Source organism: Bubalus kerabau, chromosome 15 (genome assembly GCF_029407905.1).
Source record: "Bubalus kerabau isolate K-KA32 ecotype Philippines breed swamp buffalo chromosome 15, PCC_UOA_SB_1v2, whole genome shotgun sequence".
In the NCBI taxonomy this organism is placed as follows: Eukaryota; Metazoa; Chordata; class Mammalia; order Artiodactyla; family Bovidae; genus Bubalus; species Bubalus kerabau.
The window spans coordinates 56829738-57406453 of record NC_073638.1 but is presented as its reverse complement, the minus strand read 5'-3'; the positions used below and the strand labels follow the sequence as shown (position 1 = coordinate 57406453).

At 43.1% G+C, this 576716-nt stretch overlaps 5 protein-coding genes, 1 non-coding gene and 2 pseudogenes across 17 annotated transcripts; 3 read left to right on the top strand and 5 right to left on the bottom strand.

Moving 5' to 3' along the window:
• Window positions 1–92525: 92525 nt before the first annotated feature.
• LOC129627865 (glycerophosphodiester phosphodiesterase domain-containing protein 4-like) lies at window positions 92526–185856 on the top strand. Its single transcript, XM_055547329.1, has 15 exons — window positions 92526–92708; window positions 94888–94991; window positions 103203–103296; window positions 106756–106815; window positions 111009–111107; window positions 111178–111271; window positions 112016–112090; window positions 112910–113055; window positions 113452–113534; window positions 133734–133890; window positions 162022–162243; window positions 164649–164803; window positions 180076–180223; window positions 184858–184940; window positions 185709–185856. Exons 1-15 carry the CDS (start codon window positions 92526–92528, stop codon window positions 185854–185856), a joined length of 1851 nt encoding a protein of 616 aa, XP_055403304.1.
• Window positions 119508–119579, bottom strand: TRNAY-GUA (transfer RNA tyrosine (anticodon GUA)). Its single transcript has one exon. It is a non-coding gene; the product is annotated as a tRNA-Tyr (tRNA).
• On the top strand, window positions 141302–141905 carry LOC129628674 (60S ribosomal protein L27a-like; annotated as a pseudogene).
• An 8816-nt stretch (window positions 185857–194672) lies between the features above and the next one.
• On the bottom strand, window positions 194673–298885 carry MYO7A (myosin VIIA). The gene is made up of 49 exons (XM_055549164.1): window positions 298692–298885; window positions 296741–296804; window positions 282499–282612; window positions 278276–278428; window positions 267951–268135; window positions 267151–267272; window positions 266916–267058; window positions 266549–266662; window positions 265024–265177; window positions 264231–264307; window positions 263560–263679; window positions 262661–262803; window positions 261478–261688; window positions 260952–261087; window positions 256763–256869; window positions 250674–250811; window positions 248199–248357; window positions 247673–247765; window positions 245530–245624; window positions 243880–243964; window positions 243105–243323; window positions 242549–242656; window positions 237608–237817; window positions 237013–237216; window positions 236573–236749; window positions 236032–236121; window positions 234543–234670; window positions 231734–231860; window positions 230417–230536; window positions 229696–229869; window positions 228328–228555; window positions 218488–218658; window positions 215978–216095; window positions 215117–215243; window positions 213788–213957; window positions 212666–212856; window positions 211844–211968; window positions 211001–211158; window positions 209893–210046; window positions 208390–208545; window positions 207765–207870; window positions 206045–206158; window positions 204881–204968; window positions 204594–204700; window positions 203741–203926; window positions 203275–203391; window positions 202153–202236; window positions 201149–201268; window positions 194673–195313 (listed from the first exon to the last, which is right to left on the bottom strand). Exons 2-49 carry the CDS (start codon window positions 296756–296758, stop codon window positions 195224–195226), a joined length of 6534 nt encoding a protein of 2177 aa, XP_055405139.1. The 5' UTR covers window positions 296759–296804; window positions 298692–298885; the 3' UTR covers window positions 194673–195223.
• A 2016-nt stretch (window positions 298886–300901) lies between these two features.
• On the bottom strand, window positions 300902–357214 carry CAPN5 (calpain 5). Of its 5 annotated transcripts, none has more exons than XM_055549159.1 (14): window positions 357041–357214; window positions 354946–355118; window positions 340641–340866; window positions 332812–332943; window positions 315468–315676; window positions 312101–312293; window positions 311096–311289; window positions 310344–310421; window positions 308718–308913; window positions 307937–308059; window positions 306601–306797; window positions 305375–305490; window positions 304739–304875; window positions 300902–303478 (listed from the first exon to the last, which is right to left on the bottom strand). In XM_055549159.1, exons 2-14 carry the CDS (start codon window positions 355083–355085, stop codon window positions 303296–303298), a joined length of 2124 nt encoding a protein of 707 aa, XP_055405134.1. In that variant the 5' UTR covers window positions 355086–355118; window positions 357041–357214; the 3' UTR covers window positions 300902–303295. The 5 variants fall into 5 exon arrangements, with proteins under 5 accessions (XP_055405134.1, XP_055405136.1, XP_055405137.1 ...); XM_055549161.1 differs by having other exon boundaries at window positions 354946–355016; XM_055549160.1 differs by lacking the exon at window positions 300902–303478 and adding an exon at window positions 303687–304307.
• A 19332-nt stretch (window positions 357215–376546) lies between these two features.
• Window positions 376547–380228, bottom strand: B3GNT6 (UDP-GlcNAc:betaGal beta-1,3-N-acetylglucosaminyltransferase 6). Its single transcript, XM_055547701.1, has 2 exons — window positions 380101–380228; window positions 376547–379239 (listed from the first exon to the last, which is right to left on the bottom strand). The coding sequence occupies exon 2, from the start codon at window positions 379237–379239 to the stop codon at window positions 378100–378102; it is 1140 nt and encodes a 379-aa protein (XP_055403676.1). The 5' UTR covers window positions 380101–380228; the 3' UTR covers window positions 376547–378099.
• Window positions 380229–399024: 18796 nt separating this feature from the next.
• Window positions 399025–399790, top strand: LOC129627864 (bcl-2-like protein 1; annotated as a pseudogene).
• Window positions 399791–420430: 20640 nt separating this feature from the next.
• On the bottom strand, window positions 420431–576482 carry ACER3 (alkaline ceramidase 3). 8 transcript variants are annotated; one of them, XM_055549154.1, is made up of 13 exons: window positions 576245–576403; window positions 575429–575678; window positions 528995–529055; window positions 521691–521801; window positions 500564–500616; window positions 480789–480841; window positions 477956–478037; window positions 475143–475178; window positions 459231–459289; window positions 436905–437006; window positions 432148–432252; window positions 422881–422926; window positions 420431–422395 (listed from the first exon to the last, which is right to left on the bottom strand). In XM_055549154.1, exons 4-13 carry the CDS (start codon window positions 521776–521778, stop codon window positions 422342–422344), a joined length of 678 nt encoding a protein of 225 aa, XP_055405129.1. In that variant the 5' UTR covers window positions 521779–521801; window positions 528995–529055; window positions 575429–575678; window positions 576245–576403; the 3' UTR covers window positions 420431–422341. The 8 variants fall into 8 exon arrangements, with proteins under 8 accessions (XP_055405129.1, XP_055405132.1, XP_055405128.1 ...); XM_055549157.1 differs by lacking the exon at window positions 528995–529055 and adding an exon at window positions 487283–487336; XM_055549153.1 differs by lacking the exon at window positions 528995–529055.
• Between the last annotated feature and the right edge of the window lie 234 nt (window positions 576483–576716).

Genomic DNA, 576716 nt, shown 5'->3' with positions numbered 1-576716 from the left:
AAAGTTGAATTAAAACTATATTTTACTTAATATACAAAGGTTATTATTTTAGCATGTTAACAATATTAAACTACTGAGATATTTTGCACTCCTTTTTTCACACTCTTTGAGATCCACTACGTATTTTAACATACACAACATCTCAATTTGTGGATTTCCATGTGAAATATCTGGCTTATATTTAGAGTTCATAAAATTATCATTTGAAAAATCAGATTCATACTTCCAAATTGGTTAAAACACACTTAAAAGTCTCCCGATATATGAAGTGAGTATCCATTTATAAAATTATAACCAAACTAATTTAAACAAAATTATAACCACTTTATTGATTATACAAGTGATCAACAGATACATGTGGACAGTCACTACTATCTAAAATAGTGTAGACTTCATCACTTAGAAATAAGGAAGGACCCTGAGGGATGGGATGGGGAGTGAGGTGGGAGGGGGGTTCAGGACGGGGAACACATGTACACCCATGGCTGATTCATGTCAATGTATGGCAAAAAACCACTACAATATTGTAAAGTAATTAGCCTCCAATTAAAATAAGTAAATTTTTAAAAAAACTTTTTTAAAAGAAATAAGGGAAGTCTGAGTTTCAGGATGGTGTGGTGTTGATAAGAAAGCAGATATGAGTAACTTTGAAGAGATGCAATCCATCTGATTTGGAGGCAGATTAGATCTGGGGTTATGAGAATTTAAGAGGAAAGTCAAGAATAACTGCCATTACTTATATAATATAGTTTTGAACAGTGTTTCTTAAACCATTTAGTGTGAAGAAATTTTCTTGGGCAGATACTTAAAAACATATATCAATTTTCCTGTTCTTTACACCACTCCCTCAGAGATCCTAGCTTAGAAGTTCTACAGTGGGGCTTAGAAAACTGCATTTTATTTGATTCTGCTTCAGATACTTTCACATGAAACTCTGAGAAATACTGCCCTCCAGAGTTTGACTGCATTAAAACCAGTTTTCAAACCAGGATTAAAAATATTTTCTAGCGTTGATTTGGTGATGCTGAGCCAGCATCAGCATAGCTTTATCATTTGCCTGTTTTATTAATGACATATATCTATGGGGTCGCAGAGAGTCAGACACGACCAAAGCGACTTAGCAGCGGCGGCGGCGGCATGCCTGCAAACATAATGCATAGTGTTTACAATCTTGCCAACAAGTGTGTTTAAACAGAGAGTGTTATTAGATCATTAAAAACACAGCAAATGATAAACTGTCCAAGTGACTAGCTCAAAACAATGAAGTCTACTGCTATCCCTCCCTCAGGTTGTCAGTGTTCAAATTGTGGCTATGCCTCTATATAAAAACATTTTTCTGGCCTACAATCATAGAAGATCAAGAGAAGCAGTGCTTTTAACACACTATTGAAAGATAGTCATCTGTTAAGAAAAACACTGTTAGTGCTCTGGTCATCTGTATGTGATGTTACTTTCTGCTTCATATTTTGTTTTCTTTCCAAAATTTTATAAACATATACCTTGCAAAATTAGACTTAAACTTGTAAGATTTTTAAGTATTTACATTTTGTAATCTTGTATCACAGTTTTAAAATGCAATCCCAATTATTTAGAAAAATAGCAAGGCAGTAAAGAAGGAAAAAAACTACATAAAACTGTGTTTAGGTATTTCTGCATATAGTATCATTTTATTACAGTTCTGCAAATTTTTCTAGATTATAATTTAAAGGGGAGAAATTTAGTATATGAGAACAAAATAAGTAAAAAGTGTCATCTGTGTCATGACAGTAATGTCATGTCAGTAATAGTCACTGAGAAATTTTCTGAGACTTTGAAGATGTTAACAGGTGACACAGTATCTATCAGACAAATATTTGAGAGCATCAACAAAACATCTGATAACTATAACGTTCTGTCATGGGCTTCCTAGATAAGCAACCCTTACCTGTCATTAAAGTAAAGTGGTAGTATTAAGAATAAAGCAGTCTGTTTTGAAAAAAGTCAAATAAGATGTGACAATGACCTTCTGTAGACTACAGTGTAATTGGACTAGAGATTCCATGATATCCTAATACATGAAAGCACTGCTGTAAAGGATGTGACACAGATTTGCCAGGATCAAGAGATACACCTTTGCTCAACAGCTAGGCAGGAGAGACTGGCCCCAAATAGAACAAAATCACAACCCCAGATGGGATGTCACGGCTGGAACGTAAGCAAGTTCTTACGAAACACATTTCTAAAGGAAGTAGTAACTTCGTTTTCTGCATATCAGAAAACTCACTTCTCCAACCTGACAACACCCATCAAAGACATACTTCAGGCCCCTTTCACCCTTTTATTTGTCAGTTTTGTCTAGGCAAGTATTAGAGTTCACCTCTTGTCTGACACCCTGAAACAAAAGCAGAGACTTCTCAGTTTTCATTCCTTTTCATATACCTACAAGTTGATCTTCCCTGGTGGCTCAGCTGATAAAGAATCCACCTCCAATGCAGGAGACCTGGGTTCGATCCCTGGGTTGGAAAGATCCCCTGGAGAAGGGAACAGGCTACCCACTCCAGTATTCTGGTCTGGAGAATTCCATGGACTGTATAGTCCATGGGGTTGCAAAGAGTCAGACACGACTGAGTTTAACTTTCATGAGTTGATCTGGTCCTAGAAAGTCATTCTGCCTAGATCAACATCAGACTACTATTGATTTAAGAATAGAGAGAAGTATGGCAAAATCAACACAATATTTTAAAGTAATCAGCTTCGAATTAAAATAAATAAATTTAAAAAAAAAGAATAGAGAATATATTTTCTTCAGAGAGCTATCACAGAGAAAGTAAGAAATGGTGAAATCAACTTATTTTTGATGCCTAGGAATATTGAAGAATACATCCTCTAGGTATGAAAAAAGATTGATTAAATTTTCTTAAAATCCATATAGCTGAAAATATGTATATAGGTTAATTCAAACTAGGTCCATTTAGAAATTAGTTATTGCACCCCTTTAGGTCACTGGAAAGGAAGAGATGGAACTTATTTCAGAATCCTTGTGTAAATAATTTTATTAATTAACTCTATCTTTAACAATGTGTCACCAAACTTATTACATTCTTGTTCCAAAATTAATAATTACACATTAATACTAAGTTTATTTACTATACCCAAATATCCCAGAGTTAAAAATCCATTTGGGTATTTTTATATATAAATACCAGGATGGGTCAACCCAAATTGACTTTTTCAGTCAAGATTCTTTAACCCAGCCTTGGCCAATCCACATAAACTGCTTTCTGTAAAAATTCATCATAAACTACTAATGTGTGTCACTTGTTACACACAAGTAAGTTTAACCTTACTTTGGCCACCTTATGCAAAGAGCTGACTCATTGGAAAAGACCCTGATGCTGAGAAAGATTGAAGGCAGGAAGAGAAGGGGACAACAGAGGATGAAATGATTGGATGGCATCATCGACTCAATGGACATGAGTTTGAGCAAACTCTAGGAGATGATGAAGGACACAGAAGCCTGGCATGCTACAGACCATGGGGGTCACAAAGAGTCAGACACAACTGAGTGACTGAACAACAAAGTTTAGCCTTCAGGATACAAATATAGCACCCAGAGAGTCCATGCCTTTAAGAAATTCATAGTCCAGTGTGTGCATGTGTGGGGAGGAGGGGGAGAGAGGAGAGGATAGTCAAGCAACAGAAGAACTAGTAACTGTACATTGTGCTCTGACACAAATGTTTATAATGAGGTATCACAGACTTGAGACTGGTTCGTAGAGGTGGTTCAAATTGTGTGCAAATTATTTCCCAGAACTGAAAAGAGATTTCAGACAAAAGAAATAACAGTTACAAAACAGAAGTGCCAACTATTGCATGTTTTAGGAAATGCACACTGTTCAACCGTCAAGAGTACAGAAGGTCATGCAGGATAATAGGAATGATTAAGAACAGGAAGCTGAGAGCAGAGAGTGTACTATTGAGAGCCATGAGCACCATGCTAAGTGAACTGAATTTTATCCTTTGATGGTAATACATGATTGAACGCTTTAAATATGGGAATACTAGCTTAAATCATATGCTATGCTGTGCTAAGTCACTTCAGTCGTGTCCGACTCTGTGCGACCCCATAGACGGCAGCCCACCAGGCTCCCCCGTCCCTGAGATTCTCCAAGCAAGAACACTGGAGTGGGTTGCCATTTCTTTCTCCAAGCATGAAAGTGAAAAGTGAAAAGTGAAGTCACAGAGTCGTGTCCGACTCTTCGCGACCCCATGGACTGCAGCCCACCGGGCTCCTCCGTCCATGGGATTTTCCAGGCAAGAGTACTGGAGTGGGGTGCCATTGCCTTCTCCGGCTTAAATCATATAGTTCAGTCAAATTATTTGTAGTAACAGTTTAGAAAGTAACTGTGGTAACTGCTACCTCAAAGGAACAGGCTTTAGTTCCACAATCTCTACCTCACTTTTTTTCTGTTTTTCATCTCTTAGTTCCATTTCCAGGGATAATAAAAATTCTCAGCAAATTAGAAATAGAAGAAAACTTTCTCCACCTGCAAAAAAGCATCCAAGGAAAACTTGCAGATAACAGTATGTCTAATTGTGAAAGATTAAATATTTTTCATCTAAGAGCTAGACTAAGGCAAGAATATCTTACCAATTCTATTCAACATTGTACTAGATGCTATAGGAAATGCAACAAAGTATGAAAAGTAAAAGTTATACATATTAAAAAGGAAGGAATAAAAGTACTTCTGTTCTTAGATGGCATGCTGTTTTATATAAAAAAATCATATGGAATAAAAAATAAATAGCTTTTAGAACTAGCAAGTTTACCATGTTTAGTATATTTATAAAACAGTAAAACAAATAAAATAGACAGACATAACATACCAGGAATTTAAAGATTCAATATTATCAAGATGAAAAGTTTTCTCAAGTTAATTCTAGATTTCACTCAACCTCAGTCAAAATTCTCATAGTTTTTTTAAATAGAAACTGATAAATCATAAAATTTATTTGGAAATTCAAATGGTCTAGAATAGATTAAACTGTTTTGAAAAAGAAAATAGATGGGCATCTTATACTACATAATTTCTGTGCCTAGTACATAGAAGGTGCACCATACATATTTTTAACTAAATAACATGTTCCCCTACATGTAACAAAGTCTTACCATAATCAAATCTCACATTAACCTTTGATAGGAAAAAATGAATTATGAAGATAGCAAATGATAATATCAGGTGAAGTAAAAAATAAAAATAACTAACAGATCTTAAATTCTATTGAGTTTGATGTGGACATATCATTAGGTGTCAGATGTTTTTGCCACTCGCAGATTAAAAGCAAATTTTCCCATAGTTGAAAATTTCAGCTCACCACTATATGTTTTCACAGCTACTATCATGTTATTTCTCTTGTGAAGTGTTTAAAATGGTAGAACATATAAGCACTTGAGCCATACAGTCATTAAAGATATTAAGACAAAAATAAATCATTCCATACTGAAACCTCTAAGCCTGAAAAATCTGTGACAGATAAAGCAGTGAGTAACCTTAGGAGAAATTTATTGCTTTACATACTGAAAACTAAATGTAACTGCCTCATAAATAACTAAGAAAAATATGTAAGTGATAATCTGAGGCCTAAATTAAAGTTGTTAAACTGATTATGCTGAAATATACAGGTGTCCATATGAGCTTAATTTTGAGAAACACAATTTCTTCACTTTTATTTTATTTAGCAAGATTTTCACTGTGCCTATCTGCTACAAGTCTGATAATTTCAGCCAACAGATTATTGCATATAATTTTACTAATGATTTAGAAATTCTCCATGCAGCTAAAAAGATATACTTATTGCTGATCTCAGCCTACCAATGGTTCCCAATGAGGCAAACTGCTATGACTTCTAGGAGGGGTCAACAATAGGGTAAAAAGTATGTGTTCTTAAATTACCCAAGTGTGTAACACCCATTCCAAATAATATATAAAACGTTTTCCTCACTTCATAAAATTCAACTTTACCCTTTAAATCGTTATTCCTACCCTTTCCCAACCACTCACTGACTATCATCATAGACTGCTTTTGCTAGTTCACATATACCTTATGAAAATTCCATTTCCCACTATATTATGTGTATATATGTGTGTGTCTCCATCTTCTTTCACTGTCTCTGCTACTGCATATATCTCAAGTGTATTTCCTTTTTTATTGCTGGGTACTATTTCATTGTTTGAACACATCACACCTGTGTTTATCCATTTTTCTACAGTTGGAACTTGGGTTGTTCTCTGTTTTATTTTATTTGATATTATACATAATGCTTTTATGAAATCTTTATACAAGTGTTTTTGTGGACATAACTCTAGTTTATTTCCTTGGGAAATATCTAGGAATAGAAATGTTAGACCATGGAGTTGATTCATGCTTAAATTTGTAAGAAATCACTATATAATTTTGAAACTTTAATAAACTAGATGTAGTATTTTACCCTCTCACTACCAAATTGTAAGAATGTGTATTGTTCCACATTCTTATAAACATTTTGCATTTTTTATCTCTTTTATATTGATTATTGTATTAGATGTAGTGTCTTATTTTGTGTGCATGTGTACATTGTGTTCAGAATGGATATTTTTCTTTCCCAAGAGAAATTAAATCAACAACTTTTAGTATTTCATGTACTTGCACAATATGGAGAGCAGACGATACCATCACTTCAGGCAATATCCTGTCTTACCTAGAATTTTATAGATTATGACTCAGAGATTAATCTCAAGTAGTTTTGACTAACTGAAACTTTTTTTAAAGTATTAAAAAAATACTGCAAATCCCTAATGTTTTATGTGCTTTATAATTTAGCATACTCAACTAGAACATATTCTAAAAGTGTGAAAATGTCTTTACCTTGTGCTTTTATAAAACTCAGAACAACACATGCATATAAGATGTCAGCTCATACAATTTATTCATCTTCTATAACTGCTAATTAATTTGTATTCACCGATATCTGTCACAATCCTAAATAGTTCAAAGTGTTTACTAAAAAGAGTGAAGTGCTTATTCTGAAAAATATTCTCACCACCTGGAAAGGATTTTTCCCCTATTTCAAGAAGCCTAAGAAAAGAGTTCTAACAATTCAATATGTCCCTTTTAGCACAAAATCGATACCAAATAGATGCAGTTAAATATTATCTACCTTTTCCCTCTCCCTTTGCCTGATATCTGATAGAAATTTAATTTTCTGAAGCAAGCCAGTTATAAGCAAAATAAGAGAAGTTTGGCAGACAGATAAATGACCATAACAGCACAAGAGCATCGACAACAAAAGCTAATGCAATCACCATATTAAGGAGCAAGTTAAAGCTACTTCCCTTAGAAAATATACAGACTAAAGAAAGAAGAGAGCACCTGAAAATTACATGTTTACAAGAGATCATCTGATGGTTATGTGTATATTTATACACACAGTTACTATATATTAAAATAATTTTACAGTAAAAGAAGAAAGAAGGTCAAGAGTAAGAATGAGGGATAAAGTAACTCAATTTTAGAAAGCTTTATAAGAAAAAAAGTTGATTTTAAAAAGGCATAAAGTACAAAACAAATACAATTTTGAGGGGAGGGAACAAAGAAACTGTACCAGACTATACTTAGTTTTACCATGGTTACCTTGGATTCAGCATATTTAATATCATACGTTTGATTCTCTAAATTCTCATCCTAATGCACAACTGACCATACCACTACATGTCTCAATCCCAGAAACAGCACCATCATCAAGATATCATCCAACCTGGAGAACTCACTTATATTTGGACTCTCGTTGTCTAAGTAGCAGAATCACATCACCTTCTATATGTCTTCTGCCATGTGATTACCAACGTCATTGTTTTAGGCCCTCTTCATCTTCCTCTTGTAACTATGTTTCTCACATAGTTTCCCCATATTTCATTTTAACTTTCACATTGCAATCAGAATTTATTTATAAATAAAATCTAATTAAATCAGTCTTCTGTCTAAAATCATTTGATTATACATCATCACATATAAGATAGTTGATGAGATAGTTTAAAATCACAGTTTATAATTCAAGAATCTTTATGAACTAGTTTCTACCAATTTCTCTCTATATAACCATATACATAATTATTTATATACAATAATTGGCAGTATTATTTCCTGCTGAACCTTCATTCATTCCCTAAGCTCTTGTTCCACTGAGCCACTTTCACTTTCCTTTCTTGTACCTCATTGGCTTTCATATATTATTGAATTTACTGAAACTCTCTTCAAATTACTTATGCACCTTCTTTCCCCATCTACTTCTTTATGTAGCTAGGCAGCTCATAGTCATCCTCAATACCTAGTTCAAGCTTAATCTCTGGGAAGTCTTTCTTTACTGGCTTTGGCCTCCTCTGTCTTCCTATATTCTCATACTACCTTTAAGCTATCTTATGCTGCCTACTTTGAAAGTCTAAATCAGACATTATTTACATTCATTAAAAAAAAAAACCTGTTTTAGCTGTATAGTTTAATAAGTTTGAGTTATTCTGCATTCTGGCTCAGTTCAGTTCAGTTGCTCAGTCATGTCCAACTCTTTGCAACTCCATGGACTGCAGCACACCAGGCCTCCCTGTTCATCACCAACTCTCGGAGTTTATCCACACTCATGTCCATTGAGTCAGTGATGACAGCCAATCATCTCATCCTGTGTCATCTCCTTCTCCTCCCACCTTCAATCTTTCCCAGCATCAGAGTCTTTTCATATGAGTCAGTTCTTTGCATCAGGTGGCCAAAGTATTGGAGTTTCAGCTCCAACATTAGTCCTTTCAGTGAATATTCAGGACTAATTTCCTTTAGCATGGACTGGTTGGATCTCCTTGCAGTCCAAGGGACTCTAAAGAGTCTTCTCTAACACCATAGCTTTCTGCCATAATGGTGGTGAAATCTGCATATCTGAGGTTATTGATGTTTCTCCCGGCAATCTTGATTTTAGCTTGTGCATCATCCAGGCCAGCATTTCTCATGATGTACTCTGCATAGAAGTTAAATAAGCAGGGTGACAATATACAGCCTTGATGTACTCCTTTTCCTATTTGGAACCAGTCTGTTGTTCCATGTCCAATTCTAAATGTTGCTTCTTGACCTGCATACAGATTTCCCAGGAGGCAGGTAAGGTGGTCTGGCATTCCCATCTCTTGAAGAATTTTACAGTTTGCTGTGATCCACACAAGCAAAGGTTTTGGCATAATCAATAAAGCAGAGAAGTAGGGCTTCCCTGATAGCTCAGTTGGTAAAGAATCTACCTGAAATGCAGGAGACCCTAGTTTGATTCCTGGGTCGGGAAGATCCGCTGGACAACGGATAGGCTACCCACTCCAGTATTCTTGGGCTTCCTTTGTGGCTCAGCTAGTAAAGAATCCACTTGCAATGTGGGAGACCTGGGTTTCATCCATGGGTTGGGAAGATCCCCTGGAGAAGGGAAAGGCTACTCACTCCAGTATTCTGGCCTGGAGAATTCCCTGAACTGTATAGTCCATGGGGTCACAAAGAGTTGGACACGACTGAATGACTTTCACTTTCACTAAAGCAGAAGTAGATGTTTTTCTGGAACTCTTTTGCTTTTTCGATGATCCAACAGATGTTGACAATTTGATCTTTGATTCCTCTACCTTTTCTACATCTAGCTTGAACATCTGGAAGTTCATGTACTGTTGAAGTCTGGCTTGAAGAATTTTGAGCATTACTCTGCTAGTGTGTGAGCTGTGTGCAATTGTGCAGTAGTTTGAGCATTCTTTGGCATTGCGCTTCTTTGGGATTGGAATGAAAACTGACCATTTCCAGTCCTGCGGCCACTGCTGAGTTTTCCAAATTTGTTGGCATATTGAGAGCAGCACTTTCACAGCATCATCTTTTTAGGATTTGAAATAGTTCAACTGGAATTCCATCACCTCCACTAGCTTTGTTCGCAGTAATGCTTCCTAAGGCCCACTTGACTTCACATTCCAGGAGGTCTGGCTCTGGATGAGTGATCACACCATCATGGTTATCTGGGTCATGAAGATCTTTTTTGTATAGTTCTTCTGTGTATTCTTGCCACGTCTTCTTAATATCTTCTGCTTCTGTTAGGTCTATACCGTTTCTGTTCTTTATTGTGCCCATCTTTGCATGAAATGTTCCCATGGTATCACTAATTTTCTTGAAGAGATCTCTAGTCTTTCCCATTCTATTGTTTTCCTCCATTTCTTTGCATTGATCACTGAGGAAGGCTTTCTTGTCTTTCTGTGCTATTCTTTGGAACTCTGCATTCAAATGGGTATATCTTTCCTTTTCTCCTTTGCCTTTAGCTTCTCTTCTTTTCTCAGCTATTTGTAAGGCCTCCTCAGACAACCCATTTTGCCTTTTTGTTTTTACATTCTGCCTAGTACATTTAAATTTCAGACCTTCGAGTGAATGTATGGATATATCACTGTGGTTTTAGTTTACATTTTCCTAATAAACATGAAGCTGACAACCTTTTATGTTCTTACTTTTCAACTGCCCATCTTCTCTGTTGAAGTGTCTGTTTAAAACATTTATTGTTTTTTTAAATTGTTTTGGTTCACTTTGTATTATTGAACTGTAAAATTATACAATATGAATACACATATATATATAATCTTGCGGCTCCATTATATAACGTCTATATGTATGCATTTTCATACATGTGTACTATGTATGTGCATGTTTATATATGCATGTACAATATTCTGAATATTAGTATTTTTAATGCAACTTGTACTCCAGACTGTGGGTAGACTTCTCATTTATAAAAAATGTCTTCTGAAAACAGAAGTTTTAAATTTTGACCAAATTCAATTTTAACAAATGTTTTCATCATTCATACTTTTTGCTTCCTTTCTAAGAAATCTTTGTGTAACTCAGGTTTACAAATTTTATTCCCTATGTTTCCATCTAGAAATTTTGTAGTTTTATTTCTATGATACATTTCAAGTTCAACTTTATACATTGTGATATAAACTTCATTTTTGTTTTAAATTATTAATTGTCTCATTTGTTGAAACACTATTCTTTCCCCCATCGAACTACCCTGAATCTTTGCTGAAAGTCATTAGGCCACATATCTGTGAGTGGCATGTGAGTATATTTCTGTTCCAGTTATATATTTGCATGTTCTTCAACAAACAATTTGCTCTTTTTAGTACTCTAGCATTATAGTAAATCTTGAAATGAGGTAGTGTCTTCCTACTTTTTCATTTTTAAAATCGTTTTGATCATTCTGTGTTCCTTGAATTTCCATATATATTTAATAGTTTCAGCTTGTCCATTTGCAGAAAATACAAACTTCTGAAATTTTGGCTGGGTTAAATTTCAACCTATAAATCAATTTAGAATGAAAACTGCCAAGGTCCAGCCCCGGCTGATCTAGGGAGTTCGAAAGGGAAATGGCATCGGCGATTAATTTAAATATTCATCAAAGATATAAAGAGTAATAGAATGAGGATAGCTCAGCAGGAAAATTCAGTGGAGAAAAGAGGCTGAGTAGCTTGGTTTACGCGGAAAATCAGTATAACCTGTGACATCAGGTTAGTTCTGACCACGGAGGCCGCAGGCACCCTCTTGAATAGCAGAAGGTGCCCCACCTTAGGCACCTTCTCGAGTGGGTCTTAGAAACCCAGGCAAATAAATGGTCGCAGAGGACCTCCACGCTCCAGATGGAGACTCAGCCAGAATGTGAAAGAAAGAATGACATGGGGAGACCAAGCTTCTGTGAGCAAGGCCCGTAGCTTTATTTTCAACAGGGGCTTTTATACCATAAGTTGTTCATAGAGGATAATAGCGGGTGTGAAATCATGCAAAGTCAGCAGTCTTTGATCCTTATCGAAACCAGGGTTTCTTTTCTGCAAATCTATCGTATACAAATGGTTTAGGTGATTTACATCATCTTCTGGCCAGAAGGCCTATTAACATTTTATGACTCTGACAAAGGTTTGTCAATCCATAAGACTTATTTTCTCTAAGAGTAATTATTTTAAGGTTTGGCGCCATCCTCCAAAGGTGTTAGATAAAGTTGCATTCCTATAGAGTGCAGTGGGTTTACAACAAAGGAAAGAATTTATTACCTTAAGGGTCTAAAGTTGCTAACACCAAGGCCACTACTTATTTTTTCTACATACCAACTATATTAATTAATACACATTCAAGGATACAATACAGGGGATGTGGAAACTTGGCAGCAAGCATTGGCTCATCAATGAAATCTTTTACTAGTTTTATTCTGACCGTTTCTAACTCTCTGAGAGGCTCTAAGCTATTTGAATATCTTAAGCTTCCCCTGCCTCTCGCGGCTGGGAGACTGTAAACAATCGTATGCATAGCTGTAGGAGTCCATGTAAACTTGTCAGGTGAGTTAGAGAGCCATCTGAGGGGTTTGGATTTAAACATTCCTAATGCCAGGAACTTTATTAACTGGAGCTGTAAGTTAACTCCTTTTCAGAGAGAGCGAGATGGTGGGGGGGGGACAGCCCCCGTAAAGTCAGAGGTGAGAGCACAAAGCAGTAAAGTAGGCAGACTCTGGTTTTGGGGGGATAGATGCTCGAGAATATCCAGGGGGACTCCTGAGGCTCGATCCCGCCTTTTGCGTATGCCGAGCCTCCTTCCTCATGACCTTTGCCATGGGCAGAGCTCCTCACGCTGGCTCCAGGCAGAAAACAATTTCTCTCAGCATATTTTATAGGCTTCAGTGTACAAATATTCCACCTGGATTTTTTCTAAAACAATATGTTTATATGTTATTGTTAATGATATCTGATTTCAAGTGTACATTGTTTAAATATAGGAAAATAATTAAGTTCTGTATATTACTTTGAATCTGAGACTGATGATATTCTTTTATCTGATCTAATTGTTTTTACAAATATTGAGATTTCCCACACATAAAGTAATGCCATCTGAAATGAAAACTATTTCTAATATATATAAATTTTATTTATGTACCTATTTGCAAGTCACATAATATTTTCTATTTTAATATAAAGGATTGTATCCAACTCATCAGGCCTGGCTGATTTCTTAGTCACCATTGGACGACAAAGATCCATCTAGTCAAAGTTATGGTTTTTCCACTAGTCATATACGGATGTGAGAGTTGGACTATAAAGAAAGCTGAGCCCCGAAGAATTAATGCTTTTGAACTGTGGTGCTGGAGATGACTCTTGAGAGTCCCCTGGACTGCAAGGAGATCCAGCCAGTCAATTCTAAAGGAAATCGGTCGTAAATATTTATTGGAAGGCCTGATGCTGAAACTCTAATACTTTGGCCATCTGATGCGAAGAACTAACTCGTTTGAAAAGACCCTGATGCTGGGAAAGATTGAAGGTGGGAGGAGAAGGGGACAACAAAGGATGAGATGGTTGGATTGTATTACCAGCTCAGCGGACACGCGTTTGAGTAAGCTCTGGGAGTTGGTGATGGACAGGGAGGCCTGGAGTCCTAAAGTCCATGAGGTGGCAAAAAGTCAGACGCAACTGAGTGACTGAACTGAACTGATTACACAGAATAACTGAACATTCCTTCCTGAACAGTTCAGGGCAAGAGCAGTACTGAATAATTCTGCCCTTCCCCAAGGTTAGATTTGGCATTTTTAATAATTTGCTATTTCTGGTGAATATATTTCAGTTGAAGGAAGCCAGGGATCCTCACCCTTAATAAATCCCTCTACCAGGCAGGTTTCATGCCTAGATGGTCAGCCCGTCGACAGCCGGGATTTCAGAAAGGATAGCATGGACCACTTCAGTCCCTAGAGGTAAAATTCACCTGACCATGAGGAAGTACATCTGCGGCTGCATGGGATCCAGTTGCCCCTCAGCTCTTCTTGAGCCATTCTCACGCTTCATGGTTCAGTTCCGCTCCAACTTCACACAAATGAAATAGCCATCTCGAAGATATGAATAAATGGTTCTTGAGCCCTCTTGGCCCCGGACCCATGAGCATACGCGGCCACTCTACCTTGGCAGTCTCCTCTGCTCACTCAGGGCCAGGCTTGCGTGGGCAGTTCAGTCGCCGCGTCTCAAGGCATGCTGGGAAATGAAGTCCGTGTCGCGTGACCGTAGTCCGTCCGATTGGCACATGACATGCAGGGGGTTCCTGGGAATTACAACCCTGACTCTTGAGGTCTTCAAACACTCAGAACCAGAGGAATTAAGAGAAAAAGGTATTTCCTGGTGTTGGGGTTATTTGATGCATGCCAATAGATCTTCTGGATTGTTTAGTCCAACTTTTTAATTTCACATACAGCCCATTTATTGAATATATAATCACTGTGGGCCAGATCCAGTACTTGAGGTTGAGGAATAAAGATAGTTCTTGTCCTCAAGTTTATAGACACTGGAGAACACAGACAGGCGCGCAGTTACAATACACTATGGGACTAAGCACTAGATGCTAAGGAAGGAAGTTTCTGGATTTAGGGGATGGGGAAAGTTTCCTGTAGGAGATATAGGGGAACAGATGGGAAGAAACCAGGAGAAATCCCTTTCCAGTCTGGCTTAGCCAACCTGAAGCAGCAGCGCAAGCAAAGTCTGAGAGGAGAGAGAACTTTGAAGGAGTCATTGCTTCCAGTGTGTTTGGTAGCATTTTCATATGATTGAACCCCAAAGAGCAGAGATCATGGTCATGATGAAGGCAGTCAGTGGACAGAAGTGAGGAAGAAGAGACAGGCGCCAAGATCACATTGGGCCTCAGACACTGTGTTAAGCGGTTTTGTCTTTATCCTAGGAAGAGTGGGAAGCTGGTGATGATTTTAAGGAGGGATATTACAGGCAGTCCATTCTAAAGGAGATCAGTCCTGGGTGTTCTTTGGAAGGACTGATGCTAAAGCTGAAACTCCAGTACTTTGGCCACCTTATGCGAAGAGTTGACTCATTGGAGAAGACTCTGATACTGGGAGGGATTTGGGGACAGGAGGAGAAGGGGAGGACAGAGGATGAGATGGCTGGATGGCATCATCAACTCAGTGGACATGAGTTTGGGTGAACCCCGGGAGTTGGTGATGCACAGGAAGGCCTGGCGTGCTGCAATTTATGGAGTCGCAAAGAGTCGGACACGACTGAGCAACTGAACTGAACTGATCACAGGATTAGATTTTTCCAAGATGATACACACCTTTTTTAACATATCTAGATTTTATTTCGGAGAAGGCAATGGCAACCCACTCCAGTGTTCTTGCCTGGAGAATCCCAGGGATGGGGGAGCCCTGGTGGGCTGCCGTCTATGGGTTGGACGTCTGAGGGTTGGACATGACTGAAGTGACTTAGCAGCAGCAGCAGCAGATTTTGTTTTATATATTCTTAAATATTTTGTAGACTTCTTCATATATTCTTTACTATTTCTCACAACTCATTTTAAAGTGGAGAAATATGAATACCCTCTATCTTCACTAGATTCACCATTTTTACATTTATATGTATTTATATATTTATATATTATTTTATTTAACTACATATTAGTAGACTTTTAAAGTGGTTTTGGGTACACCCAAAAATTGAACAGAAAGTTCCCAGATGGCCTTTAATTTCCCACACCCACATGCTGTTATTCACATCTTGCATTAGTGTGACACATTTGTTACAATTGATGTACATTGTGTTTCCTACAGTTTTAATGAATATCATGTTATGTATCCACTATTAGAATACAGAATAGTTCTGCTCTCCTAAAAACCCCTGTGTTCCACCTATTCATCCCTCTTTCCCTCCAAACCCTTGGCACTTAATTTTCCCCACTGGTTGTCACTTTCCATACAGTGTTGAATAGAGCTGATGAGTGGACCTATTGTTTTATTTCTGATCGTAGGGCTAAAGCATTCACCATTAAGCATGAAATTATATGTGATTTTGATGCTTGCCCTGAACAGTTTTAGAAATTTCTCTCTGGTTCTAGTTTTATGAGAATTTTTTTGTTATGAATGGATATTGGAGTTCATTAAATGCTTTCAACATGTTTTAAGATGATGTTTATTGATATGATCATATTTTTCTCCTTTATTATTTTAATGTGATCAGTTACACTGATGCATTTTTAAATTGGCAAACTGCTATTTTAGTTCTGCTAAGACTACAGCAGTCCTAATGTATTATTCTTTTTTATATTGCTGTGTTTTATTTGCTAAGTCTTTTGTTAAGCCTGTTTTTGTGTAAATCAGTGGTGGATATCAGTATTTAGCTTTTTTTTTTCCCCCTTGAAATATTTTTGTCTGGTTTGGGTACCATAATGCTTGCCCCATAAAATGAGTTTGGATATGTTCCTTCCTTGTTGTTTTTCTAAAAGATTTAATGAAGGATTGCTATTTTTTTCTTCCTTAAATGTCTGATGGATTTGACCAATGATGCTTTCTAAAACCAGAATGTTCTTTGTGGAAAGGTTTTAAATTGCAAATGTATTAAAGTGATATAGGGCTATTAGGATTTATTATGTCCTCTAGGATGGGGGAGCCTGATGGGCTGCCGTCTATGGGGTCGCACAGAGTCAGACACGACTGAAGCAACTTAGCAGCAGCAGCATAAAGTTTTAAATGTGTGCTTTCAAAGAATTTTTGTAATTCACATAAGATGTCAAATTTATTTGCATATATTTATTTGATGTTATTAAGTTATGTAGCGCTTGTGCTGATGACTCTTCTTTAATTCCTGTTATTTGGTAATTTTGTCTTCTCTCTTTTTTATTTACTTTAATCAGTACAACCTGAGTGTTTTCTTTTTAATTTTGTAGATCATTTTAGAAAAAATGCTTTCAGTTTTAATGATTTTTCTCTGTATTCATTTCTTATTTTAGTGATTTTTTCTTATTTTTTTTCTGTTTACCTTAGTCTTACTGTTTGTTTTCCTAACTTTTTCAGAGGTAGAAGTCTCAATCATTGATTTTAGACTTTTCCTTGTATTTGATATAAACATTTAAACATATAAATATCTGTGTAAGAACTGTATTTATTATGAATGCAAATTTTGGTTCTTTTTTTCATTTTCATTCAGTTTATAATATTTTATAATTTTTCTTATGCTATCCTCCTTGATATGTGGGTTACTGAGAAGTGTATTATTTAATGTTTTTAGTGATTATTTCACACATAGGATCTGTTTTTTGTTTTTCCATACTGGAAAGTCAATCTAGCTCAAGGTATTTCATCATTCAGAAGACGTTTTTAAATGACTTTCCAATGTTTGGAGTATTTGCCATAATTCTTTTGTGTACTATCCCTACCCTTTAGAAAGGAGCCAGAACATCAGTTTCTCAGCCTTTCTTATGTCTAGAACAAAAACCTAGGTTTACTAGTCAGAGGCACCAGTGTATGACCGTGATTCAGAAGAAAGCTATCTGAAGAAGCAGATGCATGAACAAGTTAGTTTTTTCTAGTGATGTTGGTGACATAAAGCATTAACATAAAGCATTCAAGGTGGAGTGGCTAGGGTTTTGATGTTCATGGTTTGGTTTCAGCAGTGTGGTTTTAGTGTTTTTCTAAGATGGATGATCTCTGAATCTTATACTTTGCTCTTCCCTGCTCCCTGAGATTTTGTAAGATTGTTTTTAAGTAAATTGCTTTTCCATTTGAATTAATTAAGGTGGCTTCTGTTACTTTGAAAAAGAATTATGACAGACAAAGAGGTGATTATTTTTCTAAATAATTTGAAAGTAAATCAGCTTTTAATCAGGAATATGTAACACTTCCCCTGCATTTCAGGACAGACAAGAACAGTGTTTGTACACAGAGTGATCATTGAGTAAATATAAATGATTGATGTACATTCATGTTATTAAAATATATAGTTGTTCTTGAGCTTGTCTTTGAGTATGATAAATTGTCCTACTAAGAAATCACAATTTGTATTACATAAAATATTTCTGCTACAAGGTATTTCATCCTCCAGACCTCTTATATTTTATCTTTATTATGTTATATTACAAATATTTATGAAAATAGGCTGGAATGATATGAAAGTCTGTAGACTGTCTCTGACAATCCATTTCAACCATAAAAATGGATGACAATCCACTGCTACCATAAAAATTTCTGTGAATAAATTCAATTTAGTGCCTAATTTGCCTATTACTAGTATTACTATAGGAAAGAAAGAATAAAAAACTTTCCCTGACTAATGATTCAAAAGTGTGTTCACCCTTTAGATCAACTCCGTGATGATGCGTGTGAACTTGTCGGTGAGTCGAATAGTTTCCAGTTACAGATTCTTAAACTTTGATTTTCAGAATGGATATATTGAGAATCAGTTGACTAGACTATCTAAATCTGAAATTTCGGCACACTTACTCCATAGAATTGCTTTTTGGGGGGACTGCTAGTTGAGTAGGGCACTGATGGGTATACAGCAGTAGGCACATGAGTGAAAACTGACTTGCACTGTATTTTCTGTTTGCTCCCTTACTTCTGTTTTACAACCCACTTGATATTGTTCTGTGCCCTAGAAGTGTGATCCTCATGAGCTCTGCAGTTTGGAATACTTTGGTTGGTAAATGCAAGGCACCAGGAGGAGATCAGTGCATGAAGGGAAGAGAGGTAGAGACAATTATCCACCAGCTTCCTCCTTCCTGGTGTGTGGTTGACAGAGGATGAGTTTGGCTGTTGAAGGCTGCAACTTCTGTCTGGTAGTTCCACAACTGGATTTTTTTCTTTGAAAATGGCTCCCTGTCTTTGCCCCTTCAGACTTAAAAGCAGTACTGTTTTACACTCCGGTTAACTCCAGGGTGCCTACCAAGGTATCCTTGTTATTTTTCTTTAACTCTGCCCCCAAATTTTGTAAATGGTCTTGTCTTTGAATTTATTTAATCACCAGTTTTGAGTAGAGGATCTGTTTTTCTGCTGATACAGTAACTAGACCAGGAATGATGCCAGGAATCAGGGCTTCCAAATGAGAATCTGGGAGTGGGTTTCTCATTTACTTAATAACTACATGGATATCTTACTTCTGAGGAAAAAAATAAGAAAATAGTAATCCATGCTTTTCAGTGAAAGCATAGTTGCTCATTGGTCATTGGAATTGAAAGATGGAATATAGTATCATTGGTCATGGAATTGAAAGATGGAATATAGTATCAACTCCATCAGCATACAACCAGTGCAATCATAATAAATCATATTATTTAATGCTAGGTAGTCACTGTGTTGAAATTCTTAATAAATTTTATCAGTGTTTTGTAAATGAAGTTCCATGGATAATATAGCACATGTCAAAGACTTGGAGTTTCAGCTCACACCCAGTCCTGCCTCCTTCTGCCTCTCTCTACCATATGTGACTGGTCTTGGCCACGAGCTCCTCCACCTCTGCCCAGTGACTGCTGTCCCAAGAGGGACCCCAGGTGCTGGCACAGGAAGGGCTGAGGTTTGTGTACCACTGTGTCATGAAACAGGACCCTGGACACTATGAGAGTCTGCATATGTACCACAACTTTCCCCAAGCCTGAGCAAATGTACTACTTAATAACAAATAAAAATTCCATGACAGTTGAGAGAGAGAGAGAGACATGGAAAAACGCAAAACTTTTTTCCGGCTTTTTTATCAGAGGCCTGCAGTTTTATCTTGTTCTGCTCCCTACCAATTCTTGGGCTTCCCAGATGGCACTAGTGGTAAAGAACCCATCCACCAATGCAGGATAAATAAGAGACGTGGGTTTGATCCCTGGGTCGGGAAGATCCCCTGGAGAAGGGATGACAACCCACTCCAGTATTCTTGCCTGGAAAATCTCATGGACAGAGGAGCCTGGCAGCCTACAGTCCATAGGGTCACAAAGAGTCAGACACAATTGAAGCAATTTAGCATGAACAGCACATGAATACATGGGATAGATAGATTTTAAAACAGAGGAAGATAGATTTTAAAACAGAAGAATAATTAGTTTGCCAATAAATGCAAATATTTCCTTTGGGAGGGAAAGACAAGAGAGGAATGTATGTGCAACATTCCAGCTCTTTGGAAGTCTGCTGGAGGGACTGTTTTCTGTGTCACAGTGTAGAGTATGGGAAAATATGGATGTATAAAATAGGTCTGTTGCCTTTAAGGCAGTGCCATTTCTCTTCTAAACTACAACAGCATCTTTTAACTCATACACTTACATCCATATTGTTGTTAAGATATAGTTCCAAATCTTAGACACTGGTCTGCAAAGTCATAGTTGATTGGCACCTGTCCACCATCCCAACACCATCAAATTGCATAAGACACTGAACGTGTTCATGAAAATAATGAGATTTCTATCTGCATCTTATCTGAGCTGGAATTTTTCTTCTTTATGTCTTTCAGTGTCATATAAAATTCTCCATCAAAGTCATTTATTTTTAATCAATTGAAAAAAAGTTAAGAGAAAGAAAAAATACATATGCCAAAAGGAATGAGGTGAATTTTAGACATCATTTTCTATTCTTAACTTGTATTTTGAAATTTGGGGACTTAGCACTTTAATGCTTTAGTCTTTTCTTTTTACTTATTTTTAAATGAATATATTTTGACTGTCACATGTTAGTAGAAATTGTTGTGATTCTAAAATAAACATTCCCTTTCTGGTGAATGGTTTTGAAGTTAAGAGCAGGAAAGTTTACCCAAACTGTTACTTAAAGTGTATATTAACCACATAAACCAAGGTTTCCACATTTAAACAGTCAAGAGATTCTTGGAAAATGTTTATCTTCCTTTATAGGAGCACCCCTTGTGTATGTATTGTAGAAAAATTTGTGTGCGTGTGGATATACAAAGAGACTTTCAGAGTTTATTCTACATTTAGTCAAATTAAACATGCTTTTTGAAGACTGAACCACATAAGCATGGTCTCGCCCCAAAGAGAAAACATGGTAATAAAAATATAAAACTTACCCATCTGACTGTTCAATCTTTATAGATTCTAGGAATGTAAAAGCATCTCTTTAATGCAAAAGTTATTAACAACATATTTAATTAGTATGGCATTTTTACAGTGTTCAAAGGCAAATTATAGATGAGTACGGCTGAAAATAAGTTGAGAGATGAACTGGTCCAACCTAGACTATGTCCAACAACACAGAAAATGACTGTACCGGTGGACATCACCAGATGGTCAATACCATCATCAGATTAACTATATTCCTTGCAGCTAAAGATGGAGCAGCTCTATACAGTCAGCAAATATAAGACCAGGAGCTGACTATGGCTCAGATCATGAACTCCTTATTGCAACATTCAGCCTTAAATTGAAGAAAGTAGGGAAAACCACTAGACCATTCAGGTATGATCTAAATCAAATCCCTTACATTATACAGTGGAAGTGAGAAATAGATTCATGGGATTAGATCAGATAGACAGAGTGCCTGAAGAACTATGGACAGAGGTTCGTGACATTGTACAGGAGGCAGTGAACAAAAACATCCCCAAGAAAAAGAACTGCAAAAAGGCAAAATGGGTGTCTGAGGAGGCCTTACAAACAGCTGACAAAAGAGAAGTGAAAGGCAAAAGAGAAAAGGAAAGATAAACGCATTTGAATGCAGAGTTTCAAAGAATAGGACAGAGAGATAAGAAAGCCTTCCTTAGTGAGCAATACAAAAAAATAGGGGAAAACAATAGAATGGGAAAGACTGGAGATCTCTTCAAGAAAATTAATGATACCAAGGAAACAGTGTATGCAAAGATGAGCAAAATAAAGGACAGAAACAGTATAGACCTAAGAGAAGCAGAAGATATTAAGAAGAGATGGCAAGAATATGCAGAAGAACTATACAAAAAAGATCTTCATAACTCAGATAACAATGATGGTGTGCTCTCTCACCAAAGCCAGACATTCTGGAATGTGAAGTCAAGTGGGCCTTAGGAAGCATTACTGTGAACAAAGCTAGTGGAGGTGATGGAATTCCAGTTGAGCTATTTCAGATCCTAAAAGAGGATGCTGTTAAAGTGCGGCACTCAATATCCCAGCAAATTTGGCAGACTCACTGTGACCACAGGACTGGAAAAGGTCAGTTTTCATTCCAATCCTAAAGAAGGGCAATGCCAAAGACTGTTCAAACTACTGCACAGTTGCACTCATCTCACATGCTACCAAAGTAATGCTCAAAGTTATGCAAGCAAGGCTTCAACAGTTCATGAATGAAGAACTTTCAGATGTTCAATCTGGATTTAGAAAAGGCAGAGGAACCAGAGATCAAATTGCCAACATCCACTGGATCATAGAAAAAGCAAGAGAGTTCCAGAAAGACATCTACTTCTGCTTTATAGACTACCCCAAAGCCTTTGACTGTGTGGATCACAACAAACTGTGAAAAATTCTTTAAGAGATTCTTCAGACCACCTTATCTGCCTCCTGAGAAATTTGTATGCAGGTCAAGAAGCAATAGTTAGAACCGGACATGGGAAAAATGTACTGGCTCCAAATCGGGAAAGGAGTCCATCAAGGCTGTATATTGTCACCCTGCTTATTTAACTTATATGCAGAGTACATCATGTGAAATGCCAGACTGGATGAAACTCAAGCTGGAATCAAGATTGCCAGGAGAAATATCAGTAACCTCAGAAATGCAGATGACACCACCCTTATGGCAGAAAGCGAAGAAGAACTAAAGAGCCTCTTCATGAAAGTGAAAGAGTGAAAAAGTTGGCTTAAAGCTCAACATTCAAAAAATGAAGATCATAGCATCTGGTCCCATCATTTCATGGCAAATAGATGGGGAAACATCTATTTTCTTGGGCTCCAAAATCACTGCAGATGGTGACTTCAGCCAGAAGTTAAAAGGTGCTTGCTCCTTGGAAGAAAAGCTATGACCAACCTGAATAGCATATTAAAAGCAGAGACATTACTTTGCCAACAAAAGTCCATCTAGTCAAAGCTATGGTTTTTCTAGTAGTCATGTACGGATGTGAGAGATGGACTATAAAGAAAGCTGAGAACCGAAGAATTGATGCTTTTGAACTGTGGTGTTGGAGAAGACTCTTGAGAATCCCTTGAACTGCAAGGAGATCCAGCCAGTCAATTCTTAAGGAAATCAGTCCTGAATATTCATTGGAAAGCCTGATGCTGAAGCTCCAATACTTTGGCCACCTGATGCAAAAAACTGATTCATTGGAAAAGACCCTGATGCTGGGAAAGATTGAGGAGGAGAAGGGGACAATATGGTTGGATGGCATCACCAACTTGATGGACCTGAGTTTGAGCAAGTTCCAAGAATTGGTGATGGACAGGGAAGCCTGGTGTGCTGCTGTCCATGGGGTGGCAAAGATTCGGACACAACTGAGCAACTGAACTGAACTGAACCTAGACAATTCTGGAAAAATATCACAACTCTGATGGCCAAACACAATATATTTTCTTTTAATTTCCTGTCATTGGACATAGTTACGTATTCATCCATTTATTTGCTTAATTATTCCCTGCTTTCTACAGGCTAAATATTGTTAAGAGTCTATATCAATAAGGAAAGCAGACACACTCTCTGTACTTGTGAAGTGTACATTCTACTATGAGTCAATCCATTAAAGATAAATATAATAATAAGTAAATTCCTTGGTATATTACAAGGTATTAGGAAAAATAAAAAGTAGAAGAGTAAGGATGATAATGGGTGCCAATATTAATTTTTAATATTTTCTTATTTTCACATTCAGAAATGCATATAAATATTGTGTAACTGTTTACTTGATAAGGAGTTGCTTTAGTAGATAGAAAAATATATTGTAACTTTTAAAGATCTTTCATTTATAGTTTAGAGATTATTCTTAACTGGTTTTTCAAGGAGAGGTTGGCTTGGCTAAATGATCTCAGATTTTCTTACAAGTCTTAAATTCCAGTTCATACAAGACCATAAGGTGATAACCTCTCATTTATGCTGCTTCATGATTTGGGAACAAAAAGCAGGGCTGACTTTGTGTCACAATAAATATGCAATTTGTGAAAATGGTTATGTGATCTGAGTTCAGTACTGAGTTTCCTTGTCTGTGTTGTTACCAAACATTTTCCATTGTCTGTTGCTCTGTACTTGTAGTTCTCTCTGCCTAGAGTGCTTTCCTTAGGTTACCCTAGTCTAGCTCCTTTTTACAAACAAGATTTCAAATCTAATGCAAATTTTTCAAAAAAGACCTTTCAACACACTGTTTAAATCATCTACTCCACTCCATCAGTCTCCATCATATTAACTATTTTATTTTCTTTATGACACTAAAGTTAACTAATAATTTTTTTTATTATTTATTTATAAAAAGCCCTCCTTTTCCACAATTTGATCTCCCTGAGAGTCCATCTCCTGTCTTTCTCTTTCATGGCTATAACCACAATCCCAGCAATGGGACAGCTGATACTAAGTGAAATATTTGTTGAATGAATTATGACCTTCTGTACTTGTCCATAGTTAAATCCAGAATGTGTAAAGAACATTTCTCTTTAGTATTTTTACTGTATTTAAATTATTTGTCCTACAGTAAATGTAGTAAACAAGTTTAACTCTTGGTTCATAATATAACACATTTTAGAAAGTCTAGTTTATTCTAGTAGTTAAAACAGTGGACTCTGGGGCTCAAATTTTAAATCTGATCTTGGCAAATTTATCCAATCTTTCTATGATCTTCAGTTCAGTCGCTCAGCCATGTCAGACTCTTTGCAACCCCATGGACTGCAGCACGCCAGGCTTCCCTGTCCATCACCAACTCCTGGAGTTTGCTCAAACTCACGTCCATCAAGTCGGTGATGCCATCCAACCATCTCATCCTCTGTCTTCCCCTTCTCCTTCCACCTTCAATCTTTCCCAGCATCAGGGTCTTTTCCAATGAATCAGTTCTTCACATCAGGTGGCCAAAGTATTGGAGCTTCAGCATCAGGCTTTCCAATGAATATTCAGGACTGATTTCCTTTAGGATGGACTGCTTGGATCTCCTTGCAGTTCAAGGGACTCTCAAGAGTCTTCTCCAACACCACAGTTCAAAAGCATCAATTCTTCGAAGCTCAGCTTTCTTTATAGTCCAACTCTCACATCCATACATGACTACTGGAAAAACCATAGCTTTGACTAGATGGACTTTTGTTGGCAAAGTAATGTCTCTACTTTTTAATATGCTGTCTATGTTGGTCATAGCTTTTCTTCCAAGAAGCAAGCATCTTTAATTTCATGGCTGCAGTCACCACCTACAGTGATTTTGGAACCCCCCAAAATAGTCTGTCACTGATTCCATTGTTTCCCCATTTATTTGTCATGAAGTGATGGGACAGGATGCCATGATCTTAGGCCCATTAAATTTGTCTTTCTATGCCTCAGTATCCTCATCTATAAAATCAGGATAATAATAGTCATGAGAGAGTGACTTTGTAAGGACACAATTCTTAGAATAATATACATAATATAAAATATGCATTTTATAATTATTATTGTTTTTTTTTCAATGTGTTCAGTTCAGTTCAGTCGCTCAGTTTTGTCTGACTCTTTACAATCTCATGAACCGCAGCACACCAGGCCTCCCTGTCCATCACCAACTCCCACAGTCCACCCAAACCCATGTCCATTGAGTTGGTGATGGCATCCAATCATCTCATCGTCTGTCGTCCCCTTCTCCTCCTGCCCTCAATCTTTCCCAGTGTCAAGGTCTTTTCAAATGAATCAGCTCTTCGCATCAGGTAGCCAAAGTATTGGAGTTTCAGCTTCAACTTCAGTCCTTCCAATAAACACCCAGGACTGATCTCCTTTAGGATGGACTGGTTGGATCTCCTTGCAGTCCAAGGGACTCTCAAGAGTCTTCTCCAACACCAAAGTTCAAAAGCATCAATTCTTCAGCGCTCAGCTTTCTTTATAGTCCAACTAGGTGACTATATCGGAGAAGACAATGGCACCCCACTCCAGTACTCTTGCCTGGAAAATCCCATGGATGGAGGAGCCTGGTAGGCTGCAGTCCATGGGGTCGCTAAGAGTCAGACACGACTGAGCGACTTCACTTTCACTTTTCACTTTCATGCATTGGAGAAGGAAATGGCAACCCACTCCAGTGTTCTTGCCTGGAGAATCCCAGGGATGGTGGAGCCTGATAGGCTGCCGTCTATGGGGTCGCACAGAGTCAGACATGACTGAAGCAACTTAGCAGCAGCAGGTGACTATATTGTCCAGCATTCTGGCTTTGCCTGTGCACATGAATAAAAAAGCACAAGGATATAGCAGATACTATGAGTCTGTGGCCAGAAACATAGGTGATAGCATTTTCAGCCAAGCCAGTTCTTCTCTTGATGAGATAGCCGTGTTCAGAAATCCATATAGGTTGTTGAATTGCAGAAGGCAACGTGTACAAAGATGGGCCATCTCAAAGTTGATGAGTATGTGACTTCTGAAATCTGTAGTTGTTGCAGATTGTCCATAGCCTATGTCATGCCTTGTCTTCCGATATCCTCAGTCCTGTAATGTGTCTGTGGGAATATTTTCTCATTGAAATGATTCCTCAGAGATTCATTGCCAAGCATGAGACTAAGATACATTCTGTAAGTATACTTTCTCAGCTTTATTCTAGAGTTAACAAAAATGTTTTAGCCACCTGAGTAAATAGTTTGAGTCAAATCTGAGCACCCTTAAAGTATGATAATAACATCATAATTCTCCCGGCTTAGGCATTCTCTAAAGCTTATGTTAAGCTGGTACTGCTTTGTGAAACAGATATTCTTCATCACTCCTCAATGCCTGTGAAAGATTCTTCTGGCTTCAGATGTCTCCATCAAATCTTCTCATAAAACTGGAGGTCAGACTCAATGGCATCACCCAAAGAGGGAAGCCAGAAATAAACTGCCTCAAAAGACTAATATTTTTCTTTAGAACTGAGAAAACAAAATATTTCATGAGGGAGGAAATGGCCTTGGGAATTGTTATTTAAGATTTTCAAATTGCAACAATATGTATAGAAACAATCACTTCCCATATCCTGTGTTAAATTTTCTAGTCTCTAAATTTAGGAGAAGACTCTTGAGAGTCCCTTGGACTGCAAGGAGATCCAACCAGTCCATCCTAAAGGAGATCAGTCCTGGGTGATCATTGGAAGGACTAATGCTGAAGCTGAAACTCATATACTTTGGCCACCTCGTGCGAAGAGTTGACTCATTGGAACAGACCCTGATTCTGGGAGGGATTGGGGGCAGGAGGAGAAGGGGATGGTAGAGGATGAGATGATTGGATGGCATCACCGACTCTATGGACATGAGTTTGAGTGAACTCCGGGAGTTGGTGATGGACAGGGAGGCCTGGCGTGCTGCGGTTCATGGGGTCACAAAGAGTCGGACACGACTGAGCGACTGAACTGAACTGAACTAAAATTTAGTGTGATGATCATTTCATGATGAATGTAAGTCAAATCATTATGCTGTATACCTTAAACTTAAAAAAACTGGAAAAAAAAAAGAGAAAATGGACTTCGGTTAATATTAAGGTATCAGTATTGGCTTACTAATTGTGAAAATGTGCCACAGTAATATAAGATTGTAACATGAGAGGAAACTGGGTGAGGGAAATATTGGAACTTGTATTATCTTTTCAACTTTTTCATAAATCTAAAGCTATTCTAAAAAGTTTGTTTAAATATAAATAAATTTTTAAAAATAAAACATTTCTCTGAAATCTACAAACTGACAAGAGCTCTAGTTTCAACAGTGAGACAGTTTGTGTAGTGTAGGACTCAGAAAGAAAATACCCCCACCCCTTATGCCTGTATTCTGATACTGGTGATTTATTCTGGAATCTTAATCATTGCTATATGGAGAAGGAAATGACAACCCACTCCAGTGTTCTTGCCTGGAGAATCCCAGGGACAGGGGAGCCTGGTGGGCCGCCATCTATGGGGTCGCACAGAGTCGGACACGACTGAAGCGACTTAGCAGTAGCAGCAGCAATCATTGCTATGGACTTTTTTTGTCTAATTCTCTTCCCAAAAATAAACCTAACCAACCTAAACCATGTTTTCGTTAAGTACAGTTTACTTCTCTAGGTGATTTATCCATTTGTTATTAGACACATTTCTTACGTTGAAATAAACTGCTATTTTTGTAGATTAGATACCTCATAAGGCTCTTGAATCCAGAATGTATAAAGAACTCTTAAAACTTAATGCTACAAAGATAATCCAGTTAAAATTGGACAAAGAATCTAAATAGATATTTCTCCAAGAAGATATACAGATAGTTCATAAGCAAATGAAAAAATGCTCAACATCATTGCTCGCTAGGGACATATGCATCAATACCATGAGATAACGCTTATACCACTAGGATGACTGAATTTCAAGTTTTTGAAATCTCAGTATTGCCACCTAAATAACATCTGAATTCATTCAGGTGACCTTTAACATCCTGTGTCATGTGTGCGCAATTTAAATTCTCATTCCTGTGTTGTATATCCCCAGTCTTGGGTTTATCACCCTGTACTCCCCTGAAGTACTTGCTGTTTTTCCTACCAGCCCTGCTACTTGTAGCGCTGCAACACCTCCATTTTTAACAAGCCCCCGGGCAGTGGTATTGTAGATCATCTATGAAGAACTGCCACCTAGCTGAATTCTTAACTGAAATAGCTGTGAAAATGTTACCAAGTCCAAACTCATACTGCTTGCACAGAACAGGCCAATAAATCTAGAGACAAATCTTTGTTGGGACAGAGAATCGTGACATTATTAAGAAAGCTGCAAGCCTAGAAGATGGTGGACTGCTATCCCAGAGAAACATCCTACTTGAATTAGAATTTCAGCTTCTTTTATGTTAAAAAAGAATGGTTGGTTGTAAAGTTCTTGGTGTCAGAGTCCTTTGTTCCTGCAGACGTCCATGTAGGTCAGGTTACTATAACCTCCTAGACAGATGTTATTCTCTGTTCTGCAACTTTTTCTCTCTGTATGAATGGGCAAGTAGTAAACCTTTAGGGTCATAGCCTTTAATCTGGGCTATTCTGTATATTTCAGACTATAGGCAACATTCTTAACTTGTAACAAAAGCAATAACATACAAAGATTAAAGTAAAAGAAGCAGATCTAATAGGGAGATTTGTTCTTCCCTGTTATAAAGCTCCAGCTGCCCAGGTGGCGCAGTGGTAGAGAATCTGCCTACCAGTGCAGGAGATGCAAGAGAGGTGGGTCTGATCCCTGGGTCAGGAAGATTCCCTGGAGTAGAATATGGCAACCCCCTCCAGTATTCTTGCCTGGAAAATTCCATGGACAGAGGAGGACTGGTGGGCACAGTCCATGGGGTCACAGGATCAGACACTACTAAGCAACTAACACTTTCACTTTTTTCACATACATATGTTCTTTTTTTTTTTTTTTTTTCCAACTGAGCATACATACTCACACACATTACAGAAACTCTTACTTGGAAAAATAGAATGTTTGTCTCTCCAGATGCTTCCAACCTGTAAATTATTCTTTTGTTTCCTGTCTCAGTGTTTCATTCTGCTTATAAAGAGAAGAAAAGGCACTTTTTTTCTTCACACAGTATCTACTCAAATTGTATATACCTTGCAAGTGTAGCATCCTTTATGCTTATCTGTTTGATTTACAAAGAACAAGGGAATTGCAATAGTACTACCACTAATAAAAAAAATCTATATGGTAGCAGTGGAGCTAAGTTGGAGTTAGTGGTTAAAACAACAGCTTACCTGTCTTTTGTTCTTGAAAATACAATATAGGGTGACTTCTTGGGATATATAAGTTTACTCGAATAAACCATACCACACTTTTTTTGACAGGAAACTACAAAGAAGTTTAATGAGCATATAATGTCACATATTGTTGATTCTGAAATCAGACTCTCATTGGGATTGAGAGATTGTTTGCTGTTACTTTGCTTTTTTTGGAGTTTTAAAAACAGAAATCCTGGGTATCATTCTGCAGAATTCTACACAGTACAGTTGATTGCAGTTTACTAATCTAGGCACTTAATAAACAACAAACATGAAACACCTCCTCAGGTTATCTATCAGCCAGTTTTGGGGAACTGTCTACAGTGTGGATCTCAGATCACTAGCCTCAAAATATCCCTGAAGTGTTTTCCTAAAGCTCTGTATCCTGTACTTGCTATATCAGAATCTCAAATGTGAAACCTAGGAATCTGTACAATAAACAGATTCTACTGTAGATGCATATGTATGTATAGGAGAACCAAATGTCTCTTTGACACATAGATTATTTTGATCTGAAAACAATTAAAATCCAAAAGACTCATAAAAAAGTGTTGACCTTTCCTGTTAGCTTCCCAAAGAATTTAGATGGAGGGCCTTTTACAGGAAAGGAATGATCACCATGGATAGCTATATTTTGAACTAGGTGTGGTTGACTAAGACCTAAGAAAGTGAAAGTGAAAGCCACTAAGTCGTGTCTGCCTCTTTGTGACCCCATGGACTATACAGTCCATGGGATTATCACTGTTATTCAGCCCATTCTGTGAACGGTTAGGAAATATGTTTGTTTGTTTGTTTTAATTATGAGTTCATAGTGACACTTGGAATTCTGATCCTAAACCACAAAGTCGTCTCCCTTTCCCATTTCATACTTGCATTTCCCCTTTTTCCCATAAGAAAATCTGGTTCTCGAAAACTTTTAATACATTTGTACCATTTGCTTAATATTACAGTATACAGTAGTTCAAGAGTCACTTTACCAGTACTATTACTACAAAAAAAAAAAACCTGCTATTAAAATTCAAAATTTCTTTTAGTTTCCCTTAAAATATGTCTCATTGATCCATATATAGTCAGTACTACATTCAAAAGTTACCTAACTTGTTTTTCTTCTTTCCTCTGTATGCATGCCAACATTTGTTATCACTTGTCTTTTTTTGATGGTCATTCTAACATGCGTGTGGTAATAATATCTCATTGTGGTTTTAATTTGTATTTCTCTAATGGATTGGGGGCATAAGGAGAAGGGGATGACAGAGGATGAGATGGCTGGATGGCATCACCAATTTGATGGACATGAGTTTGAGTGAACTCCGGGAGTTGGTGATAGACAGGGAGGCCTGGCATGCTGCATTTCACAGGGTCACAAAGAGTCGGACACGACTGAGCAACTGAACTGAACTGAACTGAATGACTAGTGATGTTGAACATCTTCTCATGTACCTCTTGGTCATTAGTGTATCTTCTTTGAAAAAATGTTTATTCAGGTCTTTTGCCCATTTTTAAAAAATCATTTAATTTGAGGGTTCAATATTGAGTTGTGAGAGTTCTCCAAGTATTTCCGGTAGTAATCCCTTATCAGACATACAGTGTTGGGGCTCAGGGAGAACTGCCCACAAATATAACACAATAGCATATTGATTACTTGGAATTAAAGTTACTTAAAAAATGGCCAGTGCAAGAGGAATACAATAAACCTCCTTTCTGGCTCCATGAAAGCAGGAAATAAATCTCTTAGGTGAAAGATGCACTCCCTGCATCTGGAGGTGAAAGGATGCCCTGATTGCCAGAGACAGGAAATTCAGGTGAGAGGCCTATTTATGCAAATCTTGTCACTTCTTTAACATACTGCCCCAAATCCAAACTCTTTAGATTCTTTACTAAGTGAGCCCCCCAAACCTAAGTTTTTATGTCCTGTCAATTCCTCACAACTTATTGCTTGTCTAAAATAAAACTATAAAAGCTGCCTGCTTTGGCCATTTTTTTGGTCCTATTTCTATGAGACCTGCAAGCACATAAATAAAATTTATTTCTTTTTCTCCTGATAATCTGTCTTGTGTCAGTTTTATTATTAGTGCAGCTGCAAGAACTCAAGAAAGGTAGAAGGGGGAATTTTCTCCTCCCTGGCAATGGTTTGTAAATACTTTTTTCCTCCTGTTCTATGGATTGTCTTTTCACTTTATTGATAGTTTCTTTCTCTGTACAAAACTTTTTTAGTTTGATGTAGCCTCACTTTTAAAAAAAATTTGTTGCTTGTGCTTTAGGTGTTATTTCCAAAAAAATTATTACCAAGACCCATGTAAGGAGATTTTTAATATTTTCTTGTAAGAATTTCGTGGTTTCAGGTCTTAGGTCTAAGTCTTTAACCCATTTTGAGTTAGTTTTTGTGAGTGATGTAAATTAGGGGTCAAGTTGTATTCTTTTACATGTGAATATCCAATTTTCCCAGCACCATTTATTGAAGAGACTATCTTTTCTCCATTGTGTATTCTCGGCTCCTTCAATGATTCTTGTTTCCTTTCTTTCTCACACAAAAGTTAGTATACCATATAAACTATTTTGCAGTTTGCTTTTTCTATTCAATAGTATATATTAGAAATCACCCCAAATCAGTTACAGAGATTATCTTCATTCATTATGGTATCTGCACACAGAAACTGTAATTGTTTATGGATGTATCATAATTTATTTATTCAAATATGTTTGGCAGGATCTCATTCCCAATATTTTGTTATCAAAAATAATACTACAGTGAGAAAATCGATGCATATATTTTTCATATTCCTAACAATGAAACTTCAGAGTAAATTCTTAGAAGTAGGATTGCTGTGTGTGTGTGTGTTCATGTGCTCCATTGCTCAGTCATTGTCTCTTTGCCACTCTGTGGACTGTAGCCCTCCAAGTTCCTCTGTCCATGGAATTTTCCAGGCAAGAACGAGTGAGTTGCCATTTCCGTTCTCCAGGGGATCTTCCTAACCTAGGGACTGTACTTGTTTCTCCTGCATTGGCAGGTAGATTCTTTACCTCTGAGCCACTAGGGAAGTCCATTGGCATTACAATAATTATGTAAGAAACTGGACATCTTTTTATAAGGTTTAGAGCCATTTTGCATATCTGTTTTATGGACTGTCAGTTATACTATTACTCATTTTTAAAATCATGTTTCTGATATTTTTTCCTTAAGTGGTATTAGTTCATTTTATACTAGGAAGATAATCTTGTCCTCACTGGCAGTTTTTGGAAATGTTTCCTGTTTTCATTTATCTTTTTACTTTACAATGTCTTTTCACTTTACAAATGTATTTTAATATAGTTGAATTTATTATGCAGGTTTTTTTTTACTGATTTTGAATTTTCAAGCCATAATTGGAAAAGTTTGTTTTTCTCATCCTCAGATTATGATTAATCTATGTTTTTTTTCTATTATATACATGAATTCTTTTGGGGTTTTGTTTTGTTGTTTTTTGACCTCTAATCCCTTTTGACTTTACCCTTTACCATTGTGCAAACTGTAAGTTCAGTTTTTTTTTTTCCAAATTTGTATCTAGTTGCCCACTAGTCATTTTTCCTTAGTGATTTGAGATATTTTTATATCTTGGATTTTATTCTGTACTTAAATATATTTCTGAACTTTCTGTTTTGTCCTACTGATTTATCTATTCATGCGTCAGTAGCAAGAGGAGGTAGTATTTATCCATTAGTGACTATTAGTCTTGCAAGTAGTTTTGTTTATTTTTATCACTCAATTATTAAGATAGAGGCAGTTGGAAATTCTAGGAAATGACATTTATAGAAACAGTTTTTTCAGCTGAAATTAGTTAGTCTCAATCTTTTTAAATTACCATTTCTGTCTGTGCTATGTCAATTTTGAAGTTAGGAAAGACTTTTTGAAAGTCAGTTGTTTAATTTAGTTAACCTGAGTTACATGTAAGAAGGTGCATTTATTAATAAAAGCTTAAACTTACAGGCTAGTCTCTTTGAAGTTACTTTTATTTTCTTCTCCAGTGAGAATGCTATTATTTGTGTCTCCAGTGTTATTGACTTTGATTTATTCTTTGATACATGTAGCTCAAATGAATAATGAAAAACTTAGAGAATCTGCATAAGAATTGTGTCAAATGGTGTTTGAAGAGTGAAAGAAATACAGTTTCATTCAAATGATCTTTTCACGTACATCTTTATTAATCATCAGACACAAACATTCTGTCAGAATAGGTTGTTTTTGTTAAGTTTACATTAATTTACATTGCTCTAATAATTTTAAGAAAGTAGAACATCTAACATACTGTATTATTATTTCTTATTGTCTTTAAATTTCTGTTATGGTATTCAAAATAGCAGTAATATTACTTTAGGGAAAACATGATTCTGAAAACAGTTTACATTTGCTGAGTTCTCTGATATATTCTGTAATAGCAACTGTTTATCTGGCTTTTCCATACTGCACAGTGGTATGCTGACTGCAGTGATTGGTCTTGATATTTTTTATGACAATGTCTGTATGGTTTCTTTCAATATAGAATTTTCTGAAGACAACGAAAAGGCTAATTACCAATCATTGAATTCATACTATTAAAATGAGAATTACATATTCTCCTAGGCTGTTGACTTAAAACAGAGGTTGTCAAAGCATGACCAATAAACCAAATCTGCCCATATGCCTTGTTTTCTAAATAAAGTTTTATTGAAACACAGCCATGCCATTTGTTTACTTACTGTTGACTTAAAACAGAGGTTGTCAAAGCATGACCAATAAACCAAATCTGCCCATATGCCTTGTTTTCTAAATAAAGTTTTATTGAAACACAGCCATGCCATTTGTTTACTTACTGTCTGCACTGTGGTGGCAAAGGTGAATAGGTATGACAGAGGTCATATGACCCTCAAAACCTGAAATATTTACTATCAGGCCCTTCAGAAATAGTATTTGCTGATCCCTGATTTAGAAGATACCACATAAAGCAAGTTGTAAAAAATACAAAGCAATATTTTATCATTTATCTATGCCACATATTATAGATTGAATATTTGTGCCCTCCCAAAATCTGTATGTTGAAATCCTACATCCCGAGGGTGATGATATTAGGAGGTGATTGTTGTTGTTTAGTTGCTAAGTCATGTCCAACTTTTGCGACCTCATGGACTATAGCCTGCCAGTCTCCTCTGTTCATAGGATTTCCCTGGCAAGAACACTGGAGTGGGTTTCCATTTCCATCTCCAGGGGATCTTCCTGACTCAGGTATTAAACCCAAATCTCCTGCTTTGGGAAGGGGTTCTTTACCACTGAGCCACCAAGGAAGCTTTAGTCCCCTTATAAAAGAGATCTGCAGAGCACCCTGCACTTTCCGCCACGAGAAGATACAAAAAGTGATCAGTTTGCATATTGGGAGAGGGCTCTCTCACCTTTGATGGTTTCTCTCGGGCTCACAATGGATTGAATTTTGTTGGACAATAGCTTGAGCTAATAAGTCCAAAGTAGTCTCACATCTGCTAACAGACAGGTCCTGACTTTTATCCGGGAGGCCTCTGTCCTTCCCCATACCTGGCTCAGTGTTCCAAGGGAATAAAGGCAGAAACCATATGAAAGAGTGCACTGAGTATCTGTCAGTTCCATTAGGGAGAAGTCAAGCTTCATTCATCATTATATTACTAGTTGGCATGGTTTTGTAGAACAGAACAACAAATAGGTAAATTTATGAACAACAAAGCAGAATTGAGAGAGAATAAGCTTAACCATGACCACTGTGATCTTTGAGGGCAAATCTCTGAGATGAGTTCATAACATTCCCTGCTATGTCCTGAGCTGCATGGAGAAGATCTGTGCTAAGAACTGCTTATTTGCTTGTTCTGTCTTGTTAGATGTTGATTACCATTGACCATGACAGTGGATTAGACCAAATATGAAGAAAGGTGAAAATATAAGCCTCGTATAAGTGTGTATGCAATACCTTTATAAACATTAATTTAATTGCCTTTATAAACAATGAAATTTAAGGTTAACACAGGAGGCTGGCAATACTGAGAGTTCTTTTCTCGATGATGCATGTTCATGTTATGTTCATTTAAATGATTCTCCCTATACTTTCCAAATATCCACTTAATACTGGATAGATTTTAGCACAGAAAGATTGTTTACAAGGGACTTTTATGTAATCACTGAGCAAAACTAAGATTTAACAAAAGTCCCTCAATCTAAACTTCATACTTCCTATGTCACATTTAAAACTCATGTTTAAAATGTGACCTTTCTCACAAAGGTGAGAAAGTATTATTTAATTTTTAATCATGATACTATTTTTGCTTAATAAGGACATATTTAGTACTAAGCATTCATAGTATAGAAACTCCATAATTCCTTTACTTATTTTGTTCTCACAATAGCAATTATAGTTAGGTCTTAATATTCCATTGTTCAGACAAAGAAGCAAGTTAAACAAAGTGATGCACTTGCCCAGGGTAAGTGATAGAGCCAGAATTCAAATCCAGACCTGCCCTACCACAAAACCCATGCTGTGTACACTCCACCGTGCAGTTCTCTGTAATCATGTGTACTATCATTTGTAATCATGTTTACTAAGCATTGTGTGTTATCCTAAATGAGGTGTTGATCTGGTAGATGTTTTCACCTCTTTCTAAATACCATAGAATGACCAAGTGGCTAGTCAGAGGCCTGCAGGGGCCCTTGTGGTCCCACTAGAAAAAGCAGACTTCTTCAGGCTGCTGAAACCTTTTGTCATTCTAATTCCATGGATATTCTTTTGTCTGGCATTGTTCCCTGATCAACTTTATATTATTGTAGAATGTAGCCCCACTAAAAGAGAAATGAGCTTTAGGTACAGATAAGCTTAGATCCCATCACCGGCCTTTCCCAGTCGTGTTATTTAGGTAGACTGTTCTCTGAGCTTTGGAGTCTTCATTTGTAAAATAAAGATAATAATTGCACCTAACTTAACTTACTGAGTTCTGGTGAGAAATAAAGGAGCATTATGTGTGGAATTTTGTCACCGAAGGTTATTAATCATAGCCATTTTATTGCTTTACCCTAGACATCTTAGATAGTTATTTTATAATTTCTATTCTTTGCTAAATAATACTACTTTTTTTCCCCTTGAGTCTTAACAGAATGGTTTGTACATGCCAGGCACTAAGCTGGTATCTGGATAGAGCAGTGGACAAGGGAGGAGGAATAGAAAGGTGTAACAGGTAACTAGATATAAGAGAGGTTAAAAATATCTGAGAGGTTTCCCGTCTCAGTAAGTGGGGGGAAAAATGAAAATCTTTAAAAGGAAAAGGGAAACCAGAAAAATAATGAATATACACAATGGAGTATTACTCAGCCATTAAAAAGAACACATTTGAATCAGTTCTAATGAGGTGGATGAAACTGGAGCCTATTATACAGAGTGAAGTAAGCCAGAAAGAAAAACACCAATACAGTATACTAATGCATATATATGGAATTTAGAAAGATGGTAACAATAACCCTGTATACGAGACAGCAAAAGAGACATTGATGTATAGAACAGTCTTTTGGACTCTGTGGGAGAGGGACAGGGTGGGATGATTTGGGAGAATGGCATTGAAACATGTATAATATGATATATGAAACAAGTTGCCAGTCCAGGTTCGATGCACGATACTGGATGCTTGGGGCTGGTGCACTGGGACGACCCAGAGGGATGGTATGGGGAGGGAGGTGGGAGGAGGGTTCAGGATGGGGAACACATGTATACCTGTGGTGGATTCATTTTGATATATGGCAAAACCAATACAATATTGTAAAGTTAAACAAAAAAAAAAAAACATGTATCAGAAAATTTAAAAGAAAAAGTAATGAAATCAGAAATGGCATCCTGCTCCAGTATTCTTGCCTGGAAAATTCCATGGACAGGGAAGCCTCACGGTCTACTATCCATGGGATCACAAAGAGTTGGACATGACTGAGAGACTGAGCATGTGCGCACACGTGTGTACACACACACACACTCTATCTAAGGCAGAGGATGTTAGTCATGTTTAGGCTGAAAGCGTGATTCTGGATGGGAATTGTCCTCACTGCATTTGGAGCAATAAGAATATAAATTGGACAAGATATTTTAACTAAAACTTCAATTTTTGAATTTGTTAGATTGAGTGACAATTAAAATGCAGAGGTCACTCTATAAAAAAAAAAATTGAAAGGTCAGGCACAGACCCATGGGGCATGCTCTCATTTACAAGAATAAAAACAAAGACTAGGAGAAGTGGTGAGGTGATGTGTTAATTAACTAGATAGGAGGAGTCTTCTCACAATGTATATGTATTTTATTTATATTTTATTTGTCAATATTACCTCTCTGGATAGGCATAGACCCCTGGGGCATGCTCTCATGTACAGGTAGGAATCACAGGAATCTCTGCATACATTTGAGAGATATAAAACATGAGAGTAAGAAAGAATTTGCAAGAGCAGAATCTAAGAGAAGCCAGTCAGATGCTGCAGTGTGCTTCTTACTTGCTATATAACTTAGATCTCTGAACTCAGTTATGCTTCTATAAAATGGGAATAGTATCATATCCTTTGAATGTGTGTGTTATGAGCCAGAGGGATGGTATGAGGAGGGAGGTGGGAGGGGGGTTCAGGATTGGGAACACGTGTACACCCATGGCGGATTCATGTTGATGTATGGCAAAACCAATACAATATTGTAAAGTAATTAGCCTCCAATTAAAATAAATTTTAAAAATAAATTAATTAATTAAAAAAAAGAATTAAAACACGTAAAGAAATGGGCAGGCAGGTGTGGTAGGGAGAATAAGAGTACTGGTGCTGGAAGGTGCAATCAATGATTCTCAACTCTAAAAGTTGACAACCTCATCAACTCAGTTTCTGCTCTTTTTTTCTTTCAGTTCTATTGACATATAATTCACAAATAAAATGTAAGACATTTAAAGTGTGTTAATACATTGTGGTGCTTTGATATACTGAATACATACTTTGTCAACAAAGTTCCGTCTAGTCAAAGCTGTGGTTTTTCCAGTGGTCACATATGGATGTGCGAGTTGGACTATAAAGAAAGCTGAGCACCGAAGAATTGATGCTTTTGAATTCTGGTGTTGGAGAAGACTCTTGAGAGTCCCTTGGACTACAAGGAGATCCAACCAGTTCATCCTAAAGGAGATCAGTCCTGGTGTTCATTGGAAGGACTGATGTTGAAGCTGAAACTCCAATATTTTGGCCACCTGATGCGAAGAGCTGACTCATTTGAAAAGACCCTGTTGCTGGGAAAGATTGAGGGCAGGAGGAGAAGGGGACGACAGAGGATGAGATGGTTGGATGGCATCACCGACTCAATAGACATGAGTTTGGGTAAACTCCAGGAGCTGGTGATGGACAGGAAGGCCTGGCGTGCTGTGGTTCATGGGGTCGTAAAGAGTCGGACATGACTGAGTGACTGAACTGAACTGAACTGAATTGAACATTATGAGAAGACTCCTCCCATCTAGTTAATTAACTCATCTATTACCTCACCACTTCTTCTTCTTGTTCTTATTCTTATTCGTCTTATTAATTTGGTGATAACATTGAAGTTCTGGTTTATTAGCATATTTCATTCATACAATACAATGCTACCAAATATAATACTATTTTATACATTATAGACTCAGATCTTACTTATCTTATGATTTGTACCCTGAGAATTTGTACTGTTTCACCAGCCTCTCTCTATTTCCCATACCACCTGGGCCCTGAAAACCACTTTTCTACCCTCTATTTCTGTGACTTTGACTTTTTTAAAGATTCTACATGTAAGTGATTCAATGAAGCATTTTTCTTTCTCTAACTTATTTCATTTAGCATAATGCCCTCAAAGTCTATCCATGTTGTCACAAATGTCAGGATTTTCTTCTTTCTCATGGCTTATTAGTGTTTCATCATATATGTATATTTTTAACAACATGGAGGTTAGGAACACTGACCTTCCACATATCAAAAATCTGTGTATAACTTACAGTCAGCCCTGTGTGTCTGTGGTTCCTCTGGATCTGAGGTTCCACATTCATGGTTTAAACCAACCTATGATCCATAGTACTGCAGCATTTATTATTGAAAGCAATCTGTGTATAAGTGGACCCTCTAGGTTGAAATGTTTTCCAAGAGTCAGCTGCATATTTATATGCTCATCATCCCCTCCTCTTTAGCCATTCATTCATTAATGGACACTTAGTCTGTTTCCATATCTTGATTATCATGAATAATGGCCACATTGGACATGGGAGTATATCTCTTTTATACACCTTTAAAATTTCTTTTAAATATGCATATACCCAGAAGTAGGACTGCTGGATCATATGGTAGTTCTATTTTGAATATTTTTCACTTTTTGAATAACCTCTATAGTGTCTTGTATCGTTGCTCCACCAGTTTATATTCTCATGAAAAGTGCACAGAGTATTCCCTCTCCTCCATATCTTTGCCAACACTTATCTCTCTATATATATTTTTTTTCTTTTTGGTGACACCATTCTAACAGATGTAAGGTGACATTCCATTGTGGTTTTGATTTGCATATCCTGATAATTATTAATGGTGTAGACTTTTCCATGTACCTATTAGCCATTTGCATGTCTTCTTGAAAAGATGTCTATTCAGTTCATTTCTTAACCAGATTTTTTTTTTCCTTTTTGCCAGTGAGTCCTGTGAGTTCTTTAAATATTTTGGACATTAATCCCTTATATTTATGATTGCAAATATTTTCCTCATTCTTTAGGTTGCCTTTTCATTTTGTTGAAGGTTTTCTTTGCTATGATGAGGCTTTTTAGTTTAATGTAATCTCACTTACTTATTTGTGCCTTTTTGCCTTTGCTTTGGTATCAGATCCGAAACAGCATCACTAAGACTGATGTAAAGAAGCGTATTGTCTTTGTTTTCTTTTAGGAGTTTTATGATCTTAAGTCTAATGTTCAAACCTAATCCATTTTGAATTGATTTTTTTTTTATGGAGTAAGATTGGGATACACTTGCATTCTGTTGCATGTGGCTTTCCACTTTTCCCAACACCATTTATTGAAGGTAATATCCTTTACCAAAGTATAGTCTTGACTTTTTTTGTCATAAATTAGTCAACTATATATGCATGGGTTTATTGCTAGGCTATCTGATTTTAGAATTCTGATCATTTTGAAATTTTCCATGCATTTTTGCGTGATTCTTCTTCCAGATAATTTGTGTCATTATTACTATTGAAAATTTTAATCACGATTCTCATATGGATATAAAATATATGTGTGTTAAAGTTTCTTTTTTTTTTATTTTATTTTATTTTATTTTTAAACCTGAAACACTGTATTAGTTTTGCCAAACATCAAAACGAATCCGCCACAGGTATACATACGCTCCCCATCCTGAACCCTCCTCCCTCCTCCCTCCCCATTCCATCCCTCTGGGTCGTCCCAGTGCACCAGCCCCAAGCATCCAGTATCATGCATCGAACCTGGACTGGCAACTCGTTTCATATATGATATTACACATGTTTCAATGCCATTCTCCCAAATCTTCCCACCCTCTCCCTCTCCAACAGAGTCCATAAGACTGTCCTATACATCAGTGTCTCTTCAGCTGTCTCATACACAGGGTTATTGTTACCATCTTTCTAAATTCCATATATATGCGTAAGTATACTGTATTGGTGTTTTTCTTTCTGGCTTACTTCACTCTGTATAATAGGCTCCAGTTTCATCCACCTCATTTGAACTGATTCAAATCTGTTCTTTTTAATGGCTGAGTAGTACTCCATTGTGTATATGTACCACTGCTTTCTTATCCATTCATCTGCTGATGGACATCTAGGTTGCTTCCATGTCCTGGCTATTATAAACAGTGCTGCGATGAACATTGGGGTACACGTGTCTTTTTCCCTTCTGGTTTCCTCAGTGTGTATGCCCAGCAGTGGGATTTCTGGATCATAAGGCAGTTCTATTTTCAGTTTTTTAAGGAATCTCCACACTGTTCTCCATAGTGGCTGTACTAGTTTGCATTCCCACCAACAGTGGAAGAGGGTTCCTTTTTCTCCACACCCTCTCCAGCATTTATTGCTTGTAGACTTTTGGATCGCAGCCATTCTGACTGGCGTGAAATGGTACCTCATAGTGGTTTTGATTTGCATTTCTCTGATAATGAGTGATGTTGAGCATCTTTTCATGTGTTTGTTAGCCATCTGTATGTCTTCTTTGGAGAAGTGTCTATTTAGTTCTTTGGCCCATTTTTTGATTGGGTCATTTATTTTTCTGGAGTTGAGCTGTAGGAGTTGCTTGTATATTTTTGAGATTAGTTGTTTGTCAGTTGCTTCATTTGCTATTATTTTCTCCCATTCTGAAGGCTGCCTTTTCACCTTGCTAATAGTTTCCTTTGTTGTGCAGAAGCTTTTCAGTTTAATTAGGTCCCATTTGTTTATTTTTGCTCTTATTTCCAATATTGTGGGAGGTGGGTCATAGAGGATCCTGCTGTGATGTATGTCGGAGAGTGTTTTGCCTATGTTCTCCTCTAGGAGTTTTATAGTTTCTGGTCTTATGTTTAGATCTTTAATCCATTTTGAGTTTATTTTTGTGTATGGTGTTAGAAAGTGTTCTAGTTTCATTCTTTTACAAGTGGTTGACCAGATTTCCCAGCACCACTTGTTAAAGAGATTGTCTTTAATCCATTGTATATTCTTGCCTCCTTTGTCAAAGATAAGGTGTCCATATGTGCGTGGATTTATCCCTGGGCTTTCTATTTTGTTCCATTGATCTATATTTCTGTCTTTGTGCCAGTACCATACTGTCTTGATGACTGTGGCTTTGTAGTAGAGCCTGAAGTCAGGCAGGTTGATTCCTCCAGTTCCATTCTTCTTTCTCAAGATAGCTTTGGCTATTCGAGGTTTTTTGTATTTCCATACAAATTGTGAAATTATTTGTTCTAGCTCTGTGAAGAATACCGTTGGTAGCTTGATAGGGATTGCATTGAATCTATAAATTGCTTTGGGTAGTATACTCATTTTCACTATATTGATTCTTCCAATCCATGAACATGGTATATTTCTCCATCTATTAGTGTCCTCTTTGATTTCTTTCACCAGTGTTTTATTTTTTTTAATTTTATTTTATTTTTAAACTTTACATAATTGTATTAGTTTTGCCAAATATCAAAATGAATCCGCCACAGGTATAGTTTTCTATATATAGGTCTTTAGTTTCTTTAGGTAGATATATTCCTAAGTATTTTATTCTTTTCGTTGCAATGGTGAATGGAATTGTTTCCTTAATTTCTCTTTCTGTTTTCTCATTATTAGTGTATAGGAATGCAAGGGATTTCTGTGTGTTGACTTTATATCCTGCAACTTTACTATAATCATTGATTAGTTCTAGTAATTTTCTGGTGGAGTCTTTAGGGTTTTCTATGTAGAGGATCATGTCATCTGCAAATAGTGAGAGTTTTACTTCTTCTTTTCCAATTTGGATTCCTTTTATTTCTTTTTCTGCTCTGATTGCTGTGGCCAAAACTTCCAAAACTATGTTAAATAGTAATGGTGAAAGTGGGCACCCTTGTCTTGTTCCTGACTTTAGAGGAAATGCTTTCAATTTTTCACCATTGAGGATAATGCTTGCTGTGGGTTTGTCATATATAGCTTTTATAATGTTGAGGTATGTTCCTTCTATACCTGCTTTCTGGAGAGTTTTGATCATAAATGGATGTTGAATTTTGTCAAAGGCTTTCTCTGCATCTATTGAGATAATCATATGGTTTTTATTTTTCAATTTGTTAATGTGGTGTATTACATTGATTGATTTGCAGATATTGAAGAATCCTTGCATCCCTGGGATAAAGCCCACTTGGTCATGGTGTATGATCTTTTTAATGTGTTGTTGGATTCTGATTGCTAGAATTTTGCTAAGGATTTTTGCATCTATGTTCATCAGTGATATTGGCCTGTAGTTTTCTTTTTTTGTGGGATCTTTGTCAGGTTTTGGTATTAGGGTGATGGTGGCCTCATAGAATGAGTTTGGAAGTTTACCTTCCTCTGCAATTTTCTGGAAGAGTTTGAGTAGGATAGGTGTTAACTCTTCTCTAAATTTTTGGTAGAATTCAGCTGTGAAGCCATCTGGACCTGGGCTTTTGTTTGCTGGAAGATTTCTGATTACAGTTTCAATTTCCGTGCTTGTGATGGGTCTGTTAAGATTTTCTATTTTTTCCTGGTCCAGTTTTGGAAAGTTGTACTTTTGTAAGAATTTGTCCATTTCTTCCACGTTGTCCATTTTATTGGCATATAATTGTTGATAGTACTCTCTTATGATCCTTTGTATTTCTGTGTTATCTGTTCTGATCTCTCCATTTTCATTTCTAATTTTATTGATTTGATTTTTCTCCCTTTGTTTCTTGATGAGTCTGGCTAATGGTTGGTCAATTTTATTTATCCGCTCAAAGAACCAGCTTTTGGCTTTGTTGATTTTTGCTATGGTCTCTTTTGTTTCTTTTGCATTTATTTATGCTCTAATTTTTAAGATTTCTTTCCTTCTACTAACCCTGAGGTTCTTCATTTCTTCCTTTTCTAGTTGCTTTAAGTGTAGAGTTAGGTTATTTATTTGACTTTTTTCTTGTTTCTTGAGGTATGCCTGAATTGCTATGAACTTTCCCCTTAGGACTGCTTTTACCGTGTCCCACAGGTTTTGGGTTGTTGTGTTTTCATTTTCATTTGTTTCTATGCAAATTTTGATTTCTTTTTTGATTTCTTCTGTGATTTGTTGGTTATTCAGCAGCATGTTGTTCAGTCTCCATATGTTGGAATTTTTAATAGTTTTTCTCCTGTAATTGAGATCTAATCTTACTGCATTGTGGTCAGAAAAGATGCTTGGAATGATTTCTATTTTTTTGAATTTACCAAGGCTAGATTTATGGCCCAGGATGTGATCTATCCTGGAGAAGGTTCCATGTGCACTTGAGAAAAAGGTGAAATTGATTGTTTTGGGATGAAATGTCCTATAAATATCAATTAGGTCTAACTGGTCTATTGTATCATTTAAAGTTTGTGTTTCCTTGTTAATTTTCTGTTTAGTTGATCTATCCATAGGTGTGAGTGGGGTATTAAAGTCTCCCACTATTATTGTGTTATTGTTAATTTCTCCTTTCATAGTTGTTAGCATTTGTCTTACATATTGTGGTGCTCCCGTGTTGGGTGCATATATATTTATAATTGTTATATCTTCTTCTTGGATTGATCCTTTGATCATTATGTAGTGACCATCTTTGTCTCTTTTCACAGCCTTTGTTTTAAAGTCTATTTTATCTGATAGGAGTATTGCTACTCCTGCTTTCTTTTGGTCCCTATTTGCATGGAAAATCTTTTTCCAGCCCTTCACTTTCAGTCTGTATGTGTCCCCTGTTTTGAGGTGGGTCTCTTATAGACAACATATATAGGGGTCTTGTTTTTGTATCCATTCAGCCAGTCTTTGTCTTTTGGTTGGGGCATTCAACCCATTTACGTTTAAGGTAATTACTGATAAGTATGATCCCGTTGCCATTTACTTTATTGTCTTGGGTTTCATTTAATTCACTAAATTGTTTAAATTAATTGTTTCATTGATCTATGTGTCTTTTTATGCCAGTATTATACTGTTTGGGGCTTCCCTGATAGCTCAGTTTTTAAAGAATTCACCTGCACTGCAGGAGACCCCAGTTTGATTACTGGGTCAGGAAGATCCACTGGAGAAGGGATAGGCTACCCACTCCAGTATTCTTGGGCTTCCCTTATGGCTCAGCTGGTAAAGAATCCGCCTGCAATGCAGGACACCTGGATTCCATCCCTGGGTTTGGAAGATCCCCTGTAGAAACGAAAGGCTATCCAATCCAGTATTCTGGCCTGGAGAATTCTATGGACTGTATAGTGGGGTCACGAAGAGTCAGACACAACTGAGCGACTTTCTCTTTCACTATTATACTGTTTTGATTACTGTAGCTTTGTAATATAGTTTGAAAAAAGTAGTGTGATTCATTCAGTTTTATTTTTTTTCAGATTGGTTTGGCCATTTTCTTTTCTGGTTCTGTGCAACTTTTAAGATTGCTTTTACTATTTCTATGGAAAATGTAATTTTGATTTTTATATGTTTTAATTTTGCAATGAACCTATAGATTGCTTTGAGAAGTATGAACATCAGTTCACTCACTCAGTCATGTCTGACTCTTTATGACCCCATGAATCACAGCAAGCCAGGCCTCCCTGTCCATCACCAACTCTCAGAGTTCACTCAAACTCACATCCATTGAGTCGGTGATGCCATCCAGCCATCTCATCCTCTGTCGTCCCCTTCTCCTCCTGCCCCCAATCCCTCCCAGCATCAGAGTCTTTTCCAAGGAGTCAAATCTTCGCATGAGGTGGCCAAAGTACTGGAGTTTCAGCTTGAGCATCATTTCTTCCAAAGAACACCCAGGGCCGATCTCCCTTAGAATGGACTGGTTGGATCTCCTTGCAGTCCAAGGGACTCTCAAGGGTCTTCTCCAACACCACAGTTCAACAGCATCAATTCTTCAGTGCTCAGCTTTCTTCACACTCCAACTCTCACATCCATACATGACCACTGGAAAAACCGTAGCCTTGACTAGACGGACCTTTGTTGGCAAAGTAATGTCTCTGGTTTTCAATATGCTATCTAGGTTGGTCATAACTTTCCTTCCAAGGAGTAAACGTCTTTTAATTTCATGGCTTCCTTCACCATATGTAGTGATTTTGGAGCCCAGAAAAATAAAGTCTGACACTGTTTCCACTGTTTCCCCATCTATTTCCCATGAAGTGATGGGACCGGATGCCATGATCTTCGTTTTCTGAATGTTGAGCTTTAAGCCAACTTTTTCACTCTCCTCTTTCACTTTCATCAAGATGCTTTTGAGTTCCTCTTCACTTTCTGCCATAAGGATGGTGTCATCTGCATATCTGAGGTTATTGATATTTCTCCTGGAAATCTTGATTCCAGCTTGTGTTTCTTGCAGCCCAGCATTTCTCATGATGTATTCTGCATATAAGTTAAATAATCAGGGTGACAATAGTATGAACATATTTAATGTTAAATCTCCTAATCCATGAGTATGGAATTTTTTTCATTTCTGTATGCCTTCTACAATTATCTGCAAACAGTTACAGCATTACTTTTCCCTTCCCTATCTGGACATCTTTTATTTTGTTTTCTTGCCAAATTTGTCACACTAGAACTTTCAATATTATGTTGAATAAAGTGAGTGAGAGTGAAAATACTTGCTTTGCTTGTGATCTTAAAGGTAAAGCTTTTAGATTGTCACCATTGACTATGATGTTTGCTGTAGGATTATCATATATGACATTTATCATGCTAAGTTTCATGCCCACTATATCCAGATTGTTGAGAGTTTTTAGTCATAAATTGTTGAATTTTCTCATATGCTTTTTCTACATCTTTTGAGATGATCTTATGATTTATGTCCTCTATTTTGTTAATGTGATATATGTCATATTGATTGATTTGTGAATGTTTGTTAATGTGATATATGTCATATTGATTGATTTGTGAATGATATGTGAACCAGCATAACATCCCAGAGATAAATCCCACTTGGTCATGGTATATGACCCTCTTAATGTACTGTTGATTTGCTATTATTTTGTTGAAGATATTTGCATCTATGTTCATTATTAATATCAGTCTATAATTATCTTTTTTAGTAATTGCTTGTCCAGTTTTGGCATCAAGATAATGCTGGCTTAATAAAATAAGTTTGGAAATGTTCCCTCCTCTTATATTTTTTAGAAGAGTTTGAGAATGGCTAGTATTAATTCTTTAAATATTTGGTAGAATTCACTGGCGAAGCCATATGGTACTGGATTTTTGGTTTTTGAGAAACTTCTGATTACTTACCAGTCTTTTTACTAATAATTGGTTTGTTCAGATTTTCAATTTCATCATGATTAAGTTTTGATATTTATGTTTCTAAGAATCTATGTGTTTCTTCTAGGTTTTTCAATTAGCTACTGTACAATTGTCCATAGTAGATTTGTGTCTGGAAATGGAAATGCTGGAAAACAACTGGACAGCTTTTCTTAATATAATATTTTTCATTAATTCATTAATATATTTAAAGTTATTACTTGAGCAGTATATGATTGTAATAACTAAATGTTTGGTTTTATTAACACTTTTGAATTGTTTTGCTATCTTAATATTCAATATTATTCAATACTAGTGATAATAGTAGTAATAATAATTATTTTGGAATTCTGATTATTTTGAAATTTTCCATACGTTTTTGAATGATTCTTCTTCTGGATAATTTTTGTCATTATTATTATTGAAAATTGTAATCATGACTCTCATATAGATATAAAATATACAAGTGTTAAGGATTATTCATCTATAATCAAATATGAAATCTTGAAATAAATTTAAAAGTAGATAAGAAACAGATGAAACTTGCTAGTATCTACAGGTTGATAATTAATTGCATTCCACAAGACACAGTTTGATTTCTAGCATTAAGAATTACTTACATTCTAGCTCATTATAAAACATATTTTGCCAACTTATTTTGATACTACAAATAGCATCAAGCACTTGTAAACTTGTCAAACCAGTCGATTCTAAAGGAAATCAACCTTGAATATAAACTGGAAGGACTGATGCTGAAGCTGAAACTCCAGTATTTTGGCCACTTGATGCAAAGAACTGACTCATTGGAAAAGACCCTGATTCTGAGAAAGATTGAAGGCAAAAGGGAAAGGGGGTGGCAGAGGATGGGATGGTTAGATAGTATCACTGACTCAATGGACATGAGTCTGAGCAAACTGCAGGAGATAGTGAAGGACAGGGAAGCTGGCATGCTGCAGTCCATGGGGTCGCAAAGAGTTGGACATGACTTAGCGACTGAACCACAACAGCACCACCTGTAAACTTATGGTATAAGAGATGTACTGGATCTCCAGTGGGACAAACCACTAATTTAAGTAGAAACTGAGAAATCTGAAAGCTGGAAAACAAATCCATCGATCCTTTCTTTAAGTGAAATGTGATGAACTGCTTAAAGCTTTTCACAAGGCAAGAATAACCTAGAAATATCAGAAAAGAGCTCTATTTTCTCTCTACTCTCTGCTCTTGTTTATTTGTCCCCACTGAACTGGGAAGTGTTTATTACTGAGGTAAATTTAAATTGTTCACTAAGACTAAATGTTGAGGTACTAGGAAATCCAATTCAGTATTCTCCAAATGCCTAAAGCTATACTTATGGTCATCTCCAGAGAGGCATTTTTTAATATTAATTCAAACATGCACCAGAATCATGCTTTCAGAAAAAAAAAATTCACAGATACATATATGTATATGTGTGTGTGTGTGTGTTTCTGTATTATATGTGTGTGTGTGTGTGTGCACGCATGCATGCACACACTGTGCTAAGTAGCTTCAGTTGTGTCTGACTCTGTGTGACCCCATGGACTGTAGCCCACCAGGCTCCTCTGTCCATGGAATTCTCCAGGCAAGAATACTTAAATGGATTGCCATGCCTTTCTTCAGGGGATCTTGCCCATCCAGGGATTGAACCTGTGTCTCTTAAGTCTCCTGCACTGGCAGGCCAGTTCTTTACCACTAGCATACCACTAGGGAAGACAAATATATTAATATTAATAAGACACTTTGAAGACTAGCGAATTTTTCAACATACAATGGTAAAATGTGCTCCTGTAGGAGCAAAACACTTAAAGAAACTTACAGAATATTATACTCCATTTTCTTATCATACAAATACTTAGAATATGCTTGCATATCTTATGCATATCATATCATATGATATATTTTTAAAATATGATCGGCTACTGCTGCTGCTAAGTCGTTTCAGTCATGTCCGACTCTGTGTGACCCCATAGACGGCAGCCCACCAGTCTCCCCTGTCCCGGGATTCTCCAGGCAAGAATACTGGAGTGGATTGCCATTTCATTCTCCAGGGGATCTTCCTGACCCAGGGATTGAACATGGGTCTCCTGCATTTGCATTGCAGAAAGATTCTTCACTGTCTGAGCCATCAGGGAAGCCCTTTCATTAAGATTTCTTTATTCATCCAGCAATATATATCAAAGGCAGACCTGGTACTATGGACTCAGGTTACACTATCAGACAGAACAATCAACATCTTTACCCTCATCAGATTTATAATCTAATAGGTTACACATAAATAAGTAAAATATGGTATATTATTTTAATCAGTATTAAGTGCAAAGAACAAAGATATATAACAGGGATGGAAGATATTTCGTGAGGGAATAGGGATTGTAAATTTAAAGTTGTTGCTCTACAAGGTTTCAAGAAAAATGTCTGGAAGGAAGTGAAGGACAAAATCATGTTATTGTCTGTATCAAAGCATTTCCAGGTGGAGGGAAAAGCAAGCATGAACATGCTGATGCAGGGGAATGCCTAGTGAGAGAAGAACTTCCATTTGGGTAGATATGATAAGCCAAAGGGGAAAATCATAAATAAGATGGAAGAAAATAATGTTGACAAAGATACAATAGGAATTTTTGTTTTCACTCTGAGATGAGAAGCCTTAGGAGGTTCTGAACATAGAAGTAATATCATCTTATTTATTCTAACTACCTTACTCTGATGGGTTGGGAATAGACTTAGGAGCAGGAATAGGTGCTGGAAGACAAAGTAAGAGATTTATATAATCATCACAGTGAGACCTGATTTACTTGGTTAAGGATGGGATACCATGTTCAGATTTTTTCCCATTGTATTAATTAGATTGTTTGTTTTCTTCTTGCTGAGCTTTAAGAGTTCTTGGTACATTTGGATAATAGTCCTTTATCATATACAGTCCTCCCTCAGTATCCATGGGGAATTGGTTCCAGGAACACCTCAGATACCAAAATCCATGCTGGTCATTCAAGTCTCACGTAAAGTGGCATCAGTTCAGTTCAGTTCAGTCACTTAGTCATGTCTGACTCTTTCGACCCCATGAATCGCAGCATGCCAGGCTTCCCTGTACATCACCAACTCCTAGAGCTTACTCAAACTCATGTCCACTGAGTTAGTGATGCCATCCAGCCATCTCAACCTCTGTGATCCCCCTCTTCTCCCACCTTCAATCCTTCCCAGCATCAGGTCTTTTCAAATGAGTCAGTTCTTTGCAACAGGTAGCCAAAGTATTGGAGCTTCAGCATTAGTCCTTCCATTGAATATTCAGGACTGATTTCGTTTAGGACGGACTCATTGGATCTCCCTGCAGTCCAAGGGACTCTCAAGAGTCTTCTCCAACACCACAGTTCGAAAGCATCAATTCTTTGGCACTCAGCTTTCTTTACAGTCCAACTCTCACATCCATACATGACCACTTGAAAAACCATAGCCTTGACTAGATGGACCTTTGTTGGCAAATTAATGTCTCTACTTTTTAACATGCCGTCTAGGTTGGTAATAACTTTTTTCCCAAGGAGCAAGCGTCTTTTAATTTCATGGCTGCAGTCACCATCTGCATTGGTGATTTTGGAGGCCAAAAAAATAAAGTCTATCACTGTTTCTGTTGTTTCCCCATCTATTTGCCATGAAGTGATGGGACTGGATGCCATGATCTTCGTTTTCTGAATGTTGAGCTTTAAGCCAACTTTTTCACTCTCCTCTTTCACATTCATCAAGAGGCTCTTTAGTTCGTCTTCACTTTCTGCCGTAAGGGTGGTGTCATCTGCATATCTGAGATTATTGGTATTTTTCCCAGCAATCTTGATTCTAGCTTGTGCTTCTTCTAGTCCAGCATTTCGCATGATGTACTCTGCATATAAGTTAAATAAGCAGGGTGACAATATACAGCCTTGATGTACTCTTTTCCTATTTGGAACCAGTCTGTTGTTCCATGTCCAGTTCGAACTGTTGCTTCCTAACCTGCATACAGATTTCTCAGGAGGCAGGATAGGTGGTCTGGTATTCCCATCTCCTGAAGAATTTTTCATAGTTTGTTGTGATCCACACAGTCAAAGGCTTTGGAATAGTCAATAAAGCAGAAATAGATGTTTTTCTGGAACTGTCTTGCTTTTTCAATGATCCAGCAGATGTTGGCAATTTGATCTCTGATTCCTCTGCCTTTTCTAAAACCAGCTTGAACATCTGGAAGTTCACGTACTGTTGAAGCCTGGCTTGGAGAATTTTGAGCATTACTTTGCTAGGGTGTGAGATGAGTGCAATTGTGTGGTAGTTTGAGCATTATTTGGCTTTCCCTTTCTTTTGAATTGGAATGAAAATTGACCTTTTCCAGTCCTGTGGCCACTGCTGAGTTTTCCAAATTTGCTGGCATATTGAGTGCAGCACTTTCACTGTGTCATCTTTTAGGACTTGAAGCAGCTCAACTGGAATTCTGTCACCTCCACTAGCTTTTTTGCCAGTGATGTTTCCTAAGGCTCACTTGACTTCACTTTCCAGGATGTCTGGCTCTAAGTGAGTGATCACACTATCATGATTATCTGGGTTGTGAAGATCTTTTTTGTACAGTTCTTCCGTGTATTCTTGCCACCTCTTCTTAATATTTTCTGCTTCTTCTAGGTCCACAGCATTTCTGTCCTTTATTGTACCCATGAAAGTGAAAGAGGAGAGTGAAAAAGATGGCTTAAAACTCAACATTCAAAAAACGAAGATCATGGCATCTGGTCCCATCACTTCATGGGAAATAGATGTGAAAACAGTTAGAGAATGTTGTCATTTCATTATTCTACATGTGTGTGCATGTGTACCCAGTCATCTCTGACTCTTTGTGACCCTTTGGACTGTAGCCTGCCTACAGTCCATGGGATTTCCCAGGCAAGAATACTGGAGTGGGTTGCCATTTCCTTCTCTAGGGTATCTTCCCAACCCAGAGATTGAACCTGCATCTCTTGTGTCTCTTGCATTGCAGGAGGATTCTTTACCCACTGAACCATTGGGGAAGCCCTACTTTTTTACATGTAACTGTCCAGTTTTCCCAGCACCACTTATTGAAGAATCTATCTTTTATCCATAGCATATTCTTGTCTCCTTTTTCATACATTAGTTGACCATAGGTGTGTAAGTTTATCTCTGGACATCCTATCCATTCTAAATATCATAGTTTGCATCTGCCAACACCAAATATCTTGAGGGATGCCATAGTGTTTTTCAGTCTGCCAAGGATATTAAATAGCTCTCTTTCCTGTACCATTATTCCTGTATCATTATTTTGGCACAGCTGATGCTAATATGGGAGGGAAAACTACCACATTTTACTTTGTATCTGCATCTAGCAACTCTTTCAGAGGCTCTTGACTCAATGCTGTTTCACATGCTATTTTGTGTGAAATGGTTTTATCTATGTAGCAGCTTTTGATTCCCTAAGTTCCCTAGGCTGCCGTCTGCATCTTGTCCTTGTGTACAACACTGAGAGGTTTTCTAGGATGAGAGCCATATGCTAGGTGAGAGCAGTCTGAGAAGTCAGGGAATGAACTGTGACAACTTTTAGAATAAGGCTCTTCTTCAAGAAGCTGGCCTCTTTTTCCATCTTGAATAAGGAGCTAAAAAATTAACATCTTCTGATGGCCTGAATCCTTAGATCAAAGAGAAGGATCTCCAAATCCAAGACTGTGTTAATTTTGGATGGGTTTGCTGGCCTGAGATGATAGTCTGCCAGTTGTGTGTTTTTACAGTGTGTGGCCAAACTCTCTGCAAATGGAAATGTTTGCAGAGTGTTGGAAATGTTAGCTCTGTCCTGCTGTCTTTGTGGTTTTTGTCCTCCCACTATGGTCCAGGTCCCTAACCAGCACTGTGTCTTGTCATGTCAGCCCCATTAGCTATCTTGTCATACTCTGAGGTACCACTGCCTCTGCTGGATGAGTTTTATTTCCTTCAAAAAAGGAGATAAAAATATTAGAATTGGAGTATGCCTTTCTTTCTCCCTTTTCTTTTCCCTTTCCTTTCTTTTCTAATTTTAAATTTTGAAATAATTTCAAACTTAAGAAAACCTAACAAAAAATATATTATAACATATGTTTATTCTTCCAGAATCATTTGAGATTAAGTTGAAGATGAGGTGTCCTTTTACCACTGTGTACTTCGATGTGTATTTATTCTTCTTTTCACTTTTACTTTAAATATTAAGAGAAACGGATGGGTCCCAAATGTTTGTATATTATAAGGTGTTGACTTAAGTAGTTATGGAGGCTGAGAAGTCCCATGATCTGCATCTACAAGTTGGAGACTTGAATGAATCCCAGTGGTCTAGTTTAAGGCTAGACAGCCAAAGAGCTGGATTCTAGTTGAAGTCTGATGCCTGAGGACCAGGAGCAATGAGACCAGGAGAAGATCAATGTCCCAGGTGAATAGTCAAACAGCGAGCAGTCTTCCTCTACCTTTTTGGTTTTTTTAGGCTCTCCGTTAATTGGATGATGCCCACCCACGCCAAGGAGAACCATCTGCTTTATCCAGTCCATCAATTCAAATGCTGATCTCTTCTCGAAACACCCTCACAGATCTACACAGAAATAACATTTAACCAGATGGTGAGCTTCCCAACTTGACTAAGGCCCAGTCAAGTTGACACAGTGTTAACCATCACACTCTCCATCCCCACCTCCAGGTGAGGAGCTAACTGTAGGAGAGCTAAGTGAGCTGCTATCTCCTATAATCTATTTGATTTTGGCTTTTAGATCAAGGGGTCAAGATTGATAAAGAACCAATGACTCTTAATGTTGGTTTATGAGAGGAAAGAAACAATTAAAAATGAACAGTAAAATCACAGAACATCCTCCATGTTGTTCCTGAGAGGACAAGTACAGATTTCTTATGTGTAAGATAGAAGGAATGTTAGATCATGGTTTGGCCCACTGGTGGGTAGGCTTGATATTGACCCAAAGATTGTGTTTCCTCAGTTTGAGTGTGGGGTGGTAAATGGTTAGTCTGATGAGTGCCTAACTCCTAACTGATATACGATGAAGTGGTGGAAGAGGCTAGAAGCCACAGTTCTGCCATGTCATGCAGGCTTTGGATCACAACCCTTGTCAAGCTAGCCATTCTCTGGTTTTCCAGCCTCTTCCTTTGTGAAGCAATATCCTCCCTTGTTGGCAGTCACATTAATACAAGAATCAGGGCCCCTCTCATTCCTGTATGTTGACTACAAATGGAATAAGCAACAGGGGACTTCCAAACCTGCTACTGATGTCTTCCAATAAATCCTATGCTAAAGGTCTGGTCATCTGGCTTTGTTTGCTCCATGTTATTCAGTTGTCTGAATGTGCTGACATTATTTATTAATTCTTCTCAATGAGCATTTTGGAGTTTTTTGCTGTTTGAGGCTATGACAAGGAATGCTGCTAAGAACAGTGCTGTATATTTAGTGCCCAAAAGCACATGTTTACCTAGGAGACATTCTAGTTGTGAATTATTGGATATTAGGGCAAATATATCTTCAGATTTCTAAAATAATTCCTAAGAGTTTTCCAAAGAAGTTGTACCAATTTAATCTCCCACCAATCTGGAAGTTCATATCCATTACTCAACCTTTCTCAAATTGCTCAGACCTTGCTAACATTCAGTACCATCAGACTATTTCATCATAACCGATCTGGTGTGTGTATTGTATTTTATTGTGCTTTTTCTCTTTTGTGAAGTGAGTTTTCAATCTTTTCTTCATTTTATCTATTGAATATTTTTGTTGGAATTCGTTGTAATCTAGATGGTTTTTTTCTTATTTTGTCCTGTAAAATCTATTTTGTGGCTTGTCTCTTTTAAGGGTTTTGAGAAAATTGTAGCTTTTTATATCATGTAGCAAAGAGTTGACTCATTGGAAAAGACTCTGATACTGGGAGGGATTGGGGGCAGGAGGAGAAGGGGATGGCAGAGGATGACATGGCTGGATGGCATCACTGACTCGATGGACGTGAGTCTGGGTGAACTCCGGGAGTTGGTGATGGACAGGGAGGCCTGGTGTGCTGCGATTCACGGGGTCGTGAAGAGTTGGACACGACTGAGCGACTGAACTGAACTGAAGAGATATTTAAGAATACAAAGGAATACACCACATACTCTTTACATATGTGGTTAAGAGGAACAACTTACAAAACTAGAGTAACAGTATCATAACCAGAACATTGACATTGATATAGTGAAGATGCAGGACAATTCCATAACTACAAGGATTTCTCATATTGCCCTTTGCTAGTCATAACCACTTCTCTCATGTCTCATCCCTCTTTATTTTACTTTCCTTCTTCCTGCTGCTCTTGGGTCTATTTTGCTCTTCTTTTTCTAGATTCTTGGGAGCTATGCTATTGTTTTGAGACTTCCTTTTTACTAATTTATATATTTAGTGCCATAAATTTCCCTCTCATCACAGCCTTAGGTATGTCCCATAAATTGAGTGTGTTGTATTTTCACTTTCGTTGAGTTCAGTGTATTTTTATGATTTTCCTTGAGACTTGCTCTTTGACCCATAGATTATTTTGAAGTGTGTGGTTTAGTTTCCAAAATTTTGAAGATTTTCATGTCATCTTTCTGTTATGATTACTATTTTGATTCCAGTGTATCATAGAACACATTATGTGTGATTTAACTCCTTTTATATTGTCAAGGTCTGTTTTAAGACTCAGAATATGGTCATACTTGCTTATGTTCTGTAAGGATTTGAAATGAATGTATATACTGATATTGTTTGGTGGAATGTTCTATACATATCAATTAGACCTATTGGTTGCTGTTGTTGAATTCCTATAAATATTTGCTGATTTTCAATCTAATTGTCGTATCAATTTTTGAGAGTTTAGTGTTGAAGACTTAAACTATTGTGGATCCATCTATTTCACCTTTTAGTTCTATCAAGTTTTCATTCACATATTTTGTAAGTCTGTTGTCTGTTGCACACAAATTTAGAATAGCTATGTCTTCTTTGTGGACTGGCCCTTTATCATTATATAATGTCCTTCTGTGTTTCTAGTAATTATCTTTGGTCTGAAGTATAATTTATCTGGTATGAATGTAGCCTCTTCTGCATTCCTTTTGATTCATGTATAGCCTTTCCATCCACTTACTTTCATCCTGACTATTAATAACTGTTGTTATTTTTGAAGTGTGTTTCTTTTAGACAGCATATAGTTGGCTATTCCATACTTTATACCAGGGAGGTCATACAAAATCAGATGAAGTGTCCTGATTTTTATTTATATTTATCTACTGGCCTTTTCCACAAATGATTTAAGAAAACTTCCAACAAGAACTTTTTCAATGAAATAGTAATAAATAACAGAAAATTAGGCCCAAGGAAAAGATGACACAGATATGTTGATCACAAGAGTTAAAATATTGTTATACTTTAGCTTTTAAACTTTGGAACTGAACTTCCTGGAAGTCAATATTGCTACAGTTGAGCTTAAATTTTGGAACTGAACTTCCTGGAAGTCAAAGTAACAACGTACTTCATGTATTTCTCATTGTCAGAAAAGAGAGAGGGCATTCCAGTTACCAGTGATTCTAGACCAGCACTGTCCAATGAACTTTCAATACTAACTTTCTCTGCCTTCATTGTCAAGTACAATAACTGCTAGAGACACATGGCTGTTAAGCACTTCAAATGTGATTAGTAGCAGAGAAACTTGACTTTTATTTTTGTTAAATTTTTATCAATTAAAATTTAGTTAGCCATGGGTGGCTCACAGCTACTTAACTGAAGAATCCAGGTCTAGGGAAAAAAAAGTTTCATAATGTAACTGAAGTCAAATGGACTGGGTTAATTTATATGAGTGACTTCAGTGGTATCCAACTCTTTGTGACCCCATGGACTGTATCCTGCCAGGCTCCACTGTCTATGGGATTCTCCAGGCAAGAATACTGGAGCAAGTTGCCATTCCCTCCTCCAGGAGATCTTCCTGACCCAGGGACTGAACCCATGTCTCTTATGTCTCCTGCATTGGCAGGCGGGTTCTTTACCACTAGTGCCACCTGGGAAGCTACAATTTATGAGTCAGAGGTATATGTGACTATGGAGAAGCTACTTAATCTTTCTGAGTCTCAGTTTCTAGACCTGTGACATAAATACATTGATAATATCTAACTCTAAGACTCTGAGGAAATAAATAACATGTGCATTGTATTTAACACAAACCCTGACACACAGCAAATGCAGTCCTGTTTTATAATGCTTGGAATTACTTGGTTTATCAGATTTTATGCCACAAAACCTTTTACTCACACTAATATGGAAGTTTTATAGAAGAATCAATAACTAGGAGTCAGAGTTATGCTTGAGCATCTTAGCCAATAACTGGTTTCTGTCCACAGAATCAAAGACCAATCAACACTGAAAACAACCTAAAGCCACTTCAGGCTGCTTGCAGATATTCTGTTCAAAAGCATGGGATTCTTTTTTTCTTGTCAAGTTGTTAAGAGTTTCAGCCCCAATATTACCAATGAGTAGCTCTTTCAAACTTGCTGTTCAGTATTTCTTCATTATGAGTGTATTAAGAGCAAAATTATTAATTTCAATGAGCTTTCATGAAGAGAATCATTACTTTTAATAAAAAAGGACAGTTGTTAAAATAGGAATACCATATGTTTTAGTAAAGATAATGTCCAGACTTTGGGCTTGATACACTGTTGTACAGTTGACTAGAGTCTGGCATCAAGCCCCAGCATACTGCCAAGAAAGGAAAATCAGAGGCTGTCACTCAGCTGGTGAGTGACACCACTCACCAGCTATAGGTCTTGAATTTATCCCTTTTTTGTGTCAGTTTTGTTATTTTGCAGATTTAGATAACTGGTACTTAAAACAGCTCCTGACTCAGCCTTCAGTCCAAGCAGTAACAAACAGAATTGCTCTAACAGTAATTAGAATGATACAAATAAAGTTTGGGATTGCTATTGCCTAGACTGTAGGCTGCAGGTTAGAAATCTGCAGTGTTTGTTTTAATATTACTTGCTTCTTACACTTTTCTGAGAAGCCTCTCCTGTCACACAAAGACTTAAGTGACAGTAGGCCAGCCTAGATGTTTAAGTAGCAAATGACTGTGTGTGTGTGTGTGTGTGTGTACACATATGTTTGCAAAGTATATGAAACAGGCTTTATGGACTATAACAAACTGCAAACTCTCTTACGTTGTTTTCAGTAGAATTCTCCCCAAGATGATAGTCTAACAATGATCACTAGAAAGAAAAGTTTGTCTTGGGTCAGCTTGCTCCTTATGGAAACTATTTGACTAAGAGTTCCTACTCTACAGGAGGGTGGAGTTGTGAAAAAATGGCTGACATTCTTTGTTTGCAGGTTTGAAAGTGTCCTTAAAAAAATAACTCAGTTCTTCTAGCACAATCTTATATCAGTTCATCAAACTTTGTGTCTAAAATCATATGTGGCTTACTAGACTTTGAACAGTATTCATTACAAAACAGCCATTTAATTAGATGAATAACAAGTCTGGAACTGAGTCAGTTCTTTTAGGACAATAAAGCTGGGAGAAAATATTTCCCGGATATCAGTGGGAACTTGTGGTCTCTTATGCTATATCATGTCCCTGAGTCAAATTCTTTAACTATATTTTGTGGTCAGATTTGAAGCCTTACACGGAGATTGAATATTTATGTTCTTTGAAATAAAAATGTGATCATTAGACTTATTTGATAAACTCTTTGGTACCCTTTTTATATTCTGCTTTGCATGCTTTAATTTTGTCTTGCTTCTGCTTTAAAACTAAGCATGATAGTATCAGACCTATGTCTGCCCTAACATGGGACCAACCTCCAGAACTTGTTTCATTCTCTCTTGATAAGAGAAGAGGAAAAGGTGTCTAAAGAAGAAGCCAGAATGAAGTTTTAGAAAATCTTCATATCAGAAAAGATTTCTTAATCCCTTGATTGCTACCTAATCTCAGTAGATACAATGATTTCAAGGGACATATAGGACAAGAGGAGGAAATATTTAACTGAGTATGGTTCTGAGGAATAGGTGGTGATGATCAAAAATGATCAGCTTCCTGTGAGTCTTACACCAACAAGAGGTATTAACCAGGTGAAAGTTGGAGGTGGGAAGTGGGTCAGCCTGGCAGTAGGGACAGCATGAAGAAAGATACATAATGGTCTAGGAGAGCAGTACAAGGGGTTTACTTTTACTGGAGTTACCCAACTTTTGCTGAGTTGGGATGAAGGAGAGTAGAGGGAAGATGAAGCTGGGAAGAAAGGCAGGATCCAATTTAAGGAGCTAAAAATTTAACACTAGGGATGAATTTTCAGAGAAGGCAATGGCAACCCACTCCAGTACTCTTGCCTGGAAAATCCCATGGATGGAGGAGCCTGATAGGCTGCAGTCCATGGGGTCATGAAGAGTCGGACACTTACTGAGCGACTTCACTTTCACTTTTCACTTTCATGCATTGGAGAAGGAAATGGCAACCCACTCCAGTGTTCTTGCCTGGAGAATCCCAGGGACGGGGGAGCCTGGTGGGCTGCCATCTATGGGGTCACAAAGAGGCAGACACGAATGAAGCAACTTAGCAGCAGCAGCAGCAGCAGCAGCAGGGATGAATTTTAACTATGGTCAGGTATGCATTTTTAAAAAATATCACTAGACAACTCTTGAAAGGTACATTTTGGGAAAGGTATACTGGAAGTAGTGACATCTTAACACTTAGCATAGTAGTACTAAGAAGTTGTTACCAGGGTGATGATTATGAGCCTGTTGTAGTTCAGTTGCTAAGTCATGTCCAACTCTTTGCAACCCCATAAACTGCAGCATGCCAGGCTTCCATGTTCTTCACTTTCTCCTGAAGTTTACTCAAACTCATGTCCACTGAGTCAGAGATGCCATCCAACCACCTCATCCTCTGTTGCCCTCTTCTCCTGTTGTCCTCAATCTTTCCCAGCATCAGGGGTCTTTTCCAATGAGCCCACATTTCACATAAGGTGGCCAAAGTTTTGGAGGTTCAGCATCAGTCCTTCCAATGAATATTCAGGACTCATATCCTTTAGGACTGACTGGTTTGATCTCCTTGCTGTCCATGGGACTCTCAAGAATCTTCTCCAACACCACAGTTCAAAAGCATCAATTCTTCAGCACTCAGCCTTCTTTATGGTCCAGCTCTCACATCCATACATGACTACTGGAAAAACCATAGCTTTGACTAGACGGACCTTTGTTGGAAAAAATAATGTCTCTGCTTTTTAATATGCTAAGTTTGTCATACCTTTTCTTCCAAAGAGCAAGTGTCTTTTAATTTCATGGCTGCAATCACTGTCTGCAGTGATTTTTGGAGCCCAAGAAAATAATGGGCATTGAAATCAATAAGAGAATGTCTAGGAGAAATGAGTAGGAAGTATAATAATCAGAATTTGGTAGGTAACCATGGGAATGGAGTTGGAAAGGAAAAAGGAGGAATTACAAATGAAATATTGGTTTCAAATCTTGTCATTTAGGGATTTGCAGACAGAGGCAATGGATTGTATTTGACAGAAAGATCCTTCAGGTTAGGGTTTATGGACTCTGAGGTGTCTACAGCAGGACATTCAGATGAATATGACCAGTAAACAGTTGGATATGAGTCTAAAAGTCAGAAATAAGGTGAGAGCTAGAGAAATGCCTGGAGGAATCAGAGATTAAACAAAAGTGTAAATTTTTGAAGCAGGTTAGTTAAGAGAAAAAAGAGTAAAACAGAAAGAGAGAATTAATAACAAACTGGGGTACAAAGTTAGTTAATGCCTGAACTAAATGACTGACAAGAACTGAGTTTATGTGTAAGTTATTTTTAGGAAGAGCAAGACAAATCAGTCCATACATTAAAAGACATTTAAAGTGTGGTGCTCTGAGCTAAGGTCAGGTGTTAGCCTTGTATTTCATCTTAGTCCCGGACTTGGTATCCGAGGCCACGCCCCTGGCCACGCCCACCCATACCTGCAGTCTTGGGCGCTTCATTCTGCCTGGCCGCCATCTTGAGAGACGTTGGCCTTCTCCAGCCTGTATTCCTGATTTAGGTTTCGAATTGCAGTCACTGTAAGTACAACTCTGTGCTTACGCCTTAGGCATCTCTAGAAAGATGAAGCTACATTAATACTCTCAATTTGGTAGGCACACCTTAGGCATTCTACCCTGTCAGCTCACTATGTCTAGTGAAGCTGGAGCTGCCATCGTCCTTCCCTGCTCAAGGGACGGCGCTAAGAACAGAGGGCTTCCACTTAAGCCGGTCCCCGGGCGGGGTGGGTGTGGGGATGGGGGCACCAAGCCCCGCAGCCTCTGGGCAGGGCCAGTGGTTCAGCTTATCTGTACGTCATGCAGGTGTGAATGGCATTTTTATTTGTTTCTCTTCTCGAGTCACTGTTCATCTTTGCCTTGTCAGATGTCTGAAAGTTGTTTCATGCATTTTGTCCAGTTTTCTTGTTTTTTTTTTTTTTTTTTATGTCTGTAGAGTAAATTTTGTTTTACTTTCTCAGTCCTAATGGACACAGCCTGGATTTTGCTCGGACAATTGGGTGAACGGGGGTGCCCTTTACTAACATGGAACTGACCTCAAGAGAAATAGATTTTGAAGGGAAAGTCAAGGGTTCAGTTTTGGACATACCAAATTTTGAGATGCCTGTGAAAAATGCAGGTTGAGTTTGCAGTAGAGTTTTGGATGTATAGGTTTGGAAATAAGAGGAGAGATCTGGAAGAGAAATCATATTTATTAGTGTTTCTCTAAATAGTACTGAATTTTCATGTGAATTTGGTCACCCTGGCTGATAGATGCAAGGTAAAGAATTGGTGGATATGTGGGAAATTATGATAGTAATGATTCTGGTTAGAATGTTTCCTTTCATTCAGTATTCAAGCAGTTTACCTTCCTCTCAGTCACAGAACTTTTGTTCAGAACGTCTTTCTTTGGCCAATATTTGAAATATTCATATTGCAATTCATATTGCAGTTTCAATATCAACCAATTAAAACTTTTTCTCATATAATTATAGTTTGCCTTTGACCCATGGGTTTTTTTTTATGAGTATAGTGTATAGTTCAAATGTCAGATTTTCTAGTTATCTTTTTATGATTGATTTCTGGTTTGATCGAACTGTAGCCAGAGAATATACCCTCCAGATTTTGTTACTGAACCACAACTGTTTTTTCAAGGGGCTTTATGGTTCCATAAAGTCCACTTTAGTTCTTTAACACTGTCTAGTCATATTTGAGTTTATGTATTTTCCAAATAGGATATTCCACTTAAAGCCATGGTCATATAGTCATTATTACTGTGTCCCATTATAAGGAGAACAGATTCTTAGAACTCATGCAAGTAGCTATATTTCCATGAAAATAAAAATACTGAGTTCCCAAATTGTGAAGGGATTGGGTAGAGAAGACATAAATGTTTCAATTTTACTTACAAAGTTATAACTTACCAGGGTATTATATGTTATAATTAGCTTAAGGGGAAAGCTTTCCCCATATATGGAAAACACAGATTAAAAGCCAGTAATATTTCAGATAAAAACTATAAAATGTATAACTATATTCATCAGTTCACTCTATCCAATGTACCTAATCTTTGATCTTATATTTTGTTAACAGTTTGAAGGAACCATCAGGGTTACATCAGTGTTTCCATTAGATTTCTGTAGTTATTCAGTTGAGCAGTGTGATCTGAATGTTTACAGAAACCTGTGGAAATGGCAACCCACTCCAGTGTTCTTGCCTGGAGAATCCCAGGGACGGGGGAGCCTGGTGGGCTGCCTTCTATGGGGTCGCACAGAGTCGGACACGACTGAAGCACCTTAGCAGCAGCAGCAGCAGCACTAGTCAAAAGTCCTTTCTATGAATCTTAAAATGAAATTCTTTTTGCTTATGCATTAGAATGCAACAATAACTCTCTTTGAATAAATAACTCTCTTTTTCTCTTTGAAAAAGCTTGGTTAAAGATCTGATGGGAATGCAGTTGACAAACTTGACATACAATGTGTCATACAGTGTTTAAAGATAATAGCTAGAATTATGACTGATAATACTATACTCGGACATATCCAAGTTTTAGAAATTTCACATGATTTCTAGGAAATTTATATTAATGACATTTATCCATACTGTACAACTTAAGATTTATCACCACTCATTTTATAATGCTTCCCATGTAGTCTGAAATATCAAATAATCCTAATTAGTTTAATATTTCTCTCTTCGATGCTTCAGCGGCCCTCTGAAGCATCCCAAATTTAGCTCGAGATCCAAAAAACTTCAATTAGAATTTGACCCTTGGAATTTTGTTGGAAATCTTTTGTCAAAAAGGTTTTAAAATGCCTGGTCAAATAGGGTATAAGATGACTGTAAAGCACCACTTATTCACTTAACCAAAGTACCATTAAAAGATTTCAAAGGCAAATGAAGTTATGACAAATCACTTAAAGGAGGTGAGGAATGTAAGATGTGTAATCAACAGTAGCTCAGTATTCCAAGAAAACTTGGTTCTCTTAACAGAGAGCACCAAAACTTCAGTCTTTCATCAGCTTACTTTTAATAACAAAGTCCCTAATTAGATCATTTACTTAATTAAAATCCAATCTAATCCTAACCATTTCTGACCACTTACAAAACTCTTCTCAGGGTTCCTTTCCCATAAACAACCTTCCACAATTTTCTGTGTACATATTGTTTAGTCGCTGAGTCATGTCCAACTCTTTTGTGACCCCATGGACTATATGCTGCCAGACTCCTCTGTCCAGGAGGTTTTCTAGGCAAGAACACTGGAGTGGGTTACCATTTCTGCTCCAGTGTATCCATATTAGGTTAACCTTTATTTTCTATCCCATTTTAAAATAACCAGGAATAATTAGGAAAAAATCACTTTGTTTTCCCTTAACAAAATGCATTTCCATTTTTTCATACTTTCTTGCACTGAAAACACATATCTTTCCTGTATGCTAAAATGTTTCCCTTATTATTTCTAGTAGCTTGAATTATGTGTATTTTATTACTTTTCCTTAGTTTTTTTTAAAGGATGAGTAATATTCCATAAGAATCTGCCTGCCAATACAAAAGATAAGGGTTTGATCCCTGAGTTTGGAAGATCCCCTGGAACAGGAAATGGCAACCCTCTCCAGTATTCTTGCATGGGAAATCCAAGAAAAGAGAAGCCTGGCAGGCTACAGTCCATGCGGTTACAAAAGAGTCAGACACAACCTAGTGACTAAACAACAAATATTCCATTGTGCGTGTGCATCTTATATATCACATCTTCTTTTTCCACTCATTCGGTGATGGACATTTAGCCTGCTTACATGTCCTGGCTGTTGTAAATAGTGCTGTAGTGAACACTGGGGGTCATGTATCTTCTCAAATTACAGTTTTCTCCAGATACATGCCCAGAAGTGGGATTACTGAATCATATAATAATTCTATTTGTAGTTTTTTAAGGAACCTCAATGCTGTTCTCCATTGTGGCTGTACCAATTTACATTTCCACTAACAACAGTGTGGGAGGGTTTCCTTTTCCCCACACCCACCACAACACTGATTGTAGATTTTTTTATTATGGCCATTCTGACCAGTATGAAACAGTGTGAAAAGGCAAAAAGATAGGACACTGAAAGATGAACTCCCCAGGTCGGTAGGTGCCCAATATGCTACTGGAGATCAGAGGAGAAATAACTTCAGGAAGAATGAAGAGATGGAGCCAAAGCAAAACAACACCCAGTTGTGGATGTGACTAGTGATGGAAGTAAAGTCCGATGCTGTAAAGAGCAATATTGCATAAGAACCTGGAATCTTAAGTCCTTGAATCAAGGCAAATTGAAAGCGGTCAAACAGGAGATGGCAAGAGTAAACACCTATATTTTAGGAATCAGTAAACTAAAATGGACTGGAATGGATGAATTTAACTCAGATGACCATTATATCTACTACTGTGGGCAAGAATCCATTAGAAGAAATGGAGTAGCCATAATAGTCAACAGAAAAGTCCGAAATGCAGTACTTAGCTGCAATCAAAATGGCAGAAAGATCGCTGTTTGTTTCCAAGGCATACCATTCAGCATCACAGTAATCCAAATCTATGCCCTGACCAGTAATGCTGAAGAAGCTAATGTTGAATGGTTCTATGAAGACCTACAAGACCTTTGACTGTGTGGATCACAACAAACTGGAAAATTCTTAAAAGAGATGGGAATACCAGACCACCTGACCTGCCTCCTGAGAAATCTGTATGCAGGTCAGGAAGCAATGGTTAGAACTGGACATGGAACAAAGACTGATTCTGTATTGGGAAAGGAGTACATCAAGGCTGTATATTGTCACCCTGCTTATTTAACTTATATGCAGAGACATCATGCAAAACGCTGGGCTGGAGAAAACAAACTGGAATCAAGGTTGCTGGGAGAAATATTAATAACCTCAGATATGCAGATGACACCACCTTTAGGGCAGAAAGTGAAGAAGAACTAAAGAGCCTCTTGATTAAAGTTAAAAAGGAGAGTTTAAAAATTGGCTTAAAGCTCAACATTCAGAAAACTTAAGATCATGGCATCTGGTTCCATCATTTGATGGCAAATAGATGGGAAAACAGTGACAGACTTTATTTGGGGGGGGGGGGCTCCAAAATCACTGCAGATGGTGACTTCAGCCATGAAATTAAAAGACTTTTGCCCCTTGAAAGAAAAGCTATGACCAACCTAGATGGCATGTTAAAAAACAGAGACATTACTTTGCCAACAAAGGTCAAAGCTATGGTTTTTCCAGTGGTCATGTATGGATGTGAGAGTTGGACTATAAAGGAAGCTGAGCACTGAAAGATTGATGCTTTTAAACTGTGGTGTTGGAGAAGACTCTTGAGAGTCCCTTGGACTGCAAGGAGATGCAACCAGTCCATCCTAAAGGAAATCAGTTCTGAATATTCGTTGGAAGGACTGATGCTGAAGCTGAAGCTCCAATACTTTGGCCACCTGATGCGAAGAACTGACTCATTGGAAAAGACCCTGATGCTGGGAAAGATTGAAGGCGGGAGGAGAAGGGGACGACAGAGGATGAGATGGTTGGATGGGATCACCGACTCAATGGACATGAGCGTGAATAAACTCCAGGAATTGGTGATGGACAGGGAGGCTTGGCGTGCTGGAGTCCAACGGGTTGGACACAATTTAGTGACTAAAACTAACAACCAACTAAGATTTAGAAACACCATTTCACGTTTTCTTTTATTTTCATTTGAATATAAAGTAGTTCCAAATTCTCAGCCTCTAAATAGCCAATGTTTAACAAAGAAGACAATCAGATATCAGACAGACAAGACAACTAAGGCCAAAACATAAAACAGTCTAAAACCAGAACTTCAGGACATTAACCCAGGTTTAGACGAACTCTGCAGGTGTAACGTTTTTATTGTCCCTGTTAGTGTAGGCCTCTAGCCCATGATCCTACCAAGTTCCCACCATCTGGGCCTCTAACCCACCATCTGGAAAATTTAAGTACAGGTGCTTTTTAATCAGGTGGTTGTTGTTCATTTGCTCAGTCATGCCCAACTCTTTGTGACCCCATGGACTGCAGCACGCCAGGCTTCCCTGTCCTTCACTATCTCCCAGAATTTGCTCAAACTCATGTCCATTGAGTCAGTGATGCCATCCAACCATCTCATCCTCTGTTTCCCCCTTCTCCTCCTGCCCTCAATCTTTCCCAGGTTCAGGGTCTTTTCAAATGAGTCAGTTCTTCGCATCAGGTGGTCAAAGTATTGGAGCTTCAGCTTCAGCATCAAGTATCTTCCAGACCCAGAAATTGTTTCTTACCTGCCATTAAAAATAATACACCAAAGGTCAGCAGCATCATGCCAGGGGAAATCCAGGGAATGGTCCCTGGAACAAATGGACCAGACAGCTGTTTGGACTCATCCACAGGCTCATAATGCCTGCAAAGAATCAACAAACCATGGAGAAAAAGTCTGTCTGGCTCCCCATATTTATTACCAAATCAGTTTCATTTGCTTGACATGCAATAAACCAAGCACAAATATGCCAGGGTTTGTAGAGGAGAACAAATCTCAGCGCCAGAAATAAAACTCAGTTCCAGGTCCCTGAAGGTGAGGGATTTGAGATATTTGTGGGATAAATAAGCAGGGTGGTCTTTATGCTCCAAATAAAAACAGTTGTATAAATAGGGTGAGAAAAGGTAATTTGAGGTAGAGAAAAGGTGAGGCAATTGGTATTGTGTGCAGGTGTATCTGAGTGACATTCTTCTTCATAGATGCATATTCAAAAAATGGAGATGCTTAGCATGATATGAGAGTGAAGTTTGTGGCCCTCTGTCATCAAAAAATCATACATCAGATACTTGAGAAGGCTCAGGTTTCGGGTTAGTATCCCAACTAGTGTATGTTGGCTTGAACTGGACAAGAGCTGACCCCAGGTTCCTAAGCTATGTGAAGTTTGGAGGGTATCTATTTTGCAACAAATAAGGCAGACTCGCTCAGTGAAGCAGAGGGTGTTTTGAACAAGCTGTATGCTTATCTACTGATCTGTTTGTTGATTTGGTCACTAAATTGTGTCCGACTCTTGTGACCCCATGGACTGTAGCCTGCCAGGATCCTCTGCCCATAGGATTCTCCAGGCAAGAATACTGGAGTGGGTTGCCATTTCCTTCTCCAGGGGATCATCCTGACCCAGGAATCGAACCTGAATCTCCTTCATTGCAGGCAGATTCTTTACCGACTGAGCTATGAGGGAAGCCCACTCATAGCTTCCCTGGTAGTTCATCTGGTAAAGAATCGACCTGCAATGCAAAAGACCCCAGTTTGATTCCTGTGTTGGGAAGATCTGCTGGAGAAGGCTATCCACTCCAATGTTCTTGGGCTTCCCTGGTGGCTCAGCTGGTAAAGAATCCGCCTGCAATACAGGAGACCTGGGTTCAATCCCTGGGTTGGGAAGATCCCTAGAGAAGGGAACAGCTACCCACCCCACTATTCTGGCCCTGAGAATTCCATGGACTGTATAGTCTATGAGGTCGCAAAGAGTCAGACACGACTGAGCGACTGATATGTTAGATGAGCTCAAAATTTTCTTATTTACCTGTTTCTGGTCATCCTATTGTGTATGGTTTCAGGATGGATTTTTTTTTAACTTAATGGGGTACGGTTTCAATTTCAATTCTTAGATATTTACTAAAACCAGCTGTGTGGCTCAATATATGATCAGTTTTGAAAACATGTTCCATTTCCATTAGAAGACAATGTTCATTCTGTGATTATTGAAGACAGTGTTCTATGTATGTTAATTTAGATTAGTTTGTTAATCGAGTTGTTAAAATCTTCTATCTACTTAGAGAACTTTTGTCTGCTTATTATATCCTTTATTGAGATAAATGTGCTAAATCTCCTGTCGTGATTGTGAATTTGTCTGCTTCTCTTCTAAAGACTGTGTGATTGGATGCCTATAAACAAAATTTTCTTTTCTAAAAAATCGTTTTTCATCATTATGAGATGTCCCTCTTTGTCTCTGCTAATGCTTTTTGCCTCAAGATTCTTTGATCTGCTGATAATATAGTGAAGTAGATTATGTCACATGGGCCCAATTCTCATTTTTCCTTTAATTACATTCTTTGTGTTCATAGCTGTTGCCATGCAACTTTACAGTGGCCTCCTACCATGAGTTGATACACTCTGCTTTGACTCTGACATGAAGACATCCCTTGGAGCAGAGGGTTGAAATGGGTTTGTACCTTGGTCCTGCTCTCTTAGATAATTTCCATCACCATAAGAACATACTCAGGCCAACCTGGTTGAGTGTCACATGGAGCAGAATTATCTGGTCATATTAACTGAGGCCAGTCTAGGTGAGCTGACTGAATAACTGATTAGCTCAGATGTTTGAGCAATAAATTATAATTATATATGATTAAAGTTTTTGCCTTTGGTTGGACATGGCATTATCCTAGTAGTGAAATACTGATACATATAAAATTTTGTGTTTTCCTATTCTTTTACTTACTATTTCAACAAACCAAGCTCTTCTAAAGCATATGTGGTTGAGTATTGTTCTTTTAATCTAGTTAGACAATTGTTTTTATTTGGAGCATTTAGTTCATTTACATTAAAATGAATCAGTGATATATTTATATTTAAATCTGGCATTTACTATTTGCTTTGTTCTCCTGTTCCATGTTTATTTTCCTTCTTTTGATGTTAGTATTTTTTAAATTCTATTTAGCTCCTTTGGCTTATTATATACTCCTTATTGAGGTTAATAGTATACACATTCAATTTATCCTAGTCTACCTTCAACTAATATTATACTACTTAACATGTAGTAGAGAACTGTGCAACAAACTGTACACTTTCATTTCTGTACTTCTGGCTTTTGAATTATATTGTCATACATTTTATTTTACTTCTATGATTGTGATGAGCTGCATTATTCATGGTTATAATTTTTCCTTCAAATATTCAATTATCTTCTAAAGTGATTTTATAAATAACATTCTTTCATACCTACACAAGGTATACTACAAGGCTGTTTATTGTCACCCTGTTTATTTAACTTATACACAGAGTACATTATGTGAAATGCTAGGCTGGATGAGTTACGAGCTGGAATCCAGATTGCCAGGAGAAATAGCAACAACCTCAGATATGCAGATGATACCACTCTAATGGCAGAAAGTGAAAAGGAACTAAAGAACCTCTTGATGAGGGTGAAGGAACAGAGTGGAAAAGCCAGCTTAAAACTCCATATTAAAAAAACTAAGACTATAGGATCCTGTCCCATCACTTCATGGCAAATAGAAGGGGAAAAGGTGGAAGTAGTGACAGATTTCCTCTTCTTGGGCTCTGAAATCACTGTAGATGGTGACTGCAGGCATGAAATTAGAAGATGATTGTTTCCTGGCAGGAAAGCTATGACAAACGTAGACAGTGTGTTAAAAAGCAAAGACATCGCTTTGCTGACAAAGGTCTTTATAGTCAAGGCTATGATCTTTCCAGTAGTCATGTACAGATGTGAGAGCTGGAGGGTAAAGAATTGATGCTTTCAAACAGTGGTGCTGGAGAAGACTCTTAGAGTCCTTGGAAAGCAAGGAGATCAAAGCAGTCAATCTTAAAGGAAATCAACCCTGAATACTCTTTGTAAGGACTGATGCTGAATCTCTAATACATTGGCCACCTGATGCAAACTGCTGACTCATTGGGAAAGATCCTGATGCTTGGGAAGATTGAAGGCAGAAGAAGAGGGGCAACAGAGGATGAGATATCTGGATGGCATCACCGATGCAATGGACATGAACTTGGGCAAACCCCAGGAGATGGTGAGGGACAGGGAAGCCTGTGTCCTGCAGTCCATAGGGTCACAGAGTCGGACACGACTTGGTGACTAAACAACAACACATATATTTAATATTTCCAACGTGCCTCACTCCTTTATTTTGGTGTACATTCCCCCCTGGTACTTTTTTTCCTTCTTATTGACAGACCTTCTTTAGCATTTCTTATAGTAGATGTCACCTGTTGATTAATTCTCCAGTTTTTAATATCTGAAAAGATCTTTTATTTCACTGTCTTTTTGTAACTCTTTTGTAATTCTAATACTGAATTCTAGGGTAACATAGTTGTTTCTTTTTTTTTTTTTTTTCATAGTTGTTTCTTTATTTCTTCAGTTCTTTGAAGAGGTTACTCCACTATTTTTTTTTTTTTTGGCTTTTCATTATTTTTTCACCAGAAGTCATTCTTGTTCAATGAAGATCCAAAAATCATTCTTATCTTTATTCCTTTATGTGTAATTTGTCATTCTTCTCTGGCTAATTTTGTGATTTTCTCTTGATTATGATGTGTTTTGTAGTTTTATGTCTGTCTTGGGATTTTGTAATGCATTTGCCTATGGATTTATAGTTTTCATCAAATTTGGAAATCTTTCAACCACTAACTCTTCATATATTGTTTTTGTCTCTAACTTTCTCCCTTCTCACTTTCAGTAACTCCAGTCACATTTATCTTAGAATGCTTCTAGTTGTTCTGCAGCTCATAGATTCTGTATTCTTTTTTCTCAAATTTTCTAATTTTTTTTCTACAGTGTCTAATCTTTTAATCTTAGCAGTGTATTTGTCATCTCAGACATTATGTTTCATCTCTAGAAGTTCACTTTATGTATTTTTAAAATATCTGCCATGTCTTCCCTTAAAATATTTGCTTTCCTCTATTGTCATGAACAAGTGGAATATAGTTGTAATGAAGCTTTAATGTCCTTGCCTACTAACCCTGTCATCTGAGACTTTTCTGAGTAGTTGTTGACTGATTTATTTCCTATTTATGGATTGTATCTGCCTGGTAATTTTTGATTCGGGCTTCCCTGGTGGCCTAGTGGTAAAGAATCTGCCTGATGGTGCAGGAGACATGGGTTCAATCCCTGGGTCAAGAAGATCCCCTGGAGGAGGGAATGGCAACCCCACTCCAGTATTCTTGCCTGGGAAATCCTGTGACAGTGAAGCCTGGCAGGCTATAATCCATGGGGTTGCCAAGAGAGAGACATGACATAGCGACTAAATAGTAACAACAACAGAATTTTTGATTGGATGCTAGGCATTGTGAATTTTGCTTTCTTGCCTACTTTTCATATTTAATAATACATATTCTTGGTCTTTGTTCCAGTCTTTGTTCCCCAGTAAAGTAACTTGAAAATATTAGGTTGGGGCAAAAGTAATTGAGGTTTTACATTGTTGAACTTTGCCATTTGATAATGAAATACATTCTTAATAAATGTAGTTATCTAAAACATTTTAGTGCACATTTCTTGCTCTATTTTTTCCAAATGACTTATTTCTTGCTATTTATTTTATGTTTATTTTAGACTATAGAAATAATGTAGACAAAAACCAATTTTGAGCAATTTTTTTATTCGAGTTCAAAATGGGTTGTAAAGCAGTGGAGACAACTCATAATATCAACCACACATTTGGCCCAGGAACTGCTAACGAATGTACTGTGCAGTGGTGGTTCAAGAAGTTTTGCAAAGGAGACAAGAGCCTTTTGAAAGTTGACGGTGACCAATTAAGAGCAACCACCAAAGCTGATCCTCTTAGAACTACACAAGAAATTGCTGAAGAAGTGCATGTTGACCATTCTACAGTCATTTGACACTTGAAACAAATTGGAAAGGTGAAAAAGCTCTGTAAGTGGGTGCCTCATGTGCTGACTGAAAATTTTTTTAAATCACGTTTTGAAGTGTCATCTTTCTCTTATTCTATACAACAGTGAATCACTTCTCAAATTGTGACATGTGATGAAAAGTGGGTTTTATGCAAAGACCAGCTCAGTGGTTGAACGAAGAAACTCCAAAGCACTTGCCAAAGCCAAACTTGCACCCAAAGAAAGATTATGGTCATTGTTTGGTGGTCTGCTGTCTGTCTGATCCACTACAGCTTTCTGAATCCCTGCAAAACCATTACATCTGAGACATATGCTCAGCAAATCGATGAGATACACCAAAACTGCAATGCCTGAAGTCAGCAATGGTCAACAAAATGGGCGCAATTCTCCACCACAACACCCAGCCACATGTCACACAACCAACACTTCAAAAGTTGAATGAATTAGGCTACAAAGTTTTGCCTCTTCCACCATATTCACCTGACCTTTTGCCAATTGACTACCACTTCTTCAAGCATCTTGACTACTTTTTGCAGGGAAAACACTTCCACAACCACCAGAGTGCAGAAAATGCTTTCCTAGCATTCATCAAATCCTGAAGCATGGATTTTTTACACTAAAGGAATAAACTTATTTCTCATTGGCAAAAATGTGTTGATTGTAATGGTTCCTATTTTGATTAATAAAGGTGTGTTTGAGCCTAGTTATAATGATTTAAAACTCACGGTCTGAAACTGCAATTATTTTTGTACCAACCTAATATTTCTATTCTTTTGAGGCTCACCTTTAAGTTTGTTTGGCCAGATCATAGCAGCCTTTAATGTAGGGCTAACTTTTTTTTTTTGCACTGCTGAGGAAATACCCTTCGAAGTTTGCTACCTAGTGCCACATGCAACAGTTTTTCTGCTTTGGTGGAAACTATTCCCAGCCTTTTATGAGCCCTGGAGATTGACTCACCACTTTATTTTGTGTGGTTCACTCCTTATTCTCAGGTAAGTTCTTCTAAAGCAATTATTGATTAGTATTCAGTTGGAGACATGAGAGACACAAGGGAACACTAATCTCCCTAAACTGCCATTTCATTGTGCTCAGTCTGGGATACTGCCAGGCTCTACTGTGTTTTCACACCCAGTGCTTTACCCTGAAAAAGTATATCCAGGTTTTAAATGAGAGATTCATAACATTCACCTCCTTTGTTTTCCTTCAGTCGAGGATTGCTACACTTCACTGCTTATTGTATGCTGTCTGAAACCTGTTATTTCACATCTTGCAGTTTTTTTAATTATTTAATCTGGGCGAATTACTGTAGGCCTTGTTACTCCATTTTGGCCAAACATGAAAATTTCAGACTTTGTGTTCTTTTTTTTTTTTTTTCTGCACTGAGCCTTCATGGCTGCACATAAGCTTCTCTAGTTGCAGCGAGCAGGGGCTTCTCATTGCTGTCACTTTTCTTATTGTGGAGCATAGGCTCTAGGGCATGTAGGCTGAATCATTGTGGTATACAGGCTTAGTTGCTCTGCAGCATGTGGAATTTTCTGGACCAGGGATTGAGCCTGTGCCCCCTGCATTGGCAGTCAGATTCTTTTTCTTAATATATATATTAAGAAATATATAAAAATAGAAAGTCAGGAAACACCTGGAATAACAGTCAAATTTGGCCTTGGAGTACAGAATGAAGCAGGGCAAAGGCTAACAGAGTGGTGCCAAGAGAATGCACTGGTCATAGCAAACACCCTCTTCCTACAACACAAGAGAAGACTCTACACAGGGACATCACCAGATGGTCGACACCGAAATCAGATTGATTATATTCTTTGCAGCCAAAGATGGAGAAGCTCTATACAGTCAGCAAAAACAAGACTGGGAGCTGACTGTGGCTCAGATCATGAACTCCTTATAGCCAAATTCAGACTGAAATTGAAGAAAGTGGAGAAAACCACTAGACCATTCAGTTCAGTTCGATTCAGTTCAGTCGCTCAGCCGTGTCCAACTCTGCGATCCCATGAATTGCAGCACACCAGGCCTCCCTGTCCATCACCAACTCCCGGAGTCTACACAAACCCATGGCCATTGAGATGGTAATGCCATCCAGCCATCTCATCCTCTGTCAACCCCTTCTCCTCCTGCCCCCATTCCTTCCCAGCATCAGGGTCTTTTCCAATGAGTCAACTCTTCGCATGAGGTGGTCAAAGTTTTGGAGTTTCAGCTTTAACATCAGACCTTCCAATGAACACCCAGGACTGATCTCCTTTAGGATGAACTGGTTGTATCTCCTTACAGTCCAAGGGACTCTCAAGAGTCTTATCCAACACCACAGTTCAAAAGCTTCAATTCTTTGGTGCTCAACTTTCTTCACTGTCCAATTCTCACATCCATACATGACTACTGGACAAACCATAGCCTTGACTAGACGAACCTTTGTTGGCAAAGTAATGTCTCTGCTTTTCAATATTCTGTCTAGGTTAGTCATAACTTTCCTTCCAAGGAGTAAATGTCTTTTAATTTCATGGCTACAATCACCATCTGCAGTGATTTTGGAGCCCCCAAAAATAAAGTCTGACACTGTTTCCCCATCTATTTGCCATGAAGTGATGGGGCCAGATGCCATGATCTTAATTTTCTGAATGTTGAGCTTTAAGCCAACTTTTTCTCTCTCCTCCTTCACTTTCATCAATAAGCTTTTTAGTTCTTCACTTTCTGCCATAAGGGTGGTGTCATCTGCATATCTGAGGTGATTGATATTTCTCCCGGCAATCTTAATTCCAGCTTGTGCTTTCTCCAGCCCAATGTTTTGCATGATGTACTCTGCATATAAGTTAAATAAGCAGGGTGACAATATACAGCCTTGATGTACTCCTTTTCCTATTTGGAACCAGTCAGTTGTTCCATGTCCAGTATGAACTGTTGCTTCCTGACCTGTATACAGGTTTCTCAAGAGGCAGGTCAGGTGATCTGGTATTCCCATCTCTTTCAGAATTTTCCACAGTTTATTGTGATCCATACAAAGGCTTTGGCATAGTCCATAAAGCAGAAATGGATGTTTTTTCTGGAACTCTCTTGCTTTTTCAATGATCCAGCGGATGTTGGCAATTCAGGTATGACCTAAATCAAATCCCTAAGACTATACAGTGGAAATGAGAAATAGATTTAAGGGACTAGATCTGATAGACAGAGTCCCTGATGAACTATGGATGGAGGTTCGTGACATTGTACAGGAGATAGGGATCAAGACCATCCCCATGGAAAAAAATGCAAAAAAGCAAAATGACTGTCTGAGGAGGCCTTACAAATAGCTGTGAAAAGAAGGGAAGCAAAAAGCAAAGGAGAAAAGGAAAGATATAAGCATCTGAATGCAGAGTTCCAAAGAATAGCAAGGAGAGATAAGAAAGCCTTCCTCAGCAATCAATGCAAAGAAATAGAGGAAAACAACAGAATGGGAAAGACTAGAGCTCTCTTCAAGAAAATCAGAGATACCAAAGAACATTTCATGCAAAGATGGGCTCAATAAAGGACAGAAATGGTAGGAACCTAACAGAAGCAGAAGATATTAAGAAGAGGAGGCAAGAATACACAGAAGAACTGTACAAAAAAGATCTTCATGACCCAGATAATCACGATGGTGTGATCACTCACCTAGAGCCAGACATCCTGGAATGTGAAGTCAAGTGGGCTTTAGGAAGCATCAGTTCGGACAAACTACTGAAGGTAATGGAATTCCAGTTGAGCTATTTCAAATCCTGGAAGATGATGCTGTGAAAGTGCTGCACTCAATATGCCAGCAAATTTGGAAAACTCAGCAGTGGCCACGGGACTGGAAAAGGTCAGTTTTCATTCCAATCCCAAAGAAAGGCAATGCCAAAGAATGCTCAAACTACCACACGATTGCACTCATCTCACACGCTAGTAAAGTATTGCTTAAAATTCTCCAAGCCAGGCTTCAGCAATACATGAACCGTGAAATTCCAGACATTCAAGCTGGTTTTAGAAAAGGAAAAGGAACCAGAGATCAAATTGCCAACATCTGCTGGATCATCGAAAAAGTGAGACTTCCAGAAAAACATCTATTTCTGCTTTATTGACTATGCCAAAGCCTTGAACTGTGTGGATCACAATAAACTGTGGAAAATTCTGAAAGAGATGGGAATACCAGATCACCTGACCTGCCTCTTAAGAAACCTATATGCAGGTCAGGAAGCAACAGTTCATACTGGACATGGAACAACCGACTGGTTCCAAATAGGAAAAGGAGTACATCAAGGCTGTATATTGTCACCCTGCTTATTTAACTTATATGCAGAGTACATCATGCAAAACATTGGGCTGGAGAAAGCACAAGCTGGAATTAAGATTGCCGGGAGAAATATCAATCACCTCAGATATGCAGATGACACCACCCTTATGGCAGAAAGTGAAGAACTAAAAAGCTTCTTGATGAAAGTGAAGGAGGAGAGAGAAAAAGTTGGCTTAAAGCTCAACATTCAGAAAATTAAGATCATGGCATCTGGTCCCATCACTTCATGGCAAATAAATGGGAAAACAGGGGAAACAGTGGCTGACTTTATTTTTCTGGGCTCCAAATTCTCTGCAGATGGTGATTGCAGCCATGAAATTAAAAGACGCTTACTCCTTGGAAGGACAGTTATGACCAGCCTAGACAGAATATTGAAAAGCAGAGACATTACTTTGTCAACAACTAGTCAAGGGTATGGTTTTCCCAGCGGTCATGTATGGATATGAGAGTTGGACTGTGAAGAAAGCTGAGTGCCGAAGAATATATATAATAGATGTATAGTTGACTTACAGTGTTTCAGGTCACAGCAAGGTGATTCAGTTATACATATACACATTATTTTTGAAATTATTTTCCATTAAAAGTTATTAGAAGCTATTTATAGTTCCTAAACCTTTGTTATTTGTTGCCTATCTATTTTTGAAAATAAGAAATCTGGCATTCTATTCATACTATGTCTTACAAGTGGAATCAAAATGTCATAAATGGGGAGAACAAGATGGTGGAGGAGTAGGTTGACATGGAGTACATCTCTCTCCACGGATACATCAGTAATACACCTTCAGACACAGAAGTGCATGCAAAACACCAGCTGAGAGTTGACAGGAGTACCTGACCAGTGGGAAAGAATATATAGAACCATGCAAAACTCAGTAGGATGAAGGAACTAGGGGGGAAAACAGGAGTGTTAGTAGGACTGGACCTGCCCTCAGCAGGTGGGGGAACTGAAGCAGGAGTCTGATCCTCACATCAGGGCAATTATCTGAGTCAGAGAAGAAACATTTAAGACTGAGAGTGAAACAGTTGATCTGTGGCAGCGTAAATGGAATGAGACTCAGACAGTCCTTGCCGCAGCCATACATACCCCAGATGGGACCGCTGGTCCACTGGAAGGCACAGAGGCTGGGAGCTGGAGTTTAGGAATTATGGCGCAATTGCAGGGCGAGGACTGCTGTTGACTGCAGAGAGACAGATTGAGGGGATGTGAGGGAGGAGATCCTGGTGGGAAATGCCAGTGGAGGAAATCCAGGCAGCCATGGAAGCAAGGTGATACTGCTGAGTCATGCGTAGGGGGTTGGAACCATCACCATAGTCTCTGTCTCCCCACATGGCAGCATCTGCAGCTGAAGAATAGAGAGGCTGGCCCATCAAACGCCTGAGGCACTGAACTGCAGAGTAGGACCCCAGCCAAGGGGACCCCTCTATGTGCCTGACTTGCCAAACATCAGAGAAGGCCCCCAGGCAAGGGAGTCTTCTAAGTGCCTGAATGGAAGGAGCTATGGAGAAAGACTGGCTGAAGAGGCCTTCTGATGGCCAGCAACAAGAGGCTCGGAAAAAGACTCTGATAAGGCTATTACTCCTGAGGCGGAGGCAACCCGTATCCTGCACACTAGTCACCACCAGAGTACCCGGAAGCCAAGCAGCTGTGCCACCTTCATGCTCAACTCTCACTGGGGCAGAGCTGTCACAGGCAAAAGAAGTCTTACATCTATGCGTGCAGGGTTGCTTTTGTCATGTCCAACTCTGTGACCCTGTAGACCGTGGCCTGCGAGGCTTCTCTGTCAAGGAGGGGTTTCTCTAGGCAAGCATACTGGAGAATATTGGCCAATACTGGTTACCATTCCTTCTAGAGCACTATATTTCCTGCCGGCCTAGCCGCCACCTCCCCTGAGTACCTGGTGCTGCCAAAACCCCTGCAACCCAAGCAACTTCACCACCTCCACACCTGACCCTCACAGGGGCAAACCCAAGCCTTCCAGGGCAGCTTCAGGAGCAAACCCCAGTGGATGACCCACATGCAGAGGTGGAAATAAAACCACAGTTGAAACCCAGGGGCAGTGTGGCTAAGGAAGAAGACCCAAACTTTCCCACCAGCTGTACAAGCTGCAGATTAAATCCACATGATCAACTAGGCAGACTCTGTGTCTATGGAATATATAAAAGGACACTGAGAGCTCCCACAAAAGAAAATGCACTAGTTCTGATAGCTGTGGACATTGGAGGCAAGAACACACAGAAGTAGGACCAGATTAGAATCTGAGTTGCCCCCACAGCAGGTCCAAAGATCAGCACAGTATTAGAGGGCATCCTAGGGAGGTGAGGTGGACTATGACTCCCAACTAGGGAAAGGACTGACGGCAGTGACTCAAGAAAAGCATTTATTATTCTTATGGTTTGACATGTCCTGTAGATTCCTTTGGATATTTTTCTTTTTTTCTCACCTCTGTTGTAGTTGCGGAGAAGGCAACGGCACCCCACTCCAGTACTTTTGCCTAGAAAATCCCATGGAGGGAGGAGCCTGGTGGGCTGCAGTCCATGGGGTCGCGAAGAGTCAGACTCGACTGAGCGACTTCACTTTCACTTTTCACTTTCATGCATTGCAGAAGGAAATGGTAACCCACTCCAGTGTTCTTGCCTGAAGAATCCCAGGGAAAGCGGCGCCTGGTGGGCTGCCGTCTATGGGGTCGCACAGGGTCGGACACGACTGAAGCAGCAGCAGCAGCAGCAGCTGTTGTAGTTGTCGATTTCACTGGCACTATGAAATCCACCTAAGCTTTTGAGCTTTTTTTTTCTTTCTCAGTCACATTCTTTATTGTTGTTATAAACCTCTGCCTTTATGTTGGGCTTTTGCAGCTCTGTGGAATTTTCCTCCTTTTTTTTGTTTTTTGTTTTCTCCTTTTTAGTTTTAATTTTTTAAACCTATCATTATTTTTTCTACATTTATTCCTTTGTATGCTTTCCCTGCTGTTCTTTTCCCCTTGCAGTTAATCTTTAACATATGTAAATCTTCTTCATCTACCTCTATTTAACTTTTCGTATCTATTCTTTCTTTTCTTTCTCTCCTTTCCTCTCAATATATTTGTTAGTTTTATTTTCATTGCCTTATCCCCCAATTGGCACCTTGCCTTAGTTTTGTTTTGCAAGTTGTGCTTAAGTTAGTTTTGTTCTGGCAGATATAATTTTTGGTTTCCTTTTTTAGCTGGGTCAATCTATTGTACTTTATTTTTGTTGGACTGTTTTGATTTTGCTTATGGGTGTATATGTATATGTGTATATTCAGTCACACTTTTTATTGTTCTTATAAACTTCTGCCTCTCCGTTGGACTTTTGCAGTTCTGAGGAGTTTTATTCTTTCTTTTCCCTTTTTTCTTTCTTCTTCTGTGTTTTTCTTTTCTTTTTTTATCATTTTAATTTTCAATTTTTGAAAACCTATTATATTTTTTCTACAATTATTCATTTGTTTGCCTTTCCTACTGTTCTTTTCCCCTTGCAGTTAATATTTAATGTATATAAATCTTCTTCAACTACCTCTGTTTAACTTTACATATCTATTCTTTCTTTCTTTTCTTTCCTCTCAACATATTTGTTAGTTTTGTTTTCATTGCTTTATTCCTAACTTGGCACCTTCCTTTAGTTTTGTTTTCCAGTTTGTGCTTTAGTTAGTTTTGTTAACTGATAAATATAATCTTTATTTCCTTTGTTTGCTGGGACAATCTACTGTACTTTATTTTTGTTGGGTTGTTTTGACTTTGCTCATGGGTGTATATGTATCTGTGTCTATTCCATTGTTTTAATTATTATTTGCCTGATTTGGTAACTCCCATTTGTCTAGGGTTCATACTTGGTCTCATTTGGATATTTGTTTTAATCTCACTTAATGCCATAACAAATTACTTGTCAAATCTTCATTCCTGACCGGAGATCAAGCCCTGAGCCTTTGGAGGGGGAGCACTGACTCCAAGACCCTAGACTACCAGAGAACTAATGCTAGGAAGAATCAAATAATGAGAACTCACACAAAGGAAACCACTTGAATACAAGTAATACAAGACCCAGCATCAGCCAACCACCAGTTGCATCCTGTGCAGGACGCCACATCTAAACAACAAACAAAACAAAAATACAAACCCAATCACCAGCAGGCAGGAGTACCACCTCACTCAGCCTTGCCCATCAGAGAAAGATAAACAAACAACTAAACAAAAGTTCAGCACAAATCTCACCCTCTGCAAAGCTTGCAGAAACCACTGGACCAACCTTAGGAGAGCAGAAACCAAAAGGAAGAAAGAATTTAACCTTCTTCAAAGAAAGAATTAAATTTTCCTTGAAGCCTGGGAAAAGGAGACCTCAAACACAATAAGTTAAAAAAAAAATAATGAAAAGGCAGAGAAATACTTTACAAATGAAGAAACAAACTAGAAACACAAGTCCAAATAAATGAATAGGAAATAGGCAAGCTACCTGAAAAAGAATTCAGATAATGATGGTAAAGATCAAAAACCTTGAAAAAAAATGCAGAAAATGCAAAATCAGTCAAGAAAGACCTAGAAGAATTAAAGAATAAACATACAGAGACAAAAAACACAATTACTGAAATAAATACTCTAGAAGGAATAAATAGCAGAATATCTGAAGCAGAAGAACAAATCAGTGTGTTGGAAGATAAAATGGTGGAAATAACTTATGCAGAGAAGAATAAAGTAAAAAGAATGAAAAGAACTGAGGATAGTCTCAGAGACCTCTGGGACAATATCAAACACACCAACATTCAAATTATAGGGGTCCAGAAGAAGAGAAAAAGAAAGGGTATGAGAAAATTTTTAAAGAGATTATAGTTGAAAATTTCCCCAACATGGAAAAGGAAATAGTCAATCAAGTCCAAGAGGCACAAAGAGTCCCATACAGGAGAAACCCAAGGAGAAACACTCCAAGACACATACTGATCAAACTGACAAAAGAAAGTGAAAGTGAAGTCGCTCAGCCGTGTCTGACTCTTTGCAACCCCACGGACTGTAGCCTACCAGGCTCCTCCATCCATGGGATTTTCCAGGCAAGAATACTGGAGTGGGTTGCCATTTCCTTCTCCAGGAGATCTTCCTAACCCAGGGATTGAACCCGGGTCTCCTGCATTATAGGTAGATGCTTTACTGTCTGAGCCACCAGGGAAGCCAGTTAAACTGACAAAGATTAAACACAAAGGAAGAATATTAAAAGCAGAAGGGAGAAGCAACAAGTAACATACAAGGAAAACTCCATATGCTTAACAGCTAATCTTTCAGCAGAAACTCTGCAGGCCAGAATGGAGAGGCAGGATATATTTAAAGTACTGAAAGGAAAAAATCTACAACCAAGATTACAGTACCTGGCAAGGATCTCATTCAAAATTGAGGAGAAATAAAAAGCTTTTCAGACAAGCAAAAGTTAAGAGAATTCAATACCACCAAACCACCTTTACAGCAAATGTTAAAGAGACTTATATAATCAAGAAATACAAGAGAAGGAAACAGATCTACAAAATCAACCCCAAATAATTAATAAAATAGCAGTAGGAACATATATATCAATAATTACTTTAAATGTAAATGGATTAAATGCTCCAACCAAAAGACACAGACTGGCTGAATGGATACAAAAACAAGACCCATATATATGCTGTCTAAAAGAAACCCATTTCAGACCTAAAGACACATATAAACTCAATGTTGGAGGATGGAAAAATTATTTCCACACAAATGGGAAACAAAAGAAAGCTGGAGTAGCAATCCTCATATCAGACAAAATAGACCTTAAAATAAAGAAGATTACAAAAGATAAGGAAGGACACTACATAATGATCAAGGGATCAATCCAAGAGGAATACATAATAATTGTAAATACCTATGCACACAACATAGGAGCACCTCAATACATAAGACAAACGCTAACAGATATAAAAGGAGAAATTGACAGTAACACAATAGTAGGAGACTTTAACACCCCACTCACACCAATGGACAGATGATCAAAACAAAAAATTAATAAGGAAACACAAATCTTAAATGATACATTAGATTAGGTGTATCTCAATGATATCTTCAAGATATTCCATCCAAATGCAGAAGAATACACCTTGTTCTCAAGTGCACATGGAACATTCTCCAGGATAAACCACATTTTGGGTCACAAATCAAACCTCAGTAAATTTAAGAAAATTAAAATCATATCAAGCATCTTGTCCAACCACTATGCTATGAGACTATATAACAATCACAAGAAAAAAATTGTAAGAAACACAAAAACATGGAGATTAAACAACACATTTCTAAATAACCAATGGGTTACTGAAGAAATCAAAAGGGAAATCAAAAAATTTCTAGAAACAAATGACAATGAAAACGCAACAACTCAAAACCTATGGGACGCAGCAAGAGCAGTTCTAAGAGGGACATTTATAGCAATACAACCCTACCTCAAAAAACAAGAAAAGCATTGAATAGACAACCTAACTTTACACCTAAAACAACTGGAAAAAGAAGAAGGAGAAAAAAAAAACAAAATTAGTAGAAGGAAAGAAATCATAAAGATCCAAGCAGAAATAAGTGAAAAAGAAATGAAACAAACAGTAGTAAAGATTAATAAAACTAAAAGCTGATTCTTTGAGAAGATAAACAAAATTGACAAACCCTTAACCAGACTCATCAGGAAAAAAAGAGAAAATAATCAAATCAACAAAATGAGAAATGAAAAAGGAGAGGTTACAACAGACAATGCAGAAATACAAAGGAATATAAGAGACTATTATGAACAACTATATGCCAATAAAATGGATAACCTGGAAGAACTGGACAGATTCTTAGAGAAGTTCAATCTTCCAAGACTGAACCAGGAAGAAATGAAAATTATGAAGAACCCAATTACAAGAACTGAAATTGAAGCTGTGATCAAAAATCTCCCAAAAAACAAAAGCCCAGGACCAGATGGCTTCACAGGACAATTCTATCAAACATTTAGAGAAGAGCTAATGCCTATCCTTCTAAAACTCTTTGTAAAAGCTGTAGAGGAAGGAACACTTCTGAACTTATTCTACAAGGCCACCATCACCCTGATACCAAAACCAGACAAAGACAACACACAAAAAAAGAAAACTACAGACCAATATCACTGATGAACATAGATGCAAAAAATCCTCAACAAAATTTTAGCGAACAGAATTCAGCAACACATCAAAAAGCTAATACACCATGATCGAGTTGGGTTTATTCCAGGGATGCCAGGATTCTTCAATATACGCAAATCAATCAATGTGATACACCATATTAACAAATTGAAAGATAAAAACCACATGATAATCTCAATAGATGCAAAAAAGGCATTTGAAAAAATTCAGCACCCATTTATGATTAAAACTCTTCAAAAAATGGGCATGGAAAGAACCTACCTCAACATAGTAAAAGCCTCAACATATTATAAGCCTACAGCAAACATTATTCTCAATGTGAAAAACTGAAAGCATTCCCCTGAAGATCAAGAACAAGACAAGGGTGTCCACTTTCACCACTATTATTCAACATAGTTCTGAAAGTCCTAGCTACAGCAATCAGAGAAGAAAGAGAAATAAAAGGAACCCAGATCAAAAAGAAGAAAAGTGCTCACTGTTTGCAGATGACATGATACTGTACATAGAAAACCCTAAAGATAGTATCAGAAAATTACTAGAGCCAATCAGTGAATTTGGCAAAGTTGCAGGATACAAAATCAATACACAGAAATCACTTGCATTTCTATATACTAACAATGAAAATTCAGAAAGAGAAATTAAGGAATCAATCCCATTCGTCATTGCAACAAAAAGAATTAAATATCTCAAAACAAACTTACCTAAGGAGACAAAAGTAGACAAAAAATTATAAGACACTGGTGAAAGAAATCAAAGATGACATAAACAGATGGAGAGATATTCCATGTTCCTGGGTAGAAAAAATCAATATTGTGAAAATGACTATACTACCAAATGCAATCTACAGATTCAGTGCTATCCCTATCAAACTACCAATGGCATTTTTCACAGAACTAGAACAAAAAATTTCACAATTCATATGGAAACACAAAAGACCCCGAATAGCCAAAGTAGTCTTGAGAAAGAAGAGTGGAGTTGGAGGAATCAAGCTTCCTGACTTCAGATCATACTACAAAGCTACAGTCACCAAGACAGTATGGTACTGGCACAAAAACAGAAACATAGACCAATGGAACAAGATAGAAAGCCCAGAAAGAAACCCATGCACCTATGGGTATCTTATTTTTGACAAAAGAGGCAAGAATATACAATGGGGCAAAGGTAGCCTCTTCAATAAATGGTTCTGGGAAAACTGGACAGCTACATGTAAAAGAATGAAATTAGAACACTTCCTAACATCATACACAAAGATAAACTCAGAATGGATTAAAGACCTACATGTAAAACCAGAAACTATAAAACTCTTAGAGGAAAACATAGGCCGAACACTCAATGACATAAACCAAAGCAATATCCTCAGTGACCCACCTCCTAGAGTAGTGGAAATAAAAACAAAAGTAAATAAGTGGGACCTGATTAAACCAAAAGCTTTTGCACGGCAAAGGAAACTGTAAGCAAGGTGAAAAGACAACCCTCAGAATGGGAGAAAATAATAGCAAATAAACCAACTGAAAAGGATTAATTTCCAAAATATAGAGGCACCTCATACAATTCAACACCAGAAAAACAAACAACCCAATCAAAAAGTGGGAAAAATACCTAAACAGACATTTCTCCAAAGAAGACACAGATGGCTAACAAACGCATGAAAAGATGATCAACATTGCTCATTATTAGAGAAATGCAATTCAAAACTACAATGAGATATTACCTCACACCAGTCAGAATGGCCATCATCAAAAAGTCTACAAACAATAAATGCTGGGGAAGGTGTGGAGAAAAGGGAACACTCTTCTACTGTTGGTGGGAATGTATATTGGTACAGCCACCATGGGAGATGGTATGGAAATTCCTTTTAAAAAAATCTATGATTAAAACCACCATATGACCCAGCAATCCCACCCCAGGCATATACCCTGAGGAAACCAAAATGGAAAAAGACACATGTATCCCATTGTTCATTGCAGCACTATTTACAATAGCTAGAACATTGAAGCAACCTAGATGTCTATTGACAGATGAATGGAAAGCAAAAATAAACAAATGGGACCTAATTAACCTTAAAAGCTTCTGCACATCAAAGGAAACTATTAGCAAGGTGAAAAGACAGCCTTCAGAATGGGAGAAAATAATAGCAAATGAAGCAACTGACAAACAACTAATCTCAAAAATATACAAGCAACTCCTACAGCTCAACTCCAGAAAAATAAATGACCCAATCAAAAAATGGGCCAAAGAACTAAATAGACACTTCTCCAAAGAAGACATACAGATGGCTAACAAACACATGAAAAGAAGCTCAACATCACTCATTATCATAGAAATGCAAATCAAAACCACTATGAGGTACCATTTCACACCAGTCAGAATGGCTGCGATCCCAAAGTCTACAAGTAATAAATGCTGGAGAAGGTGTGGAGAAAAGGGAACCCTCTTACACTGTTGGTGGGAATGCAAACTAGTACAGCCACTATGGAGAACAGTGTGGAGATTCCTTAAAAAACTGGAAATAGAACTGCCTTACGACCCAGCAATCCCAACTGCTGGGCATAGACACTGAGGAAACCAGAAGGGAAAGAGACACGTGTACCCCAATGTTCATCGCAGCACTGTTTATAATAGCCAGGACATGGAATCAACCTAGATGTCCATCAGCAGATGAATGGATAAGAAAGCAGTGGTACATATACACAATGGAGTATTACTCAGCCATTAAAAAGAATACATTTGAATCAGTTCTAATGAGGTGGATGAAACTGGAGCCTATTATACAGAGTGAAGTAAGCCAGAAAGAAAAACACCAATACAGTATACTAACGCATATATATGGAATTTAGAAAGATGGTAATAATAACCCTGTGTACGAGACAGCAAAAGAGACACTGATGTATAGAACAGTCTTATGGACTCTGTGGGAGTGGGAGAGGGTGGGAAGATTTGGGAGAATGGCATTGAAACATGTATGATATCATGTATGAAATGAGTTGCCAGTCCAGGTTCGATGCATGATGCTGGATGCTTGGGGCTGGTGCACTGGGACGACCCAGAGGGATGGTATGGGGAGGGAGGAGGGTTCAGGATGGGCAACACATGTATACCTGTGGTGGATTCATTTTGATATTTGGCAAAACTAATACAATTATGTAAAGTTTAAAAATAAAATTTAAAAAAAAAATAAATAAAAACAGGAAGAACAATGCATACCATATAGGGTTAAAGTGTTAGGGGGAAAAAAAAAAGTTGTGGTACATATACATGATGCGTATGAGTAATATACATATGACCCAGCCATAAAAAGGAATGCATTTGAGTCAGTTCTAATGAGGTGGATGAACCTAGAACCTATTATACAGAGTGAATGTGTGGAGTAAGTCAGAAGAGAAAGATAAATATTGTATTCTAACATATATATGGAATGTGTAAAAATGGTACTGATGAATTTATTTACAGGGCAACAATGGAGAAACAGAGAATAGACTTATGGACATGGGGAGAGGGGAGGAGAGGGTGAGATGTATGGAAAGTAATATGAAAACTTACATTACCATATGTAAAAAGATAGTGAACAGGAATTTGCTGTATGGCTCAGGAAACTCAAACACGGGTGCTGTGTCAACCTAGAGGGGCAGGATGGGGAGGGAGATGGGAGAGAGGTTCAAAAGGGAGGGGACATATGTATACCTATGGCTGATTCATATTGAGGTTTGACAGAAAACAATGAAATTCTGTAAAGCAATTATCCTTCAATAAAAATAAATTTTAAAAAAACTTTAAAAAGTCATAAATTCTTTAGCTAGACAAAATTTCATAGGTTTTCTAAACTACATAAGACATATTTAAATGTATGTATACAAAAGCTTTTCCACTATGCTTGATAAAGGCTTGAGAAAGAACATTAAAAAAGACAAAATGGAGAAATTGGAAAACATAAACTAAATGAAATGGGAGCACTTGACAGAAAAAAGTGAAACAAACTAGATAAAAGTAAAAGGTCATCATGTAATCAGTTGTTTTTAAACATAACTGCTCATTAGAAACATATCTGGAGCTCTGAAGGAAAAAAAAAGCAGTCGTGGGTATTTTTGTTTTTCAAAAATTAAGATAATTCTGATATGCATCTGGATTTTAAAAAGTGATTGCAGGTTTTTCTATTAAATCCTGCAATAGAGAATTTAGAGTTCTATTATTTAGAGATATAGAGCTCTATTATTTTTCTGTTGACCAATCATGGTACAGTGGTATTGTTACTAAAAGTTAGATAATCACAATAGTAAAAGATGTTTATCATTTTCCACAATCGATAGCCAGATGAAAAATAAAAGATAATTACAATTGCAATCCACAATGGGAGAATTATTAACTTAACAGTATAAAATAATTACATACAATTTAGAGGGTCAAGCAGAGTGATGTGGCTAGTGGAAGTGCATACATGCACGTGTTTTCATCCATCCAGCTAGTCTATATCTTTTGGTTGGTGACTTTAATCTGCTTACATTTAAGGTAATTATTGATACATGGCAACCCACTCCAGTATTCTTGCCTGGAAAATCCCATGGACAGAGGAGACTGGGGGGCTACAGTCCATGGGGTCACAAAGAGTTGGACATGATTGAGCAACTTCACTTTCACTTTCATGATCCTACTACCATTTTATTAATTGTTTTGAGTTTATTTTCTGTACGTCTTTTCCTTTTCTTGTGTTTCCTGCCTAGAGAAGTTCCTTTAGCATTTGTTGTAAAGCCAGTTTGATGGTGCTGAATTCTATTAGCTTTTGCTTGTCTGGAAAGCTTTTGATTTCTCCATCAAATCTGAATGAGAGTCTTGCTGGGTAGAATATTCTTAGTTGTAGGTTCTTCCCTTTCATCACTTTAAATGTATCATGTCATTCCCTTCTGGCTTGTAGAGTTTCTGTTGAGAAATCAGCTGATAGTCTGATGGGAGTTCCCTTGTATGTTATTTGTTATTTTTCCCTTGTTGCTTTTAATATTTTATCTCTGTCTTTAATTTTTGTCAGATTACTATGTGTCTTGATGTATTGCTACTTGGGTTTATCCTGCCTAGGACTCTCTGTGCTTCCTGAACTTGGTTGACTATTTCCCTTCCCATGTTAGAGAAGTTTTTAGCTATTACCTCTTCGGATATTTTCTCAGGTCCTTTCTGTCTCTCTCTCTCTCTCTCTCTCTCTCTCTCTCTCTCGCCTCCTGGGACCCCTATAATATGAATGCTTATGCATTTAATGTTATTCCAGAGGTCTCTTAGGCTGTCTTCATTTCTTTTCATTGTTTTTTCTATATTCTACTCTGTGGCAACGATTTCCACCATTCTGTCATCCAGGTCATTTATCCATTTTTCTGCCTCTGTTATTCTACTATTGATTCCTAGTCTAGTGTATTATTCATCTCTGTTTGTTTGTTCTTTAGTTCTTGTAGGTCTTTGATAAACACATTTGTTGCATCTTCTCCATTATTTTCCAAGATCCTGGATTATCTTCACTATCATAATTCTGGATTCTTTTTCTGGAAGCTTGCCTATTTCCACTTAATTTGGGGGTTTTATCTTGCCCTTTCATCTGGGACATAACTGTCTGCTTTTTCATCATGATTAACTTTCTGTAATATGGTTTTTGTTTTAGCTGCTACAGGACTGTCCTTCTTGTTTCTTCTATCTACTCTCTGATGGATGAGACTAAGTCACTTGTACAAGACTGATGGGAGGGACTGGAAATGGGAAAAACTGGGTCTTGCTCTGGTGGGCAGAGCCTTGCTCAGAAAAGCCGTAATCCAATTATCTGCTGAGGCTGGGGTTACACTCCCTCCCTGGTAGTTGTTTGTCCTGAGGAGACCTAGCCCTAGAGTCTATGGGCTCTATGGTAGGGTTAATAGTGACCTCCAAGAGGGTTTACACTGAGGCAGACCTTCCCATCCTGCTGCTACTAGTGCCCCCATCCCTCTGGTGAGCTCTTGCCAACCCACGCCCCCACAGGAGGCTCTCCAACACTATTAGGTAGTTTTGGTTCAGTCTCCTATGGAAGATTTTGTTGTGCAATCCATGATTGGAGTCTCTGTTGCCCACATTCCTGTGGTAGTCCTATAATTAAATCCCACTGACTTCAAGGCCAGTTTCCCTAGGTATTCCCAGTCCCTTTGTTGGATCCCCAGACTAGGAAGCCTGACATGGGGTTTGGAACCTTCACAATAGTGAAGCTCTTTGGGATTATTGTTCTCCAGTTTATGGGTCACCCACCTGGCGGATATAGGATTTTATTTTATCATAATTGCACCCCTCCTACCACTTCAATGAAGCTTCTTCTTTGTCTTTGGACATGGGGTATCTTTTTTTTTTTTTTTTTTTTTGGTGGGTTCCAGCATCTCCTGTCCATGATTGTTCAACAGCTAGTTGCAATTTTGGAGCTCTCACAAGAGGAGATGATTGCACATCTTTCTACTCAGCCATCTTGAATTAGAAGTCCAGACTTTGTGTTCTTAACTACAACATTAGATTGTCTTTCACACACACACACACACAAAAGGCACAACAGAAAATTTCCAGGGGCAAAGACTATTGTCTGGGATCAAGTCTTTAAGAATTTTTGTCATTTGATTTAATTTTTTCTTTTACTCCCCTAATTCCACACATTCTCTAGAAGTCCCTTTATCTGAAAATGTTATTCTATCACAGAGGTATGAGGAAATGCAGGAGTGACAGCTAGATATCTTTCAATATCTGTTTTCCTTTTTTACTAGTAAGAAAACCCTGTTAGTGAAATGTTTCATACAGTTTTTTTAAAGTCCCTAAAATAAGGAGGAGCACCCTTCTTTGTTCCTTCTTCTTTCCTGATACTTGGAATTTGGAGTGATAGATATAGCTTGAACATCCATTTTGTACCCTGAGAAGGAGCCATGTGCTGTAATGGAAGAACAAACTGGAAGATGTCTAGGTTCTAATGACATTGGGAAGTAGCATGCCACATAATTTGTTTCTACCTTTTTAGGGGCAAATTTTTGTTGGTAAAAGCAAAAATAAACTTGTCTAATTTTAGCAACTGCTGTTCTGAATATTCCATCATTTTTGATTGAGGCTAACTGTTAAAAATGCCATATGTGAAGTGAGAATGGCAAGGGAAAGGCATTTGTATGTCTAACTCATTAGTCAAGGATTGTATTTTTTCATATACTTAACCCATGCCTCTAAATTCTCAAGCTACTTCACGAGCATACCACAGTTATAAAAACACATTCATATCTATTATCTAATTTGATATTTTCAGCATCTGTTAGTTGGCTAAGGCAGAGAATATGGTACCATTTTAGAGATAAGAAAATTAAACATTGAATAGTGTAACATTTGCAATAAATACTAAGCTAATTCATGGGAAAGAGAGGGTGAAGCTCTACTCTTCTACACCAAATCCAGTGCATCTCCCTAGATTATAAACTTTTGAAAGATCTATCCATTGTTGGGGCTTCCCTGATAGCTCAGTTGGTAAAGAATCCTCCTGCAATGCAGGAGATCCTGGTTCTATTCCTGGGTCAGGAAGATCCCCTGGAGAAGGGATAGGCTCAGTTCAGTTCAGTTCAGTTCAGTCGCTCTCTTCTATGGAACCATTACCTTCATTTATGTGATGCCCAAATCCAGCTACTCAACTGAGCAGAACAAAGTGCTGTCTCTGTTCTACACAGTGGTGATCCCCATGTTGAACCCCCTCATCGACAGTCTGAGGAACAGAGATGTAAAGGAGGCCCTGAGAAAGGCAAGTGTCAGAATATATTCTTAGGATTTGTTCTTAACATTTCTGATGACCTATAAACTTTTGTTTACCAATAGCACACTTCAGTTCAGTCGCTCAGTTGTGTCCGACTCTTCACGACCCCATGAATCGCAGCATGCCAGGCCTCCCTGTCCATCACCAACTCCCGGAGTTCACTGAGACTCACGTCCATTGAGTCAGTGATGCCATCCAGCCATCTCATCCTCTGTCGTCCCCTTCTCCTCCTGCCCCCAATCCCTTCCAGCATCAGAGTCTTTTCCAATGAGTCAAGTCTTCGCATGAGGTGGCCAAAGTACTGGAGTTTCAGCTTCAGCATCATTCCTTCCAAAGAAATCCCAGGGCTGATCTCCTTCAGAATGGACTGGTTGGATCTCCTTGCAGTCCAAGGGACTCTCAAGAGTCTTCTCCAACACCACAGTTCAAAAGCATCAATTCTTCGGCGCTCAGCTTTCTTCCCAGTCCAACTCGCACCACTCCCGTATTCTTGGGCTTCCCTTGTGGCTCAGCTGTTAAAGAATCTGCCTGCAATGTGGGAGACTTTTCTGTAGAATTGTGGGGTAGGAGACATTTGAGGGAGCTTCTGGATCCTGACTATTTTATTTACCATTCCAGCAAAAGGGTGAACCATGGATGACATTAACAGGACTGAGGCTGGGAATGAGGAGACAGGAAGAAGAGAAAATAATTCATGGGTTAAACGCCACTTCAACTATGAATGCTATATGACTTTCCTTAATGGCTGCTACAGCTGCAAGTGGGAAGCCCAACAGAAGAAAAAACCCAGACGTCCACTCTGCTGCTGTTCTTTGGTACAGAGCTATGGGAAGGAGATGGGCCATATTTTCTTAGATATGGGGAATGTGGGCCTTGAAAGAAGTGCTATAATTGTGTGTGTGTCTGTGTCCGTCTGCCTATGCAGACAGCCATGCATCATGTGTAATGGGTCAAAAATAGCTATTTATAAGGTGAAAGGTGATCAGAATTGGATAGGTAAAGAAAAGAAGATGGGAAAAGAAGTGGTATCAGAGGAGGAGTCAAAGCACTTAGAATAAAGTATATTTTAGGTAGAGCAGAAGATGTGGATGGAGAAGTGACGGGAAATGAAGCTAGAGACAGAGGCGGGACAGACTGTGGTTTTAAGAATTTTATTTCTGCCATGTAGGGAGTTAAGAGTCCCTAAAGATTTTAAGACACCAAGGAGAACAGTAGTGTGTTCAGTGAAAAATGAACTTCCATTGTTGAATTTACACATATTAGGTGATAAATGGTAAGTGATCTGGTTGGAGAATATTTTAACCAGATTGTGTAGTAACTTTATGTCAAACTAAACCGAACTTTATCCTGGAACAGTGTGGAGGCCTTTAACATTTTCAAATGAGTGGCAACAGTGAAAATCAAAATAAGGAAATGGATTTATTCATCATTTATTGAATGTGTGCCATAGTGAATAAGACCACGAAGGCCTCTGGCTCTCCTGCATGTCACAGGGATGAGTTAGGTAGTAAACAGTAAAGCAGAAAGGTGGTTTCAGCTGGAGATAAGAGCTTTGAAGACAATGCATAGGAAAATGTGTTAGGTAGATGGAAACATGGTTAGAGAAGACTACTTTGAAACAATGTCACATGAGCAGTCTCAAGTGAAGACGTTGGGACCACCCATGTATATGTCTGGGGGCAAAAATATTTCAGGCCGAGGAACCAGAAAATGCAAAGCTCTTGAACTGGGAACAGATTTGGTCATGTTTTAGAAACAAAACAAAAAAAAAACATCATGACGAGTTCAGTAATGACATTAGTTTATAGAGTGGGATGAGGTCAGGAGTGGGCAAGGCTTAATCATGTAGGACCTTTGGGCCATGGCAGGCAGTTTGAATGATTATTCTGATATAGTAGGAAGTTCTGGGAGAGTTGTAAGCAGGGGAGTGACTTTATCTGATACATGTTTTTAAAAGGTCACACATGTTTTATGTAGAGAGTGCATATAAACCTGAATCAAAACCTGCTCTCTTCATCTTCCTACATGCTGGAAGCAGTGGTTAAGTGCCTTAATGCTTGTAGTGTCTCTCACCTTTTTGGGGTATTCTTTCTATGTTTCCCATTTTATTTCTTATCCTTAGTCTTCACAATAGCCACATAATTTATATAAGGCAGAGATTCTATACATTTTTAATAGTTTGGATGCAGTATCCCAAGGAGGCAAAATTTCTCTTTCATATGGTACAGTAATGTTCCCAGGGCTTGACAACTCTGGCTTGGCTGAATTTGATACGGTTTCAGTTCATGGCATTGTCTTCAAGAATCAGTTTGTTCACCTTCTCCATAAAAATACTCTCCATCTTGACTTTGGGCTCACATATCTGGACAGTGCCTCTGCCACCGCTTAGCTATGTGACCTTACCTCTCTGAGCTTTAGTTCTTTCTTCTGCAAAATGAGGTTAACAATACCTAACTTATATGACTATATTGAGTAATAAAACAAATGAAAATCATTTGTGAAATCCCTAACATTGTATTCATATAAAATGGATACTGGGGGAAAAAAAAAAAAGGAGCTTGTTTATTCCCTAAATTCCTCCCTTCCCAAAAATGTGGGTAGATAAATGACTAAGTGAATTTGTGAATGAATGTGTTACTCAACTAATGAACAAACATTTGATACTTGAAGAGGTGGATAAATTCAACAGATGGTTGTTGAGACATTGTGATAGACACTGGCAATATATAGAAGGGTAACAGAAGTTCCTTTTACTCAAAAAAGAAACAGATAACATCAGATACAAATCTATACGAAAATGATTCCAGTTCAGGGTAATGTTATAAATAGGCTTTTACAAAATTCCATAGGGGTAAAAGAATACAGTGTTCTCTCCAGCCTGGGGAGTGTAATGCTGCAGTGTAACTATGTAGACCTCTGGGGAGTATAAGCAGATGTTGCTGAGATACAGTGGCTAAATGGAGCTAAATGAGACTTCCTTCTTTCTCTTCCCAGAGAGAGCGAATATTTTACCCATGGCTGATTATGTCATTTCTCTTGTCTTCAATTTTGCTGTTTGCATGGGTGGAGACTTCAAATGAATACAATGGCTTTGACTGGTGAGTTTCGCTTTTTTTAATTTTTCATTTGAGTAAGGCAATGGCAACTTACTCCAGTACTCTTGCCTGGAAAATCCCATGGATGGAGGAACCTGGTAGACTGGAGTCCATGGGGTCGCAAAGAGTCGTACATGACTGAGCGACTTCACTTTCACTTTTCACTTTCATGCATTGGAGAAGGAAATGGCAACCCACTCCAGTGTTCTTGCCTGGAAAATCCCAGGGATGGCAGAGCCTGGTGGGCTGCCGTCTATGGGGTCGCGCAGAGTCGGACACGACTGAAGCAGCTTAGCAGCAGCAAGGGTTCTTTGGTCTAATAGCCACATGGATGCTACTTCAGGGTGAAAAGATCTGGTGACATAAGAGGGAGAGTGGGAAAAAATTGGGTGTTCTACAGCTAGTGGATGGGAGGCACAACTCTGGGAAGGGGTATGGTTACTCAGCACCCTCAGCTACTATACTTCCCTTCCACCTGTGCTCCCTCTCACACTTAGACCAAATCTGCTCAGCGAGACGCTTTCTCTGTGCTTCCCGTGCCCCCAGTCCTTCTATTCAGATGACTCCCTGATACCTTGTTCTTCAGCTTCTCTGTCTGGGTTACTGATACCTACACTGGTTGGTCTTCATGATCTCTGTCCATGAACCCTGATGTCTCTGCCTCACCTCCAGCCTCTGTTTCTTCCTTCTTTCCTTACTGGGCTTTCTAAGACTCTGGAGACAGAAACAGTGTCCCATCTCATCATCTTTTCGAGCCAGATTCCTGCTCTGAACTATTCCTAGCTCTTCCAATTTCTCTGGCCTGACTGATATATTGTACCATTACTTGGTATTTGAGGGCAAAAGTGGTATCTTTTAGTATGATGCTTTAAAAATGCAATACAGTTTACTTTTTTCTTTATATAAGTAAAATATGTTGTTTTAAATATTAAGAAATGCAGAAAAGTAGAAAATATTATCTTATTCTTCAGTGGCAATCACTTGGTGTACTTCTCAGTCTTTTTTCCTATGCTTCTTTTTATATTATTATGCTTGTACCATATATGTAATTTTTATTTTTTTCCACCATTTAAAATAGTTGTACACATTTTGACAAATTATTAAAACTCAATGAAAATCACTTTAAATGGTTTTAGAGTCTTTCCTGACGTGAAGGTACTGTAGTGCTCTTCCGCACTCAGTCGCTTCAGTTGTGTCCAACTCTAGGCGACCCCACGGACTGTGGCCCACCAGGCGCCTCTGTCCATGGGATTCTCCAGGCAAGAATACTGAAGACCCCTGGAGGAAGAAATTCTCCAGGGGAACTTCCCAACCCATGTCTCTTGCATCTCCTGCATTGCAGGCAGATTCTTTACCCACTGAGCCAACTGGTAAGGAGGTAGTGCACTTACTTATTTTTTATTGTTAAGCATTATTAGTTTTTATAGAATATGAGTGTAGAGAAATCTTTGTATTCTGACTTAGAGTCTTACAGGAGATTCCCACAAGTGGCATTATTCAGTCAAGAAGAATAAAACACTAGTAAAATTCATTATTCCTGTTACTAAAGTATTTCTCAAAAGGTAGTAGTTTCCATTCACAATAAAGGTTTTGGCTTTCTATTTTCATCTTCCATTGACAGCATTGACTATTCTAATTTTGATTCATTTTTTTAATTTATAGATGAAATTTATTTTTATTTAATTTAATTATTTACCAGGTATTGAAACTGATTTCTTTAGTAATTTATTTTCTTTTTGGTTTTCTTCCTTTATCTTGTGGGATTTAGTTTTCTCATTTATATGCATTCTTTATTTATGGATCAATTCTAAAGTTCTCCACAATATTGGAAATAAGAAATGTTTCACTTCTTTATAAAATTTTACCTAGTTTTAGAGAACTTTATATTGAGATGTAGTTGAAACACAATATTACATTTCTTTTAGGTATATATTATAGCATAATGATTTGCTATTTCTATATATTATGGAATGATCACTGCAGTAAGTCTGGTTAAAATTCTACATCACACATAGTTTCAATTTGTGTGTGTGATGAGAATTTTTAAGAAATATTCTCTTAACAACTTCCAAATATACAATACAGTATTATTAACTATAATCACCATGTTGTATGCATTTCATCCCCAGGACATGTTTATTCTATAACTAGAAGTTTATACCTTTTTATCCATTTGTCCACCTCTCACCCCTCTCTGGTAATCACCAATCTGTTCTCTGTGTCTATGAGTTTGGTTGGTTGGTTTTCATTTTTCATGTATAAATGAAGTCATATGGTATTTATCTCTTTCTCTGACTGATTTTACTTAGCATAATGCTGTCAGGGTCCATCCTTGTTGTCATAAATGGCATTTTTCATTTTTTATATAGTTGAATGATACTCTCCTGTATGTATATACCACATTTTTATTAAGTCATCAGTGGACACTAAGGTTGTTTTCTTGTCTTGGCTATTGTAAATAGTAGACTTTTTTATAAGGGCCATTCTGATTGGCATGAGGTGATACCTCATTGTAATTTTAACTTTAATTTCTCTAATAAATAGCAGTGTTGAACATCTTTTCATGTGTTTCTTGGCCATCTCTGTGTTTTCTTTGGAGAAATGTCTATTTAGGTTTTCTGCCCAATTTTTTATATTCCATTGCTTGTTTGCAGTTGAGATGCATGAGTTGTTTGTATATTTTGGAGATTAATCCCTTGTCAGTCACATAATTTACAAATATTTTCTCCCTTTCCGTGTGTTGTCTTTTCGTTTTGTTAATAGTTTCCTTTGTTATGCAGATGCTTTTGAGTTTAAGTAGGTCCCATTTATTTATTTTTTCCCGTTACTCTAGGAGATGTATCAAAAAGGTATTGCTGCAATTTACGTGAAAGAGTGCTCTTCCTATGTTTTCCTCTAATAATTTTATAATATCTATTCTTATGTTTGGGGCTTCCCTGGTGGCTCAGACGGTAAAGCGTCTGCCTGCAGTGTGGGAGACCTGGGTTCAATCCCTGGGCTGGGAAGATCCCCTGGAGAAGGAAATGGCAACCCACTCCAGTACTCTTGCCTGGAAAATTCCATGGACTGAGGAGCCTGGTGGGCTACAGTCCATGGGGTCACAAAGAGTCAGACACAACTGAGTGACTTCACTTTCACTTTCACTATTCTTACATTTAGAGTTTTAACCCATTGTTATTTTATTTTTGTGTATGATGTTAAAGAATGTTCTAATTTAATCCTTTTAAAAGTAGCTGTCCAGTTTTCCCAGAACCATTTATCGAGGAGACTGTATTTTCTGCTTTGTGTATTCTTGCCTATTTCTTCATACATCAGTTGATCATAGGTGTTCAGAGTTTTGGGTTTCCCAGGTGATACTAGTGATAAAGAACTTGTCCGTCAATGCAGGAGACCTAAGAGACGTAGGTTCAGTCCCTGGATTGGGAAGATCCTGTGGAGGAGGACACAGCAACCCAATCCAGTATTCTTGCCTGGAGGATCCCATGGACAGAGGAACCTGGCTGGCTACAGTCTATAGGGTCACAAAAAGAGTCAGACATGACTTACCACATTTGAGTTTACTTCTGTTTTTTCCATCCTGTCCTATTGATCTATATTTCTGTCTATGTGACAGTACCATACTTTGTGCCAGTACTATTTTGATTACTGTAACTTTGTGATACAGCATGAAGTCAGGGAGCCTGATTCCTCCAGCTCCATTTTTATTTCCAATGTTTGGTTTGGTTACTCAGGGTCTTTTGTGTTTCCATACATGTTTTAATGTTTTTTTTGTTTGTTCTAGTTCTGTGAAAAATGGCATTCGTGTTTTCATATGGACTGTATTGAATCTATAGATTGCCTTGGATGGTATACTCATTTTGACAATATTGATTCTACCCATCCAAGAACATGGTACATCTTTCCATCTTCAATTTCGTTCATCAGTGACTTATGGTTTTCAGAGTTCAGGTCTTTTGCCTCCTTAGGTAGATTTATTCCTACATATTTTATTCTTTTTGATGTGATGGTAAATGGATTTGTTTCTTAAATTTCTCTTTCTGATTTTTTGTTGTTAATGTATAGGAATGTAATGGAGTTAATTTTGAATCCTGAAACTGTACCAAATTCATTAATGAGCTCTAGTAGCTTTGTGGTAGCATCTTTAGGATATTCTACTTATAGTATCTTGTCATATGCAGTAACAGTTTTACTTCTTTTTCAGGTTGAATTCATTTTATTTCTTTATCTTCTCTGAATGCCATGGCTAAGACTTTCAAAATTATGTTGACTAAAATTGGTGAGAGTGGACATTCTTGTCTTGTTCCTGATCTTAGAGGAAATGCTTTCACCTTTTCATTGTTGAATATGATGTTAACTGTAGGTTTGTCATACATAGCCTTTATTATATTGAGGTATATTCCACCTATGCCCACTTCCTGGAGAGTTTTTATCGTATATGGCTACTGAATTTTTTTCAAAAGCTTTTCTGCATCTATTGAGATGATCTTATGGTTTTTACTCTTTAACTTGTTGATGTGGTGTATCACACTGATAGATTTGTATATATTGAAGAATCCTTGCATCCCTGGGATAAATGCCACTTGATAATGATGTATGATCCTTTTAATCTGTTGTTGGTTTCAGTTTGCTAGAATATTGTTGAGGATTTTTGCATCTATATTCATCACAGTTACTGACCTATAATTTTCTTTTCCATGATATCTTTGTCTGTTTTTTTTACCAGGGTGTTGGTGGCCTCATAGAATAAGTTTGGGAGTATTCCTGCTTCTGAAATTTCTTTGGAATAGTTTCATGAGGATAGATGTTAACTCTTCTCTAAACCTTTCATGGAATTTTCCCATGAAGCCATTTGGTCCTAGACTTTTTTTCTTGAAAGACCTTTGATCACACTTTCCATGTCAGTAGGTATGACTGGTCTGTTCATATTTTCTATCTCTTCCTGTTTCAGTCTTGGAAGGTTGTACCTTTCTAAGAATTTGTCCATTTCTTCCAAGTTGTCCATTTGGGGGATGTATAATTGCTTATAGTAGTCTCTTATGATCCTGTGTATTCCTGTGGTGTCTGTTGTAACCTCTTATTTTTCATTTCTAATGTGAATGATTTGAGTCCTCTCCCATTTTTCTTGATGAGTCTAGCCAAATGTTTATAATTTTGTTTATCTTTTCAAGGAACCAGCTTCTAGTTTCATTGATCTTTGCTATTGTTTTTTTGTTTGTTTGTTTCTATTTCATTTATTTCTATTCTGTTCTTTATGATTTCTTTCCTTTTACTAATTTCAGGTTTTCTTGCTCTTTAGTTATTTTTTGTACAAGGTTAGGTTGTTTATTTGTGATTTTTCTTGCTTCCTGAGGTAAGATTGTATTGATATACACTTTCCTGGTAGAATAGATTTTGCTGCATCTCATAGGTTCCGGGTCATTATGTTTTCATTGTCATTTGTCTCTAGGTTTTGTTTTTTTTTTTTACTTCTTTAATTTCTTCAGTGCTCCATTGGCTGTTTAGTAGTATACTGTTTAGCCTCTAAGTGTTTTTGTTTTTTATACTTTTTTCATGTAGTTTACTTTTCATCTCATAGAATTGTGCTTGGAAAGGATGCTTTATATGATTTCAGTTTTCTTAAATTTACCAAGTCTTGCTTTGTGGCCCAGCATGTGGTCAGTCATGGAGAATGTTCCATGTGTATTTGAGAAGAATTTGTGTTCTGCTGCTTCTGGATGGAATGCTTTATAAATATCAGCTTCTCAGGTGGCACAGTGGTAAAGAATCTGCCTGCCAAAGCAAGAGACATAGGTTCAATCCCTGGGTGGGAAGATCCCCTAGAGTAGGAAATGGCAACTCACTCCAGTATTCTTGCCTAGAAAATTCCATGGACAGAGGAGCCTAGTGGATTACAGTCCATGGGCTCACAAAGACTTGAATACAACAGCACACACTTTATAAATATCAACTAAGTGTATCTGGTCTAATATGTTATATAAGGCTTGTGTTTGCTTATTGATCTTCTGTCTGGATGATCTGTCCATTGATATAACCAGAGTGTTAACATCCTCCACAATTATTGTGTTACTATTGATTTGCCTGTTTGTGGCCATTAATATTTGTCTTATATATTGGCGTGCTCCTTTATTGGGTGTATATATAATTACAGTTGTTATAAGAGCTTCGTCTTGGATTGATCCCTTGATCACTGTGTAGTGTTCTTCTTTGTCCATTGTAACAGTCTTTATGTTAAAGTCTATTTTGCCTAATGTGAGTATTGCTACTCCAATTTTCTTTTGATTTCCATTTGCATGGAATATTTTTTATATCCCCTCACTTTCAGTCTGAATGTGTTCCTAGATATGAAGTGGGTTTCTCATAGACAGCATGTATATGGGTCTTTTATGTATCCATTCGGCTAGTGTATGTCTTTTGATTGGAGTATTTAATACATTTATATTTAAGTTAATTATTGATATGTATGCTTCTACTGCCATTTTCTTAAATGTTTTGGATTTGTTTTTCTAGGTATTTTTTCTTTCCTTCCTCTTTTGTTCTATTTTCTTATGGTTTGATGACTAAGTTTATAGTGTTGTGTTTGGATTCCTTTTGTGTGTGTGTGTGTGTGTGTCTACACATGCACACATCTAATTAGTTTTTGGTTGTGCTGTTTCCATGAGGTTTTGATACAGTTGTCTGTATATGTATAAGGTTGTCTAGTGGTGCTGAATTCTCTTAGCTTTTGCTTGACTATAAAACTTTTGATTTCTCCATCGATTCTGAATGAGAGCCTTGCTGTGTAGAGTATTCTTGTTTGTAGGTTCTTCCCTTTCATCACTTTGAATTTATTGTGCCATTCCCTTCTGGCCTGCAGAGTTTCTGCTGAGCTGTCAACTAATAACATTCTGGGGATTCCCTTGTATGTAATTGGTTGCTTTTGCCTTGTTGCTTTTGATATTTTTTCTTTGTCTTTAATTTTTATGAATTTGATTACTATGTGTCTTGTCATGCTCATCCTTGGGTTTATCCTGCCTGGGTTTCTGCATTTCCTGGACTTTAGTGACTGTTTCCTTTCCCATGTTAGGGAAGTTTTCAACTATTATCACTTCAAATAATTTTTCAAGTCCTTTCTGTCTCCTCCTTCTGGGGCCCCTATCATGTGAATGTTGATGCATTTAATGTTGTCTCAGAGGTCTCTTAGACTGTCTTCATTTCTTTTCATTCTTTTCTCTTCTGTTCCACAACAGTGATTTCCACCACTGTGTCTTCCAGATCACTTATCCATTCTTTTGCCTCACTTATTTTGTTATTGATTCTTTCTAGTGTATTTTTCATTTCAGCTATTGTTCATCTATGTGTGTGTGTTCTTTAGTTCTTGGTCTTTATTAAACAGTTCTTACATCTTTTCAATCCTTGCCTCCATTCTTTTTCTATATCCTGGATCACCTTCACTGTCAGTATTCTCAACTCTTTTAATCCTTGCCTCTCTCCACTTCACTTAGTTCTTTTTCTGGAGTTTTATCTTGTTCTTCACCTGGGAAATAATCCTCTGCTGTTTCAATTTTTTCTTGTTGTTTTGTGATTGTGGTTTCCATTCCAAAGGCTACAGAATTATAGTTCTTCTTGTTTCTTCTGTCTGCCCCTCTGATGGGTGATGCTATCTAAGAGGCTTGCGCAATTATAACTTTGTTTAAGAAATCAATTTATTAGCAGTTTTATCTCATAAACTACTTTAGACACAAAAAAGACCAGAGATGTTTTTAAAGGATCCAGAGCTCTTACACAGATTATAGACATTAATATAGTGGCTTGCTGTTAGGTAAGAAAACATATATTTATATGGATAAAAAATCTGCCGAAATGGAAAGTATTAGCTATGTGAAAGCAGTGAACTTACAGATGACTTTTCCTCTTTTGACATTCCAGAATTTCCATATTTTTTTTTTACTGAGTACAAAGTTTTTGAGTATTCTAAATAGTATTCTAATTCTAATAGTATCTTAAATAGCTTTTAAAAGCCATACAGCTCACACAGAACCCTGTTAAAGTACATAATTGTCTGTAGAACAAAGTTAAAACTTCTCAAATAAATATCCCCAAAGGGTATCTATTCCCAAATTGCTTTTCTTTTCAGCCCCTGTTTTCTTATACCTCATCTAATCCAGTCTTATCCCTTATCCTTGACACAGATGCTACTAATTTATGTATTTTAGGAATTGAAACATATTTTTGCAGGGTTGTTTTCCTAGGTGCAAGAATTTGGTTCTTTTGGTCCCTTGTCTTGCTGAGTGTCATTGGGATCCTGGCTGCCTACACAACAATCCTGGTGGTGAGTAATGTTTCCCATTTCTCCCAGCCGCTTCTTGAGCAGCCTCATGAGGTGCTCTTATCTGTGGTATGGTTCCCAATTGGTGCTGGGAGCCCTCAGATCACTCTTAGCATAGTTTGGGTTTACATCAGCCCCTTGAATATTAGGGAGGAGGGATAGATTGCAGGGGGAAAGGCTTGTGCTGTTAAAAGGTATGTCTTTCTTCTTTGACTCTTTGAAAAGGAGGCAGGACATCCTTTTTCTCTTCCTCTGTTTCATGGCTTATTTTCTGGTTCACTCAGTATTGTCATTTTAGATGCTCACACCTTCACATGACAGTACTTTTACACATTTAACTATTCATTTCATAGCGCATCTCCTGAGAATCAGTCTTTCTGGGCCTTACAAATTATCTAGTGTGTTACACCTGTTATACTGTGCAAGTGCTAGTCCCCTAGTCCAGGTGCAAAGTACATTTATTTTAGCAAGTATCTTTACACAGTAGAGACCCTGCCTGTTTCCTGACATAGTAATATCTGTAGTGTGAGAAATTCACACCAGACATAGTAGCATCATGTAGTATGAGAAACTGAGGGCAAGCAGTAGCGGAATCTGTAGAAGTGGAACATTTATGGGAGACTAACGTTTAGGTTACTGGAGTTTTTCGGTACCCACTTACACATAGGACATATATATCTTTCTCTGATTTCATAATTTCTTGTCCCCACTGATTTCTTGTCTGATACTAAAAAACCCAACTCCCAAATCAGTTGACATTTGCATTAACTTTTCTTTCAGCAAAATATATTGATTATTGTATGAGCCATAAGTACTGAGGTTACAGAGATCAAAGACATGCAGTTTCTGTTTTTATTCAGGGCACTTCAAAGACAGAGGTATGAGAAATAAAGTTACAATAGTCCTTAATTCAATGAGTTTAGAATCTAGTAGGGAAATAAGTCCTAGACAAAAATAACCAACACAGACAGAGCATTATAATTGTCATTAGAAGGCCTAAATAAAGTTCAGCCTGGGTTCTGAGAAGGAAGAGGTAACTTTCAGTCAAGAGGATTAAGTGAAACTTCTTGGAGGAGGTGGCAGAGGAGTGGGATCTTGAAAGGATGTTGGATTTAGACACCTGTTTATGGGAGTGCAGAAGAAAGTCCAGACCATGGCAACATCACGACAAAGTCAGTAAGACAGAGATATATGGAGTGTGACTAGATAAGAGAGAAGAATCAGTACTGTTAGCATGTAGGGGATAGTGAATAAAAATGGGGAATATGGTTAAAACAATAGACTTGTGATGGATTTTGTAAGGCCTGAAAAGTAGACTAAGATACTTGGTATAAATCAGATTCTAATTAGGATTATCATTTTGAAAGTCATTGTGTGAAGGGTGTCTGTAGATAGAAATTAGTTAGAAATTTTTCTATTTAAAAGCTATGGTACATATACACAATGGAGTATTACTCAGCCATTAAAAAGAATACATTTGAATCAGTTCTAATGAGGTGGATGAAACTGGAGCCTATTATACAGAGTGAAGTAAGCCAGAAAGAAAAACACTAATACAGTATACTAACGCATATATATGGAATTTAGAAAGATGGTAACAATAACCCTGTGTATGAGACAGCAAAAGAGACACTGATGTATAGAACAGTCTTATGGACTCTGTGGGAGAGGGAGAGGGTGGGAAGATTTGGGAGAATGGCATTGAAACATGTAAAATATCATGTATGAAACGAGTTGCCAGTCCAGGTTCGATGCACGATGCTGGATGCTTGGGGCTGGTGCACTGGGACGACCCAGAGGGATGGAATGGGGAGGGAGGAGGGAGGAGGGTTCAGGATGGGGAACACATGTATACCTGTGGCAGATTCATTTCGATATTTGGCAAAACCAATGCAATTATGTAAAGTTTAAAAATAAAATAAAATTTTAAAAAAAGGATATATTATTCTGAGATGTTTGCTATGGAAAAAAAAAGAAATTTTTCTATTTAATGAGAAAAATGCAGATGAATGATGTATTTGGGGCAAGAATCTGGCCATTGAATTGTACTACTCTCATACATGATCAAAATAAAGCCAAGATGGACTTCCACTGTCCAATAAGCCATGTGTTTTTTAATAGGCTTCTCCTCTACCCTACCTGTTTTTGGATACAGTGGCAACAACAGAGGAGACCTAGATTCTGTTTCTGCTTTAAGTTATTTTGTAACCTTGACCAAGTCACATAACTCTTCTAAGCCTCAATGTCTTGGTTCTAATGAGAATTATCATAATATTTAATGATATTTTATAGGGCTTGGTAATGTACAAATAAATGGCCTGGTGACTCAGTCAGTAAAGAATCAGCCTGCAATGCAGGAGACCCAAATTTGATCCCTGGGTTAGAAACATCCCCTGGAGAAGGAAATGGCAACCCACTCCAGTATTCTTGCTTGGAACATCCCGTGGATAGAGGATACTGGTGGCTATAGCCCATGGGGTCACAAGAGTTGTGCACAACTTAACAACTAAACCACCACCAAAGTACAAATAAAATCATATCCACAAAATTATTTTGATAAAAAGGTGAGTGCCTTATGCATTCAGACTCTCCTTAATAACCTAAGAATTGGAAGACTCCAGTTTTCAGTCTGTGTCTTCACACTGACTTGGTGATTACATAGATTCAAACCTAATTAAGGTTTGGATTAATTAGATTCAAACCTAATTAAGGTTTGGATTAATTAGATTCAAACCTAATTAATTAGATTCAAACCTAATTAAGATTTATTGACTAATACCAATGTTAACAGCAGTGCTTAACAGTTGTAACAATGGCACTGGTTCCTCAAAAAAGAGCTTTTTAAAAAAAAAAAAAAAACTATTTGTTTATTTGTCTGTCTTTGGGTCTTGGTTGCATAGTTCAAGGTCTTTCACTGATGTGTATGGACTCTCTAGTTGTGGCGTATGGGCTAAGTTGCTCCTCTGCATGTGAGATCTTAGTTCCCCAGCCAGAGATCAAACCCTTGCATCACAAGGCAGATTCTTAACCACTGAACCACCAATAAAGTCCCAAAAAAGAACTTTTAAATGACCCTTGGAAGGGCTGGCCCATGACCTCTGTTCTCTTACTAGTGTCTCTACCTAACACCAGGAATAAGCTCCATCACACGGAAAAGAAAATTGGTAGAAACTCAGGAAGGATATAAGTGTATTGATTGTTATAAAATCCCAGAGAAGATAATAAATTCTCTCTGGATTGCTGGTGAAAGTTACAGCTAGGAAGCAACACGTGAACTGTGTTTGTTGGGTCCATGCATGGGAAGGGAGAGCTTTTAGGCAGAGGAACAGCATGGCAAACTCTTGGATGATGAAAAGGGAAGGTGTAGCAAAGAGTGAATGTAATGCCAGACTGTGAAAGGAATTTTGAGTTCAGTTTTGCATAGCATCTTGGTTTTTTTTCTCTTTCTTTGTTTTTTTTCAGGTACTTGGATTTTTGCTGTGTTGGGAAAAAAATGAACTATACCTGCACTGGTATCATAAGGTAGGACATCTGAATCTTCATAGGAGACCTGAGGCAAGGACTGAATGTGCCTCTTGGCACTAAGTGTTAAATACAGAGCTTCCCTTTCTTTGTCTCCCTTAGAAACAAGAGACCTGCTTACACTGTTTCAACTGAAATCATTCAGTGTCTAACAGGTGGAACTGGCTTACTGACCAAGCTGAACCCAAACTTTATTTTTTCTCACTACTCCATGTTAAACTCATTCCGTGATTCTGTTCTTCCCATTCCCATAAAATCCTGGGCAAACTCCATTATTTTCCCAGTCCTTTATAGTCACAGAACTTTCTTATTTCAGTCATTAAGAATTTTAGTTTATTGTAGTAGACCGAGCTTTCCTGATGGCTCAGCGGAAAAGAATTCTGCAATGCAGGAGACACAGGAGATGCAGTTTCAATTTCTAGGTCAAGAAGAGCCCCTGGAGGAGGGCATGGAAACCCACTCCAGTATTCTTGACTGAAGAATCCCCATGGACAGAAGAGCCTGGCAGACTACAGTCCATGGGGTCACAAAGAGTCAGACCCTGTTGTAACCTAAATGGGAAGGAAATCCAAAAAAGTGGGGATATGTGTATACATACAGCTGATTCCCTTTGCTGTACAATAGAAACTAACACAACATTGTAAAGCAACTATATTCTAAAATTTTTTAATAAATATATTTAAAAATAAAATTTTACTAGCAGTAACAAAAGATCCATATCTGGTCTGAGGAAGCAGGTATCACTGACCCAACATCTGAAGACATGCAGCTCATTTCCAACACTGCCTCCCTCATTTTGTTCTGCCATGGGCTTGAGCATCTCTAGCACAGCCCCTTGCTATTTATAGGCTCTCAGGTATGGCTTTGATACCATTCCTTATATTTCCTCAAATCCAGGAACATGTCAAACTCTGAGTGGTCTCCTTAAATTTCCTTTTACTCAAAAGGAAAGGATGAACTGAAAATACAAATTTAAAAGTTAGAATGAATGGAAATTGAAATCACAAGATCATACAGAGAAACAGGAAATTGAAGAGTGAACACAATAGGCCTTACTGAGATCCTGTGGGTTTTGGAGTTGGGACACCAGGAGTCACTACCAAGAGAACCTATGGGTTAAACCATTCTAATTACTATTCCAGGCTTGTATCTATTACAGAAACCATGCTTACGTTGCCTCTGGCAGTGAGTGCTGCTACTTGGCCTCTTCCTAGCAGAATCTCATCATTGCCTTTGAACTCAGGGAGCCAAAATTTCAATGGCAGCACTTCTCACCTTTATCCTTTATCCAGGCATAAAGGATGGCCACTACAGTGCTTTTCAAGGATGCTGACACTTTCCTCACCAATGAGCTTTTCAGTGTCCTCTGAGACCTCCCATAGAGCATGATATAGAGTGGCTTAGCTCATCATAGGTGATATTAACAGCATTCCAGTAACCTTTTCTCAATAAATCATTGGATTCTTTCTTCCATATTATACTAAGAAATTGCTGGTGTCCCAATTTTATAAAGCATGGGCTACTATTGAGCTGAAATTCCAATACTCTGGCCACCTGATGTGAAAAGCTGACTCATTTGAAAAGACCCTGATGCTGGGAAGGATTGAGGGCAGAAGGAGAAGGGGACGACAGGGGATGAGATGGTTGAATGGCATCACCGACTCAATGGACATGAGTTTGGGTAAACTCTGGAAGTTGGTGATGGACAGGGAGGCCTGGTGTGCTGCAGTTCATTGGGTCACAAAGAGTTGGACACAACTGAGTGACTGAACTGAACTGAACTATTGAGCCAAGGTTTCAGATACACAAACAGAACCACTCTGAGATGCATAATACCTGGATGCTGATACATTGACTTTAGAATCTCTGGTAAGTGCACATGTATCAATAAATTCAGCCTGGTTTAATATTACTTTATTTTCTCCTTGTCTAGCATCCTTAATATTACATTGTTTTTTCCTTGGCAAGCATCCTCAGAATCAATTCTGACACATATTCTACAGGATATATATATATATATTTAACAAAGGATACCTATATACAGGATATATACAGGATATATATTTAACAAAGCCATCATCTCTTCAGGTATTCTGTGATCTAATTCCAGTTACAAATGCATAGCCAATGAGAAGTAGTGGAGCTGGTTATTAGAGGAGCTGGAATACCCTTGGAAGATGACTAATTTCTGTGGACCTTTAAACCCTTGGCCTTTAAGTCTCCTTGGCAAGGGAGTTTCTTTAGGGCTTGGAATTTCAGTGTGAAAAGAGTAAACCTGGAAGGAAAGGGTTAGCAATCAGGCCTATAGTGCATTCCCTTCTACTTAAATGTTCTCAGAAAATAATGAATGACCTCAATTAAAACTCTTTATTTAAAAAAATCTATATATAACTAATAACCCAACCTCCTAATAAACATACTAAAGATATTTATTAGCCAAAAGATAATGGAGAGTCCTTATCTATGGAAATTTCTAGGAGGATCTAAATTGGTATATCTAGGTTGCTTACAATAAATAAACTTACCTGGAATTTATAGATTTGTAAGGTGGGAGGCATGGCTGGCTGAAGTTGTATAGTTAACAAAATATATTTTTTTAAAAAATGATGCGCCATAAACCAAAAGATTCCTTCTGTGAAGAAATGTTTCCACATACTTTACTCAAAACACACCTCACAGTTTGAGTCCCAGACCAGAATATATCATATTATAGGAAAGACCTTTTTATGAATAGCTACTTTTGACAGATCTCCAAGGGAAACTGTTTTATCTGTACCTTATAATTGCCTTAAATCATTAGTAAAGCTTGGTGTTGAATAAAATCACAGAATTACATGCGATTCAGGTGAGTCTCATTTGTCTATTAAAGTTTGTATTGTGATGCATTTGGTTTGCTAATAAGTTATTTAAGATTTTAATATCTGCATCGATCCATGTATAGAAGAGTTTGGACTGTCATTTTTGTTTCCTATAATGTCCTTGTTGAGTGTGAATATCAGTGGTTTTTTTTTTTTTTTTTTTTTTTGGCTTCAAGAAACAAGTTAGAGAAAATTCCCTCTTTATTCTTTGGAAGAGTTTTTTAAAGTTGAAATATTTCTTCCTTAAATATTTGAAAAATTAACCCTGTGGGCAGCAAGGCCTGGAGTTTCTTTTATAAGGTTTAATTACAGATTCAGTTACTTTCATAGATAAAGAATTATGGAGGAGTGGAAGCCAAGCACTATCTAGAGGACTACATACATATAGAAAACTATCTATTTGAAGGGAAGCAGTTAAAGTTATGTATTCTTGGTCTCAATGTTCATTTCCTATGACTAAATATAGTTTTCTGGCCAGCAGGTTTTTTTCATCTGTTCACCAAATATTTATAGAAAGTTTATTATATGTCAGACATTCAAAAGACAATAAATATATAATCATGAACATTATCCCTGATTTCATGACGCTTATAGTCTATTTGGGGAAAGAATACATTGAACAAAATATTGTTTACCTGAGATTGTATTGAGTCGTATTTTTAAAAAGTGAATATTTGTAATGGCTACTGTTGAAACTGAATGAGACATGCTAAGCAATGTTGAGGGCCAAGCTGACATGGAGATAATAAATCAGTAAAGGAATCAGACCACATAGCTGTGTAGGTTTTTTTGTTTTTTTTTTTCTAACCATGGTGCACAAAAAAGACTTCACAGCAAAGAAGGTAGATTATTTGATCCATGGACTATTAAAGAATGGTTAGATTAAAAAAGATGAGGAAATAAGGTCTCTGAAACTGTGAGTACATGCATGGCAATCCACTCCAGTATGGGATACAAGTGACTTATCACACACTCATGCACATTTCCCAAAGACAGTTCTGATCCGAGCTTAGTGTCTAGAAGTCAAAGTGAAAGTTGCTCAGTTGTGTCCAACTCTTTGTGACCCCATGGACTATACAGTCCATGGAATTCTCCAGGCCTGAATACTGGAATGGGTAGCCTTTTCCCTTCTCCAGAGGATCTTCCAAACCCAGGGATCATTACCAGCTGAGCCACAAGGGAAGCCCAAGAAAAATGGATAGCCTATCCCTCCTCCAGCAGATCTTCCCAACCCAGGAATCGAACCGGGGTCTCCTTCATTGCAGGCAGATTATTTAACAACTGAGCTATCAGGGAAGCCCCAAAGAAGTCAAGATATTCTTTTTATTTCCCTAGATCATGGTTCTGATAGTGATTCTGCTTTGCTCATTTTTGATGTGGATTTTATTAACTTTTTGGAGAGAGAGATGGCTCACCGTTGGGCTGTCACTGCAGGTAAGCACCATCCTTAGTTGTAGCCCTGTCTGTCCAGATGTGTTCAGCCTGACTTTTGGCTTTCTCTCAGGTTTTTGCTCCCTACATACACCTGAGCAGCATATCTGCGATGGTTTTGCTTTCCTGGCCTGTGGCCTTCTACTTGATCCATTTGGAAGGAGAAGGTATGTCCTAAGGGTGGAACTTTCCCTGATTCTTCCAGCTCTGACTTTAGCTAGTGTACTTTACTCAGCCAAACGAGGTTGGTAGACAGCCAGTGCTGTAGCTTTTTGAAATTCATTTAGCTTGTTACTCAGACATGCTTCTCCTACTACATGGCCTGTCATAACATTTCTCTGATCATACAGGCCCTCTTCTAAAAAGGGATTCTCCTTCTAGAAAAATAAGAATTTTCTCTCTGTTGTTACACATTGACTGGGAATAGATTGAAGTAGTTGTGGGGAGGGTAGAGGGAATTTTAGTTTTATTTGACCAGTGATGGTACAAGTCAGAGTTCTTTTAGTTTATATTCAAATATTACTATTTTCAACTCTAGAACCAAGTGCAGATATCCCCTGAACACATCTTAGTACTTCAAAATAGTCCCCAGTGAAATATCATGGAAACAAACAAGAGTCAAGAGCTGTATATGAAACTATTTTGAGAATGGAATTCTCTCTCAGCACCCTAACTGAGAGACCAGGAGGACCTTCTTCTATGTCCTTTTTTTACTGCTGGTTAAACAGGGGGTGCCTGCTTCCTGACTTGTGCAAGGATGCAGGAAAGAGAAAAACTTGATTCGTAGTGTTGTCATTGAGTGTACATGTGTGTATGTGTATGTGACCAGTGGATTTTAGGAAATGTTTCTGGGGGCAAGAACTTACAGGGGACAATAATGACTCTTTTGTTTTTCATTTCCTGAATTTTAGCTAGAATGAGAAGATACCAGAATACTAGTGAAAGAAGAAGAAACAAGTGGTGTACTATGCTCACAAAGTTGAGAGGTTAGAGCTGGCAGATCTAGATTTGAAAGCAACATAGGTGGTAATTTTTAAATGTACAAATGGGTAAAATCCTCCAAGGTCTAAAATAGTATGTGTTGGGGAGTGGCCAGTAATAACAGGTGTTATGGTCAGGCTGTGTGTGTGTGTGTGTGTGTGTGTGTGTGTGTCTGTGTCTGTGTCAGTGTCTGTGTGTGTATTTAAGAGATGAATGAGGAGAAAGAGAGAAGTGTCTACTATTTACTGAGAACTGTGATGAATCAACCCTGTCATATTAATTACATGAGATATTAGTAGCAAAATAGTTCCATTTTTCGGAATGAGAAAAGTGAAGATCCGAAGAGGTTAAACAACATGTCTAAGGCACAAAATTAGAAAATAGTAGTCTTGCTTTGAACTTGGATTTCTTTAAACTAGTATCCCTTCTACTATCCCTCACTGCCTTCAGTACAGGGGCATTTTAGGCTGATCCTTAAGGGCTTGAGGACTTTCTCAGAACCAACCAAGCTACTCCTCCTTCTGAGAAGTTATTCCTTAACATTCCCTCTCCTTCTACCTCCTGTACAACTCATTCCCTTGTAAATTTGCATTTGCAATAATTTTGACTTAACAACACTTTTTATTTGACTCGTTCTTTACTTTCAACTCACTGAAAGAATATGGGGATATGACAGAAACTGAGAGTAAATCAATGAGTCCACAGATTCAATGAACCCATGCACTAGGCATTTACTGACTGTTGTTTTGGGGATAGTTATTTGCTTGGGATGGTTCTGCACTCCTCTTTTCTTTTTTGTCACTTTCTCCTTCCAACTTTTTCAGTTCTGCAAGTGGTTGTTGGATTGCCCTTCCTCCTTATCCTTTTATGTCTCTATGTGGTGCCATTTGGGACTTATTCTCCCTGTGTTCAGGAGAAGGATAAATTAGCACCCAAGCCGGACTTCTTTGGTCATAGAGGTGCACCCATGGTAGGTCTGAGCATGATGGATGTGGGTGAGTACAGATGTGCATGGGTGTAGGTGAGACAATGGCACATCAGATCCAGGAGCCCCTGGAGAAGTAAAGAGTTTGGCTTGAGATGACAGGAATAAGGAGTCAAATGTAAAGGTTGGACTTGAACCCAGGTCACCTAATTCTCAGTCTTTTTTTTCTTTATTGTACCCAGTGACATTGCCTCAGATGAACCAAGTCCCCAAATCAGGTTCAGTAGAGTAGAATATAGGCAGATTCTTTGAAAAAAGAGCCAAGGGAGTCAAACTCTGCTTCCTAAAGTCTTTTCATTACTGGGTCCCCTCCCTACCCTACAAGGGATGTTGGCAGTAAAGACTGTGAGATTAAAGGCCTGATGTCCTTTTCTTACACAGCTGGGACCTGAGAATACCATAATGTCCTTTGAGAAAGCTGTTGAACAAGGGGCCCATGGACTGGAGAGTGATGTGCAAATAAGGTAGGAAAGAAGGGTCCAGGGTGGGAGGAGAAGAGACCAGTGCCATGGATGACTCCAGCCTGGCCCAGGCTGTAGAGAGGGCAAGCCCCTGGGAGTTTCTCCCATGTTCACATGGGAGATCTGCACATGACACACATACATGAACCACTTCTCCTTTACAAGCCACATATCTGCAACCCCTACATTCTCATCACAGGCTCATAGATCACTCTGTAGAGTCTCCACACATAGCTCAAATTTGTACCCACTACAAACATGCTTATAACTCATTCCCATGCCCTACCTTAGCAATCTATTTAATTAACATCCCCTGGGTACCTACTATATTCCTAGTATATCCTTCTTTTGAGTGCTGGGGAGAGGCAAATGAGTGAAATATAGTCCTGCCTAAGAGCTGTTCCCAGCCAGTGAAGGAGATAGGGCATGTTTACAAATAAACACAGTACAGGACCATGTGTGGTGAGGACCATCCAGAAAAGAGTAAGGCAAATACAGTGGAACCTCAGTGGAGGAGGCTGAGTCCCCCTCCTACTCTGTGGAAAATGATCTTTGTGCTCAGAACTGTGTTTGTGTTACACCTTGAAGGAAAAATAGTATTTTCCCAAGCAGAGATGGGTAATCTGGGTAGAGGCAATAGCTTAGCCAAAGGTATCCCATGAGAAATAGCAAGTTTGTGGATCAGTACATGATAAAGCCAGGATTAGAACTAGATTTTCTGATCCCAGACTAGGGTTCTTGACATTATCTAACAGTGGTGTTACTCAGCTGTTTCATGCAGGATATTTTAAGCAGAATTGAAACTGGATGTTCTTTCAGAGCTTCTGGGTTCATTGTGCAAGTGCCTAGAGGTCATGGCTTAATGTGGTCATGATGCTGAGCCAATGAGCTCCTGGCACATTGTCTTTCTCTCTTATCTTACTTGTGACTTCAACTTCGGTGTAGATGACCCTTCCAACCCTTCAGTTTCTCTGTGTCTTGATGTCTTCATTTCCCATTACCACCTCCTCCACATACCTCCACCATCTACATTGATGGTCATAATCTAGACTTCATCACTAATAAATATTGCTTATCAGCCATAGTCTAGCCAGAACAGGAATACCACAGCAGTAACTAGAACAGGAAAATGTAATATCGAGAATTACTAAGTAGTAAAATGGGGAAACAGTGGAAACAGTGAGAGACTTTATTTTGGGGGCTCCAAAATCACTGCAGATGGTGATTGTAGCCATGAAATTAAAAGATGCTTACTCCTTGGAAGGAAAGTTATGGCCAACCTAGACAGCATGTTAAAAAGCAGAGACATTACTTTGTCAACAAAGGTCCATCTAGTCAAGGCTATGGTTTTTCCAGTAGTCAAGTATGGATGTGAGAGTTGGACTATAAAGAAAGCTGAGCACCGAAGAACTGATGCTTTTGAACTGTGGTGTTGAAGACTCTTGAGAGTCCCTTGGACTGCAAGGAGATCCAACCAGTCCATCCTAAAGGAGATCAGTCCTGGGTGTTCATTGGAAGGTCTGATGTTGAAGCTGAAACTCCAATACTTTGGCCACCTGATGAGAAGAGCTGACTCATTTGAAAAGACCCTGATGCTGGGAAGGATTGAGGGCAGGAGGAGAAGGCGACGACAGAGGATGAGATGGCTGGATGGCATCACCAACTCGATGGACATGAGTTTGAGTGAACTCCAGGAGTTGGTGATGGACAGGGAGGCCTGGCATGCTGTGGTTCATGGGATCGCAAAGAGTTGGACACGACTGAGCGACTGAACTGAACTGAATTGAAAATGTTGTTAACTTCCAAAAGAAGAACACAAGACTGTGGAAATGCACAAAGAGCAGCTACTAAAACTTCAGCACATTCCACCCTGTTCTTTCCAAGAATTAGAAATACGTAAAAGAAAAAAAAAAGTTTAAAACTGGACAAAATTCACAAACCATCTGACAGAAGACTCTGAAAGGTAGAGATTTGGAGGTGGACTGGCTGGGTTCATAATATTGAAGGAACTTCCTAGTAGGGAGCAAGTTTCCTGTTGGTTGTTTTGGTTTTTTCCTCATATACCCTGACATGAACTCTGAAGAGACCTGCACAGAAACACCTACAGCTGCAGAGGGGAAAAAATCTGCTTTTTCTAGCCAGAGAATTTGCAGTAGGATTGCCCAGAAGGCTATAAATGTTTTGACCATACCAGTCCTACTCAGGGGAACACCACACAAAAGCCACTCCCCTCCCTCTCACAGCTTGAGGCTGTGGCCCTGCAGGGTATAAGCAAACCCCTGTAACAATTTCTGCCCTGGTATAAGAAGTGGTACCCATCTCCTTTCTCTGCCTACTTAAGAGTAAAGTACTGAGAGAAGTTTTCTAGAGAAAGTGACTTTTTTGTGCTAAATATATTTAACATAAAACTTTTCATTTTAACCATTTTTAAAGAAAAGTTTATTAGCATATAGTTGATTTACAATATTGTGTTAATTTCACGTGTACAGAAAAGTGAATCTGTTATACATATATCTACTCTTTTTGTTGTTGTTTAGTTACTATGTGGTGTCTGAATCTTTTGTGGCCCCATGGACTATAGACCACCAAGTACCTCTGTCCGTGGAATTTCCCAGGCAAGTACTGGAGTTGGTTGCCATTTCCTTCTCTAGGGTATCCTCCTGACCCAGGGATCAAACCTGCATCTCTTGCATTGCAGGCAGATTCTATACTGCTGAGCCACTGGGGAAGCCCAGTCTACTCTTCAGTGTACAGTTTAATGGCATTCAGTATATTCATCTTTTTACTACTATCATGACCATCCATGTCTAGAACTTCTTCATCTTCTCAAACTGAAACTCCGTACTTATTAAATAATAACATAATCCATATGGCATACAAAATCTGTTTTGATCAGCTGTTTGTGTTACTTGTAAGGCTTCCAGTCAATAGAAGACTATTAGTAGTTAAGAGGAGAAGGCAATGGCACCCCACTCCAGTACTCTTGCCTGGAAAATCCCATGGATGGAGGAGCCTAGTAGGCTGCAGTCCATGGGGTCGCTAAGAGTCAGACATGACTGAGCGACTTCACTTTCACTTTTCACTTTCATGCATTGGAGAGGAAATGGCAACCCACTGCAGTATTCTTGCCTGGAGAATCCCAGGGATGGGGGAGCCTGGTGTGCTGCCATCTATGGGGTCGCACAGAGTCGGACACGACTGAAGTGACTTAGCAGTAGTTAAGATATTGGGAGTTAAAAGTTATGTATGAATTTTGACTGTGCCCATAACACCCCATTGTTCCAGGGTCAACTGTAGTAAAAAAAAAAAAAAAATACTATCTATGAAAAATGTTCAAATAACCAATAGAAAGCCAAAATGAGAAAATGGGAACAAAGTTGCAGCAACCAAACATCAAACTACTATCAAAGTGGCAGACTTAAATCATAACATACCAACAAATATAATAAATATAAGTACTCTAAATATACAAATTAAAAGACATATACTGGTAGACTATATATATATTAAAACATAATGCATTAAATACATATAGTACATAAACTATAAGCTGTGTACAATAAATTCACCTCAAATATAATGATACAGACAGGCTTTTCCCAAAACCTGGCTTAAAACTCAACATCCAAAAAACTAAAATCCTGGCATCTGTTCCCATCATTTCATGGCAAATAGATGGGGAAAAAGTGGAAACAGTGACAGATTTTATTTTCATGGGCTCCTAAATCACTGCAGATGGTAATTGCAGCCACAAAATTAAAATTGCTTGCTCCTTGGAAGAAAAAGTATCATAAAACAAGTCAGCATCTTAAAAAGCGGAGACATCACTTTGCTAACAAAGGTCTGTATGGTCAAAGCTATAGTTTTTCCAGTAGTCATGTATGGATGTGAGAGTTGGACCATAAAGAAGGCTGAGTGCCAAAGAACTGATGCTTTTGAACTGTGGTGCTGGAGAAGACTCTTGAGAGTCCCTTGGATAGCAGGGAGATCAAACCAGTCAATCCTAAAGGAAGTCAGTCCTGAATGTTCATTGGAAGGACTGATGCTGAAGCTGAAGCTGAAGCTCCAATAGCACCTGACCACCTGATGCAAACAGCCGACTCATTGGAAAAGACCTAATGCTGGGAAAGATTGAGGGCATGAGGAGAAGGGGATGACAGAGGACAAGATGGTTGGATGACGTCAACAACTCCCATGAGTTTGAGCAAACTCGGGGAGATAGTGAAGGACAGGGAAACTTGGCATGCTGCAGTCCATGGGGTTGCAAACAGTCAGACACAACTTAGCAACTGAACAACAGCAAATAGGTTAAACTCAAAGGATGGAAAAATATACAAATAAAAGATGGAGTAGTTATATTAATATTTGACAAAGTAAACTTCAGAGCAGAGCAAACCACAATAAGCAGGGAACATTACATAATGATTAAAGTAAATTCATCAAGAGGACATAACAATTTTGAACATGTGTGAACCCAAGAATAGCGCTGCAATATACATGAAGCAAAAACTGACAAAACTAAAAGAAGAAATAGACAAACCTATAAGTATAGTTGAGAACGATGACACCCTTCTCTTAGTAATTGATGTAAGACTAAACAGAAAACTATTAAATATGCAGAACAACAAAATGATGCTGGGCTATGCCATCAGCCTACAGGATCTAAGTAACACTGATAGAACATTCAACACAAGAACAGCAGAAGATATATTGTTTTCCAGTATCAACAAAACATATAGACCATATCCTGGGCCAAAAAAAAAAAATTTTAAAGTACTGAAAACATACAGAATGAGTTCTCTGACCACAACAGAATCACACTAGAAATGAATCACAAAGTTAACAAGAAAATCTCCAAACACTTGGAAACTAAACAAATCCACATCTAGATAATTCATGATTTAAAGAGAACATCTCTTGTATTACAAATGTGATTTACAAAAATTTCCTTCCATTGTAAGTTCTCTTTCATTTTCTTGATGCCATCTGATTTTGACAAAAATGCAAGGCAATTCACTGACCACTGCCTCACACCAAATATATAAAAATTAACTCAAAATGGATCAGTGACATAAATATGAGAGGTAAAAGCATAGAATTCTTAGAAGAAAACACAAGGGTAAATCATGACTCTGGATTTGGTGGTGAGTCTTTCTATATGCCACTAAAAGCATGAGCAACAAAAGGAAAAAATAGGTGAATTGGACTTCCTCCAAATTAAAACCTTTTGCTCATCAAAGGGCATTACCAATAAAAACAAAAGACAGATTACACAATTAGAGAAAATATTTGCAAATCATGCATCTGATAAGGATTTGTATTTTTTAAATTTTTTTAAAATGTTTTGGATGGTGATATTCTATTTTATCCTATGACACTATTGCCACAAAATTGGCTTTACTATTTTGGCTTCAATAGGTATAGAAGAAAATGGATTACCATCTTCACTGCTATAATGTGTTAAACATTAAGAGCAATGCCAAAGAATATTCAAACTACCGCACAGTTGCACTCATTTCACATGCTAGCAAGGTTTCAGCAGTCCATGAATTGAGAACTTCCAGATCTACAAGCTGGGTTTCAGAGAGGCAGAGGAACCAGAGATCAAATTGTCAACATTGGGGCCCCCAAGATCAGTATCTAGTTTAATTGTTTCAGGTGGAAAGTATTCTTTGAGTTTCCATTTTTAAAGCATTTGGATTAAACAAAGAATAAAATACTGATGCCTACAGCAAAAAAGAAAAAAAAAAATTGGCAAAGGACTTGAATGTATTTCTCTAGAAAATTTATGCAGTTGGCCAAAAGGCACATGGAAAGATACTCAACATCAGTAGTCACTGAAAGTGAAAGTGAAATCGTTCAGTCGTGTCCGACTCTTTGCGAGCCCATGGACTGTAGTCTACCAGGCTCCTCCCTCCATGGGATTCTCCAGGCAAGAATTCTGGAGTGGGTTGCCATTTCCTTCTCCAGGGGATCTTCCCTACCCAGGGATTGAACCCAGGTCTCCTGCATTACAGGCAGACGCTTTAACCACTGAGCCACCAGGGAAGCCCCAAAGCCATTATGAGAAATCACTTCACACTATTATGACTATAGTTAAAAACATAGAAAATAACAAATGTTAGTATGGAAGTGGAGAAGTTGTAAACCATGTACATTGCTGGTGGAAGTGCAAAGTGGTATAGTCACTATGGAAAACAGCTTCTAATTCCTTAAAAACCTTAACATGGAATTACTATATGAACTAGCAGTTATACTCCTAGGTGTGGATATATATTTTTATATACAATGAAAAAGTAGAAACAGATACTCAGATAGATACTTAGATGCCAATGCTTATGGCAGCATTTTTCGTAATAGCAAAAAGTTGGAAACAACCCAAGGATCCATTAGCAAGTGAATGAATAAATAAAACGCGTGTGTGTGTGTGTGTGTGTGTGTGATGGAATACTATTCAGCCATAAAAATTAATAAGGTCTCCAACAACAGGGATGTTATAATACAGATGAACCTTGAAAACAATATGCTAAGGTGAAAGTAGCTAGAAATAAAAAAGTATAATTCTGTGTGTATGAAATATCTAGAATAGGCAAATTCCTAGAGACGAAAAGTAAATTAAAACTACCAGTATTAGGGGAAGGGAGGAATAGTGAGTTACTTAATGGTTACAGAGTTTCTGTTTGTGCTAATAGAAAGTTTTGGAAACAGATAGTGGTGAGGTTCCTATAACATTGTATATGCATGTAGTACCACTGAATTGAACACGAAAAATGGTTTTAATATGGCAACTTTTATGTTTTATATATTTTACCATAATGAATATGTGAAAAAAAAACTAAACAATGGAAGAAAAATAAATAGTACTAGAGAAATTGGACATTAGATACAATAAAAGTGACCCTCAACCTAAACCTGGTGGTTTAGGGGAGAAAAAAGCACAAAAACTCAAAATTTATTAGGATTTAAATGCAAACTGTAGAATTCTAAAATATTTAGAAAACCAAAGAGAGGGAGATCTTTGGGATTTAGGACTGGCAAAGTGTTCTTAGACTTTATACCAAAAGCACAGTCCATGAAATGAAAAAACTCATAAATGGGATCTCAAAGTAAAACACTTCTATTCTGTGAAAGGCCTCGTGAGGAGAATAAAAAGAAAAGTATCAGATGAGAAGACAGTATTTATAAAATATGTATGTCACAAAAGACATATATCTAGAATATATAGGAAACTGTCCAACTCAACAGCACAAAAAATATTCTGAACAAATCCAGTTAGAAAATGGACAAAATTAATAATCAGTCACTTTTCCTAAGAGATAGCTAATAGGCACATGAAAAGATATTCAATTTTAGCAGATATTAAGAAGATGAAAACTAAAACTAAAATCACTACTCACTGATCAGAATGGCTAAGTTTAACAAATAGTGATATCTTCTAATGATGATAGATAAATCACTCACACATTACTGGAAGAAATGTAGAATGGTATAGCTGCTCTGATAAGTTTAGCACTTTCTTAAAATACCTAATACATACTTGCCATACAACCCAGAAATTACACTACTACTAATTTATTCCAGAGGGAGGAAAAATTTGATGTTAATACAAAAACCTTTACATTAATGTTCATAACAGTTTTATTTATTATGGGCAACATCTGTTCAACTCCATTTCCCTTCAAGAAGTTCAAGAGGTAAATGGTCAAATGTGCTGTATCTATACCATGGAATACTATGCAGTCCCTGGGATTCTCCAGGCCAGAATATTGAAGTGGGTAGCCGTTCCCTTCTCCTAGGGATCTTCCCAACTCAGGGATCAAACCCAGGTCTCCCGCATTGCAGGTGGGTTCTTTACCAACTGAGCCACCAAGGAAGCCCAAGAATATTGGAGTGGGTAGCCTATCCCTTCTCCAGCAGATCTTCCTGACCCAGGAATTGAACCGGGGTATCCTGTCTTGTAGGCAGATTCTTTACCGGCTGAGCTTCCAGGGAAGCCCCAGTGGAATACTGCTCAGCAATAAAAAAACAAAAACAAAAAAAAAAATGGGCAAAGGACTTGAATGTATTTCTCTAGAAAATTTATGCAGGTAGCCAAAAGGCCACCTATACTTACTGATACATGCAGCAATTTGGATGAGTCTCGTGGGAATTGTGCTGCATGAAAAAAGCCAGTTTCTAAAGTTTGCACTCTGTATGCTTTCTTTCTTATATAACTTTCAAAATCATAAAATTAAATGATTGAAAATACATCAGTGGTTGCCTGGGATGAACAGGGGGAAAGAACATGGTGTCTGTGGCTATAAATGATAAAAGATTGCTCTCATATCTTTGCTGCTGCTAAGTCACTTCAGTCGTGTCCAACTCTGTGCGACCCCATAAATGGCAGCCCACCAGGCTCCCCCATCCCTGGGATTTTCAAGGCAAGAACACTGGAGTGGGTTGCCATTTCCTTCTCCAATGCATGAAAGTGAAAAGTGAAAGTGAAGTTGCTCAGTCATGTCTGAGTCTTAGCAACCCCAAGGACTGTAGCCCACCAGGCTCCTCCATCCATGGGATTTTCCAGGCAAGAGTACTGGAGTGGGGTGCCATTGCCTTCTCTGCTCATATCTTTACAGCTTTGTATATTGACTCTGGTGGTTGTCACCTGAATCTGTCTATGTGGTAAAATGAGCACATACACATTTAAGTGCTTGTAAAACTAATGAAATCTGAATAAGGTCAGTGATTTTATCAATGTCAGTTTCCTTGTAATATTGTACTATATACAAGATGCTACTGTTGGGGAAATCTCACAGTATTATTTCTTACAAACCCAAGTAAATCTACATATATCTCAAAATAGAAATTTTTAAACAGAAAAGAATGCCATCAGTTTAAAAAAACAACAGACAATCCGATTCTAAAATTTATATGCAAAGACAGAGGAACTAGGATACCTACCCCAAAACTGACAAAGAATAAAGTTAGAGGACTCACACTATGTGATTTCAAGACATACTGTCTAGCTACATTAATCTGAACAGTGTAGTAATGGAGGAGAATCAGACACGCAAATTAATTGAGCAGGATAGGGAGTCCAGAAATAGATTCCAGTACATAAACCCATATGTTTATTTTTTACAAAGGTTCAAGATAAATGAAGTAAAGACAGTCTTTCTAATAAATGGAATTGGGACACATGAACTTCCATTATGGGGGTGAGAGTAGTAGAGAACCTCCTCCTTTAACTCATATCTTGCTGGATTTATGTGAAAAAGTGTTCTGCCTATGTTTTCTCTATAAGTCTAACATTTTAAATATCGTTTTTTAGATATTTTGAAAAATAGTTAATGACCTTTTTAGTTAATTAAATACTTTACATGTTTTAAACTGGGGTTATGAATTTTAAATATTTTCTTTTTTAGGTACTCCAGTAGTCTGATTTCAGTTTTTTCAAAATACTTAAGTAATTCATATAAGTCTAACAATTTAAATGAATTACTAGATAGACTTAAATGTTTTTATATCTTTCAAATCATTTTATAAATATAGTGAGATTTTAATTTATAATCATATTCTAGGTCAGGTGATCTATTTCACATTTTAAACTGGAGTTACAAAGGTAACCTAGGCCAAGATATAAATTTACCTGAAATACTAAATGCCCAACAATTTCTTAAGCACAGTACTAATAACAGGAATGTTTTAAATGTACATTCAATTCTTCATCTTTCCACTTTGAGACGTACTTATTCACCTAGAAAACAAATGTCATCTGTGTTGGTTTCCCAAGTGAATATATTCTGGTGGCATTTTTTATTTCAATTTTTTTTTTTACTTTACAATATTGTATTGGTTTTGCCATCCAACATGAATCCACCATGGGTGTACACGTGTTCCCCATCCTGAACCCCCCTCCCACCTCCCTCTCCATACCATCCCTCTGGGTCATCACAGTGCACCAGCCCCGAGCAACCTGTATCATGCATCAAATCTGGACTGGCGATTCGCTTCACATATGATATTATACAGGTTTCAATGCCTTTCTCCCAAATCACCCCACCCTCACCCTCTCCCATAGAATCCAAAAGACTGTTCTATACATCTGTGTCTCTTTTGCTGTCTCGCATACAAGGTTATCGTTACCATTTTTCTAAATTCCATATATATGTGTTAGTATACTGTATTGGTGTTTTTCTTTCTGGCTTACTTCACTCTGTATAATAGGCTCCAGTTTCATTCACCTCATTAGAACTGATTCAAATGTATTCTTTTTAATGGCTGAGTAATACTCCATTGTGGAGAAGGCAATGGCACCCCACTCCAGTACTTTTGCCTAGAAAATCCCATGGATGGAGGAGCCTGGTAGGCTGCAGTCCATGGGGTCGCTAGAGTTGGACACGACTGAGCGACTTCACTTTCACTTTTCACTTTCATGCATTGGAGAAGGAAATGGCAACACACTCCAGTGTTCTTGCCTAGAGAATCCCAGGGACGGGGAAGCCTGGTGGGCTGCCGTCTATGGGGTCCCACAGAGTCGAACACGACTGAAGCGACTTAGCAGCAGCAGCAATACTCCATTGTGTATATGTACCACAGCTTTCTTATCCATTCGTCTGCTGATGGACATCTAGGTTGCTTCCATGTCCTAGCTATTGTAAACAGTGCTGTGATGAACATTGGGGTACACGTATCTCTTTCGATTCTGGTTTCCTCAGTGTGTATGAACAGCAGTGGGATTGCTGGGTCATATGGCAGTTCTATTTCCAGTTTTTTAAGGAATCTCCACACTGTTCTCCATAGTGGCTGTACTAGTTTGCATTCCCACCAACAGTGTAAGAGGGTTCCCTTTTCTCCACACCCTCTCCAGCATTTATTGCTTGTAGACTTTTGGATAGCAGCCATTCTGACTGGCGTGAAATGGTACCTCATAGTGGTTTTGATTTGCATTTCTCTGATAATGAGTGATGTTGAGCATCTTTTCATGTGTTTGTTAGCCATCTGTATGTCTTCTTTGGAGAAATGTCTGTTTAGTTCTTTGGCCCACTTTTTTTTTTTTTTAATTTTATTTTATTTTTAAACTTTACATAACTGTATTAGTTTTGCCAAATATCAAAATGAATCCGCCACAGGTATACATGTGTTCCCCATCTTGAACCCTCCTCCCTCCTCCCTCCCCATTCCATCCCTCTGGGTCGTCCCAGTGCACCAGCCCCAAGCATCCAGTATCGTGCATCGAACCTGGACTGGCAACTCATTTCATACATGATATTTTACATGTTTCAATGCTATTCTCCCAAATCTTCCCACCCTCTCCCTCTCCCACAGAGTCCATAAGACTGTTCTATACATCAGTGTCTCTTTTGCTGTCTCGTACACAGGCCCACTTTTTGATTGGGTCATTTATTTTTCTGGAATTGAGCTGCAGGAGTTGCTTGTATATTTTTGAGATTCTTTGTCAGTTGCTTCATTTGCTATTATTTTCTCCCATTCTGAAGGCTGTCTTTTCATCTTGCTTATAGTTTCTTTTGTTGTGCAGAAGCTTTTAATTTTAATTAGGTCCCATTTGTTTATTTTTGCTTTTATTTCGAATATTCTGGGAGGTGGGTCATAGAGGATCCTGCTGTGATGTATGTCGGAGAGTGTTTTGCCTATGTTCTCCTCTAGGAGTTTTATAGTTTCTGGTCTTACGTTTAGATCTTTAATCCATTTTGAGTTTATTTTTGTGTATGGTGTTAGAAAGTGCTCTAGTTTCATTCTTTTACAAGTGGTTGACCAGCTTTCCAGCATCACTTGCTAAAGAGATTGTCTTTTCTCCATTGTATATTCTTGCCTCCTTTGTCAAAGATAAGGTGTCCATAGGTGTGTAGATTTATCTCTGGGCTTTCTATCTTGTTCTATTGATCTATATTTCTGTCTTTGTGCCAGTACCATACTGTCTTGATGACTGTGGCTTTGTAGTAGAGCCTGAAGTCAGGCAGGTTGATTCCTCCAGTTCCATTCTTCTTTCTCAAGATTGCTTTGGCTATTCGAGGTTTTTTGTATTTCCATACAAATTGTGAAATTATTTGTTCTAACTCTGTGAAAAATACGATTGGTAGCTTGATAGAGATTGCATTTAATCCATAGATTGCTTTGGGTAGCATGCTCATTTTCACTAAATTGATTCTTCCGATCCATGAACATGGTATATTTCTCCATCTATTAGTGTCCTCTTTGATTTCTTTCACCAGTGTTTTATAGTTTACTATATATAGGTCTTTAGTTTCTTTAGGTAGATATATTCCTAAGTATTTTATTCTTTTCGTTGCAATGGTGAATGGAATTGTTTCCTTAATTTCTCTTTCTGTTTTCTCATTATTAGTGTATAGGAATGCAAGGGATTTCTGTGTGTTGATTTTATATCCTGCAACTTTACTATATTCATTGATTAGCTCTAGTAATTTTCTGGTGGAATCTTTAGGGTTTTCTATTTAGAGGATCATGTCATCTGCAAACAGTGAGAGTTTTACTTCTTCTTTTCCAGTTTGGATTCCTTTTATTTCTTTTTCTGCTCTGATTGCTGTGGCCAAAACTATGTTGAATAGTAGTGGTGAAAGTGAGCACCCTTGTCTTGTTCCTGACTTTAGGGGAAATGCTTTCAATTGTTCACCATTGAGGATAATGTTTGCTGTGGGGTTTGTCATATATAGCTTTTATTATGTTGAGGTATGTTCCTTCTATTCCTGCTTTCTGGAGGGTTTTTATCATAAATGGATGTTGAGTTTTGTCAAAGGCTTTCTCTGCATCTATTGAGATAATCATATGGCTTTTATTTTTCAATTTGTTGATGTGGTGTATTACATTGATTGATTTGCGGATATTGAAGAATCCTTGCATCCCTGGGATAAAGCCCACTTGGTCATGGTGTATGATCTTTTTAATGTATTGTTGGATTCTGATTGCTAGAATTTTGTTAAGGATTTTTGCATCTATGTTCATCAGTGATATTGGCCTGTAGTTTTCTTTTTTTTTTTTTTTCCTTTTTTTTTTTTTTTGGCATCTTTGTCAGGTTTTGGTATTAGGGTGATGGTGGCCTCATAGAATGAGTTTGGAAGTTTACCTTCCTCTGCAATTTTCTGGAAGAGTTTGAGTAAGATAGGTGTTAGCTCTTCTCTAAATTTTTGGTAAAATTCAGCTGTGAAGCCGTCAGGACCTGGGCTTTTGTTTGCTGGAAGATTTCTGATTACAGTTTCAACTTCCGTGCTTGTGATGGGTCTGTTAAGATTTTCTATTTTTTACTGGTTCAGTTTTGGAAAGTTGTACTTTTGTAAGAATTTGTCCATTTCTTCCAAGTTGTCCATTTTATTGCCATATAATTGTTGATAGTAGTCTCTTATGATCCTTTGTATTTCTGTGTTGTCTGTTGTGATCTCTCCATTTTCATTTCTAATTTTATTGATTTGATTTTTCTCCCTTTGTTTCTTGATGAGTCTGGCTAATGGTTGGTCAATTTTATTTATCCTCTGGTTCTTTGAGAACCAGCTTTTGGCTTTGTTGATTTTTGCTATGGTCTCTTTTGTTTCTTTTGCATTTATTTCTGCCCTAGTTTTTAAGATTTCATTCCTTCTACTAACCCTGGGGTTCTTCATTTCTTCCTTTTCTAGTTGCTTTAGGTGTAGAGTTTGGTTATTTATTTAACTTTTTTATTGTTTCTTGAGATATGCCTGTATGGCTATGAACCTTCCCCTTAGCACTGCTTTTACAGTGTCCCACAGGTTTGGGGTTGTGTTTTCATTTTCATTTGTTTCTATGCATATTTTGATTTCTTTTTTGATTTCTTCTGTGATTTGTTGGTTATTCAGCAGCGTGTTGTTCAGCCTCCATATGTTGGAATTTTTAATAGTTTTTCTTCTGTAATTGAGATCTAATCTTACTGCACTGTGGTCAGAAAAGATGCTTGGAATGATTTCATTTTGTCTTAATTTACCAAGGCTAGATTTATGGCCCAGGATGTAATCTATACTGGAGAAGGTTCCATGTGCGCTTGAGAAAAAGGTGAAATTGTTTTGGGGTGAAATGTCCTATAGATATCAATTAAGTCTAACTGGTCTATTGTATCATTTAAAGTTTGTGTTTCCTTGTTAATTTTCTGTTTAGTTGATGTATCCATAGGTTTGAGTGGGGTATTAAAGTCTCCCATTATCATCTTAACCATTTTTAAATGTATGGTTTAATTGTAACATATATTATTTATCTGGAATTGAGCTTCTGGAGCTGCTTATATATTTTTGAGATTAATTCTTTGTCAGTTGCTTCGTTTGGAATTTAGAAAGATGGTAACAATGACCTTATATGCAAGACAGCAAAAGAGACACAGATGTAAAGAACAGTCTTTTGGACTCTGTGGGAGAAGGCTAGGGTGGGATGATTTGAGAGAATAACATTAAAACATGTATATTATCATATGTGAAACAGATTGCCAGTCCAGGTTTGATGCATGGGACAGGGTGCTCAGGGCTGGTGCACTAGGATGACCCTGAGGGGTGGGATGGAAAGGGAGGTTGGAAGGGGGTTCAGGATGGGGAACACATGTACACCTATGGCTGATTCATGTCAATGTATGGCAAAAACCACTACAACATTGTAAAGTAATTAGCCTCCAATTAAAATAAATTAATTTTTAAAAATTTTTTAACTTAAATAAAAATAAATAAAATATATATTATTTATAATATTGCCTAAACTTCAACTGTTTATCTCCAAAACTCTTTTTATCTAGTAAAACTGAAAGCCTGTACCTATTAAATGATACTTCCCAATGCCTCCTCCTCCTCAGCCCCAGACCCTGGCAATCCCATTCTGCTTTCTTCCTTTATGATTTTGACTACTTCATGCAAGTGGAATCATACAGTACTTTTTGTATGTTACTGGCTTATATCACTTAGCTTAACTTCTGAAAGTTCATTCACGTTGTAGCATATTGCAGGATTTTCATCCTAAAAAGGATGAATGATATTCCTCTGTATGTATATACTACATTTGGCTTCTCCATTCATCAGTTGATGGACACTTGTTGCTTCCAATTTTAGCGATAGTGAATAATGTAGTCATAAACATGGGTACATACATACCTCATTGAGATACTGCTTTCAGTCTTTTGAGTGTATACCTAGAAGTGAGATGGCTGGGTCATATGGTAATTCTATTGTTAATTTTTTGAGGAATTGCCATTACCCTTTTCCAAAGTGGCTGTACCACCTTGAGTTCCCACCAACAGTGTACAAGTGTCCCGGTTTCTCCACATTCTCACCAATAACAAACAAACCTTTTTGCTTTCTGCTTTTTTGATAGGAGCCATCTTAGTCTTTGTGAGGTGGCATCTCATTATAATTTTGATTTGCATTTCCCCAGTGATTTGTAATGTTGAGCTTCTTTTCATATAATTATTAGCCAGTATAGTCTTCTTTAGACAGATTTGTAGTCAAGTCCTCTGCCCATTTTTGAATCAGGTTGTTTGTTTTTTTGTTGCTGAGATTTAGGAGTTCTCTTTATATTCTGGACATTAATCCCTTATCACAAATATTATTTGCAAATATTTTCTTGTAGTTTATGGGTTGCCTTTTTAGGTTGTCAGGAGTATATTTTGATATATAAATTATTGATTTTCATGAAGCCAATTTGTCTGATTTTTTGTTTGTTTTTGCCTCTACCTTTGTCATCATAGAAAAAAAAATCATTGCCAAATCCAATGTCATGATTTTCCCCTATATTTTCATCTAAGTTTTTGTATATGGTATTAAGTAAAGGCCCAGTTTCATTCTTTTCATGTGAATATCCAGTTTTCCCAGAACAATTTTGGAAAAGATGTCTTTTCCCTGTTGAATGGCCTTAGCACTCTTGTCAAAAATCATTTGACCATATATGTGAGGCTTTGTTTCCAGCTTCTTTGTTAGTTTGTCTTTATGCCAGTACCACACTATTTTGATTACTGTTGCTTCATAGTAAGTTTTAAAATCAGGAAGTGTGAGTCCTCTACTTTTGTTCTTCTTTTTTAAGATTCTTCTGGCTGTTTGGGATTCCTTGTGATTCCTTACGAATTTTAGGTTGAATTTTTCTATTTCTTAAAAGAAATGTTATTGAGACTTTGTCAATAGATTGCACTGAATCTGTAAGATTGCTTTGGATAGTATTGACATCATAACAATGTGAAGTCTTCCAGTCTATAAACATGGGCTTATCTCGATTTATACGTGTCTTCTAACCTTCATTTCAATAATGTTTTCTAGACTTCACTATATACATCTTTCACCTCCTTGTTTAATTCTTATGTACTTTATTCTTTTACTAAATGGATGCTAATGCAGTTCTTTTCTAATTTCCTTTTCTGATTGTTCAAATCCTTGTTCTGATTGTTCAAATTTCCTTTTCTGATTGTTCAAATGTAGAAATGCAACTGACTTTTGTGTGTTGACTTTGTATCCTGCTGCTTCACTGAATTTATTCATTGGTTTTCTTCTGTGTATGTGTAATCTTAGAACCTTCTGTACATAAGGTCATACCATCTAAAAACAGAAGTAATTTTATTTATTCCTTTTCAGTCTGTATGCATTTTATTTCCCTATGTTGCCTAAATGCTATGGCTAGAATTTCCAGAACTATTATGAACAGGGGTCCTCAAAGCAGACATCCTTGCCTATTCCTAATCTTAGAGGAAAAGTTTTCAGTCTTTTACCCCTGAATACAGTGTTCACTCTGGATTTTTAATATATGTCTTTATATTGGGGTAGTTTCCTTCTGATGAGAAGAGCTGACTCATTTGAAAAGACCCTGATGCTGGGAAAGATTGAGGGCAGGAGGAGAAGGGGACCACAGAGGATGAGATAGCTGGATGGCATCACCGACTCGATGGACATGAGTTTGAGTGAACTCCAGGAGTTGGTGATGGACAGGGAGGCCTGCCATGCTCCGGTTCATGGGGTCACAGAGTCCAACACGACTGAGTGACTGAACTGAACTGAACTGAACCAGGTCTTAATTGTGGCGTGCAATATCTTTGATCTTCATTGTGGCATGCAGTACCCCCAGTTACCACGTCCCAGATACTTTGTTGCAGCATATGAACTCCCAATCACAGCGTGCAGGATCTAGCTCCTGAACCCGAGGTCAAAATCCAGCCCCCTGCATTGGGAACACAGAGTCTAAGCCACCAGTGACATCCCAGGAGTAGTTTCCTTCTATTTCTAGTCTCTTTAGTGTTTTTATCATTAAAGGGTGTAGAATTTTGTCATATGCTTTTTCTGCATCAATTGGGATGTTCATTTTTTCCCCTTTATTCTATCAATGTGGTATATGATGTTGATGGATTTTGATATGTTGAGCTATCCTTGCATGTCAGAATAAATTCCACTTGGTCATGGCCTATATTCCTATTATTATACTACTAAATTCTATTTGCTTGCATTTTGTTGAGTTTTGCATCACTGTTCCTAAGGGATATTGATCTGTAATTTCCTTTTTTGTAGTGGTTGTCTAGCTTTGGTGTCTGGGTTACCTTATTAGACTCTTCACTTTTCTGCAATCTTTTTTTATTCTCTTCCTCAGACTCAATAACCTGTATTGTCCTATTTTCAAGGTCATTGATTCTTTCTTCTGCCTGGTTTAATTTGCCTTTGAATCCCTCTAGTCAATTTTTTTATTCACTTCTTCATTTTAGCTCCAAAATTTCTTTCTGCTTTCTTTTTAGGTTTTTTTAATCTCTTTATTAATATGTCCATTTTATTCATATATAGCTTTTTTAACTTTATCTACAACTTCCTTTAGTTCTTTGAGTATCTTTAGTATTTAATGTATTTAGTATATCTTATATCAGCTCTTTTTCAGGGATAGTTTCCGTTGTTTTGTTTTTTGCCTTTGAATGGGCTGTACTTGTGTCTTGTGATTTTGGAAGAATTGAAAACCTGATAGATTGTATTATAATAATTCTTAATGTGGGTATGTGTATGTGTACTCTTATATTTATCTTTCTTTGTATGCATTAATATTCTTGGACATATTGGTGCATAATTTTTATAAAGTTTTGGAGATTTTTTTAAAACTTTCATTTCCTCAGACTTTTTTTTTCTGTTTTTCCTCTCCTCTTAGGATTCCAATCACACATATATATTTTGGATAAATTCTATTCCTACATCTGAAAATTCAGTGATCTTTACATCATCTATAATACCTAATCTGATAATAATTTCATCCAATGAAATTTTCATTTCCTTTATTATTCAATAGCAAAATTCAGTTATTGAATTTTCATTTCCATGAAGCTTTTTCATTTCAGCTCTGGAATTTCCCTTTATTTTTTATTTCTTACAATTATGTCTTCATTATGTTCATATTTTCCTTTACATCTGTTTTATACATCACTTATATTTATGTTTTGTATCATTTAACATCCTTATTTATTAATTTTACCATCTCTTTCCTTTCGAAGTTTGCCATTATTGGGTAATTTCTCCTGGGTTATAGGTACATTTTTCTCCTTTTTAACCTGTTGGACTTTGTGATTTTACCATGCTGGGTAGTAAATTTTCTTCTCCTTGAAAGAATTTTAGACTTTTTGTAGCATGCAGTTGATTGAAGATTCTTTGGAGGCTTGCTTTTTTTAATATAAATTTATTTATTTTAATCGGAGGCTAATTACTTTACAATATTGTAGTGGTTTTGCCATACATTGACATGCTTTTAAGTCCTTTAGTGGAAGTTCTAAAGTCATTCTAGTTTTAAATTGTCCCCATTTCAGAAGTATAGCCCTCTGTAGTCTCTAGAGAATGCCTGAGTTATTACTCAGATCTGTGCACTCTCACTGGATGGAACTTGAATCATTCACACACCCAGTAGAAGCTGTCCAAACTGCCTTGGAATTTTCTGGTTATTTTTTTCAAAGTTGCTTTTAGCAGGCTTCAAAGAATTTTACTCCACAAGGGTATCCTTTGATATTTATTCATATATTGAAGGAAAATCTTTACATATTTCCCTAACAGTCTTCTTTTCAGCATGGCTCAATCTCCTGTAGAACTCATCCACAAAGTCTAGCTGTCTTGACCTCTCCTTCATCTAGTTTTTTTCTCATTTCAGCACAATTTCTGGGTCACTTTTAGGTTTTTCTTAGTACCACAGTCCAGTATTCACTTGCAAGAAGAAAGCCTGTAGAATGGTAGAGGCTGTTTATTTGTTTACCTTTTCTCCAAAACCATCATGCTGTGCTTATTGTTGTCCATTGACTGAAAAAGTTATTTCCTTATTTTGTCCAGTTTTAAATTGTTTATGGGAAGGATGCTAAGTTTCAACCCTATTACTCTCTGATAGCCATTACAAAGTTCTCTTCCTAGGTATTTTAATGAGAAAAGAAGAGAGAGTCTCATAAAAGCAGAGATTCTTCAAGGAAAACTTCAGAAAACAAAATTAGGATCTTTTCTAATGATACAACCTGATGTGAAGTGTCTAGGACAAGAAGTACTCACTCATGGCAGGTGCCTGGCTGGAAAATGGGTCAGAGAAACATAGGGAGATTGTCTGGGTGCCTACTTTCCATGACTCTGAAGACCACAGAGCATTGCCCCATCCTCACCCCATTCACTTTACTCTCAAGTCACTACTCTACCTATCTTTCTCTCCATTCTAAAAACTTCATGGATAGAGAAGTTATTCTTTCATCATAAACATTATTATTACACACCAGAAAATGCTGATCCCTAGGGCATTAAAATATTGACATCAACTATGAATTGCTGGTATCTTGGACTGCAAGGAGACCCAATCAGTCCATTCTAAAGGAGATCAGTCCTGGGTGTTCATTGGAAGGACTAATGCTAAATCTGAAACTCCAATACTTTGGCCACCTCATGCGAAGAGTTGACTCATTGAAAGAGACCCTGATGCTGGGAGGGATTGGGGGCAGGAGGAGAAGGGGACGACAGAAGATGAGATGGCTGGATGGCATCACCGACTCAATGGACATGAGTTTGAGTAAACTCCAGGAGTCGGTGATGGACAAGGAGGCCTGGCATGCTGCGATTCATGGGGTCGCAGAGTCCAACATGACTGAGCAACTGAACTGAACTGAACTGAACTTGCTGAGATTGGGTAGGAGTAAGACTTGTGACCTTGGTGGACTTTCTGAGAACGCTGTCTGCCAAGAGGACTGAATTCAATTTACTGACCCTTTCTCTTATTTTTCCCCTTTGCATGCAGCCTGGATGAGGTGCCTTTCCTCATGCATGATTATGACCTGAGAAGAACAACCAATATCTTGGAAGTCATGCCAAATGCCTCCGATAAACAGAGTAGCTTTTTTTATTGGGATTTCCTGTCAACTCTGAATGCAGGCAAATGGTTTGCAGATTCATGGGTAAGACACATTCCCCAGGTCAAAAAATCTGCATTTACTCCCTCTTGTATGGTCATATGCTGCTCCTGGAGATAAGTACACTGTGTACAGTGTAATTTTGATGCAAGTGTGAATGAGTCTACCTGAGAGAGTTGGAGAACATTTCATGCAAAGGTATCATTTGAACTAAAATAAGATCATTACTAAGAGGACCGATGGGCATTGATGAATTGATGGTGGTTTGTTTCAGAGATTATAGTATACTGGAGCAAGAGGAGATGTATTTCTGTGTGTCTGTGTGTGTGTATGAATGTGTAAGAAAGAAGGGAAGGAGAGATAGGGAGGAGATGGGAGAAACAGAGAGAATAATCAGGAAAATATGTTATGAGGAGACTATAGCATTGCTTAAATAACAAGTTCAAGAGTTTAGAATTATCCTAAATATTTTTAATAGGTAAAACAAAAGGTCAAATTTGCATGTGATAAAAGTCAAGCCTGCCTTCTCAAGAAAGTTAAAACCAAACTTACATTTTCTAGGTTATCATATGTCCAGAGGGAATCTACATGAATTCGGTTTTATCAATCAGATGTACTCATTTTGAGTCTTTTATTTTGACAACAAATATCTGAGCAGGGCATGCAGCAAGCATTCATATTGCTAGCACCTGCGGCAGCAGAGCCAAGATAGTTGGGGGCAGCTGTAGTAATAGCTGTCTTATCAGTTAATTGTGTAATTAGGAAAACAGTTTCCAAATACTTTTGATTATGTACTAGGTGGAATGGAATTTTATTTATCTCTAATGTTAATCTAGAGGATCCATTTAATCTTTTTTCATGTTAAAATAGTGAGAAGTAAAGAGCTATGTGAGGGTAAATTTATCCACTTCAAATGTATTCTGTTAACTAGTGTTAATACAAGGAATAGCTAAAGATTGATTTGTAATGACTGTATCACCTCAGAATACTTATTACCATATGAGCACATAACCTATAAGTACTATTTCCATATATGAAGGTAGTGGGATCAATCTGATAGCCCAAGTGTCTATATGTAGGCTCTGTACATGTCTCATCATACATGAATAAATAGACGCATAGAAACTAGAGATGCTTTATTAAAATGCATTTATTGGTTTAGTTAGTCATAGGTGATGTTTTGCCTAATGTGTGTTCCAGATGAATAGGCTGTTATTGTATCTGTTGTGTAACATATGGCTGGTAAAAGTCTCCATGGTAAGTGGTGTGATTAGATATGTTATTGTAATAAATTTTGGTGGCTTCTTTTAGGATTAACAGTTTTTTCTTAGCATATTTAGATGATATGTTTGAAATGCTTTGTTTTGCTATTGCTTTAGCTACTGAGGAGTATCCTGAAGCCTCAGGTTCAAATATGGTTATCTAAGCAGCTTTATTTTTAGGTTTGTTTGTGTTTTCTTTACTTGCATGCTGTATGTTTACTGGTGGTCAATGTGGTGATAGCACATAATTTTAAAGATTTGAATGTTTGGATAATTTTCCGAAGAAAAATTGGTTTTCTTTGTGAAAAGTACTCTGGGTTTCTCTTCATCTGGATAGGTATAATTATGGATTGATATGGTGGTGAGTTGATGATTATTTGTTAGTACATTTGTTTTTCTTGAGATTAAGTGTGAAAATTAAGTACTTAATCTGATCAGTAATGAAATAAAAATAGATACGAAAATTCTGGGAGTTGTCTCTGGAAGCTTAAGTTGAGTTCCTGTTTATCCAGTAAAACCCCTTTGTGTGGAACATTTTTATATCCTTTTGTGAAAGTATAAATCTCAAAATTACAGAGATGTAATTCTCATGCATATAGACAGTAAGCAGAGTACAAGTTTTATTTAGCATATTCATGTGGGAACAAGCAGGATGACAAACCCCACTCAAAAGAAAAGTGAGAAACCAACATGCAAATACTCAGTGCAACAAAGAAATACTAAAATTGCATTGCTAAGTTGGATACAAATCTAGTGTATTGTTTTGGTTAATATACTCTGTGACAATAAAGTTTACTTTTAGAGTTCTCTTCTCTATCAAAACTCATTTGCATCTCTACCACACAAAAATCTTTTCCTCTTTTATCAGTTTTCTAGAAATCAACATCTAACTTTACATAGTCTGTCCCTAATTAATAATAAATAATTCAAAGAAAGATACATTCCCTTGAGAGATGACACTTAGGTGTGCCTGGTAAGAAAAAAAATGTGCTACCATAATACTGGAGAGTTCAACAAGCCTTGTTTCTGAGTTTTAAATAATTAGCTCCCCTCTTGTGATCATGAATAAACTCTGTAGACTATTTAGAGGCTGTTCTCATTGTGATTTGTGTTATTTGTCTTTATTGATTTACATCAGTGCAGTTAAAAGGGTTGATTACTACACATAGGGTTCCTTGTTGTATAATCAGCAAATCTAGAGTCAGATTGTGTTGTACAACTACTAAGGCTATTAAATGAGGTTGTCTAGAGAGTATATAAGGAGTCTAGAATTTCACTTTTAATAGTCCCTGTCATTCCAGAGCTCTTTTTCTCACTACTACTTTAAAAGTTAGAAGTTCACTTGAACCAGGTTTCACCTCTATAGCTACAAATATGTGCAAATTTCTCTTTCATTTTCCTGCTAGTCATTGATCTTTCTTACCTGTAATGCTGAAACAATGTACAACATCTTGACTCAATGTACAAGAGTCATGCCTGACTCTTTGCAACCCCATGGACTATACAGTCCATGGAATTCTCCAGGCCAGAATACTGAAGTGAGTAGCCTTTCCCTTCTCCACAGGATCTTCCCAACCCAGGGATTGAATACAGGTCTCCTGCATTGCAGGCAGATTCTTTACCAGCTGAGCCACCAGGGAAGCCCCCGTGTACAACAGGGGACACCAGAAAGTTTGCCTAGGAAGGCTCATAGGCATTGGTTCCAAATACTGATCATATATGTGTCCTTAGTGGGGACTGGTGACTTGTCATATTCGATTAAATGACATTTATTCTCAGATATGATCCTTCAGATATGACTTTTACAACACAATCAGTTTTTCCAGTTATATCCCTGTGTAAAGGGGCACATATTTTTATTCAGTTTATGCAAATAACTGCATTGTCCAGAAACACAGTGACTCAGTAAAGAGAATTTGTACCTAAATTCAGAGGAGTGGTGAGAACAAGTTATTAAATATTGGGTTGGCCAAACAGCTCCTTAGGCTGTTAAGTAAAAATGAAAGACGTTTTTTCATTTTCACCAAGGAGTTTATTAAACAACGTATTCACCATTTTGTTCCACTACCTTCTGCCATTTTTCTGGCAACTTCATAATTCTCTCTTCAAAACGTTTTATCTTTGTGAGCAAAGAACTGTTCCAGGTGCCTTGTACAATCTTTCGGGAAACTGAAATTTTTTCCACTAGGAGAATTTTGTAAAGACCAAAATCAACAGAAATCCAAAGATGCAATGTCTGATGAATATGGCAGTTGAATCAGAACTTTCCAACCAAACCTTAACAGTTTTTGCCCGATCATCAAAGAAACATGCAGGCTTGCATTACCCTGATGGAAGATTATATTCTGCTGACTAATTCTGGATACTTTTCATTGAATGCTGCTTTCAGTTGGTCTGAGAGCAATACTTGGAATTAGTCATTTGGTCTTCCTGAATGAGCTCATAATAGAGGACTCCCTTCCAATCCCACCATATACACATCATCACCTTCTGTGGATGAGGACCAGGTGTGGTTGGTGGTGGTTCATTTTGCTTGCCCCACAATCACTTCTGTTTCACATTATTGTACAATATCCACTTTTCATCACCAATCATAATTTGTTTTAAAAATGAAATGTTTTCATTATGTTTAAGTAGAGAATCGCATGCAGAAATACTTTCAAGGCCTTTTTCACTTAACGTACGTGGAACCCAAACATCAAAGCAATAAACATAACCAAGCTGGTACAAATGATCTTTAACACCTGACTTGGTTATTTTGAGTATGTCAACTATCTCCCTTGTGGTATAACTTTGATTGTTCTCAACTAATGTCTCGATTTGGTCACTATCAATTTCAACTGGTCTCCAGTCTGTTTAGAAATCTCCAGCACTGAACTTCACAAACTACTTTTGACATGTTCCATCAGTCACAGCACTGTCTCCATACACTGCACAAATCTTTTTTTGTATTTCAGTTGTGTTTTGCCTTTCTTGAAACAATAAAGCATAATATGCTGAAAATTTTGCTTTTTTATTCCATCTTCCGTATTAAAAATACACAATTGCTGTATGATTCAGGGAGCTCAGATTCAGTGCTCTGTAACAACCTAGAGGGATAGAATGGGGTGAGAGTGGAAGGGAAGTTCAAGAGGGAAGGGACCTATGTATACCTATGACTGACTCATGTTGCTGTACAGCAGAAATCAACATAAAAAATATCATTATGAAGTATTAAAGATGAAATAAAATAGCTACACAAAAATTCTCCAATTTTGATAAGTTTTTAAAAAGTTTTTAAATAGTCTAGCAATTTTTCTTATTTGAAAAGACCCTGGTGCTGGAAAAGATTGAAGGTGGGAGGAGAAGGAGACAACAGAGGATGAGATGGTTGGATGGTGTCACCAGCTCAATGGACATGAGTTTGAGTAAGCTCCGGGAGTTGTCATGGACAGGGAAGCCTGGCATGCTGCAATCCATGGGATCACAAAAAGTCAGACACAACTGAGTGACTGAACTGAACTGAACAACAGCTGTCACAATAGAATCTAACAAAATTGTTTCAAATGAAGTTAGACAGCTAAGTGCTTCTAGAACTGTCTTATGGAAAAAAATGAATGAACCTTTTGGCCAACCCAATATTTATGATGTTATGTATTGTTGATGTTTTAACCCTTTTATCATTACATAGTGACTTTCTTTGTCCCTTGTTACCATTTTGCCCTAAAGTTTATTTTGTTGGGCATAAGTATAACTACACTTGCTTTCTTTTGATTATCATTTGCATGGAGTATCATCTTCAGTCCCTTCATTTTGAGTCTGTGTGTATCTTTAGAACTGAAACAAGTGTCCTGAAGACACCATACAGTTCAGTCTTATTTTTTAATCCATCCCACCACTCTGTGCCTTCTGATTGGTGAGTTCAATCCATTTACATTTCAGATGATTGTTGATATATAAGAACTTACCACTGCAAATTTATCTTTTGTTTTCTGGTTGTTCCATATCTCCACTGTTTCTTTTTTCTTGTGTTTCTGTCTTACTTTGTAATTCAGTGATTTTCCGTGATGATTGCTTGCTGAGTTTTCCTCTTTATGTTTACTATCTGTGTTCTAGATTTTTGTTTTCTGAGTATCATGGGGTTTGCGTAGGACATCTTTCTCGCAGATTAAATAGTCTTTTTCCTGTTGACAGCAATTTTTCTTAATTCGCTGTCCTCCCTTTTTATATTTTCTCTGTAGAAATTATCTCTCTTTATTCTATGAGTTTGTGGCCACATTGTAGTAGCTATAGTTATTTATGAAGCCCCTTCCTTTAACCTTTATATGATCGTTTAATGTTTAACACTTTGTTCTTAACTAGAGTTACAGTTTTCTACATTACTGATAGCTATGTATACTTTTATCTTTTTCTTGGAAGAACTCCTGTCAATATTTCTTGTGAGGCAGGTCTAGTGCTGAGGAACTCCTTAATCTTTGTTTGTCTGGGAGAGCCTGAATTTCTCCTATCTAAAGAATAACTTTGTTGGATAGAGTATTCTGGACAAGCAGTTTTTATCTTTCAGTGCTTTCAATATGTCATTCCACTCTTTTCTGGCCTACAGAGTTTTGCTGGTAATCTAATGGGGATTCCTTTGGGCAATACTGAACTTTTCCCCCTAGTTTCTTTTTTTTATCATGGACCCTGACATCTCCCTTATAATGTGTCTTGGAGAAGGTCATTTTGCATTGAGATAAGGTGATCTCTTAGCTTTATGGATTTGTATGTTCAGGTTTAGGAATTTCCCAGCTATTACTTCTTTACATAAGTGCTCTGCCACCTTTTCCCTTCTCTTATTCTGGTATACCCATTATCTGTATTTTGGCTTTCTTAATGAATCTGATACTGCGCGTAGTGTTTCTTAACTATTTTAGAAATCTTAGCTCTCTCTCCTCTTCCACCTGAAGCATTGGTAGATTCCTTTCTTCCAGCTCATTTATTCTCTCTTCCATTTCTGTATTTCAAATGCTGTCTCATGCATTCTTCATCATATCTGTTGAGTTCTTAAGCCCCAGAATTTGGATTTGGATTTTTTTAGAAATGAAAACTTCCCAAAAGCTAAAACAAAATACAAAACAAACAAACCAAAAAAAAAAACCAAAAAAATCCCACACTTCTAAATAACCTATAGAAAAAAGGGGAGAAATCTCAGAGAAAATTGCATATGTTTTACACTGAATCCAAAAAAAAAAAAAAAACATATTAAAATGGGTGGAGCTTCCCTGGTGATCCTGTGGCCAATGCAGGGAACAAAGGTTTGATCCCTTTGTGGGTAAATACATGTACCACAACTACTGAGCCCATGCTCCTAGAGCACATACTCAACAATGAGAAGCCACCGCAGTGAGAAGCCTGCACACTGCAAAGAAGGGTAGCCCCCAATTGTGTAGCTAGAGAAAGCCCACACACATTAATGAAGACTCAGCACAACGAAAAATGCATAAATTTTTTAAAAATTGGTGGAGTGCAACTATGGCAGTGACTGGAGAAAAACTCTTGGGATTATCTGCTTATGTTAGGAAAGAAACATTTGATTTTGTTACAAATCAAAAATGTAAGCTTCCTCTTTAATAAGCTAGAAAAAGAGCAAATTTAACTTGAAGTAAACAGAAGAGAAAAAAAAATAAAAAGCACAAATCAGTGAAATGGAAACAGAGAAATAGAAAACACCAATGAAATGTTTATTCTTTAGAGATCAACAAAATTGATAAACATCTAGTCAACTGACCAAGACAAAAAGAAAATCTACAAATTTCAAACATTAGGAATGAAAGAATGTTCATCAATTCAGACCCTCCAGTCATTAACAAAGGTAATAATGAAAGTGAATAGTGGAGCTGGCTCATATTGGCTCATAAGAACTAAATAGATTTCAGAGCTTTCAGAACTAGTTGTTAATCCAGTTGTAAAATTAGGCATGGTTGTAGTATTTAAGTCCATGTGCATAAATCTGCCAATTTAGATGAAATGGAACAATTCTTTGTATCATGAAAATTCAATCAAGTTTTTAAAAAGAGAATTTGAGCCAAACTGAAGATTATAACCAGGAGACAGACTCTCAAAAGCTCTGAGAACTGTTCTAGTAGTTGACATTCAAGGCACAATCATATAGGTTTTCAAGACAAAAGATCATACATCACAGTGACATGCTGACCTCTCTCGTCTAGGCCGACAACATGCCATCCAGACTAAGGAAGACCCAGAAACTTAGGGACCACATGAGCCACAGACACAGCCACATGGGCAAACACAAAAAACACCTAAGAGGCCGAGGTAATGCGGGTAGCATGCATCACCACAGGACCAACTTCGACAGCTATCACCCAGGATACTCTGGGAAAGTTGGTATGAGGCATTACCAATAAAAGAGGAACCAGAGTTTCTGCCCAACTATCGACCTTGATAAACTGTGGACCTTAGTCAGTGAGCTGCTGCTGCTAAGTCATTTCAGTCGTGTCCGACTCTGTGTGACCCCATAGATGGCAGCCCCCCAGGCTCCGCCATCCCTGGGATTCTCCAGGCAAGAACACTGGAGTGGGGTGCCATTGCCTTCTCCGAGTCAGTGAGCAGACCCAAGTAAATGCTGCCAAGAACAAGACTGTTGCTGCTCTTATTACTGATGTGGTGCGATCTATTTACTACAAAGTTCTGGGGAAGGGAAAGCTCCCAGAGCAGCCTGTCATCATGAAAGCCAAATTCTTCAGCAGAAGAGCTGAGAAGATTAAGCATGTAGATGGGGCTTGTTTCCTGGTGGCTGAAAGCCACATGCTGGGAAATTAATTAAATGTTAACAAGTGCTTTTCAAAAAAAAAAAAATGACATGCTGACATTTTACATAACATTCACCAAAGATAAATAGACCAGATAAACACATATAAAGTGAGCAGAAAGTCACCATGAACCCTTGCAGAGTTGAGAAAGAATGCTAATCTTTTAAGACATCACATTAGTAGCATCAGAACAAAAGTAAAAATCAATGTTTCCAGTAAAGCAGTCATTCCCATCTTTGAGATCTTGTTGATGTTCAAGGCAGAAGCACATTGCACATTGAAGGGGTGGGGTGGGGGGAAGGAGGGCCAAAGGACAGAGAAAGAGCATTTTATCCTTAAATTTGCTTGTCCTGCCTTGAAATATAAATTTTATCTTTTGAAAAACTCAATAAGAAATACATAAAGAAACTGACATTGTAGGGTAAAAACTTTCAACAGAAAATTCCAGATGCAGGTGTGCTCACTGGTGAATTCTATGGTTGTTGTACAAGAAAAAAATATACTGATTCCGCAAATAATCTTCTAGAAAATCCAACAAGCAAGCATAATTCCCAGTGTAATTTGATCAGCCCAGTATTTCTCTGATAGAAAACAAAGGCATTTTCACGAACCTCAGGACTGATATCCCTCATGAATATAGATTGAAATAACCTCAACAAAATCCAACAACGTGTAAAAAGAGCATATCTTAATCAAAGGAGTTTTATCATGAGAATACACAGTTGGTGCTTACAGTTTAAAAATGAATGATTTTTATCATGTTAACATACATGAAGAAAGTCATATAATCTCAATACATGCAGATCATTTGATATAATTCAGTTCCGTTTTTCATTAAAAAAAACTCTTTGTAAACTAAAAACTAGAGACTTTCTTAATTTGATAGAGGTAATCTCTAGTATACTTATAGCTGTCATTATACTAATGGTGAAAGACTGAATTAATTCATTTTCCATAAGACCTGGAAAAAGAAAGTATGTCTTACCACTCAAGTCAACATTATATTGAGCCCGCACCAGTACAATAGGGAGGAAACAGGTATAGGTGTTGGAAAGGAAGAAATAAAACTATTTCTGTTTGCAGAGGACCTGATGCTGGGAGGGATTGGGAGCAGGAGGAAAAGGCGACATCAGAGGATGAGATGGCTGGATGGCATCACCGACTCGATGGACGTGAGTTTGAGTGAACTCCGGGAGTTGGTGATGGATGGGGAGGCCTGGCGTGCTGCAGTTCATGGGGTCGCAAAGGGTCGGACACGACTGAGCGACTGACTGACTGAACTGAACTGATCATATAAAATCCCTAGGAATCTATAGCAACATCCAAGGACTGAGTTTAGTTTGAACACAGAATACAAGGTCAATATTTAAAGAAAAAACAAATCTCAAATACCTTAATCTAATCAGAGGTGACAATATACAGCTTTGACATACTCCTTTCCCAATTTTGAACCAGTGTGTTGTTCCATATCTGTTTCTAACTGTTGCTTCTTGATCTGAATACAGGTTTCTCAGGAGGCGGGTAAGGTGGTTTGATATCCCCATCTCTTGAAGAGTATTCCACAGTTTGTTGTGAATCATACAGTCAAAGGCTTTAGTGTAGTCAGTGAAGCAGAGTAGATGTTTTTCTGGAATTCCCTTGCTTTTTCTGTAACCCAACAGATGTTGATATCAGATCTCTGGTTTTCCTCTACCTTTTCTAAATCCAGTTTGAACATCTGAAAATTTTCAGTTCATGTATTGTTGAAGCCTAGCTTGGAGGATTTTGAGCATGACCTTGCTAGCATGTGAAATGAGTGCAATTGTGCAGTAGTTTGAACATTCTTCGGCATTGCCCTTGTTTGGATTGGAATGAAGTCTGACTTTTTCCAGTCCTGTAGCCACTGCTGAGTTTTCCAAATCTGCTGGCATATTGAGTGCAGCACTTTAGCAACATTGTCTTTTAGGATTTGAAGTAGCTCATCTGGAATTCCATCACCTCCACTAGCTTTGTTCGTTGTAATGCTTCATGTTCAGAGAACATGAAGCAGGATAATTATTAAAAATTGTATACCTAGGCATATTGCATTCAAATTGCAGAAAATCAAAGACAAAAAATTCTCTAAAGAAGTTAGCCAGGAGGAAAAATATCCTTACATATTGAAGAGCAAAGATAAGAATTACATCAGACTTCCCATCAGTCTTGAAATCACGCATACAAGAAAAGAGTGGACTATTTATAATTGCAAAAACCATCAAAAGAAGTTCTTCAGAGAGAAGGAAACAATATTGGTGAGAAACTCAAATCTCCAAAGAAATAGTAAGAGCATGAGAAAAGGAATATGTAACTCCTAAATGAAATTTTTTATTTAGTATAAAACTTCTAATAGAATATATAGTATAAAATTGTGGTAACCTTGGATTACATAAAGAGTTTCTGGAATATCAAAAGCATCATCTTTAAAAGAAAACTGGATAAATTAGACGTCATAAAAATGAAAAGCTTTTGCTCTGTGAAAGACATTGTTGATATTTCAAGACCAGGAAAAGGGTAAAAGTGATATACAGCACGATGTATCTAATTGTATTATCCTTGCTTGTAAGTGCTGCAGTCAGGTTTGCATCGTGAAAGAGACAACTTTTGATATTTTGCTAAGGAATAGCACATAATTTAGGATGTAAAAAACTTAATTTTATTTTTCTGAATTTATGATCCTATGTTTGGAAGATAACATAAAATGTTATGGTATATAGGTCATTTAATTTTGGAGAGTTGGGTATCTAAGAACGGAGAATAATTCTAGTTTTGTTATCAACCATACTGATAAACACTTTTAAAATAAAAATAGCAGAACATAACAATTATAAGGAAATTGAATTCCTTAAAAAGTGAAAAACATTTGTTTTTGTTATCTAAAAATAATAAAAGGCATGCCAAAGTTAGGGCATGCAATAACAAAGCACAAGTTATTTGAGGGAAATATGGGACCTTTGCTAAGTGGACAGATGACGACCCACAATGTAAGTAAATGTTCAGTCCATATTTTAAGGAGAAGACCAAATAGTCAAAGATCCATTTGGCATTTTAACAAAGATAAAATTGAATTATAGTCATACAATAATGTAACATTTGTCAGCAGAAATTCAAAAGCCCTTTAACTATCTTTTTAAATGAGTTAAACTGAACTTTGTCCAAATTTTGATCCATTTAATTGCCTCTTACCACACTCATTATTTGCAGATATTACCAACCAAAGCAAATATATCAACAGTTCTCCTCCCTCAAATCTTATTTAATTTATTGTACACACTCACTTGTCTTTAATTATATTTTGTTTCATATTCTAGAACAACCAAATACTTTCAGCTCTTTCACTAAAAACACTGCTTAGTTCAGTTGAATAGCCTTATTCTAGCATGATACGTATGTATAGTGGGAAACAATATACCCAAGGAAAGAATCTTAGCATCCGGGCTGAATTTTAATCCTGCAGTTGTTCACTGTTGAGTTGAATGACTGGACGTGTCACTTATAGTTTACCTATTAGTTGAATAATTGTACTTGTCATTTTTTAAGCTTTAGTTTTCTCATTTTTAGTATATGCTGTGGTCAAATTAAATAGTGCATTTGGTGTTGGTTGGTTTTTTTTGGTGTTTGTGTTTTTTTTTTTTTTTTTCAAATTGCATCTTACTGATACCATAGTCCAACTCTAAGAAGAGCCCAAAATAATTTTCAGTGACCACTGTCATGAAACATGTTTTATTTGTCTATGTATCTTACCTCCCTTACTAAACTGAATATTTTGAAAATAGAATTTGTGTTTTAGGAGCACACAGAGTATGCTTTCTGAATGAATGATTATCTAGTATCCAGGGCTTAGTAAGCAAATCTTACACTCCTTTCTTCTTAACAGTGTCATTGGAAATGTACAGTTAATGTCATTGGTAAGTTAAATTTCCTGAAACACTGAATTCCTAGTAGCATCCACTGCCGCACAACCGAAGCGATTCAAGTCCTTTTGATTACATTTAATAAACCCCTCCCTTATCAAGCCACAGTTCAGTTCAGTTCAGTCACTCAGTCATGTCCGAATCTTTGCAGCCCCATGGACCACAGCATGCCAGGCCTCCCTGTCCATCACCAATTCCCAGATTCAAGCCACAGCTGGTCTTTAATCCAGTACAACATGAAGTGTTGGCAGTGATGCTGGTTAGACAAAAATAAATCCAGGGCTTCACTATTTTCCATAACTACTCAAGCTAAGAAATTTAAACAGTTATAGTGTACACCTAAGGCTTGGGTTGTGTCTTTTATCACATCAGCCAAAGTGAAAGGCACATTTTTAAAATCACTTCAATTATTCAGTTCCTGGTGGTGGGATCCATATCCTTAGAGGGCTGTTTCCTAGGAAATATGCTATTCCTTCATATGCTTTATAAGCAGATCTTGCTTACTGAGAGTTTGGAGAGTCCTGCAGTTGCAGAGATCTAACTGGCCCACAGAACATCTAACCCTGCCATGGGTTACCATCAAAAAGCCTGATTTCTACATAGTTAAAGAACACAAGAGTTATACGAGAAAAATACTGTCAACTTTGATAAACTTTGATAAAGTATATTTTCTTTGAGAATTGTCATGACAGTCATTCAACTATTACACCACAAGTTCATTTATATCTTCTTCTAGGTAAGGGATGTTTCTTTTCATTTAGGTACTACTTACTGGCGGCTCAGAGGTTAAAGCATCTGCCTGCGATGCGGGAGAGCTGGGTTCAATCCCTGGGTTGGGAAGATCCCCTGGAGAAGGAAACGGCAACCCACTCCAGTATTCTTGACTGGAAAATCCCATGGACAGAGAAGCCTGGTGGGCTATACTCCACGGGGTTGCAAAGAGTCGAACATGACTGAGCGACTTCACTTTCACTACATAAATAATCGTTATCAATAAAATTTCAAGTTGTCTACACTAGTAATATCTTGGAGGAACTTAGAGTGATGATTGTGTAGAAAAGCTTAGAGTTAGGCAAATTATTATTTTTAGTAAGAGGAACATGATCAGCTAAATCAAAAGTATATAACCTTAGGACTTCCCTGGTATTCCAGTGGTTAAGGATTCACCTGCCAATGAAGGGGGAAAGGGCTTGATCCCTGGTTTGGGAAGATTCCTCATGCTGCAGGGCAACTAAACCCATGTGCCACAACTACTGATCCACATGCTGTAACTGCGGAAGCCAGCATGCCCTAAAGCCCATGCTCTACAGATGAGGCCATCACAATGAGAAGCTTGTGCACTGCAACTGAATAGCCCACACGCAGCCTAAATAAATAAATTCTTTAAAAGTGTATCAGATCAGATCAGTCTCTCAGTCGTGTCCGACTCTTTGCCACCCCATGAATCGCAGCACACCGGGCCTCCCTGTCCATCACCAACTCCCGGAGTTCACTCAGACTCACATCCATCGAGTCAGTGATGCCATCCAGCCATCTCATCCTCTGTCGTCCCCTTCTCCTCTTGCCCCCAATCCCTCCCAGCATCAGAGTCTTTTCCAATGAGTCAGCTCTTTGCATGAGGTGGCCAAAGTACTGGAGTTTCAGCTTTAGCATCATTCCTTCCAAAGAAATCCCAGGGCTGATCTCCTTTAGAATGGACTGGTTGGATCTCCTTGCAGTCCAAGGGACTCTCAAGAATCTTCTCCAACACCACAGTTCAAAAGCATCAATTCTTTGGCGCTCAGCCTTCTTCACAGTCCAACTCTCACATCCATACATGACCACAGGAAAAACCATAGCCTTGACTAGACGAACCTTTGTTGGTAAAATAATGTCTCTGCTTTTGAATATGCTATCTAGGTTGGTCATAACTTTCCTTCCAAGGAGTAAGCATCTTTTAATTTCATGGCTGCAGTCACCATCTGCAGTGATTTTGGAGCCCAGAAAAATAAAGTCTGATACTGTTTCCACTGTTTCCCCATCTATTTCCCATGAACGGATGGGACCAGATGCCATGATCTTCATTTTCTGAATGTTGAGCTTTAAGCCAACTTTTTCACTCTCCACTTTCACTTTCATCAAGAGGCTTTTGAGTTCCTCTTCACCTTCTGCCATAAGGGTGGTGTCATCTGCATATCTGAGGTTATTGATATTTCTCCCAGCAATCTTGATTCCAGCTTGTGTTTCTTCCAGTCCAGCGTTTCTCATGATGTACTCTGCATATAAGTTAAATAAACATGGTGACAGTATACAGCCTTGATGTACTCCTTTTCCTATTTGGAACCAGTCTGTTGTTCCATGTCCAGTTAAAAGTGTATAGCCTTAAGTAAATAAAAAGAAAATATGGCCAGAAAGATATGGAATGAAAGCATTCAAAGGAGAGTCTAGCATTTAACAAGAGAATCTTTTCCCATTGCTCTTTGAGGAAAGCTGTTCTACTTCATGCAGCTGTTTGCTCATGCCAGGGATCTAGGGTCAACTGTTGACTTGCTGTGGTTCTCTAGGCAACCTGAGTTTATAATCTCTAATGAGTGTGACTTTCCAATTGTTGTCAGATGGGGGTTGTAATTTCAGTTGGGAAATGTGTATCCAAGGATCAAGTCCTTCTACTTTAATAGCTCTGTTGGAGTTAGAGTATTCAGTACGGTCCTTTCCGGTGATGTTCAATGGCAGTCTCTCTATGAGCTGTTCTCTGTACACTGGACTTCACTGCTGCGATGGTTGGCAAGGAAAAGCAACCTGTTCTGTTAATGATTCGACTGAGATATATTGCTTTACCCCTTATCATATTTACCTAAAAGAGTTTTGGTAAATTTTAGCTGAAAAGTTTTGAAGCTAGAGTAGAGATATTTCCAAAATGTAGGCCTGCAAGTGGCTAATTGACAGAAGATAATCTAGGGTTCCATGAGATGGTGAAATACAGGGGAGACTGGCATGCTGCAGTCCATGGGGTCACAAAGAGTTGGACATGACTTACCAACTGAAGAGCAGTAACACAAAATCTAGGATTACCTGGTGGGAAAGAACACAAAGCCTAAGAAAAAAAAGAGTGGTCCTTTAGGGTATGGATTGTCAAGAGTATCTGACAGTTTGGCTGATTTCAGTTTTTACATATCATGTATTCTTCCCACTTTTCTAGAGTATCTGTGTGTTTAAGTACAGGAAATTTTTTTAGTATGGAGCTAAAGCTGAAACTCCAGTACTTTGGCCACCTCATGTGAAGAGTTGACTCATTGGAAAAGACTCTGATGCTGGGAGGGATTGGGGGCAGGAGGAGAAGGGGATGACAGAGGATGAGATGGCTGGATGGCATCACTGACTGGATAGACGTGAGTTTGAGTGAACTCCAGGAGTTGGTGATGGACAGGGAGGCCTGGCGTGCTGCAATTCATGGGGTTGCAAAGAGTCAGACATGACTGAGCGACTGAACTGAAGCTTTACCTAATGCAAAGTAAAACTTCCAATAAAATGTTTTCACCTATCGCTGGCTCAGTTGGAATGGCTTAGGTACAGAACACAAACATGTAACAGTTTTTTAAGCCATTTTAAGTTGCAGTGAAATTATTTGGGACACTCCCAAAATAAACACACAATTACTAGTACAAATTCATAATGCACAGAGGGAAGAAATTGTACAAAATCTATTTGGACATCCTCAAAGGATCCTTTGGGCAAAGTGCCTTTCATATCTGACTTTTATAGTTTTTTCTAGGATTGTGTTGGTTATAGATGAGGAAAGAACTGCTCATATCTTCTGATGTCTTGGAAAGTTACCCCTTCAGTGTTCATTTAATACTGTAGTCAATTTGGACTTACCTGGTGGCCCAGTGGTAAGAATTCTCCTACCAATTCTGGGGACGTGGGTTCAACCCCTGGTCTGGGAAGATTCTGTGGCAACTAAGCCATGCACCACAACTGCTGAAGCCCAGTGCTCCAGAACTCATGCTCCACAGCAGTGGAAGCCACTGCAATGAGAAGTCTGTGCTCTGCAACCAGAGAGTAGCCCCCACTTGCTCCAGCTAGAGAAAGCTCATCCTCAAAGACCCAGCACGGTCAATATAGATATGGATATATAGATATATGTATGTATATATACATACATACATACTGTAGTCAGTTTATCCCTACTGTGGTGAGTTGTATCATGGAAGATTTGAAGAAATACCCATTTGAGTTTAATTGGTACTACCAGGTTGCCATCATAAATCTCAAAACCTAAGTAGTTCTAGTGTTTCATTTCAGAATTGGGAGTCAAATGCTATACATCAATGTGATGGAATTTGTGAACTCCATAGACTGATCTGTCTTCTGTGAAAGAGGCCCTTGTCAAGGACTTTAGTCAGAGCATTCTTGTAGTTTGATGATCTGCAGAAACCTTTCCTCCAATGTCTCATCTTATTGACTATGTGCCCAGTCACTCAGTCATGTCCAACTGTTTATGACCCCATGGACTGGATGGAGCCTGCCAGGCTCCTCTGTCCATGGAATTCTCCAGGCAAGAATACTGGAGTGAGTGGCCATTTCCTCCTCCAGGGGTTCTTCCCAACCCAGGGACTGAACGTGTGTCTCCTGCACTGTCGGGTGGATTCTTTACCAATTGAGCCACCTGGGAAGCCTCTTACAGGCTATGAGTAGATGATTAGTGTTGCCAAGACTCCATTTTTTCCCCTGAGGCAAAGATAAAAAGCCTTACTCCTAGATCAAGGAATAGGCATTAATAAACAATGAGTCTTTGATGTCTGTTAACTTGTTAATAGATTAGACCAAATTTAGATTTGACCTCCTGTTTTGTATACTTTTAAAGAGAAAGATTTATGGTTATCTGGAAGATCAAGAAGGTGAGCAAGTTCAGCAAAGATGAACGTTGAATAAATATTTTGAGATCACATAAGGTCTTTTTGGTTTCTTTTTTTTTGAGAATGGTTCCAGGATGTCTGATTAAGTCAAATCACATGGACACATTTCATAAATGCTTCCTTCTTTAATCTTAAAGAACCAGTTAATCCCAGAAATCATCTTTAGTGATTTAGTGGCTGACCCTTGATAATTTTGAAACATTTGCAATCTCCCATTGCATTTTGTCTCTCCTTAGCCAATAGATCATGGCGTAGATCAGGAGCTGGCAAACTACAGTCTGTTGTCCAGTTCAGTTCACTAGCTGTTCTGTATGGCCTGCAAACTAAGAATGGTTTTTGTATTTTTAAATCATTGGAAACAATCAAAAGAGTAATATTTCAAGATGTGTAAAACTCATATAAAAGTCAAGTTTCAGTTTTAGTTCAATCTATAAAGTTTTATTGGAACACAGCTATGCTTATTCACTTATGAACAGTTTACGGCTGTTTTTGCACTGTAATAGTTCAATAGTTGAGACAGAGCTGTGACTCACACAAAGTAAAAATAATATTTGTATCTGCTCCTTCACACATAAGTTTGCTGAACCCTGGATAATGAGCTATTATTTTATAGAGTTAAGTTTATCCTTAGAAGTTTTATGAATAAAATCATAGATTCAAGCTTAAGAATTTCGAGGTGGGTTACTGAATAGCCTTAAGATCTTGGTTTAACACCAATACAGTATACTAACGCATATATATGGAATTAGAAAGATGGTAACAATAACCCTGTATATGAGATAGCAAAAGAGACACTGATGTATAGAACAGTCTTTTGGACTCTGTGGGAAAGGGAGAGGGTGGGATGATTTGGGAGAATGGCATTGAAACATGTATAATATCATATATGAAATGAGTCACCAGTCCAGGTTCGATGCATGATACTGAATGCTTGGGGCTGGTGCACTGGGACGACCCAGAGGGATGGTATGGGGAGGGAGGTGGGAGGAGGGTTCAGGATGGGGAACACATGTATACCTGTGGCAGATTCATTTTGATATATGGCAAAACCAATACAAATTGTAAAGCTAAAAAATTAAATTAAATTTTAAAAAAAGATAAAAAGAAAAAGATCTTGGTTTAAGACTTAAGTAGAATGACTCTTCAGAAAAGCTGAAACATAACTTTCCAGGCAAATTGTTGATTTTGCCCTGGTCAGGGCAGGTAGTGTTGCTGATCTTCATCAGATAAGACACAACAAAAGTAAATATAGAACCAGAAAGAGTACATTTGGGTTATGCAAACTAGAAAATGAGGTATAACTTTTTGGTTAAGAACTCACAGATAGTGAATGAATTTATATCCTCCACTGTCTCAGTTTTGGGGTTTAAAAAAAATCATAAAATAGATACATTGCTTGGACTAATACAAGATATAGTTAAGCATTGTTTAATTAAGTCTGTTACAGTTGAGTTAGATCTTCCTTAAATTCAGCATTAGGATTTTAGGCAAAAGTTTCAACCGAGTCAGTGTGAACTCTTATGGATTTTACTTTGATTATTCTAGATCTTTTCTCCTCAGGAATTCTCCTACCATGACCATTTATTTATTGAATCAATATACTAGTGTCTATAGCTACAATTTGATAATGTGCAGTCAAAATTGGAAAAGGAGTACGTCAAGGCTGTATATTGTCACCCTGCTTATTTAACTTATATGCAGAGTACATCATGAGAAATGCCGGGCTGGAGGAAGCACAAGCTGGAATCAAGATTGCTGAGAGAAATATCAATAACCTCAGACATGCAGATGACACCACACTTATGGTAGAAAGTGAAGAAGAACTAGAAAGCCTCTTGATGAAAGTGAAAGAGGAGAGTGAAAAAGCTGGCTTAAAACTCAACATTCAGAAAACTAAGATCGTGGCATCTGGTCCCATCACTTCATGGCAAATGGGGAAACAGTGAAAACAGTGACAGACTTTATTTTGGGGGGCTCCAAAATCACTGCACATGGTGACTTCAGCCATAAAATTAAAAGACACTTGCTCCTTGGAAGAAAAGTTATGACCAACCTAGGCAGCATATTCAAAAGCAAGACATTACTTTGCCAACAAAGGTTCATCTAGTCAAGGCTATGGTTTTTCCAGCGGTCGTGTATGGATGTGAGAGTTGGACTATAAAGAAAGCTGAGCACAGACTTTTGAACTGTGGTGTTGGATAAGACTCTTGAGAGTCCCTTGGACTGCAGGAAGATCCAACCAGTCCATCCTAAAAGAAATCAGTCCTGAATATTCATTGGAAGGACTGATACTGAAGCTAAAACTCCAATACTTTGGCCACCTGATGCAAAGAACTAACTCACTTGAAAAGACCCTGATGCTGGGAAAGATTGAAGGTAGTAGGAGAAGGAGACAACAGAGGATGAGATGGTTGGATGGTATCACCAACTCAATGGACATGAGTTTGAGTAAACTCCGGGAGTTGGTGATGGACAGGGAAGCCTGGCGTGCTGCAGTTCATGGTGTCGCAAAGAGTCAAACACGACTGAGCGACTGAACTGAACTGACTGAGAGTAAGGAATGATCCAGGATTTGTGAAGTCTGAAGCTTTGTGATTTTTTTTTTAATGAAAATAAATAAATGGGCTTCCCTGATGGTTCAGTTGGTAAGAGTGCACCTGCGATGCAGGAGACCCCGGTTCAATTCCTGGGTTGGGAAGATCCCCTGGAGAAGGGATAGGCTACCCACTCCAGTATTCTTGTGCTTCCCTTGTGGCTCAGCTAGTGAAGAATCTGCCTGCAATGCAGGAGACCTGGGTTTGATCCCTGGCTGGAGAAGCGAGAGACTACCTACTCCAGTATTCTGGCCTGGAGAATTCCATGGGCTGTATAGTCCATGGGATCTCAAAGAGCAACTGAACTGACTGAACTGTAGAATTTTCTTCAGCTCCTGATACTAATTTGTCTGTGGTGCCTTTATTCTAGCTGTTCTTTTTCAAAAAAGATTCCTAACATAAAATTTTTAGGAAAGTGCTATAGAGAAGAAATGAGTGTTAAATGACAGTAGTCTCAAAATAACAGTTATAGATTGGTAAATGGAAACAGACTGAATATTGTTAGAAATTCTCTCTGCATGAATAGTGTTAGTACTCTGAGCAACGTGGTTTACTTCCATAGTGGGATTAATAGTAAAAGTAGTGGCACCTGTTAGCGATAAGAAAATGATATTATTGTTCATTTATGTTTACAGCTGGTTCTCAGAATTATCTGTTGAGTGGTAATCTTTCCCTCTAAGTGGCATCACTGAGAAGATTTTGCATAATTGTCCTTTTTTAAAACTGAAGATTTATTGACATAAAATATTATATTAGTTTCAAGTGGACAACATGGTGATTTGATATTTTTATATATTACATAATGATCACTACAATAAGTCTGCTTACATCTCTCACCATACAAAGTTATTATGATATTACTGACTATATTTCCTTTGCTGTACATTATATTTCTCTGACCTGTATATTTTATAACTGGAAGTTTGTACCTCGTTGTTGTTTAGTTGCCCAGTCATATCCGATTCTTTGTGACCCCCTGGACTACAGCATGCCAGACCTCCCTGTCCCTCACCATCTCCTAAAGTTTGTCCAAGTTCATATCCATTACATCGGTGATGTCATCCAAACTTCTCATCCTCTGACGCCCTCTTCTCCTGCCCTCAGTCTTTCCCAGCATCAGGGACTTTTGTACCTCTTAATCTTACCTGTTTTAGCCATCACTCCTTCCCTTTAGCAGTCACTACTTCATTCTCTGTATCTATGATGTTCTGTTTTGTTATATTTGTTTGTTTTGTTTTACTTTTTAAAATTTATTTTTTTATTGAAGGATAATTGCTTTACATAATTTCGTTGTTTTCTGCCATACCTCAAAATGAATCAGCCATAGGTATACATATATCCCCTCCCTTTTGAACCTCCCTCCCGCCTCCCTCCCCATCCCACACCTCTAGGTTGATACAGAGCCCCTGTTTTAGTTTCCTGATCCATAGAGCAAATTCCCATTTGCTATTTTACATATGGTAATGTAAGTTTCCATGTTACTCTTTACATACATCTCACCCTCTCCTCCCCTCTCCCCATGTCCATAAGTCTATTCTCTATCTGTTTCTCCATTGCTGCCCTGTAAGTAAATTCATCAGTACCATTTTTCTACATTCCATATATATGTGTTAGAATACAATATTTATATTTCTCTTTCTGACTTACTTCATTCCGTGTAATAGGTTCTAGATTCATCCACCTCATTAGAAGTGACTCAAATGCATTCCTTTTTGTGGCTGAGTAGTATTCTATTGTGTGTATGTACCACAACTTCTTTACCCATTCATCTGTCGATGGACATCTAGGTTGCTTCCATGTTCTAGCTATTGTAAATAGTGCTGCAATGAACAATGGGATAATGTGTCTTTTTCCGTTTTGGTTTCCTCAGGGTATATGCCTAGGAGTGGGATTGCTGGGTCATATGGTGGTTTTATTCCTAGTTTTTTAGGGAATCTCCATACCATCCTCCATAGCTGGTCCAGCCTCTGGCTGATCTCCAAAATTCCTTGCCCCAGCTATTTAAGAGATAATTACTCCGAATAACCTTGGAGAAGAGCAGGCCCCCTTAAGACAGTAACTTTCCACATACATGCCTATATATACTCACTCTTCCTGGATAAGTGCAGCAGCTCGCTAATCTGACTGCTGCCCCTTCTCGCTTCATTAAAGGTGATTTGTTCCTGTAAAGTGCCAGTCTCGATCTTTTTCTGACCTCGCCTTCTCTAACTCCCTTACCTTACAGGGATCGTTTCCCAGCATGACTGGATATGTGGCTTAGGGGCTTCTCGGGCTGGTTCTGACCTGGCAGTGGGCAGGGCTAGATCCTGGAGCAGCTGGCTGGATAGCCTGGCCAGGGAGTTTCCTGGGGATGGTAATGGCTTAGAAGCCTGGTAGGCAGGCTATGCCCTGGAACCAATACATGAGACGGAGGCATCCAAAATGGTGCTGTCCAGCACCAGTGCTTCTGTGGTAGAAGTAGATCCCAAATGCAGCTGCTGCCAGCGTCAGTGTTCCCAGGGTGAGACCCAATTTCCTACCGCCTCTCCAGTGGCTCTGCCAAGATTGGCAAGTCTGACTAGGCTCCTTTCAAATTATTGCCTTTGTGGTGAGTCTCAGAGCATGTGAGGTTTTTGTGGGCACCCTGAAAGAGCAGAGTATCTATTTCCTTTAACCTCCCTGCTCTCTAGTATACAAACACTGCAGGCCTTCAAAGCCAGACATTCTGGAGGCTCTTTTCCCAGTACAGGACCCTTGAGCCAGACAGTCTTATGTGGGGCTCGGACTACTTGCTTCTTGGGGAAAATATTCTGCAATTATTATTCTTCCTTTTGTGAATTGCCTCCCTGAAGTATGGATCTTCACCCTACCATGTCTCTAGCTTCCTTTTTTATATCTGGAGTTGTGAAAATATTTTCTATTAGTCTTCAGGTGGTTCTCAAAGATACTTGCTCTTTCAGTGATTGTAATTTTGGTATGCCCTTGGGAGAAGGAGAGCTCAGGGTTTTTCTACCATGCCATTTTGGTCACAACCCTAATTGTCCTGTTTCTTAACCACTTGATACATTGGATCGTCTAGCAGCCCGTCTACTTATAATTTCTCTAAGCCTAAGCATAGAGAACTGAAAACCTTTTAATACTGTTTTTCACTTGAGGAACAAGATGTTTTTGTGAAGAACTTAAGTTTGTTTTCATTCTATCTTGTTACTTACTGGAGATTTTTTAAAATACTAAGCCACAGGTTACAGATAGTCTAAACTGGCTTTGACTCATTCCAGCTTGGGACTTCCCTGGTGTCTCAGCAGTAAAGAACCCACCTGCAATAGAAGATATGGCAAAAGCCACAAGTTCGATTTCTGGGTCAGGAAGATACCCTGGAGAAAGAAATGGCAACCCACTCGAGTATTCTTGCCTGGAAAATCCCATGACAGCCCATGGAGTCTCAAAAGAGTCAGACAAAACTTGTTGGCTAAACAACAACAGCATTCCAGCTTATTTTAAATATTTTAAAAATGAGCCTCCATTAACTTAAGCTATTACTTCTTAAAACCTACTCAGATCTAGTTTTAAGCTCTCCTGTTAATCTTGATGGTTTTTGCTACTTCAATTTTTTGTCCAAGTTATTCTTAAAAGGAAAGGCTTCATGAATGTCCTTGTATAGAGCATTTCCTATTCCTTTTGCCATTTGGGGGCATTTTAGAAATTATGCATAAATGAATTATTTAAATCCTATCTTGATCTTTGCCTATCCAGTTTTTCCACAACAATTAAGTAAATCATTTGGTCTAGAACAGGTAGAGTCTAACAAAAATCTTGAATTCTGAAGCAGATTTCTCTTTTCATGACGATTAAGAAAACCCTTAATTATTAACTTCTGCTCATGTCTAAACTATAGTTTCATTCAACACTGATATTCTGCCTTGTGGATATTATGAAATATGGTTCTTTCTTTTTTGAGAAAAAAGTGAAAAAGGGTAGCTTTCTTAGGGTGTAGGGAAATAAGAAGAAATACAAAGGGTGGAATTAGATTGAAGATAAATTTATGTTGAGAAAAAGATTGCTTTAGTCTTGAAAAAATGTGAGGTAGCTACTGCTTCCTTCTCCTGAGAGAGAACCTTCTATCATTGACTTCACCAACAAGTGATCTGAAATTGGAAAATGATGGTAAAAGTAGCCATCTAGTAAGTTCAATATAGGCAATATATATATGGACTGGGCTTCCCTGATAGCTCAGTTGGTAAAAAATCCAACTGCAATACAGGAGACCCTGGTTCGATTCCTGGGTCAGGAAGAGCCACTGGAGAAGGGATAGGCTACCCACTCCAGTATTCTTGGGCTTCCCTTATGGCTCAGCTGGTAAAGAATCCACTTGCAATGCAGGAGACCTGGGTTCGATCCCTGGGTTGGGAAGATCCCCTGGAGAAGGGAAAGGCTACCCACACCAGTATTCCAGCCTGGAGTATTCCACGGACTATGTAGTTCATGGGGTCCCAAAGAGTCAGACACGACTGAGTGACTTTCACTTTCACTTCACATATATGGACTGAGGTATAAGATGTAATGCTGTGTTAAAAAAAAAATGGCATTTCCTGCTTTTAAAAAGTTATACTCAGTAGAAGCAGTAGAGTGAGGGAACTATTGTGAATTATGCAATATTCTGTGTACCAGACATGCTTCTAAACCCAGAAAATATCTTATCATATTTAATAATCAAAGTAATCATGAGAAATACACAGATTATTCCTCCCCTTTCCCATTTTATACTTTGGACAATAAAGATTTTGAGAATCTAAGTGGTTTTATCGAGGTTACAAACCAACAGCATATGAAGCCAGAATTTTAATATGACTTCAGAAGTATACAAGTAAATATAGAGAACAGAATTAAAGAGGCATAAAAATGAAACATCTTGGGTGTTAACCACTTACTGAAATGGGAAACCACTTCAGTATTCTTGCCTTGAGAACCCCATGAACAGTAGGAAAAGGCAAAAAGATAGGATACTGAAAGATGAACTCCCCAGGTCAGTAGATGCCCAATATGCTCCTGGAGGAGAGTGGTAACTCCAGAAAGAATGTAACTCCAGAAAGAATGAAGAGATGGAGCCAAAGCGAAAACAACACCCAGTTTTTTATGTGACTGGTGATGGAAGTAAAGTCCAATGCTGTAAAGAACAATATTGCATAGGAACCTGGAATGTTAGGTCCATGAATCAAGGCAAATTGGAAGTGGTCAAACAGGAGATGGCAAGAGTGAACATTGACATTGTAGGAATCAGCGAACTAAGATGGACTGGAATGGGTGAATTTAACTCAGATGACCATTATATGTACTACTGTGGGCAAGAATCCCTTAGAAGAAATGGAGTAGCCCTCATAGTCAACAAGTGTCCGAAATACAGTACTTGGGTGCAATCTCAAAAATGACAGAATGATTTCTATTCGTTTCCAAGGCAAACCATTCAATATCACAGTAATCCAAGTCTGTGCCCCAACCAGTAATGCTGAAGAAGGTGAAGTTGAATGGTTCTATGAAGACCTACAAAACCTTCTAGAACTAACAGCCAAATAAGATGTCCTTTTCATCATAGGGGACTGGAATGCAAAAGTAGGAAGTCAAGAGATACCTGAAGTAACAGGCAAATTTGTCCTTTGAGTACAAAATGAAGCAGGACAAAGGCTAACAGAGTTTTGCCAAGAGAACATACTGGTCATAGCAAACACCCTCTTCCAACAACACAAGAGATGACTCTACATATGGACATCACCAGATGGTTAAAACCAAAATCAGATTGATTATATTCTTTGCAGTCAAAGATGGAGAAGCTCTATACAGTCAGCAAAAACAAGACCGGGAGTTGACTGTGGCTCAGATCATGAACTCCTTATTGCCAAATTCAGACTGAAATTGAAGAAAGTAGGGAAAAATCACTAGGTATGACCTGAATAAAATCCCTTATGATTATACAGTGAAACTGACAAGTAGATTCAAGGGGTTGGATCTGATAGACAGAGTGCCTCAAGAACTATGGATGGAGGTTTGTGACATTGTACAGGAGACAGGGATCAAGACCATCCCCAAGAAAAAGAAATGCAAAAAGTCAAAATAGCTGTCTGAAGAAGTCTTATAAATGGCTGAGAAAAGAAGAGAAGCTAAAGGCAAAGCAGAAAAGAAAAGATATACCCATTTGAATGCAGAGTTCCAAAGAATAGCAAGGAGAGATAAGACAGCCTTCCTCAGTGATCAGTGCAAAGAAAGAGAGGAAAACAATAGAATGGGAAAGACTAGAGATCTTGTCAAGAAAATTAGAGATACCAAGGGAACATTTCATGCAAAGATGGGCACAATAAAGGACAGAAATGGTAGGGACCTAACAGAAGCAGAAGATATTAAGAAGAGGTGGCAAGAATACACAGAAGAACTGTACAAGAAAGATCTTCATGACCCAGATAATCACAATTGTGTGATCACTCACACTCACCTAGAGCCAGACATCCTGGAATGTGAAGTCAAGTGGGCCTTAGGAAGCATCACTACGAACAAAGCTAGGGGACGTGATGGAATTCCTGCTGAGCTATTTCAAATCCTAAAAGGCGATGCTGTGGAAGTGCTGCACTCAATATGCCAGCAAATTTGGAAAATTCAGCATTGGCCATAGGACTGGAAAAGGTCAGTTTTCATTCCAATCCCAAAGAAAGGCAATGCCAAAGAATGTTCAAACTACCACACAATTGCACTCATCTCAAAAGGCTAGCAAAATAATGCTCAAAATTCTCCAAGCCAGGTTTCAACAGTACATGAACCATGAACTTCCAGATGTTCAAGCTGGTTTTAGAAAAGGCAGAGGAACCAGAGATCAAATTTCTAACATCCATTGGATCATCAAGAAAGCAAGAGAGTTCCAGAAAAGCATCTACTTCTGCTTTATTGAGTATGCCAAAGCTTTTGACTGTGTGGCTCACAACAAACTGTGGAAAATTCTTCAAGAGATGGGAATACCATACCACCTTACCTGCCTCCTGAGAAATCTGTATGCAGGTCAGGAAGCAACAGTTAGTACCAGACGTGGGGAAATGGACTCGTTCCAAATCAGGAAAGGAGTATGTCAAGGCTGTGTATTGTCACCCTGCTTATATAACTTATATGCAGAGTACATCATGAAAAATGCCACACTGGATGAAGCACAAGCTGAAATCAAGCTACCAGGAGAAATATCAATAACCTCAGATACACAGATTACACCACCCCTATGGCAGAAAGCAAAGAGGAACCAAAGAGCCTCTTGTTGAAAGTGAAAGAGGAGAGTGAAAAAGTTGGCTTAAAATTCAACATTCAACAAAATAAGATCATGGCATCCAGCCCCATCACTTCATGGCAAATAGATGGGGAACCAATGGAAAGAGTGAGAGGCTTTATTTTTTTGGGCTCCAAAATCACTCCAGATGGTGACTGCAGCCATAAAATTAAAAGACACTTGCTCCTTGGAAGAAAAGTTATGACCAACCTAGACAGCATATTAAAAAGCAGAGACATTACTTTGCCAACAAAGGTCCACCTAGTCAAGGCTATGATTTTTCCAGTAGTCATGTATGGATGTGATTATTGGACTATAAAGAAAGCTGAGCACTGAAGAATTGATGCTTTTGAATTGTGGTGTTGGAGAAGACACTTGAGTCCCTTGGGTTGCAAGGAGATCCACCAGTCTATCCTAAAGGAAATAAGTCCTGAATGTTCATTGGAAGGACTGATGCTGAAGCTAAAACTCCAATACTTAGGCCACCTGATGAGAAGAACTGACTCATTGAAAAAGACCCTGATGCTGACCAAGATTGAAGGCAGGAGGAGAAGGGGACGACAGAGTATGAGATGGTTGAATGGCATCACTGACTCAATGGGTATGAGTTTGAGCAAGCTCCACGAGTTGGTGATGAACAGAGAAGCCTGGTGTGCTGCAGTCCATGGGGTCTCAAAGAGTTGGACACGACTGAGCGACTGAACTGAACTGAACTGAAAAATGAACCATTGGAGTTTAATGCCACCAAAGTCTCTTTAGTTCAGAATTATTTAAGGAAGTCTTCATGAAGAAGGTAGCATTTGAACTAAGCTTTGCAAATAGAAGAAAGGATTTTAACAGGTTAGTATGGCAAGAAAGATCCCTTGAAGGAGGAAATGGCAACCCACTCCAATATTTTTGCCAGGAAAATCCAAAGGACAGAAGAGCCTGGAGGACTGCGTTACAATCCATGGAGTTGCAAAGAGTCGGACACGACTAAACACATACACAGACAGCAAGGAAGGCAAGTAAGTGATAGAGCTGGGATTGAGTCCAATTCAGCATGAAACCGAAGTCCTTTTTTTTACACTACACATAACTAGAACAGTGAGAGAAAATGTGGGAAACCAGTAAAACTAAAACTGAATTATATTACCTTGAGTTTAAAAAAAGGTTGAAAAGGAAGCTCAGGAGGAAAATAGGAAGGTCCTTCAGTTCAAATACAGCAGATTCTGTTACAGAATAAATCATTGAAAATACCATCACTACCTATGGAGATTACATTTCATTTCTCCTCTTGGCTACTCTTATCTCTGGACCAGTATTTCAGAAGATTTGGTGGGTTGAATAGTAGTGGACCAACATGAAGGTAGGGCTTGATGTGGGGCTAAAAGCATGAGAATTGGAAAATACTTTTGATAGGAGCTAATGTTTTCTCTGATATACTTATTTTTAGATCAAACCATTTTTTGGTATGAAACCTCTATCAGAGGCTGATAGGGAAAGAGCAAGAAATCAGAAGATTCCAAAACTAAGTGAATTATTGGAAATTGCACGGAAGGCAAAAAAAATGGTGATATTTGATCTTTATACTCCTCCACGATCACATCCTTCCAGATCATCATATATCCGCCTCGTAGTAAGCGTGATCCTTGACTCTAAGATTGAGCAACATCTGGTACGTCTATCTCAGTATTTATGGTAGAGGTTGGGAAGTGGGTAGCATAGCATTTGAACCTGAACTACCTTGTAATCTTCCCTGGAATGGTTCTACTCCCTGTAGAAAATGGAGTTGGCTGCTTATATAGCTACTGAGTTGGCCAAAAATTCCTTCAGTTTTTAAGTAAAAATAAAAGACACATTTTATTTTTACCAAAAGGTTTATTGAGCAACATATCCACTGTTTTGTTTCACTAAAAAAGAGGTGCATGCTCAGTCATGTCCGACTCTTCACCACTCCATGGACTATGACCCGCTGGGTTCTTCTCTCCATGGAATTTTCCAGGCAAGAGTACTAGAGTGGGTTGCCATTTCCTACTCCAAGGGATCTTCCCAACCAAGAGATCAAACCTGTGTCTCTTGCATCTCCTGCATTGGCAGGCGGTTTCTTTACCACTGTGCCACCTGGGAGGCCTTATCTTTTGCCACTTTTCAAGCAACTTCATAATTTAATCTTCCAAAAATTTCTTATCTTTTGGGGCAGAACTGTTCCAGGTACCATTTACAGCTTTCCAGGGAATAGACATTTTTTCCATTAAGAGAATTTTGTAAATACCAAAATAAATGGAAATCCAAAGATGCAATGTCTGGTAATACAGCAGATGAATCAGAACTTCCCAGCTAAGCTGTAAGTTTTTGCCTGGTCATCAAAGAAACATGAGATTTTGCATTATTCTGATGAAAGATTATTCATTTTCTTTTGACTAATTCTGGTTGCCTGTTGTTGAGTGCTGCTTTCAGTTGGTCTAATTGGGAGCAGTACTTGCAGAATTAATCATTTGGTTTTCTGGAAGGAGCTCATAATAGAGAACCCCCCTGCCCCCTCCCAATCCCACCAGAGACATCATCACCTTCTTTGGATGCAGACTGGCCTTTGGTGTGCTTAGTGATAATTCATTTTGTTTGCCCCATGGTATCTTCAATTCCACATTATTGTACAGTATCCAGTTATCATCGCCTGTCACAACATGTTTTAAAAACAGAACATTTTCATTATGTTTCAGTAGAAAATCGCTTGCAAAAAATACCTTCAAGAAGGTTTTTTTTTTCCTTAATTTATGTGGAACCCAAATATCAAAGCAATTAACATAACCATGGTAGTGCAAATGATTTTCAACACTTGATTTGGATATTTTGAGTATGTTGGCTATTCCCATGTGGTATAACATTGATTGTTCTCAATTAATACTTCAATTTGATCGCTATCAGCTTCAACTGGTCTTTATGACCGTGGAGCATCATCCAGCGAGAAATCTCCGGCATGAAACTTCACAAACCACTTTTGACGTGTTCCATCAGTTACAGCACCTTCTCCATACACTGCACAAATCTTTTTTTTGCATTTCAGTTGTGTTTTTACTTTTCTTGAAAAAATAAAGCATAATACGTCAAAAATGTGACTTTTTTCTTTCTTCTTCAACATTAAAATCCTCCAATTTTGAAAAGTTTTTTTTAATGCGCACTACTATTTCAGCTGTCACAATACAATCTAATAAAATTGTCTCAAATGAAGTTAAAGACAAGTAAGTGCTGCTCAAACCATCTTACAGGAAAAAAAAGAAAAGAACAAAAATTTTGGTCAACCCAATATATGTGACAGTCTATGAATGAGCCAGTTAAATTTGTATCAGTAGGGAAAACACTGAGGCTGTTTGCTATTGCAAATCAAATGTCACCACTGTGTTGAAAGGGAAAGGGAATGTGTAATAGCTGTGTGATGAGACTTGCACCATCATCAGCATACATCTCTTAGAGAAAGGGCCTTAGAGAAAGGGAACGCTAAGACTTTCATTATCAGCTTTCATTTATGATATAGAAAGTTTTTATTTCAGCAGAAAATTTATTCGTCATGTTTTCCAGAAAGCTCTGCATTTTGGCAGTCAGTCATTCCACATATCTTTAACTCTCAGAATATGGAAGAATGCCAGGAATGAAACAAATATCTGTCATTTTGCAAATAGAACTCTTTCCACAGATGAGTCATAATAGCATTTCCTGTTGACAGGAAATTACTCTTCTCAAAGATGATTTGTATCATTATCAGCCAGAGGAGATGTTTATGATTCCAGCCCCTCCTCCACACCTACCACCTACTCATCCACTTTAGCTAGTGTAGTGATACAGTGAACCCTTGGCCCCACGATGTTAACTGGGAAAACTCAGCTCCAGAACAACCCTGGTGAAAGCCCCATTACAGTTCACTAGACAATATTAGGCCAGGTTGACTCTTTCATCAAGGACTAGAATCTCTGCTCCCTATAAACTGTTACTCATGATGGAATGAGACTTCTCCCATTCTACATGAGGCTGTGTGTACCTAGACAGCTGATTATCCACTGAAAGACTTACTGTTTCTCCTTGCAGATTATTTGGTTACCAGGTTCTGAGAGGGATTACGTCAGGAGCAAAGCTCCTGGTTTTCAGCACATTGGCCGGTTATTCACCATCGAAAGACTTACAAAAGAAAAGATCACTAGAATAAACGTTGACTACAAGAACTTGTTCTACAATGGGTTGAAGTAAGTGTTTAACCACACCTCTCTTGGTGTGTGTTGCCTTTCTTGCACAAAATCTGCATCCCAGCCAAGCTACTGGGATTTCTCCTCCCATCTCAAGAATTTCTGTGTGTGGCTATCTTTGTGAAATTCCCTATTTTCCTCTTCTTACCCTTCCCTCCCTGTCTGCCAAAAAATGTTTATTAAGGGTAGACTCTGTTCCTGGAACACAGTCTTTAGCCCCTCCTCCTGTCCTCCAATCTCTCATCATTTAACCCACTTTTGCGTATTCTTGGTGTTTTTCTTTTTAAATAATGTAAGTGTTTGAAAAGTCAGAACTCAAAAAGTTGTTGATGTCCCCTGCCATTACCAGAGAGATCCCAGTACCTTATAAATGGCTTTGTGATCCAGTTATCAAGATCTCTTATAGTGTAAAAAAAATTATTAAATATCAAATTTATAAATATTATAATTAGAGATACATTTTCAGAATTTAAAGTACCTGGGAATAAAATAACTTCTTCAAATTTATTAATCACTGCTTGCATTAATCCCTATACCATTTCTGTTAAAAGTGATTTTTTTCAGATAATTCTAAATGCTTCAGAAACAAAGTATCCTTGGAGATAGAGGTGTAGCTATAATTATGAGTATAGATGTAGATATAATTATAGATATATATCCAAAATCTCCCTGGGCTAGTAAAAATTCCCCTAGTTACTTTTCTGTATTTCAAGCCTTGAACTACGCTGTTGTATTCACCTAGATACCAATAAAAGGTATTGCCGATTTATTACACTCCACTTGAATTAATATTATTCCACAGTATAAAGTACAGAATATTAAGTCCTTCAGTTCAGTTCAGTCGCTCAGTCGTGTCCGACTCTTTGCGACCCCATGAATCGCAGCACACCAGGCCTCCCTGTCCATCACCAACGCCCGAGTTCACTCAAACTCATGTCCATCAAGTCAGTGAGGCCATCCAGCCATCTCATCCTCTGTCATCCCCTTCTCCTCCTGCCCCCAATCCCTCCCAGCATCAGGGTCTTTTCCAATGAGTCAACTCTTCGCATGAGGTGGCCAAAATATTGGAGTTTCAGCTTCAGCATTAGTCCCTCCAATGAACACCCAGGATTGATCTCCTTTAGGATGGATCAGTTGGATCTCCTTGCAGTCCAAGGGACTCTCAAGAGTCTTCTCCAACACCACAGTTCAAAAGCATCCATTCTTCGGTGCTCAGCTTTCTTCATAGTCCAACTCTCACATCCATACATGACCACTGGAAAAACCATAGCCTTGACTAGACAGACCTTTGTTGGCAAAGTAATAGCTCTGCTTTTCAATATGCTATCTAGGTTGGTCATAACTTTCCTTCCAAGGAGTAAGAGTCTTTTAATTTCGTGGCTGCAGTCACCATCTGCAGTGATTTTGGAGCCCAGAAAAATAAAGTCTGACACTGTTTCCACTGTTTCCCCATCTATCTGCCATGAAGTGATGGGACCAGATGCCATGATCTTAGTTTTCTGAATGTTGAGCTTTAAGCCAACTTTTTCACTCGCCTCTTTCACTTTCATCAAGAGGCTTTTGAGTTTCTCTTCACTTTCTTCCATAAGGGTGGTGTCATCTGCATATCTGAGGTTATTGATATTTCTCCCAGCAATCTTGATTCCAGCTTGTGCTTCTTCCAGCCCAGCGTTTCTCATGATGTACTCTGCATATAAGTTAAATAAGCAGGGTGACAATATACAGCCTTGACATACTCCTTTTTCTATTTGGAACCAGTCTGTTGTTCCATGTCCAGTTCTAACTGTCAAAACTAGTGGAGGTGATGGAATTCCAGTTGAGCTATTTCAAATCCTGGAAGATGATGTGTGAAAGTGCTGCACTCAATATGCCAGCAAATTTGGAAAACTCAGCAGTGGCCACAGGACTGGAAAAGGTCAGTTTTCATTCCAATCCAAAGAAAGGCAATGCCAAAGAATGCTCAGACTACTGCACAATTGCACTCATCTCACACGTTAGTAAAGTAATGCTCAAAATTCTGCAAGCCAGGCTTAAGCAGTACGTGAACCATGAACTTCCAGATGTTCAAGCTGGTTTTAGAAAAGGCAGAGGAACCAGAGATCAAATTGCCCACATCCACTGGATCATCAAAAAATCAAGAGAGTTCCAGAAAAACATCTATTTCTGCTTTATTGACTATGCCAAAGCCTTTGACTGTGTGGATCACAATAAACTGTGGAAAATTCTTCAAGAGATGGGAATACCAGACCACCTGACCTGCCTCTTGAGAAACCTATATGCAGGTCAGGAAGCAACAGTTAGAACTGGACATGGAACAACAGACTGGTTAGTCAGATCAGATCAGATCAGATCAGTCGCTCAGTTAGTACCTCTAGCTAAAAATTTACTAATTTGTTGATATTTTCAGAGAACTAACTTTTGGTTTCTTTGTTGGTTTTCTGTTCTGTTTTGTGTTTGCGCTAATCATTATTATTTTCTTCCTTTTACTATGTTGGGTCAATTTGTTCTTCTTTTTCTAGTTTCCTAAGTTGTAAAGATATGTTGTTGATATGAAATCTTTCTTGGTTTTGAAATTTTTCTTCCACTTTTATTCAAATATACATATAGCACTATAAGTTTAAGGTGTACAGCATAATGTTTTACTTACAAATATCATTAAATGATTATCACAAGAAGTTCAGTGAACATCCATCATCTCATATAGATGCATAACTGGAGAAATAGAAAGAAGTTTTTTTTACTCAATAACTTTCACATATAACATACAGCAGCATTAATTATATTTATCATATTGCACATTATATCCCTAGTACTCTAATGTTTCTTTTTTTAATTTTTTTAATTGAAGTATGATTTATTTACAATGTTGTGTTAGTTTCAGGTGTATGAAAAATTGATTCATATATATATTTAATTTTTCCTAATCTTTTCCATTATAGTTTGTTCAGTTCAGTTCAGTTCAGTCGCTCAGTTGTGTCCGACTCTTTGCGACCCCATGAATCACAGCACACCAGGCCTCCCTGTCCATCACCAGCTCCCGGAGTTCACTCAAACTCATGTCCATTGAGTCGGTAATGCCATCCAGCCATCTCATCCTCTGTCGTCCCCTTCTCCTCCTGCCCCCAATCCCTCCCAGCATCAGAGTCTTTTCCAATGAGTCAACTCTTTGTATAAGGTGGCCAAAGTACTGGAGTTTCAAGTTATTAAATGTAGTTCCCTGTGCTATACAGAAGTTCCTTGTTTATTTTGCATTTGATATTGTTTATATTTTAATTTATGCCTTAATTTATCCCTTGATTTAATTTATCCCTCCCTGTATTTCCCCTTAGGCAACTATAAGTTTGTTTTTTATGTCTGAGAATCTATTTCTGTTTTGTAAAAAAAATTATTTGTATCATTTTCTCAGATTCCATATAAGTGATATGATATTTGTCTTTTGCTATCTGGCTTACTTCACGTAATAGGTTCATCCATGTGCTGCAAATGGCATTATTTCATTCTTTTTATGGCTGAGTAATATTCCATTGTGTATGTGCACGCATGCACACATGCACACCATATCTTCTTTATCCTTTCATCTGTCAGTGGCTATATAGGTTGCCTCCATGTGTTGGCTATTGTTAATAGTGCTGTTCTGACCATCGGGGTACATGCATCTTTTGAATTAGACTTTTCTTTGTGTATATACCCAAATGGGATTGCTGGAGCATATGGTAACTATTTTTGTTTTTTAAGGAACCTCAATACTGTTCTCCCTAGCAGTTATACCAATTTGCATTCCCACTGAGAGGGCAGAAGGGTTCCCTTTTCTCCATATCTTCTCCAGCATTTATTATTTGTATATTTTTTTTAATGATGGCCATTCTGACTGGTATGAAATGATGCCTCATTGTATTTTCCATTTGCATTACTCTAATAATTAGTGATGTTGAGCATCTTTTCATGTGCTTTTTGGCCACCTGTATGTCTTCTTTGGAGAAATATCTATTCAGATCTGCTACCCATTTTTTCATTGAGTTGTTTGTTTTTTGCTATTGAACTGCATGGGCTGTTTGTATATTTTGGAGTTTAACCCCTTGTCAGTCACTTCATTTGCAAATATTTTCACCCATTCTGTGGATTGTCCTTTCATTTTGTTTATGGTTTCCTTTTCTGTGCAAAAGCTTTTAAGTTTTAATTAGGTCCCATTTGTTTTTATTTTCATTACTCCTGGAGATGGATCAAAAAAGATCTTATTATGATTTATATCACAGAGTGTTCTATCTATGTATTCCTTTAAGACTTTTATAATAGCTGGTCTTACATTTAGGTCTTTAATCCGTTTTGAGTTTATTTTTGTGTATGGTGTTAGAGACTGTTCTAATTTCATTCTTTTGCATATAGCTGTCTAGTTTTTCCTGCACCACTTTTTGAAGAGACTACCTTTTCTCCCTTGTATAGTCTTGCCTCCTTATTTGTAGACTAATTGACCATAAGTGTGTGGGTTTATTTTTGTTCTTTCTATCCCAGTTCCATTTATCTCCATTTCTATTTTTGTGCCAACACTATACTGTTTTGTTTGCATAGCTTTTAAGTATAGCTTGAAGTCAGGGACTATGATTCCTCGAGCCCCTTTCTTCTTTCTCAAGGTTGTTTTAGTTATTTGGGGTCTTTTGTGTTTTCATACACATTATTGACCAGGGAATTTTTGCCAAAGCCAAAACCTATGGTTGGCAACTTGTTATGTAAGTAAATATTGATACATCTCCCGTCAATAACATTTGGGCAACAAATGATATTAATACATCTCTGGTCAATAATTTGTTCACAATATTTCTTCTATTCCAAGAACACAGTTTATCTTTCCATCTATTTTGCATCATCTTTCATTTTTTTTATCAACATCTTACAGTTTTCAGAGTACAGGTCTTTTGCCTCCTTAGGTAGGTTAATTCCTAGGTATTTTATTGTTTTTGATGCAATGGCAAGTGGGGTTGTTTCCTTAATTTCTCTTTCTGATATTTTGTTGTTACTGTATAGAAGTGCAATAGGTTTATACACATTAATTTTGCATTTTGCAACTTCACTGAACTCATTGATAGAGAGATAGGTACTTGTTAGTAATAACAACTTGATTCATATGAGTTTTCTCCTCAGTCATCTTAAATCATGCTTAGGAAGAATCTACCTATATGTTATGCAACAGCAAGGCATGCTGAGCAAGAAATGCCATTCTCGCCTTCTTAGATTTTTATCTTCTAAAGCAGATGCTCTAAATGCTTGAGAAGTCATGAACAAATAGGCAGAACTAGATACTTGAACTTGAGCCTAAATATTATTTCTGAAGCAGAATTTTAAGACAGTCTATGGAGGCCACCCAGGAGAAGGCAATGGCACCCACTCCAGTACTCTTGCCTGGAAAATCCCATGGACGGAGGAGCCTGGAAGGCTGCAGTCCATGGGACTGCTAAAAGTCGGACATGACTGAGCAACTTCACTTTCACTCTTTACTTTCATGCATTGGAGAAGGAAATGGCAATCCACTCCAGTGTTCTTGCTTGGAGAATCCCAGGGACAGGGGAGCCTGGTGGGCTACCGTCTATGGGGTCGCACAGAGTCGGACACGACTGAAGCGACTTAGCAGCAGCAGCAGTAGTTTTCTGGTAGTGTCTTTAGGATTTTCTATGTTATCATGTCATCTACGGAGTCAGTTTTACTTCTTTTCCAATTTAAATTCATTTTATTTCTTTTCTTCTGTGATTTCTGTGGCTAGGACTTCCAAAACTATGTTTAATAAAAGTGATAAGCATGGTCCTTCTTGTCTTGTTCCTGATCTGATCTTAGAGGAAGTTCTTTCAGCTTTTTAACTCTGAATATGATCTTAGCTGTGAGTTTGTCATATATGTGGCCTTTATTATGCTGAATGTTCCCTGTTTGCCCACTTTCTGTAGAGTTTTTATCATAAATGGATATTTAAATTTATTAAAGCTTTTTCCACATCTATTGAAATGATCATATGGGTTTTATTCTTCAGTTTGTTAATGTGGTGTTTCACATTGATCAATTTGATAATACTGAAAACTTGCAGTCTTGGGATAGATCCCACTTGATCATGGTATATGAGCTTTTAAATATATTGTTGGATTTGGTTTCCTCATATTTTGTTGAGGATTTTTGCATCTATGTTCTTCTGTGACATTGATGATATTATTTGGAAGGAACACTTCTGAATTCATTGTGTGAGGCCACCATCACTCTGATACCAAAAGCAGAGATATCACAAAAAAGAAAATTATAGGGTTACATTACTGATGAACATAGATGCAATAATCCTCTTATGTTTTAAATGTAAGAATTTATAGCTATGCATTTCCCCCTTAGCATCACCTTTGCTGCATCCCATGAGTTTTTGTGCTTTCATTTTCATTCATCTCCATATATTTTTTTCATTTCCCTTGTGATTTCTTTCTTTATCCTTTAGTTACTTGAAAGTGCAATAATACTATCTTTTATACTTGCCCTTATATTTACTTTTAATGAGGATTTTTTGTCTCCCTTAGACTTCAGTCCCACAAATATGTGAATTTTCCAATTTTCCTTTTGTTAGACTTCTGACTTCATTGTGTTTGATTGGATATAATTTATGACCTAACATATCTAAAGTGAGAGTTGTCCCACATGCACTTGAGAAGAATGTGTATGTGCTTATTGGATTTGAGTGTTGTCTCTTAGATATAGTTTCTTGTGTTAAGTCCTCTGTTTCCTTATCTTCTGTCTAATTGTTCTATTTATCATTGAGAATGGGATATTAAAATCTCCAACTGTTATTATACAGCTTCAATTTAGTCAGTGTTTACTTTGTAAATTTTACTGGTCTATCATTAGGCACGTAAATGTTTATAATTAATATATCTTCTTGCTATGTTGAAACTTGTATTAATATATGATATCCTCCTTTGTCACATGTAAACTTTTTTAATATAGTCCCCGTTTTATCTGATATTAATATAGCCACCCATGCTCTTTTTAGTTACTATTTGCATAGAATAACTTCTGTCCTTTCACTTGCAATCTGTCTGTGCATTTGGATCTTAAATGAGTCTCTCGTGGACAGCATAAACATGGGTCATATGTTTTTATGCATTCTGACAGTCTCTGATTGGAGAGTTTAATCTATTTACATTTTAAAAATTACTGAAAAGGGGGAAGATTATTGTCATGTTGTTAACTGCTGTCATTTTTTTTAATATTGTTTCTGTCATCTGTTATTTTAATTTGTTATTTCTATATACCTTATCAGAGAAGGCAATGGCAACCCACTCCAGTACTCTTGCCTGGAAAATTCCACTGACGGAGGAGCCTGGTAGGCTGCAGTCCATGGGGTTGTGAAGAGTCGGACATGACTGAGCGACTTCCCTTTCACTTTTCACTTTCATGCATTGGAGAAGGAAATGGCAACCCACCCCAGTGTTCTTGCCTGGAGAATCCCAGGGATGGCGGAGCCTGGTGGGCTGCCATCTATGGGGTCGCATAGTCAGACATGACTGAAGCGACTTAGCAGCAGCAGCAGCATATACTTCATAATTTTTCCCTTATTTTCTTCCTTACTGTTTTCTTTTGTGTTTAGTTGTTTTTTGTAGTGAAATGATTAAATCCTTTTCTCATTTCCTTTTTTATATTTTTTTATACCCAATTATTTTGTGTTACCATGGGAATTACACTTATCATCCTAAAGTTATGACACTGTGGTTGAATTTATACAAGCTTAAATTCAGTAACATGCAATAACTTTTCTTTATAACGCCAATCCTTCCATTTTCACTTTTTGATGTCAGAAAATTTCATTTTTATATACTGTATGTCTCAAACATAAACTAATAATTCCTCTAAATGGAAGTTTCTCAAATTATGTAGAAGACAACATGTGAAGTTGATAAAGTTATAAAATTATTAGCTTTTAGACTAATAATTCTGGTTTTTTCCTATAGATCTTTTGCTAAATTATGTATAAAATAAAAGACTATAATTACACACCATTGTTACAATAATACTATCTTTTATAGTTGCCCTTATATTTACTTTTATTGAGATCTTTTTGTCTCCCTTAGACTTTGCGCTACTGTCTCTTGACTTTATTTCACCTTGGAGGACTCTCTTGAGTTTTTCCTACAGGGCTGATCTAGTGCCCATGAACTCCTTCAGCTTTCGTTTACCTGCTGCTGCTGCTGCTAAGTCACTTCAGCCATGTCCGACTCTGTGCGACCCCATAGACGGCAACCCACCAGGCTCCCCCGTCCCTGGGATTCTTCAGGCAAGAATACTGGAGTGGGTTGCCATTTCCTTCTCCAATGCATTAAGTGAAAAGTGAAAGTGAAGTCACTCAGTCGTGTCCAACTCTTCGCGACCCCATGGACTGCAGCCCACCAGGCTCCTCCGTCCATGGGATTTTCCAGGCAAGAGTACTGGAGTGGGGTGCTGGAATATCTTAATTTCCTCCTATGCCTGTGAATCTCCAACAAGACAAATGCTTCAAGATTCTTTCTTTGCCTTTGGCTTTTGGAACTTTGATTATATTGTGTGTCACAGGGAGGATCTCTTTGAGTTCATCTTACTTAAAGTTTATTGGATATTTATATTCATATCTTTCATCACCTTTGGGCAGGCTTCAGCCATTATTTCTTCAGATATTCTCTCTGCTCCTTTCTCTCTCCTTTTGGGACCTAAAAACGCATATATTGACTTGCTGAATGGTGTCCCACAGATATCTTAGGCTCTATTCCATTTTCATCAATCTTCTTTTGCTTCTTTTCCACAGAATCATTAATATCTATTGATTCATCTTCTAGTTCACTAATTATTTCTTCTGTCTGGTCAAATCTGCCTTTGGATTTTAATACTCAGTTTTTCATTTCATTTATTGTGATTTTTCAGCTCTAGAGTTGGGAGTGGTATTTTCTAGGCTTTCTGTCTATTAATGTTTCTGTTTTCTTCATTTTTAAAAAAATTATATATCTTCTTTTAATTCTTTGAGTATCTTCAAGATGGTTTTTTAAAACTCTTCATCTAGTATATCTGAAATCAGCTCTTTTCCAGGGACAGTTCTTATTGATTTATTTATTTTTCCTTTGAATGAAACCATACTCTCTTGTTTCTTTGTACACCTTGTGATTTTTTTCTTAAAAACTGGACACTGAATGTAATAATCTGGTAACTCTTGAAATCAGAATCTCCTCCTTCTCCAGGGTTTTCTGGGTTTTGCTATCTGTTTGTTTATTTATTTTTTTTTTTTTTGGTTGTCTCTGTACCAAAACTTAAGGTCTTCTAGGTCTCTACGTGCCTTTCCCTGGCATATGTGATCACTTCATAATTTTCTCCATATATGTTGCTTTTGCATGTCTTAATCTTTAATGTCTGGCTCCAAAAAGGGGGGAAAGAGATAAATGAATGGTGGGGAAGAAAGAGCACCTAACCTTTAAATCCACTGGAAGTCATTTTAGTGGAAAGGGAAGAAGTTTGCTTCAGTGAGGGGGGAGCCATGGTGAGGAAAGCAACAATAATACTGTATTCATTTTCTGTGCACGTCTGTAGCCAGAAGCAGCAATCAGTGATCAGAGCACAGCTCCCCAGTATTTGGAAGATGGTGACTGTTTTGCCCCCTGTGACTCTCATAAGCTGTGTGCAAGCTGCTCTAGGAATGTGGGCACAGCTGCCTGTCATGGAGCTGGGAGTCTGGAAAGGGTAACCACTACTGTCATAGTTGCTGAAACTGACCCATGTTAACTATAGCTTACCATCTAAAACGTCCCTGAAAGTTGTAAGATGACAACAGATGCCATAGTACCAAAATATTAATAGTTGCATTAGATTTTGCCAGTGTTATTGTCCAGGATGGGATCAGGTTCCTGGTGCTTCTTTTTCTGCCATCTTCCCAGAATTGCCTGCTGTGAATATAAGTTGTTACTTCTTAACAACTTCTTAGGTTAATGGCTAAGAATGCTGGAGCATGGTAGTTTTCAAAGTTTTCTAAGAAACTTTGTAAGTTTTATTTAGTTTTATAAGAAACTCCCAAACATTTTCAGAGGGCCTGCACTGTTTTATATCCCACCAGCAATGTATGATGACTCAGGGCTCTACATCCTTGCAGTTTATGGCACTGTCAATTTTTACTGTAGCCATTCTGATAGGTATGTAGTAATATCACACTGTGGTTTTAATTTTCATTCTCTGACACATGATGATACTGAAGATCTTATCATGTTCTTAGTTGCCTTGGTAAATAGATGGGAAAACAATGGAAACAGTGACAGACTAGTTTCTTGGGTTCCAAAGTCACTGCAGATGGTGACAGCAGTCATGAAATTAAAAGACGCTTCACTTTCTGCCATAAAGGTGGTGTCATCTGCATATCTGAGGTTATTGATATTTCTCCCAGCAATCTTGATTCCAGCCTGTGCTTCACACAGTCCAGCATTTCACATGATGCATTCTGCATATAAGTTAAATAAGCAGGGTGACAATATACAGCCTTGATGTACTCCTTTCCCAACTTGGAACCAGTGCATTGTTCCATGTCCAGTTCTTGCTGTTGCTTCTTGACCTGCATACAGACTTCTCAGGAGGCAGGTAAGGTGGTCTGATATTCCCATCTCTTAAAGAATTTTCCACAGTTTGTTGTGATCCACACAGTCAAAGGCTTTGGTGTAGTCAATAAAGCAGAAATAGATGTTTTTCTGGAACTCCATTGCTTTTTCTGTGATCCAATGAATGTTGGCAATTTGATCTCTGGTTGCTCTGCCTTTTCTAAAACCAGCTTGAATATCTGTAAGTTCTCAGTTCACATACTGTTGAAGACTTGCTTGGAGAATTTTGAGCCTTATTTTGCTAGCATGTGAGATGAGTACAATTGTGCAGTAGTTTGAAAGTCTAGATGAATAGATGAATGAGTCCTCTTCCCAATATGCCAGTATTGGCCCAGTGGGGAGTAAGTTTCTAATGCCTTAAGTTTGAGTAGAAGGATATACACTCATCTTCTGCAAAAGCTTCAAAATTGCAACTAACCACTGAACAACCATCGACAGGAGAATTTTGGATCCCACCAAAAAAAGATACCCCACATCAAAGGGCAAATGAGAAACCCCAACAAGATGGTTGGAGGGGCAAAATCATGTTTAGAATCAAACCCTATAGCCACCAGAGATGCTCAGAGGGCTCAAGCAAAACCTTGTGTGTATCAGGACCCAGGGACCCCACAAGAGACAGAGCCAGACCTGCCTTTGAGTGTTTGAGTGTCTCCTGCAAAGGCATGGGTCAGCAGTGGCCTGCCACAGGGACAGGGGCTCTGGCTGCAGCAGACCTGGGAGATGTGGCATGTGGCATAAGTCCTCTTGGAGGAGGTCGCCATTAGCCCCACTGCAGAGCCACCAAACAGACGACCCATAAACTGGAGAACAATTATAACAAAGAAGTTCTCATACTGTTGCAAAAGTTCTAGAGCTCACAACAGATTTCCCAACCTGGGGCTCCAACAAAGGTACTGAGAATTCCCAGGGAATTTGACTTTGAAGACCAGTGGGATTTGATTGCAGAACTCCCACAGGACTGGGGAAATGGACTCTTGGAGGACACAAACAAAACCTTGTGCACACCAGGACCCAGGAGAAAAGACCCCACAAAAGACTGAGCCAGACTTGCCTGTGAGTGTCCAGGAGTCTCCAGCAGAGGCGTGGGTTGACCATGGCCTGCCACGGGCTCAGGGTCACTGAATACACTGAATACAGTCCTGGGAGCCATGCATGCTGGCATAAGCCCTTTTGAAGGAGGTTGCCATTACCCCTACCATAGTTTGACCTCGGGCCAAACTACTGAGAGAGAACACAGCCCCACCCATCAATAGAAAATTGGATTAAAGATTTACTGAGCATGGCCCCTCCAGTCAGAACAAGACCCAGATTCCCCCTCAGCCAGTCCCTCCCATCAGGAAGATTCCACAAACCTCTTATCCTTATCCATCAGAGAGCAGACAGAATGAAAACCACCATGAAAACCACCACAGTTACAGAAAACTAACCAAACTGATCACATGGATCACAGCCTTGTCTAACTCAATGAAACTATGAGCCATGCCATCCATGTAGGGCCACCCAAGATGGACAGGTCATGGTGGAGAGTTCTGACAAAACGTGGATAGATATAATCCTTTGTTGGATGTTCTGTTTGCAAATATTTTGTCCCAGTCTATTTCTGGTCTGTAGCATCTCCTTAAGATTCTTCCACAGAACAAAAGTTCTACATTTTTTATTAAGTCTAACATCATTTTCTCATTTATGTATCATGCTTTTACTGTCAAGTCTAAGAGTTCTCTGTCTAGCCCATAGGTCTCGATTTTTCCTGAAAGCTTTGTAGTTTTACATTATGTATTTGTCTGTGATCCGTTTGAGTCAATTTTTATATGAAGTATGTGGTGTAAGTTAAGGTTTTCTGGGTTTTTTGCCTATGTATTCCTGTCCTATAGCTCTAGTACCATTTGTTGAAAAACTGTTATCCCATTGAATTGCTTTTACACCTTTGTCAAAAGTCATTTTGACGTATTCTTATGGGTCTATTTCTGGGTTTAAAATTGTGTCCCACAGTTCCATATGTCTGTTCCTTCCCTAATACCACACTCTCTTGATTACTGTAGCTATATAGTAAGGCTTAATATTGAGTAGAATGATACTCTCTCACTTTATTCTTTTTCAATAAAGTTTTAGTTAATTTTGAGCTGTGCCTTTTGACATACATTTTAGAGTCAATCAAATTAATTGTATGAAAAAAAAAAAACCTTGGTGATATTTTGGTAGAAATTGCATTAACCTATAGATCAGTTTGAGGAGAATTTTGTGATGCTAAGTCTTCTAATTCATAAATACATGTCTCTTCACTTCTTAAATATTCTTTGATTACCTTCGTCAATAGTTTGTAGTTTATGGCTTACAGATCCTATATTTGTTTTGTTAATACCTGTGTATTTACATTTCTTTGGGGGTAATTGTTAATGGTACATTATGTTTCAGTTTATATAGGTTCATTATTAATATATAGAAATTGTGAATGGTCTTTGCGTGTTGATTTCAAAAAGTTTTAAAAGGTAGCTTTTTACTACTGTATCCTTATTTCTGTTTTATGTCTTAATCTTTAAGTGATCTGTAGAATTATCTTAGAGACAATTCTAAGACATTAGAGTTGTCTTAGTTACCCAATATGGGTAAGTAATTGCAAGCACTCCTTTGAAAGTGGTAGTATTATTTTTATCTTACAGTTTTTACACTGAGCCTAAGAACTTGTGAAGCTAGTACAAGGCAAAGATAGATTCAAATGCAGACTTGCACAGAGCTGTTCCAATATGCTATGCCATTTCAAGGTTACAACAAAAAAATTTTCAAGGGATTTACCTGCTGTATTTTGTGATAGGTTTTCCAAAAAATGACAACTTGACTAGAATTACTAGATGTTCTTCTACTTTCTTTCTTTCTGTCTCTTCAGTTCAGTTCAGTTGCTCAGTCCTGTCTGACTCTTTGCGACCCCATGAATTGCAGCATGCCAGGCCTCCCTGTCCATCACCAACTTCCAGAGTTTACCTAAACTCATGTCCATTGAGTTGGTGATGCCATCCAGCCATCTCATCCTCTGTCGTCCCCTTCTCCTCCTGCCCTCAATCTTTCCCAGCATCAGGGGCTTTTCCAATGAGTCAGCTCTTCACATCAGGTGGCCAAAGTATTGGAGTTTCAGCTTCAACATCAGTCCTACCAATGAATATTCAGGACTGATCTCCTTTAGGGTGGACTGGCTGGATCTCCTTGCCTCTTTAGACAGTGCACAAATACTTACTGGCATTTAGTGCACAGGGAAATTTGGGTTCCATTTCTCCTACTAAGTGCTTTTAAAAAATTCTTTATATTTGAAGTGTAAATATTTACCAGATCAACATTCATTTCTTTATTTCTTCAGTTAACTACTTATGAAGCAGGTACTGGATATGCAGAGACAAGTAACACAAAGTGTTTGCTTTTAATTTGCTACAGTCAGGTGAAGAAGACTGATAGGAAAACAGATAAATAGAGTAAAGGGTGGTAAGCGCTCTGATGGAAGTACATTTGCTACACAATAGTGTACTGCAGCTGGCACATAGCAGCTTATGGGAGAAAAATTGGAGGAATATTTACACCATGAATTGAAATTGACAAATTCTGACAGGGCTTTCCTTTTTCCTCCCTGTCTCCCTCCCTTCCCTCCTTTTTTGTCTTAGGGCATGTAGTTTACTAAAATACTACTATTACTGTTGACATAGAAAACAAGTTTATGGTTACCAAAGGAAAACAGAGAGGGATAAATTAGAAGTTTGGGATTAAAATAAACACACTACTATAAATAAAATAGATAACCGACAAGGACCTAGAGTGTAGCACAGGAAACTAGTCAACATCTTACAATAATCTACGATGAAGAAGTTTCTAAAAAAGAATAGATATAGATTTAGATAGAGGTATATGGTTTTTCCTGTGGTCATGTATGGATGTGAGAGTTGGACTGTGAAGAAGGCTGAGCGCCGAAGAATTGATGCTTTTGAACTGTGGTGTTGGAGAAGACTCTTGCGAGTCCCTTGGACTGCAAGGAGATCCAACCAGTCCATTCTGAAGGAGATCAGCCCTGGGATTTCTTTGGAAGGAATGATGCTGAAGCTGAAACTCCAGTACTTTGGCCACCTCATGCAAAGAGCTGACTCATTGGAAAAGACTCTGATGCTGGGAGGGATTGGGGGCAAGAGGAGAAGGGGACGACAGAGGATGAGATGGTTGGATGGCATCACTGACTCAATGGACGTGAGTCTGAGTGAACTCTGGGAGTTGGTGATGGACGGGGAGGCCTGGCGTGCTGCGATTCACGGGGTCACAAAGAGTCGGACACGACTGAGCGACTGAACTGAACTGAACTGAACTGTATATATGTGTAATTGAATCGCTTTGCTATAAACCTGAAACTGACACAACATTGTAAATCAACTATATTTCAATAAAAATTTTAAAAATCAAAAAAGAATAAAATACTACTGTTGGTACAGGAGTAAAGGTATTAAGCCTAGAGCTTTATCCTCATTGCAACATGAGCTAATTCAGCATGTCATATCATAAGTTGTCACATGACCAGGTGTTTCCGGTGATTTAAGCAACAACCTTTCACGACATGGTGGCTGTTCCCCTTTTAGATGTGAGAGTGAGATTAAGTCTAAATCTCCTGTGGGTTCTTTTTCTTCCCAGAGAATATAAAGCAGCTAACATCACCATCAACGTATACCTCGTCAATGAACCTTGGCTCTTCTCACTGGCCTGGTGTTCCAGTATTCATTCGGTGACAACAGACAACATTCAGGTCCTGAAGGAGATCAATCACCCTTACTACTTCATGGTGAGCTGGTTGTCCAGATTGTTCTTCCAAGTCTGGTACAAGAGGAGTCTCTGTCCCCCTCCCCACCCCTACCTAGCACACTGTGTGGTCTCTAGGTGAGCTACTTAAGAGAAGAGACTTGTGTGACATTGAAGATGTGGCATTCCCCCTTCTGTCACCCAGAACCTTCTGTGATTTTTCAGGGAGAAATTATTAATGGTATAATAATCACTGTTTATTGAGTCCTCACCATGTGCCTTTCATGCATAATGTAATGCAGTGCTCTGGAGTTGAATTCAACCCACTAGGAGTATCACCATGGGGAATCTTAAACTTGAAGTTAAGATCCTTGACATGATCACATGAATGCAATATTCAGAATGAGGTCAGATTCCAGAGTTTTGTTACTGCAGCCCCACCTTCCTGAAGGTACCGCAACGATGACAGTGATACGAGGTGTGGGAAAGAAACCAAGTGAAAACTGTGTATCCTGAGCAAAAATGCTTTTGAAAAGGAGAGTGTGTATCCAGCTACTGCTTATGGTTAGAGGCATGGGGGCCTGAACATATGGGTTACACTTCCAGATAAATCCCATCACTTATTATCTATGAAGGGAGCCCCAGTTAACCAGTTAAATGATACAGAGCTAATTTTTCTTATCAGTGTAGAGGTAGAATGGGATGACTGAGTCAGACACAATAGCCTACAGCAGAAAACTGCTCTGTGACCTCAGTCTTTTCTTGTTCCTGAATAAGATCTCACTCAGATTCCATAGTTTCTCTATAGTTCACTCTTAGATAATTTTTAAAGTCCTTTTTAATCACCAGAAAGCCTCAATTCAACATCAAATGTCTTGTCCAGAGTAATAACCCAAACTCTAAACTGCCTTGAACATGAAAGTTTTAGTCAGAGAAACCTAAATGAGAAGCTTACATATCTTGGGTTGCTTTCTCCATACCTCCAGCCTCACTGGTCCTTGTTTCTGACTTGATCAGGGTCAGGAGCAGGTATGAGGTGATCAGGGCCATGGGCACAATCTCCTAGAGCCAGTACTGCATTGAGGCCCTGTGGTGGGATTGTCGAACTGCTTACTCCTTTTTCCTTGGTGCCTTGGGCAGCATTCTTCAGATTACCCTCAAGGAAACCTTGGATGACAGGTCCCTTGGCATAGGTGAAGCTTCTCTACTTGCCTGTCTCTGTAATATCCTCCGTCATGTATATATTATACATTTTTCTAGCATTTTTGCTTTTAAAAATTGGTTAAACTTGTTCAGTATATAAAATTCAATCATTCTGAAGTACATAAATTGGAAATGAATATACCCCTCCATAATCCTATCCCTCTAAACCAGTAATGTCTGAAAGTTGTCCCTTTGGGTATATTAAATAAAACTTTATTAAGTAAAACTTTTCAATTTAATATTTAAATTGATAATAAATTCATGTGATTCAAAATTCAGAGAGTGTAAAGGATGTTAAGTCAAAAGCTTGTTTCTACACCTGGCCTGGGCTTTTTTAAAGGACTCAAGGTCAGTTTGTTCAGGAAGGTAAGGCCTGTATCCATGGGCCTGCCTAAGCAACCCACACTCTGGGTTAGAATATACTAACTCAGATCTTGGCCCAACCCCTTACTGTGTGAACTTGGAAATGTTAGTTAACTTGTCTAGGCTTCAGTTTGTTATTTGTAAACTGGGGATTAAAGGTACTGCAGTAGAAGCAATTTTGATCCAATATAATCCTGTCTGCTTAGTAGTCTGCTAATTCAAAAATTTTAGATGAGGAATTGTGAAATAAATGATATGTGGTCTGTTAGCATTTTACTATGTTGGAAAAACCTATCTAATACTTAGTGGCTTAAAACTGACAAATATTTGTCACATTCATTATGGTGGTTGAGCGCTTTCTCTGGTCCCAGCCACTTTGGCCGGGCTAGGTGATCTAGGATGGCCTTACCCATCTGTCTAGGATTCTACCGGGATGACTGAGGTCTCTCTTCACCTGGCCACTTATCCTTGATGCCGCCAACTTGCTCACATTTCCCTGGTGGCATTGGGTTCTCAGCAATGAGAGGTCAAGGCCCGTGCATGTGCCTTTTCAAAGAGCTCCCAAGTGTCATGTTTGCTAATGTTCCACTGGCCAGAGATGATCACATGGTCAAGTCCAAATCTAAGGTGGGGGCAGAGGAGAGACACGCTTTACTTCTTGATGGAGAGGAACAACAAAGTCTTATTCCATACAGGCCTGCATTTGGTGAGAAATATTGTGGTCGTTTTTATAAACAACCCACCACATACATAACTCATACATTTAAAAATACTTATTCACCTTTTGACAAAGACTCAAGGTCTTTCCTTTGAGGGCATTTCAGCTGATTGAATTCTGTATTCCCTTGCTTATATATACTCCAAAATGAACCAAGTATAATTTCTAAGTTTTGCTTCCTTTGGTTGTTATTCAGACACTAAATCATGTCCGATTCTTAAAGTCATGGGGAGAATGAGGAATCCACCCAGATTTTCATAATAATCCCACAACCCCTAGTCTCTTACTGTTTCACGCATACCTAATTCATTTGCAGTGTGTGTGTGTGTGTGTGTTTGTGTGTTTAGGGCTGTGCTGGGTCTTCGTTGCTTTGCAAAGGCTTTCTCTAGTTGCAGCAAGCAAGGGCCACACTTCATTGCAGTGAGAAAGAAGGCTTCTCATTTCAGTGGCTTTTCTTGCTGTGGAGCATAACACCTAGGGCACACAAGCTCAGCAGCTGCAGTTCTCGGGCCCTAGAGTGTGTGGGCTTCAGTAGTTGTGGCGTGCAGGCTCTGTAATTATGGCTTGTGGGCTCTAAAGCATGCACTCAGTAGCTGTGGTACTTGGTCTTTAGTTGTTCTGCAGTATGTGAAATCTCCCCAGAGCAAGGATTGAATGCTTGTCCCCTGCATTGACACGTGTGTGTGCTCAGTTTCCCAGTCGTGCGACCCTGTGAACTGTAGCCGGCCAGGCTCCTCTGTCCATGGCATTCTCCAGACAAGATTGCTGGAGTGGGTTGCCATTTCCTCCTCCAGAAGGTCTTCTCAACCCAGGGATTGAACCCACATCATCTGCATCTCCTGCATTGGCAGGCGAATCCTTACTCACTGCACCACCAGGGAAATCCTACAGTTTATTTTTTTAATAACTTTTCCTGTCATCATCAAGTATTTCTAAACATCGACTTAGTTTCCTTTGAAAATGCCATCTTTTTTTACTCAATTTTTACAGATCTGAGTAATAATTATACTGCACAATCATAACAAGTACAGTTGTTATAAAGCCATATGGACAGTAAGAACAACTGATTCTTAGTGACTGTACAGCACACCCAACGGGCATCTTAGAGCAGGCCAAGGCATTGGTCAGGTTCCCATAGGGCATTGCTGCTGCTGCTAAGTTGCTTCAGTCGTGTCCGACTCTGTAAAACCCCATAGATGGCAGCCCACCAGGCTCCTCTGTCCCTGGGATTCAGGCAAGTATTCAGGCAAGAATACTGGAGTGGGTTGCCATTTCCTTCTCCAATGTATGCATGCATGCTAAGTCGCTTCAGTCGTGTCCAACTCTGTGTGACCCTATGGATAGCAGCCCACCAGGCTCCTCTGTCCATGGGATTCTCTACGAAAGAATACTGGAGTGGGTTGCCATTTTCTTCTCCACCATAGGGCATTAGGAGCCTTAGATTAGTGGAACTTGGTTAAAAGCTTCTACTGTACCTGTCTACTAGATCTGTTAGAAGGATTGATGTGCAAATACCCTTAACATGCTTATAACACTTCCTTAGCTCCTATAAATGCTCATTAATGTTAGTTGTGCTCATCATTATCACAATCATTTGTGTTATTGTTGTTAATATTATCATTACTAATCAGTTCAAGAAAAGACCTTGTGATTGGGTGGAAAATGGCATAAGAAAGAAAAAATCATGTCAGACCCAGTACCATCAAGTAGTATTGGAGGTGAAATAATGAAGGTAGAAAGGGAGGATCAAACCAGGGAATGTAAAAGCTCATGCAAGTGAAGCTAGAAGATGGAGCTTTGTGAAATGGGTGATTTATGCAAGGAGACTCAAGAAGTAGGCATGTTAGTCTTGGTTAAGAATTGTATTTTCAACATGCTTCTTTGAAGTACCGTGATTTAGGGGAATGATTCCTAAATGCTGGTTCACAGACTGATTACTTGTTTCTGGAGGGCAGAAATTCTAATTCCTGAGTCTCTAATGAGGCCCAGGAACCTGTATTACTAAAATCTGATGCTCAGGTAGATTTAGATGCACAGCCAGGTTTGGAAAGCTGTGTCATGAGCACAGAGAGCACTGGAAGTCAAGAAACTTGGGCTTGTAGTCCCGGGTCCAGAATAGACGTGCTATGTGACATCTCTGGGACTCACTCAGACCTCAGTCAAGGGTCCAGTGTGTGGAGTGTTTTAGCCCTTGTAGAGCCCTTGGCACATGTAAGAGGGGATTGTTAGGATAGCAGCAGGTACCCTCTGTGTTTGACACCAACTCGGGCAATCGTGGTTCCTCCCCCTGCTCTGCCCCTGCTCCATCCCTGGTTCAAGCAAGAGACTTGACCCACGTGAGCTACAATCCCTTCCAGCTGCAAACTCCTATAACTGTGTTTTCTGTTTTGCAGACACCAGATTTCTATATGTTCATGTGGATTTTCTTGGATATTCTTTCTGCAGTTTTCATTGTTGCCATATTTTATTCTATTTGGTAAGCATTTATTTGTAATTTTAAATGATTTTTTTTCCAAAAATATAAATGGTTTTACAGAAATTTAAGACAAAAACAGTTACATTCTTCCTGTAACCCCACGTGGCAAATCCTCAGGGAGACAGGGTTTTATCATCCTAACCTCGCATTTCTTCTCATGCTGGCTGCAGGTCCTCACACCACTTCTTCCTCCTCAACACAAGATCATATGCTAAGAATTAGGACTCTCACTAAAGCTTAATCAAAGCCTGTTAATACCGATCCTGTGTGGATCAGTTGGGAGAGGAGAGGGGTTGAAGACTGTTCAGAACAAGTGCCTCCACCTTCCCCTCCTTCCACAAGATGGAACATAGCAAGGTGCTGTGTCAAGAGCAAGCTCACACTCCAGGAAGCCTGGGTTTTAGTCCTGGCTTTTCCTTTAGTTGCTGGGTGACCATGGGAAAATCACTGCCCCTTTCAAAACCATAGTCTTTTTATCTGTCAAAAAAAGTGAGGTTTGAGAATTCTTGAGGAAAAATGCTACAAGGTTACAAGGTTCAGGGTAGGGGAGGGGACATCTGGTAGAAGAATTTTACTAGAAGGGACCATGGTTCCTTAGACCTCATCATGCCCATCATTTCATTTGAGTTAGCTTTTAAGGGGGGATGCTACAAACCCTCTGCCTAAGGTAGCATATGACTGGGTAATGTTCTTTTCTGTCCACTGCCTGTTATTATTGTCACTTTGAAAGAGGTCTGTGAGGCTCATGAACACTCTGCTTCCTTCTAGGTTGAGAGAAAGCCAGAGTGAAAAAATCCTCCAAGGTATCACCAGTTACACAGGTAAAGTCAGGGGCCTAGCACCCTCTCATCTCTTCATCCCTACCCATTGCCTCCAGGAGGCAGGGCCTGCCTTTAATGTTCCTGACAAGAATTGAATGAGTCTAAAAATCAGGGGGTGGGAACCAGTGAGAAGCTGGGAAAAATAGGCTGGGCACAGATACTAAGGGGCCCTTAATATCCAGATTCATTGTGGACTTTCTTCTCTTAAGCAGTGAGACTCCTTGGAAGATTTTTAATGTGGTTGTTTATTTGCTCTCTTGTTTATGTATCCATTCATCACAATTATTATTGAGTACCCACTTTGTGTCAGGCACTCGGAGAAAGACTGAAGTACCTGAAAGCTCTCTGTGGAGGGCAGCTCAAGAGAACAGAGCTCTGGCCCACAGAGAACCAGTGAGGAAGCCGGCAAAGGTATAGCAGTTGACATCTTTGGTTCAGGCACCTAGGACCAGGACAGGGAAGCTGCCATGCTCATTGGGCTGAATGTGCTTTTTGTGGCTCCAGTTGTGATTACGTTGGAAATTAGAAAGAGAAAATTGCTGAGATCCTGGAATTCTGGACTAGAGTCTAGGCTTTGCATATAAACAATCAGGAAATGACAAATGGGTTTCAACAAGGGAGCAATATGCTTGAACTTCTGGGTAAAAGGTAGAATAGCAGAATAATGTATTATTCAGCAAAATAACTCAGGACTGAGTGAGATAGGTCCAGTAAGGGAAGGGAAGCTAGAGTTTATTATTTAGGAGGTTGTGGAGATAGTCACATAGTAAATTACTGGTTTGGGAAGCCAATTCAATGTCAGAGAAAAAACCAGTTAGGAGGCAGTTCATAATACAGTTTCCTCCCATAGCTCTTGAAGCCTTAAGTAAAGTTGGTACAGTCACAAAATCATGAATTAATTTAACTTCTTGTGGACAGTGGTAAAGATCTTGAGATGCTGTGTACCAGCTGGCAGTGTTCAACACATACATTACTTAGAGTTGTAGAAATGGGTCCATAGAAACCATGAAAAAATAAATTCAGAACTTTGAAGAGCAGAGGTCTTTCCTAGTATACAGTTGAATGTTTTAACCAAAATGACTGAAATTTAAGATATAGAGTGATCTCCAGTGACTCTATTTTATGGATTTTAAAAAGATCACTCTGCTGGCTATTAAGACGACTGAAGGCTGTGTTCCAGCTGCCTTATGATTTTTAGTAGTTTATTAGTAAACTAGGGCTTCCAAAATGAAGTACCAAGGACTGGGTGCCTTAAACAACAGACGTTTATTTTTCTCACAGTTCTGAATTATGGTTTACCTTAGTGTATGTGAGTGTATTTATCTGCTTAAGGTTTGCTAAATTTCTTAGATCAGTAAGAAAATAAATGTTCTGTCTGTATTTTTTTAAATATTTTTCTCCCACTACTCTCTTTCTGGGATTCCTGGTACCATTTATTTTTATTTTTAACCTATTAAATTTTTTTTTAATTTTTTTTCTTTTGACTGCCCTGGGTCATAGCCGTAGCACATGTGATCTTTAGTTATGTCCTGCAAACTCTTAGTTGTGGCATGTCAGATCTAGTTCCCTGCCCAGGGAGTGAACCTGGACCCCCTGCATTGGCAGTGGGGAGTCTTAGCCACTGGACCACCAGGGAAGTCCTTTATCCTATTTAATTTTTATGCTTGTTTTTGGATATATTCTATTACTATATGGTTAGTTTTTAACTGCTGTGTAAAAAATTACCAGAAACCTAGCAGCTCAAAACAACACAAATCTATCATCCTACAGTTTATGTGGGCTAGGAGTCCAGGCATTGTTTTGCTGGGTCCTCTGCATAAAGTCTCAACAGTATAACATCAAGATGTTGGCCTGGACTGTAATCTCATCTAAGACACAGAGTCCTCTTCCAAGTTCACTGGTCATTGGCAGAATTTAGTTCTTTACAATTACAAATATAAAGCCATCCATGTTGTCTTAATCATTCTTGAAAGAGTTTTGCTCTAAGAGCCTAGAGACTACCTTCAGGTCCTAGTTATAAGGCTTTCTCACAACATAGCATCTTACTTCTTCAAAGCCAGCAGGAGAATATCTCTTGTAACAGATGGATTGAGAAGAACAAAGGAGACAAAACAATACACAAAACAAATAGAAAACAAGTTGAAACATGTCATACATTCGACCATTTTATTAATTACATAAATATAAATGAACCAAATTCTCAAAACCAGGAGTAGTGAATGTCGGACTGGATAGAAGAAAGGAGGACCCAAACATATGCTGTCTAGAAAAGAAATACTTAAAATATAAAAACACAAATGAAGTAAAACAAAAAGGATGGAAAATAATATGCCATGTAAAAATAAGCATAAGAAATAATATCTGAAAACTTCAAAACATGGAGCATTACTAGAAATAAAGATTTCATAATGATAAACAGTTGCTATATCAGGAAGACACTGTAAATTATATACTTAAGAGCCAAGCCTCAAAAGACATTAAAAAAGAAACTGAAAGAAGTCACACTCAGAGATTTTAAGATTCTTCTCCCATCACCTGAAAGAACGATGCACAAAAAATAAAATAAGAAAGGATATCTGAATACTTTCAGAGAACCTGACAGAAAATATTATAATTTTTCTATTTTCTATCAGTTTTCTAATTGACAGAAAATATTACATTCAATAACTGCAGAATAACAACATTTTCAAACATACATGGCATATTTGCCAAAATAGACCACACATCAAGCCATAAAACAAATCTAGAAGAGATTGCTGATTTACCTCATACATGGACACAGAGAATTAAGCAAAATGAGGGGACAGAGAAATACGTTCCAAACAAAAGAACAAGACCAAACCTCAGAAAAAAAACTAAATGAAATAGGGATATGCAATCTACCTGCTAAAGAGTTAAAATTAATGGTCATAAATGTGATCACTGATCTTGGGGGGAAAGATGGAAGAACAATACAAACTTCAACAGAAAGATAGAAAGTATAAGAAAGTACCAAACAGTAGTTATAACTGAACTGAAAAATACATTAGAAGGGTTCAAAAGCAGAATGGATGAGGTAGAAGAATGCATCTGTGAGCTGGAAGACAAAAAAAATGTAACTCACCCAAACAGAGCAGAAAAATGCAGAAAAATGAAAAAAGAATTTTAACGTGATGAGACATTTGAGACTGCATCAAGTGTAATAATATTCACATTATAGGGCTTCTAGAAGGAGAATAGACAGAGAAAGAGCCAGAAAAATTAAATGAAGAAAAAGTGGATGAACACTTTCCTAATATGGGGAAGAAAGCAGATATCCAGATCCAAGAAGCCCAGAAAGTTCCAAATAAGATGAACCCAAAAAGACACACACCAAGACATATTACAATTAAAATGGTAAGGGGAAGGGGAGGGAGGGGAGACATAATTATGACTCCTCATAATTATGAGGGGAGACATAATTGTGTGGTTGTATGGTAGAAACCAATACAACATTGTAAAGCAGTTATTCTCCAATTAAAAATAAATTTTTTAAAAAAGGAAATAATACAAACATTCAACCATAGTACAGTATGAGTATTCTCTTAGTTGATGAAATACAATGTATCCATTAAAAAATATTAAACTTCCACATTCATACTCATTATGAGTCTAAGGGTCAGGGTACAGAAATGTGTTTGTGTATGTATTGTATGTGTGTGTATATATGATTTTACTAAATAGTCTTTTTTTAAAAAGTTAAAGATAAAGAGAAATCCTAAAAGGAGCAAGCAAAAACCAGCTTGTTACACACAAGGGAAATCCCAAAAATCTATCAGCAAATATTTTAAGCAGAAAATATACAGGCCAGAAAGACAGGTATGATATATTCAAAGTCCTGAAAAGAAAAAAATGTCCAACCAAGAATTATCTACCCAGCAAGAGTTGAAGAGGAGAGATCAAGAGTTTCCCAGATAAACAAAAGCTAGGCAAGTTTCATCACCACTATGCCAGTTCTGTAAGAAATGTTAAAGGGACTTCTTTAAGCTGAAAAGAAATAGCACTAATTGATAAGAGAACATGCAAAAGTACAAATCTCACTGGAAAATGTACATATATAATAAAGGTAATATATGAATCACTTATATGAAGATTAAAAAACAAAAGTAGTAAAAATTACTGAAATTACAGTAATTAGTTATGGGTGCCAAAAATAAAAATATGTTAACTGTGTCATCAGTAAATTTCAAAAGATCAAAATCCCACACTGTTCTGTGACCACAAAAGAAATTAAATTACAAACAAATATCTAGATAATCCTAAATACTGAAATTAATGTATTTCTTAATATTTCATTAATCAAGGGGTTAGTCTCAAGGGAAATTGGAAAGTATTTTTAAAGGATAATGCATATACAACAGCAAAATTTTGGGGGTACAATTTAAAGTCTAACTTAGAGGGAAATTTGCAACTTGAAATGTTAGAAGGTAGATTGTTAAGGTAGACACTTAATCAATATTTAAACAATATAAAAAAGTAAATTTTTCTCCAAATGAAGGACATAATAAAAATAGGAGCAATGAAATAGAAAAGATAAAACAATAGAGAAATTTTTTTAATTTATTTTTAATCGGAGGATAATTGCTTTACAATAATGTGTTGGTTTCTGCCATACATCAACATGAATCAGCCGTAGGTATACATATGTCCTCTCCCTCTTGAACCTCCCTCCCACCCCATCCCACCCCTCTAGGTTGTCACAGTTTGAGCTCCCTGTATCACACAGAAAATTCTTACCAGCTGTCTGTTTAATACATGGTAATACATATGTTTACATGCTACTCTCCATTTGTCACACCACCCCCTTCCACCACTGTGTCCACAAGTCTGCTTTCTATGTCTGAGTCTCCAAAACAATAGAGAAATTTTTTTAAAGTGAAAAGCTAGTTCTTAGGAAAGATAAATAAAATTGATTGATTCTTAGTAAAATGAATGAGGGAGAAAATTTGATTGCCTGTATGGGTGAATGATTAATGAAAGAGGGACTATCTCCAAATCCTAAAAATATAAAGGGAAATTATAGACATTTTAAGCCATTAAATTTGAGAATTTGAATGAAGTAAACAAATTCCTTGAAATGTACAACTTACCAGAACTGAGAGAAGTAAAAATAGAAATTTGTAATAACCCACTGTCTATCAGAATCAAATCTGTGTATCAAAAACATAGCACAAAGAAAAGTCCAGACCCAACAAGTTTCACTGGTCAATCAAATATTTAAAAATAATACCAATTTTATACCAACTCAGAAAAAGAAGGCAAAGGAACATTTCCTAGCTGATTCTTTGAGGCCAGCAATAATCTTACATAAAAGATATCTAACAAAGATAGTATAAGAACTAAATGTATAGATCAGTGTCTTTCATGAACTTAGACATAAAAATCCTGGACAAAACATTAAAAGATTGAATCCATCAATATAAAAGCGGGTAAAACATCTGGAGCAAGTGAGAATTATACCAGCAGTACAAGATGAATATGTCATTTGAAAATTAATCAAATTAATCTACTATATTAACAAAAACATAACTGACAAAATTTAACAACTGTTTATGATCAAAGCTCTGAGTAAGCTAAGACTAGAATGAAACTTCCTCAATCTCATGAGAGATATTTATTCAAAAACCTCCAGCCAATATCATTTTTAACAGTGAAACAGTATTTTCCCTCTAAGATCAGAAATAAGGCAAGGATATCTGCCATTTCTGTTTGGCATTGTACTAGAGATCCTAGCCAGTTTAGTAAGATAAACAACAGGCATAAAGGAAGAAGTAAAACTCCTGATATGATTATTTACATTAAAAAATTCTATATTCCTCTAAACCTACTAGAACCAGAAACTTAAGCAATACCTCAGGACACAAGGTCAGTATACAAAAAAATCAACTGTATGTTGATACATTATCAGTTAAAAGTTGTAAACTTTAAAAATTGAAATAGCATCATTTAAAACAGCATAAAAACATAAATAGGAATTTTAGGAAGATACTGTAAGCCCTCGCAAAGAAGATAAATGATTGGTCACTAAAAACTACAAAAGTTTAGTGAGAAAAAGAAGACCCAGATAAATGGAGAAACATAACACATGCATGCATTTGAAAATCTAATATCATAGATATTGGATGTCATGGAATTGAATTATAAATTCAAGTGCAATAAAAGTCCTCTTTGCCTGTGAGGTTGACAAAAAAATGAAACTCATGAGTGCACCTGTTTCTCAAGACTGAAATTACACTCAGGGCAAAAGTAACTGAATTCTGGGCTTGCTTTTTAGGATTTTCACTCTCTCCTAGATTTCAGTTCCACTGTTCCTCATTATATAGTAAATCCTTAAATAAATTTAAGATGTGTCCTTGGTTTTGTACATTATCCAGTTTTTAATTTGTCTTTCATAAGAATCTGTTTCCTAGCTGCATTACTATAAAAAGTCTCCATTGTCTATTTTTTTCTATCATTCAATTAGAAAAAAAGCTGTATTTTGAGCAATTACTGTGTGACAGACACTCCTGAGCACTGTATATGGGGTGACAAGCAAGACAGAGTCTCTGTCCTTAAAAAGCTCCCATTTTAATGGAGAATGTCATTTTTCTATTCAAACTGCTTTGGAAGGAGTGGTTATGAAATGCACAAACTTTAAGCACATATTGATCTCTGCCTTCTGACAGCTCCCATGGAGTTAGAACCTCAGACAATAGACTTAAACTCCAGCACCTTGATGAATGGAGGACCATAGCAAAGTCTTCCCAAAGCCTGGGTAGGGAGAGAAATAGGGGGAAAGAATCTGAAATGGTAAGAGAGGGGCTGACATTTTAAAGATGACTAGGATTTTGCCATGTGACCAGCAAAGGTTGGAGAAGTGACTTTGGAGGAAACTATGTTGTTTTCTATCCCACAGAAACTCCAAGTGTAAGAAGTCTCCACGAAGAAGTTTTGAGAGTTGAAGAAACTCGCTAGATTTAACCAAAAGCAAAAGGGAACATCCAGGCTCTAAATCCATTATACCAGAGGCTCTCAAGGAAACCACTAAACCAACCATGCATCCCAAGGATGATGTTAGACAACCTGTGGCCACATAGCTGGTCTCTGAACCCATCCAAGCACCCATTTCAGGGGCCAACAGAGAGGCCACCCTCCAAACTGCAAACTGCATTGCCTACCATGAAGGCAAATGAACCAACAATTCCCTCCATGGAAGACCCTCCTCCTGAAACATAACCTGAACACCACCACCCCCATTGCTTCCTCCCAATAATCCTCTTTTACGATGGTTTCTACCACATCCAGAATGTTCTTCTCTTTTGGGCTGTCTTCAAAGAAGAACTAGCCACAACTTGTTGCCGCCTCCTTCTTCTTCTTCCTCTCTGGGCCCACGGTGAACTGATGGTAGAGAGAGGTCAAGAAAGAAGTGCAGAAGAGCCAGGGAGGCTCTAGGAAAACCATTTCTGGTCTCGCCTTCCATCTCCAAGTGATGAGCAAAGGGAAAACCATGTGATCCTGGAAGTGGAGCTGGTTGCTCTCCGGGTGAGACAGGATTTGTCTCATCCTGACCCTTCATAATATTCCCCGCTAAAGGAGTGGCTGTGGTGAACATCAGCATGTAAATAAAGGCAACTTCTCAGGAACTCAGAAGGTAATTGATACACTCTTTGCACCCCTCTGTGGCCACTCAGACTGACAAAGACTAGGGGATGAGTGCCAAAATGATGCCATCCAGAGAAGGAGGAGTAGTGTGGGGCATGAGTCAGGGGCAAAGATCTCATCCCACACACATATCCTGTCATACAGTGTGCCTGGGGTGCTTCCTCATAGCTGGTCACTGGCTGATTCCCCACTGGGGTGATGGGCATAACCCAGTGGCCTTTGGCCATCAAGGGAAACTAGATCTGAAATCCCAGTGTTAGAAACAGCAAGTCGCATTCCACCCGTGTGACCATCACCTATTCATGCTCCTTCTCCGGGCCTCATGTTCCCATGTATACGGTGATGGGCAGGGGCAGACACCACAGTACGTTCCCTGTGGCTCTGGTTTATCCTGGGCTGACAGCGGAGTCCTGTAAACATCGGTGGGGGAGGGCTGCCTCGGACAGCCACACTGTCATCCCAAAAAGCAGGGCTGTCTGGTTTGGGGCCTCCATTTCAACAACAGCCCCTCCATCTCCCACACAGGCATCTGGAGAGAAGAGTAATAGCACTTCCTGTGGAGTGGTTTGTCACCTACATGCAGGTGACCCCAGACCCTTTGGTGTTTGAGGGCAAACGAGCTGGGCTGGCCAGGCTGAATATCAGGGGTCTAGAGGACAGATCACTAACATGCCAGTGGCAAGAGGATTTCCCCCGTCACTTCTCCAGGCTCTCATCCCAGCCACAGCCCAGAGGGATGCCCCACCCCTACATCACACCTTCCCCATCTGAAGCTCTCACCCCTAGACCTGCCCAGGTCATGTCCAAACTTGATTGTTCCATCCTAGTCACAAAGTAATATTTTACAGGCACCCACTGGACATAAGGATTAACCCAAGGCAGCATGGTTTCTGGGGTTCTTGGAGGTTTCTTAATGGACCAAGGAGACATTTCTGGCAGGATACAAGGGCCACTCTGGATCCACTGGCCCAGAAGCTGGTCCCCGCTCTGGATCTCCAGCCAACCACAATTAGGTCTCCACCTCCCAGGCTGACATCCGTCATTTCCCCTCAACCTACCCCAGGCCCAGCCTGTCCCTTGAAGCCCCTTTGAGCACACTATGGGCTCAGGCACCCCAACCCCCAAACCCAGACAGCTTGATCCTGCACACACAGACCACAGAGAGAGTTATATAGGCCACTACCCCACAGATCCCTGTTCCTGGCCCCACACACTGCCCCCTCCCACTTCCCCCAGCAAGGACACTACCAGACCAGAAGATAAAACACAGGCTTTATGCCTGAGATCATCAGGGGAGATTTACAGCAGCTCAGCACTCACACTGTAATATTTAGAAGCAGTCTGTCTCCTTCATCCCAGCTGAGGCTCCCGGACTTAGGGGTATTAAGCCAGTTCCTTAGGTTTCAGGATAATCTGTTTGGTTGTTCCCAGCATAGAGAACTAGGTCGTCCTGTTGGTTACATTTCCGGGCCATGACCTCAAAAGAGGTCACATGGTAGAGCTAGTATGAGTTAAGAATGACATCCGAGGAGCACAGGCTTTTACAACTGGGATTGTCACAGCAAGCCAGGACTAGACCCAACCAGGTGCTTCAGGCTGGATGGAGGGAGTTCTACATCCCAGCAAGGTCACCTCACTGGAAGAAGGATCAGAGGACACGTTGGTGCAGTCAGTGGTGGCCAGCTGGTTCAGCCTCCCTGCCTGGATAGCCAGGGTCTTCCCCTGGATGCAGAGGTAGCTGATGGTCCTGAGCCAACTGCTTCCTTGCGAGTGGGCACAGGGCCAGAGCAACAGGGCCACTGTTCACTTGCCACTCCTGGAGCCCCGCTGTTTGCTCATGGCCGTAAGCATCTGGCTAATATAGGAAGTCAGGAGGTCATCCATCTTGTAGCCCTGGAAAGAGCAGCAAGAAGATAAAACAGAGCACCGAGTAGGACACAGCCACCCACTCTTACCCAGAACACAGCTCCCAGGAAACTGCAGGGGACAGAAACCTGGACAAAGGCAAATCCTGCCCCACTCTGGGCTCAGCCACACAGCTGAAGGTATGGATTCATCCAGCCAGATATCTAGGGTTCTAAGTTATTGTGATCCCACGTTAAGGTGCTAGTTTGTGGGTTGCTCAAATCCCTACTAAGAATAAACATTGGATAAGAGGTTGGAATGTCATACTTCATTGTTTGGATGTGTGAAGAATGGTATTAGGACTAGGGTTGAAAAGATTAGGGCTAGTACTTCTAGTTAACTGGGGATTGATGAGTTAGTTGTTCATAGGATATGCAAGTACAAAACACCACTCTGGTTAAATGTGTGGTGGTGTATTGAGAGGATTTACCAAGGTATAATTGTTGGGATCTCTTAATAAATCAGGTGAAAATAGGACTCATACTATTGGAAAATAGGACTAATACTAATTCTAGAACTAGTAAAAAAGACACCTAGGATGTCTTTAATTGTATAGTAGGAACAAAATGGGATTTTACCTATATCAGATGATTTCTGTGAGATTATTAGCTCCTGTTTCATGAAACATTAGTAGATGGACAGCAGCTACTGCTGCAATGATAAATGGAAGAGTGACGTGGAAAGTGAAGAATTGTGTAAGAGTTGCTTTATCTACTGAAAAACCGCCTCAGATCCATTGAGCAAGGTTTATACTGACGTATGAGATTGCTGAGAGAAGGTTGGAAATAACTGTTGCCCCCCAAAATGGTATTTGTCCTCAGGGTAGTATAAAACCTATAAATGTTGTGGCTATAACTGTAAATAACAGGATAACTCCAATGTTTTCATGTTTCTAGAAAACTGTAGGATCCATTATAAAGACTGCATCCTATAGGGATAAATAGGCAGATAAAGAATACAGAAGCTCTGTTTGCATGTATGTATTGAACAATTCATCTGTAATTTACATCTCAGCAGATATGTGTAACTAGTGAGAAGGCGGTTATCATCTGATATGTAGTGCATTGCTAGAAACAAAGCTGTTAAGATTTGTAAAACTAAACAAATACCTTTTAGGAACCAAAACTTCATCATGATGAAATGTTTGATGGAGCTGGAATGGGCATGATTTTTCAGTGTTGGTCATTAGTGCTCTTGTAGTTGAATAATAATGAGTTTTCATGTCAATGGCCATGGTTAGATTCCATGTAAGAATAATGATAGCATACATTGTATTTTAAGTACTATTTTTGTAATTAGTTTTGTGGGGAGTTTTCTTCAAAACCTTCATGGTCGGTTTGAGTTGATTGTGGGTGGTAATGTTGGAATTGTGTTGAATTTTCATGGATTTTTGGGGGGATTAATAGTGTTTGGATTTATTTGTGGTTGTTGTTCAGTCACCAAGTCATGTCTGACTATTTGCAACCCTATGGACTGCAGCATGCCAGGCCTCCCTGTACCTCACCATCTCCTGGAGGTTGCCCAAATTCATGTCCATTGAATAAGTGATGCCATCCAACCATCTCATCATCTGTTTCCCTCTTCTCCTCCTGCCCTCAGTCTTTCCCAGAATCAGGGTCTTTTCCAGTCTCTCAGCTGCTTGAATACTTTTTATACGGACTTTTGCCAGAAAAGTGATATCTTTGCTTTTTAATACACTAAGTTTGTCATAGCTTTGGATTTATTTAGGGGAGATGTTAGTGGTGTTTGGGAGTTCCTGGTGGCTCAGACAGTAAAGAATCCACCTGTAATGCAGGAGACCTGGGTTCGATCCCTGGGTTGGGAAGATCCCCTAGAGGGAGGGGCATGGCAACCAACTCCAGTATTCTTGCCTGGAGAATCCCCATGGACAGAAGAACCTGGCAGGCTACAGTCCATGGGGTTGCAAAGAGTCAGACACGACAGAGCAACTAAGCACAGCATTAGTGGTGTTTGGTTATACAACAGCTTGGCTTCTGAGCAGTATCCTGAAGTTTGGATCTCCAATAAGACTGTATTAGGAGCATTTTTTTCAGATTTAATAACAGAATTTTCAGTGGTATTTTATGTTTTAAAAGATGAGGAAGTGGAGGTTGTGTTTTAAGTTTAGTGGTTTGGGAGATTGGATAATTCATGATGCAGGTGATTCTGAGTTTTTTTAGTGAAGAGGCTCTGGGGACTGCAGCACTATATAGCTGTGGTTGATTAGTGATTATTACTGGTTGATCATTGCGTATTGGTGTTGTGGTTATTACGGAGACTACTCGTTGTAATTAAATAGAATTATGTTTAGGAAGAGGGTGATGAGGAATGAGGAAATACACCTTGATTAGATCTTTTTGGTCTGATACTAATGTAGAGATTTTTATCTGAATAAGGGAAGTAATTTTTGGTAAAATATTTTCTAATCAACAGGCTGATTTCTGGTTTGTTGATAGATTTAAGTAGGGTGATAAACAGTGTATAATAATACTTTCCCTCTTAGGGAAAATACCCTAAGGGTTTGGAAAGTCTGAATATATTTGAAGAGTAAACTTTAAATTCTGTGTGTTATTATTAATTTCAAGGCCTAAGGTAAAACCTAGAATGGTTATGGCAAGGGAAGTTGGTTTTAGGTAATAAGGTATAGTTATTTGAGGGATTGTTGTTGGGGGGGGGTATTGTTGAAAATAAAGCGAGCTTCTGATTAATGGATGTTTGATGGAACTGACTAGGAGAGGATTATTTCCATTATTAAAGTTAGGGTGGAAAAGCGAGGTTGTCCTAGTCGTGCAAAGATGATAAGGCGAGTGCTGTAGACAGCTGTGAGGGACGTAGCAATTAGACTTAGCAGGATCAGGTGCTGGTATTGACATGTTAGCAGTTTGGATTATCAGATCTTTAAATTCAACAAGGAAAGGCATTCCTGTTAGTGCTAGGCCAGTCGTAAAGGCAGTTGTGGTAAAGAGTATTGCTTTAAACAGGCCTCCTATTTTTATGGATATGAGCATATCAATAACATGACTTTAAAGAAACCATATGTGCAGATATGGAGAAATGCTTGGGAGGGTTGATTAATGCCAGTTGTTACTATTATAGGCCTAGTTGGCTTGAAGTGGAAAAAGCAGCAATATTTTTTTTAACATTCTGGGTAAGAGTGCATATTGCCATAAACAGTTACTGTTTGAATAAATTTATTATTTTCTGTTAAAGGATAAAAGTGGATGAGTAAGAAAATACCTGCTACCACTACTGTGCTTGAGTGGAGCAGGGCTGAGACAGGGGTAGGGCCTCCTGATGCTGAGGGACTGCAGTCCTGGGTGGAGGCCAAGTTGGGCGGATTTTCCAGTTGCAGCTAGTATGAGTCCTAGTAGGGGTAGATTTGAGTGATTTAGTTGGAGTATAAAGACTTGTTGAAGATCTCATGCATTTAAATTATCAGAAATCATGCTATTACTATAACAAATCTGATCGCTCCAATATGGTTCTATAGAATTGCTTGTAGAGTAGCTGTATGTGCATCTGCTCATCTATATCATCACCCAATAAGCAGAAAAGATCATTCCGACCCCCTCACATCCAATGAAAAGCTGTAAAGGTTATTAGCAGTAACAAGAATTAGTATTGTGATAAAAGGAGTAAATATTTGAGGAATCCACTGACGTTAGGATCTGAGTATAGGTATCATATTGAGAATTCTATGATGGGTCGTGGAACAAATAATGCTACTGGTATGATTATTGAGAAATAGTCTATTTTAAAGCTGAGTGATAACCTGAGAGTTTGGATAGTGATTCAGTATCAGTTTGAGATAATCATTCATGCAGGCCAAGAGATTATTATTGGGATTATACTAATAATAAAAGCGTATGAGATAATGGATACTGTCACTCTTATTGGTTGATATTTGTTATGATTGGTATTAATATAAATAATGTAACGCATGTGAAAGGAAAATTTATTACTTTTATTTGTAGTTGCACCAATTTTTTGGTTCCTAAGACCAATGGATAACTACTATGCTTTAAAAGTTTGAGAAAGTCATGTTACATGGTATTTTACCATAAACGCATGCTAGTCACGTGAAGACATTAGACCAAGAGTCAGATATTGCTGACAGCAGTTCTTACATACTTTCTTGGTAAATAAGGCTAAATCTTCTGTCTCTAGATTCACAGACTAGTCCTTTTCAAGACTATACTTGCAGTACAAGGGGCCTAAAATGACTTGGGGATTTCGTGGTAGAAGCAGAGAGGTAAAATATGAAGTGTCGATGAGGGCATTTTCTTGTGTAGAAGATTGTAAGATGTTACTAATGTGATGCGTGTATTTGCCTTGTTATATTATGATTAGTATGTATATGGAGTATAAGGCAGGAATTACTGTATTAATTCCTATTAGAGTAATTGTAATAGTTGATCATGAGAAGGATGCTATTACTACAAATAGCCCTCCAATCAGACTAATGGCTGGGGTAGAGGTAAATTTGTAAGACCAGCAACCTTAGGCCTCAGGCTAAGGTTATTGTTTGGCTGTGAATTCGTTCATAACGTGAATTTGTTAAGCGGAATCATATGGATGATGTGAAGCCACGGGCAATTATTAGAGTGGTAGCTCCTGTATAACTTCAAGGTGTTTGGATAAGAATAGCTACAATAACAAGTGCCAGGTGGCTGATGGAAGAATATGCGATGAGTGATTTTGATCTGTTTGATATAAGCAAATTGAACTGGTTGTAGTTATAGGGATAATATGAGAAAAGGATATACTGTAAAATCTGTTAGTGGATTTAGTGTTGTTACAATTCATAATACGCCATGCTGCTGCTACTGCTAAGTCACTTCAGTCATGTCCGACTCTGTGAGACCCCAGAGACAGCAGCCCACCAGGCTCCCCCGTCCCTGGGATTCTCCAGGCAAGAACACTGGAATGGGTTGCCATTTCCTTCTCCAATGCGTGAAAGTGGAAAGTGAAAGTGAAGTCACTCAGTCGTGTCTGACTCTTAGCGACCCCATGGACTGCAGCCTACCAGGCTCCTCCGTCCATGGGATTTTCCAGGCAAGAGTACTGGAGTGGGGTGCCATCGCCTTCTCCGATAATACGCCATAACCGCCAAGTTTTAGTGATATGCCTGTAAGTACTATGGAACCTGCAATGGGGGCTTCTACACATGCTTTGGGCAATCAAAGATGAAGGCCCTAGAGTGGTATTTTTACCATAAATGCATGCTAGTCATGTGAAGACATTAGATCAAGAATCAGATATTGCTTGAGTTCAGTAGTGAAGTGTTAAGAAATTTAGGGAGCCTGTAACATTTTGGATATAGTGAGAGAGCTCCTACTAAGTGTATAGAATAAAACATAAAGGCCTGTGTTAAGGTGTTCTGTTTGATTACCTCATCAGATGATGGTAAGTGTTAGGACTATTATTGCCTCAAATAGAATGTAGTGTACAATTAACTCTAGAGCAGTAAATGTTATGATTATGGTCACTCCCACAGGTAGGGATTTCTGAAGGCTATACCAGCTGAGCTCAGTCCAAGAGGCCTCACTGCTAACAGCTCTGCTGTTGACCTCAGTGGCCAAAGGTTCAATCTCTAAATATTAAAGGCGCTGGGACATAGTTACCGAGTGGGCAGTCTGTTTCTCATCTCTAGATTAATAAGCCCATTCCCCAGACCTAATCTGACCTGACCTTAGCCCCAACCTGACCCTTGATCCTGACTGCAGACCAGATGGCACACTCCTCCTGTTTGTTGCAGGGACTGGGAGGATGAGGGAAGGCAGGGCTGGGGAGCACCCCAGGCCTGGAAGGAAGAGTTCTCACCAGTGATGTCTCACAGAGGAGTTTGCTCCCACGCACCAGGTTCCCAATGGTGATGTGGAAGTAGGTGTTGCCGCTGCTCCAGTTGGAGATCTTGGTGAAGGGGTGAGTGGTCAGGATGTCCTAGGGGAGCAGAGAGAATCTGGGGCTGCACATCTGGACCATCTGACCTCACTCCCCTCAGCTCCAGCCCACAGACACCACCACACAAAGGACCTCAGGCCCTCAGACAAGGCAAGGAGCAAGAGGGTAGAGGCCAGCTGTGCCATGGAGCTGCTGTGGGAGGCAGGCCTTGGTTGGGACCAGCTAGTGGGACAACCAAGGAAGCCCAGGGGGTTGTCACATGTGTGGGGCTGGAATTGGAGGTTTTAAGAGGATGAGGAAACTGAAACTGAAGTCCCAGATGAGACGATCCAGTGGAGTTGAAGGAGGGAGACAGGAAGACACAGCCTTGCAGAACACAGTGTATGCACTGGGTAGAGAAGCAGCCCAGGGAAGTGCCTGAGAGGGAGACCAAGGGAGAGGCAAGGAAAGCCAGGTGAGTGGGCCTGTGGATCCAAGCGGAAGGTGGTGGTCATTGCCCCCTTCGCCAGCAGCCCCAGTGGTGCTCTCCTGTGTCAGGGGTAGGACCTGCTCAGCCCACACATCTGAGCATCAGTTACCCCAGCACAGCCTGACACCTGACCAACTGTGGACAGAGAGCATTCTGGAGAGGGGAAGGGGTTGGTAGTGTCTGATGATGCTGGAAGACCAAGCACTAAAGAATTGAATGGATTTCATAGTGAGGACTTCGTTAGTAACTCAGAGAGCAGTTTTGATGGAGAGATGAGAGGTAAGGAAGTAGATACAGCAAACATGGACAGCCTCTCAGGACATGTGGCCAGGAGGGTAGATGAAGTGAGGATATTGGTAGCTGACAGAGTGTCTTGAAGTTTGGTTCTGGTGTCCTTTGTTAAAAGTACAGACAGAAAAGCCCCCCTTACCTGCCCTTCCCTGTCACTGCTCACCTTGGTTCTGGGATCAATGAGGCTGACCCCATACTTGTTGATGGCAATTAAGAGGATCTCAGGAAAGTTTGGCTCTGTAGTTTGCTAGTTTAAAAAAAAAAAAATCAGATGGGGAACCTAGAGCAGGAAATGTTTTGTACATTTGGGGAGAAATAAAGCTGCCCCCAGCTGGGCTTAAGTCTGCCTCTCCCGCCACAACCTCAAGTTTCTACCTCTTCTGGGTCCTCAGTGCTATCCTGAATCCTTTCATGGAACCCCAGCAACCGGCAAGAGTTTCATCCCTTCTGTCCTCTTCTCTAGGAGTCCCTGCGGTCTCTCTCTCTCTCTAAGCTCTAAAGTCTCTCATCTTTAAAAGACCTCCTTGAACCCTATACTTGCCTCCAGATGCACTTGCCTACCTCTCTTTCTTGCACAGCCAAGCTGTGTCAAAGGGCCCCCGTCCCAGGTGTGGAGTGAGGCCACCACTCCTCTCCATTCTGACCTGGCCCCCCACGCCTCATGCCCATCCCCTCGCGCCAGTCTCTTCTCCATTCTCCTGCCTCTGGTCCCATCAACCCTGTTCAAAAGCCTCCAGGGCTGGGCACCACCTTCAGGAGGAAACCTACCTGCCTGTCACCGCAGTCTGCTCACCTCACACCTCATGCCCATCCACACTCACCCACTTGCACTTCCTGCCCATGCCTGAGCTCTCACACCTCTGGGTCTTTGCTGAGGCCGGACTGTCTGCCAGGAACACTGCCCCTAGGGTCTCCCTGGAAAGCTCAGGTGTTGTCTCTCCCAGGAAGCCTTCTCAGCCTTCACAGTATGGTTGGGCTTCCCAGGCTCTGCCACCTCCATGAGGGCTCCCCACTGTCACACAGCACAGATCCTCTATTGCTCTGACCTTTGTACACATCTGCCTCCCCTGCCAGGCGAGGTGCTGGCCCCTCAGTGTCCTAGGACTGAGCCCAGGGCCCAGTACTCAGCTGAGACACCTAGCTGGGACAAAGCTGAGGGTCGTTTCCTCCTTTCAGTGCCAGGCAGGTGGCAGAGACCATTGTAGTCTCCCCAAGTCATGGGGAGGAGTCCTGGTAACATGTGGTTCCCCTCCCCGTCTCTGAGAATCACCCACCCACAGCGTACCTTCACCTCAAAGAAGGCTGAGCCGAAGGTGGGCCACTTGAAGATGAGCTTCAGGAAGGCCAGCTTGGCCTCCTCCTTGGACTTCCCCGCGTGCTTGTTGAAATAGGCGACGATGGACTGCAGAGGGAGGGTGGGTCAGAGCCTCTCCCCTGCCAACCTCTCCCCTGCACTGTCAGCAGCTGTCATGGGCCACAGGGGGCCAGCAGTCTCCCACTAATACCAGTTAATGGACTCCTGACAGCCCTTCCCTCCCCAAAGCAAGCAGGTCAAACAGTATCAAGGAAAACCGGGTCACCTTAGTAACCAGGACCAGACAAATTGCTGCAAAGTGACCAGCTGAATTTACAGGGGTCACAAGAGATACTTCCCTGGGCTACTTTTCAGCACCTGCCCCCTTGACCCTGGGGTGTCCAGAGACCCATTCGGAAGGGGGGGGCCTGTTCCCACTGTCTCCCTCTGTGCTCACCCGCTTCCAGTCATCAGGCGAGACCTGCCGGATGAGGTCCTGGGGCACCAGCTCCCGAAGCAGCTTGGGGATACTGGGGAAGTAGGACTTGTCCTCCTCAAACTTGACCCTATAGATGAGCGCCCCCAGCTGCAGCACCTCTTCCCGTGTGCACTTGTGGTAGCCTCGGAGATACTTGGGCAACTCCTGCCAGAGACAGAGAAGGTCACAGGCGTGGAGGCACCTGGAGGAAGCAGGCTTCTCCCCTTAAACCCCCCCACTGTGAGGCTGGGTCCACCTGCTCCCCAAGGGGGGAGGCACAGGACAGGGAAACAGCCTTAGGCCACACAGATGCAGCGCTTTACAGTTTTCAATCAGAGCCAGGGGTGAATATCATCTCATTTACCCTCATAACAGTCCAGTGAGGCAAGCAGCTCCATTTCAAAGATGGACACTCAGAGGGACCAGCTGGGGTGCCTGAGACTGTTCCATAACTCTAGCCCCCCCACCAGGCCAGTCCTTCCTTGGGAAAAAGCCTCTCTGGCTGGCCGCCTCCCACTGTGTTCCCTTGAGACCCACGGGCTTCCTCAGCAGCACCAGCCCCTTCCCCACCTTTCAGACCCAGAACCACAGTCACTGAAGATGAGCTGACCGAAAGCAAAGATGAAGCCTCTAACGCTGCCCACAGGCTCCTGGAAATTTAACAACCGTCTTATCCACTCTCTGAAGAGTAGGGAACCGAGGACACCCCGAAGACACGCTGCAGAGCAGGAACTACCCACCCACCTTGGGGTCTACTCAGCAGGTCTCTGCTTTCACCGTCAGTACTCAAGGCGGCTGTACAAGCACAGCCCAGAGCTACCGGACAGCTCACCTGGTAATAGTGGAAGATGGAATCAGCCATGGGGTCCTTCCCCGGCACTGTGGTGGTCCACAGCTTCTTCATGAAGAACACTTGGTAGGTCAGCAAGGGCACGACTCCTGGGGCAGAGGGCAGGCGGTCACCCAGAAGATGCCAGCACAGAGGGCTGTCCAGCCCAGCACCAGCCCTGGAGGAAGCCCCAGCCTGGGGCCCCACCCACATGGGCCTCAGGTATGGCACTCAGCCAGCACCTGCCAGCCCCAGACCTCAGATGATCCCAGGACTCAGCCTCACGTTACCATCCCTGACAGGCCGGGCTTTCTTTATCCAGTCCGTCAGATGTCGTACAAAGTCGAAGAAGAAGTCGTTCTCAGGGACGCTGATGACCTAGGGACACGGTCGTTCTAGTCCACTCATTTTAACTTGAGCAATACTGAGTTCTCTGATTTTCCCACCCAAGGCCTCCCCGACAACCCCGTCTCCAGAAAGATTCCTGCTTGCAGCCAGAGTGGATGTCTGTGGATCAGCCCCATCTTGCCCCAGTTTTGCCTGCTGAGTATCTGGCCAGTGACAGTGACCACTCATTCAGCAAAGAGTCACTGATCACTGCCCTAGGACCCTGGGAAAAAAAGGCTGAGATGGGGGCCCAGTCCCTGCTTTGGACATTCTATGGCATCCATTTCCTGAGCCACCCACAGACTCTAAGTCCCTCCCGCCCAGGTCCAGGACCTCACCCGATCACTTCGGGTCACAGTGTCTGGTACAGGGTCAGACTAGTGAGGAGACAGACAAGAATTCACACAGAACTCTGGGTGAGCAACAACAGGAAGCACCTGACCTGTGCAAGGGTCAGGGAAGCCCCCAAGGGAAGGGCTTTAGAGCTGGACCTTTGTCCCCCCATATTTATGTCCATGGAAGTCAATGAGGGGCGGAGGCAGGGCCCTGTGCTTCAGAGCCACACCTACCTGGATCTGAGTCCCTGCTGTGTGATCTGGGATAAGTTACTTAACCTTTCTGAGCCCAGGGACTTGTGATCTATTAGTGGGGATAGTCACCCTCTCTCTTCAAGGGCTTTTTCAAAGGTGAACTGAGAGCCTGGCAGCTGAGGGACCAGTCAAATCAAATCTGGAAAGTACATGTGTTGGGGGGCAGGGTGAGGAGCCTAGTGTGTCCAGAACCCAGAGTGCCATGTGGCTCCCAAGAGAGCTGTAGCCAGGTGTGCAATGGCTCAGACGAGAGAGATAGAGGGACAGCGGCTGCATGGAAGGGACCACTGCGGGGATGTAAGGAGGAGGCAGAATCAGAGGCCGTGTGCAAAAGTGCCTCTTCCTCTCTTGCCCCATCCTTCCTTCTGTCTCTCTCCCTACCCACACTGTCCCATAAGCTCCCAGAGGCCCAGCAAATTTCCCAGTAGACAGCCCAACAGCAGGTAGATTAGCAACCAATGACCACACATGACCCACCTTATCTGCAATTTTGACAAAGAGGCTGAATCCCTCAGAGGACTTGAGGAGCAGCCGGGTGGCAATGTTCTGGCAGAAGTCCTTGGCCTTGGTGCTGGACTCCACCTCGAAGGCCTGGTGTGGGGAGGCACTTGCTTGGCTCCAGCAGGGCCTCTTGCACCCCTAATGGCTGGGCCTCAGATAGAGCCCCTTCCCATTCAAGACACCCTCCTTCTGATGGGGCTTCCCCAGAGCTCAACACAATGCTTAAGTATACAAACTACCATGTATAAAATAAACAAGCTACAAGGATATACTGTACAACACAGGGAATAGAGCCAATATTTTATAATAACTATAAATGGAATACAGCCTTGAAAAACTGTGATTCATGGGCTCCCCTGGTAGCTCAATGGTAAAAAATCTGCCTGCCAATGCAGAAGGCATGGGTTCAAACCCTGATCCGAGAAGATCCCACATGCCTCAGCCACAACTAGTGAGCCTGTGCTCTAGAGCCCAGGGACCACAACTGCTGAAGGCTGTGTCCCGAGAGCCTGTGCTCTGCAACAAGAGAAGCCACCACGGTGAGAAGCCTCTGCGCTGCAACTAGAGAAAAGTCTGCGCAGCAATGAAGACCAAGCACAGCCAAAAAAATAAATAAAATCATCTTTAAAATGGTGAATCACTGTGTTGTACAGCTGACACTCATAATATTGTACATGAACTATACTTCCATTAAAAATAAATTTAAAAAAAAAGTAAAAGCACTTCCTGTCTGGATCTTCCCAGGTGGTACCCTTCCCAGCCCCCCAAGCAGTTTCAAGCCTTGGCCTCCAGGGTCCTGGGTGTGGCTGTACAAGCATGAGTGGAGGCCAAGGAAGCGCAGAAGAGACAGGGCGGGTGGAATAAAAGAGACTGAAGGAGGGAGAAAACAAACTCCAGAAAGGTGAGGCATCAGGAGGGAGGAAGCCTCCCAGACGGGCTGAGAGGGATAGGCGAGTCGGGGGAAGTTTAGAAGAAGGAGGGCAGTTTGGGGGTCGGGGGGGATGTTCCATGTAACCTTCCACCAGGGACAGGAAAGGATTTCAGCAAGATTTTCTGTCCTTGTGTCTAGAATCCTAAAATAGTATTTCTGAGTCTCTAGTCTCTAGACAAGTTTTTAAGCTGCTTTTCAAACCAAAAGTTTCAATGTTGGTCTTGTTTATCTGAATGAGATGCTGTGCTGGGATGGGGAAGCGAGAATAGATCATAAGTCAGCCTGACCAAATGGGTGTGACAAGAAGACAAATAAGACCTCTGCCCAGGGGACCAAGGTAGAGGAGACTCACAGGTCAAGTGAAAAGGAGGAAAGGGGTCTGCAGGAGAGTGGACTTAGGACAACAGGGGAGGTCTGGGGCTGTGGAGCAGGCAGGCCTGTGCCCAGGAACAGAATGGGCACCGGGGAGGTGACATCAACACAGAGCTCAACTCGGAGGGAGAAAGCACATTTCTGCAAGACAGAGACTCCTCAGAGAAAGGGAGGGATGACTTTGTCAAGGAAGCTGATCCAGTTAGTGCGAGGCTAGACCAGGAACCCGAGGCCTCCTGACCCAAGGAGTCTATGGCCCCAACTCCACTGAGGGGCAGGACAATGGGGGCAAAGATGGGGGTGGTAGAGGAAAGGCATTAGGGCTGCCCCATGTCCCCAAGGGAGCCACGTCCTTCAGGGGCGCCCACAGACGAAGAAGCCAGAGTCCCTTACCTCGTCAGTGTCATCAGGAAAGTAGACCTTGTGGAAAATCTGGGTGGTTTTGTGCTGGATGGCTTCCACCTCCACCAAGTGCGGGGGGTACTTCCGGGACCCATTTCTGAAAACCAGGCGAAGAGGGGAGGGGCCAAGTCAGGAAGTAGCCATGGGAAGCAGAGAACAGAGGAAACTTCGGAGTCAGGCAAACCCCAGTCCTAATCCCTGTCCACCACTTCCTACTAGGTGACAGTCACAAACTCAAGCCTTTTGTTCCTCATCTGTAAAACAAGATGATAATGGTACCCACCAATAGGGATGCAGAGGGGACCGAATGGAGCAAAGGATGCAAGTGAGCTTCACAGAGTATGCAGTGCAACCCAGGCGTCTGCCTCCCCAACATACTTGACATAAAATAGCTTTCTGAGCAACCAGACTCTCAAGCTGTCCAGAATAATACTAGGCACTGCAACCTTTGTTTACTGGGCAGCTGTGGGACCCCAAAGATGGGTCCCAACCACTGATGCTGAGGTCATGACCTCAGCATCGCCAAGGGACTCATCTCCCTAGCCCATGTGGCTGGAAGCCCATCCCAGGGCCCACACTGTGCCTGCTGCCCCCTGTCCCTTGCAGACGGCCGTACCTCAGGGCTTTCTGGAGTCGCTGCAGGCAGTCGATGGCAAGTGGGCAGTGTTTGCGGGACTGCAGGAAGCGCTGCACGTGGGGCAGGAGGATGTTGCTGGGTGGGAAGAGCCCTGTGCACAACCAGAGCAGCTCCCAGCCCCGCTCCTCACTGTACCTGCGGGAAGAGGCATGGTGTCCAGCAGGGCTCCTCACTAGGGCAGTCCATGCCTGCCCTCACCCCCACCCTTCTCTGAGACCAACATGGACCCACCCACCCAACAGTCAGATCCAAATATGCTACTCAAGTGTGGTCGACCAACCTACCCCAGGCCACACACTTACTTGTCACTCGGAGGCAAAGTGCTTGTGCCAAAATGAAAATCACTATGTCACCAAGCACTCTGGGTTCAGTTAAGCTTTTCTGTTTTTTTTTTTTAAGCAAGACTTTCCTATGAAGGAAACAGTATGTGGTTTATTCTGGCAGGAGCTTTTTAACTCGCCTGTTACTTGAAGCAAGAGACACAGGTTCGATCCCTGGGTCAGGAAGATCCCCTGAAGGAGGAAAATGGCAACCCACTCCAGTATTCTTGCCTGGAGAACTCCATGGACAGAGGAGCCTGGCAGGCTGTGGTTCAGGGGGTTGCAAAGTCAGACATGACTGAGCAACTGAGCACAATGAGCATGATTACTTGAGTAGCACTGACTTAGACCAGCCCCAGAGCTCCCTCAGGCACTCCTCTGAGCTCCTTGGGCCTGGAAAGAGGGAAGCGTGGAGGGCTTCCAGAAGGAGGTGGCATCTGATCCAAGCTTTGAAGGATGAGGCAAATTCTAATATGCAGAGGATATGAAAGGTTTTCTTGGCTGTGGGCATGTACAAAAGTTCAGCTGTGTGAACAGATCTTACATGTGGTCCAGTGGTGGATTTTTGTAAGAGATGGAAAGAGTGACAAGGCTAGGGAGGGAGTTGGAGGCCTGGGAATAAGGGGAGAGAGTGGGGCTTGTCTCTGGCTCTGAGATGAGCATGTGCGTGACTCCCCCTCCTGCCACGGTCTGGGCCATCAGGGAGGAGGTGACACCCTCCGGGGTCCAACACCCCCAGCCCATGAGAATTTATGGCCAGAGCTTCTGACAGACAGCCTGCTCAGCCTGAGTGAGGGATGGGACAACTGCTCAGGAGACGCACCCACAGGCAGACAGTGGCATCTGGGCTGGAGACAGGTGTCCAGAGGAGGGTGTCCAGGCAGGGGGCAGCGGGAAATGAGGAGGAGCTGGGGCTGTTCAACTTGAGGGAGGACAGACTCCGAGGGCACATCCACCACCTTTGGTTCTGGACCCTCCTCCATGGACCTTGAGGGAGAGCCCCGAGGACACCTTCCTGCTCCAAGTGAAGGACGATGGCTCCCAGGCAGAGCTGCTGCTGCCTCGGCAGGGAGTGAGCTCCCCGTCTTACCTTCAGCTGCTAGCCCCAGGGGTGGGGGCCCGCCCCTCACCCTCCCCTCACCCTCCCACCACCCTGGCGAACCTGATGTGGTTGTCAGTCAGCTGCTTCAGGATCTGCACATACACCTCGTCCTTGAGGGGCTCGGCCTTCACAGCTCCCTCGAAGATCTGGTCGGTGAGCTCATTAACAGAGCGCATCCTCTTGGACGGGTAGTCACCCATGTACTTGAGCACAGGTGGGGAGCCGTCAAGGAAGGCCGTGGCCAATCAGGGAGCACTGGCCGGGAGGCAGGCGGCCACTCTCTCCAACAGGGTCTGCCCTCCCTGACCCTGTGGCCCTGGCCTCAGGCTGCTCACCCAGGAGATGGGCATAGTGTGCCAACACTACTCTGCATGCCTGCTGCCCACCCTCTCTCCCCAGGTCCTCTGGCCACCCTGCTCCAGGCCCCAACCTCACAAAAGGAATCCTTACAGCAACCAGAACCAACTTTCCAAATCCCAAATCCAACTGTACCACTCCCCTTGGCCGCAGGACACAGTCCCAGCTTCTTAACAGGCCTGGGGAACCTTTCATCCATCGGCCCAGGTCTTTGAATTCCCTTCTTGAACTCTGCGCTCTAGCAGTGTTGAGTTCATCTGTGCCCTTGAAACAGCCAGGCTTTGTTTTGCCTCAGGGCCTTTATGCATGCTTCTCCCTCTGTCAGGAACATTCTTCACCCATCTCCCCTTGGACGGGCCCAGGCAGGTCTCCAGCCTAGATGTCATTTCGTCCAGGAAGCCCTCCCTGTTCTCCAAGGCCAGGTCGGGCCACTGTGCTGTCGGCCCCCATCACAGCACTGGCCCTGACCAGCACGCCTCGCCTCTCAGATCAATTAAGGGCACCATGAGGCCAGAGTCTGCTCACCCCTGTGTTTCCATGCCTGGCCCAGCACACGGCACAGTTTAAATCTGTCAACCAAATGACAGGGTGTGAGGAGACAGCGGACGGGGCAGCCCCCGGCACCCTGGTAAGGGAGTCACCCCGTCAGCATCCCCCCAAGTCTGCCCAGGCCCCAGCAGGGCTCCTTGGAAGGAAGTAGGTGACGAAAACCCTAGAGGCCCAGCCTGGTCCCAGCCTCCCCTGGGGGACCCCTCCCCGTGGCCCCTGCCTGCCCTCCATGTCACCCCCCACCCCCTGTGGGTGCGGATATCAATGAAGGCCATGCAGGCCTCCTGTGAGAGCTCCTCGCTGCCCAGGATCTTCTTGAGCAGGGCCTGCTTGAGCGGCTCCCGCGTGTGGCTCCACAGCCGGTCCTTGCCGCGGGCCTTGGACACCATGACGCGGCTCAGTGTGTGCTTGGGTGGGGGCCTGCGGAGCACAGACAGTTGGCACCGACGGCCAGGTTATAACTCCAGCCCCATCCCGCCCCGTGCAGGAGGCTGAGCGTAGGGAACCGGCCCTGTGCTTCCCTGCTGTCCCCTGTGACCTGGGATGAGTCACCAGCTCTGCCCAGGCCTTACTTTCTCAGCTGACAAATAGAGACACTAACAAGGCTGGCTGGGCCCCGGCCAGCCCTGCCTACCTCCCCAGCCTGCTCGCCCTGGCTCCTCTCTGCTCCCTCTGCTCAGGCCATGGCAGGCATTGCCCATGGCACTCCTCCACCCGGCAGCCCAGACACCACTTGCCCCAGGAAGCCTCCTCTCCATCTCCACCCCTACCCAGCATCTCCATCACAACACCAGGCACACAGGACAACAGCTGCCTGGTTTCACGCCTGCCTCCCCACCAGGACTGTGAGTCCATGAGGCGAGAACAGGCTCACGTCCTGAGTGCCCAGGACTCCACCTAGGGCAGCACAGCCACAGGATCTCAAATGAAGGAGGGATAAGATGACACGACATGAGAAGGGTCACCTCGATAGACTGAAACTGCCCTCTGGCCCCCTCTGACCAGGCCCTTCTCACAGATGGGGGCACCACAAAGTGACCCCACTACGCAGACCAGAGAGTAGCAGAAGCCTGTAGTTCCTCGCCTGTCTCCCTTTCCCCATCACCTGAAGTAGTCGTAGGAAAACTCCTCCAGTGTGTAGGGCTTGGCGCGCACCTCGGGCTCTGCCGTTCGCAGCTGCAGGAGTCGAATAACATCCTGCCTCTGGTCGGGGGTCATGGTGACCAGGGCCTAGAGACCAAGAGACAGGAGCTGAAGTCAACTCTCCAACTAGGGGCCCTGGATCAACATGGTAAAGCGCAGAGCCTTCTTGACTGGGGCTGGGGAAGACTGCCTTCATGGGGGTGGGCCCTGGGCCTGTCTGACCCGGGAGCCCCTTTCCTTCTGGGGAATCTCTGACATTACCACTGCCTCCATCATGCTGGGCTTAAGACCCTTCCCTCAGTGCCCTGTCTGAACGAGGTGGGGTCATCAGAAAGCCTGGACAAGGCAGGGGACACAGTGTGAGAAGTGGCTCAGGAAACACCTGGAAAGCTGGGTTCCAAGTCCTCAGTGTTGGCTGGGGGGATGGGAAGGGGGATTCCAGAGGAGCCAAGGCCTGCCTTCCCAGCTCTGACCTCACTGCCTTTTTAGACAGTGCAAGCCCCATCCCCGTCCTCCCATCCCCTAGGCCACTCTCCTCTGATCCCCCAGCTGGGGCAGGTCCTCATCTGAAGCAGTTTCTAGGCTCCTCTCCACCTGGTATCAGTTTAACAGTTGCCCCAACTTTTAAGTTTGTGGTCCCATGAGACCCCTGGATCATCTTCATAGAAGCTGCACAGCATGAATCTATGGTAATCCCCCACTCTTATTTTATGATGTGGGAATAAGACAAGGAGGGGCCAGAGGAGCCTCCCATCCATCTACCACCCCCAGCCAGGCCACATACCACAATCTCCCTTGGTGGCATAGTGACAGTAGGCATGACATAAACGCAGTCCGTGGGGAAGTCCCCACGCTGCTTGGTCCTCTCGTTGATGCCGCTGGCCCAGCCCGAGTTCATCACCTGTTCGCCCGTGTCGTGGTCCAGGATGAGGAGGTCCCCCTTGGCGAAGCTGAGGAAGCCGGACTCCTCGCCCGCTGGAAGCCAGAGGTGGGCGGGGCCGCACGGGTGTCGGAGGAGGGGCAGAGAGGTCAGAGGTGGGTTGGAACACCTTTATTTGGGTTGATGATCTATAAGCCGCTCCTCCCCACTGGAACTGAAGCCCTGTCCCTCTCAGGTCTGCTCAGGAGCCACCTTGCCACAACCCCCCACACAGACACAGTCGTTGGTCGAAAGCCTTCCATGGCTCCTCACTGTCCTAAAAGATATTCCTCGGCAGGCTCACAAGGCCTATTGCTGGTGACTGTCTTTCTGACTTCCTCTGCCTCCGCCTTCTTGCCCCTTCCACCTTCCCTCACCCATTTCAGCCAAACTGATCTATCTGCAGTTCCCAGCCTCCAACCTGCGCTCTCCAGCCTCGGCTCTGTGATCCTCTCTGCCCCAAACATTCTGCTCACACAAATGTCCTCCCTGAACCCCAGGCTGCATGGGGGCCACCCCCCCAACCCAGGTTCCCATCGCCTCTGAGCTTCCCAGGTCACGGCTCTGTTACAGGGACTGTCACGGTCTGCTCCCACGCCTTCCCCACGGCGGCAGGGCTGGGGTTCACCTCCTTCTCGAGCTCTGCCCAGGACCTCAAAGGCCTATGGACCAGGGATGCGCGGTTTATAGTTGCTATTGCTATCATCACTTGAAGATGGTATTTGGGGAACACTGAGGAGGAACCCCTGATCGCATGTGGAGAAGGTGGCAGGTGATAAGTATGTAGGATCAGGGGGAGGAAGGTTTCCCACAGGGCACAGATCAAAGGCACAGAGGTGAGCTGTTTGGTCCATTTGGCACAGCAGGTGTCTGGGGGAGGCAGAGTAACAGGCACTCGAGATCGTGAACATCAGGAAAAGGCCAGGGCATGCGATCTACCTAACACCCTGACCCAGGAACTAGCAGCTGGTGCCAGAAGCCACTCACCGGGGTTGGGGTTGTCCTGCAGGGCCACCACATACTTAGACCTCTTGCGGAGCCCCTCCAAGAAGGTGACCACCAGGTCACGGATGTCCTCAGCATTGCTGGAGGTGAAGGTGTACTCATCCCCCTTGATGGTGGCCAGCGTGAAGCTGGGGGCCGCCAACTTCGCTCCCCTGCAGGACCAACACGGAGAACATGGCCCCGTCGGAGTCAGTCCGGCACAGCCCAGGTCAGAGCAGCCCATCGAGAGCAAGACACGGCACTCCCTGAAGGAGACCAAGGCCAGCCCAGTCAGGAGTGGCCTGACCAGAGAGGGGCCGGCCCAGCCAGGGTGACAAAGGGCTCCGGGAGCCAGAGCTCAGCCTGAGTCAGCCACGGCCGGGCCAGAGTCATGCATGGTCTGGGGAGGCCTGCCTGGGGAGCTCACTTCCCTCTTGTTGTCTAATTCCTAATCACCCTTTAGGGCTCAGCCTAGATACCATTTCCTCCAGGAAGCCCTCCCACAGACCTCAGCACAGTGGTCCCTACTTGAAAAATGGCTTATTTGATGTCCATCTCCCCTCTCAACTGCAGCTACAAGAGAACAAGGGTTATCTTGGCACCACTGCATCCCAGGTGCTCGGTCAGAGCTGGACACGACCCAACTCTGGCCCACATTGGACACAGCTCAGAGACACTCCTACAAGCCCCGGATGGGGGTGAGGCACTGCTGGGAAGAGTCCCTTGCAGGACCCACTCCCAACGCTGCTCCCATATGCACCGCGCTTCTCTGTTTACAAAGACTCCCATCAACTGTGGCATTTATTCCTCACCACTGTTACTCTGTTATTGTAGGAAAGTTAAGACCTCCATTTGAGAGATGAGGACATGGAGGTGAGGCCCACTCAGGTCCCCAGGTGTCAGGCCAGCTCTTTTTGCACATGTTCGACTGTCCCTGACTGTTCTAACCACCCAAGTCCATCTCAGCACAACCAGGAATGTGCCATAAAGACCCACCCCCCACCCTATTGGGAGGAAGGTGCCAGGGGTCTGCAGGGCACAGCACATGCTCTCAATCACGTGCGAGCAGGACAGGCCGCTGTGTGTCTCTGCATCTTGGTCATGTCCTCTGTGAGGTGGGGGCTTCCCTCCAAGGCCCCCATGACCTGCAGGAAAGACCTCAGAGCCCTCTCCTCCCCGCTCTGTCTGACTGTGTCTCCATCTGCCCGCTTCACTTCAGAAAGTGTTGAATCAGGACCCCGCACTTGAGTCCCATCCTTGCCGCTGGCCTTTGTGTGGCTCCGGACAAGTCCCCGCCCTGCACTCAAGCGGGGTGTGAGGGGCTAGACTGACCTACTGCTGGACACGGCCATGATCTCGGGGAAGGACAGCTCCAGAAGCACCTGCTCCTGCTCATCCACGAAGTAGACACCTGTCCAGTTGACCGCCACAATGACGTCGTTCTTGGGGAGGTTGGGGCCTGAGGCAGAGACAGGGGCACTGAGAGGGCGCCAGCCCAGGCCCAGGCCCAGCCCTTCCCAATCCTCGTAACCACCATGGAGATGGCCAGCGTGGAGTACACTGATGTCCATTTTACAGATGGGGGAACTGAGACTTAGAGAACACAACTTCCCCACAGGCCAAAACCCCAGGTGCGGTGGGAAGAGAGTGCTGGATTAAGGAACTGGGTTTGCACACTGTCCTTACCGCTGGTCTGTGTGACTTGGGACAAGGCCCTGAGAGCGGTGTGGGAGGATATGGAGGGGGTGGGTCACACTAACTGAGCCCCAAAGGTTCCCTCCAACCCGATATTTGGTGGTTCTGCAAAGCCAGCACCAGCACAGGGCCTGGTATGGAGCAGGTGCCTGATGCTGACGCCCAAGGATGACTAAGCAAATGGCCCGTGTGGGTTTGTGACAGCTGCATCCACTCTCAACTTCGCGGGGTCACCACCCTATTCTGTGCACAGTAGGTGCTTTAATGACCACATTACTCAGTTGTTCCTACAGTGTGTGGCTGAGCACCTACTAAGTGCCACAGAGCCCTACTGGACTGCAGAGAGGGAGGATCTGCTCAGCACACTGACCTGGGGACCAAGCAGCCATGCAAGCAGAAGGCTGGTTGACCGGGGAGTCTGGCCCAGGCCACTCTCCTCCCCTGGCTGTGAGCTGAAGCCCTCGAGGGAGGGACGGGAGGCAAGAGGGCTGGGGTTACCTGAGAACTTGTAGGCTTCATAAAACCTGGAGAAGAGCAAGGGCCACTTGAAGCGGGCATAGTTGACCACATCCTCTTTGACCTTCTGAGCATCAGTTCTCCTCTGGGCATAAATTCCCTGGAGGCGCACAGACAAGGACAGGAGAGAAAAGGCATGGCACAAGCTCTGTCCCTGTCCCCAAAGCCAGAAGCGGGCCCTGGGCCACTATGTCCTTGTATGCACCCGGCCTCACCTCACCCCACCAGCATACAGCGTCCCCATCGCTCTGTCTTCCTCCGATTCCACCAACAGCAGTGAGCCATTGAGACACAAGGGCAGTGGGCAGGAGAGGTGTTTGGGGAACAAGAACATGAGTGGCTAAGGGTGGGGGAGCAGTGCCAGGCATGACTGAGAAGAGGGAGTGGGAAACGGGTGGGCAGGAGCCAGGTCATACAGAACTGTGGGTGAGGCCACCCACCGCTGTGAGGCTGGGCATTTAGTGGAAACTGACAGGTGAACCTGAGAGTTAGGAAGACAGCAGCGTGGAGAATGGCTGGAGCCTGATGGGGGCAAGCGGCTGGGGGACAATCCAACACTTCCACAAGAAATGAATGCACCAGTGTTTTATTTTATTGTCTGAAAATATCCTGCTGCATTTTAACAAGAACTTGGTGGGACTGAAGTAGGACTGGAGTGATCAGAATGCACTTACGGTTTTCATCACCTACAAATACAAGCATGGATAAAGACACATGTGTGCCAGCACCTAAGCGGTTGCATTTCCATGCACTAAGAGGGCCCGGAAGCAGTGCCATCCCAGGAGCTGTGACAGGACTTCCCTGATGGTCCAGTGGTTAAGAATCCACCTTGCAATGCAGGGGATTTAGGTTCGATCCCTGGTCAGGAAACTAAGATCCCACATGCCGCTGAGCAACTAAGCCTACGAGCCACGACTGCTGAGCTGTGTGCTTTGGAGCCCGTGCACCACAACCAGAGTCCATGCGCTGCAAGGCAAGACCCACGTGACGTAACCAAGATCCCGCACGCTGCAACTAAGACCTGATACAACCAAATAAGAAAAAAAGAAAAGAAAAACCAGGAGTTGTGAGTATTCAGGAATAAGGGCTCAGTGTCTCAAGTCTAATCTCCAATAGCTCAGAAAAAATAACGGGTATGTGTGCTGAGAAAGTCACAGCGGCAGTGGGACAACGCTAACAACTGGTGAATCTGGGTGAGGTGTATACTGTACACAGCGGGTCTAATTTTTTTTAACCTGCAACTTTCTCATAAGCTTGAAATTATCTCAAAGTAAAATATGGGTACCCCTCTGACCCTAATAATCACACTAATTCTCTATCCGCCATACGAGGGGTCTGGCCCAGGGCTCTGGGCTGCACAGGCCAGGCACTACAGTCCAGCAGAGACCCAGTGAGCTCAGTCATGGGCTCCAGGAGGGCAGAGAGCACCCCTGTTTTGCCCACAGCTGAGTCTCCAGGGTCTGCTGTGGTGCCCAACACACGACAAGCACCCAAAATGAAAGGAATTCATGAACAGCAGCACCCAACCCAGAATAGGCCACGTGTCACATGCACCTTGGTGGTGGCCACCAAGGACCCGGGGAAGGCAGAAGAGCCGAGGTGGGGACGGAGGCTGGAGCTGCTGGGAGACAGAATGGATGGGCTTCAGCAGCTGACTGGGGTGAGGGAAAGGAGGTTGCCAAGGTCAGAGAGAGAGGGAGGGGTAGGAAGGAGAACATGCATCTCTTCTGGGGGCACTGAGGACAGGGAGGTCCTCGGGGGTGAGCCAGGCCTAGAAGCAGAGAGGGTGCCAGGAGCATTCGGGTACAGGTGGAGACTTGTGGGCAGCTCACCAGGGAAGGCAGAGCTCAGGGGGAGACACACGGGGCTCCTGGGTTAGGAAAGAGGCCGCATGGGGAAGGGGATGAGACACACTAATCTTGGAGCCCTTGACAGCTTGTGTGCAAAGATGATTCTGCTCTTATACAACCAGGGCCTGGAGATGGGGGGGTGACCTCCAGCAGCCAGGGTCCCCCCACCCCACCAGGCCTCCCCTGCCCTACTTGGGGTGGGTCTGTTAGTTTAGAACAGAGCTACTCAGGGCTGGTTATGGACCTGGGGCCTCAAGTAAGAGGCAGAGGGAGGCCTGTACCTCGAATTCCCCAGGCAGGAAGTTGAGCCAGAGCTCTTCCAGGGAGAAAGGAGGTGCACCTCCTAGAAGCTTCTCTAATGCACAACCACCCTCCTGACCCGCAGGGCTAGTAAGAGCACAGGACTGGATCTAATCCATCTGTGTCCCTGGCGTCCAGCCCAGAGGGCACAAAACTCCAGTGAACCGATGTCCACAGTGGAGAAAGGCTGCTGCCAGCCAGGAAGTCAAGGTGCCATCCTGTCCCCCCATCCCATGGACAGGCAGATGTCAGGTAAGAGCCGTGACCCCTTTGATTTCTCAGGTCCCTACCCCTCATCCAGGTCACCATAAAGCCCTCCCTTTGAAACCCCAGCCCTCTGACCTTCTTGTGGGCCGCAATGGCCAGCTGGGCCCACTTCTCCAGCGTCCTCAGTGGCGTGATCTCACGGTCAGGGATGTAGGTGGGAACGAGGTTCAGCAGGCGCTCCAGGATCATTTCGGAGCCATAGTCCACGAAGTACTGCTGGGAGGCCAGTTCAGCCAGGTCATCCTCCTAAGTAGGGGGAGAACTCATCAAAACAAGCTCTGGGAAGCTGTTCCAGGCCACCAAGCCTCCTGTACTTTCAGACCCAGCCTTGGGGACTCTGTGCTCTGCCTGACTCACCAGGAGTTCCCATCTGCTTGGGGGAACCATGAGCAGCCCAAGGGCAGGGTCCCACTTGCCTGCTCCTGGGCCCCCACCTCAGCACCAGCACAGAGCTGGACTATGCCCAAGGGCACATGAGCTGACCCAGAGGGACCAGCCATCCCATCACTGCTGGGTCAGCCACTACATTCTCAGCCTGGTGAGAAGGGCCTTCCCTGGAGAATAGGAGGCCTGGGTATGAGACTGTCAGAGGTGGGTGGATGTATCACCGTGACTACCTCCATCACCACCGCAACACTACCTGGGGGTAGTCAAGGTACTGAGCAACCACTGGGCTACACTGCAGAGGCTGTGGAGTGCCAGGTGGGCACTAAGCATTTGCCCCTTTTCTGCCTAAGCCCGGTGCATGGCAGCCCCAGAGATGCCTTCCCGGGGCTCCCTTGGGCTCTGGAAGCAGGAGTGATAGAGAAAGACTCTTGGGCACCTTGAAGACAGTAGTTTTCCAACCAGCTTAAAGTATTTCAAAATTTTAGCAACTGATATGGCTATACTAACATATTCTACTTGAATATCAGTTCACCAACACCAAAACCATTATTATCCCACCACCATCCTCACCACCATCCTCATCACTACCCTTACCATCACCTGCACCGTCACCACCTCCACCATTGCTGCCTCTGCCGCCAACACGTCCCTTCATTTCCACCCTCATTCCTCCATCTAATCACCAGCAGAACCATAAATGTCATAAACCCATCAAAAACAAAGCCCCCACGTCAATCCTGTCCTCAGAGATAAAAGGATACATGTTTGCCAACTCTGGTCTAAATGAGTGGATCTCTTACTCCTTTAGAGAAGTTTCTAGAGTAATTCAGAACAATACAGCAAGATGCACAGAATAAGATGGTAGACTGAAAGGACCTGAGCTCACCTTCTCTAATGAAAATACCAAAACCACAACTAACGCTGGAAAATCATCAACAAAAAAGGACTGGAACCTACCAGAAAAGATACTCTACTTCCAAAGACAAAGAAGAAGCCACAATTAGACAGGAGGAAGGGTGCAGTCCCCATAAAATCAAATCCCATATATCCTGGGTGGGCAACCACAAACTGGAAAAGAATTACATTGCAAAAGCTTTTCCACAGGAGTGAGAGTTCTAAGTCTCATGTCAGGCTCCCCAGTGTGGGGGTCTGACCAAGGGAGGAGGAGCCCCCAGAGCATTTGGCTTTGCAGGCCACCTGGGCTTAACTGCAGGAATTTTGCAGGACTGGGAGAAACAGAGACTCCAGTCTCAGAGGGTGCAAACAAGGTTTCACATGCACTTGGACCCAGGGCAAAGCAGCAGCTCCATAGGAGCCTGCAGGTCTTGAAGGGTCTCCTGGGGAGGTAAGGGGGACAACCATGGCTCACTGGGAGGACAAGTACACTTGTGGGGGAGGGACTGGGTATTCTTTGGCATAGAGTTGTCCTGGAGGCCACAATTTTGACATCAAGATGTGGCCCCACTCAACAGCCGAAGGCGCCAGTGCTGTGCTGCACCAGGCCGAACAACCAAAAGGACAGGAACACAGCCCCATCCCATCAGCAGACAGCAGCTTAAAGTCTTCCTGAGCCCACAGCCATCTCTTAAATACACCCCTTGACACAGCCTTGCCCACCAGAGGGACAAGATCCAGCTCTAGCCACCAGTGAGCAGGCACCAGTCCTTCACACCAGGAAGACTGCACAAGCCTCTTAGACTAGCCCTGTCCACCAGAGGGCAGACACCGAAAGCAAGAGGAACTATAATCCTGCAGCCTGTGGGACTGCAAACACGGAAAGACAAATTGAGACAGCAGAAGAATATGTTCCAGATGAAGGAACAAAGATAAAACGCAGAAGAACAACTAAGTGAAGGGAAGACAGACAACCTACCTGAAAAAGAATTCAGAGTAATGATGGTAAAGATGATGGAAGATCTCAGAAAAAGAATGAAGGCACAGACTGAGAAGATAAAATAAATGTTTAACAAAGAGCTAGAAAATTTAAAGAAACTTAGAGATGAACAGTAACCGAAATGAAAAATATACTAGAAGGAAAAATAGAATGAGGCAGAAGAAAGGATAAGTGAGCCAGGAGACATAAAGGTGAAAATCACTGCCACAGAACAGGAAGAATAAAGGAAAAAAAAATGAAATGAGGACAGTTTAAGAGACCTCTAAGAAAACATTAAACACACTAACATTCACGTTATACAGGTCACAGAAGAAGAAGAGGGAGAGAAAGGGCTGAGAACATATTTGAAGAGATAACAGGTGGAAACTTCCCAAATACAGGAAAGGAAACAGCCACCCAAGTCCAGGAAGCAAAAAGTCCCATACAGGATAAATTCAAGGAAGAACATGCTGATACATATTAATATACTGACAAAAATTGAAGACAAAAAGAAAATATTAAAAGCACAAGGGAAAAGCAACTTAGGAATACCCATAATGTTATCAGCTGATTTTTCAGCAGAAACTCTGCAGGCCAGAAGGGAGTGGCATAATATATTTAAAGCGATGAAATGGAAAAACCTACAAACAAGAATACCCAACAAGGCTCTTATTCAGATTCGATGGAGAAATCAAAAGCTTTACAGACAAGTAGAAGCTAGGAGAATTCAGCACCACCAGACTAACTTTGCAACAAATGCTAAAGAAACTTCTCTAGACAGAAAAGTCTACAGCTAGAAATGAAAACAACGAATGGGAAAGCTCACTGGTAAAAGCAAACATGCAGTAAAGGCAGGAAATCGTTTACACACAAAGATGGTATCAAACCCAGCAACTGTGAGAAGAGGGTACAAATGCAGGATATTAGAAATGCATTTGAAATTAAGCGACCAGCAACTTAAAACAGTCTTGGACTGCTATATTGAAACTTCATGGTAACCACAAACCAAAAATCTACAATAGATACACACAAAAAAAAGAAAAAGGAATCCAAACACAACACTAAATATAGTCATCAAATCACAGGAGAAGAGAACAAAAGAGGAAGAGAAGAAGCAAGAACTACAAACACAATCCCAAAACAATTAACAAAAAGGCAGTAAGAACATGCGTAAGTGAGTGCTAAGTCACTGCAGTTGTGTCCAACTCTTTGCGACACTATGGGCTGTAGCCTGCCAAGCTCCTCTGCCCATGGGATTCTTCAGGCAAGAATACTGGAATGGGTTGCCATGCTGTCCTCCAGGGGATCTTCCCAACCCAGAGACTGAACCAGTGTCTCTTACATCTCCTGCATTGGCAGACAGGTTCCTTACCACCATCGCCACCTGGGAAGCCCCAATAAGAGCATACGTATTGGTAATTACCTTAAATGAAAATGAATTAAATGCTACAACCAAAAGACATATACTAGCTGAATGGATACAAAACCAAGATCCATGTATATTCTGTCTATGAGAAACCCACTTCAAATGTAGGGACATACACAGACTGAAAGTGAGGGGATGAAAATACACATTCCATGCAAATAGACATCAAAAGAAAGCTGGAGTAGTAACACTCCTATTAGACAAAATAGGCTTTAAAATAAAGACTGTTATAAAAGACAAAGGAGGACACTATATAATGACCAAGGAATCAATCCGAGAAGAAACTACTATAAATATATAATGCACCCAACATAGGGGCACCTCAATATATAAGGCAAATGCTAACAGCCACAAAAGAATGTATTGACAGTAACACAATAATAGTGGAGGACTTTAACACCCTGTTTACATCAATGGACAGATCATCCACACAGGAAATCAATAAAGAAACACAGGTCTTGAACGACACATTAGACCAGGTGGACTTAACTGATATTTATAAAGCATTTCACCCAAAAGCAGCAAATGCACATTCTTTTTTTTTTTTTGTAAATGCACATTCTTTTCAAGTGTACACAGAACATTCTCCAGAGTAGATCACATGCTGGGCCATAAAGCTAGCCTTAATAAATAAAAAGTGAAATCACATCAAGCATCTTTTCTGACCATAAAGCTATGAAATTAGAAATCAGCAACAAGAAAAAAAATTGTAAAGAAAACACAAACACATGGAGGATAAACAATATGCTACTAAATAATCAATGGAGAAATCAAAGGGGAAATCAGAAAATTCCTAGAGACAAATGAAAACAAAAACATGATAATCCAAAACCTGTGAAGTGCAGCAAAGCTGTTCTAAGAGGGAAGTTCATATAATACAATCTTATATCACATAAGAAGAAAAATCTCAAATAAACAATCTAACATTACACCAAAAGCAACTAGAGAAAGAAGAACAAACAGAGCCCAAAGTTAATAGAAGGAAGAAAATCATAAAGTTTAGAGTAGAAATAAATGAAATAAAGACAAAGAAAATAATCCCAAAGATCAATGAAACTAAAAGCTGCTTCTTCAAAAAGATAAGACTGATAAACCTTTAGCCAGACTCATCAAGAAAAAAAGGGAGAGGGGGCAAATCAATAAAATTGGAAATGAAAAAGGAGAAATTACAATACCACAGAAATACAAAGGATTTTGATACTACTACAAGCAACTATATGCCAATAAAATGGACAATCTAGAGGAAATGGACAAATTCTTAGAGATGTACAATCTTCCAGAACTGAACCTAGAAGAAATAGAAAATAAAAACAGACCAATCACAAGTACTGACATTGAAACTGTGATTTAAAAACTTCAAACAAAATATCCAGGACCAGATACCTTCACAGACTAATTCTATCAAATATTTAGAGAAGGATTAACATCTATATTTCTGAAACTGTTTCAAAAAATTGCAGAAGAAACAACACTCCCAAACTCATTCTATGAGGCCACCATCACCCTGATACCAAAACCAGACAAAGATATCACCAAAAAAAAAAAAAAAGAAAATCACTGATGAACACAGACACAAAAACCCTCAACAAAATACAAGCAAACCAAATCCAACACTACATTAAAAGGATCATACACCATGATCAAGTGAGATTTATCCCAGGGATGCAAAAATTCTTCAGTATTGGCAAATCAATATGATCAACCTAATACATGCAGAAAACTGAAGAATAAAAACAATATGATCAACCTCATACAAGCAGGAAAGACAGAATTCAACAACCATATGTGATAAAAAAAATTCTCCAGAAAGTGAGCATAGAGAGAAACTAACTCAACATAACAAAGGCCATATATGACAAAACCACATCTAACATCCTTCACCATGGTGAAAAACTGAAGGTATTTCCTTTAAAACCAAAAACAAGAGAAGGATGTCCACTCTTGCCCCTTTTATTCAATGTAGTTTCGGAAGTTGTAGCCATGTCAATCAGAGAAGAAATAAAAGGAAATAAAAGGAATAAAAGAAATCCAAATTGAAAAAGAAATAAAATAGTCACTGTTTTCATATGGTATGATACTATACAGTAAGTCCCCTACATACGAACCTTCAGGTTGTGAACTTTCAAAGGTGTAAACGTGTTTGCATGTCCGGGCACATAAGTCAGTTCATGTATCTGGCATACATTGTCACATGTGTGCACCCTCTCCAAGCAGCTGTGCTTTTGTGTACTTTACTGCACAGTACTGTATAGAGTACTGCTGCTGCTGCTAAGTCGCTTCAGTCGTGTCCGACTCTGTGCGACCGACTCCATAGACGGCAGCCCACCAGGCTCCCCCGTCCCTGGGATTCTCCAGGCAAGAACATTGGAGTGGGTTGCCATTTCCTTCTCCAATGCATGAAAGTGAAAAGTGAAAATGAAGTCGCTCAGTTGTGTCCGACCCTCAGCGACCCCATGGACTGCAGCCTACCAGGCTCCTCTGTCCATGGGATTTTCCAGGCAGGAGTACTGGAGTGGGGTGCCAGTACATTATCTTAATTTCAAGCTAGATCTGCAAGAGGATGACTTCATTGAACTCCTTGCTATGCAACACAAGGAGTTTACTAATGAAGACCTGATGGAACTGGAGGCCCAGACACAGGACAAAGAGAGACAAGAGGAAGAAGTAACCAAACAGATTCACGACACAGGGAATGGCAAGATCTTCTGGATTTGAGGAGGCACTACCAGTTTTGAGGCACAGAACAGTGCACGAAGCTTGCAGCTGCTGTTTAGAATGCCATCCAGGGCCACTGTGTCATGATGATGAGAAAAAAAGAGCTTCTACCCAGACATCACTGGATCATATTTTCAAAAGGGCAGATAGAACTGAATCCAGCAAGGAGCCAGAACCTGGGCCGTCAGTGTCAGACGTGAGTGAGACTGCAGCTTGCCCTCCATCTCCTAGTGCTGGTGATCCTTCAGCTCTACCATCTCCCACCTCCTCTCCCTCCTCCAGTCAATAACCTTCTTGCCTGTTTACTCAATGCCAGCCTCTCTATGCCAGGGGTTGTACTGTACTTGGAAGGTACTACATGCAAGATTAGAAATGCTTTATTTTGTTGTCTTTTATGTATTATTTGTGTGAAAAGTACTATAAGACTATTATAGTATAGTACTATATAGCTGATTGTGTTAGTTGGATACCTAGGATAACTGTCAGACATAAAACAATTAGACTCATGGATGCACTCTCAGAACAGAACTCATTTAAATGTAGGGGACTTACTGTACATGGAAAATCCTAAAGATGCTACCATAAAACTACTAGAGCGCATGAATGAACTTGGTAAATTTTCAGGCTACAAAATTAATATGCAGAAATATCTTGCATTTCTATACACTAACAACAAAAATCGGAAAGAGAAATTAAGGAAACAATCCCATTTACCATCACATCAAAAACAATAAAATACCTGGAATAGACCTATGTAAGGAGGCAAAAACCCCATAGTCTTAAAACTGTAAGATGTTGATGAAAGAAACTGAAGGTGACAAAAACAGATGGAAAGATATACCATGTTCTTAGATTAGAATAATCAATATTGTCAAAATGTCTATACTGTCCAAGGCAATCTGTGGGTTCAGTGCAATCCCTCTCAAATTACCAATGGCATTTTTCACAGAACTAAAATAAAAACCTTTAAAATCTGTAGAGAGACACAAAAGAACCCGAATAGCCAAAGCAATCTTGAGAAAAAAGAAAATGGAACTGGAGGAATCAGGCTCTCTGACTTCAGACTATTTACTACAAAGCTACAGTCAAACAGTATGGTACTGGCACACAAGTAGAAATATACATCAATGGAACATAATATAAAGTCCAGAAATAAACCCAGGAACCTATGGTCAACTAATGTATGACAAAGAAGGCAAAACTATACAATGGAGAAAAGACAGTCTCTTCAATAAATGGTGTTGGGAAAGCTGGACAGCTCCATGTAAAAGAATGAAATTAGAACATTCTCTAATACCATACACAAATGTAAGCTCAAAATGGATTAAAGACCTAAATGTAAGACTGGATACTATAAAACTCTTGGAGGAAAAGATAGACAGAACATTCTGTGACATAAATTGCAGCAATATCTTTTCCAATCCATCTCCTAGAATAGTGAAAATAAAAACAAAAATAAACATGTAGGAAATTCAAATGCTTTTGCACAGCAAAGGAAATCACCAACAAAACAAAAAGATAACAGAGAATGGGAGAAAATATCTGCAAACAATGCAACCAACAAGAAATTAATCTCCAATATGGACAAACAACTCACGAAACTCAGTAGCAAACAAACAACCTAATCAAAAAATGGGCAGACGATCTAAATAGACATTTCTCCAAAGACATACAGATGGTCAAAAAGCACATGAAAGATGGTAAATATCACTAATTATATCAGAGAAATGCAAATCAAAACTACAATGAAGTATCACCTCACACCCAATCAGAAAGGTCATATTCAAAAAGTCTACAAGTAATAAATGCTGGCGAGGATATGGAGAAAAGGGAATCCTCCTACACTGCTGATGGGAATGTAAATTTGGCATAACTATTGAACAACTAAGCACAGCACACTATGGAAACAGTATGACAAGTCTTTTAAAACTAAAAATAGAACTACCATGTGATCTAGCAATCTCGCTCCTGGGCATATATCCAGAGAAAACCATACTTTGAAAAGATATATGTGCCCCAGTGTTCACTGCAATGCTGTTTATAATAGCCAAGACATGGAAGCAACCTAAATGTCCATCAACAGAGAAATGGATAAAAAATATGCCGTGAAAGTGAAAGTGTTAAGTCGCTCAGTCATGTCTCACTCTCTACAACCCCATGGACTGTAGCCAGCCAGGCTCCTCTGTCCATGGAATTCTTCAGGCAAGAATACTGGAGTGGGTAGCCATTCCCTTTTCCAGGGGATCTTCCCAACCCAGGGATCGAACTCAGGTCTCCCACACTGCAGGCAGATTCTTTACCATCTGAGCCACCAGAGAAGCCCAAGAATATTGTTGCTGTTTAGTTGCTAAGTTGTGTCCGACTCTTTTGCAACCCCATGGACTGTAGCCCACCAGGATCCTCTGTCCATGGGATTTCCCAGGCAAGAATACTGGAGTGGATTGCCATTTGTTTCTTCAGGGGATCTTCCCAAACCAGGGATTGAACACATGTCTCCTGCTTGTCAGGTGGATTCTTTACCACTGAGCCATCTGGAAAGCCCCACAATAGAATATTACTCAACCATTAAAAAGAATGAAATAACGCCATTTGCAGCAACATGAATGAACCAAGAGATTATCATACTAAGTAAAGTAAGTCAATGAAAGACAAATATCATATGATGTCTCTTATATGTGGAATCTAAGAAAAAATATACAAATGAACTTATTTACAAAACAGAAAAAGACACACTGACTTCAAAAACAAATTTCGGGTTACCAAAGAGGAAAAGAGTATGGGATAAATTTGGAGGTTGGGGTTAACATATATACACTACTACGTGTATTAATAAAATAGATAATCAATAAGGATCTACTATATAGCACAGGGAATTCTATCCATACTCTGTAATAAGCAATATGGGAAAAGAATCCAAAGAAGAATGAATATATGTTCACATATAACTAAATCACTTTGCTGTAAACCTGAATCTAACACAACATTGTAAATCAAATATACTGCAATATAAATAAATAAGTAAATAAAGTGATTTGATAGAGATTTTTTAAAAAGAACAATACAGCAAGTTGTGAAGCACGCACTCTGCGCCATGCAGTCACCGCAGCAGGGCAGGGACACCTCCCGCAGGCAGAATTCAGGCTGCTCTTCAAAGCCCTCGCTCCGTTGCGCCATGCTCAGTCACTTCAGTCACGTCTGACCCTGTGGACTGTAGCCCGCCGGGCTTCCCTGTCCGTCACTATTTCCCGGAGCTTGCTCAAACTCATGTCCATTGAATCAGTGATGCCATCCAACCATCTCGTCCTCTGTCGCCCCCCTCTCCTCCTGCCTTCACTCTTTCCCAGCCTACGGGGTTGGTGTTAAACCTAAGAGGAGCCTAGATGACGCCCCGCCTCCATGTGGCTAACCTTCCCATTCACTGATGGTGAGTCAGGGATAGCAACGCTCAGCCAAATTCAGCAAACAGGCAACTAAGAACCAAGCAAGCTCAGCCAGAAGGTCAGGTCTCACTCACCTTCTCACACCTGTACTCCCCAAACTTGACCCCTCGCACCACCTGCTGGTAGATGAGGTTAGTGGCCACATTGTCTTCTGAGGGGTTGTGCCAGGGCGTGAAGACCTCCTTGCGGAAGAAGAGCCTCCATGGGGCGTTGCGCTCCTGGGCGCCCTGCTCCTTGGCATACTGTTCACATTGGGAGATAGCGTCCATGACGTGGTCGCTGCCACTGCCCAGGGAGGACACCTGCAGGCACAGGGTGAGAGATCACCCAGCGGAAGGGTGAGCAGGCAGGGAAGGACTGCAAGGAGCCATCAACTGCGCCAGCTGTTCTGGTTCAGATGGAAAACCAAGGCTCAGGGCAAGGAGGGGTCTGCCCAGGTCACCCAGGAGGCAGACCAGCAGAGCAGAACCCCTGGATCCCACCACGGGCACTGAGCTGGCACAGCAACCAAGGGATTCCTATTTCCTAATGGAAGCTTTTTGTGAAACTCCGATGGGCACATGGTCACTGAAGATGCAGAAGGTGTCTGTTGGTGAGAGAAATGGCATCAGAAAACATGCTGTTATCACTGGACCTGCTAGGATGGGGGGGTGGGGGGCATCTCTGCAGCCTGTGGTGATCCTGGGTGTGCAGGCAAAAGTTACCCACATCCAGACCCAGCTCAGCTGCTCTGGTAGCTCAGTGGTAAAGAATCCATCTGCCAATGCAGGAGACACAAGAGATGCAGGTTCGATCCCTGGGTCAGGAAGATCCCCTGGAGAAGGAAATGGCAGATTCCCCAGAAAAGGAAATGGCAACCCACTCTAGTATTCTTGCCTTGGCAAATCCCGTGGACAGAGGAGCCTGGTGGGTCACAGTCCATGGGGGTCACACAGAGTCAGTCACGACTTAGTGACAAACCAACAGTAACAAGGCCCGGCTCAGCAGCGAAGGCTCCAGGCCCATATGTGCCCCGGGAGGCACACACTCTAGGTCTAGGTGGTCCGAAACAAGTGCAAAGAAACTACCATTCCTGATAAGGAATCATAAGTCCATTTGAAAACAGGAAAACTGGATCTCAGAGCCAGTGGCTCTTTCTCCACCATGTTATTTCTCTATCAGCAGAGGGTTAGATCCACCTGGGCACATATGCGTGCAGCGAGCCCTGGGCTCCAATCGCCATTGTATGGTTGGGTTTCTCTTTAGGTGCTTAGGATCCCTCCATGATCCTAAGGAGCTGGGGCAGGGCCAGGGTTCCCACTGGTTTACGGAGGAGGTAACTGAGGCCCTGGAAGGTCAGTAACCGTGCAAGGGCGCCCGAGCCGGTAGGTGGCAGCACTGGGGTGGGAGCTGGTGGGCGGCCCTGGCGGTGCCGGGAGGAGGGGCTTCCGGGCCGGCCTCACCTTATCAAACAGGGCGATGTAGAGGGAGAACCCGAAGCGGTCCTTGAGCGAGATCTTGTCGGCCAGCGCATTGCAGAGCTCCTTGGCCGTAGTCGCCGAGTCCGTCAGCAGCGTCTTGGTGGTCCCGTCCATGAACGTCACAGGCAACATGATGGGCTTCTTGGACTTGGTGGCCTGAAAGTGACCCAAGAGGCTTTGTGGGAATCCTTTCACTTCAGAACATCTCACTCCCTCTGGGCTCCCGGCTCCCTCTAGAGATGGAGCCCTCAGACCTAAACGTCCCACAGCACATTGCCTGTCCCTGGTCACAGGTGCCCAGGGAGCCCTGCTGTGCTCCCCACCCTGAGAGGACCTGCAGGGTCCCTGAGCTGGGGCACTAGGGCTGGCCGGGTGGTCAGGCTTTGCCAGGTGCCAGGGACACCTGTCTTCCTGTCATGTAACCATCACAAGACCCTGTGAAGTGACATTTGCATTGCCATGCTGCAGATGATGCCATTGAGACACAGAGGAACACCCTGCCAAGTCATGCTGACTACAAAGCCAGCAGATGGAGTCATTGCCCACTGGGGGCTTTCCTGTTCCAGGGGCTTGAGACTCCAGAACTTGAGGGTGCATGCTTGAAAGACCACAGAATCCCAAAGCAGGGAATGTTTCTAGGGCACTGGAGTATACGGTGACGCAAGCGCACACACACACAAGTACACACGCCCGGGGGTCTCACCTGCAGTTCCAGCCAGCTGGGCGGCTGTGTCCGTGTCCCATTGACAAAGGTCCTCCTGAGTCGCTCCTCACAGTACGGGGCGTAGCCAGGGGGTCCCCCATGGATGAAGTTCCGCAGGTACTACGGACAGAAGACCAACTCAGGGGACCCCACTCCAGCCTCCCTCGGCCTCCCCACCTGTGAGACAGGCTGATAGGCTGGGACCTGGGACCCTTTGCCAGAGTGCTTGCACCTAGACAGATATTTCCTTGAGCAACAAAATACAAAGAAACCAAAAGGGACTGAAAATAACTGCACAGGTGCAGTGGGAACAATTATGAACAATAAGATACAAAAAGGCCACAAACCAACTGCCATTTCTGAGCTGCTGGGAGCAGAGGCAGGGACTTTTCCATGAGCCCTGCACACAGCACCACCACCAAGGGGGTGGGCAGACAACCTCTGATCTGACCCACCAATCCATCCCCACCCTCACCTCATTTAAGGAGCCAGGGAGCAAGCAGGGGCACCCACTTCTTGTTCTTGCTCCCTTGTACCGCAGCACCAGCCTCAGTAAAGCCTTACCTGAATTTCAGGTCTGGCCTCTTATCAATTTCTATTGATTAAAAGGTTCATGGACCCAGGTCAGTAACACCTGGACCATCAGAGCAACTTTTCCCAGGTCTCCTGCCTCTGGTTCCTCCACCCACAACCTGCTTCTGGGGACACCTCCATCCACACCCCTCTTCAGCTTCCCAGGGCTCCCCACTGCCCTGTAGATCAAGCCGACATGCCTCACGCTGGCAAAAAGGCCACCATGATCCAGGCCTTTCTAGTCTCAGCCATGCCTCCAGCCTCACCCTACACACCACCCCTGCCCTGCACCCAGCTTAACTGCTCCTCTTCTTCCAGGGTCCATTTCCCTGACCCCTCCACTCCTCATACTGCTGACCACCTGGGCTGATCCAGCTGTCAGCTGCTCTGCCTCTGTGTCCCCAGCACCCATAGCCTGGTACCCAGGGTCACCAAAGAGCCCGAGATTAACTAAAGTGCTTCAGACCAGCATGTGGAAAGTCCAGGAGATACTGCTGTCAAACTCGGCGTCTGCATAAATCAAATGGGGCCAGGGGAGACAGAAGTGAAGTGGTGGGTGCCTAGGAGGAGGGCCGGGAAGATGGGCCCCACAGAGGCCGGGAGATCTGGGAGGAGATGACCTGGGCAGGACCTCACTGCCAAGCCCCTCTGCCCTCTGAGATGCTTCTCCATGCTCTGCTCCTTGACACCAGAGACCGAGCCCAGTTCCCCTTCTCGTCCCTGGAGGCCAAAAGCCTCCCCTACCTTAACAAACTTCTCAGAGGGGGCAAAGCAGCCCACGCAGAGAGACACGAGGATCCAGCCCCGGGCATAGCTGCTCTTGGAGGGGTTGTGAGTGAGCTGCTTGCTGATCTGGCAGTAGATCTCGTCCCTAAGCAGAGTGGGGTACAAGGAAGGGAGACAGACTGTCTCAGAGGGAAAGCCCACCCTCCATCCCAGCAGCAGGTGAAATGCCTACTCCCCCACTTGCCAGGGATGACCCAGGAGGAGAGTGGTCAGAGTGGGACCAGGTGGGGAAGGCTGAGCCCAGGGCTCTGGGGAGGGTCTGGCTTTGGAGGAGACAGGCTCATCAGACGTGAAGCACGTTCATACCTGACTCCAATCCAGAGTCCGGGGCCCCCAGTCCACAGGGTGGTGCACACCCTGCTCTGGGCACAGGGCCATGGTCAGTAGTGACCACTCCGATGGGAAGCACAGGCTCCATCCCCGCCTCACCCCTTACCAAGCTGCGTGGCCTGGGCAGGTGAGTTCACCTCCAAGCCCGACCCACAGTGCCAGCAGAAGGTACAACTTCCACTAATGGAAACCGGCAGAGCAGGAAATGGGAAAAACATCTGGGGAGTTTCTCTGGGGGAGGAAATGAGTAGGGACTTTGATGTTCTCTTGATATGTTTCCGTATGTTTGAATATTTAAGTGGCCATGTATTACTTTTGATCCCTGGGTCAGGAAGATCCCCTGAAGGAGGAAATGGAAACCCACTCCAGTATTCTTGCCTGGAAAATTCCATGGGCAGAGGAGCCTGGTGGACTGGCAGTCCATGGGGGTCACAAAGAGTCGGACACGACTGAGCGAGTGAGCATGCACGCATTACTTTTGTAATCAGATAAAATCAAAGAAGGCAGTTTTTTGTTTTGTGTTGTTTTCATTTTAAAGGGAAGTGATAGCACCCTGCTTATAAGATTGTTGTGAAGAAAAATGAGCCAAGGCTTATACAGGCCCTGGCACGATGCCCAGCACAGTAAACCCCCAAAGATACCAGCCTAGCTGCAACCTTAAGATGCTACCTGTCCATTCAGGGACAAAGGCTGGCCCCACCATGGTGCAGTAACCACCAGGGGGCACTCACTGCTGCTGTTCTGTCTTAGAAGGGCAGGTTTCTAATTCAGTGGCTCCCCAATTTTGAGAGCTCACAGACCAATACAACTTCAAAATAAATTCTGGAAGTTGCTAACTTACTAAGTTGAATAGCTTATAACTTAATTGTCATCAACTTATAATGACAAATAAGGACATTTAAAACACACCAAATACACAGCCCCTGCCCACTATCTATATCACAATCATTTTATAAAACAAAGGTAGTTTTAATATCCAAAAAGTAGGAAGGGCAAAATCTCAGAACAAAGAACAATGTTTTAAATAAATCAAACTTAGAAACATCCTTATTTCCCCCATCTTGTCACAGACCAGTAGCTGGAAGCCCTGACCCTGTTCACTTTCTAAGTAGGGATATGGAGGTCGAGAGAAGGGAGGGATTAGTCGTGGAGCCCCAGGGAGTCAGCACCCAGGCTTCTGACTCAGTCCAGGGCTCCTGGCACTGTGTTATTTAGAAGCACCACTTAAGGTCTGATGATGAGATTAATTAGGAGGTAAATTCTTGACCCTTAAACATACCTTGGGCAATTACTTTTTCTTCCCAGGGGCTGACAGCCCCAAGTGCTACATCTGTGGTGAGCAAGGTAGCAACTGGCCTTGAGGAGCAATGAAAGAGAGGCCAGTGACCCCTGGGCAAACCTCTTCCCTTCTCTGGACCTCCTGCCTCCTATTGGTAAAATGATACTTGACCTCCCCACCCACCCCATCCTGCTGTTCTCCCAGCCAACACACATGAGTTCATGGTCTGCTCTCCTAACCAGACATCTTGTGCAGATGGAGTTCTCAGAGAAACCATGTTTTCCTGCCACTGATGCAGCTGAGTTGATTCCTTAATTGCTCCTGAAAAGTCACAGACCATCCCAGCACCTCCACAACACCCCAGGGACCCAAGCAAAGGCCTCTCCTGGGCCTGAGGCATGTGCTGGATGCCTTCTGACCACAGTAACCCTGAGCACAGGCCTGGGCGGGGAGCACTGAAGGTGCCCGCAGGGATGGGTTATACATCAGATAATGCTAATAGCCAACGGCTACCGTCTACTGAGTGGCCACTATGGAGGTCCTAGGTCACACTTTCTATAGTTTTATCTGCCCCAAGCCTACAAGGTAGGTACTATTATTATTCCGTCTTAACAGAGGAGGAAACTGAACCTTGCAAAGATAAAATCACTCTACCAAGACCACACAACCAGCTACCAGCAGAGCTAAACCCAGGCCTGCTTGGCTTAATCAGTTGCTAAATTGGACTGCAAGGAGATCCAACCAGTCCATCCTAAAGAAGATTAGTCCTGGCTGTTCATTGGAGGGACTGATGTTAAAGCTGAAACTCCAATACTTTGGTCACCTGATGCAGAGAGCTGACTCATTTGAAAAGACCCTGATGCTGGGAAAGATTGAGGGCAGGAGGAGAAGGGGACGACAGAGGATGAGATGGTTGGATGGCATCACCAACACAATGGACATGGGTTTGGGTGGACTCCAGGAGTTGGTGATGGACAGGGAGGCCTGGCGTGCTGTGGTTCGTGAGGTCACAAAGAGTTGGACACGATTGAGCGACTGAACTGAACTGAAAGTGATGGAGCCACGATTCTGCCACCCAAAGCCTTTTGGGGCTGAAAGAGCAGGACGGCTCCCCCTGCCAGCTGCCCCCTCCCTGAGCCCCAGCCCTCAGGCGCTGACCGGAGTGCTGGCCGCAGGATGCCATTGCCAATGATGAAGTGCAGCTTCTCCAGGTTGGAGGTGGGCCGGTCCTCCAGCATGCTGTTGCCCTGCACCGTGGACTCCCCGTCATGCAGCCTCTTGGTCACCTGGGACACAGCGGAGGGCGGAGGCTCGAGCAGGGCTCTCCCGCTTGCCTGAGTCTGCCCACTCCCTGGGAAAGCAGAACCCTGGGAGTGGCCAGAGAGCTGGCTCCTCAGTACCGTCATACCACTGGCCCAGTGCAGGACAGACGCTGGGTCAACGCCTGGCCCACACAGCCGGGGGGCGCTGGCCTGGTGCCACCCACTTCTGAGGACAAGGCTCCTCTGCAGTCTCCCTGACAGTGCTCCCTGCAGGGAGGTCCCCCCAGGTAGGGTAGGGGCTGCTCCTCTGACCCCTGATGGGATCCCTAGCTCTCTAAGATGGGCCGCACACCACTCCGACAGCCAGAGTCTACCCACGTTCCAAGCACCACCATCACCCATCATGAGCACCCTGGCCCCATGCAAACAGCCTCAGGCCTGGGTTCTTTCAAATGGACTTCTCTCCTCAGGTTCCACACAGCCCACAGCGCCAGCCCCACCCTGTGCCCAGAGACACAGAGCAGGTGAGAGGGTGAGTGGTGGGAGCATGCCCCTGCAGACAGAAAGGGCTCCGGAGGGCCTCGTGTCCGCTGAACACCCACAGTCAGCATCTCAAGCCACCATCCTAGGAACACACTAGCAGGCGTTTTTCTTCTCTGGGTGCCTTGGCTATCAAGCAGAGCTGGGATTCAAATCTGGGGCTACGAAGCTATCAGACCAGACTGGAGCCTCAGATGGGGAACAAGAGGAAGACAAAAGCAAGGCAGGCCCAGGAAGTCCCAGAGCAGCAGCCTGAGCCTGTCTTGGGGAAGGCTTCCTGGAGGAGGTGACCCCAAAGCACAGAAGAGGAAGGCAGAATTTTAGGCAGAGGGACCAGTGCGCACAAAAGCAGAGACTTGGAGGAGCCAGTCCCTCTGTACCACGAATGCCTCCGTGTCTGTCGGCCCTTACAGCCTGGACAGTCCTGGACCAAGGGGCCAGGACGGCGCTCAGAAAACACAAAATATAAATGAATGAATTCAAACAAACTAATAGTGTTAATGCCCCAAGGATACTCTTAACCCACAGAAATGTTTTCATCAGTTAAAAAGTCCCTGGATCAGAGGTAGTGAGTCCATGCCCTGGCAAGAACGGTCTTCCCTCCCACCATCTGGGGAGGGCCTCTCCAGCCCTCCCCAGCTCGTATGGCCCCTCTTCCAGGAAGCCCCCCTGACCGGCCCCAGACTGAGCACAGCACCCTCTTCCTTGCATCCCGTCTGCCTGATCACACCTAACACCGTCCTGCCAGCCACCCCGGTCCCCTGAGGACAGGCAGGATCCATTCCTGTCCCTGTGGGTCCCAAGCCCAGTCTAGGCCACCAAGGCCGTGCAGGGTCTGCTCCCACCTCCTCTGTCAGTTTGGACTTCTTTTTCAAGGTCAAGTGCACCAGCTTGTGCCTCACACTGCTCTTCTTCTGCCCATCGGGGAGCTGGGCCTGCAGGACAGACAAGGGTCAAGGTCAAGTGGCCGGGCCATCAATACTGACAAGAGCAGTTGACAATGTAGCTAGAATTAGCTCAAGCCCACACTAACATTTACAACGTATACCTTACCTTGCCCCTCCAACCCACCATCAGTCAAGTGGCAGATGGGAAAACAGACTCTGAGAAGTACAGTAACCCACAAACCACCCCCTACCAAGTCCAAATGGAAGCTGTCTCTGACTGCAAAGCCTATTTCAAAACCTGCCCCTGCCACATGGCCTCAACAGTGGTCAGCACTCTACAGCCTATACAACACTCACACATTCACTCTCAGGAGTAGACAGAGCAGGGCAAGGGCCAGGGGGGTGAGGCAGAGGCAAATTTTTGTATGTCCTTCTGCGAAGACCTTATGGCTGGGGATGGCCTGGGTGGGACAGTGGCCACCGGGCACCTGGGACTCACCTCACCCTCGCCCTGCAGGGCCTGCAGCTCCCTCTTGTAGGTCTTCTTGCCCAGGGTCTCGTAAATCTTGGTCATCACGGGAATCTTCTCGCTGCCGTCACTCATGGCCGTGTGGTACCTGGGCTCTGGGAGGTCCCCCATGAACCGGAGGATGGTGATCCAGACTGCCAGGGCCGCCTGGGAGGCAGAGCCATGCCACTCAGAAAGCCCGAGCACAGGATGTTACCAAAGCCATCAAAATGACCCACAGAGAGGCTAGAGAACCGCAACCCACCCTCGACCGGAGGAGGACCACTGAGCTGAGTGCCGCTTGTTCTCTGGGCCTTGCCCTCTGACCCACCCCAGGCTGGGCGCCGGGTGAAGTCAGCCCTGGTCCCTGCACACCAGGGCCCCTGCCCCTCCGCACCCATGCTGCCCACACAGGTGGGCCCAGCCCTCACCAGCTGATCACCCTCATCATCGTGGTACAGCAGTGGCTGCTTGAGTGGCCGCCGGGTGTAGGTGTGCGTGGCCGTGCCCTGGAAGTAAGTGGCAGCGAACTTGGCGAACTTATACTCGGAGAGATCTTCCTCATCCTCGTCGGGCAGGGGCAGGGCTGCGTCCAGGTCCTCTTCCACCATCTCCCCTCGCCCGCGCTCCAGGTCCTGGAGGGAGGAGACGGGTTCCCTGCCATGGGGGCAGACCTGGGGCTGAGCTAGGGGCCCCCAGCCGGTCCCTGAGAGGCCAGCTCTTGCTCCAGGAGCATAGGGATCTGTCCACCCAGTTCACTCCCAAGACAGAGCCCAGCGCATAGTAGGTCCTCAACACACAAACGAAAAAAGGTTTGCGAATGGCCTTGGAGGGGGACAGTGGCTGGCCCAAGGTCACATTGCAGGCTGGTGGCTGGACAGGGCCTGGGACCCGCGGTCCCTGTTCCAGATCATCACTGCTGCCTTCCGCTCAGAGGGGACCAGGTGGACTTTAACACAAAGTGGCACAAGGGGAGGGAAGGCAGCCACACTAGGGCCTGTCCCAGCTCCTTCCCCAGCCTGGTACCTCGAAGCCACTAGGTGCCTGGCCCTCCTGGCCTGGCAGGCCGCCCGAAGTCCCCAAGAAGCCAAACATCTTGTCCACCATGTCCGAGTGATTGATGGGCTCATGGCGGGCCCTCTCCATCTGCTCCAGGAGCTCCTTCTTCCTCCGAGCCTCCTCCTTCTCCTTCAGCTCCCGCTCTGCATCCTCGCGGGCCAGCTGGGCCAGGCGCTCCTGTGAGGCAGGGGTGATGCAGCATCAGAGAGCAAGCCCCCTGTGGGGAGCCCACGGGAGTCCCTGCAGCAACCAGGCCTGAGTCCCAAACCCAAGAGGCCCTCCTGATGGCTGTGAAGGACTGAGCCTTCGGCCTCGCCACCCGGGGCCACACACACTAAGTTCTCACAGCCCAGTGAAGACAGATGCCACACCAAGTCCAGACAGAAAGGCCACCAGCCCTCAGGGCTCAGCTGGGACCACCTCCTCCAGGAAGCCCACTCAGGCTTCTCCAGCCAAAATGGACGACACCAACCCAGAAATCCCAGAGCCACTGGGCAGAGGCTCCAGACCAGTGGTGTACAATAGAAATATAATGCAATCCACCCTGGGTGGCAAAGAGTCAGACACAACTTAGACTAAATAACAACATATACAGTGGCTACATTTAAAATAGTTCTTTTTAAAAATAGATCAATTTTAATAATGTACTTCATTTAACCCAATACTTCCAAAGTATTGAAACAGAGAAGGACTCTCTGATCCCTGCCCCACCTCTACCATACCTTTCTCCTGTGGAAAACTTTAGTCAAAGAATAAGTTTAATCAGAGAAGTGAGAAATGCTGAAACAAAGGAAAACAGTCTAAGGAGATTAGTAACAACAGTGTCGTCATTAAGCATAGTCAAGGAACTTTAGCTCTTCTCAAGGGCTATAGATAATATTCTGAGCCATATCCTGTGAGCTGTCTTATAGATACCAGAACACCAGGAGGAGAAGTTAACTAAATGATGACCAGACTGTACCCTGGACGTGTGCTGCCACAATTCTGAGAATTGACCGTGAAGAATGGGAGCAAGTGCACCCCAGAACTGAAGATTAACTGTACCTAAAACAACCCAGATGATGCTAGTCAGACCACTGATGACCAGTTGAAGATGACTGTTAGACATGACTGTGCTGTTTCTGCATGTAACCTCCCCTCAACTCTGTCTATAAAAGCTCTCACCCCCTGCTTGTTCGGGGAAGGTGGGGTGGGAGCCGGCCTTTGGACAGATGTCTGCCACCCTCCCCTGAAGCTGCCAGCATCTGAAATAAAGCAAACCTTCCTTCCCACTAATCTGGCCTGCTTATTGGCTTTTAAGAGGCGAGCAGCCAGACCCCCTGACACATACCTTTCGGTAACAGTATTATCTCTGCATGTAATTAATATTTAAAATATCTCAGCTATTTTATAGTCCTTTTTTTTTTTTTTAAACCAAGTCTTCAAAATCAAGCTTGTATTTGGGAATTCCCTGGCAGTGCAATAGTTAGGACTCATTGTTCTCACTGTTGAGGGTCTAAGTTCAATCCCTGGTCAGGGAACTATGACTCTGCAACTTTTTATCCAGAGTTATCTCCCAGCTGAGGGCCTGGACCCACAGCCTTCTGAGCCAGCACAGAACAGGCACTTCATAGATCCTAGGCTTGTCATTGCAAAGGGGCTTGTGTAACTCAATGAAGCCATGAGCCACCCCAGACAGACAGGTCAAAGCAGAGAGTTCTGACAAAACATGATGGAGGACAGAATGGCAAACCACTCCAGTATACTAGCCATGAGAACCTCATGAACTGTATGAAAAAGCAAAAAGATATGACACGGAACGATGAGCCTCCCAGGTCAGAAGGTCCAGTACGCTCCTGGGGAAGAACAGAGGACAACTACTAAAAGCTCCAGAAAGAGTGAAGCAGCTGGGCCAACACAGAAACAATGCTCAGCCCTGGGTGTGTCTGGTGACGAAAGTAAAGTCCAATGCGGTAAAGAGCAATATTGCACAGGAACCTGGAATGTCAGGTCCATAAATTGGTAAACTGGACATGGTCAAGCAAGAGATGGCAAGAGTAAACATTGACATCTTAGGAATCAGTGAACTCAAATGGATGGGGATGGACAAATTTAATTCAGATGACCATGGTATCTATACTGTGGGCAAGAATCCCATAGAAGAAATGGAGTAGCCTTCATAATGAACAAGAGTCCAAAACGCAGTACTTGGGTGCAACCTTAAAAATGACAGAATTATCTCAGTTTTTCCAAGGCAAACCATTTGCCATCACAGTAATCCAAGTCTATACTCCAAACACCAATGCCAAAGAAGCTGAAGTTGATCAGTTCTATGAAGATCTAGAAGATCTCCTAGAACTAACACCAAGAAATGATGTCCTATTCATGATAGGTAATTGGAATGCAAAAGTAGAAGTCAAGAGATACTGTGATAACAGGCAAGTTTGGCCTTGGAGTACAAAATGAAGCAGGGCAAAGGCTAACAGAATTCTTCCAGGAGAATGCACTAGTCATAGCAAACACCCTTTTTCAACAATACAGGAGACAACTTTACACATGGATATCACCAAATATCAATACCGAAATCAGATTGATTATATTCTTTGTAGCTGAAGATGGAGAAACTCTATACAGTCGGCAAAACAATATCTGGAGCTGACTGTGGCTCAGATCACCAGCTCCTCATAGCAAAATGAGGACCTTAACTTTCTTTCTTAAACTAAAGAAAGTGGGGAATACCACTAGGTCAGTCAGGTACGACTTAAATCAAATCCTCTGTGAATATACAGTGGAGGTGATGAATAGATTCAAGGGATTAGATCTAGTAAATACAGTGCTTAAAGAACTATGGACAGAGGTCCGTAATACTGTACAGGAGGCAATAAACAAAATCATTCCAAAGAAAAAGAAATGCAAGAAGGCAAAGTGGTTGTCTAAGGAGGCTTACAAATAGCTGAGGAAAGAAGAGAAACAAAAAGCAAGGGAGAAAGGGAAAGGTTCACCCAACTGAATGCAGAGCTCCAGAGACCAGCAAGGAGAGACAAGAAGACCTTCTGCAATGAACAATGCAAAGAAACAGAGGCAGCAACAGAAAGGGTAAGACTAAACATATCTCCAAGAAAATCGGAAATATCAAAGGAAAATTTCATCCAAGATTGGCACAATAAAGGACAGAAACGGTAGAGACCCAGTAGAAACAGAAGAGATCGAAAAGAGGTGGAAAGAATACACAGAAGAACTGTACAGAAAATATCTTAACGACCCAGATAACCACGATGGCATTGTCTCTCACTCAGAGCCAGACATTCTGGAGTGTGAAGTCAAGTGGGCCTTAGGAAGCACTGCTGCCAATAAAGCTAGTGGAAGTGATGGATTCCAGCAGAGCTATTTCAAATCCTAAAAGATGATGCTGTTAAAAGTGCTGCACTCAATATGTCAGCAAATTTGGAAAACTCAGCAGTGGCCACAGGACTAGAAAAGGTCAATCCTCATCCCAATTCCCAAGAAGGGCAGTACTAAATAATGTTCAAACCACTAGACAATTTCACTCATCTCCCACACTGGTAAAGTTATGTTCAAAATCCTCCAAGCTAGGCTTCAGCATTATGTGAACTGAGAATGTCCAGATGGTCAAGCTGGATTTAGAAAAGGCGGGGGAACCAGAGATCAAATTGCCAACATTTGCTGGATCATAGAGAAAGCAAGGGAATTCCAGATCATTGACTACACTAAAGCCGTTGACTGTGTGGATCATAACAAACGGTGGAAAACTCTTGAAGAGATGGGAATACCAGACCATCTTACCTGTCTCCTGAAAAATCTGTATACAGGTCAAGAAGCAAGAGTTAGAACCCTGTATAGGATAACTGACTGGTTCAGGATTGAGAAAGGAGTATGGCAAAGCTGTTTATTGTCACCCTGTTTATTTATACACAGAGTACATCATGCAAAATGCAAAGCTAGATGAGTTACAAGCTGGAATCAAGATTGCCAGGAGAAATATCAACAACCTCAGATATGTGGATGATACCATTCTAATGGCAGAAAGTGAAGAGGAACTAAAGAGCCTCTTGATGAGGGTGAAGGAAGAGAGTTAAAAAAGTTGGCTTAAAACTCAATGTTAAAAAAACTAATTGCGTGGCATCTGGTCCGATTACTTCATGGCAAGTAGAAGAGGAAAAGGTGGAGACAGTGACAGATTTCCTTTCTTGGGCTCTAAAATCACTGTGGATGGTGACTGCAGCTATGAAATTAGAAGACAACTGTTTCTTGGCAAGAAAGCTATGACAAACCTAGACAGTGTGTTAAAAAGCAAAGACATCACTTTTCCAACTAAGGTCCATATAGTCAAGGCTATAGTCTTTTCAGTAGTCATGTACAGATGTGAGAGCTGGACAATAAAGAAGGCAGAGTGCCAACAAATTGATGTGGTGCTGGAGAAGACTCTTCCTTGGACTGCAAGTTGATCACACCAGTTAATCCTAAAGGAAATCAACCCTGAATATTCATAGGAAGGACTGATGCTAAAGCTGAAGCCCCAATACTTTGGCCACCTGATAGGAACAGCTGAAAAAGACCCTGACGATGGGAAAGACTGAAGGCAGGAGAAGAGGGCAACAGAGGATGAGATGGTTGGATGGCCTCATCAATTCAATGGACATGAACTTGGCCAATTTGCGAGAGATGGTGAGGGACAGGGAAGCCTGGAATGCTGCATGGGATCATGAAGAGTCAGACACGACTTGGAGACTGAACAACAAAATCTCCCAGCTGAGGGCCCGGACCCACAACGTTCTAACCTGGCACAGAACAGGCACCCAGCACACAGATGAAGGAAGGTCACGTGGACAGAGGATGAACAGATGGTTTGGCTGAGAGCCACTGAACCAGTGAATGGAAGTGCAAGGAGCCGACTCATCCCCAGCTCACCTGATGTTTGCGTTCGGCCTCCTCCTTGGCCTTCTTGGCACTCATCTCCTTCCGGAGCTTCTCCTCCTCCGCCAGCCGCATTTTCTCAGCCTCCAGGCGCCGCAGGTACTGGGGGAGGCGGGCAGCAGGATGGGCACCGTACCATGTGTGTGGCTGTCACAGTGCTCCCTGCCAGCCTGACCCCACCCCACCCCCTTTGAGTTCCAGGACTGGGGATGACTTTGCCAAATAATTTGGCAGAGGGAAACTGAGGCATGCGAGAAAGCCTCCAGGTCCCACAGCGGGTTGAGGGCACCTTTGATCCCAAAGCCGAAGCAGGTTCGCCTTGGCCTCCCAAAGACTCACAAGAGGGACTGGGCCCCTGCCCTACCCCTGGCTGAAAGGAGGGAAATGAGGGTCCAGTCCTGTGCATCCTTCAGAGGGAGAGCCCTTCATCCCCCCGCCTCACCCCCTGCAATGGGCTCAGGCCACACGCGGGATGATTTGTCTGCCTGAGGTGGAGCGGCACCCCTCGGAGGACCTAGAGCCCGGGGTTCTTGTGGACTGGGCCCCTCACCTCGGCCCTGAGGCGCCGGTGCAGCCTGCGGGCGATCATGCCCCGGGCGTAGGCCTGCACGGTGATCACAGCCCAGAGGCGGTGGCGGAAGGCCTTGCGTACCAGGTAGGCCCGGCAGCGGGCCTGGAACCCGATGAGGCGCCGGCGGGCCAGGCAGTACTGCTGGTGCAGCTTCCGGGAGCGGTGCAGGGCCTGCAGCCGCAGGAAGCCCAGCCGCATCTGCAAGGACAGCCACCAGCTCAGAACCACGGCCCTGACGCCATACCAGCCCTGCCCATGGAGGTCACTGCCCTGGCTCCACTCGCCAACCCACGAGCCCTGAAGGCACAGCTGGTTCCACTCAGACCAAAGTTCCCCAGGGAGTGCACTTGGCTTCCCCCGAGGTGGGTCTCCCCAACAGGGACACCATCCTCAGACCAGGAGCCGGCCTCCTTCCTGTCTGCCTCTCCAGCCCCAAGTCCAGGCTGCAGCCCACTTCCTTCCCTATGGGTGTGTCTATGTGACACACCCATTCCTGGCCCCCTGTAAGGTGTTCAATAACCTGAGGCTCACAACCCACCAGGACATTCCAGAAGAAAAGCAGAAACATTGCTGACCAGCAGGGGAGAACCACAAGAAGCAGACTTGGACTTTGGGCTGGAAGAATGGTAGTGGCCAGCGGGGGGCGGGGTCGGGAGGCCAGCCGCCCCGCAAACAGGTAAATCCTGTTGCTATGACGATGGAACCAGGTTCAAAGGCCTCGCGGGTCACCAAGCAGCTCCCTCAGGAGGCTCACCAGCCCATAGTTCCTCCTGCAGTTGTGGCCCCGCCAGTGCCTCTGGATCAGTGTGGCGGCATTCTTCAGCTTCAGGAAGTTGGACCTGAAACAGCAGCGTGATGCAGGAGGATGTCTATAGGGGTCTGGGTGGGGTTTGGAATCAGGAAAGCAGGGCTGAGTCCCAGCTCTGTGTCTCCTTGGCTCCACAACCTTAGGCAAAGGCATATACCCTCTTTGTGCCTCAGTTTCCTCATCTGTAACATGGACAGAATAATACCTGTCCTGCCTGCCTCACAGACTTGTCACATAAACTCATTCATAGGCATTCAGGTTATTCATGAATAAATGTAGGACTTCCCTGGTGGCTCAGATAGTCAAGAATCTGCCTGCCATGTAGGAGACCCGGATTCAATCCCTGGATCAGGAAGACCCCTAGAAAAGGAAATGACAACCCACTCCAGTATTCATACCTAGAAAATCCCAAGGACAGAGGAGGCTGGTGGGCTACAGTCCATGGGGTCGCAAAGAGCTGGACATGACTTAGTGACTAAACAACAAATAGTAAATAAGATAAAGATTAAACACTTGGAACACTGTGAAAGTGAAAGTGAAGTTACTCAGTCGAATCTGACTCTTTGTGACCCCCTGGACTGCAGCCTACCAGGCTCTTCCATCCATGGGATTTTCCAAGCAAGAATACTGGAGTGGGTTGCCATTTCCTTCTCCAGGAGATCTTCCCGACCCAGGGATTGAACCCGGGTCTCCCTCATCGTAGACAGATGCTTTACCATCTAAGCAACCAGCGAAGTCCTGGAACACTGTAAACATTATGTATTACTGATTGTTTAACTCCCTCATTTTACATGTGAGGAAACTGAGACTCGATGTGGTTGGGGCTAGAGCCCTGGTCTTCTGACTGAGCACCATGCTGTTCCCCTGCACAAACTAGGCCGCTGCTACAGGCTGACAGTCATCTGTGACCTCATGGAGGATGAGAGCTCACATATCAAACAGCAGGTGTCTCCTGAACATAGAAATAAGAGGAGGAGTGAAGGATGGCTACCTCAGTGTGGGTGAGCCCATGAGCCAGTGCCTGGATGCTCACACAAATGAGGGCACAGCCATGGGAAAGGATGGACAAACAGGTGAATAGGTGGACCAAGGATGGCTGGACAGGTGGGTGGATGGGAAGAGAAGGGGAGTGGCCAGATGAACTCAAAAAGGGGCAGGAAGTGTGCTTTTTGTGGAGCCTGAATCACACTCCAGAGTCAGCCCCGCCCAACTGGGAGGTGACACAACTGTACACACGCCCCTCACATTGAATACAGGACACACTTTGTAATTTACGTGTAATTTACACAGAATACGGGACACACTTTGTAACTTACAAATCTCATAGCATCCACGTGTGTGTCTCATGAGCCCACATGGGCAGGCATGTATTACTGGGCATACGGAATATAGATGGGTCCGTGTGTCTTAGTGTTCATCCATGTTCATGTGATCCTGTGTGTGCCTTGCACATGTGTGCATGTTTCTGTGTATGCACATGGGTGTTTATTCCCAGTGTCCACACGGGAGGAACCACAGTGAGCCAAGCACATGCACACGCGTGCATGCATGCACACACACACAAGGAGGCGGGGAAGAGTCCATCCAGACACAAACCTGTCTTTGAAGCCCCGGATGACTTTCTGGAGGAGGATGACTCTGTCGGTGATGGCCTTGTCCCGCTCCACCTCCAGCAGCATGTCATGGTGGTCCTGGAGGGCAAAGCCTCCTGAGCAGAGCCCCCACCAACCCCTCCAGTCCCAGAACAGAGGCTGCCCCAGGTGGGCCCCTCTTCCTTTACTTAGGGCTCTGGCCTAGGGCTCAGCTGGTCCCTAATGGCTTCCAGACCTGCTATGGTGCCATGGGGCAGCCTCCCTCAAGTACAGACAAGGTACTGTCATGGCTGGTTCCCAGAGGCCTGGGTGGAACACATGCAGCAGGAGGGGCCCAACACGCACACACACTGACTCCATCCCAATGGCCATCTCTACCCTGAGACCTGGCTATTCTAGATATTTCTGTCATATCAGCCACTGACCTGGGACAGGCGACCATCATTTCACTCCTGGATCTTAGAAACAGTCTCCTGACTGATACCCTCTCAAGAAGGGATCTTACAGCAATACCCCATGCTTCCCAGGGTCAAGTCAGGTCTTCCCTGGGCCCTCCACCATCAGGCCCTGCCCTCTTCTCCAACCCTCTCTCCTTCTCATCCCCAAGCCCCCAACCCTCACTCGGTTGGACAAAACTTCATGGTTCATTCAGTACATGAATCAAATATCTCCAGGTGCCCACCCTGTGCTTGGTACTGGGTGGGACTGCAGTGAACTAGGCAAATCTGGGCCCTGCCCCAGGGAGGCTGAGTCATAAGGGGATTCAGACTCAGATAATCAGATAATCCATCAGATAATCACACCTATCAAGATAATCCAGGTCACATCACTTGGGGACAGGGCCCAGCACCGACGGATGCTCAGCCAAGGCTTTCTGAATGAGTGAGTGAATGAATGAGAAGTAGGTTTGGGGTCTGGAAACCACTGCCTATTTCTGAACAGCCCAGAGAGGTGAGGATATGAAGGATGAGGACAGTCCTCAGACGTCTCTGGCACTAGATGTCATCATGCTATAAGCCTTCCCTCCCTTAATCACATGGGCTGAGCATCAGGGCTACAGGCTGGAAGCCCTGATCTCTGCTCCAGGGCAGTGCCTGACCTGGGGCACCTTGCTTCTACATGCTGCACCTCTGAAACGGGCATAATAATTCTACCTCATGGGCTGCTACGATGACTAAATGAGATGATGGACAAGAAGCGCCCACTCCCACGGGGGCCTGGCACACAGAACAGTGCTTTCCAAACAGCACTTGTGAGACGCAGAGGCAGGAAGCGAGGGTTCGGGGAGATGAAGACACTGGCCCAGGCCCCTCAGCCAGAGAGGCATCAGACTAGACTGCAGGACTCTCTCCAGCTGAGGGCTGGCTCCCCCTTCCCTCTCCCCGGCTGTCCTGGGCTGCCTGGGCCCCACCCTGTGCCAGAGGAAGGAGCTCTGACCCATCACCCGGGACAGCCGGAAATCTACAACAGCAGAAATGGAAATGGGGAAGCCAGGGTTCACCCTGTCCCTGCTGTAGCTGTCCCACCTCCGCCATCTCCAGCAAGCTCTCCCGGCCCAGCTTCCTGCTCCCAGCCCTGCCCCCTCCCAGCTGCCCAGCCCCCAGAGTCATGCTCAGGCTGTGCTGGGAGCCAGAGAACCCTAGGTGCCAGGTCAGGGAGCATGGGGACAGGTCCAGGGACACTAGAGGTGGGTGGCACATAGCCAACCACAGCCCAGCATGAGCCATGCCTGGCAGGAAAGCACAGGACCAAAGATACACTCAAGAGTACCCACCACAAGCACATCCCATTGTGCAGATGGGAAAATGAGACCCAAGAAAAGGCCAGTGACCTGCCCAAATTCCCAGGGCAGACCACCACAGGGTCGAGACTAAATCCAGGCCTCCCTGGTCAGGCCACCCCTGGCCTTTGGTTCCTCATGACCCCACCCCCAGGCTACGGGTCAGAGAGGCCCTCAAATACCCACTGCCCCTCCACCACCCAGGAGGCCAGACCCCACACCTGCTCAGGGCTAGAGGAGCACAAAGGCCCAGCACTGACCCCATTCTGTGCTGCAGCTCCTCTATAGGGACCCCAAGACCTATTCCCCCCCACCCCAGGGAGTTCACAGCTCCCCCAAGGCAGACAGAGTCAGAGGCCATGCTCACCTTCAGAAAAATCTTGGTTTTGCCAATCTGCCAGTCGTCATGGGTGCCCAGCACAGCTTCAGCCATGCGCTGACATGTCCCCCGAAGGTCCTCCTGGGTTGGGGGCGGTGGGGGGGGAGAGGTGCACAAGAGCTTGGGTGGTCCCACCAGTGGGACAGGCCAAATGGTATCCCTTCGAAGGCTGGGGGACAGAGATCTTGCTCCAGCTCTGCCCCTGACTCTGTGTGGCTCCAGCCGGCCCGCCTTCTCTGACCCTCACTCTTCTCCTTAGCTCCATCTGATGATTGTAAAGCCCTCGCCTACAGCCAGGACCCACTCAGCACATGCATGAAGTCCACGCCACGCGAGCATGGCAATGGAAGCTCTCAGATGCACTCCACTGCCTGATCCCAATTTTCCCAGCCACACCTGAGGTGGCCAAGCTGATGTTGTGCCCAGCACAGTGTTCCAGTAAGAAAACTGGGACTTTTGCCCAGCCCAGGGCTGGTACCCTTCCTCCCACCGCCTCTGCCCCCAGCCTGCGTACCTGCTTGTAGGCCGGCTTCACGCCAGGCAGCAACACTCGGTACCGCTCCACAAACTCCACGAAGCTGTAGCGGATGGGGTAGCCGGCTCGGCGGATGCGGATGGTCTCCATCATGCCCGAGTACCGCAGCTGGCGCACACACAGGTGCCGGTCGAACAGCTGTCAGGCAAGGAGCCAAGATCGTCAATGCTGAAGGCTCCCGCTGGGAGACCAGCACTGCTCTGTGTTTTCCCGACCCCAGACAGAGGTCCTGAGAGGCCAAGGTCACACAGCGCATGAGGAGCAAAGGCGGGACCAAACCCAGATCTGCAGTCCAAATCCACCAGGCAGCACAGAATGAGACCCTCACTCGGGATGAGCTGAGTACATTGAGAGCACAGAGGAGAGACAGCCTAATTGGGACATCTTGAGGGGCTTCGTGAAAGAGAAGATTAGCTTTGTTCTAACCCTGCTGACAAAGGTCCACATAGTTAAAGCTATGGTTTTTCCAATAGTCATGTACAGGTGTGAGAGTTGAACCATAAAGAAGGTTGAGCACCAAAGAATTGATGCTTTTGAACTGTGGTGCTGGATAACACTCTTAAGAGTCCCTTGGACAGCAAGGAGATCAAACCAGTCAGTCCAAAAGGAAATCAACCCTGAATATTCACTGGAAGGACTGGTGCTGAAGCTGAAGCTCCAATACTTTGGCCACCTGATGCAAAGAGCCAACTCACTGGAAAAGACCCTGATGTTGGGCAAGACTGAAGGCAGGAGGAGAAGGGGACAACAGAGGACAAGATGGTTGGATGATATCACTGACTCAATGAACATGAATTTGAGCAATCTCCAGGAGATGGTGAAAGACAGGGAAGCCTGGCGTGCTGCAGTCCAGGGTCACAAAGAGTCAGACACAGCTGAGCAGCTGTACAACAACCGTGACAGGAAAGAGTGCTGGAGCAGCAAGCAAAGGCACAGTCATTTCTGTGATGGCCGCTGGGTTGGTGGAGAGGCTGGGAAAGGCCTTTCCAGTCACATGGGGGGATGTGACCAGGTCAGATTTGTGTTCGAGACCCTGCAGTGGGGAGGAGAATGGGAGTGAGGGATTGGGAGGCAGGAGACTCAGGGAGGAGGTCTTGTAGCCAGGTCCAGGACAGAGATGCTGAGGCCTGGGCCCAAAGAAGTTTCGAGAGGCATCTGAGAGCAGGAGAAATGGTGCCCAACTGTAAGGCCCTGGCCTCAATCCCCTGGACCTCCTACCTTAGAGGGCAGCTCGCTGGAGCCCTCTGATTCTCACACCCCTGCAGACCGGATCCTGAGCCCTAGAGGGACTGACCAGCCCACTCTGGGGAATGTTTCCAGGCAGGGGACAGGGGACAGGGCCAGCAGGCGGAAGGCTGACTTCCGCCACCTGTTTCCTCTCCGTACAGGCACTTTCCCTGGCCCAGCACTGGCCTCCCACCTTCCGTCCCTCTGCAGACCCCAACTTCCCCTAGGCCTCCCCTCCTATCTCTGGGAAGTGTCTAATGGTAAACAACACCTCCCAGAGCTGTGGAAGGAGAGCGCTCCTAGCAAGGGGTAGTCCAGGCTCCTGGCTCTGCGACCTCTAGGTCCCAACCTCCTCAAGCTTCCCATCCCACATCTCAAATGCGCGTTTAGTCGCTCATTCGTGTCCAACTCTTTGCAACCCCATGGACTGTAGCCCACCAGGCTCCTCAGTCCATGGGGATTCTCCAGGCAAGCATACTGGAGTGGGTTGCTATGCCCTCCTTCAGGGGATCTTCCCAACCCAGATCAAACCCAGGTCTCCCATATTGCAGGTGGATTCTTTACTGTCTGAGCCACCAGGGGAAGCCCACCAAATCTCAAATATGGGGCCATAAAAGTCCCTCCCTCACTGGCTGTTGAGAAAGTTGAATGAGACTATGGAGAGACAATCTAATCGGTTCTGTTTTGGAAACACAGAAAAGGCTCAACAGATGTTATTCAGAAAAGTCAGAAATGAAAATATTCCCAACCAGTCAGAGGAATCCAGGAAGGCTTCCAGGAGGAGGTAATCATTGGCAGAAGCAAAGGAGAGGGGACTTTCAAAGTTGGGACCACAGCAAGAACCATTTACTGAGTTCCTTCCTAGGCGCCAGGCAATTTGCATGCATCATTGAACAGAATACTCCCAGGAGGTGGGTACAAGCAGTCCTATTTCCATCTGAGAGGTAACTGAGGTATGAGAGAAACAATTAATTCCTCTACAGTCACCCTGCAGGAAGGTGGTTGAGTCAGGATTTGAATCTGCATTTAGCCCACTACTACAGAGTCCAGGCTCTTTTCAGGGAACTGGGCTGTCCCCAGAAAAGAGGAAGTTTGTTCTGTAAGCCCCTCAGGGGGCAAAGTCTCCCAGGGCCCAGTCCACCCTGCTCCCTTGGCCGGGCCCCTCCCATCCCTCAGGCTGTTCCCAGCTGTCTACCCCCACCCCCCATCCCTGCCAGGGCTGCTCACCATGGGCTTCTTGAATTCATTGGGCTTGATGCAGCGCACGAAGAAGGGCTGGCAGGCACCCAGCGTCCGCATCAGCAGCTCCAGCGACCGCTTAAACTGGCTGCTGAGTGTGGGCGAGCGCTTCCTGGTCTCGGCGCCCTGGGGGGATGGACCACAGCGATGGGAGGGGCTGACTCTCGCCCCTCCGGCCCTCCAGAAGGGAAGCAGGAGAGGAGGTCAGCAGTCAGGGCCTGAGAGAGAGCCTCCCAAGGAAGCAGGCCGGTAGGACACGTAGGTTTTCCTATGACCACCTGGTCTGGGCTGGAACTTAGACCCCCTAAATACACCCCCATCTGGGAAGCCTCCCTGATTCTGGGTCCAGGAGCACTGAACAGAGAGTAAGGCGCCCTGGGGTCCCACCCTGGGCACTGAATGACTCCGGGCAAGACACACGCAGCCCCTCTCTAGTCTCTGTCCTCTCTTTGCAGTACAAATGAGTGGCCAGATCTCTGGACAATGGGGTCACCTCTAGAGGCAGGTTAGACAGACCTAAATTCAAACCCTAGCTCACCACCTCTGAGCCCTGTGATTCTAGGCAGGTCACTAAGCAGCACTGGGCTTCAGTTTTCAAGATGGGATAGTGCCATGTACCTAGCTGAGCGGGCTGTGAGTCTGTCTCAGTCAACAGCCACCCAGCAAGGCAGGGGTGCTGCCCGCACCCTCTGCCCTGCCTGTTGGATTAACAGGTCAGCAGCAAGCGGGCGGGGCAGACACACATAAGCCCCCTAAGAAGGCGCACAGCTGGCCTTTGGACGCCGTCCAGCACCAAGGCTAAAGGGCCCCGTGCTCCACTAGCCGCTATCTGCAGGAAGTGGCTAGCGATCCCCTGCACCTCCTGCCCTGTTGGGATCCCCCTCTCAGAGCACTGTGAAATGAGGTGGGGTCCTAGGGGAGAACCTGAGCAACAAACAGGCAGCGGACACACAGCAGAACATCTCAGACCCAGAAACTGGACGTAGAGACCAGATTCGATTCCAAAGCATTTTGACGTTACTGTTTTCCTGGCAATTTCATTGGATGAGAATTTTTTAATAAGTAAATTTGATTGTGATTTTAAGCTTTTATACTTTAAATGAGTTATTGTATCTGATATCCTGTAGCACCACTGGGGATGCAGATATCAATGTGTGAGGTGTGTTGGGTGAGGGAGAGGAACTTATCCCATGCTAGAGTGAGACCATACACCCTGGGACTGAAATGAAACTTGTCAAGAAGTAGCAAATCCTTGTTATTCTGAAATTTGCTGTGTTTTCCACTACAGTGTTATCTAGAATTAGGATGCTCCCAAGAGAAGCTGGAGACTATTTTGCACGGGGGTTGGGTGAATGTCAAGTCTACGACCCACATCTGCCCTAGCACCTAACCCAGCAGCAGCACCAGGTGACCCCCACAAGTGGGGGGAAGCTGTCCAGGTTGGGCTGTACCCAGCCTACATTAGAGGCCTTGCCACAGGCACATGTGTGTGCACAGGGAGTGCAAACACAACAGACACATAGCACACACAGTACATATACAGAGACACACAACACGCAAATGTGCACACATACACACACACCACACACACATATACACAGAGACAGTACATACAGACGCACACATACACACCACAGATAAACACCACACACAGCACACACACCACACCTACACAACACACACACATACACACACATGCACAACACACAAAGCATGAGCACATGTACAACACACACAACACACACACACACACACACAGGGCATATCCTTCTCTGGTTGTGATCAGCACACTGCAACCACTCCTTTCTGGCTTTCCTGCTGAGCTATGAGCCCCAAGAGGACAGGCGGGTTTGCCTTGCTTACTAGCGTGCCCCAGGGCCTGACACAGCATCAGTCAACAACCCTTTGCTGAACTGAAGTGGTGCTGAACTGGTTGCTCACATTCAAGGGCTCCTAGAAATTGTCCAGCTGCTCAGGCCACAGGTCTAGGGGCCATCCCCAGCCCCTCCTCTCTCATATCCAATATGCAGCAAACCTTATTGACTTTACCTCCAAAACGGATCCAGAATCTGACCCTCTTAACCACTTCCTCCACCATCAGCCTGGTCCAGGCTGCCTGCATGGCTCTCCTGCTATTGCAATAACCTCCAAACTGGTCTCCCTGTTTCCGTCCCCCACACTGACCTCTACCCCGCTAGCAACACAGCAGCCTAAATGAGGCTGTTCAAACACCAATCCAGTCATGTGTCCCCTCTCCCAACTGACTCAAAACCCTCAATGGCTCCCCAGTTCACTCAGCATGAATACCAAGGTCCTTTGTAAGAACCAGCCCTGTCCCGCAGGATCCGGTCCCAGTTACCCCCAGCCCTCCACTACCTCACTCCCCACCTTCCAGCCACTCCTGCCCCCGTGCTCTTCCTACGATGCTCCAGGCAGGTTGGTGGCTTATAAAGCACCTTGGGGCTTTGTATTTGCTGTCCTTGTTCCCTCTCCCTGCACTGCTTTTCCTCCAGAATGCAGGTGGTCGGCTTCCTCACCTCCTCACCAACCTCTCCGTAAGGCCTTTCCAGATCCCTCTTCACAACTGCAAAACCCTACCACTGGCTCACCTCCCTCCATTTTTCCCATCTCATATATCACCATCTGACTTATGATAATTCACTTATTTGCTTATTAACTACTTCTCCCTTCTGCTAGAGGGTAAGTCCCATGACGACAGAGGATTTTTTCAGTTTTGTTCACTACTGTGTCCCCAGGACACAGGACAATATCTGGCATATGACAGGCACTCAATAGGTATTTCTGATGGAAGGAAGGCCGTGGCCACCTGGTTTCTGATTTGGTTTTATTTCATTGAGGGGAAAGGTCATCTTTTCCAACATTTGTTGTTTTCTGGGATAATCTGCAGATATTTAGGGATGGGGTAAAAGCAGAAGTGAGAAATCCAGAGGTCTGTGTTAAATGATTCCATGGAGGGGATGTGAGGGGCAGGCACCTGAATGTAATACGATTGGGGCTGGGAGGTCAGTGGCAGGAGATGCCTCCTGCATGAAGAGTGAACCAGCCTCCTGTGGACTCAGCTCCGTGGGGACATGTGCCTTGACTAGGGGTTAGGGGCTCCATGCCCTGGAAGAAGCACCATGCTTTTGGCTTACTGCTCCCCTCCATCAGTAATGATTGGATGGGGCTTCCCAGGGCACCCCAAGAGGCAGACACAAGAGTCAAAAGGCAGAATTCGGGCACTGGGGACCTGCACAGGACATGGGTTTTATCACTGAAAGGATGTGGACCCCCACCCTAAGGAGAACACAGCAACCAGTATTCTGTCATCCAGTAAAATTTGACTCAGCATCCACGCCTCACCAAGCCAGTCTCCTTGTTCTTTTAACAGAGCTATCATTTTCCCAACAAAAACAAAGCATTTTCTTAAGACAACACTCTCACAGACAGCATGGTACAGTGAAAAGGAGCAGGGACTCAAAAGCCTTCACTTGTCCATGACCTTGGCCAAGTCCCAGCCCCTCCCCGAGATAGAAAAGTGAAAGTGTCAGTCGATCAGTCGTGTCCGACTCTTTGCAATCCCATAGACAGTAGCCTGCCAGGATCCTCTGTCCATGGGGTTTCCCAGGCAAGAATACTGGAGTGGGTTGCCATTTCCTCCTCCAGGGGATCTTCCTGACCCAGGGATCAAACCCACATCTCCCACATTGGCAGACGGATTCTTTAGCATCTGAGCCACCAAACCTGGATCAAATCCCTGTGTGTCACCAGCTGTGTGACCTCAAACAAGTACCTTGGCCTCTCTGTAAAGCGGGGACAATAGTAATCACTCATGAGGGAGTTACAGGGAATGAATGAAATGAGAAATATGTGTGTGTAGCTCACAGGCTGGCCCAGAAGAGCAAAAGTGATTGTTATCAAATTGATCCCTGCCATGTTCTAATTCTGTGTTCCAAAAACTCCCTTGGCGGTGGGCATTTCTGGACGCTGCCCCCACCACCACCCCAGTCTCATGCTGGAACCTATCCATGGTTCCTCTGCAAGTAGGTTCCCAGAGTCCAGGGGAAGGAGACTCAGAAGAGGAAACTTCACAGGGAGGTCCCCACAGCCTCCAGGGGCTTGGGAAGAGAGGTAGGAGGACAGGTGGGTTCAGTGGCCTTTGAGGACTGCCCAGGAATGTGTGGGCTTGGCAGGGCAGCTGGGTCTACAAGAGGAAAGACTGGGGAGAGAACCCAGAGTCACTCCTGTCTCACTAACTCTGCGACCTGCAGTGTGCGGGCTTCGGGGTGGGGACTACCGGTGCTGGAGCTTCAGGCACCTGCACCCTCCCTGGCATTGGCCCTATGCTCCTCCCATCAGCCAGCTGGGCACAGTGTTGGCCTGGAGCCAACCCTTGGCAGAGAACCTCTGTCCAGACATGACGTGCCACAGGCCCTGCTCTGCAGCTGTGGCTTTGTGAATTGTGCCAGGACTCTGCCAGGCACGAGACAGGAGGGGGATGCCAGACATGCAGGAAGGAAGGGGGATTCAGCATTAAGACTGAAGGTGAAAGGATGTCAGGCCTAAGCAGAGAGGAAATCGAAGGTAGAGAAGAGGTCAGAGCTATGCTGCTGCTAAGGTCACCCCACATCTCTGGAGCCCAAAGCACCTCGGGAGTTACGCACATCCTGGAGCTGGTTGTCAGGACACACCAAGAATGCTGTCCAGGACCTACGGAGGACCGGGGTAGGGGGTAGCATCCAGTCCCGGCTCCCTCAGATGCTGCGACTTGGAGTGAACCACACACCACCTCTGAGCTTCCATCCCCATCTGCAAAATGCAGAAACCACCACGTGCCTCTCCTGCTTCACAAGGTTAACCAGAGGCTCTGACTGAGTCTCAGATGTAGAAACCCTTCGCAGGGCCTGATGGGAAGAGCAGGCCTTGATACCTCCAGAGACTCAAGGGAGCAGAGAACTCGGTAGACAGGGTTTTGGGTCCCACCCTGGGCCCCAGTACACTGGGCAAGTCTCATCTCTTTCTCTAGGACTCAGTTTCCTCCTTTAAGAAACTGAGATGCCTGCAGTCCACACAACTCAATAAACAAAGATCAAACCACTCCACAAACCACTCCACAAAAACACACACTCCACAAAAATAAATGAAAGCCAAACAACAACAACGGCCTTTTCCCCAAGCCTCAGTGCCGCGGGGGCCAAGGACACAGCCCAGTCCCAAGGGCCGCTGAGGCCTCTCACGCCATCCTCCGTCCCCGACTGGTGTCTTTTACCTTCGCAGAAGCTGCTGGGTGGCGGAGAGTGCCCGATGAATAACCACAGAGAAACTACAACAGGAACCAGAGCGCACAGCGGCGGCGAGATGGGGTGGGGAGCAAGGAGAACGTGGTGGGTCAGAAAACAAGAGGGCAAAATCCACCAGGGAAAAGGGACGAACCTTGGGGCAGCGGGGCTTCTGGAGTGGGGTCCGCGGGGGGGCAACACAGGCAGCTGGACAGGCACAGAAAGGGCCATGGCTCTGCCCTCCGGTGAGTCCCTCCTGCACTCTCCAGGAGGCCATGGGACAGGAGGAAAATACAGAACAAAAAGACATACAATCCAGCAGGTAGTCCACCAGACTACCATTCCAGGGACAAAGAAAACACCAAGGTTGGGAAATTCTCCATCCCCCGTGTGGGGTCCAGGGATAGTGAAAATAGGCTTTTGCGTCTGTTTCTCTCAACACCCCCACACCCATCCACATCCTAAAGGCTGGACGTTCCCCCTTCACCCACACTCGGTTAGTGGCTAGAGGGTTGGGGAGAGGACCCCAAAACTGAGTCCTAATCAGGCTCTGCTCTGCAGCATCTCATGTGATCCTTCTCTGGGCCTTACACCCCACCTGCACCCCCTAATTAGTACAAGAGGACCAGATAGGAGGATCTTGGAGGCCCCCCAGCCTCTCCTGGAACCCAGCAAAGCACTGCCCCCACTGTGTAGCCAGAGGAGCTCAGCTGAAGCCACTAGACAAGGGGATGCCTAGACACAGGCCTGGCTTCTGGGGGCCCTGCCTGCCCAATGAAAGCCACACCTCCACGTTACCATGGCAACATCGGCCTGGAAGATCTGCTTGATGAACTTGTTCCTGGAGGAGTGCACCAGCTGGATGATGTCTCCATGCAGGGTGTCCCGGTTCTTCTCCAGGAAGCCTGGGCAGCACCACAGAGCAGTTACACATTGCAACTCCATCAGCCTCCCCCCAACAAGACACCCCCTTCCCAAAGCCACCACGCCTCGTCCACAAAGACCCTCAAAATCCCCCTAGTTCAACCACATCCACTTTACAGTGGGGGGCTCTGGGGCCGAGAGAGGACAGTGGCTTGCCCAAGGTCACAGAGAAAGCAAGAGGCAGAGCCAGAGCTAGAACTCAGTCTCCCCAGCCACACACTGCCCCCCTCTTCCAGGCCTGGACAAAGGGAAGGGCAGAATGTCTCAGTCCTCAGGAGGGAGTGGGGCTACCTTTCCCACTGAACCACCCCAATGCCTGAAATGCTAGCTTTAGTCTTTTGAACAAACATGAGATAGGCTGGGGCGTTGGACCCTATGCTGGGGCGTGGGATCCTTTACTGGAGTGCTTGCACCTGGACAAACCTCTCCCTGAGCAACAGAAACAAAGAAGCTATGAGACTAAAAATAACTGCACCCCATGTACAGCTTGGGCAGTTATGAACAGTAAGATACAAAAAGGCTACAAACCAACTACCATTTAGTCATGAGACTAAAAATAACTGCAGTGCATGTACAGCTTGGACAGTTATGAACAGTAAGATACAAAAAGGCTACAAACCAACTACCATGTCTGCTTCTGCTGGGAGCCAAAGCAGGACATTGCCTTGGAGCCCTGCACACAGCACCAAGAGTGTGAGCAGGCCACGCCAGCCACCCCTCCAGCCTGACCCACCTCACCAATCCGCCCCTACCCTCACCTCATTTAAGGAACCAGTCTGCCCCCACTCAGGGAGCCAGCAAGGGGACCTGTTTCTTGTTCGAGCTCCCTCACTCCCTCATGCTGCAGCACAAGCCTCAGTAAAGCCTTGCCTGAACTTCTTGCTTGGCTTTTATCAACTTCTATGGATTAAAGAGTCCAAGGACCCAGGTTGGTAACAAAGGTGTCAAAAACCTTCCTTAAGTGGGTCCCCTAGGAGAGAATGCAAGTTCGTCTGGTACCAGCTAATAGTAAAAGAACGAAAGTAAAAGTACCTTGATTTTGGATATTGCCCTCACAGCTGTAATGCCCACAACTTCCCCTGTATATGTGGGACAGGTGGAGATTATCTTCCCCAACCCGACAAGGAAAAGAAATCAGTGTTCAGAGAAGCTAAGCAAACTAACACCCACAGCAAACTGCGGGCAGAGTTAAGACCTGAGTCTAGGAGCCCAGGCACCAGTCCAGGAGGCTCCCTGCACCACACAGATTCCAAAGAGGACTGCCATTCCCAGGCCTGAGGATTTAGGAGCTGGTTAATGGGGTCCTTGATAGGGTGGGGCAGAAGATGGGGTGCCTGAGGAGGAGGAACTCTGCAGAGAAGCAGCACCCTTTCCCCCAGGACTCAGACTGCCCTGGCTGGTGGACAGCACAGAGACCCAGTGTGGGGCTGCCCACCTGACATCTGGGGACGGGTGAGCTGCAGGAGGCACCCAGTACCAAAAGTGGGGCTCTGAAGCTAGGATGGAATTGTAGGGCCCTAATTACAGCATAAAGAAGGCTGAGCACCAAAGAATTGATGCTTTTGAATTATGGTGCTGGAGAAGACTCTTTAGAGTCCTCTGGACTGCAAGGAGATCAAACCAGTCAATTCTAGGGAAAATCAACCCTGTATATTCATTGAAAGGACTAATGCTGAAGCTCCAATACTTTGGCCAACTGATGCAAAGAGCAGACTCACTGGAAAAGACCTTGATGCTGGGAAAGATTGAAGGCAGGAGAAGGTGGTGGCAGAGGATGAGATGGTCAGATAGCATCACTGACTCAATAGACATGAATCCGAGCAAATTCCAGGCGATAGTAGAGGACAGGGGAGGCTGGCGTGCTGCAGTCCATGGGGTCACAAACAGTTAGATGTGACTTAGTTGACTGAACAACAACAAATTAAAGCTCTATGACAGACTCACTATGGAGCCCTAGAGAGTCCCCTTCTGGGCCTTATGTTCCTTATCTTTTGAATGAGCATGATGTTCCCATGAACTCTTGCTTCTTTTTGGATCACCTAAACCACTCATGTTTTAAATAAAATGCTGAACTAAAACAGTGCTTTATGAACAGAAAATGCCGACAGAATTGTTAAAAGTAGCTCAGAAATGATTAGTGACCTTAGGCAAGTCATTTCCCTCTCGGGGCCTCAGTTTCCAAATCCATAAAAGCAGATGAGTCTTCTATTCCCTCCAGATCTAATAATATTTTACAATTTTATAAGTGAGTAGAGTTCACTCAATTCTCATTTTCATATCCCCAGCAACAGTATGAAGTATGAAGCCTGGTCAATGAATGTTAGTTGAACTGAACTGAAAACACCCTCTCTTACTCTAAACAACAGATCCATTTGTTTACCCAACAGTCCTTCAAACTTAACGCTGGATTCCTACTTTCTAACAGGAGGGTCAGATCTCACATCTGCTATTTTAAGGAAGGCTGACGGCCTCTGATCCCATAACTGCTGCATGGCTCACTCTCTGCCTTCTGGACCAAATCAACAAGGAAGTGTGAAACCGGTGGCTCTCTGCTTGTTGAGAATTTCACTGACTTTGGCTGTGGGAGGGACCCTTCAGGACTGAGGGCAGTAGGGCAGACACATCCCACAGCTGATGCCCACTCAAGGTCAGCTCTTTGCACCAGGGTGGGAGGGGTGGCGTTGGCCAGGGCACTCTGCGGGCTTTTGACAGACCATGTAAGAATTCCAAAGGGAAAAACTTAACTATGTTCTGACCTTCTTCCTCACTTTTAGCTTTAAAAGGAGCCCAATTATATCTCCCAGGAGAAAAGAAGATACAAGTCCTTCAAAGACCAAACTCGGTCTTGTTGCTCAAAGACTTTTGGTGGCTAACTGTGCTGGTTCTAGATCTGGCTTTGCACCCAATAGGCTGTGGGATCTACAAACTAACTGGTTCTACAGTTAACTGCTCTTTCTGAGCCTCAGTTTCCCCTTATGTGCAAAAGAGTGTTGAGCCCATACAAAGAACTGAAACCAGGGCTAAAGAAGATACTTGTACACCCATGTTCACTTGGACTGCAAGGAGATCAACCCAGTCCATCCTAAAGGACATCAACCCTGAATATTCACTGGAAGGACTGATGTTGAAGCTGAATCACCAATACTTTGGCCACCTGATGCGAAGAGTCAACTCAATGGAAAAGACCCTGATGCAGGAGAAGATTGAAGGCAAAAGAAGAAGAGGGCAGCAGAGGATGAGATGGTTGGATGGCATCACTGACTCAATGGATGCTCAATGGATTGAGTTTGCTCACTGAATCTGAGCAAACTCTGGGAGATAGTGGAGGATGGTGAAGCCTGGCATGCTGCAGTCCATGGGGTCGCAAAGAGCTGGACACACCTTAGCGACTGAACAACAATGCCCATGTTCACAGCAGCAACTATCCATAGCAGCCAAAAGGTGGAAACAATCCAACTGTCCATCAACAGATGAATGGATAAATAAACTGTGCTCTGTGTGTGTGTATGTATATGCAATAGAATATTATTGTTATAAAAAGGACAAAATTGTGACACATGGTACAACATGGATGAACCCTGAGGGTATTATGCTAAGTGAAATAAGCCAGACACAAAAGGATGAATACTGTATGTTTTGCTTATGTGAGGTACTCGAATAGTTAGATACATAGAGACAGAGAGTAGAGTAGAGGTTATCAGGGACTAGGGGGTGAGGGGAGGACGCAGAGTTATTGTTGTGTGCATACAGAGCCCCTGTCTGGGGTGATGGGTAGACTCTGGAGAGTGGTGGCAGTTGCACAATACCGTGGATGTAGTTACCGCTACTGAACTGTAAACCTAAAACTTGTTAAAATGGTTAATTTTATATTACATATATTTTACCAAAATTTTGTAAACTCTAAAAAAAAAAAAAAAAAAAGCACTGAGCCCAATGTTTCCTAACATCCCTTCCCTCTTTGTATTTCAGCACTCTGGTGTGTCTGTCCTGGGCTGGAGAAGGGGAAGGAAGGGAGGGAACACAGGCAAAGAGAGACAGCCAGCCCCAGGGGGCCCTCCTATACCTTGACTCTCATAGTAAACGATGCCTGCAAAGTGGTTGATCCCAAACTGGGTCTCGTGATTGTTCTTGGGGGGAATGTAGTTCGAGTTGAGCTTGTGCTGGGAGTTGAGCTTATGCAACATGGTGGTGTCCGTGCCCTGTGGGAACCGAGGAGCACCCAATCAAGCTCTCCCTCTCCTCCCCACCCCACTCTCCACCAGGCCCTATTGTCTCTCCTGCCCTCTGTCTTTTCAGCCCCCTTCTGTCTTTCCCAAGAGCCTCCCTCCCTTTATTTATATCCCAACACAGGAGCTCTCTGGGCCTCCATTTCCCCATCTGTGAAGTGGGTGAATTGGAATTACAAAACCTTGAAAGTACATCCCAGTATAGAAAATCTATTTCCCAAGATTAAAATCAAGCAAGTATCCCCTCCCTGACTCCAAGACATATTCTGTGCCTGGAGCACCTATTCTGTGCCAGTGGCACACTTGGATCTTCATCGTATGGGGTGAAGGAGTCTCATCTGCCCTGCCCTGCCCCAGGCCCACCTTGGGGAACTTGCTCTCCTCATCGATGAGGGAGATGATGTTCATGGGTTTGTTGGCGATCATGTCCAGGGCATCCTGGTTGTCTGTGAACTCGATGTGCAGCCAGTCAATGCTCTCCAGGTCATACTCCTCCTGCTCCAGCTTGAACACGTGCCGCACGAAGAACTGCTGCAGGTGCTCATTGGCAAAGTTGATGCAGAGCTGCTCAAAGCTGCAGGGAGGGGGCAGGGGACAGGGGGGCATCAGGGGAGGGGGTGGGGTGTTCAGGCCCTGCCTTGCCACTCAGGGGTGACCCCAGCCTGGTGTTCAGTGTGCCCCTGGGATTTTCGGTCTCCAAGGTGGAAAAGTATTGTGAGTCCAACCTCCTCCATGATAGAAGAGGGCATGGAGGCCCAGCAAAGGCACAGCACTTGCCCAAGGTCACTGAGTGAGTCAGAGGAGAGTTAAGGATGGACGACCAGGCCCTGGGAGAGAGCTGACCCAATGGGCACCACACCCCTGGCAGAGCACCCAGGAGAGGAAGAGCCACGGCACTGGGGAGGCGGGCCTCAAAGATTCAAAGCATCAGCAGATATGGGAAGGGGGCTCACAAGATCTGGCAAGTAGGGCCTTGAGGGTAACATCTCTGAGCCACCAACTCAGCACTCTCCCAGGTGACTGACACTTCGTGTGTTCTGGGAAGGGGGAGGGCTTTGAGACACCTGAACATTATAGAATTAAAGTGACTTACCAGGGGTAACATAGCTAAAAAGTGGGGCAAGGCCAGCTGCCTCTAGCCCCAGCATTCTCCTGGGCCTGCTCCATCCATCTGCACCTCACATGGCCCCCAAGAGGGGTGGGACATCAAGCATGGCCAAGACCCCCATCTCAAACATTGCTCAGTCTCAGCCTCACTTGCTTTGAGGCATCTTGCAGCTTGGAAATGGACCAATGAGCAGTGGGGAATAGAGTGTCACAATGGGGTAAGAGCCTTTGCCCCACCACCACACTGGCCTCAGCTGGCCCAGGGTCTGGAGAGGATGGGGAGGAAGGGGAAAGGCCCCCAGGATGTCTGGAGTCACATTTTTCAACAGCCTGGAAGAGTGTACTTGGGACTAGCTAAATGCAGCTTAAAGGGAGAGATGTGATCTGTAAGTCCACACTTTAGAAGAAAATTCCCACAAGACACAGCCCCACGTGGTACCTGTTTACTGCAAAGTTCTCGAACCCAAAAATGTCCAGGAGACCAATGGACCGGCGAGAGTTCTTCACTTCCTGGGAAGGGGGCTTATAAATGGCTGCATTGATCTTGTCCACGATCCACACGAAGAGCCGCCCGTAGATGCCCTGAATGGAGAGGCAGCTGCAAAAGTCACAGCTTCCCAGGGAGACCGGCCAGACGGAGACCCTCCCTGGGCCTCGGAGGCCTCACTCCAGCCCCTTCCTGCTGCAGGAAACCCCCACGTTTTTATTCCAGCTGTTCTCTCTGCCTGGAGCACCCTCTCCTGCCTGAATAACATCTGCTTGTTTTTCAAAGCTCTATGGAGATATCAGCTCCACCAAGAAACCTCCCCTTCCCTCCCCTGGAAGTTTAGGCTCCCACCCCTCCAACCATCTCTGTCTCCCCTGCAACTCTGTCTCCAGGGTCCCAGAGCCCAGTACGGGGCCTGGCACGGGGCAAGGGCTCAATGGACGACAAAATGTCAGGACTGGGGGGCCTCCCCACCTGGCCCATCCCCTCTGTGGGGTCTTCTTTAGAAGGAGAGACCAGAGAGGGTATCCACAGGGCTGGGAATAGCACAGCAGACTGAATGGCCAGCGAATATGATTCAGCGTGAAGCAGGCCAGGGGTGGAAGGCCTCAGGTCACCAGAGCTGTTCAGGCCCTTGAAGAACACAAGTCCCAGCCCCTTGTGGGATGGACGAATTGGGCTCAGGGGGAAGGCAGACTCTTGTCCAGGCCCCAGAGGGCCAGTGGCTGAAGCTGGACCCAAGGGCAGAGCAGGGTCAAGGCTGACATCCCTCCAGCTCTGTGGGCTCCTCAGCTCCTGCCCATCAACTACCCAGCCTCTCGTGGGGCGAGGAGAGCAGACGGCCACTCCACCTTGACGAAGGCATCTCGCACGTCCAGCGCCTGCTCCCTGCTGAGCGGAGTGGACACTGTCTCCCCGCGAGTGATGAGGGTGCGGCTGGTCAGGCAGCTCATCAGGTCTCGGGGGTTCACCTGGTGGGGCAACATACAGGCGCTCACTCAGCCCCCTGCAGCCCGCCCCTCCCACGGCCACATCTAGAACCCCTCCCGCTTTCCAGTCAGGCCTGGCCCAGCCTGCTCCCTCCACTGGGAAAACCCTTCCCCACAGCCCACAGCCCAGTTCTCCCCAGTCGTCAAAACCACCCAAATGCCTCTCTCCTCCACAGCCCCTTCCCACCCCAGGATGTCACCTGTCCCTCCAGGACTGGCTCCCCTGGCTCAGGCTCTGACTTTATTCATCCCAGTTTTCCAACTCAAGGCAGAGGCTAGTATATATTTACTAGAAGACTGACTGACCCGCTCAGGGCCCCCAGACCCCCTCCCTCTCCAGGGGCAGCTGTACTAGGCTTCCACTCCTCCCCTGGGACCCGGTGCCAGCTCAGATCCTGCACACAGCTGGGTGGTTCTCAGTGTTGAACTCCCAGGATTCTCCAAGCAGAGGGCCCCAGCCCCCTGAGCCAGAAGTCAAAACCGGTCCCTCTGAGAGAAAGAACAGCAGACGGGGACAGCAGGCTCTCACTGACCTCCAGCAAGGACGCGGCTGTGGCCAGGGACGGCGAGAAGAGGACCTCGCAGGCATCCAGGTTTTCAAACGTGCGGTCTGTCAGCGGCACCAGGCACAGCGTCAGGCAAGGGAGGTGGGGGTGGGGGACAGCCTAGGGCAACGGGGTGGCTCTGCCCACGCTCAGGGGGACTGGCCTGTCTACGGAGGGCACCAGCACCACGATTAAATGCTTTTCTGGGCTAATAGCCGTCTGACGAATGTTGTCTCCGTGAGCCATGGGCACCATGAGAGCAGGAAGCAGGAATGCCCAGCATCTAGCCCCCTGCCTGACATCCAAGTAAGCAGACCCTGGCAATCATGCCCCCCCACCTCCCGTGACCCCCACCCCAGATGCCCAGAGTAAGCAAGGACTCCTGACACAGGCCTGGTGAACTTGCCTTGCTCTGGGCCTGACACCATCCGCCCTTCCCCAGATGTGCCCTACTCTGTCAGGCCTCAGGACCTTTGCACAGCTCTTGTTTCTGCTCAGTGCACCCGTTCCCCATGTCTCTGTCTTTCAAGACTCATTGGACTGTGAGCACCTTAGATCTGGGATCATTCATTCATTCACTGAGCAAACTTTCCTAGGGCTCTTGCTCGGTCCAGGAACCATGCTGGACACCAGAGCAAGAGCAGAGTGGACCCGGCACCTGCCATAGCCTGGCACCACCTCCCAGCCTGGCACACTGTCAGTGCTCTGGGAGTGCTGGACGAGAGAACGCGTTTGCTTCGCTGCCTTCCCTCCTTGCTAGAGGTGGCCGCTGGGCCCTCACCCTCATACTGCAGGTTGCCCAGGTGCAGGATGGCAGCCAGCAGCTTCGAGATCTCCCAGTTCTCCGTGTCCGTGAACATGAGCACCTTCATGGCCGAGCGGATGTTGGCATATTCCTGGCTGTCCTCGCGGCCCTCACAGGTTACACAGTTACCCTGGTGGCAGGAAGTTGGAAAGAGAGGAGCAGGAGGGTGTCACAGAGACCATAGGTTACCCCCAGAGAGGCAGTGCCTGGGCTGGGCCAGCCTGGGTTTCTGGGCACTGACCTCACCTAGGACTCCTCCAGAAAATCTAGAAAGCTTGTGGCTGGGCTTCTCAAGAACACGTTCTGCATCAGGGGAGCCTGGACGCCCCTTCTTCCCAAGAGTGAGAGGAGCCAGGTCACTGATGCCAGGCCTGCCACTGCCACCCTGCCCTGCAGTCACAGCACCAAGGCCTTACCATGCCCCTCGCCCCCTGTGGACACACACTCTCAGGGACTTGAACCCCTCACCAGGTGCAGCCTGGGGTGGAAGGTGGGGTGGTGACTGTCGACAGGCAGGGTGTCAAGGGGTCTGCCCCACTGTGTGTGCCTATGAGACGTGTGTGTGTGTGTGTGTGTCCAAGTGTGCCAGCCAGCTAAAGGAAGTGTCCAGGAAGGCCCGTCACCTACAAGACACACACACCTTTGTTGTCCCATATCCCTCAAGTGCTATAGCCCGTATTTGTGTCCACGCAGCTGGCTAAGCTTGGCTCTAGACAACCAGGCATGGGCTCCTCCCAGGGCAGAGGAAGGCAGTGCCCCCCCAAGCCAGCCTGCTGTGTGCATGGCCCCTCACTGGCACTGAGTGGCAGCAAAGGCCTCTGGCCCCCTTATCCTTGGTGGCCAGACCCCAGCAAGAGGCTGGCACCAGGGCCTGGCAACCAGCTAGCACCCAAGGCTGAAGCCACATCAGCCTGTGCTCCACAATCCTGGGGGGAGCCTGGCAGAGGTCACAGTCTCCACGACCTCAAAGACGGAAGTTCCACAGAACATGTGTGCAGGCAGGGCCTAGTGTGTAGACACGCAGGCACATGCGTGTCTCTGTGTCCCTGGGTCTGGGACACCTACACATTTAGGAATGTGTGTGTCTGTGGCGGGCTTCCCAGGTGGCGCTAGTGGTTTGGACCTGCTGCCAAGGTAAGACGTATGAGAGATGCAGGTTCAATCCCTGGGCCAGGAAGATCCCCTAGAAGAGGGCATGCCAACCCACTTCAGTATTCTTACCTGGAGAATCCCATGGACAGAGGAGCCTGGCAGGCTACAGTCCATGGGGTCACAATGAGTCAGACACAACCGAAGCATTATTACTAGTATCTGTGGCAAGAATTCATCTAGATGGATGGGGGAGCAAGTGTGTGCCCACATGGGGAACACGCTTTATGGTAGGCTGGTGCCCATCAGAGGATGAAAAAAAGCCCACAGAGAAGTTCCCACCCACCAGGCCTGGAGCTGGGGAGGGGCTGGGACAGGTGTCCCCCTCCCTGGGTGCCCACCTGGGCCTCACCATGGCCAAGTAGTTATAGTCCGTGGCCTGGCCCAGGCCCAGCTTCCTCTTCTGCTCCTCATTCATGCCCTCCAGCATGCAGTAGAACACGTGGTAATTCCTTTCATCCGGGGCCTGAAAACGTGGGCACAAGGTGTTGGGGGATGGGAGGGCAGGACGGCCATTGGGCAGCAGACAATCAGACTATAAGCAGTTCACTGTTTTAACAAGTGTCTTTCATGAAAAAGTCCCCATGGGTGGGTTTCCTGATGGGATCCCAGGACCTGAGGCAAGCAAGCAGGAACACAGGGACAAGCAAGGCTATGCAAAGTGCACCCCATACTCCCCATCCCGAGTCAGGGGCTCCTGTGCAGGGGCTCAGGCCCACCTGGCGACAGACTCGTGACTTCTCCAGCAGGTACTGCTCGATCCTGGCGCCCTCAATGGCGCCCCGCTTGTTGAAGTGGATGTCAATGTACTTCCCGAAGCGGCTTGAGTTGTCATTGCGGATGGTCTTAGCATTCCCAAACGCTGCAAGGGTCATGGGTCATGGGTCACGGTCAATGTCAACTTCCCCCCTGCCCCACAGCCACCCAGCTCCTCCCTGAGAGCCCCAGTCCTACCTTCCAAGATGGGAGTTGCTTCCAGCACCTGCTGTTCAATCCACGAGTGCTGCCCACTGATGGCCGCCAGGAACTGCAGGATCAGCTTCGTGCTCTCTGTCTTCCCTGCCCCAGACTCCCCACTGCAGAGGAGACACAGGCAGAGGTGGGACCTGTTACAGCTGCTGTCCCACTCCAGTCAGCTCCTCATCAGTAAAATGGGCTGAAACTAAGGACCTTTTGGGGCTTCCCTGGTAGTTCAGATGGTAAAGAATCTGCCTGCATTGCGGGAGACCTGGGTTCAATCCCTGGGTTGGGAAGATCCCCTGGAGGAGGGCATGGTGACCCACTCCAGTATTCTTGCCTGGAGAATTCCACAGACAGAGGAGCCTGGTGGGCTACAGTCCATGGAGTTGCAAAGAGTCAGACATGACTAAGTGACAAACACTTCACTTTCAAGGACTTTTCAAACCTGGGGAAGGTAAAAGGAGCTTGGTTAACTTTCCTTCCCCTCCATCCATACTGCCATACTGCATGGCATTAACTTTGTCAATGCTCTGTCAATTAAGCATGTCAATGCTTTGTTCTTTTATCCTCTGCCCAAGAGAGAATAGGAGCCTGGGATTGTAACTGACCATAATTTAACAGGAGCCAGCAGTAAGGTTGGCATCGAAAGCTAACATGAGCTCTAGTGACATTAATAGAGGTATAAGGCCTGGGAAAGGGGAGGTGATTCTCTATATTATGAGGCATTAGCAGGAGCATAGAGCAGGAGTTCTAGAGGCTGAGCCTGGAGCGCCATGCTGGTGCTGGGTGCCCACCTGATGATGCAGCACTGGTCACGGCTGTTGCGCTTCATATTGAAGTAGCAATTGTCAGCAATGGCAAAGATGTGGGGGGGCATCTCCCCAATCTTCTTGTTGGTATACTGGCGGATGTGTTCCGGCGAGTAGATAGAGAGCAGCTGGTAGGGGTTCACAGCCACCAAGATGGAGCCCGTGTAGGTCTGTGGGCAACAAGGAACAGAGAGCTCATCCCTTCCTATGTGGGGGAGCTCTGATTCTAGAAAGCTCTCAGGCTCTGCCCTACTCCGTCCCTCTGGAAGGCAGAGCACTGGCTTTGGTGTTGGAATCCTACCTCCCTATGAGCTGGGCGGGGGGTGGGGTGGGGTTGTAGGCAGAGGGCTTCAGGTTAGCATTGGGGCAGCTCAGAGTAGGTGCTTAGAAACATTTGATGAAAGGAGGAAGCGGGGGGTGAGGGAGGGAAGGAGGGTCTTGAAGCCTCGATTTCCTTATCTTTATCTGTAAAATGGGTATAATATAACTGTCTATGAAGATTAAAGAAGATAGTGGACTTTAAAATTCATAGCACCCTGCAGGTAATCCTCAAAGGCTGACTCCCACCTTTGCCTCCAAACCTTGCACCTCAAACTATGGGAGTGAAATTCACAAACTGGACCTTTCCAGAGTGGAGGAGATGGGTGGGTGAGAAGGGAATGGAATGAAGCCATCAAGAGCTAAAGGGGCTGGGTGGGCTCCTGTCTCTGCAGCACTGCCCCTGCACTCTGGGGAACAGAGCACCCCCAGCTACCCCAGGCGGTGTGGGCACAGGGGCCAGACACACCTCAGAGAGCCTTCCGGGGGTTTCCCTCCTCAAGCTCCTTGGTTAGTGCACCCGGGTGCAAAATTTCCTGCTGCGGACCCAGATCCTGCCACACAGGGGACAACAAGGCCTGGTCCTCCTGCCTCTAGGTCACAGTGAGGCCCTCAGGGGTTACTTCTCCTTCTCCACTCCCCACCGCTCCCCCCTCCAATTATAAAAGGTCACGCACAGCCTATCACTGGTGATGGCTCTATTGACATCTGAGCCCAGATGGGCTGAAGAACGTTGTGAGTATGTAGGGAAGGGATCTGCCTCATCCACCCCCTCCCACCTGGGGCCGCGGGCGTCACACCAGAGCCACGGCCACACCCTGGTAGCCTCAGCCCCTGGGTGGCCATGCAGGGAAAGCGCTGCTGCCAGCACCGCATACCAAGCCAGTGCCCACCCCAGGGCCAGCTGTGCCGTGCAAAGCAGTCCTGGCCTGAGCGCCCCAAACCCAGGCTTCTCTCCTCCCAGACACCGCCCCTCTGAGCCCCAGAGGACCCTCCTCTCCCCATCCTGGCTCTTCCTCTGAGTAGCCCATGCCAGAAGCAGCTGAGCCTCACCAGGCTGACTGCCTGACCGTGTGCCAGAGCCTGAGCAGCAGAGATGGGGTGGGACGGGGAAGGAGGCTGGAGGGGAGCTGCCAGGCCAAGTACATATGGAGAGCGGGAACCTGCTCTGTGCTACTCACCCGCCCTCCACAGTTAGTCTGAGGTTGGAAAGTAGGGACAAAAGAGAACTCGTCAGTGGGAATGGGGTGATAAGGCTCTGCTCCACCAGCAACACCCAGCACAGCCCAGGTGAGTCTATTGGGCTGACTCCCCAGAGCAGGACCTGTCAACCTCTAGCCCCAGGGGGCCTCGGCCACTGTCCCCCACAGCTCAGTCCTGCCAAGCAGTGGGAATCAGCTAGATTATGGTCCCCAGGTGGGAGAGACAGCCACAAGAAACATCCCTGTGAATTTAAAAAGATGGTAACGATAACCCTGTATGCGAGACAGCAAAAGAGACACAGATGAATAGAGCAGTCTTTTGGACTCTGTGGGAGAGGGCAAGGGTGGGATGATTTGGGAGAATGGTGTTGAAATATGTATATTATCATATATGAAACAAATTGCCAGTCCAGGTTCGGTGCATGAGACAGGGCGCTCGGGGCTGGAGCACTGGGATGACCCAAAGAGATGGGATGGGGAGGGAGGTGGGCGGGGGGGTTCAGGATGGGGAACACATGTATACCCGTGGCAGATTCATGTCAATTTATAGCAAAACCACTACAATATTGTAAAGTAATTAGCCTCCAATTAAAATAAATAAATTTATATTTTTAAAAATCTAACTTTAAAAAAAAAATCCCTGTGGCAAATCTCTACTTCTCTGTCTGTTCATCTGTAAAAGGGGTATGGTTAACACCCACCTCCCAAGGCTGCTGTAAAGACCAAAGGGCACAACCTTTGGACAGGTGCCTGGTGCAGAGCTGGCTGTCCACAAGCACCTTCCTTTCTTCTGAGTATTTCCTTAACGGCAGGCATGGCTCTCAACCACTTGGCCCTTGATTGCCATGTGGTCTGAGGCCGACTGCGTGCTGTCATTCAGGAACCCTTCCCTGAGGCACAAGGGAAGGCTGACACCCACACCTGGCTGCCAGGGAGGGAGAGCCTGGGGCCAAGGAACTCATCCCAGGCACACAAGATGGAGAGGGTGCAGACGGGCAGAGGGCTCTCAGTGGGAATCAAGCATGGGAATCAAGCACAGAGGCGTGAAAGGACAGGACATTTGGGAAGATGGCTAGGGAAAGGTCACCCTGACAGCCAGGAAGGATAAATAGCAGTTACAGAGGCTGGAGGCAGATGCGCTATTTCAAACCCAATGAACCGGTCAACGGGGGAGTCAAAGCCAGACCGAGGTGGCCCTGAGGAGAGGCTCGGTGACCAAGCACAGGGAGGGGCAGTGCCAGAGAGGGCGAGGGTGCACTGAGACACCACGAGGAGCCTTCCCGGGGCTGGGCCTGGACCCTTTCTCCCCATCACCCTTCCGTGGCCCTCTCTCCTCTGCCCACAGCCCAGAGGGCCCTCCCGAGCACTAGGCCCCTCAGCCCTCTGCCTCCTGGACATCCCCACTTGATGTCCACCAGCCTGCCCAGACCACAGCCCACTCTCCCCTCCAACCCTGCTCCTCCTCTGCCTCCCAGCTCGGCCAACAGTGCCACCACTGTCCTTCACCACCATCTTCACCAGGGCGGGGTGCTGGGGGAGCCTCCCCCTCCTTCCTAACAACCCACTTCTCTCCATGGACATGGCCATGCTCCTGGCCAGGCACCTCCCCTTGGACTCCCAGCTTCCACCATGCCCCCTAAATCTGTCCACCACTGGGAATCTGGGTCAGCTCTTTGAAAATCGGACTGTGTCATCCCCCTGCTAAAAACCTTCAAAAGGTTCCCCATGGCCTCAGGACAAAGTCCATATCCTTTCCCTGCCCACAAGACCCCTGAGCCCTGGCCCCTGACGGCCACAGCCCACAGACAGAGGCTCTCTCCACATTAAACGCTCAGTTAAAAACATCATGCTCCATCCCCTGCCCCCTCACCCAGCTCATGCCCGATCATTCCTTGCATCCAAGAGATGACCGCTCCCTCCGCAGGAAGCCAGCACCCTCCCATGTGACCCATCACAGCCTGCCTGGCTCCTTTCACTTGACCATCTGACTCCTCCATAATTCTGGTTCAAGGCCTCTGGCCCCAGCCTTGCTCTCCTCTCTACCTAGGGTCAGTATGCACAGTGCATAGGACATGCTCAGCAAGTGTTTGGTGAGTGAATGGAAGAGTGACTAAATTAATGGATGGAGAAGAAATTCACTGTTGTCCACAGGAAGCATCAAGGAAGGAGCTAAGGGGACAAGGGTTAGTTGCTCAGTCATGTCCGACTCTCTGCAACCCCATAGACAAACCATAGACAATAGCCTGCCAGGCTCCTCTGTCCACAGAATTCTCCAGGCAAGAATGCTGGAGTGGGTTGCCATGCCCTTCTCCAGGGGATCTCCTGCATTGCAGGCAGATTCTTTACTACCTGAGCCACCAAGAAAGTCCATAAGGGGACACCCCTGTCAGCAATACTGTGGCAGCCCTGCCTATGCTGATAGGAAGGATGGCCCGCGGCTGTGGCTAGTGGAAAAGCACACAACAGCCTGGGGAGCAATGCTATCATATATGTATAAAAAATTTTTAGCATAATTTAATATCACAGATATCATATATACATAGTCTTTCTCTTGGAGGATAGATAAGAAGTTAGTAGCAGTGGTTGTGTCTGCGGCAGAAGGAATACTTTCCAATCTGTAGCACCTGCACCCATTTCAAATTAAATAATGAAAAAGCCTCTTCCTTCAGAGAGAGGACGCACCCCAGCAGAGGAACAAGGACACACCCCCTGCTGGGCACAGGATTTGCAGCTCCCAGGCTATCCCTCCCTGTGCTGTCAGAAGGCCCCTGTGAGGCGTAGTTATGACGCTCCTTCTCAGATGGGAGAACTGAGCCTCCAAGAAGGGGCGGGACTTGCCAAGGTCACACAGCAGATAAGTGGGGAGTGGGAGAATGGAGGGACCCTGGCACCAGAGCCCCAGCTCTCACCTCCCCACCTGGACTCCCCCAAATCCCAGGGATTCACCTGCAAGACTGTGGGGCTGGTGGTAGGGGAGGCAGAAGAAGTGAGGGGCTTGGCCACTGCTGACAACGAGTCTCAGGCCTCTCTCTGCACCTCAGCATGTGTCCACCCCCTTAGGCTCTGGGCACTGCTCTCTGAGCCCCTCTGGCCCTGTCTCTCCAAGGGTCACGGTAAACAGAGGGTTAATGTCCACTCCCCAACACTGGCATTTTGTTAAGTCTCCAGTGATAAAGCCCACCCTGTGGGGCCATGGGCTGGGGTAGGGAAGAGATAAGGATTATTCCTGAGTCAAGGACATAGCACACAGGTCCCTTGAGGGCCCCAAGTTCCAGGTGAAGATCAAGGAGCCTCTCTTGGCTCAGAGACACACCCCAGGAGATATGGTAGGAATCTACCTCCTCCTCTGGGAAACCCCTGGGCCTGCTATCCCTGGGGCCTTCCGCTTAGTAGGCCATGGAGACCAAGATACACATACTAACTATACCAATGTCACAGAGTTACCCAATCCAATGTACCAAAGGGGTGACAGAGACCAGAAATGAGTAGGGATTCTCCAAAGGCCACCTGCCAACACCTGGATCCAGGTCTCCCAGCTCCCAGACCAGAGCTCCAGTCCCTACTCAGCATCAGCCCTGCCACCTGTTCCCTGAAAGACCCGGCAATGACCCCTGGCCTCTGGGACCACCCAATGAGAGGCTGCTGTTTGCTCTTTAGTCACTAAGTCATGTCCAACTCATTGCGACCCCATGGACTGTAGCCTACCAGGCTCCTCTGTCCATGGGATTTCCCATGCAAAAACACTGGAGTGGGTTGCCATTTCCTTCTCCAGGGGATCTTTCCAACCCAGGAATCAAACTTATATCTCCTGCATTGGAAGGTGGGTTCTTTACCACTGAGCCACCAGGGTAACCCACATAAGGGGTACTATGAGGATTAAATCAGTTAATTCATGTAAAATACTTATAACAGTGCCTAGCATAAGTTGAAGACTCAATAAACATTATTCATGGTAGTCTTCTAGAGATTAAAAATGCTGCCTTATCTGTGTGCTAAGTTGCTTCAGTTGTGTCTGACTCTTTGCAACCCTGTAGACTGTAGTCCGCCAAGCTCCATGCGATTTTCCAGGCCAGAACAATGGAATGGGTTGCCATTTCCTCCTCCAGTGGATCTTCCCAACCCAGATATTGAATCCACGTCTCTTAGGCGTCCTGCACTGGCGGTGGGTTCTTTATCACTAACACCACCTGGGTGCTAAAATTACACTAAAACAAAAAGATTCGTTTCTGCCATATTACTCAGATATATACAGTGGAGATTAAGAGAAAATTGCTCTAAACCTCACACATCATATAGTATCAATGCTATAAGCAACCAACATCTCAATCTCACAAAAAAGTTTACTAACCCAATACTAAGTACTCGTCTGACTCAACAGAAGCACACTGTGTCTTTTGGTATATCTGATATATTCTGAGTATTTGATATAGTGATCAAATGCAGAATCATGAACAACATGTATATAACCCCTTCTTCAGAAGTTACTGATACTTGGTGGAACCAATGCTACCATAGTCTTAACTCACAATCCTACTGTAAATTACTCTGCAAATTATCTCACACTTGAAATTAACAAATACTAACCATTCCCACTAACCATTCCTTTGGAAGGAAAGTTATGACCAACCTAGATAGCATATTCAAAAGCAGAGACATTACTTTGCCAACAAAGGTCCGTCTAGTCAAAGCTATGGTTTTTCCAGTGGTCATGTATGGATGTGAGAGTTGGACTGTGAAGAAGGCTGAGCACCGAAGAATTGATGCTTTTGAACTGTGGTGTTGGAGAAGACTCTTGAGAGTCCCTTGGACTGCAAGGAGATCCAACCAGTCCACTCTGAAGGAGATCAGCCCTGGGATTTCTTTGGAAGGAATGATGCTAAAGCTGAAACTCCAGTACTTTGGCCACCTCATGTGAAGAGTTGACTCATTGGAAAAGACTCTGATGCTGGGAGGGATTGGGGGCAGGAGGAGAAGGGGACGACAGAGGATGAGATGGCTGGATGGCATCACTGACTCGATGGACGTGAGTCTGAGTGAACTCCGGGAGTTGGTGATAGACAGGGAGGCCTGGCGTGCTGCGATTCATGGGGTCGCAAAGAGTCGGACATGACTGAGCGACTGAACTGAACCATTTCCACTGCATCTTGGTCAAAGGGATTCCAGTTCACGTTCTCAGGATATCGTGAAAGGACCTTAGACTTGAATGTTTGTCTCAGTGGTGTCTGCTCAAAATTTTCTCCTTCAGTTGAGAGGTTGCTAAGGGTCCTCTGAGGGCTCTGCCTCACTTAGGGTGTCTGAGGCTAATTTACAGCCCTGGGGTGCTGTCCCTCAGGCTCCTAGGGGAAGACCAGCTGGAGCAGGCAAGCCCTGGGCAGACAGGGACAGATCATCCTTCAGGCCCAAGGCTATGAGTGGCCGGGGTAATCTGAGGAAATTGCAGGTGTGTAGGGCTGTACCCAGGGTAACCTAAGCCATGAAGTGACCAGGGTTGCCATGGTTAGGGACAGGTACAGTTTCTGGGTGGGACTATAGCCCAGCTGCTTCTTCAAAGCCCTGGTCTAATCCTACTTCATCCATTCAGTCACAGAAGCATAGAGTCAGCAAGTCAAGGAAACCTCCTTGAGCCCTGCAGTGCTGGAGTGCAGGACCCTGCACCAACAGACACCCTGAATCTTAGGTCCACAGACTACACAAGCTGGGGACCTTCCAGGTGCTGTGGCTGGATTTCTGACCGTGAGTCTCTGAATGGGAAAGAGAGCTTAGACATCTCATCCAGGCTCCATCCCCATGCCCTCCCCACCCCCACTTCCTATCCTTCACCCTAAAATCAGTCAGAATGGTTACTAGCAAAACCTCTAATGAGCTAAATGGCGCAGACTGCAGGGTTTTCTGGAGAATCCATAAATCTCTGGAATTCTTTTATTTGATCCCATAGTCAACCTAGGTAAGGCCATAACGTCCAGGCTGATTTCTCTCCTGACTGCCTGCTAATCACACACAGAAGAACATTAGTTGCTCAGTCATGTCCAACTCTCTGTGACCCCATGAACTGTATGTAGCCCACCAGGTTCCCCTGTCCATGGAATTCTCCATGCAAGAACACTGGAGTGGGTTGCCATTCCCTTCTCCAGGGAATCTTCCCAACCCAGGGATCCAACCTGGGTCTCCTGCATTGCAGGCATATTCTTTACCATCTGAGCCACCAGGGAAGCCAGCTAATTAGTCTACTCTGAAAACTTAACAAACCAGATTCACTGATCTGGGCAGTGAACAGAACTTCCTGAACTTTAGGGCAGTCCAGTGGTTAAGACTCGGCGCTTCCAATGCAGGGAGTGAAGCTTCAACCCCCAGTGGAGGAATTAAAATCTCACATATTGTATGGCGCATCCAAAAAAAAAAAGATTTACTTATGCCAGACTGTCTAAAATTTTTTCCTCTCTTCTCCCTTTTGGATCCTGTTTTTGCCTTTGTTCTTTGAATCAACCAACCGACTCCCTCACATGAGAGAAACCAGTTTGCTGGCAAAATCACTAAACTGTGTGCAAAAGAACCAACTACATGCCTCAGAGTTATCCTTAGACATGGTATGCAGGGTCCCTGGTGGAGACAGCCCCCACTCAGCTCCTTCCTGTGAAGTTCCCCTCGACAGGAGACTGCATCAGGACGCGAGCTCTGCAGCAGCCTCCCTGGGCAGGCAGGGGGACAGGCTCCTGCTCACCTCCAGACCCAAGCATCACACTCCACCCAGGCCTGGGCGAGTGGCATGGAGAGCCCCAGGTCTCTCCCGTGTCCACCTGCTATCCAAGAAGAGGAGGGGGCAGGGAACTGCCAAGAACTGGGGTGTTGACACCAGTGATCCCGTAGGGAATCTCTGGCCTGGGTTCAAATCCTAGCCCCACCCCCCTGACTGGGTGATGCTGCTCATGTCTGGAGGTACCATCATGTCCTGCCCTCTGGATGAGGGAAGGAGTAAAAGGGGCTTTGTCAGTACTAAGGGGCTCCCTGAGAAAGCTGCTGTCTCTGCCTACACAATCAACACATGTCCAGGGCCAGAGCACAGCTTGAGAGCCCAGGGCTGCAGAAGGACCCAGAGTGGGGATGGGGCTCCCCAGAAGCTGAGGTGCCACAATGCCAGAGCTTCTGGGGGCCCTGAACTCCTTGTTGTGCTTCCTCAGGCTCCCTCAGACTCTCCCGGCCCTGTCTCCCATTCATGGTCCTGACAACTCACTTGCCTGGCACGGTCCTGCCTCAGGTCTTCTGATCATGCAATGCCCCTTCCTGAATGCCATCTCTCCTGGCATTCAGGAAGGGAACTGGGAGTGAGGCCTCACTTTCACAGACCCTGTGTGACCAGCTCTGCACTTATCACCCCACCTCCCCTGAGCATGACTGGCCTGGGGACCTGCGGGTCAGGAAGTTCCCTCCAGCTCTTTCTTTGTTGTACATCCATGGCTTCCTTTGCCCCTGAGCTGCTCAGGCCAGAGACATGCAGTGACCCCAGCGCACAGCTCTACAACTCAGCCTTGTGAAGCCTCAGTTTCCCTTTCTGTAAAATGGGACTATGGGGCTAGATCAGCCATTCTCAGAGAAGGCTGAGATCCCTGAGGATCCCCAGGATCCTTTCAGGAAGTCCACAAAGCCTTGTCTTTTCCACCAGCATATCTGTGAGGCCAGATTTTCTTCATACACTTCAGCCAAAACAATATCACATCAGTATGGATGTGTGGCAGAAAATCAGGTTGTCTTCTATTGAGTTGGCCAAAAAATTCAGAAGCAAACACACTTTTGGGCCCACCATAATATTAAATCAGATACTAAAGATATTTGAATTTGAAAACCTGTAAAACAGTGCCACTCTTCTCATTAATTGTTTTATACTGACAAATGTATTTTCTTAAAAATATGCTATGTTATTCTATAATGGATTTTTGTGGTTATTTTTTAATGAATTAATAATTTTATATGTCCTGGTTATAATTTGTAATATGGTAAATATCAATAGATATGACATACATAAACAAAAGCTCTATGAGGCCCTCAATAATATTTAAGAGCATAAGGGGTTCCTGAGGCCAAAAAGTGTGAGGATCTCTAGACTAATGGTCTCGATGGGACCATCGTGTCCTGATGGTCTCTGAGCTTACCTCTTGGGATCAACTCAGTCCTGGCTGAGTGAGATGTTCTTTCTTTGTCCTCGTGAGTTTCAAGGTGAGAAAGTGTGGCATGTGTGTATGACGGGTTCTAGTATCAAGGTTTTGGGGGATCCAGGAGCATGTTTCATCCTCCATCCCCTTCCTGAGGATACAGACTTCCAGCCCATCCTCCTCTTGACTTTGGAAGATCCATGGCAGGTCCTGATCCCACCGCAAACCCAGGGAAAACCACAGATCCCCCATCCCTGGGCAAAGCACCAAGCCTGTTGCCCTCCCCTGCCTGGTCTAGTCTCCCAGCAGTTTCAGCAGTCTCCCTACAGAGGCACAGGAACCTGTGGGAAAAACTTCCCATTCTGCAATCACAGACCACACAAGAAAGTGTTAGTCACTCAGTCGTGTCGGAATCTTTGTGACCCCATGGACTGTAGCCTGCCAGGCTCCTCTGTCCATGGGATTCCCCAGGCGAGAACACTGGAGAGGGTTGCCATCCAGAACGAAAGAAAAAATAAGCCACAGACAGAGCGGCTGTAGGCGAGGGCTGACTCCCTGATCCCAGCAGGCCAGCTGCGGGGGCGGGGCGGGGCAGGGTTACAAGTGGAAGGTGGGCGGGGCGGCTGGCTGGTGAGGCAAGACTCACGTAGATGAGATGGTCTCGGTATCTAATGAGCAGGTTGCGCAGGATGCCGGCTTCATTGAGGTCCCCCAAGCGGATCATGTCCTCCACGCCGTGGACCGACGTGGGGTGCATGGGCTTGATGTGCGTGGCGTTCTGCGGGGAAATCCAGTGTTCCTGCGGAGATGCACAGTGGCTAACGTCAGCTCGTCCTCCTGGGACACAGGCTGCACTCTGCCAGGGAAGGGTCCCTGGAGGGACGGGAACCCCGGATATCTGCGACCCCATAAGGGCCTCGTCCTCTCCTGCGGCCAAACACAATCAGTTCTAACAGGTTGACTCCCACGAGTAAAAGTGATACCACCTACCCTTAACCTCCATGGAGCGCTCTTCCTCCTCTTAGGAAATTCTCTTTTGCAGACCTTAGAGGTGGGCATGGCAGGGACTTTGGGCCTACCTTGTGGCCGTCATAAAAGGGATTAGTCTCTCCAGTCAGTTTATAGGATGGAGTGAAAAGTGTAATAATTGGAGTTAGACTTGACCTCAAATCCAAACTCCAGTAAACAGTAGCACAAAAAGTTGCTCGGATAGTGCGATACTACTGCACTATCTCCTGCTGCCACGGGGTGGCAGATGGTTGCACATCTGGGCGATCGCCTTGGCTTGTTCATAGAGCTTGCAAAGCCGTGGTTTCCTCTGACTGTTGGAATCCTCACCTCCCCACGGAGGTCTCCAGCACCCTCTACTCACAATCCTCACCTCTCAGAGAAATGGGAATCGCTCCTGTGCTCTGTAGTATGGCTATAACCTGAGTCAAACTTCCAAAGACCTCTGGGTCCCTCTCCCTATTCCCAAATGCCAGAACCATAGGAGCCTGAGGACCAGGCAGGAGTCAGGGTTCCCATGGCTGGGTCAGGGCCTCCTCTAGGCCCCCCACACCCTGGGTCTCCCACTGCAAGGCAGTGGTCACACTGGGTTACCATTGTGTGAACACGGTTCTGGCCCTGACCCCTCAATTTTCCCCAGGGCTGGGCGGTTAGGTTCCATGTTCACTATACCCTGGTTCACAGTGCTTCAAACAGGGGCCAGGCACAAAGACAGGGCAGAGAATTCCTGATGAACAGATGGCCGACTTTCTGACTACTAGGAACCAAGTCTGAATTAAAAGCCAAGTCCTAGTCATGGAGAGAGCCCACAAGTCCCCTATTCCAGCTCCCTTACTTCACATGAGAAAACAGGATCAGACGACCAAGGCCCTCAAAGAGCTCAGGGACAGGCTAGCCATTGCCAATGACTCCAGTTTCCCTGGCATTTCAAGGCACTTCCTGGGCCAGGGGCATTGCATTCCAGGTCAGGCCCTCACACAGCCCTGACGTGAATGGGCTGGATGGCGAGATCAGAGAACCCTCCTAGACTTTCCAATCCCGGGTGGAACATTCCTCTCTTCCATCCCATTTCTTGATAAAAGTTGATCCAATTGGAAAATTCCCTTTCCCTACTTGGTCCTAGGCCCTAGCATGGGCCAGAGGGGAGACCTTGCCAGGCAGGCTGTCTGCCTTCCGCACTCGACCCCAGCCTCTGTTTCCATAATTCCTCCACAGGACACTTCAGCCCAGAGTTCAGAGGTAGCTCAGCCTCCGCAAGACCCGTAGCCCTGTGCTTCCCTGAACCTCTATGACCTCATCTACGAAATGGGGATGAGAATAACAATCCCCTTTTCTTAGGGATGTTGGGAGGGTTAATAGATATGATAATGGTCAACTTTTGTTTCACTCCTGTCAGGTCTAAAAAGCCCTAGTACCTGGTAACTGATCAACCAGTCCTGGGTATTATCACTCTAAAGCCTTCTAGTTTTTGTTGCAAAAGAGGTGTATATTCTCATTTGTTCCTCTTAACATTGCATCATGGAATTACTGGCCCTGTTTTACAGTGAGGCTGTACACTGGAGAGGTGGAGCGCTCTGCTCAGTTAAATGGCAGAGCTGAGCCTCTCCCCACTCCTTTCCTGCATGGAGAGTCACACAGCTGAGGTCAGCACCCCTCAGGTCAATGTCCACAGACACCTACCACACAGACCAAAGTGTAACCAGGACAGAAACTGAGGCCTGGCCCTGAAGGTATACCAGTGAGAGACACAGAGAGCCTGGGGACACATTTGGGAAAGAGCTGACCTGGCAATGAATTCAGAGAGACAGGGACCATGTGCTCTGCAGAGGAGGGGAAGAAGGGGATGTCCAACAATAAGAATGGCTTGGACAAAAGCAGAGTATTAGCACTTCAGTGAAGATGGGAACCGTGGCCTCTCATTGATTCAGCACATCTTCATAGAGAAACTTCTCTAGGGAGAGCTTCATCGTGCTCCAGGGAACCAGATGTGACTCACCCAGCCTCAGGTTGGGGGAGTCTGTGGCAGACAGAGAGGTCAAAGATGATAGCTTGGAGGTGGAGCAGGGAGGGAATGGGAGTGGGAAAAGCTGGTAAAAGAAGAGGCCAGAAACCACCCCCCACCCCCACTCCCGGGGCCCAGCGCCACCGAAGCAACGCAGGCCCCATCCTGTTCCCAGCCAGCCAGTCACATTCCTCCCCACTCTGCAGCCCCCATTCTCAGGGCCTCTGTGGGGGCGAGTGGGAGTGGATCTCTGGGATCTGGTGACACAGTTACGGGACACCATCTGACATGCAACATGACCCAGGTGAAACTCAAGCCTGCAGGCAGAGTCCCTGGGCCCCACCCCGGGGGTTCCAGGCTGGTTCCTGGACCTATCTGTGCTGCCAGCCAAACCCGAGCCCCCATTCTGCACCTGCAACCTCACAGGGGCTTCCTAGAGGGCCCTGGAACTGGAGCCTGTGGGATGACACTGCGGCACTCTGCTTCTAAAGCCCAGGGGACAAAAGTGTGGTTAACAGAACCGGAGCTCCAAAGTCGCCACTGAGATGTCAGGAGAGGAATCACACACATAGGGCCGGAGGCCTGGGATCCTGGCCCCTCACACAGCATCCCTCACTAGCTCACTAGTGTGAGTGGTCCTGGGGTCCCTCCCTGGACTCCAGTTTCCCCTTGAGGTCACAGAGGCTGTCCTCCCTGCCTTTCACACACACTGTGAGGACTTAAAGACAGAACTTGGGTCAAAGGGCTTTGCAAACCCCAAGGCTGGTACCTCTGGAGGCTGCAGGGATAAATAATAATAATGCCCCCACCTTTCCACAGCCAGTACTGGGCCTCCAGGATCCAGAGCCCATCCCAACCCCCAACAGAGCCTTCTTCTCCAAGTCACGGCACCCTTTCACTTCCATCAGACTCGGAGGCTAAGAAGGGACTGTCTCTATGTTCCCAGTGCCACTCACAGCATTGGGTACAACCCAAATTATGGTGAACTGAATCTCCCTGGACCCTCACATCTCTACCAAACCACAGCCTTATACTCCGCACCACATTTACACATGCCCCTGCCACATACACATGTGCCATGCCCATGAACACACGTCCAGAGTTTCCAGGCTTCCCCTCTTCCGGGCCACCCACCCATCTTCTCTAAGATGGGACCCTGACTTTAGACCTTACCTTCCGTCCCCAAGGCCCCACTCTCACTGCCTCTGAAATTTACACTTCCAGTGTCCCTTTCCTTCAGAGTCACAAGAGATAAAGGGTTCAACTGTTAGACTGATTCCCGGGCAGCACTGGGGTGGACAGTGGATTCATCTGATGATCTAACCCCACAGAACCAGACTGGCTGTTTTCAGAGCACCTCCCCGTTTTCTGAGTCAATAACCCTGTGAGATAGTTGTCGTTATCTCCATTTTACAGAAAAGGAAACTGAGGTTCAGGAGGGAAAGAGATTTGGCCAAGGTTGCATAGCTTGGGCGTCAAGTGGGCAGGATGGGATTTGAATCCAGTCTCTCTGATCCCAAAGCATCCCTGAACCTGAGGAGCACCCAGGCTAGTGCCACCTCCCTGCCCCCACCATATACACTTGCACGTCCACACAGACACACATCTCTAACACCAGGCAGAATAGACCGAAGTACTTATGGAAATTAGAACAAGTATCATGGGGCAAAAGGGAGGTTCCTTCTCATGGAGGCTGTCGGGAAAGCTCCATAGAGGAAGGGAGCTCTGAGAGGCAGAAGTGGGGCCCAGGAACTGTCTCCACCCGCCTGAGGCTGGTCCCTGCTAGGTCCTTGCATCAGGTCACCACCAGCCTGTGCCCCTGTCCAGGCACGGGGGCGGGATGGTAACAGACTACTCACATTGCCTTCATCGTCCACCACCTGGATCTGCCCAGAATCACAGAGCTTCACCACCGCTCCAATGGGCACATCAAACTCCTGCCCAGATCTCAGGTCCATCCAGACGTAGTCGCCCTGTGGGTGAGAGAGTCCCAGGTGAGCAGAGAGGGGCATCAGGAACACCTTCCGAGCAGTGCTGTGCCCACCCCGACCACCAACGGCTCTTGCGTCAACCACAGAAGAGGAAAGAGAACCAGCACTGTGGAAGCCTCGGTGCCTGGTCCTCGGTTGGGCACTTACACAGTGTCATGACTGTCCCCAGTTTACAGATGAATAAGCAGAGGCTCAGAGAGGGGAACAGCTGAGGCCACACAGCTGAGCAGCTTCAAACCCAGGCCTGTCCAAAGCCCGGCTCTCCCCAAGGCTCTACATCACATACAGGTACAGTAGACTCATTGAGGTTTAGGCAGAAACACCGAAGCACCCAAACCACTTCCCCTCCGTCCTAAAGGAGTAGTTCCCCCAGACATTCAAACAGCCTCCATCACCTCCAAGGTCAACACTCACAGTCACAGCTCTGACTTCCCTGCAGTGACACTGCTGGGCCCCGTGGCACACGTGGACATCGCTCTCAGCCACACTGTCTCCTGGCTCGTGGGGACAGCCCAACAGTGTCTCTTGGGGGCGGGCAGAGCGTCACATCTGCATCCCTTGCAGCATCCGGCACGAGCCTGGCTCTCGCTACATGCTCAGTGAGCATGCACGGAAGCCACATCTACAGCTCAGAGTCAGGGAACGGATTTAGAAGAACCACCTTTCAGCACTGGCATCAAACACACATGTACTGAGCACCTACTAGGTACAAGACACCGATGGATCTAAATGCTGGGGATCAAGCAGTGAGCATGGAGTCCACATTCTAGTTGGGAGGAGCCAGAAAAAAATACTGAGGAAGTACGTTCGGGTTGGAAGGAGGCTGAAAACAAGCAACTGAGCAAGTAATAGTCACTTGGGAGGGCTGTAGTGTGGCGATGACAGTGATCCCAGTGCTGGAGAATCACCGAGCCAGCCCAGCAGAGGTTCAGAAGCTGGCGAAGCCACTCTGTGGAGGAAACCTCTGAACTGAGACCTGAAGGGCGAGAAGCAGACAGGCTAGGAAAGAGCAGGGTAGAAATCTGGGCAGAGGAAATGACAAGGGCAAAGGCCCTCAGGCAGGAAGGAAGGACTGATGAGAGAGAGGCGGCAAGAACCAGGACTCATACACTCTTATTCACCTGGAGGTAAAAGCTTGAATTTTATTCTAATCTTAATAAGAGTGTTCTTTTTGGGTGGTTCCCAAATTCCCTAGAGGGTAAAAGAACCTGGACATTCTAATAAAAATATCAAGCGGCAGTTAGAAACGTAACAGCTGCTAAAATTGATTCACAATGAAATGAGCCCATAGAAATGGCCCAGTGCAAATAGCTCTGGGCTATGAGACTCGGTTATTGATATTTCTCCCGGATATTTCTCAAGAGAACTCTTGAGAGTCCCTTGGACTGCAAGGAGATCCAACCAGTCCATTCTGAAGGAGATCAGCCCTGGGATTTCTTTGGAAGGAATGATGCTAAAGCTGAAACTCCAGTACTTTGGCCACCTCATGCGAAGAGTTGACTCATTGGAAAAGACTCTGATGCTGGGAGGGATTGGGGGCAGGAGGAGAAGGGGACCACAGAGGATGAGATGGCTGAATGGCATCACTGACTCGATGGACGTGAGTCTGAGTGAACTCCGGGAGTTGGTGATGGACAGGGAGGCCTGGCGTGCTGCGATTCATGGGGTCGCAAAGAGTTGGACACGACTGAGCAACTGATCTGATATGATCTGATGAGACTGGGTTTGGGGACCTGCTTGGGACCTCAGACAAGTCCCTGACCTCTTTGAACCTCAGTTTCCACATGCCTCAGTGAGGGGTGGGCTCGTTGAGTACCAAAGCCAACTTGCCACTGTTTCAGCTTCCTGTTCCCATCAGAATCAACTACTTTTCAGCCCCAGCTGACACTATGAACTTCCCTTCGTGGGAGGTCAGCACATGTTAGAAACATGCTAGCTGCAAACCCAAGCTTTCTCCCAGAAAAACTAAGAAACTTTGGAGAGCCTTTGGGTGGAGAGGAGAACTCATGTGTTTGCTGAGTATCTACTGTTGCCCAGGCTGTATGGTTACTTCCCATAAACTCCCCTGTTTAATGCTCACGACTGCTTTAATCCCAAATCCAAGCTATGTTTCCTGCCACACTCCTTGCCCTCTCTAAGTGCTGACCCAGGACCACCAGACACACCCCTGCCCAGGCTATTCTGTTCCACATCCCCTCCTCCCCTCCCCATCTTTCCACTGAGTGGACATTTATCCAAGAGCAAACAGCAACTCTTCCCAACCCCTCTTCACTGCCCCACCTCTTTCCTCCTCCTCTCCACCCCCTGAAGAGTTAGTTCAGTCATTTGGAGCACATTTGTGGAGAGCCTGCTATAGGCCAGTTTCATTCCAGACTCTGGGGACAGAGCAGTGAAGGGAAAGCAGAGGGTCTAGTAAGGGGAGCCCCAGGTTGACGCTAGATGAGGGGGCACTTGGAGGATGTGGGCAGCGGGCACATAGGGCCCCCTGAGCCATGGACAGAAGTTGGACATTAAGTAGGACAAGAAGCTACTGGAAGATTTTGAAGCAGGAGAGGGTGGCACGATGCATTTACATTTTAAAAAACCTCATCCTGAGAAGAGAACCCAGGCATTCCTCCAGACTCCAGGCCCCTGGGCTTGCCCCTTACAGCCTGCACCAGGCTGGGTCATCACTGTGTGTGCCCACTCCTCGCTGGCCTGCAGCCCCCTGAGGGCAGGGCCGATCTGAGTCTTCCGTCTGTGATTCCCCAGAACCAAACATAGAGAAACTCTCTCAATGAGAAAGAGAATCAGAATGTGAGAGTGTGTGTGTGTGAGCATGGGTGTGAGTGTGTAAGAGGGAGCACATGACAGAGTTCATGTGTGTGTGAGAGAGAAAAAGAGAGACTACCTGATTCCCGGAGGCTGGCAGTGGCACCGGGACATTGCTCTCTGCACACTCAACACCCCGCAGCAGGCCAGGTAGTGACTGACATGCTTCCCTGGAATTAACCATCTCACTGAACCTCATCACAACACTTCAACAGAGGATTCCACCTCTACTTCATCTCCTCAAAGAGGTCAAGACCCATGCCCAAGGTCACACAGGTGTTTTGTGGTAGAACCAGGAATGAAGCCCAAGACTGGCAAACTCCAAATCCAGTCCAGTCTCCCAACACCCCCACCCTAGGGCCCCGCCCTGAGCCCAGCTCTGCAAGCAGAACAGGAAACACTAATAGGGCTCCTGCCTGGAGACGCTTAGTGGACTCAAAATGCAAACTGGAAGCTCCAGCTGGGGGCACCAAAGCAAACAGAAGTGACTTTAGAACCCTCCTAGCCAAGGACTGTCATTAGGAGGGCAATGACTTGATTTTCTCTTTTCTTGATCTGAACTTGAGGAAAGAAGCAAAAACAGCAGCTAAGAGGCTTCCAAGAGGACTTGGGGAGCTGAGAACCTCTGAGAAGACAGTTACCACTGTTCCATGGAAAGTACTTGGGGCATGAGAGTGCAACTGGATTGTAAGGGTCCCCATTTTACAGATGAGGAAACTGAGGCCCAGAGAGAGAAAGTGATTTGGCCCCCGCTACTCATCAGATCAGTTACTCATGAGACTGCAAACAACTGCAGGGCAGAGCCCGATCCCAAAACAAGGTGGGTCAGGAAATGCTGATGGGTGAAGGAAGGAGGGGAGGAAGGAAGATGTAAAAGAACACAACACTTTTTTGAGGGGCGGGAGGAGAGGATAGGAGCATTGGGCTCAGGTCTAGCCCCATTGGCTTCTCCCCACAACCGGACTCCAGGCAGCCTGTGACTGCATCTGGCCCCATTCCTACAACCCTACCACCCCATTGTCAGGAGAACCCCACTGGGGAGCTTTCCCCAAATCAAAAGTTCCATTTGTGAGACTCCTGCCCCTGTGTGGCTATGTAAACTGGAGAAAGTAACAGCTTCTCCACCATCGGATGAGCGGCTCCCAGCCCCCACAGTGGCTTCCTAGATGGATTTGCCTAAATGTCCTCAAGGGCACTTCACAACCCTAGCCCACACCCACCACAAACCATGGTAAAGAGTTCTGGATCCAGGTCCCAGTTCTGTCACCAATGCTGTGCGACTTTGGCTAAGTCTTTCTGTCTCTCTGGGCCTTAGTGTTCCCCAGCCTTAAAATGGAAGGAGTCAGTGCTTGGAAAGATAAGAGACCCATGCAAAGAGGAGTTGTCCTTGATGTCCACTTGCCTTCCCCCAGGCATGAACCCAGAATCAGATCAATACTGACTCCCCCGCAAGGCCTTAGTCTCTTGTGCCTCCCTCCTCCCCTGGGGAAGGGTCTGAGGTTCAATCCCTGTTTGTGGAATGAAAACCAGTATGTTTTAGGACATATCCCCGCCTCTCCCCCCACTTAGGGGCTTCCCTGGTGGCTCAGCAGGTAAAGAATTCCCTGGTGCAATGCAGGAGACCGAGAAGAAGAGGGTTCGATCCCTGGATGGGGAAGATCCCCTGGAGAAGGGCATGGCAACCCACTCCAGTATCTTGCCTGAAGAATACCATAGACAGAGGAGCCTGGCGGGCTACAGTCCATGGAGTCGCACAGAGTCAGACGCGACTGAAGAGCCTGAGCACGCAGGCTGCTCTTCCCTGGGATTCTCCAGGCAAGAATACTGGAGTGGGTTGCCATTTCCTTCTCCAGTGCATGAAAGTAAAAAGTGAAAGTGAAGTCGCTGGGTCCTATCCGACTCTTCCGGACCCCATGGACTGTAGCCTACCAGGCTCCTCCCTCCAAGGGATTTCCCAGGCAAGAGTACTGGAGTGGGGTGCCATTGCCTTCTCCAGAGCATGCAGGCATCCCCTCCTTTGTCCTCATAATCACTCTGGGACACTGGTGGTCTTAGCCCTATTTTTACAGGTGGGAAAGATGGTCCGACTGACTTGCCAGAGGGGTGGGTGAGTAAGGAAGTGTTCGGTTGCTAACCTTCAGGGAAGGAGGGGCCTCACAGGCCACGCTTTCCTTCTACCAGCTAGTAGGTGGAGGGCACCTGGAAGCGCTCCCTGCTCTGGACCAGGGCAAAGGCAGGGAATCCCCTTCTGGGCACCTCCCGTTTTCCAGTTGCAGAAGCTCCCGGCTCGGAGGGGAAGAGAGGGAGCCAAGTGCACTCTGGGCACAGGAGGGTAGGAGGATCGGAGTCTGTATGCACCCTGGGGTTTTGCGACCCTGCGGCCCGCCCGGCTTCTAAAAGGCGCGTCCTCCCCGCACCGGCCCGGGGCTCACCGGCAGGACCGCGTATGTCTTCTGCGCCTGGTTCAGGCTGCGCACCAGCGCCCACTTGCCCTTGCCCGGCTGCTTGGCCCGCGCCTCTGCGACGTCGCCGGGGTCTGCGGCGTCCGCGGGGTCGCCGGGGTGGGCAGGAGGCTCCATGGCGCCGAGGGCCTGGTGGCGGTCGGCTACAGTGGCAGCACGTCTCGGGCTCCCTAATTCACCTAATCCCATGCGCGCCGGGGAACCCTAAACCCAGCCATCTGCCGCGGGCCCATGGCAACGGCGGCTTAGGTGACGCCTGCGGGCGGGAACTGGGAGGGCCCCCCCCCCCCCCACGGGCCGCTTTGCCCCCTCCCACCCTGGCTGGACCCCGACCACCGGACATCACTGGGGATTCCGGGCTGGCCTCACAGGGACCGCAGCCTGTGGCACCCAGGAACCGGGCTGCAGGGCTGGGCATAAAAGAGGCCCCTGGAACCTCACCTTGACTGCAGCTTTGAAGAAAATCAGTGTATTTTCTACAGAAAGAAACGTGGGGATGTTTTGGAATAGAACGCAATACACTTAGTGAATTTTTTTAAGACTAAAGGCCAACGGCATCAAAGATCTTTTTGGTCCCATGACTGCCTCTGGGGAGTGAGGGTGGAAAGAAGTATTGAGGTTGGAGGGGGAGGGGGCTCTGTGGGGAAAGCCTGGAAGAGTCTGTCTCTGGTCCTCCCCCACCCTCCCAGGCCACCCAATGGGTGAGCTCCAGCTCCAAGAGGAGGCACTGAGGCCTACAGGAGGGCAGTCCCTGGTCCCCAGGACAGCCAGACACCTCTAAGGGCTCAGACTAACCTGGCAGTGGGCATCAAGTCGGGCTCCTGTGTCCTGGCCACCACACAGGCTCCACTCCATGCTGGACCGCAAGCCACAGTGGCCACCGTCCACTCAGAAGGCATGGGATGCCCAGGACCTGCGACTCTCCTCCTACACCTGCCTTCTCCGCTCTCCCTGCTTAGCTTTATCTTCCCCCTCTTTTCTCCTACGCACTCTTCAAGGTCTCATTTTTGGCCCTCAGCATTGTCTGGAATTCTGGAAGACCCAACCTTCTGCTCTAGACAAGCAAACCAGGGTGGGGAACAGGGGAATGGCAAGGAAAGAGATGGCGATGCCTCACACAGAACCTGGAGCTGCCCCTCCGGACCTGACTTTCCTTCTACCCCCATCTCCATTCTAGCCTTGAAGACCCAGCACTCTGCCACCCAGCACATGGCTGACTGACTGCAGTGATTCCCAGCTACTTCCTGGGCCCCATCAGGGACACTGCTCTCAGGGGTCCTTCCCCGACTTAAGCCCAGAACAAGCACACATATCCCTCCCTGCCCACCCACTCAGGGGAGTTCATGGAAACAGGAACCAGACCCTAAGACACAAAGGAAGGGCTGGGGAATGGGCTTCTATCCTTCCATCTGTCCATTTAACCAACCTTCACAGGCTCAGACTAAGGCTTAGGGGATACCGTCCTCAGAGCTTCCAGCCTGGGGGATGGACAGACCCAGACACAGATAAGGGTGGTACCGCCAGACAAGGAACAGTTTAACCCTGGAGAGACAGGATAGCATGGCTGCCAAGAGGCTGGACTCTAGAACCAACACGAGTTTAATGCTGGCACGGCCATTCAGATGCCGTGGGACCTTGGGCAAGGTCCTCAATCTTTCTGTGCCTTTGTTTTCTCATTAGTTCAATGACAGTTTAACAATACCTCAGGAGGTGCTGCGAGGATTAAACAGGTTGTGTATAAGTCAGGTCAGTGCCTGTTAGAGCAAACGCTGTATGAGTGCTGGTGATTACTAACTGAGCAAGTCATGTTGTTGTGGTGGTGTGATTTTTCAGGCAGACACGAGGGGGAAGAGTGTTCCCAAAGAGGGAACAGCAAAGCACAGAGAAGCAGAGGTAAGAAGGAAGAGATGGTAAAATAGGTCTGGTTGGTGGAAAGAGACCCCCTGACAGAGAGCCAGTAGAGGACTGAGAGGCTGGCCCTCCCTGACCCAGACCCACTGCTCGACCCCGGAGTACCCAGGCCGCTCCTGAGCTGGAGCCTGGGAGTGGGCCCCTTCCCTGCAAGTTGCACACACCCCAGGCCTGGGAGGCAGGTCTCACGCCACTGGGCCCTCTCTGGAGTCACACCAGGTTCCCTCCCAGAGCCAGGGTTCATGGCTCCCCGAGCCTTGTCTCCGGCTGTCTGGTCACACAGGACAGGGCCCCCCAGGAGTGCGGAGTGCTCCACCAGGAATGCTTCACCTCCCTCTTCCCACCCTACCCCACCCAGCCACCAAGGCTCCACTTAGCCACGTGCCCCCTGGTCCCCACACTTCACTACCTTTTCTTTACTCCCTCTGCACCTCACACACACCCACAGTGCCACTTTCACCTCCACTATATCACCATATGGTCCAGTTCTGACCCCCCCCCAATTTTAAATATGGGGAGATTTTGGTTCAGAAGGGGTAAAAGGGAACTAACCAAAGATGCATAGCAAGCTGGAACAAAAAAAAAAAACCTTCGAGGAAATAATTATGCCAATTGTCATCAGCGAGTGATGTCAGCAAAGAGTAGAGAACTCTGCCAAGAACTCTTCAGAAACACCAAAACCCAGCAAAAATTGTCAGTCAACTTTACTAGAACTCTAGAAAATATGCACAAGTTGACAGTCACCATTGGAACACTTGAGGAAGAGAAAGGGGACTGAAACCCAGCAGGAGAACTGTGTGGTACTTCAACCCACTCATCCTTCTCCAGCCTCCACCTTGAGGATGGCAGCCTGTATCCTGCTGGGGGTTATTGGGCTCATAGGGAGAAGAACAGACCTTGATATCAAAGAATTATGGTGGTTTTAAACTGTCTGGGGACTCCCTGAAGGAACAGTACTAAAAGCTTGTCTTTATTCCCCAAGTAGGAACACCCCCAGGGTGGAGAAGTAGCTATGGAGGGCAGGGGTGGGGTAGGGGTCAAAAACATCCAAAGGAAAATGAACTATCCACTGCCTTCTGGGGGTGGAAATAAAAACAATTGGAGCAAACAACAGCTCCAAAAAGAAAAGCTCAAAAAGCCTGAAAGAAAGACAGGAGAATGAGGTGCTTCAGAGAAAAGGGGCTTTGAAAAGTATATACCGGGGAGTCTAGAAGACCACGTACACACCCAGGATTGGACAAATGTTCAGAGAAAGCATGAGATGACCGTAAGCTCTGACCTCAAGCTCCATGCAGACAGGGAATAAAGGCTAAGGCCGAGTTGTAAATGACCTGAGAGGGCATTAAAGTCACACCCAAACATACACACGCACAGCCCAGCTGTAAAGATCAAGATTTTCTAGGTTTTTTTTTTTTTTTTTTGGCTCTAGATCGTTTAGAGACTTCAGTGACCACACACAATAGAGAATGTAGTCGCCATAAAAATAGTTCAGAAAAGTCATTAAACAAAACAACAATTCACAAACAAACAACAACAACAACAAACCCTGAGGAGGCAGAGAATCCAACTTCCAGAATTATCACATTGTAATAATCAAAATGTCCAGTTTTCAACAACAACAAAAAAATGAGAGTTGCAAAGAAATAATAAAATATGGCCCATTCACAGGAAAAAAAAAAGTTGATAGAAAATTTCCCTGAGGAAGCCCAGACATTGGACTTAATAGACAAAGACTTTAATCAACAGTTTTAAATATGCACAAAGGACTGAAGGAAACCAGAACATCTTACCAAGTAGAGAACATCAGTAAAGAAACAGGAATTATAAAAAGGGACCAAATAGAATTCTGGAGTTCAAAAGTAACTAATATGAAAAATTCAGTATGTCATCAGCAGATTTGAAAAGGCAGAAAGAAAAACCAGCAAACCTGAAGATACTTGGAGATTACCCAGTCTGAGGAGCAGAAAGATAAAAAAGGATTAAGAAAAATGAGGAGAGACTAAGAAATCTACAAGATACCATCAAGTGGATCAACATATGCACAGTGGGAATCCCAGAAGGAAGGGAGAGAGAGGCAGAAAGAATATTTGAAGATATAATGACCCCAAACTCAATGAAAGATATAAAAATCTACACATCTATAAAGGTCAATAAATTCCAGGTAGTATAAACTCAAAAAAATCCTCACTGAGACGCATTATAATCAAACTGTCAAAAGACAAGGGCAAAAAGAGCATCTTAAAAACAACGAGAGAGAAATGACTCGTCATATACAAAGGATCTTCCATATGATTAGTTGCTAATTTCTCATCAGAAACCATGGAGACCAGAAGGCAGTTGGATGATATACTTAAAGTGCCAGAAGGAAAAACAACACGTTTCAAACAAGAGTTCTGTGTGTGGCAAAAATATCCTTCGAAAGTGAAAGAGAAACTTGAACTTCCCTGGTGCTACAGTGGATAAGAATACACCTGCCATTGCAGGGGACACAGGTCCAATCCCTGGTTCGGGAAGATTCCACATGCTGTGGAACAGCTAAGCCCACGAGCCACAATTACCGAGCCTGCACTCTGGAGCCTTAGAGACGTAACTACTGAGCCCACGTGCTGCAACTCTGAAGCCCAAGAGCCTAGAACCTGTGCTCTGTAGCAAGAGAAGCCACCGCAGTGAGTTCAGGTGCCACAACGAGGCGTAACCCCCCACTGCCACAACTAGAGAAAGCCCTCACACTGCAGTGAAGACCCAGAACAATCAAATCAAATAAATAAATAAATCACTTTTAAAAAGTGAAAGAGAAACTAAGACATTCCCAGATAAACAAAACTTGAGGGAGTTTATAGCTAGTAAACCTGCTCTATAAGAAATGCCGAAAGTAATCATTCAGGCCAAAATTAAATGGCATGAGACAGCAACTCAAGCCATACAAAGAAATAAAGAATCCAGTAAGGTAACTACAAAGATAAATATAAAAGCCTGCCTTATTGTTATTTTTGTTTTGTAACTCTGCTTTTTTCCTATGTGATTTAAAAAACAAATGTATAAAATAACAAATCTATGTTAATGGGCTCATAGCATATAAAGATGTAATTTCTGACAGTAACACTATAGAGAGAGAGGGCTGAAACTGTAATAGAGTGTTTATATACTACTGAAGCTACGTTGGTGTTAACCCCCACTAGCTTGTTATTAAATGTAAGGTGTTAATTGTAAACCCCAGGAGAAAAAAATCTGTAAACTCCAGAGTAACTGCTAGAGAGAGAGGGAGAAATGAATGAGAAGGGAACCAAAACAGTAGAGTGGGGAAAAAAATCAAACACAAAATAAGAGCTTGAGATTAGATATAGTAGATATGTACTATTATATATAAAATAGATAACCCAACAAGGACCTACTGTATAGCCCCCGGAATTGTATTCAATATTTTATAATAACTTATAAGGGAAAAGAATCTGAAAAAATATATGTGTATGTCTGTATCTATGTGTAACTGAAGCACTTTTCTGTGAACCTGAAACTAACACAATATTGTAAGTCAACTATACGTCAATAAAAAATAAATTAAAGAAATTTTTAAGTCATCATAGAGGAGTTGAGGGGAGGAAGATATGACATATAGAAAAATAGCAAAATGGCAGAAGTAACTCTAAATGGAAATGAATGTAACTCTCTAATTAAAAGGTAGCAGTTAGCATAATAGGCTAAAAAAAATAAAACATAATCCAATGATATGCTATCATATTTATAAGAGACTCACTTTCGATCCAAAGACAGAAATAGGTTGAAAGCGAAAGGATAGAAAAATATATCCAAGCAAAATAGTAACCAAAAAAGAGCTGGGGTGGCTATACTAATATCTGACAAGATGGGCTTTAAATCAGAAACTGTTACAACAGACAAAGAAAAACATTATATTTTAATAAAAGACTTAATCCAACTGTTACCAACAGTCCACAAATTTATCTTCAAACTTCACTCTGATCTATGAATCTGGGCAAAGTACATCTAGTCCCTCCACTGGCCTCACCATCGAGCCAGAAATCATATCTTACTTAAGCAGAGCAGCCTTCCCCGAGGTCCTCAAAGAAGCAGGTTACATGTACCATGGACCTCTGGGTTCTCACGAGCACTAGCTAGCCTTGCAACCTGGGGCAATTTCCTCTCCCTGAGACCACAGTCTCCCATCTGTACGTGAGGGGCTACCGCAACGCCTCAAAGCCTTCCCTGACACCACCCCCGCCACCCACCCCATATCACAGAAGCCTCCTCATCCCCAAGATCCCTTCCACCCACTCCACCCCCGCCTCTCCCAGGACTCCTGCTATCACAGTTCTGCTTACGGGGTGCCCTTGCTGTGTTTCAGGGCTGTCTCCCCCTTTGGTCTGGAAACTCCTCCAGGACAGGGAATAGTCAGTTTTATCTCTGCATCCTTTGTGCCCAGCCTGGTACAGAGAAGGGGCTGAGTGCCACTTTGCTGGGTGGGTGCATGAGACTGTGGCTGGAGGAAGTGGCTCCTGGTACACTAGGAACCTCCAGACACTGCCCCCTGCCACTCCCAAAGCCATCAGCATGATGGGTCTGCTCAGACTACCACAGGGTCCCTAGGAAGGAGCTCATGCTCAACAAATGTCCCTTCACCCAGCAGGGGAAGTCTGAGCTCCTCCCGAGCCCTGTGCCCACTTCTTGCACCTCACCCCTGTACCCTGCACAGCAGCCCCCTTGCAAGATCTCCTCTCCTTGCGTGCTGCCCCCCTCACCAGCATGGCTCCCTATCCTATCCAGACCTGCCCCAGCTCGTGTCTAAATTACTTTGTCTGGGCTTCAATTTCTTCACCTGCGATATTGACACAAAGATCCTTACCTCACTGCCTTATGACAATAAAATGAAATCAAGTATATAGAGTACCCAGCATATAGTAGGACCAATGTGGATGCTACTTAAAGGATTAGAATCCTTAGCAAATGAATAAAATTTTTTACTGAGTGAAGAGATTTGGATTCTTAACACATCTTTATGAAGATGTTTTTGGTGCCTGGTACTCATGAGGGCTCCACACAAAGGCTAGGATGGGACCCTCTACATACGGGTCAAGAATCATCATATTCTCTGTGGTCTCCTCAAAGAACTTATCCCAAATAAAGTGAAAGAAAAGAATGGAAAACCCTCATACACAGGAATGCTATTAATATGATTTTAGTAGTAGTCATTGTGGCAGTTAATCTTTTTTGAGCTGAGTCCATCACTGGGCAAGCATTGTCTAGTGTTATCATCTTTTGTCCTTAAATATCCCTTTGAGGCCTACCTGTCATTATGCCCTAGCCCTCCAAACCAAATGAGGGTGTAGCCACAATCACTCATTCACTCAGCACAGAGCTCCATCTTTGAGAGGGCTGGTACCAGGGCTGAGAGGCAGTGGGGGGCAGGATGAAGGCTGTCTCCCATTTCTGGGCTCACCAGGAGGCCCCAGTAAGGTAGGGGAAGAAGGTGGAGTGTGACCAGGCTCTAATGTGGGCAGGACAGGGAAGGGTCCCAAAGGCAGTGGCCACAGTGAGGCCTTAAAAGTCAGCCAGGAGATGGGAGACGAAGTGCTCAGGATGGGCAAGGGGCGGCAGGAGGAGGGAGGGGGACCTGGGAGGCAAATGAAAGAAGAAGCACTTTGAACCCCTCCGGGCATTTCAATTTCTCAGCAGACAGGCTGGCAAAGGAAGTTTTTATCCTTGTTTTGACAGATAAGGAAACTGAGGCTCAGGAAGGCTGAAGGACGCACTCAAAGTCCACAATAGCAAAGCCCAAGACGAGCTCAAGGCTGTGTGGCTGGCTGGCTTCCCAGAGCTGGGACCTCATTCAGGACCAGAGAAGTAACAAGAATGTGCTTTCTGTGTGAGGGGTGGGCAGAGCCAGGTTCAGGTGAGGTAGGCCAGGGTTTGGAGGCAGGTTGGGGGAGGGTGGCCATCGAGGCAGAGATCTCCTGAGGGAAAACGCCCTTGGGGACTATGGGTGACCCAAGCCTTTCCTCTGGAGTCTGCAAATGTCCCCATTCGCCCATCTCTGCCTGCAGCTCAGTTCCTGGCACCCAGCCAACACTCGGTGACAGTGACCTTCCCTTTTTTGGTGGTCTTGGCCATCTCTGACAGTCCTTTGAACGGACTCTCAGGCCGAGGGGCTCTAGAGGGGGTCTCCTCCAGTCCCAGGACAGAAGTCTGTCTCTCCCGATCCTACCTTCTCACACACAAATCCACATACTCACACTCAAACACGCAGCTGCTGGATGAGGCTGCCCATTGGTCCCAGATGGTCCTGAAGGACATGAGGCCACTGGTCAAGCCCCCAAGGGCACACCCCCACCAGCCCAGGGGCCTGGTGCCAGGCCAACCTGGCGCAGGGCCCACATTCCTGGCTCTGGAGACCAGGAGCTCATTAGAGCCTCGGGCTAATCACGGGGAAGGGCTGAAGGTCAGGGGCCATTGTGACCCTGGGAAAGAAGAGGGGCTGGAGGACTCAGCTAGGGGCAGCACCTCTGCTTCTTCCCCATATTACCCAGGGGCTGCAGCTCCAGCCATGTCACCCCTGACTCACTGCTCCCCAGGCAGGCTCAAGGCCCTTCCGGGTCTGGCTTCAGTAGACTTGCCAACTTCCTCTTCTCTTTCCCCAAGAGTTTTCCTACATTTGGGCCTTTACTCATGCTGTTCCATTGCCTGGAACACCCAGGGATTTGGAGATATATATAAATAAGTAATTTCTGACCAGCGGGGTGAGTGCAATGAGAAAGGGAGGTCCCAACAGACATCTCAGAGGGAGAAGTTCTAGACTGAGCCTGAGAGAGTCAGGAAAAGTTTCACACCTGGGTTTTGAAGCATAGATAGGAGTTTTCTAGGGTTATTCCTGGCATAGAAAGACGAAGGCCAGGGGGGTAGGGGGAAGCACTCACCTGCTGAAGAATCACCATTGTCCTTGGTCAAATGCTCCTGCTGCCCGCCTGGCCAGACACGATTCTGCAGGGGAAGAGACCATAGCAAGCCTCTGAGCAGGCCAGCCCTGGAAGCACTGGGCCTGCCTGGGGTCACCTGGGCTCTTCCCAAAGCCCAGCCCCTCCTCCCTCTGGGGAACCCTCTCTGGCTTCTCTCCCTCTGGCCACAGCCCAGCCTGTGTGACCTGAGCCTCTGCCACTGTCACCAGCTCCACTGCCCAGAGCAGCTGAGCTGTTCTCTCACTGCTGTTATTCAAAGGTTTCCAAAGGGCTCCTAAAGTAGCAGCAAGTGCAGCCCCGTTCACCCAGACACATGGGCAAAGGGGCCCAGAGAGGGACCAAGACTTGCCAAAGGTCACACAGCAGGGCAGGGCAAATTCAGGACTAAGACTTGGTCTCTAATCACCCAGCTCAGGGCTGCCCCAGGAGTGCAGGTGACAGGGACAGGCTGGCCCAAGAGGAAGGTCAGGCTGAGCATGACCTGCTCATGACAGCCCCTGCCTTCAGGATGGTGACCCTAATTTTTGTGTTTAAGGCCCAGACTGTGCCTCTAAAGCTTGCCTCCCTGCTTTCTCCCTGCCCTACCCTTGCCCTTAGGCCATCCTCAGCACTCACTCTTGAAATATGCCAGCCCTTTTCATACCTCTTGTCCTTTGCATACTCTGGCCCCTCTGCCTGGAACTCAAATTCCTACCTAGGTTTCATGGCACCTCCTCCAGGAAGCCTTCCCTGATCATCCCCAGGCTGCCAAGAGCTCTGATGTTTCCCTCTGTCTAGCCCTGACTATATGCATTTGCTGTCTGGGCAGGGTCTGTCCCACCCCTGCTTCCAAAGTAGGGGAGTTGATCCAGGGCAGGGTGTGGGGCTCAGCTATTACCTCATACAGCCCAGGGCCAGATCCATGGCCAGCTCAGGAAGAACTTGTGGGGCTGAGCGTGGTGATCAATGTCAACCCCAGCCCATAGGCTCTGGCATGAGGCCCCTCTGGTCCCCTACCTGCCTCCCAGGATGAGAGGATGAGCATCAATTTTTCATAAGGTCCATTCAGAGGCACTGGGGCATTTGATCCTCTGCCCATGACACTGCCTGATACCTGAGCCCTGACCCCTGCCCTGGGGCTCCAGGATACAGCAGGCACACTGTCTTTCTGGAGACTGCACTCAGCCCGGGTACTTGGCTGGGAAGAGAATTCAACAAGGACTGCCCAGCTGTGGTGCTGGGCTTTCATGGCTTTAAGCGGGCGGAAAGGGGTTGTTGAAAGGGAGTAGAATTTAAGGGCCAAATGTAAGGGAAAAGCTACAAAATAGACTTTTTTTCCCTAAAAATAAAAACTAATCCCTGTTCAAGTTAATTACTTTTTAATTGACAACAGGGAACAGAGAACTGATTGTACATGTCCACGGAGGAGCCAGAATACTGGAATGGGTTGCCATGCCCTCCTCCAGGGATCTTCCTGACCCAGGGATCAAACCCGCATCTCTTATGTCTCCTGTATTGGCAGGCAAGTTCTTTATAATTAGCACCACCTGGGAAGCCCTTGGGAGAAGGCAATGGCACCCCACTCCAGTACTGTTGCCTGGTGGGGCTTCATCTCCCATTTCACAGATGGGAAATTTAAGGCACAGACTAAGTGACTTACCCAAGGAGAGAGAGAAAGAGATAGTGGCTGAGAGAGGCCTAAGGAGACAAAGAGTCAGGGGCAGAGGACTCTCTCTGCCACTCCTTTCCCCCACCCTCTGCATGTCATTCCCAGCCTCCCTTCCCGTCCCAGCTCTTGTCAGAGAGATGGCAGGGGGCCCAGACGGGGAGCAAGTAGGGGGCAGTAGCTCCAGGGTGGCCCGAGCCCCTGACTCCCCCGAAATTTAGCAAACCTTTCTCCCAGTGCCCAGGAGAGTGAGCAGCCTGTGCTTACCTGGCTCCCAGCTGCCCGGCACCCGCGCTGCGCTGTCACCTGCAAGGAGGGCTCAGGAAGCTGGGGTGGGGGGCCTGGGCCAGCCTGCAGACATGCAGCCCCTCCTCTTCAGCCTCACTCTGGGCCTTGCTCTGGGGTCGTTCTGGGTTTTTCACAGCATGACTCTCTCTCAGTCTCTCCCTTTCTCTCCCGCCCAGGACAGCTCTCTGGCCAGCACGGCTGCCCTCTCCTTCCCACTCCGGAGCCTTCCCCCAGGAGGCGGAGTCGGAGGGCCCTCGAAGGTCTGGGTGTCGTGACATCAGCCTGGGAGGCGGGCTGTGCCGCCCAGGGCCCTGGCAGGGAGGACCGGCCACCCCGCGGGGAGGCAGGGGCACCGAGGCCTTTCTCGGCTGTGCAGCTGACCTGCATGGGGACAGGCCTGGGGCCCCTCACGCCAACCTCAACTGCCTCCTATCCTTTGCAGTAACACCCACCACCTGCTCTCAGCACCTAGGCTCTCTGGAAACCTCGTTCTGATCCTGACTCGGACACTGATTTGCTGGGTCCGGGCCCTTGCCTGCTCTCTGCTACACCTGGTTCCTTCTCTGCAAAATGGCTGTGAGAGCAAAGGACCAGCAAGCAGGGACGGAGGTAGTGAGCCCTGCCTCCTGGCCCTTCCTCCCCACCCCACACACACTGCCATTGCCTCAGGCCACTTCCTGAGGGCTCCCCTCTGAGGTGTCCCCTGAAGCTCATCACTTCACCACCAACCCACAGCTTGTTCTGTGGGGTAAGGGACGGGGGTGCCTGTGGTCACTCATCATCCAGGAAACTTTGTCAAACCTGCTGACTGTGTGACTCAGGCAAATTGAAGTGGAAAATGTGATTTTACAGTAGGGGAGGAGAGTGAAAAAGGAAGAATAAATAGTGTTCGCTATTAGCGTCAGGGAAGACAGTGACGCCCAGGACTCCCCGCTGAGACCTGGCCCTTGCACTTAAGGGCCCTTAGCCTGCAGTGACCCTGGCAGCCGCCCCAGACAAGCAGGCCTCTCCAGGGAGCTTTGGCCGGGGTGGAGGGAGGCGCTCTTTTGAATTCTCTGTAACTGGGATGTGCCTGAGGGAAGGGGCCACCTAGCTGCCACCCACAGGATGGTGTAGGGCACCCAGTGTGGAGGGGGGAACCAATGGCCCAATGGCGCCCCCTGGAGAGCAGGGTTGGGCATCCAGCCTGTGCCTGGAGCACCTGGGTGAGGACAGCACCGGAACTCAGCCTCTGCGGGGGCGGGGGCCCCCTCAACCTGACAATCTTGACCCCTGAAGACCCCTAGCTACGGGAGTGTGTTTGACCAGGAGCCCGTGATACGAGTTGCTCCCGGACCCCGTCCCTGCTGCTGGACTCCCACCCGTCGTCTGGGGAGGTTCCTCTTGGTACCTAGCACCCCCTAATCATCTGCTGCCAAGCATCCAAGAGTGGGCGGGCAATGGTGTCAGCCTCACACGGATGGGAAAATTGAGCCCTGGTGAGGAGATGGTGTTCCAGGCAGAGTGCAGGGATGGAGGGAAGCAGTAAGGAAGGGGGTGAGGGGTCGGGCATGTGTTTCTCTCCAGATGCTGTGTAGCTACACCTACTCCCACCTGGGGCCAGGCACTAAGCTAAGGTGGGCACCTCATTCATCATGTCCTTCTCTCCGTCTTAGGGGGAAATATTGGTCTTAATTCAGTTATTTCTCTCTTGTTCCCCTCCCTCAACCCAGTCACAAAGTTCTGTCCATTCTATCTCCATAATGTACCCGGTTTCTCCTTCCAGCCCTGGCTTTCTGGCTTGAGCTGCCGGCATCTTCCCAACAGCCTCCACTCTGGTCCACACCCCATCTGTGCCCCCACAAGCCCATCTCCTTTTTGGCCTCCTTCACGCAACTGCCCCCAGCAGGCTCTCACATCACCTCACCACTCATTCTGTGTCCCTCCCCAGTCTGTAGACTGCCCCACAGAAGGCACTGTGGCTGTCTCCCTGCACCCCCAGTGCCTGGGACAGACATGGAAGGCCAGGTGAAGGGACAACTGAGTGATCCCCATGACAGCAACCCTGTTCCCCGCGGGGAGCGAGGGAGAGCAGGGCCCAGCCTCAGCTGCGACTACCTCATGCGACTCTCAGACCAGAAGACAGTCCCCCAGGCCCAGGAAACGTCCCCTTCACTGTCATTCCAGGGACAAAGACACAGGCAAGCCTCTCTGGAATCGTGGTAACATTTATTCTGAGAACAGAACAGGTCTCCACTCACCTGACCCCTGAGCTCGGCCCTGAGGGGTGAGTCAGGGTGGCACAGAGCAGGAGCCCCACCCATCTTCAAATGGGGACTTGAGGCCCGTGGGAGCTGCAGGTGCACCAAGCAAGCAGAGCAGCTGCTCTCCCCACCCAACCTCCAGCCCCAGCCTGAAAGACCTCCATCTTCACATACCCAGGCCCCAGGACCTTCTGGGACCCAGATCATCACACAGCCAGGAGACAGCCTGGCCCACCCAGAGGGGTGGGAAGCAAGGGCAGGACTGCTGAGCCAGTTTTGTTTGAGAAGGGGGCAGGGGACAGTGCCCAGCCCCCAGGCAGAAGCCCATGCAGATCACCCAGTTGGCCCTGGGTTCCCCCATAGCCCAGGTGCACGTGGCTGAACAAAGACCCACATGTGGGCCCGAGGTTCCAGGCTGGCTTATCTGGCCCTTGCCTCTCCACCCAACTGTCGAGTCTTCCTTTCCAATAGACATTGAGAAGTGGTGATTACATGACCGTGTATAGTGCATACGCATACAGAGATCTACAGAGAAAGGGTACTGTTTTGCCCTTATTCAGCACTTGTTAGGAAGAGTGCTGACAAATGAGAATTATTGGCCCCACTTTGCAGAAGGGGGAAATTGAGGCACAGGAGGTTTAAGCAACTTGCTCCTGGTCATACACAAAGTCCTCACCCTAGGCTCAGGTTCAGGAAAAGGAATCCTCTTGTTCTCCTTGTCCTTCAGTTCCTGGCCCCTCCCATGTCCCAGGACCAGGACACAGGGGCAGAGTGGGCTGGAGTAAGGAGGCAAAGTCAAGGATCCAGCAGATCCAGCCAGGACACTGCACCGAAGAGCCAGATCTGGAGCCAAAAAGTCAGGTTTCCCTGTAGGAATTCCCAGCAAGGCCACAGGAATTCCCCATCTTGAATCAACTGGACTTTTTCATTTACATCACCGGGTCTGGAGCCCAAGAAGGACACAGAAGAGACCCAAAACTGGCCACAGCCCTAACACTCTAAGAACACAGCTGACGCCAGTTGGCAAAGCATCCCAGTACAAACCCCTGTCTTCTTCATCCACCTCCAGACCTCCTCTGAGAAGGTATGACCTCGCTCATGTCCCTCCCCAAGCAGATCAAAATAAAATCAGAGGATCACAGGAAGTGGAGTTTAAGAAGAAAAAAGGGTTCAGGCTTTCAGTTTTCCTTTAAAAACCCCTGGTTAAAATTGAGAGTTAAAACAGAAAAATATAAAACATTGAGGACTAAAAGGAGCATTTTGGTCCGGGCAGCAAGAGGGTTATGGCTCCTCAGCCGCGTTTTTGGGGAGAATGTTGGTGGAGGTGCCTCTGGTCAGGTAGTGGATTTACCATCTCCTGCCAAGCATGATGGGCGACCTGCAGGCTAGAGACCATCACCCCAGAGCCTCTGCTCCGAGGAAAAGCCCAGGTTTTGCAGCAGAGCGTGCCCTGGGAGCGAGTGCCTCCCATGGAGTCCCCACACCCGCCTCCACCTGCTGGCCCACTACACCAGACACACTCCTTCCCACATCAGGGCAGTGGGGGCAGGATGCCCTTCCTCGACACCACTGCCACCGCCTCTCCAGGGACCCTAAGCCAGAGGCTGGGAATGAAACGGAACCTAGGAGCAGGCGACGGCAGCCCCTCTGGGCATCTGCCTCCGAGAGGACCTGAGAGCAGAGGAGAGACCCAGGACGGCCGCCAGGTCTCCCGGAGCTATGCGGAGGGCCTGGCTCCATCGGGGGTCTCACGGACATGTTTACTCATTTGGCAAATCTCCTCTGAATAAATGAACGACAGGCAGGTGAGTGGGTAAGACTGGAGAACGGACAGATGTCACCTGCACACTTCTCTAATTCCAGCCTCAGCAGGAACCCAAGAGCCAAGCAGCCTTTCATGGTGGCTCGAAAACCAGATGAAGATGACAGAGACAGCAAGTCTGGGACACAGGGCAGGGCCTGGGGACATGTGGGACAAGGGTGGGCCTTGGGGATGTGGCAGTTCGTGTGTAAACAAGTGACATCTTGGCACTCTGTTGGCAGACAGCAGGGCCTCGGGAAAAGGTTTTCAGTGGACAGAGTCCCTTAGCCATGGTGGCAGTTGGGGTAGGGGGTGCTATTTTAAATCTCAGGCAAGAAGACTCCTCCATGAGAAGGGAATGCTTGGGGGTCCTTGGGACACTTAGGCCCAGAGCGGGGCAGAGACCTCCCAAGGTCACACAGCAGGTCAGTGCAAAGGTGGGAAAAGGACCCCGGTGTCCTGCTCCCAGGCTAGTCCCTGGCCAGGGTGGGGACATGCAGAGGTGATGAGAGCTGCAGGTGCAGGTAGGTGGGCGGGTATCAGACGGCCGTGAGGGAGGCACTGCTGAGCACGCGCACAGCGACGGTGCCCGGCAGGTCGCTGGGCTGCCGGCTGTTGCGGTCCCGGAGGTGGAGGGTGTGCAGGGCCTGGAGGTCGTCCGCGTTGGCTTTCAGGTGCACCTGGCCCAGGAACTCATCTTTCAGGACTCGGTGGTTCCAGATCTGGAAAGAGACAGAGGATGGTGAGGGTCATCGCTGAGGACAGGAGCATGGTCTGTGGGGCTGCGGCAACAGTGGCAGAGCCTTGAGTCTCCTTCCTGGGGCGCAAGATGGGCCAAGGAAAAGGAGCCCTGCACCGCCTCTGCCTCACCAGGGACCTTGGGCAAGGCTGTGCCCCTTCCAGAGCCTCTGGCTTCCTCCCATCCGTCAAAGCTCCCTTCCATGTCTAAAGTCTGTCACTATTAGCTCTGCTGTTGACCTTGGGTGACCTTGGACAAATGATACACCCCCTGCTCTGGTTTCCCCATCTTTATTATGAGGGTTGGATCAGTGGCCCCTACGGGTCCTTTCAACCCCAACATCTATGGGTCTGCGATCAGATCCAGTGGGACCCAGTGCAGTAGCTTCCCCAGAGTCCCCAGGCATTTGTGTACAGACGGTTTCTCACCAAGAGATGCTGGCCTGGGTCTTGGGGACAGGGCTTCCGGTCAGTGAGCTCAGAATCATGGCCACCTTGGCCTGAGAGGGTAAGGAAGCACACGTCCAGAACCCTGGCTTTCTTTTTTATTTTTTAACTTTATCATTTACTTATTTTTGGTTGTGCTGGCTCTTCATTGATGCACAAGCTTTTCTCTAGCTGCAGCGAGCAGGGACTACTCTCTAGTTATGCTGTGCAGGCTTCTCTGGTTGTGGAACACAGGCTCTAGGGTGCTCAGGTTTCAGCAAGTCTCAGCCCCCAGGCTCTAGGGCACAGGCTCAGCAGTTGTGGCACACAGGCTTAGTTGCTCCGCGGCATATGGGATCTTCCTAGACCAGGGATTGAACCTGTCTCCTGCAATGGCAAGCGGATTCTTTACCACTTGACCACCAGGAAGCCCCAGGACCCTGGCTTTCTGATCCTCTGCTCTCAGGCAATAGCCACCCCATCCGTCTGCCACCTGGGGAATTTAAGGAACAACTCCCAAGGCTTTGGGGCAAGGTGGGCAGAGATGACCACTGTCTGTGGCTGGGAGACTGACCTTGCTGTGTCCCACAATCACTCCAGCTTATCCACCCCATTCACCTAGCCCACCGAGGGGACTCCGGGGCTCCAGGAGGGACACGCAGGAGACTTCTCAAGGCCACACCAGGTCAGGCACAGAGCGGGAACAAGAACCCAGCGTTCCTGGGTCCCTGTGGTCCCGGCCACACTGAGCTCAGCCATTCTGAGCGGGGAAACATGAGGCCAGGAGCCCAGGAGGGACGCCAGACAGGACAGCTCACCTGCACAGTGATGGGCTGGCTCGGCTTCTTGCGGTAGAAGACACCTTTCACATCATACTCGGGTGTCGAGGTGCCCTTCTGCACAGCCGAGCGGACTTTGTCCCCCTCACACTTGATGATCACGTAAGAGTTAGCCCCTGTAAGGGGGAGTGGGCAATGGGGTGAGGGTAGGGGATGGGGCAGGGCCCAGATGAGACAGAACTCTGGATTCAGAAGCCTGGGCTCATGTTTTCAGGAGAAGGGAGACCAGAGCCTGGCCAACTCCCTAACTTCCAGGGATAAGAAGGGGTACACTGTTAATCTCTGGCCTCCTTTACCAAGGCTGTTCCCCTTCCCAGAGCACCAGGTTTCATACCTTAACACCTCCACGACCTGTAGAAAGGCCACTTCCTCTAGGAAGCCTTCCCTGAACCCTCCCTCCCAGCTGCCTGATCCTGCACCTGACTGCCCCGCACACTGGAGACTGCCCGTGGGCAGGTGGCAGAGCCTGCTCCGCTCAGTGTGCCCAGCTTCATCCCAAGGCTGGGCCCAAAGTGGATGTCAGGAAAGCTTTCTCATTCAGTAAGAGCAGGAGAGCTATAGAGGCTGTCTGTGGCTGGGGGACGAGGGCTGGGGGCTTTCTGCAGGCAAGCTCACCTGTCGGGGAGTCTTTGAGACCTGCAGCCCCCAAGACGTGTACCTGGGTCACCTGCTGGGGATAGCCGCACAGGGAGCTCCAGCAGGTGCGGGGAGGCTCGTCCAGGCGCAGCTCCCTGGTGCGGGCAGAGGAGAAGAGGTGGGAGGTGATGGAGAGGGACCAGGAAGGCGGAAAGTCAGGGGATTCAAGAGGGCAAGGCAGGGGCAGGAGCAGTGCTGCGTCCATGCAATGCTTGACTTGGGCAAACAAACCCCCGTCAGCTTCCTGCAGCTGCATCCTGAGCCCAGGGTGCCCCCTCCTCTCCCAGGGAAAAGCAGTGTGCTATGCGTTATGGAGTGTCAAGCACTCTGCTGGGATGGAGCAGGTATTGTTTCTAATCCTCACAAAGCCCTGAGAGCTAGGTAACTCTTAGGCCCATTTTACACACTAGGAAGCATCAGACTCGCTGGGCTTCCCTGGTGAATCAGATGGTAAAGAATCTGGCTGCAAATACAGGAGACTGGGATTCGATCCCTAGACTGGGAGGATCTCCTGGAGAAAGGAATGGCTACACACTCCAGTATTCTTGCCTGGAAAAATCCCATGGACAGAGAAGCCTGGCAGGCTACAGTCCATAGCGTCTCAAAGAGTCGGACACAACTGAGTGACTAACACTTACTTACTTAGGCTCACTGGGGAAAAGGGCTTGCCCACACAGCACAGACTGGCCGGACCAAGGCCAGCTGATTCCACAAGCTGCCTCCCCAGTCTGGGATGTGGGACTCTGGGCTGCCTACCAGGTGGGAGGGCAGTGCGGGGACGCACAGGGATGCACCGAGGCAGGCTTGGGGGTGGTTTCAGGGTCTACCTAGTAGGACTCTACCACTAGCCACATGACCTTAGAAAACTACCCCCAACCTCAATCCGCAATTCTGATCTGTAAAATGGAAGCATCAGACCTCCCACCCGGCGTTCAGGAAGAGCAAACAACATGAGTGAAAGCTTCTTTGTAAACTGTGAAGAGCTGTGCATAGGTGAGCAGTTGTTCCTTCAAGTGGATAAGAGAGGCTGGGACAGGGAGGAGAGAAGGGCAAAAGAGATGGGTGCTGATGTCAGCCCAGGGAGGCTGGAGGCCCAGGCTCCATGCCTTGGGACAACACTGAACATGTCTGGGCTGCATATGGTGGGTCAGCCTGGAGTGGCCCTGGGCCCGGCCAACCCTGGCCCCAAGCCGGCCCCCACGCACCGGCAGTTGGAGGGCACGTCAGTGAAGACTCGGAGCAGGAACTCGCCAGTGTGGCCTGGCTCGAAGGTGGTGGGGATGATGACGTAGCGGCCCTCGGGCTGCTCCGTGCGCAGGAAGACGCTGCGGGAGTTGATGTAGATGGAGCTGGCGGCCCTGTGCTGCAGGCTGTGCATGCGGTACTGGCGGTTCTCCTCCACCTGCCGGGGGCGGAAGCGCTGGGTCTCACAGAGCCCCGCTCTCATCCCACCCTGCATCTCTCATCTCCGCCCCCACTCGATGACCAGACTAGGCAAATCTACAGTCAGAAGTAGACCAGCCTCTGCCTAGGGCTGGGGGGGCGGTGGGGGGGCCAGGTGGATGACATTGGGTAATGTCAACTAAAGGGCATGAGGTTTCTTTTGGAGGTGATGAAAGTGTCTTAAAGTTGATTGTGGTGATGGCCGCACAACTCTAGGAGTGAATCACATGGTCTGTGAATTATATCTCATGAAGCTGTTGGGGTGGGAGGCAGTGGCAATGGCAATCCCCCTGGTGACAATGTCCGTGGGGTTTCTGACACCATAACAGAACCAAGAAGCACTGTCTGTCCAGGTCACAGCATGTGTCCAGAAATGACATTACCGGCTAACAGGATATGCTAGACCATTTCATTCCTGGCATATGCACCATGCAGTCACATCAGCAAAGGTCATGCCATGTCAAAGTCACAATATTAGCACACAGTGCGTGTCCCAACACACTGACATGAACAAACTGTCATAATACAACCCAGCACACCAAAGGCCAGGGCCTCAACTCAGGCCATGGCCCTAGCAGGTACACGTGGTTTCACTGGGTTCTTGGTGTCTGGCAGGCGCACACTGTCCCTCTATGCAGAATGTCATCATACACGGGGCATCTCAACATGTGGAAGGTCTCGGGGCCCAGGCCAGGGAGCGACCGGTGGGAACCCCACCTGGCTCTGCCCAGGATGCCTCCTCCCAGTGCCCAGCAAGGCCTCCGACTCAGGGGGACCAGAGCCCTGAGGGAGGGAGCAGCGTTGGGCCTCCCAGAGCCCAGCCCCGAACGCCAGCAATCCTCCCCTTTCCTGTCCAGACAGCCTGTGGTTCTGGGGCAGGAAGAAGTCAGGCTGCAAGTTCCCATGGGGCCAATGCAAGGCAGGCTGGGCGTCTGTGGAGACTGAAAGAGGACCCATGTCACAGCATGCCCAGGGCATCAGCCAACGTGTCCAGGGTGACACGGTGAGGTTGGAGACCAAAATGTTCCAGAATGTTCTCTCCCAGGCCCAGGCAGCTCAGACTCTCCTCACCCAGAGCAGAGCCGCAGCTGGCCTCACCTTGTAGATGTCAAAGCCAATGGCCAGATTTTCACCCTTGCCGTCCCGGCGAGTGGACTGTTTTGGCCGCTGCTGGATGCAAATCAGCACTTCATCTTCGGGTTTTTTGACATCAAAGATGTACTGTGGGTGGGGCAGAGAAAGAGGGACATGCAGTGAGACCATACTGAAGAAAATGGGCTAGCTGGCTCCGGAAGCTGTGTGTGCTTGGGCGAGTCACATCACCTCTCTGAGCCTCAGTCCCTCATCTGTGAGATGGGCTGACAATGCCCAACCCTGCACGTGGGGTGGGAGGACTTGGGGAGATGATGGATGCTCAGCTTTAAGACTTCACTGAGCAGTTGGTGCTCAATGAAGGCACACCAGGAGTGAGGACTAGGTGGGTTCCAGGGTCATGACCAAGGAGGCTGCAGAGGAGGAGTCCCTTTGGGGAGTCAGCCTGGCTGAGTTCCCCCGGAAGAAGCAGCACTGTGTGTGGAAACAAGGGATCTGAGCCTGAGCCCAGCCTCTAAATAAAATGTCCCTATAGCTCTTGTCAGGACACTCATTAGTCCTCAGGGCCTGTTTCCTTGTCTTGACCAGGTGCAGGTCAGATCATGAGGTTGGGGGTGACAGGACCACGCAGACATGCCCATCCAACCCCACTGTACAAACAGATGTGCTGAGATCCACGGAGGAGCAGGGAGGTACCCACGGTCACACAGGAGGCCATGGCAGGACTTTGGCGGGGGCCCCACAGCTGCTCGAGGGGCGGTGGGTGGGGGAACCCAGGGAGGCCCACCTGCGGGTTCTGGAAGAAGCTGTCCTTGTGGTTGATGCAGCCCCCGCTTCGGTTCTGCAGTGGGTCCTCGTGCCGTGTCCAGGCGCCACGCAGCCGGGCCTCCTCCCACGTCTTGTGGATGCTCAGGTAAGACGTGTTGATCAGACGGCACTTGATGATGTCCGTGAAGTAGCGGCACAGGTCCTCGAAGGTCATCCTGGGTGTGGCAAGGGGCTGAGCCGGCCGGTCCCCCTCCCCGCCAGCTACCCACTCGCCCCACACCCTCTGGACCATGGCCCACACAGCAAGCGCAGACATGGCTTCACAGGGACCCTTCACGTCTTCTGTGGCCTCAGTCTCCTGCTTTGTAAAATGGGCATCAGTCTAACAGCAGCTGCCTACTTTGCAGAGTTTGCACAGGAATTAAGCTACATAATAAAAACATGTAGTACAACTTATGACAGAAAGGAGTTGGCAAAGGCTGGCTGTTACAATCATTATTAGTACGAATAACTGATATGTACAGCCCTCTACAGTTTCTAAAGCATATTTCCATCCATTACAGTCCACGGCTAATGGTATGAACCCCTTGCTAGGTGAGCTGCAGTGACCAGGATGCTGCCACACCTCCAGGAGCCTGGGTGGGAGGAGGGGAAGGGCCCACCCCCCTTCAAGTGTGCACATACATGAGAATATGCACATACATGCATCAAGGGTGAAGATATATAAGAAAGGCCTTACGAGAAATTCTTCCCATTCCTAATGAGGGTTTTCTACTGCTGTTTTAATTCAACTGGCTCCTGAGCCAGACTGGGCAAAGTGGATCTCGTCCACAGGAACCCAGACCAGAGGGCCTAGGTGGGCTTCCTGCAGCGGCTCCCCTGACACCTTCAGGAGGGGACTTCACTAGGGTGCCAAGATCACTGCCATGTACCTCTGGGTCTGCCTGGAGCCCTCATAGCATCTCCCACACACAGGGTACCCTGTACCCCTCCAGGAAGTGGCTCAGTCTCCAAATAAAGTGTCCTGCTGAAGACAGACACTGAGCCTAGCATACAGCCAGGGCTAAATGTAGAATGAATGAATGCAACAGTGAATGAATGCACGAATCATGAATATGCTCTTTCAGCCAGGCTGCTATGATCTTCCCAGCCCACCTGCCTTGCCTCCCTGAACTCACTCTCCCCAAACCCAAGCATGCTCTCTTGCCTCTGGGCTGGGTCTCCACAAGGCTCCTTTGCACCCTGAGTCTTAGCTCCTCTGTGAGGCCTCTCCTCTTCCTACCTGCTCTTGGCATCAGGCAGCCATGTGCCCTACGTCCTCTGGTCAATTGCCCACTGGTACCTGGTCTAGTACCCTGGTCTACTTGCCGAGGGCTCCGCCTGGGTACCAGAGCAGCCCAGGGTCCCCTGAGGTGGGAAGTGGGGAACTATGGGGACAAAATGGTCCATTCTGCCCAATTCACTTCACAGGGGCAGAAACAGGACCAAAGAGATGCCGTGACTTGTCCAAGGTCACACGACAAGTTGACCATGAGGCATTGGCTAGAGCCCTGACTCCTGCCATCCTGTCCAGAGCTCCCTGCCTGGCACACAGGAGGGTCCCCTCTCAGCCCTGGACACCTGCCCTGGGCAAGGGCACACTCACCAGAACTCGCCGTCATCCTGCACGGTCACACCCATCTTCTCCCGCTCACTCTTGCTCACCTTCTGCCATTCCTCTGAGCTGGGATGTGAGCACAGGGAGGCAAGAGGGGAGAGGATCAGAGGAGGAACCCCAGCAGAACCACCCTGGCAAGGGACAGGAGGCATGAGGGATGGCTCAGCAACAGGCCTCCATCAGTGTGGGGATGGTCAGGGGCACAGGGCCATGCCCAGTCCCTCTCCAAGAAGCCTTCTCTGCCCACTCTTGCAGGTAACAGTGGGCTGCCAGGACCTGGGGGGTCTGGGAGTCAAGCTTCAGGCTTGGGGAGAAGGGGAAGCTGACTCTCAATGAAGGGAGCTCCTTCAGTGGGGGTCTGGGCTCCACTCCTCTCCTGGCCTCACCAGGGCCATGAGCCAAGCACAGGGTAGTCACTCCCATTCCTGCCCCTGGTGGCCTCCCTTCCTGCTTTCCTCACTCTTGCACCAGAGGGGTCTCTACATCCCCTAAGGAATCAGCTCCTCCCCACCTCCAGACCTCCACCCACACTGAATCCACCCCCACAACCCCCTCCAAAGACAGTCTTCTCCTAGTGTCATCCTCCCCCCAAATCCTTCAAGGCCCCAGCCCTTGTGCCACCTCCTCCAGGAAGCCCACCTCGGCCTTGCCCAAGCCCCGGGCCCTCGGCCCACCCACCTGGCGCCTGCCCTGTGCTTCCACTCCCACCGCCCCACCCACTCCCCCGCCCCGGGCCTCACGTGTCGCTCCAGGGTCCGTTCCACTCCCGCTCGCCCCAGGGGTTGCGCAGGCGGATCATGTCCAGCTTCTCCGACTTGAAGAAGGCCAGCAGGCCGTGGCCCAGGCGCACCTTGCGCACATCCGTGATGGCGTACGCGTGGCCCTTCACCAGGCCACACGCCAGCCGGGCCTCCATGTCTGCCGCTGTCACTGCCTGTGGGACACAGATGCTCAGAGGCGGGGCCTGTCGTGCTCCAGCGGGAGCAGGGGGCACACCGCCCCCTACAGGACGGGGCGGGAATGGCAGCCCCGACGACCTCCTTCCTGGGCGGTTAGGGACTGACCTGGCATTCACAGCCCTTTACAAAGCCTGGGACCTGCAGTGGTCAGCCCACAGCTGTGCTGGAGTCCACTAGCACTGACGCAATTCTGCAACCTGGCTGTTAAAACAGTAGCTCGACATCAGCCATAGTGGGAGTATTTACACCACAGAAGTCAGCCAATCAGGGCTTTTTAATTGTCCAGATAATCAGTGGTGTTTTATCAATACACCACTTGGTCAGCCAACCATGGGTTCAAATTTTGCTTGAATCCCCGCTTTCCCACCCAAAACATGAGCAGTCAGTGAAATAAGACAATCCTCTTGCAGCTCCTGGGCCTGTGCCAGCAGGCAGAAGGGGCTCCCTCCCCTCTTCCACCCACCTCATGGCTTGATTTTTCAAAGCTTGGTTGATGACTCTCGAATGTACAGACACCCATCTCTCCAATAGGAGAGGGCCAGAATGGGGGTGCTGGTTGAACAGTGTGGGCAAGGCCTTAGGCCAGAGGGCCTGAGGCTTGTGTTGTCCAGCCCTGGGAGGGGCTGCACCCTCTAACTGCTCCCCTCCTCCCATGAGGCCGAGGGTCTGATTTATGAGCCAGCCTGGGTAGGGGCTCTGCCTGGGAAGCCACAGTCTCCCCCCACCCCAGTCAGGTCGATGAAGGGTTGTGGGGGTAGCCTCTGGGGCTCGTCTCTGTGCGCTCACCTTGATGGAGGCGCTGATGAGACCTCCACGGCTGTGCACTTTCAGCACACGCTCAAAGAGCTGGTTCCTCTTGGCCTCGTCGTTGGCAAAGTCACCCTCGGTCAAGTCGATGGGCTCAGAAACCCCACCTGTGAAGTCCACCAACGCATCCGCCGTGTTGCCTCCATCCAGGGCCTGGTAACAGCCCGCCAGCCTGGAAGCAATGTGGAAAGAACTCTTAGCTCAGATTCCCCAGCCTTATAGGGGAGATTTCTGAGACTCAGAGAGGTCAAGAGAACCACTAAGGTCACACAGCAGGTCACACAACAGAGCCAATACCAAAACTCAGGTCTCCGGCTCCGAGGCCAACACCCATCCCATGAACCACATCATTTTGTCACTCAAATTCCCCTTTGCCTTCACAGCCTCATCTTCAAAAACTAGCTGTCTAGAAATCCAGCAATTCTTTTCCAAATTGTTAAAAGTTCATATGTCTTTTGACATATCATTTCTGGATGACTAACATTATTAATAACAATGTAAAACTGGAAATCATCTAAGTGTCTAACAACAGGGAATTGATTTTAAAAGCTAATGCTGCATCTCAACTCTGGAACATTAAGCAGCCATTAAGCAAAACGCTAAAGGAATTCTTACTGCAGGGAAAATGCTAGTGCTTTCTTGTAACATTCGAAAAAGCAATACAGTCAGATTCCAATTATGTCTAAAACATATACAATAATTCATTTCAAAAAGATTAAGCATCTACTCCAGGTGGCGAAGTGGAAAGAATCTGTCTGCCAATGCAGGAGACATACAAGATGCAAGTTCTATCCCTGGAGTCAAGAAGATCTCCTGGAGTAGGAAATGGCAACCCACTCCGGTACCTTTGCCTGGAGAATGGACAGATGAGCCTGGCGAGCTACTGTCCATGAGGTTGCAGAGAGTCGGGCACGACTGAGCAACTGAGCACAATACCACATGGGGAATATGTCAGCTGCTAGAGACACAGCTGTGGCTCCTTTAGGGTCAAGGTCTTCAAGGCAGAATACTGAATGTGAATATGAGAAGCAAAATGGGATACGTAGCAAAAAGTCCTTTCATATGCCCACAGAACACCAGCACAGGCTTTGCAAAGTAACCAACAAACAAAAGAGGCATCAAAGATGTTAGACGAGCTGCCAGTGGTGGAGGAGGGTGTGGGGAGAGCAAAGGGAGGAAATGGAGACACACAGAGGGGGCGGGCCTTGAGGGGACACTGTCATGCTGTCCCGAGCAGAGGAGCTGCCTCACTTATTAATCCAGATGGCCCAGAACCGGGAAGGGGAGAGCAGTGGCCTAGGAGACCATGTAGGAATATGGGAGAGTTTTATCCTCTACATGGCTTTCTGTATTTTCTGGATTTGCTGTAACAGATACATATTCATTTTATAATTTAAAAAGTAAACAAACTTTAAAAAGAAAACAAGCAAGCATAAATTGTACAGCCCTCTGTGGAAAACAAGTTGGTGGTTACTCAAAAGTGTAAACACAGGGACTTTCCTGGTGGTCCAGTGGGTAAGACTCCACGCTCCCAATCCGAGGGGCATGGGTCCAACCCCTAGTCAGGGAACTAAGATCCTGCATGCTGCATGGCACAACCAAAATTAATGAACAAATAAATAAAAATACTCTACAAATTCTTTTTTAATGTAAACACAGAACTACAATATGACTCAGAAATTCACGTCTAGATACTGGATTGGCCAAAAAGATCATTCAGTTTTTTCCATAACATCTTACAGAAAAACCCAAATGAGCTTTTTGGCCAACCCAATATATATTACACAGACCTGAAAGCAGACACTTGAATAGACATTTGCACACCAGTGTTCATAGCAACACTATTCATAATACTAAGCATGTGGAGACAACCCAAGTGTCTATCAACAGACAAACAGATAAACAAAACGCAGCACACACATATGACAGAATACTGCTCAGCCATAAAGAGGAGCAGAGTTTAGATATATGCTACAACACAGATGGACCCAGAAAAGATTATGCTAATTGAAATAAGGCAGACACAGGAGGACAAGTATTCCACTTACATGAGCTGCCTGGAATAGGAAAATTCATTGAGAAACAAAGCAGAATGGAGGTTCCCAAGATTGGGAGAAGGGATAAAAAGGGAGTTATTGTTTAGCGGGTAACAGAGTTTATGTTGAGGATGATGAAACACCATCACTGTCTATACTGGCTACAGACAGTGATGATGGGTACAAAGCATTGCGACCAACTGATGCCACTCAACTGTGCATTTATACAAATGATAAATGATGAATAATATGATAAATGATACATAAATATGAAAAATGATAAATATTCTATTTTGGACAATTTTTAAAAATAATACAATCTTTTTAAAAAATAGTAAAACTTTTATTTAAAAAAAAGAGCAAGCCTAACCGAGTCACTGAGTGGGTCTCCCAGAATGCAAGGAGAGGAGCCTGCACCTAGGAACCTGGTGGCCGAGTGACCACCAGGGGGCGGGTTTGCTTTCTTAAAATTAAAACTGGAAGCTTACTTAATGGGTTTGTTTTTGATGATGGAGTTTTTGTTTTTTCCCTTTACATTTACACACACACACACACACACACACACACACACACACACACACACACACACTGTCCCAGGAGAGGGACAAATGCGTCTGGAAGGAGGAACCAGGGAGAGGCTCCTACAGAGCCAGCAACTGGTCTCTGACCCTGCTGCCCATCCTGCCCCAGGCTGCACCTGTCCTGCAGGGCCTGGGCAGGTCACTCTGCCCCAAAGCCTTCCACAGCTCAGCAAACCTTTGCTCAAGCCCGTGCTGGCAACACAGGGCCTGGCAGAGAACAGAAGGAGGGCTCAGCAAAGCTAGAATGGCTGGACAGTCTGGTAGACAGACCAATGGGTGGAGGAAGGGGAGGCCCAGGAAGCAGGAAAGGCAGAGGTTTGGCCCACCCTCCTCGACCAGCCTGTCTTGGAGACAGCACAGCCCCAAAAAGGCCTCCAAGGAGGGCTTGGCAACTCGGATCTTTGGAAAAGAACCATCGACCGAAATGGAGCTGCTGGCTCTGCCCCCCACTACCTGCAGGACACCTGCCTGGGCCTCCGTCTTCCCAGGCAGAAGCAAGTAACTATATGAGGACCTAACGCAAGGTGCCCAGGGGCCCTTCAGTCCGGCCTCCACCGCACCTGGCGAAGGTTCAGCTGGCTGTGCTCTGGGTACCAGGCTCTGAACTTGCTATGTCTGCATCTGCCCCTCACCTCTGTGTGTGTGTGGCTGCAGCAAGATAAAGACCCCCAGAGCCCAAGAACAGCACCACCCCAGCCTAGCCGCCCGCCCACCCCCACTGGCACCTACTTGGCGTAGGCCTTCTCCACCAGGGCACACCAGAACTCATTGCGGGAGCTGGAGTGGCAGTAGATGAGCTGGTTGTTGACCGTGGGCAGCCGGTCGTCGATGACCACATCCACCCACTCCCCGAAGCGCCAGAAGTGGAAGTGGAAGATGCCCGCGTAGGCATTGGGCTTCTCGGGGTCCCACTCCTGCTCCTTCCAGTCTGGGATGACCTGGATCAGGAGAGAGGCAGGATGGGGACACAATGAGGGTCACAGCCAGCTTCCTGAGGAAGTGGGAATCAAATGGAAAGGAATACTGGGTTCACTCCCCATGGCGGCCATGAACCAATGCGAGTCCTTCTTATCTCCGGGCCTCTGTGTCCCCACCCTTGCAGGGGCTGGAGGCTCCCTGAGGCCTTGTCATACTAGGATTCTATGAGCTTCCCCCTCCCTCCCATCTGCATCCTCCCCTCAGAAATATAGCACATTCATCTCAGTCCTGCCTGGTCAGTGGTACCACCAGAAACTCCCTCCTTGCGTCTTGCCCAAGCCAGAAGCCGGCAGTCACACTGGCCTTCCCTCTTTCCCTTTCTCCATCCAATCTGAGCACCCACATTCTTTAAAAATCCATCTCCTCCTCTCCATCCCTTGGCACCGCCCTGGCCTAGTCCTCCATATCCTCACCCCAGGACAGAAGAACAGCATCAGTAGCCACACCCACCCCTGCACCGCACAGGAGCAGAGAGAGCTGTCTGATCAGGTCACTTCCCTGGAAAATAAGGTCCAAATCCTTAATGTGCTCTGTCCCTACCCCCGCCTCCCCAGGTTCATTTCTCGGCCCCCATCCACCCCAGTCCCCACCCGCTGTGCCCTGCTCCAGGCTTTGCTTAGAAACTCTGCACCTGCTCTTCCTCCAGCTGACTCTCGCTGGTCCTTTAGGGCCTACCCTCCTCCTCCAGGAAGCCCTCCTTGACTCTTCAGACTAGGCCAGCACACCTGTCCATCCATCTCATGGCCCCTGGCACTTCTCCTCTGAGACACTTTCCCCAGTTATAATTACACAAGTGTGTGATGTTGTGTTTGGCGCTGATACTGTCACTGGAATGTCACCTATCTTAGGCAGAGACACGTCAGTCTTGGTCACTGCTATCCACCCAGCACCTGGCCCAGAGAGGGTCCTTAATAAATGTGCTGAAGGGAAAGTCGCTCAGTCGTGTCAACTCTTTGCGACCCCATGGACTATTCAGTCCGTGGAATTCTCCAGGCCAGAATATTGGAGTGGGTAGCCTTTCCCTTCTTGAGGGGATCTTCCCAACTCAGGGATGGAACCCAGGTCTCCTGCATTGCAGGTGGATTCTTTACCAGCTGAGCCACAAGGGAAGCCGAATAAACGTGGTAACTGAATGTATAAGTCCAAAGGCATTCACTGGGACTCTTAATAATGTTGCTTATTTATGTAGCATCTTAGAACTCCATAAATAATCCATAGAGTTTACCAAGTCTCTGACCACCATGGAGTATCTCAGTTTAATTCACACAACCACCCCATGAACAGATTACTATTATAACCATCCTTATGAGAAAATCAAGGCTCAGAGAGGGCAAGCAACTTGTCCGGGGTCACATAACTAGAAAATACACACATTCTTTGGAGGCAGGCAGACCTGGGTTTGAAGCCAGGATTCAACCCAGGTCTGTCTGTTTCCAAATACTGAGTTCTGTATCTGTGCACCACTCTGCACCCAGAGGCTGGCACCAAGGACCCAGGTGATTCAGACATGGTCCCTGCCCTTGGCAGGCTCCCAGTCTGGAAGGAAAGGCAGGCATGCGGGCAAGTGCTGAGGCTGACATTGAGTACATGGTGGGCCATGGAGAAAAGACAGAGGTGGGCCCAACCCTGGAGGGCCAGCAGCAGCTTCTGAGCAGCTGTCCTGAGAGCTGACCCTCCTGAGCAGACGCAGACAAACAGAGGCAATCTGGGGCAGCAGGAAGTGGAAGGCAGGGAAAAACCTCACCCTGCCGAGTCAAGGGGATCTGCTGGCCCTTCTGGACACAGGACCCAGAAGAGCCAAACCCCATCAAGACAATAAGAAGTTCCTTCTAGAAGAAAATCACTCCCAGGTATGGGGGCGGGAACGCAGGCATCTGGGCTGAGAAGCCCGAGATGTATCAGGAGGCTGTAAACCCCAAGACACAGACCAGCCTGAACACAGACATGGAGGCCAAAATCTATTCCCAACCCCCACCCTCATTAAGGATGCTTTTGTTTACACGCCTCTTACCATCAACAGGGATGTTGGCAAAGAGAAACACTCCCTAGTGGGACACTCGAGACCAAGAAAATGAAAACGCTAAGCACAATGAGAGGTGCCCCAGCCACCAATGGAGCCCTGCTAAGGGCCACAGTGCCCAGAACACTCGCGCTGTCTTCTGAGGGGGTGGGGCAGGAAGTTGCAGGCAGAGGCCACCCACAGGCACCGGCAGGATTCACACTCAGGGCTTCGGAGCTTGACACAGCATCTAGAACTCAGCAGGGACTCGAGACGAGCTGGTCCCTTTGCAGTCACTTCTGCGTCCCTTCTCAATGAAAACTCCCAGGCTGGCCTCTGTCCTGATCCCTGGCATGCTTCCCCACACTTGATTTCAGGACAGAAAAAGTGTATCATAAATGGGGTCCATGCAGGAGCCCAGAGCAATGGGGAGCCATAAGCTGGGAACACTGGCCTGGCCACTGCACCCTCCTCCACTCCTCCCCACTCTGAAAGCTCTGGACTGCATGGGATGGGGTTGGAGGAGGTAGGAAGAGGAGCCCTCACAGGAGCTGAGAGGTACCACTGGGGCCACCAGAGGATCATTAGGCAAACCCAGGGCTTGACTCTGAACTCTCTGTGACTCAAGAGGCAGCTAATGAGGCTCCAGGGCCTGTGATACAGAGTCAGGGATCCCGGTGGGTTTCAATTTCCTTCCCACATCACAGCCCTTGACCCCCAGGCCAGCCTTCTCACCCCTCAGCCCCTCCCTCTGCCAGCCAGGGTACCAAGTGAGAGGAAGGTGAGCTGCCACGGGCATACAAACCAAACACCCTCTAGACCAGGGGTCCCTAACTCCCTGACCATGGACCAGTGCCATGGCCTATTATGAACTGGGCCACACATCAGGAGTGGCAGGCCAGTGAGAGACGTGTCCATCTGAATTGACAAGCCACTCATGAAGGCCTCCCTGATGGCTCAGCAGTAAAGAATCCACCTGCAATGCAGGAGATGCAGGTTCAATCCCTGAGTGGGGAAGATCCCTGGAGGATGAAATGGCAACCTACTCCAGTATTCTTGCTTGGAAGAAAATTTCCATGGACAAAGCAGGCTGGTGGGCTGCAGTCCATGGGGTCGCAAAGTCAGACACGACTCAGTTATTAAGCACGGGAGCATCCACCGCTTACATTACCACCTGAGCTCCGCCTCCTATCAGATCAGGGGCGGCATTAGATTCTCACAGGAGTGAGAACCCTGCTATAATGAACCTGAATCGCCCTGTAACCATCTCCCCTCCACCCCATCCATGGAACAACTGTCTTCCATGAAACAGATCCCTGGTGCCAAAAAGATTGGGGACCGCTGCTCTAGATCACATCTGGTCATGCAAAAAATCAAGGAGATAATCAAAATACTCAGGACCAATCTGAAGAAGCTCCTACTAGCCATAGACGGGCCAAGCTGAGCAGCCATAAGGACAATGACTGTGATGAGTGAAAATACATCCAATATGTTCAAATTCATGAGATCGTGATGATACTAACACAAACAAATAATTAGTCACTGGTGGAGGGTGGCAAGGAATCAACTGATTTTTTTGAAACTGGAAAGTGAAGGGGGAAAACAAAATCCTGACTTTTCTATACAAACAGTGTTATAAAGTAACCACTATAACCAACAGTGTTATAAAGATGAAGGGAGGCCTTATCTGGTGATGAATCCCAGCTAAGAAAAGAGGAAGAAATTAAGAATATCACCCTCCTACTCTCTTGCAACCACTGGCAAATGACGGATTTAGGCAATCATGGGTTCTAACCTCCACTTAGGAATGTGGATGGTTTCCATGTCACAGAAGAGAAAGACAACCAGAGATGATGTCCCTCCTGAGAGAACTTCACTCATGAAGCAGTTGTGCCAAAAACATTGTGCCTGAACCTTATCATGCCCCCAGAGGTAAGTCCCACCTCACAGGAAATGCAGAGCACAAACATCAGTCAACACCCTGAAAACAGAGCCTGCAAAATCTAGATGGTTGGAAACCCCACAGGATAAGCGAGATTTCTTCAGCAAATAAATTGCAAGGGAAAAAACATGAAAAGATGAAGGAGAACCACCAGACTGAAGAAATGGCCCTTTGTTTGGATTTGATTCAAACTGAAAAAACATCCATGCAACCATTTATGACACAAATTGGAAATCAGAATATTCGCAGGATATTTGATGGTAGTAAGGAATTACTGTAAAATTATTTCAGCTATGTTACAGTATTATGATTATGGGGTTTTGCTTTGTTTCGAACAAGTCCTTATCTTTCAGAGATGCATCCAGAAATATTTACAGAGGAGATGATACGCTGCCTCAGGAGAGAGGGTTGTGGTGGTTCAGACGGTAAAGAATCCGCCCGCAACGCAGGAGACCAGGGTTCAGTCTCTGGGTCGGGAAGATTTCGTGGAGCAGGGAATGGCAACTCACTCCAGTATTCTTGCCTGGAGAATTCCACGGACAGAGGAGCCTGACGGACTACAGTCCATGGGGTCACAAAGAGTCAGACACAACTGAGCTACTAACACTCTAGGGGAGAGAGGGCTGCAGAGGAAACAAAGATCACCCATGAGTTAGCAATTGACACAAGGGTTCACTAGGCTGTCTCCCCGCTCTAGAGTGTCTACAGCTGAAAAGCTCCATTGCCATGGACACCAGCTCCCTGGCCCAGCATTCAAAGCCCTGCAGGCAGCTCTCAGCTTCACCCCTGAACACTGCCTCCCTCAGGCCCCACAGGAATCTACACCCTGTAGATTCAGGACACCTCAGCTTGGAACAGGTGGCTCCCTCTACTGGCCACACCCCAGACCCTATCCCTCAGGGGCCAGCTGAGCAGCAGCTGGCAGGGGCCTCCTGACCCCACCTTCCCCTGGGCACCCTCAGGCAGCCCCTCCTCCAAGCTCCTTCCCACGTGGCTAGGCCCAACTCCACAGCTGGCTGTCTTCCCAGGAGGAAAATCCGCAAGTGCTGACCACAGAGAGGCCTTGGCCAGCTGGGGAGTTTGTACACGGCTAGTGGTATGAAGGAAAAATGAAAATGGAGTTGGTTTTCCTAAAAACGCGCTCTAAAATGGGGCTGGGAGGCCACTGAGCAAGTGTGACTTATGCATGCATCTGCCCACATGGATTCTGAGCTTTGACCACTTCTTGTTTTAACGCAGCCATCCAGAACGTCTGCCCAGTGTTCCAGAAACTCAAGATACTTATTGGATCCTTTACCCTAAAACAACTCGTGACAGTCTAGCCCTTGAGAACAAATAGTTCCTTTAACAATCTTATGGCTTTTGCCTTTACAAGCCCCTGACTTTCTCTTCCCTGGAACACTCTTTCAGTTCTGTCTAACTCTGTATCTCCCAAGGAGTCCTCATCTACCTACCCTCCTTCCAAGACTGTGAGCACTAAGATGCATCAACTGTGGAGGGCTGTGCACACATGAGGGGTCATTCCTGCTGGTATGTGGGGTACATGATGTGTGCAACCTTGGGGTGACCTGGTCAACCTCCCTCCCAAGAGGAGAAAGGAAAATCTCGGCAACAGCCCACTGGGCAGATTGGAAAAACAAGGCCTGACAGGGCTGAGCTACCTCCCACACACACCTGCTGACACACCAGCAGGGGGCGCTGATGAGTCAGTGAGGCAAGAGCTCAGTGGGACTGCAAGCAACCTCACACATAGGTGGCCCTAGTGATAAATAATCCTCCTGCCAATCCAAGAGACATAAGGGACATGGGTTCGACCCCTGGGTCGGAAAGATCCCCTGGAGGAGGGCACAGCAACCCACTCCAGGATTTTTGTCTGGAGAATCCCATGGATGGAGGAGCCTAGCAGGGCTACAGTCCATAGGATTGCAGAGAGTCAGAAACTACTGAAGCAACTCAGCATGCACACCCATTCAGCCACCTATTGCAGAATCACCCAGAAACTTCAAAGCCTCACTGATGGGTGTGCCCCAGTGCCCCTTGGTGCCCTGGCACCTGGACTCCTCCCCCTTTCCTTACTGGGGCTTTTCCTGAGGGACTCCCACCCAGACCCAAGTGGCAGGGTTCAAATCCTGCTGGACTCTGGGCCAGCGAGTGAATGCCCATGTGTGTGTACACAGAAGCATGCATGTGTATGTGAAAGTCAGTATGTGCGTTGGTGTGCTTCTGTGCAAGTGTGTGTGCATGCGTGTGTGTGTCTGCTCGTGTGGCAGAGAGGGAACATCCCACAGATTTCTGCCTGAGACCCCAGCCACGGTGGGGCTGCGGGTCGCAGGACTGCAGTGGGGTTTCCTGCATTCATTACCCAACTTGGGTGAGGTGAGCCACAGGCCTCTTCAACTCTTCAAAGAGTCCCTGGTTCCTCTGAGCATCTGAAGTTTCTCAGTTCTCAGCTTCTGATTTCAAGAGTCTCAAACTCCTGAGTTTCAGATGCCATGACAAGAAGAGGCCAGGAAGATGGGTAACCCCCACCCCTACCCCTTGGGAGGAGAGCCCTGTGGCTCAGCACCCAGACAGCAGGGCGCTGACACACCAGCAGGGGGCGCTGGGGATACTCCGAGACAGCCCGGGGCAGCCCCCTCCCGCAGGGCTCCCAGGCTAGACTGTGAGGGCTGGAAGTCCCCTCCACTGGGCCCTTCTGAGCCCGGTGACATGAAGAGACTCCACTCCACCAAGACCACTCTCTCCAACCAGAGCAGGCCGGGACCCTGCCGGTGCCGCCACCTCACTGCGCTGCCGGCCAGAAGCACTGGCTGCCGCGCTGCCTCAGGCAATGCACGTGGCCTCTCTGCAGCGTGCGCTCTTCCTCGGTCAATATGTTCCTCTCACTCTCTCAGAATCACTATGAAAAGTGAGACCCCGTGTCTACAGTGACTGAGAAAGTATTTACAATGAGCAGACCCAGAGAGGAAGCCCGTGTGCCACTGAGGAAGCTCAGCACTTCGCTGACTCATTTCTTCTTCACGACGACCCCACACGGAAGGTACCATTATAAGCTCCCATGGAACGCAGATGAGAAAACAGACTCAAAAAGGTCTCCTGGGGTCGCAGAGGTGGTGGCTGGTGGCAGGGCCAGGCAGAGCCCCTCACACCACCTTACCCTGGCTCAGCGGGAGGCACGAGCTCAGGAAAGGCCAGGTCTGCTGCTGGGGCTTTCTCACGGGTTCCATGGAAAGCGCGTCCTCACTTCACATTCCCTGCCCTCCTCCCAGCCCAGTCTCGGGAGCAAAACCAGGCCTTTACTGCTGTCCTTGGCGAGCGGGAGGGTTGGTTTCCTCTCTCGGTTCCCCCCACCACACACACACCTCCCAGAAGCATCTTCAGGAGTGGACGGAGGCTGTGGCTGGACGTTGGGCTTGGGGAAGAGAATCAAGGCAGCATCAGAGGAAGACGGGGCTGCAACACCTAACTGGGGGTTGTTCTGAAGCAAAACCCGAAGAGTGGCCTCTGAGGCGAGGCCTGACCTTGTCTCTGGGGAGAAACCAGCCTCACCCGGGGCCTGAGCCCTCCGGTGAGATGGGGGCATCGCCCCTGCCCATTCCAGGGGGCCAGTGTCATGGGGTCAAAGGTCCACAGATCCAGAGCTTGGTTCGCATATACACCCTCCCCGCCCCTGCACGTCCACTGTGACTTTGGGCAGGCAGCTTCCTCCCTGGGCTTCTGTTGTCACTGTCCAAACACTTAGAGTGAGGCTCGGGCTCAGTTGGGGCACTAAGGCAACACAGTGACATGGGCCTTATCCGGTCAGCGGGGCAGGAATACAAGAGCTTCACGGAAGCAGGCTGTTCCCTTTAGAAAGTCTGGGGCTGGGGGAGAGGCAAGGCCTGCCTGAGGACAGACAGCAAATTAGTGACCGAGGCCAGATGAAACCTGGGCACAGGCCTGACCCTACCTACCCCTGAGCCACTCGCCTGTGCCGTCTGCCCCCTGCCCAGCCACCCTTCAAGGAAGGGAGACTCAAGATGGAGCCTGACTTGGTGAGTTCCCCCATCCCCTCTCAGTGCCCGCTGCCTCCCTGAGGCGTCACATGGAGGCTGGTCTGGGAACCACTGGAGAAAAAACTGTCAGGGGTGCTGGTTCCTAGCTGGGTGTCAGGGCACCTGGTTTCAAACTCCATCCTGACATGTGATCTTGGGCCAGTCACCTGCCTGCTCGGGGACTCGTCCCTGAAAGCGGCGGCGGGAGGAGAGGGCAGGAGTGTGGAGAGGGCCCAGGGAGGGGGTGGCTCCTGACAAGAGAACGCACACCACGAGGCGGGGCACACAGGCTTTATTGGGGAAGCGTAGTGGCCACGGCAGAGGCACGCATGCCTGAATGGGGCAGACGTGGTAGGGGGTGGGGGTACAAGCAGGCTGCACCAAGAGGGTCCCCAGAGCTGCAGGGAGAGGTCAAGCAAAGACAGAAGGGGTGGGCCATCTGCCGGGGTCTGGCCTCCAGGCTCTCTCGGAGTCAGCAGAAAGCAAGCAGGAATCCTACCATGTCCCAGAACAGACCCCTGAGCTTTGAGTTAGGACGGACCATTGGTCACATCACAGTCAAACCTCTCAATGAGGAATCCTACTCCAGCTGCTTCCATTTGCCTGCCTCTGAAGTGGGGGGCCTGTCCTCCCAGCAGCGCCGATCACTGGGGTTGGCTCTCACCCTCCATCTCTCGCTGCCTGTGTTCCCAGGGCTCTCCAACCCCTCGACAGCTCTGCTTCTCGAGCAAACTGTCACAGGCACATCCCTAACAAAAAAAAAAAGGCGGGGCCGGCCTGGAGGGCCGGGAAGCGCCTGAAGCGCCCTCGGCTGATGCCAGAACTCTGGGCCTGAGTAGTGTGAAGGGGAGTGAGGCTTGCGGGCTGGAACTGAATCTGCTGGCAACTGCGCCTCAGTTTCCCTCTCTGGTGAGTGGGTTTCCCCCAGCAACCTCTGAGGCCAGTGTTTCACCATCACACCACACTGCCACCCCCAGCCCATTTCTGACCATCAGCCATCACAACTGCTCTCCCAGGCCATGTCCATCCCCACCCTTTGACTCCACCAAAGATGCCGCACCGAGACGACACACTCACCATCTCCCAACAGTCACCCAGGAAGAGCCTGATGTCCCAGCAGGCCCCAGAGATGCTACTGCCTCCAGCTCTAGGACTCTGGACCCCCTCTCTCCAGCTTCCCACTCTCCCCCAGGCAGAGGGATATCTGCTTACTATACTGCTCCCCACTTCACTGCATGAACCTCCGTCTCCCAGCTCAGAAGCACCCCGTCCCCAGTGTCACCCTGATCAAGCTCCTGCTAAAGGCCACCAGGCAACCAGCTGGGTGATTATATGATAGGTCATCTAAAGTCAGACTTGTTCACAGGGCAGGTACAGAATACATCCAAATGACACGGCATGATCCCTCTTGATGTACATTTATACGTATGGACAGACAGACTTCCCCCTTCACTTCTCCCCTCCTGAAGTCATTCTCAGAACAAGAGTTGGTCTGCACAGCCCCCAGCATGCCAGTCACTCCCCATGCCCAAATCAGCCCCCACAGCACCCTGGCCGGATGTGTTAAGAGTAAGGTGTCATGGGACCACACAAGGTACCCAGAGAAGCACCTTCCTGGGTTCTCGGGCTGGGTGTTCACCTCCGGACACGGGCTCCAGGGAAAGGCTTTGTGGCCATGAGGGCAGCAAATGCCTGTTTGCCAGACTCTCCAAGGAGGCTGCTCTGTCGTCTCTGCCTCCCTGTCTCTGGAGGAAGCCGGATGCCTGGTTCTTTAGATATGTCTCTCTCTGCCTGTTGCTGTCTGTATCTTGGTCTCTCTCTCAGTCTCTCCCAGTGACGGAGCAGAGAGAAGGCAATTTCCCATGGCCTCTCATCTTCCCACACTGGCCCCGACCAGGCCACCATGGTCTAGGGCAGAAGCAGCAGCAGCCAGTTCAGCTTCTAGACTACGAAGAGTTTGCATCTTCCTCCCCTGAGCGGGGAGCCTCAGCACCAGGGAAAGGAGAGGAGGAAGGACACAGGCTGAGCTCCGACCAAGCCAAGTACAGGCCAGCAGCCAGAAGATAATGTCCCCAAACACACACCTGGGGTGGGGAGGGGGGCAGGGGACAGGCAAGTGGGCAAGGGGAGGGGGTGGCAACCAGCAGCTGCCATCAAAGCTGGTTAAAGACCACGGAAGCCTTGAGGTTGGAGGGCTCGAGGCCCTCGCTGAAGGTGATGAGGAAGTACATGACCTTTCGGATCTTGGCCAGGTCGGACAGGCGCTCCCCGAACTCCAGGGCGTCGGCCTCATTCCAGTCCATGGCCTCCGAGTCCTCCTTGCGCCAGAAGATAGCCGCGGGGTCGAGCAGCTGCCGCGTCATGAGGTTGGTGAGGTCGGGCGTCCAGTTCTGGGAGGTGCCCGTGATGGTGACCTTGCCCGGCTGGTCGAGCACGACGTCCCAGCGCTCAAACTGCAGCCTGTGCTGCTGGATGAAATCAATGCGGTACACGGACTCGGACGGCCGCAGCAGCTTCTCGCCATCCTGGCGCTTCTGCCCGCGCTGCGTCAGGCTCTCCACGCGCAGCCGCATCTGCTTGGTCAGGTCCCGGTCCAGGACTAAGGGCATGCTGAGCGGCGAAGGCTTCGGCTCGTCCTCTGCCATGGCCCACTTGCTGCTAGCTGCTGCTGCCGCCTCCACCGTCTGCGAGCCGAGTGGACTTGGGGCTCACCGCAGAGGCAAGAGGCCACCAAAGAGGGGCCCCGCCTCCCCTACTGACCCTCCCCTTGCCCCGCCCCCTTTGCCACTGGCTCTTCCCTGCCCCACCCAGTCTTCAAAACTGGGTGCCTAGGAGGGAGGGATCCCCAGTGCCATCTCCTCTGCTCATCGCAGAAGTGGTAACGGAGGCACTGCAGGCTGGCAGGCAGGACAGCGGCAGGCTCCTCGGGGACCAACTGCTGATGTCAATTGCTGTGGCAACCGCCCTGGCTACCACGGATGGGCAGGGAGCTGACTTGTGACGAGGGAGCATTGCTTACAGGCAGTAAGAGAGCCAGAGGTGGGGGGCAAGTGCTCACGGTGGGGAGAGGCTGAAGAACCCCTGTCAGGAGTTGAGGGGTGGGGAACAAGTACCAGAGGGGCCCACCAATTTGAGATTTGACAACCCATTCCAGTATCCTTGCCTAGAGAATTCCATGGACGGAGGAGCCTGATGGGCTACAGTCCGTGGGATCACAAAGAGTAGATACGATTGAGCGACTAACACTTTCACACTTTTCGCTTCACTAAGCCAAATCTCGGAGCCCTCCTTGACACAGCCTCACCTTTGCCCCTCCATACCCAATTGCCAAGGCCTGTGGATTACCCTGAAAGCTCTCCTCCCCAGCCCAGGCGCCACCTCTCACCTAGATCCATGATCTCAAACTTTAGGGAGCATCACGGTCACCTGCAGAACTTAAAACACAGTTTGCTGGGCCCCACCCCAGAGTTTCAGATTTAATCTGTCTCTCGTGAGGCCTGAGAATCTGCATTTCGCCCCAGGTGATGCTGATGCTGCTAGTCCAGGAACTGCGTTCTGAGAATCACTGACCCAGTCTACAGCCATACCACCCTGAATGCACCCGATCTCATCTGATCTCGGAAGCTAAGCAGAGTCTGGTTAGTACTTGGATGGGAGAATCACTGACCCAGATGATTCCTGCCTGCTGGCCCTGCCTCAGCCCTGTGCTGCATGGCAGCCGCATGCCCAGGAATCTCCTCTACTAAAATCCCACCACTTATTACACCTGTATCGAGCCTCAGTTTCCCCCAGAAGACTTAAGGTTGTGAGAAAGAAAGAAAGAATCTGAGAAATGTTTATATACTCAGTACTTGAGGGAGAACCAAGAGCTCCACTATTATATGTGGGCAAAGGGAAGAAATGGAGTATATGAGTGTAGTTGGGGGTGGGGTGACGGAAAAGGGAAGCTGCCATGACATGCCACAAACACACAGAGAGGACAGAAGCACAGGCCAAAGTATAATAACTGAAAACAATCAAGGGTCTAGTGGACCACGTGTGTGTTCAGTTGCTTTAGTTGCGTCTGACTCACTGAGACCCCAGAGACTGTAGCCCACCAGGCTCCTCTGTCCATGGGATTCTCCAAGCAAGAACACTGGACTGGGTTGCCGTGCCCTCTTCCAGGGGACCTTCCCGACCCAGGGATCAGGCCTAGGTCTCCTGAACCACAGGCAGATTCTTCACCACTGAGCCACCAGGGAGGCCCCTAGTGGGCCACAAGCATTTTGTTGTTTAGTCACTCAGTCGTGTCCAACTCCTTTCGACACCCCATGGAGTGCAGCATGCCAGGCCTGCTTGTCCCTCACCATCTCCTGGAGCTTGCGCAAACTCATGTCCATTGAGTCAGTGACACCATCCAACCATCTCATCCTCTGTCATCCCCTTCTCCTCCCGCCTTCAATCTTTCGCAGCATCAGGGTCTTTTCTAAAGAATCAGTTCTTCACATCAGGTGGCCAAAGTATTGGACCTTCAGCCTCAACATCAGTCCCTCCAATGAATATTCAGGATTGATTTCCTTTAGGATTGACTGGGTTGATCTCTTTAAGTCCAAGGGACTCTCAACAGTGTTCTTCAACACCACAGTTCAAAAGCATCAATTCTTCGGTGCTCAGCCTTTTTTATGGTCCAACTCTCACATGACTACTGGAGAAACCATAGCTTTGACTAGACGGATCTTTGTTGGCAAAGTAATGTCTCTGCTTTTTAATATGCTGTCTAGGTTGGTCATAGCTTTTTTTCCAAGGAGCAAGCGTCTTTTAATTTTATGGCTGCCGTCATGAAATCTGCAGTCACCATTTGCAGTGATTTTGGAGCCCAAGAAAATAAAATCTCTCACTGTTTCCATTGTTTCCCCATCTGTTTGCCATGAAGTGATGAGACTAGATGCCATGATCTTCGTTTTTTGAACACTGTGTTTTTAAACCAGCTTTTTTACTCCTCTTTCACTTTCATCAAGAGGCTCTTTAGTTCTTCTTCACTTTCTGCCATAAGGGTAGTGTCATCTGCATATCTGAGATTGTTGATATTTCTCTCAGCAATCTTGATTCCAGCTTGTGCTTCATCCAGCCTGGCATTTCTCATGATGTACTCTGCATATAAGTTAAATAAGCAGGGTGACAATATACAGCTTTGTCGTATTCCTTTCCCAATTTTGAACCAGTCCATTGTTCCATGTCCGGTTTTAACTGTTGCTTCTTGACCTGCATATAGATTTCTCAGGAGTCAGGTAAGGTGGTCTGGTATTCCCATCTCTTGAAGAAGTTTCCACAGTTTGTTGTGATCCACACAGTCAAAAGCTTTAGCATAGTCTTGAAGCATAAATAGATGTTTTTCTGGAATTCTCTTGCTTTTTCTATGATCCAATAGATGTTAGCAATTTGATCTCTGGTTCCTCTCCCTTTTCTAAATCCAGCTTGAACATCTGGAAGTTCTCGGTCTACAAGTTCTCGGTTGAAGCCTAGCTTGGCGAATTTTGAGCATTACTTTGCTAGCGTGTGAAATGAATGTAACTCTGCAGTAATCTGAACATTCTTTGGCATTGCCCTTCTTTGGGACTGGAGTGAAAATTGACTTCTTCCAGTCCTGTGGTCACTGCTGAATTTTCCAAATTTGCTGGCAAATTGGTACCTGTCCCTGGTACCCACAATGGTATAGGCAGAGTTGGTGCTCAATTTCCACATGATGAATGAACTGCCATATGCTAAATGGCAGGGGTTGCTCAGATAGCAGTGCAGGTGTGGAGGGGAAACATTTTTAAATGGAACCAAAAGACTGCTCGGGCTTCCCAGGTGGCATTAGTGGTAAAGAACCTGCCTGCCAATGCAGGAGCCGTAAGAAACACAGGTTCCGTCTCTGAGTCGGGAAGATCCCCTGCAAGAGGGTATGGCAACCCACTCCAGTATGCTGCCTGGAGAATCCCATGGACAGATGAGCCTGTCGGGCTACAGTCCATGGGGTCGCAGAGACGGACACGACTGAAGTGACTTAGCACAGCACAAAAGACTGCTCGGCCCTGCCACCGGGTACCTCCCCCAGGCCCTGGCCCAGGATGCCTAGCTCCCACCACTCACTCTCAGACACCCAGGCACCCCACTAAGTTTCTCCTCCTGCTCTACTCCGGCCAGGGGAGCAGCTGACTCCTTCTGGGCCCAGGCACCCTACAGCTCAGCACAGGGATCAAACCTGCCCCCGCACCCAAGCCAGGCTCCTGGGGAGGTGAACTCACCTGGCGTGGGCCAGGCCAGGCTAATGGCAAATGCCCCACCCAACTCTCACATCCTGACTTCTGGTCCACAAAACCTGGTCATCTGAAGTCCATTGCCCTGCCCTCAGGGAACACACAGTCATGTTGCGGAGGCAATAATGCCCCCACTAAGGATCCCATGGGGTGGGGGATGCTGCTGTTCAAGAAGTGTCCAGCAGAACAGAGAAACAGGTGGGAACCCAGAGGAGGGGCACTGGATGGGGTGGGCATTTAATGCACATAGGTTGCCACTAAATGCCATGGACTTACCCCTACTCCCACCCCATGAGTTCCTTTAACCCCACCACCACCCTGGGGACTGGAAAGATCAGGTTTACACAGAGGTCATGCACAGGAATGTGACCTGCGGCAGGTCACACAACTAGCAAGAAACCCAACCAAAATCAAACCTAGGTTTGGCTGGTTCAAATCTGTGCCTGTTGGCCCCAGGCTCTGTCCAATACTCGAGATAAAGGGGTGGCTTCCTGGAGGAGGGGGCATGTGTGTCAAGGGTGTGATGTGCCTGCGTCTGAGGCTCAGCACCCCCAGAGTGTGAGGCAGGAGGGGGAGCAACGGTGCACCCCACCCCATTCCATGAAGAAAACAGGGCGGGTCAGGGGAGGCCCTGCAGGGCAACAGGCCCAGCAAGTGAGGGGTGACAACAAACAGGGCCCAGTCAGCAGGGACAGGACGGGAGGCAAGAGACAGTAATGAGCTCCCCAGGGCCTCGTCTCTCCTGCCAGGGCCCAGGGGCTCTCACCACAGCAGCACCAGAAGGCAGAGCGCAATTAGCCCGGCGCAGCCCGCCCTGCCCCAGCCTCCCGGGGACCCACGCTCCTGGAGATTCCACCCTCAAAGCCTCCAGACCAGTCAGGTGAGTGCCCTGAAACACCCTGCAGGAAGAACCTGCAGCCCAGAGATAAACACAGGCCTGCCTGCGGTCACACAGCATCAATGACAGGCCTCTTGTCTGAGGGTCCAGGGCCCCCTTTTCCGCTTACTAGGTGGGGAGCTTCACCAGGGGCCAGGCCCAGGGCAGGCCCACAGCAAGCTGGGGCTTCTCTCTACAAACACCAGACAGCCCATTCCCCGGGAAGGACACAGAGGGCCAGTCTCTGGCCCCACTGAAAGCCCCCAGGAAGCCTGAGACAGCAAGGCCTGCTGTCTCATGAGGTCTTGCTTGCCAGTCATGAGGTCCAACAGTTTGGAGAAGGGCTGAGTTCTCAAAACTTTCTTGAGCCCTCTCTGTGCCAGGCTCCTGCTGGGCTCAGAGAGAAGATAAGAGTTAGACCAGCTCTGCCCCTGGGGAGTTCACCTCAAGAGGGGAGATCAAAGATAAACAGGCAATTACAGGATAGGGGGAAGGTGTGGGGCCAGCCCCACAGGTTCCCAAGCGCCACCGCCAGCCCCAGACTGAGCCCTACCTGGCTTGGAAGCTGTGCACCTTGCTCTGGGTTCAGAGCAGGGGGCTGGAGCCTGGAGGGGGAGGGAGGGGGCAACTGTCCCCCCGGAGAACAGCACCGGCCCCCACCCTCTCTGGGCCATGAGGCTCTCCGAGGCCCTCCCAGCTCGGATGGCCCTTGACCGCCCACGTCAACGGGTTCTCAGCAGCGGCCTCTGCCAAGGGCCCTAGGGCAAAAAGCTCCCCGTATCCCACAGGACCACTGGGGCCAGGTCCCAGGCATGCCCTCTCAGGGTGGCTGTGAGAGGTCACACCCCTGTTCAGAAGATGTGACAATAGGTCACCTATGACAGTCCCAGCCTGGGGCGAGGGCACGGCGCCCTCTAGAGGCTGATGGACGATTTGTGACAAGAACAAACTCACCTGCTCTCGCACCCTGCTTAGGAATCTTGCACCCATGATGGGAATCTGAATGATCACAGCACTGCCTCCCGCAGGCACCACGCCCCCAGCACCGCACTGTGCAAGGCCCTTTAAGGGCAGTGCCTCGCTCTACCCTCACAGCTGCCGAGAGGGAGCTACTCTGATACCCCGGCTTTTTGGATGAGTAACCTGAGGCTAATTACAAAGCTAAGAAATGGCGAGGCTGGGACTCCCACCTGAGCCCAGAAGACTCAGGTGCCCAGTGCTCTTAAGCCCTGCTCTACAGAAAAAGCAGGAAGGATAGGAATGAGAAAGGGGCAATGACTTGTATTTGCTGGCATGGGAACCCAGGAGGCAGTCCCTGTCAATGACTGTTTAGCAATCACAACTCCAGCTTCCCAGCCTCCCCACCTCCCCGGAACTCTGTTGGATTTAAGAGCTGCACCACCAGATGCATCCACTAGAGGGCCAAGTGTCGGGACCTCGAGCCCATTCTTTGCACCAGAAAACCCGATCATCCTGGTCCAGAACATCAGCCGCTTGGAATCATGAATCACGACATGGGATTGTCTGCATCACTCCCGCTGAACAAGTGAGAAGAGTGAGGGCCTGAGAAGGACAAGGACTGGCCAAGGTACACAGCAGATCCTGACAAGGGTCTCCTGAGCCCCAGGTAGTGGTGGTTCCACACGGCGCGATTCAGGCAGCTCCCACATTTCATAGGTGCCTATTGTGCCAAGTGGCTACAGGGACACCGTGGGCCCCCCAAGAGTCACAAGGGGATGTATCAGAATTGGGAGTTATAGATTCCCAGCACCCACCCCTGAGTGGCGGGGGAGGGGAAGGCAATTCTGAGGTTCGGCCAACACTGGGGAGCCCGGGCATCACCCCACCCCCGCCCACGCTGTCATCAAGTCTCACCTACTCATTCAGGCCCCACCTCCCCCATCTGGTGGTGAGGGCGCCAGGCTGATTAAGTCTCCCCAGCACCCCACCCTACCCAGGCCTCACCTTTTGCCACAGTGACTCGCGGGAAGCGAGGGATGAGCAGGCCGCCACAAACCAGCAGTTGCCCACCTGGCCCTGGTGCAGGTCGTGGGAGCTGATGCCGTCCACAAAGAGGCGGGGGTCCTCGCAGATGTCCTGCAGAGAAGCCGAGAGGAGACCTCACTGTCTGAGTGGGAGATCCGCTGCCTGCCCTGGACAACTGAGGCCCTGTGTCAAGTCTCTCCAAACCCAGCTCCCCCTAGGGCCGCTCTGAAAGCCCCTCTCCCCTCCCCTGGCTCTGTTCCTCTGCCAGAGTCTGGATGATGAGCAAATGCTGTGGAAGGACTTCAGGGGGCTGGACCAGGGCCACCACCTTCCTCCTGCCCGCTGTGGTCTTCCCTGACCAGCAAAGACTCAGTGTCCATCATCCGCCAGCGCCAGCGGCCCCGTGGGCCCATCCCTGCCAGCTTTCAGGGGCCCATGATCACCAGGAGGGGCAAGGTACAGGGCAGAAACACACCAAAATGACACACGAAGAGTGCAAAGGGTGGGGAGAAGCGAGGAGACAGACGACCACGCCAGAGCCCATGTAGGTGCATCCTCGGACTGCCTCATCTGACCTTCACCCCATCCAAGCAGTGTGGCCTTGGTTTTGTTTTCATTTTATTTCTTTTTTAATGTTTTTTTTTAATTGTGGTAAAAGTCACACCATATAAAACATAGCATTTTAATAATATTTAACTGTATGGCTCAGTGGCATTAAGTACATTCACACTGCTGGGCAGCTTTCACTATCATCCATCTCCCAGATTTTTCACCTTCCTAAACTGAAACTCTAGCCTCCTTAAACACTTGACTCCCCATCCCCCATCTCCATCCCACCACCTGGCCCCTGGGGCATCTACCAATGTACTTTCTGACTCTATGAATTTGACTCTTCTAGATATCTCGTATAAATGTGGCATTGCTATTCCATTTTATGAATAACGAATGGAGGTTCAGAGAGAGGCAGTGACTCTCAAGGGCACACAGCAAGCTGACGCCAAGCAGAACTGAGCAGATACCCCCAGAGCTCCCAGAGTGCCTCCCCAGACCCCTCCTCCTCACCCATCTGCTTCTTCACTCTACAGCTCACTCTCCAAGTCGGGGAGGGGAGGTAAACACAGGCATGCCTTCCTTCCTACTGGCACCGTGATCTATACTCACCATGCATGGTCCTGAGAGGTGGGCACTGTGCTCATTTTACAGATGAGGAAACTGAGGCCCAGACAGGTTGAACAACATGTTACAGCCACACAGCACAACCCTGCTTCCACTTCAGCGGCTGCTCTTAAACCAGTTCAGTGTCCACAGAGCTACTGAGGTCCTAGCGCAAGCAGCCAGCAGAGGGTAGCAGAGTTAGGAAGACAGACTTCAAATTTCTGCTGTGCAACTTTGGGCCAATGGCTCAACCTCTCTGAGCCTCCGTTTCCTGCCCTGTGCAAAGGAGGCAGACTATTATACTTGCAGGGCTTTGTAAGGACTCCACAGGTCACAGAGGCAGGGGGAAAGTGAAAGTGAAAATGTTAGTCACACAGTCGTGTCCAACTCTTTGTGACTCCATGGACTGTAGCCCACCATGCTCCTCTGTCCATGAAATTCTCCAGGCAAGAATACTGGAGTGGGTTGAGGCAGGGGAACACGGGGCAAAGAGCTATCAGCTCTACTAAGGTGTTCAGGACTCCTGTTGCCACCTCTGCCTGGGAAAATCAAGAGTTTGGCGGGGCTGGACTGAGGGCATGAGCACTCCAGATGGGATTTCAGGGTGACCCAGGGCCAAGCTGCAAGGCAGCTTCCCCAGAGTACTGACCGTGGACTTCGGGTTGCAACAGATCTGAGTAACACTGCTCCAGGTCATGGAAATCCATTGAGGCTGGAAACACAGAGAGCTTTCCAGAAGCCCTCCTTATCTTATCTCCCAGGCCCGGCCCGCATGCTGAGCCTAGCCAGAGGAAGCCATGACTCAGCATCTGCCTCCCTGGGGTCAGCAGGACAAGTGTGGAGGGAGGCTTCATACCTGGAGGACCCAGTCATATCCCCACCATAGGAAGAGACAGCTGCTGCCTGGCATCCCAGGAAGTGATCTCCAAGGCACCCCTCCCTCTACTGGGCCCTGCCCAGAGACTGGACCACCCACTCCACATACGAGGATGCCAAGGTCAGGCAGCAGGCGGTGACGTGCAGGGTCACGGAGCAAGTGGACGGATGAGACAGAGCCTAGCCCTTGGGACAGAGCTCTCCTCCTCACTAAGCCCCACCTCCAAGGCAGCCTGTGGGCAGGTCCAGCCATCCCTGCCTGGCCCTCCCACCCCAGAACAGGGCTCTGGCCCCTGGGAGAGACTGAGAGTGGAGGGTCAGGAGTCCTGGCTCCAGTCTCAGCCCTGCCCTGTGAGGGACCACAGACAGGGAGCAAACCCTCCAGTCCAGGAGGGAGCAGAGAGGAGGAGGTCTAGGGTGTGTTCCCATTACCAGGAGAGGCGTGGGTCTGCCAGCTTAAGACAGAGAAACCACTAGAAGTTGGAGGCACCCAGGGCCACCTTGGGACACCCTGAACGGAACAATCAGAAACAGCCTGCAATGACCAGGCACCAGCTGTGTGCCTAGCTGTGCAGAACAATCCTGAGAGATAGGTATGGTTAACATCTCCAATTTACAGATGAGGAAACCAAGGCCCAGACAGATTAAGTCATTTGTGGAAGGCCATGGAGGAACAGGTGAACTGGGACTCCAGTCCAGACAGTTACCTCCGGAGCCTCCATCAGGACCAGGGCTTGTGAGTGACAAAGCTACTGTCCCTTCCCCATCCCCCTGCACCTGTCCTCAGCCCAGCGTGGGGGACTTGCTATATGGCAATAAGCCCAAGGGGTTAGGGGCAGCGCAGACCCTCACCCGTGTCACTATAGGGCCTGACTTCTCAAGACCCACGTCTGTCCTCCGACCTGTCCTGGGCCATCAGCTAGGGACAGAGCACAGAGCCAGTCAGAAAAGCCCCAGCCCACAGGCAGAGCCCTGGAGAAGTCTGAGGGTAACCCTCCACACGAGCCCAGCAGTGAGAGCAGGAACACGGGGAGAGATCAGAGGAGACTGCCTGGAGGTGGTGACGCCGGCAGAGCAAGCATGGAGGGGACTGAGGGCAGGGAGGCTCCAGAGGGGAAAGGAATGGAAACTCCTAATTCCCCCCAAGATGGGATCTGGCCACAGCCTGGAGACAGATGCCGCTTCTGACAACATCAGCCACCTGTGCTCCCTCCCATCGCTGCCCACACTGAGGTTCACCTCGGGAGTCTCCCCACCAGTCTGCGAGCTCCAGGGCAGGGTCCAGGCCTGGCTCTGCCCACCGCCAGTATCAGGGACTGGGCTTGGCAGGTTCTGGGCCAGGCCACCCCTAGGGCTGGGATGACCGCTCCTCTGTGGTCAATGGACCTCTCTCTGGGGCCCAGCCCCCTGCTCCTGTGGCCACCTCATCTCTCGGTCCCTCCCAGCCTATTAGACCACCTCCACAGGACACAGGTCACAGCCCATAACCACCTCCTCCCTGAACCTGAACTTCAGGTTTCCAGGCCTGGTGTAGAGGGGGGGGGGGGGGGGGCAGCTAGTCAGCAGGTCACCTTCAGCCCCTCTGCTCTCACCCCTTCTCATCGTCCATCCACCTTCACCCCGGTCACCTCACTCCCGGAATCTAAGATCACAGCCGGAATCAGTTAGATAACCGGGAAACTGAGGTCCAGGAAGAAAGCGGGACCTCTGCCTGGGATGGAAAGCAGGGCAGGGGTTACAGCTTGTGCCGTCGCCTCTGCCACAGACCCGCCTCCCCAGCAACCCCCTCCTCAGAGGCCACCCCACATGCGCCCAGGAGGGGTTGTTCCCAGGCAAGGCAGAGGCCCCAGTGGCTGGACTCGGCACAAACTGCTCATTTCACATCATAAAGGAGCCTACTGCTCAGCACAGCCGGGGAGCAGGGTCTTCTCCAGGTGCTGGTGTGGGTCTGAGCCCCAGACACAGGGCTGGAGACCACCAGGCCACCGTGCAAGAATCTGGGAGGTTCCAAAACTGACGTCGGTTTGTGGGACCCAGATTTGTCTCTTTCTTGATTCCAAAGGACCTGAGATTGGGGTCCTTATCTCTTATCCCCAGAGACTGGGGAAGGAAGAGCACAGGGGAACATGGTGGGGTCTACCCCACAGGGCGGAGAAGCGGCGGTACTAAGGCCTTGGGCTTGAGAAAAGAGGAAGGCCCCCTCCATCTACCCATCCCCTTGGGATTCCCCCTGAGTTGCATGCCTTCTCCTCCAGTCTCTTATCTCCTCTTATCTCCCCGGTCAGGTCCCTGAGGGAGGCGCCCATCAAATGTTTATTGAATGGTAAAGAACCAAGAAACATTGGAGCTGGGAGGAGGAGGAGGAGGTGTGGGCCGGGGCAGGTGCCTTGGGTGGGACTGAATCGGACCAGAGAGCCCACAAGAGGTGGGGCTTCCGAGCAGGACCTACTCTGGGTCCCCAGCACCAGGCTCGCTGGAGCAGGTGGTCGAGGGCAGGAAGTCATCCGCCTCCGGTATACAAGTACCTCAAGACTCTCAACCTCCAGACACCAGGGGAAGGAAGAACTCCTCCCCATTCACGGAGCAGGCAGCCGAGGCCCCGGGAGGAAAGTGTCGCGTTCAAGGTCACACCTCTGGCTCCACGGCCAGCTTCCTCATTCCATTTTGGGAGAAAGAGGAGGGAGGCTGGCAGACAGGGAGGCTGACTGAGGAGATCCCCCAAGAGCAGAAAGGCCACAATACCAGACTAAGGATACCAGACTCACATCAAGAGAAGGAGCTGGGGGTGGGACGGGAGTGAAAAAGGCTTCCCCCGGGCCTTCTAGAAAGTTGGGGTTTTGCTCTATTTGTAAACAGTCAGGTCACAGGACCCAGGAAGTGGAACTCCATAGCAACGTGGCTGCTTTGGGCCAAAGTTCCATCTCACTGGCCCAGGGCCAAACAGCTGGGAGTTAATGGTCACCCCGCTGGGCTGGCCCTGCCACACCTACCCGAGGCAAGGGCATGGCTTCCGGCTGCACCAACCCCATGTCCTGTGTCCTGTCCGTGGAGCAGGGCTGCGTACACACGCCCATCCCTTACACCCGGGTCCACACCATCTCACCCCCTCATTGCACACCACTCAGCAGTGCCTGGCCCTGAGCTGCCTTCCAAACCAGAACTGACCCCCCACAACTGCTCCTGGGCCCCACTCTGTCACCTCCTTCTCAATACCAACTGCCACACGCTGCCTGTCACCCGCCTCCACATCCAGTCCTCGACAGGCAGGGCAGCTCTGTTCCTCCTCTTTGCATGTCTGTGGAGGACTGGGCACCACGCCTGGTGAGGAGGGCAGTGCAGGAGAGTGTGCAAGGCAGGACTCCCGAACTGGCAGGCAGAGAGCCCAGAGAGGGCAGGTGACTCCACCAGGGCCACACAGCAAGAGGCTGTGTGCTGAGCCCAGACAGCCTGGCGTTTCCTCTTCTCACTGTATAAAGCCCAACCATCCCTGGCCATGCCTCAGCAGCTTCCTTCCAGAGCCACAGGATCTAAAATGCCTGGGTGATGGCCAGAGGGCAGGAGAGGGCCAGGAGGCGGGCCGCGAGGGAGTGGGGTGAGAGGAGGGCAGAGGGCTCCAGTGTCTCCCCTCCACCGGCCTCACAAAGGCCTTTTGAGGCCGGCCTCCTTCCTCACCCACCAAACAAAGAGGAGGGAGGAGGCATGGGGGTTGGGGGTGCGCCAAGGACAGGAGTCCCAGGCCAGCCAGGAGACGGCTGGGAGCTCAGAGAACCAAGGCAGTGCAGCTCATGGTGTGGAAGTCCCTGGGGCACTAGGGAGGCTCTCTCTGGAACTGGGCAGGTGGGCCAGGGGAAGCAAGACTGCTGGGTCCCCGCCTGGCTCTGCTCCCGGCTCCCTGAGTGATCGAAGCATGTGCCCACCCTTCTTGGACTCAATTTCCCTACCTCATAAGTATCCTAGTCCAAGAAAACAGGATTTTCTGTCTTGGAAGGGACTTGAGAGCCTAGCCTATGAGAGGAACATTAAAAACTAAATTTCACTTTCCCCAAACGTCCAGGGGGCTGGAAGGAACTTCATAAAGTGCAAATCTGCCCGTGAAAACGCTGTTGAGAATCTGGCCTGTGATTCCCGCTGCCTCAGAGCACAGCTGGCCTGGCTCAGCTCCACCAAGCCCAGGGCCCCGGACCTCCTCTCCCCTTACTCCCTCCCCACGCTAGTCCCAGATAAGCCTGAGGACTTCAAGCTCAGGTCTTTCTCACACCATACCATCTCACCCTTCAGCTCTGCGATGCCTCCTGTGAGTACCTGAGTAGCGGACAGGGGGTCTCCCTGGCTCCAGGCGCCCAGGTCCATCACTGTCTCCAGCACTGAGTCCCTCTGGTGTGAACAAGTCTGTGTCACCACCACGGCTGTGGACGCTGGAGGGAGGATGCTCGCGGTGCAGCACGGGGAGAGGACCTGGGGGTGGCCTTCAGCAGCCTCTCAGTCATCACCCAGGGCCCTGGGGCACCGACTCTCACACTCAGGAATCATGGTTAAAGAGGATGAGATCATGCCATGAGGCCAGATACTTCTGTTCAACACATTCCAGCCTCAGCGACCCAGGCCAAGACAGGGAGCCGCCAGCCAGATGCTCCATAACTCACCGATTCCAACAGAAACGATGACAGCCGTCTTATGGGTGCCAGGCCCCTGCCAGACGTTCATGCATCATCTCGTTAAACGCTCACAACAACTCTATGCAGTACGTTTATTTTTTACCACCACTATTATTACTGATTAACCATCATAATAAAATGCTTTCCATGTACAGCAAGTAACTATGTCAAAATCACTACAAAAATCACTGACCATAATCAGCAAAGTAAATTTCTTCTACTTGAATGTCACTCTAATCGTACTAGAAAAATGTCACATCCACATCACCTCATTTTTATCCCCAAAACAACCCTGGGTGGCAGAACAGAGGGCCCCACCTCCCTCATAAGGAAGCTGAGACCCAGGGAGGGGGTGAGGTCCTGGCTGGGCAGTGGCGGCTACAGAACTGGGGGCCATTCTCCTGGCTCCCTTAAATTAAAAGACACCTGCTCCTTGGAAGGAAAGCTGTGACAAACCTAGACAGCATACTAAAAAGCAGGGCCATCACTTTGCTGACAAAGGTCCTTATAGTCAAAGCTATGGTTTTTCCAGTGGTCATGCCCAGATGTGAGTCAGACCATGAAGAAGGCTGAGCGCCAAAGAATCAATGCTTTCGAACTGTAGTGCTAGAGAAGACTCTTGAGAGTCCTTTGGACAGCAAGGAGATCAAACCAATCAATCCTGAAGGAAATCAACCCTGAATATTCATTAGAAGGACTGATGCTAAAGCTGAAGCTCTAATACTTTGGCCACCTGTTTGCAAAGAGTCAACTCACTGGAAAAGATCCTGATGCTGGGAAAAACTGAAGGCAGGAGGAGAGGAGGGCGAGAGAGGATAAGACGGTTGGATGGCATCACTGACTCAATGGACGTGAATTTGAGCAAACTAGGAGATAGGGAAGGACAGGGCAGCCTGGCGTGCTGCAGTCCGTGGGGTTGCAAAGAGTTGGACACGACTGAGCAACTGAACAACTGGCTCCCTATCCAGATGCAATCTGACAGCAGGAAGGCCCTGTGTCAGCCCCTCCACTTTCTCTGTCACCTAGGCCTCGGAGTGAGCCCTCCCAGCCATCCACTGTCCCTTGCAGGCTAGGTGGGTCTAGGCCTGCCTGTCTCAGCTCCAGTTCAGACCAGACACTGACCTTGGGCCGCTTCCACCTAACGGTGGGCCCTGGGCTGCCCTTATAGTAGAGCGAGTCGTCGGTGGCGGGGAAGTTGGGGTCCTCAAAGAGCACCTTCCTGCGCAGACAGGCCCGTTTCAGGGCTGAGTAGTTCTGGTCCTCGTAGGGCTTCACGCAGGAGAACATGGTGAATGCTGCCCCGGGAGGCGAGGCCGAGACGAGGCAGCAGAGGGCAGCTCCCAGGCACCTGGAAGGACAGAAGATCAGAAGATCATCACTTCCTGAGAACTTGAGGCCTGCAGGACCCTGAAGGAGGTGGTCCCTCCCCACCACCCTGGAAAGTGGGCATCTTCATCCCCATTGTACGAGCCAGAATTGAGGCTCAGAGAAGGGGAGAGACCTGCCCGAGGTCACACAGCTGTTAGAAGCAAAGCAGGAAGAGGAATGACTGGCCTGACTCCACAGCCTGAATCTCCTTATTTGTGATGCTCAGCGGTGACGCCAGGCCCACAGGCCAACAGGGTGCAAACACAATGGCGATGGGGCTGCCTGGACGCACCCATGTCCTCCCTTTCTTTGTTCCACCAGCCTTTCTAGACCTCCCGGGCAGAGTCAGACTAGCGGTGATCCATCAGCCCCCTGGCTGGTGTCACACCCTCAGGAAGTGTTGTTAGTCGCTCAGTTGTGTGTGACTCTTTGCAACCCCATGAACTGTAGCCTGCCAGGATCCTCTGTCCATGCAATTCTCCAGGCAAGAATACTGGAGTAGGTTACCATTTCCTTCTCCAGGAGGTCTTCCTGACCTAGGGATCAAACACGGGTCTCCTGTATTGACAGGCAGATTCTTTACGTCTGTCACACGAGTGTATACTCCTCAGTTCTGTCTCGTCACAACAAAGATCTGGAGTGACGGACATTAAAGCACTCGGCATGTCACAGCTCTCGGGGCTTGGACAGACCATGTCATAGCTCTCAGGTCTCGAATGGACCATGTTACAGCTCTTAGACAAATCAGTGTTACAGCTCCGTGTTCCAGCTCTATTTCATTTAGATAATAAGAGGAAAATCCATCCTCAAGGCGCGAGGGCATGTCGATCCAAAGACCGAAGAGAAGAGCGCTCCAGCGTGCGGGAAGGGTGGGGGGGGGGGGGGGGGGGGCGCCCGCGGGGCCGGGGTGGGGGGAGGCACGGGCAGGGGCGCAGGGGGGGAAGCCTTAGCCCTTTGGCTCCTCTTTTTATTTGTTCCCTACCCCACCCCCCAGCCACCCCGGGCCTGCCCTATGTAAATTGGGTTAGCCAGAGTGTTGTTTGTTCTACCTGAGGTCCGACCTTCCTTTGTTCTCTTTTCACTGGCTTTTCTCTTCCTTATCTTTTAGCCACCGCCATTTTGGACTCCTTTTCCCTATTCTAAATACTTAACACGTCTAAGCCACCAGGGAAGCCCCCAGAGTCACGAGATCATCTCTGTCCTGTGTGGAAAACCCTCGGCCCTGGAGACCCCACCAGCCGTCAATCAATCATGTAACCTCCTCCCTCCAGGGCTCTGCCTTCTTAACAGCACTTCTGGAATCAAGGTTTCCAGTCCCGCAGGGAGCACTCTCCTTAATCCTGGTGACCTTACCTCCCCTGAGGACCCTCAACCTCACCTTGTGACCTTCCGATTCCAAAGCCAGACTCTCCCACACAGCCTCCCAGACCCTGTAGCACCTCACACACCTGAACAGTCAGTCTCCTCTTCCTGGATTTTGAGGGTGTCCAGTACTGGTCCTGAACATCTCCCTCTCTGACCTCCCTTCCCCCTCAAAGAAAGTGTTAAGTCGCTCAGTTGTGTCTGACTCTTTTGCAACCCCGTGGACTGTAGCCTGCAAGTCTCCTTTGTCCATGGAATTCTCCAGGCAAGAATACTGGAGTGGGTTGCCAGTAGATCCCCTTCCTCCAGGGGATCTTCCCCACCCAGGGATTGGACTTGGGTCTCCTGCATTGCAGGCAGATTCTTTACTGTCTGAGCCACTAAGGAAGCCCCCTCAGGTGGTCCTTTAAGGGCTACACCAAGCCCAGGGGTTTGCTCACCTCCCCTGGCTGATGACCCTGATATCCCTGTGTTCAGCTTAGACCCCTCACCTAGGCCCCCCCAGATGAGGACCAGTGGGTCCATTTTTACAAGGGCCAAATCCCACAGCAGAGCCTGGGCTTGAGTCCACGTGTGGCCCTGACACAGAGCCCGACGCAGAGGGTGCTGCACCACAAGCATCCTCCCTTCAGCGCCCACAGTCCAGCACCCTAACCTTGCAGCCGTATGCTGACCAAACCCAGGAGACACAGACTGGACTGACATGGCCAGGAAAGGACTCCGGGAGGGGAGGAAGCAGCAGCAAGTAAGTGCCCTGACAGATGCTGGGACAGCCAGGCACCTGACAGACAACCCCATCTCCGCCCGTGTAGCTCAGACCCCATCTGGCAGCTCCACGCCCCCCGGAACCTACTTACCATGGGCCTGCTCAGGGCAGCGCCATAAGCCCCACTCCCCAAAGACACAGGCCCCGACTTCCCAGCATAGCTAAGGGAAACCGAGGCAAGGCAGGCTGGCTTCTAGGGCAGACATGAGTTTGAGAGCATGACTGATGTGGGTGTCACTCCCAGCTGTACCCTTTACCCGCCGTGAAGCCTTGAACAAGTCACTCAGCCTCTCTGATTCCCCATTTTCTCACCTCCATATTAGAACAATATTGCCTCAGTAACTGGAAGATGCCAGTATAACTGACCAAAGGCTGAGGAGACTGTTTAGCGGGCCAGAGAGAAGAGGAAGGAGAAGCAGACAAGCTCCCTCTCATTCTCAAGAGAGACCCTCGTGTCTCTGGCACCTGCCATGCACAAACCACCTGGCTAGAGGTCTACGTTTAGGATCCACTGGGTATGCCTTTCACTGTTGCCATCTTTCAGAAAAGAGAACTGAGGCTCAGTGCAGGGAGGCGACATGCCCAAGTTCCATGGCAGAGTCTGGACTTGAACCCATATCCTCTGACTCTGGAGCCTCCACCTTGGCCTGGTGACCCCAAAGTGCAGGAGAAAAGGGGGTGAGTGCCGGGCCAGGCAGGGCTCACCCCACACACACCCTGGCTTAGCCAGGCCCACCGGAAGGGAAAGATGAGGGGATTCAATGGAGAGGAGAGACAGGAAAGAAAGGAGGTGAGACTGGGCAGTGAGGGCGGAACACAGGTGGACAGGGAGACCAGGACTGACAGTCCCTGCCTGCCAAAGGTCGAGGGCTGGCTTGTCCTCTGCTCTGGACCCACAGCCACTTCATCTTCTGCCCATACATCGTACTGGGCCCGTTTGTCCCACTGCTGTGTGACCTCAGGCCAACCCCTCACCCTCCTGGCCATCCCTCTACCCTGCCCCTTTTCACCCACCCTCCCAGCGTCGGAGGCCTGAGGAAAGAGACGTGAGCCTGGAGAGCCAGCCCCTGGGCTCTGGCACACAGCCACCAGGAGCACCATTAGCATCCCAGTTTCCGGTAGGACCGGCTCAGGAAGCAATTTAAGCTGCAAGAATTAGATCAAAGGAGCTGAAAGCAGGAGGAGCCCAGAAATCAGCTCCAGCAATTCCAGTGTTCAGAGCCCAGAGAACCAAGGGAGGAGGAGCGAGCTGGCCGAGGTCACACAGCCCGGCCAGTGGAGAGTGAGGGTTCTGGCCCCCCTCCAGGCCTCGCAGCAGCCAACATGCTGGGAAGGTTTGCTCCTGAGGATAGAAGTGAGGCACAGGCCAAGAGGGGGAAAGCTCGGCCGGGCCCAGGGCCAGGAGATCAGGGCCCAGGCCTGGCTGGGCAGAGGGTCTGACCCAGTTCAGCCATCTCTCCAGCCTCACGCCTGCCACCAGGCTGACCCTGGCCTCCTTAGCCCAGCCTCTCAGGCCCTGGCCTCTGCACAGGCCGCACTTCCGGCCGACTGCCCTCCTGCACCCTTCATCTGCCCCAAGGTCACCTCCCACTCCATCCACTGGGTCAATACCCCAAGCCTCTGAGCTTTGTTCCCTCCCTGTAGTTCCAGGCATAACCACTGATGGCACAGATAAACCAGCCACCAGGAAAACGAGCTTCCAAACCCCAGCCTCTGCTTTCGGGGTCTGAGCCGGGGGCACGTCCTGTCTTCTGCAATATTACACTGTGTTGGAGGCACTAACAGGACAGCCCGAGCCTCCCAGCTGCCCCCTCGCCTGCCCTCTTCCCTCTGCCCCTGCCCATCTCCCCGAGCCCTGCCCCCCCAATTCTCCACCTGGAGCCTAAGTTCCCACAAGCTCCTCGCAGACCACTCAGGGCCGTTGGACACACTGTTCCATCCACACGGGCACAGTGGGAGAGCTCCTGGCCACCTGTCAAGACATGGCCCAAGTACCTCCCACCTGCCTGACACTGTCCCTCCTTCCACCTCCACAGTCCTGGGGCCCCCGTGACAGCACCTGCTGTTTAGCCCATCTGCACATGACTTATCTCCTCCCAGCCTGCAGCCCTTCAGGACACAACCCATGTCCAGCTCCTCTCTGTGTCCCTAACATCCAACCTTAGGGAGCAGGTTCAGTGAATTTGGGCTGAATGCACCAACACAGGTGATGCAGGAGGAATTCCTTTGCGGATGGGAAAAACAGGTTCAAAGAGGGGCCAGGACTCCCAAGGGAGGGCAGCTTGCCACATCAGAGCCGCACCAGCTCTAGGTCTCCTGAAGGCCAGGGTTCACTAGATGGAGCCTCTATCTCTCTCTCTCTCCTCCTGCTCCTGACTGTCCGGGGAAGATATGGCTAAAGCCCTGGTGCTCTCAGCTGGTCCCCCTAAGCTGTGAAAGCTGGACAAGCCATGTCGCCTCTCTGGTCTTCATGGGCCTTGTCTGGGAGGAAGAGATAACGCACCAAGGCCTCTGGGAGGATCAAATGAGACAGGGCTGCATGAAACAGGAACATCACTTTCTGACCGTTGCGTGCTGTGCCCCCAGGGTGTCAGCGCGGCTGTCTGCAGCTCTTCTACAACGTGCGTCCCCAGACAGGAAGGGCACAGCAGTTCAGGGCTCCTGTCCCCACGGAACGTCATGGTCTAGTGCAGTCCACAGACACAGGCAGAACAGAATATGTGTCATTTCAGAGGTTCCAGCAAGAGGGACACAAAGAGGCCTTCACGAGGCCTGGGCCCAGAAGTCAGCTGTGCTTCGGAAGAGAAAGGCCACTCCAGGCAGAGGGAACCGCTCAAGCGAAGTCTCAGAGGCAGAGAAGCACCAGGCAACTCAGATACAGCCTGGCACGGTGGAGTCCTGTGGACGGAGACCAGGGGCGCTGACCTGGGTCAGAACAAGGGCACGGGACCACCTGCCAGGGAGCTCAGAGAACACAGTCTTCCAGTAGGTCATTTATCCGACAGCCACTCCTGAGTTTGAATCCCAGCTGCATGACTTAGCTCTGTGTATCCTTGGGCAAGTTGCTAACCCCTCTGAGCTGCTGCTGTCAGCCCTTCCTGGTTCCAGTCTCTAGGGTGGCATCTGCCCTACAGGGGCTCTGTCTAGCTTCACCTTGGAAACAGTGTGTACTACCCTCCGGGAGGGCTGGAGATCTACCCTCCAGATCTGCTGTCCCTGGACCTGCTGGAGGTGGTGGGGACAGGCCAGCAGTACATGGGCAGAGTAAGGGCTCATCTTGCAACAGGCCATACAGAGCCAGCTGGGGGCGGGGGACCCGATACCACTGAGCCTTCCCTGGACAGTTCAGCCACTGCAGCCAGGGGAAAACAGGAGAGAGTTTTAGTCTCATTTTTTAGATGAGGACATCAAGGAGCATGTACAAAACCTGCAGCCCATCAGCTGGACCCCAGGCCTCCAGCCTTTCCCCAAGCGCGCTCTGGCTTAGCACTAGGATTATTTTAGGGGGCGCTCAAAAATGCTTTGTGCTGAGCTTAGTCGCTCAGTTGTGTCTGATCTTTGAGACCCCATGGACTGCAGCCCATCAGGCTCCTCTATCCATGGGGATTCTCAAGAATTCCCTGGAGTGGGTTGCCATTCCCTCCTCCAGGGGAATCTTCCCAACCCAGGGATCGAACCCAGTCTCCAGCATTGCAGGCACATTCTTTACCATCTGAGCCACCAGGGAAGCCCATGTGGCAATAACTGTCAGTAAGAAAGTTATTCCCTGCAAGGAGAACTCAGTTTGGTCCAGCGAATCTTGATTCCCTCACAGCCCTTGCCCATTTACTTAACAAAAGAGGAGCCAGGCCCAGGCTCAAAGCAACAGCACCTGGCTAGAACTGAATGGATTTTTCTGTTGTTTTATTTTTTAAGATCCTTCCAGTTACCTTGTATTTATGGAGAGTAATACTGACTTTTCATACTGTTCATGCTTTTGAACTGTGGTATTGGAGAAGACTCTTGAGAGTCCCTTGGACTGCAAGGAGATCCAACCAGTCCATTCTAAAGGAGATCAGTCCTGGGTGTTCTTTGGAAGGACTGATGCTAAAGCTGAAACTCCAATACTTTGGCCACCTCATGCAAAGAGCTGACTCATTGGAAAAGACTCTGATGCTGGGAGGGATTGGGGGCAGGAGGAGAAGGGGACGACAGAGGATGAGATGGCTGGATGGCATCACCGACTCAATGGACATGAGTTTGAGTAAACCCCGGGAGTTGGTGATGGACAGCGAGGCCTGGCGTGCTGTGATTCATGGGGTCACAAAGAGTCGGACATGACTGAGCAACTGAACTGAACTGAATACTGACTTTCCGTTTACAGTAAACACACGGTTTCCTTTAAAAAGTATCAAGGAAGAAGGAAATTGATTTCAAGAATCTAAGTTCCCGGTGGTGTAGGTGGGAACCTCAGAATGACACCACGCCTGGAGACTGCATTCCAGAGCTGTGTGGCAGGGGAAAGTCACACTACCTCTCTGAGCCGTGGGCTTCCTCTGAGAGGTAGGATAACAGAGCCAGCACTCAGAGGGCCAAGGCTATTTGGTGAAGAGCAAGCTGGAGGACCCACAGTCACGGTTAACAAGACCTTTCAAAAGCTCTAGTAACTGACACAGCGTGGGGCTGGCACAGGGTAGACAGACCAAGGGAACAGACCAGAAAGTTCCTCTGATTTTGACAAAAGGTGACATCACAGTGCCTTAGTGAAAGGATGATCTTTTCAGCTCATGGTGCTCAGTCGACTGGCTATCCTTATGGGAAAAGCTTCGTTGTGACCCCAGCCTCACACCATACACAAAAGCAATCTCACACAGGCTGCAAATCTGACTGAAAGGTAAAACAACAAAGCTTTTTGAAGAAAACATTAGAAAAGGCATATCCACGCGGTAAACAGACAAAAAGGAAAGTGCTCAACTTCACTGATCATCAAGGAAATACAAATTAAAGGCACAGTGAGATACCATTATACCCTGATCAGAAAGGCTGCAGGAAGAGACATACATACATACGCTCTCTCCCCCAAGTCCAGCTCTTCCACATTGCTGGTGAGAGGATCAACTGGTAAAACCACTTTGCAAAACCGTTTGACCATATTAATTAAGGCTGAACAAATGCTTAATCACTCAGTAATTCTACTCATAAGTATACACTGAACAGAAACACATGCACATACTTATCAACAACAAAAAAAAGAAATACAAGAATGTTTAGCACAGAAGTATTTCTTATAGCCGAAAATTAGAAACAACTCAAATGCCTATCATCAGAAGAAAGGATGAATGTGGTGCTTAATGGAATATTACACACAGTGAAAATGGGCAAATTATTAAGCAATGCTGTGATTCCACTGATGGAAAATTGGAAAGCAGCCCTAAGTCACCTTTGGTGAGTATAAGGCAGGATGGTGGCTGCCTTTAGGGGTAGTGACTGGAAGGGGCAAGAGGGGGCTTCTGGGACTCCAGTAACACTGCTCCTTGATCTGGGTGGTGGCCACGTGGAAGGGTCACAGAGCTGTATGTCTCTGATTTATGCATCGTTCTGTAGGTCAGTTGTGATTTAATAAAAGTCATAAACAGAAAAAGTTAGCGCAATACCCCAGGAAGAAGGGCTCGCTGAATCTAGTGACCCAGATCTCACCAGTTCTGGGTCCCTCGTAGCCCAGCCTGACAGACTGGACATTACATATGTGTAGGGTCCTGCCTGGCACCCAAGATGACCCAGGGGGTATGGAGCAGGGAAAGAGCCCAGGCTGGGTCAGAGTCCTGGCCTCTGGCCTTTTCATGCACAGGTGTGGGCCTCCTTCTCCATCTCACAGGCTACTTGTGGCTTTGACCCTTGGAGTGCTCAACCCTAAGAGAGGACCCACAAGGTGGGGGTGGCAGGCCCACACCCCACTGGACACACAACTCCAAAGCTCCCTCTCTGAGAAGGGAGCACCAGCCAGCCAGGCACCATGCTCAGGAGCTGCTCTGGGCCCCGAGGCCAGGAACTGAGCTGAGGCAGGGCGGCAGTGGAGGTGCGGAAGGAGACCACAGGCGAGGGTGCCCGGGATCCCAGCCAGAGGTTCTGGAAGGGGATCAGGCTTCATCCCAAGCTGCTGGAGAGCTGGGAAGGGTGCTAAGCAGGGGAGGGACTTGAGATCCACCTGCTGCCACACGGAGAAGGCACTGGGGAAGGACGAGACCAGGACGGAAACACCAGAAAGCAGGTCAGAGAGCTTGTGTGCTCATGTGTGAACGAGAGCAGACACGTTTCAGAGCTGGGTGGGAGGCAGACCCACCTGTCCCTGGGGACCAGCCTGTTGCGGGAGTGAAAGGGAGACCACAAAAGGGCTCGCTGGGGAGGGTCCCTCCTCTGGGCCCCCATCCCCACACCCCTCCGTGGGTGCCCATGCTGCAGCATGGCTCGGCAGAAGGGGAGTGATCCAGGGCCAGCTGAAGGAGCCAAGGATGCCCGATAGGCTAAGCGCACCCACCCTTCCTCAACCTCCCACCACATCCCACTCCACGACACAGAGCCCCGGCCCCTTTGCCATATGACCAGAGAAGGGCCAAAGAGCTGCATCTTACAATTCCGGGAACAGTCAATGAATGTTCTCATCTTCACTGGCATCCCTCTGGGCTGGTCCTGAGCTCACAGGAGGGGATCAGATCCCCCAGGTAGTCCAGTCCCCAGGAGGAAGGGCACAGGGGACAGACATAGACCAAGACTAAGCAGGAAACACTGCGGTCAGGGCACCCAGAAGTCATGCAATAGGGAAGGGAAGGATGGTGGTTTCTCTGGGCTGGAAGGCTAGGCGGGGATGAGCAGGGGAGAGGGGCAGGATGCACTCCAGGTGGAGGGAGGGCAGAAGAGCCCCAGGTAACAGCCAGAAGGTGGGGGGTGGGGTGGAAGCAGATCCTCGGAGTGGGGAAAGCTAGCAGGACCGGCTCTGCAGGACATGGGCCTTCGCTGGGGAAGCCAAGGGGAGATACGGACGGTCAGATTCTGAAGCAGTAATGTGAGCCAGGGAGGGCCTCTTGGGAGCCAGGGCGGGGAAGCCCGGCGGCCAGGGAGGGGGCCAGGAGCCCCAAACCCTGGTGACTGCCTGGTTCTTTGCATGGATTGGGTTTTATTAACTGTTCACGCCCATTTATCCGACAGCCACTCCTGTTTCCCTTCTGCCCCACAAGCCACCATCAACACATCCCTCCATCCTACTGTGGTTGAACTTGGCCTCCAGGATCGCCTCCCTCCCTTCACCATGGGCCGAGGAACAATGGCAGGGCAGCGGGGAGAGCCCAGGAGGAGGGTGAGCTGGCTCCGGCAGCAGAGCCGGGGGGCCAGGTTCCATGAGTCACTCCAGCCAAGGCTAGCTGAGCAGGCGGCATCGGGGCTGGGAAATCCTGTCTTTCTTCTCCACTGCCCTCCCCTTATCGTGTCTTTGTCTAATCCAGTCTCCACCCAGCTGCAGTGATCTTTCTAATACATAAACCTGACCAAATGCCCTGTGCTAAGGGATGAGGGGGGGCCTGGAGGGCAGGGCCAGGCATGCTGGGGGCGCAGAGCCTCTTGCGCTGGTCCTGGGGGACAGTGGTCCTGGGGCACTGACGGCCTCTGCAGTGTGTCTGGAGGGAACGTCAGCCTCGGGGCCAGCTCGCTGTGTGGCTGTGGCTGAGCCCCTGGGCCTCTGACCCTGCGCGGTCCCACTGAGACCCAGGTGTTGTGCAGACGGGGCTGGGAAGCCTCAGCAAACAGGTGAGATCCAGCCGGATCTGCAGGGCGTGAGCAGGGCCCGGAGAAGCTGGAAACCTTCCCGGGCAGCAGGCGGGCCAAGGTTCAGCCTCCAGCAGGGCAACCAGCTGGTTTGGGCACTGAAAGTCACTGGGTCTGAAACCCAGGCCACCACATCCTGGTGAGAAGATGCTGGGGGCGGGCGGGGCGGGGCACGAGGCAGCTGAGCACCTACGCTGCTGCCCTTCTCTCTTCTACTGGGGAGAGGGGGTCACAGGTGCTGCTCACTCCACACAAGGGTAGCAGCCTGACAATAACGAGACTTGATCGGGTCACTGAAGCTTCCTCAGCTCTCCAGCACTATGTGACCTCAGGCCAGCCCTGCCCTCGCCGGCCGGCCATCTCTCACTGTTGAATGGTGGAGAGCGGACACTTCTTGCGTTTCTCCAATGAGCTATGTTGTCTGTCACCAGAGCAGCCTCTTTTCCTGCTTCCTGCGCAGGCAGTCTCGGCCCCTAGCACCACCTGCCACCAAAGCTCAAGGCTGGAAACCTGGTGGGGGTGGTGCCCATTTCTCAGACTGGGAAACGGCTCAATTCCTGGGTCAAGCTCCTGCACACCCTCAGAAATGAGCTCTACTCTTCTCATCACACAGATGAGCTCTGAGATGGAAGAGATGCATTCAGGACAGTCAGGGGCCCATCTCACACCAGAGTTCTGCTTTGCCTGGCCCAGCACACCCTCCCTCAAGCAAAGACAGTGACCCACTGATCAGCCCCAGGGAGTCCCAGTCAGCTGCATGCCCCCATTCAGCCTTCACACATCTGCTCTGCTCTGGCCAAGGCGGCAGTGAGGAGTCAGACAGGGCCCAGTCCGGGAAGTCAGCCTGGTGGAGGACAGTGACCCCAGCACCGGGCGGAGAGAGCTCTCTAAGAGGACAGTGGTTCATTCAGATGGGGCTGGAAAGCCTCACGGAGGACACAGCATCAAAGCAGGAGTTCCAAGGGTGGGCTGCAATTTTTCCAGACAGAAGTGGAAGGTTTGGAGGAAGATGGAACCTTCTGGGAGGAGACAAACATTTAGGCAAGGCTGGAGGACAGGGCATGGGGGGAAGAAAGAAGGGGCTTGCAGGCCACACTGCCACAGCAGGGTCGTGGGGGCCCGAAAGACCAGCGAGGATGCTGGGCTGCTGGACAATTTACAAGACGGCTGGATGGAAAGGAGGCCAGGAGGCAGGCAGGGAGACCAGGCTGCAGAAACGGCCCCCAGAGCATGGCCTTGGCTGGAGAGACCAAATGGAGACCCAATACTGGGGCGGGGTCCATAGCACACAGCCAGGCGCTCTCTGGGAGGCTGGCTGCGAGTCCTTCCTTGGAGGCACCAGGATGCTCCCCACCTCTCAGATGACAAACTCATCTCCTTCCGGGGTGAGGAACCTGTTGGCGGCACCTCTGGGCTCCACGTTCTGCTCTGCCCCATGTCACATTCTCGCCCAAGGCAGCCTTGAACGCAATGCCAGCTCCTCCTCCTCCCTGTGCCCAAAGGGAAAATCAGAGCCTCAGAAAGTCCGGTCCGCATGCTCATCGTCAGATGGGGAGACAAAGGCCCAGGAGGGGCACAACGGTTACCTTCCTTGTACCTCAGGGCTCTCGCTCATCTGTAAAATGCAGTCTCCTGCTCTCTGGCCCAACCTGTCCCAACTCCGGCTCCCCTCATCCCTCTCTCCTGTAGGCAGGACTTAGCCCCAGTCAGCCTTGATGCACTCATCTGCAAAATGTGGCTCCCAGCCTGGCCCTCCCCAGTGATGGTGGGGATCAAGTGACCCTCACGACACTAGGGTTAGCGAATGAATGTCTGAGATGCACTCCACCCTGGAAGGGGCTTCCCAGGGGGTGCCAGCAATAAAGAACCTGCCTGCCGATGCAGGAGATGTAAGAGACGCAGGCTTGATCCCTGGGTCAGGAATATCCCCTGGAGGAAGGCATGGCAACCCACTCCAGTGTTCCTGCCTGGAGAATCCCATGGACCGAGGAGCCTGGGGGGCTACAGTCCACAGGGTCGCACAGAGTCAGACACGAGTGAAGCGACTTAACATGCGTGCAAGCATGCTGGAAGGCTTAACCTGATGGCATGTTAAGGATCCCAGGACGGGGTCTGGTCACTGGGGCAACCCCTGGGGACACACCAGCACATTGCCCCAGAGGGGCTGCAGCCCAGGCTCTGCCAGCCGAAGCCTCTAGGCTGCAGGTGACAGACGCTGAGGGTGACCCCCTGGGGGATCTCTGAGAATGGGACCTGCAATGACACTGCAGGTGGCTCCTGTGGTAGGGTGAATGACGGGTCCCCAAATGCAGACTCCATAATCCCTGGAACCTGCAAATGTTACCTTATATGGCAAAAAAGATTTTGCAGATGTGATTAAAGAACTTGAGATGGAGAGATTATCCTGGATTATCTGGGGAGATCCGAAATGTAATCACAGGCGTCCTTAAGAAGAGGGCAGAGGGAGATGTGACTCCAAAAGAGGAAAAGGCAATGGGACTAGGGAAGTAGCGAGATGGGGTGACGGGGTCACGAGGAACACGGACAGCCACAAGGAACAGAGGCGGCCCTGGGGCCTCCAGAAGGAACTAGCCTGACTCCTTGACTTTAGCCCCTAAGACTCTTTTCAGACCTTTGACCTCCAAAACAGGGAGAGAATAAACCTGTGTTGTTTTAAGCCACTGTGTGGATGTGTGTGTCTAGGTCGTGTCCGACTCCTTGCGACCCCACGCACTGTCAGCCACCAGGCTCCTCTGTCCATGGGGTTTTCCAGGCAACCCACTGGAGTGGGTTGCCATTTCCTACTCCACTGAAGCCACTAAACTTGTGTTAATGTATCACAGCAGCGACAGGCAATGAATACGATGAATCCAGCTCCTGTAGGTATGCAGCCTCATACCTCTCTCCTGCTGGAGGAACTGAGTGAGGATGAAGCTGTTACTCCTTGAACTGCTCCCAAGGAAAATAAAGTCACCCCAAACTTCAGTGTCTTAGTTACTACTGTTAGTAACAAACCAGTTGATTGCCCCCACCTCACCCTGTTGGCGGAAGTACCCAGCAGGGGGCTCTGAGGCTGGGGCTGGCTGATCAGGCCAGCAGACGGTCTGCCTTTTGTCCCCTGGGCTGCAAGGTCCTGAGGTCATCAGGGCACACCCTGACAGTGCTGGCCAGCTGGCTACCAATGGGTGGGCTTGGTCTGCTCTGGCCACCAGCCCCCTTGTCCCAGAGCTGACCACAGCCACCACTGTGGCAAAAAACCACAGTCCACACCCACAGGCCACCATGCCTCAGCCAGTGGCACCTCCCTCACACCCGCAGCCTCGGGAAAGCCAGAGCCCCTGGAAACACAGCCCTGAGCAATTAGAACCGGGAGCAGGAACTCAGGCCATAACAGGCAAGCAAATGCTCCCATTGCGCAATTTCCTACATCCAAGCCTGAAGGCTGGCTTCCTAAAACATCCTGGATTAGAACCCCAAAGGGACTTGGCCCATTTTGCTGTTAGCGAGCAAGGAAAGGCAAGGCCTGAGGCCAAAGCAAGTGAGGCAATCCCAGGACATCACCATCAACCCAGGGAGGAGGAGATGCTGCAGAGTGGGGGGCCCTGAAGATAAGGCCCGGGGGGGTCGGGGGGAGGCTATTGCCTGTCAAGGAATGTTTTGAGTAGAAAGGGAAGGCATGAAGGGGCAGGTCTGGAGGGGCTAGAGGAGTGGAGTGGAGGGGGGAGTGTTTAAAGGCACTCAGAACACTAGAGTACCCGGGAGGGCAGAGGAAGGCCGGGGTGAGGCGAGAAGACCAGCAGCAGACAGATCTCCTGCCTGCCTGGCCCCGGAGAGCGAGCCCACCCACGGGAGTGGGTTGAGAGGGCCACAGTTTCCAACCACAGAAGCCAAGAGGGGCTTCCTCTTTCCTTTCACCCTTCTCCCAAAGTCGGCCCCTCCTTCCTCTGGGCTGTTCCTCCCCCAGGGAAGAAAGGACTAAGTGATGCGGTTAGTTATTATTAGTTATAATGACGACTAAACACCATGTACTTTGTAATGCACTTTCAGTGATACAAAGTAACTTCATCATCAACGCCTGAATCCCTACGTTCAGGCAGCATTTATCCCCATTTCACATATGAAGAAACTGAGACTCACCGGGCAGTTTCCTGCCTCAAGGTCCGTGCAGAGCCAGTCTCGGCTGGGAGGAAGCTTGACAATGTCGGGCCCTGCAGGTAGGACAGGTCATGGAGGCAGGTTTTGCAGTGCCCACTGGGGGCTCCAAGAGGGCCCCCCATTCAGGCACCAGGGCTCAGGGCTGTCCCGGGAGCCTGCAGGGAAGTCAAGGGCAGAAGCTGCCAGAGACAGCACTGGTCTGGGACCAGTGTTCTGGACGTCACCCCCCTCCACACCCTCCAAAACCCACAGGCCTCTCACACCTCATCAACTTCCCCAAACCTGCTCTACCCCCAGTGGTGGCCCCAACTCAGAAAGGGCTCCCCCAGACACCCTTCCCCATGCTCCACCCCTCTCCCATGGGAAGCCCTATCAGATCCCCTCCTTGGGTGCCAAGCCAAGTCTGGGTGGGGAGCTGGGAAGGGGAGAGGCAAGGGAAAAGAGAAGGGGGCTTCTCCTTGCTCTGGCCCTCTGCTCACTGGCCTCCAGAGCAACTCACCCACCACAGAGCCACACATCTGATTATCTAATGCCCTTTTTTGTCATTGCTCAGTCCCTAACTCATGTCCGACTCTTTGGGACCCCATCCATTGCGGCACGCCGCGCTTCGCTGTCATTCTTGCCCCTACCCTTGGACCACATGCAGTTGCATGCTTCCAGGCCTTCACTCATCTATCCCCAGGCCTGCAGTGCACTGCCCTTTCTTTTTTGCTTGGTGAACTTTTCATCCTTCAGCACCCAGCACAGATGTATCCTTCACAGTGAAACCTCGCCCAGCTCCTGGGCAGGGGCTGGCTCCCAGCATTGGGTGCAACTCTGAGCAGGGGCTTCCGGGTTTGACCCATCCGCTTCATCAGTCAGAAGAGAGGTTCCTCAGGGTAATGACCCCGCCTAAGCACCTCGATGTCCTGGCTTCCAGCTCTGGCCTGAAGCAGCAACAGCTGGGTCCACCCTGCCCCGCCCTCAGCAGGGAAAGCAGCCAGGCCTCCCCACCCCCACCGGGGAACTCCAGACCGCAGCAAAGGCCAGGCCCAAAGACCCTGGGTAGGAGGGTCTCAATCCTTGCAGCAGAACAATAGTTCCCTCAGGAGTCCTCACACAAGTATGGGTAGACTGAGGCCCACTCTCAAACTCCCTCTCTTCCAGGAAGTCTGCCCAGATTTCTCCCTCCCCAGAATCCTAAAAATAATTGCCCTGGCACTTCTCTCTAGCTGCTGGTGCAGGGAAAGGATTCTGATTTGAGAGCCAGGCCAACTCAGGTACAAAATTCTGGTTTAGCAGTCCTGAGAGCAAGAGTAGCCTCCACCCTCTGAGCCCCACTCTCCTCAACCCTGTGGGGTCTGGGTTGACTCCCACCACAGGAAATGAAGCCTGGAGAGAACTTGGCACCTGTTAATCATCCGTCCTGCTTCACCTATGGAACCCTGGTGGGTCTCCTCCGACTCCCAACTCTGAAGGAGGGAAGCATGATCCGAGAAGCGCAAGACCCATTCTCCCCCAGTTCTGCCTGCCTCCCCGGCCCCCTCACACATACACCCAAGCCCTGCAGCCCAGGGAAAAGGCCCCTATTCAACCTGACAAGAGGATCAGGAAGGGAACCGGCTTTGGCCTTGCCCCTTTTCCCAAGCGGCCAGGGACGGGGGATGGGGAACCACCCCGGAGGGGTTGTAGAATTGAAAGGGTGGAGGTCTGGGAAGGGATAGGAAAGGGAATTCTGAGGAAGAGGAGGGGAAGAGCCAGTCAAGCCTCGGGAGCTAACCCCCCAGCTGGTATGAACTAGGAAAACAGCTCCGGAACACCCAGGTGCAGTGGGAAGACGCCCCTCGTCGCGGATGGGGGTGGGGAAAGCCCCGGGGGCCGGGGCGGATCCCAAGCGGTCCTCGCCCCTCCACCCCGGGGCCTCAAAGCCAGCGCTCACCTCTTTCCTCCCCGGCGGCGGGGTGTGTACCCCCACACCCACCGATTCGTGCTCACAGGGCACGCGCTGCCCCGCAATGCACCCGCACACACACACCCCCGAAACACACATGAACACCCGCGCGCTCGCACACGCCTCCCTCTGCGCAGCGTCTCTTACCTGCCGCGCCGCCGCGGGTCCAGCGGATTCGGGGATGCAGCGCTCGGCGCCGGCACCGGAACAGAGGCTGGACCTCCCCCCACTTAGTGGCCTCCGGCTCCGGCCCGCGATCGGCTGGGGCTGGCCTGGGGCGGGGGCTCGAGCTAGGACTCCCCGGGCGGCCCGCCCCGCCCCGCGGCCTCCGCCCAGCTGGGGACGGGGGCGTGGTTTCCAGCGAGGCTGGAGGGACAGGATTGATGCGCATGCGAACTGGTGCCGAGCTCCGAGGCGACCCGGGCGTGAGGTGGCTGCGGAGTTCCCGCTGGAAAGTAGGAGAGGATTTGGGGGCCCGCGCGCCTCAGCCCGACCCCTGACCGCTTGATCGGGCCCGTGTTCTCCCGTCCCTTCCTCACTACATCTCCAGGAGTCCCCCAGGGCCCAGCCGAGGCTGGCACTGAGCCAGGGGGCTGGGAAAAGAAGGACACGAAGAGGCGAGCACCCATCTCTTCCCCATCTCCATGTCCGTGTTTGTGCGTGTGATAGTCACTCAGTCGTGTCCCACCTCTTTCGACCTCATGAACTGTAGCCGGCCAGGCTACTCTGTCCATGTGATTCTCCAGGCAAGACTGCTGGATTGGGTTGCCATTTCCTCCTCCAGGGGATCTTCCAGACCCAGGTATCCAACCTGGGTCTCCTGCATTGCAGGCAGATTTTTTCCCGGTGGGAGCCACCAGGAAAGCCCCTTTTCATGTCCATGCTGCTGCTGCGTCGCTTCAGTCGTGTCCGACTCTGTGCGACCCCATGGACTGCAGCCTACCAGGCTTCTCCATCCATGGGATTCTCCAGGCAAGAACACTGGGAGTGGGTTGCCGTTTCCTTCTCCAATGCATGAAAGTGAAAAGTGAAAGTGAAGTCGCTCAGTCGTGTCCGACTCTTAGCGACCCCATGGACTGCAGCCTACCAGGCTCCTCCATCCATGGGATTTTCCAGGCAACAGTACTGGAGTGGGGTGCCAATTCGGGATGGAGGAGCCAGACCCAGACCCCTGGAGGTGCAAAAAGGGCCCTTGTCAAATGGGGAAAGCTGGTTCCAGACCCATATTGAGTATTTATTTACTTGTGCAATGATGGGAGAACAGAAGGAGGGGCATATTCCCCAAATAAGATAGAGAAGGTTTGTGAGTGACCAGTCCTGGCACACAGTAGGGGCTCTGGGATGGCAGGACAGACGTGCTTATTATGCTTATCAGAGGCCTAGGTCAGCCCACTTCGAAGATGGAGTTCAGACCCACCATCTCTCCCTCCTGTGTTCCCCTGCACACTAAGTCGCTTCAGTAGTGTAGGACTCTGCGACTCTATGCACCGTGGCCCGCCAGGCTCCTCTGTCCATGGGTCTCCAGGCAAGAATACTGGAATGGGTTTCCATTTCCTTCTCCAGGGGGTCTCCCGACCCAGGGATAAAACCTGCATCTCTTACATCTACCTGCATTGGCAGGTGGGTTCTTAACCACTAGCACCACCTGGGAAGCCCAGTGTTCCCAGTCTTGGGTAATGTCATCTACTTCTAAGTCACTCTGACTAACCCAGCCTCTTCATAACCTGTCCCAGGCCTCCCAGACATCCCCAACCCCCCACTCCCAGGTGTAGCTCCAGTCCTTTACAGAGCCTTGCAAATATGTAGCCATGACCCACCGCCCACAGAACCATGTTCCAAGACTGTGCCCTTGCCTGACTGTCCCAGGCAGATCCCACTCCACTGCCCCTGCCATGGGATGCAGCCTCCCCAGGCTCTCAGGGCAAGGGTTTGTTCCTCTCAAGGGTTCCCAGTGCTCCTCTCAAGGGCTCCCAGCTTCCCTGCACTCAGACCTTGTCTAATGGGGACCTGCACAGTCTGAAAGGCTCTTCCTTGCCTCTATATGTGGCACATCTTGCTTTCAGGCTTGGCCCTAATGTCATGTCTCCACCACAAAGCCCTACCCCCATCTTCAGCATCCCCACCTGGCCTCTTGTGTCTCTTCCAGGGCCCTAAACTCATGCTGCCTCTCTGGGGTTAGTGGTGGAGTCTTGTTCTAGGCAAGACAGTACTGCTTGGTGTAGCCAGGGAGCTCTGGGCTTGGGCGGGTCCTCACTCTGCCAGTTACTGGCTGTGTGATCCAAACAAGTCCACTATCCTTTCAGAGCCTCATTTTTCTGTCTGTAAAATGGGCTTCTAGCAGAAGTGATGATCACATATAGGTAAGTGGTATTGAGCAGCACTGCCTCTGGGCTGGGCAATTCCCACATGTTCATAAGTGAAGCTGGGGTCCTGGCTGAGAAAATGTGGCTGCTTCAGCCTTCACAAGGGTAGAGTTCACAGGATGCTTAGCCCTCCCTTATGTATTTCAGAGTGTTAGAGCCACAACACTCTGAAATACAAAGTTTCGTGGTGGTCGCAAGAATGTGTCCTGGACTCACCGCCTGGGTTCATGTCAGCTGTGTGACCTTGGGCAAGTGACCCACACTCTCTGTGCCCCCGTCACCTCACCTGTAAAATGGTGATAGTCGCACCACCCCACGGGGTTGCTGTGGGGATTAAGTGAACTGAGTCACATAAAGCACTAGAGTGGGCCCTGGCTGAGAGTTAGTGTTCAGCAGGGCTTAGCTACTATTTCCATCTAGCCCAAACCCCTCGTTTTGTGAAGCACTGGGTCCCCAGGAGCAGAGACATGTACACATGGCTACTCAGAAGCCCAGCCACCCTAGGATCTTATAACTGGAAGGACCCACCCCAGAGCCCTTCTCTGGCAGCTCCCACCTTCTCTAGCAGATGAGGAAAGAGACCTACCTTCTCTAGCAGATGAGGAAAGAGACCTAGAGAGGGACAGTGACCTGCCCAGGGCACCCAATCTGGTGGAGTGGGAGAGGCATTGGCCTTGCTCTTGTTGGGGGTTGGGAGGGGGGTTTCCAGACAAGCCAGGAAGAGCCTGGTCTCCCAGAAAGAGTGGGGGGAAGAGGCGGGGCTCTGATGATGCTCTGGCTCCAGGTCCCTGCTGGTTGGTTGTTATAAACTGATTCACCAAGTGGTGCCATCGCGGGGCCTGCGGTGTAGGCGCTTTTCCCATTTAATTCTCACAACCACCCTTGGCAGGAGCTCTCATTAGCCCCATTTTACAGATGACAGAACTGAGCCTCAGGGAGATGCCCCAGTCACACAATTAGGAAATGGCAGACCTGGGAGCCTATACACCCCATCTGACTCCACTCTTGTGCCCTTCCCCTCCTCCTCTCTCCCCCCGCCTCCTCTTCACCTCTGATGGCTCTTTGACTGACTGCCCCACCTCTGCTACATCCGCCTGTAAATGGGCACCTCATTGCCTCACAAGGCAGCCCTTTCCACTTCTCTTGAGAGAGTGTCTGTCACCCAGAGCTCAGCCCGTTCCCTCCTCCTAGTTCTGCAGGACTTCATAGCCTCCTCCCCACCAGAGCCGTGGAGGGAAGCTTTTGTACTGCAGGACAGCAGACCCCTATCTTCACTGCTCCTGTATGTAACAGAGTTTCCCAAGTGAAATTTTTCTTTTGTGTTAATATTTATTTAGCTGTGCCGGGTCTTATCTGCAGCACGCTGGATCTTCGACCTTCATTGCAGCACGCGTGGTTTTCTAGTTGCGGTGTGAGGAATCTAGTTCCCTGACCGGGGGTTGAACCCCGGCGGCCCGCATTGGGAGGGTGAAATTTTAGCCACTGGACCACCAGGGAAGTCCCCCAAGTGAAATTCTTATAAATAGTAATTTCTTTTAAAGATCCCATGGGCTTCCCTGGTGGCTCAGACAGTAAAGAATCTGCCTGAAATGTGGGAGATCCAGGTTTGATCCCTGGATCAGAAAGATCCCCTGGAGAAGGGAATTTCTAGCCACTCCATTATTCTTGACTGGAGAATTCCATGGACAGAGGAGCCTGGCTGGCTACCGCCCATCGGGTCGCAAAGAGTAGGAGACAACTGAACAACTAACGTTTTTACTTTCAAAAGAAACCTGCTGGCAACGGGACTGGCTCAATGCGGAGCTTAGTGTCTTGGGGTGGAGTACTCAAGTAACCTCATTAACCAGTTCCCACACGCCCATCTAGCCAAGGGAATGGGATCTCGAGGGAGAGGAGTGGAGCTGGACACACAGAACTTTTCAGGACACAGAAAACTAACAAACAGTATTCTCCTGAGAGCTCAGGAAAGGGGAGAGCCATGTTGAACTCGAGGGACGAGCAGACACCATGGAAAACAGAGATACGAAGGACAAACATGAACTCTGACTTGCTCTCAATTCCATGCTACTCTGAAACACTGCTTATACTTTGTTAGTATCCTGGATATTATTAGGAGCCAGCCAAAACCAAGTGGGATTGATTCCAGGAATATGAAGTTGGTTTAACATTAGGAAATCCATTAATAGTATATGTTGGCTAGGACTGCCGTTAACAAACCACCACAAACTGGGCAGCTTAAACACAGAAATTTACTGTCTCACAGATCTGGAGGCTAGATGTCCAAGAGCAGTGCGTCATCAGGGCTGGGTCCTTCTGAGGGTTGTGAGGGAGGATCTGCCCTGCGCCTTTCTCCGTAGCTTCAGGTGGTTTGCTGGCAATCTTTGACATTCCTTGGCTTATAACACAACACCATGATCTACACCTTTGTGTTCACATGTGTTCTTCCTGTGTATCTATCTCCTGTCCAAAGTTCTCACTTATAAGAACACCGGTCATGTTGGATTAGGATCTACCTAATGACCTCATTTTAATTTGGTCACCTCTGAAAAGACCTAGGGTGCAAAGATGGGCTCGATAAAGGACAGAAATGGTATGGACCTCACAGAAGCAGAAGATATCAAGAAGAGGTGGCAAGAATACACACAAGAACTGTACAAAAAAGATCTTCACGACCCAGATAATCACGATGGTGTGATCACTCACCTAGAGCCAGACATTCTGGAATGTGAAGTCAAGTGGGCCTTAGAAAGCATCACTACGAACAAAGCTAGTGGAGGTGATGGAATTCCAGTTGAGCTATTTCAAACCCTGAAAGGTGGTGCTGTGAAAGTGCTGCACTCAATATGCCAGCAAATTTGGAAAACTCAGCAGTGGCCACAGGACTGGAAAAGGTCAGTTTTCATTCCAATCCCAAAGAAAGGCAATGCCAAAGAATGCTCAAACTACCACACAATTGCACTCATCTCACAGGCTAGTAAAGTGATGCTCAAAATTCTCCAAGCCAGGCTTCAGCAATATGTGAACCAAGAACCTCCTGATGTTCAAGCTGGTTTTAGAAAAGGCAGAGGAACCAGAGATCAAATTGCCAACATTCGCTGGATCATGGAAAAAGCAAGAGAGTTCCAGAAAAACATCTATTTCTGCTTTATTGACTATGCCAAAGCCTTTGACTGTGTGGATCACAATAAACTGTGGGAAATTCTGAAAGAAATGGGAATACCAGACCACCTGACCTGCCTCTTGAGAAATCTGTATGCAGGTCAGGAAGCAACATTTAGAACCGGACATGGAACAACAGACTGGTTCCAAATAGGAAAATGAGTACGTCAAGGCTGTGTATTGTCACCCTGCTTATTTAACTTCTATGCAGAGTACATCATGAGAAACGCTGGACTGGAAGAAGCACAAGCTGGAATCAAAATTGCTGGGAGAAATATCAATAACCTCAGTTAAGCAGATGACACCACCCTTATGGCAGAAAGTGAAGAGGAACTAAAAAGCCTCTTGATGAAAGTGAAAGTGGAGAGTGAAAAAGTTGGCTTAAAGCTCAACATTCAGAAAACGAAGATCATGGCATCCAGTCCCATCACTTCATGGGAAATAGATGGGGAAACAGTGGAAACAGTGTCAGACTTTATTTTTGGGGGCTCCAAAATCACTGCTGATGGTGACTGCAACCATAAAATTAAAAGATGCTTACTCCTTGGAAGGAAAGTTATGACCAACCTAGATAGCATATTCAAAAGCAGAGACATTACTTTGCCAACAAACGTCCGTCTAGTCAAGGCTATGGTTTTTCCTGTGGGCATGTATGGATGTGAGAGTTGGACTGTGAAGAAGGCTGAGCGCTGAAGAATTGATGCTTTTGAACTGTGGTGTTGGTGAAGACTTTTGAGAGTCCCTTGGACTGCAAGCAGATCCAACCAGTCCATTCTGAAGGAGATGAGCCCTGGGATTTCTTTGGAAGGAATGATGCTAAAGCTGAAACTCCAGTACTTTGGCCACCTCATGCGAAGAGTTGACTCATTGGAAAAGACTCTGATGCTGGGAGGGATTGGGGGCAGGAGGAGAAGGGGACGACAGAGGATGAGATGGCTGGATGGCATCACTGACTCGATGAATGTGAGTCTGAGTGAACTCCGGGAGTTGGCAATGGACAGGGGAGGCCTGGCGTGCTGCGATTCATGGGGTCTCAAAGAGTCGGACACAACTGAGTGACTGAACTGACTGAACCGACCGACTGAAAAGACCTTATTTCCAAATTTCATTATGAGGTACTAGGAGTTAGACTTCAACTTCTTTTGGGGGTGGACACAATTCAACCCATAACAAGCATGCACCGTACTAATGAACCTAAGGGGAAAATAATGATCCTGGGGGGAGGGGGCATGCTCTGTAGTTGTGGCATGCAGGCTTAGTTGCCCCGTGGCATGTGGGATCTTAACTCTCCAACCAGGGATCAAATCCATGCCCCGTGCAGTGGAAGCATGGAGTCTTAACCACTGGACCACCAGGGAAGTCCGATGATTTTTTTCTATAGATGCCAAGACAGTAAATTCAACACCAATTCATAACAAAATCTCTCAGTGAAATAGGAAGTGAAGGATATGTTCTCAACATGGTAAAAGGTAGCCCTAAAGCCAACATCTTATTTAACCAAGAAACACTGGAAAATCAGGAACAAGGCAAGAATAGACTGTCTACACCACTATTCTACATTGTACCAGAGATATTAGCTAACACAACTAGACAAAATAAATCAATTTAAGCCCTCAGCCTGAGTAAAGAAGAAAAATATACATATATCTATTTGCAGACTATATAATGTTATACCTGAAAGAAAAAAAAAAAAAAAACCCAGAGAACCAATGATAAAACAAATTCAAACAGTAAGAGACTTCACTGAAATAGCAGGATACAAAATTAAAATACAAAATTCAATGGCTTTTATATATGCAAACAATAAACACAGGTCAGAAAGGTGGAGAAAAGCCTTTTCACAATTAAAAAAGAATTAAATGCTTAGGAACAAATTTAATGAGAAATGCATAAAAATACATGAGGAAAATTTTAAAACCTTCTTGAAAGATACTACGAACAAACGGAAAGACATCTCTTATTCTTGGACAGGATAAGTCAACATTACAAAGATGTCAGTTCTCCCTAACTTAATTTGTAAATTCAATACAATCCAAATAAAACTACCAGCGAGCTGTTTTATGAAGATACATGAGTTGAAAAGTCCATCTGGAAAGATAAACATGCAAGAACAGGTAGGAAAACACTGGGAAAGAAAAACTATGAGGAGGAAATAGCTTTAGCAGAGATTAAAAAAGAGAAAGCTTCTGTCATTAGAAATGGGTGGCACTGGTACATGAACAGATAAATTGCAATAGACAGAAATTTAGACACAAACACATGTTTACCCCAGTGACTTGAGAAGCCATCTTTGATACATTCTAAAAATGGACTTTGTTATAAATGGTACTGGGGACAATTGGGTAGCCATTTGGAAAAAGATAAAATTAAATCCATATGTCACACCCAGCAAAAGAATAAATGACATGAATTAGGGCTCTAAGTGTAAAAACTAAAACAACACAAAGATCCGAAGAAAACATGGGGGACTTCCTCTTTAGCTCTGATATTGGGTAAGGCTTTCTAACCATGACTCAAAACCCAGAGGATATAAAGAAAAGACCAATAAATTTGACTATGTGAAAATTTATCCCTGGTGGCTCAGACAGTAAAGAATATGCCTGCAATGCAGGAGACCTGAGTTCAAACTCTTCTGGGTTGGGAAAATTCCCTGGAGAAAGGAATGGCTACCCATTCCAGTAGTCTTGCCTGGAGAATTCCATGGACAGAAGAGCCTGGCGGGCTACAGCCTATGGGGTCGCAAAGAGTCAGACATAACTAAGCAACTAATACACACACATGAAAATTTTAAAACTTTGAATGACGCATAAAGTCCACAGATAACTGACAAACTGAAAGAAAATAGTCTCAACATACCACCACAAAGGGCAGATATCCCTAATATATAAGTAACTCTTAAAAACTGAAAACAAAACTAAAAAATCCAGTAATAAAATAAGAGTAAAGGCATGAATAGACAGTTTACCAGAAAAGATATAAAAATGGTCCTCAAACATATGGGGAAAAAATGCTCAAGGACACAATTAGAGAAAGGCAACTGAAAATAACACTGAGATAGGTACCATTTGTCACCTATTCAGACTGGTAAAGAAAAAAAAAAACACATTCTGCTGTCCGGGTTGAAGGGAAACAGGTGCTGGCATACATTGCTGATGGGAATGCAAATTGGTGCAATTCTCTCCAGGAAAATTTGGCAATACAGAATGAAATTAAATACACGCTCACCCTTGAACCCAGCAACTCCACTTCAAGGAATTTATCCTGAACCTAGACCCCCAACAATGTGAAAATGCATATGCAAAACGTTTTTCATAGAAGCTGCTGCTGCTGCTGCTAAGTCGCTTCAGTCGTGTCAGACTCTGTGCAACCCCATAGATGGCAGCCCACCAGGCTCCCTTGTCCCTGGGATTCTCCAGGCAAGAACCCTGGAGTGGGTTGCCATTTCCTTCTCCAACGCATGAAAGTGAAAAGTGAAAGTGAAGTCACTCAGTCGTGTCCGACCCTTAGCGACCCCACGGACTGCAGCCTACCAGGCTCCTCCGTCCATGGGATTCTCCAGGCAAGAGTACTGGAGTGGACTACCATTGCCTTCTCCATCATTGAAGCATTATTTCTTAATTGCAAAATACTGGGAACAATATGGGCTTCCCAGGTGGCTCAGTGGTAAAGAATCTACCTGCCAATGTAGGAGACAAGGCTTGATCCCTGATCTGAGAAGATCCCACATACCAAGGAGCAACCAAGTCCCTGCACCACAACTATTGAGCCTGTGCTCTAGAGCCCGGGAACCACAACTACTGAGCCCACACGCTGAAACTACTTAAGCCCACGCCCTAGAGCCCATGCTCTGCAACAGGAGAAGCCACCGCAGTAAGAAGCCTCTGCCTCACAACTAGAGAGTAGCCCCTGCTCACCACAACTAGAGAAAAGCCCACATAGCAACAAAGACCCAGCACAGCCAAAAATAAATGAATAACATTATTAAAAAATACTGCCAACAAGGTACTCTTATGTGGAGAGTGGTTGGATAAACTATAGCATATCTCAGAGAAGGCAATGGCACCCCACTCCAGTACTCTTGCCTGGAAAATCCCATGGGTGGAGGAGCCTGGTAGGCTGCAGTCCATGGGGTCGCTAAGAGTCGGACATGGCTAAGCAACTTCACTTTCACTTTTCATTTTCATGCATTGGAGAAAGAAATGGCAACCCATTCCAGTACTCTTGCCTGGAGAATCCCAGGGACGGGGGAGCCTGGTTGGCTTCCATCTATGGGATCGCACAGAGTCGGACACAACTGAAGCAACTTAGCAGCAGCAGCATAGCATATCTAGACAAAGGAGCACTACACAGTTGTTAAAAAAAAGGGAAGAAAATAAAGAGAATGAGCAAGATCTCTGGATTTGTATGGCATGAATTTCAGCAAGGACTATTAAGTGAAAAAAAGCAAAAGCCAAGATCATCTATACAGTATGCTCCTCTTCATATAAGAGCCTGCTGAAGCTGCTGCTAAGTTGCTTCAGCCATGTCCGATTCTGTGCAACCCCATAAACCGCACCCCACCAGGCTCCCCCATCCCTGGGATTCTCCAGGCAAGAACACTGGAGTGGGTTGCCATTTCCTTCTCCAATGCATGAAAGTGAAAAGTAAAAGCGAAGTCGCTCAGTCGTGTCCGACTCTTAGCGACCTCATGGGCTGCAGCCTACCAGGCTTTTCTGTCCATGGGATTTTCCAGGCAAGAGTACTGGAGTGGATTGCCATTGCCTTCTCCAAAGGAAGAGCCTATAAGAACATACGTAATTGTCTCTCTTGTGTGCAAAGGAAATGGGACAGGAACAGATAGGATAGTGACGTGATAGGAGCAGGCTAGAAGGTTGAGGGGATGGATAGATACAGGAACAGGGCAGGGAGGGGAGGAAGGAGTGTCTGTCTTCTGACTGTATCTTTTAAAATGCCATTATTGAGATGATTTATATACCATTAAAAATCACCATCTTAAAGTATCAAATTCAGTGGATTTTAGTTTATTCACAAAGTTGTGGTTAAGATTCTGCGCTTCCACTGCAGGGGCCGCTGCATTCGACCCCTGGTCAGGAAACTAAGATCCTACATGCAGAGTGACCAAAAAAGAAAGAAAAGAAATCCACTCATTTGCTTTCTATCCCTATGGATTTGACTATCTAGGCATTTCATATAAATAGAATCCAGCTTCTTTCACCTAGCATACTGTTTTCATGGTTTATTGACATGGTAGCATGAATCAGAATCCCATGGACGGAGGAGCCTGGTAGGCTGCAGTCCATGGGGTCGCTAAGAGTCGGACATGACTGAGTGACTTCACTTTCACTTTTCACTTGCATGCATTGGAGAAGGAAATGGCAACCCACTCCAGTGTTCTTGCCTGGAGAATCCCAGGGACGAGGGAGCCTGGTGGGCTGCTGTCTATGGGGTCACACAGAGTCGGACACAACTGAAGCGACTTAGCAGCAGCAGCATGAATCAGAACTTCATTTCTTTTCATGGCTGGATAACGTTCCTCTGTGTGTATTTACCACATTTTGCTTATCTATTCATCCTTTGATGTACATTTGGAATTTTTCTACCTTGGGCCTATTATGGATAATGCTGTTAGGAACATTCAACTGCAAGCTTTTGTGTGACACACGTTTTTAATTCTCTTGGGTAAACACATAGGAATGGAATCACTGGGTCATGGAGTAAAGCCATGTGAAACCACCAGTTTTCCAAAGAGTTCAGCGCACACACATGAGGCTCTCAATCCTCCCACATCGAGCCCTGCGAATTGCAGATCCTGGAGCTCGTCTTGGTGGGAATACACTGTCCGTGGCCTCAGCAGACGGACGGTGCTGAAGTGGATCTGGTGCCCAAAGCCCCTGCCAAGGAGGGGCAGCTGGATCCAGTGGTTCCTGGACTCTCCAGTGTCCTGCCCAGGCCAGCACCGGTGGGTGGGGTTGGGGAGTAAAGATGTGTGGGTCTTTCCTGGACCATCTGGGACCCAGAGACGGTGGCACCTGCCCCTGGCCCTCCCTGGGGCAGAGTGTGTACTCCCAAAGTGGCTCTAGGCTCCCAGCTCAGCACTGAGGCTGGGAGGGGGAGGTGAGGAATAGCGGGGAGCTATACTGCTGAACTGGGTGCCCAGAGGGTCCTGGTTGGGGCTTAAGAGACAATGAGGTCCACAGGGCAGCAAGAAAAAGGTGGTTTCCCCGGGGCAGCTGGGGACAGGTGCTCATTTGCTCAGGAAGTTTCCAGATTTCGTTGAAGGTTTTGGGTACTCTGGCACCTGGGAGGGCCCTAAGGGGTGAGAGGGAGCACGTGCCCCCACTGTGGCAGGCCTCCTCAACGTCCATGTGAGCCAGGATTGGGTGGCGGGGGCTATGTCAGGAGTCTCAGACCGTGCAGGTAGCTGTCTCCCATCTCTGAGAGTTTGGGAGGCTCCCTTCTCCCCACTGTGCAGAGCCTGGCACTGCTCACGCAGGGGTGGGGTGGGGTCCTTCAGAAGCTGTCAGCCGGGTCCTGCCCTGTGGCAGAGCCTCCAGCCCTCACGGGCCTGCTGTGGAGGGGACAGGGGCGGGGTGGTGAGGTGTAAGGGAGCGTAGCTGACACCCAGTGTGGAACATTCTGAAGACACTCGGGGATTCCTGTCCTCTGCTGCATGCTGGGGAGCTGTGGGGTGAGTGAGGGAGGGCCTCAGGCGGGTTGGTATGTGGTGTGAGGGGCCCTGCCTGCCCCCTAGACTCCCAGGACAACTCTCTCTCCACGGGCAGTGTCCACAGAGCTTTTCCATGCTGGACCCCTCCGTGCCCCGTCACCCCAAAGGGCCAGACCTGAGCCAGCCTTCCTGTCAGTCCTGACAAGCACGCCCCTCCCCTCCCACGGCCCCTGCCTGAGTGTACGCCCTGCCCATTCCATCTCCCCGGACCTCTGGACTCTCCCCACTTCTTCCTCTCTCCCAGACCCCTTACGCATCACCTCCTCACTCCCCCCAGGACCCTTCCTGCCCCTCAGATCCCTTGTCCCACAGCCAAATAAACTTTCTAGAACACACATCCAATCTCTTACCTATAGCTCCAAATACTTGACACCAGGAGTCAAGGAAAAACAAACAAACAAGCAAAATGACATTTTAAAAACTGACATCGTTTTTGTGTTCTTGGGAGTATGAGAACGAGCCTGGAAAGACTGCTCTTCTACTGGGAAAACAGGTCAGTGGGCCTGTTTGTTACTCCAAGGCCAGGCTGAGTCTGGCTGGAGGGCAGAAGAGCGTCATCATCACTCCCGAACCATCCTGTAAATGACCCGGCCCAGGGTGGAGACAGGCCAGCTTTAAAAACTGTCATAACGTTGATTCAAGGCTACGAGATTGGTAGCACCAAACCCCCCCACCCTCACCCCACCGCGCCCCTCCCCCACGGCCCCTCCCCCCACCCCCGCCCCCGCCACCCGCTCCTCGATGCGGGGAAGAGGGAACGCAGCCTGGTGAGCAGCAGGCGGCCCCTTCAAAGCCCTTGGTTCTTCTCTCCTGGCTCCAGGCTCCGCGCAGAGCCCAGCCTTGAGGGGCGGAGTCCTCATTCCGCTAAGGCAGCCAGGGGAGGGGCGCCCCTCAGGGCCCAGGGCAGACAAAGGGCACCTACCATTCAGACCGCAGGGCGTTCCCGCCGCAGGACTGAACTAACTCTGAGCTGAGGCTGGGCCTGGAGCCCTCACTACCTCAGACCTGCTGTGCGATGCTGCAGCCACTGCTCCTTCCCAGTCCGCTTTCCTTTCCACTGGGGTGGGGCAGGGAGGGCTCTCGGGCTCGGACTCCTGCCTCCCCCGAATCATTGTTTGCTCTTTTCTTCCAGGTATGAGGGATGGGGCAGGTGTGGCACTGGGTGGGGAAAACTGAAGTGGGGCCTTTCCTTTGAGTTCAACCTTCAACTCCTGCTCCCAAGTGCAGCTGAGATGGGTAAAACTGAGGAGATTTTACACAAATGATGTTATACTGTGGCTGGGTGAGGGGACGGTGGTGCTGTTTGCCTCTTTAGGCAACTGCTTCAGCTCTGGGTTTGGTGGCTGTCCAGCATGGTGCCTGGGGCAGTAGTCAGGGCCCGGCAGACTTGGTGACTTTGGGCAGGTCATTCATTTACCTGGGCCTCAGTCTCCACATCTGCCCAATAGGAATGATAATAATCCCTGTTCCCTGGACGGGGTGAAGATACAAGGAATTCAGAGGCTTGGAGGTGCTTTGTAACATGCTATCTCTGTACATTAATTAAGATGTTTAGGACTTACCTGGTGGATAAGAATCTGCCTGCTAATGCAGGGGACATGGGTTTGATCCCAGGTCTGGTAAGATTCCACATGGCAAATAGCAACTAGGCTCTTGTGCCCCAACTACTGAACCCACAATCTGCAAGTACTGAAGCCTGGGCCTAGAGTCTGTGCTCCGTAACAAAAGAAGCCACCACAACAAGAAACCCATGCAAAACAATGAAGAGTAGCTCTTGCTCGCTGCAACTAGAGAAAGCCCTCTCGCAGCAAAGAAGACCTAGTGCAACCAAAAGTAAATAAATAAACACTCAGTCAGTTCATTTCAGTCACTCAGTCGTATCTGACTCTTTGAGACCCCATGAACTGCAGCACGCCAGGCTTCCTTATCCATCACCAGCTCCCGGAGCTCACTCAAACTCTTGTCCATCAAGTCAGTATCAAGTCAGTGATGCCATCCAACCATTTCATCCTCTTTTGTTCTCTTCTCTTCCTGCCTTCAATCTTTCCCAGCATCAGGGTCTTTTCAGATGAGTCAGTTCTTCCAATCAGGTGGCCTAAGTATTGGAGTTTCAGCTTCAGCATCAGTCCTTCCAATGAATATTCAAGACCGATTTTCTTTAGGATTGACTGATTTGATCTTCTTGCTGTCCAAGGGACTCTCAAGAGTTTTCTCCAACACCACAGTTTGAAAACATCAATTCTTCTACACTCAGCTTTCTTTATAGTCCAACTCTCACATCCTTACACGACTACCGCAAAAATCGTAGCTTGGACTAGATGGACCTTTGTTGGTAAAGTAATGTCTCTGCTTTTTAATATGCTGTCTAGGTTGGTCATAGCTTTTGTTCCCAGGAGCAAGCGTCTTTTAATTTCATGGCTGCAACCACCATCTGCAGTGATTTTGAAGCTCAAGAAAATAAAGTCTGTCACTGTTTCCATTGTTCCCCTATCTATTTGCCATGAAGTGATGGGACCAGATGCCATGATTTTTTGAATCTTGAGTTTTAAGCCAGCTTTTTCACTTTCCTCTTTCACCTTAATCAAGAGACTCTCTAATTCCTCTTCGCTTTCAGCCATAAGTGTGGTGTTATCTGCATATCTGAGGTTATTGATATTTCTTGGGGCAATCTTGATTCCAGCTTGTGTTTCATCCAGCCCGGCATTTTGCATGATGTACTCTGCATATAAGTTAAATAAGCAGGGTGACAGTATACAGCCTTGACAAATATATTTTAAAAATATCCTAACTTTTAGATTCAGTCCTAGGTATATTTTTATTTCTACTATAAATGGTACTTCTACAAAATGACTTTTCCTGATTGCTTATTGGGTCTTCCCTTGTGGCTCAGCTGGTAAAGAATCCGTCTGCAATGTGGGAGATCTGGGTTCGATCCCTGGGTTGGGAAGATCCCTTGGAGAAGGGAAAGGCTACGCACTCAGGTATTCTGGCCTGGAGATTCCATGGACAGTCCATGAGGTTGCAAAGAGCTGAACATGACTGAGTGACTTTCACTTTCACTTTTGTATTTTTATTTCTACTATAAATGGTACTTTTACAAAATGACTTCCCCTGATTGCTTGTTACTATATAGAAATTAAATTGATTTTTGTACATTGATTTTGTACTGGAACAATTGCCACATTTTAAAATTAATCAATCAACTGGGATTTGTGTGTTTTGGTGGGTTTTCTAAAGTAGGCTGTTTCTCAATGAGGTGTACTGCCCCCTAGAGGGAGATTTGAAAATTTGTAAGGGATTTGTTGTGCCCAAGAATTTACACATCATAATTACATATTATTTATTTTATTGACATTTTATATTACAATGAAAGAATTATATTCATTTTTTGAAAATACTATAAAAGAATTTAATTTCAGGATAGGGTGTACAGCATTAATTTTACGGGGAAATGGGATCTAATAGGGTTACAAACCTCTGAAGTTTTGATAATTTTTTTTCAAGTCATTATCATTAAAAAAAATTTTTTTTTTGCCCACTCCTCTGTAGTGAAAGGCCAGAGGCCTAATCAGTGGACCGCCAGGGAATCACCTCATTATCATTTTAAACCTTTGCCTTACCTTGCTGTGCTCTCAAGCCCTGGACAGGTGAACAGTGGTGATGATGGGCACATGCAGTCTTTTCAGACTCAAAGGAAATGCTTCCACCTTTCACTAAGATGTTCTTTAAATCACAAAAGGATGCTGAATTTTATCAAAAAATCCCCACCCCCGCCCAACATCTGATTCATATTTATCTTGATGTGATGTACCACATTGACAGATATTCCTTTTTTATCCATATATTCTGATTCCTTTTCTAATGTTAGGCCCACCTCACATTTCTGGGATAAATCCGTCTAAGTGCTATGTCATCCTCTTTACATATTGCCACATTGTATACTAGCATTTCGTGTAGAATTTTGCATCTGTGTTTGTTAGTGAGGCAGGCGTATCATTTTCCTTACTCGTGGGGTTCTTGTCAGCTAGGCTAGCCTAGTGAAGGGAGGTGGGAGCGCGGACTCTTGGGGCCCAGAATTACCCGATCCAAGGACCAGCCGCCGCCACCGCGAGGAAATCGTGTGCAGGGCGCGCCCCCTGGCGGCTGCGGATCTCAAAAGCGCCCTATGAGCCAGGCAGGCTTTGTGGGGACGGGGTGATCAGGGCCAGGTGAGGGGAGGGAAACAGGTGACATCAAGAGGAACCAGGGCTGATCGTGCCCTGGGCCTTCGCTGGGCCTGGTATGTGAGCAGCTCAGCTTCTGAGAGGGGGTGACCAGGACCCAGAGTGACAAAGTAGTCCTATAAATGAGGCGTTCTGATCCTTCTGAGCTGTGAGGTCCCGGACTCTTAATCTCTTTATCCATGAAGTGGGGATAATCCACCTGTCAGGGAAATGGGAGGAAGTTGTCAAAGCACAGAATTCAGACTTTTCCAAAGATGCAGAGATGTCCTCTCCTGGCCTCAGGATTCTTGTTTTTTTTGTCTGTTAAAGAGCCTCTTGATAAAAGTGAAAAAGGAGAGTGAAAAAGTTGGCTTAAAGCTCAACATTCAGAAAACTAAGATCATGGCATCCGGTCCCATCACTTCATGGCAAATAAATGGGGGAAAAGTAGAAACAGTGACAGACTTTATTTTGGGGGGAGGGGTCTCCAAAATCACTGCAGATGGTGGCTGCAGCCATGAAATTAAAAGACGCTTGCTCCTTGGAAGAAAAGTTATGACCAACCTAGACAGCATATTAAAAAGCAGAGACATTACTTTGTCAACAAAGGTCCATCTAATCAAGGCTATGGTTTTTCCAGTAGTCATGTATGGATGTGAGAGTTGGACTATAAAAAAAGCTAAGTGCTGAAGAATTGGTGCTTTTCAACTGTGGTGTTGGAGAAGACTCTTGAGAGTCCCTTGGACTGCAAGGAGATCCAACCAGTCCATCCTAAAGGAGATCAGCCCTGGGTGTTCATTGGAAGGACTGATGTTGAAGCTGAAGCTCCAATACTTTGGCCACCTGATGTGAAGCGCTGACTCATTTGAAAAGACCCTGATGCTGGGAAAGACTGAAGGCAGGAGAAGAAGGGGACGACAGAGGATGAGATGGTTGGATGGCATCACCAAGTGAATGGACATGAGTTTGGGTGGACTCCAAGAGTTGGTGATAGACAGGGAGGCCTGGCATGCTGCGGTTCAAGGGGTTGCAAAGGGTTGGACACAACTGAGCGACTGAACTGAACTGAACTGAAAGCACTTGATAAGTGGGAAGAGAATTCAGTGTTAATGATACTCAACTGACCAGAATGAGAGTTCATATTAGGGAGGTCTGTACTCCAGTACTCTTGCCTGGAAAATCCCATGGATGAAGGAGCCTGGTAGGCTGCAGTCCATGGGGTCACTAAGAGTCGGACACAACTGAGTGACTTCACTTTCACTTTTCACTTTCATGCACTGGAGAAGGAAATGGCAACCCACTCCAGTGTTCTTGCCTGGAGAATCCCAGGGACGGGGGACCCTGGTGGGCTGCTGTCGATGGGGTCACACAGAGTTGGACACGACTTAGTAGCAGTGTGAAGGAAGCACATTTGTTAACTTATTAATTTTTGTTCATTATTTCATTATTGTTCACTTTTTCAACAAATATTTATTGGATACCATGGTAAGTGACAACCTCAGCTATGCAGATGACACAACCTTTATGGCAGAAAATGAAGAAGAACTAAAGAGCCTCTTGATGAAAGTAAAAGAGGAGAGTGAAAAAGTTGCCTTAAAACTCAACATTCAGAAAACTGAGATCATGGCATCTGGTCCCATCACTTCATGGCAAATAAATGGGGAAAAAGTAGAAAGAGTGACAGACTTTATTTGAGGGGGGGTGGGTCTCCAAAATCACTGCAGATGGTGGCTGCAGCCATGAAATTAAAAGACACTTGCTCCTTGGAAGAAAAGTTATGACCAACCTAGACAGCATATTAAAAAGCAGAGACATTACTTTACCAACAAAGGTCTGTCTAGTCAAAGCTATGGTTTCTCCAGTAGTCATGTAATGATGTGAGAGTTGGACTATAATGAAAGCTAAGTGCTGAAGAATTGATGCTTTTCAACTGTGGTGTTGGAGAAGACTCTTGAGAGTCCCTTGGACTGCAAGGAGATCCAACCAGTCCATCCTAAAGGAAATCAATCCTGAATATTCATTGGAAGGACTGATGCTGAAGCTGAAACTCCAATACTTTGGCCACCTGATTGGAAGAACTGACTCATTGGAAAAGACCCTGAGGCTGGGAAAGACTGAAGGCAGGAGAAGAAGGGGATGACAGAGGATGAAATGGTTGGATGACATCACCGACTCAATGGACATGAGTTTGAGTAAACTCTGGGAGTTGGTGATGGACAGGGAGGCCAAGCGTGTTGCAGTCCTTGGGGTCGCAAAGAGTCAGACACGACTGAGCGACTGAACTGACCGACTGACTGACTGATGGTTAAGTAAAATAATGTCCCCGCCAAAAAAAATGTCTAGGCCCTAATCCCTGAAACCTATGGATATCTTAGGTTACATGGGAAAAAAGGAATTAATGAAGGTTGCTGATTGGTGGACTTTAAGACAGAAAGGTAATTTTGGATTATCCAGGCAGACCCAGTGTGATCACAAGAGTCTTTATAAATGAAAGGGGAGGCAGGAGTCAGAGGACATGGGTCCAAGGGAAGCAGAGGTCAGAGTGATGTGACTGCTGCCTCTGGAGATGGAAGGAAGCCCCAAAGAATGTGGGCAGTCTCTAGAAGTTAGAAGAGGCAGGGGAACAAATTCTGCCCTGGAACCTTCCAGAAGGAATGCAGGCCTGACACCTTGACTTTTAGCCCAACAAGACTCATTTTGGATTTCTGATATGTAGGACTATAAGATAATAACAATGTGTGTGTCTTTAAGCCCCCAAATCCGTGGCAATTTACAGCCGCGATAGGAAATTAATACACTGTCCTGATGGATACAGTTCATACCATTGGGACAGATGGGCACCATCCATTCATTTTTTCACCCCTAAAGCATTTAGGAAGTACTTACTATGAGCCAGACCCTGCTCAGAAGCAAGGCCGGCAAGGGACAAGTAGCCATGGCTCCTGGGGATCCACGTCCAGGACTACAGAAAGGCTGCTTGGATGGTGCCTCTTCCTCCTGCTCCTTCCACCTCCCAAGCCAAGAGTGAGCCTGCAGGATGCCAGGCCTCCCTCCGTGGATTATCACTGGACATGATTCAGACATGGTCCCTCCCTCTGGGAGCAGCCAGTCTGGTAGAAACAGGGATCAGAGAGGACACACTACGTTATCAAGGTTGCCCTAACAAAGTGTCAACAAAACCCAGGAGGCTCAGAAAACATAAAAGTTTATTTTGTTCTTCTCAGCAGTTTGAGCTGAGTATTCCAGGTTAGTCCACAAGCACCCCTGCTCTCTGCAGTGAACTGGGAAGCCCTCTTGTTTCCCTGCCTTCCTCTAGGTCAGCGGTTCACACTACAGGTGACTTTGCTCACCACGGTGAAAGTGAAAGTCACTCAGCCATGTCCAATTCTTTGCAACTCCATGGACTGTAGCCTGCAAGGCTCCTCTGTCCATGGAAATCTCCAGGCCAGAATACTGGAGTGGGTAGCCGTTTCCTTCTCCAGGGGACCTCCCCATCCCCGGGATTGAACACAGACATTGCAGGCAGATTCTTTACCGTCTGAGCCACCAGAGAAGCCCCACTCACCAGGGTACATGTGGCAAACTTCAGAGATATTTTTGGTTGTTATAACTTGGGGTGTGATGCTGGCATCTAGTAGGCAGAGGACAGGGATATGACTAAATGTTCTCCAATGCACAGGACAGCCCTTTACGGCAAAGAACTCAAAACGGCAATTGTGCCAAGGTTGAGGAACCCAGGCATCTGCAAGGTTATAGGCTCATCCACGTGCCAGTCTGGGGGAAGGAGAAAGTGAGCAGAGGTGAGGTGGGGGTTCAGGAGGGGTCTTCTTCACAACTATACACAGCCATGAAGACAGGCTGGTCACATGCCCACAACTCACTTCAAGGGAGTCTGGGAAGTATAGTCTAGGTGCGTGCCCAGGAGGAAGGGGGTAACAGAGTTTGGTGGACAGCTCCCCTGCACCTTGCAGCCTCCTCATCCATACAAGAGACCTGGACAGTGATGGCTGGTGGACATTTCCAGTAAAGGGATCAAAGCTTGCAAAGATGCAGGGCCAGGAGAGGGCCCGACCAAGTGACAAAGTACACGGTTATGCCAGAGGGAGTCCGCCAGTGGGGAAGACTGGCCCTCCTCCTGAGGGCAGGGAAGGCATCAGGCCAGGCTCCTGGCTTCTCATCCAGACTTTCTTCCTTGAAGCTCAGCCCTTCTTGTCCATCTTACATAGTTGGGACCTCTACAGCACACATTTCTGCCTCATTCTCAAGCTGTTTTATTGATTTTTGTACTTTGCCAATAACTGGCAGCTCCTGGAAGTCAGGACCACAGCCTGATCCTCAGAGTCTGGTTACTGACCCACGCCCCCCAATGGAGGTTCGGTTCACAACAGACTCTAGTTGCCCTTGTGTGTCTGTGAGTGACTTCAGTTGTGTTCGATTCTTTGCGACTGTATGGACCATGGCCCACCAGGCTCCTCTGTCCATGGGATTCTCCAGGCAAGAATACTGAAGTAGGTTGCCATGTCCTCCTCAAGGGGATCCTCCCGACCCAGGAATGGAACGGGGGTCTCTCCCAGGTCACTCCCTAATCACTGTCCTTCAGACTTACTGATCAGACGCCCCATCCCCCAAACACAGCCCTTAACATTGACCTTCCAAAAGCTCTCTCAATACTGTCTTCCCAGATTCCCCAGTCACTGCCTTTCCTAGTGTCCTCATGCCTGACCCCCACGGCACCCCCACACTGACCTCCCAGCCTCAAGAGACCCTGTGCCCCCGGTGACAGCTCAGCCCTGGGCTGTGCAGCGCCTTCCACATGAGCAGCATCTCATAGGGCGCGAAGCGGTGCACCAGCAGCAGCTCGCGGTACATGCAGGGGTCGAAGGAGGACTGCCGGGCGCCGGGCAGCTGCACGCCGAAAGGCCGGATGCCCTCGTGGCCACTGGGCTTCAGGCCGACGCGCTGCAGACACATGCCCATGTAGGCGTCGTCGATGGGGAAGAGCGGGATGTGGCGGGCTGCCTGGTGCAGGGCCTGGGCTGTGTGGCGGGACAGGAGGAAGCCGCCGCCGCTGCAGTACACCGGGTAGACCGACCCGGGGAAGAGCTGCGGGGGCACGAAGTACTTGCTCCAGCTCTCGCGGATGGGCACGGAGCCGCTCATGAGCTGCCCGGCGAAGAGGTGGCGGTCGGGCGACTTTGCCTCCAGGAAGCGGAGCACGTTGGCCGTGTGCACGAAGACGTCGTCGTCGCCGCTGAGAAGGAAGCGCGCGTGCGGGCAGCGGGCCTCCAGCCAGTCGAGCAGGTGCACTTGCTTGAGCGTGAGGTTGAGGAAGGTGTCGGTGAAGGCCCACTGCAGCACGTCGCCGTGCTCGCGCGCCTCCAGAGCGGCCAGCTCCGCCAGCTGCTCTGCGCGCTCCGCGTCCTCGGGTGCGGGGGTGCCCAGCAGGAAGAGGCGGCGCACCGGCCGCCCGCCGTAGCTGCGCTCCTGCCCCCACGTGCGGCGGATGAGCTCGCGCCGCTCGAAGTTGGCCGGCGCCGACTTCACGGCCAGCAGCAGGAAGGGCCCGCGGCTGCCCATACACTTGGCCGGCGCGTCCCAGAGCAGCGGGAAGTGGCGGCAGTGGCGGTACCGCAGGAAGTCTTGGATGCGCGCAGGCAGCTTCTCGAAGTCGGCCGTGGCGTTCGCTGAGGCGTTGGCCACGCACGGAGGCCCTGGGCTGGACAGAGACGTGGCAGCAGGGGCCACGTGGGTCACCTGCAGGGACCCATCCGACCTCTGCTTCTGTTGAAACCTGGGGTCTCCAAGGAACCAGTGATGCAGGATTGAGAAACTCAAACCTGCTAGAAGGCAGGTCAGGATCTTGGGTTTCAGGAACTTGCGGCAGGGAAAAGCCATCTGTAGGGGGAACCGAGTCCAAGTGAGCCTGGAGTCGTCTTTGAATCAGATGAATGACGCCCTTCCCCTGTCACGTCTCTCCCAGAACCAGCCCCTTCTCAACTTTGTTGTTAAGAAGGTAGAAAAGTGTACTGAAGCTTTTCCCATCTCCCACAGCCTAGTTTTCTGACATTCAAATCTGTGTATCTTTTTACCTCCTGACATCTACCTCTGGTTGTCACTCGTGTAGGCCGGGTGGACTCATCAAGTCGTCAAAGCCTTTGTCTTCCCCGTGAATCCACTTCAATCACTGGAACCTCTTTCTGCTCAGTTGCTCCAAGTAAATACCCTGAGTGCCTACCCCACCCTCAACTTAAACCTACTTTCTACACCTTGTTGAAACTGCATCAATCTCTCCAGGCCTGTTCCCTCCTCTCTACCCTTGTTGGGCCCTGACCCTCTGTGATCTATTCCCTCCTTGCCACCAGAGTTAAGGAGGCATGAGGTGACAGTCCTGGACTTAGGTTAGAATTCAGGCATTACCACTTACATGTATCATCTTGAACAAGTCATTTCAGATCTCTAGCACCGAGTGTTCTCCTCTCTACCAGAGGTTTGGTAGCTTCTCCTTTGCAGGGTAGTCTAGAGCATTAAATGAGCATGAACTAGCCAGTCAGTGAATGGCACCTATTCTTTACCCTCTTCATCCTCCGGCCCCACCTCTTTCTATTTCTACCTGCTGGTGTTATTTTCTTTTCCCCACACATGCCAGGTCAGGCCCTCTCCTCTGTGTATCCAAATCTCCTGCCTTGCCTGAGTGAACCTCAAGCCCTGCCTTCATGGGGACACCTCAGGACAAATCCCAGATCACAACAGCCTTACCTGTATTTGAAGTGAAGTGAAGTGAAGTCGCTCAGTCGTGTCGGACTCTTTGCGACCCCATGGACTGTAGCCCACCAGGCTCCTCTCTCCAAGGGATTTTCCAGGCAAGAATACTGGAGTGGGTTGCCATTTCCTTCTCCAGGGGAGCTTCCTGATCCAGGGACTGAACCCGGGTCTCCGGCATTGTAGGCAGACGCTTTACCATCTGAGCTACCAGGGAAGCCCCATCAGGATGGTAATAAAAAAGAATGGAAAGGCAGGACAAATATAAATGACACTGCTGCTGCTGCTAAGTCGTGTCCAACTCTGTGCGACCCCATAGACGGCAGCCCACCAAGCTCCCCCGTCCCTGGGATTCTCCAGGCAAGAACACTGGAGTGGGTTGCCATTTCCTTCTCTAATGCATGCATGCATGCTAAGTCGCTTCAGTCATGTCCGACTCTGTGCGACGCTATGGACAGCAGCCCACCAGGCTCCTCTGTCCACAGGATTCAAGGGTTCAGTAAATATTAGCTATTATGATTATCAGAGGTACCAATAAATATTGTTGAATGAATACTTTGCCCAGATAATGTGCTCAGTAAATATTTTCAGATTGAGTTGTTTGCACATAGTAGATATCCCTGGATCAAACTGTAGTCTCACGCCTGGTTGTTACAGTCCATACACAACGTCCAGCCCAAGATGGGCACAAAGCAGGTGTTCCATGAAATAGTGGCAGGAGTTAGCTACAGATAAAAGTGGGGGAACCTTGAAAAAACTGTAATCACTGACTCCCATGAGAAATACAAGATGCAGTTTCCTCTTAATGGATTCCTGCTTCAGTGTTTAATGCACTGAAAGAAGAGAAAATAAGCTATTTTATCATGAAAATATGCTCAGTGCCTAGTCCTGTGCTTGGCACATTTGGGGCATGCAATACATTTTGCCCCCAATGAATGAAAGAGTAAAAGAATGAATGAGGACAGAATTTGGAGTCTGAATCACGTGAGCGTGAATCCCAGCTTTCATTAGCTGTGTGACTTTGTATAAATGTGTAAACCTTCTGGGTTTCAGTTTTCTCCTCTGAAAAGTTGAAGAGTTAACATTCATCTCTCAGCAAATTTAGAGCAAGAAAATACTGTCAGTGCTAGAGTACCATACAAATGTGTTTTAGAAAATAATTAAAAAGCATTCTCTATCTCCTCTTCCTGTTCACAACTGTTTCTAGAAGGAGAATAGTCTCACATAGCAGACTGTGAACAGTAATTCTTGTCTCGCTAAACCTGCATTTGCTTTGGTAAAGTTGATTCAGGAACCTGGATCTCAGCCACTTTTTGATAGGAAACTAGGGAAAAGGTTGAGCCGGTTCCTGTTCCTAAGGGTGGCACTGGTTTGCTGGGCTCTGTTCTTGGATGCTGACATTGTGGAGCTCTGGGGATGTTCTCTGTGATTCTTTTTCCTGCATTCCTCCCGACTCCCCATCCACTTTTCTAGGCATCATGAAGTCCCCACACTTTAAGCTGTCATAGCCTCTGCCGGCCCTGATCCCTTGTCCTTCAAATACCACCTCCTGCAGGAAGCCTCCTGGTAAGTCCATCTCAACAGAACCTATATCACAGTTTTTTTGTTGTTGTTTTTTCGTTTTTAAATTTTCTGGCTGTGCCATGAGGCATGTGGGATCTTAGTTTCCCAACCAGGAATTGAACCTGCACCCCCTGCATTGGAAGTGCAGAGTCTTAACTACTGAACTGCCAGGGAAGTCCTATCCATGTTGATAGATACCACAGCTTCTGAGTAGCAGAGCTGGTCAAAGAGGACAGACCTGCCACTTAGTTGAAATTTTTGAACCTCAGATTCCTCATTTGGCGACCTTAGGCAAGTTATTTGTCACAGAAGATATATGAGATATAAATCCTCCCAGGGTATTATGAGTTGCTGTAAGGCACTTAGAACCATGCCTGGCATGCAGTGAGTACCCTAGGAATGTCAGCAGTTGGCTAACACAGGAATGTTTATGGGGCAAAGCAGGTCATCTTTTGTGAATTAGGTCCAGCCTTCTCATGCAGGACTGTATATAGCATTCCTTTACGAGCCTCTTTCTATGCTCCTTTCTCACTCCACTTATCGCTCCACACGTTTAATTCTCTTCACTCCACCTGGGATTCTCTCCCTTATTTTCCCAGGAACAAGAGAAGTTTCTGTTGGTTTTTCCCTCTTCTGAGATTCTCTGCCTTACTTTCCCAGGAACAGGAAAAGTTCCTTTTGGTTTTTCTCTCTTCTGGTTTGATGCCAAGTGACAGATGGCTGGAACGTAGATTCCTCCAGCCCCCTACCCCAAGGTATTCCTGAATATGGACCACAGATACGGCAGGTGAACACACCTTTTATTATTTTTGGCCCCAGTGCCCAACATGGAGCCCTAACCCTGGGGCTTTGCCCTGGTTCCTGTTCCTTTGGTCCCCCTCTGGTTAGCACTCTAAGGAGAGTGGGGCAGGGAGGGGGAGAAAATGCATCTCCTTGTTAATAGGTAAAAGTCCAAGTCCCCATCTTACCTTGAATGTCTGAGAGAGAAGAAATAGACAGGAGTCATCCCCAGACTGGGACCTACCATAAACCCTGTTTTTTCATTCACAAGCTGAGGCCCCACCCCCCGGACTGTTTGTGAACCTGACCAATCCATGCATCCCTCTTCCCTTGGATAAGGGGGGAAGAGGTTGGGGACATGCCTACAAGCTTCCTTCTGACAGTAATAGCTTGATTACCCTTTATGATGAGGCTAAATGTCATTTCTTCTAGGGGTTTTCTTGACTCCCCCACACACCAGTTGCCTTGTACACTCCCAGCAATACACTTGCCTGCAACACTTCAAAGCTGTATTATAATGAGCAGTTTTCCTGCTAGACTGAGAGGAATTCCAGGGCCTAGGACCTGTTCTGTTAATATAGGATGTGCTTTAAAAATCTTTGTTGAGTAATTTGCATGTAAAATCGGAGAAGGCAATGGCACCCCACTCCAATACTCTTGCCTGGAAAATCCCATGGGTGGAGGAGCCTGGTGGGCTACAGTCCATGGGGTCGCTAAGAGTCAGACACGACTGAGCGACTTCACTTTCACTTTTCACTTTCATGCATTGGAGAAGGAAATGGCAACCCACTCCAGTGTTCTTGCCTGGAGAATCCCAGGGACAGGGGAGCCTGGTGGGCTGCCGTCTATGGGGTCGCACAGAGTCAGACACGACTGAAGCGACTTAGCAGCAGCAGAAGCATGTAAAATGTTCATCTAGGCATACCTTCTAGACACATTCATGGTATCTGAGGGTACTGAGCTTGGCACCATGAGTGGTTAGGAGGGAGGTTGAATCAGATTTGGACCTCATCCTCAGAGCTCAGTGTATCTGGGGAAAGCCAGATAGTAAATGACTATAAAGTGTTATGATATATAGAAAACACACCGGGACACTTGGAGAAGGTTCTTGACTGGGAAACTTGACAGAGGTTACTTCACATTAGAACTGCATTGTATCTGTTTTTGTACCTACTGCTACGTAACAAATTATCCCAAGCATTAAACAAATGCTTAAAACAACCAGTATTTTTATTTCTCAAGATTCTGTGCATTACCTGGGAGGTTCTTTTGTTGGACCCACCTGGGCTGTCTTTCACATGGCTCAGTTCAGCTAATGTGTAAGCTGGAAACTGGGGCACTGGGCCTTGCTCTCCTGCACTTTTTTGTCCTAGGCTTTGTCATGGCATGTTGGTCTCAGTGTTCCAAGATGGTCACAGTGGAAGCTACAGGCCTCCTGAGGCCTGGGCATCAGAACTTGCATCGTGTCATTTTCACCACATTCAGTTGGTCAAAACAAGTCACAACTCCAGCCCAGATGTAAGTTCCAAAAATGTGTGACCACATTTAACCTACCATGTGGGTTTTGGGGTGATAAGGAGTTTTTTCAGCAGATAAGGAGCAGTGGAGAGGGGGAGGGCAGTCCGGGCAGAGGTACAGAGGTGGGGATAAACAGGACATGGCTGCGGAACATTCCAACTTTAATGTGGTTGGCAGAGTAAATATTGGGAGCTGAGGATGCAAAGATAAATTAGAGATTCCAGAGACAGGGCCTTGAACCTCAAGTTTTAACTTGATCCTTTGGAAGTTTTAACAAGTCCATACCTGTTTTCAAGAGTCCATTGTAGCAGCCCCTGTGTAGTATGGATGCCGGAGAGGGAAACAGTGGAGGAAGGGGACCCAGAGATGAGGTACAGTGACCCATGAGAGAGAGGTGAGGCCCAGGTCTGAAATGGGCAGGGATGTATCTTCATAGGTTGGTGACTTACTGGCCATCTAGGTTGGCCCAGTGACTTAGTTTTAACTCATTTTCTCCAAGCTCCCTAAAAACTCATCTTTTCTCTCTAGCAGAAATGTCCTTTGAGAAGTTTGGAGATGAATTGAAGTGGGGAGAAAGTTAAATGAGGGTAAGTTTATTGAAATAAAGTGGACAGACTTTAGGATAGGCAGTGATGACCTTTCTAGGACGGTTCTCCAGGGGCCAGGGAGGAACTTAATGACATATATGTACTGGGTGTGGTGGCAGAGTGGTTTCTGAGAGGGGTATTGTTCAGAGGTAGAATTAAAGCAATCTGAACTCCTTTTCAGCTCTCACCTTTACAATGGGTGGTTGTTTTCATCTAGGATAAAAGGTCTTGGTCCACTGCTTGTTCTGCCACACCTAGTCTGAAAAACTGAGGTGGCATAAGGCAAAGGAACCTGTCCCCACCTCTAAGACAAACAGGTTCTCTGGGCCAGATGACCAGGAAGGGGAGGAAAGTTGGATGATCCCCTGTTCCACGTCGAATTGGCCAGTGGGAGAGGGATCCAGAAGAGAGGTTGAGGTCTGTCCAGAAGCTTTAAAGTACCCCTGGAAGGTACCCCTGTCCTCAGGTCTGTCCAGAAGCTTTAAGGTACCCCTGGCAGGCCTGGGTCAGGCACTCCTACAGGAATGATCCTATTAAGGAAATCCAATATAATTACGATTCATACTACAGCATGGTACTAACCCTTAAGACAGTCCTACATTTTACAAATGTGTAATCCAACATTTAGTTTTAAGTGACTTGGACACAATCAGACATCTTTTCGGTGGAGGACTGGGATCCTAAGCTAGGCTCTGAGACACCAACAAGGACATGAAATATGTGACAGCACTCCGTGGGGACGAATGCCAGTGGGCTCCAATATGGAGCCTGCCGCCTCAGTGCAGTGCTGCGTCAGTTACTTCACTCCACTCCCCGGGAAGGACCACATCGCCAGCCCTGCCAACAGCCACAGCTGAACCCAGCCCAGCTGCTGGCAACCATAGACGCTTACCCTAGGCTTCCATTTCAGGTGACTGAGTATTCTCTTTGGTTGGAGGTGACTTTGTTGTTCAAAATTCCTCTTAACTAGTCCTTAAATAGTTTGGTTTTTAGGACTCAGAGACTCTCTTCCATGAGTAATCCACTCACATAGCTTCAAATACCATGTATAGTAGGATTCCCTGGTGGCACAGTGAATAAGAATCCACCTGCCAGTGCAGAGGACATGGGTTCGATCCCTGGTCCAGGAAGATTCCACATGCTGCGGAGCAACTAAAGCCCGTGTGCCACAACTACTGAGCCTGCATACTGCAGCTACTGTAACTTGTATGCCTAGAGCCTGTGCTCTGCAAAAAAGAGTAGCCCTTGCGCACCGCAATTTGAGAAAGCCTACACACAGCACTGAAGACCCAGAGCAACCAAAAACAACAACAAAATGCCATGTGTGCTTTTGATTCTCAAATTTATGTCTTCATCCTAAATCTCTCAGCTGACCTCCAGATCCACAATTTTCCACAATCCTTAAGTTCCTTCATGTATGGATGTGACAGTTGGACTGTGAAGAAGGCTGAGCACCAAAGAATTGATGCTTTTGAACTGTGGTGTTGGAGAAGACTCTTGAGAGTCCCTTGGACTGCAAGCAGATCCAACCAGTCCATTCTGAAGGAGATCAGCCCTGGGATTTCTTTGGAAGGAATGATGCTAAAGCTGAAACTCCAGTACTTTGGCCACCTCATTCAAAGAGTTGACTCATTAGAAAAGACCCTGACGCTGGGAGGGATTGGGGGCAGGAAGAGAAGGGGACAACAGAGGATGAGATGGCTGGATGGCATCACCAACTCAATGGACGTGAGTTTGAGTGAACTCCGGGAGTTGGTGATGGACAGGGAGGCCTGGCGTGCTGCAATTCATGGGGTCACAAAGAGTCGGACACGACTGAGCGACTGAACTGACTGACTGACTGACTGAAGCTCTCCAACAGGATATGCATCTCATATGGACTTCAAACTCAACACATCCGACACTTACTTGATGATAACTCCCCCCAAATCTGCTTCTTTCTGTATGATGCAGATATATTTGATTTTTTTCTATCTCTAGCACCCCACCCACCATTATCTCTGATTCAGACTGCTACATTCTTTTTCTACCTGGTGTCCTTTCATCCACACTGGCTCCCTTTAGTCCATTCTCCACCCTTTCTTCAAGGAAGTCTTCACTTATCCAGTTTCCTAGGGCACACTTCCAGAGCTCCCTATACCCTTCCTCTGTGACACTCATCCCAAATATGACTGGCACGATTATTTATTAGACACTAGGTCGTAAGTGTCATAGGGCAGGGTGTCTGTTTTATTCACTGTACTCCTAGCACCTAACATGACACAGCTTTCCAAAGTTTGTTGACTCAAGAAACAAATCATAGGGGAATTCCCTGGTGGTCCAATGGTAAAGAATCTGCCTGCCAATGCAGGGGACACGGGTTTGATCCCTGGTCTGGGAAGATTCCACAGGCCACAGGGCAACTAAGCCCATGCACCCTAGAGCCTGTGCCCTGCAATAAGAGAAGCCACTGCAGCTATAAAGTAGCCACTATTCACCCCCACAACTACAGAAAGCCCACTTGCAGCAATGAAGAACCAGTGCAGCAAAAAAAAAAAAAAAAATCCACCATCCAGTGCAGGGAACTCTGGTTTGATCCCTGGTCAGGGAACTAAGATCCCACGTGCCTCAGGGGAACTAAGCTTGCACACAACTGGAGAGAAGCCCACATGCTGCAACTAAGACCCAACACAGCCAAAAATAAATATTAAAAAAATAATCTATAAAAAAAGAATCCTTTTTCTCTTTTTATGCTTTCTCTACATTTTCCTTTGAGATTCAAGCCTTATTTGGGGACTAGGTCACCCAACCAGTTAGGCTGGTTCTGACTTCTCTGTCATTCAGATAGATCCATTCTGTATCTTAGACGAGGGTTGAAGCAAAAAAAAAAAAAAAAAAAGTGGAAAAAATATCTCAAACATCCCAGAACTGAGCCCAGAGTAAGTGTAATAAGAATCCAGTTAATAAAATGATGATGCATCTGTGTAGGGGGTGTGTGTGGCCAGGTGGCTTTAGAAAAGCGTGTACTCTTCAGAGGTGGAATTGAAGCAATCTTAATTCCTTTTCCGTCATCCTTTTACAAAGTACAGTCCAAATTGTGTTCTGTCAGGTAAGGGTCCTGGTTCACCTCTGGCTAGCATCTGTCTGTTGATCCAGGCAAGGCTGCCCCTTCCGGACACACTAGATGGGCTACCTGAAGAACAGGCTATGGTCAGCAGCAATTGAAACTATCAATTCATGCATACTTGGCTAGGAAAGCCTATTTTGAAAAGCTGTGATTTGGAAAACTAGGTGAGTTATAGGAAATTCTAATTTGTGTTATATCTTCTAAGGTACTTTGGTCATTGCCAAAGATAGGACCCTAGACATATGTATGTCCCCCTACATTGTGTGAAGCTGGAAGGTTCATGCATTTACTCTGGAGCTCCTAAAGTTAAGAAAGCTGTGTATTTATGGATCATGAATGTTTAATTGAAAAGCAAGGACTTCCCTGGTGGTCCAGTGTTAGGAATCCACCTTGCAATGCAGGGGATATAGGTTTGGTCCCTGGTTGGGGAGCGATGATCCCACATGCCATGAGGCAACTAAGCCCCCATGCCACAACTATTGAGCCCATGCTTTTCAACCGGAGAGCCCGTGTGCTGCAACAGAAGATCCCATGTGATGCGACAAAGATCCCATGTGCCACAACTAGAACCTGAAGAAGCCAAGTAAATAAATAAAAATAAATTCTTGAAAAAAAAGAAAAGAAAAACTATTAGCTTTTAAGCTTGTAAACTACCCAGACTTGGAGTAGAAATTTACTGCAGTATCATTTAAGACTAATGACAAAAGAAGTCCCAGCTTTGCTAAACTTCCTTCCATGAACAAGATTGCTGCTGACCTATACAGCCCCTTTCACTCAGAAATTGGAAAAAAGTGTGTTGTGAGAGATGCAACCCTTCTAAGGCAATACAGTGACAAGCTGAGCCCAGGCTTAGGCTGTACTACCCTCCTCCCCAACTGGGTACATTGTGCAGTGCACAAACCGTACAACTAAACGTGTGGGCCTGCTTTTATATAAATGTATAGATACATTAGACATAAACCAGGATAAATATCACCAGAAGTCTTATTCAAAACTGTATATAAAATTAAAAAAAAAAAATGAAAACACACCAACATAGTAAGATAAGAAAAAATAAATACATAAAAGTCATCTTTAAAAAAAAAAAAACTGTATCATTTAATACTTTCACATATGTGTGCATGCCTGCTTAGTCGCTCAGTTGTGTCCAACTCTTTGTGACCCCAATGGACTGTAGCCCGCCAGGTTCCTCTGTTCATGGGATTTCCCAGGCAAGAATACTGGAGTGGGTAGCCATTACCTTTTCCAAAGGATCTTCCCAATCTGGGGATTGAACCCAGGTTTGCTGCATTGCATGCAGATTCTTTACCATCTGAGCCATCAGGGAAGCCCAACCAAGGTAATTAACACTGAAATATAGCCTAGATTATAGCAGATTAGATAAAAAATATACATCTCCTCAAAAAATAACTGGCTTTGACAAATCAAATAGAAAAAGTGAGTAAGCAAGTCTGAGATCACTTGAAAATGGTTAGCTCCTCATATAGATTCACAACCTATGTTTATTAAATAATTGCTAGCAGAACAAATATCTGTACCAAGATGAAACTAGGAAAACCTATATTCGCTTGTAAAGTTTATCTAATGGTCACACTGATGAATGACTCTGAAATATCTGAAGTATGGAAATGCTTGATAGTAAACAGTGCCTTCAGTTCAGTTCAGTTCAGTTCAGTCGCTAGGTCATGTCTGACGCTGTGACCAGGATCCAGGACTGATCTCCTTTAGGATGGACTGGTGGGATCTCCTTGCAGTCCAAGGGACTCTCAAGAGTCTTCTCCAACACCACAGTTCAAAAGCATTAATTCTTCGGTGCTCAGCTTTCTTCACAGTCCAACTCTCACATTCATACACGCCCACTGGAAAAACCATAGCCTTGACTAGACGGACCTTTGTTGGCAAAGTAATGTCTCTGCTTTTTAATTTGCTGTCTAGGTTGGTCACAACTTTCCTTCCAAGGAGTAAGTGCCTTTTAATTTCATGGCTGCAATCACCATCTGCAGTGATTTTGGAGCCCCCCAAAATAAAGTCTGACACTGTTTCCCCATCTATTTGCCATGAAGTGATCTGACGAGATGCCATGATCTTCGTTTTCTGAATGTTGAGCTTTAGGCCAACTTTTTCACTTTCATCAAGAGACTCTTTAGTTCCTCTTCACTTTCTGCCATAAGGGTGGTGTCATCTGCATATCTGAGGTTATTGATATTTCTCCCGGCAATCTTGATGCCAGTTTGTGTTTCTTCCAGCCCAGCGTTTCTCATAATGTACTCTGCGTATAAGTTAAATAAGCAGGGTGACAATATACAGCCTCGTCGTGCTCCTTTTCCTATTTGGGACCAGTCTGTTGTTCCATGTCCAGTTCTAACTGTTGCTTCCTGACCTGCATGTACGTTTCTCAAGAGGCAGGTCAGGTGGTCTGGTATTCCCATCTCTTTCAGAATTTTCCACAGTTTATTGTGATCTACACAGTCAAAGGCTTTGGCATAGTCAATAAAGCAGAAATAGATGTTTTTCTGGAATTCTCTTGCTTTTTTGATGATCCAGAGGATGTTGGCAATTTGATCTCTGGTTCCTCTGCCTTTTCTAAATCCAGCTTGAACATCTGGAAGTTCATGGTTCACATTTTGCTGAAGCCTAGGTTGGTGAATTTTGAGCATTACCTTACTAACGTGTGAGATGAGTGCAATTGTGTGGTAGTTCGAACATTCTTTGGCATTGCCTTTCTTTGGGGTTGGAATGAAAACGGACCTTTTCCAGTCCTGTGGCCACTGCTGAGTTTTCCAAATTTTCTGGCATATTGAGTGCAGCACTTTCACAGCATCATTTTTCAGGATTTGAAATAGCTCAACTGGAATTCCATCCCCTCCACTAGCTTTGTTCATAGTGATGCTTTCTAAAGCTCACTTGACTTCACATCCCAGGATGTCTGGCTCTAGGTGAATGATCACACCATCGTGATTATCTGGGTTGTAAAGATCTTTTTTTGCACAGTTCTTCTGTGTATTCTTGCCACCTCTTCTTAATATCTTCTGCTTCTTTTAGGTCCCTACCATTTCTGTCCTTTATCGAGCCCATCTTTGCATGAAATGTTCCCTTGGTATCTCTAATTTTCTTGAAGAGATCTCTAGTCTTTCCCATTCTGTTGTTTTCCTCTATTTCCTTGCACTGATCGCTGAGGAAGGCTTTCTTATCTCTCCTTGCTATTCTTTGGAACTCTTATAATACATTAAATAGAATTTATTGATACTATTGCTTCTGCTGCTGCTAAGTCACTTCAGTCGTGTCCGACTCTGTGTAATCCCATAGACGGCCTCCTATCAGGCTCCTCTGTCCCTGGGATTCTCCAGGCAAGAACACTGGAGTGGGTTGCCATTTCCTTCTCCAATGCATGAAAGTGAAAAGTGAAAGTGAAGTCGCTCAGTCGTGTCCGACTCTTAGTGACCTCATGGACTGCAGCCTACCAGGCTCCTCTGTCCATGGGATTTTCCAGGCAAGAGTACTGGAGTGGAGTGAGGTTGGTGCAAAAGTAATTGCGGTTTTGCATTGTTCAACTTTGCCATTTGCTATTGGAATACATTCTTAAATCAATGTTATGTTATATGTCATTTTAATGTCCATTTCATACTTTTTTTTTTGCTAATGACTTATTGCTGGGTATTTTATGTTTATTTTAGATTAGGAAAATGATAGACAAAAAGCAAATTCAAACAATTTTCTTATTCAAGTTCAAAATGGGTTGTAAACCAGCAGAGACAACTTGCAACACCAACAAGGCATTTGGCCCAGGAACTGCTCATGAACATACAGTACGGTGGAGGTTCAAGAAGTTTTGCAAAGGAGATGAGAACCTTGAAGATGAGGAACAAAGTGGCCGGCCATCAGAAGTTGACGACCAGTTGAGGGCAGTCACTGAAGCTGATCTTTTTACAACTACACGAGAAGTTGCCCAAGAACTCAGTGTCAACCATTTTATGGTTGGTTGGCATTTGAAGCAAAATTGGAAAGATGAAAGAGCTGGGTGCCTCATGAGCCGACCGCACATCAAAAAAATCATCATTTTGAAGTGGCGTCTTCTCTTATTCTACACAACAAATCGTTTCTCAATTGGATTGTGACATGTCACAAAAAGTGACTTTTATATGACAGCTGGTAATGACCAGCTCAGTGGTTGGACCGAGAAGAAGCTCCGAAGCACTTCCCAAAGCCAAACTTGCACCAAAAAAGGTCATGGTCACTATTTGATGGTCTCCTGCTGGTCTGATCCACTACAGCTTTCTGAATCCTGATGAAACCATTACATCTGAGAAGTATGCTCAGCAGATCAATAAGATGCACTGAAAACTGCAATGCCTGCAGCTGGTACTGGTCAACAGAAAGGGCCCAATTCTCCATGACAATGCCTGACCACATATCGCACAACTAATGCTTCAAAAGTTAAACAAATTGGGCATAAGGTTGTGCCTCATCTGCCATATTTACTTGTGTCAAGGAACTTTTAATTTTAAGGAATCCTATATGTTGTTTTCTGTTTCTCAAGGGCCCTCTGTTCTTTATCAGTTCCTGGGAAACAGGAATGAGCAGAGCTGCACGCAGTTCTCAGGACTGAGGTCATGAGGCAGAACGCATACATGGATTCCTTTCAGTAATCTTTTACTTTTCTGTAAAACTACTTAGTCATGTTCCTATTTCCAATACATGGGTTGTCTTCTGGCCCTGTGACGATTGTTATTCCCTTAGTTACTGTTGTTATGCTTCTGTTTTTGGTGTTTTTTTACTTTATTTTTTGCCTAAAGCTTCCTTGTATTACAATGTATAAGCACCCACTGCCATGAGTAAAGCACCCTTGTTCCACTAGAGACTTGGGTCCCCTGCGCCCTTCTTTTCTTCAGCTTCTTTTCGTCAACTCCTGTCCCCAGGTTCTGGTCTGTCAAGAAGACCATATCAAGTGGCACCCAAACAGGGACCTGGAGTATGCCCTTGGCAACCAGACGGAGTGACTGTGGACCTACTGAGGTCGGTAAGTGCGGGGTTATGGGACAAATGGCAGGAAAGCCCCACCACTTTTCTACTTTGCTTCATCATTTATTTAAGGTTCAAGGACTTTTGGTTTCACATCAGCAATTAGAGGCTTGTCTCCAAACGGTAATTGAACATAATCCCTGGTTCCTTGATGAAAGCAATTTTGATTTAAAGATTTGGAACCAAGTTAGAAAGAATGTTAAATGAACCACAAGACGGGGAAAAAATATTCCAATAGATTTCTGGCCCTTATGGGCCCTCACTAAAGCCATGATTTTGCCATTTCAAGAAAATTCTAGCCCCCCCACCCCCGATATTCAACAACAGGCAGAACACTTGTTACATGAATATAAATTAGATGATAAAACTTTACAAAAGGCCCTATTAAAACAACATAAAATATTTCAAAATTATCCCACCAGCCCTGCTCCAGCTGCCCCAAGTGCTCCTCCTCCTCTTACAATGGACGCCAAACCGAAAGTGCTCTCAACTCAAAGACAAAATTATTCTAACGATGACTCTTCTGAGGCTCTTTTTGACACTAAAGCTAACAATACTTTCCATAATGACAATGATAAGCCTTTAACACATACTCATATTTATGAGAAAACACTATCTACTCATTCCCCTTCACGACAAAGGCTTTCTAGATTACTAGACTGGGACATAAAAAACGAGTCCTTTCTAGCCTTCACCATGTCACACCTGCCCTTAGGCAAACAAAACCTTGCCAGATATAAACTCCAAATAGTTGAGCCACCCGACCCTAATAAAGATGGTCCAGATTTTGACCCCAACATATGGATATGGGTAAACCCCAACCTTGTGTTTCCCCCTGGAAAGCTAGAAGTCAATAAAACCTAAAGATAGCTACACAAAAATATTTCAAGGACCTAATGAAGCCTGTGCTGGTTTTTTAGCTAGATTCAAAGTTGATATTTCCTATAATGTTATCAGAGAAGAGGCCAAAATGCAGCTAGAAAAATTGCTTGCTTATAAAAATGCAAACCAAAAATGTTAAAGAGCTACTGCTCCAATTCATGAGATTGAGACTATTATTGATTATTTAAAGGCTCATCACAATTTAGGATCAGAAACTCAAAAAATACAAATGTTAACTGAAACAATGGTTGCTACCTTTAAAAAGGGATATGAAAGATATTTTACATATGGGGATAAAACTCATTGTAAAAGGGATTCTGCTAAAAAGCACACAGAAAAAATTAAAGCTATTAAAAAATCTCCAAAAATTTGCCCTCATTGCCATAAGAGGACACACTGGGCCAGAGACTGTCAATCTAAATATGATATTATAGGAAAGCCTATTTTGGGAAACTCCAAGCTGGGGACTCCCCAGGTCCCCATCAACAAAAACCAGGGGCAAGCTCCATCTTTTCCCTCAAACCCTCAACATCTGGCAATGCTACCATTGATATACCAGCCCTAAATGATTTTCTCCTTTTTCCTTAAGTAGTCCCTTCTAAAATACCTATTGGACTTTTTTGGACCCCTATCCCCACAAACCTTCGGTCTTTTATTTGGCCAATACTGTTCACCCTAGAGTAATTGATTCAAATTATAAGAGAGAAATTCCAATTATGATGTCATCTCAGATATTATGGCAATTCAACAAGGGAAACAAAATTGCTCAATTAATTCCTTTATCTTACATTTCTATTAGCTCCTCTAATGATGTATAGACAGAAGGATTCAACAATTCAGATCAAAAACAATCCTTATGGACATCAATAATATCTGAATATACCCAACCAAATATAAATATCAAAATTAATGGAAAAAAATTTTCTGGTCTCCTTGATACTAGATCTGATATTACTATTATTTCCAAACATTTATGGCCCAAATCTTGGCCTATACAGAAAATTTCTTGCCAAATTGCAGGAGTTTCTCAAACCAAAATACAAGAGGTTTATCAAAATGTCCAAATATATCCATATGAGGGACCAAAAGGTCAGCCTACAACATTATGACCCCACATGATAGATGCACCTCTTAATTTAATAAAAGGAGATTTACTTATGCAATGACAAACTCAAATATGTATTCCACATCTTTCCTAGGGGCCACTGTACTGCTCACTTAACAAACAATGCAATTATTAAAATAACTTGAAAAGGTGACAAGCCTATTTGGACAGAACAATGGCCCCTTACAAAAGAAAAACTAGAGGCTACTAAAAAACTTATCAATACATATTTGAAATTAAAACATATTAAAGAATCTTGTTCTCCTTGAAATTCTCCCATTTTTGTAAAAAAAAAAAATCTGACAACTGGCATCTTTTAACAAACCTTCAAAAAATTAATACATCTATAAAATCTATGGGTACATTGCAACCAAAAATTCCATCACCTACCATTATTCCTCAAAACTGACATATTATTATTATAGATTTATAAGATTGCTTTTTTTTACTATACCTTTACACCCTCTAAACTGAGAAAGATTTGCCTTCTCTCTTCCTTTTCCTAATCATATTGGGCCTTATGCTGCTGCTAAGTCGCTTCAGTCGTGTCCGACTCTGTGCGACTCCATAGACGGAAGCCCACCAGGCTCCCCCGTCCCTGGGATTCTCCAGGCAAGAACACTGGAGTGGATTGCCATTTCCTTCTCCAATGTATGAAAATGAAAAGTGAAAGGGAAGTCTCTCAGTCGTGTCCGACTTGTAGCGACCCCATGGACTGCAGCCAACCAGACTCCCCTGTCCATGGGATTTTCCAGGCAAGAGTACTGGAGTGGGGTGCCATTGCCTTCTCCTTGGGCCTCATAAATGATATAAATATCATTTATGATATTTATAAGTGATATAAATTTATGATATTTATAAATGATATAAATTTATGATATTTATAAATGATATAAATATAAGACTATATTGCCTCAAAAAATGATAAATTCTCTCACCATATTGTCAATATTATGTAGCCAAAGCCTTTGAACCTGTGAGAAAACAATTTCCTGACTTTCTTGTTATTCATTATATAGATCATATATTGTCTTTGGCTCCATCTGTTTTAAAAACTCAACAAATGTTTGACATAGCTCAACAATGCTTAAAAGACTCTAGATTAATCATTGCCCCTGAAAAGATTCAAACCTCCAGACCTTACCATTACTTAAGATCTATTGTTAAGAAACAACATATTACTCCCCAACTAACACAGATTCATGTTGATAAATTATCAATCTTGAATGATTTTCAAAAACTTTTAGACAATATAAACTGGATTAGACCCTCTTTAGGTATTGCTAAGAGAAGGCAATGGCAACCCACTCCAGTACTCTTGCCTGGAAAATCCCACGGACAGAGGAGCCTGGTAGGCTGCAGTCCATGGGGTCTCTAGGAGTTGGACACAACTGAGCGACTTCAGTCTCACTTTTCACTTTCATGCATTGGAGAAGGCAATGGCAACCCACTCCAGTGTTCTTGCCTGGAGAATCCCAGGGACGGGAAGCCTGGTGGGCTGCCATCTATGGGGTCGAACAGAGTCGGACACGACTGACGCAACTTAGCAGCAGCAGCAGGTATTGCAAATTATCAACTGACTAATCTATTTAATACTTTAAAAGGAGATCCTGATTTAAATAGTCCTCATTCATTTTCACAAGAGACACACACACACAAAAACTCTGTTTAATACAAAATGAATTATACAAAAACAATTTCTTACTCATATTAGACTTGAATTGCCTTTAGAGTTGTTTATACTCCCCTCTCTCCATTCTCCCACAAGACTTCTTGCCCAACGAAAACACCCAATAAAGTGGATATATACCCATTTTAAAGAGACAAAGTCACTTCCGCTCTATCTTGATTTGATCACTCTAATAATTATCAATAAAAAAACTAAGACTTTAATTGGCTCTGATCCTCACCAAATTATATTGCCTATTAATAAAGCTCAATTTGAAAATGCATTACAAACTTCTACCAATTTCCAAATAGACTTCTCAGACTATTTTAAAGAAATTTCATTTCATTATCCCTCTAATAAACTTTAAAATTTCTTCAGAAATACTGAATTTATTATCTCTCACATTGTTACATCACAACCTATACCTCAAGCTGATGTTTTCTATAAAGATGGGACTAAAAACACCAAAGCCTCATTTTAGTCTCTCAAAGAAAAAAAGTCTTGTATACTAAATTTCATTCTGTTCAACAAAATGAATTATATGCTCTTATTCAGGTTATTCACCTACATCCTTACCCTATCAATATAATTTCTGACTCCTTATATTCAGTTTTTGTATTAAAAAATATAAAAACTTCTACCATAAATTCTAATCAATCTATTATTCAACAACTTTTTCTTGAATTACAATCTATTATTAGGGACTACAGTTCCCCCATTTCACACACTGAAACTACAAATAAAAAAATTTTAAGAGGAGAAATACACAGGAAAAATTCTATTTTCTCTATCCACAGCAGACTTTACTAGATTCCAAATGCAAGATATTCTTTAATCCAATAATTATTGTTAATACAGCTTTATTTGTTTTAAATTTTTTAAAACTTACCACAAGGAATTATCTTGACATAAGCAGAAAAACATTTCTAAGAACTGAAAGACACTTCTCTTCCTCTTCCCATTTGGTATCAAGACGGGCTAACTAAACATTGGAAATCTAGGAAATTAATCTTACAGGGAAAAGGGTATGCTTGTATTTCTCCAGATAGATCCAATGAAATCAATTGGCTTCCTCTTTGAAAGATCCACCTCAGGAGAGCATCGGATGTTCAAAATAGAGAAAAAAACAGCCAAATTCCTGGGAAGAAAAAAATTCCAATACTGCTGGGAGCCGGCATATTGCATATTGAGTGAGGATCTGGAATAGCTCAACTGGAATTCTATCACTGCCGGGAGCCAGCGTGAGGCACTCCGCCCATGACAAAGGTCATGAGGAAGGAGGCTCGGCATACGCAAAGGCGGGATCGAGCCTCAGGAGTCCCCCTGGAAATTCTCGAGCATCTACCCCCAAAACCAGAGTCTGCCTATTTTCTGCTTTGTGCTTTCACCTACACCTCTGACTTTACGGGGGGCTGTCTCCCACTACCTCTCTCTGAAAAGAGAGTTAGCTTACAGCTCCAGTTAATAATTCCTGGGTGTGACTGTTTAACCTACAAACTCCTTTGGAAATCCTCTAGCCTGCCTGAATAGGTTTTTCCGGCCACATGTGATTGCTCACAGCCTCCCAACTGTGAGAGGCAGGAGATGTTCTAAACTGCCTAAACACAGATTCCTTTGAGTAGTTAAGAGATTGATTAAAAATTGTATTGGTGAAGGGTTTTTCACTTGTTGGGCCAATGTTTGCTGCTAAGTCTCCATACTCCTTACCTACTGTGTCCTTGGCAGTGTATTGATTGATATAATGGGTGTATAGAAATGTAAAATACAGCTTTGTCCAATGCTTTTTGGAAGGCTGGCGCCTGACTTTGGAATAATCACCTTTAGAGAAAGATAAGTTTCTTAAAATGTTAACAGGCCTCCTGGCCAGAAGATGATGTCAATCACCTGAACTTTTGCATATGATAAGTTTGCAGGAAGAAAGCCTGGCTTGCTGCATGACTCTACCCCTTCCCCCATTATCCTCTATGCATACCTTAAGGTATAAAAACTACTTTGGAAAATAAAGTGCGGGCCTTGTTCACTGAAACTTGGTCTCCCCATGTCACTCTCTCTCCCAAATTCCAGCTGAGCGTCCATCTGGAGCGCGGATGTCCTCTGCGACCATTTATTTGCCTGGGCTTCTAAGACCCACTCGAGAAGGTGTCTAAGGTGGGGCACCTTCCGCTATTCGAGAGGGCGCCTGCGGCCTCCGTGGTCAGAGCTAACCTGGTGTCACGGGTTATATTGATTTTCCGCGTAAACCAAGCCACTCAGCTTCTTTTCTCCACTGAATTTCCTCACTGAGCTATCCTTATTCTATTACTCTTTGTATCCTTAATTAAAGTGTAATTAAGCAGTTATTCCCTGACCCTCGCCTAGCCGTCTCTCCTTCGAATACCCTGGATCAGCCGGGGCTGGTCCCCGGCACAATACAAGCCATGGCAACTCTAAAAATCTCCAAAAAATACTGCCTTCAACGTCATTGACCTTATGATCTTACCTAGGGATAAACAAAAACCCTTACTAATCAAGCTAAAAATCTGGTTTCTCAACAGGGAATGCCTTGGAATCCAGAAAATATTTTTGTTGCTATGCTTGTTATGCTTGCTTCCCCCTAACCTCACCCTGCTCAAGCTGAATTAATTAATCATACTTATTGGACCTATATATATATAACCCCCTTTTTACTACAAGTATTTTAGACAATAGACTGATGGAACCCATCTTTCTTATAAAAACGTCTCAGAGCAACTGAGAGCTGGTGGTTGACTTTCTGTCTTACAAGCTTTCCCAGAAAGGATACAGCTGCAGTCAATTTAATGATGTGGAAGAGAACAGAACTGAGGCCTCCTCAGAAGGGACAAAATCAGATATGGAAACCAACCCCAAATGCCATCAATGACAATCCATCTTGGCACCTGGCAGATAGCCCTGTGGTGAATGGAGCCACTGGCCACAGCAGAAGCTTGGACGCCCAGAAAGTGATCCCCATGACAACAGTAAAGCAAACCCTGAGGGAGACAGACAACCAGTTTGAACTGAGGTACCAACAGACATTCAGCGACCCGACGTCCCAGCTCCACATCACCACAGGGACAGCATATCAGAGCTTTGAGCAGGTAATGTATGAACTCTTCTGGGCCGGGGTAAACTGGGGTCACATGGCCTTTTTTTCCTTCGGTGGGACACTATGCATAGAAAGCATAGACAATTAGATGCAAATATTGGTGAGTCAAATCACAACTTGGATGGCCACTTACCTAAATGACCACCTAGAGCCTTGGATCCAGGAGAATGGCGGCTGGGACTCTTTTGTGAAACTCTGTGAAAACAATACAGCAACCAAGAGCCAAAAGGGCCAGGAGCGCTCCAACCACTGGTCCCTGATGGGCATGACTTTGGCTGGTATAGCTCTGCTGGGCTCGCTTTTCAACTCATAGTAACTATTCCCTTCATTATAATCATTCATATTTTATGCAAGCTTGTGTTCCTCTTCCTTTTGTTATAGCTATAGAGAACTTACAGTTTAATAAGACTCTACGTTTTGTGACTTGTATAGATTACAAAATGTATACTTGTCTTAATTCCTCTGTTTCTTTGAAAAATGAATCCCTGGAAAGAGGGTCCCACGGCAGGACTTGCCTCTCGGCTACTCACTAAATCACTCCGGCGATCTAAACGATTCATTGGATGGTTAATTCTTGGCATTTGGGGATTAACAGCCATTTGCACTACTGCCGCTGTTGCAGGCATTGTTTTACAAACCTAAATTCAAACACAAAACTTTATTCAAAATTGGACCAAAGATGCTCATATTATATGGGCCACTCAGGCTCAGATGAGGAAATTCAAGATAAAATACAGAAACTAAAAACAGCCATCCAATGAGTCAGAGATCAATTAATAGATTTACAAAAACAAGTAATACTAAAATGTGATTGGAATTCTACACAATTTTGTATCACTCCTGTTCGGTTCAACTATAGTGCTTACAATTGAGAACAAATTAAATTTCACTTACAAGACATACATGATAATACTTCCCTAATTGTACAATTATTGCAAAAGAAAATCTTTGAAACCTTCTCTAAAATCTGCCCTCTTCCAATAATTCGGAAACTTTAGCTGAATAGCTAGCTGATCAATTATCTGGGCTAGACCTTCAAAGATGGTTCCAAAGTATTACTCATAGTATTGGGTCTGATTCTGTAACATTGGTAATTGTCCTGGTAATTATATTTGTTATATATCGATGCCTTTCAACATAAATTGTTCACACTAAACAAACTCATGGTCAGGGCCTTTTTCACAAAAATAATAAAAAAGGGAGATTTTTCAGGGAACGTTTAATTTTAAGGAATCCTATATGCTGTTTTCTGTTTCTCAAAGGCCCTCTGTTCCTTATCAGTTCCTGGAAAACAGGAACGAGCAGAGCTGCACACAGTTCTCAGGACTGAGGTCATGAGGCAGAACTCATACATGGATTCCTTTCAGTAATCTTTTACTTTTTTGTAAAACTACTTCTCTTCTGGCCCTGTGACGATTGTTATTCCCCTAGTTACTGTTGTTATGGCCCTATGACTGTTATTCCCTTGGTTACTGTTGTTATGCATCTGGTTTTGGTGTTTTTTACTTAATTTATTTTTTGCCTAAAGCTTCCTTGTATTACAATATATAAGCACACACTGCCATGAATAAAGCACCCTTGTTCCACTAGAGACTTGGGTCCCCTGCGTCCTTCTTTTCTTTGCCTTCGTCAACTCCTGTCTCCAGGTTCTGGTCGGTCAAGAAGACCATAACACTTGATCTCTCACCAACTGACTACCACTTATTCAAGCATCTCAATAACTTTTTGCAGGGAAAATGTTCCTACAACCAGCAGGAGGCAGAAAATGCTTCCTGAGAGTTTGTCAAATCCTGAACCATGGATTTTTATGCTACAGGAATAAGCAAACATATTTCTCATTGGCAAAAATGTGTTGATTGTAATGGTTCCCATTTTGAGTAATAAAGATGTGTTTGAAGCTAGTCACAATGATTTAAAATTTATCATGGTCTGAAACTGCAATTACGTTTGCACCAACCTAGTATCTATTCCTTAAAATGATTCACTTATTAATTGATATTAACCAATTTAGCCCTAAAAGAGCCAAAAGGAACAAGTACTAACTGTGGAAAGGATTTTGATCTCCTTTTAAAAAAAGTGTACATGACCATGATAGCTTATTAGTTCCTCGACAATTACTACATGACACATTTTATATGGCATGAGAAAAAAAAATGCTAAAATGATCTCCTCTCTGGAAGTCAACTCAGAAGCTGAATGCAAGTAGAATTTTTGAATTTTATAGTAGGTAATGGAATTTCCTCTATAATGAAAACAAAATCATGTAATTTTCTCCAAAGTCTTTGGCACTTCGCAGCAGGCTGTTGCCAATCTTGCAAAACTGGTATGAAAAAATGCTTTTTTGTGTAAATATTTAAACACAAATCCTATGATTACATCCAACAAAGAAGAGTAAAGTCTCAAATGTATAAAATATTTCACTCTGACAAATACACCCTGGAATCACCCTGTGGAGAAGTGCAGTGGGAAGGCTACCATCCTTCTGTATTTGCTCAAGGCCTAGATAAGTGGAATTCCAGTTGAGCTATTTCAAATCCTGAAAGATGATGCTGTGAAAGTGCTGCACTCAATATGCCAGCAAATTTGGAAAACTCAGCAGTGGCCACAGGACTGGAAAAGGTCCGTTTTCATTCCAATGCCAAAGAAAGGCAATGCCAAAGAATGCTCAAATTACTGCACAATTGCACTCATCTCACATGCTAGTAAAGTAATGCTCAAAATTCTCCAAGCCAGGCTTCAGCAATATGTGAACCGTGAACTTCCTGATGTTCAAGCTGGATTTAGAAAAGGCAGAGGAACCAGAGATCAAATTGCCAACATCTGCTAGATCATCGAAAAAGCAAGAGAGTTCAAGAAAAACATCTATTTCTGCTTTATTGACTACGTCAAAGCCTTTGTCTGTGTGGATCACAATAAACTGTGGAAAATTCTGAAAGAGATGGGAATACCAGACCACCTGATCTGCCTTTTGAGAAATCTGTATGCAGGTCAGGAAGCAACAGTTAGAACTGGACATGGAACAACAGACTGGTTCCAAATAGGAAAAGGAGTACGTCAAGGCTGTATATTGTCACCCTGCTTATTTAACTTATATGCAGAGTACATCATGAGACACGCTGGGCTGGAGGAAGCACAAGCTGGAATCAAGATTGCTGGGAGAAATATCAATAACCTCAGATATGCAGATGACACCACCCTTATGGCAGGAAGTGAAAAAGAACTGAAGAGCCTTTTGATGAAAGTGAAAGAGGAGAGTGAAAAAGTTGGCTTAAAGCTCAACATTCAGAAAACTAAGATCATGGCATCTGGTCCCATCACTTCATGGGAAATAGATGGGGAAATAGTGGAAACAGTGGCTGACTTTATTTTTCTGGGCTCCAAAGTCACTGCAGATGGTGGCTGCAGCTATGAAATTAAAATATGCTTATTCCTTGGAAGGAGAGTTATGACCAACCTAGACAGCATATTAAAAAGCAGAGACGTTATTTTGTCAACAAAGGTCTGTCTAGTGAAGGCTATGGTTTTTACAGTAGTCATGTATGGATGTGAGAGTTGGACTATAAAGAAAGCTGATTACAGAAGAATTGATGCTTTTGAACTGTGATTTTGGAGAAGACTCTTGAGAGTCCCTTGGACTGCAAGGAGATCCAACCAGTTCATCCTACAGGAGATCAGTCCTGGGTTTTCATTAGAAGGACTGAAGTTGAAGCTGAAGCTCCAATACTTTGGCCACCTGATGCGAAGAGCTGACTCATTAGAAAAGACCCTGATGCTGGGAAAGATTGAGGGCAGGATGAGAAGGGGATGACAGAGGATGAGATGGCTGGATGGCATCACTGACTCAATGGACATTAGTTTGGGTAAACTCCAGGAGTTGGTGATGGACAGGGAGGCCTGGCGTGCTGCGGTTCAGGGGATCACAAAGAGTCAGACACGACTGAGCCACTGAACTGAACTGAACTGACTCCAGTACTGGTCCTCTGGGGATGGGATATAAACTATACTTATTCCCCCAAATGGGAAATAAGCTTAGTTTCCCTTTAGACACCCTGATGGGTTGTCTTTTGACCCACTGGAAGAGATACCAACTGGAAGGACTAAAAAGGAAAAAACTTATCAAATACTGTACTCAATACTGGCCTACTTACTCCCTGGGAGGAGACGGAAAATGGCCCCATTCGGGGTCACTTGGATTCAACACCATTTTGCAGCTCAGTCTGTATTGCAAACATGAGAATAAACACAAGGAGGTTCCCTATGTCCAGGCCTTTATGGCCTCTACCAGAATTCTCAGAAAAGGAGAAAATGTAAGCTTGAAGACCCTGATAAATGCTCTTGCAAAGTCCTTTTGGCAAGGTCCAAAGGAGAAGATCCCCTTGACCTTCTCTTGACCCCCTCAACTTGGGCAGAGAGGACATGGGGAAAGGAAGTTCAGATAAGCCCAGAAGTTACAGAACCTGAAGGAAAGTCACTTACAATTGCCTCAGCTCCACCTCCATATGTAGCCTCCCCCATGGAATTATGATCAGGAAGTAAGCTTTGTCCTCTACAGAAGGAAAGGTCACCCTCAAACAAAACCTGCCCCCTAAGAGAGGTACCAGTTGGGGAGGGGAGAACTATGTATGTTCATGTTCCTTTTTCTATGCAAGACATTACCCAATGTAGGAAGCAATTGGGTTCATATTGTGACAACCCCCAAAAGTTTAAGATGAATTTGAGCATCTTAGCCTTAACTTCTCTCTCACCTGGAAGGATATAATGGTCATCCTCACCCAGTGTTGTAATAATGAGAAAAAAGCTAGAATCCTAAATCAGGCTAGAAAAGTGTCTGATGAGACAGAGGGTTGAGGTCAGTCTGGCCCCCTGCAGAAGAGGCAGTCCCCTCTGCAGAGCCAAATTTGGATCCCAATACAAGGACAGGAAAGGAATTCTTAAGACACCTCACTACTTGCCTACTACAGGGAAGGACCTGAGGTGTCCAAAAGGTCATTAATTATAGTAAGATAAAAGAAGCTATACAGGGGGAAAATGAAAATCCAGCTTTTTGGGGGAAGACTCACAGAGGTCTTTAAAAACTTTATCCAGTCAGATCTAAAAAGTATGGAACGAAGAGTTCTGTTGGCCTATTCCTTCATAACCCAGGCACTCCCAGACATAAGAACATTGCAAAAACTAGGAAAAGGACCAGAGACCTCAAACTCTGATTTGGTGGAGGAGGCAAATAGGGTGTTTTTGAATAGAGACTGGGAGGAGGAAATCAAAAGGGAGCAAAAGGAAGCCTGAAAGGCTAGGAGGATAGAGAGGCAGACCCAAGCCTTGGCCTGACAATAGGCTAAAATCTTGGCCTTGATTCATTCTACCACTATGCGAGTCACGGGGAGAGCAATGAAGAAAAAACGATCTTAGAAATCCACTGCAGCTGAGATGTACCCAGTGTGCCTACTGCAGAGAGAATGGGCATTGGAAAGGGGAGTGTCCATATTGCCCCAAGGGAAGGCGTATGAAGACCCCTACACCTGCTCCCTTTGTTAGTCCTGGGCGACTGGGACTGATGATGCCTAGCAGCTCAAGAAACCCCTGTGAATGGTGAGATCCAAATCACTTCTCTCGACCCTTGGGTGACTCTATAAATAGGAGGTAAGGATGTGAACTTTCTCTTGAACATGGAGGGCTGCCTTCTGTCCCCTGTCTGATTAGGACCTTTAGACTCCATGACTAAAATGGTGACGGGTAGATGGAAAACTCCAAAGCAAAAATTTTACTAAGCCCCTCCATTGTAAGGTGGGCAACTGACAAGGGACCCACCCCATCTTATACATCCCCGGTTGGCCCGCTTCCCTACTGGGGAGAGACCTTCTTTGCTGCCTCCAGATGAGAGTGACTTGGGGAAAGCTAGAAACTGATAGTTTCCTTTGTCTGGGATCTGAATATATGCAGTCAGACATAGAAAAGGAGGAGTCCTTTCCTTTCTTAGATGAGGTCATTCCCCAGGTGTGGGATGTCTCCAGCCTTGGTCTAGCCATAAATGTTCCACCAGTGAAGATTCTCCTGAGGCCAAATGCTCCCTATCCCTGAAAAAGACAATATCCCTTAAAACCAGAAGCTCTTGAGGGTCTTAGACCATTAGTTAACAAATACCTGAATACTGGAATTCTAATCACCTGTGAGTCTCCCTGCACCACTCCAATCTTGCCTATTAAGAAACCGGATGGATCTCATCAATTCATCCAGGATCTAAGAGTTGTTAACAAAGCTGTGGTCCCCATCCACCCCATAGTCCTGAACCTGTACACCCTCCTATCCCAAGTCCCAGGAAATGCTAAGTATTTCTCAGTCTTGGATCTTAAGAATGCTTTTTTTTTTTGGCATTCCTCTTCATCCCAAATCCCAAAAGCCCTTTGCCTTTGAGTGGCGGGGCCTGGGAGCAAGGGAGGTCATACAACTTTGCTGGACTCAACTACCACAAGGGTTTAGGAACAGCCCTCCTATTTTGGGGACTTCCTTGGGGAGAGAACTAAGAGAATTAACCTTAACAAACAGTAATGTAATACAGTATGTAGATGGCTTTCTCATAGCTAGCCCAGATTTTACCAGCTCTCAAATGGATACTATTAAAACTTTAAATTTCCTCTATGAAATGGGTTATTGAGTATTCCCCAAAAAACTCAGATTAGTTTAACACAAGTAAGATACCTTGGATTTATAATTACAGAAGATGGGAAAAGAATGGTCAACCCCCAGAGGAAATCCCTCATCTTGAATACCCCATAACCCCAAACAAAAAAACAGCTTAGGGGATTTTTAGGAATGACTGGGTTTTGCCAGATCTGGATCCCTGGTCATGGGAATCTGGCCCGACCCCTATATAAAAAATTAAGAGGGAAAGAGGAAGAGCCACTTGACTGGGATGAGACCTGCAAGGTTGCCTTTAATGCCCTGAAAGAGTCTATCACATTGACTTAAACCCAGCTTTAGGCCTCCCGAACCTGGAAAAGCCTTTCGGGCTGTATGTCTCTGAAAGGTAGGAACTACTCTTGGGATGTTAGGGCAAATGATGGGAGCTGTATTTACAACCAGTGGCTCACCTCTCAAAACAACTAGACAAGGTGGCTAGAGGGTGGCCCACTTGCCTCCAGGCAGTAGCAGCCACAGCTCTCATGGTTAAAGAGGCATCTAAGCTGACCCTGGGTCAGCCCACCACTGTGTATATGCCTCAGCAGGTGCAAGCAGTCTTAGGAACTAAAGGGGATAGACGGATGACAGGGGGAAGGATCCCTTAATACCAAGCCCTCCTCCTTGACACTACAGAAATAAAATTAAGGTTCTGTCAGACTTTAAATTCAGCCACCTTAATGCCAGATCCCCACGCTTCCCCCTTGATTACCAATGCATGCAAATCATAGACAATTTATACTCTTCTCACCCTGAGCTGAGACACCTTTATCTGACCCAGAGGAAGAATGGTACACAGATGGCAGCAGTTTTGTAGAAAAAAGAGAGAAGAAGACAGGATATGTTGTAGTGATCCTAGAAGAAACTAGAGAAAATGGGTCTCTTCCCCCAGGCACCTCAGCTCAGAAAGCTTAACTTTTTGCCCTGACAAGAGCTTTGGAATTAGGGGAAGGAAAAAGGATTAATGTGTATACAGACTCTAAGTATGCTTTCTTCATCTTGCATGCCCATGCAACAATTTGGAAGGAAAGAGGGATGCTCACTACTCAAAACTCTATTAATAAACACAAAGAGCTCATTCTCAGGCTCCAGGAGGTGGTCAAACTTCCTGCTAAATTATGTCATCCACTGCAAGGGTCCCCAAAAGGGACAAGAAAAGGAGGCCCAGGTAAACAGGAAAGCTGATCAGGAGGCAAAATGAGCCACTAGGGAAGCTACCCATCACTGCTATCTGCCCCTTTTCCCCAAGGAAACCCTGACTCCAAATTATACCCAAGAGGAACATTCCCAATATCCCGAGCGGGGCTAGGAGCTTTGGTCACATGGGTGGTTCCAGACTGATCAGGCCCAAATAACACTCCTTGACTCTCAGGTTTGGAAAATTACTAACTCCCTACATAAAAGTACCCATTTTGGAAGAGATAATCTGGAAACCTTGCTCAAGCCCATTCTCTACCACCCCCAGTTGGCTAAGGTTGTTTGGTATGTCACACAGAATTGTGATACCTGCCTAAGAAATAATCCAAAAACCAGACCCTTGGACCCTCTCTAATTAAACTTGTCCAACATCGGGAATCATATCCAGGGGAGGACTGGCAGGTGGATTTTACATCCATGCCAAAGACCCAAGGGTTCTCTTACTTGCTAGTCTTTGTCAACACATGCACAGGATGGATTGAAGTATTCCCTACTAGGACACAGAGAGCTACCGAAGTCTATAAAGCTCTGCTGAAGGAGATAGTGCCTAGGTTTGGGCTGCCTCAGTCACTTCAGAGAAACAGTGGGCCCTCATTTATAGCCATGATATCCCAGAACCTGGCCACAGGCTTCAGTTCAGTACAGTTCAGTCGCTCAGCCGTGTCCAACTCTTTGCAACTCCATGAATCACAGCACGCCAGGCCTCCCTGTCCATCACCAACTCCCGGAGTTCACTCAGACTCAAGTCCATCAAGTCAGTGATGCCATCCAGCCATCTCATCCTCTGTCGTCCCCTTCTCCTCCTGCCCCCAATCCCTCTCAGCATCAGAGTCTTTTCCAATGAGTCAGCTCTTCGCATGAGGTGGCCAAAGTACTGGAGTTTCAGCTTCAGCATCATTCCCTCCAAAGAAATCCCAGGGCTGATCTCCTTCAGGATGGACTGGTTGGATCTCCTTGCAGTCCAAGGGACTCTCAAGAGTCTTCTCCAACACCACAGTTCAAAAGCATCAATTCTTCAGCGCTCAGCCTTCTTCATAGTCCAACTCTCACATCCATACATGACCACAGGAAAAACCATAGCCTTGACTAGACGGACCTTTGTTGGCAAAGAAATGTCTCTGCTTTTGAATATGCTATCTAGGTTGGTCATAACTTTCCTTCCAAGGAGTAAGCGTCTTTTAATTTCATGGCTGCAGTCATCATCTGCAGTGATTTTGGAGCCCCCCAAAATAAAGTCTGACACTGTTTCCCCATCTATTTCCCATGAAGTGATGGGACCGGATGACATGATCTTCGTTTTCTGAATGTTGAGCTTTAGGCCAACTTTTTCACTCTCCACTTTCACTTTAAGAGGCTTTTTAGTTCCTCTTCACTTTCTGCCATAAGGGTGGTGTCATCTGTATATCGGAGGTTAATGATATTTCTCCCAGCAATCCTGATTCCAGCTTGTGTTTCTTCCAGTCCAGCGTTTCTCATGATGTACTCTGCATATAAGTTAAATAAGCAGGGTGACAATATACAGCCTCGACATACTCCTTTTCCTATTTGGAACCAGTCTGTTGTTCCATGTCCGGTTCTAACTGTTGCTTCCTGACCTGCATACACATTTCTCAAGAGGCAGATCAGGTGGTCTGGTATTCCCATCTCTTTCAGAATTTCCCACAGTTTCTTGTGATCCACACAGTCAAAGGCTTTGGCATAGTCAATAAAGCAGAAATAGATGTTTTTCTGGAATTCTCTTGCTTTTTTCACGATCCAGCGGATGTTGGCAACTTGATCTCTGGTTCCTCTGCCTTTTCTAAATCCAGCTTGAACATCAGGAGGTTCTCGGTTCACATATTGCTGAAGCCTGGCTTGGAGAATTTTGAGCATTACTTTACTAGCATGTGAGATGAGTGCAATTGTGTGGTAGTTTGAGCATGCTTTGGCATTGCCTTTGGGATTGGAATGAAAACTGACCTTTTCCAGTCCTGTGGCCACTGCTGAGTTTTCCAAATTTGCTGGCATATTGAGGGCAGCATTTTCACAGCATCATCTTTCAGGATTTGAAATAGCTCAACTGGAATTCCATCACCTCCACTAGCTTTGTTCATCGTGATGCTTTCTAAGGCCCACTGGACTTCACATTCCAGGATGTCTGGCTCTAGGTCAGTGATCACACCATCGTGATTATCTGGGTCATGAAGATCTTTTTTGTACAGCTCTTCTGTGTATTCTTGCCACCTCTTCTTAATATCTTCTGCTTCTGTTAGGTCCATACCATTTCTGTCCTTTATCGAGCCCATCTTTGCATGAAATGTTCCCTTGGTATCTCTAATTTTCTTGAAGAGATCTCTAGTCTTTCCCATTCTGTTCTTTTCCTCTATTTCTTTGCATTGATCACTGAAGAAGGCTTTCTTATCTCTTCTTGCTATTCTTTGGAACTCTGCATTCAGATGTTTATATCTTTTCCTTTTCTCCTTTGCTTTTCGCTTCTCTTCTTTTCACAGATATTTGTAAGGCCTCTCCAGACAGCCATTTTGCTTTTTTGCATTTCTTTTCCATGGGGATGGTCTTCATCCCTGTCTCCTGTACAATGTCACGAACCTCATTCCATAGTTCATCAGGCACTCTATCAGATCTAGGCCCTTAAATCTCTTTCTCACTTCCACTGTATAATCATAAGGGATTTGATTTAGGTCATATCTGAATGGTTTAGTGATTTTCCCTACTTTCTTCAATTTAAGTCTGAATTTGGTAATAAGGAGTTCATGGTCTGAGCCACAGTCAGCTCCCGGTCTTGTTTTTGTTGACTGTATAGAGGTTCTCCATCTTTGGCTGCAAAGAACATAATCAATCTGATTTCAGAATCAAATATCGCCTCCACTCATCCTGGTGGCCTCAAGCCTCAGGGAAGGTGGAGAGAGCCAACCAGACTCTTAAAAGGGCTCTGGCCAAACTATGTCAAGAAACACTTAATAAATGGATCCATATGCTATCCATTGCTCTCATGAGGTTACAGGAAGCCCCCAAAAGACCACTATTATTAAGCCCTTATGAAATATGGACGTCCATTCTTAACTTCTGATTTTTTAATGAGGACATCAATGCACTCCTAAAACATATAATTGACCTGGGAAGGTTTCAACAAGAACCCTGATGATATGGAGAACAGATCCTCCCTAGACGACAGGAGGACTTGAAAAATCCCCAAGCAGAGCCAGGGGACCAAGTATTAGTAAAAACTTGGCAAGAGAAAGGGAGTCCAAGCTAGCTGTCTGAGAAATGGACAGGACCATATCAGGTTGTTCTAGTAACCTCAACTGCTGTAAAAGTAAAGGGTCCACAATTCTAGAATAAAACCCTATGGCTTACAGGAGGGGGACATGGGGACTGAGACTCTAAAACCAGAGGACAACTATTCCTGTGAACCTGTTGAAGACCTCAGACTCTTGTTCAGGTGGAGCCCCATCAAATTGCCCTCAGATAAGTAAATCACCCTATGATGTTCCTCCTCTTCTTGATCATGCCTTTCTGCACAGCTATTATTCCCTCCCTTAATGATGCTTATATGCTTGCAAACCACACTGCTTCTTGACTCAACCTAACCACCCCTTGCTGGATCTGCATTAGCGCACAAGTTGGGGATTATGTGCCACCTGTCCCAGGCTATCAGTGGCCCACCCTTCCAGCCCAGCTACATGCTATCACCTAATGCACCACATCAGGTCGTGGTTTGGCCTTTTGGGTAAAAGGGGAAGAAAACTTCATGCCTTGGTATCAGCAACAGATGTATTAATTTACTCCCATGATAACATCTGCAATCCCAGCCAAGCCCTTATTTTCTCTCTTGACTAACAACCCCCAAGTGATCTTCCCTTATCTGTCTCAAAAGTGACTCCAGAACAGGGCTGTCTATGAGAAATCTAGACAACTCATGATGTGGGGTAACCTTCACTGTTAGAACTGATGAAGAAAATTGGGATCTAGAAATTGATCTAGGGTATTACGATTTAGCCCCAAGTCTGGGAACTAGAAGTTCTGGCAGAACTGACATGCTATACCTATCCCTGAGCATGAGGCTCTCCTCGAATGCTGTTAACCAGTTTGGAAAATCCATGTCCTGTTCTGGATGACCAAAAAACCATACCTGATCATCCTAGTTTCTAAATTGGACAAGCAACTCTGACCTCTGTTTTTCCGTTGTAGGAGTCCCCACCCATGAAAACCTAACCCTATGGTGGGAAACTGAACAAAATGCCCTCACTGCTGCTGGTTTTGCAGCAAGTGGGGTGATGATCTCCTCCCAGCTGCTAAAGGACTGCCCCTGTTCCATTATACCATGTTCCACTTTTAAGGCAGATGGATATCCTGTTCCACTTTGGCAAACTCATTTTATTTGTTATCCCTGTCACCTTTTTTACCAGGAACTTGCTCCCTAGGGTATGTCATGCCCCACATAGATCTGGTCTGGAGTAACACCTCCTTGCCTTTACCAGTATCATCCCACCAGAGGATACGTCGTGTGGTAGTACTTACCCCCATTTCTCTGGCATTAGGACTGACTGCTGGTTTGACAGGTGCTGCACCATGGGAACTTCTTTACATAAATTTCAGCAGCTTTTGACAGACATTGCTGTATCCATAGAAAAAACTGCGAGGACCCTCCAATGTCTACAATCCCGGTTAGACTCCCTAGCTGCAGTGGTCCTACAAAATGGTCAGGCCCTAGATTTACTGACTGCAGGGCAGGGGGCAGGGGTGGGACATGCCTTTCCCCATGATGAACGAGGAACTAAGGATGTAATAATATCAAAAAACAGGATGCTGGCCCCAGATAGGTGAGCTACATATGGAAGAAATGATTTCAGTAATAAGCCCAGAAGCTTGCATCTTCCCATACACAGAAAAGCACTAAATTCCTTGGGATATAGGGTTTTCCTTCAGTTCAGTTCAGTCGCTCAGTCGTCTCTGACTCTTTACAACCCCATGCTGTATACCAGGCTTCCCTGTCCATCACCAACTCCTAGAGCTTGCCCAAACTCATGTCCATCGAGTCAGTGATGCCATCCAACCATTTCACCCTCTCTTGTCCCTTTCTCCTCCTGCCTTCAATCTTTCCCAGCATCAGGGTCTTTTCCAAGGAGTCAGTTCTTCACATCAGGTGGGCAAGGTACTAGAGCTTCAGCTTCAGAAACAGTCCTTCCAATGAATATTTTCAGGACTGATTTCCTTTAGGTTTGACTGGTTTGATCTCTTTTCAGTGCAAGGAACTCTCAAGAGTCTTCTTCAACACCATGGTTCAAAGCATCAGTTCTTTGGCACTCAGCTTTCTTTATGGTCCAACTCTCACATCTATACATGACTACTGGAAAAACCATAGCTTTGACTAGATGGACCTTTTGTCAGTAATGTCTTAACTTTTTTTTTTTGTCTTAACTTTTTAATACACTGTCTAGGTTTGTAATAGCTTTTCTCCCAAGGAGCAAGAATCTTTTAATTTTATGGGTGCAGTCACCATCTGCAGTGATTTTGGAGTCCAAGTAAATATAAATATAATATATATATAAATATAAAAATATATATAAAATCTCTCATTGTTTTCATTGTTTACCCGTTTATTTGCCATGAAGTGATGGGACTAGATGCCATATCGTAGTTTTTTGAAGGTTGTTTTAAGCCAGTTTTTTCAGTCTCTTCTTTCACTTTCAAGAGGCTCTTTAGTTCTTCTTTGCTTTCTGCCAAAAGGGTGGTATCATCTGCATATCTGAGGTTACTGATATTTCTCCCTGCAATCTTGACTGCAGCTTGTGCTTCATCCAGTCTGCCATTTCGCATGATGTATTCTGCATAAAAGTTAAATAAGTAGGGTGACAATATACAGCCTTGACGTACTACTTTCCTAATTTGGAACCAGCCCATTGTTCCATGTCCGGTTGCAACTGTTGCTTCTTGACTTGCATACAGATATCTCAAGAGGCAGGTCAGGTGGTCTGGTATTTCCATCTCTTTAAGATTTTTCCACAGTTTGTTGTGATCCATGCAGTCAAAGACTTTGACATAGTCAATGAAGCAGATGTTCTTCTGGAATTCTCTCGCTTTTTCTATGGTCCAACGGATGTTGGCAATTTGATCTCTGGTTCCTCTGCCTTTTCTAAATCTAGGTTGGACATGAGGAGGTTCTCGGTTAATGTCCTGTTGAAGCCTGGCTTGGAGAATTTTGAGCATTACTTTGCTAGCGTGTGAGACGAGTGCAATTCTGCAGTAGTTTGAACATTCTTTGGCATTGCCCTTCTTTGGGATTGGAATGAAAACTGACCTTTTCCAGTCCTGTGACCACTGCTGAGTTTTCCAAATTTGCTGGCATATTGAGTACAGCACTTTCACAGCATCATCTTTCAGGATTTGGAATAGCTCAACTGGAATTCCATCACCTCCACTAGCTTTGTTTGTAGTGATGCTTCCTAAGGCCCACTTGACTTCATACTCCAGGATGTCTGGCTCTAGGGTAGTGACCACACCATCATGGTTATCTGGGTCATTAAGATCTTTTTTGTATAGCTCTTCTGTGTATTCTTGCCACCTTTTCTTTGTATCTTCTGCTTCTGTTTTCCCATACATAGAAAAGCACTAAATTCCTTGAGATACATGGTTTTCTTTAATCAACAATAATATTTCACATTCAGACTACCTGCCCCCTGCTTTGTTGCAAACTTCTATATAACCTGACTCCTTCCCTTGCCTCCTCAGGGCAGTTTCTCTAATCGAGATGCTCTCTCCCAGGCTTGAAGTCCTGAACATTCCCACTTTATAACTCTCTGCTTTCAGGTTGCGACTATATTTCTTAAGTTCACACACACACACAGAGTTTCATAGTGTATAAATGTAAAACTAGAGGTTGAAATTCCCTCTCTGTTAAAAGGACAGTTTCTTAGATTATCGGTCTGTATTTAATGAGACAATATAATTACTGTCACTTTGGTCACATGGTTAAGTAATTTTTCACAGTGACCTATTTAATTAAACATTCAAACCTTTTAACAACTTCTTCAAATCAAATTCTAAATTAAGTCTTCTTGACCTCTGACTCAGATTTCCCAGAGGGCCCCAGGAAACGCTTAAAAGGATTTGTTCTCTTAGCTTGACTTTCCCTAGATTATAATTCTATGGCTATGTATTATTAATATAAGTATTTTGGCAACTGTACAAAATTTCTAGAAATTTGTTAATGTCATAACTATCCATTTGTGTCCTATCATAACTCCACTTGTCTTGAAATGTTCAATGTCACAGAGACAGCCAAATTTCCTTCTCAAATGCATTATAATGAACTTTCATCAGACCTTCAACCACAGCCATTTTAAACCTTTTGTCAGTCGCAGATACTGTTTTACTCTGATGCCTTCCTGAAAACATTGGTAATCAGCTACAGGACTCACTTTCAACAGTACCTTCTCAGAAATCTGTGGAAAAAGACTGTAACAGGTACTCTGGCTTATATAACTTTATATACAGGGCTATACTACTTTAAGATCATACCAGTGTACTGAATAAAGATTTCCAGAACTAATGGAGAAGCTCACAGGTTCATGAAATTGCTAACGGAAATCAAGGAAGACCTGAATTTATCACATGGAACTAAATAGACTGATGAAGAATGATTCCTTCTATGACTTTTGCTTAGAATATTCCTGGTTCTTTAATGTTCTATCTTCTAGATTTAAGGAATCCCTTTTCTCTTGAGCTATCTAGAGTTTAAAGCAATTTAGTAGATTATATCTTTGTAAGCAGAAATAAAACATTTCTCTTTTCTCCCTGACTGAATCCTCAGAAATTTGGAGAAAATGCTTATTGAATACTTATTTTCATGGCAATATAGTTATTTGAATAAATTCAACAAGAATTTGTTCTCCTTGTAACAGGACACAGTTGGAAACATTAATTATATTACCAAGGTTTTGACTGGAATATCATATTTGAGGATGGTGTGCATAAATATGACTAGTTTTAAGGAACTAAGGTTGACTTTAAATAGCCAGTGCTTCTTGGAATTGGCCCAGGACCTGGTTTACAGGAGTCTCAGCTTTACAGGTGAAAAAAGAAAGCCACTTCCTGGCAGGCCGTGGAAGCTTAGGATATCTGAGGTACCTGAAGAAGGAGGTATTCATCCACATGTGCAGGTATGCAAGAGAAGTCTAACAGCAAGTTCTTACCTTGGATTTCTAGTCTGAAGGCTTTCAAAAGTCCCAGCTCGGATTTCTAACGAAAGTTCAAAAGGTCTATGTCTTCAATTACCATTCCTTATGCACTTATATAAATAATCAGGCCAAGTTTGATGAGGCTAGACTCATCTTGCTAACAAAAACAGTCTTACCTTGATTTTCTATGATAGAAATGGGGGGGGGGGGATTATAGAATTAAATCATGTATTTCTGTAATTGCTGACATTCAACACTCCCTGAAAGGAGCTCAGGGTGGAGAACAGAAATGAGGGACCCTGTGCTCTGGAAAAAACTGGCATAACAGGTCTTCAGATAGTTAGATATTTTCAGGAGCCAATTTTATGTGCCCAATTCTTGTATTTCCTCATATCTAGAAAAGCACAAACATCCTTCGTGGTGATATCTGCTTCTTGTGAGTAGCAGAAACCTTGGGGGGGGAGGGGGCTGGGGGGAAGTGCTTGGTTCCAAGTACTATCCCTTCACCAAAATCACACATATACTGACCTTCCCCTCCATCTCTTTGGACTAGTTTCTCCTATGCTGTCTCCTAGGCTGTAATCCTCATTTTGCCCCCAGTAAAACTTAACTCACAATTCTTAAATCCTCTCCTGGGAGTTTCAGTGCCACATCTAAAAGCACACCGTCACAGAACTAGCATATCTCCCACCTATTCTCCCAAGGGCCTATTTATCTTTCCATAAGCATCATTTGTTTTCCCCTAAGTGCCCTTTTCTGCAGTCCCCTTCTCTTATTAAGATGGTAAGTTGCAAATTCTTCAAGACATATTTTACTCTGAACCCCAATTTACATATGTAAAATTTGCCATTTCTCTTGCTAATCAGGCCTTTGTCAGTTTATTTCACAGGCCACCACCAACTGAATCTAAGAGGGCAGAGGAGAGGCTTTCCCTCACTATTGGAGAAACCAAGTCCAGGGGTATGCTCTCATAAACCTCATCAATACTGGCAGCTTCTCCCTATCTAGTAACTACAATTAGACATAAAATAAAAGTTTCCTTATTCTTAAAGGGAATGCAGCTGTTTCAAAAATAGCATTGAAGTTTTCATTCAGATGGGTCTTGACTGTTCACTTCTAGCCCCCTCCACAATGGACTTCTAGCCAGTTTTTAGTCATTACTTCCAAATATTTAGGGGCTTCCCTGGTGGCTCAGAGGTTAAAGCATCTGCCTGCAAGTGGGAGACCTGGGTTCGATCCCTGGGTCGGGAAGATTCCCCTGGAGAAGGAAATGGCAACCCACTCCAGTATTCTTGCCTGGAGAATCCCATGGACGGAGGAGCGTGGTGGGCTACAGTCCACGGGGTCGCAACGAGTCAGACACTACTGAGTGACTTCACTTCACTTCACTTCCAAATATTTACAGCATGATGAATGAGCTGTAATTTTAGACAATGAAAAATAAGACAAAGTGTGGAGCCCTATACCAAGGTGACAGCCGTGGAGCCCTGTACCAAGGTCACGGAATAAAAATCTCTGGAACTGATCAAGCCGCATAGCAACTGTTACCATGGGTGTCCAGATCTAAATCAGCCAGTTCCCTGACTTCATATTCCCCATAGCATCCTAACCAATCACCTAATGCCACCGTTCCAGTAGGAATTCTGTCTTGAGGCTATAAAAATTTGGCCACTAGCATGCAAAAGGGCTCTCTCTTGAGCTGGTCCACTGTTCTAACAGCATCTTGCACTCTAATAAACCTTATTCTCTTTTCATCCTGCCTCATGTCTGGAAATTCTTTTCCAACTCATGCACGTACCACGACACAGTGATCAAACATGGTACTGATATGAAGCAAGCTTCCCTGACAGCTCAGTTGGTAAAGAATCCACATGCAGTGCAGAAGACCCAGGTTCAATTCCTGGGTTGGGAAGATTGCCTGAAGAAGGGATAGGCTACCCACTCCAGTATTCTTGGGCTTAACCTTGTGGCTCAGCTGGTTAAGAATCTGCCTGCAATGCATGAGACCTGGGTTCGATCCCTGGGTTGGGAAGATCCCCTGGAGAAGGGAAAGGTTACCCACTCTAGTATTCTGGCCTGCAGCATTCATGGACTGTATAGTCTATGGGGTTGCAAAGAGTTGGACACAACTGAGTGATTTTCACTTTCACTGATATGAAGCAACTTGAAGACAGAGGTAGATCTGCAAATTGCTACTTAGTTGCAAATTCCATTTAGAAATGGTGCTTTTTGAAACATCAGTTTTACATAAATGCTTATCCAGTAGCACATCATAAACCACAGGGCTAGAATAATTTTTTTTCTCTCATGTAAATGTGGAATTGATAGCTAAAACTGTTAAACTTAGCAACAAATGATTTTTTCAAGAGCAAAATAATACACAACCCATAGAACTCATAAGAAAAACTTAAACTAAATTATTAGCCACCTCTCAAAGCAAAGGCATCACTTTGCTGACAAAGGTCCATATAGTTAAAGCTATGGTTTTTCCAGTAGTCATGTACAGATGTGAAAGCTGGACCACAAAGAAGACTGAGCACTGAAGAACTGATGCTTTCGAACTGTGGTGCAGAAGACTTGAGAGTCCCCTGGACTGTAAAGAGATCAAACCAGTCAATTCTAAAGGAAATCAACTCTAAATATCCATTGGAAGGACTGATGCTGAAGCTCCAATACTTTGGCCACCTCATGCAAAGAGCTGACTCACTGGAAGAGACCCTAATGCTGGGAAAGACTGAGGGTAGGAGAAGGGGGCAACAGAGGATGAGATAGTTGGATGGTATCACCAACTCAAAGGACATGAATCTGAGCAAACTCCAGGAGATTGTGAAGGACAGGGACTGCGTGCTGCAGTCCATAGGGTTACAAAGAGTCAGGCATGGCTTAGCAGCTGAACAACAGTCACCTCTAGGGACCCTGACTAAATTCTGAACGTATTGTCATTAAAACAGCACTTAATTTGTTTTTTTCAGGCATTTAAAGATTTTCATGCACCATATACCTGAAGTTCTTGGTCTCTTGATTTTCTTTGACTCACATCTCTTCCTTTCCTTGGTATATGAAAATCCCTCTCACTCTAAGAAAAGTCCAGTCATGGAAATTCTGTACTGAAATTAAGTCATAATATTTGATCTAATTCTAAACCAAATAGCACTATTTGGGTTTCTCATTTGAGGATTACTCAAAAACAAATGTTTCTCCTGTTCAAATTAATTCATATAGTAGCACAAGGCTAAAAGAGATCATTTCAGGAGTGGCAATGTTTCAGGAAAGCACCACGTTGGGAGGGGTGGGTAGAATGACCAATCAGATGAACATAAGCACCTTTCACCTAGTTTTTCCTTAAAAGGAGTCAAACAGCTTTCAATTTTCTGGAGTTAAAATGGCAGCAGAGGTAGGATATTAAAATGTGCAAGCTAACTGCTTCTTTTGCATCCTCATAAAGAAAATGAAAAGAAATAGAGGAAAACAATAGAATGGGAAAGACTAGAGATCTCTTCAAGAAAATTAGAGATACCAAGGGAACATTTCATGCAAAGATGGGCTCGATAAAGGACAGAAATGGTAGGGACCTAAAAGAAGCAAAAGATATTAAGAAGAGGTGGCAAGAATACACCAAAGAACTATAGAAAAAAGATCTTCATGACCCAGATAATCACGATGGTGTTATCACTCACCTAGAGCCAGACATCCTGGAATGTGAATTCAAGTGGGTCTTAGGAAGCATCACTATGAACAAAGCTAGTGGAGGTGATGGAATTCCAGTTGAGCTATTTCAAATCCTGAAAGATGATGTTGTCAAAGTGCTGCACTCAATACGCCAGAAAATTTGGAAAACTCAGCAGTGGCCACAGGACTGGAAAAGGTCAGTTTTCATTCCAATCCCAAAAGAAGGCAATGCCAAAGAATGCTCAAACTACCGCACAATTGCACTCATCGCACACGCTAGTAAAGTAATGCTCAAAATTCTCCAAGCCAGCCTTCAGCAGTACGTGAACTGTGAACTACACGACATGTAGTCATGTATGGATGTGAGAGTTGGACTACAAAGAAAGCTGAGCATTGAAGAATTGATGCTTTTGAACTGTGGTGTTGGAGAAGACTCTTGACAGTCCCTTGGACTGCAAGGAGATCCAACCAGTCCATCCTAAAGGAGATCAGTCCTGGGTGTTCATTGGAAGGACTGATGTTGAAGCTGAAACTCCAGTACTTGGGCCACCTGATGCAAAGAGCTGACTCATTGGAAAAGACCCTGATGCTGGGAAAGACTGAGGGCAGGAGAAGAAGGAGGATGAGAGGTTGGATGGCATCACAGACTCAATGGACATGGGTTTGGGTAAACTCCAGGAGTTGGTGATGGGCAGGGAGGCCTGGCGTGCTGCAGTTCATGGGGTCACAAAGAGTCAGACACGACTGAGCGACTGAACTGAACTGAAAGGACTAATGTTTTCTAAAATACAATTTGCTGTAGGGCTCATAGATGAGCACCTTTCACATTAAGTGATATATACACAAAACATTCTTCACTCAGAAGAAAACAGGTTTCTTTTGGCACTTCCTAGTTAACAGGAAAGGGAACAGGAAATGAACAGACAATGTTAATAAAGGGAAGAGAAGTAGTAATAACCCTGTAATACTATAACCCAAAGTCCTAGAAGGGATAAAAAAATTAAGCCACATTGAAATAAAGATGATTCAGCAGTATCACAAAGTTCATCAGTGTTTTTGTAATACTGATACTCGATATGGCACAGATACAAAGTTTTGTGTGCGAATACACAGATTGCTAAAAAGGGAGCCAGGTGTGAGACAAAAACTAACTTAGAAAATTAAAGAGCCTGATTTAGTCTCTGCTTTCTGTCCAACCCTTCTAAAACGTCTTCTGCTAAGCTTTCATGCTGTTGTTTTCACAGCAGAAACAAGGGTGTTTGAAAAACTGGCCAGTGTTATAGTCTCCAAGCTGCTGGACAACTTTATTCAACAAGAAATTACACATGGCTGTGGTTGAAACAAAACAAACTGTTCAAAAGGACCTCAGTGTCAGGATATGTTCTCTGTACCCTTAATCTGACCTTAATACTGTAGAACCTTAGTCTCACAGTGCCTTCCTGACACAAACAAGACAATGATATGAAACAAATGACTTATTCAAAAAAATGTCAGATGGCTGACAGCCTAGGTAGGTGCAGGTGAAATGCAGCCAGACCCTAGAATCTAGAGGCAAAAGAAAGAATAGTCCTACAGGCTTGTGTTGGTTCTGTTTAGTTTCCATTTTCCTAAGGCACAACCAAAGTTCTTTCATATTTATACTCTTGTAAGTGTTTTTCTTGCTGGAGGATCATAAAAGCAGGTGGAAGTAACAGCCAATTGGCATGCTAAAGTAAGAAAAACAGGACTTGGACTAAAACTAAGGTCAGCTGGTGAAAAAAAACAACAAAATTTGTATTGGTTTTAAATTAGTACCAAGGTTTCTTACTGAAGAACAGAAAAACAACAGAAGGGTCTTACACCTTTGCATAAGAAAAAAATAACTTTCCTTTGGAAGCTGTAGCTCAGAATTTAATCTGGGGTAATGATAACATGTAATAAAAACAATATGGATTTTATAATAATGTATAAGCACAGAAAAGTTGTAAAAATGCTAATGTACAGAGCTACAAATATGGTGATATATGAGCAAAGGGGTCAAATCAAGTTTTCACTCCAGGCAGGTGTTGTGTTTAGACAAGTGACTCAATTTGTTATACATTCAATTCCAATAGAATTAGCTGCCTTACAATGAGATTTCACTGCCGTATCTTAGCGCTTTAATTTTTGGTAGTTCTGTTACAAGTTCAAGTAAGTTAGAGCTGTTTTCAACCCTTATGTCTATTTCCTTCTAAAAACATGAAGGAACAGGCATTCTAATAAGCTTTATGTAAATAGGATCCTGATCATTTTAGCTCTAGTTAACTCCATGCATTTCCCTGGGCATAACTATTGACTCTCTGAAAACTGGAAAATATTGCATAATTTTAAAGTCAGAGTACAACAACATTTACTGGTAACCTCAAATAAGTTATTCTAGGAGGATGAAATATGGACAGGTCAGTCCACCAATCATGTTTGCCTAGCCATAAGCACAGTCACAACTTAAAGATCTGCAAAGATCAAAGGAAACATGGCAACAACCTTTAACTGGCTGGAGGTGGAACATTCTACAGGTGTCCTGGCAGCCTTCATAAAGGGTAGAAGGTGACTGACTCACCCGCTCCGCTGGGCTGTGACCACACAGAGACACTCCATCGCCCATCCGAAGTCTGGAATGTGACAAGTATAGAACCCAGTGGCAGGTCTGAGCTTGCTTACAACACTCCGACCAGCAGAGGCAGATAATGACAAAAATATAAATCAAGGCTGATGCCGCTAAGTGCTGCCTCATAGCAGGCAACTGGGTATGGGGTTTTGCTAGTCCTTAGCTGACTGTTTTCATTATTTAATCAAATATTAAGAAAAGTTCATATGCAAGCCTTGTCAAAAAAGAGAAAAAGTTAACTTCCTATGATCAGCATAAACTGTTAACCTGTTAAGAGAAGCCCAATACTTCCAGCATTCGGGTATATACATATACATTATGTCTGTTTCTTTTTAAACATCTTAGGGTGAGGGTGAGGAGAGGGAAGACAAATGAGATAAAGACACAAGCTAAACATCCAACAAGTCCCATTCCTCATTCTCTGTGTGGCTGGCAGCATGTCAGAAAGTCACTCCTTTGCTGTGATGGTCGTAATACATCTGAACATGTAGATCTTTATTTCCTTGTTTGTTTGGCTAGGCCTAGGGTATGTGCTATTTTATTTTCTTGGTGTAACAATTCATCACTGCTTCCTGAGAGGCTCAAACAGGATCACTGGCCAGATTCCGAAGAAAAACTGTTTGGAAACAAGTTAGGACAAAATGAAAGAAGATAAAATTGCTCCATGTTATCCCTGAAAAAGAAGTCGTAGGCTATGACTACAGTGGTTGGTTAGTGGTTGTCCTGGTATTAATAATCAGAGCACAGCATATTCCTTCCAGGTCTGCACCATATCTCAGAAACAATTTTTATTTATTTAAATATATTAAGCATTTACTTTGTCAAGCATGGAGCTGGGCATTTAAATTCTCTCAGATGCTTAAAACAGCTCTTCAACTTAGCTATTAACAGCTCCATTTTATTGCTGAAGAAACTAAGGCTTGAAGAAAGGAGACTTGCCCAGGGTCATAAAGCAGTTAAGTCAAAGACAGAAGATTCAAGAGCATCTGGTTCCAAAGCCTGTACTCTTTCCACCCCATCCCCTTCTTCTACCTCCATCCCATCCTCCCATTACCTCCTCCTCCAACACACACATACAAACAACTCCCTAGGAAGACTTACCTTCACCTTTGGCCTGTATCTCAAATAAAGTGTTCTTGTATATAAACTGAAAGAAAAGGGGAGAGGGAAGAGCTTTTCAGACAATTTTTTTCTTTTAAATTAAAGTATAGTTGACTTACAGTGTTGTATTAGCTTCAGGTGCACAGCAAAGTGATTATATATATATATACACACACACACATATATATGTCTTCTTTTTCAGATTATTTTCCATTAAAGGTTATTACAAGATATTGAATATAGTTCCCTGTGCTATATAGTAGATCCTTGCTGTTTATTTTATATATAGTAGTGTGTATCTGTTAATCCCAAAGCCCTAATTTATCCCTCCTTCCCCAACCCCTTTTCCCTTTGGCAACCATAAATTTGCTTTCTATGTCTGTGAGTCTATGTCTGTTTTGTTAATAAGTTCAGACAAATTTTTAATTCATGTAAACTGGCTTATTGACAAATTCAACCACACTGCTTCTGTATATACAAAGAAAAAGTAGCGCTGATAAATGAACTTTAGTAACCATTTTTTGAGAATGTACTCTGTGCAGAATACTTGGCAAAGTACTAAGAAAGACGGAGAAATGAACAACTCTCGCACTGGACACTTGGGATATTTGTAGTAGGGAGCATTCCACTCATGCTTGATGTGATTCATGTCACAATTGCCAGTTTCATCTCTGAAGTTATATGGTAGTAAGAATTAAGGCAGAGTATTCCTAGAACATTTTAGAAATGGTTATATCAACTCTATAAGGATTATAATATAGGTGTGAAATAACCAGAAAGGTATCACTTCTTCAGAGAATTCTTTAAAATGAATCACCTCTAAAGATAAGATTTTAATATCAAAGTTAAATTTATTCCTGAAAAATTTATTAAATTGTGTATAACTTACAACATACATAGTTTATGTACACTATTTAATTGTATTTGAATAGTAATATATAGCATGAGTACATATGTAAAACATAATTTTATAGCATGAAAAATTTCCTACTTTAAATAAGAGAATGAAAAAGAGCATGGTAACTTTGTGAGGCTATACCATCCTACTGTACCTCAAACTGGAATTGTGAAGAGAGGCATCATATATTAAGAAGAATACTGCACTGTTTTAGACTATAACCTTTGTTGTTATTCAGTCACTCAGTCGTGTCCAACTCTTTGCAGCCCCTTAGACTGCTGCACACCAGGCTTCCTTGTCCTTCACTATCTCCCTGAGTTTGCTCAAACTTATGTCCATTGAGTCAGTGATGCCATCCAACCATCTCGTCCTGTTGCCCGCTTCTCCTGCGCTCAATCTTTCCCAGCATCAGAGTCTTTTCCAAAGAGTAGGCTCTTTGCATGAGGTGGGCAAAGTATTGGAGCTTCAGCTTCAGCATCAGTCCTTCTGAAGAATATTCAGGGTTGATTTCCTTTAGAATCGACTGGTTTGATCTCCTTGCTGTCCAAGATTATAATAATATAAACTTACTCTGACAGTTTTTCAGATATTAATCTCTAAAATGAAGCTACCATATTCTCTCTTTAGTGAAGAGTCCTGGACTGGGGCAGAGAAGCCCTGGATTCCAATCCTTGCTGTTCCCTCTACCACTCTCAACTATTTATTAAGTACCTACAACATGTGGGTAAGCACTGGACCCAGAGCTTTATACACACTTCATTCTTAAATTACCCTACTAGATAGGTATGATTCTTGTTTTGCATATGACAAAGTCTCAAAAAAGGTCAAACATTTCATTCAAGGTGGTATAGCTATTAAATGCTAGAAGCAAGATTTGAAGTCAGGTGCCATCTAATGATTACCCAACATGTTGTCCTGTAACTGGGCAGTGATCAAGTCACTTCTCTCTGGGGCCCAGTTTTGTTCACCATAAAATGAGGAAGTTATATTGGGTTATTTCTAAGGTCTTGATTGGTAGATGGTTGTAAATTTGTGTGAGTAATGTCTGATGGCTACTTCTGTGAAACATATTCCTCTCCCCTAATTTACTATTTTTTTTCCTCTGCTCAGTTTCAAAGCAACTTACTTTTTAGTCTTTTGGGGGTGGAGTAGAGTGAGCATCTGATTCATTCAACTTGATGCAGAAAAGTCTTCCATTAGACTCCCTTCTTTGGGCTGGCTCCTTTTCTTTGGTTAGCTTTAGGTCTTGACTTCCGTCTCCTTTGTTCCATGAATCAGAGCTTAGAATTGATGGACTGACAAAAATTCTTCCAGCCCAAAGCAGCTATGGTGCTCCTTTTTAGGTACCTGTTTTCTTTTAGACTGTAACATTTCTTTTAATATTGTCAACATTTGATGCTTTAAATATTTTATTCAACACTCTTCGTTGTTTTAGCAGGAAATCTGTCTGAATATCCTAGGTTGGCATCATTGCAAATGAAAGTCCTGCTCAACTTAAACATTTCAACAATCTATGGAATAAAAGAGTATTCTCCTTATTTTAACAGATCAGGAAGTGGAGACTTAGAGCTAAGTAAATAACTTGGCTCAAGATTGTTACCCAGTTATGAAGTAAAGGAGTAAAGATCTGAACTCAGATATTTTAACTCTACTGTGTTACTCTTTGTTTCAAACATCTGTACAGGACTTAAGTTTTAGAGTACATCATGTTACTAAATTCTCCAATCGTCCCTCTGAAATATCATTATTCACATGTTTCCTTCAATGAGGGACCTACATTTCCATATAATTAAAACTTATAACATCGAAGTTTCTTTTATTTTAGTTATTTAGGGTGAAATATATCTAAAATATATTCTATTCTTCCCTGTCTCCTTAAAAAAAAAATAGGAAAACATTTTAACATTACTAGAAAAAAAAATTAACTCAAAATCTTGCCATCAAATCTCACCAAAATGCTTCAATTTTTGTGTATTTACTTTAAACTGTGTCACCATACAAATGAATTTTTACACTGGTTTAATAATTTTATATACATGACTTTGTTTCACTTAAAAATAAAAATGTCTGTGTTGCCATAAAATTTGCATATTTATAATTTTAAATGGCTGAATAAAGGAGATACTATGATTTGCTTTTTGATTTTTTCTCTATTGGATATTTTCTTTTTCTTTTTTTAAATATAAATTTATTTATTTTAATTGGAGGCTAATTACTTTACAATATTGTACTGGTTTTGCCATACATCAACATGAATCCGCCACAGGTGTACACGTGTTCCCCATCCTGAACCCCCCTCCCTCCTCCCTCCCCATACCATCCCTCTGGGTCATCCCAGTGCACCAGCCCCAATTATCCTGTATCCTGCATCAAACCTGGACTGGTGATTCGTTTCATATATGATATTATAAATGTTTCAATGCCATTCTCCCAAATCATCCCACCCTGTCCCTCTCCCACAGAGTCCAAAAGACTGTTCTATACATCTGTGTCTCTTTTGCTGTCTCGCATACAGGGTTATTGTTATCATCTTTCTAAATTCCATATATATGCGTTAGTATACTGTATTGGTATTTTTCTTTCTGGCTTACTTCACTTTGTATAATAGGCTCCAGTTTCATCCACCTCATTAGAGCTGATTCAATGTATTCTTTTTAATGACTGAGTAATACTCCATTGTGTATATGTACCACAGCTTTCTTATCCATTCATCCACTGATGGACATCTAGGGTTTATTGTTTTTCTTTTGCTAAATTAAATAACAGTGATAAAACTTTCTGTGTCTACACACATTTTCATTTTTCAAGGTTTTTTTCTTTAGGATAAATTTTGAGAAAGCTAATAATTGTGATAAAAATATAAACATTTCAGTTTCATCAACATATGTAGCATCAAATTTCTTTCAAATGGATTGTATCAATTTACACTGACAAGTAATGTATGATAATACCATTTTCACTATAACTAAAGAATAAAGAAGAGTTTAAAAATATTACTGTAGCTCACTTAAGGGTTATATAAACTATCCCACTCTTTTATTTCTAAATTATTTTTTGAAAGGCTAATACAAGCATTTGGTTAAAAATTCAAACAGTATGAAAAGGTGTGGAGGAAAAAAGAGGTCTGTCTCCTATTCCTGATCCTCAGCTCAGAGCTAACTGCTGTTATTTAACAGCTTATGTGTAACCTTACAAAGAGTTTTCACATTTCTCAGCATATATGTGTACTCAGCCTCCTCTTCACAAAAATAGGCCTGGCCTGCCTCTCTTGTTTTGTTTTTTTTTTTTAATTTAAAAACAGTTTGAAACTTACAGAAAGGTTGCAAGACTAAGAATTCTTGTATCCCCTTATTCCAGATCCCCAATTGTTACCATTGAACCACATCTGTTCTATATTTATACCCATACACAAAAACACATAATGTACGTGTATCTGTATGTCTATTTATCTATTTCCTACAGGGTCATTAAATGACATGATGGCCATCATCCCTAAATACTTCATTGTGTATCACCACAAAACAAGAACACTCTCCTAAATTATTATAATATAAGTGTTCCAACCAGGAAATTAGTATTAATAAAGTACTCCATCCAAGTCAAAACAATTCAAATTGTGCTGAATGTCCCAACAATTTCTCTTCTCCATCCTGATTCAGGGTCTTATCCAGAAACATGCACTGCATTTAGTTTCCATGTCATGTCTTAACCATCATTTCCTAACTCAATAATTCTTCAGCTCTCTGTCTCCCATAACTTGATGGTCTTACAAGACTTTCACTCTGTAGAAATACCTTCAACATGATTTCATCAGTGTTTTCATGGCCAGACACAGGCCTTGCAACTCTGGCAGGAATACCACAGAACTGATGCTAAACTCATTTCAGTGCACTGTATCAGGAGTCACACTGTAGTGACCAGCCCCAACACGGGCAGTGCCAACCTTAGATGCAGGAAAGCTGGCTGCTACTAGCTTCCTCACTGTAAATTCACCATTTTCCCCTCTGTATTAGTGTTTTAGAAGGGGAGACTCATGGGAGTATTTCATAATACTCATGAGAGTGTTCAATAATTCTGAATTATGTCAATCTGTTTTCCTCATCAAACTTCCACCTATCAGCCAGAGATCAGTTGTTAACTAATATCTATCATATATCCAATAGATAGTTCCCAAATGGTAATTATTTGTTTCTACTGTTTCTTCTGCATTTATCAGTCAGCATTCTTTTGTAAGGAAGAGCTTTCCCTTCTCATTTATTTATATTAGTATGCAGTCACTGATTCCTATTTTATTCAATAGATTGCAATTTGAATACATCTAATGTGTCCTATATCTGAGTGTATGTACATATGTAAGTGTGTGTGTGGACACATTCTTGAGTGTGTTTTTGGGGATGTTGGCAGCATCACTGTACAGCTTGTGGGACCTTAGTTCTCCAGCGAGGGACTGAACCTGGGACACAACAATGAAGGTGCAGAGTCCTAACAAGTGAACCATCAGGGAATGCCCAATACCAATACTTTTAATCCCAATCTAACCCCCGCAGAGTTCCTTCTATCTTTCCCTCTTTTCATATTTTTAAATCCCTTGTAATACAGTGGAGAAATCAGGCTCTTGTTAACCTCTCAATATATTTACCTATTGTTTAATCAATTAATTTATTTGTCCAATGTAATCTATTTCCCAACTCCAGCTACCTCCTCCATCCATCCCTTCCTCTCACCATCCTGCTTCCTGTCCCACACAGAAGCCCCATCCTCATCACCTTGATTTTCTTAGAGTAATTCAGCATGCTACTACCACTGACCCCTTTTCCTCACTCCCTATTCCTTGGTCATTGAATCCTGGTACCTCTGCACAGCACTTCTTTCCCCTCACTGCCTTATTTCCTTGAAAGGTTTCTACACCAGGAAGACAGAAGGAGAAAGTGGAAAAAAAAAAAAGATAGAAAGGAAAATGTAGAAAAGGGGAGGGGGGAGTAGGAAACCCTCAGTTCAATTCAGTTCAGTCACTCAGTCGTGTCCGACTCTTTGTGACCCCATGAATCGCAGCACGCCAGGCCTCCCTGTCTATCACCAACTCCCGGAGTTCACTCAGACTCATGTCTATCGAGTCAGTGATGCCATCCAGCCATCTCATCCTCTGTAGTCCCCTTTTCCTCCTGCCCCCAATCCGTCCCAGCATCAGAGTCTTTTCCAATGAGTCAACTCTTCGCATGAGATGGCCAAAGTATTGGAGTTTCAGCTTTAGCATCATTCCTTCCAAAGAACACCCAGATCAGAACATCTGATCTCCTTTAGAATGGACTGGTTGGATCTCCTTGCAGTCCAAGGGACTCTCAAGCATCTTCTCCAACACCACAGTTCAAAAGCATCCCTAGTCTTTCAAAATAGGATATATTGAGTATAATTTCATCCCTTCTTGAGTCCTTACTAGAAAAATTCATTGGTATATTATACTACACTGCATTAATGTACTTGGGATTTCTTGGGGAGTGTTACAGAACCAAGTTTTTAATTCTTGGGTCTGTTCTAGTTACTTTTGGTTCTCCTTTTCTATCATTTGTCAGTTTTCCTGAACATTTCCTGCCATAACCCTTCTTCTTACATAGATATTTCTAATATGCTATGGGCTAAGAATCCAAACAATTAATGCAGTAAGAGTAGCAAACCAGAATAAGTATACATAGAGCCAGAGTTTTTAAAGCTCTTCCATAATTAATAACCTTGAGCTCTTCAAGGTAAGAATTCATTGACTCTCATTTAGCTGCCCAGAAGTTCTTTTTATGTAATTCTCAAGTAGTTAAATTTTAGATAATTCAGGTTGCCTAAATAGATTATCTCTAGATAGGTGGGATGCAAATGTTATTTTGAGAAGGTATTCTAAAATTTCATTTGAATAAATTTTCACATTGGTTCAAAGGAAAATTTTCTTCCCTTTTCTACAAATACTTAAGCTCTCTCAATTCTTGAGATGAATTTGAGATTAAACATTAGAGATACCAAGGGAATATTTCATGTAAAGATGGGCACAATAAAGGAAAGAAATGGTATGGACCTAACAGAAACAGAAGATATTAAGAAGAGGTGGCAAGAATACAGAGAAGAATTATACAAAAAAGATCTTCAAGATCCAGATAACCACGATGGTGTGATCACTCACCTAGAGCCAGATATTCTGGAACGTGAAGTCAAGAGGGCCTTAGGAAGCATCACTAAGAACAAAGCTAGTGAGGTGATGGAATTCTAGTTGAGCTATTTCAAATCCTAAAAGATGATGCTGTGAAAGTGCTGCACTCAATATGCCAGCAAATTTGGAAAACTCAGCAGTGGCCACAGGACTGGAAAAGGTCAGTTTTCATTCCAATCCCAAGAAAAGGCAATGCCAAAGAATGTTCAAACTACCACACAATTGCACTCACCTCACACACTAGCAAAGCAATGCTCAAAATTCTCCAATCCAGGCTTCGACAGTATATGAACCATGAACTTCTAGATGTTCAAGCTGGATTTAGAAAAGGCAGAGGAACCAGAGATCAAATTCCCAACATTAGTTGGATCATTAAAAAGCAATAGAGTTCCAGGAAACTATCTACTTCTGCTTTACTGACAATGCCAAAGCCTTTGACTATGTGGTTCACAACAAACTGGAAAATTCTGAAAGAGATGGGAATACCAGACCACCTGACTTGCCTCCTAAGAAATCTGTATGCAGGTCAGGAAGCAACAGTTAGAACTGGACATGGAACAACAGACTGGTTCCAAATTGGGAAAAGGAGTATGTCAAGGCTGTATACTGTCACCCTGCTTATTTAACTTATATGCAGAGTATATCATGAGAAATGCCAGACTGGATGAAGCATAATCTGGAATCAAGATTGCCAAGAGAAATATCAATAACCTCCACTCTTATGGTAGAAAGCGAAGAAGAACTAAAGAGCCTCTTGATGAAAGTGAAAGAAGAGAGTGAAAAAGTTGGCTTAAAACTCAACATTCAGAAAACATCATGGCATCCAGTCCCATCACTTTGTGGAAACAATGAGAGACTTTATTTTCTTGGGCTCCAAAATCACTGCAGATGGTGACTGCAGCCATGAAATTAAAAGACGCTTGCTCCTTGGAAGAAAAGCTATGACCAACCTAGACAGCATATTAAAAAGCAGAGGCATTAATTTCTTGATAAAGGTCCATCTAGTCAAGGCTACGGTTTTTCCAGTAGTCATGTATGGATGTGAGAGTTGGACCATAAAGAAAGCTAAGTACCAAAGAATTGATGCTTTTGAACTGTGGTGTTGGAGAAGACTCTTGAGCGTCTCATGGACTGCAAGGAGATCCAACCAGTCCATTCTAAAGGAAATCGGTCCTGAACATTCATTGGAAGGACTAATGCTGAAGGTGAAACTCCAATACTTTGGCCACCTGATGTGAAGAGCTGACTCATTTGATAGACCCTGATGCTGGTAAAGATTGAAAGAGGGAGAAGGGAATGACAGAGGATGAGATGGCTGGATGGCATCACTGACTCGAGGGACATGAGTTTGAATAAGCTCTGGGAGTTAGTGATGCGCAGGGAAACCTGGCATGCTGCAGTCCATGGGGTTGAAGAGTCAGACACAACACAGCGACTGAACATCCTCTGGTAAAGAGATCACTATAATAACATTTATTCATTAAATCATTTAGCAACATATACTGAGTGCTTACTATGTGACAGGCACTATTTTAAGCACTTGGGAGAGTAGCAGTGAATAAAATAAAGCCCTTGCTCTCAAGGAACTTACAATTTAGTTGGGGAAGGTAAACAAGTAAACCCTTATATAACTGTTTAAAAATGCTGTGAAGAAAAATAAATTCTGGTAAGGGGAGAGAGAGTGATACAGACATATTATGTAGTAGGATGAACAGAGACAATTCTGGTTCCATTTTTGCTGTAAGTGGCTGACCTCCAATAAATTCTTTATAAGGGAAACAGTAGCAACCAATTTGTTTCAGGGAAGGAGACAAAGTAAGTTGGTGACTTCAGATGTACTCATGCTTTCTCAGTCGCTGCTCAGGGGATCTGGCTGCTTTTTCCCTCTTAAATTTGTTCTCTATAAACAAAGATATGCTGTTCAACAAGAATTGGAAATGTTTATATCCTACTGCACTAAAAAAGGAGGTGAATGATCCACTTAAAATGTAGATCATGTGCCAGAGGTCAGTTACACAGCTGTCACCCTTTCAGGATGAGAAAACAGCTTCAGGGAGAGGAAGGGACTTGCTTAAGATCACTCTGATTCGGTCTCTGACGTTTTGTATTTACACATTCTATTTGAAGAGTAAAGAAAGAAACACTCCAATAGTAGGATTAAAAAGTCTCTATTTCCTACCTGAAAAGGATGTGAAGATAAGAACCAAGGCCAGTTAAAATATGCCACCATGCATGAAATTGTGTGGTAACGCCTATGACAGGTGGTACCTTCTTTCGAAAGCTCCTGTGTGAAGGGGGGGAAAATAAGCATTCAATTATTTTTCATATTTAACAATTAATGCTGATAGTATCAAAGCATTTTGAAACATTAGTCTCAAACATGGCAATTATTTCATTTCCTTTTATCTGCTGTATTGTTTTGCAAAGTATATTTTGAGGAACAGTATTCCTAATAGACGTTCCATGAAGAAATGACTGTGGTCAAAATAAATGCAGGAAACAGTACATAGTCTGTTGCCCTTTTGGAGATTTGTAATGCATATTAACAGATTAACATCTGTAAAAAGTCCTACCATAATTAAACAGTTTATCATCAGTTTTTTCAGGTAAACTACTCGTCCATGGAACCCTTCTTTCAGGTAATATTTATTAACACCTTATGGACCAAGTATTTCCTGCAAGGTCTCACTTCATAGTGAGTCTTTGAGGTGGTTGTTAAAAGCTGTGCTTTGCAGATTAGGAGCCTAAAATTCAGAGATTACTGAGTTGCCCAAGTACTCAGCTAGTGGAACAGCTGAGCCTCAAATTCTAGACCTTGTGATTAAGTGTGTATTATATTAATATTCTCATCTATCAGAGCAAAGAAATTGAGTGTGAAACACCAAATTGTTTTCCACAAGTTTTGCGAACATCTCAACATTTCTCAGAAACAAAGAGGACTCAGCTAGAGGATGATGACTTACTTTTGCACTGTAAAAGCTCCAATGAGGGTTCTGATGGATACTGCTGATTCAGAACCACGCAATTAGATCTTAGTTTTCTAAGCAAGATGTATTATTTGTGTGCATTTAAAGTCTACATTTCAAACATGTGCAAAAATACACAAAATAATAATGTACCCATTACCCAGCTTCAACAATTATAAATTATTTATTTTTAACAATTACAATTTATGTGGTATGGATATATGAGATATGGCCAATCTCATATCATCTAAGCTCTCATCTGCTTCTCTCCTCCCATATTATTTATTTTGAAGCAAATCCCAGATAGTGTATCATTTTATCTCTAAATATCTCAGTATATATCTCTAATCCCTTAATCAGACATCCAATTACTAATCATATTTGATATTCAATTACTGATCATAAAATCATACAGATTTTTTTAAACACAGTCTGTTTCAATCAAGATCCAAAAAAAGTAATTACATTACTTTGGAGTTTGGTTGATATAGCTCTTACATCTCTTTTATTTTATTTTTTCATTTTGTGGCTGCATCAGGTGGCATGTGGAATCTTACTTCACAAACCAGGGATAGAAGCCTGTGCACCTACATTGAAAACAGAGAGTCTTAACACTGGACCACCAGGGAAGCCGCAAGCCTCTCTCTCTTTTTAAAAAAAGTTATTTATTTATGGCTGCACTGGGTCTTTGTTGCTGTGCTTGGGGGGGCAAGCAGGGGCTACTCTCTAGTTGTGGTGCACAGGCTTCTCACTGCGGTGGCTTCTCTTCTTGCAGAGCACAGGCTCCAGGGTGCGCAGGCGAGTGCTGGCTCAGTAGTTGTGGCGCATGGACTTACTAACCCCATGGCACACGGGATCTTATGTTTCCTACATTGGCAGGTGGATTCTTAACCACTGGACCACCAGGGAAGCCTCCAAGTCTCTTTTAATCTATACATTCCTCCTCCATTTCCCCCCTCCGCCTTCCTGCAATTTATTTACTTAAGAGGCTAGGTTATTCATTCTATAGATTTCCCAGTTTGAATTTTGCTGATTGCCTCTCTGTGGTGTTATTCAATATTACACAATACCATTAAATCAGATAATTTTGAGTTGGAAGGAAACTAGTTTAACTTACTTAACATGTTCATTTTATGAAAATAGGGGCCCAGACAGAAGGTGTCTAAGGTGACAACTAGAGTCCAAGACCCATGATTTAAATTCCAGTAAATATTTCTTCAATAAAGCAGATTAGGCAGATTTCAAAGACCTAGACAGAGAAGCCTGGCAGGCTACAGTCCATGGGGTTGCAAAGGTCAGATACGACTAAAGCAACTGAGCACAGTCAATATTAATATTTGATAAACTGTACACTACTGTGATGTATGCACAAAAATCCCTATAGATGTTATGAAATATTTTTAAGTTCAAATTTTTAGGTAATTTAAACAAATGTCCCCATAATTTAACTTTATTGTGCTATTAGTTGAGTTCAGTTCAGTTGCTCAGTCATGTCCGACTCTACAACCCCATGGATACAGCACGCCAGGCCTCCCTGTCCATCACCAACTCCAGGAGTCTTCCCAAGCTCATCTCCATTAACTTGGTGATGCCATCCAACCATCTCATCCTCTGTCGACACCTTCTCCTCCTGCCTTAAATCTTTCCCAGTATCAGCGTCTTTTTCAATGAGTCAGCTCTTTGCACCAGGTGGCCAAAGTACTGGAGTTTCAGCTTTAACATCAGTCCTTTCAATAAACACTCATGACTGATCTCCTTTAGGATGGACTGGTTTGATCTCCTTGCTGTCCAAGGGATGCTCAAGAGTCTTCTCCAACACCACAGTTCAAAAGCATCAATTCTTCGGCGCTTAGCTTTCTTTATAGTCCAACTCTCACATCCATACACGACTACTGGAAAAACCATAGCCTTGACTAGATGGACCTTTGTTGGCAAAGTAACGTCTCTACTTTTTAATATGCTGTCTATGTTGGTCATAGCTTTTCTTCCAAGGAGCAAACGTCTTTTAATTTCAGGCTGCAGTCACCATCTGCAGTGATTTTGGAGCCCAAGAAAATAAAGTCAGCCGCTATTTCCACTGTTTCCCCATCTATTTGCCACGAAGTGATGGGACTGGATGCCATGATCTTAGTTTTCTGAATGTTGAGCATTAAGCCATCTTTTTCAGTCTCTTCTTTCACTTTCATCAAGAGGCTCTTTAGTTCTTCACTTTCTGCCATAAGGGTGGTATCATCTGCATACCTGAGATTATTGATATTTCTCCCAGCAATCTTGATTCCAGCTTGTGCTTCATCCAGCCCAACGTTTCTCATGATGTACTCTGCATATAAGTTAAATAAGCAGGGTGACAATATGTACTCTGCATATAAGTTAAATAAGCAGGGTGACAAGCAGCCTTGACGTACTCTTTTTCCTATTTGGAACCAGTCTGTTGTTCCATGTCCAGTTCTAACTGTTGCTTCCTGACCTGCATACACATTTCTCAAGAGGCAGGTCAGGTGGCCTGGTATTCCCATCTCTTTCAGAATTTTCCACAGTTTATTGTAATCTACACAGTCAAAGGCTTTGGCATAGTCAATAAAGCAGAAACAGATGTTTTTCTGGACCTCTCTTGCTTTTTCCATGATCCAGCGGATGTTGGCAATTTGATCTCTGGTTCCTCTGCCTTTTCTAAATAAAGCTTGAACATCTGGAAGTTCATGGTTCATATACTGTGGAAGCCTGGCTTGGAGAATTTTGAGCATTGCTTTGCTAGTGTGTGAGATGAGTGCAATTGTGTGATAGTCTGAGCATTCTTTGGCATTGCCTTTCTTTGGGATTGGAATGAAAACTGACCTTTTCCAGTCCGGTGGCCACTGTTGAGTTTTCCAAATTTGCTGGCATACTGACTGCAGCACTTTCACAGCATCATTTTTCAGGATTTGAAATAGCTCAACTGGAATCCCATCACCTCCACTAGCTTTGTTCGTAGTGATGCTTCCTAGACCTACTTGATTTCACATTCCAGGATCTGGCTCTAGGTGAGTGATCACACCATTGTGATTATCTGGGTCATGAAGATCTTTTTTTTATAGTTCTTCTCTGTATTCTTGCCACCTCTTCTTAATATCTTCTGCTTCTGTTTGGTCCATACCATTTCTGTCCTTTATTGTGCCCATCTTTGCATGAAATGTTCCCTTGATATCTCTAATTTTCTTGAAGAGATCTCTAGTCTTTCCCATTCTATTGTTTTCCTTTATTTCTTTGCATTGATCACTGAGGAAGGCTTTCTTGTCTCTCCTTGCTATTCTTTGGAACTCTGAATTCAAATGGGTATATCTTTCCTTTTCTCCTTTGCTTTTCGCTTCTCTTCTTTTCACAGCTATTTGTAAGGCCTTCTCAGCCATTTTGCTTTTTTGCATTTCTTTTTCTTGGGGATGGTCTTGATCCCTGTCTCCTGTACAATGTCACAAACCTCCGTCCATAGTTCATCAGGTACTCTGTCTATCAGAGCTAGTGTCTTAAATCTATTTCTCACTTACAGTGTATAATGGTAAGGATTTGATTTAGGTCATACCTGCATGGTCTAGTGGTTTTTCCCTACTTTCTTCAATTTACGTCTGAATTTGGCAATAAGGAGTTCATGATCTGAGCCACAGTCAGTTCCTGGTCTTGTTTTTGTTGACTGTATAGAGCTTCTCCATCTTCGGCTGCAAAGAATATAATTGGTCTGATTTCAGTGTTGACCATCTGGTGATGTCCATGTGTAGAGTCTTCTCTTGTGTTGTTGGAAGAGGGTGTTTGCTATGACCAGTGCGTTCTCTTGGCAAAACTCTGTTGGCCTTGCCCTGCTTCATTCTGCTATACATATCTTTTTAATTTCAATGATGGGAAAAATTCACTTCAGTGCACTAATAATTCTATATGCCTATGAAATGCTCTGCTTAACGAATTCCAAAAATATTTTTCAAAGATTAAAAATATATCTTACCTCAGTGAATCACAAAAGATGTTATCTATGTTCCAGAATAAAAATCCTAATAAAAATACACCCAAGGATGTGTAACCCAGCCCTCTAAGCCATGGATAAACCCTGTGTGGAGGAAAAAAAAGAGCAAAATGAAATTTTGTCAAGTCATGTCATGAGAGGGAAATGTTTTCATAAGTATTAAAAGCAAACCTAACTATTAAATTCTCTAATACATCTGCCCATTACATTTAGCCATTAAAAGTTACTGAGGAAGAAAAGTGCCACTAAGAGTTTGCTAAATGTATCAAGAAGGTAATCAATCTGAAAGTACCCAGTAATTTTATTAATTCTTTGGAAGAGGTAGAAGGCTGGTGGAATAGAAAAAACACTAATGGAGTCACCAGTTCTGTGTCAGGCACTACAGTATTTTAGATACACACACAATATATAAATAAACACACATATATGAATATAATTTTCAAATAAACACACACATATGAATACAATCTTCCAATAAACACTTCTTTAACTTTGCTGATGAGGAAACTGAAGTTTGGTGAGTTACCCAAAACAACAGATATAGCTAATGTAGTTTTTTTTTATAGCTTTACCCTTTACCTCCAAAAACTTATATATTTTTTAGAATGCTATATAAATGGAATAATACAGTATATATTCTTTGTTATATGGCTTCTTTCAGTTGGCATAATTATTTTGAAATTCATCCATGCTGTTGTATATCAATACTCATTTCCTCTTACTGTTGAGTAGTACTCCACTATATGGATACACCATGGTTTAATCTGTTCAAATGTTGTTGGATACTTCTGTTGTTTTCCAGGTTTTTTTGCTCTAACAAATAAAAGAAGCTATGAACATTCATAAATAAGTCTTTGTATGGATATATGCTTTCATTTCCCTTGGGTAAAAAGATAGGAGAATAGTTAAATTGTCTAGCTGGTAAATGTTACTTTTTAAGACAGTTAAACTGCTTAATCAGCACTAAGGGGTTGTATCATTTTACATTCCCATCAGCAGGGTAGAAGTTTTTTGTTCTACAACCTCACCAACACTTGCTATGATATAAGTCTTTTTCATTTTAGTTGCCCTATAGGTACATAGCGGTATCTCACTGTGGCTTTAATTTTTATTTCTCAATGATAAATGTTATTGAGCATCATTTCTTGTACTTATTTGCCATTCCTATATCTTCTTTGATAGTTTATTTTGAATCTTTGCCCATTAAAAAAAATTGTTACTTATTATTAAGTTTCAAGAGTTCTTTATATTTATCTAAATATAAGTCCTTTGTTGGTTATATATTTTGCAAACATTTTCTCCAAGTTTGTGAGTTGCCTTTCACGTCCTTTTTTTTTTTTAATTGAAATACAGCTGATGTACAATGTTCTGTTAGTTTCTAGTGTATGGCAAACTGATTCAGTTACATACATATATTCTTTTCAATTACAGTTTATTACAGGATATTGAATATAGTTCCCTGTGCTATACAGTAGGACTTGTAATTCATTCTGTATATAATGGCTTGCAATTGCTAACCCCAAACTCTCAATCCATTCCGCACCCTAACCTTGCCTTTGGCAACCACAAGTCCGTTCTCTCCATCTGTGAGTCTGTTTCTGTTCTGTAGATAAGCCTCTCTGTTGTTCTTTTTAAAAACTGTTTCGGCCCTTTTAGATCCTTTGCAGTCCCATGTAAATTTCAGAAACTGTTTCCCAATTTTTACCAAAAAGCCTGCAGAGATTTTGTTGTGGCTGCCTTGAACCTGATCAATTTGGAGAGAACTGACATCTTAATAACATTGAAGTTTTCTAATCTATGAAAATGAAACATCTATTTACTTAGGTCTTCTTTAATTTGGCTCAGCAAAAACTTATTTGCCAGTTTCCAATATATACAGCTTGCATATATTTGCTAAATTTAATCCTTAAATATTTGATGTTTTTCGATGCTACTGTAAATTATACTTTCAAAAAATTCACTTAACAATTTCACTTACTATGCACTTGTTTGGTGCTAGTACATAGAAATATGATTTTTTAATACGGACTTGAACCTCATGATCTTGCTGAATTCCACTTATTGCTTCTAGTGATCTTGTGGTACACATCTTGTGGTATTTTTTGTATGTGATCGTGTCATCTGTAAACACTACATTGGATAGGATTTCCACCAATACAGTGTTGAATAGAAGTGGTGACAATGTATATCCTTGTTTTAGTCTTGATTTTAAAGGTAACTTTTAAAAACATTTTATGGAAATGTGGTAGATGCTGTAGTTTACAGGTTAAGAAACTTCCCTTCTATTGAGTTTGTAAAGGGTTTTGTTTTGTTTGTTTTGGGTCATAAATAGCTGAATTTTATGGAATGCTTTATCTGAATGTATTGCTATCATCATGTAGTTTTTCTCCTTTATTTTTTAATATGGTAAATGATGAGAATAGATTTTCTGAAATATTTTGTTAACTATTTGTGCTTAGTTGCTCAGTCGTGTCCCAATGTTTGTGAGCCCATGGACTGGGATCGCTTCTGTCCATGTGATTCTCCAGGCAAGAATACTGGAATGGATTGCCATGCCCTCCTCCAGGGTTTGCATATAAACAAATGAATTGTGTTATTAACTTAAAAATCATCAGGGACTTCCCTGGTGGTCCAGTGGTTAAGAATCTGCCTGCCATGCAGGAGACACGGATTTCATTCCTGGTCCAGGAGGATTCCACATGCTGTGGAGCAACTAAGCCTACACACTGCAACTAGAGAAAGTCTGCGCACAGCAACAAAGACCCAGCGCGGCCAAAATAAAAAAAAATCATCAGAAAAACACAAATCTGCTTGCGCATGGAAGGGACATTATTGCCATAGTTTGATGAAGATTCTTGGAAAAGATGAGTTTAAAAGAGTCATAGTGTGCCTTCAGCTTTTCAGAGTTTATCACTTTCCCATTTGAGGGAGGCAAGAATGAGTCCCAGAAAGCACAGAGTAAAGGCATTTGGCAGAACTGCAGGATGGGCCAGGTGCTGAGATATGACAAGGAAGTGATCACTAGGGGTGAGATACTCTCTATTTTCTGCTTCTAAGCTTACTTACCAGGGCCAATCTTCAGCTCTCAGAAGTAATTCAAAGCAAAATTCTTCTGTGGGGTGAAATGAATGTCTCTGGTTATCCAGGTAGCAGGGCACGTAAGAGAGAGCAAGAACTTCATCAGCACATGGTCCAGGCAAGCTAAGTACAGGTAAGATTCTGGGGACAGACTACTTGTATATTATCAGGTCAAGAGTGTGTAACACAGAAGACCCTCAACATATCTGTATCAGGAGTCACCCTGCTTCACTCTAGACTGGTTGCCTGTCTAGTAGACAGCCATTCTCTGAAAAATCCCTTCCCTTTGCCTTCACTTTGGGAATTGCCTTCACCTCTTTGTGTTGGATTTTCTATGTCTCATTTCCTATGTCTTCCTCCTTTTTGGTTTTCTCATTTTGGTCAAACACAACCTTCCGCAGGTTTCTGAGCACTAGTTTATGGTATATAAGTATTTTTCTTTTTTTTTGAGAACTTGAATGTATAAAAATGTATTCTGTCACCATATTTTATCAATAGTTTGGCTAGGTATTATCCTGTAACTGGCTTCCAGTTTTCCTTTGGTAAGTCCAAAACCATTCTGATCCCTGATCCTTTGTATGTAGTGTATCTACCTTCTGACTCTAAGCTTGTAGAACTGTCCTTGTCTAGAATTTTGAAACTTGCATGGATCTATTTCTACCCACTGTGCTAAGTACGCAGTAGGTTCTTTTAATCTATTAACTCTTATTTTTCAATTACAGGATATTTTCTTAAATTGTTTTGGTAATAGTTTCCTCCCTTCCCTTTCCTCTACACAGTACTGGTAGAGGAAATATGCATTTTTATATGCTGGTCCTGAAATCAGAACCCCTATTGAGTTCCTTCTATTCTCCATTTCCTTCCCACCATTCTGATGGAACCCAGGGACCATGGACTTGAGGAAACACTTGCTATTTGTCCACAGCAGTGGTGGTGAGTGGGTCCAAGGGTCCTGAGGCCAAGAGGCCCCATGCTGTCCTGTTCACTCTGGACCATAACAGGAGCTCAGTGCCTCTCCTGTGGTGGATGCTTGCTGGCGAATGGGTATAAGGGCTCACGGACCATAAAACAATCACAATGTGTGTTCTGGAGAAAGAATTCCAATGTCTTCGTTAACTGTATCTTTCAAAATATTCATTTCAGCTTTTTACTATATTTTTAATGTCCTTTTTGGGGGGATTCTCTGAATGTTCTTTTTTATAGCATTGTACTCTTGATTCATAGATATACTATATTCCTAAGAATATTAATGAATTATAATATTTGTTGTCATTTTGTTGTTTTTAAAGTTTCTTCAGTTTCTTTAAAGCTGATTTTTTTCTCCCTTATTTGTTATGGCCTCTTTCATATTGAATGTATTCATCATACATCTGGCACTGTCTCCTCATTCTTAAGAGTAAGAAACTAAAAAGATGGTCCCAAGCAAGTATTCAGTTGCTAACCTTTACTGTAGGGCTATTTTCCCTAGTTAGTAACCTTTGCTGTAGGGCTATTTTCCTGGGTCAATTGTTAGGGAACCCTCAACACCAATACCAATAAGGCCTTTTAGGCTACTCATATATTCAATAAGAAGATTCTTTCAGTATTCTGTCTAGATGTTTTTGCATTCAGCATTCATAAAGCACAAGGTCACCTAACTTACCTGATTTCAGTATGGTATTTGTATGCTCAACTGTGCCTGGCAAAACCCAATGTAGACACACTGTTCACCCTTTTCCAGAGATTAAATCTGTAGATTTCTGCAGTTGCTTCATGGCGTGAAGTTGGGTGAGGGAACCTAAGCATATAACCATTTCTTAAAGCTTTTAATCAATGCCCTTTATTTTAGACCCCTCCTCCATCTCCTTCACCAAACTGCCTGTTGCTGCTAAGGCTTGATAGTTAAGAAAATTCTCTGATGTAAACTGGTGGTTCCTGGCTTAGAATTTGGCTCTTGGGTTAGTTACGGCAATTAGCAGTAATCCATTTACTTTCTAGCTTCTAAAATTTTATTGAGTCTTCAACTTGTGGGTTTATACTTTATAAATAAATTCTTTTGTTATAGTTTTAGTAGTGTCTCAGAAAGGAACAAAATTAGACCTCTAGTGATCTTCAATACAGTAGCGCTTTTTTTTTTTCCCATTAATTTCTTTTATCAGTATCATTCTTCATTTCTCTTTGGGTTTATTCTATAGATATATTTTCTAATTACTCAAATACTTAGCTCATTATTCTTCAGACTCTCTGTTTCTAATGTAAATATTTAATGTAAACATGTCCCTCTAAGAACCATTTTAGCTACATCGTATTTTGGTTTATAGTATTTTCATTTTGCTTACATCCAAAGTATTTCAATATTTTTATTATGATTTTTTTTGCTCATATTTACAAGTGTACTTATAAGTTTCCAAATAAATGTGCCATTTTGACTAATTCTGTTTTGTTTTAACTAATTGTCAGAGAACATGTTATGCATGACACCAATTCTTTATAATCTGTTGAACTTTGCTTTAATGCTAGTATTGGTAGATTTAATAATTACTCCATGAATGAAAAGATCATGCATTCTTTACTTGTTGAGTATATAAAATCATTTTGTAATGTTACTCAAATTTTGCCTATTCATATTTTTTGGTTTAAGTACTGGGCTAAAATATCTCATCATGGTAGAATGGTTACCTATTTTTCCTTTGTAATCCTGCCAATTTTTGTTTAAAAATTTCCATACAAATTTAGAGTTGCCACTTTTTGGAATGTGGTAAATAGAACCTTTTAATAACAATGTAATGAACACATCTGTTGTGAATAATGCCTTGAACTTCTTTGTTGTTCAAACAGCTAGTCCAGGCTTCTTTTAGTCAATATTGGTATGGTATGTATTTTTTATATCCTTTTCTTTCAAAATTACTATGTATTGATGTTTTAACCATATTTCTTATGAATAGCAGATATCTGGATTTTTCCCTGTTTTGGAGTCTTTGTCTTTTAATTGTTTAGCTCTGTCCATTTATATTTACTGGGATTACTGATATATTTTAAATTATTTCTACCCCTTAATTTTCTGCTTTGTATTTTTCCTCACTTTTCTCTGCTTCCCTTTTTCCCCTTCTCATTTTCTTTGGATTCAGTTTTTATAATCCCACTTACTCCTTCATCTTTTTGTAACTGAAATTATGAAATCAATTACTGTTTTTAGTAGTTACCAAAAAAGGACATTTAAAATCCAAAATTAATCCCTGGCTGTATCGTATCCTCAAATAAAGACCTTGGGAACTATGTAACTACGAGTATTCTCCTGTATCTCACATGTTATTCTATCATCATTTTAATTCCTTTTAAAAAATCTCTCAAACTAGATATCACTAAAGTCACAATATTTTGTTTAGATAGTCCCATAAATTTTTCACTTTTTCTTCTTCACTGTTCTTTCTTGTATCTCAGCTCTTCCTTCTAAAAAACATCTTTAAGAAGGATACTAGTAAAATTTCTTCTTTTCTGTCTATCTCAAAATGTGTTTATATTACCCTGGTTCTTGAAAGATATCTGGATATACAATTCTAACTTGATGGTTAATTTCTCTCAACTCTTTGAAGATAATAAGTCTACCATGTGTATTGCTGTTCATAAGTCTACTGTAGACTATATGTTATTCCTTTACTGGTAATGTTTTCTATGTCTGGATTTTTTTAGGATCTTTGTCATTGCATTTCAGTATTTTTAGTATGCTTTTTAAAAACAGGTATCAATCAGGGTTCAACTGCAGATAATACCTCTATCTAAAGCAGAAAATAGTTTCAATTCCAAAAGAAATACTGAATAGATTTAGACACTCCAGAAATGACTTCTGAACACTACTACAGAATTATTTTGCCAAAGGAATTTTTTTTTTCTTTTTCATATTTACAAACCTGGAGAATTGGAAAGCCTCTGGACCAACCAACTGTTTCTTTCATCCAGCATCACACCATCTTAGCTACAAATCACAGCTCAGGAAGTTGCTATCACACATTTGCTCCAGAGCTACAATGCACACCCTAGATTCATATAAGTAAATGGATTCCTTACATACTACCATGTCTCCTCCCCGTTTAACTTGGTTCTGAATTCAAGTCTCATGTGAATACATGGGACTGGCAAAATCTTAAGGTACTTGAAAACTTACCTACAAAGGAAATATGAAAAATATACATTTTAGCTTTTTAGCATCTACATTACAGGAAAGCTCACTTGATGGAGGCTGAAACAATATTGAATGAACTAATCTATTATACCTGCTTTACCTGATAAAGACTTTCTTTCATTTATCTTGCTTGGGAATTACTGTTTTTGAAGCTGAGGAGTTATCTTTTAAGGATACTAGAAAATGCTCACCTATTATCTCTTTGAATATCTCTTCCTTCTCCATTTTTTCTATTCTCTCCCTTTGGAACTGCAATTAGACATGTTATTTCTCTGTGATGCTTTCTGGCTTATTTCTTTAGATATGTCTTTCCACTTAATTAGTTCTCTCTTCAAATGTCTATTTTTAACTTATCCATTGAATTTATTTCAATAATTTTTTGGGTTTTTTTGCAATTAATTTTTATTGAAGTATATTTGCTATACAATATTGTGTTAAGTTTCTACTGTACTGCAAAGTGAATTAGCTATATACATACATATGTCCCCTCTTTTTTGGATTTCTCTCCCATTTATGTCACCTCAGAGCACTGAGTAGTTTCCTGAGCCATACAGTAGGTTCTCATTAGTTGTCTATTTTATACAATAGTGTATATATGTCAATAGTATATATATGGTCAATCTTTATCTTCCAATTCATCCCACCCCATCCTTCCCCTCTTTGTGTCTATATGTTTGCTGTCTAGGTCTGTGACTCTTTCTGTTTTGCAATAAGATCATGTATACCATTTAAATGCTGCTGTGGTAAGTTACATGTGTTTTCTTTCTGCCTCAGACACTTAAGAGTTGAACTGAAGACGCTACCAAGCCAGAAATATCACTAGACACAATAAAAAAACAGACTGCTCTCTCTCCAAAGAAACAAGAAAAAGGCAATCTAGCAAGATAGAAAGCTTACAATAATCACTATTCTATAGCCAAACACCACAGAAAAAACGATAGCCTCACCCTCCATTCATCCTCAAAGCCTGAATGGGAAGCCTAGACTTCATTTTTAATCAGGCCCAAAGAAGGTACCCCAATCTGCTGCTAAGTCACTTCAGTCGTGTCCGACTCTGTGCGACCCCATAGGTGGCAGCCCACCAGGCTCCCCCGTCCCTGGGATTCTCCAGGCAAGAACACTGGAGTGGGTTGCCATTTCCTTCTCCAAGGCATGAAAGTGAAAAGTGAAAGGGAAGTCGCTCAGTCGTGTCCGACTCTTAGCGACCTCATGGACTGCAGCCTACCAGGCTCCTCCATCCATGGGATTTTCCAGGCAGGAGTACTGAAGTGGGGTGCCATTGCCTTCTCTGACCCCAATCTCCTGCTATACTAATATCAAGCAGTGAGGGGCTGGAACTTTCCCCACTCAGAAGTAACAAGCTCTCCATTTCCTGCAGTGTCAGTGGGGACCATGTGGGGAGCCTGGACTTCCATTGTCATGTGGTAATAACCAGGTGCTTTCTCTCCTCACTGTGGTGGTATCAGAGTAGACCTACTGGGGTGTCAGAATTTCTGCCAGTGGCCAGAGGTAACAAGGTCGTATCAACAACCTCAGATATGCAAATGATACCACCCTTACCACAGAAAGTGAAGAGCAACTTAAGAGCCTCTTGATGAAGGTAAAAGAGGAGTATGAAAGAGCTGGCTTAAAACTCAACATTCAAAAGACTAAGAACATGGCATCTGGTCCCATCACTTCATGGTAAACAGATGGGGAAAAAATGGAAACTGTGGCAGATTTTACTTTCTTGGGCTCAAAAGTCACTGTGGATGGTGACTGCAGACATGAAATTAAAAGACGCTTGCTCTTTGGAAGAAAAGCTATGACCAAACTAGACAGCATATTAAAAAGCAGAGAAATCACTTTGCTGACAAAGGTCTGTCTAGTCAAAGCTATTGTTTTTCCAGTAGTCATGTGTGGATGTGAGAATTGGACCATAGAGAAAGCTGAGCACCCAAGAACTGATGCTTTTGAACAGTGTGTTGGAGAAGACTCTTGAGAGTCCCTTGGACAGCAAGGAGATCAAACCAGTCAATCCTAAAGGAAATAAACATTCACTGGAAAGAATGATGCTGAAGCTACAATACTTTGGCCACCTGATGCAAAGAGCTGACTTATTGGAAAAGATCCTTATGCTAGGAAAGACTGAGGGCAGGAGAAGAGGGCAACAGAGAATGAGATGGTATGGATGGAATCACGAATCAAAGGACATGAGTTTGAGGCAATTATAGTTTACTGTAAGATACTGAATATAGTTTCCTGTGCTATAAAGTAGGACCTTGCTGTTTATCTATTTTATATATAGTAGTTTATATCTGCTAATCCCAAACTTCTAATTTATCCCTCTGCCCGCCTTGTTTGGCAACCATAAATTTGCTTTCTATGTTTGTGAGTCTGTTTCTGTTTTGTAAATAAGTCCTTTTTTATTTATGTCCTATTTTAGACTCCATATATAAGTAATACCATATATTTGTCTTTCTCTTCCTGACTTACTTCACTCCGTGTGATAATCTCTAGGTCTATACATGTTATGGCAAGTGACATTATTTCATTTTTTATATACTTGTTTAATATTCCTCTCTCTTTGTGTGTATATATATATATACACACACACAGTGGAATATTATATATCTGTGTGTGTATATATATATATATCTCACATCTTTATCCATTCATTTGTTGATGGACATTCAGGTAGCTTTCATGCCTTGGCTATTGTAAATGGTGTTGCCATGAAAATCAAGGGGCATGTAGCTTTTGGAATTAAGAGTCTTCTCTAGATATATGCCCAGACATGGGCTTGCTGGATCCTATGGTAACTCAATTTTTAGTTTTTTAAGGAACCTCCATACTGTTTTCCATAGTGGCTGTACCAATTTACATTCCTACCAACAGTGTGAAAGGGTTCTCTTTTTAGGGTTCTCTTTTCTCCAAATCTTCTCTAGAATTTATTCCTTCTAGACTTTCTAATCATGGCCATTCTGTCAGATATGAGGTGATATACCTCATTGTAGTTTTAATCTATGCTTCTCTAACAATTAGCAATATTTACCATCTTTTCATATCTTACTGGCCACATGGATGTCTTCTTTAGAGACATACCTATTTAGGTCCTCTGCTCATGTTCTGAATGGGTTGTTTGTTTTTTGTTATTTAGATGTATAAGCTGCTTGTAGATTTTTGAAATTAAGGCTGTTGGTTGCATTGTTTGCAAATATTTTCTCCTAGACCACAGGTTGTATTTTCACTTTGTTTATGGTTTCCTTTGCTGTTCAAAAGCTTGTAAGTTTGATTAACTCCCATTTACTTATATTAACCTGAAAGACTGACCTAAGAAAAATATTGGTATGATTTATGTCAGAGAATGTTTTGCCTATCTTGTTTTCTAGGTGTTTTGTGGTGTCATGTCTTATAAAGTCATGTCTATAATCCATTTGAGTTTATTTTTGGGTACGGTGTGAGGAGTATTCTAACTTCACTGATATACATGTGGGTGTCTAGCTTTCCTAGCATCACTTGCCAAAGGGACTATCTTTTCTCCATTGTGTATTCTTGCCTCATTTCTCAAAGATTAATTGATCATAGGTGTATGGGCTTATTTCTCAGCTCTCTCTTCTGTTCTACTGATCCACAGGTCTGTTCTGGGCCAACATCATGCTGCTGTGATTACTGTACCTTTGAGGCATTGTCTAAAGTCTAAAAGGGCTATGCCTCCAGCTCTGTTTCCTCAGAACTGCTCTAGCAATTCTGGGTCTTTTATCTTTCCACATAAATTTCAGGATTATTTGTTCTAGTTCTGTGGAAATTATCATGGGTAGTTTGATAGGAATCACATTAAATTTGTAGATTGCTTTGGGTAATAGGGTCATTTTAACAATATTAATTCTTCCAAACTGAGATCATGGGATGTAATTCCCTTTCTTTGAATCATCTTTAGTTCCCTTTAACTACATTTTATAGTTCTCAGCATATAAAGTCTCTGACCCTCTTCATCAGGTTTATTCCTAAGCATTTTGATTTTTCAACGTGCTCTTAAAAGAGACTGCTATTTTACTTTCCCTTTCTAATAATTCATTGTTAATGTAAGGAAATGCAACAGACTTATGTATGTTAGTCTTGTAGTCTGCTACTATATCTTGCTTAATTTGCTTATCAGTTTGAGTAGATTTTGTGTGAAGTCTTTAGCTTTTCTATTTATAATATCAACCCTGAATCTTCATTGGAAAGACTGATGCTGAAGCTGAAGCTCTAATACTTTGGCCACCTGATGCAAAGAGCCAACTCATCGGAAAAGACAGAAGGCAAAAGGGGACGACAGAGGATGAGATGGTTGACTGGCATGACCAACTCAATGGATATGAGTTTGAGCAAGCTCCGGGAGATGGTGAAGGACAGGTAAGCCTGGCAAGCTGCAGTCCACGGGGTTACAAGGAGTCAGACACGACTGAGCAACTGAACAACAATATATAATATTAATCATCTGCATATAATAACAGTTTAACCTCTTCTGTTCCAACTTAGATACCTTTATTTCCTTTTCCCCATCTGATTGCCATGGTGAAGACTTCCAATACAATGTTGAATAGAAGTGGTACGAACGGGCATCCTTCTCTTGTTCCAGATTTTAACAGGAAAGATTTCAGCTTTTCACCACTGAGTATTATATTGGCTGTACATCTGTCATAAATAACTTTTATTCTGTTCAGGTATGTTTCCTCTAGACCCACTTTAGTGAGAAATTTTATCATGAATGGATGTTGAATTTTATCAAATGCTTCTTCTGCATCTATTGAGATGATTTCTGTCTTTTGATGTGGTGTATCACATTGATTGATCTACCACACTGATTGATCTATCACATTGACTGATCTACTACTGTGGGCAGGAATCCTTCAGAAGAAATGGAGTAGCCATCATGGTCAACAAAAGAGTCCAAAATGCAGTACTTGGATGCAATCTCAAAAATGACAGAATGATCTCTGTTGGTTTCCAAGGCAAACCATTCAATATCACAGTAATCCAAGTCTATGCCCCAACCAGTAATGCTGAAGAAGCTGAAGCTGAACGGTTCTATGAAGATCTACAGGACCTTTTAGAACTAACACCCAAAAAAGATGTCCTTTTCATTATAGGGGACTGGAATGCAAAAGTAGGAAGTCAAGAAACACCTGGAGTAACGGGCAAATTTGGCCTTGGAATACGAAATGAAGCAGGGCAAAGACTAATAGAGTTTTGCCAAGAAAATGCACTGGTCATAACAAACACCCTCTTCCAACAACACAAGAGAAGACTCTATACATGGACATCACCAGATAGTCAACACCAAAATCAGATTGATTATATTCTTTGCAGCCAAAGATGGAGAAGCTCTATACAGTCAGCAAAAACAAGACCAGGAGCTGACTGTGGCTCAGACCATGAACTCCTTATTGTCAAATTCAGACTTAAATTGAAGAAAGTAGGGAAAACCACTAGACCATTCAGGTATGACCTAAATCAAATCCCTTATGATTTATACAGTGGAAGTGAGAAAGAGATTTAAGGGCCTAGATCTGATAGATAGAGTGCCTGATGAACTATGGAATGAGGTTCGTGACATTGTACAGGAGACAGAGATGAAGACCATCCCCATGGAAAAGAAATGCAAAAAAGCAAAATGGCTGTCTGGGGAGGCCTTACAAATAGCTGTAAAAAGAAGAGAAATGAAAAGCAAAGGAGAAAAGGAAAAGATATAAACATCTGAATGCAGAGGTCCAAAGAATAGCAAGAAGAGATAAGAAAGCCTTCTTCAATGATCAATGCAAAGAAATAGAGGAAAACAACAGAATGGGAAAGACTAGAGATCTCTTCAAGAAAATCAGAGATACCAAAGGAACATTTCATGCAAAGATGGGCTCGATAAAGGACAGAAATGGTATGGACCTAACAGAAACAGAAGATATCAAGAAGAGATGGCAAGAATACACAGAAGAACTGTACAAAAAAGATCTTCATGACCCAGATAATCACGATGGTGTGATCACTGACCTAGAGCCAGACATCCTGGAATGTGAAGTCCAGTGGGCCTTAGAAAGCATCACTACGAACAAAGCTAGTGGAGGTGATAGAATTCCAGTTGAGCTATTCCAAATCCTGAAAGATGATGCTGTGAAAGTGCTGCACTCAATATGCCAGCAAATTTGGAAAACTTGGCAGTGCCCACAGGACTGGAAAAGGTCAGTTTTCATTCCAATCCCAAAGAAAGGCAATGCCAAAGAATGCTCAAACTACCGCACAATTGCACTCATCTCACATGCTAGTAAAGTAATGCTCAAAATTCTCCAAGCCAGGCTTCAGCAATATGTGAACCATGAACTTCTTGATGTTCAAGCTGGTTTTAGAAAAGGCAGAGGAACCAGAGATCAAATTGCCAACATCCACTGGATCATCGAAAAAGCAAGAGAATTCCAGAAAAACATCTATTTCTGCTTTATTGACTATGTCAAAGCCTTTGACTGTGTGGATCACAAGAAACTGTGGAAAATTCTGAAAGAGATGGGAATACCAGACCACCTGACCTGCCTCTTGAGAAATCTGTATGCAGGTCAGGAAGCAACAGTTAGAACTGGACATGGAACAACAGACTGGTTCCAAATAGGAAAAGGAGTACGTCAAGGCTGTATATTGTCACCCTGTTTATTTAACTTATATGCAGAGTACATCATGAGAAACACTGGACTGGAAGAAACACAAGCTGGCATCAAGATTGCCGGGAGAAATATCAATAACCTCAGGTATGCGGATGACACCACCCTTATGGCAGAAAGTGAAGAGGAACTAAAAAGCCTCTTGATGAAAGTGAAAGTGGAGAGTGAAAAAGTTGGCTTAATGCTCAACATTCAGAAAACGAAGATCATGGCATCTGGTCCCATCACTTCATGGGAGATAGATGGGGAAACAGTGGAAACAGTGTCAGACTTTATTTTTCTGGGCTCCAAAATCACTACAGATGGTGACTGCAGCCATGAAATTAAAAGACGCTTACTCTTTGGAAGGAAAGTTATGACCAACCTAGATAGCATATTCAAAAGCAGAGACATTACTTTGCCGACAAAGGTTCATCTAGTCAAGGCTATGGTTATTCCTGTGGTCATGTACGGATGTGAGAGTTGGACTGTGAAGAAGGCTGAGCGCCGAAGAATTGATGCTTTTGAACTGTGGTGTTGGAGAAGACTCTTGAGAGTCCCTTGGACTGCAAGGAGATCCAACTAGTCCATTCTGAAGATCAGCCCTGGGATTTCTTTGGAAGGAATGATGCTACAGCTGAAGCTCCAGTACTTTGGCCACCTCATGTGAAGAGTTGACTCATTGGAAAAGACTCTGATGCTGGGAGAGATTGGGGGCAGGAGGAGAAGGGGACGACAGAGGATGAGATGGCTGGATGGCATCACTGACTCGATGGACGTGAGTCTGAGTGAACTCCGGGAGTTGGTGATGGACAGGGAGGCCTGGTGTGCTGCAATTCATGGGGTCGCAAAGAGTCGGACATGACTGAGCGGCTGATCTGATCTGATCTGGTCTGATCACATTGATTGATTTGCCTATATTGAACCTCCTTGTAACCTGGGATGAATCCAGTTTCATAATGGCATCTTATCTTTTTTCGGTTGTTAGATTCGGTTTGTTGATATTGTGTTCAGGATTTCTGTGTTGCTGTTTATCAGTGATGTTGGCCTATAATTTTCTTTTTTGGTAGTGTCCTTGTCTTGTTTTGGTATCAGGGTGGTGGTGGCTTCAAAGACTGACTTTAGGCGTCTTCTTTCTTCTTCGCTTTTTTGGAAGACTTTGAGACGTACTAGTATAAGTTTGTCTTTGCATGCTTGGTCCTAGAATTCTCTAGTGAAGCCATCCAGTCCTGAATTTGTTTGCAGGGAGGTATATATTTTTTGTTTTACAGATTCTATTTCACTTCATGTAGTAAGTCTGTTCAAATTATCTATTCCTTCTTGATTCAGTTTTAGTGGGTTACATGATTCTAGGAATTTATCCATTTCTTCTAGGTTGTTCAATTTGCTGGCATATAACGTTCATAGCATTCTCTTTTTTTTTTTTTTTTGTATTTCTGTGGTGGTATGAGATATAATTTCTCCTTTTTCATTTCTTATTTTGTTTATTTGGGAATCTCTTCTTTTCAGTGAACTGTGTAGAGGTTTGTCAATTGTGTTTATCCTTTCAAAAAAACAGCTCATGGTTTTATTGATTTTTTCTATTGTTTTTTAATCTCTATTTTATTTATTTCCTCTCTCACCTTTACTATTTCCTTCCTTCACTAACTTTAGGTTTCTTCTTTATCTAATTTTTTTCAATGATAGGTTAGGTTGTTTGAGATTTTTCTTTTTTTTCTTTTTTTTTTGAAGAAGGCCTATATTGCTATAAACTTCCCTCTTAAGACTGCTTTTGCTGCATCCCATTTTTAATTTTGTATGGTTGTGTTTTCACTGACATTATCTCAAGGTATTTTTAAATTTCCTCTTCAAGTTGACCTACTGGTTTTTTTAGCAACATGTTCCTTAGTAACTCTTTTTTCCCCCTTGTTTCTCTTTCTATGGCTGATTTCTAGTCTATCCTAGATCATGTTCCATGTGCACTTGAAAAGAATGTGTATCCTGGGTTTTATGTCATGTCACCATATCAAGATGTATCAAAATTTTAAAAACCAATTAAGTCTAACTGCTCTATTGTGCCATTTAGGATCTCTGTTGCCTGACTGAGTTTCTGTCTGAAAGATATGCCCACTGATGTCAGTGGGATGTTAAATCCTACTATTATTGTATTCTCATCAATTTCTCCCTTTTTGTCTGTTAGTATTTGGGTTCTTCTATAGTAGATGCATAAAAGTATAAAATCCTCTTCCCTTGTTGATCCTTTTAACATTAGTGGCCTTCCTTATCTTTCTTTCTAGCCTTTAATTTAAAGTTTATTTTGTCTGATACTGAGTATTGCAATTCCCACTTTCTTGTCATTTCCGAGTGCATATTTTTTTCATTCCCTCACTTTTCAATCTATGTGCATCCTTCACTCTAAAAAGGGTCTCTTGTAGGCAACATATATATTGTAGGCTCTTGTTTTTTATCCAATCTGCCACTTTATGTATTTGATTGGAGTCTTTAGTCCATTGACATTTAAGGTAATTATTGATATGTATGTATTTATTGCCATTTAAAACCTTGCTTCCCAGTAGATTTTGTATTTCTTCTTTATTCCTTTTTTCCCTTTTCCTTTTGTAGTTTGATGACTTTCTTTTGTATTATGCTTGAGTTATTTTTGTTGTTTCTGTATCAATTATGTTTTTTATTTGTGGTTACTTTGTTTTCCAAGTATATTAATCCATTAATGTATCTATTTGCCTGAGACTGGTAGTCATATGGGCTTTAAAAAAAAAAAAAATCCTACGTTTTCTCACTCCCCTCTCCCACATTTTATGATTTTGATGTCTTCTCTAACATCCTCATGTTTATCCTTTTGTTGTTCATTGCAGTTATCACTATTCTCACAAAGTTTTGTTTTGTTTGTTTTTTTAAACTCTGTGCTGCCTTATTTTAGCAATTTTCCAATCGTGATTTTCTCTTTCCTATAGATTGTTGCTTCTTTTCTATGTATGTATGTATTTAATTATGCCAAGCTGCATGGCTTGGGGGATCTTAGTTCCACGACCAGGAATTGACGTTGGGACCGGCCCTGAAAGTGTTGAGTCCTAACCGCTGGACTGCTAGGAATCCCCTATTTCTTTTCTATTTACAGACAACCTTTCAATATTTCTTTTAGGTTAGGTTTAGTACTACTATGTTCCTTTAGGTTTTGTTTGTCTGAGAAATTCTTTATCCTTCTATTCTGAATGATAATCTTGCTATGTAGAGTATCCCAGATTGCAGGCTTTTCATTTTCAGAACTTTGAATATATATTGCCACTCCCTTCTGACTGGAATGTTTCTGTAGAGAAATCAGCTGAGAGCCTTATGGGGATTCCCTTATAACTAACTCTTTGTTTTTCTCTAGCTGCCTTTAAAATCCTCATTATCTTTAATCTTCACCATTTTAATTATACCATGTCTTGGTGTAGGTTTGTTGGGTTCTCCTTATCTGGGCTTCCTGTGCCTGGCTATCTGTTTCCTTCTTGAAGTTTGGGAAGTTTTCAGGCATAATTTCTTTAACTATAATTTCAACCCTCTTTCCTTTTTCTTCTTCTAGGATCCCTATTCCACAGACTGGCTCACTTTATATTATCCAAAAGGTCTTATATATTGATTGTGTGTGTGTGTGTGTGTGTGTGTCTTTCTGTCTGCTGTTTTGATTGGGTAATTTCCATTTTTATATCTTCTAGATCACTTGTTTGATCTTCTGCATTATTTAGTTTGCTATTCACTGCCTTCAGCTTGGTTTCCATCTTCAGCAAATGAGTTTTCTAGTTTTAATTGATTCCCCTTAATAGTTTCTAGTTCCATATTACAGTGATGTACATTTCTGTTCATAGCCTTTCTTAATTCCTTCAGTATTTTTACTACCTCCTTTTTGAACTTGGGATCTAGTAGACAGGAGAGGTCTGTTTTATTGTTCTTTCAGGGGACTTCTCTCGTTCTTTTAATTGGCAGTGTTTCCTCTGCTTCTTTTTACCTCTATTTCTCTATGAATTTAGGAGGAGCAGTTATCTACTGTGGTCTTTAAGGGCTGTTTTTATGTGGGAACATTCCTGTGGAGGAGCTTCCCTAATAGCTCAGTTGGTAAAGAATCCACCCGCAATGCAGGAGACTCTGGTTTGATTCCTGGGTTGGGAAGATCCGCTGAAGAAGGGACAGGCTACTCACTCCAGTATTCTTGGGCTTCCCTTGTGGCTCAACTGGTAAAGAATCCACCTGCAAAGCAGGAGACCTGGGTTCAAATCCTGGGTTCAAATCCCTGGACAAGGGAAAGGCTACCCACTCCAGTATTCTGGCTTGGAGAATTCCATGGACTGTATAGTCCACAGGGTTGCAAAGAGTCAGACACAACTGAGCAACTTTCACATTCCTGTGGAGCCTGTGTGAGACTAATATTTTTGGTGCAAAGTTTGTTTTTTAGTATGGATGCCTGCCATGTCTTTCCTCAGTATGTGCTGGCTCTTATTCCCTTCATAAGGGTTGGTGCTGTGGTGACCAGAGCCTGCACTGTATGTTGACTGGGGCCTCCTCTTTACTCTGTGGCTGTCACAGTCCTGTCAGGGGCAGAGTCTGCTCCCCAGTTGTTGGGAGTAGAAACCCCCAAAGTGAAAGTGAAGTTGCTCAGTCGTGCCCGACTCTTTGTGACCCCATGGATAGTAGCCTGCACCAAGCTCCTCTGTCCATGGGATTTTCAAGGCAAGAGTACTGGAGTGGGTTGCCATTTCCTTCTCCAGGGAATCTTCCCAACCCAGGGATCGAACCCAGGTCTCTGACATTGTAGACAGACGCTTTACCATCTGAGCCACCAGGGAAGTCCAATAGAAACCCCCAGATCCAATTCAAAACTCAGTGTCGGGTACATGGAACTGGCATGCTTCTGCTGGGACAGGAACCACTGAGTATTCCTCCACAGAAGCTGTCCACCAGAATGTGACTCTGTGGTGTCATCTGCCACCATTGTGTGGGCTCACAAAGTACTTCATTGTTGGCACTACCCTCGGCCCTGCTTCAGTCATGGGAATGCAGGCAATCAGTATGAATGTCCCTCAGCTGCTGTGCTCAAAAGCCACTGGCCCAGATCTGCCAAAGTCAGGCACTGGGACTTGCCATAATGCTCCCCTGAAACTGCCATGGGAGCTACGGAATCCGTGTAGACCCTGGCCCACGCCTGCATTTACATGCCCACAAAGCCAACAGCTACTAAATCTGGACCCACTCCAGGCTCAGGAGCACAAGTAATCCACTGAGATGTCCAGCAGGCACTGAACTTACAAAGGCACCAGTGTTGTAAATCCATCAGTCACAAAGCTGCAAGCCCAGATTTCAGCCCTGCCTCAGTGTATGGCCAACTGCCAGGGCTTGCAAGCTCCTAGAGCTCATAGAGGCAGAACTGTGCCTGCTGTGAACAAAGAGGAAAATAAGTTTTCTATGGCAGGGTCCCTCCCCTCTGTTTGTGTGTGCATTAACAATGGGGCTTCTATGGTGGACATGGGCTCCATCTTGTACATACCCCCAGTTGTGGCCTGGGCCACACTCCAGCTTCTTCAGGCTGTCTCCATATAGCCAACCCCAGTCCAGTCCTCTCCCCAGGTTTGTCTGCTGAAGCCCAAATTTTAGCACTCAGCCCCTGCATGTAACAGCAGATGCATGACTCAGGCTAGGGGGTGCAGCATGGTGGTCAGATCTTCTGTACTGGTCTCTCTCTGTTTTGCCTGCCACAAGCCAATTGTTGTACACTCCTTTGAAGCTCCGATGCTCCCTTTCTGTCCTGACTGATCTCCCAGCTGATGAAGGGCATTCCCAGGATGAGGGAATCTTTCCTGTTTCATAGTTCCCTCCCAGGGTGTAGGTCAAAGCCCAATTCTGTATTTTTTTTTCCTTTTGTTTTACGCAGTTACATGGTGAACTTTCTTGCAGCTTTCGTTGTATGAGATCTTTTGCAGTGTTCAGTAGTCATTATGAGAACTGTTCTGTGAGATGTATCTGTGGGAGAAGGTGAGCTCCATGTCCTTCTATTCTGCCATCTTGATCTCTCTGGTACTATTATTAATATGCTGTGTTTATACATAATAAATGTTTGGACAGCAAAATTTAAAAATATAATACCATTGTTTAAAAAAAAATATCAAAACTCCAAAATGCTGATGGAAGAAATCAAAGATTATCCAAATAAATGAAGAGACACATAAGACACATAGTGTTCATAGACTGGAAGACTCAACATAGTAAAGATGTCAGTTCTTCATAAATTGATACGATGGTTTAATGCAATGTGCAATTCCTATCAAAATCCCAATAAGATTTTAAATATAGACATTATTCTAAAACTTGTATGTAAAGGCAAAGAAATCCAAATAGTAAAAACAATTTTGAAAGAAAAGTGAGAGGGATCAATCTATATGATTTGAAGAGTTATTCTACAGGTACAATAATCAATAGAGTATAGGATTGGTAGAAGAATAGACACCAAAATCAGTAGAATAGAATTTTAAAACTCAGAAATACATCCACATAAATATATTCAAATAATTTTTGAGGAAGGTGCAAAAGCAATTCATTGAAAAAATGGCCATTTCAACCAGTGGTCCTGAGTAGTTGGATATCTAAAGGCTAAAAAATGGATCTCAACCTAATCCTTACCCTTATATAAAAATTAACTCAAAATAAATATAAAGTTCCATGTAAAATGTACAACTACACAAAACTTTTAGTAAAAAAACAAGGGAAAACCTAGGGTTAGGCATAGAGTCCTTAGACTGGACACCCAAGTATGATATATAAAAGGAAAATTGATAAACTGACTTCATAAAAATTAAAAACTTTCGCTCTGTGAAAGACCACGTGAAGACCATGGAAAGACTAGTACAGATTGTGAGAAAATATTTGTGAGCCACATATTTGAGGAAGGATTAGGATCTACAATATATAAAGAATGCGCAAAACTCAACTGGAAAAAGAGAAACAATCTCAGTAGAAAATAGACAAAGACAGGAACAGACATTTCACCAAAAAGGATATAGAGATGGCAAGTAGGCACATGAAAATATGTTCAACATCAATACCCATTAGGGAAATGAGACTTAAAACCACAATAAGATATCAGTACTTATCTATAAGAATGGCTAAAATTAAAAATAGTGACAATACTAAACGTTAGCAAGGATGCAGAGAAAATGGCTCACACATACAGTGCTGGTGGGAATGCAAAATCGAACAGCCACTCTGGAAAACAGTCTGGCAGGTTTAAAAAGAACTAAATATACAACTATCATACAACCAAGTAATAGCATTCTGGGCATTTATTTCAGAGAAATGAAAACTTATCTGTAAACAAATTTTCATAGCAGAGTTATTTGTAATAGTAAGAAACTAGAAATAAAAAACTATAAATTCAGATGTTATTCAACAGGTGAATGATTAACCTGTGGTACACCCATATCATGAAATATTATCCACAATAAAAAGGGACGAACTACTGATATATTCAATCACTTGTATCAATCTCCAGTGAATTATGCTGAATGAAAAAGGTCAGTCCCACTGGTTATATATACTGTATGATTCCATTTATATAACACTCTTAAAATGAAAAAATTAGAGAAATGAAGGGCAGATTAGTGGTTGCTAGGGGTTAAGGATAGGTAGTGAGGGGATGGGGTAGGAGCAAAAGTGGGTGTGGCTACAGAAAGACAACACAGGGTGATAGAATTGTTCTGTATCTTGACTATGTCAACGTCAAATCCTGTTATGATATTGCAGAATAGTTTTGCAGGACATTATCACTTGAGGAAATTGATAAAGAGTACAGATGATCTCTATTTAATTTCTTACAAATGCATTTGTTTCTACTATTATCTCAAAATAAAAAGTTTAAATAAAAGAGAAAAAAAAAAAAAGGAACAAACCCATAAATCATATACTATTTACTTACTGAGCACCTGCTATATGGCGAGGCCCTGTGTCAGGTACTCATATGAAATATTTTATTTTTCACAAACTCTAAAAAGTTTATGCCTAATTCCTAAATGATTTTTCTGGAACACTGTTTCTCTGTGACACAGACAGCCTTTCTTGAGACATATTCTGCAGTAGTTTGAGAAACATAAAAACAATTATTTTCCTTTCTACTGTAGGAGTTTTCAAGGCCTTTAATATACTCATGTACATTATAAATACTCAAAAGGAGGCCATCACACACAGCTTTCCTCAAATTTCTTTAATTTTAAAAGTCTTGCTTTCACATGATGCCTATTAACAACTTGCTTAAAGAATTAGTATTCCTTGCAATCTACCATAATGAATGTTGGGTTATAAGTTTTCTATCAATATCCCTTCTGGAGTTGGATTTTATGAGTTATTTCAATTTAGGCTATAGATTTACCACGTAAGTATACTCTTTTGATCCAAACTACTTACCATGTAACAATATAAATAGATCGAACCACTAAAGTGAAGACCAACATTCCATACATGACCTGAAGAAGAAAGGAAAAATGAAGTTCGTAAGATCATTATTCTTTGGCAGTGGAAGTATACTTTGCCTACAAAAACAGCCCTCCAAGTTAAATGTAAACATTTATTATTTTTCATTACATTTCAAAGAACATATGTATTAATATAATTAAATAATTAAGAGTCATACCTTTGAGGAAAGATCCTGCTTGTGAATAACCAATATCAGAAGTCCCGCATTAATTTTAACTCTGAATGGTTACAAGAAATTTTAAATATCTGCTGAAACCTGAACAAATGCTGTATTTCTGCTTCATACTCCCTAGACATCCCTCCCTTTTTGTTAGGTTCACTTTTAGCAAATGATTCTACTTCCTCTCTTATATATCTGGACTCTTTTAAACTCTCCTCCTAAGTGTTTCTGCATCCTCTCCCTGTATTCTTTCTCCCATTCCTAGTTTTCAAAGAAAGAGAGGCCCATTTCTTCTTGACTGAGGTTAGTCCACTCCCCTGTGTTCTTTATTCTATATGTTCTCACATCTTCTCAGACTTGTTTCCAACAACTAACCTCTTTCTCTTCTATACTGAGCACTGGATAGGTATTACCAACTGGAAACCTGAAACTAGTGGGAAAATTTAGCTTTTAAAAGTGTGAATTATTAAATACAAGAAAATTTCATAGAATATAAAGGTATAACATAACAAATATTTATAAAGCCAATAGCTGGGTACCATTCAGGTCAAGATATATGTTGTCTCTTCCCAGTCCAACTCTCTCCCCTACTCCTTAGAGAAAACCACTCTGACTTTTTAAATAAACATTTAAAAACATTTTCCTTTTCCTTACATATTTACTAAATTAAACTGGTCTCCTAAATATGCACTCCTAAATAATAGGTTTTTAAATTTTTAATTTTAATTTACAATAGAATAACATTACATACATTTGTTTTTGTCTTTTAAGATCTATTTATATGTTGCCATGGTTCAATCACTTTTGACATTGCACAAATAAATATCACAACTTATTTACCCATTGCTATGCTGATGGACATTTTTGGGTTATTTCTAGTTTTCAATGTTACGAACATTCTTTTTTTTTTTTTTCCCCCAAATTCTTTTATTTATTTATTTATTTATTTTTTTAATTTTATTTTTTAACTTTACAATATTGTATTGGTTTCACACATTCTACTGCACACATACAAAAACTTCTCCAGAGTATGTACCTAGGGATGTAGTTGCTGGATCAGAGGGCATATTATTATCAAAATTACTATAAGTGTCAAACTGTTTTCCATTGATTTATAGGATTCCAATTTCCAGGATTTCTTTGATCCATGTTATTTAAAATTATATTACTTAAATTCTAATATAATTGCTTTATAGTCAGAAATTATATTCCGATTACAGTCATCTGAAATTTGTTAAGACTTACTGTATGAGCAAGTATATAGTCAATTTCTGTAAATGTGGAACAAAAAGTGTTTCTGCAATTGTTGGGTGTAATATTTTACATTTGCTCTATAGGTCAAATTTTTTAATCATATTGTTTGTCTTCTGTATCTTCTATAAGGTACTGATAATTGTGCACTAAAGTAACCTAAAATTATACATTTCTCTAGTTTTTCTTCTAGTTTAGTCAATTTTTTCATTATATATTTTGAGGTATTATATATATTAAAGTGAAGTCACTCAGTCATGTCCGACTCTTTGCAACCCCATGGACTGTAGCCTACCAGGCTCCTCTGTCCATGGGATTTTCCAGGCAATAGTACTGGAGTGGACTGCCATTTCCTTCTCCAATATATATTAAAGATACATAAATTATAAATTAAATTAAATTATAAATTAAATTATAATTTTCCAAATTGAACACTTTTAATATACAAAGTAATCCTTTTCTATCAACAGAAATATTTTCCCCACTTAAAGCCTATTTTGTCTGATATTATAACTATATCATATTTTCTTTTGCTTAGCATTTGCATGATATATATTTTTCCACTTTCACTTTCAACCTTTCTATTTTGGACTCTCTTATAAGGCCCTGCTATGATTCTTGCCTACTAGTTGTGTTTTACTACATAGAATCCAACCATATCTATTGAGCATTGCACTAGTCCCTGGGGAGATAATGTTATGTGTAAACGGTTAATATACAGCCTGGGATGCTGTGGGCCTGGTTGAGAATGACCTCAGGTCTCCCAGCCTTGAAAACAACAGGTAAGATAAATGAGGAGTGTTGTGTCTGCTTTTGTTGTCAAGGACTGCACATGTTGCAGCCTTGGGGACTACATGAGAACAGTATAAAAAATGCCCATAATAAAGAATGGTGGGGGGGGAGGAAAGAAAGAAAAAAGGGGATGTTGCTTCTACACATTACAGTGATTTCCATTACTCTTAGCTTTCAAACCCGGCAGATGTACACACGTACATGAATGAGAGGGCAAAACGTGTATCTTATACACAACGTATGTGTATAAGGCTAGCTCTGACTTTCCTGATAAGATGAATATGTTATACTTGTTGTATCCTCTACCATGTATTTTACAATAAAAATAAATAAACACAGTATTAGATTAAAGTCTATTAGAGACTGATTCCTGGGCTTCCCTGATAGCTCAGTAGGTAAAGAATCCACCTGCAATGCAGGAGACCCCGGTTCAATTCTTGGGTCGGGAAGATCTTCTGGAGAAGGGATAGGATACCCACTCTAGTGTTCTTGGGCTTGCCTTGTGGCTCAGCTGGTAAAGAATCTGCCTGCAATGTGGAAGACCTGGGTTTGATCCCTGGGTTGGGAAGATCCCCTGGAGAAGGGAAAGGCTACCCATTCCAGTATTCTGGCCTGGAGAATTCCATGGACTGTATATGGGATTGCAAAGAGTCAAACACGACTGAGCAACTTTCACTTCACTTCAGAGACTGACTGCCCACCTGAATCAGTAATTGCAGCTATGCTGCTACAACAGTGAATAGAAAAGTCATGATCCCTGCAATTACAACCTGGTGAGGAGAGGGATAAGTAACCATGCAGTTAAAATGTAGTATTTTATCTCTGTGACAGGGACTGAACAGAGCAATTTGCAAGCACATAGGAAGGCCACCTAATCTAAACTTATGTAGATCAAAGAGACTTCCATGGATTAGGGATGTAATGTATAACATGAGATGTAATTAACACTGCTATATGTTATATATAAAAGTTGACAAGAGTAAATTCTAAGAGGTCTCATCACAAGGAAAAATGATTTTAACTTCATTAATATACTGTATCTCTATGAGATGATGGATGTTCACTAAACCTACTGTGGCAATCATTTCATGACATATGTAAGTCAAATCATTATGTTATACACTTTAAAATTATACAGTGCTGTATGTAATTTATGTCTCAATAAAACTGAAAGAAAAAAAGAAAGACTTTTTGGATGATATAATGTTTAATTTTATAACAGAAGTATTAGTAGGACAAGAATTATTAGTAATAACAAACATTATTAAAAGAAGGTGGAAGAGAGTAACTGGCATAGCTTACACTGTGGGGACTAGAAAAAAGTAATGCTGTCTAGAACATACTTATTGGAGAGAAGAGCAAGGAAAATGAAGTTAGAAGGTAAGCAGAGATCAAATCTGCTTTACAAGTCATGTTAAAGAGTTGGGACTTTATGTAAAGAACAATGCAAAGTCAATTAAAGTTTCAGCAGTAGCTCAATATAATCACTCATGTATTAGAAAGATGTCCCTGTCATGGTAGACAGAGAATGAATTAGGAGGTGAGACTAATGGAAAACTGACCACTGACAAGATATTGTAGTGACCTAGGTGAGACACGGAGGCCTGAATTAGGGTATTATCAATGGGAAAGGAGAAAAATGGATAGATTAGGGAGATAATAAGGTTTAGAACAACTTTAAGATATGGTATAAATTCCTGTGGTCATGTATGGATGTGAGAGTTGGACTGTGAAGAAAGCTGAGCGCCGAAGAATTGATGCTTTTGAACTGTGGTGTTGGAGAAGACTCTTGAGAGTCCCTTGGACTGCAAGGAGATCCAACCACTCCATTCTAAAAGAGATCAGTCCTGGGTGTTCTTTGGAAGGAATAATGCTAAAGCTGAAACTCCAGTACTTTGGCCACCTCATGTGAAGAGTGACTCATTGGAAAAGACTCTGATGCTGGGAGGACTGGGGGCAGGAGAAGGGGACGACAGAGGATGAGATGGCTGGATGGCATCACTGACTCGATGGACGTGAGTCTCGGTGAACTCTAGGAGTTGGTGATGGACAGGGAGGCCTGGCGTGCTGCGATTCATGGGGTCGCAAAGAGTCAGACACAACTGAGCGACTGAACTGAACTGAACTGAAAAGTTGGGAACATCTATGATGGCCTGGTTTATGACTTGGGCAGTTGAGTGCATAAACTGTTTATTGGGTTAAAGAATAATATGAAAACAAAGACAAGGGATGAAAATGTTTATTTCATTTCTGTGTATGTTCAGACTTTGAGGTGTCAGTTAGATAGCCAAGTGGAGATCTGTAACAGGAGTTGGATACTTGGATCTAAATCTTAGAAGAAAAAACTGAGCTTAATTAACAGATTTACAAATCATTAGCATAGAGAAGTCAAAAGAAATGGATTATTCAGAGAGCATGTTAAACATATCTAATGGTGGATAACAACCTATACCCTGGAAGTACAATGGGGATTTTCCAAATAAATTTTCTTTTCTTCACAAAGATCTCTATCCTATATATATATATTTTTTTAATTTATTTAATTGGAGGCTAATTACTTTACAATATCATAGTGGTTTTTGCCATATACTGACATGAATCAGCCATGGGTGTACATGTGTTTCCCACCCCGAACCCCCCTCCCATCCCATCCCTCAGGGTCATCCCAGTGCACCAGCCCTGAGCACCCTGTCTCATGCATCAAACCTGGACTGGCGACCTATTTCACATATGATAATATACATGATTCAATGCTATTCTCTCAAATCATCCCACCCTCGCCTTCACCCAGAGTCCAAAAGTCTGTTCTTTACCTCTGTGTCTCTTTTGCAGTCTTGCATATAGGGTCATCGTTACCATCTTTCTAAGTTCCATATATATGTGTTAATATACTGTATTGGTGTATTTCTTTCTGACTTACTTCACTCTGTATAATAGGCTCCGGTTTCATCCATCTCATTAGAACTGATTTAAATGCATTCTTTTTAATAGCTGAGTAATATTCCATTGTGTATATGTACCACAGCTTTCTTATCCATTTGTCTGCTGACGGACATCTAGGCTGCTTCCATGGCCTGGCTATCCTATATATGTTTATTCTCCCCTAGGAACCTGAGGCAGACCCCGCAGTGGCCTACTCAGTATCTACTCCTGCCTCTGTCTTTATAAAAGACTGATCTTATTAGGATGGTTATATGTCCAGCTATAAAAGCTTGATTTCCTAGGTTTTCTTAGAGCTAGAAGTGTCCACATAACCCTTTTTTTATGCATATTCAAAGACTGTTGTTGTTGTTCAGTTACTAAGTCATGTTTGACTCTTTGCAACCTCATGACCTGCAGCACCCCAGGCTTCTCTATACTTTACTTATCTCCCGGAGTTTGCTCAAACTCATGTCCATTGAGTCAGGGATGCCATCCAACCATCTGAACCTCTGTCACCCCATTCTCCTCTTGCCCTCAATTTTCCCCAGCATCAGGGTCTTTTCCAACAAGTTGTTTCTAGCATCAGGTGACCAAAGTATTGGAGCTGCAGCTCCAGCCACAGTCCTTCAAATGAATATTCAGGGTTGATTTCCTTTAGGATTGACTGCCTTGATCTCCTTGCTGTCCAAGGGACTCTCACGAGTCTTCTAAGATTACTCATTTTTAAATAAAAAGATAACAGAATGTACTTTCCCATTCTCTACAATTTTCATTTTAAAAGATTTCTATAAGGAATTTTCATATCTCTCCATATTTAATAATTTTTTCAATCTCCAAACTCCAAAGAGTATAATAAAAATAATATTTGCATTTTCTCGCTGCTAAAGCATCATAGAAATATACTGTGTGTAAGCTGAGACCTGGTACTTATCCCTAAGAAGCCTAGGAAAAAGGCATGTTGTGATTTTGTTTATCAGTAAAAAGAAAGATTTCTTGAGCAAGGCAGAAAAACAATTTTTTATTCTGTGATGTGGCATTAAGATGCCTATGTGGAAAGATTTGAAGACAGATGAAACAGAGAGGTAAAAGAGGGCAAATTAAGTAGGCTGAGGCTATAGTGTGGGACCTGAAAAACTGTGAAGTGAAGTGAAATGAAGTTAAGTTGCTCAGTCGTGTCCGACTCTTTGTGACCCTGTGGACTGTAGTACCAGGCTCCTCTGTCCATGGGATTTTCCAAGCAGGAGTACTGGAGTGGGTTGCCATTTACTTCTCCAGGGGAGCTTTCCAACTCAGGGATTTAACCCGGGTCCCCACAATGCAGGCAGATGCTTTACCAATCTGAGCCACCAGGGAAGTCAAAAACTGTAGATATACAATAATTATTTTGATAATGAGGGAGACTGACTTTCAATATTTCTTCAGAGCTACATTCTCCATGACTTATTCATTATGGTCTATTCCATGGATCAAGCAAAAACATAGAGAGGGGTTCCAAATACCTGGCCACTTTATTTTCTAACAAGTACTTACTGAATGAGAATTCTGAGTGACTCAGCAGTAAAGAAACTGCCTGGGATGCAAGAGACACAGGTTTTATTCCTGGGTCAGGAAGATCTCCTGGAGAAGGAACTGGCAACCTACTCCAGTATTCTTGCCTGTGAAATCCCACGGACAGAGAAGCCTGGTGAGCTACAGTCCACAGGGTCACAAAAGAGTCAGACACAACTGAGCGACTAAACAACCACAAATTATTGAACACAGACTGTGTGACAGACATTGGACTAGGCATGTGTCATTCAAAGATGAAAAGATACCCTATTTCTGACCGCAAACAGCTCAGTCTAATAGAGGAGAGACATATGTAACCACATATCCAGCACTTGGATCTGGTTTCTAAATTCCATTCTCCAATAAAAGAAACCAAGGCTCCATGGAGATCAGGCCTGGAGCAGGGAAAGAACAAGATGAGTCAAGAACATCTTGTGCCAAAAAGTAAAACATATTCAAAGAGTGATGGGAACAGGTCAAAAGGACATAGATACCAGCCTGAAATTGCTCCAATGGCGAAATCTGAGACAATTTGTATACCAAAATATATCATGATAGTTCAGTTCAGTTCAGTTGCTCAATCGTGTCCGACTCTTTGTGACCCCATGGACTGTAGCATGCCAGGCTTCCCTGTCCATCGCCAACTCCCAGAGCTGGCTCAAACTCATGTCCATCGAGTCAGTGATGCCATCCAACCATCTCATCCTCTATCTTCCCCTTCTCCTCCCGCCTTCACTCTTTCCCAGCATCAGGGTCTTTTCCAATGAGTCAGTTCTTAGCATCAGGTGGCCAAAGTATTAGAGATTCAGCTTCAGCATCAGTCCTTCCAGCGAATATTCAGGACTGACAACCTTTAGGATTGACTGGTTGGATCTCTTTGCAGTTCAAGGGACTCTCAAGAGTCTTCTCCAACAACACAGTTCAAAAGCATCAATTCTTTGGCGCTTAGCTTTCTTTTTAGTCCAACTTTCACATCTATATATGACTACTAGAAAAACCACAGCTTTGACTAGAGGGACCGTGTCTCTGCTTTTTAATAGGCTATCTAGGTTGGTCAGAGCTTTTCTTCTAAGGAGCAAGCATCTTTTAATTTCATGGCTGCGGTCACCATCTTCAGTGATTTTGGAGCCTCAAAAAATAAAGTCTGCCACTGTTTACATTGTTTCCCCATCTATTTGCCATGGAGTGATGGGACCGGATGTCATGATCTTAGTTTTCTGAATGTTGAGTTTTTAGCCAGCCTTTTCACTCTCTTCTTTTACTTTCATCAAGAGTTTCTTTAGTTCTTCTTAGCTTTCTGCCATAAAGGTGGTATCATCTGCATATCTGAGGTTATTGACATTTCTCCCAGCAATCTTGATTCCAGCTTGTGTTTCATCCAGTCTGGCATTTCACATAATGTACTCTGTATATAAGTTAAATAAGCAGGGTGACAATATACAGCCTTGATGTACTCCTTTCCCAATTTGGAACCAGTCTATTGTTTCATGTCCAGTTCTAACTGTTGCTTCGTGACCTGCTTACAGATTTCTCAGGAGGCAAGTCATGTGGTCTGGTATTCCCATCTCTCAGAATTTTCCACAGTTTGTTGTGATCCACACAGTCAAAGGCTTTGGCATAGTCAATAAAGTAGAAGTAGTTGTTTTTCTGGAACTCTCTTGCTTTTTTGATGATCCAGAGGATGTTGGCAATTTGGTCTATGGTTCCTCTGCCCTTTCGACATCCAGCTTGAACACCTGGAAGTTCACAGTTCACTTCCTGTTGAAGCCTGGATTGGAGAATTTTGAGCATTGCTTTGCTAGCGTGTGAGATGAGTGCAATTGTGTGGTAGTTTGAGCATTCTTTGGCATTGGCCTTCTTTGGGACTGGAATGAGAACTGACCTTTTCCAGTCCTGTGGCCACTGCTGAGTTTTCCAAATTTGCTGGCATATTGAGTGCAGCACTTTCATAGCATCATCTTTTAGAATTTGAAATAGCTCAACTGGAATTCTATCACCTCCACTAGCTTTGCTCGTAGTGATGCTTCCTAAGGCCCACCTGTCTTCACATTCCAGGATGTTTGGCTCTAGGTGAGTGATCATACCATCATGGTTATCTGGGTCATGAAGATCTTTTTTGTACACTTTTTCTGTGTATCCTTGCCACCTTTTCTTTGTATGGAAATCATGATATACCAAAATAAATCATGATAGTTACAAATCAGTGAATACTGCATAAAGTAGGAATATAAGAGAGAGTCCAAACAGATAAAAATAAATAAATTCAAAGTTTAATAATTAAGAGTATTTTCATAAATCTCAAAGTACTTTACTACCAAGTTATTAATTATGAAAGGACAGAGAACAATTACACAATGGAGATGTCTATTAGACACTATCATAAGTCATCATGTTCCAACATGTTGACAATAAACTTTCACGTGGTTTGGGGCAAAAGTTCTTTTTATCATCCTTGCAGCTTTTCTGTAATTCTGATATTGTTTAAAAGTAAAAGACATTTAGACAATAAAGAATTCCATACTAACCCACTGGAATAATTAACAGCTTCACATTAAATGCCCAGAATGGGTTCAAGTCTTTCACTCTTGGAGAAAGGCACTCAGCTCATCTGTGGTCAAGAAACATTTATGAGGGTGGGAGATCAGGTAGGGATTTGTGGATAAAGTACCAGTGAGTGGGAATGGTGGTAATAAGTAATGAGATTTAGGCATTTGGAGTTTGTAATGAACTCATTCAATTGCCCAAACATAGTAAAGGGAGCCTCTAACAGAAAAAGCCAAGGGCTACAGTCAGGGGAATCCAGATTTTTCTACCACCTGATTACTGTTTCAATACGTAAGTCACTTGAATAAGTCCATTCACTCATCTTACTCTTGGATTCCCATTTGTAAAATGAAGGGACTGAACTAGGTGACTGGTTTCATATTTTTATAATCATAGTCAAAATACTGATGTAAGAGGCATTTCATTTTGGGAGTTAATAGTATAAATTATTCTCTGGCGTGCTGTAGTTCATGAGGTTGCAAAGAGTAGGACATGACTTAGTGACTGAACAATTCTCATATGATAAGGCTAAAAGGCTGGTGCTTCCTACATAATTAGATGATAGTTTAAATAGTAGTAAGCTAAATGCAGATACTACTTTTTAACTGTAACATAATTTCATAAGACTCATAAGGCAATGAGACTTTGTAAAAGCATAGTTTTTGTAGGTATTCAGAACTAGTTTAAAATCTTAATTCTGCCCAAACTATACAGCCTTCTAATCCAGCCTACATGCAACTACTATAATGTTATGTCTCTGTCAATGACAAAATAAGTTCCAAACTCTAGCATGACAGTCAATGATTCACAATTTGGTTCCATTCTTCTTTCTCTTGTCATGTTCTACATGATCTTGTATTTAGCATAAGATTTCGCAAATAAGACCCCAGAATACCACTGTGCTGAGGGATATTAAGAGATATTCAATGAAAAGAAAAAAAAAAAAGAGTTCCATGGTCAAATAAATCTTCCTCAAATGTCATTTCCTGTGTGAAGCCTTCCAAATATCCTTCTATAAAAATTACTTAATCTCTTTTTATTCCCAAAGTACTTCACTTATATTTGACTTTGGGCAGTTTTTTTAATTGATAACTGAACTGAGATTTAAAGTAAAGCACAGCTATCCCTAAGTTTTATATATTTGGTCTTCACATTCTTCCAAGTTCACTATTGCACAAAAATCTAAATAGTACTTTTCATTCTTTTGAAAAACAGATCTTTCAGACAATAAATTAGATTCCCAAGTAATTACCTATAGGGACATATCATAAAAGTAATATGGGTTTCGGGGGAAAAAAGGATCTGGGTTCAATGTCCAGTTCTCCAATCAATGAGCTGAACACTGGGCAAATTATTTAACCTTTCTGATTCTCAGTTATCTCATCTATAAAATGAAGATAATCCCAATTCCTAAACAGATTTGCTGATATTTTAATAAGATAATGAGTTGGTCAATCTACATAAACTATATGAAAGAATATATAATATTTAGCACAATATTTAGTAGACAATAAAAAAGTCAGCTTCTTTTCCAGTGTGCTTATATATCCTTCTACTTTAATTTGTAATAAAATGGCACAAACAAAACATGATAGAATAAAAATTTAAAAGTGTTAAAAATCCAAGTTTCTGCTTTTCAAATTGTTTACATAGTGTGTCCTTTCCTGCAAACCTTGAGTGTCAAATTAGAAGGCACAGTAATAAAATACTGATGTGCCATGTCGAGAAACAATCTTTAGGAGACATCTACTTTGGCAAGAAGATTTTAAGCAACAGTACTCTTTGAGACATTAGATGAGATCTCATCTGAGATACTCAACTACTGATCAATTAGCTTCTTTAAAAGGGTTACATTATTTCTTAAATGTCCATTTAATCTATGCTCATGTATGCTTTTGTTTTTGTTTTCCTCCTTAAGACATGCTGGTGTTTCTATTCAATGTGACAGCTATGTGATTTGAATATTATCTTTCGCAAGGCCATCAAGTTAAATAAATAGCATTTGGCTCCCTTTCAGATGTCTGGATCACCTTGGACTCAATAAAGTAGAACTGTTATCAGTATATTCTTCCTCAGGGAAGCTAATCTGGTTAGCAAGACAATCATCCTTGTTGTGACAGGTACTTCTAATTTTACTATCACTACTATCGGGGCTTCCCTTGTAGCTCAGTAGGTAATGAATCTGCCTGCAAGGCAGGAGACCTGGGTTTGATTCCTGGGTGAGGAAATCCCCTGGAGAAGGAAATGGCAACCCACTCCAGGATTCTTCCCTGGAGAGTCCCATGGACAGAAGAGCCTAGTGGGCTACAGTCTATGGGGTCGTAAGAGTCAGACACGACTGAGCGAATAAGCAAACACACATCACTACTATCACTACTTCTTGTCTAGCTCAACTCAAGTATCTCTTTTAGAAGCCTTCCATGATCATCATAGGCAGAAATTTATGCACGTCATCTTACATCTTACTAAGTAATTTTGGTATTACACAGTATTATTATGCTTATTGCCTTATGCTTTGCATTATCTTATATTAATTATTTTTATATAATCTTTATGAAATAGTACATATCCTTGTTTTGAACATTTTACAGATAAAGATATTGGAGAATACAATACTGGATTGTACAACAAGAAATCTGTTGATGGATAATAAAATAGCAAGATACTGAGATTCTGAACTTTAAGAAATCAAAGTAGTAAGAAATAAAGATCCCAGCCTTAAGTCAGAGTTCCTTTAGATCAAACCACATTGCTCTGCTTTCCTTTTTCATTATTTTTAAGATTTTGAAAAATCTTGTCACAAATTCCAAAACAATTTTTCCACTTACAAATTCCAAAGCAATTTTTCCAAGTTTCTACAAATAAAAACATCAACACTTATATGAAAGAAAAATACTCTAAACTTTGACAATTAGAAGATTCTCAGAATAAGGTCTCTTTTCTTAAAAATGATACTCAGAAGATAATTAGGGATAAGTTTTTTTTAAAGCCATAAATAGAAAGTATCAATTATAATTACTTAACAGATCAGCATAGGATACTCTAGATCAGACATCTGAGGCTAAATTCTCTTTAAATAAAACTTAACAAAGTAGCAAGGAATACTACTGTATCAAAACAGTGAGCGGGTTTTCCTTACTATTGCTCTTCAGTACCAAAGAAAGCAATTATTTACCTACTTACAGTAAGTATATTTTGTAATTCTATTTTGAGTCATCTAGGTAATAGACTGTCTTTGCCTGCATTAGTACTTCTTTTACATATTTATTATAAAGCATATATACTACAAACACATTTTTACAAGTTAATCATCCTGATCAGATAGTGAGTTCTGAGACCAACAGCCATGTAGTATATTAATACTAGTTAACATTTACTCTGGACTTCCCTGGTGGCTCAGACAGTAAACCATCTGTCTACAATGTGAGAGACCTGGGTTCGATCCCTGGGTTGGGAAGATTCCCTGGAGAAGGAAACGGTAACCCACTCCAGTACTCTTGTCTTGAAAATCCCATGGACGGAGGAGCTTGGTGCAGGCTACTATCCATGGGGTCGCAAACAGTTGGGCACGACTGAGAAACTTCACTTTCTTTTACTTTCTTTACATGCTAGGTTTAAATGCATTATTTCATTTAAACTTAGACAACTTTAGGAAATTATTATACCAACTTTAGAGATGCAGTCTATTGAGCTCTATAAGAGCAGAGATGTCATCATTTCACTCACTAGTATATCTCCGCTTTTTTTTTTGGGCGGGGAAGAATACTGGAGTGGGTTGCCATTCCCTTTTCCAGGAGATCTTCCCGACCCAGGGATTGAACCTGGGTCTCCCGCATTGTAGGCAGACGCTTTACACAGAGTACATCATGAGAAACGCTGGGCTGGAAGAAGCACAAGCTGGAATCAAGATTGCTGGGAGAAATATCAATAACCACAGATATGCAGATGATACCACCCTTAAGGCAGAAAGTGAAGAGGAACTAAAAACCCTCCTGATGAAAGTGAAAGAGGAGAGTGAAAAAGTTGGCTTAAAGCTCAACATTCAGAAAACTAAGATTATGGCATCTGGCCCCATCACTTCATGGAAAATAGATGGGGAAACAGTGTCAGACTTTATTTTGGGGGGCTCCAAAATCACTGCAGATGGTGACCGCAGCCATGAAATTAAAAGACGCTTACTCCTTGGAAGGAAAGTTATGACCAACCTAGATAGCATATTCAAAAGCAGAGACATTACTTTGCCAACACAGGTACATCTAGTCAACGATATGGTTTTTCCAGTGGTCAAGTATGGATGTGAGAGTTGGACTGTGAAGAAAGCTGAGCGCCAAAGAATTGATGCTTTTGAACAGTGGTGTTGGAGAAGACTCTTGAGAGTCCCTTGGACTGCAAGGAGGTCCAACCAGTCCATCCTAAAGGAGATCAGTCCTGGGTGTTCATTGGAAGGACTGATGCTAAAGCTGAAACTCCAATACTTTGGCCACCTGATGCGAAGTTAACTCATTGGAAAAGACTGATGCTGGGAGGGATTGGGGGCAGGAGAAGAAGGGGATGACAGAGGATGAGATGGCTGGATGGCATCACCGACTCGATGGACATGAGTTTGAGTGAACTCCAGGAGTTGGTGATGGACAGGGAGGCCTGGCGTGCTGGGATCCATGGGGTCGCAAAAAGTCGGACACGACTGAGCGACTGAACTGAACTGAATTGACTATATCTCCTGTGCCTAGTACAGCACCTGGTATACTGAAGGTACTTAAAAACTGTTTGTTGAATAATGAGGAAACCAAAGCTCAATAAAGTTAAGTAACTTACACAGTAAGTGGAAGACTAGCTTGGATTCAGTTATGCCTGACTTTAGATCTTAAGTCTGTGCTCTACTGCCTCTTTATTTCCAAAATCAGGCTCAGAATTTGGTACTTAGAAAGTATACAGCAAACATCTAACGAATAAACGAATGAATGAATACCTACCTTCAGATTGCTTATCCACTTCATCTAGCATTCCTCTACTTCTTCATTTCCCTATCCTGATTTTTAATCTCTAAGCCTAGATGCAAACAGCTGACTCATTTGAAAAGACCCTGATGCTGGGAAAGATTGAGGGCAGGAGGAGAAGGGGACGACAGAGGGTGAGATGGTTGGATGGCATCACCAACTCGATAGACATGAGTTTGAGTGAACTCCGGGAGTTGGTGACGGACAGGGAGGCCTGGCGTGCTGCGGTTCACGGGATCGCAAAGAGTCGGACACGACTGAGCGACTGAACTGAATGGAAGCCTAGGATGTTAGTCATAATTATAAGTTTTCATCCCTCCTATCAGCATACACAGATATCTATTTATCTTCCCTATACACAGAGAAGAAAATATTATTGGAAAAACACAGGAAATTACAGCATGGAAAGTTACATGAATAGTTTGTACCTTTTATTACAAAACACAGTACCAAATAAGTAAAAAACACAAGAGAAAACTGGTCATAAACGTAGAAAAATTAACTCAAATTTTTCAAGTAAGAAGTTTATAAAAACTGAAGTATTCTTCACATAAACCTACTTTATTTTTATACTGTGTTAATAAATATTTCTAATAAAGGGATAAATACACAATGACATCACTTCGAGTTATAACAAACAGGAAAGTGAGAATGCCCCCCTCCCAATACCATCTATGTTATTTAGTATATCTCCTTTCAGCTGGCCTATGGAAAAAACCTAGGCACAATAATGTGGATATGGAATTTATTTCTTTAAAAAACACATTTCAGATGATTATTGTCTAATTTTAGTTTAAAAGGTTACAGGAACATTTACTTTTTAATATAAACACAAAATATTCTAAAGAGTATAAGGCCTCTAATCCTCCTGGAATATGTGCTTCCTTGCTTATGTATATATTTCTATCTATCCTGCTTTGTTAAAAGAATAGTGACAGGAGTCAAACAAATCTAGTTAGAATCCTAGCTCTGCCCCTTAATAACTGTGTAACCATGGGGCAAATTACCTAATATCTCTGAGCTCGTTTCCCTTAAAATGTAGACAATAATCCATAATTTTTAGGACTGCTGTGGAGATTAAAGTCTATGTAGTAATGAGCATAGTGACAGGCACATCACACCACTCAATAAACAATGGCTCTCTTTATTAAGGGTCTCATACTCATATTACCCTAGTTTCTTTCTGGGATGCACATAAGTTACTATTTCTTATACCAAAGTTTCTTAATGTTTGTTTCTTTTGATATAAATAACCTCCCAACTCATATATGTTAGACTGAAAATTTCTTGAGTATTTTCCCTATATCTTTTCTAAAAGATAATGTCATAAAAAAGACTGTTTACATGTGCATGTGAATAACACTTCCTGGTTTTTTGTGCTTATGAGAGCAATGCTGCACCTGCATGATTGTCTAACAACAACTAGTGGAGCCTGGCTATTGAATGTTCTTGGTATTTGTTTTGCTTACACCTCCTATAGGAGCTTGTCTGCAATCTGTTTTAAACACTGTTCTTTCGTAGAGCATCCACCATTTCATTTACATAAGTTGTGTATGCATATAATATACTAGAAAAGGAAAATACAAAGCAGCTTAAGTAATAAAATGTGTAATAATTTTCAAAAATTACCTGATGGAATATAGGCTCCTTTACCTTAAGGTAAACCTGAAAAAGATTAAAAGAAATAGATGTGAAAGGAGTGCCTTATGAAGGGGAAAGAAAACCTATACCTACTACCTTGCAAATCTCATACGTCTCTGGCTTCCCTCGTTTTGCATCCTAGAACTGACTCCAGCCACGTGAAACCAATCAGATTACATGGCTGCCACAAAAGGGCTACTACCTCAGGTGTGTCTGCACCACGGCTAGCTTCATCATGTTGTCATTTAGTCGCTAAGTTATGTCTGACTGTTGCGACCCCAGGAACTGTAGCCTGCCAGGCTCCTCTGTCCATGAGATTTCTCAGGCAAGAATACTAGAGTGGGTTGCCATTTCCTTCTCCAAGGGATCTTTCCGACTCAGGGATTGAACCTATGTCTCCTGTACCCCAGGCAGATTCTTTACTGCTGAGTCACTAGGGAAGCCCGAGCTTCTTCAAGGTAAACTAAATGTTTCACAGCTGTTGTGGACTACTCTGGCCTCTTGGCCTCTGCATGAGCATCAGGGAGCACAGATGCATGAATACTCATCAGAGCTGAAGAGGTTATGCTGACAATCCCTGCAGCAGATCTGTTTCACAATAGCAAGAACACTGGGCTTAGCAGTAAAATTTCAAACTGCCACTTACTTGCTACATGTCTGAGCAAGTCATTTAACCAAAAGACTCATTTTTCCTTATCTGGATAATGGGAATAATAATAGTTAGCAATAATTAGCCAAAATATGCTCAAGTCTCTAGCACATAATATATGCTAATAAGTAAAAACATTTAAAATAAATTTCTTGTTCTTTCTTCTGCTTCCAAAAATCTCTAATGCATTCACTGAGAAACATTTTCAGTTACACAAACTCTAGTTTCAGGCTCCAATGTCATGTGGGTGACTAAGTTCAATGCCCACTTATTGTATGCATTTATTGCCCTGTAAGAGTACACCTTTAAAAAGAAATGGTAGAGAGGAGTCAAAATTTAAATCACAAATCTGAAATGACTCCTATCACTTACAAGACAAAGTCCAAATTTCAAAGCCTTCCCATGACATTGCTCTAGCCTTTCTGTTTGGCCTTATTCGTATCTTCCTGTCTCTTTCTCATCCTAGGCTCCAAAAAGTATACTGCTACCCCAAAGAGGCTAGTTTCATGCTTCTGTATCTTTAAACATGCCATGCTTCACTGGGTTAGCAAATGCCCCTGCTGGTAAACACTCATCTTTTAAGATTCAGCTCAAATTATACCTCTTTCTTGAAGTCTTTTCTGAGTTTTTTTTTTCTACTTAGCAGAATCCACCACTCATCCTTCTTTCTACCAGACTGTCAATTTATAAACGTTATTGCATTCATTAGTTTGCTTCTCTCCCCTACAAGGCAATAATGTTTTTGTCAGGAAGGACCATTTTTATACATCTCTATAGCCTCATTTAATGTACTGCTGATCTCACAAATTTTATGTAATTTTACAATTTGCTACAGAACTTCTTATTCCTGGAGGAAGTTCCTTCATTACAAGAGTAGATCATTTCCTTCAAGCAACCAGAAAGCTTTAACAGTAAGATGTGTATGAAATATCTATATACGTATAACTCTAAACTCAATAAGGCAGAATGTTTTTAAACTCTGAAATTTGCTATTTCAAAATACTAATTTCCCTTTATATAATTTCAGATTCTCACTTGTTAGTAACAGAAGAAATGCAGAAGGGCAAGGCTCTTAAAAGGCTTTTTTTTTTTTAAGGCAAAAGAATTATGGAGTCCTTACTGTGTACCAGGGATTAAGTTTTACAACTAATATGAAATGTATGTTTATTACTATTTTCACTTTACGAATGAGGAAATTTCAAGAGGTTAAGTAACTTGTCCAAAGTCCCATAGTTATTAAGTAACAGAGTATTTAGTAGGTCCTTAACCAAGACAAGCGGAGAAGGCAATGGCAACCCACTCCAATATTCTTGCCTGGAAAATCCCATGAGCGGAGGAGCCTGGTAGGCTGCAGTCCATGGGGTCGCTAAGAGTCGGACATGACTGAGCAACTTCACTTTCACTTTTCACTTTCATGCATTGGAGAAGGAAATGGCAACCCACTCCAGTGTTCTTGCCTGGAGAATCCCAGGGATGGGGGAGCCTGGTGGGCTGCCGTCTCTGGGGTTGCACAGAGTTGGACACGACTGAAGCAACTTAGCAGCAGCAGTAGCAACCAAGACAAGCAACTTAGAGCATAAGCAGATTTTGTAGGAAAGATAATGAGTAGGTTTGTATCATGGGGCAGGGGTAAATAAGTTCATCTTGGGATGTGCTGAGATTGAGGTTCCTGATATTAGTGATATCTAAGGCTTAAGATGTGGATTTGGTAGTTGTCAGGTTATAGGTAGTACTAGAAATGTGGGAACAGATGAACTGGCACACCTAAGTGATCAGCTATCTCAACCTGTTTGGAAAAGTTTAGGCACTAAAATAGTCACAGGAGGCCCTAAAGATCAGAGCCAATTTCTTTTTTTAATAGGACGTAATATGTTCATCCATGAGGAAAAGTTAATCGTTAATTGCTTTCTATTGCTACTGAATATCTGCCTTTTGACTTTTCCCACTTCCTGTTAAAAAAAAAAAATTTGTTTCAACTTTTTGTTGAGAAATAACACCTAAATAGAAAACAAAGAAGCAATATCCATAAGGGAGTTTCCTTTAGAAATATTTCAGTTTGAACAGCATGAAGCAAACACTAGAAGCAAAATGTACCAAACTCCATAAATGGCAGTTCACATGCTTAATTTATTAGAAATAAAATATGACTTACCATGGTTACTATTAAACTGAAGAGAACTAAGGTAAAAAGTAAATGGTAATTTACAGACTTCTTCATCTTAAAACATTCAAACCTTAAAAAGAAAAAAAAGAGAGAAACTTGTTTTAGAATATAAAACTAGGAAAACAAACAGAATGCTATTTTGCCATGTGTATACATGCCCTGGGTATACTGGTGCCCATCATTTCCTTGCAACCACACACTCATCTTAGAGAACCCACATGTCCTACAGCCTTCAACAGGCTGTGGGGATCAGGAGAAGACACCTGATTTCAAATAAGGGAAGAAAGCAGTCATCTTCTGCTCTCCCTTTCTTATAGTACTCATCTGGATACTTTTATTAAATTATCTGCTCTCAACTTTGTCTCATGCAGGTACAGGTATATCAGGATATTAGTTTATCAATGCTCACTGTTACTTTTTCTCTCAATAAATATAGTTTTGACAGAAAATATAGATCAACAAACAATGTCAAGGAGAGCACAGACCCTAGTCTCAGTCTTAAGAATAGCTTTCAGAAAACAGTAGCTAGAATTTCCTTGTTTTTGATCTTAGGTTTTCTAAGTGCCCAAATCTGCACTGTCACAGATGGGTTGATGACATATTTTTCTAGATTGGGGTTCAGTTCAGTTCAGTTCAGTTGCTCAGTCGTGTCCGACTCTTTGCGACCCCATGAATACCAGCACGCCAGGCCTCCCTGTCCATCACCAACTCCCGGAATTCACTCAAACTCATGTCCATTGTGTCGGTGATGCCATCCAGCCATCTCATCCTCTGTCGTCCCCTTCTCCTCCTGCCCCCAATCCCTCCCAGCATCAGGGTCTTTTCCAATGAGTCAACTCTTCACATCAGGTGGCCAAAGTACTGGAGTTTCAGCTTTAGCATTAGTCCTTCCGATGAACACCCAGGACTGATCTCCTTTATAATGGACTCGCTGGATCTCCTTGCAGTCCAAGGGACTCTCAAGAGTCTTCTCCAACACCACTGTTCAAAAGCATCAATTCTTTGGCGCTCAGTTTTCTTCACAGTCCAACTCTCACATCCATACATAACCACTGCAAAAACCATAGCCTTGACTAGACAGACCTTTGCTGGCAATGTAATGTCTCTGCTTTTCAATATGCTATCTAGGTTGGTCATAACTTTCCTTCCAAGGAGTAAGCGTCTTTTAATTTCATGGCTGCAATCACCATCTCCAGTGATTTTGGAGCCCCAAAAAATAAAGTCTGACACTGTTTCCACTGTTTCCCCATCTATTTTCCATGAAGTGATAGGACCAGAGGCCATGATCTTCGTTTTCTGAATGTTGAGCTTTAAGCCAACTTTTTCACTCTCCACTTTCACTTTCATCAAGAGGCTTTTTAGTTCCTCTTCACTTTCTGCCATAAGGGTGGTATTCATCTGCATATCTGAGATTATTGATATTTAAATCACAGTGCAAAAACCAGTTTCTCAACCTAAACTGACTTTATAAATAAAATGTACTGGAACACTGTTACACCCATTGGTTTATAGCTTATCTGTGGCTGCTTTTATGCTATAATAGCAGAGGTTGAAGACTTGCAACAGAGACCACAGGCCCAGAGAGCCTAAAATAATTACTTCCGGTTATTTATAGAAACAGTTTCTGATGAGTTCTTTTTAATAATATATTTTTTCAAACTATTTTAAATTTTTTAAAATTTATTTAGTTTTACAGTTCATTTCAGTCACTCAGTCATGTCCGACTCTTTGTGACCCCATGGACTGCAACACGCCAGGCTTCCCTGTCCATTACCAACTCTGGAGCTGGCTCAAACTCATGTCCATCAATTCAGTGATGCCATCCAGCCATCTCATCCTCTGTCGTCCCCTTCTTCCCCTGCCTTCAATATTTCCCAGCATCAGGGTCTTTTCCAAGGAGTCGGTTCTTCGCATCAGGTGGCCAAAGTATTGGCACTTCAGCTTCAGCATCAGTCCTTCCAGTGAATATTCAGGGCTGACTCCCTTTAAGATTGACTGGTTTGATCTCCTTGCAGTCCAAAGGACTCTCAAGAGTCTTCTCCAACACCACAGTTCAAAAGCATCAGTTCTTCGTGCTCAGCTTTCTTTGTAGTCCAACTCTCACATCCATACATGACTACTGGAAAAACCATAGCTTTGACTAGACAGACCTTTGTCAGCAAAGTAATGTCTCTGCTTTTTAATATGCTGTCTAGGTTGGTCATAATTGCTTTACAGAATTTTGTTGTTTTCTGTCAAACACCAACATGAATCAACCACAGTATACATATGAAAACTCTTTTTATTTTTTTATATCTTTAGAAGAAGATATTATTGAGCTAGCAATGATGATCTGGTTGAAAAGAATCAGATAACCAACACATAAGAGGTTCAGACAAGTTTGAAGTATTGATACTAGGGAACAGAAGGTATACTTTAAAAGTTAAGTTTATTAAACTTGTAGGTTATTAACTGCATGACCTTAAGCAAGTCATCTCAGCATAAGCTATGCTTATATTATTAGACAAAATGGTGACAATATCCATTTATCTTGTACAACTGTGAAAATTTAGAGATGACTTGCTGCCCTGCATAATTCAAGGTACAAAGTAGAAAAATCTTATGGATTTTGGATAATATATTTGAGATCACACAAATTCATAAACATTGTTAGTATAACTTCCAAAAGATTATACTCTGTATTAAAATCACAAAAGTTATAATCTTCTACACTGTTTTAATCTCCCAGTAATATAACTGCATTAGTTATGTTAATTCCCTATGAAACAAACATGAATTTTAAAATATATCAAGTAAATGAATTTTAAACGTAAATACTTACATGCAGTATACAAATATACAACAGCTGTAGATCATTGGGAGTTCATCCAATAGCTAAAAGAAACAGACAGGTAATAGGACTTGAATACTGTAGAGCTGCAATTATTATCCAAATCCAAAATAAAACACCAGAATGACTAAGATGGTCACCTCTTATTATCTAATACATTTTACTAATTATCATATATATATCATCATCTAATTTACTCTCAGTGTGTATAGTTAGATCATTGTTTTTGAACAAATGAACTTATCTAGCCATCTATCTGTCTTAATGTACATATTTAAGTAGGATGCCTGACTCACTGCTCAGCTTGGATTATTCAGCATCATAAACTATGATAACATGCCTCCATCAAGGAATGATGTCCATCATATACAGGTGATAGGTCCTATCAGCATTCTTTTGCATTTTTTTCTTCATCCTATAGCACCTAAGTTAAATACAATGGTTGGATGGCATCACTGACTCAATGGGTATGAGTTTGAGCAAGCTCCAGGAGATGGTGAAGGACAGGGAAGCCTGGCGTACTACAGTCCACGGTGTTGCAAAGAATCAGACAAGACTGAGCAACTGAACAACCACTCATATACATAAGAGATAGTAATGGCTGGGGAAGTCAGTTAATGTAAGTGACGTCAAAGTATGTCTCTGAAAAATAATAATATTATTAGCAATAATAACAACTATAGCTGCTGCTATTGCTAAGTCGCTTCATTCGTGTCTGACTCTGTGTGACCCCATAGATGGCAGCCCACCAGGCTCCCCCGTCCCTGGGATTCTCCAGGTAGGAACAACTATAGCTACTATATATTAAACTACAAGCTGGACAGTGTCCGGCTAAGTGTTATGATAGTTATCTTTTTTTTTTGGGGGGGGGGAGGGTTTATTTCTAATCCTTAAACCAATCCTATAGAATTTACTCACTAAATATGCATTTAATGAATTCTTTAATAATATACTACTATACGCTAGGCAACATGTTAGGAGCTGAGGATATGAAGAAAACAAGACATAATCACATAATTGCCCTCAGGCAGTTCACAGTCTATTGAGGTAGAGGGAATGAAAAATAAGTGATTAAATACACAGTAAATATTCCCAGAAAAGAAGCAAAAGAAGCCAGAAAAGGTAGTGGCAGGAAATGAAGTGAGATGGCAAAGAAAGGCATTCTAGGGAGAGGGAAGAGAATTTATGCAAAGCGATATATTCTAGTAAAGTATTGGAATAATGAAAATGACAGCATTTGTGCAAGGTATTATGATTAAATGTTTCACATTCATTATCTCATTTAATCTGTACAATCCTAAGGTAGGAGCTCTTATCTACATTCCAAGATGAAAACACTGAGGCTTAGATGGTTTAAGTAACATTTGGAAGATCACAATGCTAATAAGTAACAGAGCCAGATTTTGAAGGGACTCTTTTATATTATGTTGCCTCCAAAACCTTTCACTTGAGTCACCTTTAAATGTTCAAAAACACTGGTATAACACAATGACAGTCCAGTTCAGTTCAGTTCAGTCACTCAGTCATGTCCAACTCTTTGTGACTCCATGAATCGCAGCACGCCAGGCATCCCTGTCCATCACCAACTCCCGGAGTTCACTCAGACTCACGTCCATCGAGTCAGTGATGCCATCCAGCCATCTCATCCTCTGTCGTTCCCCTTCCCCCGCTCCCCCAATCCCTCCCAGCATCAGAGTCTTTTCCAATGAGTCAACTCTTCGCATCAGGTGGCCCAAGTACTAGAGTTTCAGCTTTAGCATCATTCCTTCCAAAGAAATCCCAGGGCTGATCTTCAGAATGGACTGGTTGGATCTCCTTGCAGTCCAAGGGACTCTCAAGAGTCTTCTCCAACACCACAGTTCAAAAGCATCAATTCTTCGGTGCTCAGCTTTCTTCACAGTCCAACTCTCACATCCATACATGACCACAGGAAAAACCATAGCCTTGACTAGACGGACCTTTGTTGGCAAAGTAATGTCTCTGCTTTTCAATATGTTATCTAGGTTGGTCATAACTCTCCTTCCAAGGAGTAAGCATCTTTTTATTTCATAGCTGCAGTCACCATCTGCAGTGATTTTGGAGCCCAAGCTGCAGGTAAATCAACCACCAGTTTTATGAAGATTCCTTTATTTAAAGTTTTGTACCAGGATCTACTGACTTCACATTAAACATCTAAATGGGTCTTTTGTATTTCCATTTAAAATTTTAAACTTTTCGTTCCAAGTCTGTGAAAAATGTATTATTAGGGATTGCACTGAATCTACAGATCACCTTGGGCAGTATGGTCATTTTAACAATACTGTTTCTTCCAATCTAAGAACATGATGTATCTTTCTACCTGTTTGAGTCATCTTCAGTTTCTTTCATCATGGTCTTATACTTTTCGAGTACAGGTCTTTTGCCTTTGTGAAGTGAAGTGAAGTGAAAGTCACTCGGTCATGTTCGACTCTTTGTGACCCCACGGACTATATGGTCCATGGAGTCCTCAAGGCCACAACACTGGAGTGGGTAACCGTTCCCTTCTCCAGGGGATCTCCCCAACCCAGGGATGGAACCCAGGTCTCCAGCATTGCAGGCGGATTCTTTACCAGCTGAGTCACCAGGGAAGCTTTGCCTCCATAGGTAGGTTTATTCCTAGGTATTTTATTCTTTTTGTTGTAATAGTAAATGGGATTATCTCATTTTCTCTTTCTGATATTTCTTTGTTAGTGCACAGAAATGCAACAGATTTCTATATATTAATTCTGTATCCTGCAACTTTATCAGATTCATTGATGGGCTCTGAGAGTTTTCTGATATTGCTTTAGGATTTTCTATGTAAGTATCCTATCATGTGCAAACAGTCAACATGTGATTTTTAAGGGGACACAATTCAGTTCACAACTGTGGTAGTATGTTTTGTAATATAAATTTTATTATTATTCAGGTATGGTGAAGCCAATAGATCAGGAGATGACTGCCACTGAAAAGGAATTTCCTGGTGGTCCCTGGTTATGACTCTGCACTACCAGTGCTGGGGCCCGAGTTAGCTCCCTGGTTGGGGAGCTAAGATTCTGCAAACATTGTGGCAAGGTCAAAAACAAGCAAACAAACAAAATAGGAGATGAAAATTAAGGGGGAACTCTCCTCCTTCAAAAAGAAAAAGAAGGAAAAGATAGTTTGCTATTCACAGTTCCCAAGAGAGAACTGCCTTGCCATGCAGAGCAGCACAGGAAAGCACCAGGGTCAGTCAGGAGGCAGAAGAGCAAGAGGAAGGTATGGGCAAGAGCCTTTATAGCTGTTTCCCTAAGAAATGCAAGGCAAGGGAAGGTAAGCAGGTTTAGAATTGACTAATTTGAATAACTTCAAGGGGCTCTAGGATATAGGCGTTATCTCTAGTTATCTGGTTGTTGCTACTACTGTTTAGTCGCCTAGTCCAACTCTTTCCAACCCCATGGACTGCAGCATACCAGGCCTCCCTGTATCTCACCATCTCCCAGAGTTTGCCCAAGTTCATGTTCATTATATCAGTGATGTCATCCAGCCATCTCATCCTCTGACACCCTCTTCTCCTTCTGCCCTCAATCTTTCCCAGCATCAGGGACTTTTCCAATGAGTTGGCTGTGTGCCTCAGATAACCAAAATACTGGAGCTTCAGCTTCAGCATCAGTCCTTTCAGTGAATATTCAGGGTTGATCTCCCTGCTGTCCAAGGGACTTTCAGAAGTCTTCTCCAGCACCAGTTGGAAGACATCAATTCTTTGGCGTTCTGCCTTCCTTACAGTCCAGCTCTCATAACCGTATGCAACCACTGTAAAGACTACACGAACCTTTCTCAGCAGAGTAATGTCTCTGCTTTTCAACACAATGTCTAGGTTTGTCATCGCTTTCCTGCCTAGAAGCAATTGTCTTCTGATTTCATGGCTGGCACTACCAGGTACCTGGCACTGAAATGATTAGGGCAGAGAAATACTGCCTCCTGTAGTGTAAGAGGTAGTTTAGAGAATGGGTTCTGAATTGGTTAGTTTGCATATAAAAGGCACAGTTCAGGCTGAGTAGTTTTGCTGTATCTAAGAACTGGCTATCCCTTGTATATTCATGTGCCAGAGCATCAAGAATACAGAAGATAATAAAGTTGTTATAAACTGAATATTTGTGTCAAACACAAATTCATATGCTGAAGGTCTAACCCCCAATCTGATGGTATTTGGAGAAGAGTCTTTTGGGAGGTAATCAGGGTGAGATGAGGTCATGAGGGCCAGGCCCTCATGATGGAATTAATTAATTAATTAATTCTAAGAAGGGACACGAGAAAACTAGCAAGAAGGTGGCTGACTCCAAGCCAGGAAGAGAGCTCTCTCACCAGATCTGATCATGCTGATACCCTGAAAAAAATCTATTGTTTAAACCATCTAGTCTATGGTATTTTGTAATGGCAGCCTGAGATGACTCAGTTCAGTCGCTCAGTTGTGTCCGACTCTTTGTGACTGCATGAATCACAGCACGCCAGGCCTCCCTGTCCATCACCAACTCCCGGAGTTCACTCAAACTCATGTCCATCGGTTGGTGATGCCATCCAGCTATCTCATCCTCTGTCGTCCCCTTCTCCTCCTGCCCCCAGTCCCTCCCAGCATCAGAGTCTTTTCCACTCAGTCAACTCTTCGCATCAGGTGGCCAAAGTACTGGAGTTTCAGCTTTAGCATCAGTCCTCCCAATGAACACCCAGGACTGATCTCTTTTAGAATGGACTGGTTGGATATCCTTGCAGTCCAAGGGACTCTCAAGAGTCTTCTCCAACACCACAGTTCAAAAGCATCAATTCTTTGGTGCTCAGCTTTCTTCACAGTCCAACTCTCACATCCATACATAACCACTGCAAAAATCATAGCCTTGACTAGACAGACCTTTGTTGGCAATGTAATGTCTCTGCTTTTCAATATGCTATCTAGGTTGGTCATAACTTTCCTTCCAAGGAGTAAGCGTCTTTTAATTTCATGGCTGCAGTCACCATCTCCAGTGATTTTGGAGCCCCAAAAAATAAAGTCTGACACTGTTTCCCCATCTATTTTCCATGAAGTGATGGGACCAGAGGCCATGATCTTCGTTTTCTGAATGTTGAGCTTTAAGCCAACTTTTTCACTCTCCTCTTTCACTTTCATCAAGAAGCTTTTTAGTTCCTCTTCACTTTCTGCCATAAGGGTGGTGTCATCTGCATATCTGAGGTTATTGATATTTCTCCTGGCAATCTTGATTCCAGCTTGTGCTTCTTCCAGCCCAGTGTTTCTCATGATGTACTCTGCAAAGAAGTTAAATAAGCAGGGTGACAATATACAGCCTGAGATGACTAGTACAGTAGTAAATATGTGGTGTCAGATCAAGTATGTGTGGAGAACGCTCTGAAGGGAAAAAGGTAAGAGTATTTCTATTTCAGTAAAAAGGCTGATGGGGGAGGCAGGGACATCAATTAGGAACCAGTTATAGGAATCTGGGTTGGAGATAATGGATTAAGGCAGAGGCAGATGGAGAGAGCCAGAGGTAGATGCACTCAAGAGTTATTATACAGAAGTTGAATCAAGAGGTTTTAGAGTTTCTAGAAGTGAGAAAAGCAGGAGAAATTAGAAATCAATCACAGGTTTTGGTTTGGGTTTTAGATGTAAGGTGGTTTCATTCACTGAAATAGGGAGCAAAGGAGAAAGAAGGGTAGTATTTATTTATAACCAGAACATCTGCTGTTGACATTATAAAGTCTGATATTGCTTATATTACTACCTAACATTTAAGCTATTTTTGTTTTTGTATTATAAACAAAGTTATAAGTGAACATTTTTCTTTGGTTTTAGTTTCTAGGATAAATATAATTATTTTTACTTAGTTGAAATACATGAATATTCTTTTAATAGCATTTTTCCACTAACATCAAACATATTACATGCTCAGTACAGAATACATAGAAATAGCAGAAGAACACAAAGAAAAAATTTCTTCAATTTTTACCCTCCCCAGGATTATCAGTAACTGTATATATCAGTTAGTGAACACATAAAAGAATGAATTGAATGAGTGAATAGATGAAAAGAAAATCTGGGAGAAGTCTCCTAAAAACTTAAAGCTCCTATAATCATCAACGCAAGATAAAGTCCTAAAATGAAACAAAACAAAACAAATGTGGGTCCTAATCTTGTCCCTAACTTCTAGTCAGATAACTTTCCCTCTCTTGGGCTATTCTTCCATTTCTAAAATTTACAAATTTGGACTAAATTTTAAAAATCTCTTTTAATATTAAGGTTCTATGATTCTAAATTGTCCATTGGTTGTTACTTTTCACCCCTTATGTGACGGCCATCTGCCCACACCAATTATCTCTACCCCTTCTCTATAATGCTGTCCTTAATCCTACTCCCAAATGTACTGCTCTTGACTGGCTGCCACAAAAACGTGACACAATGATCACGAGGAAGGAGTCAGGAAAAGCCTCCATAAGGGCACACACAATTCAATACTACTTACAGGAATGAATCACTAACCATGGATCAGTAATGGTGGTTCAAACATTCTGACTGACTGAAGAAAAAGGAAGGAAATTAACATTTATTAGACACTTAATTAATAGATCCTATGATGGTCTTTTCATATGCCAATAAACTGATCCTCATAATACTCCTACAGGTATTATTAGACTCATTAGATAAATGAGAAAATTAAGGCTCAGCAAGATTAAGTGGCATGACTATGCTTAAACAGCCAGTAAAATGGTAGAATCAGAACTGGAACTCATGTAGCAGCCACCTAGGAACAATAAATCTAATGAAAATATCACTCTAGCCCTGCTGCTGCTGCTGCTAAGTCGCTTCAGTTGTGTCCGACTCTGTGCGACCCCATAGACGGCAGCCCACCAGGCTCCCCTGTCCCTGGGGTTCTCCAGGCAAGAACACTGGAGCGGGTTGCCATTTCCTTCTCCAATGCATGAAAGTGAAAAGTGAAGTTGCTCAGTTGCTCAGTTGTGTCTGACTCGTAGCGACCCCATGGACTGCAGCCTACCAGGCTCCTCTGTCCATGGAATTTTCCAGGCAAGAGTACTGGAGTGTGGTGCCATTGCCTTCTCCGCACTCTAGCTCTAAAGCATTCTTAATACAGAACTGTCAATAATTGCTGTGCTCAGTGTGTGCAGGAATAAAAACAGGCCTCCACTTTCTCTATAGCTACAAAAAACTAAGTTCAGGCTGGTGAAATGGTTTGCTGACCACCAGAGGCAGATATGTGGCAACTCTGCCATTTTTCACTTTGCTTCAGCGATTGTGCCTAACAAATAACAGCCTAACACTGTGGAGCCCAATTTATCCTGGAAGGAGGCAAGACAGGGAGAACTTGCAGTGAATATTTATGATCATTTTATGTTTACATTAAGAAAATGGAGAAGCTATTTAAACAAATCCTTCAATATTGATGACGCCTCCTTCCTCCTCAATCATTGATAAAATGGGTCATATTTCATTTCTGCCCAGTTACACAAGCACATAAAATCACAATAGTGTAGAAAAAGGGCAAATGAAATAAGGTGTATGTAAAATTTGTCCATGAAGTTGATAAAACTGCATGATAATAACGACAAAAACATAGTGCCAAAGATCTCAGGGTCAAAGGCCATCTTGTCCATCCAAATGTGATGTTATCTTGGTGACAATCTTGCCAACAACAAAGTTTACCAGCAAATCAAAGTGTGTCCCACCTCTGCTCAAAATGCAGGTTAAAATAATGACTCACAGAGGATAAAGTCCATGAGGCTTTGACGGGCCTGTGGTGAGCTCCCTAAACCACATCTCCTTCCACTTAGTTCGATGCCTGCTCTGAGCAGGTACTCAATAATGTACCAAATGGTAGCTCTTATTACTGACAGCGCTGCCACCATCATCACCACATCCATTCTCCCACTGCACGGCTACAACCATAGTCTATCAGTGCTGCTTTCAGCACCCAGAAGCCAAACCTATTCACAATTGTGGGTTCCAGTTGGCCCGGCCAATTCCTATTCATCTTTGACAATTTAACTCAAACAAGTGTCTGAATTTGTGTGAAATCCCTTTTCTGACCTCCTCGCCCTAACAATCACTTTCTATAGCACCTGGTATATACCTCCATCATTGCATTCACTAGCATATTATCTTCAACCCTAGAACACAGATTTCTTGAAAGAAGGATTATATATTCTTTACCTGGGCATACCTGTTAGCTAGGTATCAAAAAAAAACTTTTTTTTTAACTGATGAAAGTGTCTGTCCAGCCTATGCTTGAAAATCTCTAAAGACAGAGGACTCAAGATCTTCTAAGGTAGCCCTTACTATCTATTGGCTAAGAAAGTCTTCCCTATGTTGAGCAAGATGGCTCAATCTTTAACCCCACTAGAACCACACAGAATAAACCTGGTCCTCCTAGTGTCAACTTTAAATACTGATTTGTAAAACATTTATGTTGTGGTATATGCAAGACCCAAGGGATAAGTATACCAAGGTCAACTAGACAATCCTTGGTCCTCGGTAATTCACATTCTCTTACAGAAGTCAGACACATAAATACAAATAAAATAACATGGATAAGGGCAGTAATACAGATGCATGAAGCGTGTTATGAAAGAACACATGAGGGGTACAAATCTCACCCTGAGGCCATGGAAGGCTTCCTAGAGGAGCTACAATTTTGCCTGAGAGTTTAAAAGACAAACTGAATAGTCCACAAGAGAGAGGCCAGACATAAACAAATGCAAAGAGAAAGTCTGGTGCATACAGCTGAGAGGGTGTAACTGAGCATATCTTCTCTTCTTCAGGCTAAACATTCCCAGTTCCTTCCTCAGGCATTATGACTAGATTTTTAGTTATTTCACTATTCTGAGGTCTCTCATTTGAATACATAGCCAGGTCGAAGCTGGGGAGCCTCTACATCACCACCCAAGCTCAGGCACCTAGTCCTGTCTGATATCCTGTCTAAGCACACTAGCCCAGTTTCCTCATGTGTGGAAGACACACACACTAACTTCCAGGGTAAACATTTTAGGAACAGTAGACAGCAGGAATGATCCTTGAAATTTTAAAATTTATCTAAGTCTTAGAAAACATGTGTTAAGGGAATGTCAGAGAATACTGCATGCAAAGATTTAGACTAGAAGTTTTTAAATTGTTCTGGTCATATGTCACTGTATTAAAAAACCACCTCAAAATTCAGCAGCTTAAAATAGCAGTGTTTACTTTGCTCATTCATACGCATTGAAAGCAGAGTTGAGAGAGGACAGTCTATCTCTACTTCACTCAGTGTGAGCCGGGATAGCCGAAAGACTGGGAGCTGGAATCACCCAAAGACTTGCTCACTCAATTTTCTGGCAGTTGACGCGGGCTAAAGTCTGGGGATTACGCGTGAGGTACAGCAAAGACATCTATGTTTGGCCCTTGCAAGTGGCTTCTTTACAATATGATGCTGGGTTCTGAGCATCCCAGGAAGACTAGGCAGAAGCTGTATTGCTTTCTGTGATTCAAACTTGGATGTCACATAGCTTTGAATCTGCTATAGTCACAGTCTTGCCCAGTATTCAAGGGCAACAAAGATTCCATTTCTTGAGGAGAGTCAATGTTACCTTGCAAGAAAAGCAGGTGGGATGGGATATGTGGGTGTGAACATCTTTGGAAAATATGATAATCTTACCACATAAATAAAACTCAATGCTGAGTTAAATATCCCTAATATTAGGAGGCAGTCTGCTTTAGGATGAAAGGTATTCTGACTGGTTTGTTAGTAGTATTATTCCACCAAAGCACCTCTGGCGTCTTTAAAGTCTCTTCTTTAAAACAAACATAAACACGAATTTTTCTTATCACAAAAGTACTTCATATTTACTGCAGGAAATTTGCTAAATGCAGAAATGCAGAGAGAACTATAGCTGCATGTAAACCCATAGAGCAGGAGTTTCTATAATTTAATATTTCAATATAACTCTTTTATTCACTTGTGATTGACTAAATGGGTTGGTGATTTCTTAAACTAAGGTGGAAGCAGTAAAAACAGGGAGAGTAGGCAGATCTAGATATACATTAAAAATAAAATCAGAAGGACAAATTAAATATGAGGGATGAGGAAAAGAAAGAAATCAGGGATGACTCCAGGTTTTTGGATGTTTCCATTCCCATTTCCATTCAGCAAATGGGTGGGTGAGGCCATCACAGGGGAACACCAGGGAGGAATAGTTATGGGAAAAGAAATAAAGAATTATGTATTGCTCATGTTAAAGACTGAAATGTCTATGATATGTCAAACATGCTTGGATACACAAATCTATAGCTAAGAGGTGAGATCAGAACTGAATAGAGATGTTTTGAATCATCAGTGTATAGGTCACATTCAAAGGTAAGAGATTATATAAGATCACCTAGGAGGGAATACAGAGAAGATTGCTGCTATTCAGTTGCTGAGTAATGTCCAACTCTTTGTAACCCCATAGACTGTAGCATGCCAGGCTCCTCTGTCCATGGGATTTACCAGGCAAGAATGCTGGACTGGGTTGCTATTTCCTTCTCCTGGGCATCTTTCCAGACCAGGGATCGAACCCATGTCTCCTGCATTAGTAGGCAGATTCTTTAACACTGAAACACCAGGGAAGCCCACAGAGAAGGTGGCTCAGGGCAAAAGAGTGGCTAGTAGAGTAAGGAAAAAAGCTGTGGGAATTTCATTTTCCATAAGACAAGGAAAACCAGGAAGTCAAGATAACTGTTACATGAAGAAAAAGTAAACACTGTATAGAATGCTCAGTTCAGTTCAGCTCAGTCACTCAGTCGTACCTGACTCTCTGCAACACCATGGATTGCAGCACGCCAGGCTTCCCTGTCCATCACCAACTCCCAGAGCTTGCTCAAATTCATGTCCATCGAGTCAGTGATGCCATCCAACCATCTCATCCTCTGTCGCCCCCTTCTTTTCCTACCTTCAATTTTCCCCAGCATCAGGGTCTTTTCCAATGAGCCAGTTCTTCCCATGAGGTGGCCAAAGTATTGGAGCTTCAGCATCAGTCCTTTCAATGATTTCCTTTAGGATTGACTGGTTTGATCTCCTTGCTGTCCAAGGGATGCTCAAGAGTTTTCTCCACACAGTTCAAAAGGATCAATTCTTTGGCACTTAGCCTTCTTTACAGTCCAGCTCTCACATCTATACATGACTACTGGAAAAACCATACTTTGACTAGATGGACCTCTGTCGGCAAAGTAATGTCTCTGCTTTTTCATATGCTGTCTAGGTTTGTCATAGCTTTTCTACCAAGGAGCAAGTGTCTTTTAATTTCAGGGCTGCAGTCACCATCTGCAGTGATTCTGGAGATCAAGAAAAGAATATCTGTCACTGTTTCCATTGTTTCCCCATCTATTTCCAACAAGTGATGGGACTGGATGACATGATCTGTGTGTTTTGAATGTTAAGCTTTAAGCCAACTTTTTCACTCTCCTCTTTCACTCTCATCAAGAGGCTCTTTAGTTCCTCTTCTCTTTCTGCCATAAGGGTGGTGTCATCTGCATACCTGAGGTTATTGATATTTCCCCCTGCAATCTTGATTCCAGCTTGTGTTTCTTCCAGTCCAGCATTTCACATGATGTACTCTGCACATAAGTTAAATAAGCAGGGTGACAATATACAGCCTTGATGTACTACTTTCCCAATTTGGAACCAGTCCGTTATTCCACGTCCAGTTCTAACTGTTGTTTCTTGACCTGCATACAGATTTCTCAGGAGGCAGGTAAGGTGGTCTGGTATTCCCATCTCTTGAAGAATTTTCCACAGTTTGTTGTGATCCACATAGTCAAAGGCTTTAGTGTAGTCAATGAAACAGAAGTAGATGTTTTTAAGGAACTCTCTTGCTTTTTTGATGATCCAACGGATGATGGGAATTTGATCTCTGGTTCCTCTGCCCTTTCTAAATCTAGCTTGAACATCTGAAAGTTCTCAGTTCACATACTGTTGAAGCTAGTTTGGAGAATTTTGAACAATACTTTGCTAGTGTGTGAGATGAGTGCAATTGTGTAGTAGTTTGAACATTCTTTGGCATTGCCTTTCCTTGGGATTGGAATGAAAACTGACCTTTTCCAATCCTGTGGCCACTGCTGAGTTTTCCAAATTTGCTGGCATACTAACTGCAGCACTTTCATAGCATAATATTTTAGGATTTGAAATAGCTCAGCTAGAATTCCATCACCTTTGCTGGCTTTGTTCATAGTGATGATTCCTAAGGCCCACTTGACTTCACACTCTAGGATGTCTGGCTCTAGGTGAATGATCACACCATCATGGTTATCTGGGTCATGAAGATCATTTTTGTATGGTTCTTCTGTGTATTCTTGCCACCTCTACTTAATATCCTCTGCTTCTGTTAGGTGTGTACCATTTCTGTCCTTTATTGTACCCATCTTTGCATGAAATGTTCCCTTGGTATCTCTAACTTTCTTGAAGCGATCTCTAGGCTTTCCCATTCTATTGTTTTCCTCTATTTCTTTGCACTGATCACTGAAGAAGGCTTTCTTATCTCTCCATGCTATTCTTTGGAACTCTGTACTCAGATGGGTGTATCTTTACTTTTCTCCTTTGCCTTTAGCTTCTTCTCTTTTCTCAGCTATTTGTGTGGCCTCCTCAGACAACCATTTTGCCCTTTTGCATTTCTTCTTCTTGGGGATGGTTTTGATCACCACCTCCTGTATAGAATGCTACTGAGAGGTCAAATAAGGTGATAAAAATGTATATTGAATCTGGCAAGATGAAGGTCACTGTTGACCTTGGCAACAGCAATTTCTGTGAAGTGAAGGGAAGAGATACCTAACTGGGATGGGAGGGAAATAGAGAGAGGTGAGTAGAGAGAAAAAAAGACCCTGATGCTGGGAAAATTTTAAGGCAGGAGAAGAGGATGACAGAGGATGAGACGGTTAGATGGCATCACTGACTTGATGGACATGAGTTTGCATAAACTCTGGGAGCTGGTGATGGACAGGGAAGCCTGGCTTGCTGCAGTCCATGGGGTCACAAAGAGTTGGACATGACTGAGTGACTGAACTGAACTGAGTAGAGAGAGGAGAAAATCAAGTGGCTTTGATGTGATAAAAAACTGAACACTGACTCAGTAGCTAAAACCTTGAGTTTTACACAATGTCAATGGAGGAGTAATTTTTAAAAACATAGGAACTATTTGAGCATGTTTGACGCAGATGGCAGTGACAGAATGTAGTGACTTTCTAAAGACTGTGGCAGAGCAAGAGACTGGGGTGGGGTATGGAACCACAGGAGTGAAGTCTTTGAGTGGGAGGGGATAAATTCAGAGCCCCAGGAAGGTGACACTGGCCTTTAACAGGTTTGGTATAGTTCTTCCACAGTAATAGGAGGAAGAAGGTGATGATAGAAAGATGAGGGAATTCTTGACTGATTCTGTCTATATTCTCAGTGAAATACTGAAGAAGATATCAGCAAGGAGCACAGGGTATGAGGCCAAAAGAGATATAAAAAGAAATCTAAAAAAGGAAACAGGTGTAAAATAATGGTTCTGGGAAGTGAAATTATGAGGGAAATGTAATTGCACTGCTTTGTGGCATTCAGTGCTTATTTGCAATTTCTGTTTAATAACTTAAAAGTGAGGTCACTCAACAAAGGGATGTGACTTCTATGAACAATACTTAGCTACTCAGTTCAGGCACATAGTAGGCAGGTAATTGAGCTTGATCTGGGCTAAATATTACTTAAAAATCAAGAGGGCTTTAAGGGTATCTATATGGATGGGTGACAATTATTATTATTGAGGGCCACAGATTACAAACTTTGTAAAAAGGGGAAAGGAGAGGCAAAATGTACTTCCTCCCAGTCTTTTCATTATTATTTATACAATTGATATCATATTACACAAAGTTTTACATCTTTATAATATTTTCCCATGTAAACAGTCTTCAAAAATATTACTTTAGGTATATCACAGAATATTTAGCAACTGTTAAATTATTGTTTTCTTTTTGTTTGGCCACGTCTCACAGCCTGTGGGGTCTCAGTTCCCCAACCAGGGATTAACCCAGGTGTCAGCAGTGAAAGTGCTGAGCCCTGTAACCACTGGGCGGCCAGGGAATTCCAAAAAACCTTCCTACTGTTAAACATTTAGATCATTTAAAATTCTTTATCACATGTGATGCTCTGATAAATATCTTTGTGAAACATCTTTTCTCTATCTCTGATTACTTTCTTAGGAAGCAATCCTAGGAGTGCAATTACTGGGTCAAAGTATATGTCCAATGTTTTTCTGTTTAAAGTACAATAAAAATAATTTTCTTCTCCCTGAATCATTTGAGTCAGCCAGTGACATGAGGTTCCACAACTCCAAAGTAGTTTAGTGCACGTTTCCTACAAGGATATTCACTCAAGATTATATGCCTTGATTAAATGGAATTTAGCACAGGAATGCAACGTTGGTATGATATGTGAAAATAAATCAACATAGTAGACCATACTAATATAATAAAGAAGAAAAACCACACGATCATTTCAAGAGATACAGAAAAAATCTGAAAATTCCAACACTTTTTCTTGATAAAAACACTCAAACGAGATAGAAGGGAACTTCGTCAGCCTAATAAAGTTAATATTATAATTAATGGTGAAAACCTGAAAGCTTTCTTCTTAAGATAGGAAGAAAACAAGGATGTCTGTTCTCTCCACTTCTATTCAACAGTGTCTAGGATACAAATGAATATACATGCAAAACAGAAACATATTCACAAATATAGAAAACAAACTTGTGGTTACCAAAGAGAAGAGGAAGAGGGGAAGGACAATTAGAGTGTAGAATTAATAGATACAAAGTACTACATATAAAATAGATAAGCAACAAAGATACATAGCATACCAATATAAAATAGATAAGCAACAAAGATATATAGCATACCACAGCCATTATCTTGTAGTAATTTATAATGGAATATAATCTGTAAAAATATGGAATCATTATGTTGTACATTTGAAACTAATATAATAATGTAAATTAACTATATTTCAATTAAAAATAAAACACTGTGCAAGAAGTCCAAGTCAGGGCAGTTAGGCAAGAAAAATAAGTGAAAGGCATTTAATTGCTAAAGAGAGGTAAAACTATCTCTATTTACATATGACAAAAAACCCTAACGAATCCATATACATATACACATAAAACTGTAAGAGGTAAAAACAAGTTCAAGAGGGCTGCAGGAATAGGAGCAATAGGCAAAAATCATTGTTATTTCTATACAATAGGCATGAGAAATCAGAAAATGAAATTAACAATTTCATTTATAGCATCAAAAAGAATACCTATACAAAAGAAGTCAAGATTTGCACATAAACTATAAAACATCATTGAAAGAAATTTAAAAGACTTAAATAAGTGAGAAGATACCCTGTATTCAAATATTGGAAGCCCTAATATATAGATGGCAATACTTTCCAAAGTATGGATTTAATGCAATCTCTTTCAAAATCCCTTTTCATACTGTTCATGGGGTTCTCAAGGCAAGAATACTGAAGTGGTTTGCCATTCCCTTCTCCAGTGGACCACATTTTGTCAGAACTCTCCACCATGACCCACGCGTCTTGGGTGGCCCTTCATGGCATAATGCATAGTTTCGTTGAATTAGACAAGGCTGTGGTCCATGTGATCAGATTGGTTAGTTTTCTGTGATTGTGGTTTTCAGTCTGTCTGCCCTCTGATGGAGAAGGATAAGAGGCTAATGGAAGCTTCCTGATGGGAGAGACTGACTGAGAGGGATACTGATTGGGTCTTGTTCTGATGGCCCCCATGCTCAGTAAATCTTTAATCCAATTTTCTGTTGATGGGTGGGGCTGTGTTCCCTCCCTGTTATTTACCTGGGGCCAAACTATGGTGGAGGTAAAGAAGATAACCTCCTTCAAAAGGTCCCATGCACATACTGCTACACTCAGTGCCCCCAACAAAGCAGCAGGCCATCAACGACCCATGCCTCCACCAAAGACAGTGAAGAAGAACTAAAGAGCCTCTTCATGAAAGTGAGAGTGAAAAAGTTGGCTTAAAATTCAGCATTCAGAAAACTAAGATCATGGCAGCCAGTCCTATCACTTCATGGCAAATAGATGGGGAACAGTGGAAACAGTGACAGACTTTATTTTGGGGGGCTCCAACGCTAGTAAAGTAATGCTCAAAATTCTCCAAGCCAGGCTTCAGCAATATGTGAACCGTGAACTTCCTGATGTACAAGCTGGTTTTAGAAAAGGCAGAGGAACCAGACATCAAATTGCCAACATCGGCTGGATCATGGAAAAAGCAAGAGAGTTCCAGAAAAACATCTATTTCTGCTTTATTGACTATGCCAAAGCCTTTGACTGTGTGGATCACAAGAAACTGTGGAAAATTCTGAAAGAGATGGGAATACCAGACCACCTGATCTGCTTCTTGAGAAATTTGTATGCAGGTCAGGAAGCAACAGTTAGAAGTGAACATGGAACAACAGACTGGTTCCAAATAGGAAAAGGAGTTCATCAAGGCTGTATATTGTCACCCTGTTTATTTAACTTCTATGCAGAGTACATCATGAGAAACGCTGGACTGGAAGAAACACAAGCTGGAATCAAGATTGCTGGGAGAAATCTCAATAACCTCAGATAAGCAGATGACACCACCCTTATGACAGAAAGTGAAGAGGAACTCAAAAGCCTCTTGATGAAAGTGAAAGTGGAGAGTGAAAAAGTTGGCTTAAAGCTCAACATTCAGAAAACGAAGATCATGGCATCTGGTCCCATCACTTCATGGGAAATAGATGGGGAAATAGTGGAAACAGTGTCAGACTTTATTTTTCTGGGCTCCAAAATCACTACAGATGGTGACTGCAGCCATGAAATTAAAAGACGCTTACTCCTTGGAAGGAAAGTTATGACCAACCTAGATAGCATAGTCAAAAGCAGAGGCATTACTTTGCCAACAAAGGTTCGTCTAGTCAAGGCTATGGTTTTTCCTGTGGTCATGTATGGATGTGAGAGTTGGACTGTGAAGAAGGCTGAGCACCGAAGAATTGATGCTTTTGAACTGTGGTATTAGAGAAGACTCTTGAGAGTCCCTTGGACTGCAAGGAGATCCAACCAGTCCATTCTGAAGGAGATCAGCCCTGGGATTTCTTTGGAAGGAATGATGCTAAAGCTGAAACTCCAGTACTTTGGCCACCTGATGCGAAGAGTTGACTCATTGGAAAAGACTCTGATGCTGGGAGGGATTGGGTGCAGGAGGAGAAGGGGACGACAGAGGATGAGATGGTTGGATGGCATCACTGACTCGATGGACGTGAGTCTGAGTGAACTCCAGGAGTTGGTGATGGACAGGGAGGCCTGGCATGCTGCGATTCATGGGGTTGCAAAGAGTTGGACACGACTGAGTGACTGATCTGATCTGAAAATCACTGCAGAGGGTGACTGCAGCCATGAAATTAAAAGACCCTTGTTCCTTGGAAGAAAAGCTATGACCAACCTAGACAGCATATTAAAAAGCAGAGACATTACTTTGCCAACAAAGGTCCATCTAGTCAAAGCTGTGGTTTTTCCAGTAGTCATGTATGGATGTGAGAGTTGGACTATAAAGAAAGCTGAGTGCTGAAGAATTGATGCTTTTGAACTGTGGTGTTGGAGAAGACCCTTGAGAGTCCCCTGGACTGCAGGGAGATCCAACCAGTCCATCCTAAAGGAAATCAGTCCTGAATATTCATTGGGAAGGACTGATGCTGAAGCTGAAACTCCAATACTTTGGCAACCTGATGCTAAGAACCGACTCATTGAAAAAGACCCTGATGCTGGGAAAGATTGAGGACAACAGGAGAAGGGGACAACAGAGGATGAGATGGTTGGATGGCATCACCAAGTCAATGGACATGAGTTTGAGTAAACTCCAGGAGTTGGTGATAGACAGAGAGGCCTGGCATGCTGCAGTCCATGGGGTCACAAAGAGCCAGACACGACTGAGTGACTGAACTGACTCACTGACTTTCAAAATCCCACCTAACTTTGCAGAAATTGATAAATGCCAGGGATCCAAAATAGATTAAACAATTTTTAAAAAGAAGAATAAATTTGGAGGATTCACAGCTCCCAATTTCAAAATTTACTACATACCTACCTGAATCAAGGTACATATAGGTCAGTGGAATCAAGAGTCAAGAAATAAACTCATAAATTTATAATTGATTGATTTCAACAGGGGTGCCACGACATTTCAGTGGGGAAAGAACCTACATATCCACAATACCACCAACAAAATCAAGAAATTAACATAGATTAATTACTACTACATAATCCTCCGATCCCATTAAATTTTTCTAAGTGTCCCAATAATATCATAAGTGCACGTGCACACACACATACATGCACACACATATACATTCACAGGATCCAGTCCAGATTTATACAGCATATTTACTCCTCATGTCTTTTTAGTCTCCTTCAATCTTGAACAGTTCCTTGGTCTTTTCACTTTATGATCATGGATACTTTTGAAGACTACAGGCCACTTGTTTTACAGAATGTCATATTTTAATATAGCTGTAATTAATAATTCATAGACTGTTAATTAAACAGGTCCTTCCAGATTAGCGCTATCCAATACAGTAGGCACTAGGCATATGTGGTTATTGAGCATTTGGAGTAATCTATACTGAAATACTGGAGAAGGCAATGGCACCCCACTCCAGTACTTTTGCCTGGAAAATCCCACGGACGAAGGAGCTTGGTAGGCTGCAGTCCATGGGGTCACTAAGAGTCGGACACAACTGAGCGACTTCACTTTCACTTTCCGGCATTGGAGAAGGCAATGGCAACCCACTCCAGTGTTCTTGACTGGAGAATCCCAGAGATGGCAGGGCCTGGTGGGCTGCCGTCTATGGGGTTGCACAGAGTCGGACACGACTGAAGCGACTTAGCAGCATACTGAAATACACTGCAAGTGTGAAATATATACCCAATTTTAGGCTGTGAGACATTTCATTAATAGACTATTATATGTTGAAATAATAGCAATACTTTGGATATACTGAGTTAAAATATATTATTAAAATTAATTACACCTATTTCTTTTTAATGTGGCTTTTTAAAATGTGACTACTAGAAATTATACAAGTAGTTCACATTATATTTTTTTCAAATATATTTTTTAATTGAAGGATAATTGCTTTATAGAATTTTTTTGTTTTCTGTCAAACCTCAACACAAACCTCAACATTATATTTCTATTGGACAGTGTTATTCTAGAAGTTTATGGGTTAGTAATGGGGAACAAAGAGGTTAAAAGATTCAGGACAACCTATATGGCCCCCTTGGAGCAAGGACAGTAAATATAAATCCTAGCATAGCTCTAAAACCCTGCTAGTTAAAGGAACCAGACCATTCAACTGGACACCGTAAAAGAGACATAAGGGAACATAGCAGCTAAGAATAAGAATACATTGTTTTGGTGAGGATGTCTGTATGGCACTTTACTTTCTAACCCTGCTCTAAAGCCATACATGCCTTAACAGAGGTGGTCAAAAACTCATACTGCTCTTGCTTGGTTTCTCTCTGGACCACTTCTTTGCTTGCCTCTTTACTTCACTTATTCAACCTGGATCCTTTGGCCTGAAGTAAAAACTCCTGGGATTACAGATCTCATCTTTTTTCTCTTGTCTCAATATCACCCTCTAGATATTCGCTCTTTCCTAAAATATGAAGTGTCTCTGGATTAAGGGAAATAAGCATTTAGTAAATTTTGTCATTACTGACCTGCATTTCATATTTCAGAGTCATGTGGAAGCACCAGGATCCCATTCCTACCACTGAAATTAAAACAAACAAACAAACAAACAAAAACAATTAGCATGAAATTCTTTGTGGGGAGCCAGAGTGACTTGAAAAAACAATAAGACATTTTAAAGCACTGAGTTTTAAGAACAAATTTATGAAATCCTGTGGCAAGATATACCAGACCCTGCCTAAGCTCTATCTATAATTGATGAAATTTTGGAACAGAAAAAAAAAACAACAAGCATAAATTCTCGTAAATTCCCTCCAGTAAGTGATTTACTAGATTAATCAATATTCTCCATTTTTTTGCATAAAATGTATTATGGATGCTAGGGGTAAGTTTTAATGCTCAGAGCTGGTTAGCTACTCTTCAGTACTTCTTTGTATTTCTAATCCAAATAGTTGAAGTATATGCTTAATAAGAACCAATCAGTTATGTTTGTTTGTTCCCAAACTTGTTAATGCCACTGTATTTAGCTAACAGAAATATGACTGCAAAAAGACAGCTACTGTTTCTATAAAAACTATTTAAAATATTTCAAGAAATGTTGAAAACAGACAATAAAATTGAGTTGCTAATAAAAATTGCTCTTAATATCTGTAGATACATGTTACAAATTGGGGAAAATTCTACATTCATGTCTTGAAGTTCTTTCCAAGTGCTTCTATTTTAAATAAATCATTTTCATTTTAAGGTTTAAAATTTTCTGTTTGTTTTTCAATGCAAAAAAGACTAATCAGAACTATAGGGTACTATATTCAAAGGCCATGCTCTGCATCAAATCATTGTCAAAGATTATACCACTATGCTTCAATTAAAATAAAACTTAAAGATGGGTATATATATTTTTCAATAATTATAGCTTTGACTCTTTAAAAATTAACAGAATAAATATCACTCCCGATCACATCTGATTCTACTGTGATGAAGCTCAGTTCAATAAACCTTTACTGAGTACTTCCTATTTGCCAAATTCAACTACAGACACTGAGGTACAAAGATAAGATCCAGTCATTGGCCTTTATGAAGCATACAGGCTAATGGAAGAGACAGGCCGATAAACAGAAGATACCAGTATGTGGAGAAATGGGGAGGAAAAAAAAGATTATTGCATAGAGTGAACTTCCTTGGTGGTTCCGCTGGTAAAGAACCCACCTCTCGATGCAGGAGACATGGGTTTGATCCCTGGGTAGGGAAGATTCCCTGAAGAAAGAAAAGGCAACCTGCTCCAGTATTCTTGCCTGGAAAACTTCACCGACAGAGGAACTACAGTCCACAGGAGTGGACATGACTGAGAGTGCAGTGCACACGCACGCACGCATGCACATGCACACACACACACTACCATAGAAGCACAGTCCTTGGGAAGAGTTGGACACGACTGAGAGCAACACACACACACACACACACACACACACACACTCTCTCTCTCTCTCTCTCTACCATAGGAACACAAAAGACGGGACTTTCGAAAGAAGCCAGAGAAAGCAAGAATGATGCCAGAGGAGTCTGTCTCAAGGATATAACAGTTAGCCCAAGAAACACAGTAAATGTGGATGTTATCAAATCATTTCAACAAAGCCATTAGGGGAAGATTTCAAACCCTTTGTTACTCTTGTTTTAAAAAAAAATCAGTACCAATATTATCACATTTTTTTAGTGCTCAAAAGGAGATGAGAGAAGTAAAGAGATACTGAACTCATCTTACTAAGGAAATGAGGAAGTGGGATGGTGGCTGCCTTTTTTCAAAGGAGAAATCAGAAAATTAGATAAATTAATGGCAGGAGAAAAAAAAACAAACCTTGTGAGCTATTTAAATTCATACAATATACTATAAAGTAAAAAAATAAAAATGAGGTGGATGACTATTTATCCTGAAAGGCAGACTGGCCACTTAATCTATGTCTCACTCAAGGGCTGTTTTTATCCAAACGTTTCCAAATATTCTCTTGTCACTGTTTACTATATTACATTAAAGCCTGATCTTTAAAAAATCTCTATAGTTTATTCCCATTCGAAACTCCATTTAGAGTGCAAAGAAATAGAACAGAATATCACCTTTCTCCATATAATATTTTATATTTTGCCACTATAAAGCAAACCACCAATTTTTGCTAAAATGAATTAGCTTTATTGAGATGCAATTCACATGTATGTGTGCATGCTCAGTGATGTCTGACTCTTTGCAACCCCATGGACTATAGTCCGCCAGGCTCCTCTGCCCATGGGACTCTCCAGGCAAGAGATCTTTCTACTGATCTCTACTCCACTGATCTTTCTACTGTCTATAGTTTTGTCTTTTCCAAACTGTCATACAGTTGGAATCATACAGTAAGTAGCCTTTTCAGACTGGCTTTTTACTTAGTAATATGCATTTATGGTTCTTCCATGGCTGTCCATGGCCTTATATACCACAGCTCTTTCTAGTGCTGAATAATATTCCATTGTCTGGAGGTACCACAGTTTATTTCTCCATTCACCTATTAAAGGGCAGATTAGCTCCTTTCAGGTATGGCATTATGAATAAACCTGTATCTGTGTGCAGGTTTCTGTGTAAACAACAATTTTCATCTCTATCAGGTAAATGCCAGGGAAAGTTCGATTGTATGGTGAGAGTATGTTTTATGAGAAACTGCCAAACTGTTTCAAAGTGGCTGTGCCATTCTGCATCCCTACCAGCAATGAATGAAAGTTCCTGTTGCTTCAAAACCTCAGTTCCTTTTCAACAGATATTTACGGGGCGCTTAACAATGTTCCATGGATCCCAGCCTTATCTAACTCAATGAAATGAGGAGCCATGCTGGTAGGGCCACGCAAAACAAATGGGTCATGGTGGAGAGTTCTCAAAAAACATGGGCCACTGGAGAGGGAATGGCAAACCACTTCAATATTCTTGCCTTGAGAACCCCGTGAACAGCATGAAAAGGCAAATAGGACACTGAAAAATGAACTTCCCAGGTCGGTAGGTGCCCAGTATACTCCTAACTCCAGAAAAAATGAACAGATGGAGCCAAAGTGAAAACAACACCCATATGTGGATGTAACTGGTAATGGAAGTAAAGCCCAATGCTGTAAAGAACAATATTGTATAGGAACCTGGAATGTTAGGTCCATGAATCAAGGTAAATTGGAAGTGGTCAAACAGGAGATGGCAAGAGTGAACATTGATATTTTAAGAATCAATGAATTAAAATGGACCGGAATGGGCATATTTAATTCAGATGACCATTATATCTACTACTGTAGGCAAGAATCCCTTAGAAAAAATGGAGTAGCCCTCATAGTCAACAAAATAGTCCGAAATGCAGTTCTTGGGTGTAATCTCAAAAAGGACAGAATGATCTCTGTTTCCAAGGCAAACCATTCAATATCACAGTAATCCAAGTCTATAGCCCAACCACTAATGCCAAAGAAGCTGACGTGGAACAGTTCTACAAGACCTTCCAGAACTAACACCAAAAAAGATATCTTCTTCATCATAAGGGGACTAGAACGCAAAGTAGGAAGTCAAGAGGCACCTGGAATAACAGGCAAGTTTAGCCTTGGAATACAAAATGAAGCAGGGCAAAGGCTAACAGAGTTTTGCCAAGAGAACACACTGGTCATAGCAAACACCCTTTCCCAACAACACAAGAGACAACTCTACATACAGACATCACCAGATGGACAATACCAAAATCAGATTGATTATATTCTTTGCAGCCGAAGATGGAGAAGCTCTATACATACTCAGCAAAAACGAGACCAGAAGCTGACTGTGGTTCAGATTATGAACTCCTTATTATTCAGACTTAAATTGAAGAAAGTAGAGAAAACCATTAGATCATTCACTTATGACCTAAATGAAATCCTTTACGATTATACAGAGGAAGTGACAAATAGATTAAAGGAATTAGAACTGACAGACAGCGTGCCTTAAGAACTATGGACAGAGGTTCATGACACTGTACGAAGGCTGTGACCAAGACCATCCCCAGGAAAAAGAAATACGAAAAGGCAAAATGGTTGTCTGAGGAGGCCTTACAAATAGATGAGAAAAGAAGAAAAGCAAAAGGCAAAGGAGAAAAGGAAAGATATATCCATCTGAAGAATAGCAAGGAGAGATAAGATAGCAAGATAAGATAGCAAGAAAGCCTTCCTAAGTGATCAGTGCAAAGAAATAGAGGAAAACAATAGAATGGGAAAGACTAGAGATCTCTTCAAGATAATTAGAGATACCAAAGGAACATTTCATGCAAAGATGGGCACAATAAAGGACAGAAATGGTATGGACCTTACAGAAGCAGAAGATATTAAGAGGTGGCAAGAATACACAGAAGAACTATACAAAACAGATCTTCATGACCCAGATAACTATGATGGTGTGATCACTCACCTAGAGCCAGACATCCTGGAGTGCGAAATCAAGTGGGCCTTAGGAAGCATCAATACGACCAAAGCTAGTAGAGCAGACGGGAATACACCACCTTACCTGCCTCCTGAGAAATCTGTATGCAGGTCAAGAAGCAACAATTAGAACAGGACATGGAGCAATGGACTGGTTCCAAATCGGGAAAGGAGTAGTACATCAAGGCTGTATATTGTCACCCTGTTTATTTAACTTATATGCAGAGTACATCATGTGAAATGCCAGGGCTGGATGAAGCACAAGTTGGAATCAAGATTGTCAGGAGAAATATCAATAACTTCAGATATGCAGATGATACCACCCTTATGGCAGAAAAAGAAGAGGAACTAAAGAGCCTCTTGATGAAAGTGAAAGAGGAGAGTAAAAAAGTTGGCTTAAATCTCAGAAAATTCAGAAAACTAAGATCTTGGCATCTGGCCCTAGCACTTCATGGCAAATAGATGGGAAAACAGTTCAAACAATGACAGACTTTCTTTTCTTGGGCTCCAAAATCACTGCAGATGGTGACTGCAGCCATGAAATTAAAAGACGCTTGCTCCTTGGAAAAAAAGTTATGACCAACCTAGAGACCATACAAAAAGGTAGAGACATTACTTTGCCAACACAGGTCCATCCAGTCAAAGCTATGGTTTTTCCAATAGTCATGTATGGATGTGAGAGTTGGACCATTAAGAGAGCTGAAGAATTTGAACTGTGGTGTTGGAGAAGACTCTTGAGAGTCTCTTGGACTGCAAGGAGATCAAACCAGTCAATCCTAAAGGAAATCAACCCTAAATATTCACTGGAAGGACTGATGCTGAAGCTGAAGCTCCAATACGTTGGCCACCTGATGGGAAGAACTGACTCACTGGAAAAGACCCTGATGCTGGGAAAGATTGAAGGCAGGCCAGGATGAGATGGCTGGATGGCACCACTGACTTGATGGACATGAGTTTCAGCAAGCTCTGGGAGTTAATGATGGACAGGGAAAGCCTGGCATGTTGCAGTCCATGGGGTCGGAAAGGGTCAGACATGAATGAGCAACTAAACTGAACTACCAACATTCCACGGCAGTTGTAGCTCAGTTAGTAAAGAATCTGCCTGCAGTGCAGGAGACCTGGGTTCGATCCCTGGGTTGGGAAGATCCCCTGGAGAAGGAAATGGCAACCCACTCCAGTATCCTTGCCTGGAAAATCTCATGGACAGAGGAGCCTGGTGGGCTGCAGTCCATGGGGTCACAAAGAGTCGGGCATGACTGAGCGACGAACACTTACCAACATTCCAAGCATTTCCACTGGGATAAAGGAGTGAATAAGAGATATATGTTTCCTGTCCTAAGAACTTTTAGGAAGACACTAAAAATATGAGAGAGGCCATTTCAAAGCTAACGGGAGTCTATGCAAGGGGGTTATACTACCTCGTCTAGTGAGTCAGAAGAGGGATATCAGGGGAAGTAACACATGGAGTTAAATAGGTGAAAAGAACTTTTTAAAATGAGATCATTCTATGTAGAAGGATCATCCAACATAAAGGAATGAAAATGCACTTAAAGAAGTAAAAGAGCTTGGCTTCAACTATAAACATTGTTGCATCCAGTGAGAATATTGCCATGATTTGCAGGCAGTAAACTGAAAAGAACTTTTAAAGTCATGCTATGATTTGAACTGCATCCTAAACACAAAGTCTTTGAAAAACTACATCCACATACACGAATACATAAGTGCACACACAGATTAACAGGACTGACTTTTGCATTAAAAAAATATCACTGTGGTTACAAGGCAGGAAAATGTTTACAGGAGTAGTTTCCTAACTTTGATAGCAAAAAAAATTGTTTGGGAACTCCATATATGTGTATTTATTTATAAATTGTATACACACTGCTGTGTTAAGATACTACATGTATTTTTAAACATGTAAAATAGAAAAAAAATTTTTTAATGATATAAATAAATACAAATAGAGGAGTTACAGCTTTCTTCCTGCCCCAACAGATCATTTTTCTCACTACCTGGGGAATGAGCATCCTACTTGATGATTGTCAGTTTTAATGATAAAGACTAAACTCCTTGCAAGGCATACATGGAGCTTTGTAATTTGGCTCCATTCAGTTCATTTTATCGAACTTGTAGTTCAGTTACACCTGACTGCTTACTTCTCTCATCTCAACACTATCATCTTCTAATCTGTTCTGCCTTTGTTCACAGCTTACCCTGTTCTTTCAGCCTGGAACACTTACCCCTTTCATTATTCAATCCTACCTGCCTCTGGTGGCTCAGCGGTAAAGAATCTTCCTACAATCCAGAGATGTGGGTTCAGTCCTTGGGTTGGGAAGATCCCCTGGAGAAGGAAATAGCAACCTACTCCAGTATTTATGCCTGGGAAATCTCACTGACAGAGAAGCCTGGCAGGTACATGAGCTTGCAAGAGATAGATATGACTTATTGACCAAACCACCACCACCACCACCTGACTCTAGCCTTTGTCTCTGCTTACTGAAATCTCATGTAACGTCTAGATTCAATTTATTTTGTGATTTTCATTCCTTTCAGCTTTTACCTTGTCAAACAATTTCAAACTTTAGAATGTTGAAAGAATAGTCTAATGAACTCCTGTATATGCTCTATTCAGATTTACCAACTTTAATAATTTACATATGCATATATAAATTATTATCTTTCTGAAACATCTGTGTAAAGTGGATGCATCATGTCCCTTTACCCCTTAATACTTCAGTGTATATCCCAAATCCATTTTATTTATTTATTTTTACAACTCAAGCAGGCAAGATTTACTGGGCAAGCAGTAAGCAGAACCATTTTGAGACGTGAGAGTAGACCAACCCCTACAGGAGTAGCCCTGCCCCGTTTTGGCTTCCCTCTTTTATATCTCTTGTTCCCTCCCCTGAGCAGTGCCTGCCAGATCCATTTTAAACGGCACCTCCTAACTTAAATCTTCCTCTGTTTTCTCCCTAGTTAAGTCAACCATACAAGGCATCTAAGAAATAATGTTTGGCTACACCAGTAGTTATCAGTTTTTGGAAAACACTATTTTGCCTCAAGATCTTTACAATTGCTAGGACCTTGTCCCAGAAACTCCTGATTCAGTGGGTGTGCTGGTACCTATATTTTAAAGGCCTATCAATGACTTGTTGAACCTTAAAAGTGAAACATCACTGTTAAATTCAAAGATTCTAAGACAAAGTATGGTCCAGGTTTCTATAGCTCACTAAAGAATCTCCGACTCAATGGACACGAGTTTGAGTAAACTCTGGGAGTTGGTGATGGACAGGGAGGCCTGGCGTGCTGTAGTCCATGGGGCTGCAAAGAGTAGGACACAACAGAGTAACTGAACTGAACTGATAGAATCTCTAGAAGCTAGCACAGAACCAGGCACATAGAGAACACTTATTAAGTGTTTGGTGACTGGTTGATTTTTTTTTCTTTCTCCCTTTTTTCTCTTTTTCCTTCTCCATGATCTACTATTACACATTAAAGTAAGAATGTGTGTATGACTAGTAGAGGAAAATGAGGAATGAATTGAGAAAATATAACAGGAGAAATAAATGAGTACCGAAGAGAAAAAAATATTATTTGGGAATAATGTGGACAACAGAACAGAAAGCCTTGCCTGGCAAGGTAACATCTGAGTCAGAGAGATTCACAGGCAGAGAGACAGAGGGAGAACATATAAACGCAGAACAAACACACAGTTTGAGTCTAAATATTCAACCTAAAACAGCGCTCTGATTCTGTGTGAACACTGCTGATTCTCACTGTTATATGTTAGTGTTCTGTGCTGCCACCACCTCAGGCCCGGGGTGCTCCTCCCCTCTGTCCCCACAGCAGCACGCCTCTTCCATGCAAAGGCCAATTGGGCTCTTGTGGTCTAGGGCACCACCTGGTCTCTAAGTACTTCATGTTTTATCACTTTTCTCTCCTGTATCACCATCGCCACCTGGCTAATGGACTGTGCACAAAGTCTCTAATACCTCCTGTCCCATTTACCTGTGCTTCCTCACTTTCCTGAGTTTTCAAAAGAACTGCCTCCATTTCCTCACCTCTCTTCCCCATCCCTTCCTCAAATCTATTCACACCACTGAAAAAGCCCTTCTCTCTTTTTATCCTCCTCAATCTCTTAATAGTATTTAATAAGCAAGACGTGTTCCGCTCTAGTTTTCTGTAACACCTTGTTCTGCTCGTCTTCCTATCTTGGTGTTGCTTCCTCATAGGTTCTTTCGTTGGCTCCTTCTATCCTTAACATGTAAATCAGGGTCTGTAAATTCAAGTGCCTAGAGAGATATTTGACTAAAACATGCTAAGTTAAAAAAACAAATAAGAAACGGTGTAGAGACTGTGCTTAACTGGACAGACCATACTAAAGAACAGAGCTTAGGCTGATTGCTCCTGCATAGAAATATAGGCTTAGTGATGCTGCATTTTCAAATTATTCAAGAGAAGGCAAAAATCTGAATTTTTATGGGAACTCTCAATTTTCAAATGTGGGAAATTAAAGCATTTTAAAACTTTAAATATGGCAATTAAAACATGTCAGGATGCCAAATTCTGCCTTTGATGATGAACCTGTGGTATTTATGTTCATCTTTGGGCTTTTTTCTCTCAATATATTCATCTTCTTGGGGATCTCATCAGTTCCCATGGCTTCAAATACCAATTATAACAATGATGTCTACGCCTCACCTCTAAAATTCCAATGCCATGTATTTAAATGCCTACTTAGCGCTTCATTTAATGTCTCACAGGCATTTTAAACTCAACATAATCAAAACAATGCCAGATTTTCTCTCTACACAGTTGTCCAAACTGGAAACCTGAAAAGAAACTTTGAAAATCTTTCCTTTTTTCCAACTCCCACTTTTAATCCATTAATGAGTCCAATAGGCATTAAATCCAAAATACATGCTGAGCCATCCACTTTCCATTCTAATCCCAAAGAAAGGTAATGCCAAAGGATGCTCAAAATACCACACAACTGCACTCATCTCACACGCTAGTAAAGTGATGCTTAAAATTCTCCAAGCCAGGCTTCAGCAATACGCGAACCGTGACCTTTCAGATGTTCAAGCTGGTTTTAAGAAAGGCAGAGGAACCCGAGATCAAATTGCCAACATCTGCTGGATCATCAAAAAAGCAAGAGAATTCCAGAAAAACATCTATTTCTGCTTTATTGACTATGTCAAAGCCTTTGACTGTGTGGATCACAAGAAACTGTAGAAAATTCTGAAAGAGAAGAGAATACCAGACCACCTGACCTGCCTCTTGAGAAATCTGTATGCAGGTCAGGAAGCAACAGTTAGAACTGGACATGGAACAACAGACTGGTTCCAAATAGGAAAAGGAGTACATCAAGGCTGTATATTGTCACGCTGCTTATTTAACTTATATGCAGAGTAAATCATGAGAAACGCTGGGCTGGAAGAAGCACAAGCTGGCATCAAGATTGCCGGGAGAAATATCAATAACCTCAGATATGCAGATGACACCACCCTTACAGCAGATAGTGAAGAAGAACTAAAGAGCCTCATGATGAAAGTGAAAGAGGAGAGTGAAAAAGTTGGCTTAAAGCTCAACATTCAGAAAACTAAGATCATGGCATCCTGTCCCTTCACTTCATGGCAAATAGATGGGGAAACAGTGGAAACAGTGGCTGACATTATTTTTCTGGGCTTCAAAATCACTGCAGATGCTGATTGCAGCCATGAAATTAAGACGCTTACTCCTTGGAAGGAAAGTTATGACCAACCTAGATAGCATATTTAAAAGCAGAGACATTACTTTGTCAACAAAGGTCTGTCTAGTCAAAGCTATGGTTTTTCCAGTGGTCATGTATGGATGTGAGAGTTGGACTAGAAAGGAGGCTGAGAGCAGAAGAATTGATGTTTTTGAACTGTGGTGTTGGAGAAGACTCTTGAGAGTCCTTTGGACTGCAAGGAGATCCAACCAGTCCATCCTAAAGGAGATCAGTCTTGGGTGTTCATTAGAAGGACTGATGTTGAAGCTGAAGTTCCAATGCTTTGGCCACCTGATGCTAAGAGCTGACTCATTTGAAAAGATTCTAATGCTGGGAAAGATTGAGGGCAGGAGGAGAAGGGCACGACAGAGGATGAGATGGTTGGATGGCATCACTGACTCTATGGACACGGGTTTGGTGGACTCCGGGAGTTGGTGATGGACAGGGAGGCCTGGCATGCTGTGGTTCATGGCATCGCAAAGAATCGGACACGACTGAGTGACTCAACTGAACTGAACATCCACTTTTCACCAATCTCCACTGATGCTATCCTAGTCTGAGCCACTATCACCTGTCACTTGGGCCATTGCAGTAGTCTCTGTTGACTGGTTTTCCAGCTTGCACTCTTATTGTCCACAAATAGATTCTCCACAGGTAGTCAGGGAGATCTTTTAAAAACACAAATAGGATCATGCCACTCTCCTGCTAAAACCCTCCACTGGCTTTTAGAATAATATCCATACTCTTCACTCTGGCCTATGGTGAGACCCAACGTGATCTGGCCCCTGCCTAAATCTCTCCAACATCATGTTCTGCTACTTTCCCTCTTAACTACTAATGAGTATTAAGGGGAAATCAAAAAGTAAACAGATAAAATATGATGCCTTAAGTGCTGTGATAAAGATATGCATCGTATTCAGTGGGTCATCTAATTCTATCAAGGGGCTGAGGAAGGTTTAAAAAAGGAAGGCTTTCTAGAGAAAATGACACTTAAACTGAATCCTGACTGACATACATGCCAAGTTCACCAAATAAGAGGTTACAAGCAGAGATATAAAAATATATACAGTACTAAAAACAGCTAATAGGCTGATACAGCTTAAGTATAAGGTACATGTGTGAGAGTTATGGAAAATGAAACTTGTTAAGGCAGAGGGTCCAGATTAGGACCAACTTGCCTAGGAATATAGATTTTGAAATAGGTTATCTCATTCAAAGAGAAAATGGTTGAATCAAAAGAGGCACACTCGCCTAAAGAGAACACTGGTAAAATTTAGCTAGTAAGCCAGTTTTCACCAGTGACAAACTACAATTTATCAGCAAGTACATATTTTATAACATATTATTCAAATTGACACAAATAATAAATTCAAGAATAGGAAAGTTGAGTTCTTTTAGCTAAGAAACAAATGCTAAATGTGTAAAAGCAAAACAATACTCATTGATCCTTGAATTATACAAATTAGAAATTTTGACAATATTTTAAAAAAGAATCTAAGCATTGTCCTTTTCTTTCTTTTGCAAAATAATTGATTCAATCACACAGAGAATAAAATATTTAATTAATGTAAGGGTGACCTAGCCAACATTTCATCACAGTCTCCCTTAAAAAGTCTGAGACATCAAAGTGAAAATAAAATTCACATTTTTAGGAATTGTCTACAGCATTCCGAAAAACAAGTAACAGAGAAAAACAACGTTGCCAACATGGTTATGGCTATACATAGTGAAAACTGAGGCAGTCAAATTAGTAATGGAACCAGATAAAGAGGTCAAATGCACCAATATATCTAGTTAGAATTTTCTAACTAGATGTTCATACTCACAGCATTTTACCATGGTTTAAAGAGTCTCTCAAGCATATAAACAGAATTTCACCAGGTTGGAACCTCTTGATTCAAATATTTTGGTATGCTACCATCTTTTTCAAGGTTACAACAGACTACAGATATGTTCTGATACACATCTCTTTAATCCATTTGACGTCTGACCACACTGAGGAAACAGTGTACAACTTAACCATCTGAGTGCTCAGAAGCAGGAAACTTTGGAAGATGTGACTATGGCAGAATGGTCAGAGATGTAAAATTACTAGGTTTGAAGATGGGGGAAAAGGGACCAAGTCAAGATGGAGAAGACAGAGTATGTGGGCAGCCACATAAACTGGAAAGGACAAGGAAATTGACTCTCCCCCTACAACCTTCAGAAAGGAACACAGGCTCTCCTCCAACAGCCTTCAGAAAGGACAGATATGTTGACATTAGCCCACTGAGACTTGTATCAGAATTCTAGTTTAAAGAAATGCAAAATAATAAACCTATCCTTTTTTTTGGTACTTTGTTAGAGGAGCGGTAGAAAACCAATACAGGGCTGATTTTGAAAATGTTTACTTAAAACAAGCATTAGGTTCTTATTCCCTCTCGTCTTAACAGCAAGTTTTACTGAGATCTATTAGAAAAATAATGAGAGGACATTTTTTGTTTTTCCATTGATCTGTTATGAATATCTCTTCCTTTCATAAAATGTACACATTTGGGATATAATATAGCAGAAAAATGAACAAAAAGGAAGAAATAGATAAAGGGACTAGGTAGTTCCAAAGCAGTTATAACCGGGCAGGTGGACTAAAGTGAAATCTGGCTTACTGGAAGAACTGGCAGTTGCTCAGGGACATGGGATGTTAAAACGTAATGCTTTTCACACTCTTATCTTCCCTCATTCCTCCTCATTGCACTTGGCACCTTTCCATCATAACACCACGCTGTTAGTACATCGTTGCTGCTGTTTAGTTGCTAAGTTGAGCCCAACTCTTTTGTGACCCCATGGGCTGTTCATGGGATTCTCCAGGCAAGAATACTAGAGTGGGTTGCATTTCCTTCTCCAGGGGATCTTCCTGACCAAGATATTGAACCTGCAACTCCTCTCGAGTTTCCTGCATTGCAGGCGGGTTCTTTTACAGCTGAGCCAGCAGGGAAGCCCCTGTTAGTGCACACTTAATTATAAATTTATCAGATTAATTCGTTTCCCCTGCTAAACTCTAAGCTCCAATGAACAATGGTTTGAGAGCTATGTGTGTGCTAAGTCACTTCAGTCATTCATGTTCGACTCTTTGTGACCCCAAAGACTGCAGCCTGCCATGTTCCTCTGTCCATGGGATTCTCCAGGCAAGAATACTGGAGTGGGTTGCCATGCCCTGCTCCAGGAGAAATCCCCAACCAGGGATCCAACCCATGTTTCTTAAGTCTCCTGCAGTGGCAGGCAGGTTCTTTACCACTAGCACCACCTGGGAAGCTTGAGAGTTATAACTAACACATAACTAAGTACAACTGATTTTTAGTAAAAATCTGCTGAATAAATTAAAAAATTACTAAAACAGGCTCTGAGCCAGAACACAATGACCCTTGTAACAATCTGCTCCTAATATACTTCTACACAACATCAAAGTTCCCAATTCTTTCTGCAAAATCTCCCTCAATGTCAAAAAGTTCATATCAATTAAGTAGTTATTATAGATTTTTGGTCATAAATACACACAGAAATGCACTGATTAATGCCTCTAATACTTCTTTAAACAGTCGTGGAGAAAGGCATACTTGCCTTGTTTTGACCTTCTAGGAATGCTTCTATTCCTAATGCTAGCTTCAAGATGGATCTGTGTATCTTACCATGTTAAGACAGGATTTGTGAATTCTTATTTCCTTGAGTTTTTCTTTTTAAATTAGAAATGGTTGCTGAATTTTGACAATGGCTTTTACAACATCTATGGAGATAATCACGTAGTTTTTCTTCTTAAATCAATTAATATAGTAAATAGAATTAATGGATCTCTAAAATTTGAATTATCATCCATTCTAGAGACAAACTCCAGTTGTCTTGGTGTATTATTTCCCTAATGTGAGACTACATTCTGTTTACTACTTACTACTTTTTAAAAGAAGAAAACAGAAAGATAAATTTATATAGCTTGTTTAATAACACAATTCCAAAAAAGGCTTTTAAAACCAGAAGATGTTTTGTTCTTTAAGTTTGTCACAAATTCATTTGATAGCAAAGCCTGACTTAATTGGAAATGAGGCTATTTATAGTGATTATTAAGCCTAGTTAGTATGAATATTTACATGTTAAGCAGCAATATGGATATGTTCACCTGCAGGGTGCTGTCCCAGGTTTCAGCAGGCTTTATACTATACTAGCAAACATATTCTATTAATTTTCTAGAACTAAAAAACAATCTGAGTTCAGAAATATTTCTGGTCCCAAGGATTTGGATAAGGATCTGTTAACATATATTAGTGATATAATGGAAAGAAATTAAAAGAAAGAAATTGAGCTCATGGGCTTTCTCTGAACTTCAGAGAGTGAATTCTATGAGGATGACTTTCCATGAAGAGATACTGATATAAAGAGATCTGTCTAAAAATTACCCAACATTCTTCAGTTAGAAGAAGATTACAGGAAAAAATAATTTAGGAAGTTATGCTCCTCCACATAGTCACAAGAATACTAGAAGAGGGCATGTATGTAGAATAGTTTCTCAAAACATCGTATCTGTATAGAGATAAATAATAACTTGAGGTCTTTAAGTTGCAAAGGAAATCACTTAATAAAGAATGGATCCAGGCTTCCCTGGTAGCTCTGGTAAAGAATCCTCCTGCCAATACAGGAGATACAGGTTCGATCCCTGATCTAGGAAGATCCCACATGCTGCAGAGCAACTAAGCTTGTGTGCCACAAGTACTGAGCCTGTGCTCTGGGAGCTGCAACTACTGAGCCCACGTGCCGAGAGTCCATGCTCCACAACAAGAGAAGCCACGACAATCAGAAGCCCATACGCTGCAATTAGAGAGCAGCCCCACTCACTGCAACTAGAGGAAAGCCCACACAGCAATGAAGACCCAGCACAGCCAAAAATAAATAAATAAATGAAATTAAAAAGGATAGATTTCCCCTCTCTCTCTCTCTACATATATATATAAGACACAGATCCTTGCAAGAGAGAATAAAAAATCCTCAAAATCAGAGAGACAAATAAGACTTACCTAATCTTGAACAATTAGGAATGGTTGTTTGGATTCTACTTGTCAAGGACAAGAGGAAAAGTAGCTGCATTCTACTGCAGAAGAGTCTCAGCACCTATACATGCTACCACTGACTTAAAATGTTCTCTATATATTTATCCTGCTCTACTATTTTCTTTCTTCCTTCCACACCACCTGTGAGATGTAGGAACTAAACACCCCTTCTTCTCTCACACAATATGCACATTCCTCCGTGTCCTGTGTCCACTGGGTTTTATTTTTTAAACAAGAATTGAGATATACCATCAAATTCACTCAGTGTAAGTGTACAGTTTTAAGAATTTTAGTAAATTTAAAGAGTTGTGCTACCATCATCACAATCCAGTTCTGTGAGAATTCCCTCAACCCCCAATTTCTCTTATGCCTATTAGCAGTCAACATCCACTCTAAATCACAAGTAACTAATTATTTGCTCTTCATCTCTATAATTTTGCTTCTTCTAGAAATTTCATATGAATAGGATCATACAATCTGTGGTCCTTTGCATCTTTTGGTTCCTTTCACTTGGCATAATGTTTTTTAGGTTCATTAATGATGTTATATGTAGCAGTAGTTTGATCCTTTGGTTTGCTAATAATTTACATAGGGTATTTGCACTGATAATCATGATATTAGTCCTTAAATTTATTTTTATGGCATTTTATTAGGTTGTTTGCCTCATAAAAAGAATTTGGAAGTCTTCTTTCATTATCTATGCTTTGGAAAAATTTATGTAGCATTGGAACTATCTGGTCTTTGAAAGTTTACTAGAACTCTTTGAAACTATCTGGACACAGCACTGCTTGCGGAGGAATTCCTTAATAAGTTACTCTATTTCCTAAATAAAAATTAGCTGATAAAACTTTCTATCTTTTGGATCAATTCTGACAAATTGCATTTTCCTAGGAAATTAGCCAATTCTAAATTTATTCATTTACATGGAGGTTTTAAAATTCTTGCTTTTGTTTCAGTGGACATTTCCTCTTTGTCATTTCTTATTTTTTAGAATATTTTATTCATTCATTTATTTTTGGCTGCACTGAGTGTTGGTTGAAGCATGTGGGCTTAGTTGACCCACAGCAAGTGGGATCTAAGTTCCCCGACCAGGGATCAAACCCTCATTCCCTGCATTGGAAGGCAGATTCTTAACCACTGGAACATCAGGGAAGTCCCCATTTCTTATTTCAGTGTTCATGTTTGCTTTTTTAAAAAATTATTGATTCATTTATTTTTGGCCATATGAAATGGCATGTGGGATCTTAGTTCCCTAACCAGGGATCAAAACAGCATTCCCTGCCCTGGAAGCACAGAATTTTAACCACTGGACAGCCAGGGAAGTCCTTGCTTCTTTCTTCTAAAGTTAGCTAGTTGTCTACTTTTTTATTAAAAAAATAGATTTTGATTTGTTAATTAGATCTACACTTTTCTGTTCTCTATCTTGTCACTTTCTGCTTTTATCTTTATGTTATGGTCTTTTTCTTGCCTTTAGAGTTGGGATTTTAATTAATTTTTCACTTTTCATTTTTATCTTTTATTATTTGTTTAAGCCTATGGATTATCCTCTGATAGTGGCTTTATATAAATCTCCATAGATTCTGATATGCAGACTTTTTGTTGCAACTGTATTTTAGGAATCCTGTTATTTCCATTTCTATATTCCCTTTCAACCAAGAGTTAGTAGAAGATTTAAAATTTTAAATAGCAAGAGCTTTTTTATGGTTTGAATTTGTTGTTAATTTATAGCATGGATGCACTATGACCAGAGGATGTTGTTTTAATATTTCTACTTAATAGAACTTACTGTTTTGTTTTTATAAATGTTCTATGTGTACTTCAAAAGAGGGTATATTCTGTTCTCAGGGTGTAAACTTCAGCATAAAGCCATGCTGCTGCTGCTGCTAAGTCGCTTCAGTCATGTCTGACTCTGTGCGACCCCATAGACAGCAGCCCACCAGGCTCCCCCGTCCCTGGGATTCTCCAGGCAAGAGTACTGGAGTGGGGTGCCATTTCTCCAATGCATGAAAGTGAAAAGTGAAAGTGAAGTCACTCAGTCGTGTCCGACTCGTAGTGACCCCATGGACTGCAGCCTACCAGGCTCCTCTGCCCATGGGATTTTCCAGGCAAGAGTACTGGAGTGGGGTGCCATTGCCTTCTCTGAGCATAAAGCCATAAAATCGACTTTATTGGTTATGCTCTTTAGGTCTTCCAGATATTGGTTGATATATTTTGTTCACCTCATTTGTCTTGTACTGAATTGTAGCATATTAAAATATTGCTATTCTATTTTACTAGACCATATAATGTCCATACACTATTATTTGGTCCTTATCCTATCATTGTTTTAATCTTAGATTTATAGTTAAATGTATTAAAAGTTCATTATCAGACATTTTACCCAAGTCTGCCTAGTTTTCTCCTAGTTGAATGAACATCATTCTCCAGAAAACGCAGTCAATAGAGCTTTCTGTACTGAAGGTGATGTTCTATATCTGCACTGCCCAACATGGCAGCCGTAAGCCACATCTGGGTACTGAGCACTTGAAACATGGCTAATGTGACAGAGGAACTGAAATTTACATTTTATTTAACCTTCATTTATTTAAATTTAAACTGCCACATGTGGCTGCTGCTGCTGCTGCTAAGTTGCTTCAGTCATGTCCGACTCTGTGTGACCCCATAGACGGAAGCAGGCAAGAACACTGGAGTGGGTTGCCATTTCCTTCTCCAATGCGTGAAAGTGAAAAGTGAAAGGGAAGTCGCTCAGTCGTGTCCGACTCTTAGCGACCCCATGGACTGCAGCCTACCAGGCTCCTCTGTCCATGGGATTTTCCAGGCAAGAGTACTGGAGTGGGGTGCCATGTGGCTAGCAGCTACTAAATGAGACAGAGCAATACTCATGGATTCATCTGGAAGGAGTCATGTGTGTAGTTTTCAATGAGTACTTGTATGTTTAAAACCGTTTTTCCACAACCTAGATACCTGAAAAACAATTTGGTTAGGATATAAAATCCTTGGTTTGCACTAAAAACACAGTTACACTGATGCTTTTCTTTTTTATGTTGCTGAGGTCTAGTGCCAGCCTAATTTTCTTGCCCTTATGAGTAATCTGGTCTTTTTCCCTAGAGCTGTGAGAATTTTTTTTTTTTTTTTCCATTTTTAAAATCCAGTAATCTTACTAGTCTTTTTCAGAGTTGACCATTCCAAGTCAGTTTTACAATACAAAAATGCACCTTTCAAAATCTAGATTCAGGTCTTCTTCCATTTTCAAAAAGTCATCTTTCAAATTAATTTTAAAACTATAGTTTTAAATATAAGATCTGTATCATTGTTTTATTTTCCTTTTTCAGGAACTTCAATTACAATTATATTGAATCTTCTTTGCCTGTCTTCCATTTCAATACTTTTTCTCTGACTCTTTATTTCTTTATCTCATTTTCATTCTCTTACTGTGTCTCTTTTTCTTTTTCCTTTCTTAAACAGTCTTTATTAAATACTCAACACGTTGTAATTCAGGATTCATTTCTTTCCTAAGTTTAATCAATTTAATTTTATTTCTTTGGGGAGGTGAGGAAGCTATTTCCGTTAATATTTTTTAATTAATTTTTATTGATGTTATTAGTTTTTAAATTTTTATCCATTTTTGGTTTGAGGCTAATTCAATTAGGAATATCGTGCTGCAGTTTCTTTCTGCTTTATAATTAGTAGTGGGAAAAGAATAACCACGAATCAAAAGGTATTGATTCTCATTTTCTGTTTTCTTATTACAATAACTGCATAGATGCAGACTAACTTTGGTGGGGTCTATTTTGTGGAAAGAGTAAAGGTTTGGGGTGGCTTAAAAGAGTCCTAGTTTGAGACTGCCCCCTTCTGAATAAAGAAGGTTACATTCCCTTTTCATATATATTTGTTTGTTTTGGGGGCAGGGGGAGCGGGCCAAGCAGGGAGACGGGTCTAATGTATTTTAGTTGTTTTGTTTCAGTAGGCTCTTAATTCCTGCCTCTAACTTCATTCTTTTCCAACACATCTCCAAAGGCTATCTCCTTTCCCAGAAGCAATACCTTTTCAAAACTGCCACATGAGGCCTCGCATACTTTCAAGTCCTTTACTGTGTACTTGCCACTACTATGATTTACCAACTCTTAGAATGTTTTCAGAAATTTTGCATTTATCGTAAAGCTTTCTCTTTCTCTTGGTGTTTTGTCAGATTAAGTCCTCAAATCTTCTCTCCTCTTTTCCACATAGTTTTTCAAACCTCCCAAAGTCTAAAACATTAAAGACAGTTCTGTTAGAATTTGGTATTTATTTCTTGTTTAAAAATTATCTGAAGTTCACAGTATTCTTTTTCTTTCAGTAAGGCTGAAAGTGTGAGCTAAGAGTGGCTTATTTACTTTCCTTCTTAATCTGTATGGTTGTCCACAAGGATGAGAGGACAAATTCTAAGTCAGTATTATTCTAAGGCAACTTGGAAGTCCCTCAAATCTTTTTATTCTGTTATTACTGATTGTGATTTGTCAGTATTTTACAAACATTCTTAAAACACCCCAGGAAATAAAGCAAAGGGTTAAGTTTGTGAACAAGTCTTCCTACTGAAGATCAGTCAAGTAACTTTCTCAAAACACCACATAAGAGACACAAAAATTAAACTCTCTCATCAGTTCAGTTCAGTTGCTCAGGCATGTCCGACTCTTTGTGACCCCATGGACTGCAGCACACCAGGATTCCCTGTCCATCACCAACTCCAGGAGTTTATCCAAAATCATGTCCATTGAGTTGGTGGTGCCATCCAACCATCTCATCCTCTGTCATCCCCCTCTCCTCCCACCTTCAATCTTTCCCAGCATCAGGGTCTTTTCAAATGAGTCAGTTCTTCTCATGAGGTGGCCAAAGTATTGGAGTTTCAGCTTTAGCATCAGTCCTTCCAATGAATATTCAGGACTGATTTCCTTTAGGATGGACTGGGTGGATCTTCTTGCAAACCAAGGGATTCTCAAGAGTCTTCTCCAACACCATAGTTCAAAAGCATCAATTCTTCAGCGCTCAGCTTTCCTTAAAGTCCATCTCTCACATCCATACATGACCACTGGAAAAACGCTCATACAGTGACTAATATGATTATATAGAATCAGATATGATACACTATATCTTACAGTTTTGTGGTAATTAGATAAATATTACTGTGTAAATAATATCTACCTTGAATTAAAACAAAAGAAACTGTTTAGCTTAGAAAGTTATATAAAATACAGACTACAACCTACTTTCTTTGCTAGTTTTGTTTTTATGATGATAATGCATGAACATTAAGAGTGATTTTCCCATCTTAGACTCTGATAAAGTTCACTTATACTCCATGTCACATTTATTGAGGACCACTAACTTGCCAGACAACCAGTATACAAATATAACTAAGATGCAGTCCCTGTCTCATAAACAGATAGAAGAATATGAGTAAGCTGTAAAAAGTTAGATACGATAGAATAGTCTTTACAAAAAGTTTTATAACTCTAGCAGGGTGAGCAGGGAGGAAGATGGGAATAAAATCAGGCAGGAGTACAAACAAAGCATTAACTTTATATGTTTATTTCTTTAAAAAGGAAAAAGTAAAATATGAAACAAATATTCCAAAATATTAAGATCTGACAAAGGAGGAAGGTAGGCTACATAGGTATATTTGCTATATTATCCTTGTTCTTTTCTGGATGCTTGAAATATCTTGGGTTTTTTTTGTTGTTTTGTTTCGTTTTGTTTTGTTTTTACTCAAAATACAGTTCAAATACTGGCAAGATTTGTGTAATTTAATTCAGAACTTTCAGAATATGCTACAATTTTAAGAATGAATAAGAAAAACCGACTGTCTGAATCCTGTACATCATTTTTTTACATCATTCTTAGATGAAGTGTTATACATACCTGTGAGTGCTAAATAAGAAGCAATGTACCGCTTTTCCAGTCCACTTCTAACACTCTGCATCGCACCAAAAATTGGAGGTAAAATCATAATCAGGTTACTCACTGTATTCCCTACAGGAAAAGAAAAAGCACAAGAAGATAATGAGATTAATCAATATTAATTTAAATTAAAAGGAGGTGGCTCAGTGCTACAGATTTCACCTGCCAATGCAGAAGACGCAGGAGACGTGGGTTCGGTCCCTGGGTTGGGAAGATCCTCTGGAGAAGGAAATGGCAAGTCACTCCAGTACTCTTGTCTAGAAAATCCCAGGGGCAGAGGAGCCCGGCAGTCGGTGGGGTCACAAAGAGCTGGACACCACTGAGTGACTAAGCACACAGACATGTACTTAAAGATACACAGTCAGCCTTCAGCAAAAATTAAGTAGGTGACTTCTTAGAAAGATGATGGAAAGATGTTTAAAAGGTGCCAAAGGAAAATAATTTTCTCCTCAACAAAAATTTCTTACAGAAATTGAAGCAAAACAAAGATACTTTCAAACAAATGAAACTAAGAATTTTCAACCAGAACATCCACTAGAGGAACTAAATTTTCAAGGTAAAAAGCAAAAGTATCTCAGAATAAACTTCAAAGATAACAGCAAAAATTGAGTTGGAAAGAGCAGCTTATACCAATGCTTCTGAAAGAGTGGTCCATTTTGCCTTAAAAAAAACATTTTACTTGTTTAGATTTCATCATTCATCTTCATGAAGTTTCTTCAAGGATTTATAGGTACTGTATTCCTTGACTTACTAAGTGCATGAGAATATTGTCTTTTGCCTTTATACTCAAAAGATAACTTACTTATAAAATTTTGGTGTCTTTTTTTCAAAAGTTGGTAAGTACTATTATACTGTCTTCCAGACTGAATATTAGTATGAAGAAGTTTAAAGCTAGTTAAAATTTTGGTGTCTTTTTTTCAAAAGTTGGTAAGTACTATTATACTGTCTTCCAGACTGAATATTAGTATGAAGAAGTTTAAAGCTAGTCTGAATTTTTTGTATGTGACTTCCTTTTTCGTCTGTACTCCTAATGAATTCTTTCTTTCTACTTGACTGCGTATTTGAGTAAAACTGGGCATCCAGATAAGACAGATTTTAATACCTACCCTACCTCTGTATACAGTTAAGTAAATAACAGTATTAAATTAAAGACATTGTTGACTCTAATTAGACTGACAATCTAAGTACAGCTGTGGAGCTACAGATATAACTTACAATAACCTCAGCACATGTCATAGACCTAGGTGCAAATCTAACAAAAGGTGTGCAAGATACAATACCAATAAAACTCCCAGCAGGTTTCTGGGGAACAAATTGATAACCTGATTCTAAACTGTATATGAAAATTTAAAAGGCCAAAAAGAGTCAAGACATCTTGTGTACCAACAAAACTAGAATATTTATACAACTAGATATCAAGGCCTATTAAGAAGATAAAGAAGTAGAACAAATAAGATTCCAAGAACATCTAACATTTAGCCACTTGATTTATGACAAACACGACCCTGAATACAGTATGAAAAAGACAATCTTTTCAATAAAGGTAAATGGATCAACTGGATATTTAATTTACATGGGAAAAAAAATGAACCTGGACCCCAACCTCACACTTCTTATACAAAAAATAAATTCCAGATGTACTACAGATCTAAATGTGAAAGGTAGAACAGTATAATTTTTAGAAGAAAACATGGGAGAACATCTTCATGACCCTGAAGTAGCAAAGAGTTTTTCAATAGGACACAAAAACAATTAACCACAAAAGCAAAAAGATTAAACAGTCAAGAAGATAAGACTTTAAATCAAGAAGAATAAAAGGTTGCTTTTAAAAAGATAATTTAAAGAATAATAGATATGAAATGACTTTGTAAACAAGAGGATAAATACATACCTATTTAAATTTACTGAACAAAAAGAATGTACAAAAACTTATCACAGACTGAAAATTTTTGGTTAAAAATGCTATTAGTCTGGGTCCAATCAAGAGAGACAAGCCACAGTTATTTGAACAGGAAAAGTTTGCTATAAAGAGTCATTAACTATAAGAGGGAATTGTAGTAATGAGAGATTGGCTGAGCTGTACTAAGTTGCTTCAGTCATCCAACTCTTTGCAACCCTATGGAATGTAGTCCACCAGGCTCCTCTGTCCATGGGATTCTCCAGGCAAGAATATTGAAGCGGGTTGCCATGCCCTTCTCCAGGGGATCTTCCTGACCCAGGGATGGAACCTGTGTCTCCTGCATCAGCAAGCAGGTTCTTTACCACTAGTGCCACCTGGGAAGCCCAAAAGATTGGCTCAGTTCAGTTCAATCACTCAGTCGTGTCCAGCTCTTTGCAACCCCATGGACTACAGCATGCCAGGCTTCCCTGTCCATCATCAACTCTCAGAGCTTTCTCAAATTCACGTCCATTGAGTCAGTGATGCCATTCAACCATCTCATCCTCTATCGTTCCCTTTTCCTCCTGCCTTCAATCTTTCCCAGCATCAGGGTTTTCCCTAATGAGTCAGCTCTTTGCATCAGGTGGCCAAAGATTCAGCTTCAGCATCAATCCACCCAGTGAATTTTCAGGATTTATTTTCTTTAGGATTGACTGGTTTGATCTCCTTGCAGTCCAAGGGATGCTTAAGAGTCATCTCCAACACCACAGTTCAAAAACATCAATTCTTCAACACTCAGCTTTCTTTATGGTCCAACTCTCACATCCATACACAACTACTGGAGAAACCATAGCTTTGACTAGACGGACCTTGGTCGACAAAGTAATGTCTCTGCTTTTTAATATGCTGTCTAGGTTGGCCATAGCTTTTCTTCCAAAGAGCAACCGTCTTTTAATTTCACGGCTGCACTCACCAACTGCAGTGATTTTGGAGCTCCAAAAAAATAAAGTCTGTCACTGTTTCCACTGTTTACCCATCTATTCGCCATGAAGTGATGGGACCAGATGCCATGATCTGTGCTTTTTGAATGTTGAGTTTTAAGCCAGCTTTTTCACTCTCCGCTTTCACTTTCATCTAGAGACTCTTCAGTTCCTCTTCACTTTCTGCCATAAGGACAGTGTCATCTCCGTATCTGAGATTATTGATATTTCTCCCAACAATCTTGATCCCAGCTTGTGCTTCATCCAGCCCAGGATTTTGCATGATGCACTCTACATATAAGTTAACAGGGTGACAATATACAGCCTTGACATACTCCTTTCCCAGTTTGGAACCAGTTTGTTGTTCCATGTCCAGTTCTGCTGCTTCTTGACCTGCAATACAGGTTTCTCAGGAGGCAGGTAAGGTGGTCTGGTATTCCCCATCTCTTGAAGAATTTTCCAGTTTGTTGTGATCCACACAGACAAAGGCTTTAGTGTAGCCAATAAAGCAGAAGTAGATGTTTTTCCAGAACTCTCTTGCTTTTTCAATGATTCAATGGATGTTAGCATTTGACCTCTGGTTCCTCTGCCTTTTCTAAATCTAGCTTGAACATCTGGAGGTTCTTGGTTAATATACTGTTAAAGCCTACCTTGGAGAATTTTGAGCATTACTTTACTAGCATGTGAGATGAGTGCAATTGTGTGGTAGTTTGAGCATTCTTCGGCATTACCTTTCTTTGGGATTGGAATGAAAACTGACATTTTCCAGTCCTGTGGCCACTGCTGAGTTTTCCAAATTTGTTGGCATATTGAGTGCAGCACTTTCACAGCATCATCTTTCAGGATTTGAAATAGCTCAACTGGAATTCCATCACCTCCACTAGCTTTGTTCATAGTGATGCTTCCTAAGGCCCACTTGACTTCACATTCCAGGATGTCTGGCTCTAGGTGAATGACCACACCATTGTAGTTATCTGGGTCATTAAGATCTTTTTTTGTATTGTTCTGTTCGTCTAGTCAAGGCTATGGTTTTTCCTGTGGTCATGTATGGATGTGAGAGTTGGACTGTGAAGAAGGCTGAGCGCTGAAGAATTGATGCTTTTGAACTGTGGTGTTGGAGAAGACTCTTGAGAGTCCCTTGGACTGCAAGGAGATCCAACCAGTCCATTCTGAAGGAGATCAGCCCTGGGATTTCTTTGGAAGGAATGATGCTCAAGCTGAAACTCCAGTACTTTGGCCACCTCATGCGAAGAGTTGACTCATTGGAAAAGACTGTGATGCTGGGAGGGATTGGGGGCAGGAGGAGAAGGGGACGACAGAGGATGAGATGGCTGGATGGCATCACTGACTAGATGAACGTGAGTCTGAGTGAACTCCGGGAGTTGGTGATGGACAGGGAGGCCTGGCGTGCTGCGATTCATGGGGTCGCAAAGAGTCGGACACGACTGAGCGACTGATCTGATCTGATCTGATCTGTATATTCTTGCCAACTCATCTTAATATCTTCTGCTTCTGTGAGGTCCATACCATTTCTGTCCTTTATCATGCCTATCTTTGTTTCCTTGGTATTTCTAATTATCTTGAAGAGATCTCTAGTCTTTCCCATTCTATTGTTTTCCTCTATTGCTTTGCACATCACTTAGGAAGGCTTTCTTATCTCTCCTTTCTATTCTTCAGATGGATATCTTTCTTTTTCTCCTTTGTCTTTCACTTCTCTTCTCTTCTCAGCTATTTGTAAGGCCTCCTGAGACAACCATTTTGCCTTTTTGCATATCTTCTTCTTGGGGATGGTTCGGATCACCACCACCTATACAATGTTAGGAACCTCTACCCATAGTTCTTCAGGCACTTTGTCTATCAGATCTAATCCCTTGATTCTATTTGTCACTTCTACTGTATAATAGCAAGGGATTTGATTTCAGTTCAGTTCAGTTGCTCAGTCATGTCCGACTCTTTGCGATCCCATGAATCACAGCACGCCAGGCCTCCCTGTCCATCACCAACTCCCAGAGTTCACCCAGACTCACGTCCATCGAGTCAGTGATGCCATCCAGCCATCTCATCCTCTGTTGTCCCCTTCTCCTCCTGCCCCCAATCCCTCCCAGCATCACAGTCTTTTCCAATGAGTCAACTCTTCGCATGAGGTGGCCAAAGTACTGGAGTTTCAGCTGTAGCATCATTCCTTCCAAAGAAATCCCAGGGCTGATCTCCTTCAGAATGGACTGGTTGGATCTCCTTGCAGTCCAAGGGACTCTCAAGAGTCTTCTCCAACACCACAATTCAAAAGCATCAATTCTTCAGCGCTCAGCCTTCTTCACAGTCCAACTCTCACATCCATACATGACCACAGGAAAAACCATAGCCTTGACTAGACGGACCTTTGTTGGCAAAGTAATGTCTCTGCTTTTCAATATGCTATCTAGGTTGGTCATAACTTTCCTTCCAAGGAGTAAGCGTGTTTTAATTTCATGGCTGCAGTCACCATCTGCCGTGATTTTGGAGCCCAGAAAAATAAAGTCTGACACTGTTTCCACTGTTTCCCCATCTATTTCCCATGAAGTGATGGGACCGGATGCCATGATCTTCGTTTTCTAGATGTTGGTTGAGCTTTAAGCCAACTTTTTCACTCTCCACTTTCACTTTCATCAAGAGGCTTTTTAGTTCCTCTTCACTTTCTGCCATAAGGGTGGTGTCATCTGCATATCTGAGGTTATTGATTTAGGTCATACCTAAATGGTCTAGTGGTTTTCCCTACTTTCCTCAATTTAAGTCTGAATTTTGCATAGGAAACTGGAATGTTAGGGCCATGAATCAAGGTAAATCAGAAGTGGTCAAACAGGAAATGGCAAGAGTGAATATCAAACACCCTTAGGAACTTGTCCTTAATGTGCCTTCTAGGATGCCAGGGAAAAGTGATCACCTGGAGTGGGAAGCTAATGGCCACTGGTGCCGCTGACTGCAGTAGTGAATGAGCTGGCACTGGAGAAGCCACGTAAGCTTCAGGATCTGGGCACTGCATGGGACAGAAGCTGGATGAACACTTACACGGCAAGGGTCAGGCACTTAAGAAGCCACCAAGCTAGCACACCAGAACCAGGAAGGGAAACTCTTCCTCTTGCAATGTCTCTCCAGCGCCCTCTACTGACAAAATTTAACATCTGGCTAGTTGGCAAAGGAAACAAATTTAAACCGCACAGGTCCATTTTCACAGAGCATGCAATGAATGATGAATTTAGATCCAAGAGATAATATACTGATAACTCATTTATAACAATGATAAAACTATGTTTTTACCAAAACATATGTTTATTATTGCTGGGCCAAACTATGCTTGGTGATGGTTCCCCAAGCACCAAAGTAAGAGTTTTAAGATAGTAAAGCAACGGATTTTTTTTTTCTACAATGTGGTTATCCTGTTTTTATAATTTAAAATTAAAATATTAATAATATAAATAAATTATAGAAAATAAAGGCTAAATTTCTTCTACTAAGAGTTTAATTGAGCTTGAGCTGCTTCCATAAAATTCAATTAAAACAGGGTTTTTCCCCCCAGAAGTAAAACTAGAGATTCATTCATATACCACACAATAGTGTACTAAAACATTAAAATAGGAAAAATCTTTTTTTTTTTCTAGAGGGAATCCTGTTTGGATATGGACAAAAGGGATTTTTTAAACTCTAAAAACTATGGTATTTTTATACTCTGAAACATAGTATCTTTGAATTCTCCTCTCAATACAAATTATGGGTGAGGCTGACAACATTTCAGTAATTTCAAAATTTATTAATCGGTAAAGTCATCTTTTAGCACATGATAAGAAAACTCAAGTATCTAAAGTATAAGAAAGAAGGTCAGGGGAAACAGGTAATGTGCAAAAGAGTTGAGTTTGAAATAATGCTGAATGACTTAGCAGTAGCAGTAGCAATGCTGAATGAAGATGCAGTAGCTTCAGCACGACAGTAGGTGGAGCCTACATTGTGCTCAGCAGTCTTAAAACGGCTCCTAAATTGGGCATAATACATGAGTCCTGGGGCAACAGAGTAGACAATTTACAGCTCAGCTGTATTTACAATTGTATAACCACTACCCAGAGCTAAGGGTGAAAAAATAGAACCATTAAAACCTGGTGAAGCTGAAAAAGTGATCTATACTGCTTCACTGCCACTGCCAAGGAGCCCTCCCAAGCAGTCAGCAAATGAGCTAGATGAAATCAGTTACCGGTTTGAGCCTGAAAGCAACTTGGTACCTTCCTCAAAGCAAGTTCGTTTTGTCAAATATTTTACTGCCTATCCAAGTGTTCAAATAATGTAAAAGACTCTCAGAGCTTCAGAGTCTTTGGAGCTGGAAAAAGGGAAATCAACTCATTTAATCTCCTCAATTATAGAAGGCAACATTCTGTTCATACCTATTAGCACTTTCTGTGTGAATCTGGCGATTTATTTATGCTTAAGTCTTAGTTTCTTGACCTATAAAACACAGGAAAATACTATTTAAATAATTAAAATGATGAAAATGAATACAACCAAATAACACAGTATAAAGATTATTTCTGATACGAGAAAGATCCATGGAACATTATATAGGAACTTCCACAATCTTGCTGTGCTAAAAGTTGAGTGCTGCCTGGGAATTGTCTTAATACTTAAATCAGTTCAAGAGCAGTTGTCACAAGGGAGAAAGTCCGTCTTCCAATCCAGACAAGGAAAGTTGAGTGTTCTGATTCACCAAGTTTAAAATATACATATATGTACATGTGTGTGTGTGTGTTACAGGTGCTCCTTAGCAGCTATTTTTTTTTTAAATCTTTGCTAAATTTGTTACAGTACTGCTTCTGTCTTATATTTTGGTTTTTTGGCCACAAGGTATATGGGATCTTAGCTCCCTGACCAGGGATCGAACCTGTACCTCCCTCCTGCATTGGAGGGTGAAGTCTTAACCACTGGAGCACCAGGGAAGTCCCTCCTTAGCAGTTTTTAATTAAGACAGATAACAGAATAAAAACAAAAAACCAATACAGGTTTGTCTTTAAAAAGTGATAAACACAAAGCAAGTTCAATTTGACAAACATTCATTAAGAATTTTTTATGGGCAAAGCAATGAGTCAGGAGATAGGAAGAAAGGTTAGCAACCCTGGTTCCTGTCCTGAGAAAGTACACACACACACACACACACACACACAATTTAGTAGGAAAGACAAACAGATAAGCAACCAGTAACGGAGAATGGCAGGATGAAACAGCACAAACAGTATATAGAGGGAACCCAAGAAGGGCTTCAGTAAGGAGGTAGCACTTGATCTGTCTTGAAAGAAGGAAAGGTAAGTATTTATCATTATCAATACAAGAAGCACCTTATTTCCTCTGCAGCACATACAGTAGCTTCAAAACATTATTTAATTTATGAAAATTGTTTTTTCACATGATTTTTTAAAAACATCTCACACTTTCACTTTATTGCATTTAAGTTATAACAAAAATATTTTAAAATTACATATCAGAAAAATGGAAATAATCACATTAAATTCAAGAAGAAGTACATTTTAGATTTGGGAAGAAAGGCCAAAAACATAGGAGTAAAGACATGAGAGAACTGGGGAGCTCCTATAAATTACAGCTCAGGTGAACTCTTACCTAACAGGACAGCGGTTATAGGGCGGGAAAGAATAGCAAAAAGAGCACTGGTGGTAGTTTAGTCGGCAAGTTGTGCTCAACTCTTGTGACCCCATGGACTGTTACCCGCCATACTCCTCTCTCCATGGGATTTCCCAAACAAAAATACTCGAGTGGGTTGCCATTTCCTTCTGCAGGGGCTCTCCCAACTCAGGGATTGAACCCATGTCCCCTGCATTGCAAGCAGATTCTTTACCACAAAGCCACCCTGAGTGCATACTAAATTGCTTCAGTCTCTCTGACTCTGTGACGCTATGGACTATATATAGCCTGCCAGGCTGCTCTGCCCATGGGATTCTCCAAGCATGAATACTGGAGTGGGTTGCTGTGTCCTCCTCCAGGGGAATCTTCCCAGCCCAAGGATCAAAACTGTGTCTCTTATGTCTCTTGTATTGGCAGGTGGGTTCTTTACCATTAGCGCCACCTGGGAAGCTCACTAAGCCACGAGGGAAGCTCAAAAAGAGCCTTACCTGTATATAATAACTGCTTTCAAGAAGGGTCAAAGATGAGAGCTGAACAGTGAGAATTAACAGTTAACAGATAAGCATGGTAGAGAAGAAGAGAGTCAGGAAAACAAGGGAAATAAGACAGTCTTAAACTCGCTGGAGAAACATTTGATGAAATCAAGATTTTTTATAATCCCCACGTCCTCTCCATTTTGATTAAAAGTTTCTTTGCAGGGCTCAACTCAATGAAGTCAGTTTTACCTAATTATCCTACTGAAAATGATCATTCTCTTCTTACAGCACTTACTGTTCTAATCTCTCATCTGGCACTTAGCATAGACTGTCTTCCACAGATAGCTCTTTTCACTAAATCAGAATATAGATATTTATATATTATCTCTTTAAGTTAAATTTTTTAAGAGCAGTTGCCTTACATTTACCCATTCATTCAACAGCAAATACTTACTGAGCATCTACTCTGAAAGGCACTGTAAGAGAATACAAAGGAAAACCAGATAGACTCTGCCCTCATACAAATCAAACTAGTAACAAATTCACAAAATAGTAAAGGTACTTAAAACCAAAGTGACATTATTTTAGATGCAATTCAATTATGATATAATTGAGCCATTCTTTACCCTCAAATTAACTTAACATTCATTCTTCATGGCTAATTTCACTATAATTTTTCATTTACTTAGAGTTGAAATGCATCTCTTAAAAATCATGAATGTACAATGCATTTAAAACTTTAGACAAACTTTAATAAAAATGCAAGCTACTTATTACTATTAAAATCTCACCAAGGACACGCATCCATATTTTATGATTTATTTTCATTAAGTTTTTTACAATGGCATAAAAATTTCCTAAGCTGACTTAAAAAATGCAAACAATGTTCTTAAAATAACTTATTCTCATTTATATTAGGCACAAGGGGGAAAAAATGGCTGTTACATTACTTCCAAGTTACTCTGATCAAGACTCAGGGATTTCGTCCACCAAATATGAGTGATTAGAGTTCTATAACCTTTTTCTTTAACTGCCCTAAAGGAAAGTGATAAAGGCCGTATATGATTAGCCCACAGCCAGCATCTTACTCAAGGGTGAAAGTCTGAAAGCATTTCCTTTAAGATCAAGAACAAGACAAGGATGCCCACTCCCACCATTTTTATTCAACATAGTTTTTAAAGTCCTAACCACAGCAATCAAGACAAGAAAAGGAAATAAAAAGAATCAAAGTTGAAAAAAAAGAAGTAAAACTGTCACTGTTAGCAAATGACATAATACCATACACAAAATCCTAATGACACCACCAGAAAACTACTGGAATTCATTAATGAATTTGGTAAAGTTGTAGGATACAAAATTAATAAATATAAATTTGTTGCATTCCTATACACTAACAATGAACTACCAGAAAGTGAAATTAAGAAAACAATCTCATTTACAATCAGATCAAAAAGAATAAAATACCTGGGAGTAAATCTAACTAAGGAAGAATTGTACTTGGAAAACTGTAAGATACTGATGAAAGAAATTAAAGACAACATAGATGGAAAGATACACCATGCTCATGGTTTGGAAGACTTAATATTGTTAAAGTGACCATTCTACTCAAGGCAATCTACAGATGTAGGGCAACACCCATCAAAATACTAATGGCGTCTGTCACAAAGCTAGAACACATAATTCTAAAATTTGTATGGAAACACAAAAACTCTGAATAGCCAAAACAATCTTCAGAAAGAAGAACAAAGCTGGAACTATCATGCTCCCTGATTTAAACTATATTACAAAGCTGCAGTAATCAAATCAGCATGGTACTAGCACAAAAACAGACACATAGACCAAAGGAACAGAGCAGAGCCCAGAAACGAATCCCTACTTATGTGGACAACCAATCTATGACAAGGAGGCAAACCATATAATGGGGAAAAGACAGCCTCTCAAATGGTGTTGGGGAAAATTGGATAGCTATTAATACATGCAAAACAATCAAACCATATAAAAATAAACTCAAAATGGATTAAAGACTTAAATGTAAGATCTAAAACCATAAAACTTCTAGAAAAAATGATAGGCAGCATGCTCTTTGCTCTTTGACATTAGTCTTCGCAATATTTTTTGGATGTGGCTCTTCAGGCAAGGATAACAAAAAGAAAAAAATAAACAAATGGGACAATATCAAACTAAAAAGCTTTTGCACAGTGAAATAAATCATCAACAAAAGAAAGGGGCACCTACCAAATGGAAGAAGATATTAACACATAATATGACTGATAAAGGGTTAACATAAAAAATACTTAAACAGTTCATACAACTCAACATAAGAAACAAACAGGGAATTCCATGGTGGTCCAGTGGTTAAGAATATGCCTTCCAATGCAGAGGAAGTGGGTTCAAGCCTTGGTTAGTGAACTAAGATCCTACATACCATAGGGCAACTAAGCCAATGAGCACAGCTACTGAGCCCAAGAACTCTGGAGCCTAGCACTGCAAAGAAAGATCCTGGATGCTGCAACAAAGATCTCATGTGCCACAACTAACACCAAATGTAGTCAAAAAAATAAATAAAATATTAAAAAGCAAACAACCCATTTAAAAGGTGGGAAGAAGACCTGATTAGACATTTATCTAGGGAAGACATACAGATGCCAACAGGCACAGAAAAAGATGCTCAACATCCTTAATCATCAGAGAAGTACAAATTAAAACCAACAAAAAGGAGATATCACCCCACACCAGCAGAATGGCTACAATTATATATGAAAAAAAAAACCACAAAAAGCAAATGTTATCAAGGATGTGGAAAAAAGGTAACCCCCATACACTGTTGGTGGAAATGTAAATTGGTGCAGCCATTGTGGAAAACAGTATGGTGGTTCTTCAAAAACTAAAAATAGAACCACCTTACAACCCAGCATATATATCCATGCCTGGGTATATATCTGAAAAAATGAAACACTAATTCAAAAAGATACAGGCACCCCAGTGTTCATAGCAGCCTTATTTACAACAGAAAAGATACGGAAACAACCTGAGTGTCTATCAACAAATGAATAAAAAGATGTGGGAGTTCTCTGGTGGCTGGTGGTTAGGATTCTGGCCTCTCACTTTTGTGGCCCAGGTACAGTCTCTGGGTGGGGAACTGAGATCCTGGCAAGCCGAATGGTGTGGCCAAAATAAATAAAAGCTAAAAAAAAGACGTGAGATACACATAAAGATGCTCGCATACACAAACACACGATGAACTACTACACAGTAATTAAGAACTGCAATTTTGACACGTGCAACATGGATGGACTTGGAGGGTATTATGCTAAGTGAAATATGTCAGAGAGAGAAAGACAAATACTGTATGATTACACTTATATGTGGAATCTGAAAAAACAAAACAAATGAATAAACATAACGAAACAGACTCATAGATAAAAGAACAAACAGTCGGTTGGCAGAAGGAATAAGGATAGGGCGGGGTGCGGAGTGGATAGGTGAGGGAGATCAAGAGGTACAAAGTTTCAGTTACAAAATAAATAGGTCACTGGTATGAAATGTATAGTGTGGTGATTATTATAGCCAGTAATTACTTAATATCTTTGTATGGTAACAGATGGTAACTAGATTTATCATTTTGAAACGTCTAGAAGTAATCAAATCACTATGTTGTTTGTATACCAGGAACTAACACAGCATTGTAGGTCAATTATACTTTAAAAATAAATTAATGGAAAAGGTACAAACTTCATTATAAGATGACTGTTCTACAATGTGTGTGCTAAGTTGCTTCAGTCATGTCCAACTCTGTGAGAACCCATGGACTGTAGCCCACCAGGCTCCTCTGTCCATGGGTGCTCTAGGCAAGAATACTGGAGTGGGTTGCCCTGCCCTTCTCCAGGGGATCTTCCTGGCCCAGGGAACCAACCTGAGTCTCTTATGTCTCTTGCATTGGCAGGCAGGTTCTTTACCACTAGCACGAGATCATATAGGAACGTAATATATATATGATAAATATAATAAGCACTGCTGTATGTTATATATGTTGTTAAGAGAGTAAATCCAAGCCACTTTCCAGAATGATTGGAACAGGTATTCTATTAGTAGTATGTAAGGGTGAGTGATCACACTATAACCCTAAAACTGAACAATACAGTATCTTATTTAAGAGATGAAAAATTATATATCATTATATTTCTTTGGATTACTGAACTATTTTTGTCTATACATTTTTCTTTTTGTTTATTAATAGTGTATTTTATGAAAAGCTTATTCAGGCCATTTAACAACCTTAAGGCTTAATCTCCTCATATGTACATTAGGCATAATACCTATCATTATGATAAAATGCTACAAAAGTACACTGAGTTGGTACACAACAAATGTTACCTCTTCTCCTAAGATTTTATTCTGTAATAAGATATAACAGTTTTATTCTAATCCTGTGAAAGATTTAGAAAAATATACACCTATAATCATTTCTTGGAAAAAACAGTAATAGATTCATTGGAATCTATACATAATCTTAAAAAAAATAAGAAATGATTATTCTAATATTTATTGTGAAAATTATAGTTGGTATACCATGGTTAAAGGCTTCCTTGATGATGCATGGTAAAGAATCTGCCTGCCAATGCAGAGACACAAGAGACTCGGGTTCAATCCCTGGGTCAGGAAGATCCCCTGGAAAAGGAAACGGCAACCCACTCCAGTCTTCCTGCCTGGGAAATCCCATGGACAGAGGAGCCTGGTGGGCTACAGTCCATGAGGTTACAAAAGAGTCGGACTTTGTTACTAAACAACAACAGTATCATGATAAGCAACAATAATTTCATAAACCTGGACACTGTTGGCTTATTTTCTTTGAAAATAGTCTTGTAAATCTGAACAGTTAAAAAGGAAGAAGGAAAAAAAAAATGAAAGCACTCAAAGTCACCACATGAGATTGTTATCCTTGTTGCCAACAATATGAAAGACGTAACCACAGAAACAGATACAATCATACCAGCAGCAAGTCCACTAAGAACAAGTTAGATAAATACCTGGAGAAGGAAATGGCAACCCACTCCAGTATTCTTACCTGGAGAATCCCAGGGACAGAGGAGCCTGGTGGGCTGCCGTCTATGGGGTCTCACAGAGTCGGATACGACTGACGCGACTTAGCAGCAACAGCAGATGCACATACAAGCTGCTTCTGTCAATTTCTCAGACTTTAAGAGTAAACTTTTTAACTTGCATATCATTAGGTCACTCCTTTACCCTATGTATTAGATCCTAAAAGTTCACTAGCACCTCACTGTGTTAAACCAACTACTCTGTACCTCTTTCTCAGAGAAGGCAATGGCAACCCACTCCAGTACTCTTGCCTGGAAAATTCCATGGACGGAGGAGCCTGGTAGGCTGCAGTCCATGGGGTCGCACAGAGTCAGACACAACTGAAGCGACTTAGCAGTAGCAGCAGCAAATAAATACCACAGGTTTCACAATAGATTCATTTGAAATCATATCTGGTGAGTTGTACTTTACAGAAGACTTTCAAATGCAGAAGCAATCACTGGGTAACAGCACAAAAATTGCTAAACAGCAAGTACTGGTATTTCTTATAAAAACTGGTTCCTGGCCCAATCTATATCATAAAACATTATTACTGATCCACTCCTTCTCTAGGAATGGGTGAAGAAAAGTAGGAGTCATGCTACACAACATGAACTTCAATTTCAGAAACTTTAAAATGTAGAAAAAAGAATAATGGTACCAACACATCTACTGCCTAGAGCTGATCACTGCTTATATTTTGTCTTGTCTGCCTCAAGGTTTTTACTTTAATAAAGGGAATAAACTATTAATATTACAGATAAAGTCAAAATTACTCATCTCTCCAGTTCAACTTCCCTTTACAGACTTCCAGAGGTAGTGGCTGGTGTTACTTTGGTATGCATTATTGAAATTCATTTAAAAATTATTTTACATATGTGTCCATAAACATACAGTTTAGCTTTGTGTTTTTGATGTTTACCTAAATAGAATAACTCTGCATATATCATTCCACCAATAGTTTTTGTTTTGCTTTATATAATTTTTATTTAGTTAGCTATTTTTGGCTGTGCTGGGTCTTTGTGGCTGCACGGGCTTTACTCTAGTTGTGGTGAGCAGAGGCTACTCTCCAGTTGCAGCGTGTGGGCTTCTCACTATAGTGCTTCTCTCGATGCAGAGCACAGGCTCTAGAGCACAGGCTCAGTAGTTGTGTTGCTCTGCTGCGTGTGGGATCTTCCTGGATCAGAGATCAAACCAGTGTCTCCTGCATTGGCAGCAGATTTTTTACTACTGAAGCAACAGGGAAGCCCCCCACCAATAGTTTTTATTAATAAAAATTATAATTGAGAGATCCAGTAGATAGTTTGAAGGATGCTCTAGTTCATTTCTTTAAAATTACTGTACAGTATGCTATTATAAGAATATACTAAATTTTACATATCTAAGGAATGATGCTAAAGCTGAAACTCCAGTACTTTGGCCACCTCAATGGAAGAGTTGACTCATTGGAAAAGACTCTGATGCTGGGAGGGATTGGGGGCAGGAGGAGAAGGGGACGACAGAGGATGAGATGGCTGGATGGCATCACTGACTCGATGGACGTGAGTCTCAGTGAACTCCGGGAGTTGGTGATGGACAGGGAGGCCTGGCGTGCTGAGATTCATGGGGTCGCAAAGAGTCGGACATGACTGAGCGACTGATCTGATCTGATTCTCATTTTAATGGACATTCTAGGCTGTTTCCTATGTTTTTCTATTAAACAGTGTTTCAGTGAAATCCTTATTTATGTACATGTATACAGGTGTTTGTATACATGCTTCATATATATAAAAGAGTCTTTCTAGTTGGGGTATAAGGAAAGGAAAAGACGAAAGGGGTGGAGAAGCATCCTAGCTATCACAGGAAGCAGAAGGACAATGGACAAAGAATGGGAATGCTCACTGAAGTAGAGTTCCCTCCATCCTCACGATCACTGCCAGATTTCAGGCTCTTACCTTGACTTGTATGATTAAAAGTGTAGTAAGTGAAAAGTTATAGAACAATGCATGCTGAGAGTATTATTTCACAAGCTGCTGCTAAGTCACTTCAGTCGTGTCCGACTCTGTGTGACCCTATACATGGCAGCCCACCAGGCTCCCCCGTCCCTGGGATTCTCCAGTCAAGAACACTGGAGTGGGTTGCCATTTCCTTCTCCAATTTCAAAAGTAGTAAGTCAACAGATACTGTTTCACTTTTGATAGAGAAATGCAGGTTCAATATTTTTTTTAATTTAAAGGTAAGCTCCTATAGAATGGGAAAAGTGTATCTTCTAAATTACTTTGTAAAGACATGTAAGGGTCCAGCTATGGTTTTTCTAGTAGTCATGCACAGATGTGAGAGTTAGACCATAAAGAAGGCTGAGTGTCGAAGAACTGATGCTGTCTAACTGTGGTGTTGAAGACGCTTTGAGAGTCCCTTGGACTGCAAGCAGATCATACCAGTCAATCCTAAAGGAAATCAATCCTGTATATTCATTGGAAGGACTGATGCTGAAGCTGAAGCTCCAATACTTTGGCCACCTGATGTGAAGAGCCAACTCATCAGAAAGACCCTGATGCTGAGAAGGACTGAAGGCAGGAGGAGAAGGGGATGACAAAGGATGAGATGGTTGGGTGGCATCACCAACTCAATGGACACAAGTTTGAGCAAACTCCAGGAGACAGTAAAGGACAGGGAAGCCTGCTGTGTTACAGTCCACAGGGTCACAAAGAGTTGGACACGACTGAGCAATGACAATAAGTGTTCAATAAATTCGTTAAGTGAGATAATCATATCAAAAATATTACCTCATGTATATTCACATTTTTATTTTAAAAATGTGTGTGTGTATATATATATATATAGAAATAGAACAGTCTGGAGAATATATAACAAATAACTAACTGGTCTTAAGAAACTTTCTATAAGGCCACAGGCATCAGATGAGGGTGACGTAGAAAAGCAGGAGGAGCTAGTACCATGGAATGTAAGGAACCTGCTTGTGCAGTGAAATTGTGCGTCATGGACCTGCTTGAGTAAGGTTTCATTTTTACCAATTTCTTTTTTTTTTTTTAATTAATGTATCTGGCTGTGCCTGGTCTTAGTTATGGCATGCAGAATCTTTAGTTGCAGCATGCAGGCTCTTAGTTGCAGCAGAATTTATCAGTTCCCTGACCAGTAATTAAACCCAGCCCCACTGCATTGGGAGCAGGGATTCTTAACCACTGAGCCACCAGAAAAGCCCTCAGTTTCATTTTATAACATGATGCTGGTTACAATGATTACTAGTGCTTTCGTTTTCTTTTTTTCAGCTTCTTTGTATTTTATTTTTTTCCTTCACAATATTTTGAAGAGTTAATGTGTTTGAATACTTCCCCATGTCTATTATGAGCTCCACAAAGACTTTACCACTGCTGGGAGCTTCTCTGGTGGTCCACTGGCTAAGAGTCCGAGCTCCCAGTGCAGGGGCCCAGATGCAATCCCAGGCAGGCAACTAGATCCCACATGTTGCAACTAAGAGTTTGCATGCTGCAACCAAAGATCCCATATACTGTAATGACGATCGAAGACCCCAAGTGTGACAACTAAGAGCAGGCACAAATAAATATATAGATAATTGTTTAAAAAGACTTTACCATTGTTTCTCTCAGGCTTAGCATTGTGTATGGCATATTGAAAGTAATCAATTAATATCTACTGACCTATTAAAAATGTTCTACAATAGGAAAATAATTTCTTCTAACAAGAAAAACAAGAAAAGTTGTTTTCACAAAGAAAATTCATATGAACATAGCATCAATTTTCTAAATGTAACATACCGTAATGGAGGTTGATAAAAATGCTATCAATTAAAACTTGACCTAGTATAATTGATGAAAAATTCACAGAAGAGACATTTGAGTGTGCCTTAAAGGGTGAATAAGAGTTAGACACATGCAAAAAACAGTATTCAGGGCAGAGATAATATAGGGATGTGCAAAAGCAAGAAAGAACACGGTATGCCTATGAAACCACGAGACATAACTTATGTTCAAGGAGCAAGTCGGGGAAGGAGAAAAAGCTACGAGGACGGCACGGCAACCCACTCCAGTGTTCTTGCCTGGAGCATCCCCACGGACAGAGGAGCCTGGCAGGCTACAGCCCATGGGGTCGCAAAGAGTCAGACACGACTGAGCGACTAAGCACAGCACAATATAAACACAAGTAACATGTTTGTGATCTCTGTAGAGAACTGTAAAAAAATTTGAACTGTATCCCAGAGGGAGCAAATGGAGAGCAAATGATGCAGAAAAAAGACAAAAAGACAAGTAAGTTTAAGATACACCTGACAGACTGGAAGGGGACAAAAAGGACACTTTAGCAATAGTCTAAATAACTGATCGTGAGTATTCTCATAATTCTGAGAGTTATTTACTTTATTCACTGTATTGACATTTGCCCTGATGGCACAAAGGCAATGCTGGGTACACCTGCTGGCACCCTTGCTCAAATCAGGGCAGTAGCAACCAAAGTATACTATATTCTTCCCCACCACATATTGTATTCTTTCCCACCACTGAACATTCAGTTTTGCAAAAAAAGGCAGTTTCATGTGAAGTGATGACTGTGCTAATTAACTTGACCACAGTAATCATTTCACAATATATATGGGTATCAAATCATCACGTTGAACTTTAAATACATGTGTGCATGCTCAGTTGCTAAGGCATGTCCGACTCTTTGCAATCCCATGGACTGTAGCCCACCAGGCTCCTCTGTCCATGGGATTTCCTAGGCAAGAATACAGGAGCGGGTTGCCATTTCCTTCTCCAGCGGATCTTCCCAACCCAGGGATCCAACCCGTGTTTCCTGGGTCTCCTACATTAGCAGGGGAATTCTTTACCACTGAGCCATCTGGGAAGGCCAAAACTAGGCAAGGGGGCACCCGGATTTCAACCGGGAACTTCTTTAAATATATACAATCTGTCAATTATACCGCAATAAATCGGTGGGGGAGGGGTGTTAAAAAAGCAGTTTCAATCAGCAATGTCTTTGATGAAGGCTTTCATTTAGATGAAGATTTTAATGCTTTTTACTTTGATAAAAATAAGAAAAATTACTAATTGCATTAAATCTAACATGCAATTTTTAATATTCTCTGTAATGAAATGGGAATCTGCATAAAGAACTAAAAATTTTAAAGCATGATGGTCATTTCAAGAAAAAATATCTGTGTCACTATTTTGAGTTGTGATCTCAATTTTTCCATGAAATGTCAATTTATAAGAACTCACAGGTAAACTATGATTATTCATTTTTGGATACAAAATTCTATTCATCATTTAAAACTATCTAAATTGTTATTTCCTTTGTGAAGCCTTCAATAAATCTTCACCAGACACCCTAACAGAGTCAGCTGCTTGTTCCTCTAAATGCCAGTATCACTTTGTTGATTTTGTTGTTTCTTCACTAATCTCTGACCTCTCTAGCTGTCTTACTCTTCCTGGTGCGCCAAAGGCACAGCGTATGCCTTGTGCACAGTAGGTGCTCCAACATAACTGTGTAGGGCAGAGTCCATTTACAGCAGGACTAGGAAAGCTCTATCCTTATCGCTGGGAACACCTGGATGTCTGGATCTTGGACAAGATAAGATCAGTTGGATTTAAAGATGTGCTGCTTAGAGTCTAAAACTGCCCTGGTGGCCTCTGAATCAGTGTTCACTGATGGTTTTTACCTGATAGAACTCATTAGTCTGCCTACCTTGACTATATGAACAGAACGACATAAAAATATCCCACTGGGATCTTCTACCTTGAGTGTTCCTGAACCCAAAACTTATCACACAGATCTCGGTGGTTCAATCCAGAGATGAAATAGACATGTGTATAAATCAGGATCTTGAGTTTTCCTTTGACATTCCCCACATCCTCAATGCTTGTCTGCTGTCTTTCTCTTGCTGCACCATATCCTTTGCCTTCAAATAAAAGCCTTAGGTAAATATGCTCTATGGAGGCCTGTGAGTCCTTCAACTATCCAAACTTGTGAAATCTTGCAATAATACTTTCTACACACTTCTGTGTATATAAAAATAAGCCACAGGACCCAGCTTATATCCATGTCAACATTTTATAAAACAAAATTTTCTACATTTTATAAATACTTTCACATCCACTAACACTAAATTCCCAAAGAGACCCTGTAGAGGTGTAGTCTCACCATTTACACTAGAAAAACTCAAGCACAAAAGATTAAATGACTTGTCTACAGGAGCTCAACCAGTTAGGGGCAGAACTGGATTCAAGCCTGGTCTGGGCCTCTTGGCTGTAAGAGGCTGACCCCAGTGGTTGCAGCAATCATAGCTGACCCTTGAACAACAAGGGTTTGAACTGCACAGGTCCACTTACTCACTGATTTTCTTCAATAAACAGGTACTACAGTACTATACAATGCATGATTAGTTGAATCTGTGGATGAGGAACTCTGCATAAGGAGGGTCACCTGTAAAGCTACACAGGGATTTTCAACTATGCTGGGCTCAGCAGCCCTAATTCCTCTGTTGTTCAAGGGTCAATTGTACATGACTATGCTATAACTTGAGGATTTAAGGTAATATCTCTGTATCCTGATAAAAGTTTCCTGAAACAAGTCACAAAGACATCAGCATTAATCTATTAAAGAGGTTAATAGTAACATACAATGTTGATAACAAGAAGCTGAACATATTTACCCCTTCACTCCACAAATATATGAGCGCCTATTATAGGGCTTAGGCACTGTGTTAGGTAGAGTTTACAGTTTTAGTGAAAAAGTGAGACATTTTAAAAGAGAGAAATGAATACTTTTTCAGTTCATGGATGAAAAGAAAGCTTGAATAAGTGCATAATTTGATATTCTAAATTCTTAAGAAAGCCATTGAAGTGTTTAAATAGTACTTTAGCGTGTATAAAGTCATTTATTACTTTGCCTAATTTGATCCTCAAAACAAAGCTATGACATATTCGTAATTCAGTTTGACAGCTAGTTCAGTTCAGTTCAGTTCAGTTGCTTAGTCGTGTCCAACTCTTGGTGACCCCATGAATTGCAGCACGCCAGGCCTCCCTGTCCATCACCAACTCCCAGAGTTCACTCAAACTCATGTCCATCGAGTCGGTGATGCCATCCAGCCATCTCATCCTCTGTCGTCCCCTTCTCCACCTGCCCCCAATCTCTCCCAGCATCAGGGTCTTTTCCAATGAGTCAACTCTTCGCATGAGGTGGCCAAAGTACTGGAGTTTCAGCTGTAGCATCATTCCTTCCAAAGAAATCCCAGGGCTGATCTCCTTCAGAATGGACTGGTTGGATCTCCTTGCAGTCCAAGGGACTCTCAAGAGTCTTCTCCAACACCACAATTCAAAAGCATCAATTCTTCAGCGCTCAGCCTTCTTCACAGTCCAACTCTCACATCCATACATGACCACAGGAAAAACCATAGCCTTGACTAGACGGACCTTTGTTGGCAAAGTAATGTCTCTGCTTTTCAATATGCTATCTAGGTTGGTCATAACTTTCCTTCCAAGGAGTAAGTGTCTTTTAATTCATGGCTGCAATCACCATCTGCAGTGATTTTGGAGCCCAAAAATATAAAGTCTGACACTGTTTCCATTGTTTCTCCATCTATTTGCCATGAAGTGATAGGACCAGATGCCATGACCTTAGTTTTCTGAATGTTGAGCTTTAAGCCAACTTTTTCACTCTCCTCTTTCACTTTCATCAAGAGGCTTTTTAGTTCCTCTTCACTTTCTGCCATAAGGGTGGTGTCATCTGCATATCTGAGGTTACTGATATTTCTCCCAGCAATCTTGATTCCAGCTTAGGAAAGTAAAAATTTAAATTAAGTAATTTGTCCTAATATATGTATAAAATCATGCAGCTTGTATAATAAGGCAGTCAGTATTCAAATGCAAGGGTACTAGTAACTTATTTTCTTTCTACTTTATATTTCTCTTATTCTTATGTTGATTTGGATTTACATGTGCTATTTCACCTTTTGTTTTAAAAATCCACAAGATGAAACTCATTAAGTAAAGGTATCATAATAATTATTTGATATTGGGGTATCATAATAATTATTTGGTATCATAATTATTAATAATTTATCATTTAAAGTAAAATAATTTAAATGTCCTAGGTTTTCTTTTTTCTCCCTCTCTCTTTTTTAAATTGAAATATAGTTATCTACTTCTCTTCCTAACTGATGATTATAAATAAATATTCTTAAACATTTATTGAATGATATATCTTTAACCTCTGGATAATTTTAAACAGTTTTTGGGCAAATGAAACAAAAATCATTCATTTCTTTCAGTCAGCTTGTGGATCAATATAATGGAAACAAGTAATTAAATTTAGTATTTTCTAAACATGAAAAGCTATCTGAGTTGTGGAATTTTTTGAAAATGTATAATTAGTTGTTAATGTTTAATAGTATCTCAATCATGAACAGTGTAAGAAACTTTTTTTTTTCCCCAAAAGAAAACATTACGTAGGGTGTCCCTGGTGGCTCAGTGATAAGGAATCCATCCACCTGCCAATGGAGGAGACACAGGTTGCTTCCTGGATCTCTGATCCAGGAAGATCTCACATGCCCTGGAGCAATTAAGCTCCTGTGACACAACTATTGAGCCTGCGCTCTAGCACCCAAGGAGCTGCAACTACTGAGCCCATGTAGCACAACTACTGCGGAGAAGGCAATGGCACCCCACTCCAGTACTCTTGCCTGAAAATCCCATGGGCGGAGGAGCCTGGTGGGCTGCAGTCCATGGGGTTGCAAAGAGTCGGACACGACTGAGTGACTTCACTTTCACTTTTCACTTTCATGCATTGGAGAAGGAAATGGCAACCAACTCCAGTGTTCTTGCCTGGAGAATCCCAGAGACGGGGGAGCCTGGTGGGCTGCCATCTAAGGGGTCGCACAGAGTCAGACACGACTGAAGCGACTTAGCAGCAGCAGCAGCAGCACAACTACTGAAGTCCAATGCCCTAGAGCCTGTGCATGCATGCATGTTCAGTCACTCAGTAATGTCCGACTCTTTGCAACCCCATGGACTATAGCCCACCAGGCTCCTCTGTCCGTGCGATTTTTCTGGCAAGAATACTGGAGTGGGTTGCCATTTCCTCCTCCAGGGGACCTAGAGCTTGTGCCCTGCAACAAAAAGAAGCCACGGCAACGAGAAACCTGCACATCGCAACTAGAGAGTAGCCCTCGCCTGCTGCAACTAGAGAAAAGCCCAAGCAGCAACAAAACCCAGCACAGCCAAAAATAAATAAAATAAAAATTTTAAAAAGAATACATTAAAACTATAAGTTTATGAATCCAATTCATTTAATTTAAATTCTCAGTGTTTGAGCTAAATTCCTAAGCAGTAAGGAAAAAATTATAAACACTGTAAAACACAAGTTTCAAAACTTTTTTAAATCCCAAATCTCTCCAATGAACTGTTCTAGTTCTATCTGAATCCTTTGGGCCAAGTTCCACTCAAACTAGACTTTTTTTCCAGGGTATTCACTGCCCAAGTGTCAGCTTTTAAAGGTCTGAAAAAACCTGCTTTAAAGAAAACCAGAGAAAATGAGATAGGTCAGCCAAGACAAGTGTGCCATGTAGCAAATAGAGGTTTCTCTGTGATCCAACTAAAATAGCAGTGCTGTTATACCCATACACACATATAACTGTAATATTTCTATGGTTTCTCCCATTAACCTTTAATCTAAACATTAATTTTTTTAAACTTGGTTTTGATTTTACATGAAAAAAATAAAGAGAATGAAATAGTGAAAAAATTCACACAAATTAGGTAATAAAAGAAAAACAATAAAACAGCATACCAAAATCTATTGAACTTCTATGTCCAGAATTATCCTGGTGATTTTATTTACATAATCTCTTTTAATATAAACTATCACCTTGTGAGCTGGGTGTTATCATTTCTATTTTACATATCAGGAAACTGAGACACAGTAAGAATAAGAACTTACCCAGTGTATTCCTAAATAGGAATATCTAGATTAAATCTCATGCCATTTCTCTTTAACGAAAGCTGTTTCTCCTACCACATCATGCAAAAAGAAAAAGAGAAGGAAAAAGATAAAAAAAGACACAATCATGAGCATTGGTCTACTTGAACAATTTTTAGAGGGAAGCAAACCACATTAATTCTGGCAACTATCCTACATTCATCTGAACCTGTATAGAATTTACTCATTTGTACTCCATAAAAATAAAGAAATGATGCTATCTTAAAAACAATTCCTTCACTGGTGTAATGAATCATTTATCTTTTTTGCTATTTATCTTTTCACATTTTAAAACTTATATTCTAGCTAACACATAACCTATTGGGAAAAAAATCCATTATATGACATTGCAAAGAAATACACATATAGTAGGTACTTAGTAAATATTTGTTGGTTGAATACTTTGTATATTCATAATGCCTTGAAATCAGTAAGTATCTGAATAGCTGATGATATGATTAGCTGTCAGTGACTCTGGTCTTAAAGTTCTGGTTTTGGAGTTCAGTTTGAAAAAGGGTTCTATCTTAATTGATCATGACACATTACTGGTTATCTGACTTGATTTATCATTTCTCTAGTATTCTTCATTTTATCAAAATGGCTTCAGAATGACAACCAGGCAAAACAAATCTTTTTTATTCTGTAGATTACAATGGGCAGAATATGCCAAACAATTCCATACTCATTTAATAAATATTTACAGCAAATTTAATCTATATTAGACACTATGTTAAGTGCTGTGGATACAAGCTTAGAGTTAAAAAAAACTTTTTAATCTGAGGCATTATCAAAACAGTAGAGGATATAGACATATAAATAAATAATATCAATACTGAATGAAGTATACACACATCATTCAATAAATATTTATTGAAAACTTCATACAACAAACACTGTAACAAGGCCTGGGATACAGCAATGACCAAGGTTCGAGGGTCCCTGCCCTCACAAACTTTATAACTTAACATGGCTTCAAAGACTTCCTAAGTCTCCAGAAAAATAAACTCATAGTCAAATATCACAAGAACACATTGAGAGGGTAACAGGCAGGAAGGCCAGGGGTCTCCAAATGGAGGACATAGCCTGCAAGTGTCAGACATTTTTATCTCTCTTAAGCGGCAGGAGGAAACAAACTAGCAATATTTTTTTCCTTCTCTATACAAATTTAAAGAGAGGTTTCTCTTAAAATACTGTGTTGCCATAATGACACCTGGTTTCGCCTGAAGTTAGCTATTCTTGAGCCTAGAGATAACCAATGCCTTTTTCTTATGAAAATGTTTGTCTTAAGCTATGCTAATGTACTACGCCTTTACCCCAAATTCTGTCTCCAAGTCGGTTCCGCCTCTTGGCCCAAAACCTACTTGACAAACCAGTATGTTATACTCAGATATTGTTCCCCTAATCTATGTAAATGAAACTATTTGTATGGTGGTCTGCCCTTCTTTAAGATTCAAGTTAATTATTTTATGGCCCAAGATGAACCATTTGGTGCCAAGATTATCCCAAAATGCATCTTATGGGCGAGGGGCCTGGTGCTATTCTGAATTATAAGACATTCCTTTCTTTCATTAACAGACTGCTAGTGACTATATAACATCCAGCTGAAGACTAGCAAGGGGGTACTCTTTCTGCCCCCTTCTGATGCCTATGTCAGAAGCTTTCTCTATCTCCTTTATACTTTAATAAAACTTTATTACACAAAAGCTCTGAGCGATCAAGCCTCGTCTCTGGCCCCGGATTGAATTCTTCTCCTCCGGGGGCCAAGAATCCCGGTGTATTCGTGTGATTCAACAACAACCTTTCAACATGAAGGAATGTACCCATAAAGAAATCAATGAGTAAAAGAAGAAGCGACAAAAACAAATAAGCAGAGATGAAAGATACTGAAATTAATGGACACAGAATATTTAATAAGTACATTTAGAATGCTTAGAGAAATAAAAGCAACAAAAAGAATCAAGGAAGAAAAAAAATCATCAAAAATCACCACACAGATTTTAAAAAGAAATAAGAGAACTTTTAAAAATGAAAATATATAGCAATTAAAAATATTAAAGAGAAAAAGTGAATTTAGAAGAAAAAAAAATAAGCTGAATTAACCAAGTAAAGAGAGATGAGAGGGATAAAAAGGACATTCCAGACAGAAAAGACAGTGTATGCAAAAACATGAAACCATGAAGCTGAATTCTGTGTCTGAGGAAATAAAAGCTGAATTATATTGCTGAAGCATAATGTGCAAGTGTTTAAAAAGGCAAGCGATTACATCAGAAAAGTCATCCAGGGCTAGATTGTGAAAGTCTTCATGCTCTATATTTCTCAACTCTATAGTCTATGTGTGCCTATACTGATACCTGAAGTTCTTATTTTATATACAAATTTATATGAATATACAGTAAATAATATTTCCAGTTTTTAAATATATAAATCCTTAGTTAAAAGAAAATAGCTATTGGGCAATTTGGCAGACAACCCCCAAATCCTCTCTTTACAAACACCTAGATAGGCCGAATAATATTTAACAGGTGTATTTTTAAATGCACAGCTGAGCTCCCAAGAGATAAAAAGGTAATTCCAAGAAAAGGAAAAATGAGAGTAAATTGAAAATCAATATGGTATTTGGGTATGACTCTCCTACCAAGGGAAAAAGGTAAGGCAGTGAAATGCCTGACTCCGTACCATAAGAGGCTAAATTTAATGATCACACAGGAATAAAAGATGAAGCACTGGACCACACATGTGTGGGAGCTGGATCTGAGATCATCTACGTAAAGCTGAGATGCTTGAGAGACAATCCACACAGTAGCTAAGTGAAGTAGAAAATTAACTATCCACTATCATAGAGAAACAAGAAAGTTCTTCTATGTAGAAAAAAATATAAATAAAACAATAAAAACAATTACCACACTTGGAAATACAAAAACAAGATGTGCGACAATCACTTGAAACTCAGTCCCATGATCCTCACCCCTGGCATACATACCCTGTGTAACCCTGCAAGTGGACAGAACCTGTGAACTGCTTTTAACCAACAGAATACAGTAAGGTGACAAGATAGATGTGATTATGTGTATGTGATAACATTGCATAAGATTGTAGCACCCATTTTGCTAGAGGCTCTCCTTCCCTTGCTGCTTTTGAAGAAGCAAGCTACTATTTAGGGGGTTGCTTATCTTAAGGTGTCCCATGTGGTACTGGAGAAGTCTCTTAAGACAGCAAGGAGATAAAACCAGTCAATCATAAAGGAAATCAACCCTGAATATTCACTGAAAGGAGTGATGCTGAAGCTCCAATACTTCAGCCACCTGATGTGAAGAACCAACTCACTGGAAAAGACTCTGATGCTGGGAAAGATTGAAGACAAGAGGAAAAAGGGACAGCAGAGGATGAGATGGTTGGATGGCATCACTGACTCAACGGACATGAGTTTCAGCAAACTCTTGGAGATGGTGAAGGCCAGAGAAGCCTGGCATGCTGCATTCCATGGAGTCTCAAACAGTTGGACATGACTTAGCAATTGAACAACAATAATCTGACAAATTACTGAGGATGGCCTCTAGGAGCTAAGGGTAGCCACTATTCAAAATCCAGTAAGAAACAGATACCTCATGTCTAAAACCACAGGGGGCAGATTATTCTAAATGGAGTCCTCCCTATTCAAGCCTCAGGTGAGACTACAGCCCCAACTAACCTACAGCAACTGTGAGATGATAAACATGTGTTTACTTTAAGCCATTAATTTGTGGGTAATTTGTTATGCAGCAAAGACTAACACAAAGTGGAGCTAAATACTGCAAAACAACAGAATATAAGTTAAGAGGAGCATATTGAAAGTTAAAGGAGGTTCTCTGAAAAGAAGAGATAAGTTTGCCTTTAAGTCAAATATGCATTAAAAAAAACTTCCTGAGTAGCTCAGTTGGTAAAGAATCTGCCTGCAGTGCTGGAGACCTGGTTTGGGAAGATTCCCTGGAGAAGGAAATGGCAACCCACTCCAGCATTCATGCCTGGAGAATCCCTCCTGGACAGAGGAGCCTGGCAGGTTACAGTCCATAGGGTTGCAAGAGTCAGACACGACTTAGTGCTATCTTTCTTTCTTTTCAGAATAGAACTAGGACAAACCAGTAACTCTCAAAACAGTAGAGGGAAGAAGGGAATAATAATTTTTTTTAAAAGCCTATCAATGCCAAGTTAAGTTTAAAAATATATAGGGAAGAAAAAATTCTTATAAATGTAGGATAAATAAACAGCATTAAAAACGGTGTAAATAAAAAATGTATCAATAATCAGAGTAAATATAGTAGAAAAACAATTAGACTGAATTTTTAAAATAACAGAAATAGTTACCTGCTATTTACATTACAAACACCTAAAACACACAGAACAGCTCAAAGTAAAAACCTGGGGGAAAAAAATATGCCAGGCAAAAGAATCTCTCTCTCTCTCTCTCTCCTCTCTCTCTCTCTCTCTCTTTCAAGCATAAATTCAACATACAGCTTAAGTTTCAAGTCATTTCTTGAATTAGTACCCTTTTGATCTTACCTCTTAAAGAAACAAACCATTGTACCAATCTCACAGCTGATATAGTAAAATTTCATGAAAATACCTACACAGCATGCTTACCACATAATTAAGAAAGATTACTCTAACAGAGGACAATAACAAGCAAGACAGGCAGTATACATGACAGGGATGGAACCTGGGCCCTTGCAGTGAAAGCTCTGGGTCCTAACCATTGGACCACCAGGGAATTTCCTTCATGAAAGTTACTGAAGAGTAACGACTTTCAGAATGCTTAAAAAGTGACTCAAAATCCCATTAACTAATTCTTTCTTTTTCTTAAGTGTGTAACTAATCAAAAGGCTTCAATCCTTTAAAAACTTTTGAGACAAGACACAGAGAAAGTCATATAAGTAGGATTTATTCTTATGCTTACTGTCACACTTTTTGAATTTGCTTATTACTTTTCTCTTAGTCTTTAAAGGCACTGATTAAAATATCTTTTCCTTGAAATAGCTTAATCTGAAACACATGTGGCCATCCATATCCTAAAAATCATTTCTTTTACTGAAATAAAATTTAATTTTAAGAAACCAACAAAAACACATACAGCCTACAGAATGTGAAATATTTAAAAATGCAATGTTGGCAACCAATTATATGACTTTTTATGATGATTTTCTTGATGCATCTAATACAAGGCATATAAATTTATTTCAAGCTACCTTTGTACCTCAGTTTGAGTTTTCCTTTGCTTTCTCATCACCTACTCATAATGTTTATACTTTCTTAAAATTAATTTAGCTTTAGTCCTCCAATCTCTTACTGAAAATATTTCAAAGAAAGTTGAGGACAACGACCTTCTCTGACTTTTATAGCTATTTTGTATCTTTCTCTCATCGTTTCTTCTGACTGTTCTTAAAATTTAAACTTTATCTATATATTGTTCTTGATAACAAGCCTTATGTTTAAAAAGTGAGGGTACCACAGCACACAGGCCTGCTTTGTTGGATTCTTCTCCTTTCTAATTTCATCCTCATTCTTCACCAATCCTAGTCTCCCCTCCATAATCAATATTCTCTTTAGAAGATAACTGTTTCATGAAAATCTTCCCAATTTAATAACATCTTCACTTTTAATCACGTAACGGTAACATGTTAATGTATCTCCCACATGTTACACTGTCATTGTCATGGTACTCTACAGATTTGTTCTGGGCTGAGTGTAGAAAGATTTACTTCTCTGGCTAAAACCTTCTGAAGGGTTTTGATCACAAATAAAATAAAAGCTGAACACCTTACTGTGGACTACAAAGTCAACAATACAAAGTCAAAACTACAAAGTCAACACCCTGCCTACCTCTTCTAATTATGTTTCTTGCCCATCTGTTCCAACAACACTAGCCTTCCTAATGCTTCCTAGCTTCCAAAACAAACCAAGTGTATTATTCCAGTCTCAGGGCCATAAGCAGACTGCCTTGAATATCACTACCCCAGATAACCTCACACTGCTTCTTATTCTTTACGTATTATGTCCAATATTACCAACACAGGGAACCCTTCCTTAATAACCCTCTCTAAAGAAGTCCTCTAGCCATTCTCTGTCATATTGTTGTTCAGTCGCTCAGTCGTGTCCAACTCTGTGACCCCATGGACTGCAGCATGCCTATTACCTTGTTTTATTTCTTAATAGCATTTATCACAATTAGAAACCATTTATTAAAATATACTCATTTATGTATTTGTCATCTTCCCTCATTAGAATGCATAGTACTTGTAATAGCCATGTTTTCTGGTTTTTGTAATTTCTGCTTTGATATGTGGGGTCTTGCTGACCTTGGTAGGACTGTTCTTCCCAGGGGTAGCTGCTGCTGCTGCTAAGTTGCTTCAGTCGTGTCCGTCTCTGCAATCCCATACACAGCAGCTCACCAGGCTCGCCCGTCCCTGGGATTCTCCAGGCAAGAGCAACACTGGAGTGGGTTGCCATTTCCTTCTCCAGGCAAATAGTGTGCCAACTAGCAAGCCCTGCGGAGAAGGCAATGGCACCCCACTCCAGTACTCTTGCCTGGAGAATCCCAGGGACGGAGCCTGGTGGGCTGCTGTGTATGGGATTGCACAGAGACGGACACGACTGAAGCAACTTAGCAGCAGCAGCAGCTACCCCTGGGAAGAACAGTCCTACCAAGGTCAGCAAGACCCCACATATCAAAGCAGAAATTACAAAAACCAGAAAACATGGCTATTACAAGTACTAATGCATTCTAAGGAGGGAAGATGACAAATACATAAATGAGTATATTTTAATAAATGGTTTCTAATTGTGATAAATGCTATTAAGAAATAAAACAAGGTAATAGGCATGCTGCAGTAAGCATACCTTTTATATCCCCTGGAGAAGGAAATGGTAACCCACTCCAGTATCCTTGCCTGGAGAATCCCATGGACATAGGGACCTGGTGGGCTGCAGTCCATGGGGTCGCAAAGAGTCGGGCACGACTGAGCGACTAACACTACACTACTACTACATACGTTTTATATGCAAAGCAAACAATCCAGAGCCCAAAACCCCAACTAACTCCTTTATCAGACTCCAGGCCACTATTCCCCAGCCTTAATCACTTCAGGGCCATGTACCAGACAACTAAAAACAATCCTTAAGTCCTAGAGCCCATTGAAAAATTATTCAAACCTACCTATCCCAGACCTGCTTACCCTACCTTGCCCACTCCTTTCCACAATATTCCACAAAATTATACCACAATAAATGCTCTCACCCACATCCCACCCCCCTCCACAACCTCTCCTCCCCAGACTGACCCTGGTGCTTCCCCATGTGGTGCTGCACAATGTGTTATGTCTTCAGCTTCTAGGGGACTGTGAGTAATAAAAAAATTCCTCCTTTTGGCAATCATTTTCATGTTTGTGTCTTATAATACCTTATTTGTGCTTAGTCACTCAGTTGTGTCTAACTCTGCAACTCCATGGACTGTAGCCTGCTAGGCTTCTCTGTCCATGGAATTCTCCAGGCAGAATACTGGAGTGGGTTGCCATTTCCTTCTCCAGGGGATCTTCCCAACCCAGGGATCAAACCCACGTCTCCTACATTACAGGCAGATTCTTTACCATCTGAGCTACCAGGGAAGCCCTAATTAAACCAATATGTACCTTTAAATAAATGTCTGACATAAAATACATGCTTGACAAATATTTGTTCAATGTATCACCTGAAGAATAAATTCCTTTGTTTCCCTTCAGTTCCTAGCATGACTGAGTTTACTCACATCATTCTTTAATACACTTTAACAATTGAATCATTTATAAAACATGTATTCTTTGCCCAATAAAAGATAGGTATCCTGTTAAGTACTAAAGATACAGAGATGAATAAAAATCAGATACACTCTGTTCATAAGAGTTTCAAATAAGAAATAAGAATGCAAAAAAGTTGATAAATAAAATGATGAAAAAGATAATTTATAACTACTACAGGGGAAGAAAAAGCTGGTATTGCTATCATAATATCAAATAGAACTTTAAAATAAAAAGTACTATAAAAATAGGGATCCAGTATACCAGGAAGATATCATAACCCTAATCACATATGTGTCTAATTTAACTGCGTAGCTTCAAAACACTTAAAACAAAAACTAACAGAATAATATAGGGGAAATTATCAAATCCATCAACCTATCCATCTCAATGTTTGAAAAATAAAGCAACTTTTCTCATCCTACTCTCCACACCACCCTCACCCCCAAATCAGCAGGGTTCCAGAATATGTTAATACCACAAGTGGTTTAAACAAGTAAACATTACCACTAACAGACGTAAGGACACTACAACAATTTGAGGGTCTTTCACATCTAGCCATTATAGAGTAACTGGGACTGTTACTGTCAACAACTAGAAAAGACGTCAGAAGATAGGAAAAAACCTCTTTCAGTCACTGAACAACAAGGTAGTGCAGAAAGGTGACCTTTGAGAAAAGGGAGCCAAATGAGGTGAGTGATAAGCTTACCCCAATTTTTTGGAGGACACACTTTCCCCACCATGGTGTAAGAAAAGGAAATTCAAACACAGTACAGCCATCTCATTAAACTGAGGAGACAGATTAGACTTTAGAAAGACAGAGACATTAAGATTTAGAGGACAGAATACCAAAGGAGAGAGGTAGCTCTGCAGAGAAAGAGGTCCAAAATTCTACGAGGGATCCTCTTGCGTCTATTGTTGAATACTAAGCAGCACATGCACACAGTGAGGCTCCATTAGGCAGAGGAAAGAACAACTGGGGGGAAACTACTATAGAGCCATAAAAGAACAGCTAACAAAGCAGACAGAAGAGAGATCACACAGAATGCATTCAATCCCTAAGGCGTGCAGTAGGGATCCCAGAAATGTCCTGCCTTCAGTAATGAAGCAAAACTAGCAAAAGAGTAAAGACAACAGCTCTAAACCCACCCCAAAACATGTTTTAAAACAAGCCATGAAGGATAAGCTGACCAGAAATTTAATCACTGGCCAAAAAGAAGCCAAACACCCTTTTTAAAGAAGACAACAAAAACAGTCTAGTCATTCAACATCACATTACAATTCCAACATCCAAAAAAAATTGCTATTTAAGTTTAAAAAGCAAGAAAATCAGTCAAAAGAAACTACCTAGAAATGACAGTGATAACGAAAGTGGCAAAAATTTTTTTAAAAAATATTTATTTGGCTGCATCAGGTCACATGGGAATTTCTGTCACGGCACACGTGCTTGAGTTACGGACTCTAGAGCAGACAGGGTCAGTAGCTTCAGTGCACAGGAGGAGCTGCCCCATGGCATATGGGATTTAGTTCCCCCACCAGGGATCATCCAACTCAATGCACATGAGTTTGAGCAAGCTCTGTGAGTTGGTGATGGACAGGGAAGCCTGGTGTGCTGCAGTCCACGGGGTTGCAAAGAGTCAGACATGACTGACCGACTGAACTGAATTGAACCAGGGATCAAACCCACGTCCCCTACAGTTCAAGGTGGATTCTTAACCACTGGGCCACCAGAGAAGTCCCCTGAAACTGGCAAAAATTTTGTACCAGCTATTATAACTATGTTCAAGAACCTATAGAAAAACATCTAAATAAAGAGGAGAGAAATGTAATAATACATTTGTTTTCAGTAATGACAAAGTAAGATCTTACTGTCTAATTCTTCACAAAAATGGTAAAATCTGGAATAATACTAAGAGAGACTTTACATGAAAGCACTGGAGAGTATAAGAGAAGCAGACTCTAATGCAGAGTATATACTTGAAGAAGGGGAGCTGTACAAAGCAAGTTCCTATTTACCCAGCTTTCGGCCTGGGGCAAAGTACAACACACAAAGAGCAGTAGAATATAACACTACAGGCTTTCTAGTCTGGGAAACCAAGAAACTGAAGTCAGAAGAAACATGACCACTGAAGAGAATGGAGAAATCCTTAAAGGGAACAACACTAACAAGGTTATCTCCAAATTCTGTCTGCTTATATTTGTCCCATTAGAGAACCCCACATGTACATGACAGATTGAAAGAAGTTCAGCTAAAGGCAAAAGAGACAATGGCCAAAAAATAAGAGCTTACAGTTCAACTCAAGTCAGTCAAGATAACTCTCAATTAAAACCAAAGAAACACTCACCAGGGAAAAAAAACACCAAAAAAAAACAGAATCTCCACAATTTAACATTCTTACTATCCAAAATAAAATCTAAAATTATTTAACATAGGAAGAACCAGGAAAATGAAACACATTCTTAAGAGAAAAGAGTATCAATTGATGAATCCCCAGATCACCCAGGCAGACAAGGGCTTTAAAGCAGATCTAATAATAATCTTCAATAAATTAAACCAATGACAAGACAAAATATGCTAACAATAATGAAAACAGGGAATTCATGGAGAAAAATAGAAATGATTTTAAAAAGCACTAAATGGAAGTTCTAAAACTGAAAAAATGCAATATCTGAAATAAATTATTCACGGAAAAAATGACAGGAAAAAAAGTGAACCTGAAGACAGATTAATCAAAATTATCCAATCTGCACATGCATAGAGAGAGAAAAAAATATCTTTTGTAAAATGATCTGACCTTAAAAGTCCTGTTAGATGACATCAAACAGTCCAACATACTTGAACTAGAAACAAATGATAGGAGAGAGACTGAGGCAGAAGAGAATACGTAAAGACTGACCAAACTTTTCTAAAATATGGTAAAGATAGAAGTTTATAGACATAAGATGCTAGACTTGCTGAAGGGAAATGATACCAGAAGGAAATACAGATCCTCAGACAGGAAAGAAAAACATTAGAAACGGTAAAACCCCAGCTAAGTACAAAAGTTGATATTATGCCTTTTTCTTTCCATTTACTTGTAACTTTCTTACTTTTACCATATAGTTGTTGTGACGTTCATAACACACGTCAAAGTGAAAGTCGCTCAGTCGTGTCCAACTCTTTGCGACCCTATGGACTATACAGTCCATGGCATTCTCCAGGCCAGAATAATGGAGTGGGCAGCCTTTCCCTTCTCCAGTGGATCTTCCCAACCCAGGGGTCAAACCCAGGTTTCCCACATTGAAGGCGGATTCTTTACCAGCTGAGCCACAAGGGAAGCCCATAACATATTAGATATAATTAGAAAAAAAAAACTGCAGCATAAAATCAAGGAAAGTAGGATATGGACCTATATAACTGACTTATTCTACACTTTTCTAAATTTTTCATTAAGTGGGCAGTGAAAAGTTAAGGACATACACTGTATCCCTCAAGAAACCACTAAATAAATACTACAGATGAAATGCCAATAAGAAAAGGAAAGTTAAAATTCTCAAAAAGTTAAAAAAAATCAAAATATGAAAGAACAAAGAAAACTAACATAAAAATAATAAAACGGTAGACCCATAACCAACCATCAGAGATAAAACTGCTGGTCTGCTGTCCTGTTGATAATATTTTTTGTTACTTGTTCAGAGTTTTGTTTTTAAAAGAGAAATACTTGCGATATTTCTCTGTTAGAAGAGCTTTGGGATTCTCCTTCTCCCTTCATACTTAAAAGTAAAACTGTGATTTCTAATGGATTTCTTACTTAAAAAGTTTTGAGGGTTGCTGTTTATTTAATTCAACAATTAGTGTTTAGATCAACCAATACTGAGAGCAGCAACTGAAGAATAATGGCTCAAGGTGGGACTGAGATAACAGCAAGCAGAGAAAGGTAAAAATGACCTTCACCGGTCTCCCTCTGAGGAGCCTGCCTGTTTCTACACTGTTCAGAACTATGTACTTCAAACTGTTTATACTGAGAGAATCTTCAGGTTATTAGAAGGCATGCAAGACAACTGTATAACAGAACTGTAAGGATTTCTTTCCTCTTGCAATTACTTTGAGGTTCTACTGATTATTAAGATGCATAGTATGTGTGCTGAGTTAATTTTTACCTAGAATTCAAGGGTTCTGGTTTTGAGAGCCTGATCAGGTTAAAATCTTAACCTGATCTGAGGAAAGAGTTTTTTCCTTTGCAAGAATTACACTGTCCTGGTGAGGGGAGGGGTTCTTAGACTGTAAGCAAATTAGCAAACATTCTATAAGGAAACTGGTATATCATCTTCAAAATTATCAAGGTCATAATGGTCAAAAAAAAACTTTAGTAACTATTCTAGACAGAATGAAACTAAATAGATGTGTGATCTAAATGTAAAATGTGATTCTGGACTAGATACTCTTGCTAGTAAGGGCATTTTTGGGAAAACTAAAAAAAAAGTTAAATGGGATTATAGGATTAGATGGCAGTAATACATCAATGTTCACTGTGATTTTAGTGGCTGTATTGTGGTTATTGTAGGACAACATCCTCCTTTGAAGGAAATATTCAATAAAGTATGAGGGGTAACAGAATTATGTTAGTGACATACCTTCAAATGGCTCAAAAAAAAAGTTATTTGCACTGTACTTGAAACTATGCTTTACATTGGAGATTGCTTTCAAGGTGTTTTTTTTTTCCCTAACCAGATATAACTGTAGATTAACATATTTATATAATTACTTTCCATGCAAAGAATCAGGAAAATGTGACCCAACACCAGGGGAAAAACATCAGACCTAGAAATGATGAACAGCAGAATTAGTAGATGAGGATTTAAAACACCTATTACAGATGTGTTCAAGGATTAAAAAAAAAAACAACAATGAATATGACAAAGAGAAATACATAAACTATTTTTAAAATTAAACGAAACTTTTATAGCTGAAAAATGCAGTATCTGATATTTTAAAATTCATTGTATGTGCTTAACAGAAGGATCAGTGAACCTGAAACTAAGGAAATAGAACCTATACAAATTGAAGCACAAAGTGAAACAGGCAATAAAAAAGAATCAAAGGACAAGTAAGATAATAACTATTTAACAGGTGTATAGGACTTGCCTGTTAGTCCTCCCAACCCAGGGGGCCTGGGTACAATCACATGTGCCACAACCAGAGATCCTGCATGCCGCAACTAAGACCCAGTGCAGCCAAATAAATAAATTAAAATAGTTAAATAAATAAATTTGTAAAAGACTATTAAAAAACACATGTATAATTGAAGTACTAAAAAAAGGAGAAAACAGAAAGCAAAGTAGGAAAATATTAAAGCTATACTGACTTAAAATACTCCAAATTTTATTTTTTTTTAAATCAATCCACAGGCCTAAGAAGATGAAGAAACTTCAAGCAAGATTACCACACACAAACCACCATTAACATCACCACATTATCACTAAGGAACATAACAATAAACTACTGAGATCAAAGATAAAAGAGAAAATTCTAAAAGCAGATAAAGAAAAATGGCAAAGGGAATAAAGATAGTAATAAATGATGACTCCCTAAACAAACAAACAAATAAAATCCAAACTAGAAGACAATCTAACAAGTTGTTAGCTGCTAAAAGAAAATAACTATTCAACAAGAATTCTACACCCAGCAAAAATGTTTCAAATAGGAAGGTGAAAAAAGACATTTTCAGACAAATGTACACTGACAAAATTTATTACCAACAGAAGTGTACTATAAGACAAGTTAAAGTATACAATTTAAGGTTATCACATTCTACATTCAGTTCAGTTCAGTTGCTCAGCTGTGTCCAACTCTTTGCAACCCGGTAAACTGCAGCATGCCAGACCTCCCTGTCCGTCACCAACTCATGGAGTTTACTCAAGCTCATGTCCATTGAGTTGGTAATGCCATCCAACCATCTCATCCTCTGTTGTCCCCTTCTCCTCCCGCCTTCAATCTTTTCCAGCATCAGGGTCTTTTACAATAAGTCAGTTCTTCGCATGAGGTGGCCAAAGTATTGCAGTTTCAGCTTCAGAATCAGTCCTTCCAATGAATATTCAGGACTGATCTCCTTTAGGAAGGACTGGTTGGATCTCCTTGCAGTCCAAAGGACTCTCAATAGTATTCTCCAACACCACAGTTCAAAGGCATCAATTCTTCAGTGCTCAGCTTTCTTTATAGTCTAACTCTCACAGCCATACATGACTACTGGAAAAACCATAGCCTTGACTAGACAGACCTTTGTTGGCAAAGTAATGTCTCTGCTTTTTATTTTATTTTTGTCTCTGCTTTTTAATAAGCTGTCTAGGTTGGTCATAGCTTTTCTTCCAAGGAGTAAGAGTCTTTTAATTTCACGGCTGTAGTCACCATCTGCAGTGATTTTGTAGCCCAAAAAAATAAAGTCTGTCACTGTTTCCACTGTTTCCCCATCTATTTGCCCTGAAGTGATGGGACCAGATGCCATGATCTTAGTTTTCTGAATGCTGAGTTTTAAGCCAACTCATACATTACAACGGAGAAGGCAATGGCAACCCCCTCCAGTACTCTTGCCTGGAGAAGCCCAGGGACGGGGGAGCCTGGTAGGCTGCCATCTATGGGGTCGCACAGAGTCGGACATGACTGAAGCAACTTAGCAGCAGCAGCAGCATACATTACAACATTATACATTAAGTGGTATAATATTATTTGAGGGTAAACTATAATAAAGATATATACTGTAAACTCCACAGCAAACTGCAATGGAATTAAAGAGAGAAGTAGCAGAGAAGCTAGCAAACAGGATGAAATAAAACAACTAAACACACACACACCCCTAAGTTAATTTAAAAGAAGTCAGGAAAAGTGTGAGGGAAAACAAGCCCCGAAAAAGAGATGAAAAAATACAAAATAGCAAGATGTTAACTTAATCACAGTGATGATTACATTAAAGGTCAATTAACTATATGAACTAATTAAGAAACAGAAATCATCAGAGAGTTTCCTGGTGGCCTAATGGTTAAAGTTCAACCCCCCTGATTGGTGGAAGAAACTGAGGTTTTGCTGCACAGCATGTCCCCCTCCCCTGCCCTGGCAAACAAACAAACAAAAACATCAGACTATCAGACTAGACCAAAAAAAAAAAAAAAAAAAAAAAAAGGAGAGAGGGAGAGCCAACTATAAGTGACTATAAGCAAAGCACTTTCGGGGACTTCCCTGGTGGCCCAGTGGTTAAGAATCCACATGCCAATACAAGAAACATGTGTTGGATCCCTGGTCCAGGAAGTTTCCACCTGCTATGAGGCAACTAAGCCCGTGGGCCACAACTACTGAGCACCTGGAGCCCATGTTCCACAACAAAAGAAGCCAGTGTAATTAGAAGCCCATGCACTGCAACTAGAAAGTAGCTCCCTCTTACAACTAGAGAAAGTCTAAGCACAGCAACAAAGACCCAGCATAGCCACATTAATTAATTAAAGTAAATAGGATAAAATTAAAAGTATAGAAAAGTACCATACCAACACAAGTTATAAGAAAGATAAATGGCTACATTAATATTAGACAAACAGACTTCAGAATATTAGGATATTGCCAGAGAAAATGGAGTACATTTCATAATGATAAAAGGTGAGTACCTCAAGATTACATCCTGAAGTGTATATGCCTAAAAATGTAGCATCAAAGCATATAAGAATAGAAAGGAGATATAGGAAAATATACTACTATAGTTGTAGTATAATATTCGTGATTCCAATACTCCTCTTAATAATTAATAGAGGTACACAGATATATCAGTAAATATACAGGAAATCAGTCCTGAATATTCACTGGAAGGACTGATGTTGAAGCTGAAATTCCAATACTCTGGCCAATGTGAAAAACTGACTCACTGGAAAAGACCCTGATGCTGGGAAAGATTGAGGGCAGGAGAAGGGGATGACAGAGGATGAGTTGGTTGGATGGCGTCACCGACTCAATGGACATGAGTTTGAGTAAGCTCCAGGAGTTGGTGATGGACAGGGAGGCCTGGTGTGCTGCAGTTCAAGGGGTCGCAAAGAGTCGGACACAACTGAGCAACTGAACTGAACTGAACTCATACAGAAGACTTAAACAATACTATCAACCAATTTGACCTGACATTTATAGAATTACTACATGCACAAAGAGCAGAATATAAATTATTTTCAAAATCATGTGAAACATTCACCAAGTATACAATATGAAGAGTCATGCTGCTGCTGCTGCTGAGTCGCTTCAGTCGTGTCCAACTCTGTGTGACCCCATAGATGGCAGCCCACCAGGCTCCACCATCCCTGGGATTCTCCAGGCAAGAACACAGCAGTGGGTTATGAAGAGCCATAAAACAAGCCAAAAAGTTTAGAATAATTTAATAATGTTTTCTGAACATAATGAAATTAAACCAGAGATCAGTAACAAAAAAAAACAACTTGCAAATTTCAAATATTCAGGAATTAGACAAAATAATCAATAGTTTATTTCTACATCCCCTGTGATTTATTCTTTAACCTATGAGTCACTTAAAAGAAATCATAGGAAGAATAGAAATAAAGCATATAAAAATGTGTTGTATACAGTTACAGTATATTAAAAAACATTTGTAACTATAAATGATTCTGTTTTGAAAAATAAGGTCTACAATTAGTATTCTAAGCTTACACCTCATGAAACTAAAAAAAAAAAAAAAACACTGAATAAGAAATAAGAAGTTAAAAAGAGAATAGAATAAAAAAATGGAGAAAATTAACATATTAGTAGCAAGAGGTTGTACATCTACCATGATAAACAACATTTAATAAACCACTAGGATAATTAATCAACAAGAAAGAGAATATACAGATTACCAATATGAAGAATGAAACAGCAGAGATCACCTTATATTCTATAGACATTAAAAGAGCAATAAGAGAATACCAGAAAATTCAACAATTTACATAAAATTAATTTCTTGAAAAATACAATCTATAAAAACTGACAAAAGCAGCATAACAAAAAACAAAATTATAGACCATTATCTCTCACAAAGACACAAAATCCTTACCAAAAACATAGCTGACCATTGAACAACACAGGGTTGAGGGCACCAACCCTCCAAGCAGTCAAAAATCTGAGCAGAACTTTACAGTCACACTCCACCCATGGGCTCCGTGCCCATGGATTCCATATTGGCAGATTCAACCAACCACAGGCCACGCAGAACTGTGGCACATATTCACTGGGAAAAAAATCCCCATAAAAGTAGACCCACACAGTTCAAATCCATGTTGTTTAAGGGGCAACTGTACTGGCAAATCAAACCCAGACATAGATGTAGATGATAATACATCATATCCAAATGGGCCAGAGATGCAAAGTTGGTCCATCAGTGAAAAAATAAATAAATAAATTTCATTCATCATGTTAACATAAAGGACAAAATCACTTCAATAGATATAGAATACTATTTGACAAAATTCAAAACCCACTCATGATAAAACTCAAGCAAGTCAGGAAAAGAAAAGAATTTCCTCAACAAGAGGTCTAAAAAAAAACCTAGAGTTCATCTAATAATAACAACAACAGAAAAAAACCCATCATATCTAATAATGAAATATTTAAGGCTTTCCTCCTTAAGGAGGAAAGACAAAGCTTTCTGCTCATGTCACTTCTATTCAACTATGTACTGGAAGGACCTAGCCCATGTAATAAGGCAAGAAAAAAATGCAAAAAGATTGAAAAGAAGGAAGTGAAACTTTCTATTCACAGATTACATGATTGTTTACTTAGTGACAAAAAATTAATAACCAAGTTTAGCAAGGTAGAAGATAGAAAGATGATAAACAAAAATCAATTTTAAATCTTTATGCTAGCAACAAACAATGAGAAACATGAAATCTTAAAAATACAATTTATAAGAACATCAAAAAACATAAAACACTTAGAAATAAATTTAACAAGATGTTTAAGACCTCCACAATGAAAACTATTGAAATTAAAGGAGACCTACATACATGGAGAAATAAAAGATGGTGGATTATAAGACTCACATTTTTACGATGTCTGTTTTCCCCAAACTGATTTATAGATATAACACAATCCCAGTAGGCTTTTAAAATAAAAACTGATGCATTATCTATTTTATTTAACAGATTACCTCAAAACTTAGCAGCTTAAACCATCAAACAATTATCACATCACATAATTTGCTTCAAAAATATGGAAGCAGTTCAGATTCAGGATCTTTCCTGCGGACACAGTCAAAATGCTGGCCAGCTCCCAAGTCTTCTGAAGGCCTAAATGGACATGGAAGATCAACTTTCAAGATGGCTAATTCTCCTGGCTATTGGCAGGAGGCCTCAGCTCCTCACTACATAGACTTTTCATGACATGAGGGCTTGCTTCCCCCAGAATGAGTGATCCAAGAAACAGGACAAGAGGGAAGTAGTCATGCCTTTTATAACCTAGTGTGCAAAGTTTCATCACATTACTTCTAATTTATTTTATTAGAAACAAGGCACTAAATTTGGCCCACACTCAGGAGAAGGTGTAATAATTAAATTTTATCTCTTAAACAGAGAAGTAGCCAAGGATTTGTGCACATACAGTGAAATTCTAAACAATAGTTAAGAGAAAAATCAACTATCTAACTTATCAATGTAAGTAATTCTCAGGAACATGGATGATACTAAGGACCACAATTTGAGTGAAAAAAAAAAAAGTTGCAGAAGAACATATATACATATAAGCAAAATTTCACTCACATAAAAAGTAAAACAAGCAAACTTAAACTGTGTTTTTAGGAATGCATGAGTGGTAAAAGGCTAGGAAATGAAACAGTGAATTAAGATAGTGGTTACTTCTGAAGAAAAAGAAGACAAGCTGAAGGAAGGGCAAAAAGGGGCCAAATGTTTACCTAATTATGGCTTCTCTTAACCAAAGAACAGTCATCCTTTATCAAGGTCATAATTCTCTTCAACTGGCAAGCTTTAAATTGGGCATTCCTACAGTAGTGAGATGGGGAAACAGTGGAAACAGTGTCAGACTTTATTTTTCTGGGCTCCAAAATCACTGTAGATGATGACTGCAGCCATGAAATTAAAAGATGCTTACTCCTTGGAAGGAAAGTTATGACCAACCTAGATAGCATATTCAAAAGCAGAGACATTACTTTGTCAACAAAGGTCCGTCTAGTCAAGGCTATGGTTTTTCCTGTGGTCATGTATGGATGTGAGAGTTGGACTGTGAAGAAAGCTGAGCGCCGAAGAATTGATGCTTTTGAACTGTGGTGTTGGAGAAGACTCTTGAGAGTCCCTTGGACTGCGAGGAGATCCAACCAGTCCATTCCAACGGAGATCAATCCTGGGTGTTCATTGGAAGGACTGATGCTGAGGCTGAAACTCCAATACTTTGGCCACCTCATGTGAAAAGTTGACTCATTGGAAAAGACCCTGATGCTGGGAGGGATTGGGGGCAGGAGGAGAAGGGGACAACAGAGGATGAGATGGCTGGATGGCATCACCAACTCGATGGACATGAGTTTGGGTGAACTCTGGAAGTTGGTGATGGACAGGGAGGCCTGGCGTGCTGCAATTCATGGGGTCACAAAGGGTCGGACACGACTGAGTGACTGAACTGAACTGAACTGTACAATAAGATATTCTGAGAGACCACAATCACATAACTTTTATTACAGTATATTGTCATAACTGTTCTATTATTAGCTGTTATTCATCTCTTATTGAGCTTAATTTATAAATTAGATTTTATCTTAAGTGTATATAAGAAAAAACATAGACATACAGTTGACCCTTGAACAAAAACAGGCTAGAAGTGGTGCAAATCCACTATATGTGGATTTTTTTCAATAAATACATACTACAACACTACACAATCCAGTTGGCTGAAACCACAGATGCAGAACCAGGGATATAGAGGGCTAACTGTAAATCAGTATGTGGATTTTCAACTATATAGAGGATTGGGGTTGTTCAAGGGTCTACCATATATGGTTGTTTCAGGCATCCCTTGAGGGTCTTGGAACATAAGGAAGGTCTACTACAGAGGGCTGCTTCAGGCATCCCTTAAAGGTCTTGGTACATAAGCAAGGACTACTATATTACAACTAATTACTAAATACAGTTGCTGTCCAGTGGCTAAGTTGTATCCGACTTTTTGAGACCCCGTGGACTGCAGCACACCAGGTTCCTCTGTCCTCCACTATTGCCCTGAGTTTGCTCAAATTCATGTTCACTGAGTTGGTGATGCTATCTAGCTATCTCATCCTCTGCCATTCCCTTCTCCTTTTGCCTTCAATCTTTCCCAACATTAGAATCTTTCCCAATGAGTTGGCTCTTTGCATCACATAGCCACTGTATTGGAGCTTCAGCTTCAGCAACAATCCTTCCAATGAATACATGGGTTGATTTCCTTTAGGAATGACTGGTCTGATCTCTCTGCTGTCCAAGGGACTCTCAAGAGTCTTCTCCAGTACCACACTTCAAAAGTATCAATTCTTTGGCATTCAGCCTTCTTTATGGTCCAATTTTTACATCCATACAAGACTACTAGAAATACCTTAGCTTTGACTATACAGACCTGTGTAGGCAAAGTGATATCTTTACTTTTTAATACTCTGTCTAGGTTTTTCATAGCTTTCCTTCCAAGGAGCAAGCATCTCTTAATTTCATGGCTACAGTCACTGTCCACAGTGATTTTAGAGCCCAAGAAAATAAATTCTGTCACTGTTTCCATTTTCTCCCCTTCTATTTGCCATGAAGTGATAGGACCAGATGCCATGATTTCAGTTTTTTGAATGTTGAGTTTCAAGCCAGCTCTTTCACTCTCCTCTTTCACTCTCATCAAGAGGCTCTTTAGTTCCTCTTCACTTTCTGCCATTAGTGGTGGTATCTGCATATCTGAGGTTCTTGCCATTTCTTCAGCAGTCTTGATTCCAGCTTGTGATTCATCCAACCTGACATGCCACATGATATGCTCCACATATGAGCTTCCCTTGTAGCTCAGTTGGCAAAACTCTGCCTGCAATGCAGGAGATCTGGGTTCGATCCCTGGGTTGGGAAGATCCCCTGAAGAAGGAAATTGCAACCCACTCCAGTATTCTTGCCTGCTGCTGCTGCTGCTGCTGCTAAGTTGCTTCAGTCGTGTCCGACTCTGTGCGACCCCATAGACGGCAGCCCACCAGGCTCCGCCGTCCCTGGGATTCTCCAGGCAAGAACTCTGGAGTGGGTTGCCATTTCCTTCTCCAATGCATGAAAGTGAAAAGTGAAAGTGAAGTCACTCAGTCGTGTCCGACTCTAGCGACCCCATGGACTGCAGCCTACCAGGCTCCTCCACCCATGGGATTTTCCAGGCAAAAGTACTGGAGTGGGGTGCCATTGCCTTCTCCGGTATTCTTGCCTAGAGAATCCCATAGACAGAGGAGCCTGGCAGGCTACAGTCAACGGGGTCACAAGAGTCAGATATGATTTAGCAACTAAACCACCACCACTCCACATATAAGTTAAATAAGCAGGGTGACAATATACAGCCTTGTCATATTCCTTTCCCAATTTGGAACAGTCAGTTGTTTCATGTGTGGTTCTAACTGCTGCTTTTTGACCTGCATATAGGTTTCTCAAGAGTCAAGTAAGGTGATCTGGTACTTTCATCTCTTAAGAATTTTCCACAGTTTGTTGTGATCCACACAGTCAAAGGTTTTCGCCTGGTCAATGAAGCAGATGTTTTTCTGGAACTCCCTTGCTTTCTCTATGATAAAACAAATGTTGGCAATTTGATCTCTGGTACCTCTGCCTCTTCAAAACCTAGCTTGTACATCTGGAATTTCTTGGATCACATAACTGCTGAACCCTAGCTTGAAGGATTTTGAGCATAATCTTAATAGTTTGTGAAATGAGAACAACTGTATGGTAGTTTGAACATTCTTTGGTATCATCTTTCTTTGGAATTGGAAGGAAAACTGACCTTTCCCAGTCCAGTGGCCACTGCTGAGTTTTCCAAACTTGCTGGCATATTGAGTGCAGCACTTTAATAGCATCATCTTTTAGGATTTGAAATAGCTCAGTTGGAATTCATCACCTCCACTAGCTTTGTTCGTAGTAATGCTTCCTAAGGCCTACTTGACTTCACACTCCAGGATGTTTGTCTCTAGGTGAGTGACCACACCATCATGGTTATCTGGGTCATTAAGACCTTTTTTGTATTGTTCTTCTGTGTGTTCTTGCCACCTCGTCTTAATCTCTACTGTTTCTGTTAGGTCCTTATCATTTCTGTCTTTATCATGCCTATCCATGCATGAAGCATTTCCTTGGTATCTTCAATTTTCTTGAAGAGATTTCTAGTCTTTCCCGTTCTGTTGTTTTCCTCTATTTCTTTGCATTGTTCATTTAAGAAGGCTTTCTAAATATAGACCAAAATAAATAAATAAATAAATATAGACCAAAGTCTAAAAGATAGTTTGGCTTGAGCTTTGCTTAGATACCAGGAAAAAATGAAAATTGTTTCCAAAATGAAAATGTAATACATTCAATTTTAAATTCAATTTGGCTCATGACCCAGGACAATCATTTTCAAACTTTTCTTCACATGCAGTGTTTTTGGCCTGTTACTCCTGGGGGCAAGGTTGGGGAAGAGGGTGGTGAGCGACACCTAACTTGATTTTCAAGTTAGAATCCTAGATTCCAGTACCAGCCCTATGATCCTGAACAAGTCATTTATCCTTTTGAACTTGATTTCTTACCTACAAACAGGGATAACACTTACATCCCATAGGAAAAAAAGAATAATGCTTTGTGAACCATAAAGTCTTGCTTCTCCCAAGTATAATCTCCAGACTTGATAGCTTATAAGACTTGATAGTAATGACTTGATAGCTTATAAGAAATGCAGAATCTAAGGCTACATTCCCGGAGAAGGCAATGGCACCCCACTCTAGTACTCCTGCCTGGAAAATCCCATGGATGGAGGAGCCTGGAAGGCTGCAGTCCATGGGGTTGCTGAGGGTCGGACACGACTGAGCGACTTCACTTTCACTTTTCACTTTCATGCATTGGAGAAGGAAATGGCAACCCACTCCACTGTTCTTGCCTGGAGAATCTCAGGGACGGGGAGGCTGGTGGGCTGCCGTCTATGGGGTCACACAGAGTCGGACACAATGACTTAGCAGCAGCAGCAAGGCTCCATTCCAGACTTACTGTACTGGAATATGCATTTTAACAAGACCTCTAGGTAATTCACGTGCACGTGAAAATCTGAGCAGCACTACTGTAAAGCACTCTATAGTTGTTAGGTATTTTCACAACAAAAAAATAATTCATTAGGCACACTTTTTGTTCTGAGGAAGTCCTATGACCTGGTAACTCATTAACAATATGACGTCAACAAGATATGACATCATCCTCCTCAGCTCTACCATTTCCCATACTGAGAAACAACTGAATGTGGATTCTGGTCTAGGTTTCATAACTAATTTGCAATATAATCTTGGGCAAATCATGTTAACTCTCAAGGTTCTTCTCTTTATATGTAAAATGAGGTTAGACCACTAGTTTTGAACCTGAGGTCCCTGGACTCACTGAAGTCTGAAAAAGTAGTAATGGAAGGAGGCAAGATAGTACGAGAGTTAAGAGGATAGCTTTAGAATTAGATGGCCCTCGGGTCACTTAAGCTCTACCACTTAATAGTCTGTGACCTAGGGCAAGTTACTTAACCTTCCTAAACTTTAAAAGAGTTATAAGGATTATAATAATCATTCTTATAAGATAATATACACACAGAGCTTTGCACATTAAGTGTCATATAATGTTAGCTTTTCTATTGGCTATTTTCAATATCTCAAAAGTCAAATTTATCTGAAAAAAGGCTGCAAAGAAAATATTATGCTGCTTTTCTTTGGACTAGAATTAAAGCAATACATTAAGGTAACATATTACCTTATATATCTCATATGAATCAATACAGTGTAGTAACATATCCTCTGATTGACAGTCACATGTGCTTTTGATTATTTTAAATAGGGATAAAGTATATTAATAATTATAATTTATGTAGCATATTAAGTTACAATTTATATAAAAAACAATTTATATAAGAAAAATAATAAATTGCCCAAAAAAGAAAATAATAAAATATAAAATGATTTTTTTCTAATGAAAACGTTAAAATAGCTGCAATATCACCATATGAACCAGAGATTCCACTTCTGGGTCAAAGAGATATTTGTACACCCATGTCACAGCCTCACTATTCACTAGAGCCAAGAGGAGGAAGCAACCCATGTGTCCATCAGTGGATGAATGGATAAGCAAAATGCAGTGTACACATATAATGAAATATTATTCAGCCTTTGGAAAGAAGGAAATTCTAATACATGGTACAAAATGCTACATAAGGGCATTATGCTAAATGAAATAAGCCAGTTGCAAATAAAAAACCCACTGCTGATCCCACTTATATAAATTCATAAAGACAGAAAGCAGAAGACTGGTTGCCAGGATCTAGGGGTAGGGAGGAAGGAGGGAAATGGAGCTGTTAAATGGATTTGGGGTTTCAGTTCTGCAAGATGAAAAGAGTTACAGAGATTGGTTGTGCAATGATGTCAACGTACTTAACACTACAGAACTGTACAGTGAAAAATGGTTACAGTGGTAAATTTTATGTTACATGTGTTTTTCCACAATGATTAATAAATAAGTATACAGCTAGCTGTTCTTCCAGCACTAACACTGTAAAGCCCTTATGAATTAAGTTTTTAATAAGTAGCCCCCTTCCTTGCATTCCAATGTATACATATATTCATCACAGCAACTGAAACAATTTACTGGCCATCTCTGACTTGTATACATTAAGTCCAAACCCTGGTACCATGAATTTGGCCCTCCATTTGGCCTTCATTCTCCAGTGGTGTTTCTGAGCCGTGAGTCAGAGCCAGTGCTGTTTGCTTGTCAATAACTCTCAGGAAAAAGACTGTCTTCTTTAAAGTGACAGGGACACCACCTCCACCAAGCCCACAGAACCCCAGGGCCAAAAGAAGCCTGAAGTATACTCAATTCCTAGAGGCCACTATTCAGAGAAGACAGTGTGTAAAGGGCCTGAAAAAAGGAAGGAAAAGCGTGCAATAAGACAAGTAGCACATGTGAATGGCAGAGGTAGCTGGTTAAAGCCTCTCTAGTCTCCTGCTGCGTTGGCAACAAAGGATAGTTTATCCCTTTATCCAATCTAAGAGAATCCCATCATAGCGGTGAAAGACTGAGGGTTGCCCTGCTTCCCTTCTGCCCAACTCCTGTGAACAGGATGGGGAGAGGGGCAGCAAATCTCTAAGAAGAGCCAACCCTATCTAGCTTGAATAATCCTAGCCCGAGGCAAAGTCTCTTGGTGTTTAGTCACTGCACATCTGCTCTTCAGTTCAGTACAGAGGGCAAAGTATGTAGCTAAGTTGCCTCCTAGTCTCCCGGTGAGGAATATACATGGCATTTTACAAAAATGGATAATTGAAAGGTGGAACAGGCCAACAATGATGAAAGTGCAGAAAAGAAACAAGAAAAAGTAGTAGTGTTGGGGGTGGGGGAGGGATGACTGGAAGTTTGAGATTAGCAGGTGCAAACTATTATATGGGCTTCCCTGGTGATTCAGACAGTAAAGTGTCTGCCTGCAATGTGGGAGACCCAGGTTCGAGCCCTGGGTGGGAAAGATCCCCAGGAAGGAAATGGCAACCCACTCCAGTACTATTGCCTGGAAAATTCCATGGACAGAGGAGCCTTGTAGGCTATAGTCCATGAGGTCGAAAAGAGTCGGACACGACTGAGCGACTTCACTTCAACTATTACACAGAAAATGGACAAACAAGGTCCCACTGTATAGCTCAGAGAACTACATTCCATATCCTGTGATACACCATGAAGGAAAAGAATATGAAAAAGAATGTACATATGTATAACTGAATCACTTTGCTGCACATTTGCTGAAATTAACACAACACTGTTAATTAACTATACTTCAATAAAATTTTTTTTAAAAAGTAACCATGTTGAAAAAAAATTCAAACATAAATGGAGTTACAAAAGAAACTGGTTGTGAGAAAAGAATGAAGATGGACCAGAAGTGACACCAGCAAAAACTGTGCATTAAAGGAACTCTCAGAAATATTCCACAAAGTGCTAAGAATGAAATGTTGAAAAGTGATCCAAACTTACAAAGGATCAAGACAATCTTCCAAGGCACAGAAGAAAAAAAAAAATACTCATTCCATATCATAGGTTACATGACAAGAAGGCAAGTACTACTCAGACTACTCTAGATCAGTTCTTTGACAAAACATTTTAATTCTCAATGATTTTAATGTCAAAATCACTGCAGAAGGTGACTGCAGCCATGAAATTAAAAGACGCTTACTCCTTGGAAGGAAAGTTATGACCAACCTAGAGAGCATATTCAAAAGCAGAGACATTATTTTGCCAACAAAGGTCCGTCTAGTCAAGGCTATGGTTTTTCCAGTGGTCATGTATGGATGTGAGAGTTGGACTGTGAAGAAAGCTGAGCGCCGAAGAATTGATGCTTCTGAACTGTGGTGCTGGAGAAGACTCTTGAGAGTCCCTTGGACTGCAAGGAGATCCGACCAGTCCATTCTAAAAGAGATCAGTCCTGGGTGTTCTTTGGAAGGAATGATGCTAAAGCTGAAACTCCAGTACTTTGGCCACCTCATGCGAAGAATTGACTCATTAGAAAAAGACTCTGATGCTGGGAGGGATTGGGGGCAGGAGGAGAAGGGGACAACAGAGGATGATATGGCTCGATGGCATCACTGACTCAATGAACATGAGTTTGAGCAAACTCCGGGAGACAGGGAAGCCTTGTGTGCTGCAGTCCATGAGGCCATGGGATCGAAAAAGTCAGACACAACTTAGTGACCGAAATAAAAGTAGGTTTTAATATTTTTTTATTTTTTCATATATTTATGACTAACAATGAGGATTTACAATGTTTGACAAAAACATGTAAAAGTCACAGAACACTCAACTTTTCTCACTGAGTAATTAAGACTGATTAGCTAGGTTTTAACTTGCATAGTCATTTGCATTGTCCCACCCTACTAAGCAAAGTGAGGACTGTCTGTACTTGTAAGTTCTGGCACATCAAGGTATTTAGTATTTCACAACTAAAGAGAAACCATCAAAGGGACTTCCTTAGTGGTCCAGTGGCTAAGATTCTGCACTCCCAATGCAAGGGGCCTGGGTCTGCTCCCAGGTCAGGGAACTAGATCCCACATGCTTCAACTAAGAGTTCACATGCAGCAACTAAGACCCAGCCCCACCGAATTATCAACTTCAAAAAAAAAAAAAACTATTAAAAAAAAAGAAAGAAACTACCTTTCCCTTTGTTTGTTAAAATCTGCTTAAACAAAAAAGGAATAGGAACTCAAATTGGATGATGTTAAGAAGATTGTGTTTAAGGTTTTTTAGTGACTGAGAACTGCTGCCATCTTTACATGCAATTCCCCAAACCTGTTTTTAAATTACCCAAAACACACACACCCAATGCTGAGAGATAGGCTTCCTGAAGAGTTATTTAATTTGTCATCTGTGATAGTATACTACTTCATGCTTGTCCTCATCCCTTGCATGCTGGGGCAAAACAATGAATACGTGATAGAAATAATATGGTATAGTAACTTTAGAGTCAGACCTCAACTTGAATATTATCTCTACCCGACTTTTCTGCAACCTTAAATTATTTATTAGGGTTTCAATTTCTTAATCTGTGAAATAAGGATAATAATGCCTTCTTTTTGGAATTATAGTAAATGTCAAAAAAGATAAGATATATGAAGTGCTTAGCAAATTGTGATACATAGTAAGCATTTATATATAGCTATTATCACCATTATCATTATCCTTAATATTTCTATCATTATTGTAAATATTTTAATCATGATAAAGTTGCTTTGCTTTAAGCACATTATTGTGTGTGCATGCTAAGTTGCTTCAGTCATGTCCAACTCTTTCCTAACCCATGGACTGTAGCCCACCAGGCTCCTCTGTCCATGGGATTCTCTGGGCAAGAATACTGAAGTGGGTTGCTATTTCCTATTCCATGGGATCTTCCTAATCCCAGGGATCAAAACTCATGTCTCCTGCATTGGCACGCAGATTCTTTACCAATGCGCCACCTGGGGAGCCCAAACACATTATTAATCAGCCTATTTTTCAAAGATAAAGTCTCATATTCAGATATGAATAGATACACACTACTTACTGGGTAAGAAGTCTGCCCTTAAATTCTTTCAGATCATTTTCTTCCATGGTACATGTGCAAAAGGCGGCCAATACTCACTCATCCTCTTCTTGCACTCCCTGATACCTAGTCTGCTCAGAGTTTCCTCTTCTGAGGACATTAAGAACCAAAGCCATTTCCCATTTCTCAGAGCTATCTGTCAGAACAATAGTATCTTGCTCTCTCATATCTCACATGACTTAACTGTCAGTTTTCTCTTTTGATTCTAATCCTTGACTCTAAACTAACAGTCATTATTACCTATATTGACCCATAAAGCTGCAAAGGACCTAAAGTCCAACTGAAGCCAATCTCTTTTCTCCACCAAACAATTGTTTAGTTGCTAAGTCATGTCTGACTCTTCTGTGGCCCCACGGACTGTAGCCCACCAGGCTCCTCTGTCCATGGAATTTTCCAGGCAAGAATAGTGGAGTGTGCTGCCATTTTCTCCTCCCCAGATCTTCCTGACCCAGAGACCAAACCCAAGTCTCCTGCACTGGCAAGCGGATTCTTAACCACTGAGCCATCAGCGAAGCCCACCAAACAATTAATTCCCTCTAAACTATTCTATGTGAATTAGCCTAGCAAGGTCTGTTTTAACACTTTTAGTGACAGAAAGCCCTCTACCTCTCGAATCAATCCATTCAATGATTATAACTTTTTAATTTTCCTTATGTTGAACCAAAATCTCTCCCCTTACAAGTAGTTTCCAACCATAGGCTTTAATTTCACATTCTAGAAAAATACAGGAAGTTTATCTATTCTATACTACAGCCCAATCAACATTTGAAGATTCCTGAGTTTCACTTTTCCACATTACACATTTCTAGTTCAGAAAGCACAATTTTAAGCCCCTTCTCTCATGGACCTCCTCTGGACCATGTATGGGCTTGTCAAAGTGATCTAACAACAAATATGTAAAGCACTTCCTTTTCCAACATTTGAGCTGCCAAATAATTACACTACAAATGATCCCTTTGTCCATATCCATCCATTACTATGTAAAAATTATTAATTTAACTAGTAGTTCAGGAAAGGTAACTCTCGGCCTAAATCATAGTTTAAAGAAAATGGTACTAAAAGTCTTGAAAACGACCTTTTTTTTTTTTTTTTTTTTTTTTAATGCTAGTCAATTACCGGGGAACCCAATAAAGGAGGATCAGCTGGCATGAAAGTCTTGTCTCTCCCACAAAACCAAACACATGCCTGGGGGAAAAAGACCCAACAATGGGAAGTTTAGCCAAAAAAGGGTTTTGCTTCCTGTCCTGAGAAAGTTGAGCCAATTAAAAGAAGGCAGTAATAGTGAGCCAAAAAATATTCTCTGCACTTTGCCAGAAGCAGGTACCTGAAGGATCAAATATTGTGCTCTTAAAACTTGACCAAAGTAAACTACAAAAAAGAAGTGGCAGATTTTTCCTGAGCTCTCCTCGCCTGGCAAGAACGTCCATCTGGGGAAATATACACGCAGAGAGCCCCAAGGGACCAGTCAGGGGCAGCAACTGGAAGAGGATTCTTCCCCAAGTCCTCAGTGGGTGCAATCAGTGCAAGTACTGTCCTCGGAAGAACCTTTACCTTGGTCAGGTAGTCGGAGAGGAGGCAGGGTGGAGTAGGGACTGGAACCCTTGTGCCATTAGAGGCCTGGCACGAGCCGGAAGGTCCTGACTAGGTGCTGCCGTCTACCTTCGGACGCAAGGAGATAGACGAATGATCGTACTCCGACAGGAGGTGATCTCTGGTACCCGAAGATATCCCGGGTGGGAATGGGCTGGGCGGTACGGACAGGGGTCGGGATCTGAGGATCTGACACTGGGAAAACCGTTCCCTGTAAAGTGAGCGAAGAGGTCTCACAGAACAGAGAAAGAGGAAGGGAAAGACCGTATTTTCACGTATTTGGGGGAAGACTGAGCCAGGACCTGTTCCCTTCTCCTGCGCCCTTATGACGAAGGCGGTGACAGCAAGAGTGGGAGCAGGTGTCCCGGGCCCTCATTCAAACGAGCAGAGTCCCCCACTGTCCCGAGCCCTTCTCGGGCTGCCCCCACTCGCCCCTCAGGCAGCGGAATCCCCATTCCCAACCCTGCCCCTCGGGCTTTCCCCCTAGGTCCAGCAGGGGCTCTCCACTTCTCTTCCGCCCCCCAATCTCAAGGCCCCTCAACCCGTCCAGACTGGCCCTCCTCACTCGCCACTGTGGATTGCTCTAGCTGCTGCCTTCCTCCGCAACATTCCCGTTCCAGTCCCCTGGCCCGGTCTCCCCTACGCCACCTCCCCCGGCCAGGCCCGGTATCTCCCGCGGCGGCCAGGTCCGCCCTCTGCCTTCCTCACGCGGCGTCTCCCCCTCAGACCGGCGCCCTCCCTCCCTCGCTCCCGCCTCAGGCCGGCACCCGCACTCACAGAACTCTGCGATGTACCAGGTCACCGCGTAGTTCTCCTCGCACCAGTCCAGCGTGGAGGTCGTTGGACCCCAGTAGCCCTCGCGGTCCCCGGCGGGAGCCATCACGCGCGCCGCCGCCGCCCAAGCGCTCCACTGGCCGCGATCGGCTCCGCGGGCTCCCAGGCCGGCTCTGGCCCTGCTGGCGCGCTAGTCTAGGGTCCCGCCCGCCCTCCGTCCCTGAGGGGCGGGGCCCGGCGCCGTCAGCGACCCGCCGGGCCAGAGACCCCGCCCACCGCGGCCGGCGCAGAGCCCAGGCCGAGGGCCGGGGACCGCCCTGCCCCCTCCTTTCTCGGGAAGGGGTGTGACCTGGGCCGCCGGCCCCGCCTAGACACGCCCTTGGCTGTGGGTTAGGCGTTCCTGACATCCCCGAGGCAGTTTTCTATCTGAACCTGTGAGCTTCTGTAGGAGGGGCGGTTGATTTTATTGAGGCGG

Bases quoted from the DNA above. Each gene is read 5' to 3' on its own strand.
- MYO7A (XM_055549164.1), bottom strand. The intron at 261,088-261,477 runs GTGGGCCTGGGG...CGGTTCCCACAG, and splicing joins AGGAGAGCAAGTTCCCCAAG to GGCACGGACACCACCATGTT. The intron at 236,122-236,572 runs GTGAGTCCCAGG...TCTGTCCTGCAG, and splicing joins CCCTGCAGGGCGAGGGTGAG to GCCCAGCTCCCCGATGGGCA.
- LOC129627865 (XM_055547329.1), top strand. From the start codon at position 92,526: ATGGATGACATTAACAGGACTGAGGCTGGGAATGAGGAGACAGGAAGA. The intron at 103,297-106,755 runs GTGAGTAATGTT...GTTTTTTTTCAG, and splicing joins CCTACACAACAATCCTGGTG to GTACTTGGATTTTTGCTGTG. The intron at 112,091-112,909 runs GTTAGAGCTGGC...CAACTTTTTCAG, and splicing joins TATGCTCACAAAGTTGAGAG to TTCTGCAAGTGGTTGTTGGA.
- ACER3 (XM_055549151.1), bottom strand. From the start codon at position 576,347: ATGGCTCCCGCCGGGGACCGCGAGGGCTACTGGGGTCCAACGACCTCC. The intron at 478,038-480,788 runs GTAAGTATTTAC...TTTCTTTTTAAG, and splicing joins TGTATATTTGTATACTGCAT to GTTTGAATGTTTTAAGATGA. The intron at 432,253-436,904 runs GTAAGATATATT...CCCTTCACACAG, and splicing joins ATCTTTTGTGATTCACTGAG to GAGCTTTCGAAAGAAGGTAC.
- CAPN5 (XM_055549159.1), bottom strand. From the start codon at position 355,085: ATGGGGGGCCCTCTTGGAGCCCCCAGTGGGCACTGCAAAACCTGCCTC. The intron at 312,294-315,467 runs GTAGGTGCCAGT...CATTGCTTCCAG, and splicing joins GTGGAGAAGGCCTACGCCAA to GCTGGCGGGCTGTTACCAGG. The intron at 304,876-305,374 runs GTGAGCTTGCCT...TCCCCCTTACAG, and splicing joins TCTCAAAGACTCCCCGACAG to GGGCTAACTCTTACGTGATC.
- B3GNT6 (XM_055547701.1), bottom strand. From the start codon at position 379,239: ATGGCTTTTCCCTGCCGCAAGTTCCTGAAACCCAAGATCCTGACCTGC.